At 36.0% G+C, this 571,533-nt stretch overlaps 3 protein-coding genes, 1 long non-coding RNA gene and 1 other non-coding gene across 5 annotated transcripts; 3 read left to right on the forward strand and 2 right to left on the reverse strand.

The window, feature by feature from the left end:
- The first annotated feature begins 1,001 nt into the window (after nucleotides 1-1,001).
- LOC150101321 (uncharacterized) lies at nucleotides 1,002-339,471 on the forward strand. Its single transcript, XM_090400766.1, has 14 exons — nucleotides 1,002-1,855; nucleotides 95,299-96,182; nucleotides 155,608-155,705; nucleotides 177,823-177,939; nucleotides 200,503-200,560; nucleotides 200,727-200,819; nucleotides 230,626-230,787; nucleotides 243,404-243,562; nucleotides 274,172-274,267; nucleotides 294,838-294,967; nucleotides 310,986-311,108; nucleotides 316,893-316,903; nucleotides 327,005-327,154; nucleotides 335,181-339,471. The coding sequence occupies exons 1-14, from the start codon at nucleotides 1,711-1,713 to the stop codon at nucleotides 337,791-337,793; spliced, it is 4,839 nt and encodes a 1,612-aa protein (XP_090256892.1). The 5' UTR covers nucleotides 1,002-1,710; the 3' UTR covers nucleotides 337,794-339,471.
- Nucleotides 87,478-92,306, reverse strand: LOC150101322 (uncharacterized). The gene is made up of 3 exons (XR_016549027.1): nucleotides 92,175-92,306; nucleotides 89,139-89,248; nucleotides 87,478-88,220 (listed from the first exon to the last, which is right to left on the reverse strand). It is a non-coding gene; the product is annotated as an uncharacterized LOC150101322 (long non-coding RNA).
- TRNAV-AAC (transfer RNA valine (anticodon AAC)) lies at nucleotides 212,167-212,239 on the forward strand. The gene has a single exon. It is a non-coding gene; the product is annotated as a tRNA-Val (tRNA).
- Nucleotides 339,472-427,464: 87,993 nt separating the features above from the next.
- Nucleotides 427,465-493,990, reverse strand: Ype (yippee zinc finger protein). The gene is made up of 3 exons (XM_090400767.1): nucleotides 493,911-493,990; nucleotides 472,046-472,230; nucleotides 427,465-427,663 (listed from the first exon to the last, which is right to left on the reverse strand). The coding sequence occupies exons 2-3, from the start codon at nucleotides 472,204-472,206 to the stop codon at nucleotides 427,465-427,467; spliced, it is 360 nt and encodes a 119-aa protein (XP_090256893.1). The 5' UTR covers nucleotides 472,207-472,230; nucleotides 493,911-493,990.
- A 178-nt stretch (nucleotides 493,991-494,168) lies between these two features.
- On the forward strand, nucleotides 494,169-512,770 carry LOC150101325 (EH domain-containing protein 3-like). Its single transcript, XM_090400127.1, has 2 exons — nucleotides 494,169-495,360; nucleotides 510,140-512,770. The coding sequence occupies exons 1-2, from the start codon at nucleotides 494,455-494,457 to the stop codon at nucleotides 510,842-510,844; spliced, it is 1,611 nt and encodes a 536-aa protein (XP_090256253.1). The 5' UTR covers nucleotides 494,169-494,454; the 3' UTR covers nucleotides 510,845-512,770.
- The last annotated feature ends 58,763 nt before the right edge of the window (nucleotides 512,771-571,533 follow it).

The following is a 571,533-nucleotide window of genomic DNA, read 5'->3' on the forward strand; positions in this document are numbered from 1 at the left end:
TGTAACCATAAAGATAAATTTCATATGAAGTAGAACAAATAGAAAAATATTATAAGGAACCGGTTTTTTAAATTATTTTATTTGTTTTCACGAATAAATTCGATAAATTCCCACAATGCTGTCATAATAATTTTTTTTTTTCAAGTAAAGATAAAAATTTTGTAAAGCAGGCCAAACGCTGCAGTTCTTTATTTATTATCTTACGATCCATCAGTATATTTGAAATAAGTCAAATATGAGCACTGACTGAATGTTTGCTATTGTTCTGCAATAGAAGTACATTTCGGTAACTCACAATTTACGTACTTAAATGCCAGAATGCGTATCCAGTGTGTATCTAATCCTATTAAAATCTTAGGAATTGCCACATTAAAACGCATATGTGGAATAAACGAGTCTCTCATTTGTTCTTTCTATCCATTTGTGTGTGTGGAAAAAAAGTTTTTCGCCGTCGAGTGACGAGGACTGTTTGCTAAGTCATGACCAGTCTGCGTCTTATTTGCAGCAAACTTAAACATTTCACACTGGGAAATTTTTTCCCCTAAAATGAGGAATTTTTTAACTAAGTAATTTGGTCCTTAGTTTTTCTCTTGAAAAAAAAAAAAAAGAGTGAAACTAATTCTACATTTAAACAAGATAGCGACTCCTTTTGTCTGCGAGAATGTGTTCGGCGCACACGCCTTGAAGTTGCCGCCGAATGCGAGCCAAGCATTTCACTACTGGCCTCTAAAACACGTCACCACCCCCTTCTCCCCCATCACTGTGACTTGGACTAGTCGATTATCTCTTCGCTGGGCGCCAACCGGCCGCTGTGTAGTAGACCACTGATGTTGGATACATGGCCCTGGGCAAACTACTCCGTCCGACCGACAGTTCTACCCAGCTAACCTATCGTCTTTTTTTCTTTCTTTTTTTCAGTCTCTCTCTCTCTCTCTCTCTCTGTCTTTCTATTTAGTGGTCGATGGTGGCGCCGTTCTACTGCTGCGGTGCAACAGCTGCCGTCTGACACACCGTGTCCTGAAAGTCGGGGTTGTTCTGTCCCAGAGACATGCTAGCGCAGGACGTCCGGAGTGCTTCAGTTTCAAAAGACACAGGCAACTACCTGGAAGAAAAATGACACTGGTTAGCTGTATTGGGAGCAGCGGAAGAATGCCTTATCGCCACCTGTAACTGGAAGGATTTGACCCTGTTAAAATAGCCTCGGGAGTTGAAATAATTTCCATTTTGCATTCATCGACTCCAAACGGTGCATATTTTAAGCCCTCGCTATTCATCAGTCAATTTACCGGATCGAGATCCCGATGTAGAGAGGATGAATGGTGTTCCGTGCAGGTTATGACCTCTAAAACAGCACTGTATAAGGAACAAGTGTTGGAGTAACTTCACACACACAAAGTAACCGTTTTCGTTACATAGCGAAACATCAGCTGTGGTATTTCTTCCTTTCTGTATCGGGATGTACACGTAACCTGCTGAATGTTACCATGAACTTCGAACCGCCTCCACACCATGCATTCGCCCCGCCCATTCAGTCAACCACTGAAACTCATTGATGGCGGCCCACGCACGAGACTTAATACTCTGTACCCTATCAAACTACCATATCCTCCTGTTCCTCAGCACCTACCTTAACTGGTCAGCGACGGACAGCGCCACCCGAATGTTGTGTACACTTAAGAGGGAAGGTGGATTCCCTGAAACAATAGCACTATGATTCGAACTCAGAGTTTGTCCTACAGGACTAAGGAATGTTGTCAAGGCAACACAGTGATGGATAAGTCCCAGATGAGACAAGATGCTGCCGCTAGTCAAGATTGCGATTCCGATGACTCATTAAAGTGGGAAGACTTCTTTGGTAAGGTGTCTTTTTTTTTTTTTGTAATAGTTAATAGTAGCATACCATTAATGTAAAAAAAAAAAAAAATCAGTTCATTGTCCTCTTTCGTTGGCAATTAATAGTTGGCTAACTGTTGCTTTTGTCATATGTTGAAGGAAGTGTGAGAATGATTAGAAAAGTCTTTGCTTTTACTATTCCTATGCATTATACCAATCTTAGGAAGATCATTATATAGTTGACTGAAAATTATTAAGCATTTTTGATTATTCAGCTTTTTTTTTTAATATCTTAACGCTAGCTATTCTTACTAGTCTGATATGTTTATTATTGGTTACGACTAACTATTATTATATCCTGTGGAACAAATTACGTGATTGGAATAATACTTCAAGTAACAAGATTATGTCCATATGGCGTCGATATACTCGTGTGTGTGTGTGTGTGTGTGTGTGTGTGTGTGTGTGTGTGTGTATATATATATATATATATATATATATATATATATACTGTACACACATTCGGTGGCGGTGACTCGCATTCCTTTGTGTGAGTGGCCACGTTGTCTCTGTAGACCGACTTCCGGAAAGTAGAAGGATTCTTCTGTAGCTATAAATGCATGTTTTCACGTTTCTTTTATTATTATTTATTTATTATTATCATTATTATTATTTTTTTTTGCTGTTGTTGTTGTTTCTTCTGATTTCTTGTAGTACATTTCAGTTCGACTTCTTAAGATGACTGTTCCTTGCTTGAATATTGTACAAAAAAATTGTCCAATTCTGTGACAATATTTAAATAGTAATAAATACCTGATATTACTTAAGTTGGTGATCGGAATCACAGGCGCTGCAAGTGAAGCTATGTGGTTGCTGTAAATGTTAATTACGTGTGTTCTCCGACCGGTTTGCCTTATTTGAGGAATGAAAAACTCTGGTTTTCTTGAGGAGGAACTCAGCCATCGTGTGACATCGGATAACTTATCTTCAGTTGAAAAGCCCTTATAATTCATCGTGTACTAGACGGGATTCGAATCCACGTCTTCCCAATGGAAGGTTACATTTCGACCGCTTGGGAAGGATATTAAATGAAAAGGCTGCGTGCTAACCTTCCTGGTTGGTCAGTTGGATAGATTTTCTACTGTACTACTTCGTGTAGATTCAAATCCCACTGTGACACGGAGGCTTGTGTATTTCAGGTGCAGATGATTTTATTTTCAGGCCACCAACGCCATCCTGTTTATTGGAGGTCTGAAATAGTTTTCAGGTTTTCTAGAACAGCATTCTGGGTTAATCTAACCGTGTTGCTCACGTATAGTCCTAATGTTTTGCAGGTTTAGAGTCTTTCGAATCCGGAATTATATATATATATAAAAATGCTATTTGCAAGTATGTAGTAAAAATTCTTTCTTTGTTGAACAGGCGGTGGGGAAAGAAATTCTTAATCGTATCTGTGATCTGGTACAGGATTTGAATGGTTTATGCGATGAATTTTCATGATACTGATATGATAGTTCATACTAAAATCCATTTTGAAAATACAAAATTCGTAAGTTTGTCTATCTGGTAAATAGCATCTCTTCGTCAACCGACAGGATATAACTGCTAATTTTTCAGTATCATGATTGTGTATGTATTTAATAGGTGGCGGTCCGTTTTTATCGCCCGGTTGTGAAGCATTTCAGTGAATTATTCCATTGTTCGGACTCTCGCAAAGTGCTATATGGAAAAATTTGAACAATTTTGCTCTTAACATCGATCTTTGTCTTTCATGACACAATTTTCTTGTGGTTGCTTTTAATTACAGCCTAACAACTGAGGCCAATGTATTAAATGTGTTGTTCTGTCTAGTTTGCCTGTTTCGTTGGAGGAAAGACCTTGCTGCCTTAGTATAAGTGGTACAGGGCTTGCGAATTGAGTTGGTTCCAGGAAATAATTACAAATATCTACAAGACCTTAATTTTGTTCATCCCAGGAGTAGTTTGCTTAAATCAAATCAAAAATTAAATTAAATCAAACCACTGTAGCCCCTCCGTAAATCTCTTAACTTTAATTTAACCTTTTAAACAATCAACTAAATTGCCGCCTACAGTTCTACCTTTTCGGGCAGATTTTTGCCATGGTTCCAGGGATCTTCACATCATCTTGTATGCCAGAAATCAATCGCCATAAGGCCTCTGCTTAATCGTGCACACACCTTGCATTTCACAAATTCCATTCTTAAAATAAAATAATTCAAATTGATTAGAACGACATTAATGTCTAATGACAAGTTTTATCAAGTGACAGTTTTATGCATAAATCTGTGAATAATTAGATACACCGTGCTGAAGGGATAAATTTCGTGATTCCTAATAATTTCGTATTGCTAATCTTTCAAGTTTCGTCAGTGTTGAGGTTCGAAAATTGGTTCTTTCCTTCTTAGATCCCCTCAAAGGACGAATGACCTCATTTATACTATACTGGTATTTATCCCATGTTCTGCTATAGGTACACGTGAAGATCGGTATCTGTCAATATAGAAGAATACCAAAGCTATATTCACTGCTTGAACTATGAACTTGCAGCTCATTTCCTTTTTTTTTTTTTTTGTTAAGGCTGTAATAAGAAGTTACATTGATCCATTATCAAGGAAATAAGTCTCCGTTAATCACAAATTTTAGAAATTATTTTTATGAACTTGCAACACAGCTGTCAGTATTAGATAGATCAAAGGTTAGTAGATTGGTAGAGCGTCCGCTACTAATGTGGCTCACGAAAAAAGTTAAGCAAGTTTCAGCGCGGTTAGTAGTTGGAGGAGATCGATCGTTCGATGCTGTTGGCACACTCTCCCTCGATGAGTTTTTGGACTCCCTGGAGTGGAGGTGTCACATAATAATAATTATTATTAGTAGTAGTATTGTTGTTTTTGTTTTGCGGTTCAGCTAGGACCACTCTGCTCTATTGTATCATATATAGTCGCGAATACCAAGAAAGCGACATTCTTTTGTATTCGGTGTGGCTTTCAGGATATTTTTAAGAAACCTTTCTGCGAAATTACCACGCAGTTTATGTAGTATATAAGTATGCAGAGATATTTTTCTTTTAATATCTTGTTGTTATACTTCAAGACAGTTATCACATTCCGACAAAACTGACTTGATGAGTTCTAGGCAGCAATCAAATTACGAGCCACGTCAGGCGAACTTAGTAAAATCAAAAAAGGTAAAATTAAAAAAAAAATAAAAAATAAAATAAAGATTCTAATGTTTGAAGCTAAAACTGAATTAATGTTATCTGAACCTTAGCTTAATCTAAAACAAAAGTAATTCAATTGAAAAATAAGGAAAAAGAATTCATTGTATTTACGGTCCATTTTATTTACCGTCTGACTCAAAACTCATCAAACCACAATCATACAATTTCTTCCTGGTCTTTCATTCGTCTTCCTTCCCCCCGCACTCCAGTCTCTAGGACAAGGAATCAGTGTATTGCCAAAAATTGCATGCTGTGTTCACAATTTTTGCAACTTAAAATATGAGAGATTCTATGACCTTTCGTGTATGAGAATGATTTAAAAAAAAAAGGAAAAATTACAATAGTCGTTTCACTGTACAGACCTGTTTGATACCCATTTTCGTTTCGGATTAGTAATGACATATACCAACAGTGAAACAACACTTACAAGTGTCTACTCTTGAAATATTTCTTATCTACGGCTAGAAGGCTGAAGTTTGAAGAAAAACATCAAAAAAGAACAAACCAATTTTGAAGTTTGAGTTTAAAATATGTGTGGAATGATTCTTCCACGATCTTCAAAAATGGTTAATTCTGTTCAGTTTATTGGGCAGACTTTACACCCAGCAGTCCGTACAACGGACATATAAAGATTCTAATGTTTGAAGCTAAAACTGAATGAATGTTATCTGAACCTTAATGAAATATTATACATTGAGTTTGCACACTAGCTTAAATTCCCTCTCTCCCGTATTAAGAATATTTTCTTTGCACTCTTTTCCTTCAGATATTTTCACAGGTAATACGTTTGGTTCATGAAATTAATAAATTGTTAATATTAAGTGACTTTATTCAGCAGTATTAATAATAGTAAATAATTAAAGTGCTGATACATAATCAACAGTACTACTGATTAAAATGATTAATAAATTAAGTTATTTGGACATTACTTCGCGCTGTCCCTGTTATAACAGGTTTTCGAGGCTCTACAAAAGCCTTCGACTGATACGTCATGCTAAATGGAAAGAAAGAAAAAAAAAAACACGTCTTTTTAAAACATTCCTATCGACGAAGAAAACAAATTTCTGAACACATGATTGGTCATCTTATATGAAGAATGGGGAATTGTGGATAAATAAGTTCGTAACAACAAAAAGATTGAGCGTTCTTCCTGAGAAATAAGATAAACCTAAATTTCCTTCCAAGTTATGTAAATCTAGACATGTAACTGTCTAGCAGCACGATGGTGCGCCTGCCCTGCTCTGATATGTTAGACGTCTGACGTTACTGACCTTGGACACTGGTAAATATAGACTTTCAACCTCTCTGATTTCTGTCCACTCGTACGGTTACATTAGCAAAACATAAATACTGCCTTAGGTAAGATAGAATTTCAGACCTAAAGATAAATTATTTGAAATTTTCGGAGAAGAAAACTGCTCTTACAAATGATTTACTCGGTAAGAAATACAAGGTACTTTTGTTAATTAACGACCTTGTAGTGCTTATCAAACTCTTCAAGAAATCACTCTTAAAACAGAAGTGATGACATACGTTTTCTTATACAACGAAATTTGTTAAGCGAATATTGAATAGGGACTCTTGATGATATCAGGTGAAACTGGTGCTGTGGAAATGAGGTCTTTTGCGCTTAAAAGTTCTGAATTGGAACATTCATGCGCCATATTAATTTAGAGCAGAATGCTCACACGAGGTTGTCAACTTTTATTTTTCTATATTAGGAGACATCGCTTGGTGTGCTTTCGGAATTTTACATTTGAAAAAAATGGAACACTAAATTTTTTTTCCCCTCAAAGATTAAGAAAATAACTTCTAGAATGAAATGAAAAGCATAATTCAGATTTAATAACTTCTGTACTGACTCAAAAGAAGTACTTAGTTTATATTATGCCAAATTAATCATAGCTTACAATGCAACATATATTGTATGTAGGTTCGTTTTCAGGGTTGATGCCATGCCATTTCGGAAGAAAAAGCTAATCCTAACATTGTAATGACATTGATGCACACCTGCTCTTCATGCGTAATTAGAGTGAATTAGACAATTTCATTGCTTATGAATTATTCATTCTTTCCTTATTAAAAATCAGTCATCAGAAAAGAATGCACGATGACTGATATATATTTACCTCAGTTACACTTGTTATTTTCTGCAATTCTAATCAATAAATTAGATTTTCTTACCTCACACTTAACAGTTTGTCTTTTTTTTTATTTTTATGTAAATCCCAACTACTATAGGCTGTAAACCTATACAGCACATTAATATGAATAATGGTATTAGTAGTGGATTATCGAGGAGTTAAATAATCTGTAAAGAAACTCCACTCCAGAAACATGGAACTTTTTCAAGCCACTTCAGTCTTCCAGTTCATTTGCTATTAAAAAAAAAAAAAAAAAACTGTGTCCCCAGTGGGATGCTAATCCACAACTTTATGATTGGAGAGTGGAAGCGTTACCCACTTGGCCAACCAGGTTCACCTACCGATGAGGTAGATGCATTTAATAAATACCCCTTCCCCACTCCATTGTTCAGTTTAGTTAGGCTGGTTTAGATTAGTTCAAATTGAACTAAACTCTGAGCCTAATAAATGAATTCATCTGCTGTGGTGTATGTCATTAATGTGGGTCATCGCCATATAGCTACAGCGCAGCGCTCACGGCTTACTCATTACAGCTCACTTATTACAGTTCATTTTTTTTTCTATAATTACATAAATACACCTGCATTGATTTTTCTTTCGTATTTTTTTTCCAAGTTTAGAATTTCATGTGTGATTATGCCGGATACCTTGTAGGTGTAGTGCTAATGCTTATAATTATACAGTGTTCAACGTATTCTGTATTCGCAAAGAGCAGTTTGTTAGTAGTTATATCTAAACAATAATAATAAATCATTTGGTAGCTGACTGATTTAACATCGTTTCAGATTAATACTCGACTAAATCGTCCTTTGGCTCGGTCTAATCGGTCCAATTTCTATGTAGAAATGGTTAGAAATAGAATAATAGGAAAACAGATATAAGCAGTTATTGATTGCGCTTAAGTCTAGTTATAATAATTGCAGTTCATACTGAACGACGCACTTTTAACATGAACGAAAAAAAAAAAAAAAATCAAGAACGAAGAAACGAGCGACTTAATGAGTAAAGTGGATAATTACTTCAAACCGAGGACCTGTTATAACGCGTAAACCCACAAGCGACAATTCCCAATTTTAAATCGGCAGAGCCATTTGAAGCGAACTTGAGCAGTGTGATTTCCCCTTCCTGCTGCAAGACAGCAGACTCATGTTGTTGTTGTTGTTTTTTTCTTCTTTGTCGTTTTTTATCTGTCATTTCTTGGATAGGAGGACTTAATGTGAATGTTGGTTTACAAATATATATGGGTAATTAAAAATATTTTAGTTTCCTTTATGGTTTGATGTAGAGCCGAATGAGCTACGGAGGGTAGCTCATTCGGTTTTGACAATACCGTTCGGTTGTCAGAACGCTTTTGAAGTGAAAAACGCGTAAACTCGAGTTTTTATCCAGCATACAGGCAAACTGGTTAGGAGAACACGCGCAATTTACATACAAAGTATAGTTATAGTCGTAGAACTAACCACTTGACATGGTTACGAAATCGATACCTTGGACGGTTATGGTTGCTTAATCCCTTTTTTCTCTCTCCTTTGTAAATCATTTGGGATTAAAATCTACCGCAAGATCTTTTAACTGCCGCAGTGTCACTGCTTTACTATCAACTGTTGATACTAACTGTTGTTTCCGTTATTTTCACAACCGCTCTCATTCCACATTTCAATTATTTTTGAATCCTCAATGATTACATTTTTTAATATACTCCGTTTAGTTCCTAGAATATGAATATTGTGCTCAATAAAACAAATCCTCCAATAATGAAATTGGCAACCTTCTGCCTTGAACTCTTTAACTGTTCAAATACAAATCTCACGAGTAAAATGTTGCCATCCATCCCTTTCTCAACTGTATATACACAGTTATGATTCTCAAGTGTTTTCTTAACATTATGTAAGCCTATTTTTAGTCCTTGTAGTGCATTATGTTTAAATGAGATCCGCTATTGCAGTCCACAGTGACCCCATATATTGGATGCATTAATATTTCCCACCCACTGCAGGAAGTGCACAAAGCCTTGTGTGTTATCTACTAGAAACTACGATGACAGTCAAAGGCTAACCGTTGATCGTAAGATTGACACGTCAGACGCATTGAGGTTTTCTTCGGGGAGTAAGGCGGCAAAGTGGCGTCATAGTTGTCAGCACTCGGGCGCCGAATTTGCCACATCCACTTCAATGATGCAACACATGGTCGAGTGTGAAACTGAAACTAGTTGGATACGCAATGAGCTTTTATTTCTTCGTTTGCTGTAGCACAGGACCATTTCGTGCACTACACAACAAGCTAAGGATCAGAAGAAGAGGCTGAAACTACCACAAAACAATGAGAGCTCTGAGGCTCAGTGTGTGGTAATAATATAACGTACTCGAATAGCTATAGGCCACAGAAAGACTCCAAAATCAGTTAACAGTACAATGGAAAAGTTAGCAAATTAGGTGTTCGATGTCAGGATGGTAGGAAGAGACCCCAGAGGATCCCCCAGATTTAGGTGATTGATGTGGTTAGTAGCGCCTAAGAAGATACTTTTTTTTTTAATGGGGAAAAAAAAAAACTTTTCGATAATTAAACTGATCCAAAGGAATATTTTATGCTGCGTTATAACGAATCAGTATCGGTGAGGGACACATTAAAAGGTGGGGATGGGGTAGAAGAAACGGTTGAATCTGTATTTGATACTGTATAGCAGTTGACGTTATTATGTATTTTCAACCTGAAACCACTTTCTCATTGTCAAATATATTCTTGATACTTTATTTTTTACTTTTATCTATTTCTTTTTATATATACACACGAACGATTACAAGGATTATAGCACATCGGTGCCGCGTGTGGGTAGAGGACAGTTTTTTTCCGGGTATGTATGATTTGTTTCGAAATGTTTATGAGCTAGAAAAAGAATTGTGGATACTGGCATAGCCGCAGAGGTTTATATATATATATATATATATATATATATATATATATATATATATATATATACACACACACACACACACTGAAGGCGAGCGACCTTGGATATACCACATAAACTAATTTGCGATTTTCATTGACCAAAATTAGTGAATTATAATTTTTGAATCTATTTTGATATAATGCTCCTTTCATATAGTGATATACACATGTTAAAATCACCGCCCTCCGTTTCAACATAAATTATACTGTGCTCAGTATTCGTAAAGATTGCGACGTACTTTCAGTCAGTGTTGATCTCGCTGATTATCCGAGCGCCGAATGAATTTTTTCAGTGCTAATCGAGTAGTGATATTTTTCGCTGAAATGGTTGGTTTGAAATGACAAGAAGCACTCTCTGTTTGAAAAAAAACAGTTGTTTATTTTTCTGAACGTCACGAAAGATAGATCGATCTGACCACCTCCATGTTCATTTTCTTATTTGCAGATCCTTCTTATCATTATCTTTCCCTCTCTCTTACCGTCTGCTATTCGGAAGTCCGGTTGCTAACATCTACCCAATAACCCCCCCCCCCCCAAACACACACGTGTGTGTGCGCGCATAGGCAAGTTCTTTGCCTGATTTCACATTGTTTCTTATGATGACTTAAAAACTGGGAAATTCCATAGATGTAAGAAGGATTTCTTAAATATATAAATAAATAAAAAATAGGAGATTCGCTACTTTTTATTTATTTATTTTTGGATCATATGGGCTTTACCACTTATGGCATTGTTGAGCACCGAGAATTTTTCTTGGATTTGCTTCTCTGTTATTGACGGTTATTTATTTTTTATTGTCTAAACGACATGCTCTAACTTTCCAGCTGCATTTCTGTTAATTAGTGCATTTATGAATGGTAGTTTCTTTCTATTTATTATTAGAAATCAGGAATCTCTCTCTCTCTCTCTCTCTCTTTCTGTTTCCTATGGAGTTTTTGTAAACCTGTTTTGGAGGGTAATCAATCTCCTTTGTTGTAGTTGGGTTATGTAGTTCTGTATGCAGAGGTTAAGATTTTATGATTCGTAGAAAACATCGACCTGTATCTACATATATTCTGTTCTTAAAACCGGTAAGCTCCACTGTTGCATTTTATCAGTAACTTAGCTGGTCTCAGCATAAATAGTTCTGTGTCGACTATATATTTTATGTTACTGTTCACCTGTGCTTTTTGTAAAGCAAGGCGCCGGTACTCATTCTTTGCTAACAGGAAAATTTTTTAAATAAAATGATATGAAAAGAAATAAAATAATGATATTTTTACTTCAGTGTAGTAATGTTTGGGGATAAGAACAATAAATTAAGTATATAATACGCAGTTTATTAAGCATAAATTTATTGTTCAAGTATATAAAAAAATAAGTAAAATGTATGCGATAATTTTATATTAAAATTTTATATAACAAATAAAGTTTTACATAGCAGATATTTTAACAATAGATGTAGTGAAAATATAAATTTAATTAAATAGCTTATTTACATAAGGGTAAAAGTGTAAAAATTACTGAATATTAAAAATTGCGAAATGTACCGCATCCATATGTCGCACTTCTCTGTTAATGGTGCCTGTACGCCATCGTTGCGTGTCGTCCCCCCCAAAAAGGTACTGCTATTGACTGTTATTTGAATTAAAAAAACAAACAAACTATGTATTTAATGATTCAGAGCACTTAAACAAATTTTTTTAATCTGTACCTAGAGAAAGAAAGAAACTTCTACAAATAGTACTGCTTGATATATATATAATTTTTGTAGCTGCTGTGTAACATTTTTTTTCCCAGGTATTCCCATGTAGGGATTTGTAACAGCTTTAAAACCATTATACACAGAAGTTGAGATACTCATTAACCATTTCTAGTAAAGGTGACCATATTAAAATATTCGACTATGGAATACTGGTTAAGAAAATTGCAGGTTAATGATAAGTGAAGTTTTACATCAGCTGGACAACATTAACTATCACGATGGCCTTTAATTAGAAGCATGATAGCAGTTATTATCTCGAAATGCAACCTCGAGCGAGTACTCCAAGAAACAGATGCAATGATAATTGCATGAACTCACCACAGTATTAAGCATCCACAAAACTGCGATGTCAGACGTTTCTGTTACTAGCAGAATTATTTATTTGAGCATGCTTTTGGGCCATTTATTGCTGCTACGGCAACTCCCATTAGTCGAGGCATCTTTGAATCCACAAGGTGTACCAGTTTTGTTAAACACATCTCGCACTATGATTCCACAAGCGCTTACTGGAATTTAAATCTGATCGCTGAGGGAACTTTGAACACGTACAGAGTCTGTAACATATTTTTCAAACCATTCTAGCACTGCTTTGACCCCTGTGAGCTTTAACATTATTTCCTGAATCAGTCAAAACAATTCCGAAGAAAGGTGAACGTAAGTGGGCGAGTAACATTGCTCAAGTGGACTGTGGCTTCCTGAACTGCGTTCCTAAACTTCTTTGACGTCAACGTTTTCCGAACTTTCACGCTGCCACCATCGTCCCGGACTTTTTCGCGAGTCATGAAAATCCAGTGTCAAAGTGAGCGGAAACGCAGGTGGCATTATGTATATGAATCCCCGTGTTTGTTGTGTATATTAATGACGAAAACAAAAAATATGCCACAGAGTGTCGACTACAAAAATTACTATATATAAAAAGCTGCATACTATATATAAAAAGTTGCATAACTGGACTGTGACCTAAAAGTCGGACTTATGAGCTCCAGAATTGTTGCTGGAGTCGGCAGATTGCTTAGGACTTTCTCACTCTTTCAGTTTTGCTGGACTGGTCAAATGGAAAAGATCTGCATGGCGCATTAAAAGAGGAAGCGGTGCAGATGCGTTGCAATATTACGGACGATTAATCGCGCATAAACAACTCCTCCCCTTTCCTCTTTATGAATCCTGCCGACAATAGAATAAATATAAATTATTATTTTTATTTAAATATTTCTCTTTAAATTTTTCGTGTATGATACCTCTTAATCTTGGTCTTTTCTTTAATACTTGGTTAACAAAAATTATCACAAGCGGACTAATTTGCTATAAAACCATGAATCTTATTTTTTTTAGGGGAAAACTCCTCTTCGGGATCATCCCAAAATTCAAAAATATTTCTTATTATAATATTCATTCCGTTATATATAAGTATCTGGAATTCTTACTACCATCTGGTATACGACTCAAGAGATTCGCCGATTAATGCACATTCACAAAGATATTGATATTAATAATGTAAATTAATAAATTTGGACTATAATTATTTGTGTTACTTTCTTTTAAATGAATGCTGTTATGAAAGCTGAATCCCCCCCCCCCCCGCTAGATATTTCTGCTAATTCTCGGGTTCGTAACTATTATTTCGGATATATAATAGTTCAGTCTTTAGCCTTTCCAGTCTTTTAAGGAGCGATATTAATTTTCATAAGCCCAGTTGTCCTTTATAAAGTAGCACTCCACTATCCCCTTGTCAGATGTTTTTTTATCCTAAAGTTATTTTTGGAAATACTACATTGAGTTAGCAATTGGTATTATATTAGAATAACGCTTTTGTTTACTTTTTTTTTTTTTTCTTTCGGCCGATTTCTTAGCTCTGTCTTTCTATTATTCAGAGGCACCTTTGTTCTGAAACATTTTTCTTCTGAGGACCTCGCCAGTGGTGTTAATGGATAAGAAGCAAATAGCGACCTTTAGCATCAAAACTTTCATTACTGTCCAGGGAAGTACTTTGTATTGTACCACCCACCCACCCCTTTCTTTTTTAACGACCTCACATCCAGTAGAAATGGGTGGTGTTCTCCATTGAGATAGCATTCTCCCACGCCTTTTCTCCGGTACTTCTAATGTGCATGTTGCCACAGCGGTCACGTGCAGTTCTCCACCCCGCAGATATCCAGTAAAAATAATTTTTCCTCTAGTGCGACAACAGCCATTCACGTCGCGTGCAAACCCGAACTCTACCACATACACACGACCCTGATTTTTTTTTTTTTTTTTTGTCTTTGTTTTTTTGTAGAGCAATGTGCCTTTTGTCAGGTTCCTGGAACTCCCACTACCTCCGGAGAGTTAGAGAGGCTACGGGTGAGCACGCTTCAAGTGGAACTTCCTCTCGTCTTGAGACTTCGGATTTTATGGGTCAAACTTCCGTTTAAGCAACTCTTCCAGCCAACTTCTAAAAACTACATTTTCTCTGGTTGAATTGGTTAAATTATCATCTTGAATAATTTTAAGATATAAGAAGTACCTGTTTATAATCACTACAATGCGATATAATGCTAACGAATGAAAGATGAGGATTTGTTGCGAAAACACTTTTTTTTTTTTTTTTTTTGTGAGAGGATTAAAATATTCTTAAAATGACTTTCTATTTCATCCTCTCTTTTCTAGGTTTATTATTACAGAACACTATGAATGCATAGAAATGTTCGTTTACTTCTGGGGGAAAAAAATCAAAATTACCGAAGGCTGGTGGTATTTGATATTTTTTCTTTTCTTTCTTATATTCTATGAGATCGAATATTATGCTATCTGGCTTGAAAAAAGAGTGACTGACTGAATACAGAGTGAAATTTTTTATTGCATATTTTAATTTGCTTAAAACCCATTAAGATCTTTGCTGAGATCAAAGAATTGTGTTTATCTGAATGCAGAAAACCTAATCAAGTTGTAATGATGCAGCAATGTTTTAAGTTTAAAACTGTGAAGCGAGGAGTACTAATTATTCTTTGGAAATCACGATTAATCATCAGAAAAATTAAATTGACCAGAGTGAAGGAAGAGATGATAAAAATTGATTATGCCAGTGAGTTAGGAGTGCTCCAATGATACTTTGGGAGTTAGCATTGCAGGAAACTAAGCAGTGTAGTAGCAAATACTAAGTCGGACATTCTTGCCATGTTGTCGTACGACTCGCGTCCGTCCCTTTTTTGTTGTTGTTATATCCTCCGGGGATACTTATTTCTGCAGGGATCGTGTATGATGGCGTTGAGTTTGATATAGCAGCAAGGTTAGTATGGCATTACTCAGACTCCCAGTTTTGACACCGCTATAACATACGACTTTCAGGATTTCCAGGGGCTCTAAATAAAGCCGTAGCTCCCAGGCGTGTTCATGTCTAGTGTGCTATCATTTTCCTTGCCACATTCAGGGCGGTTACCGTTCCTCCCTTGTTCTGAGTTATTTAAAGGAACAAAGTGTAGACATTGTGCCCATCCCGTACAGTGGCCTCTGTGTTCACGGTGGTCATGAAGACTGAAAAATACACGCTCTATTATCTTGTAGAGGCCTCGAATGCCAAGAATTATTCACGGAGTTATACCACAGGAAAAAGATACAAACGTGTGAAGAAATTGTTTCTTAAAACACAGTAGTACCACGCCTGTAAACAGAAGTTCTACAGAATCATGTCGTTAACACAAATATGACGCACCCATTTCTTCATTAACACCAGTATAGTGAAGAGCGAATTTAACACTGAATTGTAATTTCCCATCCTGCGGACTGAAATTTCTCCTCATATTAGCATACATGACTGTGATGGCTTTTTTTAATAACCCGCTCGGGGTTTCTCATCATTCATTTCACGAGGACACTTTGTACAACACAAATCCGTGGATGAATTGTCTCTTTTTAAAGTTAAGAGATCTGGATTCAAATTCCGTGCTCGACGGTAGAAATTTTCTAGTCCTTTTACGCTACTTGGTTCTGCATGGAGATAGCAGACATCTTTCTTCCTCAAAACAGGTAAACTGATCCTTAAACACATGCATTCTAATAGCATAACAGATCATAGATATGATCCTTATCCTGTTTAAAATTGTAGAACGTCATAATATTTTAGATTTAAGTGAACTTCAAGATTACATGAAAATAGTTTCAAGAATAGTTACTTATTTAAACTTTTTTTTTCCCATGCCAGTTTCAGTGGCAGAGCAAATAGATTCTTTACTTTACAGCTAGTAAGGTGTAAGATTCGAATCTAACTGTGGCATGGTCGTTTGTGATTGGTTTGATTTTCATCAGATGGTCTGATACCAGTCTGCTTACTGGATGCCTGAAGTGGCTTAAAAAAGTACGAAGCTTGATCTCTGTATACAGCTGAATTCCAGGATTATCTATTCTCAGACCACGCACGGCAATAAATGTGTTTTAGTTTTTTAAGCTTTTGTGGGGAGGTTATCACTAAAAATAGACCCCAAAGCCATGTTTATGAGTTCGTTCTAGGATAGCGATCTTGTCTTTTACTTTACTATGATTATTCTTGGGACCAATTTTAAAATTTTTTTATTCGTGCAAGGTATATTGAGATACGCATAGATGGAAATCCTCGATAAAGGCATTAAATTACACTGACATTTCAGCGATTACAGTAAGCTGTCACTGGGTAAGAATTTCCATTGTAATCCGTGAACGAAATACAGTCTGTCATGAAAATTTCTTCTTAGTCGGATAGCGGAGAAATTGATAACAGCGTTTTCTTCTTTCCTCCTCCTCCCCAGAGACAGAACTCTAAACTAAAAAACGTGATGCTCCAAGCCCTTCATTTGGCACTAGTCATTCGCGGTGAATTTAGTTCTACGGCTCCGAAAACCTGCATTTATATGCAAACTTTTCGAGATCGAACATCAGCTTTAAATTAAATAGGGTAGAGACAGTTTCGGAATGGCGAGGTTTTTTCATCAACAACTGTGAAGTGCATCGTGACAGCAGATTAATTTTCCGCTATCATTTTATACATATTTCCTAGGAGACAAAGTTATACTTTCAATCTGGAGCGAAGTAATTCCTGGCTCCATTCGTCTCTTTTTTTATCAATCTAATATATCCACAATACTCTTAAAGTTAAGTCTTGTAATCATTCCAGAACGTCTCTCTTATTACAAATGGTGATCTAAAAGTCCCTGGGGTCATCAGCTGTTGTTTAGTTTAAGTTTCAGTGTGACTTTGACAAGTAAAAAATTTATTAAAAAATGATAGAACTTTTGAAGAAATGATTTTTCACGAATTTAAATTATTTGAATATATTTCCATTTGTAATTAGTTCTTTCTTTATAATCACGTTTAAATCACGCAAAATTGGTAGACACTTCTTCCACCGTTGTTGTCCGTTAATGTCAATGAATGGCATTAAACCTGTTTAATATCTGATTAAGCATCATTTTAGAGAGTTAACAGATCTGTCACACTTTGGTTTGTCCCCCCGTCTTTTATTATTATATCAATTAGCGTGTATCATTTAATTATACTGTCAGTTTCCGTATTACATGCAGCCCCCCCCCCCCCCCTTAGGAAGTATAATACTTTAAGCAGGTGCAACTTCTCGGTTAAATAACACTGACATAATAAGGTTAAGATACGTAATATCGTGTGTCGTTCGTTTATTTGGCAGCGTGAATGACATCTACTGTCCGTATCACTGGCTGTAATTCTCAGTGCAGCCCAAATGTTAGAAAGTTGTTTGGCGATAGGCGATTTTCGTTTACCAATGTGAGACCACAATCATGCTTACTGGAGGCCTGAAGTGGCTGAAATACTTGTGTGGTCTAGGAATCTAATAAATTTACAAAGTTGTTTCGTAGATGGATTCATAAAAAAATGTGGATGTTTAATTCTACTCACGGAGTGTACTGTTTGCTTAGTCATTGAGTTGAATTCTTGAATTGTTCTTCTATTTATTTAGTGAAAATAATTCTCTTACTTACTACCCGTAAAGGCTTTCATTTATCTCAGATACAACTTTTTCCGGAAAAAATACCACCAGTCTTCATTTTATAAAGGCAGACTGAAAGGAGTTGATCAAAATTGTATTGCATAGCCCGCTGACTATGATAAATGTGTACGATACTAAGAGAAAAATGCCAAACCTATTCAAAAACGTATTAATTTAATCCGATCTCCTTATTAACATCAAGAGCTATCAACACAACAAATATTTTATTTCGTTAACTTTTAATCGCTTGACTCCCAGTCGCATGTCTTCTGAAACAAAATCACTCTCTCCTGTTTTGAAGTATCCGCAATGAAGCGTGCATTAATCAGGTCTGCAGTATTTGTTCCCTTCAGGTCTCACTTGTTCACGACTCCATTCACTGAAATTGTTTTCCCGTAATATTCTTTCTTTTACTTGCCATGTAATGAACAACTCTCTCAGATTACTTTGAAAGCTTTCTTTCGTTTTTAATTTCCTAATTATGTTTAGCACTTTCATAGTTTGACCTTCTTATATTTCTAGATTGATATTTCATTTTTATAGTAACGTTATTATAATGGCTGGAGTTCTTGCGTGTTGTATTCCAATAAGTACATCTTCGAAACTGTTTGCCTTCCGACGTTTTCTTTCAGCGTAAATATTTCTCGCTTCTATTGGAACTTCAAATTATCGATTGGAGCTTATATATCATCTGAACACTCTCGTGAACGTTCTGTTTACACACCCCATTTTCTTCTTCTTTTTTTTTTTTTCAGATATGCCACACTCTAACAACATTTTAGTGGTAAAAGAATTCTGTTTTGAATTTATTATTCTACTAATTAAGGACTTTCTATCCAAGCAACGAGGCGAATTAATTTGGAGAAATACACGTGTATTAAAATCCATTTATGAAGTCACATCGTTGAATCAGCATGAACATATCTTTGAAGCAATGCTTAGAGAAATACTTTTTTGTTGTTTGGCGTCATAGTTAGCCTTATAAATAACTTCGGTAGTCGTCTTTTCGGCACCACTATCGCGAGATTTCTCTTTTTTATTTGCACTCTTCTATTCCAATATAGGAAGTGTAACGCACACTTTCATTCCGAGTTTGTTTGTGTTGAAGAGTAAAATACTAGTGTCAGGATTCCTAATTCAATTATTGCATTTGTTTTTGCATCACACTTCACGCGTACTGAAGAAGAAAAAAAAAAGTGGTCCTTCATCCAGAAGGGCTCAGTTCCCAAAGAAAACAAAGTGTAGGAAAAGTCTCTCTCTCTGTCTCTCGTTTATTTTTCTTCCTTTTTTGTTCAGGAGGATCGCACGCATGACACTGATTGCTTGAATATGTGCATTACTGGGATACAGGATGTGCCGAACGATCTGCTGTCTTTAGAATGCGGTCACTGTCCCAGAATCGGGTAACGTCTCAAACCACTGATAGAGTACGAGGTTAGCAAAGTGGAAATTGATCCACCATCTATCATTTTCCTACTGAAAATCGTTCTATTATGTTGTAGGCACGTCTGGCGTTGGCAGACGAAAACGGAGTGTAACAAATGCGTGAGGAAATGCAACTGGAGTGGATTATTTGGCTGAATAATCTTCAGAGGGTATGCTTGAAGGTAGGATGAAGCCTAAAATGATAAATCCTAATGATTAAGAAAATCACCATTCTAATCCTAGGACAAAAGAAAAATCAGGAGGTGCTCGGCATTAAATTGATCAGTTACCTTCAGTTTTAGCTACTGCCACAGCGAAATTCATCGTCATTTTTTTTTTTTTTTTTTCTGCAATAAAGCATGGCAATGTGGATTTTTCTCCGGTGGAGCGATCCACCTCTCTCCGCAGCAACTTTCATCACCATGTTACTTTTCATTATAAGAGCTCCAATTAGGACGATGTCGTTTATTATTATTTATTAGAACTGAACTGTGGGTTCATGAAGTTCCTTGTGCTTAAAACGATGATCTTAAGAAAGGGAAGATTGTATTACATAGGAACTGCGATTTTCTATAACCGCAGTCTAGACCGTTTGATTATTTTCGTGGCATAATTTTGGACTAGGAAATGCGATTTCCTTTGGTCACGCTCATTGTTCTTTGCAGTGGTTAGCTCAGAAAATATTAAACAGTGTAATGGTATACATGGCGCGGGGGGTACAATACCCTTGGGAGGAGGTTTAATTACGGAGTATTTGCAGTCAGAAGAGATTAAGGAACTTCGTAACTAGAAGAAAATAATTACAGTTGTAAAGGAGGGGAGAAAAATAAAAACAAAGAAAAATAAAAGCATTTAAATTATTAATATAATTTAAAAAGGAAAGCTATATAATTTCGTACTAGTAAATTCAGATGAAGAGCTGCATTATAAACGAAAAAAATATAATCAGACTGAGATCATATTTAAGGGTGAAGAGGATGGGAGGACGAAGATAAAACTGCTCCAATGATAGAACACATCACAGATTCACAAATTTCAAGTAAGCAAGATGATCACGCGCAAAGCATTGCGAAACAATATCACCTCAGAAGGTCATAAAATATTATTCTTTTAAAACCCATTTCGGTAAATGATAAAAATACAGGCTAAGTGTAACTGATATAATTAATAATGACATTTTAATAAATATATTAATTTACAGTCAAAGAATAAATAAATAATAATTTTCCACTAATCGAATTCAAATATGTCGTTAAATTTTGAATGTTCTTTCTCGACTCTAATACAAATTTGTTAAAATAATTGGCTAGCAAATGAAATGGAATTAGAGAACTCTCCTGTCTCTTTCTCAGCGAGCTTGAAAGATAGCCAGTGCACTCGTGGATAGTCTTAACTCGCATCACAGCAATGGTTTCCAAGTATTACTTATCGATAAATCTCCCCTTCTCCTTTTGACTATTTTCATTGTACCCTTCCTTATCTTACAGACTGCGTTCCTCTTTCTTTATTTCCATTGTGTGTTTATTTGCAGTGCTCGTAACGTTTATATTTGCACACGACTCTTTACATATGCGATTTGTACAGCCTTGACAACGGACTGGGCTACAATGGCTGAAGTGCTTGTTTGGACCTCTTTACCTCGTTCCCAACGAAACCACTGCCAGCTATTCCAACACTTTGACCTGTAGCGTACTCAGGATTTAATCTTGGGGGGAAGGGGTCCTAGTTGAGTAGACGATTTGAGAATAAACACTACGCATCGCATACGACCTATGACTGAGCATCTGCAATGATCGCTAATTCACAAGTAGTATAGAAATAGAAGACACCATACAATATAAATAAAAAAAAAATGAATTTTAATTAGGAAAAGATTTTTGGAAAATTTTCTAGTGTTATTTTTTTCCCCGTTTTCTTTGGGGACAGGGCCCCTTTCCCCCTCTGGGTGCGCCACTGACTTTGACCACCTGCCATTATCAGTCCATCTAACACCAGATTAACTCCGTCTTTCTTGAATTGAGAATTCTCTCAGAATGCAGCTGGTTGTGTTTTCGTGCTTCCAGTTTCAAGCCATTTATAATCGAAAAAATTATTATTATTATTTTGCTTGTAGTGACCGCGTAAATAATAATCCCTTCCCCCCATTAATCTGTAAACAGTACATAGTTGTTTTTTTTTTTAATTTAAGAATAGTTAATCAGCAGGGTTTATAAAAGTCATAAGATTCTATTGGTAAAAGTATAGCAGGTAGTTTCCTAAGGAAAATGCTTTCTCAGAACCTTAAAAAATAAAACCCTTGAATAGAATAAACGAACATGGAATATGTATTCGGAAGGGTACATGCAACTAAGCATTTGTCATTTATTACAAAAAAATTGCAACATCCACTGACCCATTCACCTCCCTCGCGGAAAAACTGATGGTTTCCCTAAGAGTAGTCTTCACCGCGTGCAGTGAAGGTAGGGAATATCCTGTGTGTCATTGCTCCGGAAGGCAGTCCCTCGACTTATTTCCTGTACTAATCACGTGCCAGCGAGCTATCAAGGCCATTCATGGAGACTGGAGACGGCACGAGCTAAGCGACGGTGACAGAACGCATAAATTTTACGGCGACGTACGTAGGAGCCCGCAGTGTGTCAAGGGCTGTCTGGGAGTTGTCACAAATAGTCCCTTCCTCTCTGTCGTCAGTTTATTTTTTAGAAGTCCGATAAGGACGAACGTGCACTGGAAGATTCTCGAACAATCCGCAGATTGTTAGATAAATAAATAGTTTCGCAGACAGACATCTTTGTACACACTTTCTTTTATAGCTGTTCTCAGCAGGACACGAGGAGGAGTAAAACATTAGATTAAATCTAAGGAGGTTTTCCAGTGAGTACAAAACATTAAACCTCGTGCATAATATCTTTCACATAACTCCCTCTCAAGTAAAAGCTGGTCTCTTGTGCTGATAGGAGTCAAGAAATTAGTCTTTGTCAGCAGGCAGTGGATGTGCAAGTCTCTTCGTCCCCTACGCTGATGGATTTGAATGCAGTATACGCCCATCCTTTGAAAGATGCAATCATTTTTGAGCTGAGCAGTTGCTGTCTTTATAACTATCTTATGATGTCCACCATTCGCACTGAGAATTATTGAATTATGATGTAATCACTGCCACTTCCTACTTTTCTGGGGAAATTTTATCCATCTTTTCTCGGCTTCTGTTGCATTTTTATTTATTTATTTATTTTTTTATATAACAAGAAGAGTTGGAAGCCTATAGTATGAGGGGGGGGGGGGTCTGGGAAGTTCTCACAAACATCTAGACCAAAAATGATATTAAAGCAACTAATATAACCACAAGAATGAACATACGGGAATATAACATTATATAAGAACATAAGTTTCCTTCATAACTCTGCTACCAGTATGTTCTTTCTTGTGGTTATATCAGTTGCTTTAATATCATTTTTGTTCTAGGTGTTTATCAGAACTTTCCAACCCCCTTCCGCCGCCCTCGTACTGTACCGTGGGTAAACCAAGGATTAGATGATGCGGGAACGTCGCTTTGGAAACCAAACATTGAACGCTTTCAAGCACTTCGTCTCCAGCAAACGCTTACTGCTCATCCAAACCATTTAATATAACGAAGAAATTCTAATTCATCTTTGATCAGTATACTGAAGTGAATCTGTTCTGTTAATATTCTATTCAGTTTTCATTTATTTATTTTGGCTCGGATGCACTAAACTAGTGATATGTAATAATACTATTAACCTGTAACCATCGTAAAATGAGGGGAAAAAAAAAGAAAAGAAGTCAAAACTGGCCGCACCTGCCGACGTACAGGATGAATACCTGAGATGATGTACAGTATATATTGTCCTTTAATGTGAGCCAAGACTTATACTTAATGACCTGTATAACGTTCATTGTCTCACGTTCCAGTGTGAACGTAATATATACCTCAATACAAATATCAACCTACTACTAACTTAATTACTTATTAATTGAACGCATTTGCCAATTTGGCATTTTTATTCATCGGAATTTAGAAGTCGCAGTCGCATTTTGATATGCTGTGGTCTTCTTCCTTCATTAATGCACAACACTGTGTTGGCATGAGCACTGCGTTTACTTTCAACTGTTCACGAATTTCAATTCTGTCACGTTTTATGCCATATATGAAATTCATATGTTTATTTATTTATATTTATTTATTGCCTCCTTCTGACTTTTGTCCCCGCAAAAACAAATAGAAATAAATCTAAAAAATCAGAATTTCGTCATTCTGTCCTTCCCTACTCGTGACAAAGCACATCAACTATATCTTATAATCGACGCTGGTAAGACAAACTAAGTTCATTCTTGAAACTACCAAGAGTTTCCAAAAAAATTGCTCATATACGGGAAAATATAATTTTTGGCACGAGCTGCCTAAATGTCGCATCACTTAAAAGACACAAACTCTGAAATATTCGTAAATTGCCTCTTATTAATTATTAAATTCCATTGAGCTTTATTTGGAAACTAGAAACTCATAAATACCGATTAAAGCTCAGGTCAGAGATTTGGCACAGATTATAATTGCTAGTTTGTCCACATTTTCATAAATTACACTCAGGGGCGGCTCCTGCATAGATACTGCGGAACTGCAGCATCCCCAATTTTTCTCGAGATATATATATATATATATATATATATATATATTAATTTATTTATATTTGCTTGTAATATTTAATTTTATCATCAATAATCCTATACAATTCTCTTATTTTGTATAAAAAATAATAAAAATCCATCTTGTAGCACTTAGGAGGGCGAAGCTCACTAGCAGCACTGTGTTTTCCATATTGTCATATTGCTACGCGCCAAGCATATGCACGTCATAGTGAGATGCGAGCTATTAGCGTAATGGGGCATTGTCCGTCGCGCAGTTCCACTGTTGTTTATATGCAGTTTGCGCCAGTAGTAGAGTGTTCGTAGTGCTTATCGTATTTACTCCGTCTCTTTAAATATTTGGACATTACAATTAAAGGATTTAATTGTAATATCCAAAAATTGTGAATCCATTCCTTTAATTACAGTTAAAGGAATGGATTTTATTTTTTAGTAATTTTGAATTATACCAAACTGTATAATTTTATCGATAATAAACAATATTTTTTCATGTTTAATTTTTTTTAATGCTAACCATAATTTTGATATTTTATCCAAACACGTATACACTGTACTTACAGTGTGTTTGTATATTTCGAAAGTTGCAGCACCCCCACGATTTCAAGCCACGATCCGCCACTGATTACACTACTAAGAAAAGCCTTATTAGGCTTTGCTTTTCTATATTCTATTCATAAACACTAGTAGTCTGAACTTCTGGAGGAACATGAGCTTCTGTATCTATCTAGCGTTCAAATAAAGGTGACCGAAACTTATTCATTAATGCAAGAAAAAAAAGTGAGAGAGCGAATTTCCTCTTCTGAGTTAATAGTTGGCATCCTTTAAATAGTGCTATTACGTGTAAGAGAGTTTATATACATCATTGGGAAAAACAGAAGCAATTTCTCAGTGGTTTCCTGAGAAAATAATTTATTTTCTTTTGCATAATTCTATCTTCGAATGAACTCTTAGGCTGCTTTCTGTATTTATTAATCCTGATTTTCATATCTTACTTCCGAAAAGAATATCATGTTTCATCACAGGGGAAAATCATTTCGATCACAATTAATGTGACTAAGAATAGTTCGATAATGCTAAGCATTACACTCTGCCATTTGTAGTCGCTACATTTTTTCTGGAAACAAGCTTGTCTACAATATGAACTTCTCGTCACTTAACAGATCACAGTTATCATGCACGCTACACTTCATTGAGAGAACTCCCACCCGCGTACGATTACACTATAAATAGGTGAATGTCGTGTACAAGGATTGTAAAAGTTACTTATTCATTTCGCTCCTATTTTAAGGATGCGGTGAAAACGGCTGGGGGGGGGGGGCCTTCTTAAGAAAGCTGGGTTTCCATGATGACAGGATATCCGTAATCTTCGTTAGTTTTCAGAGCATTGCAGAGTATGTCCCCCCCCCCCTCTCCCCGTTCTACTTTCGATTGCGTTCCTGGAATTAGTGACTACTGATTAATGACGTAAATCCACCTAACCCAACAGTCATTGCTGATATTTCTAAATTGAATTAGAGTACTGTGATTTTTCAACGATACGGAACTGCACGCTCATTAAACCCCGTTTATTATGGTTGCAATATATACTGTGGTATATATGTATATGTAAATAACTTTTTTAACTTGAGTAATGTATATTAGGGTTACCAAGTAATTTTATAAACTTGGTTATTTTACTCCTAATTCCAAGTTAGCAAACAGTTCAGTTTGCGCCTGAACGTAGTTCAAGTCTAAAGGTGGTGCAACACCAGGCAACTCATTGTAAAGGTGGTTAAAGCTCTGATCATTATTCTTAGTATTTTCCATAATGTAAAGCACATCTCACTAAGAGATGTATACTGCAATACATTATGGGAGGGGTCACTACTCAGACTGGTTTCAACCTTTTTTTGAGGTCTCCTCAGTGAGTAGCTAGACCCTAAATACCAAGGCTTTAGTAATACAGAGCCTTATCAACTTTACCTATACAAGTTGCTACAAGGTGTTTTTATTTTGAATAAGAATCTCTGGAGGAGATATAGATGTAAATAAGTTTTTTTAATTTGGGTAAAACCCACCTTTACAATGAGTTGCCCTGGTGTTGCACCACCTTTAGACTTGAACTACGTTCAGGCGCAAACTGAACTGTTTGCTAACTTGGAATTAGGAGTAAAATAACCAAGTTTATAAAATTACTTGGTAACCCTAATATACATTACCCAAGTTAAAAAAAAAACTTATTTACATCTATATCTCCTCCAGAGATTCTTATTCAAAATAAAAACACCTTGTAGTAACTTGTATAGGTAAAGTTGATAAGGCTCTGTATTACTAAAGCCTTGATATTTAGGGTCTAGCTACTCACTGAGGAGACCCCAATGAGGGTGGAAACCGGTGCTGGGAAGATCTGGCTTTGAGAGGCTCCACTTGGAGGTAGGTTTTCGTCTGTCTCTGAGTGGGGCCACCGCTGAGATTATGGCTCTGCTTGGTGGTGGGGTGAGCCTGCCACTGGGTAGAGCCAATGCTGAGAAGTTCTTCTCGGTGACGGAGTGAGTCTGTCATCGAGTGGAACAACTCTGAGTTGGGCGATCTTTCGGGATCGTCTTATTTTTAGAGCCCGCTTCACCTATACATAAGGTTAAAACCAGTGGGGGCTATTACGAGTTCGTTCTCTTAAGGCAAAAGCCTTAAGAGAGCAATTTGAGTCTCCAGGGAAAGTGTTTTCTGGCACGGCTCGGTGAGGGGCTTTGTCGGTGAATGCTTTTCTTCGGAATATGAGCGGTTCTGCTTGGAGGTGGGTGGAAGGCCATCACTGAGTGGAGCCAACTGCGATGGACGGTCTTTCGCCCACAATTGAGTGGCCTAGGGATCGTCCGAATTTTTAGAGACGGCTTTACTTATTCATAAGGTTGAAACCGGTCTGGGTAGTGATCCCTCCCATAACGCATTGCAGTATACATATCTTAGTGAGATGTGCTTTACATTATGGAAAATACTAAGAATAGTGATCAGAGCTTTACCTACCTTTACAATGAGTTGCCTGGTGTTGCACCACCTTTAGACTTGAACTACGTTCAGGCGCAAACTTAACTGTTTGCTTACTTGGGATTAGGAGTAAAATAACCAAGTTATATATATATAGACACACACACAGAGTAATCCCTCGATTAATGCGCCTAATGCATTCTTTAAAACAGGAGCATTAATCGAAAACGCACTAATCGAATATAATAACCTATGGGAAAAAGTATAATTCGTTCCACAAATTTCTTTTTTGAATCTTAATTTTTTTATAAAAGAATTAAGGTATGTCTCAGGGCCTAGTTAAAGGAAAACCATGAAGCTGAAAGACAATAAAACATATTCAGAATATAAATTTAATTATACTTCTTAACAAAGAATTGAGCTAACGTAGTTTGGCGGGCATTTTGTTTCGTTTCTTTTTTTCATACAACCGACGTATGGCCTTATTGCCTCCTCTACTCTTCTGCAAATTTTACTGCTTCTCTCTTCATCAGGGTCAGCCTCTAAGCATTGCTGCTTAAAAACTTCGATTGCACGAAAAATATTTTCAAATTGTTTCTGTGAAATCTCTTTTGGCTGACTATCAGTGGTTAAATTTTCTTCATATTCTTCGGGATCTTCTCGCAGTGCATCTAAATTTAGCAGGTCGGAATCACTCAACTTCTCAGAATGGGATTTAATTAACTTAGATTCATTTGAAAAGCCTCTAAAATCATTTTCACAATGTGGAAGAATGTGCTTTCAAACGGCTCGCATATTGCTAGCAGTAATTTCATTCGACTTTGCGACTTTATAACCAGGCTGAGATTTCTCTGATTTGGCTAGAAAAGTCTTGGAAGGCATTCGCTCCCAAAAAAAGGCCAGTTTCATCGACATTAAATATTAGTTTATCACAATACTTCTTACACAATTTTCTTCAAAATCTCTGGATATCTCCTTATTTGCACTTGCAGCTTCGCCTGTGATTAGAACATTATGTAGGCTATTTCTCTTTTTGAAATGCTCAAATCACCCAGCATTAACGTAGAATTCTTCTTTTCCATCATTGATAGCCCTTTCTTTCTAGGTTACAAAGAGACGATGCTTTTGATTTAATAAGGCCAGTGTTTAGCGGGATCCGTTTTTGGTTACAATCTTCGATCCATGTAAAAAGATGTCTCTCTAATTCAATCATTATAATACTTTGATTTCGAGTGCATGCATGATGAACTTGAAGCAGCTTCGCCTTTCTCTTTGTATTCAGCAGTTGATTCGCCCATTTTTGTGTTCTTGTCCATCTTTGCTCTGGACTCGCCTTGTTAATTTTCTTTATTATTTCAAGTTTTTCTTCCAATCAGATTACTTTTCGAATCATTTTCACACTTCTATTTTTTGCTCACTAATTCTTTTACTCATGATTAAAGGTTAGGAAAATAATTTAAAATAAAAAAGTAAGGAAAACAATTGCACGAAATATGTTCAGCAAAATGCTAAGTAAAGCAGACGACGTAAATTTTGGCGGTAAATTTGGAACATAGTGTACATGGAAATAGTGTAGTATGTCATTAAAAATAACTTTGTAAAATGTTTCAAATCGGTAACTAAATTACTTCATCCTGGTGAGTGATTTTTTTAAAATAGTTAACCATAAAAAATGTATAGATCGAAATTTTTTAAAATCTGTAACATTTATTTTTAAGATGCATGTAGGCGCACTAATCGAATTTGGGGATTGTAAACGCACTAATCGGGGGGCGCATTAATCGAGGGATTGTTGTATATATTTGCTTTGCATAAATCAAAATTCAAATAGTAGCAAAAATAAAGCCATTTTCCAACTTTATTCTTTTATTTTCTGGAGCAAATCATGATTCAACTGCAGAGCATTTAGATCTAGCACGAGGAGAAACGCTGCATTAAATCATCGTTAATTATGCCAGTAATTAGGAATATGTTGTAACACTGCTCTGTACATTCGTTTATTTTTCGACGTCGCCTTCCTGATTGCTTCCTGTTACTTCATGTGAGACGAACTGTTTCCTTTGCGAACCTCCTTCAATACCTGCTTGAGCAGTTCATTCGACGCCGCTATGGAAATCTAATTTGCTCTAAAATGTTATCTTGCAGTATACTCAGCGTTACCATATTTTATGGCCTTACACTTCTAATCTTACCGATTGGTGATTCTGCCACCTTAACACATTTTTAAAAAAATATCCATGCCTTCTGTGCGATTCGAACTCGCACCCGATGGTTACGGAGCAGATACGCTGACACTATTTTGCACGTTTAGAGATGATAACAATAATGGGATTGAGGTATTTCGTAATTTAGAGTCGAGTGCCGAAACAGACAGAGGCAGTTGATCAGTTTGTTCTCAAGGAGAGCATGAATAATTCCTTTATAAAGAGTTATTTAATACACAGAATACTACGGAATCAGTTCTTTTCCTCAAGGGACTTCTCATTTGCTTTTTCATAGATTTCTTTTGTTCCGAGCTTTACGTCTGGCGAACATTATAAACGTGTGACTGAAATCGAGAAAAATTAGAAGCAGTGTATTTCCTTCTATTACTCATGACAGAATGACCGATAACGGCTGCAAGTGGAACAATGTAATTTTACGCTAATCTTTGGAAAATAATCACCTTTAGAACTTTAAATGGGCAGTTGTGAACGTGAACACACACACACGAAACATACGGTAAGTTATTTAAATAAATAAAACAAATAGCATGTGGGATCAGAGGTGAAAGCATGTTTAATTACTTCTTTTCACAATAAATGAGTGTCAAAAATGAAGATGCTATCACACGCGCGCATGCATTCACTTGCAGGTGCAACACCGAAGTGCTCATTATGTTGGAACAATAGTTCATGCTAATAACACGGAGAAATTCAGAGAATTTCTCCGTGTTATTAGAGAACAAGAAGTTCTCTGAATATTTCTCACTTCATAAAGTGAGAAATATTCAGAGAACTTCTTGTTATACAGGAAATTTTTTGTGCTGTTTACGACTACTATTCTGTATTATTTTTCATGCAGGGTTGGCATACAGTTTCTTCAGAATAATTTTTCTTTTTAGAATATCAACGAAATACTATTTTCAATAGCTTAATATCGTACTACTCAATTGGTTAGCCATTGTATTTGAAGATATACCGAATCTTGGATTTTTTTTTTTTTTTTCATGGATTTCGGCCGCGATACGACTTTCGATATACTCCCTAATTATAGACTAATGTTAATCAGCTGAACTGGTCGGATCTCAAAAATTGTTGGATATTGTGACTTTTCCCACTTTGCATTCACATTTCCTACCCGACCTTTATCTCATATTGCAAATATTGAATATGAAATGAACAATAGAAATTTAACATCTGAATTATTTGTATTTTGTTATAGACATAGGTTTAGGTTTCTATACTTAAGTCTATAACACATGGACAAGAAAAATATGTTTTCAAGAATATTATGATCATTTATACTCACACAAACGAATATTATTATAATCTTATATAACACACACAAGCGAGGTTGCATGTGCGTGTTTTGTGTCTGTTATGGCGTACATTTTAAACTCGCATTAAAGGAAAACATATTTCTGCATAATTATGTGTAATGTATAGTAAGAATTAAAGAATAGCTTTTTTATCATCATCTATAACAATATTTATAAAAGTAGACTGGAGATAACTTGGGCGAGTAGGATTTTTCTGCGGCTAGTAGATTTAAGTCATATTTCTGGAGTAATATATGTAGCAGGGAATGTAAAAAAAAAAAGTTAGTACACGTGACTTTATTATATTTAATAGAAGAAAAAAAATGCAACAGATTTATAAATATTTTTGAAAATTACGTAACTACAACCCTTGGCTTCTCTCTCCAGCTCCATAACAGGCTGCTTCCAAGCGAATTAAAAGCGTTTAAATGAATGTTCATTCAACGCCAATCTGAGATAACATTATGTAAACAAGAAAGAACATCGTTAACTCAGTCGGCAGTCCTGATGCCGTTTGATTAGAAAGAATTTTATCCGAATCCTGTCTAGGACTCAACGAATAAGCCCTCGTCAAATGAAGGTGAATTATACGGAGGTGGACAGGATTTTTGATCTGGCAAAAATTGGTATATATATTTTTTTTCTTCTTTTTTTTTATCAGCATTCCTTGGCCGGATGGCTGAAGTACTCGCATCACAGCTGGTTACAATTCTTAGTACGTATTTCCTTCGATGTTCACAGAGAACACATTCAGAAAGTCGTCTCTCAACAGTGATTTTAAGATCTCTTTCCTGGAGCACCCACTAACGGACGCGTGCCTTCTTCTGTCGCACTTGAGTCCATTTTTGGTAACGTTCAGCGTCGTTGTGTACTCTTTACCAGCACATGCTTTGGTCTGGTATTTAAACAAGTGGGGAAAATTCTCAAGATTTCCTGTTGATAGCCGTTTCCGTGTGGGACAGTTGCGGTGGTCATAGAATCGGTACCACTTAGTGAGTGCCATGTTTGTTGTGGCGGAGGTACTAAGTGTAGCGATGTTTGGTGTCGTGTTCAAGCTAGCAAATCAGAACCCAAGTATATGAATTTGTTTCCTTCCAAAAATGAGTCAGTACACCAACATCATTGCTCATAATACACGTTTTGAATTCATTGTAATGTACGAAATTTCCCATATTTAAATACAATACTTGTTAGATACTCATATAAAATATGTTCGCATTTTCATGGAAATCTGCAGTAGTGTTTTGATCGGCATCTTAGAATTTGAGAATAAAACATTTTCTTGTGACCTAGTAGAATAGTATGCCTTACGCCACACATTAAGCACATGTTCGAAGCTAAATTTCACGAGGTGGAGTTACAAATTCATTCATATAATTAAGACCACTTAGAGCGGAAGCTGCCCTCGAGATATGTTTTAATAGACGCAATCACGAATATCTTCACAATACAAGGCATGGATATTTTTGCAGGATTAAATAGCTGTGCAGCGTGTTCGCAATAATGCATTTTATTGTTTCATGATGGGGCAGGCAAGTGCGATTATTTATGATTTGACCATTAAGTTCAGATGCACGTTTTTCACACATTCAACAGCACTGTTTAGTTTAAGCGAATGAACTCATTAAAGCTCTGCTGAATTTTCCAGCAAACGTCGCAAAAACAATAAGCGCTAAATGAGCAATTGATCCATAAACTATATATATGTAAAAAAAAATCCTTGGCGTCATAGCGGAGCAATTATTGAGAATTTAAGCGACAGTTCAATTTTTTATGAGTATTAATTAACTTCAGATTTATCTATCATTTTATTTTTATATTTCACAGCTTTTTTATAGTTGTTTCTGATTACCCTTTGATTTTTTTTTTCAACTTTACTCATGAGAATTAGATTTCTTTTAATCTTGGTAATAAAGTTTCTTTTTGCCAAACTTTCTGTACCCCCTTTTTTCCCCCTGTTCAGATTACTGATATTCAGTCCTTGTCACAGTCTAAAAAACGATATCTCTTGATTAGAAAAGCCTGGATTTGCATTCATTAAGGGGTGTGATGCTGTACATTTTTTCTAGGTCTTTTCCAGTCGTGGCTGAGTGTAATGTTGCTCATTCTCAAATGGTAGTGGGAGGGCTTTTCCTCCCAAAACTTGGCCTAGTACGAGACCACGAATGGCAGTTATTAGAACTGATAGATCCAACTGCTTGGAGCTCATTGTTACCAACCCCCACCTCTTTTCTCTCCCGCCAAAAAATGATTTTTTTTTCCCCAGTAACGAACGTACCCAAGTTGTGAATTCTATTATTAAGTTACTTTTAGTATGCATTCAGCTTAGCAGCATGTAGGACTTTTTTTTTATTTTTTATTATAGGTTGCATTATAGCCTGATTCATATTTTCTCTCCGTGTAATATACAGTAGATTATTGCAGTCTGTTTTGGGGTCGCATTGTATAAATAAGCGCGCCAACCATCAAATATTTGTAATTTACCATTTATGCATATTTGAAAGTACGTATATACTTCCATTTTCTCTCCTTAGTATTAAATACATTTCTCAGGACAGCGGCTATCATCACACATTCGGTCCTTGGCGAACTGTTCCGACTTTTAAAATTCGAGAAAATCTAAGATAATCCCTGCATGAAAAAAGTCGGATTTTTCTTTCTGTCATCTACAATATCACCACTAATATATATTTCTGCTTTCAAAGCAAATGAAGAACTAAATAAAAATATATTTATTTCTCTAAATTAAATTAACTAAATAAATGGTAGCAGTCCATCCAAAATCATACTTGTGAAGCCAATTGGTGACTTGCTGCCATCTAGAATAAGGACAAATCCAAAACGCACACAATCTACTTCAGTTGACAATGCTGTGATCGCTCATTTGAATCAATTCAGGTTCGTGGGGCACTGGATAATTCGCTCCATTACTATTTACCTGAGGGTACAATTAACTCCATCCAGGTCAGTGAGGGGAAACCAGTCTAGTGGTGTCAAGCAGGAATGCGAGTAGAGCGCTTACCATATATGTTCAAGTGTGGAGCCGTTAACTTAGTTTATCGTTTTATTTAGTTCAAGATGCTTTATGAACGCTTTCACCTGGTTCGGAGAAAAGACCGAGACTTTTGATTTAGTAAATTTATTTGACGAAATTCAAACTTGTCTTTGGATATCTTCTTTTCTTAATATAACTTGGTAATAGTACTTAAAAAGAATTATAGCTATAATAGTTCCTCATTCTTCTAAAAATCATCCTAATGTTGCGTGTAAAGGTTATTTTAAAACTTGTAGATTTTATCTACCAATATACATTGAGCTTCTTACTGGTTTTAACGAGGCTTGAATTCTTAAATGACCACTACCTAGGATAGCATACATTTTTTTAAAATTTTTTATACGAATTCTAGCCGCGAAAGTTTGTAATCGTATAATAGTACATTAGTACCCTACATAAACCCAGTATCAGATAATTCGGAACCTACTTACAGAAGCCTTTTCAAGCTGCTTCAGGCCTCCCATAAGCAGGATGGTGATGGTCTGACACGTGGTTTAAAAAAAAAAAAAAAAAAAAAAGACTAGCAACGTGATCTACTCAACCAATCAGCCCGACACAAAAAACATCACCATTCCCTTGATGTAACTCATATCGCCTCCCACAAGTCTCCCAGAAGGTAGAAGGAATACTCATCTTGGCGCAACATTAATGTACTAATATTTTTTAGAGTCGTGTTTTATTTATAAGGAGATGCTGTGTCAACCTCACCATGGTCACAAATATATTGACTACTGTTATCTATTCGGAGCGTGTCCTGTTAGCCACCTACTGCTATCAGTCTTCTCTTCTTCTTCCCACGTCTCAAGAGGGAGGGAGAGAGAGCATAACGAATAATGATGGACTTAAGACAACGAATGTGAATAATATAAATTATCATAAACATTATAAAGAATATAGAAATTAATAATAATCAAGATGCTTAATTAATAATGATAATATTATTATTATAACAATAATAACTGAAGCGTATCACACAAATCATCTCATACAAATTTTCAAACAAAAATATTTGCACACCCGTGATTATACAAGACCTGTCAGAAATTTCTGGGTTGGGACTGGCGGAAGGAAGAGTCGGACTCCATGCTAATAAACTATTACTATTAAGTTTGTTCTCATTTTGGCTTTTAGATTCTTCGCGAATTTTATTAACCTTACCTAAATACTAAAATTTCTATACTACCCGAATAAACAGTAGTATTGCTGCTGCGTATGGCAATGCAATGTTAAATATATTACACGATCTGTTCACAACAAGGACAAACAGTGTGGCAGAGTTGAAACTAAGCATTGCTACGTCATCACCTTCCATATCATGAAATTTTCTCTAATATTTCTTTAATCCTTTTAATTCGCCCTCGCTAGTAAAAGCTATTGTGCTATTAACGAGTTTACATCACTCCCCACATCTCTGTTTCCTAGTAATTAACGACCGAGCAATTAATTATTCACGCCAAAGGAGTATAATCTTGACATATTGAAATATGGATAGCGTTTGCATTCTAGCTTGCTTGCTTCCACGCTTAATGCGTGATAGATAATCACTACAAATATTTTAACTTAAATGAGAGATAACAAATCCTGAACTAATGGACCGGATGTAGTAGAGTCAACCAGTTCATTTATTATGTATGTTCAGAATTACATGGTAGTAAAATGCAGATGTATGTTAACGAATGCAAATAACTACTAAGACAGTCTGGTATTATCCGTTAAGAATACGCACTATAAAATGATGTTTTTACCATTATATTAATATAATAGTTTAAAAGAAGTGGCTTCGCGTATATCATATCATCATCAGGTTGCTTCTGGGGATAAATGGATGTCAGCCTACTGTTTGGCAGCTCCGATAGAATTCAAGATGACAAGAATGATTGATAATTCATGTAACTTCAGTTATTCTTTAAGAATATTATCGAATACTTTGTTGATAAACCATATTCGGCTTGTTCTCTAAGAGACATTATGCAGTTGTCGGAGATTAAGGTCGGTTACGTCCCCAGATACAAATATTATAACGATTCACGTTTTCCAAGATTGAGACGTCACTTGTTGTATGTTGCATTTTGTCATCTGTAAAAATGCCAATACAGTCTTCTATATGCTTCAATTGAGACTTTTGCATAAAATCACTAAAACGTGATCTTCATAAATACATGTTCCCACTCATAAGGATGACGATGGTTAGTCAGGTTAATGATTGGCGAGGATTTTTATGAATCATTGAATAATTTTTGACCTCGGTTAGTGTGAACAACTTCCACTTGTGGATGCCTCATTTAATAAGTTCTACAGTTGTGCAGGGAAAAAAAAAGCAACGGGGGGGGGGATAGAAAGAAGTGCCTAACGTTAGTTTGAGCCATTACTAACAGCAAGAGACTGCTCACAGACACATTTAACATATGAAATCATAGCTAATGAATTATGATTATATATGTTAGTTAATAGCATTATTTTTTTAAATAAAATTAACCACTGGAGAAATACACCACATCATTTAGCTAAATGAAAGTTGATAGATTTATAAAACATCTTTAGATCGATAACAGGATCCTTGTCAGTGCCAAGTGAGTTTCAGCTGAACAGCTGGGATGAGCGAACCGTGTCATAGTGGCATTATAAACATGGAATTGACGTCACTGCACGTTACGGTGTCACGGTTTTGCATTCCCTCGTGAGTGGAACAGGAGATCGGATGGTTCCGGTAAATGACTGAACAAGGCCTTTAGGTTCATTACGTAACACGCTATCTCAGCTAACCTCTGGTCACCATGGAAATTAGCTGAGTGGGTGGAAAGAAATATCGTACAATTAACGTTGGCCTTCGGATCATGTGGCATCCACATACACTGTCTTAGCATTTCGTGCTGTTTGTTTAAATACTGGGGATATCTCGAGGAATCCTCTTCCCCCCCCCTCAAATAAAAGCACGATGAACGTTTGAAGGAAAGCATCAATAATTTATGCCTTGAAGCTGACTCGCATATGATGCAGCGCTACACACATTTTCGCACGATGAGATTTAGCCACGCATACTTGTATGCAGATGTTACAGAGCAAGGGTGTATAAATTTGTGACGCAGAATAGGCCAACATTACATGGGAAAGGTAGAATCGTGAATATTCTTCTACAGATATCCAAGAAACATGCTTATCTGTGCGATGTTTTGATACTATCAAAACATCGCACAGAAAGATTAAGTGTTCATACGGATATATTAGTTACTCTAGTTTATCGAGGGTTAAGTATGTTTACCATGACCTGCTATTGATAGTCTGTTATTTTTAATTTACTTAAAAAAACTGAAGAACTGAAAGATTCCAAAATGCTTTATTACTTAAGCGAGCCAAGTTATGTTTTTAATTCAGATCAAAAAACCTTTTCTTTTCTCCTTTCTATCGCCTCTGAAAAGAACCTCCCCGTATTAGGGGATATATTTTCTTATAATAGACGTTGGAGTGAGACTTAATACAGATCCGCAGACTGCTTATACACTATAAAGAATCCAAATCTTTTACAAGATTATGACCAAAGTAGTTAGGATACTCCATTGTGAAGTGCTAATATTTTTATTGCAGCTGCTACTGTAAGAAACTCTTAATAAGACTGTGAGCGTCCTTAGAAATTTTTCTAGCTGTTTATCAAAATTTAGTTCCTACTGGTTAACCGAGCGTCTTCAGTCTCCAACCATTAAGTCCAGAATTCGAATTCCACTGTGACATGGATTTTATGAAAGTATTTAGGTAGAGGATGATTTTCATCTCCCGGTGTGAGACCGCACCATGCTTATTGCAAGTCTTGTAGCGGCTTGAAAAAAATTCATGTTTCTTTTTTAGAGCAGGGTTTCGGACGACCTTCAGGCCTATCCACACTATTAATTCACCTTTAGGTTTACAACCTTTCGCGGGTGAGCGTCACATAAGTAAAAATAAAACTCCAAGTTTTACAGTGGGATGCGCCCACGTCGATGATGATCATCAAAAATACGCGTGACGGATGAGAAAAGGTGAATGCCGATCTATAGTTCAGATGTCATCTAGCGATTACAGTTTAGTCACTTGTGACTGTGTTTTCATGTAAGATAAATCCTGAAGAAATTTCATGAAACTTAGCTAAAGAAATGTTAGTGTAAAAGTGCGAGCAAACAAAATTTCAAAATTTTTAAAAATTTGTTCATTTGATAGAAACTACACTCCCAAATTCAGCGTGCATTTATAAATGGTGAAAAAGCCTTTGATTGAGTTGATAAATAAAAAATTATGAAATATAATTGAAGATCAAGGCTATCCAAAACAGTCAAGGGATTATTATTATCTGAGACCTCCAGGGAGTCAAGGACTCATCGAGGGAGGCTGTAAATTACCCAACCCAGCTATCATACCTACTCTTGAATTCATTCACACTAGATGCACTCACTACCCCTAAGGGCAAATTATTCCACTCACTCACTGCTCTCTGAGAGAAAAACCTAGCTCTTACCCCTTTCTTGACTGAGAACAACCTTAACTTCCATGGATGTCCCCCGTGTTCTCTCCCCGCCTTCCATATAGCGAAAAATTTCATCATTTGAAATGCTATAACACCCATTCAAAAGTTTATAGACCTCTATCAATCACCCCTCTTTCTCCTGTTAACCAGAGTCTGTAATCCACATACTCGCAATCTGTCCTCATCCTATAATCCGGATATAATCTTTGTAACTTTTCTTTGCACCCTTTCCAGCTTCTTTATTCCCTTGAAACCTGGGAGACCAAATCTGCGCACAGTAATCCAAGTGTGGTCTTATCAAAGTCTTATAAAGAGGCAAAATTACTTCCTTATCCTTACATGTCAAGGGTCGCTTCAGCATAGAAATTATTCTCTGAGTTGTATTTATATAACCAACAATTATATATCCAAAATAATAATAAACATCGATCAATATACGTATAAGCAGCAGAAATAGAACCTAATCAAGGAGCCTGACAGTAATGTAGTCTTCGTCTCCCCCCCCCCCCCACTAATTTAATAGTTTATAGATGACCTGGTAAAGAAGTGGGTTATTCCTGATTTATAATAAATTAGGAATAAAAGCCAGTCAAAATACAATAGTAAACGCGACAGTTGATCAAGTAATCATTCAAAAATCAAAAGATCTTTATGTTTATAACTAAGACCTTTACAACTAAGTACTGAATACAACTTAGGAATTACTTTAAAGAAAACTAAAACTGGCATTCTCGGGTAAACATCCCATGTGAACCAAAACAGTAATTGACACCAAACTACAAAACGTGTAACGCATTTACAATATTTAAGACGTGATATGGCATTTATTGCAATTATAACGATGTGGTTAATAAATTACACCGTTCCAAGCAGTCAGTGCATGGTTCTTTATTCAATAATAACAAAAAAAAAAAAAACTAATAAAAATATTAATAAATAAGTTATTAAATATTTAAACTCCTTCGTGACTTATGAGCCACCCTGTAGCAGGTGAAATGAAATTTTTAGAGCAGTTCAAGGATGGATGTACGAGAATGGATGGAATACGAAATGACGAATATAAGAAATTAATTGCAAATTGTGTCCGCGCGTTAGTCTAGTGGCTATGCGCTTCGCAATATGCCTGGGGAAAGAGTGTCCTGGGTTCGATTCCCGTCGACGACGTGAGGAGCTTATGGATCTTTCTCAGCCATAGCCAAGTTAGCCAGACGTGGACAGCAGGGTTTTTCTCCCCAGTTTATCTCGGCTTAAGATAGCTCTGTAACAGGCCAGATGGCCTAGAAGGAAGAAGAAAAATTGCAATAAATTATTATAAAATAGAAGAACGAGAGAGAGAGAGAGGACACATATAACGAAATTAAGAGGGAAGACTGCAAAAGGAAATAAACATAAAATTAAAGGGGAAAGAGATATTAGGAAGGCCAGAGGAATAACTTTTTAGATGGCAATGTGATCAGGCTTAGCTGTAGCCTACATCTCGAAGAAAATTAATATTAAGAGAAGGCACTGATATCAAAATAGTTTCGAAGTTTTCAGTTTCGAAACTGAAACATGTTTGTCCACTTCGCTACAAGAAAACAATATGTATTATTAAAAGAAAAAAATGCAAAGTATCAACGGCACTTGATACTTTGCATTTAGCAGATGCCGGTCTGGTTTGTTTGTGATTGTTTTTCGGTAGGAGATGAATTTTATGACCTGATGTCAGTCCGCCGCTCTGCTTACTGAAGGCCTGAAGTGGCTTGAAAAAGTTTCATGTTTTGTCACTAGAGTAGGGTTTCTGGTCTATGTAAAAATAAATTAAAAATTACAATATATATATATATATATATATATATATATATATATATATATATATATATATATATATTGTAATTTTTTGTATATATATTGTAATATATTGTATATATATATATATAATTATATATATATATATATATATATATATATATATATATAATTGACGAAAATAGGGGGTAAAATCCTTACCCCACCCACGGTACAAATGTAATATAGGTTTACTAATAACCTTTCGTGGGTGGGAATCACATTCAAAAAATCAAAATTCTTCTAACCCCACACTGATCGTAGGACCAGAGTATGTAGACTGCTATATGATTTTACATCCGGAACGCATTATTTTTACAGCGCAAGATGATGGAAGATTTCCGGAGTTAGGTTAAAAGACAGGAGAAGACAGTACTGATTGGGTTGGAGTGAGTCTCAGTGAGGAGTTGAGGGAGGGGGAGCGTGATTGTCGAAAACTGCTTAACACACTTCACGTTTGTAAGCTCCCAAAAGTATATAAAAACGAATGAGAGGTTATGTTTTTATTCAAGCGAAAATATAATTGTTCATAGATGGCGTTGGTGTAGATCAGGGGTCGCAAACTGGCGGCCCGTGACCTTAATGACTTCACATACATATATAATTGAAACCAACTGAAGAGTGTAACAAATTATTAGCTAAAAACAAATCCATATCGGGATCTTGTAGAGATTTACTAGTAGCATCTATTTGTTGTAAACTTTTGTCCCACACAACAATTAAAATTCTGTTTCTGGTTTCTCAAAATGTTCAGCCAATGATGAGCTCTCTAATTTAGAAATGGGTTTTTCATGAGGAGAAATGGATAGTACAAGTAATGCGTCTTTAATTTCTTTATATCTACGTTTATATCCAAATATATCCAAAATCTTTCTGCGGAAGATTTCAATTGCAGTGGTGATTGTTGATTTTGTTTGACAAGCTTCGTTGACAAGCATCATAGTTGCTACAAAAATTCTGAATACCTAAAAAATATGAAAAGGTATGGTAATAATTTAGTATAAAGATAAGTTTTTTTAAAAAAAAAAAAAAGAAAAGAAAAGAATTTAAATGCAATCCAATTAAGCTTGCTAATCAAGATAAAAATAGGAACTTCAACTCTAAAGTTCAGATATTCTCACTAAAAATAAAAATTTTGAATTTGCGGTAATAAAAATTGTAGCAAAAATCATTATATTTATGGAATTACAACATAGATCTAAATATAAATATAAAACGTTTCAATTTGCATTATCTGCTTTCCAACCACACACAACTTTAGGTGAAAGGTAAATTTTGTCGCCTAATGCGAGACCACCTTACTTACTGGAAGCATGCGATTCACATAAAAAGCATGCATATATATATATATACATATATATATATAACTCCAGATTTGATTCTTTTAAGTTGCAGTAATAAGCATAATAATTCCAGCTTTAGTTAAAACGTAGAGACAATGAATAGTAACGATAACCGATAGCTATGCCCGCTGATATTCACTTTTTACTCGACATTTTATCCTAAAATAACTAGAATCTTGATGCACAAAAAATGAACTGAAAAATCATTTAATTTATAAATAATAATAAACTTGAAAATTAAATGCTCTGTTTATGTGATATAGAAACTGCTCTTACCCAACTAATTAATACAAATAGCAGCAACAGCACACAAAAAAACCTCTGTTCTCAGGAACGTGTTTCAAAATGATCGCAAGTTCAATACTCAGCTATCTGTTCTTTCTTAACAGGATTCTGGGAAATCACAGGGTGAAATATTCTTAAGAATGTTATGGATCAAACTGACCATATATTTAATCTCTGGATTAAACTGCTGAGTCACTCAATGGTTGGTCAATACAAGTCAAACATTTACTAAGAGTAAATTTCCAGAGAAGGCGATTGGAATTTAGTAATATTGACAAGAACAATAGACCAGGTAGTTCAGAAGTGAAAACCATCTTTGACAAAATGAAACTAGTTTATTTAATTAATAACACAAAAATACAACCAATTTATTAAATATATATTTATAGAGTTCATAATTAAAAGGACTCTGATAATAATAATAGATTTCTACAGATGTCTCATCTTATTTTAGTATTATCAAAATTATCAAATTATTCTGAAGCATTATGAATTTTGCTATTTTATTATTATGCCGCTAGTATTTCTGCAAATGCGGCACTTTTTACAACAAAACTGGCTAAGTTATGTTGAATATATCTGTTCGCAAATATACTCAAAATCTCTTTGACCTAATAAGAATGTGGAATGCTGATGAAACTTCATCAGCATTCTATCTGTTAAAATGCAATTATCCCCCCCACACACACACTCCGTTAACGGATTATTGTCTTTATGTGCACTGTATTACTTCGAATTTCTTTACTGTCTTACGATATTTGACCCTTTTTTGCTGCACAATTTATTTATTGTCTCTCTTCCCAAATGAAAACGAATTTCACATGTGCAAAAATAAATAATCAAAACGTTTGTTTGCATTGGAAATATTATGTCAAATATTTATATTTTTTAAATAACATTTATTGAAATAAATATGACATTTTCTTTCTTTCCTTGAAAATAAAATTATATGGGTCGCACATTTCAATTTTAGGAACGATTTTTTTTTTTTTTTTTAATGAACAACAAATGATGTTAAACATTATTTGTTTAACATCATTTGTTAATATTTGTTACTCGGGGTTTCCGATTGTGAGTCTTTTTAATATCAAAAATTTGTATCCAATGGTTTTTTTATCAGAGATTCTTCACCTTTGTGTTTTGCTTAAAACTGCAACAGTACAATTACTTTGGAAAAATAACGAATTCAAACAAAAAGAAAGTGCGCACATGTTATCTAGCAGTATTTTTTTTCGTGTCTGTGTGTGGGGGTGATAATTTTGGGAGGGGGTTAGCCATTAAAGGCGAATTAATTCTGTTATGAAAATTTTTAAAATAAAATTTCATTTTGACGCATGCACCTACACATACGTCAAAATGAAAATTTGACGCATGTTTCGAAGGATAAAGTGTAGGGAAAATATCGCTACTTCAAAACTGCCGCATAATACCGAAAATATGTACATAACAGTTGACTTCATAACTGCCGTTTATTTCGATTTGTAGGGAGTGATTGGGGGAAACCAAGAAAGTTGAAATGCAAAATCCTAAAGAATACGTTTATAAAAATTATGCGTTACATGATATGATTCAAGATTTACATATGATTCTCTATAAAGCAAAATTTAAAACTGCGAACCTTTGCGCAATCTGTGAACTAACCTTCGAACTAAGATTATGAATAAAAAAGAAAACTTAATTAGGAACAGATGGAGGCTGTATTCATTTTTAGATTCGGATTTTCATGAATTTATAAAATAATTGTTTGACAAAAATAATTATCTTCAATCAAGTTCTGGGAGAATTTTAAAATGTATTGGCGATTAAAATAATTAGCCAAAAAATTGATAGTGACATTGATCTTCCAAAGTCATACAATATGAAGTGAAGAAAGTATGAAAGGATTTCCTATTTTGCGCTGGCATTAAAAACTATAATTATACGATAAAAACAAGCAGCAAAATGAATATAACTCATAGGTATTTAGTCTGATATAACTTAGATTCCGGTTACCGAGCAAACGGCAAGCAACTGCGTTTCTTACTGTAGGCAACTGAACATAGCTACTACATGCACCAAGTATAGTTAAGTGTTCTTTTCAGCGTGAAGGATTATTGCTCCTAATGGACATGACTGTCAAACTACACTTCTTATCCATGTTCTTTCAGCAGGTGGACAGAATATTATCCAGGTTTGCTGGACGTATATATAAGTCCCGTAAAGAAATGGTACGCTTACATATATGAATTTTATGGAATACAGGAGTTCCTGTTAGTTTTATATGTAGCAAAATCTGGCGCCCCAAAGTCTTGGTGCCCATAGGTGATTGCCTAGGTTCGCCTAATGATAAAATCGGCCCTGTACTTCCCAGTTAGCAATATTTATTCTTGACGTTGATGACGATATGAATATGACTGAAGAACTATTGGATATAGTGCCTATGTCAGGAACAACGACCGGAAATTATTTATATTTGTGTATTGAGAAAAGTCTTGAAAATGCTCACGCGGACTGGTCAAAATTAGTAAGTGTGACTACAGATGGGGCCAGGGGCGAATTCTCCATGCTTAGTTTGCTTGCTGCACAAGCTCATTACCTGGGAAAGAAGTAGTTTTATTTGTTAATAAATGCATGCATTTATAAGCATTCCATTTAGGCTTTTATTTTTGTAGACAGAAGACGTCTTAAGCTTGAGCGGCAATAATTGAGCTTTGCGTTGTGTATCGAAGGCCGATGTTGCTCGTCTCTAGTCAAAGCTACCTTTGCTTGCTCGGTTGTGGGAGCTTCCAGGTCCTCGCTGCAGCACTGTAGTAGCTCTAGCCAGTGAGCTTCAGCCAGCCTTTACAAGTGTGCGTGTTGCTTGGGAAAAATCAAGTAGCTAAATTGAAAAAGATAGAATATCATTTGTAAAATAAATGTTGTCTTTGTATGATTAAATGTACATAAATGTCTAAATATATAGTTTTAAATGGTCAGTAATTCATTATTCCGCTAATCAGACTTCAGTGTAGAATTTCAAGACCAGCATTCGTCCCTGGATGTGGCTCCTGCTATGGTTGATGTTAACATCGGACTTGCTACAAAACTTCAAATGAAAAAGGAAATTTTGTGCAAGGACAAACTTAAATCGTTTCATTGCATAATACACCAGGAGTCGCTTTGTGCTAAAAACTCAAAGATGGAACACGTCATGAGTGTAGTAATTAAAACAGTAAACTGGATACGCTCTCACGCTTTGAACCATCGACAATTCAATGCTTTGTTGGATGAATTGGATTCACAATACAGCAGTTTGCTATATTATACGGAGGTTAGGTGGCTTAGTCGTGTTTTCGTTTTAAAAAGATTTTTTGAACTCTTAAAAGAAATTGACATCTTTATTTCATCCAAAGGAAAATTGAATCCTCAGCTCACCGATGAAGATTGGTGCAAAGGCTTGGCCTTTTTAGTTGACATAACAAGCCACTTAAACACTTTGAATACTGCTCTGCAAGGACATGAACAGTTGATATGTCATATGTATGATTCGTGCAACTCTATCTTTGGCAAACCCAGTTAGCAAAGAATAATTTAGCTCACTTTCCTACACTTAAATCGATTTCTCGAAATAATAATGATGCTGAAAAGTACATTCCTCAAATTGAAAAATTGAATTTGAAAAAAGATTTTCTGATTTCATCCATTTTGAAAATGAATTATTATTATTCAGTTCACCTGTTTTTAATTAATATTGAAAATGTTGACGAAGAATTACAAATGGAAGTAACTGAACTCTAGTGCAATACTGAACTAAAAAATAAATATAACGAAGTTGGCAAACCAAATTTTTATAAATATCTCGGCAGTAAATATCCCAAATATAAAATTTATTGTGCAAAAATGTTGTCAATCTTTGGAAGCACCTATGTATGTGAGCAATTATGAAACTTAATAAGTCAAAGTTTCGCTCACAGATAAAAGATTCTAGATTAAATGCAATACTTCGTATTGCAACAGAAAACGAAAAAGCAGATATTGACATGTTAGTACAGAGGAAAATATGTCAGGTTTCAGGATCAAAATAAAATTAAAAGAAGGACTCGTAGATAAAAATCTTTATTTTTGTAAGTCAAAATTATGTATTTAAACAATTTTCTAAAAATGAATAAAATGTAATTGAACTTTTATTTTCTAAACTTGTTATATTTTTAATATTTAGAAATAAAAATAGTTATAAATTTAAATGGCGGTGTAATTGTTTACGTAAGTCGTAAAGGCTCGGCAACAAAAGGGCCTTTGTTAGAGCCTTTCTTTTTTTTAATTTATGTTTTTGTTCACAGAATAATATTCAACACGGTTCGCAACTGATATACATCTAATTGACTGGCCCTTTGCTGCGTTTTGAGTTTGAGACCCCTTGTGGAGATGATGATGATGATGGTAGTTGAGGTTGGTTGTACGTAATTGGTGGAGACAGAGAGTTGTGGAGTAGGTTCCCTCCCTCGATGAGTCTTTGGATTCCCTGGAGGTGTCGTATAATAATAATAACAACAAAATATACAAATCGTAATCTCAGTTTCAACTAATTCGTTTAGTCATAACTTGCAACCTCTTGCAGCTTTAAGTTTCGTAATGTCACTGTGATTGTCTTACACCGAGCTTTGTACTGTATTTGCTCTGACATCTTAATGTTTCTTAATGTCAAGCAAAAATACTGATAACAAAAATACTGCCTAAAACAGTTTTTTTTTTTTGTTACCAGTATTTTTGCTTTGACAGTGACGCTGCACAGCCGTATGCCCGCAGCTTTAGAAGGAAACATTGCCTATCCTACCATTAAATGGCAGCGCCACTATCCATGGGTCCGAATAATGAGAAGATAACATTTGAACTTCACTTATTACGTAAGGGTTACGTAATCGGATTTTTTTAGAAGATAGTTCAAAACTAATAAATCTGTATGTCATTTGCAGAATCTATGATCTGATGATCGCATCTAGAGGCTGTTATTTTTGTTTAATTAAAATTACTAGTTTTTCTTCTATATAAGTAAGGAGAAATTTGAATTATGCAATCTTATGTACGGCATACTACCATCAGGAAAATAATACCAGTTCTTGAGTCCTGTGATTCTTGAAGTTCAGGCGAAACAGTCATCTGCTGAGGACAAATGCTTACTATGTCCAGAAAGGGATGAATAATATATACCTGAAAAGAACAAAATTTGAATTTATTGAAGAGTCAACCGAAATTGTTGAGGTGCACCTGTATTAGAGACGATACTCGTTTATTTGTGAATAAAAGAACAAAGCATTTTATTTAATGTGTGCGGGTGAAAAATTCATACTTTTTATGTAATCTTCAGCAAAATTTGGTAAAATATCAGTAGTTCAGCTAACTGCGAATATTTAAATATTTGCAGATTACTGAATTCTGATCAATCAATCAATCTCTATTTTATAACAATTAGAGGTACAGACAAAACGGAAATTGATAAAGTAATGTTTGTGTGAATGACAACAATGCTTTTCTTTAATTATACTTAATTGCATTAATGTTCGATAGAGGACGTTGCAGTAACACAAACACTGAATTGCTAGCCCAGTGACTTAGAGGTAATCACGAGACTTCCATAATGAGTTACTGGAATGATTTCAAGGTTCCTGTAGAACAGAAGTTGTTTTGTATGAAGAAATACAGAACGATGATTGTAAAGACGCTGTTCTTGAGGATGATGTAAGATGATAGGAGGGGGGGGGGTTCTGCATTCAGGCCAGGAAAGAGAGGTTAAAAGTCTGGTTCTGGCGCCGTGTGTAACAAACAAGCGATATGTTGCTGCAGACAGGAAGGCGACTTTTCCAATAACCAAGTGACGTGATATCTGATTGAATTGTTTGGAATTAGAAGCTACTTGTGAAACCACAAGGCAATAAGTCAAATTTAATGGCTAGCTTTTCAGCGAGAATATCTCCTTCTTATCTTGTTGCTAAATAAAAATTCAACAATGCCATCTCATTCCTTAATTTTCTTCTCAAATTCGCTGTTTATTTCGTTTTTAAGAAATTTGCTTTTTGTTTAGTATTTCAACATGTCAGTAAATGTTTAAGGATGGAAGTTGGTGCGCGACTGTTTTTTTTTTTTTTTTGGCCTTGATTTATTTACATGCTTTTTGATTTATATGATTCAGTAAAAAAAAACTGAATATCGATTTAACACATTCAAAAGTTTCAGAAAATTAAAAATAATCCCAAATTGCAGAAAAGAAAGTGTCTAGTGACAAATGTGAATATAAAAGAATTTTCATAACATTAAAGCTCCATATTAAATATTTTATACGTTTTTTAAATACAGTTTCTCTTCCTTTCCGGTTGGTTACATGAGAAGCTTTTTTTTAATATATATATATATATATATATATATATATATATATATATAATCTTTCACAATTTTTTTATACGCCCTTGCTAATGGTTTATTAAAGTTTATTAAGTTTGTTAAAGTGTGAGACTCCGATGAAGTTATATGTTGGACAAGGTCCGGTTTTCCTGTGATACAGGTTTCATCCTACATTAAACAGACATACTGAGAAAAACACTCAGTTAACAGACGTGCTATATTAGCCTCATAGCCGTAGTCGGCCATAATTCCAACCCAATGTTGTGGTTTTGAAATTGTAAGTATTAATTCTATTTAAGTAAATGATCCAAGCTCCGTTTTGACCATTTATATTTATACTTTTAAATGCTATTTTAGTGTTTCTAAAGCCTTCTAATTCATAAAAATAAAACCAGTGCTATTCTAATATTCGTTAGAATACTACGATGTCACGGTTTTCTAGAAAATTAGAATAGTACTGGAAAATACAATACATCTATCAATATTATTCTGTCTTGCAACGAAAAAATCAGAACTGGAGAGGCCATGGATTTTTATTTTGCAATTTTAATGTGAATTCATATAGTAAATATCTATTGTTTTTGTCTAAAATAGCTTTCAGAGAGTATTGACAAAACCGAGCAGCTGGAATTAGAATAATGGTACAAATATGAATTAGAGAGATATTAGGAATTGTTTATATGCTGGGACCATGGGGGGGGGATTCATTACGCGGTTATTTTAACTTTTCATTTATGATACTGTCATTCCACAGTGAAATATTCTCACAAGAAGTTTAGTGCTCAGGCAGTTCTCATTACGGCATCCCTAGCTCATCGAGCACGCACCGTACTTGTTCTTTATTGTTTTGTTAACTTCTGTTGATACTTCTCTTCCCCCCCCCCCCCCATCATTCGTTGTTGCTAAGCGATGTCCTGTCTGCATATACATCCCCCCCCCCTTCTTTTTGCATGCTACTGTCACTGACCTACATTTGCAGACTGGCATTCATTCAGAAGTCGTATGGTCTTTACATAGTATAGCCTGAGTGTTTTCCCACTCTTTCTTCTCCATTCCCGTCGTTTGGGGAGCTGCTTTTGAAACTCTGGCTTAAGAGGTGGCGAAGGGATACACATCCATCTATTAGTAGCCAGATAAATGCAGGTGTTGATGTCGTGTCTGTGTAGATGGCCAAATTAGCGCGGAAAAGCTTGGCACCTCGCACGGGTGCCTCTCCCTACAGAGTCCGCCTAAAATGAAATCAATCATCTGTTTGCTTTCACAGTGTGAGCAGTAATATTCTTCTCATTCATTCAAGGACCGTGTGTAAGCAGGGAGGTCGAGTTCGCATTGTCAGTCATTTTGGAATTGCGAAGATTGTGGACTTTATTTGTCAGATGTCACTTAATGAACGATTTTTATACTTCAAGATATATATATATATATATATATATATATATATATATATATATATATATATATATATATATATATATATACACACACTTTTATCTTCACACGATTTAATGAATTTGTGTAAACATATAATATGTTTTCATGTTTAATAAGTTGGAAAACATCAGTCGAGAAACATCTGAAATAACCGACTTTCAAAGTATTGAATTAATTTGAGTGGACTAAGTAATATCAATCTCCGTGTTAATGCATTTGCCAGTAATTTCACTGATGGTTTATTTGAAAAGCAAATTAGCTCAGTGGCGTTGTCAATTTATTAAAGTTTATTAAAAAAAAATCTTAAATCTCAAGTTTGAAATGAGGACATCCAAACCGCGATTCAAGCAACACGAGCGCCTGAAGATCTGAACAACTAATCCTCTACTGAGATGTAGCCACTGATCTCGTTTATAAAATGAGCGAATTGATGGAAATGCGTCATCCATGTTGATAATAGTACAATAATTTTATTATTTGCCAACAGGACAACGCAATCAATACTTAACAGAAAACAGAAACTGTTTTCTGTTTCTACTATATATTAAGCACAAGAAAACAGATATAAATCAGGAGTCCCCAAACACGAAACGTGTTTGGGGGCTCCTGACGTTTTTGCCGCTTCTGTCGGGTCGTAACAAAACAATTTGTGAAATAACACATGAAGCGAATACTGTTTTTTATTTAGTTTTTGTTTTATTTTCAAGTTAAATGTGAATGTAATGCGTATATTCATCTTACTAAAATAAAATTTAATGCATTGTCAAAGGACAAAAAACGTAATTAACAAATGCATGAAGAGTATATTTTGCTCTTTACAACAGTCTTATTTCGTTTACACCGGTCCATATTTGTTTCATTGATTACTTACTCTGGTCCTGGAGTGTGAATATCACGCTTTGTTGAGAAAAAAACATTTTGTAAAAACAAGTTAAAAATGTAGCGCAGTTGTTCTCGAACCCAAGGTCAAGCTAATGAATGGATGATTGGGTCCCCTCATTGGATGCAAGGCGTCAGGGGACACCAAAATGAGTCTGTGGGGAGAGGTGACAAATTCACAGCTCTATCCCGGCATCTCTGGATGAAAAAAAAAAACTCTTTCCTTTTTGCATGTTTTATTATCTTGCATCATCCATTATTATTTTGCCATAATAACACGGATTATCCGTATTAGAAAAAAGCACCATCACATCATTCACACCATCAAACTTAGGGTCGTGACAGCAACGATAAAAAAAAGTGGGGGAGGGGGTAGGAGGCCATTTTTTAGCCATAGCTTTTTTGGAAATTTATAGGCAGCTGGTATCTTTTCATCGCTGTCCCCACCGAGTTTCATTTCTCTGCCGTATTATACAAAACGTGGCATTCCTAATGCTAGCTAGTATTTGTGTGTGTTCAGAAAGTTTTTTCACTTGATTGCAAATTAAATTAAACTTGCCAAGAAATTACAGCAATCCCTCGATTAGTGCGCCTAATGCGTTCTTTAAAACAGGAGCATTAATCGAAAACGCACTAATCGAATATAGTAACCTATGGGAAAATGTATAATTCGTTCCACAAATTTCTTTTTTGAATCTTAATTTTTTTTATAAAAGAATTAAGGTATGTCTCAGGGCCTAGTTAAAGGAAAACCATGAAGCTGAAAGACAATAAAACATATTCAGAATATAAATTTTATTATTTACTTCTTAACAAACAATTGAGCTAACGTAGTTTGGCGGGCATTTTGTTTCTTTTTTTCATACAACCGACGTATGGCCTTATTGCCTCCTCTACTCTTCTGCAAATTTTACTGGTTCTCTCTTCACCAGGGTCAGTCTTTAAGCATGGCTGCTTAAAAACTTCGATTGTACGAAAAAGTATTTTCAAATTGTTTCTGTGAAATCTCTTTTTTGCTGACTATCATTTGTTAAATTTTCTTCATATTCTTCGGGATCTTCTCGCTGTGCATCTTAGAATTTAGCAGGTCGGAATCACTCAATTCTTCAGAATGAGATTTAATTAACTCTTGGACGTTATCATTGAAGGGGAGAAATTGAAGGGTCTCGAATCTGTGGGCATACTATAGCAGACGACATAAATTTTGGCGGCAAAAATTTGGAACGTAGAATGCATAGTGTAGTATGCCATTAAAAAAATTACTTTGTAAAATGTTTTAAATCGGTAACTAAATTATTTCATTCTGGCGAGTTATTTTTTAAAATAGTTAGCCATAAAAATGTATAGATCGAAAAAATTTTTAAATCTGTAACATTTTTTTTAAGATGTATATTGGCGCACTAATGGAATTTGGGTATCGAAAAAAATGACGCACTAATCGGTGGCGCATTAATCGAAGGATTACTGTATATTCTTGTTTGTTTGTTTACACTTGGATAAAATAAAACAAGAATATAATATCTTGGCAAGTTTAATTTGTGTGTATTTAGTGATGGTCTGTACGAGCATTTTTGTTCAGCTGCAGGATTAAAAATTCGAGGGGAAAATAAAACCTCCTTGCTTGCGCTAAACAAGGAAGCCTTTCGTTAAATGCAAAGATGTGGAACGCACAAATAATAATAATGGGAATGCAACACTTTTGTTAGATGCACTCCATGGTTTATTCTCACGCGACTTCACATTGCGTATCCTTCGTTTATATCACAGATGAAACTAGGAACACTAAGCATAATTTCGGTGTATATTTAATGAATTAATTTGGATAAAATGATTGCGAGCCGGTCCATTGTTCTTAGAAATGAATCGACAGTGATTTTCCAAAGCAGCTTTGTGAAAAAACAAGATGTATAATGAAACGTAATCGAGAATGGATTTAAATATATCAGAAGCGTGTTTTATCCTCTAATCTTCGCTGTGAGTATGATGGATTGAAGGTTTTTTTAGTGTTTTTCAAGCTCTCAGCACCTTCCTATTGTATCATGGAGATGAGAAGACCTAGTCATGTTTATTTTATTACACTTAGTAATGAATTGCAAAAAAAAAAAAAAAAAAAAAAAAAGTGAGAAACGGTTTTTAACACACTGCTGGTCCTCCTGCAGATAACTGATCTTTAAGTTATCTGAGTAAAGATCAGTTCATATACGACCTTCAAAGTTTGTTAATTGTTTACCAATGGAGTTATCCGCTCTGCATTTCCTCGAATATCATATTTTTGGATAACAATCATCGTTAACATGTGCAGCTTTTTTTTTTATTCTCTTTTAGTTAGAGAGGGAAAGACGTGTATTAGTTTCCTAAATACAAAACAAATATGTCAAAATACATAATCAAGCAGGTTTAATCACAAATGAGAATAAGTGATAATTTCTTCCGTCTAAGGTGATCAGCATGCCTCCGTATTTCAGTCGATTTCGACAAAGCCCTTTGGATTGAAAGGCCTGGGTTCGAATTCCGTCTGACGCGAAGTACCTTTATCAGGGCTTTTCAGTGAAATGTGAGTTGGCCGGTCTCATTCAGGGGTAGAGGGTTTATTGTTCCGTAAATCCGGGTCTTTATCTCTCAAAACAGACAGACCGGCCTCCTGAATCCACAGGCATAAAATACTCGCACTTAAGGGACGCAGCAGAGGAGTGGCATACCGGCTGCATTCAAATGCCATGACCCCTGATCAAAGGACTCTGCTGTCCTAGGGGATGGAAAAGATGAAAGGAAAGGAATGCGATCAATCCTTTTTATTTTGTAGTAGGGAGGAGTCGTTCTCTGCTGTGCTTGTTCCAACAAAATTCTGTTCGTTTTCATTTTCCTTCACTCTATTTTCCACCAGTTTACGTTTTCGCAAATTTGGCCACTGATTTTTTTCGTCCCGATTCAGTTTCGTTCTGTGTTCAACAATGTCCCCACCCCCTCCTCACTAACACGGCATCATTGTAGATATCATCGTCAACAATAATATTTACATCACACGTTTTCTTATTTTCGCAGCGCTGTCTCTTTGGATGGTTTAATAACTCACTCATTGCAAACTTTGGCATAATTACCGTTGATTCATGACTAAATAACTTCTTACTAGTAACAAAAAACAAGTGAGGTCGCCTTACTCCACGAATTCACCCTAGTCATTGAAGAACGTTCTCCATACAGACCCTTAGCTGACTAATCCCATAAGCTCGCCCGAGACAGTATGAGCTGCTGCAGCAAACACACTCCGAAAGAGGACAAGAAGTTCGTTTTTATATATAAATAGATATATAATGTGAAATTATAATGGTTAAAAACTAAGTAGTCTGAGTTGTGATGGTATTATATAAAGCCTTACAACAAGTATTTTATTCTATCAGAAACACGATGCTTGCAGTGAATGAAGTTCATTCTAAGAACTTCATTCACTGCAAGCAGTTCATTGTAAGAGTCCCCAGTATTAGGGAAATTTTTTCTGTAAATAACTACTTAGTATTTTTACATTCAACGAGATAATAGTAATTTATAATTAACAACAGCACTGAAAATTTAATTATCAAGATTTCGAGCAACGAAAATGGATACGTGTTATTTTAAATGAAAAGCCATGTTTTGTATAGTTTGCGATATTTTTCATGTTATACATTAGGAGGTTGGGCAGGCTGACGCTGATAATCAGAAACTTCCACTGTAGCGACCAAACATTGAACTTTATCAAGCCACTTCAGACTTCCATTAAGCAGGATGGCGGTAGTTTCACCCTGCGCATTTCTGCTGGTTGGAGTAGCGGTATCCACTTCCCACTCTGCCAACCAGAATGACAGATATAAATAAACCTTTCATTTAGGATAATGCTTTTTTAAGAACTGAACTTACTTGGGTTGACTGTGATCGGATATTCAAATTTTTATGCATACAGTAAAGAAGTAAAATAGATTAAAGTGATTTGATAAAAAAAAAAAAAGTGATAATGGGTAATTATAATCGCTCTCATTTTTTAAAACTGTATTTTATCATGTTTTTGTTATCAACCTTTGTAACTGTATTAATCTATAATACAGAGATACTCAATCGTTCGTGGCAGAAAAATAAATTATTTCAGTTTATTTGTTTGCTTCTATGTTATGGTTTTGTTATATGTGTTATTGTTTGCTTAGATTACGCCAAATTAACCAAAATATATGGCGAGTCTTGTATTATGTTTGTTTATATTTTGTTTGTATTATGTTTGTTTGTAATTTCATTTCTGCTCTATCTTGTTAGCGTGTGTTGTAAAACTTAGATTCTCCCCTTTCGTTTGAATTATTGTATTAAATGATTCTGTTTTGCTACTAGGGAAAACTGAATTCCGATCATTTCAAGCAAATACATCGTCTGTCAACTACTCTACGGATGTTACAGAATATGATTTTTGAAGTGTATGTGTGAAACGATTAGCAACAATAATAATAATTCTGCTCTGGGAGGATGGAATTTAATGAAATTTGGTGTTAAGATTGTTTAAGAAAATGTTTCCAGTCAACACAATATTGATTTGTTGGAACATTTTAGTGGTAAAATTTGACAAAACCAGATTCCTGCAAGCATAAGGAAATACAGTGTTTTCGTTTAGCGAGACTGATCGTTATCTCAACAACTAAACGTTGAATCTTTTTTCACTTATGTGCGCCAGACACTATTTTGTTTTACCTAATTTTGTATCAAAATCGTCCAATGGAAAGGATCAATTTTAGTAGTATTCACAAATACCAAATTTCATTGACGCCATAAAGCTAGAAGGAATTATTATTATAATTTCGAATTATTTTGTCAATGAAAAATGGAATTTTAATGAGCGCAGAAGGAATCTTCCATCAGTCTTGGTTAAGCCACAGACCAGTAGCAAAATACATTGATGTTGTGTGCATCCGAAATCCCAAATTTAATTACATTCCACCCAACTGGAGCGAAGTACTGCAGTTATAACAGCAATGTGTTTTGCGCCTTTGTGCCCTTGCATTGCAAATGGTTCGACTGAAACAAAAATTGGAATAGCCTCGAGAAATTTTTGTAAAATTTTATAAGGATTCTTAGTATCAAATTTGAGGTGAATTTGTTCAGCTGGAGTATGGACAAAATTTTCTGGAATAAATTATTTAGGTAGGATGTACGGATTATAGATACTTTTACACATTACGAAACTCAGAGAAAGACACATGAATGCAATAACGGAACATACCTTTTTTACTATTATCTTCATTCATTCTCTTACTTGTTTTAATGGTAATCGCGATCACAATGGGCCTTGAATCTTTCTAGTATTCATTTTTCCCAAATCGCAGTACTGTTGTGGTTTAAATGAAGGCTGGGTTCAATTATGAGAAGAAAGTTATTAACGGTCTTGAATGCTTGTAGATTGCACTTTTGTTTTTATAAGTTGTGGATCCGAACCATTTCTGGCATGGATATTTATGAATGTGTTTTTAAATATTTGTGAATATGAAGTGGTAGATGAATTTCATTGTGAGACTACCATGCTTATTGTGAAGGTGCTGTAAAAGTTCATGTCCGAGAGGGTTTACAAGTTTTATGAATGGGATTCACATTAAAAAAAAAAAAACGCTCCTTTAATTGACATTTCCAAAATGGTAATAAAACATGTCAGTGAAATCTAGCTTGTCCTTTTATGTACGCTTTTTTTTTTAAATCATTTTTGGAGACTACCTATTCAGAACTGCTGAATAACTACATGGCTTGTGTTTAAATGTAATGTGATCCTTTGAGAACGAAGAAATATTTGCAGGAGATGACAGACAGCGGGATCAAATAACTTCTGTCAAGGGGACGACCAGCAGAGTGAAGTTCCTCTCCTTGAGGGATGTTTTCTTTCAATATGGGAAGTTGATCGTTTCTCTCTCATTTTTATACGTGTTTTATAATAAGCGTTGCTAACAATACTTGCATAAAAATGAGATTTTCCACTTCTGTAGTGTATACTGTAAAATCGCAGGAAAAAACTTGAAGGCAAAATTTCTGTATAGTAATGGACATTTGTCAGTGCATAAAATATAAAGTAGTAATCTAGAAAAATGCATTAAATTCATTCAAGTGCCATCTCCAATCCGGAGATTGGCGACCCTTCACCTATTTTGAAGATTTAAGTGGTACTTTTGCCTGTGCAGAGTTCGATGTCCTTCCTTCATATCAGTGATGTCCTGGTCGACCTCTTCTTCCCTGTAATTTTCCTACGATGATCATATTGGTCAGTCATTCTCTTATTACATATCCTAAGAATTTTTTTTTTCCGATCTCATTGAGTAATCCTTTTTATGTTCTATATCAAGTACTCGTTTGTTAGTTTGTTTAACCTTTTCTGTCCATCGAATCTGCATCATTCTTCTTAGTAACCATAAGTCTGCAGAGCCATAATTATTTTTTCCATTTCTCTTTCCACAAGTTGGCTTGCTGTGCACAATAAATACAACTGCAACAAATTGCTTACTGTTACATTAGCTGTCTTATCTGAAAAATGGTGACCAAGACAGCAATTCAACTTTCACGCGTACTTCAGAGAAATGTTCTGTTCGCACATCAGTTCTTGACTTCCCTCCACCCTCTTCCTTCACCCCAAATCCTTACTAAAACATTATGTGCCACTAGAATTTCTAGAGTTCATATCCTTTAGGAATGTTTTTTTTTTTTCTATAGACGTCTCGAACCAAAGAAAATTTCGACTGCCTTGACTTAGAGAGAGAGATTGCAGGAAGAGTAATTAATTACAGCTGACGAACGTACGTTATTCATTACTCAGCACAGTTAGAACAGACGGAAAGAAACCAAACAATAGATTTCTTGGAAATTTTCCAACTGTTCTTAATATAACCGAAAAAAAAATAGATGTGTATTTTTGTTTGTTTATCTGTCTTGTTTGAGTACTTAAGTGTTAAAATACTACTTTCCCCAACTCCTATTCCAACTTTCTCTTACAGAAGTCAAAAATTCATTACCCCCCCCCCCCCGTTTTATTTCCGTAATAAGTATGTGATTAGTTGAATAGCTTACGATATAGATAACAGACAGCAAGATTAACTGGCTTCTGTCCAGGGAGGACCAACAGACTGGAGTTCCGAGCAACTCTTTCTTACAGTGTGGGAAGTGATAATTTTCATTTTTATACGTGTATTATAAGCGTCTTTATAACATAAGCATAGATATGAATGTTAATGCCCACGATTAATTTCGTATCAGCATCTCTCTCTCCCTTCAAGGTCTTATGTATCTTTCAGATACCACTGCTCTTTATCAACACAAGTAATCTGAAAATAATATAGCTAGCTGCACTTATTTTTCTTACAAATATTAGTATGCTATTTCTAAGAACCTTGTCGGTTATTGCGTGATTTCTTATTAGCTTTCTGGTCAGTAGTACTTTCAAAATGGTCACTGAAAGTAATATTTTCTTCCAGTTATTGCGATCGATCTCTGTTGATAATCACTGCTGATCAGACCAGCAGCTTACAGGAAGGACCCACAGCGCCCAAATGTTTTTGTAATTAATGTTTCTATTCTTTTATTTTATATTTATACGATATTTATATTCTAAATATGAATAACGGAAAATCTCTATCGAAAAATCTCAATATCAGGAGACTTCGAATATTATTTGCTGCTGAGGGTAGGGGGTGCGCACAACATACTACTCACAATAAAGTCTCCATTTTCCAGTAACGCCATTAATGGATAGCACGATAATATTTGGCTTGTAATGCTTTCTGCTTTCATGGACGTTTATTCTTTGCTAGTGTAAGATGCAAATATTTTAATCCGAAGAGAGGAATAATTCTTCGCAGAGTCGTTTATGAGACTGCACAGATCATTATTTAAGTTTAATTCCCATCATTAAGAGTTATCTCTGCCAGGAAATAAAAAAAAAATTAAAAAAAAACGCGCTGAGAGAAAAGTTATTTCCATAAATTTCCCGATTCATTGTCTTCTGAGAAGCAAATGAACTAATTAAGTGGGGGAATTAAGGCTTGGGGGGGACTAAAAACAGTATTGTTCCAGGCGAATAATTTCAAACTAAAACTGCTATCCATTTCTAACTGGGCGAGGAATAAAACTGGTTTAATGACTGCGCCAAATAGCAAACTAATGATTGATTTTTCACGGAAATCACTGACGATAAATCAATAATTTCATAATAAAGACCTGGAGGGGTCATTAAGCAAATGTTGGACTGATCTAAACTGGGGGTTGTCTCGCTCATTTTCATCCTCCGCCTCACTCTTCTCCATTGATTTATTGAGCTGGTGATCCACAACATCCCAACATTTCGACCGTTTCCGTTTGTTGCCACACAGCCGCGCGCTGTTTCGATGTTAGAAACGTGACTTGTTATCGCTCACTCTAACGCAAAGAAAAGGCATGTTGGGTTCTCAAATGCTGTGTATTCAAGAACTTCACTAGACCGTTTTCTAATGGAATATCAAACGGTGAAAAATGGTTCGTCTGTTTATGACATTCGAGCGTCATTGAAGTGAGACCATCGGCGGGTGCATTTCCTAGAAACGAGAGGAGTAATCTGGTAAGTACTGATAATTTAGTTTTACACAGGGGCGCTGCTGATTCATGAAAATGCTTGTGTGGAAGAAATTTCTCAGCTAGAACAGTTTCAGGAGTGATTTTTATTTATTTATTTTTGCTGTTTTTCACACCTCAACTAAAATTTTATTATGCAATGAAAACGCATACGAAACTATTTTCTCTCTTCTTACGTGTTTTTTTTCCTCCGAATAATAGAAGGGATCCGACTAGGCATACTAAGCATTATTTAAGCCTTTCTTCACATTTTAGTTAACTGTTCTGCACACGATGCTAACAATTCAGGTTAGCGACCTGAAGGTGAATGATTCAAGTTAAGAATTCTGCCCGTTGAATAAAGAATTAAAGGAACAGTCTTCAAGAGTAAAGTCGACCTTCGATGATAATCTCTTTTAGTTGCGGATATTTGAGTTGAAACTGTTTTATTTCTAAAATTTTATTTTATTTTTTTTCGAAAATGGGATTTATAGACGCTGTTTTGCTTTTTTTAATGTGAATCTCGCCTAAGAATGAGCCCGAAAATTTATTGGTTATTTAATGAACCGTAAATGGGCTAATGGTTAACGGTTCATACTGATCATTCATATTACATTTTTTTTTTTTTTTTTTTTAATTCGCTTCAGGTCTCTAGAATGGCGGTCTCACAATGGACTTCGCAAATCCTCGCTAACCTAAAAATTCTCACAAAAACGCATGCTCATAGTGGGATTCGAACCCACAGCATGTTAGTTGGAGAGACGTAGAGAGGGGGGGGGGGAAGAACGCTATCCTCTCAATCAACCAGGCTTACTGAGAACTAAAAACAATTATTGAAAACTCAGAATTTGTTTTAATGTTATCATTCGGTACTCAACAATAACTGCAATACCCATCACTCGAAAATCTATCATTCTTGGTTTTGTATGTATTTTGCATGTAAAGCTCACACAGGAATTTCGTTAGAAGGAAATAACTTGTTTCTAAATTTTAAAATATAATTTTTTATTCTATATTACAATATTTTGTATATTAAAAATCTTGAGTAGCAAGATGATTCTTTACATGAATAGCATTCATGTATGAGAACCTTAAAATCAAAGCGGGTATTAATCTCTTACAGTTTTGTAGGTCCTCTTCGTACGGATGTAACCATTAATGTATGCGACCCCTAAAACCTACTTATATGACGATGCTAACAATTCTGGCTAGCGAACTGAAGGTGAAGGATTCAAGTTAAGAATTCTGCCGTTGAATAAAGAATTAAAGGAACAGTCTTCAATAGTAAAGTCGACCTTGAATGATAACTGTGTTCTCCATGCTTGAAAAGAGGATGACAGTGACCGAGTCAGTGCAGTGTGTAACTTAACGAGATAGTTCATTCCTTCAAGTGCTTGAATGATGACAAACAAAAATTGAAAAAGAACCGCGCTGATGTGGAAAACTTAGCAATAAAATACTGCTTCGTCTGTTTTATACAAGTGCTGCTAAAAACAGTTCTAGGAGCTCGAGTATTCGGATAACTAACCACGAACATATAAATAAAAAATTAAGAGCGGAATTTGTGAGACCTTTTCTTACTGTAAGATTATCAGCAGTGATATTCCGAGGGAAAAGTTAAAGGGACATTTTCTACGAATTACGCGTGAGACCTAACTTAATACCGAAGAATCCTTGAAAGAGTTCCTATATTCGTCGATGGTTGAACCCTTATAATCGTTACCCCTCAGCAGGCAAGCGTCGTTTACAAAACAAACACCCTTTCTTGGTTGCAACTTCTCTTCAAAAGTATCTATTAATGGCGCTGTACATAACAGATATTTTCGCATTTATTCAGTGATTGGGTTAAAGGTATGACAATTTATCCACCTTTTAGAGATTCCCTAATAGGCATCGCATGATGAGATCATCTACGCAGTGTATCAATAATATAGAAATAATAGTCCTTATCTTCCATTCTATGTTGGTGATAGGGAACGGATGCTAGTCCCATTTAAGTGCATCATCCACCACAGTATTATGAGCACGCTTACAAACCAACAGAAGAAAAAAAAAAATCGCGGATTAACAGTATCTTCAGTTAGTAATGAAAATAGTCGACTACAATGACATTATTGCATACTATCATTTTGACTTTGTGAAGAAACTAGAATAATTAGCGCTGTTGGTATACGTGGACTTGTATTACCAATGATTAAAGTTATGTGTCAATTATTTGTGGCAAAAGATGTACTGACTTCCTTTTCAGGCAAATATATTATTATATTCAGGATGAACAGCAAACTATAGAGAATGATACACATTGCCAGAATCAGCCATCTCGTCAATATCTATTCTTTTTTTTTTTCTTCTGTCTGCTACGATTCACGTTATTTTTCCTCATGTGGACGAAATCAATTCGGAACTGCTAAAAAAAAAAAAAGTAATAAATGAAAGTTCTCTGGAGAAAATAATTTTTATCCTTTGGTGTGAGGCATATCTTGCTAATTGGATGATTGTTCAAACAATGCTACGTTTAATCCGATTTAGCCGACTATCTGACCCATTATGTCTATTGTTTTGTAAAGCATAACTGTTTGGTACTCTGATCAGTTAGCGATGCTACTATAAATATCGTTCACAATTTTGACTAATTTAAACGGAGGGGGTGGGAGGAGATTTGAAGAAAATATATTAGCTAGTAATGGACAGTGAGTTCAAATTACAAACTCATAAATGGACACTCCAATTTAGTATTTTGTTGGTTAATGCTGCTTTTCTGAAAAGTTCATAGAGAATTGTGCTCAAAACAATAGAAGCGTACAGAACAGTGTTTCAGATTATAAAAAATTACAACAACAAAAAAAAAAAAAAGCCGGTCCTTATCCCCTATAACTTTTTGAAACTCTCAGTCTTATGAATGAATTTTGTAGAAAGTGTAATCTGATCGTTTAGCAGAAGGTGAGAACAAAGAACGCTCAGCTAACGACTGTTCGCTTCTCTCAATTAGGCACTCAGCAGCCAGCACCATACATCACATTAGTGAAGACCTTCCAGCGCTCCTTCACCTCATCATCTTGCCGCTTAATTGCTACCACTGGAAGGAATATGTACGCCGGCACGATAGCGTCTCGGACCTTCCCGTCAGTCATTGCGCGACCATTGGTGAAACTAGTGTTGTTAGCAGGCAACCTTCGCCACGACAGTGGTTGAAAGGGACCATGTGGGGTAGCCGATGAAAACGTCCCAGACCTCTGATGGATGGCCCTGCTTCTCAAGGGGAACATTTCCTGACCAAAAGTACGTTCGCTTGTGTGATAAAAGGTCTGCATTTCCTCATTGGTTCTCGTGCTCATTATTTTTGACCGGGAGGTTATTGCTGCGGTAAGTTTTATGAGTTTTTATAAGTCCTTCGCTAATAGCACGCCATGATCGGACTTTACTTGCTGTTATCACGAGCTGTTATTCTTGGAATTTAACGCAGCAGTCCAGTGTTGACATCTTGAGAATAGGTGATGATAATTAAGGGAATTTCATATTACTCTAAGATGGCTGTGTAGTAAAAATACGACAAATAACGATTGAGTAGATTACTATCACAAGAAATATTCATTTGTATTGCATTTCAGTGCTGATATACTTTTTTTGGAGGGGGGGGATAAGTGGCAATTTGATAATTATTAGGGGAGCGAGTAAGAAGTATTTGTGTTTATTAGACAGACAGATCATGTAGATACATGCTCTACCCTCTTGAGACAGAAAAAGAAAAGCAATTAATTTAGTTGATTTCATGTTAATTATTCCAATAGGTTTCACTTCTCGTATTATTTTATTCTACCTTTCATTTTTTTTAAATCTCGTTATTACATTAATCATATGTACTTATTAATATGTCAGCCTCATTTTATAATATTCATTTAATATCAATAACATTTATTAAATGGTTATAACATGGAGAAAATATTTAAAAGACATTCCAAGACCTCTTAAAATGCCAATGAAAAAAAAAAAAAGAAATCAAATTTTGTTCAATTTTGATGGTTAGTTCGTAAATCACGTTTAGCAGCAGGGGAGGGGGAAGAGAATATTAACTATGAGACAATAAGGAGGAAGGAAGTCTAAAATGCTACGAATCAGAAACTTTTTTTTTTTTTTTTCAGAATTAATACGTATAATATCATATTCGTTTTGAGTGAAGTACGAAGATTGTGCATGGGAGCAGTGAATAATGAATTTAAAGCAATATGTATATTAATGTTTGTTTGTCTGAATTTAGTCTTTCATGTTCTGTTCATTTTTTTAAAATATTTAGGATAAAATAAAATATTAATCGAATATTTTCTTTCTTTTCTTATTTTTTTATTTATTTATTTTAACTGTCAACGGCTGATTGATCTTTAGAAAATTCTAATAGTTGAAGTTCTTTGCTGCAGATAATCCCTTAGTAGTCATCGCTTAGTAAGTCAAATAACTTAGCCAGTAGGATCTCAGTACCTCTTGAGCAGAAGACTTATGTGTCATTATTGCTTCACTTATTAAGTGTAGATATTACAGTGAGAGTGGCTGCAATAAGAAGTATGATGCATTCACCTGACGTTAACGGTTTTGCGATTTTTCTCCTTTCGTTATCCGAAGAAACGGGGACACTAGCTGTGTGACAGATGGTGGATTTTTACTGTCGTCAATTTAAGCTTATCGATTACTTTTGTTCCTATCTGTGTTCTGCTTAATATGCCAAATCAACTCTGTATCCGAAGTCTGCATACACTAAGTGGCCGTCACTGGAATACTAATAGCGGGGGACTTGTAGAAATTACGTAACGTAATGTTGCTGGGAGAATGGGATTCTGAGAGTAAGGGAGGACTGGAATCAAGAAATTACTTACATTTTCTTACTTTATTTTTCTTACATTTATTTTTTAAATATAATTTATGGACACCTGTGTAGTCTCCGAATGGCTTCCCCTCTCCTTAAGAAAATAAAAGGTGTTCATTAAGGCACAAAAAAGGACATCTATTCTTATTCCCACCCAAGATGAGGTGGGAATAAGAATAGAGGACGGAACAGATCCAAAGCTCTAATCCACAGAAGGAAGAAAAGAAGAATTTAATAAAGAAACATACAGTTATTTTCCATAAAAATGAGGGAATAAATGAAGTACATAGTGGAATTCAATTAACTATTTGAAATTCAGCAGATAAACATAGTGAAACATGGAAGGCCTGTTTCACTCCATCTGCTCTTCATAAACCACATACATTTTACTAAGATCAGCTCTCAGAATTAAGCCATGGTACAAGAACAGGTAACGAAATCAGGGCATTCGTTATAAATAATGATGTGGAGTGCACATCGCAGAGATGAACTTAATAGCTGTGAAATTCTGATGCTACCGTTCCACTGTACTGTATTCATTAAATGTCAATTTAAAGATTCCGTGGACAGAGCAATAAAGTACAATAAAGAACTATTATTAATTACTATAGGAAGTAGTAATTTATTTCGTAATTTAGATTATTAAATAAAAAAATAAATTACTAATATATATATATATATATATATATATATATATATAATGCTATTCTACTTATTTCAAAAACAATTACAAACAATATTATTAATGAATAAAGTTAGATTTTTATATAAAAATACATTTTATATTTCATGATTTTATGATATTTATGGTTTAGAGGTTGAATATTTTTTCTAATTTTTGAATGGATTACAGTTTTTTTTTTTTTTTTTGAGATTTTTAGACCCTCCTATTGTTACAGTTAGAATTAAAGTATTAGAAAATACGAATTTCCTCAGTAATGAAATATTTTAAAATATAGAATAATTATTTAGTGTATTAAATAATTATTCTATAATTATTTAGTGTATTAGGAAAGTATAGTATTTATATTGCCTGCTGTTTTGTGTTTTTATTTATTTCCACCTAAAAGTTTTCTGGTATTACTTAAGATCAAATAGTTACATTAACAAATTGTTCAAGAAGGAGGCTGAGTGGGTGTGCACAAATCAATTTATGCTCATAATGCACGCCTGAAGAAAAGATTAAACATTCCTATTGAAGTTTGTGTAGCTAAATTTTTCCAAGCACAACTCTCAGGCGCCTTTCCGTTTCTTTCTGCTGCTTACCAACGAGAGCCACCAGTGATTAGACAATAGGCGTTGTTTACTTTCCGCACATGCAGCTGCCGAACGCTGTGTTCTTCTGTGGTTTGGTAGCCAATGGACGCGCCAGCGTACTTTGCCCTCTGTTGCCTGGTGAGATTTGCGTCCTTCGGCTGCTTTACCGAGAAAATCGTTTTCATAGCAACCGGAGAAGCGTGAAATGAACTTAGGAGAAGCAGAAAGAGTAACTTGCACTTCGTTCCATGCATTCGTCGCTCAGTACAATGCACGATGAACGCGGTTCTGGAGCGCAAGTTTTGACTTGTCTCCTGGCGGGAGGCGCAACGTTTAATAGATGGGATTTTACGAGTTCCCGTTTCACCAGTCTCATGATACCGTAATCTCCAAGACCCACTTTCTTTGGCTGCAACAGAGGGGACCGAAGACAATGGTAAAGACGCGAGTACCTGGTCGATACGGAAACGGCCTATCACGTGGTCTTTGTGACGTTCAGTTGATCGGCGCGTGCAGTTGGAACGTGAGGCAGTAGTTTCCACCTGACTGTCTCCGTTTCTGCACGACTTTTTTTTTTTTCCTTCTTATTTTTTCTACTGTGCACAGACACGGACTGCGCGTTCGTTTGATGGAGCGACTCCTCTTGGGCTTGTCTGCATGTGGTCTATTTCCGCTGCACCTGATGCTTAATAACCTTTCTCGTGCTCTCGAGGACCTGCATGGTTGGCTAAACGGGCTGTGACAAGTGAGAGTAAAAACAAAACAGAACCGGTGTGCCGCTCCCTGCTGGCTGTGTAGGCCAGGCAGGTTCCCGGGAACCAAGGACTAACTGGATTACCAAGGTGGTTGGCTGTCTTGCACGTGTTTCTCTCGAAATATCGGCACAGTTTCGGTCTTAGCCTTTGCCATGTGATATTTAACAGGTGACTATGGAGGAACGCCACGAGACTGGCTGACTGAGTCACACAGAGGTAAGCTACAGAATTTAGTACGTAAAAGGTGGTAAAGCACCCCGTCACTACACTCGCGGCGTCCTTTCCTTTCAACTGAACACCCGCTGTTGTCTGGCACATTGCTCTCACGGTTTTTTAACCGAGATCGCCGTCGCTTTCGGAAACGTTTGTGATTTGAGCAGTACAATTCCAAACCATGGAATTGTACTGCTTTGTTTGCTCATATTGCCTTGCATTGGTTAAGGCTTGAGTTTTTCAAGAGAGAACATCCTTATTTATTATCCTAGTTTTTCATAACGTTGTCTCTGTAGCATAACGGTGAAACAAGGCCTCCAGGTCACAGGCGTGGTTCCTTGACATGATGTTCTTGTTTGCTTTTGTAATTCACTACATTGAATTCACTTACATTTTCTAATCCATTCCTGTCTGTAAATTTTTTATTGCCAGCTGTCCTGTTAAACGGCCGCTAACTGTTTTTTGTCTTTCAGTAACGAAACCTCTCTTTTACCAGCCCATGTAGTGTATTATTGAGTCAGAAATGGTTTATTAATGTATAAAGTTTATCAAGCATTCCTTCGTAGTGTTCAGTTTTTTTTTTTTTTTTTTTTAAGCAGTCATTTTATCAAGACAGTCCTCGTTGAGTTAATGAACATGCAGTCGGTAGCCAAGTTCTGAAAAGTTTGAGTAATCGACACGATCGATTCACTGGAGTTTTATTTAGCAGGCATGGTGGCCGAGCGAATAGCATTTTTCGCTTTCCTTCCTACAGTCCATGAGTGAATTCGAATCCTGCGTATCCTGTCTGCTGTGTGTGTTCCTCGACTAGTTTGTCTATTTAGTGGGACTGAAAACTCGTACCATCTCATGAGCCCAGCTAACTCTCCTTTAGGTTCAAAGCTGTTATGATGCTCATTGTATCCTAGATGAGATTCGAATCCACATCTTTCTATCTGAAGGGAAACTTCTAGGACGTCAAGCATTTTCATAGGGACTTTTTCAACTGAAGATGACTTAGCCGGTCTCATAGCCTTAGTTGCTCCGACTATAAATTCAAAGCGATCTTAAGTACTCTAGTGAACGCAGTTTTTTTCTGTAGTTATCTTATTTAGTCTGTCCAATATAATAGCGGATAGCCTCGAAAGAGTACAGATCCACTATTGTCGTCCAATCGTCTTTAATTTCTCGCAATATTTTTTTTTACCTGGAAACAGCCATTCTCAGAAAAATCCAGTCGTTTATATTGCGTCTTTGGATTTCGATAATTACTGGTGTTATCGATTCACGGTAACAATTAGTGTCATTGCCCTGTGGCAGTTTATCTCTTCGAATAACGACCGGCTGAAAGTCGTTAATTACTGACAATTTGTAAGTGCCGTTGACAGAAATATTACTAATTATTATATGAGATTCGTTTTAATTATTGTATAGGCAAGCTTCACATCCTGTATAAACTAATGGGGTTGAATATGCTATTTTATATCGAATCACTAGTTTATGCTTTCACAAGTGTTACGTGCATTCGTGCAACATGTTCACACACGCATTTTAAATCGATAGCTTACGCGGTATTAATACTGAAATAACATACAAAAAATAAATAAAAATATTTAATTTAACACGTCTTATTGTGTTTTAACCGGATTTCACATTCCACACTTAAAAAAAAATCTCTCCAGTTAATTTTTAATTTATTCTCTCTCTCTTTCACACACACACACACACACACACAAAACAGGAAAAGTGCAACACTTTTTTCAGGTACGTGGGGAATAATGTATTACGGGAATTGAAGCTATTTTTGTACGCTATATTTATTTAATAACATCCTTGAATTCATCTTCGTAGTATAACGCAACAAACATTTCCTCATACTCTGAAGTATACAGATGGAAATAAGAATCAGCAAATTTAAAAATAAATAAATGACTAGCCTTAAAATGTGTTTAAGATCAACAAGAGTAAAATAAACGACTAGTCTTGATATGGACATAAGCAAGCATTGTTAGCGAACGTCTCTAACCAGCGATGCATCACAATGGAAAAAAATATTTTTGCGATGATTGCAAACTGAAATAAAAACAGTTTAATGACCTTCTCCCCCTCCGATTAGATATAAAGATGAGTGTTGCGTGACACCGTCAAGTATATGTGCAGCTTGTGTGTTTTAGTAATTTATTTCGCTATAGTTATGGCCTTTTTCTCAATATTTCCGGAGTCAAGGTCCTCTCGTGTATGATTAGTGAACAAAGACCTCTTCTAAACTGTTTTAAAGGCCCACTAATACAATAAATACGCAAATAACTTAACCTTTTAGTTAAATTTGATATGTTATTCATATCAAATTTAATTAAAAGTTAAAGTAGTAGTCCATTAAAGTTTGTTTCAACCATATTTGTTATGAATTCTGAATTTATTTTTCTTTTGCAGACTATATATAATGAGTGTACTGCTCTACGGTAATAGCAGAAAGCTTCCATTCGAGGAAATTGTAGGCAGACGAGTTAGGTTTAAATAGGAAATTTTTTTTCTAAATCATTATTTCGTTCGAGATTAAAGAAAGATTAAAAATTTCAGACATTATAATAATGTTGAGGATTTAATTCTGGGCCGAATGGGAGAGATTTTATCGCCCACCTCTTAACATTTTCTGACAATTTTGATTTCCGACTGTTGACCTTAATTGAGTAGAGTTGCGCGATAAAATAGTAGGCGTACAAATAAGCAGGAGCCTACATAGACATACTTGAATAAATAATAATAAATTGTCAGTTCTTCCATAGATTTAATTCCGATTAGCAAGGTCTAATAATATCGACGATGAATGTTTGCACCTGAAACGGCTTTTGCTGCTAAACGTATACAAATTTACTTATTTCAGCACTCATTCATTGGCGCAATGAAGGCAAATCAATGAGAAAAGTTTTTGATACTCATGGATTAGTGGGTTGCCCAGTTTTATCGAAATCACTTTGCATTGGAGTACTTTAAATTATTTTTAGTTGAAAATTTTGTACCTTTTTATATAAATCATCATTTATAGATGACTTGATTTTTTTCTGAAAAAGCACGCGCTTCTAAACCAGTGCTTCCCAAACTTCACATGTCAGGGTCCCCTTCGAAAAAATTAAAATATTTCACGGCCCCCTTCGAAAAAAATCGTAATATACTATAGACATAGATTATTATAATATTTATTGTATTTATATTCAATACAAAACATACACAGCGAATATTGCAAAAATCAAATACAAATAATATATTTTTAGCATCTTACATACACATTTGACATGGCACATTATCTCAGATTTTTATCTAGATAGTTATTGTTATTGTAATTGTACATTTGCAGTATAAGCACATGAAACGTAAAACGGTTAATAATAAAGAAAGAATTAAAAACATAAAAGAAGTTTAATAACAATTTAATGTGATGGATGTGTTTCAATACTGCTACACAAAAAGTCAATATCAGGTGAAATATTTGAAACTGCAATTCTTAGATTTCTACTTTGAAATGAAACTTATATGAATAAGCATATATTTACTAATATTCATTAAGCGCCGAAATACGCAGGAAGCAAAATTTGTGAACCCGCACCAATGTGCGATTTTTTCCATTAAAATATAAAAAAAAATAACAAAAACGAAATAATAAAAATTAAATACGTTTCTTTTAAAATAAAAAAAAATCTACTTAGTCTTAAAAGATTTTAAATTTGTTTTCATTATTTCACGGCCCCCCTCAACAAAACCTACCCCCCCACAAGTGGGCCGCGGCTCACAGTTTGGGAAGCGCTGTTCTAAATCACAAATATCAGTTGGAACAAACATTGAATTAAAATGAAACACTTAAAATTGGAAGTATCTTCCCGAACAATGTCTTTTAATAAATAACATACTCTTTCAAACCACTGTGAATAAGATTAAACAAAAAATGAGTTTGAAATAAATGCAACGGCTGACGACAGAGATCCTTGAAATTTCTCAAAGCAAGGCGAGTAATGCTTATGGACAAGGTGGGGTTGTGATGGAGATCGATCGTGGCAATCATTTAAAGATGTCGAGATTCATTAGTCCAACTATGGTAAACACTTCGAGGGAAAAGAGAGATGTGGTCCCTCCCTCCTTCACAGCGTGTCACTTCTGTTACAGCAAATATTAGCTTTGATTTCCTGATTATATTCATTAATAGAAGTTTCCTCATGAAAGATATTATTTAAAGGCTTGGTGGTTTAACTGTTGAACTAGGAGGTTAAAATATCATAATTTTTAAAACAAGCCGGAGTTTTAAGACATTTTATTCAAAATACGATTTCTACATGAAGTCATCAGCGACGATTTACATCCCTTTTTTAATTCTTAATATAATACCATAACTACAAAAAACGAAACACAAAAATTAACAAAAATAATATAATAAAAATTAATTTTTGAATTATTGTTACAAGAAACTTTATGTATTATTACGTTTTAGATTTATTTTAAGTACTAATTAATGTATTGATGGAGCTACAAAAAATATTATAAGAAGATATTGAAATATTCTTAAAGGCATGATTTTATTTATTTACATGCTCCTCAGGCAGTGTTTAAAAAAAAAACAAAAAAAAAATATCCTACTGAAGACATCTCGTGGAAAAAAGCAGGTTTTCTGTCGCTTTCAGTGCGTTTCTCGCTTCTTTTTAGGAAGGCAAGTTTCCTCGCTTGATTACACCGGGTAGCTAAGTTAAAGAGGTATTAATGTGTGTGGTCTCTGACGTCTGTGTATGCATGGGGGGGGGGGGAAGAAAAACCCGATTTAACTCTTGAACAAATCATGCCATCTCTATGAGAACGGCTACGCTCCAAAATAATGTTTATCTCATCTTAGGTTTGAAACCAGGTTTTTCGAACCAAAGACTGCTGTCGTTCCTTTAGTGTTTTGATATTCTTCTGTACCTACTTATTCACTCACTCTCTCTCTCTCTCTCTCTCTCACACACAGACATCTGCTACTAAATCATACCCTAAACCAAAATGTTTTAATCATAGACCTGCAACGGCTGGAATTTCTGTTATTTTCCATTCTACAAGAAAGAAAAATATAGTGATTCCTCCTTATATAAAAATTATATACAAAAAGATAATAGCTTCGTTCATAAATATTTTTAGACTGTTAATACACTTATGAACTCGTAACTTGTGTAATTTTAATAACATGTATTAATTCGCTCACTAGGTATTAATATTATTGGAATGCTTGCAGTGATTTTTGGATTAAGTTTTAATCCAAATTTTTGAAGATACGATCTAAACACGGGCTCAAAAATATTATCATAGAACGAATGGAGCAGTGCTCTCTCCGTTTGTGACATTGGCAAAAGACTGCATTATCCGAAATCAACTGTAGCACCATTCTCAGTCTTTTGAAATATTAAAGCTCTATCTCAGCATATGATTACACAGGAAGATCTTGGAAGTTAATAGTAAGAAACTAAAGAGTGTGCCTATACGGAAATTGCAAACCACTGTGGAAACGATAACCAGCCTTTCAAAGCTTACAAGGATGTAGGTTATTAATAGGACTATGGAAAAATCCGTATGGTTGCAGTTTCAACCGAAGATCAGCTGCATAAAATAGCTGAACATCATGGCATCCAACAGTGTACACTACAATAGTATAAAGAACACTGTGACAGATTATAGAGTGTTGGAAATCCGTGATAAGCAATGAGTCCCGCTACACTTATTTCCTAAGTATTTTTGTGAATTCTAGTTTACAGATAAATCGGGCCAACATTCCAAGAACTGAGAAAGTTTTCATTACGTCCTTATCACTTTACTTTTTTTCTTCGATCACTTGAGAAGAGTACATAAAAGTTATAATGTGCATTTGAATATTTTCCTTTTTGGCAGACTTTTCCTTAGCGAGAATCGGTGGCTATTGTACTTATAACGTCTATAACTCCCACGTCTATCTTTTATTTTATTTTTTTATTTTTTATTTTTTTTTAAGTATTTCTTTATCATTTTTGCTTAGGAGAATTTTTTGTGGATCTCAGCAACGAAATACTATTGTATTAAAATGTTTTTAATAAAAACATGCAAGGAAATATTTTTGTAAGTAGTTATACTTCATTTGTGATCATTTTGTTCGTAAGCAGAACCAATCTTATAATTAATTATTGCTTATCCTAGTTTTTTTTTTCTCTCCTGAAATGCGATGCCGAAATACTTTGTGAGAAATTCCAGAGAAACCAGTTCATCCACATAGCTTCAGTTAAATTTTGTGACAGCATGGATGATGATTATTGAATGGGTTTTGCCATTCCTTCTTCGTTACGCAAACTTCGCTGGAATTTGTTTGTTGTAAAAATCAACAAGAATGACTTTTGTATTTCGAATTTGTCGCGAATGGGACAAAGATTGAAGAACATGTGAACTCTGCGATAAGTGTTTGCAATTCAAAGTTCACAGTTGTTGCTTGTAACATCCCTGAGAGCAAACTACCAATTTAAACCTGTGAACCAGAATACTGGTTTAACTTAAAATAACTTAAATGGACTAGATGAAGACGAAACGACTTTCGGGATAGCCGGATAAGAACTTTTTTTCAAATTAAAAATTGAAAACAGAAATTTGTACTTTAGAGAGTTCAGTTTCTGTTTTTTTTTTTTTTTTTTTTTTTCATCTTTTATTGGGCTTTCTACTGCTTCCTTCATACTCCTGTGATTTGCTTTTGTTTGCACAGCGACAATTGGTCTTGAATTTTTTTTTCTTTTTCTTCATAAGCTGTCCTTTCCGGAACACCTCTTCTGAAGAAACGCAAAAGATTTCTCTTGTCAAGAGATGTTCTTCATTGTGAATTGCCAACGAACAACTCTTTGTAAAGGTTTGCTTTTAGTTTGGAAAAGTTCAAGGATTCTTACCCAGCTCAACTGAAGTATGCTTAACTTACATTTTCTTCGTCTAACTGAAATCAGTTTCCGTGAACTATGAGTTAGCGAAAACGGCCGCACCTTCCTTTAGATATCTGCTTAAAAAAAAAGTGTAGATCTCAAAATTTTTTGCATTTCTGTCACAGAGATCATAATGCCTTCGGATGGCCCAAAGAGTTTGCCGATTCCTGTCGAAAATGTGCATGTTTTATCTGAAATTTCAAACACATTTTTGGCAAAGCACCTTGGGAGTAAAATTCTTAGATTCACGTCACCATATCAATGGTCCCTGATATCGCCACAAATTAAAATATTAATTTAATTAAAATAAAATAATAAGTTTTTCTTCCCCCCCCCATTTTTTTTTGGTACCTATCTTTTCGAAATTAAAAAAAATAGTTGGTCGAAAATATTATGTGCTAATTTAAGTTACAAATTTTTATAATTAAATAAGTAGTTTAGTATCAACTCTTTTTTATGTGCAAAGGTATAAATATAAAAGATATATACTTTCATTTTTTATATAAAAATGGTAAAATTAACGGGAATGATACAAAAATATGCACACACTAAAACACCACTTTGTTAATAAACAATAGTAATTTACACCGCACAAATGAAATTAAATTTATACGGCATTTAACAGTCAAGGCACTTTTGTGTTCTGTACTTATTTAGAAATCAAAAGTTATACATAGACTTTGTTACTAAATCTGGTGGTTATGGGAGTTTTGTTTTCAAGTCCAAGTGTGCAGCAGTCGGAGATACATTTTGTGCAACAATGCCAAACAAGTTTCGTGCAGTTGCTTCCCGATTTGTAGCCAAACTAATTAGAATGGGGTCTCCTTTTCTATTACCATTATGGCTACAAATTAGTAGTGCTGCTTCAGACGCAGAGAGAGAGATAGTGACTTTGTATAGCACTGAAGCCATTGTAGCACTTTAGAAGGAGATCATTAGCGTAACTCAGTCAGTGTAAGCAAATGAGATTAAATTAAATTTATACGGTATTTAACAATCAAAGCACTCGTGTTCTGTACTTATTTAGAAATAAAAAAATTATGCAACTTAGAAAGACTGGGTTCGAATCCAGTCTAGGAAACAAACATTTATGAGTTTTTTTTTTTTTTTTTTTTTTTTTTTTTTTTTTACATATTACAGTGAGTTAGCTTCATACGAAAGTGGAAGAGTTTTTCCTTCCGGAAGCTCTGGTTTTTCGTCCTACAAGCCAGACAAACACACATAGTATAGAGACGTACCTAATACACTGACCACGTAGCCTCAGTTGTTATTGCAATCAACCAACCACAATCCTAAACAGCAATCTTATATCGGTAGCACGTGATGATACTAGACAAAATGCACCCCATTAAAATGTCTAAATAACAAATTCACTGCAGCCAGAGTCTGGAAGAAAGTCTTATACGGAGGTGGAAGGGTTTTTCTTTCGGTAAATCTGGTTTTTCATTCTGCATAACGTCTAGAAGAACACACGCAATTAAAAGACATAATACAAAGGGTTCATGGCCTTAGTTGCTTTGTGGCCGTAATTCCAAACAACCAATCGACGGAATTCAAAGCCAGGAGTTTCCAACCGAAGGAGAATGTTGTGACGTCTTTGTAATGCAGAGGCTCTGTACTTTCGAAACCTAATGTGCATTATTTAGAACCATTTGTAAGTAGCAATGGTACAAAAAAAAAAAAAAAAGATTTTAAAACCGAAGAGTTCAAACATTTTCCATTTTTTACAATGATTTCTGTTATGAATTCAAAGGACACCTCGAAATTCCGGTGAAGGCAAATTAGGGATTTTGTGCGAGCTGAAATTTTCCGTAAAATTTCACTTCATTACTAACTGTTCATACAACAACAGGGAAAAAACAGAAAAGAAAGAAAGAAAAAGAAATGTCTTAGCTTCCTTTGTTATCCCAGATAGAAAATCTTGAATCCGTTTTGATTTCTTTATTGATGTGAACAATTTTTTGTTGTTGTTTTCCGCCAAGATAAAAACGTCGAGCTGATCGATTCTTTCTAGTTCAAAGGCGAAATTGTGGAATGCTGCAATTTTTTTGTCGCTCGCACGCAACACAATTTTGTGTGTCTTGTGGTAACAGTAAAAAGAAAAGAAGCGGAGGAAGAGTAATTGCTTAACATTATATTTACCCTCTATTTATTTAGAAAGCATATTTATAATGGTAATCGTAATATGCAGATATTTTACTGTAATTCTCAATTGTAGAAGATTGTTGTTGATGCATTTCTCTTATACTTAATAAGTTTTAGCGCACGCTGAGCAAAGGTTTGCTATCAATGTTAGAGTCAATGCATGCCATTAATTGTTCGATGTGTTGCTCTTGTCTGATTATATCAGGGAATATCGCACGAAAGCTCATGTAACCTTTCACAAGTTCTACTCTTTTAGATTAGAACATAATGTTTCTGTCTTTCTTCATTCTCCGTAACCTGCGGCAACCACAAGTGTAGATATTTGTTTCTCCCAAGTTGCCAATCCCCCGCACCCTTAAAAGAAGCCAAGAACCGTAAGCCACCCATTATTTAAAGCTTAGCCATTACATTTACATCAAGAGGGGCTGTGTCGCTCTTGTGCAAAGGTCAGTAACCGTAAAATAACTCTTTGCGCCTTCCGGAAGCAGTTAGGACCTCTAATGTAAATTTAGGAATGCCATCTGGCGTTATGATCGCTATCGCTGTCAGAGTGATATAATACTCAACTAGTTTCCTTTCCATACCGCTTCTCAACCAAGCGTGCTTTATGTAGTGCGCCAACTACTTCTATACTTTGATGGGCCAAGAAAAGTTTAGCGAAAATTTTCCACTTTTGGTGGATACATCCACCACTTCTTTGTTCCCAGTTAATTTATTTGCAGAAATGTACAGGCTATCCAGTTCTTGTAAAGTAGCACCAAACTCATCGAATGTCATAAATATTTTTAAAGGATATGCAAAAAAAAAAAAAATAATAATAAAATAAAATAAAAATTGTGCGGAATATAAAGGACATCGGTGGAGGAAAATATCATCTACGGTATATTAGTTCCTTTGTATGTTACCATGAATATTAAAGCAGTATATATTTTTATTTCTCTTTATATACAAAGAAAACATTTATGCATACTCAAAGGACGATTCCTAGTGAAACCGACCAATGATTAAAAACGGGTGTTGAAGCATGTCAGGAAGTAAACAAGGGAAGCACTGCGGTTGAGCACCTGTCTGAGAGGCACACCGACAAAAATTTACAATAAATCCGAAATAATAATAGTAGTAATAATAATAAATGTTCCATACATGCACGCTAATAACTGTGCATCACCCTAAACTGCACAATTTCATTCGTCGTTTCGCTGCCGGATGTCTGTACGAGCGGTAGAAGATTATCTTCTAAAAAAAATAATTAATAACAAATACCTTCTGGAGTCCTACTCATCGTAGGAAGTAATCAAACAGCCACAAAATCTGTTATGCCTTTTTTTTTTTTCCTTTGTTTAAACCGAGTCTTCTGCAACTCGCTACTTCATCCGGAGCATTCTTACCCTTCATTCTTCATGCAACAAAAAAAAGTTGTTGTTTTTTTTACTTAGCATGCTTTCATACAATTCCAAGGATAATCTCTTATCCATACATTCTCCCTCCCCCCATTTCAACCTTTTTAAAAAATATTCCATATATTTCCTGGTAAGCTCCCAGTCTGCTAACCACTCGCAATCTAACTGTAGCGATAGAGTCCTATGGGATTCCTTTGGTAATTCTCTTCTGTGTACATCCTTTTCTGTTCACTGAATGAAGTATTTTCGAAGGCTCTCGTACTCTTGTTATTAACACCAATCGAAAACTATTAAAATAAGCAATTGCTGCTTGTTTAAAGATGTATTGCATTATTTGTATGATTGATTTGTATTTGTAAAATATTGAAATTAATCAAAATGTTATCATTCAATTATTGTAACTCCAAATAATATAATATACTTGAAACACTTAAAATAATCCACTTTCTTATTGAGGAAGGAGGACTGACTCTTGCACAGTTTGGTTAAATGTTCAACCATTGACATCTCGTCATTTGTGTAAGTAATCAACTTAAATCCATGTGTCATTGATCTTATCTGCGAGATTAAGCGTTCGGTTTCTTTTCATTATGCAACCTTTAGGAGTCGAAATATCAAATAATGCAACCGAATTGAAACATTCTTCGCAGGAAGGAGCTCTTTACATATTTACAATGTGTAATTTATACTAATTTAATGTAACAGACAGTAGTAATCCACTGCTATTAAATGACTATTGCATTAGCGTAATTCCCTCTAATGCAAGAGTTCAGTTGCTGAACTTATTGAGGTACTTCCTGGTCTCCGTTTACTTATTGCATAACAGGAGTTAAGCATATTAATGAAGAATTCCTCATCTATTTCGTGATAAAGCTTCCCAAGATTTCTTTTATATCTGTAATGGATTCCAGACAGATATTAAATTATTAGGAAAAGACCACGAGTAGAACGTTGAAAACTGCATTACGAAAGTGATTAGCGAACAACGTTGCATTCCTCTTCACACCCAGCACTTAAAATTCAAGTGATGTTCGCGATTAAATCGACCTTTAGTACGAATCATGAGTACTGCTATAATTATATTGAATGTGTTTAGTTCTAAACGGACTTAGCAGTTCACCGCCTATTGGGAATGCTTAATGTAGGCGGCAACCAACCGTATAACACTCATCCGATGATGATATACTCGAGAGTGTAATTTCTGTTTGTTGGTAAACTTGTGCACCAAATCACGTTTTCATGAATCGGAAACGTGACGTTCGGCTCGTTCACCACGTGATTATTGTTTTGGGAAATAACTGCAACAATGCAGAAAGAGTGCTTGTTCTCTTACGTGAAACATTCCACCGTGAAATGTAAGCCGTGCCATAAAACGTGAAATAGTTTCTTCAAAGTTTTGAGAACTTCACCGACACAAAGTTGTAGAACCCCCCCCCCCCCCAGGTATCCATTTTCTTCGTATGTTCAATATTAGTTTAAAGCTAGCTCGCGTTTCGAAGTCGTGCATCTGCCGCTTATTACCATTTTATAAAAAAAATAATGAAAAAAAGTTTGTGTCATAAGCAATGTGTGCGCGCGCACCCAATATATGCATTTTCTTCAAACACACAAATGATATATACTGATTATTGAAGGATTATTTCCTTCAATAACTTAATAATTTCGCATGGGACTCCCTCACAGACAGTAATGATTTCATTAGGAAAATGTCTAATTTGTTAATTCTGGCATCCTACCATTTCCCCTTCCCTATGTGGAAAGTTATACAGCTGTAAATGTCACCATCCTATCTTTCTACTAGCGCTATGCAACCCAACACACATGGCATCCCGGTCTGACTCATGACATTAACATCTCTTTTGCTATCTTGTTTACTGACAACTTGATCTCAGCTGTGCACAGTTTTAATTTCCAAGTAACACGCGAGTCAGTGACACTGTGTCCACGAGTCACACACATTGAAACATTTCCAATGTCTTTGTGCTGCTGGCACAGTTCCACATTAACAAGTGGGAAGTCTGTAGCAAAATATGGTCGTTTGCTATTTAGCTGCTTCAGTTTGCTTATTCTTTTCCTTTTAATAGTAAATTATAACGTTCAGTTGTCTTATCCTTTATCGCGCGTATCTCAATCATAATCATTGCCTTCTGTATTATTATTGAAATAGTTTTCAGTCATCAGAGAATTCCATAGTTTTCTTAAAGTAGTTCTGTTACAATTCTGCAGCTGCTTATACACATTGCCTTTTTCACATGTTTCCAGTTTAGTTGATGTTCCTATTTTTTTTTTTTTTTTTGCATCAGCAGTTCATTTAAAGTATAAATCATACCTTAGAGTATTAAACAAGAATTATTGTTAAGTACTTTTATTGGGAAACTGTTAATTTATTGTATTTTTGTAACAGTCTTCTGACATTTGATGCTGTTTATATTTTGCTTCTGCGTGCATCAGATTGAATGTTAATTAATAATATTAAAATGCATATTAGAAATTTCTGTGGGAAAAACAGTCTTCCCCACTCAGATAATTTTTGTAATCAGTCAAATTAGAAAAAGCTTTTCGTAACTGTTTCAGTTCTGGATGTTTTTTTTTTGTTTTTTTTTTCATCATTACATTTTTATTAAAATAACAGTAAAATAATAATAAATAAAAATAAAATAAGTTAAATAAGCAAAATAACCGTTTTTATGTTTTTAAATTGCAACAATTTAAAAACAAAAACCGTTATTTTATTTAGCAAATTAAAACAGTCCGGAAACTATCGCTTTTATTCCTGCACACGTCGAAGCCGATTCTCCTGACTTAATTATTTTGCGAAAAAGTCAATAATTAAAGCAGTAACGATTATTAAACTATACATTTTAAATTCAAAAATACCAAGAAAATAAATAATTTCAAATTAAGTAAAGTGGAGCTTGCTTAATTTATGAAGAAACAGTTCATGACCGCAAGTTGTGGGTGAGTAAGGGGGGGGGGTAATGTTCTGCGCGACAACTATGGAGTGATATATTTGTCATTCTTAACATAGTCTACAAGAAAATACCTTCACGGTCAAATCACCAACTATAAAGACACATTGTAGTGTGCTGCAGTACTTACGAGCCACTTAAATGAACACTAAACAGGACGTGTGTATTGTATGAGGGAAGAGGGGGGGGGTGCATATTTCTTTTAACTACCTAATACGAAATATTTACAATACAAGAAATCTAATCGACACCCACTTCAAGAGAGGGTGCGAAGAGTACTTCAAAAGACAATCGTTTTCTGTATTTGGTTAGATATTCCACACAGTGTTCTTAACCACACACATTCACTCTCCCTTGAACAACGATATTAGCGTTCATTATCTTGCATCAGGATAAATTCCTACAGAAATTCCCGCACGTTTTCAACTTCCTAAATGTAATCATAAGTTCGAGACCACTTGTCGAGTTCCCTTATGTCGCTTATATGAAGATTGTGTTATTGCATACGATTTAAACTCCGTTGATCATTTCAAATATTTTTCGTAGGAACTGATGATGGGAAATACTAATCTTCCATGGCTTAGTCCTAGTTTTACTTCAAGCTTTCAGTTCGTAACCGAATGCACAGCTGTCATTTTAATATAATTCTGAATACGCTCACAGAGCGTGAATAACCAAACATCCCCTTTAGCAGTTGGTTGGGTACATTGCTCGTATCACAAATAGAGACAGACAGATGGCGACAAGGGACAACCTGTTGAATTTCATGCCTAACGACTGGTTTGCCCGAGGTTATGAGCACAAGGAATTCTCCCGCTTACGCACATGCAGTTCCCAGCTTGATGACGCCACCTAGGGTTCTTCCCCAGTTCTTCGTTGTGGAAATTGCCATACGCAGGTACTTCTTTGGTTACACCTCGCCGGCAGGAAAAGAAGCGAACAACGTCAGAGGCACGTGTATGAAAGCGTGTATTAATTCCCCACCGGATGTACTTCGGCGTTTCATGCGGAATAAATTTCGCTTTTACAACGGCTCTCGCTACGGGAAAAGCAACGCTAAAGGATGTATCAGATTACAGCGACGGTCGACTTTATTTATTGGTTGACCAGAAAAGAATCTTCTAAAATTATAATTTTTGTTTGTCTTTTGTAGTTTTCATTCTCGCTTTACGCTTTGAATTCCGGTAATCAGATAAATGTGGGAGTTCCAGGCACGAGAATCAATTGTATATGTAGTGCCAGAGAGCTCTGTAAGGCCATTGCAGAGAAGGATAGCGAGACGCACACTGAAATTCAAAGATTCCTTTAATTTGCTGACCACTTTTCCTGTTGGGATCCCGGGGACAGAACAACCAAATTTGGTCTTCAGAGTAGTGTTCCAACCTATGTGATCCATACCTCACCCACAGAAGAGTCTTCTTTGTTCCAAACTTTTATGATTAAGGTTGCCATATAGGAAAAATGAGATTTATCATTATACGAGGGTGGTCTGAAAAGTCCTCGGCCTAACAATGAAAAAACGAATTTACAATTTCAAAATTATTTTTATTTTTCAACATAATCTCCTTTAAGACTAATACATTTATTCCAACGATGCCACAGCGCCATTATCCCGTCCCCGTAGTGGTTCTCAGTAAGATCTGCAAAAGACCCCCTCTACAACTGCAATCATCTTGATTCGAAGAAAAATGCTGACCAGAGAGGAAGAGATAGAAGTCAGAGGGAGCCAAATCTGGGAAATAGGGTGAATGTTCCAACAATTCATAGTGCTGATCCCTTAATTTTCCCATTGACAAAATACTTTTGTGGGCAGGTGCATTGTCCTGATGAAAGATGTTTTTCTTCTGCAAACCGGGTCTTTTCTCACGAATTTTTTCGTCTAGTCTGGTTAAAAGATCGGAATAATCTTCCCCGGTTATTGTTTTACCCTTTTCAAGATAATTAATTAACAAAATGCCTTTAGCATCCCAAAACACCGATGCCATGACCTTTCCTGCTGATGGAACCGACTTTGTCTTTTTTGGCGCTGAACAACCGGCTTCTGTCCACTGTTTTCACTGCTGTTTGGATTCTGGTGGGGTAATGGTGACTCCAAGTCTCATCCATAGTAAAAAATTGATGCACAAAATCAGTTTTATTCTTGTTGAAATGCGCCAAGCACTGTTAGAGATTTTCACGCGAGTGCGTTTTTGATCTGCTGTGAGCAAGAGCGGCATCCATCTTGCGCCAAGCGCTTTCATTTGCAATTCTTCATGTAAAATATATTCTACACGTTCTTTTGAAATACTTATCGTCTCAGCAGTTTCACGCTCTCCGGTCATCCAATACCATATCATGCACTTGATCAATGATTTCTGGTATTGTTACACTTTTTGGATGTTCTTCACGTGGATCATCTTCAAGGCTGGTACGGCCACGTTTAAACTCGGTAGCCCATTTCTTAATTGTCAAAAACGAAGGAGAAGAGTGCCCATAAACTTTTATGAACTTCGAATGAATTTCTTTTGGCGTTAAACATTCTTTTACAAAGAATTTTATAACCGCACGATACTCAATTTTATCCATTTCAAGGGATACAGATAACACTTTTGCTTCAGACAGCTGTATGAAACAAACCACTTGATAGAATGACTTGCAATTTCACATGGATGCTTGTGACAGATGTACGAACTTGGAAAAAAAAAAATCTCTTGCCGATAGTGTTGCCATCTATGGTCGAGGCCGAGAACTTTTCAGACCGCCTTCGTAGTTACTGTTATTGATGACTTTTCGGAACATACTAAGTTACCGATAGTAAATTTTTTTCCCTAATCACATTGCTTCGAAAATTAAGTTCTGAATTTTGCTAAGAAGTTTGCATATATTGCATAGATATAAATACTAACAGGCGTTAAATTTATTCAGAATCATAAAAAAAAAAAGTATGGAGAAGTCAGAGGTTTGAGAGCGAAGTGAGCTGAAAAAATTAGCTTGTACGAGAAATACGACAAGTACACAAAATTCATTGACAGGTCGCAAATGCAAAAGAGTCCTAGCCTATTAATGCAAATACAGTCAAGTCGTTTAAGATCCTGCTGAGATTGTTGTGGAGCTTTGAATTAAGCTGGTCATCATTTCGTTGAAGAACTGTAATTTACAAGGTGATGTCGCTTATTGTCATAACTTCAAGCTTTCTGCACGCCAATGTCTAGAATTCATTTGGGGAGGGGGTCACACTCAAGCTAGCCTTCGGACCGCATTTCTGAACTTGCAGCTGTCTGCGGACCACATCCAAACTGCAGGTTTTCTCTGATATCCATAGAAGATTGAGGAATTATGACATTTTTGTAATGCAAGAAACAATGTTAAGAATGGCAAGTACACAACTCATTGACAGCTGCAAGTTTGAGAATTCTGAACTAGATGTATGAATTTCGAAACTGTGAAATCAATATTATCACCGATGAGTTTTAGACAAGTTTTTTTTTTTTTTTTTTGGTAGTTCGGAGTGGATTTTATGAATATAAAATCACACAACAGAAAACATTTTGAAATATTTTTCCGCCATTTCTGTTTCGGCTTTACGGAAGTGAAGTGGTCGATCTCGCAATTTAGGACATGCCATCTCAAATCAAAGAAGCACCAGTCGGTGTAATTGTTGCTGACTCATTGAATTTCACTAGCTGGGATCGCAAAAAGTAATAACGCAGTGCAAACAGATTGAAAACATACCGAAGGACATATAAAGATGGATAAGAATGCATGTCTGTACTCCGCTATCGATTCAGCGTGTAACTGTTGTTGTAAATATATTCTTCATCTGCTACCACGACAAAATATTATGAAATATTGACTACGTTAAATGAAACTGTTATTATCAGCACAATTTTAAAAATTAACCAAAAAAAAAAAAAAAAAAACAGTTCTGCTATTAGAAAGGTCTCAGTTATATCAAACATTAAATTCTTATCATGGATTGCAGATTTTCGTTTCATCAGACCCTCTTTGAGATGCCTGGAACATTGTGTATTGATTTTGCTTAATTTTGGTAATAAATTTTTCCGATTGAAGGTAAAATTAAGGACCCAAGTAAGATAGATACCCCAAATGTCAAGCAGTCTCAAAATGAGTCCAACCAGCATGACACTCTGATTTGCATGCGGAGGGACAGACAAAGATTCTGTTAGGTGATTTTCTATTGCGAATGTATCTTAAAAAAAGGTTTGCTGGCAAAAACTGCAGATTTGCTTTAAATTTAAAGAATTCTTAAATACTCAATAAATTAATTAACAAACTCCCCTCTAAATTATATATTGCAACAACTCCACACTGGCTGGCTTGAATTTAATAAAAAAATGCCCATCTGGTACAGTTTTTTTTTTTTTTTAATCAGATTATATTTATCGACAAAATGTTTCGAGCTCATTATGAATAATTCTATTTGGTTAGATAGAATGTAATATATATTTTTTAGATTCTATTAAAATTCGTTGAATAGTTTCAATCGGAATAGTGGCGAAATCAGGCTTATTTTTCCTACTGAAAACGATTCGAACTTCGGTGCGGTGATTTCCGTTTCAGTGCTCAAGCACAGCAGTGTTAGTGCTGCTGTGCTTGAACCTGGCACTGTTAAACCAGTGCTAGGCTCAAGATTGATCGAGGAAAAATTATATTTGTTTTCGTTATAGTTCTGTTTTTATTGGTAAAAACTATTTGAAATGATACTGTATTTTCTTCCCCCCCCCTCTCTAATTGGATTACTTTTATTCTTAAAATGATAATTACTCATTGGATTGTTTACATTTAATGAAATTTAGTATTTAAAACCGCGTTTAAAATTCCATTTGTCATTCTAGTTGGGCCATTTTAATTGCGCAATTAGATAAAATTATTTCTACCGTGCATAATTCGGCTCTATCTAGAAACAGCTCTAGGTTCAGTTGTTGTGATAATAATAAATGATGTCACTATACAAATACGTGATTACGAAACCATGTCTACAATTATTTCTTACTTGTATAATTTATTCTGAATATAAGTTTCAAATGCCCTACTCAAAATAGTGAGATATATTTCTATTATCGTATAGTTCCATTATCTCTTATTTACGGTAATTAGTTAAAAAGAACTCAAATATTAAAAAAAAAAAAAAAAAAAAACACTCATGAGAATGTTTGCTACCTTTTCTCTCTAAAATTCTTTAAAGAATGACACCCGATATTTATTCAGGGATATTTATTCAGAATGCTCAACATTCTTCATTTGATGGGGCCGAAAAGTTCGTATTTTCCAAGAGCGTCAAATAAGTCGGAATAATCTTTTACCAAATGTACGCGAATACATTTATGGAGTCATCGCTTAGTCGTCACTGGCAATAGGTAATCTAATAGCTGTGTGTATATGTTCATCCTCTTATTTCGCTGCTTAAAATATCAGAGTTTAGAAGAACATGGTATTTCGAGAATACTCATATTATATTTATCGCTTAATGCTGCATTCACCTTCATAACGCGGATCTAAATTACAATCGTTATGTATGCTAAGGCAGTAATGAACCGCGATTCCCACTGGAACTTGGTGCGGTATTAACATCACGTAATTCCCATTTCACGTTTTCTCATATCCAAAGGCAATAATACGCTTCTTCCCTTCTCAAGTACTTACTTTCACTCTTTTCCAAATAGCGACGAGAGTTACAAAATATTTCTCCCCTTTATGGAACGATGTTTACTGCATGATTCATAAATATACAGTATATATAAAAAAAAAAAATTGCACAGCCACTCTGCACCTGTAATCTGTGGGTAGGTACCGTCGTTACCGGAATTATCACACAGTGCACTAGACCTCAAGCCTACTCACATGCTGCGTTTACCATTGTTAGTGATCGTGCTACCAAACATTTTTTTTTTTTTTTGTTAGATTTTGAAATATTTATCAGCTGTAGACATCAGGATTGTACCTTTTAAGTTTGCATTTGGAATTTAGGCAGAGTTCCTCTGATATTTGCAGTTGATAGACGACGCATATTTCAAAATCGTCTCTTTAAAGAAAGTCTTACTGAAAGAATTTAGATCTAATAGGCTCTTGATTGTATTTAGCTGAATGATTTAAAATGCAAAACTAAGATTAAATGTAAAGAACTATTTCGAACTCTTTCAGCCTATAACAGAATTGTTATAAGCTGAACTGAATTTACTCACGCATTTATTTTTATATAAATATTATGTAACGAAATATTTAGAAGACAAACAGATGCATTTTACTCTTAAAATTATCATGTCTATATTAAGTATGCTCACTCTGATGTGTTTGGTAATCACTATTTTTTCCCGACTGTTCATTACGCTTTCGTATAACGAAGTTATATTTGTTCATTTTTTTCTGTTTACATTTTTACTTATTTGTACATATGGATGAAGTTTCCAATAATTAACCATTCACCTGCCCCAAGTAGTCCGCGAAAAATTAATTCCGTGTTCACTAAAATTCTTCTTTCGTTTATAATTTTTTAATAAACCTACCACATTATTGTAATCCACCACAGACAGTACTAGACTTTTAAAAAATTATTAATTTCACTGTCACTAGCATGAAGGATTTAATGAATGATAATTTTGAAAGATTCTTAATGGTCGAACCCAGTCATCGGCGAAGTTGTGTTCAACATAGCCGACATCTTTCCTTTTCCGATCAATGGACCTCCAGAGATCAGTCATGAGAGGTCACGTCAGGCAAGTACACAAGAATCTGTGGAGGGGTTGAAGGAGAAAACAGGAGACGGAATTCCACTGCTTATTCTCTCTTTCTCCGTTATACTCGTAACCTGCATGAGCACTGATCATTGTTTCATCTGTACACTCACCTGCTTTCTGCATGTCCCTTTTTATACTGTTAGGAACCGCTCGGAAGAATGATTTCACTTGAGTTAAAAGTGAATATGCTGACATTCATTAGTTCAGTTTCACATCATAGTTCTGTTAATTCTATAGGTGACATTGGTCATTTCTTCAATGATTTCTTCAATGACCAATCTCTGATTGATCATTTCTTCAATGATCAATCAGAGACATACATGATGCTTTATCCACAGAATCTTCTTTCGTTCTATTTTTTTTTTTTTTTATGTGACTTCCGCTCACAAAGGTTTCTAAACCTAGTATATCCATATCTAGGGCGGACTAAGGACTGATTATTTTTATTATTTTCTAATTTTATTTTTTTTATATTTATTTATTTTGACGTAATCCGGAAATCCTACTGTAGGGACCAAATATGAAACTTTTTCAGGCCACTCCAGTCTTCCAGTAAGGGGTACGGTGAAATTCATCCCCCCCACCTAAATACCATCTCAAACATATATACTCACGGCGGGATTCGAACTTGCAAATCGATGGTTGGAGAGTGAGTTTGCTTTTGATCTCACGCCACGTGCCCTCATATCAATCCTGCATCAGGTTTTGTTGGTCGATTTTAAGGAGTTTACAAAATAAATACTACTCACAGACTTGCTTCGGCTGTAATTTCAACCGGACCCACCCAGTTTCTCTCGATGCCATCTGTAGTATTAGCATCGACACGAGTTATGGGTGCTGCAGTCCTCTAGTCGAAATTGAATAAAGGTGCGGCCTTCTTAGAAACACACACATACATATGGATATAGACAAGATACTCGTATTTTGTTAGAGAGAGAGAGAGAGAGAGTAGTAGCAGAGTAAATGCTAATCCAAGCATAATATTTTCTTTCTTTTGTCTACGTGATTAGTTTTTTGGTATTTTTCTGCCTTGCATTATTCGCTTTGCATCTTTTCAAAGTGCGCGTTTATTGTCTTTTTTGAAATAAATATTTTCGTAAAAAATATCTTAATGATAAAAAAAAAGCAATTCAGTAATGGATGCCAGTTTATCTCCATCTGCCGTCCGGAATAGCTTCGCGTCAGCGTGTGATGCATGTAAGGGATTCGGCCTTTCTTTAATGCTTCAATTCAAATGACCGTTAAAGTTGAAATATCACCTCAAAGTATAAGCCGAAGGCTCATTAATAACAGGCGATTTTAGTCAGCTCCTACACAAGCTTGTTCTCCATTTATTCAAAGCTACAATGAACAGCGCATTTTTTTTAATATTTTGTAATGATTAAAATTTTGTAATGATTTCCGAATACCCTGGAGATGTTTAGGTAAATTAACTCAGATAACCTACTGCATAATTTAGTGTAAAAAATTATGTGTATATTATGTATTCTCAAATTATCTGTATTCATCAAACGTATAATGCGAGAAAAAAAATGACTCGACATTCATTTTGTTTAAAACTTTATTTTTTTTAATTTGGAGTTATCATCCGTGAACCATGCTAAGGAGATACGATCCGTTTTCGTATCACGTAAGCTTATCATTTCACGATAAAATTTATAGTATAGAGAGGATAGTTAATATTAGTTTAAAACTTTGCTGTAAAAATTCTCACAAGGAATAAACTGAATGTTGTTAAAAAGTGGAAAGCAAAGAGTGATGGTACTTTCCTTACTTTTGATAGCTTGAATCCTGTGTATTTTGGCATAAGTTTTGACATCTGATTAGAAGTATGCATATTTTTAAGTGAAGATAACTTTTCCGTCATGTTTCTGTGCCATTCTAATTTCTCGCCTGTGGAAAATTCCCACCCACGAACGCCAAACGTTGGTCTTGACAACATGCTAATAGCAAAAAATAGCACGAAAATTCAACATTCCAAGGGAAGCTCAATTTCAATTAAATAACAAAGTGAAACCTCCTACTCACGTTTTTTCCCTCCCAATTATGATCTAAGGTTGAAATAAATGTCGCTGAAAAATTGAAGTAAATAAAAATTGTCAAAATCCTAAAGTATTTTTCAACTGTAATGTCTTCTGTTAATAAGTCTCAATCGTCTCATCTAAACTAAATGTAAAAACTGTCTGGAACGCTATTGGTGAATGAAAGATAATATTTTGTCTTTTTCCACGATTTTTTTCTAGTCCACACGAAATGCGGACGAAGATATTTCATGGTTCCTTCTTCCTGTGGGAGTAAAAAAAAAATATTTTTACTAACGAGAAGTAAGCCTTGTTAAAAATATGTTTGAATATAGCAATTTAAAGCACAAGCAAAATAAAGATTTTTAGTTTTGGGATTTAAGAGTAGCACTGTGACTGTTGTTATGGTATTTACATTAAGATTTGCCAGTTCCACTCGATAATTGTCGCTAGTTACTATGCCACTGCTCAAAGTCATGTTGTTCAAGGTAAGGTACGATTATCGCTAATTTCTCAAATTTATTTAGTAAACTGATTAATAAAACTACAGATTGTACTTATAATTCACAAGGTATAGGTATTTCAATCATCATCTGCTCCAGCAAACTATTCGGTCAGGTAAGCTTTCCATTTTTTTCTGTCCCCCCATATTCATCCTTCATGTACACCTCCAGATCAAGTTTATTTTTTCTAAATCTTCTCTTGTTCGTTCTTTCCACCTTTGCCGCGTTCTTCTTCTTTAGCTTTTTTCTCCTTCAATTTTCATTTCATACATTCTTCTTTGTATTCTTTCTAGATTCATTATAAGTCCAAACCACTTCAAGCGGGAGTTCACAAGCATTTCTTCAACACCTTTTATTCCCAAAACATTCATAATGTCCATATTTCTGTTACTGATTTCCACATTTCTGATTCTACCTCAAACCTTTCATTTCCATCGCTTGCATTCTACTTATCTCTTTTTTGTTTGTCTGTCTCCATTGTAACTTTGAAGTAACTTCAAAAAGAAATTCAGTATTGGACAATTTTAACAAATATCCGTGTAAATAATCGCCTTCACTGACTGCTCAGATTTTGAAGGAACCTGATAATTTGGAACTAATTTTATTAATGTTATTATTAAAATTAGCTAATAAAATTATTAATAAATGCGAAAATTAAACATTATTAATATTAAATTTACCATTCTGAAGCGCTTCATATGGAACATCACCTTTGGTAGAAAGACATTCACTTTGAATGTTGTCTAGGACAGTGGCCGCTCGTACATAAGTACTGTGATACTGCAGCACCCTCAAGGAAAAAATTAAAAAATTAAATTTTGTGTTTATAAATAATGACAATACTTACAACATTATATAAATGCAATACAACATGTTAAAGGTTGCAGTTTATGTTTTGACATTGATTGAATAGTTAATAATTGGAATTGTTCGATTAACGCTTTAGATTACAACACAAATGCACTGCGATCTAACGCAGTGTCGGAATTATATTATCACGTTAGGCCAATTGCAGCTGGTCTCGCCGATATTCGTTTGCGCTTCTCATTGCACGTTACGAGTGATTCCCGCACTGCTCGTTTAGGCAGTGTATCTTGCGCGCATTATTTCTGTGAGATACGAAACTTTTATTATTGGTGTTTGTTCGTGGTGAGGATGAAATATTTTTAATAAAGCAATTTTTAATATCTAAATTTATTTATTAATAAATTGGTTACTGATTAGGAAAAAAAATAATTTTATTTTTTTTAATTTTTAATTTTGTATATGCAGTACCCCCTTCACCGGTCGCCACTAGTCTAGGATGTAGGGAATTAAAAAGGTATTAGGTATTTTGTCCCCAGAAAATCGGGATTTTCGTCCCGGCATAATAACCTACAATAACTTACTCCCCCTCGCAGCATGGTTGCTTCACCCGTAATTTTTAAGGAGAGCGATGTAGCGAATAATTTTTCCTCCCCTCCCTTAATGAGGATGTTCACCGAAGGCAGATGGTATGATGATCTAACATAAGTTTGGTAGTGTTATAATACTGGCGGATAACATTAAAAAAAGCATGAATAAAAATCCTAATTATTTAATATTAAATAATTAGGAGCATTACGAATTGAGATAACTTTCAATACTAATTTTCTTTATTTTAAGCGATACTGAGGCACTGTTGTTGTTGCAATAATTCAGAAGTCATAGTTGAATTTTTTTAAGCTCGATTTCACTATGCTCCTTTCTTTTTCTTCGCACATTCTCATAGATATTTTTACTATTCTCGTCATGAACATAAAACTTTTTGTAATCCTATTAGTTCATGAGATGCATCTCTGTGCATCCAACTGTGCTTCGTCCTTGTTTAGCAAGATCGCCAGTTTTGCCATTGAAAGAACAACTCCGAGAACTCCCTCCTCCGTACAGTAAGCATAAATATTGGTTTTGTGTAACATTTCTTCCTGTCTGTATTTAATTTATTTGGTTGAAGTTACTGCTTAAACTGTGACCGACTTTTCAAATGAATTCCCCACTTAAGCTTTCTCATTCAATTTTTACTGTCCAACTTGTTTGGTTATACAGTAGATCTTCCCCTTTTAACGAAGGATTCGAATCGAAGAACAGGATGAGGTGCATTAAAGCCATTTGTTGCCTAGGTAACATGGCTTCTGGGAGACAAATGCGATCGTAATTCATTGTGATTAACACAGCTATAGGGGTGCAAAATTGTTTTGCACTCTGGCAACAGTCCCTTGTACGTATGATATCGCAAGCTATAAGTGTTGATGACGCCTTTGCAACATTCAATAAGGGACCAAGTTTGTTTATTTATCAATATTTATTTTATATCAATCCCACATGCCAGGGTCGCCGAATCCTATAACATATCGTGTATGCAAAATACATGATAGATATGCATGTCAAGTCATTTTAAGTATCTAAATATTTTTAGGATGGGTGGAGCACCTTCAACGTTTATTTCCCATTTGTGAGCCATATAAAAAAGTATAATAGACAGAGTCGCACTTGCTTGCACTACCCTCTCTCTTTATGATTTTCCCAACTCTGATCACTTTGCTTTCCTTTCCAAGCCATCGCTTATCCTGAACTGTGTGAGTATAAATCCCCTCGCTTCAGTTTAATTCAAATTACATTCCTTGTTTTTTTCAGTTTCAATCATGAGTAGTGTATACATAACAACATCCTGCATCCCATCATCACTTGAAATATTTACTTTCCTTGCTGCCCTCACAATTAACCTGAATGCTAGTCGCTCAACTCTCTCCCCCTGTGTGTTCACGTGAAGTAGTTTTTCTGCTTGCTTTTCCAAATACTGCACTGTAATGCGACCTAGTTAGTGAGTCAATCTCTCTTTGTCGTTTGCTGTTTCCTTATTTGTCTGCACCCTTCGCTATTCAGAATAAACAAATTTAAGTGATATCTCTTTAGCCGACATTATAATCCATATTCTTCTTATGGCAGATTTATACACATATTCACTTTAGTCTTATGATCTGACTTTAGCTTTTTATTGTTCTATTTTTCCCTCCTCTCTCTATCTCTCTGTTTTAAATCGAATGTTTTTTTTTTTCTCCCGAGTGTGTGCATGTTACTTAGTATATGAACTAGATTTTCATATGGGCTTGGTGTAATGCATAAGCAGTGTTGAAATTCGCTTTCCATTTTAGTTTTAATAGGAAAAATTTAAACCATAATTAGAGCAGTTGGTTTGGTCAGAATTGCAGCCGAAGCATCTACGGCTATGAGGCCAGTCTATTACGTTTCATAATTCCGTGTATTCCTGTTTTAAAGGATGTGGAGTGTCCGCGAGATAAACTCATGCCACTATTACTTCATCCATCCAATTCTCGTTCCTCCAAGACGGGTTGAGTCCTCTACTTGGGAGTTTTAGGTGATTAATGCAGCTGGCTTGTCATTCATCTGCTGCATTCCCTAAAGGTAAGTATTTCTGACTGTAGATGTTCACGGAGTTCATTTGATTGTTTTCAGGGAACGAAAAACCAGAGTTTCCGGGAGATAAATTTTTCAACGCCATATGAGACCGGATAACTCGCGATTTGATTGAAAACACCTGATAGACGGGATTCGAGCTTTTTTTTTTTAAATAACCAAAGGGCTCCGTCGAAGCCAACTGGAATACAGAGGCTCCGCCACTATTATTAGAGCATTAATAGAAGACTTAACTAGAATGGAGAATGTGAATGCTTACTCACTACTCGAAAACTCGAAGCAGGAAATGCTTTAATCCTCAGTTGACTTGTTCACAACTACCACTAGCAACAACAACAAAATAAATAAAAATTAAAAAACAACAAAAGAATCGCACTCCTATTTCTAATTATTTTACATTATGTTTACCTCTTAGCCTCCGTAGTTCAGTTGATTTAGACGAGCCCTTTGGTTGGAAAGACCCGGGTTCGAATCCTGTCTATGATGAGGAGCCTTTACCAGGTGTTTCCAATCAAATTGTGAGTTACCGGTCTCATGTGGAGGTGGAGGGTTTTTCTTTAGGAAATTCGGGTTTTCGTCCTTCAAAACAGGAAAATATACAGACCTAGGACACTTCAGGAATAAGGATTAACCAACCTATTCCGTCAGATATGATTTCGAACACTTGCGCGGTGAAGTATCAGTCTACGCGGAAGCGTAAATCAGGAAGGATGTCTACCTCGTAAAAGATGAAAGCCATTGTTTAAAAGTTTGAATCTTCGAATTCCGCGTGAAGTATGAATGTTAGGAAAAAGCTGCTCTGGACGAAGTCATGAAACGTTTCTTGTGTTTATAAGCGCTTGCTTTAGGTTATTTTATCCAAAAACATTAATTGTTTACATTTTTGTACATAGAATTTTAAGACGTTTGCGCGATGCTCTGTTTTCTTGGTCCTTTCCACCGATAATCACTAAATTGGTGTCAAAACAATAGTGGCAGAACCTTCACTCATTAAAACTCAAGCTTTTTCGCTTGAGTTTTAATTAGACAAATTTGCCACTTATACCCGATTGACAACTCTCTCTCTTTCTTTCTATCGTCCTGTCTTTAAGCTATCTTGGCGTTAAATGTAAACACTTTGCAATTCTCCAAAATTTTAGCTTCATTAACTAGAATAGTCGCTAGTTATGACGTATAACCAACTAAAATAGAATGTTTCTAGTTTTATTAATTGAAAAAAAAAATATATATATTACTAATAGTATCGGATTTGATAGATGGTACCACAAATCGCCGCCTTCTAGCCATTTGTTTTAAATTAAGGATAGGAAAATGAAGAGTTAATTACGCTCTTTGTTTATTAGTTTTGATCACCATTCCGGTATAACAACGAACAAAGTCGCATTTCTTAGCATCTACTACTGTGGGATCTTAACTCGGGCACCTGAGATTATGTCTCTTATCGCAAGGTTTTCACTTTAGGTTGTCGAACAATAGCGACTTCAAAGGGTTGTCGATAGATATGGCCGCCGTTTGTTGATATATTCCTTGCCACTAATATGTGTCAATATCCGCTGATCCATATCATTTAGAATTACTAATGTTAGGTTGTGAAGATGGGCTTTAAGTTGTAAACGAATATAAAGAAAACTAAACAGTTTAAAAAACTGATTTTTTTTGAAGTAAAAGAATATTGCTTCCTTAATTAACCTTGAGCCATTAACGGTAATGCAGGATGTGAAAACAATCGATTTTAGTTGGATATGATCTGCCCGTGTGAGAATGGCTATTTTTAGAGCAAAAGATTGCCCGACTACACACAGAGCAGACTTTATTGGTTCTTTGTTATTTCTGTTGATACCATGTTCTCAGAACGGCACTGAGTTTACGTGAATAAAGCCCATCCATAGATCAGTTCATTTGGCCTTGACTGAAAGAGACCAAAGAAATTCATCTTTTCATTTTTAGTTTTTGAGCATTTTTTTCCCTTTCTAAGTAATGCATTACGGAACCGCCGTGTCACCGAGACGAGAGTGGTTTCCTTTCGTCGTGTCGAGATCTTTTAGAATGCAAGCACATTTATGAAAATCCCCTTTGTGTTAAAGGAATGAATTGAACATTGTTTCCTTTTATTCCAGCGATAGCATATGGAGAAAACTCCCTTAATCCAGTAACAAAGCCTTGGATTAAGGCGATTTTCTGCAAATTAATACAACTTAAAGAAAAATGGAGTGAGATATTTACGAATCAGTTTACGTTTTTGGTGCTAAAGGACGAATCGTTAGAAGCTTCACCGCAGTGTCTCAGAAGGATGATGAAACGGGGATAGATTGATGCGATACAACAAATCGATTAGATTAACTGTGTGCATGGAACCAGATTAAAAAGGAAGTGAGACAGATAGGAAACATTGAGAAATGAGATTCAGGGTGTATAAAGAGTGGATTGGATAAGAGAAACATAGCAGAAGTGAGAGGAAGTCATTTGAAAGAGTAACCGATATGACTGCAAGCCTATTAAATGAGGCAACCATGCGTGCGCTTTGAAATAAAAATTAAAACGTTCGTGCAAGACTGCTGTAAAATGCTTTGGTAACCAGATACGTGTTAGCATTAAGGACCGAAAACTGACCAGAAAGCTATGGAATGAGTAGACTTAAAAATCATGTAGTCAGAGAAATATTCGTGAAACGGAAAGAGATTTTGTAGAGAAAATAAAGGTTTGCTTTGTTAGACAGAAATAATGGCAATTAATGAAATTAAAGTTCCAGAAGTTTTTTTTTTTTTTTTTTTTTTTTTGGCTAAAGAAATACAAGTAATACAGAATATAAGTATTACTAAAATACATCTTGTATTTTAGTAAAATAGAATCAACATACACTTGATTCTGTGAGAATGAAGTCTCCACAGCGTATAAATTAATATTAATTTATGAGCTGTGGAAGCTAATTCAATGAATATATAACTATAGAGCATTATGAAAGATGTTCTGTAGTTTTATGTCAACATTTCTGATTGTATAATGCTAGAGTGACAGAAGAAAGACCGTCATATAAGTTAGATTATAATCACCAAGGGAAGTTGCTCCACCTCCGCTTTTTTTCCGACTTCCAAATTTCGTAAGTAATGGATCTATCTAGAGCAAAACTTTGTGCTTATGTAATAAATTTTAGTAATATCACCCATCCCCACTTCTGTGAAATTGACTGTGATCTAGTATTAGATTACAGTCAGACACACATGATCCCTGTAAAGATTTCCTTTACGCAATAAAGAATACCTATTAATATACAGACAGAATAATCTTTTCTAATCTGGCCGTTATTTTTTTCTTTCCCCCCCCCGTTTTTCTAACTGCTTAAGAAATAATATATCACGATTAATACAATTGTATTTTTCCCTCTCACAGGCTCCTCAGTCGATATCACGGCTGTTCTACTTGACATGTACGATATTCGTGTTGCCAGGAACAGAATTAAGGATAGCGGACAGGAATCCAAGGCAGTATCGTCGTCTCCTTTCGACTTGTCAGCGCTTGAAAGTGCCTCTACCAATAGGCGTGATAAGCGACTCCCAAGAAGAGACTCTGACAAAGCAACCTCCTCTGACTGTAGTAAAAATGAATTTACTTACTTCACCTCAGATCAGCGATATACAAAATTAGTTTCTTCTTGTTCTAATCGTCACTCCAGGACAACCTCAGACTGCTATAGTCGAGACTCTAGGTTATCTTCATCATCAGAATATCACATATCTTCCACGAAAACGGATTCTTCGTCTGGTTGTACTGAAAAAGAATATACACATCGCACACTTGCACATCCAAAGTGTAATTATAATGCCTCTGTAAGCAGTAACTCGTTTTCTTCAACACCATCCGCTGAACTGCCAATGGCTACTCCTGCATATTCAAGCGAGAGAAAGCGACCTTTAAGTACGAGTTCCATGTCATCGTCTTCATCATCTTCTTCGTGCTCTTTGCCTCGCAGCGGAAGGGACAGTAAAAAAATGTATCTCGCCAGTATCGAAAGCCTTGACGACGATGAGTTCAGTGAAGATGGTGCAGCAGTGTCTTTGTCATCAAGGAACAATTCCTCTCCGGAGAGGCAAAGGATGAATTCTGCAGCCATGTCAGAGGGATCGCAGAATGGATATAGTCACACCATGGGATCGTCAGACTCAATTTGTCCACCCGGATATTGCGACGCGAATCTCAGTCACACGGACAGGGTGATCCTGGAGATTTTGGAAACAGAAAGAACTTACGTACAAAATCTTCGGGAGATTATCGAGGTAAGATTATTCAAACTTTTTTTTCAAACAGTCACAATTCCTAACTATTTTCACGTGTGCTAGTCACTTAAGAAAACGGATATTCGCAACCATTTTTGTTATTTATATTCGCTTGTTCTGCCTTGTGAGCATATTAAAGCTGTTATATCTAAAGTGAAAATGATTACGGATTGAGGAGTCACTGCAAGATAGTAGCAGTAGACAATGGAAATTGTCTATACATTGGGTATTTGCATTTACACCTTTTCGCTTCAGTTTGCCCCTACCGTGCCTTGGTAACGTACTACTCATAATGATATTTAATGGGCGTTTGCTCTATATTTACTTTCGATTACATCCTCATTCAGTATCTTTGCCATATTGTGTGTGTGTGTGTGCGTGCACGCACCTTTGTGTAAGTTAATGCGAATACCATACATTTTAAAGAAAATGTTCAATTTCCAGAAATATACAAATTCATATACATGAAAATTATATTAGTTATGATGGCAAATTAAATATGGAAACAGGCTGCAGAATTAACCAAGTTGATATGTTACGGAGTCAAATGAATAAATTCATACATAAAAACACTAAATTAGCACTATAGAAGACTATCCAAACCCGTTTAACTTATGAATTTAAGAACTGAGTTAGAAACAGAGCAGTTGACCAAAGACTAGAGACAACAGATATGCGAGTTCTGAGAAGAATTAGGACAATGAACAGATGGCGTCAGCGGCATAATCATATTAAAAAGGAAAATATTATGAGAGGAAAGATTAGCAGAATAGGGTTTTGGTCCCAAGATGGCAGAAAAAAGATCCAAGGAAGTAAGACGGAAATATAAGTCGTATCATGAATTTACGATGTGGTGATGATGACGTTATAATTGTATTTCATTTTAGAATGCCCTTTTAGCCTTCAGAATGGTTGGAATATTTTGTGACATTTCTGCAGTTTTTTTTTTTTAATACAGAAGACCTAGATTAAATAGAGATTTTTCTGTTTAATGCAGACGTTAGTTTTTCAGGCTCCTCGGCAATCAATGCCATTTTCTCCATAAATTTTTCAACGAATTTTTATTTTTTGCTTTGTATCAGGCATCAGCATCTGGGACAACACTTTATTTTTAGGCGTTCTTTACAGACAGAGAGAGAGAGAGAGAGAGAGAGAGAGTAAGAGAAAGAACTTTAGGCGTTGTCTTGTCAAATATGATACCCTCTCTGCCTGTTTCCGTCTTTTAACATCACCCATTTGTCTGAGTGAAACTGAATCTGTATCATTTTTAAATTTTACATATAATTTACAGCCCTAAACAATTCGCATTCTTTAGCTATTTCTTTTCGAGACGGGATGTGTCTATGTAAAGCAGTGATTTTTGCTATAGCTCACATCCCATGCTAAAGTTCCTTAGTTTATTTGGAAACCACTAAAAAATAACTAGAATACAGTTCTTGTCGCAAAATTCTTAAAATAATTTAATCCCGTATTACTACTGTGCTTTTATTACCGGCAAAAACAAGATTCGTTCTCTTATAGTTCTTGGTCTCATGAATAATTAACAAACATAACGAGAAGGCGTGAAACATGCTCTGCATTTTAACATGGTATGCAAGACCGATCCACGCATTTAAAGGGGATAGTGACCATCTGAAAATACGATCAATTGTAATGAGTCGATCCCTTGCGAAATTAACGTAACTGCTATTACCAACTTTCACAATGAAAAGATATAAAACGGTTAGTTACTACGCATTCTTATTAATGTGTACAGTATAAGGATGAGAACAACATCAGGTCGAACATTGACCTGAACTTAAAAGACGTACACCGAAAATTTTGCAGGAGGTAGGCAAAAAATTTCCTTTCGCCGAAACTGGCAAATTCGGCTTCGATCAAAAAGACCCGAAGCTTATTTGATATTTGTTGCAACACGGCGATTTTTTTTGGTGGAATTCGATCAAATAAATTATTATATTAGTTGTATCCATTCTTACGAATAGGTCATTGCGGCTTATTGAGCTTTCATAACATACATTAATCAGAGCGACAAAAAAAGGGCATCATGAACTATAAAATTCTGTAGAAGTGACCGATTCTGATTTTTCTGGGCTGCTTATATAATATCCATCGATAAATATAACGTACTTATATATAAAAACAAAAAAAAATAATTCTTTTTTCCCCCTCAAGTTTTCGGAAAAGGATTGTGAAGCATCTTTAAATTAAGGCATTTTTAAAAGGTAAAATGTCTGTGTTATTTTCATTCTCGGTAAGAAGGAGAAAGAAATCCAATAGAAAAGAAATAGTCTGTTTATTTAGTCAGTTTTTTTTTTTTTTTTTTTTTTTCCCCCGAGTGGCTGATCAAATTTTTTGTCTGTGATTCAGTTTGAGTGATGGATGGCATTGCGCAGGTATGCAGAATTCTCTAAAAATCACAGGGAGCCTCGACTATGCCATTGACATAGAAATCATCTGCGACTAATGGGTTTATTTCTTTGCGCTCTCTCTCTCTCTCTCTCTCTCTCTCTCTCTCTCTCTGAGGAAAGCGCAGAGAAACTAGACCAGCTAAATGGATAAAATTCAGCTACCCCCAGAAAACATGTATAATTGAATCTACTTTTAAAGGAGTTAAGTGACCACACAGTGCTATGAGTTATTTAGAATTAACACCAAGGCATTAGTGCCACCAGGTGAATGTATTACGTCTTTCACTAGCAGTCGATTAGTCTGTTTAGCGAGAAAGAGAGAGAGAAAGAAAGAAATCCATTCACTTTCATGCGAGCCAAGCTAACTTTCCCATGGTTCAGAAAATCTAGGAAACGATTCTCACTTATTCCAACAGAGAGCATGTGCCATTCTTCTAACAGCACCATGGCAGCATCTTACAAGTAAGGCGAGAACTGTTCTAGTATGGGACCACACAGTTTCAGCGGCATCCTTTCTGGTTCTTAACAGCACTTCCTTTTTTGTTCCACTGCCAAAATTCTGCACCGCTGCACATATGCAGGATATCCTTCATGTAAGTCTTTTTGATCCATTCTAACCTGTACCAGAGGCGGATCCAGACTTTAGTTTTAGTTGAGGAAATGGGGGGAGGAAAATACATAAATTTTTTAAACGAACTTCTTGTTTTATTAATGTAGTTTGCTGCTTCAATTTTTCCTAACATTTATTTCGAATTTTTAATTTGTGTTGTCATTCAAATGAACATAAAGATAGGATCTTATCTGAAAATTTCCAATTTTCCGACTTTTTATGAGAAGGCGATTGTCTGTCACTATCCTTCCGGTAAGAAGACAAGAAGTTGGTTGCATTTCCTCTTGTTGAATAATTTGCCACTACAAGACGTACCAAACACATTGTCAAGAGAACTTTGTCCACTGAGTAACAGATTCACCAGGTACAATGTTTTCATATTACAGAATGAAAAGAAACCAAGCATATGTTGAGTAACATTACTACTCCTCTCTCTCTCTCTCTCTGTACCGCAGAAAGAACAACAAAAACTTTCTGCCTCTGTCATAATGACAAATGCTACTGTATAATGTGGCTCATGCACATTATCCCACTGCTTGCTGCCATCTACGCACCAAACGCAGTCTCTCGTTGATTTTCGATATAGTTTCCTCCTCCTGTGCATGTGTCTGAGAAAGGCAAATTAAATGAAACATAAATATATGTTAGCATGACTTCTGCACATGTTATCGTTATCTGATGATGATGCTATTTAATATTTTGAGGCTTCGCCAAGTTTTTATGAAATAAAAACTTGGGAAGCTTATATAATTTCTATAATTTATTATTATTTATTATAATTTATTATATAATTTCTACACGTATAATTTCCGATGAGCCAAAAAAAAATTCAAATTGAGTTTAAAATATATCCTTCTACGCAAGTCCATTTTCATGCCCAGAATAAAGGAAATGACCTGTTTTTTTAATTTATTTGCCGAACCACACACGTGTTCCATTTTGGTTAGGTGAGCTATTGTATAAGTACGTCCACAGATGCGAGACCCTTCGACACTTCTGCGTATGTCAAAAGAAGGAGAATCCATTCCGATAATAGGATAATCAATCCGTATTGTGGGATGAGTGTTTATTATTACACATCGGAAAATCAACTTATCTTTTATGATCATTGTAGTTTTTAAAGTGGTAACTATTTTGCTTGTATAACAGTTGGAAAATTTTACGTATAAAGCACATGATTTCGCGTGTTGTTGACCAATTCGTACATCTCCTTATTTCTTTCTCCATTTCTTCAATATGAATCGACTCTTCTTGGCACCGAGCCAACGACAGCTCTCGTACTGTGGTCGGACTATAACTCCTTTCTACTAGTGTTGCCAATTTAGCTCTTTTGGAGTTAGATCTAGCTCTTTTTTTTTCTTCCCTAGCTCCAAAAATTTTAATCTAGCACCTAGCACCTTCAGAACTAGTTTCAGCTCTTTTTAGTTGTTTTTATAACTTACTGTTAAAGAAATTGTTTTAAAAGTTTTCCAGATAAGGAATTTGACAAGGAATTGTACGTTTGGTACGAGCATCGTACACGTTTCAAATGCATGATGACGTCAGTCAATCACGTGGCCCAACAGTCTGCCATTTTGTCGTTTTAAAGTTGATAGCACTGCTACAAGTTAGTCTTTGCACAGTGTTCTGGTTAGTAGTTACGATAGTGAGTGGGAAGTTTTCAAAGACCGATCGTAATTCGTTGCAGTAAAGAGTTGTATACCCTTCTTCAAAAATGAGCAAAGAGAAAAATATAGCTTAGAAGCAAAAATTTAGGAGGGAGTGGTTGCAAATGGGAATGTTTAGTAAATGGTTGTGCGAAGTTCCTGGTGACGCTACAAAAGGCCACTATAAGTTTTGCAGATGTGATATAGCTGTAAATATTGTCACTTGTAAAGCATAGCGAAACTAAGAAACACCTTGCTGCAGTTCCATATAAGGCGGTTCCTATTACAAATATGCTTGTGAAAAAGTCTGAGACCGCGAACTTTGAAGGTAGGTTAGCATTATTTCTTTGTTGTCATTCAATAGTTGCGATCATCTAGTAGATCTTTGCAAAAATATCATCACCGACAGTCAAATTATGCCAAAGGTAAAAATGCACCGAACTAAGTGCAGCAACAAAAAAGTGCTCTGCAATTGTAAAGAATATTCTAAGTGAGCATTTTGAAGATCTAATTGCAAACATTGGAGATGAAAATTTCAGCTTGCTAATAGACGAATCGAATGATATCACAGTGAATAAGATTTTAGGAATGGCCATCATTTATTATAGCAGGAAATTCAACAAAATTATGCATACATTTCTGAGCATGATAGTTCTAGAAAAGTGTGACGCTCGTGGTATTGTGGCTGCACTGAAAAAAGAGCTCTTGACCAAGAAACTGGACATTAAAAATCTCATTGCAATCGGTACAGACAATGCCAGTGTTATGGAATTGTCTGTACCGATGTTGTTCATAAACGCCATTATGGCGTTTATGAACAACTGAAGGCATATATTCTCTCCTTAATTTTAATTAGATGTGTATGCCATTTATTACAACTGGCAATGTCTCACACTTGTGAAAAATCTCTCCTAAGAAATTTAGAATTTTTAGTTGCCGAAACGTATAAGTGGTTTTCACATTCTTCTTCTTTAAGACAAGCAGCATACAAAGAGCTGCATCAAACTATCAAAGAAAATGATGCTCCTCTGAAAATTGTAAGCAATTGTGCAACAAGGTGGCTCTCCATTGAACCTGCAGCAGACAGAATTCTCAGCCTGTGGTTGGAATTAAAAACTCACTTCGAAGTCGTGAGTGTGACTGAGAAATGTTACAAAGCTCAAATTTTGTGGGAGATGTACAAAGATGAAAGGAATCTGTTGTACCTTTTTTATTTTTGCATCCTGTTCTAGTTCAAGTTCAGCAAGTTAACAAAATTTTCGAATCTAACAGTGCGGATAAGATGAGATTATTTGAAGACCTTTCTCGTTTGATTGGCTCTATTGCTAATATGTTAGCATCATCCACAGTCGAACCTCTAGAGTCAGAGATGGCTATTTGGATCCCAATCCAAATCTTGGTTACAGATTTGAAAGAAAAATTTCACAGTTGATGATACAAAAGAAAATAACGAAAAATGGTGAGCGAAATCTTAGAAGTAGAAGAAAACAGTTTCTTCTTGGTCTCTTCAAACAGCTTAAGCAAAGGGTGCCTGAAAACTTGAATATTTTAAGAATGATGTCTTCTTTTTTTGTTGACAATATCCTGAAACATATATAGAAGAACCTGCTACTCCCATCTTAGAAATAATGCTGAAAACAGAAAAAAAATGCTGCTGCTGAATACTATCCACTTAAATAAATGGACAAATATAGAAAACACTGAGCTATTCTGGACTGAAGTACGAGAATATAAAGATGCATCTGGAATGAATCCATTTAAAGAAATTGCTCAGTGTGCAATAAATTTATTAATACTGCCAAATTCTAATGCGGAAATTGAACGAATTTTTAGTTCCATGAATGTAGTTAAAACTAAATTCAGAAACAATATGGAATTGCCAATGCTGACAGCTATTTTGTCAGTCAAGTATGGCCTCGGGCATAACAACAAGTGCTGTAACAGACTATCATTTACCAACATCTACACTGAGTAATATTGGAACGATGGCCACATATAATAAAACTGAAGATCTAAGTGAAAACGTGGGTGAATTAAGCTCAGAAGATCACATAGAAGATGTATTTAGATACAAAATTAATAACGGAAAACTCACGTACAAAGATTATTTAATAGTATAATTTTCGCCTGTGTGTCACAGGCATCTTCAGTACATTTTAAGCTCGAATTAAACAATAACTGACAATTCCAAAAAGCTCCACCTAAGTAGTTGGTGTAAGATAACTAAAAAGGTCAATAAATTTCCTAACAAAAAAAAATGTATACAATAAAAAGTTAGGAAAGATTAGCTGATTTATAAAGTACTATCTCCCATGAAGGGGATAGACGTAAACCGTCAGATCTGTTAAAGTTAGGAGAATGACGTAAAGTTTCACATGTTTCTTTATAAAGGCGTTCCATGGGGAACCGACTTTTGTGAAGGACTCTTGTCTTTCTCCAATGAACTCTATGTCTAGTGAAGATGGCATGTTCTGCAAGTCCAGACTTTTCAGGTTTAAAGTATTCAATATAAGATTGGTGTTCTTCTAGCCGAATAGCGGAAGATCTTCCTGTTTGTCCGAAATAAGATAATCCACAAGAGCACGGAATCTGGTAGACACCTGGATAATTAAGATGTGGAAGCTTGTCCTTAGCAGTGAGAAAGGTGGAGATGTTTCTAAACGGCCGAAAGGCAACAGAAATATTCAGTGGTTTTAAAACTTTTGCTATACGTTCACTAATGCCTTGTACATAAGGGATAGGAATGCGCGTATTTGAAGAGGAAGACATATTAAAACTACTCAAAGCTCTTTTAATGAAGCAATTCTTATAACCATTAGATAGAAAGGAAGAAGTTATATATTGCAGGTCTTTCTGTAAAAGATCGTCTGAATAACAAAAGGAGTGGGCCTGATGAACCAGTGTTTTAATAGTTCCTACCTTTTGACTGGGTTGGTGATGAGATTCAGCATGGATATAATGGCCTATATGAGTCTTCTGTCTATAGACTGAGAAATGTAGGTTACCATCTGGTTGACAAAGAATTAAAAGATCTAAAAGGGCTAACTGCTTATTTGATTCTACTTCTAGGGTAAACTGGATCCTAGGATGAAGTGCGTTTAACTTAGTGTGAAACTGTTGAAGTTCATCAGAAGAGCCATTCCATACAGCAAAAATGTCAGGGAACGCCTTTATAAAGAAACATGTGAAACTTTACTTCATTCTCCTAACTTAAACAGATCCCATGGTTTACGTCTATCCCCTTTATGGGAGATAGTACTTTATAAATCAGCTAATCTTTCCTAACTTTTTATTGTATACATTTTTTTTTGTTTGTTTGTTAGGAAATTTATTGACCTTTTTAGTTATCTTACACCAGCTACTTAGGTGGCGCTTTTTGGAATTGTCAGTTATTGTTTAATTTGAGCTTAAAATGTACTGAAGATGCCTGTGACACACAGGCGAAAATTATACTATTAAATAATCTTTGTACGTGAGTTTTCCGTTATTAAACGGTAAATGGTTACACGGTATACCTCTTTTAAAACTTAAGATGTATTTAGCCACTTACATGCAAGTATCACTTCAACTTGAATACAGAAAACAACTTATAAGTATCAGCTACTACTTTTAAAATTTTAGCTTCAAATTTTTATTTTTAACTCATTTTTAGCTCTTTTTAGTTCTTTTTTTTTAAAGATTTAGCTGTTTTTAGCAATTTTCATTTGGCAACACTACTTTCTACATACATGAAGAGAGAGATAGTTTCCTGAAATGAATGAGGAGATTCTGAAAAGAATTAATTTGTATTTGTGCGTAGTGCAGTCATGTTTTCCTTCCTTTCTTTATAATGTACATCTTTTAATTGGCCCAATACTAAAACATAAAAATACAATACTTTCATGTGTTTAGAATGTACGAATGTAGTATTTTTATAAAATATATAAATAGCAAATTCAACAACAATTTTAAGTTTTGAAAAACAAAATTTATTGTGGGTATTGTCAGGATAAGAGAATCATATGCCCCAGTCTGTGGTTTGTGTTTACTGGTTACAAAATGTTCTGCTTCTGTCACACTTAGCCTCCGCGTGTAAAAGGTCTATAAAATTTCTCCCTTTATAGACTAAGTTCAAATCCGCGAGTTTATCTTGCCACCGAAAGATCTGAACCCAGGTCATTTTCTCCATATAAAGAGACGTATGGTGTAACTAACAGATATATTGTCGATGCACTGCTAAATATTATTTAATGTCATGCTGCATGAAATTCGGATGTGACGGTGAGTCTCAAAAGATATATATAAAATTTTCAGATCCAGTTTCTTTCTTCTGATCACACTTTTGAACCGTTCATTTGATCTTTTTTCACCGTCCTTGTTCTCCACTGAGAAAAGACCTCGATCGCTCGTAGTGCACACAGAAGCTGCTGTAATTCTAGACGTCAAGCACGCTCGTAGACATAACCGTATATTTACATGCTGCAGCACTCATCATTTTTTACTGTGATGTTTTTCTAACGCCTAGTTTCCGGTGTGTCGGTGGTATGTGTGAAGAGATAACGAGAGCTGCTTTAGGAGTGGTGAAATCTGTGAATAGAAAGCACGTGCTGTATTATTGACAAACTCTCCTACTTAATGAATAGGCAACTTCATCCGTCACTGAAAGCAGTCGTTCCTCTTGTAGTAGCTTCCAGCACATCTTCCTCGTTACGATAAATCCATAATTCTAAGTCTGCGTGTATTTTCTTTGTAAACATCCCAATAATGTTATTAGGAAAAGCCTTTATGCAAGGTAGAGAGGGAGATTGGAGAAAATATGTTAGCAAACTGATTGAGAGATTTAATGTTGAATATCTAGAGTGAACAACATGCTTTATGCTCATTCGCACTTTCCTACACTTAGTCGTTTGGATTAATCTTATGATAGACGTACAGATAAATGCATGCGTTTTTGCAAATAAGATAACGTTATACTAAAAAAAAAAAAAACCATTCTTCAATCTCTTTGCATTAAAGTCTACTACTACCATAGTTTCCAAATGTTGTTTATATGACTACTTTGCTAGGTCATGAAACTGCTAATTTATCTACCCCTCCCTTCCCCCCATTAAAGTTACAAATCTCTTATAGTCGAATTATTATTATTATACGGCACCTCCAAGGAGTCCGAAGACTCATCACGGGAAACCCAATCTGTCATCTCCTTGAACCCATTAACAGACAAAGCACTCACAATTGACTCTGGCAACCCATTCCACTCATTCACAACTCTCCAAGCAAAAAATCTAGTCCTCACACCCCTACTTTTCTTTCTTTCTTTCTTTCTTTTTTTTTTTTGACCAATTTTCCAGTACTTTAGCCACCATGCCCGAGATACTGATTGGTCTGTAATTTGCTACTGCAGTCTTAGAACCTCCCTTATGCAAGGGAATTATTTTGCCCTCTCTCCACTCCCTTGGAATCCTACCAGAGCTGAGATTTATATTAAAGAGCCTAGTCAGAGGCAGTGCCAGTTCCCTTGCACATTCTCACAATACCCTAGTTGATATCCCATCTAATTCCACAGTTGTATTTACATTGAGATATTGCAGTATCCTAAGAACCTCCAATTCATCCACCTCTGTTCCCACATCAGTGTCTGTCACACATATTACAGCAGTAACCTCACTTCTTCCTCTTACTTGCCACACAACGAAAGAACTTTTTGGTATTTCTTCTGGCCTGCTCGGCTAGATTCTTCTTATAATCTGATTTTGCCTTCCTTGCCATGCTGGTCACCTTTCTCTTTATATACCCTCCACAGCATTTTCTTCTTCAGCTCGTGCTTAATGATTTTACTCATCCATCTAACTCCTATCTGGTGTATACAATTTTAATATTGCTTCCTTTAGATGACTCTTAACTATCTTCCATGCACTGCTAACATCCTTACCCTGCAGTGTTTTATGTCATGGCACAGATTTAAGCTTCTTCATAAGCTTGTCATAATCACCTGCCTTGTAGCTTTACATATACCCCCTTTTTGACAGAATATTCCTCATACTTCACAATCTCCCAAGTGAAGACCGCATGGTCACTTTCACCAATTGGAAGCAATGTGGTCACCTTGGTTATGGATAACCCTTCTGAGCCTATGAACAATACTCTCCCACCCTTAGTCCTTTTATGTACTTGTATATGAGATATATATATATATATATATATATATATATATATAACTTCTGCATTGCTCCAACCTTCGTATCTCTCCCGGGTCTGGCTCCCACTGATGAGACCTTAATAAAGGTCGAAACCGGTTTGGGTAGTGGCCCTTCCCATTATGCATTGCATTATACACGCCTGAAAGGGGGGTGTGCTTTGCATTATGGGATGCATGCTAAGACAAGAGATGTGAAGTCATTTGCCCTCTATATACAAGTAGCTCAGACGTGAATATATTTTACACGCAAAACTTTGTTTTGCTTCCTTGGGAAAAGGATTAAAACCAAGTATAAAATTTCTTAGTATCTTTAACGTATAATAAACCTAAGGTAAAAAAAAAAAACCTTTCTACATATATGCATGATGGTTAAGCACAATCACGAGCAGCTCTGTCTTAGGGAGATCCGAACCCGCAGCCTGTTGGTGGGAGAGTGGATACGTTAACCACTCGGCCAACCAAGTCATCACGTTATATCATATTTTAGTTCTTTTATATGATTCATATTATTTTTCAAATGCAATACTTGTTTATTTTAATTCTTAATCATATTTTAAATGCTCAAAACTAGTTCTGTTGTTTTAAATTGAGAATTTTGTTAGGTATGGTGGAGAACGAGGTAGAATGTCGCTGAAGTACTAAGACGATATCATAATTATAATTACTGTTAGTTTTAGTAGTAATTTCAAACGGTTTTTATTTTTTTGACTTTGCATCGAATGTAGTTATTCGAGTAGCGAAAGGACCTGCGACCCGCAAGAGAAAGTCGAAAATTTGGAGAACTTTTGACATAAAGATATTGCACAAATGTTACTGTAATAAATTTGTTTCCATTACTATATTGGTGCGCCTAATATCTTTGGATATCATAAATTAAAAAAAAAAAAATGTTACAAATGAAGAAATAACAGGAAGTGTTATTTATACCCTTTCTACATCAAAGATTATGAAGTTACTTCAAAATTTTTTTCTTCTTTTAATTGAAACTTTTTCAAACTCAAAACAATCAAATTTCATCGGGTTCTGCCGATGAAATTTGGGGTTCCGCAGTAAAATTAGTTTTCAAGTTGTAATTAATAGTTTAAAATATGTATGAAAAATTTATTTAAATAAAGTTTCAAAAATTTTAATAAAATCCTTTGAGTCAAGTGGTGGATGAATGAATCGAATACTTGCAGTAGTTTCTTCCACCACTAATTGAGTCATATCCCCACAAAATCATCTGTAATGAGATGGTGTGCAGCGTACGGACGAATCATAGATCGGTGATGTTTTGCACTACAATCATTTTGTGATGTCTTATGTACTTTTCATATAAAAATAAAGTGGGCATCGTATAAATTTATAATATTATTAGGATTGTGTATACCCCAAATTAAAATATCATTTGTTGTTTTATTTATAATCCATAAAAATTGTCAGGACTCCAACATTTTTTTATTAAGATGAAAAGGGTTCCGCGATTAAAATAAATTGGGAACCCCTGATCTAGGCCCTTTCTTCGTAAAAATTAAGAATATTATTAAACGAATTAATTTTTAAATATTGATTATTTAAACATTTTTCATTACATTCATTTCAAGTAAAATTAATGGGGATACTTAAGTATACCACTGCGTTGAATACAATCTGTTCATAATGCGGAAATGAGTTTCTTCATGAGTTCAGCTGTGTGGTTGTTGTCAAGACGTTTGTCCCTCGGTTAAAGAGATCTAAGTTCGAATTCCATTGATTCGTGGAACGTGTGGAACATTTATATTCACTATCTACCAATAATTGTCCGTGCACTTTAGCAATTCGCAATTGATACCAGCAGGAGAGCCCAAATATCGAATATCCCACCTTTTGGCTTTGATTACCTCCTGCACCCTTCGAGGGAGGCTTTCCTCCAATTTGCGGCAGACATCGGGTAGAATTTGGCTCCATTCCTCCATCAAAGTAGCACTGAATTCAGCGACAGATCGAGAACGTGCTGCTCTGGACCTCATTCGCCGCTCCAATTTTCCCCATCGATGGGGTTGAGGTCAGGACAATCGTTCAACACCCATCTTTTCATACCATTCCATAACAGCTGCAGCTTTGTGTCATGGGGCATTGTCGTCTTGATACTAACACGGGTCCATTCCATAAAAAGCCCACAGTGTAGGCAGCACCTGATTATCCAGAATATCAAGGTACTGAGCTGCTTTCATGGAACCATGGACAACGACCAGTGGTCCCACTTCAAACCAGCTGAATGCACTCCACACCATTACTCCTCCACCACCACCAAATTTTACTGTGGGTACAACACACTATTGTAACAAGCATTCACCAGGCTGCCTCTACACTCACGCCCTGGAAACAGATGAACCTTGATTCATCGTTCCAGAGCACTGTTTTCCTCTAGTCAGTTGTCCAGTTCACACGCTCTTTGCACTAGACCAGACGAGCCGCCTTGTTCGTTGTGATGTTCGTCTTGTGTGCCGCTGCTCTTCCGTGGAAATCCAGTAAATGGAGTTCTTTTCGTACAGTATTAGTGCTCACCATAGTGTTACTGGCACTCTGGAACTCATCAGGATGGTCTGTGCCGATTATAGCTGGTTTTTGCGTGCTACCCATTTTAACACCCTCCTGTCGCTGTCAGTCATTTTTGGTAGCTGCCCTGGGTGTTTTACTGCACTAGTGATGCCAGAACATCTCCATTTGATCACATCGCAAACCGTTGATTTTGGATGCTCCAATTCAGTGGCAATTACACGTATGAACATGCCGCCAATGTGACGGCCCACGATGATACCTCTCTCGAAGTGAGTGAGTTCTTGTCGTGTTGCCGTATCACCAGTATTCAACTGCTTCCTACTATCTGTACACCGGTTTTTATGTCATTAACAAACCTGGAATGTTCCATGACTTCAAACAGCAAGAGCGTCCTGACAATTGGTAGATAGCGTATATAGATCTTTTCAATCGAAAAATTTGGTATGCATCGGTGGATAAATAATACTCCAACAAATCATTGACTGATTCATTTGAAGATGTGAGGGAGAAAAATGAAAACCTGAGTTAAAACAGTAACCACTCTTGTTAACGAAAAATAATTTGCTAGTCATCGTATCACATAAGAAAAGAAGAGCATTGACTATTTGGATATTGGACTAAAGAAATATAACTGTGCTTTAGTATCAAGAAAATAAATCAACTTTTTTTTTTGTGAAACGAGCGTTTTAGCAAACTGAATTAGCGCTAAAAAGAGACTAATTAATGTAATTAATATTGAAATAATACTAGTCATATAAAATTATTTCTGTTATTTAGAAGTGTTGTTAAATTACTAGTTAATAAACATCTGCATGAAACCAGTCTGTTAAAACAACAAATTATATAGGTTGAAATATTGGCGATCCTTGTTTACATGAAAACTCAAATAATAATAATAATAATAATATGCATATTGCACTTAGCTTTTATTGCGTAATTGTTATTTCATTAGACAATACATACTCATAACATAAATTAGTCACATCGCTTTTAACTTTTTAGCTTTGCTAGTATCTGACACAAATTTTACTTCTTCATACGATATTTGTTTACAAATGTGCGTGACGGGTATTCTAGATTTTAATTTATCAGTTAGTTCTAATTTCTACTTTACAGTCAAATGTGCTCTTTTCCTTTATCCATCCACCATGGATTAATTTTGAAAAAAATTGCGATGTAGAACAAACTAAACACAGCATTTATATATACAAATATGATTTAAATAATATTTAAATAAATAAGCTGGAGGTATGGGCAAAAAATAATGGATGTCAGTGTAATGGGGCAAAAGTGTAAGGTTATGCATTTTGGGATTAAAAGATTACAAGCTGTGTACCACATTGATGGAACTGTACTCCAGGAAATTGAGGAGGCTAGGGATTTGGGGAGTGTTGGTGGATAGAGATTTGAACATCAGAGGGCATATTGCTAAGGTGTCCAAGATAGCTCATAGGATTACTTGGTTATTGAAGCTAACACTCAGAGATAAAGAAGTTATTATTCCTCTTTATGAGGTGTTGATACTCCCACATCTAGATTACTGTGCTTAGGTCTGGTCGCCTAGATTCCTTGGAGATGAGGAAATAGTAAAAAAGATTCGGGGGCGAGTGACCAAGTTGGTGAGTGGTGTAAGGAATGCTCCCTACGTTGATAGACTGAGAATTTGTGGGTTACAGAAGTTGGTTGATAGGCAAAGGAGAGGATATATGATAGAAACATTTAAGTTACTAAAAGGTTTTATAAGATTGATGCAGGTGAAACATTTCAGCAGTAGGATATTGGTGGAAGAACAAGAGGTCATCCCTGGAAATTAAGTAAGAGTGTGGTTAACAAGGGTATGAGGACTAGACTTTTTTGGTTCAAGAGTGGTGAACGAGTGGAATGCGATGTCTGACTCAGTTTTGAGTGCTTCGTTTGTCAATGAGTTCAAGGAGAGATATGATAGATATTATGTGGATAGTTTGAGTCTTCCTCATATCTGTCTATCTGCCCTTTTATTATATGAACTTTTATAATATGAAGCCGGTCCCTTCCTTAACTTTTGCTTGGCCTGGGGAAAGAGTCCAAATGGAGGTCCACGTATGACGTATAAATATTTAAAAGTTGTAACTCAAGCTGACAAACTATTAAAATGGAGTTCTGTCCTTCCATTTTGACAAATATACCTTCATAATGACAAAAATCGAAAAATAGGTGTAAACCTATGGTTTGTTTAAATGGGTAAAATATCAGTGATGACAATTTAATTATTATTGAGCATGTCTAGGTGTTCTGTTGATTGGAGGTGATGTTCGGATTAGTAATAAAATACGTAAATAATTCATAAATTGTTATATATATATATATATACACAGTATATTTATTCCATGATATTTATTTTTCGATAAGATTGATTTGGAATATTTATATCCCTCTTATTTAATAATTTTTGTGTTTATGATATGAGTCCTTTAAATCGCAGGCCCCGTGGAAGGTGCTCCTCTTTCCAGGGTGTAAGGGCGATACTGCTCCAAGCCTCCATGGGATCTGGAGACTAGCTCTCGTAATTCCAGTACCTTAAAATAATGCCTATTTTGCGGCAAGCATTTTTATCACTGAACAACGTACCACAATATTTAGAGCATCAGAATTATAATTGAATTGCTAATACTACTTGACCTAAGAGAGCATTTACAAGAGTTGTATCCTCTCAACATTTTAAAATTTTATTTTCATTCATCTTTCATTCAGTTCTTATTAATCACTCATCTGTAGTAGAGGGTTGAGCCTGTACAAGTTTGTCAAATTTTATTTCCTAGTGGTTGTGCAGTGATATCATTCACAAAGTGAATGATATCCTGTTACTTTAATTGTTGTATGGAATTCAACATGTTGAATTTTTCTTCCTTTTTGTAGGACACATTTTTCTTGTTCTGTCTGAAGTTCATTCAACATGTTAATCTGTAGGAGTCTTGTTTTGTGTCTCAAACAAGCACTTCTACGGAAGCAGAATACAGTACAAATTATCAGTTTCTTCCATAGTTAAGTAGAGAAACTTAGCTCATTCTGTTCTCTTCCCCCCACCCCACACACACAAGAGATTACAAAACCTACAACACAACAGTGCCTTAGTGTTTTCTTCTCTCTTCCATCATCTATGTGGATGATGATGAGGCCGAATGAACTCTTTCCACTTCTGTCTGTCCCGGGAGAGTCCGAACAATTCTGTCCAGTTTAGTGCTTGTTGTGATTTGGTTTTCAGGTCCTCTTTTGTTTTGTCTATCCATCAAATTCTGGGCCGTCCTTTGGATCTTTTACCTTCCATCGTTGTATTCAGGGCTTTAGATGGTAGTCTTTCTGTTCCCATTCTGGTCACATGGCCAAACCACCGCAGTCTTCTTTCTTGGATTTTGTCTATTATTGTTATTTCTTGTTTTAGTCGTTTCCTTATGTCTTCGTTTCTTAGTCGATCCGGCACAGATACTCCAAATAATCTTCTTAGCCAACCTATTTCAGTAACTAATAATTTTTTCTCTTCAGCCTTTTTGAGATTCCAGCATTCACTTCCATAGAGGAGTATTGGGAGGACCATTGTTTCATAGACTCTTACTTTTGTTACTTGTTTGATGTCTCTTGATTTCCATATTTTATTAAGTCGTCCAAAAGTTTGGGATGCTTGACTGATTCGTCTGTTTATATCTTTTGTAATTTCACCATTGAACTCAATAACTCCTCCAAGGTAGGTGAAGTTTTCTACTTGCTCTAGATTCTTGCTATCAATTTCAGTTTTCAGATTGGTGCTTTTTTTTTCCTATTTGCATAATTTTTGTCTTGTCTATATTTATGTTTAATCCAGATTTTATACACTCCTCTTTTATTTTATCAGAAATTCGCTGTAGATTTTCTTCTGTGCTTGCAAGTAATGCAATGTCATCTGCAAATTTTAAATTTGTTACATTTTTCCCATATATTTTGATTCCGGAGTCTTCATTGTTTAAGGCCTTATTGGTTGCTTCTTCCAGTGTAAGATTGAACAGGTCTGGTGATAGATTGCATCCCTGTCTTACTCCGCTCTCTGTGTGGAACCAGTCAGTTAAGGTGCCTTAGTGTACGGGCATGCAATTAAGGAGAAAGAAGGAATCTATAATTATAAAGTTTCTTGAAAAACTGGAGTTTACAAGAAATTTGTTCATGCTATTACACGTACATTTTATTATTTTTTTTGCTCAGTTATATACATTTGATTAAGTTTTGGTAAATTATGATATTTGGTGCTTGTGTAGCCCTTTGAAAATGCCGTTTGCTTCCATTATACCGCCGAAAGAAAGACCGTTATAGGTTCGTTTACAGTCCTCGACTGGAGAACCTTTCTTTAGCACGATCAAGTAGGCGTTTTTTTTTTTTTAATTTTTTTAATCTATCCTAGAAATTGGAGTTTTTTACCCCACATTAAAAAAAAATTGACTGTAGAACTCGCACTGTTACAGACAATAATATGCCTTTAGAGACAAAATGGCAGCAGTTGTATTCATTACTCTCTCTCTCTCTCTCTCTCTCTCTCTCTCTCTCTCACACACACACACACACACCTAAAAAGATCTTGGTTCGTTTAATAACTTGAGCTCACTATTAATTAAGGATTGAAAAATGGAGAGTTAAATGGGTTCGCCTATTTCTTTTGGATAATGAACATTTATTCTTTATTTTGGAAGAAAAAAAAATCGCCTATGTGGCTTTATTAGTTTAAACCCAAAGCTCACTAGCGCGTTCAGGCTTCCGTGAAGTTGACCTGTTGTGGGAGGTTGATTCATCTGTGGATTATAATTATATATATCGTACCATAACCATTTCAATGCATTCTATCGCTCTGCTCTTTTTCTCCTACAGCAATAGATACATTTTTCATTGGGATCGATGTTGAGGATTCTTCTCTTCCACTCAGTTCTCTTGCATCGTGTCACTGCTTAAATTATTTTTATTCATATCTTTATGTAGCCCTTCCATCCACCTTCCACCAACTTATGGCTTCCTCCTGCACGTTTAAGCTGGTAACTCGTGTTCGTAACGAGTCACGTATCATCCTTTTTCAGCATATGTTCACTGTTCAATTTTGCTTCTTGGGCTATCTTTTGGGACTTTCAATATCCTTCTCTAATCTTTTCATTCCTAATGTTGTCTTTCCCGATAACATCGCACATCCATTCCAACATCTCATTTTTGCAGCATTTAACTGATGCCCATACCTTTCGTCATTGACCAGGTCTCGGCACTATAGCATTGTTGTGTTGTCTTTAAAACTTCATTTTTGAGTGTCATTGCCAGGATTTTTTGCGGAGTGCATGTAATATTTTCCTCAAATTATGCCATCCTACTGCTTCACTTCCACTCTAATCTGTACCTTCCTTTAACTCTGATCTTAGGTATTTAAATCTTCGTATTGTTTATTATTATTATCATCATCACAATATCTAACTGAATATAAACACCATAGATTAGATTAGAGTTGCTCCTTCTACATTACAGGATGTGTGTTCTGTTCTACTTTACTCTGTTTTCGAATACTCTACAATTTTCCTGGTTTTCATCAGTTTCAATTTTACCTTTACACAGAGTATACCACATCATCTACAGTCAATATAGTCCGTTTTACAAACCCACTCTTGATGTTATCACATTCATAACGATATAAAATTAAAAAATGGCAATGCTGATCTTAATATACTTCCGACCTGTTCCTCACAACTTGTAACATTTGAATATACACAACTTTATCAACCGCATATTTTCTTGCATGATTTCTCCAAGCAGTTCTATTTTTTCGCCATGTTGAAATCTGCTTCTCAGTCCTCTGCTCACAAGATCCTTATAGAAATTCAAGGGAATAACATATGTTTCTCCTCCGCAATATATCTCCTGTACTAAGTTGATTGGATGTCAGTTAATAAAATTTATTTTATTTTCTTATGTGACTCTCAACCACAAAAGGTTGAAAAATCTAAGTAATTAACAATGTGAATGGGCTAAGGCTCTTCAATTTTTTACATAATATAGGCAAATCAGCGATGAGAACACACACCATTTATAGACAATGTATACTAGTAGTGGTGGGCGGTAGATGACGCTGTGTGTTCATGATAGTCGAAGGATTATGTAAGGGAGACTGAGTTGTAGTGTAGTAGTGTGCCCCCCCCCCCCACGATGAGCCCTTGAACTCCTTGGAGACGTCACGTAATAATAATAATCAGAATAATCATCCAGAAGTCTTGCTCTAGAGACACAGGTATATCTGTGCCTACGGGGAGATTCGCAGCCGTAGCCTTTTGGTTTGAGAGCGGATACACTAACCGCTCGGCCATCCAGGCCGCAATAAAACGTCTACAAACCTTTGATAAACTTATCGTTTTTATTATTATTATTATTTTATGTAGCCATTCGACAGACTATTAAATTTATCACAGTCATGGACGTTCTACCATAAACACTCTCGAAATTCAGCTCTGAGCAATCTAAAACTAATTTATAGAAAGAGTTGCGAACTCTTAATCCTAAACCCAGTTAATCCTATTTGGTTAGATGGATATGCAGCAAGGCAGTAATTTTCATTTGTTTAACTAGTCTACTTTAAGATTACGCGATGAAAGTTCTTTCTTGATATATACTGTAGCGAACAAACTAATCCGAACACACATTTGAGGAAAATTTTAATTTGTCAAGAAAATAAGTACAAAAATTAAAATCCAACCTTACGTAATAATTTATAGGTGCTCCTCTTCGCTTAGGCAATGGACTCCACCAACATGGAATACATTTTTCTTATTTCTGCATCTCGAAACCACACTTTTATAAGGGATTGTATTTAAGTTATCCTTGGTATCACAATTTAATTTTCCAAGTCTCTTTCTAGGGCCCACAAATTTTCTGTTGGGTTAATGTCAGCAGAGTTACCTGACCACTGAAGCAATTGGATGTTGTGATTTTCGAGTAACTCTCACTTTTTTGAAGTGTGGCATGGAGCGATATCCTATTGGAAGATGAGTTCATTAATCCCAGTTCTTTCTGAATCTATGTGACCAATACTTTTATATATTGGTCACTTTTCATCATACCATCAACAGGCACAAGCGATCCTGGATCGTCATGTGTAAAATAACCCTAGAAAAATTTTAGCTGGGTGTTTAGGAGCTTGTTGAAGGTGGGAGGAAGAAGTCTTCTCAGCCGCTGATTTGCAAACATAAGGTACTCGCTCTCCTTGGACAAAGAAATGGCTCTCATCTGAAAATATGACCTTCCGCTTTTCAACAAAAATCTTTGTCCACTGGAGTCTCTTTTTCTGCATAGCCTTCGTCAACCGTTGCTTCTTTTTGGTCTGTGGGCAGTCCTCCTTGCTTCCAGCAATCTTCGACGGACTGTCATGTCAGAAACATTAATCCCAGTAGCTGCTAAGGCTCTATTTAAGTCCACAGCAGACAATCTTGGATTCATTTTGCTTTTCCTAACTAGCAAACGATCTTGAGTAAGTATTGTTTTCCTTTTTCGCCCATATTTTCCTTTTCTGTCAGGGGAAAAGATACCTGTCTCCCTAAACCTTTTTAAAATCGCATTAACAGTACCCAAACCAATACTACACTCATTGGTAATTTGTCTTTGGGTCATTGATGTGTGCTGAGAAAGAGTACATACTTTTGAACACTTTCTTGGAGTTGTATCCATTTTATAGCTACACAAAATGAATAAAACATTACGAATGTCAACTTGTTTACACTATTAAAAACGCAAAACACTATTAATAAACCTCGTATAGACAGTTAAAACACGCAGCACTTAACCAAAATAGTGAAGTAAAATCAAAACAGAAAATAGAAAACCAAAAGTATTGTGAACTGAAACATAAACCAAACCAAAACCAAAAACTTCAAAATTCAGTTTGTTCGGATTAATTTGTTCGTTACTGTATATATTTTATTTATTTATTTTCCCTCAAAATTATTCGAAATGTTAATTTTGAATCATTTCGAAAATGTTCTCCCTTCAGTTATTATTCAACCGCTTTAAGAAAATTTAAGTGAAAAATTGTCTACGGAACGTATGTCAGCGTTGCTCTTACAAAAATGATACGATTATGAATTGCATGTTTTTAATTGTCTGCAATTATGTTCATATCTCTTTATCATATGGAAGTTTATTTGATGTGGAACACAATGTATTTGCTTTAAGTGTGAGTCGTTATATTCTTTGCTTGTGTAAATGTTTCTGTCTGATTTCATCGGATAGGTGTTGCTTAGCTCATTAAACATTGTAGTACAGAACTGTGAAGAGATATATCGTTCGAGTATGGACTCACCTAGAAATGTGATATGGTTTTTATAGTATTTAGGTGATAAGGTACCTTATAATATATCTTGCATGTCTAAAAAAATGTTAATATGCCATTTCATACTGCAGTGAAGTTTATTTTTTAGAAGATTTTCGTCCTGTGTTTTCTTCCCTAAAGGTCTAAATACTTGAAATTTATTGCTTCCTTGATCATCTAGGAAGTGCATGCTTTTGGTTGCTTTAATCAATATGAAGTATGACATTTAAGTGTGAGGTAGAGGTTTTAATCGCTGGGGAAGTTTCATAGAAAATACTAAAGGTCTGTATAGTCTAGTGATGCCTTCCATTTTGATTCTAGTCACCTACTAGAGGAACAGTGGCGCACCCAGAGGGGGGGGGGGGAAAGGGACCCGGGCATCCCCCAAAGAAAAGGAAAAAACACTAGAAAAATTTCCAAAAATCGTTTCCTAATTAAAATTCATTTTTTTTATTTATGTTATGTCGTGTCTTCTATTTCTATACTACTTATGAATTAGCGATCACTGCAGATGCTCAGTCATAGGTCGTATGCGATGCGTAGTGTGTATTCGCAAATCATCTACTCAACTCGCCCCCCCCCCTCAAAGGTTAAATCCTGAGTGCACCACTGTAGAGGAACCTTTATTTAGGCTTTTTTTCCTCTCTCCCAATTCTAGAGTTAGTCGATCTTTGGAGACAAATTGGGTTTTTTAAACCCCAACTCGATGAGCTTGGAATTTGCTATTCCTGCTGTAGAACACAGTAGGAATAGTAAATTGATTATCCTACAGGGCATGGAAATGCTTAGCGGGTCTCTCTCTTACCATCGCCAAGATATCTCTCCATTTTTAAAAATTTTAGGCCTAAAGGAGTGCCAGATATTTCTTTCGGGTATGAAAAGGGCGTTAGAGGAACCTGGTCCATAATCTGCCTCCCCGCCACCACCTTTTTTTTTTTTTTTGGTTCCATTTGTAAGAAACCGTATTACCGTTGAAGCCATTTGGGTCTGTTACTATGATACAGATTTACATGCTTATAAACAATCATAGAACTCATATATAACAGTATTTTTTTTTTAAAGTAGCATACATTGCTGCTTGAAAATAAAATTTAGATGTTGAAGTAAAATTAGCCTTACTGTACAGCGGGCTAACCTACTTTTTCCATTCTTCAGAAAAGAGGGTGCAATGGAAAGGAAGTAGAGAAAAGAAAATCTCGAAAGCTTTGAAGACAAGTTCTCACTCTTAATAGATGAGCGATAAGTTCTAATGCAGGAAGCATTCGTTATAAGTAATGATTAACCTCTTCTCATAAGCATTTGTACCTCAGAGTAATATAGAATTTCTGGAGGCTTATTTTATTGCATTTTCAAGGAGTCATTCATGTTTCTAGCGGCGCCAATTTTTTTTAATATGAAAAGACCCCCCCCCCCCTTTTTTTTTAATTATCAATCATCTGCAAGAATAAATCAATTCAGCTTGTGCGATCATAGTTGCTGTGTAAGTTGTCCGGTAGTGAAGCTATTTCATTGGCCTATAACAAGAAAACACGTTGATTTGCCACTAGTTACGACCTCTTAACACGCTGCTTTAGTCTTCTGTCTGTCTTGTCAGTAGTGCTCCGGAGATAAATTGGGTGATAAACTCTGATCTATTCAGTGATGATGGATCGTCGTGGCGCCTAAATGTTTCTTTCTTTCTTTTTTTTTTTTTTTTTTTTAAACTTCCATCTTTACCACTTGGTCATTCATGGCATTAAGTTGCATTTCCTGTTCATATAAAGTATAGAACTTTTAAAAAAAATAAAATTAGCTTTGGGCGTTCTTTCTTGATTTTTGATTTAACAGGACGATTAAACACGACAACATAAAAAAAAGTTTAGAAATCTTAAGTGTATAAAAAGTCTAAGAATCGAATATTCAGCCTGTATGAAATTGGGGTTGAGCCAATTAGCTTAACTTTTTAAACTGCAGTTTGTAGATATCATGAATAGTTTTAAATGTTGGGAGTGTAGAGGTCGGCAAAGTTTTGTACTTATTAGGGATCACGTCCGCGTCTGGTTTCATAACGGGGATGAACGACTAGCTGTTAGCTGTAAGGAGATCAAGAGAGAGAGAGAGAGAGAGAGAATTATTACAACTTTATTGTGACCAAATACTATTACCGTCATTATTCTCCTCAGTTTAGTGTTATTTGCAAACAACTGAACCGTATCATCTGATGTATAAATGAAATAACAGTAATCCCAGAACATAACTCTGCGGAGTTGTCAATAGGGAGCGAGCTGGTAGCCCTTTTAGCAAACCCATGCTACTTGCTGGAAAGATCACTTTTCCCATTATAGACATTTGTATCATCTTTCTCAACAACATCTTAACTACCATACCCGAAACACAAATTGACCATTAAAATATCACCATTGATTTGAATCTCCCTTTATGCAGTGGCATTATTTATTTTTCCATTCCTCCTACTCTTCCAGACTCCAAGTCTCACGGACTTATCACCATCAACAAATCACCCTTCTTTACGTGTTCAATGCTAATCCGTTTCTTAAAGTGAAATATTAACAAAATACTCACTGAATATATTTGCCCTCACTGTCTTCAACTGTTGCTACCAGTGTGCCATCTCCAGCAACTTAAGTCGGTCATTCATACTTATCTTTGAATCTATTAGTCGCATAACTAACTGTATATGTATATTTACTACACAAGCCTTTCTTGACTAGTCGAATTTTGATATATATATATTATATATCATGCTTTCCTATGTGAAAGCATGACCTCCCCTGAAATACATCATATATATATATATATATATATATATATATATATATATATATATATATATATGAAGAATTGAATGACTAGAACCGAGATTTAAGTAAAAAGGTTTTAATAGAAAAACACTACTAGTTTCGGCCTGTAACAGCCTTCAAAAATTTTTAGGGGGGAAAAAAAAAGAGAGAAAAATCGTGGAATCTAGAGAAATCATCTTCAATCCTGTTCATCTAAATAACAACTTGAGCTACAACCTCCCAGATAGTCATTCAGCTGTAATCATGTACTGGCGTTCACGTGATGCTGCAAGCACGCACTCTCCCAACAATGCAACAAACTAAATAACAGCTTCAAATACAACTACAACGTTTTCATGCTAATTATGTTTAGAGACTGTCTATGTTGTTCATAGTCTTTTAACCCTCAATGTTTAGTGTTGTTTCTTCTTTTATAATGTCACTTGAAGAAGGCTGTTACAGGCCGAAACTAGTAGTGTTTTTTATATTAACTTTTTACTTAAATCTCGGTTCTAGTCATTCAATTCTTCATAAAACTATGTATGTTAACCGAGTTAATGATCATTCTGTCATGATATATATATATATATATATATATATATTTGAGGGGAGGTCATGCTTTCACATAGGAAAGCATGACCAGAAACGTCACCTGAAAGTGATAGGTGGCGCTGTTCGCCAGCGCTCCAGGTGACCAATTGGGGCTTCCTCATTCAAGCTTTCGACGTCGTACGAAGAACATGCGTCGTTTTACGAACGCTGAGATGACAGACATGCATCTCGTTGACCATATTATGTATCCAACTACTATTCAACTGTTCAGTTACGCCTAATAAAGTTTTTACACTACTTACTGCCGTGTGTTATTTCTGTATCTTTGTGTCCCTGTTAGTACCTTCCGGTGGCGTTTTCGGTCATGCTTTCCTATGTGAATATGGTTGATTTTGATATTCTCTACCTCCCCCCCTCAAAGTTTGTACGTGGAATTTTGAACCACCCTGTATATATAAGCAGGCGAGGAAAGTTGAACTCACTTGATAAGAACAGCAAAAGTGCAGTATGAGCAGCAGTTAACTAATGCGGCTAAAAAAATCCTAGGGAATTTTTTCGATATGTGGCCAGTAGAAGGGAAGGATGGCATTGATTGGTGAAAACGGAAAAATGATAACCGCTGCGCAGGATATAGCTGAGATATTTAACGAGCAATTTATAAAAGTATTCCATTCTTATGAACATGGCATTATGCAGCACTTGGCTGCAGTAGGAAAAGAAGAGGAGGAAGAGAAATGGTTAGTAAGTGAGCAGGAGGTATATTAGGGATTGAATAAACTTGATGTAAATAAGGCTGTAGGATTTGATACTATATCATACGTGTTTTGAGGGAATGTTTCCGGGAGTTAACGACAGCTTTTACATATTTTTTAACACGAGTTTTGCAGTGGGCCAAGTTCCAAAGGAGTGGAAAGAGCGTAAAATTATTCTGATTCATAAGGGAGATGACAAGACCATGGCTTTGAATTATAGGCCAATCTGGAGTCGTGGTTAAAGTGTAGAGAGGTTAGTTAGCACTACTAAGATTCAGAATTTGGTTGACAACAGAAAAATACTCTTTGGTGGCCAGCATGGATTTGTTAAAGGAAGATCGTGTTTTAGCAATCTGCTTACCTATTGTGATAAATGCATTGAATAAGGGCGATGCATACACAATGGTATATTTAGATTTTGCAAAGGCCTTTGATAAATTGTCACATGACATGCTAGTAATGAAATTTGAACGAATGGGGTTAAACAGTAGATTAGTTCGCTGGATTGGAAATTGGTTGTCTGATAGGTGTCAGTAAGTTGTGTATGGAGGAGAGGAGCAATATCTCGGAAGAGGAAAGTTACTAGTGGTGTACCCCAAGGGTCTGTTTTGGGTCCCTTGCTGTTTAATTTGTATGTAAATAATATTGGGAGAGGTCTGAATGGTGATATGCAGTTGTTTGCAGATGATGCAAAGTTGGAGAGAGCTATCAGGAGTAGAGCGGATGCTGTGGCTTTGTAAGAGGAGTTGAATATACTAGCTGAATGGGTAAATGAGTCGGCATTTAAATTAAATGTTGCGAAATTAAAGTTTTGAAATCTGGGAAGCAGAGATAGTGTTGGATCCTACTTCTTCTCAATCTACACCTTGGATCCGATATGTTAATCACTATGATGTTCTTAAACAAAATAGTAAGTTGCTAGTTGATTTCTAATTCAAATATAGAGAAAATTTATATTTAAAGACTGAAAAACCAACTTTCAACTACCTTTCCTTTATATGTTGTTATTATATATACTGGCCGAGTATATTTAACTTACTTAATTCACCCGCTTTGGTTCGAATGTTTTATGAATGGTGCAGTAAAAGAGATTCAGGCAAAGTACAACTTTTGATCAACAACAACAAACATTTAATTTAGAATCGCTAAGATCAAATCACTAAATGAGTTATTATAAACACTTTAGCCTTTCTGATAATACAGTCGTACAAACTCAGGCGATGGTAAATTTGTTATCTGTAATACAATCTTCTCACAGTTTAAATATTTAATAAAGTTCCTTAGTGATCATTCACATCAATATCTCATAGTTTCTTAAGTTTCAAATACAATAAAAATGCAGTAACACCTCTTCACAAGCATACACTTTTAAATCTACACTTCAGCTAATCTCCGCAATAGTTACTGTTAATATAAGGAAATTCTAGGATGAAACTCACACATATCTCTGTATAGGAATATTAATGGTTGGAATATTCTTACCAATAATCTTCTTTCTTCATTTACTTGTACGCAAACACTTTTTATAACTGTAAACACTTTAAACAACAAACGGCACTCATTAAAATAAATCTTCTAAGCAATAACTGAATTAATTAATGGTTACAATACACATAATCAAACGTTCTTGCATGAAGTACTACTGATCACTCATGAATTAAGGTAACACACAATAATTCTTTAACTTGAAGTTTTATATGCACAGTTGTCCATTCCTCCGGCATTCAATTAATCCTTTAGGCACTATAATTCTAAACACAGCTATCGTTAAACTACAACTTTACAGCCTCTACCTATTCTCTAGTTACTCCGTGCTATGCTTCAAGATTCCGTGTGTCCTTAAAAGGTCGGTCCTGAAATTAAATCTCAACTATAGTATCGCTAGTCATTCAGTATTCACTCAGCTGTCTTCCGTAGCTATAATTGTTATTCTAACTTATTAGCTAACCGCTTCTCGATTACTGGACTTTAGTTAGCTGCTTGAGTGACTCGCCAACTTGCTATTATCGCACTCTGATTCCCCGAATCAATCTCCTTTTAGATTCCTTCTCCGAATGCTGAATTAGAATATCCTCTGATTCCAACCCAATGCCTCTCTCCTCTTTTTTTCAGCGTTCCTCACTTATATATCCATTCTTCCCGCCTAAATTGTTCTCGTGCTCTCTTTAACTAAAATTCCTTCCAGTAAATTTTCAGCATTCTCCCTCATGCATTGTTCCAAACTCGCGCTTGCTCTCTTACATACGTCTCCATGACAACCAAACAAAATATAATAAAATTGAGCTATTGCATAACGTTAAACTTCTACAAACAGGAACAAAATAAAAATATTTACATTTCAATTAATGTGCAGTTAAATCTTAAATACAAATTCTTATATTAATATAGCAATAAATAAAATAAGCTTAATAATATTTAAATACAGCCTTATCACTACTAATACATATATCCTTGATTAAATAATTAAATATCAAATAAAGTTAAAGGTAGTTATATGAATATTAAATTATAAATAAGTGATTTACATTAATTATTAATCACAAGTCTAGCCTTTGTGATGGAAGATCATGTTGGATTCTGAAGCAAATAATAATTACTTAAATCTCTATATATTCAGAATCCAACAATGGGATGCAGAGTGCACAATCGATGGAAATATCTTGGAAGAGATAGAGAAGATGAGAGATCTGGGAGTGATTGTGGATAAGGAACTAAATTTTGGGGCATGTGAGGTTAAAATGTGAGGACAGCACAGTGGATAATGGGAATGATACAGAGGGCACTGATTTATAGAAGTATGTATGTTATGGTTCCCATGTATAAGGCTTTGATCAGGCCACATATGGATTACTGTGTGCAGATTTAGTCACCTTGTTTTCGAAAAGATGAAGATGTATTGGAAAAGGTTCAGAGACGACGACTAAGGTGGTTTCTGGTCTCTGGAATGTTGAGTATGAAGACAGATTGACAAAATGCAATTTGTCAATCTGTCTTGAAGGTTTTGTGTAGAATGGGTGAAGATAGGTAGAGAACAAGAGTTCATTCCTGGAAGCAATATAAGGAGAGTATAGGCAAGGGGACAGGTCTTTTGCATGGAGAGTTGTGAGTGATGGGAATGCATTGCCCGAGAGTGTGGTGAGCACGGAGACAGTGAACATATTTAAGGCGCGGTGTGATAAACTGTTTATGTGTGTGTAACCGGGGACCTGCTATGAGTCTTTTGATTCCATAGAGGTTTTAAAAATAATATCTTATCTAGTCAGTTGCTGATGAAATTTCAGAATTGACATTGACATTGTAAATTCACTTTATATATATATATATAGTTACCCGATATCTGTTCTCTAACAATTTTAATAGTTATTATTATTACATGAGCATCTCCAAGGAGTCTGAAGACTCATCGCGGGAGACCCAAACTAACCACACAATATCTATCGTACTTCCCCTTAAACTCATTGAGAGACGAAGCACTTAAAACTGACTGGAGATCGATTTCACTCGTTCGCTACTCTCCAGTCACAAAATCCAGTCCTCGCTCATTTATTAACTGTATTCCTCAATTTCCATGGATAACCCCTTGTTCTGACACCTAGCCGAAATATTCCTCAGAATCAGTCCTATAAAACCACAGCCCTTCAATCTACTGTCACATGAAGCATTCCACAGACCACTCAACATCTTTTCCACATTAAACTGACATCTATTATCTTTTAACTGTTCAGCCTGCAAATCATCCCGCAAGCTTCATCTTATTAAGTATTATGATATTTGATTTTGCATCATCAGCAAAAAACTGAATATTTCCTTTCAAATCATTTCTTATATATCTTATGTACAAATTAAAGCGTGTTGGTGCAAGATCAGAGCCAAGTACACTTCTAGTCATCTACTTTCTCCTGGATCCTCCTCCTTCTTAGTAGGCTAGTATTTGATATTTGTCCATCAGCTACACTCATATCTGCATCACCAATTTTCCTGTCTGTTCTAATTTATGTAACAGTTCCGCGTGGTATCATGTCAAACTTCGTTTAAAAATATTTGTGTATCTATTCCCTTTATCCATTAATTTAAAGGGCGAATAGAAAGTTAGGAATTAAACACAGACACCAATAGAATGTAAATATTCTTTTCAATAAATTTCTGGAAACAGTACAAAGAGCATGTGAGTAAGGAAGTGGAAAGGAGATTTTTTGCGTGGTGAATGAGTAGAATGCATACCGGACTGGATGGTAAACACGTCAATACTGCAAATTTTTTTCAAAGGCAAGGTACAATAGCTATTATTGTGGAATGTGTGAGTGTTTAACCTCCCACAATTAGTCTTCGGACTCCATGGAGCTTGGAAGTAATACTAAAATCTTCACATGTACTACTATTTCCCGCTTCCATTCTCAGTGGCCACAATTACCTTGTTATCGTTAACATCATTTCCCATCCTCTTTTCAACTTACTATCTTTGTGTAAAATTTTATATCCCTGTCATTTCTTTTTTCCAACAGTATATCATCCTCGGGCAACCAAGGTTCACTTAATACCAGTTATCCTCGGGCATACTGACTGCATCAGTAACAAACTCAGCTCCCTTATTTCTGATACCCCTTACATTAGTTTTTTAAAATAACAAACTTACTGTCTTTAGATCATTCCACATTCTTGACCTAGCTGTTATAGTACACCTCCTCTGACCCCTCCCATTTCCCTGTTCCTTAACTATCTTCATTCATTCATATCGCCTACTACAATCACTTCCCCCACCCTTATATCTATCTTCTTCAACCTACTTGCTGATCCTTAGCCACACTCTCTTGACTCTGAGTATTCTTAGCAAACGGTTAGTGCAAATATCCAACACTAAACCCATTCAGATATGCCACACATTATGTTTTAATAACTAACCTACTTTCAAACAAAATTAACTTTAAAATAGATTTTAAGATATAATGCCAGCAAAGGTTGGTCGATTGGTAGAACCTCTGTTACTAATGACTCACAAAAAAAGTTCAGCAAGTTCGAGCGCGGTTAGTAGTTGGAAGGAGATCAATCGTTCGATGCTGTTGGCACACTCTCCATCGTCTTTGGACTCCCTGGAGGTGTCACACAATAATAATAATAATTATTATTATTAATATTCTCGCCTGCTTAATACCAATATAATACCGTTAATGCCGTCTTTTACAAATACTTGATACACTTAATTTCTCTTAAAAATTACATTTAATTGCTTCGTGTCCACTAAAAGAATGGTATAAAATTTGATGCCAGTAAAATAATTTTTGGAAGTTGTCTGCTCGCACAATCTTTACCTCTTACTTAAATTTGTTATAGAAGATCTAAACTGCTGCGATATTTCCTAATACTACGGAGTCCCAAAGGCTCTTTCATTACACTGATTTCACTCTCGCAAGCATCAAAAAATTATCTTTTACTCTAATGGACTGAAAATTATATCCGTTTTTCTTACCTGGAAATTTATTTTACACGTTGTTTATCCCACCTGGTGAAGAAAAATTTTGCACATTCTACTGGCAACTTAAAGTGAGGTTGTGCATGCTCAGACTTTCATGAAGTAGAGCAACTCGTAGCAACATCTGTGAGCGTTGTTGATGTTCGAATGGAATGTTTTTAAAGGGATAGTAGAAAATGAATGAAGGGAATCCAGAGACCAATATATTTATCAAAGAGTTTCTTTTCCAAGATGAACGACCGCCAGAAGATATAAATCTAAAAGAAAGCTTTTCGTATTGTTTTAAAGGATAAAGTGATTTGGCTGAAAATAAGTGTCACGAAAACTGATTCATATCGAAGTTATTACATTACATTAAACATACAGGGATCCAATGACTCATCAGGGGAGGGCACCAACTCTACAACTTTCTGTCTCCACCAATTACAACGAACCGCAACTACACCAACGTCATCTACCACCTACCACTAGAATTTCCACAGACAATCACAAAAGTTCATGCCCATAGCCTTTTGACTATGGAGCCGATACGTTAACCACTTGGCCAACCAGGCCGGCCTTCATGCAACAACCACATAGAAACAGTCTTCTTCTTCTTCCTCCTATCCTGTTCCGGTATCATGGCATCGCTTTTTTTGACCTTCTAATCAGGGCCGCTCTATTGACAGTGCAACACGTGCATTTGCACGGGGCAGCAAGTTTTTTGCGGCGGCAAAATTGGCCTAAACTATACTAAAAATAAATCACAAAAAAGTTATTTATTCCTTCTCTGTTGAAACCAGACTTCATGATGTCGTTAGTTAAATTTTTACATAATAAAACTTCATTGCACTGTCAGTGTTAATATCAGACGACTTGACAATAGCAGAACACTTATATTTGCATTTATTTCCGATTCCATTGTTGGCAGTGAGTTGACCTTGATCTGAAGTTAAAATACAGTGGTATCTCGCTAATCCGAACCTCTTTAGTCCGAACCCTCCAGTATTCCGAACTGCGGTTTGAAAGAAAAAAAAAGTGTTATTTATTACGTATTATTATTTTTGTACTATTATTTTTATTTAATAATTATTATTTATTTTATTATTATTACAGTACAGTATTTGTTTCGTACTGTCGACTGGAGGCCTATTTTAATGTATTGTGTGTTCACGTTTGCTTTTTTATACTGTACAGTACGTACTGTATTGTCAGCATGAATCACAAATATACACAAAAAGAGGAAATTCAAAACGTGCATAATGTGGTTAAAAATATAAATCCAGATGACGAAATTTCACAAAGAGATGTTACGGACTGGATTACAGGTAGAACCGAAAGTGAAATCGAAATCAAATCAGATGCTAAAATTATAAATATGACGCTACATATTTATGATGTATTATGTAGAGTCACCGTCATCATCCTCTTCTAATAAATTAAAGACGATGATAACGATGAAGAACTCGATGAAAAAAAAAAAGTAAAACATGAAGAGGCAGCTGACAGTTTAATATGTGTATAGAATGTTCTAAGCAAATGATACGCCATTCCACAAAATTTTGTTGCTAATGCAGCTCCGAGAAGAAGCATTCGAAAAGGTTTAGCTTCGAAGAAACAAAAGAAAGTCAGTGACAAAGAAATAAAAACCTTTTTTTGTGTGTTATTTTGTGAAACTTAAAATTATGCAATTTTATTAAATCAGAATCCTCAACAATACAGGTACATGCAAATTAAATTTTTTACTAAAATAAACTTGTGTACTGTATTATATTTTAAGTTTTACATTACAGTACAGTAGCTTTTTTTCTATCAGTTTCTATCATTGGTGTACCATTAGAATCTGGTTATTTTTGTCTTAAACGCTAATTATTGTTTTCTCTTGGGGGGAAATTTGCTAATCCGAACGAGCACGGTTTTTATTAGTTCGGATTAGCGAGATACCACTGTACATGCATATTTATCAAAATTACTTAACCAAAGTACAGCAACACATTCTTAATGAATATAGAATTACAAGATTAGATTATCTATAAAATTTCAGAATGATTGAATTAATTTCAAATTTTGTACGACATGACAATGGTCGTTATTCTCTCTTCCATGTGCGATTTCCGTTGTTTCTTATTTGTGAGCGAGAATCCGACCAGTCCGCATTGCAGTGTTAACATTGATGTGATGACTGTGTCTTTTTGTGTTTTACATAGGGTGATGATCCCAGGGAATGCAGTCGGTCCTGAAGTAATCTTCAACGATACTTTAAATTTGGACTCTCTCTTTTCCCAAGCGGCTAGCATAGTCTTTCAAAACTAAAGCTTATTAAAACTTATTTACGTTCTACAATGGCCGAAGCTCGATTGGAAGGTCTTGCCATGATTTCAATCGAACATGAAGTCAGAAATTAGAATATAATATGAAAGCAAGGAAAGTTTCGTTTTCAACAGCAGGTTTACATTTTAAAAGTGAAAATGTAAATTAACTTTTGTTAAGACATGACACGTGTTCTAAAATCCAAAAAAAAAAAAAAAAAAATATATATATATATATATATATATATATATTTACCATAGTTGCATGTTTGTGATTTAGCAGTTCTTCATTCTACATGACGTGATGAGCATTACTTACATGTAAGTTAATAGTAATACTGTATATTATTTTATTTCTTTCTTTTAACCATTTAACGGTGTTCGATGAGTATACTAGTCATGCGAAAAAATAAGTTATTCTTTGTGACAAAAAATAAAATTTTAGTAAAAATTAAAAAAAAAAAAATCTGTTATTATTATAATGCAATCTAATGATCAATGATTTTTTGCATTTTTTATGAAAATAATATATGCGAAGCAAATAAAATACCATTGCACGCAATTCAAATCATTTCTTGTAAGAACTGTGCAAACGGCACCTAATTTTCCCCAGGAAATAATGAAAACTCTAAAAAAAACTTTTTAAAAAGATCGCGCAACTCGCTGCTAATTTGTAGTGTGTGTTTAGCAAGTCGAATCCAATTTTTTATAAACTATAATCGTACTGCAAATTGCTATACTTTTTTTATATGTTCGTGGATTTTTCATGGATTTTGAAAAACAATATTTTTAGGTTGCGTTGATAGTATTTGTGATATTAATGAATTTTGGAGCAATAAAGTTATTGATTTTTCAAATAAAGTAACTTTTAATAATTTACACTTTGTTATAATTTAATTAAAATTTACGACAGGTGCATTTACACTGGGTTTGACGAGTATACTCGTCTTCGCATAAATTTTAATTATCCATGCAGATGCACATTTTCAGAACAAAATTCCACCGTTAAAGAGTTAATTGCCTGTCTCTCTCTGTAAAAAAATATAGTTTATGATAATTTTCATTAACTTATGGATTTTCATTAGCTAATGCTACTATTTAGAATTTACGATCAGACATGTTGAAGCCTAGCTTAATATCATGGCTTTTAAGACGTCATTAAAAGAGTTTTTTTAGGAGGAAGGGGCGGCAAAATATGCTATTGCATAGGACAACAAAATTCTTAGGGTCGACCCTGCTTCTAATTCATCTTTTTCCATTTAGTTTATATCCATATAGTACTTTTGGCAGTTTGCTATTGTCTAATCGATTTAGATGTTCCATCCTTTTTGTTTATATTTACTCAAATAGTAGTTAACTAGTTTTATATTCAGGGATTGTAAAATTTCTTCATTTGTTTTATGGTTCTACATGGGTATCCAGTTATTTTTCTGAGAAAATTAATTTCTGCTGTTTGAAACCGTTTTTCATTCTTCTTTTCTTTGGTCCATGTTTCACCTCCATATGATAAAGGTGGTATAGACAGGACGTTATATAGTCTGATTCTGGTGTGTTTTCAGGGCCGCCCCTAGGAATTTTGTAGTCCGTGCACTAGCATATTTTGCCGCCCCTTCTCCCTTATTTTTCGTATAGTTTATGCCAAGTTTGCCGCCCCGTGCAAATGCGCGTCTTGCACCGTCGGTAGAGCCGGCCCTGTGTGTTTTTATTATTATTACAACAGGTGTCTCCATGGGATCAGAAGAGACCCTATATTGACACACTAGCCATTATTCACACAATACTTATCATACCTCTCCTTAAACTCATTCACAGACGAAGCGCTTACAATTACCTCTGGCAATATATTCCACCCATTCACCACCCTCCAAGCAAAACATTTAGTCCTAACACCCTTGTTACCCACACTCTTACACAATTTCCTGGAGTGATCCCTCGTTCTATCCCCTGCTGCACTGCACTGTACCGAAAAAATCAGTATCAATCCTATAAAGCCCCTTACTAACTTATGTGGTTCTATCATATCTTCTCTTTTACGTCCATCAGCTAGTTTTTGGAGCCCACAATTTGTTCTCATAGGAAGAATTCCACAGCCCTGCCACAATCTTTATCACTTGCCTCTGGATCCTCTCTACCACTTCATCACCAAGGAAGCCAGGCGACCAGACCTGTGAGCAATAATCCAGATGTGGCCTTATAAAGTCAGAGGTGGATCAAGCAGGTGTCGGACCTGGAGGCCGCCAGAGGGCCCCTAACTGTGTGGAAAAATTAAAACAGATTTATAAGAATGATATATATATATTATGTATTTTGATGGAGAATTGAAATAGTTTCTACCATTTTTAAAAGAAGATAAAGACGAATTCAGTACTGCCACACAAGTATGCCAGGCAGCAAGAGAAATGTTATGAACTTTTGCAAATGCAGAAATTTTTTTATATGTCCCATAAATTTTACTGCCAGAGATCCCAAGCTGACTTAATCTGCCCCTGTATAAAGTGGAACAATAACTTCTATATCCTGGCTTGTCAGTGTGTTCTTCAACAACCATGTAATTTGATGTGCTGTTTTGGCCATCATTGCAGCATGCCCTCTAAATTTCAATTGCATAGTCAGATCATTGCAAAGTTCATCACCTTACACTTAACTGTTAAACTGGCAGCCATTTAACTTTGCCCCATATTGCTAGCATATTTAAGTCATCCTGCAAGATCTCTACATCACCTTCATTGACTATGGCTCTTCCCAGTTTTTGCATTATCAGCAAATAAATAGATATTTCCTGTCAATCATTAATGTACAAATTAAACAATGGAGAACCAAGCCTTGAGGTACACCACTAATCACTAGCCTTCTCCTGAACTCAACTCATCCATAAACCATTCTTTGATGCCTGTTCATCAGCCATCCTCTAATTCAAATCACAAGTTTCAGATCCATTCCCCTTTGCTCTAATTTATGCCACAGAGTACCATGCAGAATCCTGTCACATGCCATGTGACAGGATTCATCTTTACAACAATTCATATTGTAAAGTCCAGCAATTACACCAAGTAACCATTTCCTTTATCCAACTCCACTGTTACTTTATTATAGAAGTAAGGCATATAGTAAGGCAAGATCTATCCTTCACAAAATATAAAGTATCATATTTCTGTCCATCCAGTCCCAAATCCAGTTCTCTGATATACTGATTGGCCCATAATTTGGTACTTCTGTCTTAGAGCCTCCTTTATGCACAGAATTTTATATTTTAATGTCTGTATCTTTTTCATCTTCATATGATAAGTCACATCTCAGATATTTGGAAGTTACTTGTTCTGATATTTTATCATATATCACTATTTTACTTCTTATTGGATTTTCTCCTTTGAAACCATTATTGTCTTCACTTTAGATATCCTCACATTATATTGTTTTGAAATTTCATTTAATAACATAAATCATCTTCTGATGTAGCTAATACAATTTGATCACCTGCAAATAATAGTGTATTTGTCTTTATTTGTGTGTTGCAATATGGATGGTGCTGTTTCCAAATTGTTATAATTTTATCAAATCAATTCATAATCAAACAAGCTAAAACCTTTTAATCTCTTATATGGAGTAAGTGAAGCCATTTTAGCCCTATATACCTTTGAAGACTGGGTGGGCAGTTCAATCTCCACCAGTAGCCAATCAGAGATAGCCAGCTCAAGACTGTCATTAATTTTAAGCAACATCCAGTGAAGAGATGGCTAACAAGTGCTGCCATCTTGTGGTCTCTAACCCTACACAATATTTTATTGTCTAAACTAATGTGGATTCTACATTTAATTTTCTAAAGTTTATGGAATGTAAAACTCGAGTTTCCCAGAGGAAAAACCCATTTGCACATGCCAAAGATCGACTAAATTGGGAACTAGTTTAAGATAGCAAAAATTCCTCTAGTTGCAATTAAAGTCGAATTTATGTCCTTCTTTGGTGGTTTAGTACTGTGGATGCAAATACCACTTCCACTGAGCAACACAGGCCTTTGTTATATATATATATAAAAGCAGAGGTGATAGTATACATCCTGGCTGCACTCCTCGATATATCTTTCCATTCTGATATTTGTTCTAATTTGACTGCTATTTATTTCCTGTAACAGATATTTCTTGAAAAGACAGTAAGAGCTGCTTTGGTATATTTAGATTGGTTGATATTTTAAACAATTTTTGTCTCTATTACGTTTATCAAAGGCTTCTTCGTAATCAATGGATGCTTGTTGCTTTTTGAAATTCTCTTCTCTTTCCAATTATATACTAATCTAGAAGCATTAGGAATAATGAGTTTTTGTCATTTGTTAGTGCAATCTTGCTAAAAGTTATAAGCATTAGTGAAACTTGGCTAACAGCAGATGATATAGAATGTAGATATAGATAGAATGTGATGGATTTAGTATTTTTAGAGAGGACAGAGTAGACAGGACAGGGAAGGTAAGGTACTGCTGATGAAATCAGATGAATTGTAGCCAAGAAGAGTTGGAGTCACTCGAGCAGATGGCAGTTCTTTTGAATTAATATGGTGTGAGATTGAGGCTAATTGGACAAAATATAAAATTGGTTGCTGCTGTATGCCAAGGGGCAGCAGAGATGATGTGGAACACATGCATCAGCTGATTAGTACAATGAGTGCAAATCAAGTAATCAGTAATTATTATAGGGGACTTCAACTTTGGAGACATAGATTGGAAGGAGGAAAGATTACATGGCAGGAATTATACGCTCACTGAGAGATAATTACTTAAAACAGAATGTGACAGATGGGACTTGGGGATTTGAGAGTGTTGGATCTTTTTATAGGATCAGAGGACCTTGTCCATAAGTAATACTAGTTGGGGAAAGTAATCATGTGATATTGACTTGGAAGGTAGCAAAACATGGAAATTTCCACATATCCCCTTTCATTTAAGAAAGAGTATATGTGTAAGTACAAGGCAGGTGATTATGATATACTTAGGAGGCAGCTTGAAGCAGTACTATGGCATACAGATCTGCAAGGGAAGAATATTTACAGTGCATGTGGGATAGTCAAGGGGCATATAGAGGAAGCGATATCACACTGTATACCCAAGGTCAGGCGGGTAAATCAGGTAGGTGTTAAATGGATGAGTCATATCAATAAGAAAGAGTTGCAAAAAAAGATGTTGTGGAGGTATATAAGGAGAAAGGTGACCAGCATGGTAAGACAGGCAAAATCAGATAATGAGAAGAAGTTAGCTGAGTTAGTGAAGGAAATCCCAAAGAATTTTTTGTTATGCGGCAAGTAGGACGAAGAATTTTTATGGAAGGATAACTTGAATGAATGCAAATGGTAACAAGGTAATAGAGACAGATGAAACTGTTGAGATGCTGCGTGACCATTTTGTAAGGGAATATCATCCAAGTGTGAAGATATTGCTATGGCAGAGGTGATAGGGATGGATATGAGAACAGAGGTCGATGAATTGGAAACTCAGGATATTGCAGAATTTGAATGCAAATACAACTGTGAGATTGGATGGGATATTGGCTCGCATTTTAAGAGAATGTGCAGGAGAAGTGGCATTGTCTTTGACAAGGCTGTTTAATTTAATTCTCAGCTCTGGCAAAGTCCCAAGAGAGTAGAAGGAGGGCAAAATAATTCTAGGTGTGCAGTACACACCCATGGAATAGCAGTATCACCGATATTATATTTTCCCATACTTTATTTAATTCCCAACAATTAAGGGAGTTAAAGACTCCCTTAATTGTTTCCTGGCTTCGCATGATTCCTAAAATTAAACACAATATACTAATACTTCATGAAGAAGACACTTTTCGACATGTAAACATTACATCAGATTTGTGTTAATAGTCCAGATAATAATAATTTCCCTAGTGATTACTTTTTCTGATTTCTCTGCATATTATATGATTATATATAAAAATCGTATCAAAATTCAAATTATCTGTGTCTCACTCCAGTATTTGCCAATGATAATTTAATCTCACCATGAAGCTTAAACCCTTTGAGCTTCTCACATAAATGGCATGCGTTAAGCATAGTATTGTTCATTTGACTTTATGCTTTCCATATTTAAAATTATATTAGTTGATAAATTAAAGTATTTAAAATTATCTTATAGTTAATTATATTGGACCAATTAAGTGCTCATCATACACTCTTAAAACTTTCATACATCAATAAAAATATCATGCAGTCAAAGTGACGTGAAATTTCTTTTTAGAGCGGGTTGCATAAGCCACATTACAGCACACCCAACAAAATGGGCATGCGACACCACTGAATAATTCCTCTGCATAAAGGAGGATCTAAGTTTGTGGCAGTAAATTATAGACTAATCAGTATCTCAGAAGTGCTGGAAAAGATTGTCGAAAAGAGAATTCTGGAATGATGGATAAGAATATGATACTGTATGAGGGAGCAGCATGGCTTTGTGAAGGGTCATTTGTTACACCCTGATACCTTAAGAATGTAGAATTCCCAGTTATCATGGTGTAACATGAAGAGAAAATAAAATAAAACCCCTGTATAAAAGCTAATAGATGAATTATTTAAAAGAAATAAAAATATTCTTGCATCCAAGTAAACTATATAACAAAAAAAGTGTTTGAAGAACTAAATAATAAAAGAAGGAAAATATTACAGTTGTGATATAAAACAATTAGCTAAGTAAAACAGAAAAGATTAGTAATAAGAAATTGTATGTGAGAGGCTAGAGATTAAAATATAAATTCTTAAAAATTAATTAGAGGCTAGCAAAAGAAAAACAATAGACTATCTCCGGGTCAATTCCCGGATTTGAGACATCGTCACGGGCTCGCCGACCAAAGGATTTTTGGCAGAAAAACGCCACCCTAATTGGTCGGTGAAGTCGAATCAAGTAAGGGGCGGAGAAAAGAAATTAAAGAAGGTGCCGTTAGGAGTCAAGGTATAAAAGGGTTAGAACCCCCCCAACGAGGCTTTTTCCCGGATAGTTTCTTCACGAGCTCCTTCGTATAGGGTTCATGTGGTTTTCCTGAGTGGCGGGATTGGAGTTAATCTCCACCGTCACAACAAGGAAACAAGAGTGAGCGGGATTTCGATTCCGTGTTTCCTATGGTAAGAAACGAGGAATGCCATTTAGCCAAAGAAAAGAAGGTATTGTCTAAGTGTTTCATCATCCAGTGACAACTATGAAAAAAAGGAAATCTGTAAAGAAGTCGGTGTCCACATGGCGAGTTTCATAGCCATTGTATAGATGATTCTAAAAGTGTCCGTAATTCAAGTAGAAGAAGTTAAGATCGTGTAAGCACAGTTTAGTGCCAAAAGAACTTAGGAGTAACAGATTATTAGAGAGATTATACCAGGATAGAATAATTGGATAAAGGTAGAGGCCGATATAGAAAACTCAAGAGAAAAAGGTACTGTAAAAATCTCATGTTAACTGAAAATCGTCTGTAATTGTTATCATTTTTCTATTACTGAACTGTTGAAGAGACTAAGGAAAGTTATACTAGGACTTTAGTGCATGACTGATTATAATGAAAGTATGCTTGTTAATGTTAATATTATATAAGTAATTATGTATCCTAAAATTTATGCATGTGTATTGTAACTTATAGGAAAGTTTTAAATGTTAAAGTTATGTGTTAGTACAGTGAAAGGATAATTTAATCTACATAGTTTTGGATAGTTAAATAGAGTGAATTTATTACATATGTCCATGTGCTACAGCATATAGCGTATTCAGACTAATATAGGGTTAGCTAAAGTGTTAATTAGATAAGGGATTATACATATGATTGTATGAGTCGAATTTGTCATGGCGGCATGATCGCATTACTCATATAGGATCATAGCCAAAATACTTGTGATAAGCTAATGTTACCTTGTAAATATTTTCTTAGTATTGAATTGAATTATATTAGAAATTGAATTGTACCATGCTAATGAGTTTAATAAACCTTTGTTCATTGATAAAACAGTTGTCTGAAATTGCTGCCCAATGCACCACTTGAAAAACGTACGAACCTAATCATGCGGGAAATTAATGTGTTAAAAAACGAGATAAAGTGTCACGACTGCAATATTGTTTCACATTCAGACATATTTTAGTAATTGCTCCTTGTTTTTGTATTTAATATCTCAAACTAAATCTCCCAAAAGGCACAGTATAATATAAATATTAGGGACACTAAGGGGAGAAATAACTTAAATATTTGTGTTGAATTTTTTCTTGACAATTATTCATAAGACTATTACACTTTTTTTTATAATCTTTGTCAAGTAGCTTTATTTTATCCTCCTACATGTTTCGCCAATCTTTTTCTATTGGCATCTTCAGGGAATACAAACTAGTAAGCTAAAATGAAGGTTACAGACTAGGTTATAACTGATAATTCTAATTCATACAAAAATTGGTATTGTGCGTGACAATGTGCGTGTCTCGTTAACGTGATTTATTCGTTATGGCTCATTACGTAATTGTTATGAAAGTTCATTTCTTTGATGTTTAATGATCTGATAAAAGTTTTCCAAATTTCTGGTAAAATTAGACCTTGATTCTTGTTTAGGTTTTCAGTTTTACGGGCGACTGTAGCTGCTTCTTTAAAGGTTCTTGAATGGTAGTTATCTTCTATGTATGGCATAAGGCTCTTATCCCACTCAATATGATGGTTAGTAGAGGCAAAGTGGCATGAAAGGCCTGAAATGTCTTGTCTGTTATTTCTGACATATCCAACTTAAATATTTGTAATTTTGGGTGATATCTCGTGCATAGATAATAGTTGAACATAGATAAGCATAATTTCACTAGATAGGATAATAATCGTAAAATGGGACACAACACATTCATGCCTCAGTAATCTACTAACTTTTTATAATTGAAAGGGACAGCTGAGTTGGATAAAGGGAATGACTACGCAATGATATGGCTGGATTTTGTGAATTCATTTGACAGAATTTCACATGGAATCCTGTTATACAAACTGCAACAAATTGTAACAAATATGAAACTGGTGATATGGATAAAATGGTGGCAGATGGACAGATACCAAAAAGCAGATATGGAGGAGCAGAATCCATGAGAAGGCAGGTGACTATTGATGTGCTGCAGGTCTGTGTTCTTGAACCACTGCTGTTTAACTTGTACATAAATGATATAGGAAATAATTTAAAGGGATATATTCAGTTGTTTGCAGATGATGCAAAGTTGGGTAGATTAATAGTTAATCAATGTGATGCAGAGAGCTTACAGAATGATTCAAATAGGCTGACGGTATGGGCAAAACATAACAAATGTTAGTTTAATGTGGAAAAGTGTAAAGTTATGCATTTTGGGATACAAAGATTACAAGCTGTGTACCACATTGGGGGGGGGGGGTAGTAGTAGATAGAGAATAAATTAAAGATTCCAAGAAATTATATACTTGGTTTAATCCTTTTCCAGGTGTAAGCAAATAAGTTTGCACCTGAACTATTTTCAGGATTAGGGCAACTCGTGGTAAAGGTGTATGACTTCACATCGCTTGCCTTAGTATCCCATAATTCAGAGCCCATATCCTTATGGGTATGTATAATACTATGCATTATGGGAAGGGTCAGTACCCAGATCAGTTTCTACCTTTATCGAGGTCTCATCAGTGGGAATCAGACCTTGAGGTGATACCAAGGTTGATGCAATGCAGAAGTCATATTTTTACATATGAGTTGCCAAAAGGTGTCACACCTTATCATTAAAATACTCTGGATTAGAGATAGTTGTTGAAAGTGTTTCGACTTGGTATACTATAAATTAAAGATCCCAAGAAATTATATAAGTGATGTGAAGTCAATACACCTTTACCATGAGTTGCCCCAGTCCTGAAAATAGTTCAGGTGCAAACTTGTTTGTTTACGCTTGGATTAAGGATTAAGCCAAGTGTATAATATCTTGGTATCTTTATAATATAAACAAGTGGAAACACTTTCATCAACTATCTCTAATCCAGAGTATTTTAATAATAAGGTGTGACACCTTTTGGCAACTCGTATGTAAAAATATGACTTCTGTATCACTTGAACCTTGGTATCACTTCTGGGTCTGGCTCCCACTGATGAGACCTCAATAAAGGTCGAAACTGGTTGGTGACTTGATTCAGGAGAAACAGAGTTTCTGCCTAGGGTAATGGATGAAAATGCTGTAGCCAATGAAGTTTTAACTGAGGCTCGGCTTTTGCTGTTACCATTGGGTTGAGGGGTAATGAATGGGAATGCTGTAGCCAATGAAGTTTTGACTGAGGCTCAGCTATTGCTGTTACCCCTCAGATGAGATATGAGCGGCTCTGCTTAGTGGTGGGGTGGGTCTGCCACTGGGTAGAGCCAACGCTGAGAGTTCTTCTCGGTGATGGGGGTGAGCCTGTTGCTGAGTGGAGCAATGCTGAGTTAAAAGATCCTTTGGGATCTTTTAACTCAGCGAACTAATGAATGGAAACATTCACTCATTGTTGGGTGATCTGGGGATTCACGAGTTTTTGGAGAGGTAATCCTGCACACAATACAGGGAAACCGGTCTGGGTAGTAACCCTTCCCATAATGCATAGCATTATATATACCCGTAAGGATATATGTTTGCATTATGGGATACTAAGGCAAGTGATGTGAAGTCATAACCTTTACCACGAGTTTCCCAGTCCTTTTATAGTTGGTTCAGGAGCAAACTTGTTTGCTTACACTTGGATAAAGGATTAAACCAAATATATAATTTCTTGGTATCTTTAATTTATAGTATAACCAAGTGGAAATACTCTCAACAACTAGTAGATAGAGAGTTGAAGTTTAGAGGGCATATTGCTAAAGTAACCAGAGTAGTTCACAGGATTACTTGGGTATTGAGGAACACTAACAAGCAAAGATAAAAAGAGGAATGAGTAATCATTCCTCTTTTTAAAGCTTTGATATGACCACATCTGGATTACTGTGCTCAGACATCATCATCACCTGGGGATGAGGAAGTGGTGGAGAGGATGGAGTGGTGAGTGGTCTGTGGAATACTTTCTATGAAGATACATTGAGGGTATTTTTTTGCCTAGCAACCAAAATTTGGTTGCTAGGCAAAAAAAGTGGGGTATTATTATTATTATTATTACATTTAATGGAAACATTTAAGTTACTTAAAGGATTTTGTAGGATATGAGTATTTAGGCTTATTTAATAATTTACAGCAAAGAGAAATAATTAAATAACAGGTTTAATTATTTCAACATTTAGTCTCAGTCACACAGATGTCTTCAGGAATACAATGTTAAAATCTTAATAACTAATACAAAAATACACAAGAAACAATAAGTGGAAGAAATTTCTTTGTGCTGTGAACGATTCCATTAGAGATTTTATAGGATTGATGCAAGGGAAATATTTCAGTACTTGGCTAGAGAGGACAGAACAAAAGGTTATCCTTGTAAGTTAAGTAAGAGTGTGGTTAGCAAGGGCATAAAGGCTAGATTTATTATTATTATCATCATCTGACATCCATGGAGTCAAAAGGCTCATCATGAGAAGTCTACACTCTGTTACGCCAAAAGATCGATGAGACCTGCCTTGAATCCCATTCACAGTTTCTGAACTTGCCACACTTTCAGTCAATGCATTCCACTTGCCAATCACTCTCCATGCAAACAAGCTGCTTCTCACTCTCCTGCTCACACCCTTCCTTATATAGCTTCCATGGATGGCCTCTACTGTATGAAATATCTACTCCACATTAATCTGGTAACAACCCCTCACCAACTTATATGTTTCAATCCCTCTCCTCCTCCTATTTACAAGGCTCTGCAATTTGCATTTCCTTTCTCTCTCCATATCTGACATTCCATGGACCTGGTACTGACTTAGTAAACCTTCTCTGGACCTTCTCCAATACATCCTCATCTCCCCTGAAAACCAGGCGATCAAATCTGTGTAGAGTAGTCCATTTGACCACTAAATTTCAAGTTTCTGTCTGCCATTACTCCCATATCTCTTTCACCTTCAAAAATTCCAATCTTGCTTACCATATTTCAAGACCTTGTACTTTGCAACATTAAACTAATAGCTCCACTTATCCCACTCACATAGTCTATTGAGATCCTCCTGCAAGGCCACAACATCTGCTTTACTTCTTGTAGTTCTTCCCAACTTTGCACCATCGGCAAACAGCTGCACATCTCCAGATAAGCCACTCCCAATGTCATTAACTTAAAAGTTAAACAATAATAGTCCCAAAACGAATCCCTGTAGTGCTCCACTAATGACCTTCCTCTTTTGGGATCCCACTCCTCCATATACAACCTGCTGATACCTGCCTGACAGCCAATCAGTTGTTCCACTTGCTATCTAATTCTCTGTGTTTTAGTTGGACTGCCATATGACAAGATAGAAGTTTATCAAAGGCCTTTGATAGACTGATCCAAGTATACTACCATATAGTATATGCATCTCCTTTGAGCGAGTTTGTCACCTTGTAAATATGTAAGCAGATTGCAGAAACATGAACTTCCCCTAACAAACTCATGCTGACCATCATAAAGAATACTGCTATTATCAATGCACTTCTGAATCTTAGTCCTCACCAACTTCTGTATAATACTTGAACAACAACCCCTGACACACATTGCCCTATAATTTGTAGCCTTAGTCTTATCCTCCTCTTTGCGAAGTGGAATAATTTTTTCCACCTTCCACTCCTTCTGAACTTGTTCTGTTACAAGACTAGTTAAATAGTTGCAGCAAAGGTGCCATTAATTCCATAGGGCACTTCCTCAAAACACACAGTGATATACTATCAAATCCTACTGCCTTATTAACATCAAGTTTGCTTAATTCCTCATATACTTTCTGTTCATTCACCATCCATCCCTCCTCTGCCATACATTCTACACTTCATTTTCTCATGATGTCACATTGACAAGGATGAAATACACTGATAAACTGCTTATTGAATGCTTCAACTATATCCTCTGTATTGGTTATCAGTCTGCCACTGTCATCAACTAGCATCATCCTCCCATAGTCATTGTTCTTTCTACTTGCCACATATTAAAAGAACTCGCTAGGATTTTTCTTAGAGTGATTGGCTAATTTCTTTTCATATTCCACTTTTGCTGCCTTTGCCAACCAAGTTACCATCTTGGCCTGCTCTTCGTATTCTTTATGCAACTGATCATTATATTAATTCATCTTGTATTGTCTCCACAGTGCCTTATTCTACCAGATTTTATGCTTAATCTCTTCATTCACCCATTTTACTTCTATCTTGTTTAGCCTTTTCACCTTTGGAATAAACTCAGATATTGCAGCTGTTAAATAGCTCTTGATCAGTGCCCTTCTCACTTAACTCCTCTTTCCATGCTATATCTCCTAGTTGTCTCCTAAGCTTTCCACAATCACCAGCCTTATAGTTCCACATATATTCCTTCTTTATATACATTCTCATATGACTGGCTGTAAGCCATGTGATCACTTCATGGTTATTCTCTTCAACTAGGGAAAGATTAGACACTCCATTCGCAATTATATCTCTGATGGTATAATCAGATCTAGGACTCTTAATTATTATTATTATTATTATTATTATTATTCAGGCCTCCAAGAAGTCAAAAGACTCATCGAGGGAGGTCCTTCCTAAGACATAAATTCTGTCAAGACTCATCGAGGGGAGGTCCCCCCCCTGAGAAACACAAAGTTTATCATACCACTCTTTAAAGTCACTGACCGTTCTCGCTCCCACCACTCCATCAGGCAATGCATTCCACGGCTCAACCACCCTCCACACAAAGAAACCACTCCTTACCCTCTTGCTCACAGTTTCCTTTCATAACTTCCAGGGATGGCCTCTTGTCATCACTCCTTCCCGCTGATCAACCAAGCAAAAGAACTCCCCAGTGTCAACCCTGTAACCACCTCTCAACAGTTTAAAAGTCTCAATCATATCACCTCTCCTTCTTCTATCCGCCAAACTCTGCAGTCCACATTCTCTCAGCCGATCCTCATAACTATCCTTGTACAGTCCTGAAACCATCTTTGTCATCCGTCTTTGTATCCTTTCCACAGTTAATTTATCCCCTTCAAATCCTGGGGACCAAATCTGAGAACAATAGTCCAAGTGTGGTCTGATCAGAGACTTATACAACGGAATGATAACCCTCTTATCTCTGCAGGTCAGTGTCCTTCTCATAATAGCAGCAATCCTCTGTGTTACCTTCACCACCTTTGCAATATGTCCCCTAAACTTCAGGTTTCTATCAATCATCAACCCCAGATCTCTTGTCTCCCCTACTTCCTCCAGTATAACTCCTCCCATAGAGTATGCAGCATCCCATCGATGTTTCCCAAACCTCAAGACCTTACATTTTGCTGCATTAAACTGACATCCCCATTCATTTGCCCATCTATCTAGCATATCTTGCAGGGCTACCACATCTGCGCTATTACTAATAATCCTTCCCAGCTTCGCATCATCCGCAAACAACTGAATATCCCCCTGCAATCCACTGGCTATGTCATTGATATAAAGGTTAAACAATATAGGTCCTAGTACTGAGCCCTGTGGGACCCCACTTGTAACCCTCTGCCTCCTGGAAACTGCTCCACCATACACAACTCTCTGATACCTATCAGACAGCCAATCCTGAATCCAGTTGACCAATCTGACATCCAGACCCATGTGCTGCAACTTAAATATCAGCTTATCATGTGGCACCCTGTCAAATGCTTCGCCAAGTCTAAGAAAATTGCAGTATATGCCTTTCCCTCATCTAATGCTCTTGTAACTTTATTATAAAAGGCTAGCATATTGCTAAAACAAGAGCTCATGACTATTTAAGATTGTTAAACTCTTAACCCAATTTTTCCTTGGAGAGGAGTGGATGAATGGAATGGGTTGCCTGAGTCAGTTGTGAGTGCTTTGTTTGCTAATGGTTTCAAGGAGCGGTATGATAGATATTGTGTTGATAGTTTGGATCTTCCACGATTAGTCTTAGAACTTTAGTTTCTCTTTTAATATTCCTGTATTTTGTATCCTGCATTTAACAGACTAATTCCTGTATAATTAATGCAGTAATCTTTATTTCCTTTTTTATAAATTGGAATAACCAGTGATTTTTACCAAGAGTTTGGTGTTTTTCCAGAATTTCAGGAATCTTTCATTAAATTTTAACCTGCATTTTTGTACAGTTGTATGTTTGTATTGTCTTCTCCTGGTGTTTTCCTATTCTTCACCTTATTGTTTATATTTTTTAGTTCTGACATTCAAATCCAGAGATTTTAAAAATAAGTTATCCATTTTTCTAAATTTATTGTTTGTATATTTACTTTTTATTTTATTCCTGTGTTCATGTATTTTATAGATTTTTGGTCATGACTTAGATATATCCTTTTCTAGTCTGTTACAAAATTGTTCCATCTCTCTCTCTCTCTCTCTCTCTCTCTCTTTCTGTTTTTTCTTTACTACTTGTTTTGCAGATGCACTGTTTCTTTTGTACTCTCTTTCTGCTTCTGTTGTCTTGAAATTTAGCCATTTCTGGTAACTGCCATTTTTTTTATTGTTATTATTATATTTTCTATTTCTTTGTTTCACTTTCATACTCCTCTTTTCTATTCCATTTACTCTTTATTCCTATGTGTTCTGTTGCTGCTCTCATCAGAATTTGTTTCAAATTTTCTCATTCCTCTTCTGTGTCATTTGATTCATGTATAGTTTCTATTTTTAAATCAGTGCATTTTTGATATTGTTGTCTAGTATGAAGATCTTGTAATGAAGAAATTTTGCTTGGTTGATAGTTATGTTCCATTTTATTTATTTTTAGCCATTTTGACTTATATCGAATTTTTGCTAATACCATATAATAATCAGAGTTTAATTCAAAGCCGTGATATGCTCTTACATCTAGGATTAACTCGGCTAATTTAAAATCTGCAATAATGTAGTTGATAACCGATCTACATCCGCTGGCTCCTCATGTATTTCTTTATGTTCAAATACCAAGTTCATGAGTCTCGTATTACTATATATGATTAAAAAAAAAAAAATTTTGCAGTTTATATGTAATCAAAATGGATGTGTCCATTTTGATTACATATATCTTTACTAAATATCCCTATGTTTGTTTGGTATTTTCTGTTTCCTGTTCTGACATTTAAATCCTCTGCTAGCAGTAAATACTCTGTTTTATTTGTTTTGTCTATGACTTTCTGGAAAGATCTTATATATTTGTATATAGGCTTGTAAATAATTAATTTAGTATGTATATTATTTATTTGAATTCCCATTTCTAAATAGTTTTTTTTTCAGAAACTTCAACCCGAATCCTAGCAACAGCTAAGATAAATTTGAACACAGAAATTTTACAAAAACTGTATTACAACTTTTATGAAACTTTTTTTTTAAATTATTGAACTACCATTGTTCTCCATACTGAGATGTTCGAGCCAATAACTTAAATGAAGATATAGTATTACATTTGCTTTAAGGAAGAAATTTATATTCTTCTTCATCTTATCAATAGTGTTCTGCATGTTTTTTTCTTTTTTTTTTTCTTGTTTTTTGTTCAGTTTAAGATTCAGTGTATTAATTATCTATTGCATATCTGTACCTCTTGAAAGAAACCAAAAAAGATAACTGCATGAAATCAAAAAAAATTAAAATGACATTCTTAAGGCAGACTTTTTGAGGTCTGCCTTAAGAATGTTGTTGAGAACCAAAAGGTTGGTTCTCAACCTTTTTCAAAGTTTGTGCCACCAAAAGCAAAATTGAAAAATTTCAGTACCATACCACTTATTAAAATATGATTATTATGATTCGGGCTTCCATGGATCAAAAGGCTCCATGGAAGCTCGAAGGATGGGCCTCCCACTCATAGTGGGAGGCCCATCCGAGAAAACACAAAGTCAAGCATACCACTTCTTGAACTCGTTGACCGTTATTGCTCTCATCAGCGATACATTCCACAGTTCAACCACCCTCCATATAAAAAAAACACAATCCTCACTCTCTTGCTCACAGTTTCCTTTTGTAACTTCTAGGGATGACCATTTTTCCTTGATACTTCCCTATGTTCAAGCAAAAAAACTCCCCAGTGTCAACCCTGTAACTACCTCTCAACAGTTTAAAAGTCTCAATCATATCACCTCTTCTTCTCTGTACCAAACCCTGCGGTCACATTCCTCAGCCTGTCTTCATGACTGACATAGTACAGTCCAGATACTATCTTTGTTATCCGCCTATGTACCCTTTCCACAGTTAATTTATCCCCTTCAAATTTTGGGGACCAAATTTGAGAACAATAGTCTGAGTGTGGTCTGATCAGGGTCTTATACAATGGAACAATAACTCTTTTATATCTGCATGTCAGCATCCTTCTCAGTATTGCAGCAATCCTCTGAGTTACCTTCACCATCTTTGCAATAAATTCCCTGAATTTCAGGTTTCTATCAATCATCACCGCAGATCCCTTGCCTCCCCTACTTTCTCCAGTGCAGTTCCTTCACCAGAGCATGCAGCCTTCCATCGATGCATCCCAAACTTCAAGACTTTACATTTTGCTGTATTAAACTGACATCACGATATATTTTCTCATCTTGTAATAGGTTTCACGGTATGATAAGAACACAGATGGTTAAGAAAATAACTATTTATTAACTTAAAAGCTAATATTTCGCTAGTATTATATCCAGCATCTTCAGAGCACACAACACAAAGTTTGTTACAAATGCAAGACAACCACAATCCGGTGTAACAGTGGGGCTAGTATAAGTGATTGCAGCGTGCAACACAAGACTAAAGTCCTAATATGGCGCCATCTAGGTAAAAAAAAAAAAAAATTCAAGTTTTGAAATAGTTTTTTGAAAATGATAGTCTTAGAAAGTTTGAAAAAATATAAATTAAAAAATAAAAGTAATAAATATTAATTTGGTCTTAGGATGACTGTCTCCCAAATCTTTGGTAGATTTATACAGCCATACTTGTTAAGGTTTGGAGTATATTTTAAGGCTTCTGTTGATTCCAGGAACAACCTCTCTGACTTGTAGAAGCTTCTGTGCATTACTTTTGTTTCTTTCCAATTGATCCTGTGTGCAGGGGTATCCAAAGCATGGTCTGCCAGACCCGACTTACCATAGTGAAAGTGTCGGATATATTTTTTGTGTTCACTGAGGCGGATGTCCACATTTCTTCCCGCCTGTCCGTAGTAGGCTTGATGGCAAGAACAGGGCACTTCATAGACACCTGGATGTGATAAAGGAGTGCATCTGTCCTTAGGTGAACAGATGAGAGTTGCTAATTTTATATAAGATTTAAATACTGTGCGTAGTTGGTGTTTGTTAAGCACCCTAGATATCTTTTCATATGTGCCTTTAATATGGGATGGTGATGGTTTTGTTGTAGTCTTCTGTGGTAGATAGAGGGGATTTATGGGTAGCATTTAGTATGTTATCTATTTTATGGGGATTATAACCATTGATTAAGAAGGTTTGACGTAGGTGAGAAAGTTCAGCAGTGAGAGCAATGTCATTGGAACAGATTGCTCTAGCTCTGTGGGTTAGTGTTTTTAAGATACCATATTGTTGAGAAGGGTGATGGTGTGATTGTTTGTGTATGTATGTGTGGGTTTTTTATAAACCGAAAATGATAAGGAACCTTCTGGAAGACGTGTGATCAATGTGTCCAAGAAGGGCAGGCAGTCATTGGCTTCTAGTTCCATTGTAAAGTGGATTTTAGGGTGCTGGCTATTTAGATGCACTAAAAATGTATTCAATGTGTCTAGGCCATGTGGCCAAATAGCAAACACATAGCGTAGCCAGAGACTAGGTTTGAGAGTGACTGTGCTGATAGCTAATTTTTCCAGATGTTCTATGTAGAAGTTGGCTAAGGGGGGAAAAAGGGGTGAACCCATAGCTGTCCCATCTAATTGTTTGTATATTTTCCCTTTCCATGTAAAATAACCTGCCTGTACTGTGAATTTAAATAGCTGAAATATATCTGGGGGAAATTGTGAATTTAGTAATTAAGTGTTTCAATCAGTGGTACATTAGTGAATAATGAGGTGATATCAAAACTCACCATTAGGTCTGAACTGTCTGAACTATTTAAGGTGTGGTTTTCTAAAATACTTTTTAGGTGGGTAGAATTTTTAACAAAAGAGGGAGAATTGTTTGTGTAAGTGGTTAGTAATTTTGCTAAATGTTTAGCTAGTTTATATGTAGGACTGTTTATACTATCTACAATAGGATGCAAAGGTGTACCTTGTTTGTGTATTTTAAGAGCACTATATATTCTGGGTGCTTTAACGTGCATGGCTTTGAGTTTTTTGACAATTTCTTTAGGCCAGGAAGTGATTTTGTTCAGTAACTTGCACACCTTATTCTTTTGTGAGTTGGTGGGATCTCGATCTATGATTTGATATGTAGACCGGTCTTGGAGCAGAGCATGCACTTTACTTTCATATTCTGTTATATCCATTACTACAGTGGCGTTTCCTTTGTCTGATTTGGTTATTGTAATGTGGTTATTATTGCTGAACTTTCTCACCTACGTCAAACCTTCTTAATCAATGGTTATAATCCCCATAAAATAGATAACATACTAAATGCTACCCATAAATCCCCTCTATCTACCACAGAAGACTACAACAAAACCATCACCATCCCATACATTAAAGGCACATCTGAAAAGATATCTAGGGTGCTTGACAAACACCAACTACGCACAGTATTTAAACCTTATATAAAATTAGCAACTCTCATCCATTCACCTAAGGATAAATGCACTCCTTTATCACATCCAGGTGTCTATGAAGTGCCCTGTTCTTGCCATCAAGCCCTACTACGGACAGACAGGAAGAAATGTGGACATCCACCTCATCACTGAGGTGGATGTCCACAAAAAATATATCCAACACTTTCACTATGGTAAGTCGGGTCTGGCAGACAATGCTTTGGATAACCCTGCACACAGGATCAATTGGAAAGAAACAAAAGTAATGCACAGAAGCTTCTACAAGTCAGAGAGGTTGTTCCTGGAATCAACAGAAGCCTTAAAACATACTCAAAACCTTAACAAGTATGGCTGTATAAATCTACCAAAGATTTGGGAGACAGTCATCCTAAGACCAAATTAATATTTATTACTTTTATTTTTTAATTTATATATTTTCAAACTTTCTAAGACTATCATTTGGACTACTATTTCAAAACTTGAAATTTTTTTTTTTTTTTTAAACCTAGATGGCGCCATATTAGGACTTTAGTCTTGTGTTGCACTCTGCAATCACTTATTATACTAGCCCCACTGTTACACTGGATTGTGGTTGTCTTGCATTTGTAACAAACTTTGTGTTGTGTACTCTGAAGATGCTGGATATAATACCAGCAAAATATTAGCTTTTAAGTTAATAAATAGTTATTTTCTTAACCATCTGTGTTCTTATCATACCATGAAACCTATTACTACATGTCTGATGAACACATAAGCCTATCCACGTGTATTTTCTCATCTGTCCAGTTTATTCAAATCCTCTTGCAGGGCTACCTCATCTGCACTATTACTAATAACCCTTCCAAGCTTCACATCATCTGCAAACAACTGAATATCCCCCTGCAGTCTTCTGACAATATCATTGATATAAAGGTTAAACAATACAGGTCCAGTACTGAACCCTGTGGGATCTCACTTGCAATCTTCTGCCTTCTTGATATTGCCCCCCCCCCCCATACACAACTCTCTGATACCTATCAGATAGCCAATCCTGAATCGTTCCCTAACCTAACATTGAAATCCATGTGTTGCAACTTAAATACCAGTCTATCAAATGGCAGAATATGCCTTTCCTTCATCATCCGCTCTTGTCACTTTATTATAAAAGGCAATCATACTACTAAAGCTAACTATGTTGACTCTCACAGATAACATTATTCTCATCTGCCAAATGCTGTATATGGTCCCTCATTAATTTATCCAAGATCTTAACAACTACTGATGAAACACAAATTGGTCTATAATTTGACACCTCTAGTCTACTACTACCCTTATGCAATAGCACACTCTTACCTTCCTTCCACTCTTTGGGTACCTTTCCCTTGGCCAGACCTTCATTGAAAAGTCTGGCCAAGGGAAACATCAAAGGATCTCAATCAACAGAGCTGTCAGTTCTTTAGTGCATTCTCTCAAAACGTGTGGTGAAATTCCATCCAGTCCCACTGTTTTATTGACATCCAGAGTACTCAACATATGAAACACATTTTTCCTCTTGCACTTCTAAACCTCTAACCTGCCCTGTACCTCTAGTATTAAAACCTACTTCTCCACGATGAAAAACTCCAATAAAGTGTTCATTGAATAACTCCACTATGTCCTCCCATTTTCATCCAACATTGTCATTCTTCCACAGTCATTTCTCCTCATACTGGTCACATTATGAAAGAATTCCTTAGAATTTTCTTTGGATCTTAGAGCCAATCTCTTCTCATATTCCAGTTTGGTCTTCCTTACGATATTAATCATTCTCCTGGCCTGAGTCTTATATTCTTCATGCATCTGTGCCCCCCCCCCCTCCTTATATCTCTTCCGTAACCTCTTTTTCACTAGCAGTTTCCAATTGATATTGTTTGTCATTCACTTTACACCAAATTGTGTTCTCTTTTTCATTTACGGTATACATCTTGCCATTGCTGCTAATAAATATTCCTTCACCAGTTCCCAAGCACTAATGATATTTGGCTCTATCCATGGAACTGTCCCAATATGATTTCTAAGATTATTATAATTACCTACCTTATAATTCCATATACGTTAGTTTTGCTTTGATACTCCTGCATGTCTGTTCATCTTCCAAGTCAAAACTACATGGTCACTCTCTGGGGGGCAGAGATGCCATCTCAGTTATAACCAGCTCTTCTGATGCTGTGACAAAATCCAAAACTCTTGAACCTCATGTTTCTTCTGCTACATGTTGATAAGACATTTGTCCCTCAAGAATTCTAGAAATTCCATTCCCTTATTACTATATGCAGTTTCTTCTTCCCAATTTATACTGCTGTAGTTAAAATCGGCCATAACAATCATTCTTCTTGAACTTGTCAAGGTAAACATCTCCTGCTCCTCGCCCTCTATGCTCCCTGGCTTGTAGCAACACCCCATTAAATATTCTATCCTGCCCACCTCACATCATATGCTTTCAAAACCATTTGTGCCACTGCCTTCCACTACTGCATTTTACCTTCATATCCTGTCGAAAAATGCTGTATCCTGCAACTTCCATTCCTGTTAGTATATCATCCTCCGTTAGCCACATCTCAGAGATCCCAATAATCTTTAGACAGGCTGATGCTATCAGTTCCACCAATTCATTTCCTTTATTATGGATATTAGTATAAAAAATAGAAATGTCACTGTTTCTATGCCAATCATTATCCCTTCCAAACTCTGCTGGACCCAGCATTATCCTATATATTCCCCCTTTTCCCAAGCACCTATTTCCACAAGAGGCCACTCCTGCTACCATCCACCCTAATAATTCTAGTTTCCCTGCAATGATGCACTGACTCGTTAAGAGAACAGCACTCTCTCCAGATGCCTACTTCCTTCCTCATTCAAATGCAAGCGGTCACTCGCATACAGTTCCTTTCTGTCCTGAAATGCCCTCCAAGCATCCATGCATTCCAAGCCTCTCTTTTGACACATTCTGGCTATCATACCATTCATTCAAATCAGCAAAACCTGTTGGGTGGAAAGCAGATACGCTAACCACTCGACTTGCCAATGTTTTTTTTTTTCATGGTATGATGAGCTGTGTGTGTGATAAAAGGACCTCCCAGATGAGTGTTTGACTCCATGAGGTCTTGGGGTAATAATAATAATAATTATTGTTATTAATGCTCTTCTCCTCAGCTCTCCATTATCATATCTGGGCAACTACACACTATCTTCTGAGTCTTCTTCCGCACAATCTCAAGTACAAACCTCAGATCTGTTGCCACCTGATTCACACTCTCTCTCAAGTCATTTGTGTCTACATTCACAATCATCTCATCCACCCTTTCACCCTGCTTAATTGCCATTGCCACACTTTCTATCATTCCTCCAGGGAAACACCCCTCAGACATTCTATCTTGCACACCATGAATCATCGAGTCTCCATACATCATACCTCTTACTGCTCTGTTCCTTCCTTGCTCACCTGCATCCCTCTCTCTCTCTTTATCTCTCTCTCTCTAACACTTTCTTTCTTTGTTCACCTACTTACCTGCTGTCCTGGTATCTCTCTATCCCTGGTTCCATTATTCCTCACATTTTTCTCATTCCCTCTCTTTTACTGTTTCTATTCTCTCTTCTATCATTCCCATAACTCTCTCTCACTCCTACTCTAATTCACTTTGCATTCATCACTTCCATTCGCTTAATGTCTTCTTTCACTCCTCAACTAATTCCTGACACACTTCACCTCCTCTTTCATTGCATCTCTCTCTCTCTCTCTCTCTCTCTCTGCAAACTATCACTCTTTCTCGCCATTTATTCTATCATCTAAGACCATATCCAAAAACTTCACAATGATTCAAACTTTCCACACTCCCCACTTTTATTTTTTCATTTACATTCTGCACGTTATCCTCACCCTCTATCACACTACTTGTTTCTCTAGGTTGGTATTCTTCCACCTCTGACACAGTGCTGCCGAGGTCTGTTACTAATCTTCAGTTCACAAAGTTCTTCTCATTTCCTACATTTTCCACATATATGCACTCCCTGATCTCTCACCTGCCACCTATCCGACTACCGGGATGCATACATGCTACAAACACTGCATACCACCAAATCCCATAGTATGCTATGCAGATGTAGTCCCTAAATGGTGGAGGGGGGGGGACTTAGTGACAAGCCAATAGTAAACTGAGCTGCAGCTGCCACCATCTTTCAAATAGTGCATGAAGAACCAAGTACTAAGAACTACTACAGCTATACTAAAAAAATTGTGTTTTTAAGTAGAATTTCCTCAACTGCAAATTACTTTAGGTTGTGTTTTTTGAAATTGAAAACTCTAATAAAAATAACAAAAACTTATCTTTTTCTTCTCTGCTACCTCTGAATGCGTCTGACTCTGATCTCGGCCTCTCAGTAAGAATATTAAAGGAAACAAAGAAGATCGTGCTTCTGGAGAAACACATTGATAATCAGGATAGTATGGATAACAATTGTATCATCTCAGATTTTGGGAATGTTTGTTGCAACCAATCTTATGACTAAATTTTATTCAGAAAATGTAATCATAATATTGTAGTGATTGAAATTAGAAGAAACTAAATGAAAGGAAGTGTTGATGATATTAAATTATGTGAACAGATGCTTAGCACATGATTATGTTGATTGACACAGATCTTTACTAAATCCTCAAGTGACAGCAACATTGTCATTTCCAGAAAGGAATAGAAAACAACACAAGGTAAGACTCTCATGCCGTGTTAAGCTTTCCGAGAAATATATAGCTATTTGTTCAGAAGTAGAACAAACAAAATATTTGAAAATAATCAACAAGTAATTTGAACTCCTGCTAGCTTGAAAAAAAAAAACTACAAATAAAACATCTAATTATTTATCTTTAGAGGGGAGAATTTTTAATATTTTATTTTTCATAATTTCATAAATTAAAAAAATTCAATCGTCTGTTATTCACTTGCCACCAAATCTTTTTCCAAATACCACCAGTTGAGAAACGCTGCTTTAAGAAAAGGAATGACCAATATGATCATTACAGGAAAATTACACAGAGAGAAGAGGAAGGAATTTATTATTAATAGTGAATGTGAAATGGAATTTCACATAACTGTTAATAATTAACTTTCCTAAATTGCAAATGGATTAACTACTACAGTTGAGGACAAGTGCACAGTATATTTTTAAAATTTATTTGCATCCAGTTACTTTAGTAAACCACATTTCAATCAAATAGAGATGGAGGTATAGTATGACTGAACTTCTGAAATAGCACGTCATCCGGCACAGAGAGCATGCTGCGGCTATTGAACGCACCTAGTGGAGGTTTTGACAACAAACTGCTATTTGCCCCATTCTGCTATGAGCATTAGTTGTCAAATTACATCTGCTGAAATGAGCATATGCACAAGCTGTTCATCAGATTAGTGACAAAGTGACAGTGAAAGAGCTTGAAGAACAACGTGTCTGTGTGTCTGTGAAATTTTGCTGCAAACTTGGTAAAAATTTTACAGAGACATTTCAATTGCTTAACCAAGCATACAAGGAGGACTGTATGAGCCAAACATAGTTCTATGAGTGGTTTAAACATTTTAAAAAGGGTAGAACATCAGTCTGAAGATCCCAGGACTGGATGACCTTCCACATCAACAGATGACCATTTTGAGAGAGTTCGTGCTGTGACTCATGGAAATTGTCGTTTAACTGTCTGAGAAGTTGCTGATGAAGTGGGCATCAGCATAGGATCTTGCCATCAAATTTTGACTGAAAAACTTCAGATGCGTCACATCAGGGCAAAATTCATGCTGTGTTTGTTGACCAACAATTAGAAAGAGAACCATGTTGAAATCAGTCAGGAACTGCTTGCCAATGTAAATGGTAATGAAAACTTTCTTAAGGACATATACTTAACACCACTTTGAAAGGACATTGTTTCCAAACCATAGAGGAGATTCAGGAAAATGCAATAAGAGAACTACGCGCCATCACAGAAGTGCCTTCCAGGAAGCATTCCTCCAAGAAACGGAGATTACTTTGAAGGGAGTAGTGCTTAAAATGTTGTAAAATGAGCAATAAAGTCTTTATAGCAAAAGTTCAGTCTTTTTTTTTTTTAACACACCTTATATATATGTATGTGTGTGTTTTTGTTTTTTTAAATGACATAGTTGCCCTAAACATTTTATATTTATAGGGCTATCTACAGCATATTTCGGAAACTCCAGAAAAGATTAACCTACACAGTTTGCAAGATCTCTTCAGTAATATTGAAGATATTTATCATTTTAACCGGTAAGGATGCTTTTGAGTAGATTTCAGTTTTTGCAGATAAGAGTGCAAAAGTTCTTCATAATTATGATATGTCTCTCTAACATTGTATTTTCAAATCATTTGGGCTTAAAAATTTTACTATAAGAAATTCTTGCAGATAATACATTACTAGTATTATTATCATCAAGTCTCATTGGAGTCCAGTGATTCATCATGGGAGGTCCCACTATTACACACACATACACACAGTTTATCATACCCTACCTTAAATATATTCACTTTTTCTGCATTCATAACACTCTCAGGTAGTGCATTCCAATCATCTGCCATTCTCCCATGAAAAAAATCTTCATGAAAAAAATTTTTTTATAAACATCCCAAATTTTAAAACTTTACACTTTGCAACATTAAACTAGTAACCCCCAATTACTTGCCCATTTAGGCATCACATTCAAGTCCTCTTGCAAAGCCACAACATTGGTTTCAATTCTGATTGTTCTCCCCAACTTTGCATCATCTGCCTTTCAGACCCCTCCCAATATCATTTATATACAAGTTGAATAGCAACAGCTCTGAAAAAATCCTTGGGGTAAACCACTAGTAACTTTCCTCTTCTGGGATATCGTTCCTCCACACAACTTGTTGACACCTATCAAACAGCCAATCCCTTATTCAATGTACTAACCTACTATCCAGTCCTATGCTTTCCATCTTAATCACCAGCTTATGTGGCAATCTATCAAAGTCCTTTGCAAAGTCTAAATCTACCACGAAGGATAAGAATCTGTTGTTTCAAGGATACTTGCAACATAAGGCTGAATGATATAATCACGTAATCACAAGAAAGATATTTATTTAACCAAATATTTCGGTCTGGAAATAGCAGACCATTGTCAGTGGTAATACAAGAACAGTTTAAAAATACAAGCTAGAATACTAACAATAGATCGTTAAAATTAAAACACGGCGCGTGATGTTAAATCACTAAGTATGAAACGGAATATTTTGAAGTACAAACATGATTGAATTTGCTATTTAAAAAAAAAAAAATTAATTAATGAGTAATCTTGATTAGACTTTCCCAGATTTTTGATATAGATATACAGTCATTACGATTCAGGTTGGGGCGATGGAGCAAGGCCTCTACGCTTTCCTTGAACAAACATTTGAACCTATAACGGGATCTATGTAAGAGGCGAGTCTTGGACCAAAGGATGCTGTGGTTAGTTTCAATCCCGTGTTGAGCCAATCCAGACTTTTCAGGTTTGTTGTGAAGAATGGATGATTGATGTTCTTGGATTCTTTTTTCAAGAGAATGTCCAGTTTGTCCAAAATAAAAGAGATCACAGTTGCATGGAATTTGATAAACTCCAGGAAGAGATAAAGTTGAGCATTTGTCTTTAGGAGAAGGAAAATGAGAAGACAATTTGTTAATAGGTGAATACGTAGTTGTTAAATCATATTTTTTTAAAATTCTTGCGATAGGTTCTGAAATACCGGATATATAAGGAATAGGCACTCGGCGTGTTGAAACTTTGTTGTTTTGTAGAGGATTATAAGAATTGAGAAGACGTTGAGTACTTTTTTCAGAAAAGCCATTGAGTTTCATGTGTTGTTGGATAGTAGAAAGTTCTTTCTGTAGATAATCAAAAGTAGAACAATTAGTTTCGGCTCTTTTGATGAGGCATTTTAAAATTCCTGTTTTTTGACATGGATGATGGGCTGATTCTTTAAGAATATAACGACCTGTGAATGTTGGTTTCCTGTATACTGTAGTTGTAAGAATATTTGAAGGTGATCGAATGAGGAGAATGTCTAAAAAAGATAACTGGTTGTTTTCTTCTAATTCCATAGTAAACTTTATGCGATGATTCAAGGAATTAATACTGTTTAAAAAGGAAGGTAAAGCGTTTTTGCTGTGAGGCCAAATAGTAAATATGTCATCTATATATCTTACCCAAAAAGATGGTTGAGGGAAAATAGATGCGAAGAGGACTTTTTCTAAATGTTCTAAATAAAAGTTGGCTAAAGCTGGAGAAAGAGGACTTCCCATGGCCGTTCCTTCTACTTGGCTATAAAATTTGTTTTGATATACGAAATATCCAGAATGTATTACGAAATCGAATAGTTTTATAATATCTTGAGGAAAGATGTCAGCAAGTAGTTTTAAAGTTTCCTTGAGAGGTACATTGGTATATAAAGATTCTATATCAAAACTAACCATAAGATCTGTAGGTTGTAATGAGACATTTTTTAATTTTTCTAAGAAATCTGAGGAGTTTTTTATAAAAGAATTACAGTTGCCAATGTGAGGTCCAATGATTAATTAATGAGTAATCTTGATTAGACTTTTCCAGTTTTGATATAGAATCTTTATATACCAATGTACCTCTCAAAGGAAACTTTAAAATTACTTGCTGACATCTTTCCTCAAGATATTATAAAACTAGTCGATTTCGTAATACATTCTGGATATTTCGTATATCAAAACAAATTTTATAGCCAAGTAGAAGGAACGGCCATGGGAAGTCTTCTTTCTCCGGCTTTAGCCAACTTTTATTTAGAACATTTAGAAAAAGTCCTCTTCGCATCTATTTGGCCTCACAGCAAAAACGCTTTACCTTCCTTTTTAAACAGTATTAATTCCTTGAATCATCGCATAAAGTTTACTATAGAATTAGAAGAAAACAACCAGTTATCTTTTTTAGACGTTCTCCTCATCCAATCATCTTCAAATATTCTTACAACTACAGTATACAGGAAACCAACATTCACAGGTCGTTATATTCTTAAAGAATCAGCCCATCATCCATGTCAAAAAACAGGAATTTTAAAATGCCTCATCAGAAGAGCCAAAACTAATTGTTCTACTTTTGATTATCTACAGAAAGAACTTTCTACTATCCAACAACACATGAAACTCAATGGCTTTTCTGAAAAAAGTACTCAACATCTTCTCAATTCTTATAATTGTAATCTTATAATCTTATAACGCCGAGTGCCTATTCCTTATATATCCGGTATTTCAGAACCTATCGCAAGAATTTTAAAAAAATATGATTTAACAACTACGTATTCACCTATTAACAAATTGTCTTCTCATTTTCCTTCTCCTAAAGACAAACGCTCAACTTTATCTCTTCCTGGAGTTTATCAAATTCCATGCAACTGTGATCTCTTTTATTTTGGACAAACTGGACGTTCTCTTGAAAAAAGAATCCAAGAACATCAATCATCCATTCTTCACAACAAACCTGAAAAGTCTGGATTGGCTCAACACGGGATTGAAACTAACCACAGCATCCTTTGGTCTAAGACTCGCCTCTTACATAGATCCCATTATAGGTTCAAACGTTTGTTCAAGGAAAGCATGGAGGCCTTGCTCCATCGCCCCAACCTGAATCGTAATGACTGTATATCTATATCAAAAATCTGGGAAAGTCTAATCAAGATTACTCATTAATTAATTTTTTTTTTTTTTAAATAGCAAATTCAATCATGTTTGTACTTCAAAATATTCCGTTTCATACTTAGTGATTTAACATTACGCGGCGTGTTTTAATTTTAACGATCTATTGTTAGTATTCTAGCTTGTATTTTTGAACTGTTCTTGTATTACCACTGACGATGGTCTGCTATTTCCAGACCGAAATATTTGGTTAAATAAATATCTTTCTTGTGATTACGTGATTATATCATTAAATCTACCACTGTGCATGCAACATCTTTATCCAGTGGTGGAAATGGTAGAATGATAACAGTTGTTTATAACAATTGTTTACCTTGTTATAATAAGTAAGCAAATTACTAAAACATGATCTTACTTTAGTAAACCCATGCTGACCATCAAAGAGGATGCTGCTGTTATCAACCCAGCTCTGAATCTTGATTCAGTCCTGATTAAATACCTCTCCAATTCTTCAACCACAACTACAGATATGACATCCTTATCTTTACAAATTGGTCTATAATTAAAAGCTTTAGTCTTCTTCTTATTATTATTATTACATCTTCAGGGAGTCAGAGACTTATCTAGGGAAGCCACATGCACTATCTATCACACTTATTCTTCAATTCATTCACACTGCTTGCACATACCACATCCATTGGCAATCCATTCCAATCATGCACCACTCTATGAGAGAAAAATTTAGCTCTCACACCTTTCTCAGCGGAAATCATTCTCAGCTTCCAAGCATACTCTTTTGTCCTTTCCTCACCTTATATAAAAGGAAAAATTCCATCAACTGAAATCCTGTATGACTCTTTCAGAACTTTATATGTCTCAATCATATCACTCCTTTTTCTCCTGTTTGCTAGTGTCTGCAGTGATGTATTTAGGTATAGGCTGTATAGGCCCGGGCCTAGAGCGGCAAATTTTGAGGGGTGGTGGAAATTTCCAGGCTCTCATTTTTGTAATTAGAACATGTTACTTATATGCCGCATCTACTCACAAGTAGAGAAATATTTTTCTTTTCTTCATTGTAAGTTTAGTCTGCAAGCATATTGGCATGTAATCAGATTCTGCATAACTATACAGACCGAGACACGTGCACGGAAAATTACTGTATTGTTGTCGGTAACTTGACACAAAGGCAATAGAGATCACGGTCAGGAGAGATTGATGCTAATTAATTTTGTGTTGGTATTATTCTTACTAACTGTAACAACTTTTCCTTCTTTATTATTTCGAATTCAAATTACGATTGTTAATTGTTGCCCTTCCTTCAACTCTTTAGTTCAGTATCCTGATATCTTTGTGGCAGTTAAGACGTGCTAAATCTGAAAATTATTTTTAGAGTTTTCAGTGCCCTTGTCATATGTTGTCATCAGAGTGGAGGTAAACTGTTTTATTGGTTTGCTTTTAAAAAGTTATAAATTGTGTAAATCATTCCGATACTTCCTACATGTTTTAAATTACTATTTAAATTTTAAAACATGAGGTGACAATAGAAAGTGACTTAGTGGTAGTGAATATAAGAAGAGGAGAAAAGAAAAGGAAGCAAAAATTAACAAAGTAGTATCAAAGACAAGAAAACTGGACAGTTTTTTGCATCGGTATCTGCTAATAGTAATTGTGATTTGGAAAAAGAACAAGAAGTGATTGAAGAGACGGAAATTGAATCTGTTTCAAATGACATGCCTACAACAAATCCCAACAATTTGACAGCACAGGTGATAGTGAATAATGACCCAGCTGAGTGGTTTCTAAATGATGTAACACGTGAGTATATCGCAGTTAATGGGTTCCACAAAATTTAGACAGTGATCTTTCAAAATCACAAAGAGCTTATCTTGACAAAGTAAGACATGTTTCTAAGAAACTCATTGAGAGGAATCTGATTAATGGAAAAAAATAATAAGAGATTTTCTTATTTACTCTCCTAGTACAAGGAAAGATCTTCTGTGCGCCTTGTCGCCTTTTTGGTGGAGGGGGAGCTGACGATAGTCATTTTGTCAGTGGATTTAATGACTGGAAAAATGCAGAAGCACGAGTGAGTCATCACGAGAAAGCAACTAGTCATATGAACTGTCTGATAGCTCTGAAACAAAGAGCAAATCTTGCAGGGAGAATTGACTTACAAATAACCCAGCAACTGGAAGAAGAAATTAAGTACTGGAAGGCAGTGTTAAAACGAGTGGTGCAGTTGTAAAAACATTGGCCAGTAGAGGACTTGCTTTGAGGGGAAAGGATGACATTTTCAGTTCTGTGCATAATGGAAATGTAATGATGTGTCTAGAGTTAATTAGTGAATTTGATCCCTTTCTTGCTGAGCAAATTTGCCAAAAGTGGGAAAAAAGGAAAGGTTTCATTTCTTATCTTTCCTTTGCCACATATGAGGAATTTATTAAAATAATGGGCGAGAAAGTAATGAAATTTATTGTGGAAGAACTTAAAATAGCTAAGTACTACTCCATAAGTGTTGACTCAACACCAGACTTGTCTCATGTTGATCAGCTGTCCTTCATTGTACGATATGTGAAAGAACATGGAACTCCTGTAGAGTGTTGGGGCTGTCACAAATCACAAGAGGCAGTTTTGATTTCACTAACCGAGCTTGGAATTGATGTAGCAAACTGCAGAGGGCAGGCATATGATAATGCTAGTAACATGTCAGGCAAGTACATAGGATTGCAAGCAAGAATTCTTGAAATAAATCCATTGGCAGAATTCACACTGTGAGCTGGACATTCTCTGTCTCTAATTGGTACTTGCGCTGCAGAATCCTGTCGGTACTCTTCCGCATTTTTTGATGTCCTTCAGAAACTGTACGTATTTTTCACATCTTCAACACATCGGTGGAGTATTCTAAGAGAGCACCTGGAAACTTCTGCAAAAGTAATCGAACGTCTTTCGCCTACTCGTTGGTCAGCTCATGATGATGCCTGTTGGAGTCTTCATGAAGGATGGAAGGAAATAATTTCCACTTTGTCTGAAATTGAAAATGACACCACCCAGAAGAAAGTTACGCAATGTGAAGCAAGTGGGAATTTACGGCAACTTCAGTCGCTGGAGGTTGGGATCATGACCTGCCTATTGGGTGATATTCTCACAAGAATGAATGCCACAAGCAAGAATTACAAAGTGTAAATATTGATATAGGAACTGTGTGTGAACTGTACGGGTTCCTCGAAGAATATTTCAAAGAACTAGAGTTACATTATGAATCCTATAAAAAACAGGGAAAGAAACTTAGTGGAGTTGACTTGTATGAGGAAGAGAAAAAGAGGAAGAAAAAGCCCACCAGGTTTTTTGATGACAGCGCAAATGAAAGTGACGAAAATGAAAAGGAGTACAATTCATCAGTCAGTTTCAAAACTGATACTTATGACACAATTTTGCACGGTCTCTCATTCGAAGAATCGAAGAAAAGTGTCGTATGAGAAACCTCTCGAAGGAGTTCCGGTTTCTCACAACAATGCATGTGATATGTGAAAAGGATGTCATAAAAGGGGCAAAAAAAACCTTCAAGAACACTTTTCGACTGATATTGAACTTGAATTTGTAAACAAGTGTCTGCACTTGATTTCAGATGCAGTTTAGAGTGCATCTGAAATCAAGTGGCCTAGAAATAAATACATTCCTACAACTTTCACAGAAAATTCCACAGGAAGCACTACAGTGTATATATCCCAATCTGGACATTGCTGTTACGATTTTTCTGTGTACGATGGCAACAAATTGCTCAGCTGAACGATCTTCTTCCACCTTCAAAAGGTTGAAGGACTACCATAGAACAACTATGACAGAAGAAAGGCTCAGCAACTTGGCAGTTCTGCAAATTGAGAACGATGTTACAAGGGCACTGGACTATGAGGACGTGATAAATACCTTCGCCGAGCGAGTGGCAAGATGTAGAATATTCTAGGACATTTTGGGTGAGTCATAATATATATATATATATATATTATGAATTTACGATATAAATAGGTTATGCATGTAAATCAACATGTTCATTAAATATGAGGGGCGGCACTTTCTGCGAGCTTAGGTGCGGGAAATACCTAAATGCGCCACTGAGTGTCTGCAGTCTACAACTTCTCAAGCTTCATAATTAGTATTCCACAATCTTGATATCATTTTAACACTCTCCTTTGCACTCTCTCCACTGTATCAGAATCACAATGGAAACCAGAAGACCAGACCTGTGCACAATAGTCCAAGTGAGGTCTTATCAAGGCCTTGTAAAGAGGCAAAATGACATCCTTACATGTCAAAGTTTGTTTCAGCATTGCAATTATCTTTTGAGTTGTATTTGCCACTTTGCCACATGGTCCCCTGAAATTCAACTTCATATCTACTAACACTCCAAGATCCCTAGCCTTGTCAGTTTCTTCTAGCATAATCTCACCAATATAATATGACATTGGATATCTAATCATGCCCAAGTGCATGATTTTGCATTTACTGACAATGAATTGACATCCATTTTACTACAGATCGAATAATAAGTGCCCATAATTTCGGCCTATTTAAATCCTTCTGCAAGTACTGCATATCAGGAATATTCCTGATTACCCTACCTATCTTTGCATCATCAGCAAATAGCTGTATGTCACCTGTCAAATCCTTCCCAATATCATTAATGTACACATTGAATAATAGTAGACCGAGCACTGATCTTTGTGGTACACCACTAGTTATATTTTATTTTTGTTTCATAAAACTTCACATTGAAATGCAGTACTACATACTATGGTCTATCAGAGCAAAGGCCAATGTTTTTACCCCAATAGGCTAGAAAGGCTGAAGCCAAAATATATCAAGATCTATCCCACACTGGTATGAGGTATTCTAGAAGTCATTTGTTTGTGACGACACCAAGCCACCAGTGTACTCAGCACACCCAACAAAGCTTTGAGAGACAAGATCTTAATGCCTATAGAAGTCTGGTCTTTCTAACTCTCATTGCATCATACACCACAAAGAGAGATGGTAGCACTAGTGAAATGAGGAGCTGCCCCAAACTCCTCTTCGATCTATAGAGCAAGATCTATATTCTGCTCATAATATGAGACCTTGTTACTATGACTGACAACAAGTGGGTGCCCAGCACCCACTATCTGTGCATCAATAACCCAAACTCTTTCATTCTGCTTTGCAATTAAATCATTATGGGTTTTCTAATACCAGCTATAGTCCTATAGTGCAGTTCAACCACAGTCTCCCAACCTTGGTTTTTCAACCATTTATTTGATATGCTGCTTCACTCGAATACCATGAGTAAATCTTAAATCTTGCAGACTCACATCCTCCATATACCACTTTTTGAATTTTTGCATTTATTACCTCACAAAAGGTATGTCACTTATGAAGTGAAGAGACTGTAACCTCTTTCCACTTCTTTGGAACTTGGCCATTGAAAGACATGTTAAAAAGGTATGTCAAAGGTGTTAATTCTCTGGAACACTTCTACAAAACATGTGGTTGATATATTATCAAGTCTTACTACATTATTAACCTCAAGTTTACTCAGTTCCTCATATACCTCCTGTTGGCTCACTATGAGTGCCTCCTCCTCCATCCTTCCCACTATATTCATCTGCATGATGTCACATTCACAAAAATTAAATACCTTTACAAAGTGCTCATTAAACATCTCGACTACATCCTCTGCAGTTGTTATCATTCTACCAATTTCACCAACTAGTGTCATATTTCCACAATCATTCTTTCTTAAAGCGAGCCACCTCTCTTACCTGCTTTTTATATACTTCATGTAACTGGTTATTACCACTCGTTTTATGTTTTCCACAATACATTCCTCTTCCAGATTCCATGCCTTACATCTTCATTCATCCATTTCACTCTCGCTCTATTTAACCTTTGGTATACATTCGGATATTGCGTTCACTAGATAGTTCTTGAGTAAGGTCCAAGCAGCATTGATATCCTTTCCATCCATTTCCTCATTCCATATTATAGCTTCTCATAATCACTTCCAAAACCTGAAAATAATTTATCTATTCAATTTTTATTTTAAAAAAAGTAGTTCTCTAAATTCTATTATTGTTGAATTTATTTCCACACATCCATACATCAGTAGAATCAGCTGAGTGTGGGAAGTTCTCACCATTAATCACAATGTTGATCAAACTGTGCCTTAAACTCATTTACTGTTTTTGTTCTCACCACACTCTCAGGCAAAGTATTTCACTCACTTACCACTCAAAGTGAGATTCTTTCCACTCCCTTGCACATTCTACACACCCTACTTATACTATCTCCCTAGAGATGGTCCTCTGGCTCATTCATTTCTCTGAATTCTGAAATTTATGAACATAGAATATTTTGTTGAAAGTAGTTTCTTCTATTTAAATGGATGCAAAGTTATTTTGGACACGTAATTACATATTTACTTCTTTATTTTCTGTACATTTACTTAACAGTATAAACATGTGATATATAATATTGAAATCAAAGAGAAAAAGAATCCTCTGTCACTTCATTAAAAGAAAGAAGTACTTCAGAGTGAAAAAAACTAATATTGATGTGTTTTAAGTGTTACCACTTAGAATTTAAATGAAGTAGTTGTACAGTCCATTACACTATCTGGTGAGAAATTGCGAGACATCAACAAAGCTGTTGTTGTTGCATAGTTGTAAGCTAGCACATACAACACACAGTGCTTTTCTTCTGCCTTATTTGTTTTCATGACTGCATATTGTCATTTGATGAAGTATCCATCTAAAATATCCATTAGCTGAGTGAAAACTGCTTGCAGAAGTTCATTTAAGGAGAATGTGTGCATTTCTTCTGTAAAAGAAAAAAAAAAGGGATAATAAGTCATTGATGCGACATGATGAGGTGATAAGATACTATATTCTTAATCATCTTCATGATAAGATTTGCTCTCTTTGAGTGAAAGAAGAGAGAGAGAGTTTTTTTTGAGGGGGGGGGGGATGAGTGCCTCTCCACAGAAAGCATGTAATGCAATGTGCCTGATAAAGCAGGAAGTGATTTGAGTTGGTCATCTAAGCAATAGCTGGATGAGATTCCAAGAGGTCAGGTTTATTTTTACATAATGTTGCAGTACTACAACATCTGGGTGAGAAAGAGAGGCGGGAGAACAGATGCACAGAAGTTGTACCCATCAGCTTTTGTGTAGTTCAGAAGAAAGATTTCGGTATTGTGACCACATGTTTACTAAGATAAATAAAGGTGAACAAACCCAACAAGTTTCGTATGTCGTTTGACTTACATCTTCAGGGGGGTTACAGGTAACTAAATGTTCAAACACAAGAAATGAGAAATTACTCAAAATAGTCCATTAGATGTTGTTATGGCAGTCTAACTGTTTATCAAATTAAAAAATCCGAATGCGGTATAATTTGATGAACAGTTAGACCCCATAACAACATCTAATGGACTATTTTGAGTAATTTCTCATTTCTTGTGTTTAAACTTTTAGTTATCTGTTACCCCTGAAGATGTAAGTCAAACGACATACGAAACTTGTCATGTTTGTTTATCTTTATTTATCTTAATAAACATGTGGTCACAATACCAAAATCTTTCTTTTGAACTGCTAAACTACAGAAACCTATGCCTACAGCTTTTGTGTAGGACCAGAAGACACGACTGCCACTGCACAGGCATTGAGTTGGTGTGTTTAGCCATTTCACCAGTCACACTTAGTCCTGTTAATGATGTTTTTGCAAGTGTTGTAGACATTAGTGTAGATAGCAAATGAAGCTGGAATTTTTTTTCTGAAGCTTCTTACTGGGTTGGTACACTTTTTGGAAAACCATAGCTTGGATACTGTGAGAGAATTTTGACTGAGTGGGGAAATGAAGTTCCTTATTCAAACATCGATAATTCTGTAAAAAGATTGTAACAAGTATTTAGATATGGAGAATAGAAACAGTAGTCTGACCATAGAAAGGAGGAGTAAAAGCCTTGGAATTCTTCTCATTTAGTGTTGTAGTACCAAAGGACATCAGATAATAATAATAATAATTATTATTATTATTATTCATGCCTCCACGGAGTTAGATGACTCGTATTGGGAGGCTCATCCTAGAAAACACAAAGTGTGTGATACCATTCCTTGAACTCATTGACAGTTCGTGCTCTTGCCACTCTATCAGGCAATACATTCCACAGTTCAAACACCCTCTATGCAAAGAACCCACTCCTCACCCTCTTGCTCACAGTTTCCTTTCATAACTTCCAGGGATGGCACCTTGTCCTCGTTCCTTCCTTCTGTTCCACCAAGTGAAAGAACTCCTCAGTGTCTACTCTATAACCAGCTCTCAACAGTTAAAAGTCTCAATCATATTACCTCTCCTCCTCCTTCTATTTAAAAATCTCTGCAGTCCACTTTCCCTCAGCCTGTCTTCATAACTAACATTGTAATGTTAGTTATGGTCCAGATACCATCATTGTTATCCACCTCTGCACCCTTTCCACAGTTAATGTATCCCCCCCCTTTAAATCCTGGGGACCAAATCTGAGAGCAATAGTCCAAGTTTGGTCTGATCAGGGCTTTATACAGTGGAATGATAACTCTTTTATCTCTGCAGGTCAGTGTCCTTCTCAGTATTGCAGCAATCCTCTGGGTTACATTCACCACCTTTGCAATAAATTCCCTGAATTTCAGGTTTCTATCAATCATCACCCCAGATCCCTTGCTTTCCTTACTTCCTCCAGTACGGTTCTTCCAACAGCATATGCAGCCTCTTATCGATGTATCTCAAACTTCAAGACTTTATACATTTTGCTGCATTAAATCGACACACCCATTCATTTGCCCATCTGTCCAGGTATATTCAAATCCTCTTGCAGGGCTGCCACATCTGCACTATTACTAATAATCCCAGCCTTCCTTGATATAAAGGTTAAACAATAGGTCCCAGTACTGAGTCCTGTGGGACCTCGCTTGCAATCTTCTGCCTCTTTGATATTGCCTCCCGAACACAACTCTCTGATACCTATCGGATAGCCAATCCTGAATCCATTTCACTAACTTGACATCAAAATCCATGTGTTGCAACTTAAATATCAGCTTATCACGTGGTACCCTGTCAAATGCCTTTGTACAATCGAAAAAAATGGCAGAATATGCCTTTCCTTCATCAGCTGCTCTTGTTACTTTATTATAAAAGACAATCATGCCACTACTCACAGATTAAATTACCCTCATCTGCTAAATGCTGTATACAGTCCCTCACCAATTTCTCCAAGATCTTAACAACTACTGATGAAACATGAACTGGTCTATAATTTGACACGTCTAGTCTACTACCACCCTTATGCAATAGCACTCTCTTACCCTCCTTCCACTCTTTGGTACCTTTCCCTTGGCCAGACCTTCATTGAAAAGTGAGATCAACAGAGCTGTCAGTTCTTTAGTGCATTCTCTCAAAACTTGTGGTGAAATTCCATCCAGTCCCACTGTTTTATTGACATCCAGAGTACTCAATATTTGAAACACATTTTTCCTCTTGCACTTCTAACCTGCCCTGTACCCCTAGTATTAAAACCTACTTCTCCAGAATGAAAAACTCCAATAAAGTGTTCATTGAATAACTCCACTATGTCCTCTGCATAAGTCACTCTATTCCCATTTTCATCCAACAATGTCATTCTTCCACAGTCATTCCTTCTCATACTGCCCACATTATGAAAGAATTTCTTAGGATTTTCTTTGGATTTCAGGGCCAATTTCTGATTCCTGATTCATCTAACCAATATACTATCTAATACTGTCCTCTGCAGCTTGTACATCAACTTTTATGATATCACTGTATATGATTCTTTCTTATCTAACACACTCTTTATCTTATCATAAATTGCTAAAACAAGACCTAACCTTTACAAATCCATGCTGACCATCATAAAGAATGCTATGTCTATCAACTCAATCCTCTATTCTATTCCTAACCAATCTCTCCAACACTTTGACTACAACTGCAGTTATACAGACTGGTCTATAATCGGAAACTTCTGTCATTGGACTATGCTTTTGGTGCAGTACTATTTTGCTTTCTTTCCACTCCTTAGGAACTGTACCCACTGCAAGACTTTCATTAAACAACCAGGTCAAGGGCATAGCTAACTGTTGTGCACATTTCTTAAGAATATGTGGTGATATGTCATCCATTCCCACAGCCTTATTGACAACTAACCCAATCAACAGCTCTGATTTTTTCACTTCCAATTCTCCTAATACTTGCCTCCCTTCTATGTATTGCACAGCATCATTTACACCAGTATGGTATATGCTAATAAACTGGTCATTCAATAATTTCACTATATCCTTTGCAACTGTCACTCTGCTTACCATGACTGTCCACCATTGTCAACCTGCCATAATTATTCTTTCTCCTGCTTGCCATATAGCAGAAAAATTCCCTTGAATTATTAACCTTGTCCTTACCAGCTAATCTCCTCTCATTCTACAGCTTTTCTTTATTTCCATGCTTCCACACTTTATTCTTTTTCAAACATCGATCCGATCACCACCAACTGTCTTGTACTTCCTCCATACCATTTTCTTTTCCAACATGGCTTTCGCGATTTCACTAATCATTTCACTCCTACTCTATTTACTTGCTTAATCCTTAGTATGCAGTCATGCTTTGTTTGTGTCAGATACTGCCTTATGAATTTCCATGCACTGTCAACATATTTTCTGCACAGCTACTATATTGATGTAATTGACTACAGAGCTTCCCATAATCACTCACCTTATACTTCCACATATATCCGTTTTTTGCAGTAACCTTTTCTTGTTTCACCTCTTCCTAAACAAGTACTTCATGATCGCTCTTACCAATTGGCAGCAATGTTAATACCTCATTAACAACTACATCTTGTGATTTTGTCACCAAATCCAAAACATTAAAACCTCTAGTTGTTTCAGTCACATGCTGCTTAAGATATTTATCTCTAGAAATTCAACAAAATCACTCTTCTTGTTCTCATATGCTATCTCCTCTTTCCATTCTATATTCCTGTAATTAAAATCTCCCATCAGGATCACCTTCTTTTTACATCCCCAACATTTCACAATTGGTATTCTCTACGTTTCCTATCCTGTCAGATATACTAGCCTGTTAATTCTGACTTCACACCACACAGTTTCAAAGCCTGTGCATGTACTATCAACTTTCACACTATGTGGATACAATTCCTCTGCAATCATTAACAGCATCCTGCCCCCTTTTTTTGCCTTCCTATCCCACTAGAAAATTATATATCCTTTCATTTCTATTCTTGACATCACATCCTCCTCAGACAACCATGTTTCACTTATACCAGTTATCTTTGGACTCAATCAATGCAACAACCTCAGCTCTTTTATTTCAAATATTCTTTACATTTATTATATTATATTATATTATATTATATTATATTATATTATAATATATTATAATATAATATAAAAGTAATAAACAAAAATGCTTAGTCAGTCATCAATCATTTCATGTATTGCAGATAATATGTGATTTATCATATTTATGTTGTGTTATATTTGGCTTATCAGTTAGTTGGTTGCACTTTCTAAAAATTGACTACATTCTACTGGTGTTAGATTTGAGAGAATTTGCTATATTTCTTCTATTATTATTATTATTATTATTTGACACCTCCAGGGAGTCCAAAGACTCATCGAGGGAGAGTGTGCCAACAGCATTGAACGATTGGTTCCCTTTCCAACTACTAACCACGCTCAAACTTTACTTAACTGAGCCATTAGTAGCAGAGGCTCTACCAATTGACCAACCTTTTCTGTTGGAGTTATGTTAGGGTCAAGATAACAAAGATGATAAATCTTTAAAGGTACCTTTGGCATGACAGAAAAAAATTATAAACAACAAAATTACACAATAACCACAGTAATTAACTTGAATGAAATGAAAGTACAGATATTTCGTACTGAACATAACAGTACATCTTGGAAATTTTACCACTTGGTTATACTATAAAGTAAAGATACCAAGAATTTAATCCTTTATAAGTGTAAGCAACCAAGTTTGCACCTGGAGTATTTTTAGGACTTTATTGAGACCTCAATAAAGGTTGAAACCAATCAGGGTAGTGATTTTTCCCCATAATGCATAGCATTATGGGAAATGCTATGCATTATGGGATACTAAGGCAAGTGATGTGAAGTCATTAGTTTCTTTATATGAGTTGCCCCTGACCTGAAAATAGTTCAGGCACCAGAAACCCTAATCAAATCCAGCAGATAACTGACTCCTATGTTCCAACACCTCAGGATTCTTCAATAGACTGCAGGGTTCCAATCTCTTATATTTCTGGTATCTCTGAACCTATTGGTAGAATTTTGAAGAAGTATCACCTTATTCCCACATATTTTCCTATCAACAAAATTTCTCATCTGTTGCCATGAGAAAACATTGTCTACAAAAGAACAGACTGTCTATCATTAGCTGGTGTTTTCTAGATACCTTTTGAATGTAATCTGACATACTTTGGGCAGACAGGCCAGTCTGTGGAAAAAAGAATTAATGAACATCAATATTATATTGAATACATGTGTAAAAATTCGATGTAGCTTAAAAATATCAAAGTGCTTTACATAGATTTTTTACAGAGGTCAAGTCCCATAAGAATGTTGTAAAAAAAACCTTGTTTGTCTCTGTATATTTTGTATTAGATGTTTTTGTAAATAGCCCTTTAGAAATTAACCTTATATCCTTTAATAAGAATATTTCAGAATGTTAAAAAACAATGTTTTGCTGCCGGAACTGTATGTAATAGATCTACATGGTGGCATAAGAAAGGTTGTTTATGAAATTTTGTATGTATGTGAAAGGCTTAGAAGCTCTGCACGTAAACACCTCCGAAGTCAGTCTGAAAGGTAATGTAAATGTAAGGTATAGTAATGTAAATAAATTGTTTTGTTCTTTTTGTTAAAAGAGTGCTGCCTGTTTGTTTATTTTTACAACTGCACTGTTCCTAAATAAATCGGACTTGTGAGCGGGAAACTAAGTGATATAGCCGAAGCATAAAGTTAAGTAAAAGAATAGACCACGACTGTTTGTGTAAAGTTTTATTGAAGGAATTTGTGTTAAAGAGAGAAATCTGCCGGCCGTATTATTGAGCTTTATGCTAATTAAATGGTATTAGTGGCGCAGTCTAAATTAAATAAATTTTCTAGTATCTCAGGCATAAGACTCGTAGTGCGAAAGGTAGATAAACATAGTACGTAATAATATAAGCAAGAAAGATTCAGAGAGAGAAAGCACGCACAGCTAATTAGAATATCTTTTATCTTCTGTGGCTTGATGGATGTCAGTCCTGTGGACTTTATTCCCTACATTGCTCTGAAATTCTCTGTTTAATGGAGAAATTTTTGAGCACTTGGCTCGCCCTTATTAGGGCTGTGTTGAAAAGTTTCAATCTGTGATCAGGGCCGCCTTTGGGCGTTTATGTTTCCATTTGTCATTTTCATCATAGTTGGATGACTCACGAATGAGTAGGTTGGGATGGAGTGATGCTTGAGTAAAGTACTTGGTTGCTATCTGGAGGAGAAATGTAGGTATGTCTTGCAGGTTTCCATCTTGATGGAGAATGGTGTTTCTTACAAACCATGGGGTATCAAAGATCATTCGGAGGCATTTGGTTTGGATTAATTGCAATCGTTTGATGTTGCTAGGAGAGGTGTGACTCCACGCCGGGGAACCATAAGATAGTATAGGTCTGATGATTGTTTTGTATATTCTTAATTTGTTTTCTGGACTGACTTTGCTTCTGCGGTTGAGTAGAGGGTAGAGCTGAGCTATTGTTGAATTTGCTTTATTGCAAGCATGAGAGATGTGGGAGTAGAAACTGAGACGGTTATCTAGTATGATTCCCAGGTATTTTACTTCTGTTTGCCATGGGATAACAGTGTTGACCATCGTGATTGTTCCATGATGGTCTGCTTTCTTCCTTGTAAATAGTATGGCCGTACTTTTATCTGCATTAACATCTATTCTCCATAATCGAAACCATTTTTCAAGATTTTTAGCTGCAGTCTGTAATCTTTGGGTGGCCAGGTATGGTTTGAGCGATCTGGTGAGTATTGCCATGTCGTCCGCATAAAATGCCATGATTGTTGATGTCGTACTTGGGACATCAGAGATAAAAATGTTAAAGAGTAGTGGTGATAACAGGGAGCCTTGTGGGACACCTGCTGTGATTCTTCTTGTAGTTGATCTGAGTCCACGAAGTTTCACTTGAAATTTTCGGTCTTTTAGGTAAGAGTCTATGATTTGAATAAGGTTTAGTGAGTATTTTGCAGTAATTAGTTTGTGGATGAGGCCTTTGTGCCACACTTTATCGAAGGCCTTTGCCACATCTAGATAGATTGCACCTGTATGCTGTCTCCAGTTGTATCCAATAGTGATGTATTCTATGAGTCTGTGGATTTGTTGGGTTGTACTATGTCCAGTTTTAAATCCAAATTGTTCTTTTGGGATTACACCTAGATTCTCTGTTTCAGTTTGGAGGCGTTTAAGAATTACTTTTTCTGCTATTTTCCCCAGGCTCGACAAGAGGCTGATAGGTCTGTAATTCTGGGGGAAACTGGGGTGCTTTCCCTGGTTTGTGATAAGGATTACATCTGCCTGCTTCCATCGAGCGGGAAAATAATTGAGTCTTAGCATAGCATTAATGATTGCCACAAGATGCATTATTGTTTTATGAGGAAGTACTTTAATAATTTTGTTTGAAATCGGATCAGGACTTGGTGCTTTTCTGTAATTGAGGTTCTTGATAATTTGGTGTATTTCATTTGGTGTAGTGTAGTTTGAGTTGTCACGGGTGGCGGGACGACGAAGTGCATAGCGTACTTGCTTGTGGATTTTTTCAATGAAGCGCAAGTCTGTATGAGTGTAGTTTGGTTGAAATTGCAGCTCCAATGAGTCTGCAAAAGCTTCAGCTTTTTCATCGTCTCGGTAGACTATACCTTTTTCTCCATGTATTGGTTTTATGTTGAGGTGATCGCTGCGAAGGGCTTTAGTCATCTTCCATAGCGAGTTATCTTCAATGCTTAAGGAGCTTAGTTTTTTCTCCCATTGCTGATTTTTATGGTCTTTGATTGCATATCGGACTAGGTTTATTGCTCCAATGAGTCTGCAAAAGCTTCAGCTTTTTCATCGTCTTTGTAGACTATACCTTTTTCTCCATGTATTGGTTTTATGTTGAGGTGATCGCTGCGAAGGGCTTTAGTCATCTTCCATAGCGAGTTATCTTCAATGCTTAAGGAGCTTAGTTTTTTCTCCCATTGCTGATTTTTATGGTCTTTGATTGCATATCGGACTAGGTTTATTGCTCTGTTAAGCTCTTTTTTATCCTGGGGTGATAGTGTTGAATGGTACCGTTGCCTAATTTTGTTTTTGCTTCGGATAAGTTTTAGAATCTCTTCAGGGAGCAGGTTAGTTTGGGTTGGAACGGTGATGGTGGAGGCTGTTGTTAGGCCAGATTGGATTGTTCTTTCTAGTTTATTGATCGCTATGTCTACTTCTTTGGGTGAGGAGATAGTTGGAACAGGGCCTGTGGTGTTACTGAGAATTAAGTTGAGCTTCTTGAGATTTATGTAGGATTGTTCGGGGATGGTTACTGCTTCTCTGCCAAGGCTAAGCAGAACTGGATTGTGGTCGGAGCTAAGATCATTAATAACTTGCAACTTGAATTGATATGGGGTGTTCCTGAAAATGGCGATATCTAGCACATCAGGCCTGCCCATTGGTCCATAGTGAGTTGGTTCAACAGGACCTGCTATGGTGATGTTTCTTGACATAGCAAATTTGTGTAGGCTCTTCCCGTTGTTATTGGTGTTTCTACTATTCGACGCAGGGTGTTTTGCATTTAGATCTCCTGCCACTATTGTTGCTTCGTTTGTGTCAAGGAGTTGGGAGAGGTCTGAGGCTAGAAGTGATTTGCCTGGAGGGTTGTAGACTGAATATAGTTTTAAACTGCCTGTGTTTTTTGTTTGTATTTCAATTCCTGTTTCTTCCAGGTTTATGGTTGCTGATTTCTTGATCTCATTGTATCTAATGCTATTTTTAACAAATATAGCAGTTCCGCCCCCTCTGGCATTAAGTCTATCTGATCTTAGTAGTGTGTAGTACTTTATTTTGGGGTTATCACAAGGTCTAAGGTGCGTCTCATTGACCAGAAGGATGTCTATCTTGTATCTTTCAGTAAATTCTTTTAGTTCTAGGAGGTTGTTTTTTAGCCCGTTAGCATTCCAATAAGCAATCTGTAGTGAATTATTTAAATTGACCGTGTTACCCATTAGTCATAGAGAAGATGACTTGTGTGCTTTTGAGGAATTTATTGGTGTCAGCCTGACTGGGATTTGTTTTGCTAAAGGTTGTCAACATCTCTCCTAGTGTGGCAGCTAGGATTGCTGCAGTGGCTTGGTTGCAAGATGCTGGTTTATTATTAGTATAGACAGTAGAAGCATATGACTTTTCAGGAGTAACAACCCGCGTTTTGCTTTCTGGTGTAATTCTCTTCTGATTGGACAGGGGTAGAACCTCTCTAGTTTTCTGCAGGTTGAGTGGATAAAGTGAGCATCCCTTGTAATTTGCTGGGTGTGGGCCGCCACAGTTTGCACACTTAGCAGGTGTGGTTTGTGGCTTGACGCAAGTATGTGAAGGGTGGTTGTTGCCGCATTTCACACACTTGAATTCTGCTTTGCATAGCTTTTGCGCATGTCCATACTTTTGGCAGCGATGGCATTGACCAGCTGAAGCCTTTTTTCTGAGAGGCTCAGTCTTGATGACCAAACTGCAAGCTACTTTAAGATCGTAAATTTCTTTATGCCCTTTACTGATCTCAACCAGGACCAGAGGCATAGGACGCTTGTCCGATCGGTACATCCGTGAAATTTTAATCGGCTCTAGGCCTTGTGATTTGAGGTCAGTAGCTATTTCTTCGGCTGGTATGGTCTCAGCCAGCCCTCTAATTACTACTTTTAAGTTCTTTTCGCTTTTAAGCTGAAATGTGTGATAAGGAGCATTGAGATCATCCAGCAATCTGGTGAGTTGGCGGTAGTCCGAAATACCTTCAGGTTGAATCCGGATTCCTTCATCTGTGCTCTTTGCTGATGTAAATTTGATGTTTACGTTCTTCATCTTGGTTGTTATTGATGACCATTTTTCTTTGGTTCTCAAGATTATAGGTGGGATCCTCTCTTTAGGTTGTGCCCTGGAGTCGGTCTCTATTCTTACGTCAGGTTGTGCTGTTAACTCCATTGGAGTTGTTTTTTCCAGGGGTTGAAGGACTATTTCAGGCTCTGTTGCTGGCGAATCCTTCTTACGTTTTTCCCTGCTGACAACCTGATAATCTAATGAGTTATCTGAGTCCACTAGGGTCTGATCATTAATCGGTGACATAATCTCTCTAATGTTATCTTGAGAAGTGCAGGGGAGAGGGTCAGGGGATTGGCAGTCCTCTGTTTCTACCTCCTCAACCTGGTGGATTGCCACCTTACCTGGCCATTTCCTTTGTAGTAGTCCTCCTACATGTTTAAAGATAGCCAATAGCTGTTTGAAATCAAGCTCGTCATAGGGAGACTCCATAGTTTGGCTTGAGAGAAATTAACAGTTTCCCAGGTAATCCTGTAGACTGAGAGTCTACTAGCAAATCCCATAGACAGCTTATCCTGTGGACTTTTGAGGGTCCACTAGCAATTCCCGTAGACACACTAAGGTGTCTACCAGCAATAAGATGTGGCGATATAAAATACAACAATGGCGATACTAGCGGCAGTAGGCCTAGCGTATCGCCCTTGTAAATTCAATAGACTTACCTGGATAAACCAGTATAGAAAATAAAGTGCCTGTTTATGGCAGCAAGTAATTAACTGATATTATTAATGAATATAAGCATAAATATCTAAAAACATATCAGTCAAATTCACAATTCACCATCAAAAATACACGACACGAAACACTAACACGCGAGCCGCCATCTTCAATCAAACTCCCTAATTAGAATAAAGATAAAAAGATATTACTAATATAGGCAGAGTAAGAAAGGAAAATATATAGAAAAAATGTGTAGAATAGTAAAGATAATAAAATAATGCATTAAAGACAGCAGTAAATATTACACATGAAACACCTCAAAAGTCTGGTCTGGCACAACACAGTATTGACACTAAACACAATGTCCAGTGGGATGAAGCTCGTCTTCTCCATAGAAGCAGTTTTAAATATGAATGCCTTTTTCAAAGAAAGTTGCAAAGACCTTTTACATCATTCAAATCTGAATTGGAATGACTGTCTTTCTCTCCCAAAAGTTTGGGAGATTCTTATTTTATTTAACCATCAAAAATAGTTTTAATAATATTATTTATTAATATATTAATTTCTTGCACATGGTAACAGTTTTTCATTGGTAAACTGATTATTGATGTACCTTGTATTTCCGTTTCTTTCATTTGCTTGTTTCTATGCACTGATGATGTACTGTTTTTCAGTATGAAATATCTGTACTTTCATTTCATTAAAGTTAATTACTATGGTTATCATGTAATTTTGTTATTTAAAGATGATGAATGTTTTGATAAAGGTCTTTCTTTTTGGATGTATATACAGAAATATTATTGTACTTACATAAAGTATATAACTTTTTAGTGATACTTAACTGCATCCTTTATTTTCACAGGAACTTTCTTGAAGAATTAGGACAATGTGGTCTTGATTCCGTAGCTGTTGCACGATGCTTTGTGAAGCATAGTTATGGTTTTTCTGTATATACTCAGTACTGTACAAACTATCCCAGGTAAATAATTACAAGTTGAGCTTAATACTATGCTAGATTTTTATGATGAATCTTTTTAGCAACCTTATTGCATTTTGAGCTGCTGGCATCCACCTAGTTAAATGGAAAACAAAACTATGAATATTTTAAAACAAACTTTTATAGAAATTTTCAATGGCTTACCTAGAAATTGAGAATAGTGAATAAACTTGGAATGTAGCAGACCTCTAAGACTTGTCAAAAGAAAAAATAATACCGTTTGCATTAATTCAAGAAAATTAACTACATTTCTCTTGTCATTTTATTTTTCAGGCTGTTAGAACTACTAAATATAAAGAATTACAAAGAAAGATCTATAGATACACAAGAGCAATTAACCATTATCCATGTTGTCAATAACAGTAGTTTCTAAACTGATACATGATGAGAAATTTATATCAATGCATTGTGTCATGTATTGACTGACATCTGTCAAGCAGTCAGATTGTGGTTTTTTTTTTTTTTTTTTTTCCATATATTGTCTGCTGTGGTCTAAGTCATTATGGTCACATGCAATATTTCTTCTAATCTTTGCCAGCCCAGGTGCACATGAAAAACATTTTGTGCATATGTTTCCAGTTTCAGAGTCTGTGTGTGTAGTGTCCTGTGCATGTTGTTCTTTGCCATTGGCATTACTATTTCAACACATTCATCCAGTCACTCAAATTTAAACAAATTTGCAGTTCTTTTCATTTTTAATTTTGATTGGGACATTTTATTATTCTTCTTATTATTATTAGAACCTCCATGGAATCATAAGAATCATTGCGTGATATTCATCTTAAACAATACAGTCTATCATACCATTCCTTAAACTCATTCACAGTTTGTGCTCTCGCCACCATATCGGGCAATGCATTCCATGGTCCAACCATCCTACATTCAAAGAAGCCACTCCTCATCCTTGTACTTACCACTTCCATTCATAACTTCCCAGGATGGTCCCTTGTCCTTTCTCTTGATCTACTGTATGGAAGAACTCTCCAGTGTCAATCCTGTAACTACCTCTCAACAGTTTATGTCTCAATCATATCACCTCTCCGTCTTCTTTTGACCAAACTCTATGACACTACTCTCTTTCCACTCTCCAGGAACCTGTCCCATTGCAAGACTTGTATTAAACAACCAAGTTAATGGCACATTCAGTTCCACAGCACATTCCCTTAAAACATGTATTGAGATTCCACCTAGTTCCCCCCCCCCCTCCATTATTGACATTTAGCATACTCACTATTTATCCAGAATACATTCTCTTCATTCATTTCTGGCACTTCACCACTCGTTATCCCTCTAGAGATGAAGCCTGCTGTACCAGGATGACTGGAATATCAGACTTTAGCTCACTAGGGAAGTGGGCTATTCAGGACTATAGGCCCAACTTTAGTTGCATTTTTTCAGTTTCATTTAGCCAGTGTTAATGCCTGCATGTGCATATGATACTATTCTGTTTTTTCCTGATGATGGCAATTTGACTTTGTGAAATATCAGAAGTATTAATTAAAGTTATTGTAATCAGTATACATTGTAATTTGCTAAAAAATAACAGTTATGAATAGGCTATGAATAACATATAAACCTTTCTACCAGAATGTACCTAGGTGTAGTTTTCAAATTTGTGTTTACAACCAAGTGTAACTGAGGGAACCTCTTGTTCCCTCTGTTACATGTTGCCTAAGACATTTGTCCCTCAAGAATTCTAGAAATTCCATTCCCTTATTGCTACATGCATCTTCCTTTCCCCAATCTATACTGCTGTAGTTGAAATATAGGTGGATTGATACAGTAAAAAGTGCCTTAGAAGATAGAAATATAAGATCTGATAATGTTGGAGTCTTGACAGGTAACAGATTGATTTGGAGAAAAATTGTAGATAGGAAGTTAGTAATTATGTAAATTTTTCATGTAGTACTATCATATCCTGTACACCCCTTGAGGGTACGTGGCAAGAATTTGATGATGAGGTTACTTCATCCCCTTCAAATTGCGGTGACCAGATCTGGTCTGATCAAAGCTTTATACAATGAGACAGTACGCTATCGTGGCCAATATTCTTCTCAGTATTGCAACAATTCTCTGAGATGTTTTTACAACCTTTGCAACATGTCCTCCGAACTTCAAATTTCTGTCTACAGTCACGTGAAGATCTTTTGCTTCTTCCAGTATCACTACACCAAGTGAGTATAATGCACCTCATCTGTGGATTCCAAATTTTAAACTTTACATTTAGGTGCATTAAACTGACATCCCTACTTTCATTTGCCCACATTTCCAACTTATTTAAATTCTCTCGAAGAGCAAAACCATCAGTACTATTACTAATAACTCTCTGAAGCTTCACATCATCTACAAACAACTGAATATCTTCCTGTAGCCCTGTGACAGTATTATTGACATAAAGATTAAACAGCAATGGTTCCAGTACTGAACCCTGTCGGATCCCACTTGTAACCTTCCTACTCCTTGGTACTGCTCCCCCATATACAAATCTTTAATATATCTATCAGAAAGTCAGTCAACTAAACTGATAACCAAGTCCATATGCTAAAACTTAAAAACTAACTTGTCATATGGACACCCTGTCGAATGCCTTCAATAAATCAAAAAAATGACAGTGCCTACCCTACCCTCATCCATTGCTCTTGTTACTATTGTAAAAGGTAATCAGATTACTAAAATAAGAATGCCCTTTAACAAATCCATGCTGGCCTACATAAATAATATTGCCATCATCTGCCCAATTATGTATACGAGTTCTTACCACTTTCTCCAAAATCTTAACAACTACAGAAGAAATACAAACAGGCATATAGTTTGATAGCTCTCTTCTACCACTGCATTTATGCAATAACACTCTCTTACCCTCCGTCCACTCACCAGAAACCTGTCCCATTGCAGGACTTTCATTAAACAGCAAGTTAATGGCTCGGCCAGTTCCACAGTACATTCCCTTAAAAAATGAGGCGAAATTCCATCTACTCTCCCCTCTTCACCACCTTATTGACATTTAGAGTACTTAGTGTTTAGAATGCATCCTCTTCATTTACTTCTAACACTTCACCACTCATTATCCTTCTAGAAATAAAGCCTGCTGTATTATTATTATTTTTATTATTATTATTATTATTATTATTATTGTTCCGGGAAACTCCAAGGAGTCGACAGACTCATCGAGGGAGGCCCTAACATCATGTCTGGAACAACTATTCAACATTCACACAGTATCTATCATATCTTGCCTTGAACTCATTCACGGTCATAGCACCCACAACAGACTCTGGAAGCTTATTCCACTCATTTACCACTCTCCAAGTAAAAAACCTAGCTCTAACACCCTTGTCAACCACGCTCTTGCCCAGCTTCCATGCATGGCCCCTAGTCCTCCCACCACCAGTCATATTTTCAAAAATATCTTCTGGATCAATCTTATAAAAACCCTTCAGTAATTTGGATGTCTCAATCATATCACCCCTCCTTCGCCTATCGTCCAATTTCTGCAACCCACAAATCCTCAACCTATTCTCATAAGGTTCATTCCACAGACCTGCTATCATCTTGGTCACTCGTCTCTGGACCCTCTCCACTTCCTCCCCATCACGAAGAAACCCTGGTGCCCATAACTGGGCACAGAAGTCCAGATGGGGTCTTATCAAGGCTCGATACAGAGGAACAACAACTTGCTTCTCTCTGCATGTTAAAGTATTTTTCATAAGCCAAGTGATTTGGTGAGCTGTTTTAGCCACTTTTGCAATGTGCCCCCTAAACTTCAACTCCCTATCCACCAGCACTCCCAAATCCCTGGCCTCATCAATCTCCTGGAGTACGGTTCCACCTATGCGATATACTGCTGCTATTCTTTTCACCCCAAAGTGCATAACCTTACACTTTGCCACATTAAACTGACATCCATTTTTCCTAGCCCAGTCCTCCAAACTATCCAAATCATCCTGTAAAATTTTGACATCCTGTGCACTCACATTTGCTCTACCCAACTTTGCATCATCAGCAAACAAGTGAACATTTCCTCTCAAATCCTTTCCAATATCATTGATGAACAAATTGAAAAGCAGTGGTCCAAGAACAGAGCCCTGCGGCACTCCACTAGTCACAAGACGTCTTTTTGACTCCACTCCTGAATAAACCACTCTCTGGTATCTCTCCTTCAACCACCCTCCTATCCATCTTAAGAACCCTATATCTATCTCCATCTGCTCCAGTTTACTGATTAGGGTTCCATGTGGTATCCTGTCAAAGGCCTTGGCAAGGTCCAGTAGTATCACTGTAAACCCATTACCCCTATCCAGTTCAGCTGTCACTGTGTTATAAAACGTGAGCAAGTTACTGAGGCATGATCTACCCTTCACAAAACCATGTTGTCCCCCATACAATATCTCATTTTCATCTATCCAATCCTGTATTCTTCTCTTGACTAATTTCTCTAAGACCTTGACAATGATTCCTGATATGCTAATCGGTCGGTAATTTACAACAGTGGTCTTGGAACCACCTTTATGCAGTGGAACTATTTTCCCTTCCTTCCACCCGCTCGGGACTAACCCAGACCCGAGACTCAAATTAAACAAAATGGTCAAGGGTACTGACAATTCATTAGCTGCTTCTCGTACTACACGAGCTGGTATACCATCCAACCCCACAGATGTATTGACATTGAGGTTATGCAATAGACTATTCACCTCCACTTCATTCACCACAATTCCTGTATAATCTACTGGTTTATTCGTTTCTGCAATGTCACCACCTGGATGATATATTCTTGCAAAGTGCTCACTCAGTAACTCAGCTATCTCAGCTGATTCAGTTACCTCCCTACCATTGGCATTCTTTAAAATCATTCTGCCATGTACATTTTTCCTTTTACTTGCTACATATCTAAAAAACTGTTTAGGATTCTCTTTAGCCCGCATGGCCAATGTACTTTCGTAATCCTTTTTTGCTTTTCTTACCACACTCGTCACCCTTCTGGCCTGCGCTTTATACCGTTCATGTGCCTGCCGGTCACCTTTCTCCTTAAATTCCCTCCATAGTTGTTTCTTTTTTTGCAGCTCAAGCTTAATGGTATTATTCATCCATTTAACCCCTACTTGATTTATTATTCGGACTCTAGGTATACAGTCAGCCATTGCTTCATGCAAGCACTTCTTAACCACCTCCCATGCACTATCAACTTCTAGTCCTTGCAGTTGTACATGCCATGGCACTGAGCCAATCAAACTCCTAAGCTTGTCATACTTTCCAGCCCAATAATTCCACATGTACCCTGTCTTAATTGAAAATTCTACACCTTTAGCCACCTCCCAAGTCAAGACCCTATGATCACTCTCACCGATTGGTGGCAATGTGGTCATATTTGTTACAGCCAAATCCTCAGATGTAATTACTAGGTCTAGCACTCTCTGACCCCTAGTATTTTCCATTACATGCTGTCACAGATAGTTATCCCTTAATAACCGCATAAAATCCAATTCCTTCCTCCCGTGTCTCCTCACTCCAATCAATGCGACCATAGTTGAAATCTCCCATAATAATCACCCTCCTTCCACTCATTTCTTCTATTTGCTTGTGCATACTGTCACCACCATCTTTTCCATCACATGGTCTATAGCAGCTCCCAATTGTATATTTAGTTCTGCTAGCCACAATCTCACACCAAATGGCCTCAAATGTGCTCTTTTCTCTATCCTGCAGTTCCACTTCTATTCTTCTTGGCTGTAGCTCATCAGCTATCATCAATAACACTCCTCCCCCCATTTTATTTTCTCTGTCATTCCTGAACACACTATACCCATCACATTCAATCCCACTAGCTATATCATCTACAGTCAGCCATGTTTCACTAATACCAATAACCTGTGGTCTGGAAGTGCCAACCATGGCCAAAAACTCTTCCTTCTTGTTCCTAATACTCCTAGTATTAGTATACATGAAATTAAGACCCCCATTAGCCCCACCCCTACCTTGATGCCTTATATTAACTATCCCACTCTGGTTTGTTGTCTTTATTTGCTCTAGCATATTATATTCATTCTTACATTCAACTGCCTCCCTAAGGACTGTATATCTACTCCCCCCCTTAACGAATCTAGTTTCCCTGAATTTGCACATCCACTACATTCAGCAACACTTTCTCAAGTCTTCTTACACCATAACCATTCAAATGCAAGCCATCTATCTTATATAGATCCTTTCGCCCATCAAACTCACTCCACACGTCCACAAATTCCACAGCACTCGTCATACATAACCCACGCATAAAGTCATTCGCAATTATCGCCCTCCTTTTAAACATTTCACTGTCATACCGTGGCAAAAGACTAATCATTCTAACTCTCTCACTCTTTAAAATCATTCTGCACATTCTCAAAAAGCACAATTCATCAATTACCATGAGTGGCACTTCACATTTACCTTCCCTATCGTTAAATAGTTCAACCATGTCATTAAGTATCTCCCATGCACTACTGACCCTTCTTATTTCACAATCTTTGTTCAAATTCTTTCATTTGTTGTACTGCTGCAAGCTGGTTTCTAAGTCTATGATAGTTGCCTTATAATTCCACATAAATTCCTTCTGCCTTGATACCGTTACATCCTTGGGTCAGTCTCACCAACTAAGAGCAAGTATGACATCTCAGTCACAATCAAATCCTCTGAGGTATTAGCATCCCAAACTCTTGATTCTTGTGTTCCCTCCCCACATGGTGATTAAGACAGTTATGAGCAAGAAATATTCCTAATGCTCCAAGCATTTGTATACAGAAAAACTAGTGCATTGCAAGTCTTCTTATAGGCAAATTAGTTTGAAAAGTGTAAAGTAAATGATCATTATGGGGACTTCAACTACAGTAATAAAAACTAGGCAGCGGAGGCAGCATGCAGTAATAAGGGAACTGAATTTTTGGATTTCTTGATGAATAACTCAGTTATTCATCAAGAATATACACCAGAGAATATACTGTGTATATTCTCTGGTGTATACCAACATCTCACTAATTATCTTGTCTTATAAAATCTATATCACACCATATACTTTTAAAACAATAAGTGTTATTTCTGCTGTGATTCTCCACCCTGAGAGGGCACAATTCATCAATTATCATAAGTGTCACTCCACCATGTTGACCTTCCCTATCTTGCTGAAACATGCTATACCTTTCGATTTCTATCCTTGTTGGAACATCCTCCTTAGTTAACCAAATTTCACTGATACTAACTATTTTTGGACAGAGAGAGAGAGAGAATGAGTTAATCAATGGCACAAACTCATTCCCTTTATTCCTAATGATCCTAGCATTTGTATACAGAAAAATTAGTGCATTGCCAGTATTCTTATAGCCATTATCACTCACTTCATACTTCACCTGGCTCAATAATATAGTATACACCCTCTCATTTCTCAAGCTATTATCCCCACATGAAGCCATCCTTGCTATATTCCATCCATGCATTTCTAGGTCTTGGGTCATTTGTACCAACCATCGCTGTCATCTTCTTCACATTTTCACCCCTCTTCACTGCCATTGCTATATTCTCTCATTCCACCAGGCAAGCACTCCTCTACTCTGTACACCCTGAATCATTGAATCTCCATGCATGACACTCCAAACAGATTCATTCATTCTTATCATACTGGCACCCTTATCATACTCTTACTGCTTCCAATCGCTCTCTCTCTCTCCTTTCTCTCCATTGTTTTCTCATCTTTCTGCAATTTCTCTCTTCCACTCTTTCCATTCTCTCGCCTTCCTCTCTCCCTTGCTCTCTGATGCCCTTCTCTCACACTTACTCTCATTCTTCTTGCACTAGCTAACCTCTCCAGCCTCCTAATATCTTCATTTACCCTCCTCAACTCTGTCTTCATTCTTTTCATCTCCTTTCTCAGCCGCAGCTCTCTCTCTCTCTCCACATATTCTGTTTTCAATTGACATTCATGACATCAGATAAACCATTTCCCTCTGCTATGCTGCCTAAGATTAAATTCATAAGCATGTCTTTCACATTCTCTCCATCCTCCAAGACATTACAGGCATTCACAAATTGCATTTCACACCTGATTCCAAAGTAGTATCTCTGCTGTTGCTAAATCCTGAAATTGAGATACTTATATCTCCCAGTGGCTACATTTCATGCATACATACATACATACACGTTCCTGTAATACACCTGCCATATTTTTAAATAACAGGATGCATACATGATTTCTTAGCAAGATATGAAATCATCAGTTATGCTATTAATAACATAGTGTTTAACTGCTAGTGGGCTGGATGCAAATGTATTAGACTTGGCGGCCACCATGCTGAATATGTTCAATACACTATCAAGACAAAATACCAACAAAACACCAAAATACTAATTAATGCTAACAGTTCAAATTTAAAATCATTATTGGTAATGAAATAAATACATCCTCAATAATATCCTTCTTTACTACCATTAGCCTTTTTTAACAGCAACTGCATACCTATGTCTTTGCATGCTAGTGCTGCCACCATCCAGATAGAAACTGTTAGTCTGTCTTCATGTGATTACTTTGTAGAGATGACCAGTTTGCAACTTGAAGCAGGATATTATATATGTTAGTGAAATGTAAAACTTTTGTCAACAAAAATACTAATGAATTTTTGTATTTCTCAACTTAAATATTTAACATTTTTTTTTCTTTGACCACCATGGATCAAAGGATTCATCGTGGGAGGTCCGTACTTAATGATCATTGAACCATGCCTTAAAACCATTCATGCTCACCGCACTTTCAGGAAATGCATTCCACTCATCAGTCATTTCCATGCAAACAAGCTGCTTCTTACTCCCCTGCTCACACTCTCTTTATGCAGCTTCCAGGAATGACCTCTTGTTCTACTCTTGTCTCCCTCTATTCCATAGAAAATCCTCTCCACATTAATCTAGTAACAACTCTTCATCAACTTATATCTCAATTATACGCAAGGCTCTGCAACTTAGATTTCCTCAATCTCTCTTCATATCTGACATTCCATAGATCAGACACTAACTTAGTAAACCTTCTCTGGACTCTCTCTCTCTCCATTACATCCTCATCCTCTTAGAAAATGAGGTGATGAAATCTGTTCACAGTAGTCCATATGTGGCCTGAGTAAATCTATATACAAGTGAACCATAACCCTCTTTGCTTCTGCATTTCAATATCCTCCTCATTATTGCTATAATCTTTTGTCATGTTTTTACAATTTTAGCAATGTGTGACTCTTAAATTTCAAGTTTCTGTCCACCTGTACTTCCATATCTCTTATTTCTTTCACTTCCTTCAAAATTTACTCGTTAATCATATCATCTGCATCCATCCGAACCTTGCCTACCAAGTTTCCAGACCTTGTACTTGTAACATTAAACTGATAGCTCCACTTACTTGCCTACTAACTAACATAGTCTATTGAAATTGTCCTGCAAGGCCACAACATCTGCTCTACTTCTTGCAGTTCTTCCCAACTTTGTATCATCAGCAAACAGCTGCACGTCTCCAGATAAGCCACATATCCAGTCCCAATGTCGTTAACTTATAAGTTAAGCAATAATGGTCCCAAAATGGATCCCTGTGACACTCCACTAGTGACCTTCCCCTTTTAGGATACTACTCCTCCATATACAACGTACTGATACCTATTGAACAGCCAATCAGCAATCCAACTTACTAGGCTGTTATCTATTCTATCAAGCTGGTAGCTAAATTTGTATCAATTTGGCTACTAGCTTGTGATGTGGAAGTCAGTCAAAACTCTTTGAAAAATGAAGTATACCATTGTACATTCATCTTCTTTATCCAGTGAATTTGTTGTCTTGTTGTAATACGAAGTAGATTGCTAAAGTATAACCTCCTCCTAACAAACCCATGCTGCCATCTACTATGAACCCATTTCTGAATCCTAGTCCTCACCAACTTCTCTAACACCTTAATAACAACAACTCCAGATACACAGATTGATGTATAATTTGTAGTCTCAGTCTTATCCCACCCCTTTGGGAAGTGGAACATTTTTCCCCATCTTTCACTCCTTTGGACTCACCACGTTACTAGATTCATGTTAAACAGGTATGTTAAAGGTGCCATTAATTCCCTAGACATTCCAGACACACTGGTTGGCATATAATTTGTAACCTCAGTCTTATCATCCCCCCCCCCTTTTGAAGAAGAAGGCTTCACTTCTTCCAGATTTCATGCTTAATTTCTTCATATGTCCATTTTACTCGTACCTTATTTAGTCTTTTCACCTTTTGGAATACACTCAGACACTGCTGTAAATAGCTCTTGATAAATGCCCAGTTATCCTCTGTCTTCTTTCTACTCAAGTCTTCTTTCCATGCTATAGCTCCCAGTTGTCTCCTAAGCTTAACATAATCTCCAGCCTTTTAGTTCCACACATATCTCTTCCTTACAGAAATTCTCATATGACTGGTCACAACTAGGAGATTACTTCATGGTCACACTCACCAACCAGGAGACGGTATTAGACACTCCATTCACAATCACATCTCTGAAGATATAACCAGATCTAAGACTATCAGGTGCGAATGCTGGTCTTGAAATTCACGCTTGCTCTTGTTATCATTCAGGGAATGAGAGGTGTGATTGAAGTCTGATTAGCGGAATAATGAATTACTGACCATTTAAAACTATGTACAGGTAACCCTCATATAACGCAGATGTTAGGTTCCGAGAAATGCTGTGTTATATAAATCGCGTTATGCGAGTCTCAGATCACATAGAAAAAGTAGGGTTATGTTCCGAAATCGTTTTTTTTTTTTTTTAATTATATAAACAACAATTATTATTATTATGATGATGATTTCGGGCAACTCCAAGGAGTCGACAGACTCATCGAGGGAGGCCTTAACATCATGTCAAGAAAAACTATTCGATTCACACAGTATCTATCATACCTTGCCTTGAACTCATTCATGGTCATAGCACCCACAACAGACTCTGGCAGCTTATTCCACTCATTCACCACTCTCCAAGTAAAAAACCTAGCTCTGACACCTCTGCTAACCACATTCTTGCCCTGCTTCCATGTATGGCCCCTAGTCCTCCGACCATCAGTCCTATTCTCAAAAATATCTTCTGGATTAATCTTATAGAAACCCTTCAGTAATTTGAATGTCTCAATCATATCACCCCTTTTTCGCCTATCAACCAATTTTTGCAACCCACAAATCTTTAACCTGTTCTCATAAGGTTCATTCCACAGACCTGCTATCATCTTGGTCACTCGTCTCTGGATCCTCTCCACCTCCTCCCCATTAAGAAGAAACTCTGGTGCCCATATCTGGGCACAGTAGTCTAGATGGGGTCTTATCAAGGCTCGATACAGAGGAACAACAACTTGCTTCTCTCTGCATGTTAAAGTATTTTTCATAAGCCAAGTGATTTGGTGAGCTGTTTTAGCCACTTTTGCAATGTGCCCCCTAAACTTCAACTCCCTATCCACCAGCACTCCCAAATCCCTGGCCTCATCAATCTCCTGGAGTATGGTTCCACCAATGTGATATACTGCTGCTAATCTTTTTACTCCAAAATGGATAACCTTACACTTTGTCACATTAAATTGACATCCATTTTCCCTAGCCCAGTCCTCCAAATTATCCAAATCATCCTGCAAAATTTTGACATCCTGTGCATTCACAATTGCTCTACCCAACTTTGCATCATCAGCAGACAAGTGAACATTTCCTCTCAGATCCTTTCCTATATCGTTAATGAACAAATTAAAATGTAGTGGTCCAAGAACAGACCCCTGCGGCACACCACTAGTCACAGGCTTTCTTTTGGACTCCACTCCTGAATAAACCACTCTTTGGTATCTCTCCATCAACCACCCTCCTATCCATCTCACCAACCCAATATCCATCCCCATCTGATCCAGTTTACTGATTAAAGTTCCATGTGGTATCCTGTCAAAGGCCTTGGCAAGGTCCAGTAGTATCACTGTAAACCCATTACCCTTATCAAGTTCAGCTGCCACTGTTATAAAACGTGAGGAAGTTACTGAGGCATGATCTACCCTTCACAAAACCATGTTGTCCCCCATACAGTATCCCATTTTCATCTATCCAATCCTGTATTCTTCTCTTGACTAATTTCTCCAAGACCTTGACAATAATGCCTGATATGCTGATCAGTCGGTAATTTACAACAGCAATCTTGGAACCTCCTTTATGCAGTGGAACTACTTTCCCCTCTTTCCACCCCTCGGGACTAACCCAGACCCGAGACTCAAATTAAACAAAATGGTCAAGGGTACCGACAATTCTTTAGCTGCTTCATGTATGACACGAGCTGGTATACCATCCAATCCCACAGATGTATTGACATTGAGGTTTTGTAATAGACTACTCACCTCGACTTCATTCACCACAATTCCCGTATAATCTATTGGTTCATTCATTTCTGCAATGTCACCACCTGGATGATATATTCTTGCAAAGTGCTCGCTCAGTAATTCAACTAACTATATCAACTGATTCGGTTACCTCCCTACCATCGACATTCTTTAAAATCATTCTGCCATATACATTTTTTCTTTTACTTGCAACATATCAAAAAAACTGTTTAGGATTCTCTTTAGCCTACATGGCCAATGTTCTTTCGTAATCCTTTTTTGCATTTCTTAATACACTCGTTACCCTTCTGGCCTGTGCTTTATACCGTTCATGTGCCTGCCGGTCACTTTTCTCCTTAAATTCCCTCCATAGTTGTTTCTTTTTTTGCAGCTCAAGCTTAATGGTGTTATTCATCCATTTAACCCCTACTTGATTTATTATTCGGACTCTAGGTTTACAGTCAGCCACTGCCACTGAACCAATCAATCTCCTAAGCTTGTCATACTTACAAGCCCGATAATTCCACATGTACCTTGTCCTAATTGTAAATTCCACACCTTTAGCCACCTCCCAAGTCAAGACCCTATGATCACTCTCACCAATTGGTGGCAACGTGGTCATATTCGTTACAGCCAAATTCTCAGATGCAATTACTAGGTCAAGCGCTCTCTGATCCCTAGTATTTTCCATTACATGCTGTCACAGATAGTTATCCCTTAATAACTGCATAAAATCCAATTCCATCCTCCCATGTGCCCTCTCCTCCTTCCAATCAATGTTACCATAGTTGAAATCTCCCATAATAATTACCCTCCTTCCACTCATTTCTTTTATTTGCTTATGCATACTATCTCCACCATCTATTCCATCACCTGGTCTATAGCAGCAGCCAACTGTATATTTTATTCTGCTAGTTTCAATCTCACACCAAATAGCCTCAAATGTGCTCTTTTCTCTATCCTGCAGTTCCACTTCTATTCTTCTTGGCTGTAGCTCATCAGCTATCATCAATAACACTCCTTCCCCCATTTTATTCTCCCTGTCACTCCTGAACACACCATACCCCTCACATTCAATTCCACTAGCTGTGTCATCTTCTATCAGCCATGTTTAACTAATGCCAATAACCTGTGGTCTGGAAGTGCCAACCAAGGCCAAAAATTCTTCCTTCTTGTTCCTAATACTCCTGGCATTAGTATACATGAAATGCAGTGATCCCTTTGTCTCACCCCCTATCTTGATGTGTTATTCTAAATATCCCATTCTGATTCATGGTCTTTCCTACTCGCTTGGGCATATTACAGACATTCCCATACTCAACTGTCTCCCTAAAATCTGCATATCTACTCCCCCCCCCCCTTAATAACTCTAGTTTCCCTGATTCTGCACATTCACTGCCACTACATTTGACAACACCTTTTCAAGTCTCCGTTCACCAAATCCTTTGAAATGTAAACCATCCATTTTATATAAATCCTTTAACCCATCGAACTCATTCCACACATCCACAAATTCCACACCACTCATCAAACATAATTCATGCCTAAAGTCATTAGCGATTATGGCCCTCCTTCTATACTCTTCACTGTCATTCCGCAGCAACAGACTCACCATCCTAACTCTCTCACTCTTCTCTTTTGCTACCTCAAGCAATTCCTTCACATCCTCACTCATAGCCTTTTTGTTTCCTTTCAAATTATTTGTACCTGCTACCACTATTAATTCTTTCACCCGCTGCTTTTGCATTCTAATTGACTCGCTTACATTCTTAACATTTGCACCAGGTTGGTATGATTTTGTTAAACTCTCAACTAACCTACCTCTTACTAAGGAATCTCCATACAATACACACTCTTTCATTTTGTTTACACTCACTATCATCTTTTGCCTATTATTAGTTGGTATGCTTGGTAAACATTTTTGCCAATGCTCCAGCTGCCGATTTGCCCTATGTATCGCTGCACGTAATAAAGTGATCTCACTCATTGCGTCAGTGTCATCATTTTTATTCTCCGATGATTCATTCAATTGTTCTGTATGTTTACCTTTATTCTCACTTTCAACGCCACTCTCACAGCTATCAGGTACTACCTCGCAAATATCACCATTCATACCTCGAATATCACTTTTATCTATTCTCACTTTCATCAACGATATCACTCATACGACCTGAAGCACTCTTTAAATCCTCGCATTCTTTACACTTTTTGCACCCATTCACTCCACTATCGTTGTTTAACCAGACTCCCAACCGCTCTCCTCAATGCATACATTTCGCAAACGGTACACTGAATCGAATCCTTTAAGTTAAGATTTTTAGACAAATATGGTGACCTGGACGCCATCGTTGTATTCTTCTTAATGGAAGCCATGTGCACAGATTATCTATCAATTTACTATTAAAATACTCAAAAAACGCACAAAAATCACCCAGACTCGCTAAAATACTAAAAGTAAACAATACTATGTAAATACTATGCGAATTCATCAATTTTTACTCAAAATATCACTTATCTGTTCAGGAGCTATCCACAAACACGACATACTATATCCAGGATCAGGTGAAATATGTGAAACAATGACATATTCAACAAAAAATATATTTTTATTTAATTCAGGTAATTCATGTAAGTTAAGAAAACAAACTATGAAACAAATACATAGCATAAAAGTATAAAAATTACGAATTGTACTTAAACTTCATTACACATAAATGTTTTTGGCAAAATAAAATAGTGCATATTTTATATCTTTCATGGCACGAGGATTTGAGGATTGGTAAACACTGGTTTTGTAATGTAATCACCTGATGCATCACTACAAAACAGTAGAGTAATTCTATCTTTGGAAACTTTGAATCCAGGAGCTGATCTTTAATTTTTTGAAATATAGGTGCATTTTTGCACTTTTTTCCAATATAACTCGGATTCGTGCGCATTGAACCCGGTTTGCACTATAAATGTTTATAAACTTTGAGAGTTTTTTTGTTTAATAAGATTTCCATCCATAGGAATTTTCTTTTGAGGTGCAATCTTCTATCAAAATCATTAGAGATTTCTCCATTTTTCCATTAGAATATCACGTACACAAGCAATGTGCTTTGCACTTATCGTTGACCCAGCAATAAACACTTTCTCGGATTTTATGTTCATTTTGTTTGATTGTTCGAATTGTTGATTCATTTAAATTCAAAGTCCCTGCAAAAACTCCTGGGTTTTCTCCATTTTTCAACTGATCCAAGATTTTGAATATTTTTCTTTGAGAGAAATTAATTTTGGTTTCAATGTTGGTTTTCCCCTTTTGTTGCAGTTTGTGGCCATTACTATAAAAATAATTTTTTACACAAAAACACAAGCATTACATATTGTATTTAACTCACCAGAAAATAAAGTGCTCAGCTTGAGATGAACACACTTATGATTTTTAATGCACTTTCCTGGCAGAAACGAGGACAATTTTCAACAATAAATGTTATATTATTATTATTATTACCCCACAACCTCATGGAGTCAAAGACTCATCTGGTAGGTCCTTTTATCACACACACATCTCATCATACCGTGTCTTAAACACACTCAAACTCCTTTCAGACACCACACTCTCAGGCAAAGCATTCCAATCATTCACAACTCTGCATGAAAAAATCTTGCCTCTCACTCTCCTACTCACACCCTCTTTATACAGTTTCCAGGGATGACTTCTGGTTCACCCCTGATCACCCACTATTCTCTGTAGAACTTCTCCACCATTGATCCTATAATAACCCCTTACCAATTTGTAGGTCTCTATCATATCTCCCCTCTTCCTCCTGTCCACCAGGCTCTGCAAATTCCATCTTCTCAATCTTTCCTCATACTCGACATTCCAGAGGTCAGAAACTACCTTAGTCAGTCGCCTTTGGACCCTTTCCAATATCTCTTCATCCTTCTGAAAACCCGGTGACCAAATGGTGACTAAATCTGGGCATAATAGTCCATGTGTGGCCTAATCAAAGCCTAATACAGCGGAACAAGAATCTCCCTACTTCTACACGTCAGTGTCCTCCGCATCATTCCCAGAAGCCTTTGTATTGTCTTCACAATTTCGGTGATGTGTCGCCTAAATTTTAGATCCTTATCCACTATCACCCCAAGATCTCTTATTTCCTCTACCTCCAACAATATATTCTCACCAAGCATAAATTCTGCATCCCATCTTTGTTTTCCAAATGTTAAAACCTTACATTTTGCATCATTGAACTCACATCCCCATTTCCTTGCCCAATCACTCAATTTATTCAAGTCTTCTTGCAAGGCCACAACATCTTCACTACTCTTTATGGTTCGTCCCAACTTTGCATCATGTGCGAACAACTGAATATCTCCATCCAAATCTTTGCCAATATCATTAATATACAAATTAAACAGTAATGGCCCTGAAACAGACCCCTGAGGCACTCCACTATTGACTTTCCTTTTCCTGGATATCTCATCCCCATACACAACTTGTTGATACCTACCAGATATCCAGTCTCCAATCCAATGCACTAATCTAATATCCAACTCCATCTGCTCTAGTTTGACTGTCAACTTATCATGAGGTACTCTATCAAAAGCCTTTGCGAAATCCAAGTTATATTACTGTGTATCCTTCTCCTCTGTCCAAGGAAGCAGTCACTTTATTATAATAAGTAAGTAGATTACTAAAACATGACCTCCCTTTAGCAAATCCATGTTGTCCATCAAAGATAATACCATTATTGTCAACCCAACTCTGGATCGTAGTTCTCACAAGCTTCTCCAACAACTTAACCACAACACCTGACACACAGATAGGCCTATAGTTTGATGCTTGAGTTCGATCACCTCCTTTATGAAGTGGCACAATCTTGCCCTCCTTCCACTCCTTAGGAACTTGACCAAGTGCAAGACTTGTATTAAAAAAATATGTCAAGGCAGGTGTCAACTCCCTGGCCCATTCCTTCAGAATGCACAGTGATATATTATCAAGTCCCACAGCCTTATTTACATATACTGTATATTATCGCGTATAATGCGAAAAATTAATGGCAAAAAATACTACTTAAAGTTAGGGGTTTGCATTATATGCGGATCCTAAAAAATATAACATCTTATTAGACACTTGCACACACAATATATACCACCTAATGCCAATGCAACCAAATCTACTTGACCCTCTCGCATTCGGCGACCGAGCACGCATCGTATCTGTGCATAACGCTACTTACATTACTGGCTTTATGCACACATATGATGCACGTTCCATCGCCGAATGATAGAGCAAAGTGAGATAGATAGAGCACAGAGTTAGGTATATCAGTTTAACCACAGTTCATTTTAAATATTATTTGTTAAACAAACCTAGCCTGAAAATGAGCCAACAGAAACGTAAACGTTCATTTTTTGAAGCAGGATTTAAATTGCGTGTCGTGCAGTTTGCAGAAGAACATAATAACAGTGTTGCTATGAGAGAATTTGGTGTAGCAGAGAGTAATATTAGACTTTGGCGTAAGCAAAAAGACAGTCTTGAAAAAATCCCCAAAATGAAACGTGCCTGTCGTGGAGATGTAGCATCCTTTCCAGAACTCGAAGAAGAGCTAAATTAACGAATTTTCACGTAACGACAAAATGGCATTATAGTAACAAGAAATGCCATTCGTTTTCGAGCTCTACAACTCAGGAATGGTAAATTCAAGGACACACCAGGTATTTCATCTTTTCTTGCTTCGCCTGGGTGATGCAACAGATTTATGGAATGCAAAGCATTAACATTACAACATCGAATAAAAATTGCGCAGAAGTTACCAAAGCAGTTTGAAGAAAAAGTGCAGTCCTTCCATAAATTTATCATAAAATTATGGAAGTGTCACAGATATGAACTTTCCCAAATTGGCAATGGATGAGACACCTATGTACTTTGATATGCCTGGGAATCAAACAGTAAACTCAGTTGGTGAAAAGGGTGTCGCCATAAAAACAAAGGGACACGAATAAACGCATTTTACCGTTGTTCTAGCATGCATGGCAGACGGAACCAAATTAAAGCCAACAGTGATATTTAAAAGGAAGAAAATTCTGAAGCATATGAAATTTCCACCAGGTGTAATTGTTCGCGCCAATCGGAAAGGTTGGATGGATGATTAGGGTGTACAATTGTGGCTGGATCAAGTATGGAACATATGTCCAGGTAGCTTGTTACGTCAACAAAGCATGCTAGTCTGGGATATGTTCCAGGCGCATTTAACAGAGGCAAGCAAAGAGAAAGCACGTGAACTACGTACAGACCTAGCAGTCATACCTGGTGGTCTGACTTCCATTTTGCAGCCTCTTGATTTCAGCTTGAATAAGCCATTTAAAGATCACTTACATGAAAAATGGAGAGAATGGATGTCATCTGGTTTGGTGAAGATGACAAAGGGTGGGTATTTTCAGAAGCCTGAGATCACCAGCTGGGTTAAAGAAGCATGGGATTCGATACCATCTGAAATGATTCAATGCTCATTTCTTAAATGTGGAATAAGTAATTTAATGGATGGATCTGAAGATCACGTCATATACGAAAGCGAGGATGACGCACAACAAAATGGAGAGCATGAAGACGATGACAATTGCTACACTGATGACGCAATCCCTACAGATGAATTTATAAATGAAATGTTTGATGACTCAAAAGATGAAGAATTTAAAGGATTTTGACATTTTCTTTTAAAATAAATATTTCTTTCGCTAATTCGTATTGTATTATTAACAGATTGCATTATACATGGACATGGCATTTTAGGGCTAGTTTTCAAACAAAATTTCTAGTTCGCATTATAAGTGGATCGCATTATACGTGATAATATACAGTAGTTTACTCAACTCCCCAAACACCTCTTGCTCACTTACAGTCAGTCTCTCCTCCCCATCATCAACTGCTCTCAATCTCTTCATGAAGTCACATTCACAAGATTGAAAGATCTTTATGAACTGCTCATTAAGTATCTCCACCACACATTCTGCAACATCTGTGGTTATACCATTTTCTCCAATCAATGTCATCCTTCCATAATTATTCTTTCTTTTGCTGGCTACATATCGAAAGATCTCCCTAGGATACTTTTTGGCTTCATTAGCTAACTGCTGTTCATACCTCTCTTTAGCTACTCTCATCAACCAAGTCACCCTCCTTGCCTGGTCTTTGTAGACCTCATGAAATTGGTTATTTCCACTTCTCTTATGCTGCCTCCACTATGCCCTTTTTCTCTGTATCGCATGCTTAATCTCTTTATTCATCCATCTCACACCTACCTTATTTAACCTTCTCACCCTTGGAATACATTTAGACATTGCATCTACTAGATAGTTTTTGAAAATCCCCCAAGCTGCATTGATCTCTTTTTCAGCTAACTCCTCATTCCACGCTACACCCCCAAGCTGTCTCCTGAGCTCTTCACAATCACCCCCTTGTAGTTCCACATATGCCCTTTTCTCACAGGGGTCCTCGCACTGCTGGCAACCACCCAGGTAATCACCTCATGGTCACTCTCACCAATTGGTGGATGATTTGACAACTCATTTATAATTACATCCTCTGATGAGATGACCAAATCCAAGACCCTTAATCCTCGTGTGCCCTCTGTTCCATACTGTCTGAAGTAGTTATCCCTCAAAAACTCAAGAAACTAATTTTCTTTACTTCCAATTGCTATCTCATCATTCCAGTCTTGAGAGCAGTTGATGATGGGGAGGAGAGACTGACTGTAAATAAGCAAGAGGTGTTTGGGGAGTTGAGTAAACTGGATGTAAATAAGGCTGTGGGACTTGATAATATATCACAGCGTATTCTGAAGGAATGTGCCAGGTAGTTGACACCTACCTTGACATATTTTTTTAATATGAGTCTTGCACTTGGTCAAGTTCCTAAAGAATGGAAGGAAGGCATGATTGTGCCACTTCATAAAGGAAGTGATCGAACTCGAGCATCAAACTATAGGCCTATCTGTGTGTCAGGTGTTGTGGTTAAGTTGTTGGAGAAGCTTGTGAGAACTACGATCCAGAGTTGGGTTGACAACAATGGTATTATCTTTGATGGACAACATGGATTTGCTAAAGGGAGGTCATGTTTTAGTAATCTACTTACTTATTATAATAAAGTGACTGCTTCCTTGGACAGAGGAGAAGGATACACAGTAATATACTTGGATTTTGCAAAGGCTTTTGATAGAGTACCTCATGATAAGTTGACAGTCAAACTAGAGCAGATGGGGTTGGATATTGGATTGGAGACTAGATATCTGATAGGTATCAACAAGTTGTGTATGGGGAAGCGAGCGATATCCAGGAAAAGGAAAGTCACTAGTGGAGTGCCTCAGGGGTCTGTTTTAGGGCTATTACTGTTTAACTTGTATATTAATGATATTGGCGAAGATTTGGATGGAGATATGCAGATGATGCAAAGTTGGGACGAACCATAAAGAGTAGTGAAGATGTTGTGGCCCTGCAAGAAGACTTGATAAATTGAGTGATTGGGCATGGAAATGGGGATGTGAGTTCAATGATGCAAAATGTAAGGTTTTAAAATTTGGAAAACAAAGATGGGATGCAGAATTTATGCTTGGTGAGAATATATTGTTGGAGGTAGAGGAAATAAGAGATCTGGGGATTATAATGGATAAGGATCTAAAATTTAGGGGACACATCACCAAAATTGTGAAGACAACACAAAGGCTTCTGGGAATGATGCGGAGGACACTGATGTGTAGAAGTAGGGAGATCCTTGTTCCATTGTATAAGGCTTCGATTAGGCCACACATGGACTATTGTGCCCAGATTTGGTCACGGGGTTTTCAGAAGGATGAAGAGATGTTGGAAAGGGTCCAAAGGCGACTGACTAAGGTAGTTTCTGACCTCTGGAATGTCGAGTATGAGGAAAGATTGAGAAGATGTAATTTGCAGAGTCTGGTGGACAGGAGGAAGAGGGGAGATATGATAGAGCCCTACAAGTTGGTAAGGGGCTGTTATAGGATCAATGGTGGAGAAGTTCTACAGAGAATAGTGGGAGATCAGGGGAGAACCAGAGGTCATCCCTGGAAACTGTATAAAGAAGGTGCGAGTAGGGGAGTGAGAGGCAGATTTTTTTTGTGCAGAGTTGTGAATGATTGGAATGCCTTGCCTGAGAGTGTGGTGTCTGCAAGGAGTTTGAGTGTGTTTAAGACACGGTATGATGAGATGTGTGTGTGTGTGATAAAAGTACCTCCCAGATGAGTCTTTGACTCCATGAGGTCTTGGGATAATAATAATAATAATATATGGTACACTTCAGACAACAAACCATCTTAGTAAAATCTGCACCGCTGAATACTCTGTTTTCGTGCTGCATCTGGTTGTTCTTACTGCTGTTTTTACCTTCATTAACTGTTAACTGCTATATACAAAATTCTCCACAGAACCTACTACCTTGATAATTAATATGCATTCCATTTGAATATCAGTAATTAAATAAATTTTCAGTGAAATGCATATAATTCTTCAAAATATTCTAAAAAATAAAACTTATATTTGCTGTAGCAATTGTACTGATCGTTAAGTGACACAGTACCCTCCTTTACCCTGGGGTATATTAATTTTTGAAACTCATGTAAATAAATAATTCTACAACCCAGGTGTAGTTATAAAAATGAATGGGTAAATCTGGGATGCAGTGAAGCTCTTTTCTCAATCATTGATGGTAAATTTTGGGAATAACGTGACCACATGTCTGTATGTCATTTTTTGAAGGTAATTATAATGAAAAATTATCATATCATCTCAGAGAAATAAGTTGAAATAATAACAGTTGTCTTGATTATTGAATAAAGTCTTTCTTTTATGACAGCTTTTTTTTTAAATGTCTACTACTAAATGTTAACTAGCTGCTATCAGCTGATAGCAGCTAGTTAGCTTATTTGCATAATTCTAGTAAACTAGAATCATGCGAACGACTTGACTTCGCTTTAAAACTTTATTTAAAAATAAATTAAATTTTGATTACTTTATGACTTAAAACTTTATTGAAAAACACTTCAGATTTGTAATCAAGTATTAAATTAGTATATTGCAGTAATATTTATATTTATCTTGGTTTCGTAATTTCATTTAAAAATATTATTAAATTTTCCTTTTTTTTTTTTTTTTTTTTTTTTTTTTTTTCCAGAACTGTTTCAGTTTTAACAGAGCTAATGAGAAATTCAGATACTGCTGAAATATTTAAGGTAATTAAGAATTAATTTTTTTTCTTGAATTCATATAGATTACATTTAATGTTTTAATTTTTTTGATTGTAAATGAAAAAAAAATTTTTGCATACATCATTTGGTTGGAATGATTATTATATTTATACTTAAAAATGAAAATATTATTTTATTTATTTTTTAATAGGAAAGACAGACTGCATTGCATCATAATTTGCCACTTGGTTCTTATTTGCTGAAACCTGTTCAGAGGATATTAAGATATCGCCTTCTTTTGGAGGTAAACTTTCTAATCTGTATTAATGCACTCATACAAGGAAGTTGTTTTCTGTATTGGTTGTAATTATATAATTTTCTTTAAGTATAGAATTATATTATAATAAATGGATTTTTAACATATTTAGGGAAAAAATGAAACTTGCTTATAAAAAAAGAAGAGTGTTGAAAGAAAAAGAAAAGGTTGAATGATGAAGCATAGCTCATTCAAATTTCAGGAAACTTTTACATGTTGATGATACTTTTTGACATGGATATTCACTTATAGGTTATGGAGTCATGGGAGTGCTTTAGTGGCACAGTATTCAGACTGATATGCAGTTTTACCCCTTCCCTCTCCCTTTGGTTGGAAAGACTTGGATTTGAATGCCATCTAGGTAGTGAGTAATCTTTATAAGTGTGTTCTTTTCAGTTGATGTTGATTTGGCTAGTCTCATACAGAGGGGCCAAAATTTTTTCCTTTGGGAAACTCATGTTTTTACTCCCATGGCATATGAACTAGCCAAGAGAATACATGCTTTTTAACATGTAATATACTGGCATTGTGACATTAGTTTCCCTGACTGTAATTCCAAACAGTCTATGCAATCTTAAGAATTATGGAGAATGATTCAGATGAAATGCACCTTCAAGTGGATTTGAATGCACTGGCATTGTAAGCAGATTGATAGTATCAATTTAATGTTGGCAAGTGTACTTTAGAATGAAGATATGGAAAATCTGTGTACTGACATGCAGTATTAGATGGGGGTCTTGGGGTAATAGTTGGTGTAAGGTTGAAGTTTGGGAGAACAGTAAGCATACTTATTATTATTAGCATTAGACAACCATGGAGTCAAAAGACTCATCATAAAACTCATTTTGCCTCATTTTGGACAATGTATGCATAGGTCAGATAGTGTCATATGCTGAGAGCTTGATTTAATCCCCTGCTAGTATGTTTGGTCTGTAAATATGTGTTTGTCTAGTCCAGTTTGCAAGTCTGCAGGATGCGTGTGTGTAGGGAGGAAAGTTTCTAGGAAGAAAAACTCCACTTCATTTGAAAATACAAGGTGCTATAAAATACTGTTGTCATCGTCAGATCTCTATGGAGTCAATGGAGATCCCACTGCTATATGCAGAGCTAATTAAACTGTTGTGCCTTAAACTCATTCACTATCTCAGCACTCACCATACTCTCAGACAATGCATTTCAATCACCTACTACTGTCTTTGCAACCCCCCCCCCCTCCCACTCATGCTCCTTATACAGATTCCAGAGATGTTCCACATCAGTCTTGTAAAAACCTCTTACCAACACATATGCCTCAATCAAAGCCTTCCTCTCTGGGCCCTATCCACTAGACTTGTAAATTGCAAGTCCTCAATCTTTTTTCATACTCATCATTCCAAGAACCAGAAACTACTTTTGTTGACAGATTCTAAACCCTTTCCATTATCATTATCTGACATTCATGCAGTCAGACATTCATCATGGGAGGTGTTGTGCACACAATGCTCATCCAACCATGCATTAAATTGATTCAATGTGCCTACATTCACAACACACTCAGACAATGCATTCTAATCGCAAACCACTCTTCATGCAAACAACCTTTGCCTCACTATTCTGATCACACCCTTTTATATATATAGACATATTGCTGGAAACTATACAGTTTCCAGCAATGGCCTCTTATTCTACCCCTCCCCCCTCCTATTCCATGAAAACTCTTCCATGTCAACCTGATAACAACTCCTGACTATCTTATATGTCTCAATCATATCTCCCCCACCCCTTTCCCCATTCATGAGGCTTTGCAATTTACATTCTCTCAACCTGTCCTTGTACTCCACATTCCAAAGACCACTGACCACCTTTGTGAATCTTCTCTGGACCCTTTCCAAAATATCCTCATCACCATGAAAACCTGGCGAACAAATCTTGCACAATAATCCATATGAGGCCTGATCAAGACCTTATACAATGGCATCATAACCTCTTTATTTCTGCATGTCAGGGTCCTCTGCATCATTGCCATTATCTGATGCAAAGTCTTCACAACTTGTGCAATGTGGTCCCTGAATTTCAGGTCCTTGTCCACCACCACTCCCAGATCTTTCATCTTGTCTACTTCCCTTAAAGTTTCCCCACCAAGTGTATACTTTGCATCCCATCATTGCTTACCAAATTTCAAAACCTTACACTTTGCAACATTGAATTGAGTTCCACTTACCTGCCCATTCATACAATCTTTTCAAGTCCTCCTATAAGGCCATAACATCCTCTTGACTCTGCATTGCTCACTTCAATTTTGCATCATCTGCAAACAGCTGCAGATCACTAGATAAACCCATCCCAATATCATTAACATACAAATTGAATAACAGTGGTCCCAAAACTGACCCCTGAGGTACACTACTAGTGACCTTCCGCTTTTGGGATACTTCACCCCATATACAACTTTTTGATACCTATCTGACAGCCAGTCACTTATCCAACTCAGAAGTCTGTTATCAATCCCATCTGTTTCAATTTATTTACCAGCTTGTTGTGTGGCAGTCTATCAAAAGCGTTTGCAAAATCCAAGTACACTGTATATGCATTTCCCCTGTCCACGGTATTTATCACCTTGTTATAATACATAAGTAAGTTAAAACATGATCTCCTTTTAACAAACCCATGCTGATAAACGGAGAATACTGCTGTTATCAACCCATTTCTGTATCCTACTCTTCACCAATCTCTTGCTCCAGTGCAGATTGGCCTATAATTTCAAGCCACAGCCTTATCGCCAGTTTATGCAGTGGAACAATTTTACCTTCTTTTCACTCCCTTGGAACCTGTGCTCTTGTACAACTCTTATTAAACAGTCATGCCAATTCCCTGGAACATTTCCTTAAGATGCGTGGTGATATGTGATCAAATCCTATTGCCTTATTGACATCAAGGTTATTTATTTCCTCAAATACCTCCTACTCACAATTAAGCCATCCTCTCTGATGTCCTCTACACTTAAGTTCCTCATGATTCCACCCTGATCAGGATGAAACACCCTTTTAAATTGATCACTGAATATCTCAACAATGTCTTCTGCAGCAGTTACCATTCTACTGTTTTCATCCATTAATATCATCTTACCATGATCATTCTTCCTTCTACTTGCCACATATCTGAAAAATTCTCTAGGGTTTTTCTTCACCTTATTTGCCAATTTCTGCTCATACTGCACTTTTGTTTTCCTTACTAACCGAGTCACTCTCCTGGCTTGTTCTTTATACTCTTCATGTAACTGATTACCATTATTCATCCTGTGCCATCTCCAAATTAACTTCTTCTGGATTTCATGCTTAAGACCCTCATTCATCCATTTTATATCCACCTTATTCAGCCTTTTGGCCTATTACCACTATTTCCCACTTTCATGTCAACCTTATGTGGACATAATTCCCGTGCTATCATCAGTAGCACTCCTCCCCTCCCTTCTTGTCCTTTCTATCCTTGTGAAAAATACTGCATCCTTCCATTTCTATTCCCAATAGAATATTATCTCATTCAACCATGTTTCACTTATTCCAGTGATTTTGTGGTGAAAATAAACTGAATCACTGAAACCATTTCATCTCCCTTATTTCTGATACCTCTGGCATTAGTAAACAAACACATTAGTTCATTTTTAGGTCTATAACCAGTCCTATTCAAGCCACTTGCTGGTTGTGATTTCCCCACCACATCTGCTCTTGACTGATCATCTTTATCACAACATATACCCACTCAGTCTCAACTTCCCCACCCACATCACAATATACTTCATTTTTATACACATTCACTGCCACTTTCAACATACACTTCCCCTGGGCTCCTCCCCCTATGTTTCCCTGTACCTCTTGTTTCTTCATCTCTCTCTCTCACACTACTGGGGGCTCTCCCCCACCCCACGTTTCCCTGTTCCTCCTGCATTCCCATTATCTCTTCATCTCTCACACTACTACTACTGTTTCTACTGCTGAGCACTTCCGTCTCTTCAGTACCACTCTCATGATTTTTCACTTCATCTCTAACTTCTGATCTTCTTCAACCTTCATCCTTTTGAAATCCAGGTGACCAAAAATAACTGTGCATAGTAAACTTCCTGATGTTAACATGAATTATTATTAATAATAACTTAACACCAGTGGTGAGCTATAAGGGACTCACGCAAGCCCTTTGTTAAATTTTTCTCAAATTTGTGAGTCCCTTGTTCTTCTTGTTTAATAATCTTGTAGAACTAGAAAATACCACCGGGGAATGTATACACGCTACTTTAAATTCATATGGCTTTTCTGATAACTATTTAAAAAATCATGTCATTGCATTTTGTTCTGATGGAGCTAGTGTAATATTAGGAAACAAATCAGGTGTAGCAATCAAACTTCTACAAAGATTTCCCAACATTGTGATTTGGCATTGTGTAGCAAATCGATAAAAAAAAAAAAACATTAAAGAAATAAATCATTTTGAAATATTTATGGATAAATTATATGATTTTTATCATCAATCACCAAAAAATCAACTATAATGAAATGCGATTGCAAAAGACCTTGATATCGAAATTTTAAAGATCAGCTGTGTGTTTGGACCATGATGGGCAGCTTGCAGTTTACGAACAGCTCTTGTGGAGAAATCATTATGCAAGCATTTTGCATCAAAAGATTAATATAAGGGCTTTTAAAACCGACCTCTCAATTTTTAAGATCTAGCATTAATGATTGATATCCTACAGGAATTATCATATCTGTCAGAAGCTCTACAAAGTCGCAATATAAATATTATAAGCGCTACATTAGCCCTTTTTTTTTTCTCAACTATGCAAGCCCTTTAACAAAATTTTCATAGCTCACTACTGCTTAACACGTATAAAACCAACAGTAATAACTTTAATTTTAATAACTTTAAATTAAAAGTGCAAATATTTTGTTCTGAAAGTAATAGTACATCATCAGTGTAGAACAAACAAAGGAATGGAATACAAAGTACAGAACAGTCGGTGGATCACCGATTAAATTGTTGCCGCATGCAGAAGATATAATATTAAATAATTCTTTAAAGATAATTATTTCATTGATGGTTGCATAAGATAAGAATCTCCCAAACTTTCAGGAGAGAGAGAGAGAGAGAGAAGTCATTTTGATTCAAATTCGATTGATGCAAAAGTGCTTCACAACTTTCTTTAAAAAGGCATTCATATTTAAACCTGCATCTGTGGAGCAGACAAGCTTTATCCCACTGAATATTATGATTAGTGTCAATCTCTCTCTCTCTCTCTCTCTCTCTCTCTCTCTCCCTCTCCCAAAAGGTTGGGAGATTCTTATATTAAGCAACCATCAATGAAATAATTATCTTTAAAGAATTATTTAATATTATTTTAATTAATCTTCTGCACATGGCAACAATTTAATTGGTGATCCACTGACTGTTCTGTACTTTGTATTCCATTCCTTTAACTGTTTGTTCTACACTGATGATGTACTGTTACTTTCAGTATGAAATATTTGTACTTTTAATTCATTAAAGTTATTACTTTTGGTTTTATACGTGTTAAGTTATTAATTTATTATGTCACAGGTACCTCTAAAGATATGGATTATTATGCAACGTTATGGGCTGATCAAGGTCTTATACACGAGAAACATAACCTGCTTACTTCTATATGTCAGTGTCCTCTGTATCACTTACCATGTTCCATTATCATATTCTCACAATGTTAGAATGTGGCACTAAATTTGAAGTCCTTATCCACCATTATCCTCACATTCCATATCTCATTCACTGCCTGTAAGATATTCCCACCAGCTGTATACTTTGCATCATAGCTCTGCTTCCTTAATTTTAATAACTTACATTTTTTAACATTGAACTGGTATTCCCATTCATGCAGTCAGGTTGTCTTGTAAAGCCCAGAGCATCTGCTCTGCTTGTCATATTCTTCCTAACTTTGCATCATCTATAAACAACTGCATATCCCGTTCAAACCTTTTCCAATATGATTAACATAAAAGTTAAACAGCAATGATCCCAAAACAGATCTTTAGGACACACTACCATTATGGACAACTGACCTATACCATCATTTTCTACAGACCCAAATGCTCCCATCGTATCCCAGGTCATCCCATTCTTTTGTCTGCTCATGCAATGTCTCCCTGCTCACCCTGATTCCCCCTTTCTCCATTTCTGCTGTCTTGCATTCCAGTTTACTCATTCTTCTCATTTATATCTCATCTTTCCATTCACAAACACTTCTTAAATCTCTTCTATCCTACTCACCTGCTCTTCATTGTCACCTCTTACTTTCTCAGGTCTGCTGTTCATCATTGTCATTATTCTCCTTCCAGCAGCAGTTTCTCCACTTGAATCACACCAAAATCATTTAATTGGAATTTCATTATGTATACAATTCCATCCATTCCTCAAACTCATCTCACACATTCACAAATTGCACTTTCTTCTTAGTTCATCACTGTCATATCTAGGCAACACACTGACTATCTTTCCTACCACACTTATTTTTTACTCTTCTCAAGCAACCTGCTGACATCCATTTTCACATTCTCCTTGTTCTCATCTCAACCAACTCATTTGTTTGTTTCTACTACTATTATCATCTCTCTCTCTCTTGCTTGCTTACTCCATATATTTGATGTTCAATCACTCTACTCATTCTCCCCTCTTGAAAAAAAAACAAACTTTGCATACCCTTTCATTCACTGTACCTTGAATAATTGAATTGCTATACAGTGCTTCTCTCAAATCATTCTTTAACTCCTTCACCCAGCTATCTTTCCCTTTCCATTCTTTCATTCATATCCCCATTTTTCTTCATTTCATTCTATATGCTTCATCTCTTGCTTCATCTTCATACATCTGTTTTCATTCTTGAATCACGTTCTTGCTGTCATTTTTTCTTGCCATTATGTTGTCAGTTGCACTCTTTCTGTGGTCTGTTTTACATGCTATCTTACCTCTAGTCTCAATGGTTTTTTGCCATGAGTCTCTCTTATTTCCATGCCATGCTTATGGTCTCTAACTCTCCCCACTATCACTGATAATCTTACTCTGCGATGCTCACCCTTTGTTCAGTATTGTTTATTCCATGTTCTCTACTTCTGATTCCAGGAAGCATCATAATCCATTAGCATGTTGCATTTCCTAAATACCTATACTTCTCTTATTCAACCCTCTCTGCATGCATACCTACATATGCATGGGGAGATAATGTGCATCTATGCCACTCATATTATTCGTATTCTGCACAATCTACATAATGACCTCACTCTCATTGCCATTTTATCTCATATCAGCTAAGGAACATAAAGAAATTAACCTATATACAACCCCAATGCAACCAAACTACATATCAGTATCAGCTATTACACAGCAAAATTCAACTTAAATCTACTTGATATCAAAACAAATAAAAAAAATGTAACTCGTCTTGCCACAGCCCATAAAACCACTGCCTTCCTACATTTACTCTCCGAATATGCAAACATAACATTTCAGGTACTAAGAGTGGGTTGTTGCTCATGTTCCAATGAATATAAGCATTATCTTTTATGAATGGAGTTCATGAATTAGTGAGATCTATTATCATGCATTTTGAATCAAATGTATTTTGAATTCATACAACGTGATTTGTCAGATGTGCATCTTATTCATGTTTAAACTTAAAACAACTAAATGCAAATGAACAATGGTGATATTTAAACATGTGAGGAGTATTTGGGACAGTGAAAACTATTCAAGAGCTATGTTTTCCTTTAATTTTACATGGTGATCAGCATTCATTTCAGACAATTATGGAGACTACAACTGTGCTAGAAATAATTACTTTAATTTCCCGATGTTTCGACCTTCATATTAAGGTCATCATCTGGAGTACACACATATATATGTGTGTGTGTGTGTGTGTGTGTGTGTGTGTGTGTGTGTGTGTGTGTGTGTGTGTACTCCAGATGATGACCTTATTCAACTGGCCCGACCTCTAGTGGAAGAATAGAAAAATTAAAATAAAATAAAATAAAACTACATCAAAGCTATATTCTATATTATCATCATCCCAGTGTAGTGTATATTGCCATAATTAAAATCACCCATAATGATCACCCTTTGCTTATACATTTCATGGTCGCTACCCTCCACATTACCAGGTCTATAGCAGCATCAAACTAAGTACTTCACCTCCATCTCACACAATACTGCCTCAAAACCATTCTATTTTCCTCTTGTATCTCTGCATTCTATGGACATAACTCTTTTTTTTTTATCATCAATAACACTCCCACCTCCCTTTTTACCATTTTTATCTTCAGTAATACATCATACTCTTCTATCTCTCATTCTGTCAGGATGTCATTGTCATCCAGCCATGTCTCTCTTATTCCAATGATTCTGGGTGAATGAACTCAGTCAATGCAACTGTTTCATTTCCCTTGTTTTTGATACTTCTAGCATTCATATACTAACACAACAGCTCATTTCTGGATCTATGACAAGTCTCACTGATACCACTTATTAGACATGATTTCTCCATACCTTCCTCAAGCCATTTTTTTCTCCTTACTCATCCAAAAACTTCCTTCTAATTCAACTGCTTTCTCTATATCTCAGGCCATTCCATTCCCTTTTTCTCTACACACACCCATTTGCATCCTCTTTGAGCATCAACCTTTCTCACGCTGTGTTCCCCATATCCACCCCAAGTCTCCCTGTATCTCTGTTTGTCTTGCACACTTGTTCTCTTATTCTCTACAGTCATGCTACCCACTTCTTCATTTATTAGCACCACTTTAGTCTCTCCTTCCTTACACTCTCCTGCTCTTTCACTTCACTTCTTACTCTTTCTTTCTTCCAGCAGCAGCAGCTTCTCACACCAAAACCATTCAATTGCAGTCAATCTCTCTTATACAACTCAATTTGTTCTTTAAACTTGTCCCGCATGCTAACAAACTGAACTCCTTTCTCTTCATACATTTCTGCTAACATATGATTCATAATCCTTACTCTTCACCTCATCTAATCACTGTCATACCTGGGCAACACACTGTGATTACCTTTCCAATAACCTCATCATCATCATCAAATTCCAGATATATTCTATATTCAAAGCTATATTCTATATAGTTTTGATAATATCCAATATATACCCTCAAGGGATGTACAGGATAGTACTGTATGATAGTACTACATGAAAAATTACATCATTACTAACTTCCTATCTACAATTTTCCTCCAAATCAGTCTATTACCTGTCAAGACTCCAGCATTATCAGATCTTATATTTCTATCTTCTAAGGCACTTTTTACTGTATCAAGCCACCTATATCTTGGTCTTCCTCTGGGTCTTTTTCCTGCCAACCTGGCAGAGAACACTTGTTTTGCTAATCTTTCCTTGCCCATTCTCTTTAAATGACCATACCACGTGAGATTAGCTCTGCTAACTCATTCCTGGATGCTGACTATGTCCAGTTCTTTCCTAATATCCTCATTTTTAATATGATATTGCTATTGATGCCATCTGTTCATGCCCCTAATCTTCTTCAGGACTCTCATATCTGTGGTCTCTAGTTTTGGGTCAAGTGTTTTACTTCGGACCCAGCTCTCAAATCCATAAATTAAAATTGGTTTGAACACTGTCTTGTATACAGCTAATTTAGTGTTTTGACTAATTTCTCTCTTATTCCATATGAATTTATTCAGTTGACTTCCTACCATACCAGCTTTGTTGATTCTGTTGTCTATTTCCATATTTAAATTAATATCTTCACTAAAAATCATGCCCAAGTAGCTGAAATGTTTTACTTGTTCTATAGGTTCTCTATTCATAATGCAATTGATATTTTCAATGTTTCTGTCTATTTTCATTCTCTTTGTCTTTTTAATGCTGACTTTCATACCATATCTATTACAACAGTTAATCACTTTAGTAAGGGAATCTTGCAGACATGTAGCGGATTTATTTAGAAGTATAACATCTTCCACATAAAGCAAAGAGCTGACATTAACATCTCCAATTTTGATATCAGGTTTAATACCACTTTCCTTCATAATGTGATCCATATAGATAATGAATAACAGAAGGGATAATGTACATCCTTGTCTCACACCAGATTTAACATTAAACCATCTTCCTTCACTTCCTTCAATTCTAACTGCTGACTTACAACCCAAATAAAGACTAAGTACTGCTTGATATAATGCCCCATTGACACAATATAACTGTAGTGTATTTAATAGCTTCTCTTTTGGCACCTTGTCATATTCCTTTTCCAGATCGACAAAACTTAAATACAGATCTTTATTATATTCCCATGATCTCTCAAATATCTGTTGTAAAGTGAAAATCTGATCCTGACAGCCTTTATCTGGTCTGAATCCAGCTTGTTCTTCACCAAGCTTCTCTTCCACAATCCTTCTCAACCATTTCTCAAGTATACTTGCATATATCTTACCAGGAACACTCAGTAGAGAAATACCTCTGTAATTCTCACTTTTAGTTTTATTTCCCATTTTTATATATGGGTACTATGAGAGCTTTACTCCAATCATCATCTTCTGAACTATGCAGTGCAGCCACTGTAGGACATTTATACCTCCATACTTAAGCATTTCTGGTTGAATATCATCTACTCCAGCTTCCTTTCCATTTTTGATGGCTTTTTATACTTCAAGTATGGGCATGTATTCCTGACTGCATGCCTTGTCAGTGTTTTTTATCACTATTCTGTCATCACTGTTTTGTTCCATTTAGCAATTTTTTGAAGTAATTACTGCATACTTCAAGGATATCTTTTTCTCCAGTTTTCATGTCACCTTTATCATCTCTAATTCTTTTTACAACACACTTTCCTCCATTTCTGAGCTTCTTCAACAACCTCCAGAATATCTTGCCATCTTTTTGATATTTATTTTCTATGTTCTTACGAAAGTCCTCCCATGACTTTTGTTTTAGCTAGTTTTACACAGTGTTTAGCTTTCTTACATTTGTCTTTGTATTTTCTAAGAGCACAAGCTGACTTATTTGCCAGGAACTTTTGATATGCTTTCTTCTTTTCTTTCACTGCTCTTTAACTTCCTGTGTCCACCATGGAGTTCTGATTTTTCTATCCTTACAGACAACCTCATCACATGCCTCTCTGGCTGAATCAATCAGTGTTTTCTTCAGAGTTTGCCACTGAATCTCCAAGGTTTGGTTCCTTTTCTCAAATTTTTTAATTTTTTCTTCAATCATGTTTGTGTATTTTAGTCTACAGCTCACATCTGAGAGCTGCTCAACTTTTATTCACTTTAAAACTTTCTTACATGTTCTTCTTTTCAATATTTTGAAAAGAATGTGCTTGTGGTGTAGTGGTTATCACATCCGCCTAACACGCGGAAGGTCTCAGGTTCGATCCCTGGCAGGCACAGGGTTAATTTTAGCGCCTCCGTAGCACAATTGGAAGAACAATGGTACATTGCTCTCTTCGATTGGAATAGGCCTAAGTTCGATTCTCGTCGCGACGGGAGGAATCTTTATCTGGTCGATTTCAATCGATGGTGAGTTAGCCGATCTCATACGGAGGTAGCAGGGTTTTTTCTCCCGGAAACTCGGGTTTTTCATCCCGCATACATACAAATCGGCCCTTCAGAACACATGCAATTTACAGACAAAAATTACTAGTTGTGGTGGTGTTGGAGGTGGGCGGTAGATGGCGTTGATTCGTAGTAGAGGTAAGGTGTAGAGACAGTTGAAGATGTCCTCCCGCGATGAGTCTTCGGACTCCTTGGAGGTATCAGGAATAATAATAATAATAATAATAGGAAATTCGATTTTATCCTGCTCAAGACTAAATGGTAATCACTTCCAATTTCAAATCCTCTGTACACTCTCGTGTCCTGCACAGGGGTGGCTCATACATAGGCACTGCAGAACTGCAGCACCCCCAATTTTTCTCAATATATAATATATTTATTAATTTATTTATATTTGCTTGTAATATTTAATTTTATCATCAACAATCCTATACAATTCACCTAATTTGTATAAAAAATAATAAAAATCCATCTTGTAGCACTTAGGAGGGCGAAGGACACTAGCAGGACTGTGTTTATCACAGTGTCATATTGCTACACGTGCAAGCATATGCATGTCATAGTGAGATGCGAGCTATTAGCCTAATGCGGCACTGTCCGTGGACATCACAATTAAAGGATTTAATTTTAATGTCCAAAAATTGTAAATCCATTCTTTTAATTACAATTAAAGGAATGGATTTTATTTTTAAGTAATTTTGAATTATACTAAATTGTATAATTTTATTGATAATAAACAATATATTTTTCATGAAACAAAACAAGAAGAATATATTATATTTTATTTTTAAGTAATCTTGAATTATACCAAACTGTATAATTTTATCGATAATAAACAATTTTTTTTCATGTTTAATTTTTTTTTAAATTTTTACCGTAATTTTGATATTTTATCCAAACACAATAAAATATACATACACACTGTACTTACAGTGTGTATGTATATTTTGAAAGTTGCAGTACCCCCATGATTTCAAGCTACGAGCCGCCACTGGTCATGCTCCAGGGAGAAAACATCACAACCAACAATAACATAGTCAATGAGGCTTTTCTTATTCCTTGCCTCTTCTCTCCATATGAATTTGTGCACATTTTTATGTTGGAACATTGTGTTAGTAATAACCAGTCCATGTCCTGAGCAGAAATCCAACAGGTATTTGCCATTATTATTAGCTTTGCTATTTTCTCCAAATTTTCCCAATATATTTTGTATGCCTGACAATTATTTCCTGCTCTGCTATTTAGATTCCCAACAAGGACCAACTTTTCCTTTTTTATTGTGTCAGTTGCTTTCTCTAAAGACTCAAAATATTCCTCCACTTCTACCTTAGTAGAACCTTTAGTGGGACCATAGGCACAAATAAGTCTCATTGTCCAGTTTTCCCATTCTGATATTTGCCCATATCACTCTTCTACAGACTGCCTGCCATTCAAGAAGATTCGCCTCATATTTAGTGTTGAATACTGTGGCTGCTCTGTCTTTTCCTTGATTTTCATTGCCTGAATGTAACATTTTGTATTTCTTACTCAGAAAGATCTCATCAGTTTTTATCTTTTTTGTTTCAGTCATGCTTATTATGCTGATCTTGTACTTATCTAATTCCTCAGCTAGCTCCATTTCTTTACCATTCAGGCTTCTTATGTTGATAGTACCGATCTTGAACTCTGGTGATGTTGAGTTGGGGTGTGTTTTAAGATTTGTTCCAGTAGCTGACTTTTGCTGTTTGCCTTGGTTCCCTGGCGAAAACAATGGGGGCTCTTGTTTAACTGGGCGACGCCCCAGCTGGCTTGAAATTCTGTCATGTTGAGTGGTGAGCTATAAGAGGCTTGCACGAGCTCTTTGTTAAATTTTTCTCAAATTTGCATCCCCTTGTTCTTCTTGTTTACTTTTTTATTTTTCAAAAAAAAATTTTTTTTTTGAAAGATTAAGCGACAAACTTATACGGTAACCTAACAAAGATTAGTCTATTTGGCAGTGTATAGATTATTTGGAATTATTGTTTCAACTCCTCTATAATGAATGCACCCAAGTTTGAAAATAAAATAAGTGCATGCACTATCTTTACCCTTCTCCCTTCTGGTAGCCAATCGTATGGTAAAACCAGTAGCCAATCAAATGTTTTATAAAAGATTTCATTCTTATTATATTTTGATAGTTAAAAATATTTTTCTTATGTAAGATAAATTAACACAGTTGATTGTGTGCAAATATTTCATGTTTAGATCATGAAATATTTGTTTAAAAATGATATCCTTCACAGGTTGATTGTCCTCTCATACTTTTTGATTGGAATTTGTACACAAGCTGTATTTATAAAAATTTTTGTGTGAAATAACTTTTTTTTTTTTTTTTTCACTCGACGATGTGAGCCCTTTGTTAAAATTTTCATAGCTCTCCACTGGTCATGTTGTACCATAATTTTTCATTTTGGTTTAAGCCAATAAGAATACAATTTGGTCAGCTAAATCCCAAATTGCCAGCCCATCCTCATTCATTCAGTATCCAGGTAGATACCTATCAGGGTGCACCACAAGAAGGTGAGGATTGGACATTAAGTCAGGAGCCCTGATCAGTTCTCTGCATTCCTTTAAAGGCTATGTTGAGGTCTTCTCTCAGTTATAATCTCTTGATATCCAATCTTACATTTTGCTTGTTCTCAGTCAAGTATTTGTCCCTACTATTACTATCAACTACTTTTGCTTGCTTACTACTCATATCCAGTGCCTCAATCACCCTGTTCATTTTATCTCCCAGAATACAAACCGTGTGCATCTTCTCATTTACCACATCTCTGATAATTGAATCTCCATATAATGCTACTCACAAGTGTTTCATTACCTCTTTCATACTGACATCATTTGTCTTCATTTCCTAGATTAGTGGTGGTGAACCTTTTTATGTCCGCGTGCCAAAAGTTTACAAATCAAGTTGCTGATGTGCTGGGCACTTCAGCAACTATTTAAGACAACACTAATTAACTAATTAACATTAATTAATACAAAATTAATTGCAGAATTTTATTGAGACAAGTTTAAAAATTAACATAGAACTTCATAAAAATGAACTCATAATTTGACATATACATTGTCGTATACAAATCAATATCAACCTATTATCAATTTATTAATTTATCAATATATCAGTTTATTAATGCGATTTTTGCTGTTATACATTAGATGCCAAATGCTTTATATCAGGTTCATATTTTGTCACTTTTAGTAATACACAACGGAACTAGATTCATCAGTCATTCTATTTCTTAAACTGTCTTGTATAAAATTCATTTAAAAAAATAATGACACAGAAGCATATGTAGAGGAGAAAATTGATAATATAGCCATCGTTAGTGTTTTTAAACAACAAAAGGTTCGAGGAATGGCATTCCAAGTTCTCAATATTTCCTCTTCTGCGTTATTTTTAATTGCGCCCAATAATCGATCATTTTCCGTTATTTCAAAGTCATTTCTCAGATCGACAAACTTTTGTTTCCATATAGAACTAGAATGAAAATCGATTAGTTGCATTTCTATATCTTCAAAATTCAGCTACTCGAAAATCTCCAATCGAGTTTATCTGTTGATGTTGTGTCCGGATGCAAAATAAATTTTGATGTCTCTGCAAATTGCCTGAACTGTGTAAATCTTGAAGAAAATTCTTTGATTGTCGACTGAATAACTGTAGAAAACACTTTTGTCAATTTACCTTGATCTGTTTTTTCATGGGATTCCAGATCTGCAAAGAATTTTTTTTGTATTTGGAAAATATCGGAAGGTATTGGAAATAACGTCACGATTAAAAATTGGTAATTCGTTCATTAATTGATTGTATTTTTTCAATGATTTTATTATTATTATTATTATTAAAACAAGACCTCATGGAGTCAAAGACTCATCTAGGAGGTCCTTTTATCTTACACACACATCTCATCATACCGTGTTTTAAACACATTCAAACTCTTTGCAGAAACCACACTCTCACGCAAGGCATTCCAATCACTCACAACTCTGCACGAAAAAAACCTGCCTCTCACTCCCTTACTCACACCCTCCTTATACAGTTTCCAGGGATGACCTCTGGTTCTCCCCTGATCTCCCACTATTCTCTGTAGAATTTCTCCACCATTGATCCTATAACAACCCCTTACCAACTTGTAGGTCTCTATCATATCTCCCCTCTTCCTTTTCTCCACGAGACTCTGCAAATTACATCTTTTCAATCTTTCCTCATACTCAACATTCCAGAGGTCAGAAACTACCTTAGTCATTCGCCTTTGGGCCCTTTCCAACATCTCTTCATCCTTCTGAAAACCCGGTTTTCTCATTTTCTCATTATGTAAAAAAAGTCTGACTTCATCTAAACACTCAACAAATCTTTGAAGAACTTTCCCACGACTTAACCATCGGATGTTGTTGTACATAAGTAAACCATTGTACATACACAGAGTTTACCTCACTTAATAATTCTATAAATTTTCGTTTATTTAAAGCTTGTGCCGATATAAAATTGACCAATTTTGTTACAAAGCTCATAATATCTTCCAGTGGCTTGAAACTAGACTTGGTTCATAAAACCTGCTGATGTATAATACAACAGAAACCCAGAACTGAATGTCCAATACGTTTGGTAAATAAATTGATGAACCCATTTTCTTCTCCAGTCATACTGTGAGCACCAATAGTAGTTACTGATACAATTTTGGAGGGATCTATATCTCTTTCAGCAAGTGCATTTACAACTGCGTTGCAAATATCCATTCCTTTTGTTGTTGCTAATGGTGTTAAACTTATCAATTCTTCTTTGATGTTATTCCCAACACAATAACGAATAAAAATTGCTAAACGAGCTGATCCAGTTATGTCAGTACTCTCATCAAGACAAAGAGAAATTAAACCAGAAGATTTTATCTGTTTTTTGCTGATGAGTTATATTTTTAGCCATTTCTATGATTCTATCTTTCACCGTGTTTCTAGCCAAAGGCATATCGTTTATTCTTTGAATAATTTTTTCCTTGTTTTCAAAATATTCAAAGAGAACTGGTGCACATTTTAACCATGCTTCTTTTATATATTCCCATCACTGAAAGGTTTCCCATGTTTGGCAATTACATTTGAGGCAAAAAACCTAGCAGCAGTTATATTTGAATGACTGCCGATAAATTTCATTAGGGTTGTTGACTGGATATTCCTATTTTTAATTGCCCGAGCAATAAATTCTTTCTGTTCATGCTTGCTTTTCTCAAGAAGCGATTTATGGTTTGTTTCATAATGCTGTTTTACTGACGACGTTCTACACACAACTGTCCCCAAACATAAAATGCATATTGCTTTATTGTCTTTATTAATCATGACATACTCTTCAGTCCACCAGCTTTGGAACTCTCTGCTGCTTGACTGTGGTAATTTTCGTTTTTTTATTTTCGCCAGCCATGTTCAGTAGAACTGTAACAAAATAATTCACAACTTAAATCAAATGCATTTTTTATAGTTTCAAAAAATTCTACATTTTATTATATTGCCTAAATTAAATTATCTTTATAATTCCCATATACAGTAGCAAAAACAAAACAGGGCACATACGCAACAATAATGCACTTGCCGCTGCTTATTTCTGCCTACTGGCGGATGCGCGGTACGAAATGCATAATGAACGCATGTGCGATTAGAAAAGGGAAAAGTCAGGGAATCCTAAGCATCAGTCGTTCTCAATTCTTTTTCTATAACAGTGTATTTTTATTTATTCTTACTGTATTAGAGGGGTCGGTCCCAACAAACTTACTCATAAATACCGTTCCCATTTTTTAAAGTTCATACATTAAACTAACATAAGTATTAATACTATATAAATTAAGTGGATATTAAATCCAACATTATTTCAAAGCAGACTACAGTACGTATAGAATTTTCATGGGAAATTTGACGAGCAAACTTACGGGTATACCCTTGCCGCCATACTACCAGTTGCTGTAGCGGCTAGGGCAACTTGTGTTTTTCCTAATCAGAAACCAATTTATTAATAAATAAATTTACATATTAAAAAATTGCTTTATTAAAAATATTTCACCCTCACCACGAACAAACACCAATAATAAAAGTTTCGTATCTCACAGAAATAATGCGTGCAAGCATATGATACACTGCCCAAAAGAGCAGTGTCAGATTCACTAGTTATATTGCAATGAGAAGCACAAACGAATATCGGCGAGTCTGGCTGCAATTGGTTGAACGTGATATTTCGACACTGCGTTAGATCGCAGTGTATTTGTTTCGTAATCTAAAGCGTTAATCGAACAATTCCAATTATTAACTATTCAATCACTGTCGAAACATAAACTGTAGCCTTTAACATGTGGTATTGCATATATATAATGTTGTAAGCATTGTTATTATTTATAAACACAAACAAAATTTTAAATTTTCATTTTTTCCTTGCGGGTGCTGCAGTGTCGCAGTGCTTATGTACGGGCTGCCACTGGCCTTTTGGCTATTTATTTTAGTAAACAAGTATTAATAATTAATTATGGCATAATCATAAAGAGTATTAATACACTTAATGTATACAGTGTAGCATGTTGACAAATATAAAAGTATGCATTTAAATTAGTTATCAATCACAGGACTAATCCTACAATATTGTAGTTTCCTCAGGCCAACATCATTAAATTAACTTCTGGTAAGCTTCATTGACATATCCCATTCTGATCACCAAAAATTTATAATATTGTTCAGTATAAAATTGATTATTGTATTATTAAATTGATTTTAATGAAGTTGGTTTGGAAAAATAAAAACGGCAGTGAGAAAATATTTATCCATTGTTGAAAGTTTATTTTTCACTTGGTTAGACTATAATAAATTTAGTTTAATCCTTTATCCAAGTGTGAGCAAACAAAGTTTGTGCCTGAAAATATCTTCGGGACTGCGGTAAGGTAGTACAACACCGGGCAACTCGTAGCAAAGGTGGACCAAGCTAACATCCCTCCTATCTCAGTACCTCCCATAATGCAAAACACATCTCCTTATGGATATGTATAATGTTATGCATTAAGGGAAGGGCCAATACCCAGACTACTTTCGACCTTTATTGAGGTCTCTTCAGTGGGAGCCAGGCCCAGAAGTGGAGATACCAGGCAGAAGCAATGGCGAGGTCATCTTTACCTATAGGAGTTGCCAAAAGGTGTGCCACCTTTTTATTACATTACTCTGGAAGAGAAAGATGTTGAAAGTTTATTTTTCATTTGGTTAGACTATAATAAATTTAGTAAATTTATTATAGCCTAACCAAGTGAAAAATAAACTTCTGCCTTGTATCTCCACTTCTGGGCCTGGCTCCCACTGAAGAGATCTCAATAAAGGTCAAAACTAGTCTGGGTAGTGGCCCTTCCCTTAATGCATAACATTATACATATCTGCAAGGAGATGTGTTTTGCATTATGGGAGATACTGATATAAGAGTGATGTTAGCTTGGTCCACTTTTGCTACGAGTTGCCCGGTGTTATACTACCTTACTGCAGTCCTGAAGATATTTTCAGGCACAAACTTTGTTTGCTCACCCTTGGATAAAGGATTAAACTAAATTTATTATTTATCCATTGTAACTCGCCATAGAAGTCAGCGGAGCAGGGGACGCAGTAGAAGGATGTCGACTTGTTGGCGAACACCTACCGTCGAATATAACTTGCCCTCGCATATAACTGGCACCCCTGATTTCACTTTACGAAAAACGACATTAACAGGTTTTACATATATTCCTCCCATACAAAAAACAACATGCCCTCCCCAGCAGCCATTATATACTGTAGATGCAAGAAAAAAAATGGTTTTATTGTATCCCTGAATAAGGTACAGACTTTTGCAGTCTGTGTAATATATTTCTCAACAAATAGTGCAATTAGAGACAGCTGGAATAAAAACGGCACTAACTAATGAATTACGTGTACCCCTCTCATAAGAAACTATGCTGTATAGGCAAGCAAAACCATATGTTGCACCAGAAACACAGTATCTAACTAAAATTATTGTCCAATTTTTCAATTACATGAAATAAGTGTTTGTTTAATTGTATTTGAAATTCTCGATGTCATTATGACAGATCACAAAGGCTAACTTCAAATAAAATTCTACCATGAATTGAAACATGCCATATAATGCTTGTGTGAGTTCCCCTTCCAGCTCAAACACAAACAAGCAGCAATAAAAATCAACCAAGGGTTGAAACTTTGTGTGAGTTGAGCCTGCTGGTAATGAGAAGTTCTGACGGAACGAGAAATGACACCCTGTCGTGAATGTATTAAAACTAAGAAATATGTAGTGAATGTTATTATGACAGTTGCAGATGTTATGGAATTCGGTTGAAGAGAATTAGCATTTCAACTCGAAAATTGTCGGTTCTGTTTGTCTTTGGGTCACGTGATCTTTTGTTAATACCGCAATCAAATTCATGTCTTCATAGCTGCTCTCTCCTGTAAAACAAAATTTAACTTGTACGTATTGTAACAATTAAAAAAAAAAAAAAAAGGTGGAATAATTTATAAGCATATAAAAGGATATCATATGTAAATCGTTGACGTGCCAGCAAAATTCTCGGGCATGCCACCTCTGGCACGTGTGCCATAGCCTTGCCACCGCTGTCCTAGACTAAGTTAGTCGATCTTTGCCCAGAGAAAAATCACATTTTTTGAGGTCAGCAGGGACTAAATGGATAAGATTTCTGACTTTGAATCAGAAGACTGGTTGGCCAAGTGTTTAGTGTGTCCATTCTTCAGCCAAAAGGCTTTGGGTTCGAATCCTGCCATGGGCATGGATATTTGTGATTGTCTTTGAAAATACAATTGGTCATAATGGGCAGTAGATGGTGTTGGTGTAGATGATGATGATGGTAGTTGCAGTTCGTTGTAGTTGGTGGATTGAGTGGTGGAGACAGAGTTGTAGAGTAGGTGCCTTCCCTCGATGACTCCCTGGAGGTGTCATGTAATAATAATAATAATAAATAAATATATCTGTCTCACCTTACCAAAAATCTGGGAGACAATCATCTTCAGCCTTCAGTGGAACGAGCAAGATCTCATCAATAGTCCTATAGAGGGGAACAGCTAGGACTTTAGGATCCTGCATTTTTAAATTCATGTCTGCCTTTCTGCACAGGTAGAGTGTATACTTTTGTGCCTATGAAGATGCCTTGGTGACCAAGGCAAAATATTGCTCTAATCATTTAATTAACTCATCATCATCATAATGCTAATTACAGATATGGACCATATCGATCTGTTCTTCCAGTCTCAAGATCCATCTAATATCCTCTTTTGAGGTCTACCCAGCTTGCTGTTTCCAATTAGTTTGCATTTTATTAATTGTTTAGGATACTGGGTTGGTCATTCAGTTCACATGTGCTATTCAATTTTGTTTGTAATTGTTTAGTTTTTCTTCTATTGATTTTATTTTTAGTTATTTTAAAATATCTTCTTTCATTTTTTAGTGTGTATTTTACAGTTTTTCTCATGAATCTCATTTCACTTGTTTTTATTTTCTGTTTACCTTGTTTGGAATATTGAGTTGGTCATTCAGTTCACATGTCCTATCGAATTTTGTTTATAATTGTTTAGTTTTTCTTCTATTGATTTTATTTTTAGTCCTTTTAAAATATCTTCATTCCTTTTTTTGTGTATATTTTGCAATTTTTCTCATGGACCTCATTTCACCTTCCCTTGTTTTGATTCTCTGTTTATCTTGTTTATTTATTGCTCAAATTTTGCTGCCATGTAATAATGTAGTTGTATATGAGTTGTATATTTTCAAGTGTTTCTTTTTGTACCATATTTGGATTTAGTGTTCTGTTTATCAGGCCTATAATCTGTAAAAATTTTCAAGTTTTTAATTTTATGTCTTCTTTTCTCCTTCATATCTCATTTCAATTATCTTGAATATTTGATATTCAAGATAACTGAAAGTATTTGTCTGTTCTATTATTAATAACTATTTTACTTCTGACTGGAGTTTGTCTACAAAATGCCACTTTTAGTTTTATCTATGGATATTTTCATTATCTTGCCCATTGTGCCATTGCCTACCAGATCCTCCACTCTGAGAGGATATAAGTCGTCACTTGTCATAAGCAGTACTCCACTAGAGCATTTTACCTTCCTATCCTGTCGAAAAATGCTGTACCCTGCTACTTCTATTCCTGTTAGTATATCATCTTTCATCAACTATGTCTCAGAGATCCCAGTAATCTTCGGACAGGCTGATGCTATCAGTGCTACCAATTCATTTCCTTTATTATGGATATTAGTATAAAGAATAGAAATGTCACTGTTTCTATGCCAATCATTATCCCTTCCAAACTCTGCTGGATTCAGCATTACCTTATATATTCTCCCTTCTCCCAAGAAGAAGCCACCCCTGCTACTTTCCACCCTGATAATTCTAGTGTTCCTGCATTGATGCACTGACTCATTCAGAGAACATCAATCTCTCCAAATGCCTACATCCTTCCTCGTTCAAATGCAAGTGGTCTCTTGCATACAGTTCCTTTCTGTCCTCAAATGCTCTCAAAGCACCCACATATTCCAATTCTCTCTTCTGACACATTCTGGCTATTATGCTATTCATTATTACTGCTCTTCTGCTTGTCATTATCATACCTGGGCAACAAACACCCTATCTTTCTTCTCTGCATTTTCTTTTGTACAATCTCAAGCATGAATCTCAGATCTCTCACCACCCGATTTACACTGCCTCTCAAGTCATTCATGCCTATCATCGCAATAGTCATTATGCCAGTTTTTGCATGTATTTATTTGTCTACTCCACTATATATGATATGATAATTGTTTCTTTTGTTCCTTTAAGTTTCTTTTTTGTTTCTGTAAGAACAGCAATTTTGATAGGATGGAATTGTGGGCATGGGAAAATGGATGTCCGTTTAACGTCAGTAAATATCAAGTCATGCACTTCGGTGTGATTAGATATCCAATGTCGTATTATATTGGTGGGATTATGCTTGAAGAAACTGATGAGGCTAGGGATCTTGGAGTGTTAGTAGATAGGAAGTTGAAGTTCAGGGGCCATGTAGCAAAGATTGCAAATACAACTCAAAAGATAATTGCAATTCCTGAGACGAATGTTCATGTGTTGAGAGTGCAAAGGAGAGTGTTAAAAATGATATCAGAATTATAGAATACTGATCATGAAGATCGAGAATTTGTAGACTGCAGACACTAGCAAACAGGAGAAAGAGGGGGGGGATGATACGATTGAGACTTACAAACTTCTGAAAGGGTCATTTAGGATTTTAGCTGATGGAATTTTTCAATTTATCGAGGGTGGGGAAAGGACATGAGGGCATCCTTGGAAGTTAAAATGAATGATGCTGAGAAGGGGATGAGGGCTAGATTTTTCTCTCATAGGGTGGTGCGTGATTGGAATGAATTGCCATTGGATGGTATGAGTGCAAGCAGTGTGTGAATGAATTCAAGAATAAGTATGATAGCCGATGTATGTGGCCTCCCTCGATGAGACCCTAACTCCCTGGAGGTCTCTCTTAATAATAATATTTGCTATAGATACATTGATTGTCATTCATGTTGTTGTTGTTGTTTTAAAGGAGAAAACACATATCCAGTGACAATAATTAAAAAAACGAATTGTATTTAGTTAATTGGATATTCTCAGGGGCTCATATTGTGTATCCATTCCCATTGTCTAGTTCAATGGTAACATTGTTATAGAATGTGAGCAAGTTGCTAAAACATGACCTTCCCTTAGAAACCCATGTTGCTCATTGCAAAGTAGAGATTCACTGTCAACCCATTTCTGAATGCGAGCCCTAACCAATTTTTCCAAAATCTTCACCACCACTCCTGAGATACTAATTGATCAATAGTTGGATACATCAGCCTTTGTACCACACTTATGCAATGGAATTACCATAGATTCTTTCCATTCCTGCAGAATCTTCTCTGTTCTGAGACTCGTGTTAAACAACCTGATCAAAGGGATAGCCAGTTCAGCTGAACACTCTTTCAGCACACGTGCTGATATCCCATCAGTCCCAATTGCTGAATTCTTATTCAGTTTGTGCAACAGCTATAATACTTCATCCTCATACACCTGAATTTCTTCATCCAGTGAAGAGGCAGCAGTGAGCTCAATGTTGCATACACCAGGTTGATAGCTTTTAACAAAATGGGCACTCATTAGTTGAACAACCTCTTCTGCATCTGTTACCTTCATGCCATCTGCATTTAGAAGAGTTATTCTTTCATATTCATTCTTTCTTTTACTTGCAGCATAGCGATAGAATTCTTGTGGGTTCTCTTTAGCCAGTTTCTTTTCATACTCAGACTTTGCTTTCCGTACAACAGTTGTGACTATTCTAGCCTGCTGCTTATAATTTTCATAATGCACATCATCCTTATGCACACGGTATTTCTTCCACATCATCATTTTCTTACGAATCTCTTGCTTAATAAGATTACACATCCATTTGACTCCTATCTTATTTATTCCTCGAACTCTCGGGACATACTCTGATATTGCATCATTTAAGTATTGTTTAAATACTTCCCATGCACTGTCGATATTCTTCCCATCCATCAATTGATCCCATTCCACTGAACTCAGTATACTCCTCAGTTGGTCATAATTTCCTGCTTTGTAGTTCAGCATATAACCTTTTCTGAATGGAACATTCATATATTTAGTCACTTCCCAAGTGAGTATTGCATGATCACTGTCACCAACTTGAGGCAGAATAGTTACATCTTTAACTGTCCTCTGACACTTTAATCAAATCTAAATTTGATTAAAGTGTCAGAGGGCATTAAAGTGTCATCTGACACTTTAATGCCCTCTGACACTATAATCAAATCTAACACTCTTTGACCTCGAGTTCCTTCTGTGACAGAAGGAAGCAGCATGTGACATGCTGCTTGAGGAAGTTGTCCTGCAACAGCTCAATTAATGCATTTTCATTCTTCTCATGAGGTTCTACTGCTACCTAATCAATATTTGGATAATTAAAGTCTCCCATTATGATTTCTCTTTTTGTGCTCATCATGTCTATTTGGTGATGCATTTCTTCTTCACTAGCAACTGATCTGCATATGCATTTATAATTAATGTTATGTAATAATATTAATTATTATCTCTAAATACAATCTCTATTTTCCATGCTCCATCAGTCCAGACAGTATTTTTATCTATTAATTACACATATTCTACTCTCTAATCTCTACAAAATTCTCACAAAAGTAATAACAAACAGGTTAACACCTCTTCTAGACTCAAATCAACCAGTAGAACAAGCAGGATTCCGTAAAGGCTTCAATACAGCTGATCATATTCATGCAGTAAAACAAATAATAAAAAAGCAGAAGAAAACTAATTGCCTCTCTGTTTAGCCTTCATTGATTATGAAAAAGCATTTGATTCCATCAAAACTAATGTAATAATCAATGCACTGCAGAATCAGGGAGTTCCTGGAGAATATATGGACCTCCTCCAGACAATATACCTCACTGCAACAGCAACAATCCAACTTCACATGAGTAGCAATAAAATATCAATTGAAAAAGGTGTCTGACAAGGAGACTGTCTATCACCCAAAATCTTTACAGCAGTCCTTCAAAATATATTTAATAATATAAACTGGACAAACCTTGATATAAAAATTAATAACAGAAACTTAACACATCTAAGATATGCAGATGATATCATAATTTTTGCAAACACTCCAGAAGACCTTAATATAATGATAGAAGACCTATATCATGAAAGCAGAAAAGTCAGTCTAAAGATAAACAGAGAAAAAACTAAAATCATGTTTAATCATTTAGTAACACCAAAAAACATAATAATAGAAAACAATTTTTTTGAAAGAGTCTCTTCATATACATACTTAGGCTCATTGACCTAAACTGTGGACTCCAGAAGGAAATAAATAGAAGAGTTCAACTTGCCTGGAGTGCATTTGAGAAAATTGAAAAACATTTTTCAAAATGATGATGTCCCACTCTGTTTTAAAAAGGAAGACATTTAACCAGTGTATACTTTCAATCATCTCATATGGTTGCGAAACTTGGTCGCTAACAAGAGCACTGGCAAATAAATTAACAACTCAAAGAAAAATGGAGAGGTTGATGTTAGGCATCACATTAAAAGATAAGAAGCGAAACACCTGGATAAGAAGCCAGACTTGCATCACTGACATCATTCTTCACCACAAGCGACTAAAATGGAATTGGGTTGGACATTTATCCAGAAGAGAAGATGAGCGATGGACCACCATACTTACAAGATGGATTCCTAAAGAAGGGAAACGAAGTCGAGGACGTCCTAAAAGAAGGTGGAGTGATGAACTGTCATTGTTTATTGGGGAAAGTTGGTCAACCATTGCCAAGAACAGAGAAAGGTGGAAAGAACTGGAGGAGGCCTTCATCCAGCACTGGACAGAAAATGACTGAAAAGAAGAAGAATATTCTAGCTGGTTCTTGTTTTCTGGGATGAAAAATAAACCCAAGTTTCTGGGACAGAAACTCTGCTACCTCCTTATGGGATTGGCTAACTCACCTTTAGCTGAGTTAACCAATCTCATGTTGTGTTTCAACAGCAAACTCTTTGGTGTACAGTACTTGGGACAAAATAATTAAGGATGGATATTTATTATCCTTTATTTTAATATGTTCTCTAGACCTTCTTATGAATTGAATAATAATGCCATTTGTTGGGTACTTCAAAAGTATGCATATAACAGTATATAAAACAGCTGAATGACATGGCTAGAAATAAGGATAATATAAGAATGGATATCACGAGGTTATTGAGAAGAATAAAATTAATAGTATGGTAGGAAAGGTAATTAATGTGTTGCCCAGACAGTGAGGAGGTGAGTCAGGGAGCAAAGCTTATGAGTGGTATGTTAGCAGAAATATATGAAGAGAAAGAAGTTTATGAATGTGTGAGATGAGTTTGAGGACATATGGAACTGTATAAGAGTGATTGACTGCATTTGAATGGTTTCGGTGCTGGTCATCTGGAATATCTGGATAGGCTACTGGTGGAAGGAAGAGTAATGAGTGCAGAGAATGGATCTCAGCAAGTAAGAAGCAATGTTGGAAGAGCAGGAGAGTAAGGAAGGAGGGGAAAGGCATATTTATTTATTGAATGGAGAACTGAGTAGCATTAATATGGAGAATAAGAGAACAAAAGTACAAGACAGACATGGAAACAGGGGGTAGAGAATTATGTGAACAGAGAAACAACATGAGAAAGGTTGATGCCTAAGGAGGGAGTGAATGTGTGAGTAGACATGAAAGGAATCAAATGGCCTGGGATGTGTGGGAACATTTGGATCTGGAGAGGATTTTGGGATGGATGAGAGAGAGGAATGACTGGGGAAGGGCATGGAGAAATCACATTTAAGAAGTAGTAAGAGTAGAAATTGTTATAGACCCAGAAGTGAACTGTTATGTTTGCATATGAATATTGGAAGTATTAGAAATAAGGGAAACAAAATTGTTACATTGATTGAGTTCATTCACCAAAATTAAAAACTGTTGGAATAAGTGTGTGGTTGGACAAGGAACGACATCTTAACAGGAATAGAAATGGAAGGATTTGATTTTTTTTTTTTTTCATGAAGACAGAAAATTTAAAACTGGGAAGTGGAGTGCTGTTGATAATAGAAATAGAGTTGTGCCCATGAAAAGGGGAAAATTGCGACAGTGGTTTTGAGGCATTATGGTGTGAGGTAGAGGTGGACAGAATGAAACACTTAGTTGGATGTTGCTATAAACCTGGTAATGTGGAAGGCAATGAAAATGAAATGTATGAGAAATTAGCCCAGGCAAATGGGTAAAGGGTGATTGTTATGGGTGGTTTTAATTATGTTAATACAGATTAGGATTACAAGGTAGCATTTGGAAGTAAAGAGAATGAATTTCTTGAGTTTCTGAGGGACAATTACTCTAGGCAGTATATAACAGAGGACATGCAATGATCAATAGTCTTAGATTTCATCATATCATTAGAGGATGTTATTAATAACGAGATGTTGAACTCCTTTGGTTGGTGAGATTGACCACGAAGTGATTACTTGATGGCCAGATATGATAAGGACTTCTGTCGGGTATGATATATTTGCAACTACAAGGCTGGTGATTATAAAAAAAACTCAGGAGGCAGCTTGCATTGGTATCATGGAATGTGGAGTTTGGAAAGAAGATCGATGCTATTCAAGAACTATCTGGTAGAAGCAATGTCTAAATGTATTTCAAGGGTCAGAATGTTAAATAAGGTAGGTATGAAATGGATGAATGAAGAGAATAAGTATGCAATCTGGAGCAAATAGGCATTATGGAGGCAGCATAAGAAGATTCGTAATAATAGTTTCCATGAAGTTTACAAAAAAAGCAGGCAAGGAGAGTGACTTGCTTAATAAGGGTAGCAAAATTGTGCTATAAACAACAGTTAACTAATCAAGGCAAAAAAATCCTATGTTGCTCTTTTGATTTATAGTCAATAGAAGAAAGAAAGAATGATTTATGGAAGGAAGGAAGGAAGGAAGATACTGGCCAGTGAAAACATTAGGAGAGCAATACCCCCAGAAGAGGAAAGTCACTAGTGGTGTCTAGTCTAGTCTAGTGTAATTCTAGTTTATATTAACAGTGTGCCTCAAGGGTCTGTTTTAGGGTTATTGCCCAAATTTCACTGTCATATAATAATGTAGGTACTGCTAAAGCATTGTGCTAAACTTTTATGTCAGTGATATTAGGAAAGGTTTGAATGGAAGATATTCAGTTGTTTGCAAGAGGATTTGAATAGAGTGAGTGAATGGGCATGGGAGTGGCATTATCAGTTCCGTGTTGCAAAGTGTAAATTCAGAAAACACAGATGGGAAGTAGAGTATACAATTGGTGATGATATATTGGAGGAGGTGGAGAAAATAAGAAGTCTGGGAATGATGGTGAATAGGGACCTAAATTTAGAAGGCATATTGCTAAAATTGTGAGGAATGCACAATGATTTCTGGCAGATGCAGAGGATACTGACTGGTAAAAGTAAGGAGATTTTGGTTCCGTTGTATATATAGACTCTATTAGGCCATATATGGAATACCATGCACAGATTTGGTCACCTGGTTTTGAAAAGGATGATGATATATTTGAAAGGGTCCAGAGGCAATTGACTAAGGTAGTTTCTGATCTGTGGAATGTTGAATATGAAGAAAGGTTGAGATGATTCAATTTACATAGTCTAGTGGGTAGGAGGAGGAGATATGATATGTAAGTTAGTAAGTGGTTTATATCAGATTAATGCTGAGGAGGTTTTTCATAGAATAGCAGGAGATGGAAGAGAACAATAGGTCATCCCTGGAAGCTGTATAAGAAGGGTGTGGGTAAGAGAGTGAGAAGCAGTTTTTTTTTTTTGCATGGAGAGTGATGAATGATTATAATACATTGCCTGAGAGTGTGGTGACTGCAGAGAATGCGAGTACATGGTACAGTATGACGAACTATATATGTATGTCTGTAATGTTGGGTATGAGAACAGATTAAGGGAATGCAAATCACAGAGCCCAGTGGATAGGAGGAGGAGGAGAGACATGATCCAGACTATAAGTTGGTAATTACAATATTAATGTGGATGAGATTTTTCATAGAATGGCTGGAGATAGGGTGAGAACAAGAAGCCATCCCTGGACGCCGTATAAGGAGAGTGTGAGCAAGGGGTTGAGGAGTAGGTTTTTTTTGCATGAAAAGTGGTAGATGACTGGAATGCATTGCTTGAAAGTGTGGCGAATGCAGAGACAGTGAATTCTTTTAAGTGACAGTATGATGAATGTGTAAGAGTGGAACCTTCCATAATGAGTCTTGACTACATGGAGGTCAGATGATGATAATAATAATAATAAAAAATTAAGATGCAGAGCTGTGTCTGTTACTTAATGGCTGCTTTACAATTAACAGTCAAAGTCACTAATTTCGCACATTCCCACTGTGGACCAAAATTTTGGAACCAAAAAAGTTTGTCAGTTATTTCCCAAAATCTATACATAAGAGAGTCTATAGTATTTACTTTTACAATATGAATTACTTTTGTAAAACTTTCAAAATATGAAGAAAAAATTAAAAGAGAATTGAATTTAATTATATTAAAATACAAAATTCTTTAACAAAATAAAATTTTCATTCTTAAATGGCATGTTATTCATTCTATTTTCAGAACATTGTGAAGGCATCAGGGACTGATGATGAAGGTTATGCTGATATTAAAAATGCACTATCCGTGATGGCAGGAATTGCCCATCATATCAATGAAATGAAGAAGAAGCATGAAAATGCTATTAGAGTCCAAGAAATACAAAGCCTTCTGTATGGTTGGGAGGTAATGTGTATGAAATATTTATTCAATAATTTATTCAATTACATTTGGAATAAATGTACACTTTCAATACATAAATTGGGATACTTCATTCTTTGAAGTCCATTAGCTGGACAGATATGAGTTTGACTCAAAGATGAGAAATAGGAAATAGTTTTTAGGCCTTTCCAGCCGAAGAGTTGTCTCTCTAGCAGATGTGAATAGGTATTTCTTTCTGCAAGACAGACAGAGTAATCTGTGGAGACATGCAACTGAGAAACAGTGTACCTTGTTAACCTCATCTGTCTTGGCATTGATTTTAAATAATCCTAACTTGAGTTTTCTTCTCAAGAAGGCTAATATTATGCAGTAGAGTGAATGTAAACCAGGAAAAAACTGAAGTTATATCTTCTCCGCGCAACCCGTGCATTTCTGTTTACTGCACATTTGATACATCCATATGCAAAGTAATGTCAACACCCTAACAATGAGAATCTGAATTATCTACTTCACAGAGCAAGTTCTCACATAGGGACTTAAGCCCATTAAAAATATATTTTACAAAAATGACTATACTGAAACAAAACTGTTAGTAAAATCATATGTGACAGTTGTACCAACAACAGACACAAGTTTTGGCAAATCTCTCTTTTCAGGATATTATTTCCATTATGAAAGGAGTCTATGCAGAAATAAGCAGGACATTCCAAAAATTATAATTTAAAAATAAATGCTGCAGCCAAACTGATGAACATTCTTGTCTGCTCAAAGGCCCCACTTTCACGTGTTGGTACATGCCATATAAATTGCTGTTGTAGCTTGCTATAGGAAAATAAGGGCATACATTATATTAAGAAAGGGGAGTACAACAGCATCTCAACTGAAGGTGAATAAAAGAGCTGAAGAAGTTAGAGAAGCTAGAAAAAGACAGCCAAGCAAGATCAGTAGAGTGTAAGATGAAGAAGTTGGTTATGAATGTAACCAACTTCTTCAGCTCAAGAACAGAAAAGCAGTGAGAGGGGAACATGAGGGAATAGTTACATAAGACGAAGAGGAGGACATCAGAATGGAAGACATCAGAGTGAACATGGATATACAGCATAGGGAATGAGATGATAAGCGAATGTACTTGAGAGGTTATTCAATGGAAAGATGAAATGCATGGAGACTGGTTAGGTCTGACAAAAATGGGATAGATTATGATACATTAGGGATCAAATCTGTCATTAGTTAATATTAAGCAAATATACATAAACATATTTAAATAGGAATTTCATATGTAAAAGTATCCAAAAAAAATTACTCATATGGTGAAAAAATTCAACAGTTATTCTGATTTTTTTTCTCTTGTTAAGAAACTAGTCTTTTCCTTTCCACAAAATTCAGAACACATTCCTATTGTTTACAGAATTCCTTGCTTATGTAATCTTAATTACTATGAACAAATCTCAGTCTGCTGAAGTAAGATGTGAAGAACATACAGATCACATTTGATTTCAACAACAAGTTCAAAGCTAGATAACTGGGAATTGTCCACATAACTTGTAAGGAATGTTATAGGCACTTTCATGAAGTCCATAGACTCATTGCAGAAGGTCCACTAAACATTTCACCAAACACTGAACATCACACAATACCTGTCACATGAATAGTAGGATAAGAGCAGAAAAGAGTAGAGCACTAATATTGCACATTTTAAGCTTAAAGATGCTTTGAACTCATTCACTGAAAAAGCACCTACAACTGACTTCAGCTTTTCATTCCATTCATTTGCCATTTTCCAAGCAAATAGGTATTTTGTTTAGAGATAGTTGGTGAGTTGTAATGTTTTCCCACTGCCTGACTATTTCTGTATAGATCACAAAAGTAAAAGGGAAACTAATTTAAGTAAATGAGTAAACTATACTGAACTATGCTGGTGATAAGAAACTAATTTCTTAGATGCTGAGCAGGTGATATTTCCAATACATTTTAAGCCATAAAAGACTGGATGTTATTCATTGCAACATCTCATCTTGTATAGAGATTGAAGTGCTAAAAGTAAGATTCAAAGGAAAGGGTTTGCAAGAAATAAGAAAGTTTTGCTAGCACTGAAGTTAACAAGCTCTTCAAAATCCCACTGAAGACAGGGTTGGAGATCAGAATTTAGAATTATAGAATTATATTCTAAATGGTTTCTTGATTGGTGCAGTTCAAGAATTGTTAAATAAGAAAAAAGTGCTGTACAGTGATCAGCAAATTCTGGATTGGATTTGCAGTCAAATAGGTTGTTGGAGAAGGTCATTGATGTTAATAGCAGGATGAGAGCAGAAAAGAATGGAGGACTAATACTGCACCATTATATATAATGTGCAATCAGAGAGAAAGCTGGTGACAGTTGTAGAATTCGGATGACAGATTGCATGGAAGGGGATCTCACTTAATTATTCTTTGTCAAATACAGCAAAATCCCTCAGCAATATCAACTACTTGAGATTCCCATAACTTTTTCATTACATTTGTTCAATGGTGGGTAACATAAGCAAAGAAATTTGTTGATCAGCAGTGGTGACAGGGTGAGTAACAGGCTCACCCTGTCACTGAGAAGAACTCTCAGAACCGGTTGGCTCTACACCGTGGCAGGCTCACCCCCCACCACCGAGCAGAGCCGCTCATTTGCTCATATCTCGAGGGGTAGCAATAGCCGTGCCTCAGTTAACTTCACAGGCTACAGCATTGCCATTTATTACCCCCTTCCCCCCAACCTGGACCTGGGTGACAGCAACAGCCAAACCTCAGTTAAAACTTCATGAGCTACAGCATTGCGATTCATCACCACTACCCAGACCGGATTCGACCTTTGTTGAGGTCTCATCAGTGAATAGGTAGACCCAGATGTAAATACTGAGGTTGAAGTGATGCAGAAGTTATTCTTTACCATACGAGTTTCTAAAACTCTTAGAGTTTCTATATTTGGCTTTGAAATAATGTTGGATTCAATATCCACTTAATTTGTATAATTTTGCATCGCCGAAGTGAAGCCTTTTTGGCCCTTTATTTATCTCAGTAATTCTTGGTGTACCATTTGGCAACTCGTATGGTAAAGAATAACTTCTGCATCACTTCAACCTCAGTATTTACATCTGGGTCTACCTACTCACTGATGAGACCTCAACAAAGGTTGAAACCGGTGGGAAGCTTGGGTGATGAATGGCAATGCTGTAGCCCATGAAGTTTTAACTGAGGCTCGGCTGTTGTTGTCACCTAGGTCTGAGTGGGAGGGTAATGAATGGCAATGCTGTAGCCCATGAAATTAACTGAGGCTCGGCTGTTGCTGTTACCCTTCCAGATGAGCAAATGAGCGGCCTGCCACAGGGTAGAGCCAACTAGTTCTGAGAGTTCTTCTGAGTTTTTGGAGTTTGACCTGTGCTTGAACATTCAACAAAGGTCGAAACCGGTCTGGGTAGTGACCCTCCCTCCATAATGTATAGCATCATACATGTCCGTAAGGAGATGCGCTTTACATTATGGAAAATACTAAGGATAGTGATCAGAACTTACTCCACCTTTACTACAAGTTGACCTAGCCTGAACTAGGTTGGCTTATGCTTGGATCTGCCAAAACTTTTATAGTTTCTATATATTCGGCATGAAACTCTTGGAGTTTCTAAAACTCTTAGAGTTTCTATATTCAGCTTTGAAATAATGTTGGATTCAATAGCCACTTAATTTGTATAATTTAGCGTCGCCAAAGTGAAGCCTTTTTGGCTCTTTATTTATCTCAAGATTTTATGTTTTTCTTTAGGAATAGGCTGAATATGGACAGTCTCCAAGATGCAGGATAGATACCAGTGGAATAGGAGAGAATAAAAAAGGCAACATAGAACTGGAGTCAACTGTGGAGTGCAAACCTTCAGAATCAACAAATACCATATCAGCACCTGATACTTTTTTGGTATCCAATTTAAAGACTTTGACCTTTTTCTCCCAGACATTTGGGGGAAGGGGGATATCAGTGCTATATACTTGGAAGAAGTATATAGCACTGATATAGACATTTATGATAATCAACAGTGAAAGAATTAGAGGAAAAGAAAGATTATTATTATTATTATTAGCATCCAATGTCTACATCCCATACATAAACAGTAACAACAACAACAACAACATAAATAGTGAAGGCTAAATCCCACTCTCTTCATAAAAGCTAACCCAAGCTTCGAAGTAGGTGGGATTAACTCGCCTTGCTCATCTACATGTAATCCTTATAATCAAAGAATGCAGATTATGTAATAAAACAGTCAGTAAAGTATATAACAATAATGAAGATACTGATATTAAAAAAAATTGTATATATGTAAATAGGCTGTATAATAATATGCTATGATATTGTTATTGGGGTAAAAAAAATTATGTACATTTATATTAAAAAAAATCACTGTAATCTCCGTTTGTATTGAACAGAAAATGTAATAGTATATTGATTGTATATAGGAAAATACTCTGTAAGATGATAAATAAAATGTTATCACAGTTTAATAAAAAAAAAAAATATTATTTTTGTGAGTAATGATGTACAGTTGACTCCCATTATAGAAAACTTGTATGAACCATAGGAATAGTTTGTTGTACTGGATCATTTGCTATAGTGATTTTTTTTTTTAGCATGGCATTCTATTTATGAAGCCTTGGTCTGAGACTTTTTGGTAGTTTGTTATAGCATTGTTTGCTATAGTCAGGGGCATGCCAATAGTGTCCAGCGCCTGTGTGCAAAATTTTAGTTGGTGCCCCTATACTCCCCCCAATAAAAAAACACTTTATAAAAAAGTTATTTTTAATATTTGGTGCCAATAACGTGAGTATTTCATTTATCTCTTAAATAGGAGGGCATATTTTTAAAGTCAGGATCATTAGCTACATGTCACATGTGTTCCAATATAAAAGGATCAAACTTTTATAACATCTCAATACATTTTAAAAAATTGCCATTGTTGCAATCGTGAAGTTTATTACTTTTACCACGAAGAGCTAGATTTTGTTTGCCTAAAAACTGTACTATGAAAATTATTCTTTTTAAACTTCATACCAACGTTTCCTTTCATTATCTAAAACTGTTTGCTGCAGATCAATACAAGTTTTATTTTTTAAGGATGTAATTAATTCTGTCCATTTTTTGTAATTGTTCAAAGGATTTAAATTTTTCTCCTGACGATTCAGGTACATTGCAAGATGTTGCCTATATTCTGCTGATACAAGCAGAATATAGAATAAAGTTAAAAACTGCAATAGATTTTCTTATATATATGTTTAGAGCAAATGCGAGTGTGAACGAGATTAAAGAAATTCAAACGTGCGTCATCCTGTAAACAGTAAACTCAAGCAAGTTCAAGTTTTTATTTGTTCACACTAAACTACTTGTTAGAACTAGGATCAGAATAAAATAAGATCTTAAGGAATAATAACAAATAAGTGATTATAAATAATTTGTTTAAGACAAATCTATAAAATATAATTAAAATTTAAACAAAAATATAATTTATTTTGATATAATTAATGAATAGTTTTTTTAAAGTATTTCCTTCTCGCCTGAAATCTTTGGTGCTTTTACTATCCTGGTGCCTGTGTGCATCGCACACATTGCACGTATTGCCGGTGCACCCCTGGCTATAGTGGAAGTCAGCTGTAACAGAACCATCTGAGTGCAGAAGGAGTGGAAGCACAATTGGCAAAAGTTCTGACCCATAACTTTAGCAAGAGACTAGAAAGCATGAGTATCATTTGATCATGGAATGATGCATGTTTCCTGCTTTTGACAACACATGGATGAGAGTGGCTGTTAGTGTTGTTCCATGGGAGACCAAATCAATATTAGATTATAGTTTGGAATTGCCTTTTGGACCAAGAACATCACAGTATATTTGGAAGGATCATTAATGAAGAAGAGAATATTTGGAGAGTGGTTAAGATTTGTGAGATCATTGTCAATAATGATGGATCATGGATCAGTGATCCAGGATCAGTGATCATGGATCCAAAAATCATGGATCAGTGCATTTAGTTAAGGAAAGTCATTTGAAGTTGTGAAAATTAAAATCTCTAATGATGACTTTATTATTAGGAAGGGTGGACTGGAGGTTCTCTCCATTTTGGGGAAGAGGACCCAAAACTGGTTTCTGTCCACTCTCTGGGTTAACAATTTTTTTTTTTTTCATTCTTATTTTATTTTTTTAATTCTTTATAATTTTTTAAATTACATTTACGCTTCTTTTAAACGTCTTCTGTGGTTGAAGAACACACTAGCAAGCAGAGACGCCTTGCCTCTTTATATAAGGCTTTAATAAGGCCATATTTGGACTACTGCACTCAGATCTGGACACCAGGATTCCATAGGTATGATGAAGTGATGGAGAGGATCCAGAGGCGAGTGATGAAGACTGTGGTAGCTATGGAATGCTCCCTATGAGAATAGATTGAAATTCTGTGGGGCTTCAAAAACTAGCTAATATGTGGAAAAGAAGAGACATGATAGACGCATATAAGCTATTAAAGGGGTTTTATAGGATTGGCACTGAAGACAGGAAGGGAGAGAACGGGAGGTCACCCATGGAAATTGTGTAAGAGTATGGTTAGCAAGGGTTTATCACACTCTTTATAGTTCCACCAGTACAAGTCTTTCTTTGATGAAAATTCTACACATTTATCCACTGCCTAGGGCACAACTGCATGATCACTCGATCCCCAATCAAATTGCTACCTTAGTTATGGACCAAGTTTCTGATGCTATCAACAGATTTAGCACTCTGAAATTCCAGGTACCTTTTGTTGCATGCTATTTTGGGTAATTAGTAGTAGTATAAATTCTATTTCCTTTCTTCCACATATTATTTCTTCCTTGCTTTCTAGTCCATGTCCTCATAGTTAGTCTCTCATAATAATTATTCATCCTATGTTCATTGAGCTAATTTACGAATGTCTGTAATCATCTTCCTTCTGTCTACAACAAAGAAAGATGTAGATAGTAGCAACCAACTATATAATTTGCCTGTTGGGTCTATCTCACATCAGATAGCCTCAAATGGACTCTTTCCAATAGCCCTGCTCTTACATTTCTGCTGTTCATTTAATCTTTTTGTTGCAGTTCCTTTGTTAACATCTGCAGTACTTCTTCCACTGTAATTTCTCTCTGTTCATCATGAAAATACAATATTCCTTACATTCCACATACCACTAATCTATAATTTTATAGATTAGTGGTATGTGGAAAGATAAACACCAATCCTCCCCTTTATTCCTGATGCTTCTGGCATATACATGACTTACAGTATGCTATTGGAGCCTGCAAGTACTATCCATCATTCAGTGACTGCCCATTCAGATTTGATACTCAAGAAACTAGTAGCATTCTTAAATAATTTTTTTAACCCTTATTTCCTCTCTCTCTCTCTCTCTCATTCCATACTTGTCACCTTTTAAATTATTTGTACATGATGTTAGTGAAGTGTTTGTTTACCTTATATTGTTTGAATAGATCTGTTTTATCAATTGTACATTAGTGCCTTTTCATCAGTGGTATTGAGCACTGATTCCTTTGTTGCTTGTCATCATGTTTCATGTGTATTGTCATTATCTGCTTATCCACCAGGAAGGATGATCTGCTGTGGGTTTCAGTGTTTCCAGAAACAAGTTTCCTGTTGGATGACACAGGCTTGGCAGACTCTGGCAAGACTATGGCTTTAACACATTCACTACTACTCATTTATTACAGCATATCCTCAGGTCATTCAGAATGACCATGCTGCAGGTCCTACACATCTACATGATTTGACTGCCCAGGCCAGACTGAGTTATGCAGCATAGAAACATGAGTCTTACAACACTTAGAAGCAGCAGTGGCACATACACAAATAGCGATTTGACATTTTAAAGCATCACTGTCACTGCATATGTTAAGAGAGAAGAAGACAGAGAAGACGAAGTGAATTTTCTGCCCTGAAGGGGGGGAGGAGAGGTTTAGGGAGATAGTTCTAGGTATTCTAGAAGTTCATCCTAGAAACTTGATGTCAGCCTGGCTGGCCAAGTGTTTAGCATATCTGCTCTCCAGCCTCCAGGGTTCTAATCCTACCATGGGCATAGATGTTTGTGATTGTCTTTGGAAATACTAGTGGTGGTCGGCGGTAGATGGCGTTGGTGTAGTTGTGGTCAGTTGGTGGGAGTTGTGGAGACAGCTGAAGAGCAGGTGCCCTCCCTCAATGAGTCTTTGAACTCCATGGAGGTATCAAATAATAATAATAATAACTTACACTGGGGTGGGGGAGTTTCTCTTCATTCTGGGGCAGAAGGACCCAAAAATGGTTTCTGTCCACTCTCTGGGCTAACAATTTTTTTTTTTTTTCATATTTTATTTTTTTTATTACATTTATTTATTTTGTAGGGGGATCCCCCTCTCCTCCCTCTTCATGCAATTTTATGACTGTAGATCCATGTGTGTTCACAGGGCCAGTTTGCCAGTTCTGACGAACGAAAAACTAGAGTTTATGGGTGATAAAAATCCTCTACTTCCTTATGAGACTGGCTAACTCACCTTTAGTCAAAAGAGACCAGATAAAGATTCCTCACGTCATGGAAGGGTATCGAATCCAGGGTTCTGACCAAAGGGGCTTCATCTATACTGACTGAGTTATGGAGGCTTGACTTTATTACATTTATTATTATTGAGACTTTTGAACTTCTTTTAATGTCTTTTCTGGTATTTTCCTTTTGGAAGGTAGTGATATTTCTGATTTTTCTAGACATTTCTGTGTTTTTTAGATAAAGGGTTAGTGATAATTGTTGTTAGTCTTTTTTTGCATCAAAAAAGTGTCTCAGGGGTTTAATGATAGCTATTATTTTTCAGGAAATAATAACGTACTAAAATATTAATTATAATAACTTTAATTGATACTTTCCTATATCTCGGTAATGTTACATCGCCATCATCAGGGATCACAAAAACAGTGATATGTACGTGTAGGAACTAGCCCTGGGCTGAAGAAAGACAACTAAAATTAGGCCTACAGTCCTAAATAGAGCCTCTTAGTGGGCTAGATTAGCTGGTCTTGGCCTTTAGGCCGAAGATCTGAGGATGAATGCTTCCCAAATTTGTTGAAGTTTGGAAAGTTTCTCAGGGCTGATTCGAGGAATAGCCTTGCATATGTTACTCATATGTTGGTTACTCAACAGTTATGAGTAACCAACATATAACCTGTCTATCAGAATCAGGGGTTAATGGTTAGAAAAGTCTGACTGACATGGATGCATTGGCATGTCCTTGTATTCACTCATTTTTTGGTAATTCCCCAGAAAAAAAAACAGGAGGAATTTTGAACCTTAATGAAAGTGGCTGTATATTAAATTTACATTGCTTAGATGGATATATTGTATAATATACATTGTATAACATCTAGTCTTAATATCTCTAAGTATTTGTTGTTTTAAGGATACTTGCGACATAAGACTGAATGATATAATCACGTAATCACAAGAAAGATATTTATTTAACCAAATATTTCGGTCTGGAAATAGCAGACCATCGTCGGTGGTATTACAAGAACAGTTTAAAAAATATACAAGCTAGAATACTAACAATAGATCGTTGAAATTAGAACATGCCGCGTGATGTTATATCACTAAGTATGAAACGAAATATTTTGAAGTAGAAACATGATTGAATTTGCTATTAAAAAAAAAAAAAAAAAAAAAAAAAAAAAAAAAAAAAAAAAAAATTAATGGGTAATCTTGATTAGGCTTTCCCAGATTTTTGATATAGATATGCAGTCATTACGATTCAGGTTGGGATGATGGAGCAAGGCCTCCACGCTTTCCTTGAACAGACGTTCGAACCTATAACGGGATCTATGTAAGAGGCGCGTTTTGGACCAAAGGATGCTGTGGTCAGTTTCAATCCCGTGTTGAGCCAAACCAGACTTTTCAGGTTTATTGTGAAGAATGGATGATTGATGTTCTTGGATTCTTTTTTCAAGAGAACGTCCAGTCTGTCCAAAGTAAGAGAGATCACAGTTGCAAGGAATTTGATAAACTCCAGGAAGAGATAAAGTTGAGCGTTTGTCTTTAGGAGAAGGAAATTGAGAAGACAATTTGTTAATAGGAGAATACGTAGCTGTTAAATCATATTTCTTCAAAATTCTTGCGATAGGTTCTGAAATACCGGAGATATAAGGAATAGGTACTCGAAATATTTGGTTAAATAAATATCTTTCTTGTGATTACGTGATTATATCATTCAATATCTCTAAGTGTTTGTTTACCTTATGGGGACACAGTTCCCCTCTACCCACCAGTTAAGCCATTCCATATTTTTACAACACATTTCACCCATCCACTTAATATCCATAGTTGTCCTGATTAATAGATACAGCTTAGATAAATTAAAATAATTATATATTTTAATGAAGGACTCAAAAAATGTTTCTATGAAACTGCTGACGTAGAGCTAAACCAATCAAACCATTTTTCTGTTCTATAATGAAAGTGTTAGCTCTTTGGTTGTCAGCTCTTGATTTAGACCTCGCTGAGTTCTAATGAGGATAGAATTCTGATTTGAATCCTATAGGGAAGATGTTCTAACTCTTCATTTGGCATTTTAGAAGAGGTAGAATGTCAACTGAGAGGACAAGAACAACTTGTCCAACTTTACTACGGAAACCGCCTGCCATTTTTGAGCAAGAAATAATCCAAATTGCCTACTTTCATTTATACCAAAAAAGTGATCAGAGATGGATCACATATTGCAGTCTGCAAAACATTTGAATTATTTTTGCAACATAGTAGGTCTACATATACACACAAACCTTATTAAATGAATCTAATTGGAATTAATTAATCAAAGCAAGTTGAAGTATTTTAGGTTCTTTGCTTCATTATTTACACTTTGCATACGATGTGAATGCTTCCTTGTAAATGTGTTATCCTGGAAAATATAACTTTCAACATGAGCTGCTGAACTATCCTACCTGGTTTCTATAATTAATTCATAACTGTATTGTCAGATCAGTAATATCCTTAATTATATTCAATTCCAAGGTAATATGTCAATAGTTGTGTAACTTGCTAAGCTTAGGTTCTGTTTCAAATTGTAAATATTGTGAATATGATGAGATGTGGCATTACAGAAGGCTGTGGAGGATATCACACATTGAAAGGCAGACCAATGGATGGGTGTTAGAAAGGATCAGTAGAACCTTAAGGCTTCTTAAGGATATTGACAGAAGAAACTTGAAAATACTTTGGACACATTGAAAGGATGGAAGGAGGACTTCTCAGAACATTAACAGAGGGTAAAATTCTTGGAAAAAGAGGAATGGGTAGACCGTCACTGAGATGGATGGATGGGGCGTCTGGAGTGACTGATCTTCAGAGAGTTGAAGCCTCCAGAAAAGCATACAACAGCACCACATGGCGAGGACTGGTGTGGCACCACCAAGCATCTGAGTGACCATATGACATCTGTGGATGTCCAATGAACAGGTGGATGGATGGCTCTTCAAGAGGATTTGAATAAGCTGGAAAGTTGGGCAATTGAATGGATATGTCAGTTTAATGCTACTAAATATAAAGTTTTAAAATTCGTGATCTACAGATGGAATAGTTCATACTCACTTGGTAGAGTTATACCAGTAGAAGTGGAGGAAGCAAGGGATCTTGAGGTAATTATGGATAGAGATTTGTAGTTCCTGGGACATATTGTAAATGTTATCAAGACATCTCAGAGAATTGCTGCAGTATTGAGGAGGACACTGACTTTTAACTCTCATGGTCAGTGTCCTCCTCCCCATTATATAAAGCTTTGATCAGACCACATCTGGATTTCTGTGCTCAGATCTGGTTGCCAGGATTTGAAGGGGATGAAGTAACCCTAGAGAGAGTGCAGAGATGGAAAACAAAAATTATATCAGTACTGTACAATGTTGATTATGACGATAGACTTAGGGCATGCAGACTACAGTTTGGTGGATATTAGACAAAGGGGGATATGATCAAGACATTTAAGCTGTTGAAGAATTATTATTGTATTATCACTGAGGATATTTTTCATATGGAGGATGAAGGAAAGGAGCAAGAACAAGTGACCATCCCTTGAAGTTGCAAAAGGGAGTGGTGAATAAAAGGGTAAGAAGTAAGTTTTTTGAAAGTGGCAGGAGTTTGGAATGCATTAGCTGAGAGGATAGTGAATGTGCAGACAGTGGATGAGTTTAAGGAGTGGTATCATGAACTTTGTGTTGACTAATGTTGACCTCCCACAATGAATCTTATGACTCCACGGAGGTCAGGAAAATAATAATAACAATCTCATCTTTGTGCATTAGGACAAATAGACTAACATATGAATCCAAGTGAACTGTTTGCCAATTAACTTGATGTTTGTAAACTTAATTTTTACTAGATAGGATTATTCCTATCTGCCCTCAGATAGGAATAATCTGAGTGCAGATAGAAATAATCTTAATAATGATTTAATAATAAATAACTTTATTTAGTTTGAGAATTGTTATGCATAAAGTACTTTGAATATAAGCAAGTTATTTATCTTAATACAATTACTGAATTGTTTGTTAGTTTTGCTTTCAGTTTGAACTATGAATTTTTTTCTGTTTTTATATATTAGGGAAAAGACTTAACAACATATGGAGAGCTAGTAGCTGAGGGAGAATTTAGAATGTATAGGACAAAAGCTCTACGGCAACTTATATTGTTTGATAAAATGTTGCTTATTGCTAAAAAGAAAGAAGATGAAGGAATACTTTCTTATAAAACTCATATAATGGTATTTGTTCTCATTCTCTGTCTCTCTCTCTCATAAAAATTTTAATATGTTTTGCTGAAAAGATATTTATGCTCTTAAATGATTTTTTTGTGGTGTAGACTCATAATTGTTTGGGTGGATAAGTTTAATACAGTGGATTCTGGTTAATTGGGACCCATCAGAACTAGAACACTGTTTCAATTAAGCAGCTGTCCCAATTATGCGAAATTTTATGGAAAAAGCTAAAATATCACAAAAAGTTAAAAATGTTTAAAAATAGACATTCAGTATACCTTTCTTGACCATATTTTTATTTTAAAAAACTAAATATACACATATGTGTCGGTATCCCTAAAGAGGTTAATTATACTAAATGTGATACATTATATTGGATTTTTTATTGGTCCAATAAAAAAATCCAATATAATGTATCATATTTAGTAAAAAAAAAAAGGACCAAATATTAACTATCAAAAAGGTTAATTATACATAGGTATCTATCGAAGAAGCATATTTTCCCTAACAATTATTTTGGAGAAATATATTGAGTGTATCCTGGTGTGTTTCCTTTCTAGAATGCAACTGAACAAAATCAGCACAGGTATCTAATTCAGATAAAGGACTGCCTTCTTGCATAAAGTAGCATCGCAATTCATCAATAAATTTCACTTGCTCATGCAAAAAATAGTCACTTGCTCATGTTCAGGTGTATCATCCTCATTACTTTCTTTGTCTCCAGGGTGTTTAGGTTTTTTGTTACAATTTGTTCAACAATTGCATCCTTACAATCTCCATTTTCATTTTAACATTTAAGACTGTTGTCAATGCATAAAAACCCTTCATAGTTTTTGACATGTTGCAGTTCTAAAATGATTCCATTTTCATTATCAGTCATATCTGGCATTTCCTGTTCTGAATTCTTAAACCACAATGAGCAAAGCAGTTTTAAATTGTTTTGCTGCTCATTTCTTGCCAACTATCTGTAACAAATTGTACTGCCTATAAAATGGTAATCTTTGCAATGATTTCTTTGGCCATTAAAGATGATGTCTGTAGATTTTCTTCAATTGTTTCAAGGATGTAGTGTACCAGCCTTCCATGATACATCTTCAAATTTTTTATGATTCCCATGTTCAGTGGCTGTACCAGGGATATGGTGTTAGCAGGAAGAAATTCGTTGAATGTTTTTCAAACAATCTAATTGAGGGTGTGCTGCACGGTTATCCAGAAGCAGAAGAATATTTCTTGAATTTTGTTGCAGTTCTGCATCCAAACTCATTAGCCATTTCTGAAAAATAACAGAAGTCATCCATGCATTCTTGTTAACATAATACAAAACTGGCAAACTTTCTGTTCTAAGCCCTTTAAAGCATTAAGGCTTGGTGCTTTTTCCAATAACTAACAGCTTCCATTTGTTACTTCCTGATATGTTACAGCAGCAAAACACAGTAACGTGATCCATTGCTTTTTTTTTTAACCCAACAGCGCTGTAAGTTTATAGCTCAGGGAACTGTCTGGTTTGGTTTTTAACATTTGACCATTAATATGCACACCTCGTCCAGTTACAATAGAGAACCATTGATTGAGAGCATCCACAGTATCTGGATCCTAGCCTTCTCGCTTCCATTTTAGGGATTTTCCTTGTTGTCCATTGTGTGATGCCCATTCTTCTTGCAGTTTGTCCTGCTGGCCTAACAAATGTGTGATTATAGATTTTGGAACACCAGTTATCTCTTCCAGCTGATGATGACTGGTGTTAGACAGTTGGCTTTTCATTTTGTCAAGTAAGATGATTTTATCTGTTGACATGAGATCTTTCCTTGGCATCCTGACAAGGGCCTTATAAATAAAAAAAAATAATAAAATAAAAATGAAATTGCTGCACTTTTGTTACACTTTTTACTAAAAAATTAACATACACACCTGTTTTAATCAAAAGTACACTCCCTAGCAGTCGCTGTAAGAAGAATCGTTACACTGTCAAATACGTGCATCCTCTCTACTCTGTATCCTGGCACTAACTGACAGCAACACTCTCTATGTAACTCACTACACATGTGGCATTTACAGCCACTGTCTTGATAAAGTGGTGGCAAGGTGGCCCAAATAAGCAAAGCAACTTTGGGTTATATTCTTGATTTGTTTCCATTCTTTAATATTTGTCCCAAATAAACAGCTGCTCTGATTAACTGATGCCCCAATTAACCAGAATCGACTATATACAAATGCATTAATATTTTTAGTTTAGTCTCCAAATATATCTTCAGAGTGGTGCTTACATTTGGATAAAGTAATATAATTTCTTGGCAAGTTTAATTTATAAACCAAGTGAAAAAAAAAGCTTCTACAAGTATCTCGAATCCAGAGTATTTTAATAATAAGGTGATTTATATCTTCATTACAAATGAAATTAAAGTTGAAGTAATGCAGAAAATATATGATTTCTGCATTACTTCAACTTTGGTATCTCTGCCACTTCTCTGTGCCATATAGAATGTAGGCTAAAATGTAAGAAAGTAGTGTATAAAGGATGAATATCACGAAAATAGCAGAATGTTCTGAAGGCTATTTAAATTACAAAGAAATAAAACAGTACAACAAAAGGAATTGGAGATTTACATTATAGAAATTATCCTATAATATAAACCTATATTGTGATGAAAATGAAGACAATGATATTCTGGATTCCTAGAATTATTAATTTGAACCAGCAAAGGCATTGGTCTTTTATCAGATCTGAGCATCCTGCTCACTTTTACTGGGGACAGGCCCTGTCTGGAGAGATCAGCTCACATCTTCAGGAGTGATACCCTCAGCTATCCCTCGTAGAACTACCTTCAGGTTCTTTTCGCTGGGTAAAGGGAAGATGTGATATGGGACATTAGCATTGTCCATAAATCTGGTCATCTGTCTGTAATCCATGACAGTAGTGGGTTGTATTTTAACTCCCTCATCTGAATTTTTGGCCCATGAGAATGAGATGTTTTGTTCTCTGAGAGCTGACGAGACAGTGATCCATTTTTCCTTATCCCTTAATATGACTGGTGGTATCTTTTCTTTAGGACCATTGAGTGCTTCTATCCCTGTTGTTTTGGGTTCTTCCACATTGGTGGAGATTTTCTTCTTCTTTTTGACCATTTGGAACTCTGTATCTGTTTCATTTCCAAGGTATGATAACTGCTGTCTTGGAATGTACCATCTTCCATACTTGGGGAGTGTGCAAAATCCGATTGCATCAGAGTTATGGGCTCTTCACTTATGTCATCCATATTGTCCTCTGTGACTGCTGTGGGGGGAATGTGTCAAAGAGCTTGACTTTTCCTGGCCAATTATCACCCAGCAGCTTTCCTAGTCTGAGGAATTCCATGTATACTTCCTCAAATTTGGCCTCATTCAGAAGTTTTGCCATGACAATAATTTAGAAATGTGTTAAGACACAGATGGAGAAAGAGTAGAGATTGCTCAGGTGTCCCGAGCAGGTTAAAGATAATCCTGTGGACTTTTGAGGGTCCACTAGCAAATCCCGTAGACACTCTTAGGTGTCTACCAGCAATAAAATACAACTAGCTGTCCTATGATAGGGAAAAGGAGTGCCACGAAATCACTTGGCCACAGATTGAAATCCTACCTCCCTATATAAAACCATAAATCCACCACTGGTCCTCATTGTGGGTGGAGCCTGTGCAATGCACATTTCGTGAAAAATCTTGTAAACAAACTAATCAGGCTCAGTCTAAAATAATACGTCCATTCACAATCAAAATCAGTCTCAAACTCTCCTATAATAATACCAAGTAACTTGTAACTTCTTTGGCTTGATGGACCTCAATCCCACGGATGATTATCCCTTCATCACTAGGAAATAGATTTGTGTTAAAGATTAACATGCACTTGGCTCACCCTATTCAGGGCAGTGCGGAAGTGCCTGAACCGAAAAGCAGAGCAGTTTTCGGGCGCTTAGAAAACTCCTGAATGAGTTGCTTGGGATGAAAAGCCGCTTAGGTGAATAAGTAGTGGTAGTGTTATGGAGTAACGAGGAAGTATCTGGGATATCAGCAATGATATGCAGGAGAGCATGTCACTTGTTGATCATGGAGAAGATGACTTGGGTATTCCTTAGGAATTTGTTGGTGTCAGCTTGGGTGGGGTTCATTTTGCTAAAGGCTGTTGGCATCTCCCCTAGTGAGGCAGCAAGAATCAGTGCAGAGTTTTGACTATAAGCTGCTGAGGCTCTGGGTAAAATTCGCAGAGAAACCGTAGAAGCGAAAGTTTTATCGGCTGTAACACCTCTCGCTGTGAAATCTGGCGCAGGTTTCATGGCTTGATTCTGAGTGGGCAGGGCTAATACCGCTCTTGTCTTCTGTAGGTTAGAAGGGTGAATTGAGCAGCCCTTATAGTTGGCTGGATGTGGGCCACCACAATTCGCGCATTTAGCAGGTGTAGACCATGGTTTTGTGCAAGTGTGCGAGGAATGGCTGTCAACGCACTTTACACACTCGTAATCTGCTTTACATAACTTTTGTGCATGCCCAAATTTTTGGCAGCGATGACATTGACTGGTGGATGCCTTTCTTCTGAGTGGTTCGGTCTTGATGACTAAGCTGCAGACTATCTTCAGGTCGTAAATTTCTCTGTGATCTTTACTGATCTCCACTAAGACCAGAGGCATGGGGCACTTGTCTGCGCGGTACATGCACGAGATCTTAATTGGTTCAAGACCTTGTGATCTGAGGTCAGTAGCTATTTCATCAGATGTAAAGGTTTCTGCCGGAACTCTGATGACTACTTTTAGGTTTTTTCACTATTGAGTTGAAATGTGTGATATGGAACATTCAGTTCGTCCATAAGTCTGGTGATCCGGCGATAGTCCCTTCTGGTTGAATTCCGATTCCGTCATCTGTATTCTTAGCTGATATAAATTTGATGTTGCTGTTCTTCATCGTCTCTGTGATTGATGACCATTTTTCTTTCGATCTTAGAACAACTGGAGGAATCCTCTCTTTGGGCTGTGCCCGTGAGTCCATCACTCTTTCTTCAACAGGTTGTGCTGTTGTGTCCATTGGAGCTGTACTTTCCAAGGGCTGGTATTATTTCAGGATCTGCTGTAGGGGACTTTTTCTTTCTCTTCTTCCTTCTGACCTCCTGAAAGCCACTGGAGTTTGAATTAGAGATGTCTTCAGTTGTTGCTGGCTTGCTAGCGTTGTCATGTGAAGAGGGAGGAAGTTCAGAGGGCTGGAGGTCCTCTGTCTCCACCTCAAGAACCTGATGTTTTCCAATTTTATCGGGCCATTTTGTGTTTGGTATGTTGCCTAAATGCCTGAAAAGAGCCAATAGTTCTTTAAAACTGAGATCGTCAAAAGGCAAATCCATGTCAAGGCGAAAGCTTTAATGGGGGGGGGGGATCAGAAGGGCAATACATACCCTTCACCGCTACCAGAAAAATTGCATTACCGAAAAAAGATTTACCTGCTCTGCTGAACAAGTGTGCTGCTGACGCTACAGGAGAGATCAGATCTCGTGTATAATATCTATTTTCACATTAACATATCTATAATATCATTTTTTCGAGATTTTAATCAACAAGCACACACTAGGCAAAAAACTTCTTCTTCACCACAATTCCAACTCATCATAATCACTGACCAGCCATTTCAATTCATAATACCAAGTTGTAGCGAACAGAACTTACATACCCTACTATAAGAATTGCCAAGAAGGTGTCCTAATAAATTATTAATTATATGAAGAGTCAAAGGCTTCAATTCGGCGACGTGAAATTATTTACGTTAAGGGATATTACATCCCATATTGTTTCATAGCCGAATAAGAAACTCAAAGAGTTTTGTGCCGAATATAGGAACTATATAAAGTTCGGCGAGTCCAAGTGTAAGCAAATACCTGGATAGTCCATATGTTAGTGCAATATGGGACAACTCATAGTAAGAGTGGAGCAAGCTACGATCGCTGTTCTTGGTATTTACTCATGGGTCTACCATATATTATCTGGGTATTCCAGGTCTACCTACTCACTGATTGCCAGAAGTTCCCGTTTCCAGCGACCCTGAGAGAGAGCTCCATGTTCCAGAATCCAGTCCCTGATCCTAGTGGTAAGATCATTTGCAATCTATTTTTTCTACTTTTGTCTATTTTGCCTTGTGCCTGTTTTGCAGTCTTCCGCCTCTAGCTTGTCTAGCAGGAGATTTCGGCAAACAGGGAAGGGAACGCTTGGCCCTGGTTCTGAAGGTCCTTTCTTTCTGAGACTCAGTTTTCACCGTGAGTCAGGACCCTTAGCATCGAAGTGGATGCCGACATACCGAAGAGGATGTTGCCGAAAGCTCTTAGTGACGCAGTAGGGGTAGAAAATATAGTTGGCTTTACCCCTTATGGGGCAGGCAGGTTCCAGGTAGTAGTAAAGAATGTGGAAACCAGGAACAAGTTAACCAAAGAACTAGAATGTCAAGGGAAAAAAATTTTTCCCTTTGTAGTAGGTAGTGTTCTCAAGACAATAAGGATAGAGAGGTTCCCTGTAGAATATCTTGAGGGGGGGGACTGAAATAATCAACAAAGTGTTTTCGAAATGGGGAGTCATACGCGACATAAAAATTGCCAATGATACAGACTTCCCTGACTGGAAGACTGGCGAGGTAACTTTCCATATGGAAATGAAGGCCGAAGTCCCCAATTTTGTCTTTCTAGGCTCTGCCGTAGTAGTTAACTACCCTGGAGTTAAGAAACAGTGTTATAAGTGTTGTTCTCTGGAGCATCTGGGTAAAGCCTGCCCCAAGAACAAATGCAGGAACTGCATGGTGGCAGGACATAACCTAGATGAGTGCCAGGCACCTTGCTTGAAATGTGGGGAACTAACACACAAGATAAACGCTTGTGCCAACAGGACGCATGCCGAAAGAATAAGGGGCACTGTCATACCTGCCAAATCTAGAGAAATAGGAGAAATCAGAATCGGAAAATGAAGAGGAGTTCCCCGTACTAAACGCCGGAACTGTCACGACAACGACAGAAAACCCAGCCGCTGCCATAGAAACCTCAGCAGAGGTAAAGAAAAAGAATGACCACAACATAAGAGAAGATTCTAATGCAGAAAACATCAAAGAAGACACAGAAGAGGAAGGAATGGAGATCTCTACAGTCACAGCTACAGAATTTTCGGCACAGAAAAACAAGAAAAAAAAAGAAGCGTAATAACCGGGAATCTAAAAAAAAGGAAGAAGACACAGAGGAAATGGAGGCTACTAATGCCACAGAAAAGCATCCCATAAGTCCAGAGGAAGAAGATAAAAAGAAACCAAAAACAGATAACATAACCTCATCAGACGAACCTGATGAAGAATCCGACCCTCATAAAGACAGGCATATAAATGGAGGTATAATATTAAGAAGATATAGGGGGCCCATAGAAGCTGCAGAAAACCTGTTCATAATAATGCACCACACAGAAACACAGCCAGCCTTCACCCTTCAGCACGATAAAATAAGTTTCGACTGGTTAGACGTCTACATTGACGATATCAACACAGCCACGCCAGATGAATTAAAGAGTCATCTGAAGAAACTAAACGAGGAAAGAAAAACTCAGCTATGTCACACCTTGAACGAACTGAACAAAGATGATATCCTGGAGGACAGTGCATGGATACTCAAGAAATTTAGTAGAAGGCTTTGGGGCAATAACTAACAAGACTACAAGGATTTGCCTTTTCATTCTAATCGTTTTATATCTAGTTCACACAGGAGGGGGTCGGCCTGATAAAACCCGAGCTGCAAAGGCTTACATCGAGGTGGTGCAGCCCCTGGTGGGCTGCATCACTCAGGACAGGCTCTTCCCCCAATTTTACAGTCCACTTGTTTCTTATTTTTCCCGAAAAATTATACCAGTTCTCCTTCTTATTTACTCCAGAATTTATTTGTCTCACTTTTTGGTCTGTTTTTGTTGTTTGTGTAAATTTCTGTTTTCATCTGTCAAACATCTTTTACGATGTTTGACAGATGAAAGCTTTAAGAACAGACGTCAGGAGATGATGTTGGCAGATCTGTTTGGCCACAACCTCTAGTAGGTTATCTAGTTAAACAGATCGACTGAGGCCTCTTTATTACCTACCACTATCTCACTGTACCTTTTTTTTTCTTCCCCTCTCACTACTTGCTGACCCTCAGCACATCTTTATACTCCATAGGCCGATGATGAAAGACATGAACTCCCATTCTACTCACTGATGAGACCACAATAAAGGTTGAAACCGGTCTGGGTTTCAACCTTTATTTTCATTATGAGAGAAGTGACCTTCTCTCATAATGTAGAACAGTAATACAGCTCCTAGGAGCTGGGTTTCACATTATGAGTAAATACCAAGAACAGTGATCGGAGCTTGCTCCACTCTTACTATGTTGCACTACCATATGGACTATCCAGGTATTTGCTTATGCTTGGACTCGCCGAACTTTATATAGTTCCTATATTTGGCACGAAACACTTTGAGTTTCTTATTCAGCTATGAAACAATATGGGACGTAATATCCCTGAACTTAAATAATTTCACGTCGCCGAATTGAAGCCTTTGGCTCCTAATATAATTAGTAATTTATTAGGACACCTTCTTGGCAATTCTTATAGTAGGGTATGTAAGTTCTGTTTGCTACAACTTGGTATTATCTGGGTCTACCATCTCATTGATGAGACCTCAATAAAGGGTGAAACCGGTCTGGGTAGTGACCTTCTCTCATAATGTAGAACAGTAATACAGCTCCTAGGAGCTGGGTTTCACATTAGGAGTAAATACCAAGAACAGTGATCGGAGCTTGCTCCACTCTTACTATGAGTTGCCCCATGTTGCACTACCATACGGACTATCCAGGTATTTGCTTACGCCTGGACTCGTCGAACTTTATATAGTTCCTATATTCGGCACGAAACTCCTTGAGTTTCTTATTCAGCTATGAAACAATATGGGATATAATATCCCTTAACTTAAATAATTTCACGTCGCCGATTTGAAGCCTTTGGCTCTTCATATAATTAGTAATTTATTAGACACCTTCTTGGCAATTCTTATAGTAGGGTATGTGAGTTCTGTTCGCTACAGCTTGGTATTATCTGGGTCTACCTACTCACTGATGAGACCTCAATAAAGGTTGAAACCGGTCTGCATAGTGACCTCTCATAATGTAGAACAGTAATACAGCTGTTCTACATTATGAGAATTTTCTCATAATGTGAAATACTGGGTTTCACATTATGAGAAAATACCAAGAACAGTGATCAGAGCTTGCTCCACTCTTACTATGAGTTGCCCCATGTTGCACTACCATATGGACTATCCAGGTATTTGCTTGGACTCGCCGAACTTTATATAGTTCCTATATTCGGCAATGAAACAATATGGGATGTAACATCCCTTAACTTAAATAATAATAATAATAATAATTACCTAGAGGAAAATGGAAAGATTATTACTTGATATTACAATTCTAGATAGAAAGCACAATACTTGGGTCAGAGCTCAGACTAGGGTGAGAGACATTATAACAGCCATTAAAAGATCCAAATGGCAATAGACAGGTCATATTGCAAGAAGTAACACTCAAAAATGGACAAAGTTGATATCAGAATGGGATCCTAGAGATGGAAAGAGGACTACAGGAAGATCAAAGAGATGATGTAAGGATAAGATTAAAGAGATGACTGGAACTCAGTGGCATAGAGAGGCTCAAGACAGGAATGAATGGAGGACTTTGTGCAGCTCTGGACAGAAAATAGCTGGTGATGATGATGATAAAGAATGAGCTTAAAGGCTCATGCATTGGAAGTCATGTTGAGTTTTTTCTTAATTTGATTTTAATTCACAACACAAGTCAATAAGAAAATAAATAATATATTTATGCACTTATTTGCTGATATTTTGCTGGTTTCATAACTTACATCTTCAGAACACAAATGGTTTGTCACAATATGTAAACAGCAACAATTATTTAATAGTGGGAACAATTTAAAATTGTAACAGACAGCATAAAGAACTCAAGTCCTAATTTGTACGATCTATTGTTGGATAAAGAGTATTAATTTGATCTCAAAATGACTGTCTCTCAGGTTTTTGGTAAATGATTAGCTTCAATATTACTTTATTATTTACTAATGTACCATTAACTGTGAGCCCCATGATTTGATAAAGCATTTCTCCAGATATATTTGAATTATTCAGATTTATAGCACACGCTGGTTATTTCACATGGAAAGGGAAAATATATTATTATTATTATGGCTTAATCAAATAATCCTCATTAACCAATCACTACAATTAACTTTCAAGTCACAATACCTTAAACTGATAATAATAAGGATTATTATTATTATCATTATTATTGATATTAATTGATATTGATATTATTGATATTGACAATGGATGTTATTGTTATTATATAACTTTCTGTACTAAACCAAAAATATAATATGTGAATAGTCTAAATGTAAATAGCCATATGATAATGATAACACTTTGTGAAATAAATATATATATATATAATGTAAAATGCAGCATGTAATCATATTAACTACCTTGTGTAACTGTGAACTATATTTGCAAACAATTACTGTGATCATTATTATTCTGTTATATGAATTCCACATTATGCAAATTGTAAAGATATTAAGAGTGAAAAGTCTAACGTCAGAAATTGTAGCACTGTTGCCTAAGTATTATAAAATATATGTCTTGAAGTTTGGATTGAAAGTGATAGTGGTGGGAGAATGTGCAGAAAGTGTAAGCAAAGTGAGGAGTTGAAGTATGTGTCAGGTTGTGAGACAGTTATGGTTGAAGAAAGCAGGATGTGAGTGAAAATAGTGGCTTAATAGGGAATTACGATGTACAAGATGGCAATGAGAGCGGTGATCAAAGAAAGAGTGAAAGCAACTATACAGATAGAGAACATGGTTTCAATGATAAAAAAAAATGAGGAATTATTTGTAGGAAGTGAGATCGCTAGGTTGCGTGCAGTGATACAAAATGCGCAGCGGCAATTAGAGCATCTGCAAAACTCTTTCCAGAGTGATTTGGCTAACGTAAATAAACAAGTGTTTGAAAGGAAAAATAAGCATAACGATGGGAGAGTTTCTGAAATGAAGGAGAGAGTGTTGTATGGTGACTCGTTATTAAGAGGAGTGAAAGATGGGAGTTTAACTAAATCGTACTTACCGGGTGCGAAATTTAAGGATGTAAGTGAGAGAATTAGAGCACAAAAACAGAGGGTGAAAGAATTGATAGTTGTGGTGGGTATGAATGAATTGAAAGGAGATAAATTTTTTATGAGAGAGGACTTGAAAGTATTGTTAATGGTAGCGAAAGAAAAGAGTGACAGAGTTAGAATGGTGAGTCTGTTGCCGCGGTATGACAGAGAGGAGTTTAGAAGGAGGGCCATAATTGCAAATGACATTATGTGCAGGTTATGCAGATGGTGTGGTGTGGAATTCGTGGACGTGTGGAATGAGTTTGATGGGTGAAAGGATTTATACAAGATGGATGGCCTGCATTTGAATGGATTTGATATGCGGAGACTGGAAAAAGTGTTGCTGAATGAAGTGAAAATGGATGTGCAGAACCAGGGAAACTAGAACTACCGAGAAGGGGTGGGGAGTGGATATGTGGATATCAGTGAGACAGTTGAGTGTAAGAATGTATATAATGTACCCAAGACAGTACTAAGGACAAAAAATGGGAATGGGATATTTAGAATAACACATCAAGATAGGGGGTGGGACAAAGGGATCACTGCATTTCATGTATACTAATGCCAGGAGTATTAGGAACAAGAAGGAAGAATTTTTGGCCTTGATTGGCTCTTCCTGGCCACAGGTTATTGGCATTAGTGAAACATAGCTGACGGAAGATGATATAGTTAGTGGGATGTAGGTTATTGTGATGTTTAGGAGGGACAGAGAGAATAAAATGGGGGGAAGGGTGTTATTGATGATAACTGATGAACTGCAGCCAAGGAGAATTGAAATTGTATCGCAGGATAGTGAAAGGAGCTCATTTGCAGACTGGCAGAATAAAATATACAGTTGGGTGGTGCTATAGACCAGGCGATGGAATAGATGGTGGAGATAGTATGCATAAACAAATTGATGAAATGAGTGGAAGGAGGGTAATTATTATGGGGGATTTCAACTATGGTAACATTGATTGGAAGGAGGAGAGGACACATGTGAGGAAGGAAATGGATTTTATTCAATTATTAAGGGATAACTATCTGAAACAGCATGTAATTGAAAATACTAGGGGTGTGAAAGTGCTTGACCTGGTAATAGCATCTCAGAATTTGACTGTAATGAATATGACCATATTGCCACCTATTGGTGAGAGTGATCATAAGGTCTTGACCTGGGAGGTGGCTAAAGGTGTGGAATTTTTGATTAAGACAGGGTATATGCGGAATTACCGTGCTGGCAAGTATGACAAGCTTAGGAGATTGCTTGGATCATTGCCATTGCATGTACAACTGCAAGGGCTGGACGTCAACAGAGCATGGGAAGTGGTCAAGGAGCATTTACAGGAGGTTATGGCTGATTGTATACCTAGGGTCCGAATAGTAAAACAAGTAGGGGTTAAATGGATGAATAACACCATTAAGCTTGAGCTGCAAAAAAAGAAACAACTGTGGAGAGAATTTAAAGAAAGGATTGACCTGCAGGCACACGAACGGTATAAAGTGCAGGCCAGAAGGGTAACGAGTGTGGTAAAAAAAGCAAAAGCGGATTATGAAACTAGCTATGCAAGCTAAAGAGAATCCCAAACAGTTCTTTCAGTATGCTGCAAGCAAGAAAAAACCGTACATGGCAAAATGATTTTAAGGAATGATGATTGTAAGGAGGTCACTGAATCAGTCGATATAGTGGAGTTACTGAGCAAGCACTTTGCAAAAGTATATCATCCAGGTGGTGACATTGAAAAAATGAAGGAACCGTTAGTTTATATGGGATTTGTGATGAATGAAGTGGAGGTGAATAGTCTATTACAGAACCTTAATGTGAATACATCTGTGGGATTGGATGGTATACGGCACGGGTCTTGCGTGAAGCGGCTAAGGAATTATCAGTGCCCTGGAGCAGGTTGTTTAATCTGAGTCTTGGGTCTGGTTTAGTCCAGAAGGTGTGGAAAGAGGGGAAAATAGTTTCACTGCATAAAGGAGGCTCCAGGACTACGGTTGCAAATTACCGACCGATCAGCATATCAGGAGTCGTTGTCAAGGTCTTGGAGAAAGTAGTCAAGGGAAAAATACAGGAATGGATTGATGAAAATGAGATACTGTATGGGGGACAGCATGGCTTTGTGAAGGGTAGATCATGCCTCAGTAACTTGCTCAAGTTTTATAACAAGGTGACGGCTGAACTGGATAAGGGTAATGGGTTTACAGTGATAATACTGCTGGACCTGGCAAAGGTGTTTGACAGGATACCACATGGAATTCTAATCCGTAAACTACAACATATGGGATTGGATATAATGTTGGTGAGATGGATAAGTGGGTGGTTGATGGAGAGATATCAAAGAGCAGTTTATTCAGGAGTAGAGTCCGAAAGACAACCTGTGACTAGTGGTGTGCCGCAGGGTTCTGTTCTTGGACCACTGCTGTTTAATCTGTTCATTAACGTTATAGGGAAGGATCTAAGAGGAACAGTTCATTTGTTCCCTGATGACGCAAAGTTGGGTAGGGCGATAGTGAATGCAGGAGTGTCAAAATCTTGCAGGATGACTTTGATAGATTGGAGTTCTGGGCTAAGGAGAATGGATGTCAATTTAATGTGACAAAATGTAAGGTTATGCATTTTGGGGTGAAAAGATTAATAGCAGTATACCACATTGGTGGAACTGTATTCCAGGAGATTGATGAGGTTAGGGACTTGGGAGTGTTGGTGGATAGGGAGATGAAGTTTAGGGGGCACATTGTGCCCCCTAAACTTCAAAAGTACAAAAGTAGTGTACTTCAAAAGTACAGAAGTATCTTTAAAAGTACAAAAGCAGTACAAAAGTGGCTAAATCAGCTCATCAACTCACTTGGTTGTTGAAGAATACCTTGATGAGCAGAGACAAGCAAGTTATTGTAGCTCTGTACCAAGCCTTGATAAGACCTCATCTCGACTACTGTGCCCAGATTTGGTCACCTCGGTTCCTTCTTGAAGGGGAGGAGGTGGAGAGGATCCAGAGGCGAGTGACTAAGATGATAGCAGGTCTATGGAACGAACCATATGAGAACAGGTTGAAGATTTGTGGGTTGCAGAAATTAGTTGATAGGCAGAAAAGGGGAGATATGATTGAGACATTCAAATTGCTAAAGGGTTTCTATAGGATTAATTCAGAGGATATTTTTGAGATCAGGACTGGTGGTGGGAGAACTAGGGGACACCTATGGAAGCTGGGCAAGAGTGTGGTTAGCAGGGGTGTTAGAGCTGGGTTCTCTACTTTTAGAGTGGTAAATGAGTGGAATAAGCTGCCAGAGTCTGTTGTGGGTGCTATGACGGTGAGTGAGTTCAAAGCAAGGTATGATAGATACTGTAAGAATGTCGTATAGTTGTGTGGACATGATGTTTAGGCCTCCCTCGATGAGTTTAAGGACTCCCTGGAGTCTTCCGTAATAATAATATTTTATAATAACTCTATTTTTAACTTGGGGAGAGAAGGAAGAGGGGAGATATGATAGAGACCTACAAGTTGGTAAGGGGTTGTTATAAGATCAATGGTGGAGAAGTATAATAGTGGGAGATCAGGGGAGAACCAGAGGTCATCCCTGGAAACTGTATAAAGAGGGTGTGAGTAGGGGTTCGTGCAGAGTTGTGAATGATTGGAATGCCTTGCCTGAGAGTGTGGTGTCTGCAAGGAGTTTGAGTGTGTTTAAGACACGGTATGATGATATGTGTGTGATAAAAGGACCTCCCAGATGAGTCTTTGACTCCATGAGGTCTTGGGAAATAATAATAATAATAATAATAACAGAGTAACTCAGCTGTTACTCTATTATAAAAAGTTAGCAAATTGCTAAGGCATAACCGATCCTTCTCAAAGCCATGTTGACCATCATGCAGTATCATATTTTTATCTACCTATTCTTGAATGCTCTTTTTAACCAATTTTTCTAGTACTTTTACTACCACGCCTGAGATACTGATTGGTCTATAATTTGCTACTGCAGTCTTAGAACCTCCCTTATGCAAGGAGAATTATTTTGCCCTCTTTCCACTCTACCAGAGCTGAGACTTAAATTAAAGAGCCTAGTCAGAGGCATTGCCATTTCCCTTGCACATTCTCGCAAAACTCTAGCTGATATTCCATCTAATCTCACAGCTGTATTTACATTGAAATTTTGTAATATCCTAAGAACTTCCAATTTATCCACCTTTCCCACATCGGTGTCTGTCACATGTGTTACAGCAGTAACATCACTTGGATGTTATACCCTTGCAAAGTGGTCACTGAGTAACTAAACTAATTTATCTGCTTCTTTCTCCTCATGACCATCATCACTCATTAAGGTTAATCTTCCATAATCGTTCTTTCTCTTACTTGCCACATAACAAAAAAACTCTGAGATTTCCTTTGGCCTGCTTGGATCGATTCTTGCCTTAATCTGATTTTGTCTTCTTTGTCATGCTGGTCACCTTTCTTGCCTGAGCCTTGTATTGTTCGTTAGTTTGCTGGTCACCTTTTTCTTTATATACCCTCCACAGCATTTTCTTCTTCTGCAGCTTGTGTTTAATGATATTACTCATCCATCTACATAAAACCTTACAGTGTTTTATGCGTGGTACAGATTTAAGTTCCTTCCTAAGCTTGTCATAATCACCTGTCTCGTAGTTCTACAGATACCCCTTCTTGAGAGAATATTTCTCATGCTTTACAATCTTCTATGTGAAGACTACATGGTCACTTTCACCAATCGGAGGCAATGTGGTCACCTTGGTTACGGATAGCTCTTCTGATCCTATGACCAGGTCCAATATTCTCCTACCCCTAGTCCCCCCCCCATCACATTCTGTCTTAAGTAATTATTTCTTAGTAGGTGTATAAATTCTATTTCCTTCCTGCTATGTGATCTTTCTTCCTTCCAGTCTATATTTGAAGTCCACCATAATAATTGATTATTGAGCTGTACTTATTGTACTAATTTGGCAATGCAAGTCTTTTAGATCATCTATAGAACTCTTTGTTCTATAGCAACAACCAACTGTACATTTTGTTTTACTGGCCTTAATCCCACACCAGACTGCTACAGATGAACAGCCACCTTCCCACCTATCTCCTATGGCTGCAATTCATCTGCAGTCATCAGCAGCACCACTCCCTCATCCTATCTTCTCTATCATCCTTGAAAATATTAAATCCTTCACATTCAATCCCTGTAACAACATCATTTGCTGTTAGCCAAGTTTCACTAATGCCTATAAAATTTGGCCAGGTTGCACTAACCAATGACAAAAACTCTTTCTTCTTGTTCCTGATATATAGATACTGCAGAATCTCTTTAGGCCCTCTCCCACCATTACTTTCTGAATTGACTGTCCTATTCAATATTTTTTCTTGAGAGACTAGATTCTTCACTTGGTCATTCTCACACTCACTCATTCCCTTAATGGGTGCTTTCACACAAACTCACTTGCTTCCATCCTAATTGTTGCTTAAGTTTCCCTGAATTTGTGCTTCAGCATGCTTGGTGAACAAATCTCTCTCTCTCTCTCTCTCTCTCTCTCTCTAGACACTGCTACATCTTCGTCTTCTCTGGTTTTCCTTTGTTTTCTTTTATTGTTTCTTTCTTTTCTTTACTTCTATTTTTTAGTTTTATATCTTAAGGTTACTTGTACCAGAAGTTAGCTTCCAACAAATTTATTTATTTTAGATCGACTGTGCCAGACGTTAACTAGTTCCTGATATTTAAGCTTACTCTACGAACTATCTCGACAATATTATTTAGCATTGGGAACGTGTGGTGTGCAGTCGCGGCTCCCCTCTTTATCATACATCAAATGTCTCCCACCCCACTTACACAGGTTCAAACTTTTATAAGTGGTAAGTCAGTCTCAAACAACAGAACGTACAAACTTTGATTTAAAATAATGCATTTTAATACAACTAAAAATCATATACAGGAAATCATGTAATAATAATATAAAAGGAATAAGTTCATGCACAAATGCTCACACAACTGCAATAAGCTCACTCAATCCCTCTCACATACTTCTTAATATGCAGGCCCATACAGTTATATTCCAGGAGCATCAGTTAATCAATCTTATTTCCGTGGTTTGCGTTAAGATTAAATGATACTCCAGTTGTTATGCAAGCTTTGGCAATACAAAGATAATTAAATTACACATGATATGTTCACTCAATTTTATCAATTACTATTTTTGTTAAAAAAAACTCCTTGCTATAAATCTTATACAAGTCACAGGCTTAATGTACAGAGCAGTGCCTTCACTCATTGTATCTCATATAATGAATCATCTCTTAACTGTTCCACTATAGTTTCACTCGAACACAAAATTACAAATTACAACAGGAAGGTCCTATCAAGACATTCAGTCCAAAAATGGATCTTCTAGTTGGGTCGAGCAGGGCTATGCTTAAAGTTCTCCTCCTTTTTGCTCTCTCTTGTTTTACAGCACTTGATATATATATATATAGGGTAAAAGATATGCACCTTACTGGCTATTTTCCTTAGCGAAATGATTCCTTTGTTTTAGATCTGGTCCTTCGGACGTGGCAAGATTTCCTTGTCGCCCCGCTGTCTATCTCTATTCATTTTTTTTCAAAGTGTGGCTCCTTCGCTATCGTCACATTGGCGCCAAACTCACCAATGACCCTGTCTGCTGGTTCCCTGTTGTTCGGTTGGACGTCCTGTACACATCAGGTCCCACAGCAACGTGGAAAGTTGCTGGACACTAGCGACAAGCTTCCTCAGTCCTCATGGTCTTTGAACTGGAACACAGAAAAATGCAGAAACAAGAGAGGGTTTGAAGTGCGCGCTGCTCCTTATATCTCAACGGCGAGCGCCCTCACTCGTCTACATCACTCACTCAGCCATCTTTGATTTGTCAGATAACGATGAGGTCATATCCTTTTCTCGGTGGTTTTCTCGACGGAACTGTTACTGCAGGGGTTACCGGATGATTTTTCGGGTTTCCTGCTGTGTCATGGACTATTGCATAGTGATCAGAACTTCTGCTGATTGGTTAACATAATTTTCCCTGTATTGGGTATGATTCTAAAACAGTATTTGGATTACACTACAAGAATATTATCATTTAAGTTAATATACCTTTCAATTACAAGTTATTTATTACCTCTCTGCCTCTGCTCTTGAGAGTTTAAGCATGTCTTTATTTTAAGATACTATTTTCTCATGTTGTGTCTGAAACAAATGGCTGACTTATAGTGGGCCAGTTATTTCCAACACAACAACACCTAACACCAACACCATTTAAGTGCAATCCATCAGCATTGTATAAATCCTTGTTTCTGTCAAACACAGACCACAGATCCTATTATTATTACGGGTATCTCCATGGCGTCAGTAGACTCATTGTGGGAGACCCAAATTAGCAAAACAATATCTGTCATGTCTCTTCTTGAATTCATTTACAGACGAAGAGCTCACAACTAAGTCAGGCAATGAATTCTATTCATTCACTACCCTCCAGGCAAAAAACCTTGTTCTCACGCCCTTGTTAACCACACTCTTCTTTAATTTCCAGGGATGACCTCTTGTTCTTCCATCACTATCACACAGCTGAACTATTTCCCCTGCATCAATCCTATAAAAACCTTTCAGTAATTTAAATGTTTCTATCATATCCCCTCTTCTTCTTCACCTATCAGCCAACCTCTGCAATCCACAAGCTCTCAATCTATCAATGTAGGGAGCATTTTTTACATCACTCACCAACTTAGTCACTCTTCTCTGAACCCTCTTCACAGCCTCCTCATCTCCAAGGAATCCAGGTTACCAGACCCGAGCACAGTAATCCAAATGTGGAAGTATCAACACTTTATAAAGGGGAATAATAACCTCTTTATCTCCGGATGTCAGCGTGTTCCTCAACAACCAAGTAATCCTATGTGCAATCTTGGACACCTTAGCAATGTGTCCCCTGAACTTCATCTCTCTATCTACCAACACCCCCAAGTCCCTAGCATAATCAATCTCTTTACTACGCGTGGATAGGCTTATGTGTTCGTCAGATATTTTTGTAATAGATTTCACGGTTTGATATGAACACGGATGGATAAGAAAATAACTATTTATTAACTTAAAAGCTAATATTTCACTGGTATTATATCTAGCATCTTCAGAGCACACAACACAAAGTTTGTTACAAATGCAAAACAACCACAATCCGGTGTAACAGTGGGGCTAGTAAAAGTAATTGCAGCGTGCAACACCAGACTAATTTTTTTATTTCATTTTTTCAAACTTTCTAAGACTATCATTTGGACTACTATTTCAAAACTTTGAATTTATTTATTTATTTTTTTAAACCTAGATGGCGCCATATTAGGACTTTAGTCTTGTGTTGCACGCTGCAATTACTTTTACTAGCCCCACTGTTACACTGGATTGTGGTTGTTTTGCATTTGTAACAAACTTTGTGTTGTGCGCTCTGAAGATGCTGTATATAATACCAGCAAAATATTAGCTTTTAAGTTAATAAATAGTTATTCTCTTGGAGTACTGTTTCATCAATGTAGTACACAGCTGGTAATCTTTTAATCCCAAAGTGCATGACTTCACACTTTTCCACATTGAACTGACATCCATTACCTTTTGCCCATTCTACCAGCTTATTTAAATCATCCTGCAAACTTTCAACATCAGCTTGATTTTTTATTGCGGTACCCAACTTTGCATCATCAGCAAACAACTGAATATCTCCCTTTAAGCCATTTCCTATATCATTTATATAAAAATTAAACAACAATGGCCCAAGCACAGAGCCCTGAGGCACACCACTGGTCACCTGCCTCATCCTGGACTCGGCTCCTCCATACACCACTTTCTGGTATCTCTCCCTGAGCCATTCTCCTATCCATATCTCCTATTCTCCATTCCCATCTGCTCCAATTTGTGTAACAGTGTTCCATGGGGTATCCTGTCAAAAGCCTTAGCAAAATCCAGAAGTACCACTGTGTAATCAGTTCCTTTGTCCAACTCAGATGTCATTCTATTATGAAAAGTTAATAGATTGCTAAGGCAGGATCTACCTTTTAACAAAACCATGTTGGCCTCTATAGAGTACATATCCTGATCCACCCATTCTTGAATTTTGTCTTTAACCAACTTTTCCAATACTTTTACCACCACTCCTGAGATGGTGATTGGTCTGTAATTAACTACCGCAGTTTTAGAGCCACCCTTATGCAAAGGAACCACTTTGCCTAACTTCCACTCCCTAGGGACCATACCAGAGTTCAAACTTAAGTTAAATATCCAAGTAAGAGGGGTTGACAATTCCTTTGCACATTCACGCAACACCCGAGCTGATATTCCATCTAAATCTACAGCAGTGTTTGCATTTAAATTTTGCAATATATTAAATACCTCTGATTTCTTAGCTTCAATTCTCACATTAGTTATTGCAACAGGTACAGAGATATCCTCACTTGGGTGATAGACTTTTGAAAAGTGATCACTGAGTAACTCGACTATTACATCTGATTTTGTCACCTCAATATCATCAGCACCCACTAAAGTTATCCTTCCGAAGTCATTCTTCCTTTTATTTGCCAAATAGCAGAAGAACTCCTTAGGATTACCCTTGATCTCATTGGCTAAGGTCTTATCATAATCTGATTTAGCTTTTCTTACTATGCTGGTAACCTTCCTAGCTTGAGCCTCGTACTGCTCATGGTTGTACTGATCGCATTTCTCCTTGTACATTCTCCATAACATTTTCTTTTTTTGCAGATCAAGCTTGATACTACAGCTCATCCATTTAACGCCTGCCTTGTTTGTCTTCCTGACCATGGGGACACAATCTGATATTGCTTTCCTCAGATACCTGCTGATTTTATCCCATGCACTGCTAACATCTTTCCCCAGCAATATGTTCTGCCATGGGATGGCTGCAAGCTCACTCCGAAGCTTGTTATAATTGCCTAACCTGTAGTTTCGTATATACCCCTTCTGTTAAGAAGGGGTATATACGGATCCACAAGCTATCTACATAGCTTGTGGATCTGTGGACACACATACATGGTACTAATGTACTATAGCAGGGGTGGAACAACGTGGCTCACAAGCTGCATGTGCTCACGCCTACACGTCTCTTCACCATCTACCAGGAAAAAATAAGCAAAAAGAGAAGAGGAGACAACAAAGTTTAATAAAAAGTTTAATTCGAAATATATTAATTTTTTTAAAAAAATTTTTTAAATAATTTTAAATTCAAAATACAATAATTTTAGCTACTTATTTACTAGTAGAGGACTTCCTTCTATCCATTTTCTTAGTAAGCTCCTTAAAATTAGGTGTGTAGTTAGTCAAAGTGGTTCTTACACGCTCGTTACAACCTTGCCATGTGCACACTCACTTACTCTTATACCATCTCATCAGTCAAAGGTTGTGGCTCTTCTAAGTCTTACCAGAATTATTTTGGTACACGGTGGCCACTCCTGTACTATAGGTTGATCAACCAACCTCTTGTGTATGGGCTCAACATTAAAAAAAAAAAAAGACATATTTGATACATTAGACATATTTTTAGTGCATTTAAATAGCAAACATCCTAAAATCCACTTCACAACAGAAAAGGAATCAAATAATTATCTGCTCTTCCTTGCTACACTATTACACACCTTCCTTCCAAATGGTTCGTTATCTTTTTCTATTTACGTAGAAAGTCTATACATGCTGGTAGATATTTTCACCAACAAGCACACCATCATCCAGCTCAATGCCATGGTATCCTAAAAACACTAACACATAGAGCCAGACCAACTGTTTTAATGATACTGCTCTTGCCATTGAACTCGCCTACATTCGAAACACTTTTTCAGCCAATGACTATAATCCTCATAAAATAAAGAAACTACTAAATGCATCCCTTCAAATCCCCTCCCTTCCATAATACATAAGACAACAGCAAAACTATGTATTCCATACATTCAAACACATCTGAAAACATATCCAGAGTTCTTAATAAATAACAGCTCCACCCCACATTCTTTATATATATATATATATATATATATTGCTCCCACCCATGAATGGTTATGTGTGCAAACTTATAGTACCTTTTGTACTGTGGGTGAGATAAGGATATTTTTTTCTACTTTTATCAATTATATATATATATATACAGGGTGTTCGGGATAAATTTGACATATTTATAATTAATTATATTTTTCCGTAAGTTACATGTATTAACACACACTTCTCTTCATTTAAAAGTTTGGACCTTTCTTCATTCATATACAAGATGTCAGAAAGGATGGATAGCTGGAATCCACCTGAATCATGGAAGAGAATAACTTGTATCATGATGATTCGTGCCCGCCATCAAAATAAGGATATTACGACTGCTGCCCAATGCTCCCTGAATACAGTAAAAACAATCAGGCATGAACTAGAGACTTGCAATGGTGACTACGAGGATGTAGCAAGAAGAAAGATCCCTAGCAGACGATCTGATTGCGTTCGTACAGCAGAATTCCTCGCAAATCTGCAGGAACAGGTGTTGAAGAACCCTGGCATTGGAATTCGGGCTTTGTTCGTGGAGTTGCTAACTGTAGTCAAGCCCTGGATAACAAGGGTAGCCAATGGTAGGCCGTCTGTATGGCAGCAGGATTCGGCCCCTTGCCACACCTCTGGGAAAAGTCAAAAATGGTTGTCTGAAAATTTCTACGACTTCACCAGTCCAAATGTTTGGCCTCCAAACTCCCCAGACCTTAACCCCATGGATTATTTTGTATGGGGCGCAGTTGAAAAAGACACCAATCGCACTTCCAGTAATACAAAAGCCCAGTTAATGGATAAAATTAAAACAGTTTTTGCGGCCCTTCCCAGGGAGACTGTAGCATCAGCTTGTTCGAGGTTCCGAAGCAGAATTGAAGCTGTGATCGATGCTAATGGTGGTTATTTTGAGTAAATCTTGTTGATAGTATTGTAATTAACTCTGCCTGTAATGTTTTTTGTCAATTCATTAAATTTAATAGATACAAAGAAGATTTTCTTTTTCCTTACGAAACTGTCAAATTTATCCCGAACACCCTGTATATATATATGTATTTTTTTAAAATATATTTTTACATAGTCTGGAAACCCTATTCTAGAGACCAAACATGGAACTTTTTCAGTGCACTTCAGGAGGCTTCCAACATTTTAAACCATATATCAAACTGGTAACCTTCATCTGTTCACCTAGAAACAAACTCTTTTTATCACCTCCAGGAGTTTATGAAGTACCTTGTACTTATGACCTGGATTACTATGGACAGACAAGATAGTTGACATTCACCTCAGAGAACATAAGAAATAGAAATACATCCAGTGCTATTGTTATGGCAAGTTGGGACTAGCCATGTCTTGGATACCCTCATGTGGCATTAGATGGAAGAACATAAAAGTGCTACACAGAGGTCATTAGAAGTCAGAGAGAGAGAGAGAGAGAGAGAGAAAGAGAGACTGTTTTTGGAATCAGCAGCAGCTATAAAACATTCCCCAAACCTCAACAAGTAGGACTATCAATTTACAAATAATATGGGTGACAGTCATTTTAAGATTAAATTAATACTTGTTATCCTCTCTTTTTATCCAATATAGATGGCACCAATTAAGACTTTAGTTCTCTGTGTTCTGTTACAATTTTATGTTCCCAACAGTGCTTTCTGGGATAGTATGCAATGGTAGGGTGTACTGACAGTTTTATGATTATTATCAGTAAACCTCCATGGAGTCAAGTGACTCATTGTGGAAAGTCCCACTCTCACATGCACAGTTCGTCATACCTCAACTTAAATGTACTTACTGTCTCTGCAGTCACCACACTCTCAGGCAATGCATTCTAATCACCCACCACTCTCAGGCAATGCATTCTAATCACCCACCACTCTCCATGCAAAAAATCTACTCGTCACTCCCTTGCTCACACCCTCCTTATATAATTTACAGGGATGGCCTTTCGTTCTCCCCCTGTCTCCAGATATTCTATGAAAAATCTCATCCACTCTGATCTGGTAATTACCCATTACCAACTTATATGTCTTGATCATGTCTCCCCTCTTCCTTCTATCCACTAGGCTCTGTAATTTGCATTCTCTCAATCTGCCCTTATATTCCACATTCCAGAGACCAGGAACCAACTTAATCGTCTCTGACCCTCTCATCACCTTTTGAAAACTTGACGAACAAATCTGTGCACAGCAGCAATCCACATGCAGCCTGATCAAAGTCTTGTACAATGGAATCAAAACACCCTTACTTCTACATGTCAGTATTCTTTTCATCAATCTCATGATATGCTGTGTTGTCCTCACAGTTTTATCAAAATGTCCAATAAATTTCAAGTCCCTATCTACCACAACTCCCAAGTCGTTCATCTCCTCCACCTCCTCGAAAATATCCCCATAAATTCTATACTCTCCATCCCATCTTTGCTTCCCAAATTTTAAAACCTTATACTTTGCAACATTAAACTGATATCCCCACACATTTGCCCATTCAGACAGTTTATTTAGGTCCTCTTGCAAATCTACATTTGCTCTACTTCTCATAACTCTTCCGAACTTTGTATCATATGCAAACAACTGTAAATCAGTTGTTTGCAGGAAAGGGCTTAAATGTCATTTACATACAAATTTAACAACAATGGCCCCAAACCGAAGATCTCTGGGGCATGCCACTTGTCACTTTCTTCTTCTAGGATATACACAACCTGTTGATATCTATCAGACAGCCAATCTTCAATCCAATGTACTAATCTACTATCCAACTCCATCTGTTCCAATTTAACTACTAGTTTGTTATGTGGCAATCTATCGAAAGCCTTAGCAAACCCTACACATACTACGCTATATGCATCCTCCCCCTTGTCCACTGTATTTGTGACATTCTTATAATTATTTTTATTATTATCCTAAGACCTCTATGGAGTTATAGACTCATTTAGGAAGTCCCTTTTGTCATACACACACAGCTCATCATACTGTGCCTTAAACACATTCAAATTCTCTGCAGACACCATGCTCTCAGGCAGTGCATTCCAATCATTCACAACTTTTGATGCAAAAAACTTGTTTCTCATTCCTTTGCTTACACCCTCCCCTATACAGCTTCCAGGGATAACTTCGTTCTCCCCCAATCTCCCAGTAGTTTATGAAAAACCTCTTCAATGTTAATCCCTATCCCTTACCAACTTTTAAATCTCTATCATATCACCCCTCTTCCTCCTATCCACTAAATTGCAAACTGCATCATCTCAACCTTTCTTCATAACCAACATTCCAGAGATCAGAAACTATTTTGGTAAATTATAATGGTCTCTCTCCAGCAATAATATAACCAGAATCTCCTTACTTCTACAAATCAGTGTTCTCCACATCATTGCCAGCATTCATTGTGTTGCCCTCACTTTTGTATCAATATGTCCTCTAAATATTAGATTCTTATCCACCATTACCCCCAAGATTTCTTATTTCCTCCACTTCCAACAATATATTCCCACCAAGAGCAAATTCTACATCCCATCTTTGTTTTCCAAATTTTAAAACCTTACGTTTTGCAACATTGAATTGGTATCCTCATTCAGACTATTCAAGTCTTCTTGTAAGGTCACAAGATCTGCTTTACTCCTCATAGTTTGTCCCAACTATGCATCATCTGCAAACAACTGTGTATCCCCATTCAAATTCTTTCCAATATCATTAACATATGAATTAACATATTAACATATCACCAGCCTTGCAGTTCCACATATATCCTTTTCTCAAGTAAGTCCTAACATGGTTGGCAACCATCCAGGTAATCACTTCATGGTCTCTCACCAACTGAAAGGAGATTTAATACCTCATTTAAAATGACATCATCTTATGAGATGATCAAATCCAAGAACCTAAATCCTTGCATGCATGAGGTGGTTGTCTCTCAAAAACTCAAACTCATTTTCTTTACTTTCAGTTGCTATTTCGTCATTCCAGTCTATATTGCCATAATTAAAACACCCTTTTTCTATTTGCTTGGCTCATACATTTCCCTGTCACTATCCTCCACATTACTAGGTCTATAGTAACATCCAACGAATTCATTCTGTCACCTCTATCTCAGACCATACTGCCTCAAAAGCACTACTACTATTTCTCCCTTGCATCTCTACCTTGTATGGACATAGATCTTTTTCTATCATCAATAGTACTCCACCTCCCTTTTTACTCTTTCTATCTTCATGAAATACATCATACCCTTCCATCTCTGTTCCTGTCAGAATGCTATCCTTATCCAACTATATCTCACTTATTCCAATAATTTTTGAGTGAATGAACTCAATCAATACAACCATTTCCCTTGTTTCTGATATTTCTGACATTCATATACAAACATAACAGCTCATTCAATTTTATATGACCTTAATATTAATTTATCAATAGTTACATGTGATGTAGAGATGTGGTATCATTTTAATTTGCATCTTTTCCTGCCAGCAAAGAATGCATGCCTGCACTTATTGTTTTACAAAAATAAAAGCATGTTTCTACTATTAACTAATTGTTGTTGTTTGCATACTGTGACAAACTGTTTGTGCTCTAAAGATGCTGATATAAAACCAGCAAAATTTTAACAAATAAGTAAATAAATATACAGTGGTATCTCGCTAATCTGAACCCTCCAGTATTCTGAACTGCGGTTTGAAAGAAAAAAGTTTTATTTATTACGCATTATTATTTTGTGTACTATTATTTTTATTTAATAATTATTATTTTAACTATTATATTACAGTACAGTATTTTTTTCATACTATCCATTGTTCGGTTATACTGTACTGTAGGCCTATTTTGATTTATTGTGTGTGTTCAAGTTTGCTTTTTATATTGTATAGTACATACTGTATTGTTGGCATGAATCACCACTGTTGTTAATGAACTGATTAGTCACCACTATTGCACAATGTTTGTGTATCTTTACGTCCCTTCAACAACAACCACGACGACTTAGCCTAAAGCCTGGTTGTATATAATGCTCAGTTTTTCTTTGGTTATTGAAATGAAACGTTGTCTGAGTTGTCGTTTATTGTTTTGTGTTTTTGTAAGTTTTCAGTGAATGATTATCGATTGTTTTAGATTTTCATTTTTTTTCAGTTTTTCATTAACTTCATTTTTTATTTTACTCTTTTTAACACTAAAATTTATTTTGTTAAAATGGCTACCAGGTCAAAGCCTACCAAAAGAAAACACGTAACGTTATCATTGTCAGATAAGTGTAAAATAATTCAGCGTCTAGAAAAGGGTGAAGTGGGCAGCTGTACAACTTGCTGCTGAATACAATGTTGGCAAAAATACAATCAGTGACATAAAAAGTAAAAAAAAAAAAAAAAAAAAGACAGGATTTTAACTTATGTTTCAACCACAGAACAAGGGCCAAGCTTGCTTGGTCCTTAAGAGACAAACTCTGAAAACAAGTCATTTTTCTTTACTTGATTCTGCAGTTTACACGTCGTTTCTTCAAGAAAGAAGCTGTCATACTCCCATCTCTGGAGACATTTTAAAGCAGAAAGCTAAGCATTTCCATTCACAAATTTACCCAAATCAGAAATTCAAAGCAAGTGATGGTTGACTAGAAAAATTTAAGAAACGCACGGTATTCGGTATCTATCAATATCAGGGGAAAACTGTCTAGTGACAGTTTGCACAATGTTTTTGTATCTTTGTCCCTTCAACAACAACCATGATGACTTAGCCTAAAGCCTGGTTGTATATAACGCTCAGTTTTTCTTTGGTTATTGAAATGAAACGTTGTCTGAGTTGTCGTTTATTGTTTTGTGTTTTTGTAAGTTTTCAGTGAATGATTATCAATTGTTTTAGTTTTTCATTTTTTTTTTTCAGTTTTTCATTAACTTCATTTTTTATTTTACTCTTTTTAACACTAAAATTTATTTTGTTAAAATGGCTACCAGGTCGAAGCCTACCAAAAGAAAACACGTAACGTTATCATTGTAATAATAATGTACTGTAATGTAATAATAATAATAGAACCATTCTAAAAAGCTTTTTTTTAGAAAAAATTCTTGAATTAAATTTAACCGATGATCAAATTTATAATGCAAACAAAAGTGGTCTTTGTTCGAAGTCGTGACCAGAGAAAAACTCTAGTTCACAGAAATGAAGCATCAGTGCGCGGTCGAAAAATGTCCAAAGAGAGTGTCATGATCATGCCTTGTGCAAACGCCTCAGGAAGACATAAATTAAAGTTACTTATACCTGGAAAATCAAAAAACCCAAGACCATTTAAGAACTGCTGCCTTTCGGTTTTGTACCAAAGTCAACGTAAAGGATGGATGAATATCGAACTTTTTTCAAACTGGTTTCACAACGATTTCGTACTGTCTGTTAAAACTTATTTAAAATCCCAGAATTTAGAACAGAAAGTACTTTTATTATTGGATAACTGTCCTGGACATCCCTCCAGCAGATGAATTGATTAGTGAGCATGGATGTTTTTGCCTCCAAACTGTATTCCATTGTTGCAACCAATGGATCAGAACATAATATAATCCATTAAATTAAAATAACATAAAGACCTGCTTTTAGATGTAATTTCCCAAAATTATGACGTTATCACATCGATAAAAAAATATAAATTTGAAGGATGTAGCATTCTCAGTTGCTATTGTACCTGAAGCAATTCGAGCATCATGGAAAAAGCTGTGGCCTTCTAGAATTTACCAAGATAACTATGGTGATACACAAAAAGAGGAAATTCAAAACGTGCATAATTTGGTTAAAAATATAAATCCAGATGTTGAAATTTCACAAACAGATGTTACGGAATGGATTACAGGTAGAACCGAAAGTGAATTCGAAATCAAATCAGATGCTGAACTTATGATGCTACAGAATGAATTAGATTATGATAAAGAACTCGAAGAAAAAAAAAGTAAAAATGAACAGGCAGTTGATAGTTTTAATATGTGTATAGAATGGGCTAAGCAGAATGATATGCCATTCCACAAAATTTTATTGCTAATGCAGCTCCAAGAAGAAGCATTCAAAAAAAGTTTAGCTTCCAAGAAGCAAAAGAAAATCAGTGACTTTTTTACAAAGAAATAAAAAAACTTTTTTTGTGTTATTTTGTGAAACTTTTTTTTTGTGTTGTGTACAAGAAAGTGGTAATTTTTACGCAAATTAAATTATGTAATGAACTATGCAATTTTATTAAATCAAAATCCTCAACAATACAGGTACATACAAACTAAATTTTTTACTAAAATAAACTTGTGTACTGTATTATTTTTTTAGTTTTACTTTACAGTACAGTAGCTTTTTTTCTATCAGTTACTTCATTTATTTACAGGATTAAATTGATGTACCATTAGAATCTGATTATTTTTGTCTTAAACGCTAGCTATTGTTGTCTCTTGGGGGAAATTTTGCTAATCCAAACTTTTCGCTACTCTGAACAAGCGCAGTTTTTATTAGTTCGGATTAGCGAGATACCACTGTATTATTTATTTTCTTATTGTCTTATGTTGTGAATTAAAACCATTAAAAAACAACAACAACAAAAAAAAAAAAACCTCAACATGATACAGAAATGTCTGAACATTTGAAGTATTGGTTTTACTTGAATGCAATGATATTATCACTCTGAAGATGCATTTGGAAACCATACATAAAATATTAGCATATTTGTATATTTATTAATTAACAAATTTATATTAATTAAACTAATTCATTCAGTCATATTTATGACATATGATAATGTTCACATGTTTACTGCTTGAATATTTGAGTTTTGAATGTTTCTATTTACAGCTAACTCTCACTATAGCAAATTCATAGGGACAACTAGAATAGTTTGTTATAGTTTACTGTTGTACACAATGCAATTCTAAAGGACAACTGTCCTTTAGAATTGCATTGTGCCAGTGGGGCTTTGGTTGGGACTTACAGCAGTTGTTTCTATAGTAAATGAATTTGTTATAATGGTGTTTACTATACTACAGTGGTGGCCCGTGAAGCTTTAAGTGGGGGGTGCTGCCTATACAAAATTATTTTTAAAAAATTATTTTTTTTCCTGATTAGTAACCAGTTTATTAATAAATAAATCTACAGATTTATTTATTAATAAATTGGTTACTGATTAGGAAAGAAATATTTTTTTAAAAATTATTTTGTATAGGCAGCACCCCACTGCTATAGTAGTAAGTGAGAGTTAACTGTGAAATATACATTTGTAACTATATAGAGATTTGTATTTGGCTTTAAAAGCTGAATTCTGTATTTAATAATAATAATAATAATAATAATACAATAATTTTTATATGACCTTAATTAAAAAAAGTCATTAAACTGTGTTTATCTTTTTTGACGATTTTACTCCCAAAAGAATGTGTAATCACTATATTTATCTCTGACTCATTAGTGTTCCGATCTGATGCTCATTGAGAGCATTCCAGGAGAGCCACTTTGCTTTCATGCGATTCCCTTTGATAATCCTCGTCTTCAATATACAATGCAGGTAATATATATTATTTTATTTATTTTCTGAATTAAATAGTGATTTTCTGATTGTTTTTGATATACTACCTAGACAAACATACAGATATCTTTATCTGTAAAATACAGGATACATATGTAAATATATCCTGTATTTTTATTCTTTGATGCTTCATTCCTCAGCTTATTCTTTAAATTTGACTATAGATGCATTAAATTATTCTAGTTCAGTTTTATCCAGTTCCCTGAAAAATACTGGAAGCAGCCAGTGACGTACACTTCCAAGTTATTAAAAACGTGGAAGGCACAATGCAGAAGTGTCTGTCTGTCTGTGTTTCTGAAATGTAGAAAATGGAAAGTGCTCAGAGATGTGAGTGTCAGTCTTCTTGAGTGGAGGGAAAATAAAGTGGTAGGAAAATGAGAATTCAGCAGAAGTGAGTGATGACAAATGGAAGTGACTGTTTTGAAATGAGAGTAAAGTGCTTTGGGGAAGGAGAAGGGAATAGAAAAGTCACACTTGAGGATTTTGTTGAAGAGAATGAAATGGGGATGAGCTGATGGAAAGATTGTTGCAAGAAAGAAGAGAGAAATGTGAGGAGAAAGGAAAACATTAAGAAAAGGATAAGCGCATAGGGAAGAAAAGGAATGAGTGGAAGTGCAAGGTAGACATGAATAGGACTCCAAAAATGCAAGTTAAATCTACTAGCCTCAAACGATATTTATTTCCAAATAGTACAAGTCTAATTTATATAAATATTTGTATAGGTGATATTTTAGAAAACTGAATGTTAAATGTCATGATGACAAAAGAATTCTTTAATTCTTGCTACACTTACACATAATTACACAAAATATCCTTTCTTTCACAGGAGTTTAATATATATATATGGCACTAGCACTTAAAGTTCCTTCAGTTTTGCACTATTTCACAAAGTTTAAAATAGTAGTTTGTATTTCCTTTCATTTATTGTTCATAATGAAGGGTGAATTTATATATTTTATCTATAAACAACAGGAAAGATGAATAAATACAGTTTATGAAAACAACAAGAAAGTAGTCTCTCTCTCTCTCTCTCAAGAAAGCACTCAGCCAGACTTACTTTTCACAATATAAGGTCAGTCACACAATCTGTGTCCAACTCACCTGTTCAAATTTCTGTAAGCAAGCATATTAAAAATTTTTATAATACAAAATGTTCACATATATAATTATATTAACAAACGTGTTTTGAATTTTATAAATAACCATATGCCAATACTATATATTTACAATTGAGCTCATTGAGTTAAAGATAGTATCAGAAGAATGAATATAAATTCATCTTATTTTGTATTACAGTTATCAGTGAAAGAAATGAAAATCAACCTTGTTAAATAATTTTTTTAAAGTCATTTAAAGATAGCCAGGAGCTATAGGCACATTAGGCAGCTAGATGACATGAGTTAATCAGTTAATCATCTGTCATCATGTGGGCTGCAGCAAGATAAGTAAATTTTATATTTAAATGTATGCCGATATTGTCTAAATTGTAGATTAATTATTACTCTACATATATATGTGAGTGTTTAGATAAATTTCTTAGGCACTGTTTTTTTTATTTTTTTATTATTTTTTTTTATAGCACACTGATACAACATGGCAGGGAAAGGCAAATTGCTGTGTAGATCTGCATGAAAGACAAATAAAGCAGACTGCATGGATTTCTCAAAAATGGTATGGTGCCATGATTGTAATATGTATGCATGGGTAAATGTTGCAGATATTTATGTAGAGAGGCTGACTAAGAGAAAAGACAACTGTGGGTATGTAGGAAATGCAATATTCTGATGGACCATGAGTTTGCTTAAATATGAGTTTAAATAGTTTAAATACAAGAAGCAACATAGCATCATAACTGACATGGCAGTTGAAGATTATGCGAATGTTTAGAGAGAGTGTATGAAAATGACAGTGCAGAAAAAAGTTCGATTGACAATAAAGCAAGTGATAATTTATATGACATTAAAAAATAAAGTGAAATTAATGATAAAGTGGGCAATAATGATGTTGATAAACAGAATGCAGTTAATGGTAAGGTGGCGAGCGGGAAAAGGCAAACAAGTTTGTGTGACTGACGATAAAATAGCGAGAGTGAATAATAGTAAAAAAAGGATGCGTGAAGATGAGGCAGACAGATGAGGAATGAAATGAAGAGAATTGTAGATATGTATGGAAGAGTGAAGAAGACAAAAACAAATGATGTCAGTATGAAAATGGTAACAAAAGGTCCATGAGTGGCGTTGTATGGTGATTCGATAATCAGAGGTGGTAAACGAGAAGATGTACAAGGTTTGTTTTCCTGGAGGTAAAATGAATAGTGATTGAGGCATTGGATATGAGGAGAGTAAGTGAGCAAAGGAGTTGATAGTGGTAGTATGGGAAAATAACTTGACTGGCAACAAGGAGAATGTAAGATGAAGTAAAATGTCGCGAGCTTGTTGAGAAGGATAAAAATAATAATCAGGTATAACAGTGATGAGATGACATAGAGAGCAAGAATTATGAATGATATGTTAGTAGAAATGTGTGAAAAGAAAGGAGTGCAAGTTCATTAATGTGTGGAACGAGTTTGAAGGAAGAACTGAACTGTATTAGAGTGATGGACTGCATTTGAATGATTTTGGTGTGAGTCATTTGGATGGTCTGCTGCTGAAACAGAGAGTAATGACTGCAGAGAATGAATCTGAGCAAGTAAGAAGCAATGTCAAAGAGCAGCAGGGTAAGGAAGGAGAGATTAAAGTGGTACTTATGAATGGATGAAGTTGATAGCATAAGTGTAGAGAATGAGAGAACAAGTGTGCAAGACAAACAGGGAGACTCAAGTGGACAGGGGAACAGAACTTGAGAAAGGTTGATACTCCAAGAGGATGTGAATGTGTGTGTGGATAAAAAGGAAACAGGATGACTTGGGATATAGGGGCAACAGTTGGATTTGAAGAAGGTTCTGGGATGAGTAAGGAGAGAAAGAAATGGCTCAAGGAAAGTATGGAGAAGTCACATTAATAAGTGGTGTCAATGAAACTTGTTAGAGATCCAGGAATGAGCTGCGAGTACAAGGAAAATGAAATGGTTACATTGACTGAGTTTGTTTGCCCAAAAATGATTGGAATAAGTGAGACATGGTTGGATGAGGATGACATCCTGACAGGAATAGAGATGAAAGAGTATGATGTATTTCGTGAAGATAGAACCTTAAATCTGGCAGATTCACACCCACTGTATACCGCTTTTTGATATCTGTTTGTCAGCCATCTCCTGATCCAAGTCAAGTGTTCATATTCCATTCCCATATTCTCCAGTTTATGCAACAGCCTTTCATGTGGTATCCTATCAAATGCCTTAGAAAAATCCAACATTATCATAGTGTATCTATTCCCTTTATCCAACTTGGCCATAACATCATTATAAAATATGAGCAAATATGTGGATAATTTCTGCGATGAGTCTCCAGACTATGGAGATGCCATAAATAATAATAATATTGTTGAAGGTGGAGGAAATAAGAGATCTTGGAGTGATGGTGGATAGGAATCTGAAATTTAGAGGACATATTGCCAATTTATTTCAGACAAATTATGGAGACTACAACTGTGTTAGAAATAATTACATTAATTTCCTTTTGCACCTTATATTATTTGTGCAATGGAAAATTACTTTTAATTTTCCATTGCATCTGTAATTTGTCCTATATAGGTGAAACAGGATTGCACAATTCCTATCAGAAAAAAGGAATATAAACGGCACATTAAATTTAATAACTATGGTAAATCTGGCTTTTTTGTTATTATTATTACGTGACACCTCCAGGAAGTCCAAGGACTTATCGTGGGAGGGCACACTGCTTTACTTCGCTAAATACATCTCTTCCTCTCCACTACTACTTAATTATCCAACTACGTGGGAGAAAAAACCCTGCTGCCACCATATGAGACTGACTAACTCACCTTCAACTGAAAAAACCTATATAAGGATTCCCCTCGTCATTATGAGGATTGAACCCAGATCTTTTCCAATCAAAGGGCACAATCTTCTACTATTCTCCCAATTGCACTACAGCAGCTATTCTGATAATGCCTGAATGTTATACATATTCAGGGCGTAATTATACATAGAATTGACTGGAAAGGCACTGTTGTTTACATCACACCTAAACTTGGTATGAATGTAAATTCAAGGATGCCTGTGAAATTCTTATCAGTCATCCTAATCTCAACAATAATGATGGTCTAAAAATCCCAAGAATATGGAAGGCACATATTCTACCCACGTAACCTTTCCATCTAAGAGTTAATTATAAATAAGACCGTATGTAATCCAGGATCTTAACTCTAATATAACAACACTCATGTTAAATTAGGGCACCACTTTTGCTGTAATAAAACTATCTGTATGAAATTGTTCTCTGATAATGTTATTAAGAGAATATAGCTTTGATGTAGTTATTTAATTTAATTTTTTTCCACTAGAGGTCAGGCCAGTAGAATAACCATTGATCAAATCATTGTCTCTTTGGCATACTGTTTGTAATGTAATGTAGCTTGTCTCTGTATATATATATATTCCAGATAATGATCTTAATATGAAGGTCGAAACATCAGGAAATTAAAGTAGTTATTTCTAACATGGTTGTAGTCTCCATAATTTGTCTGAATTGAATGCTAATCACCATGTAACACTAAAGAAAAGGATATATTGCCAAACTTGTGAGGACAATGCAACAAATTCTGGGAATGATGTGGAGGACACTGATTTGTAGAAGTAAGGAGATTCTGATTCTATTGTATAAGGCCGCATATTGATTAGGCTGCATATGGATGACTGTGAACAGATTTGGTCACCTAGTTTTCAAAAGGACAAAGACATGTTGGAGAGGGCTCAGAGGTGACCAAAATAGTTTCTAATCTCTGGAATATTGAATAGATTAAAGGTTGAGATGATGCAATTTGCAGAGTCTAGTGAATAGGAGGAAGAGGGATGATATTACAGAGACTTAGAAGTTGGTAAAGGATTGCTATTGGATTAATGTTGGAGAAGTTTTACAAAAAATTGTGGGAGAGAACAAGGGGTCATCCCTTTAAACTGTATAAGAAAGGTGTGAGCAAGGGAGTTGAGAAGCAGCTGTGTAAATTATCGGAATGCACTGCTGAGAGCGTGGTGTCTCTAGAGAATTTGAATGTGTTTAAGATGTGGTATGATAGTCTGTATGATAAAAAGGATCTCTTGATGAGTCTGTGACTCTATGGGATCTTAGAGTAATAATAATATATTATGGATGCAAAGAAGAAGAAACAGAGATCAGTACAGCTTGAGAGTTAAAGAATATTTGATAATAGTAGTGACTGGGTATACCCAGGTCATGAAGGACAAATTGGTTTGGATTGAAGTTGATGACTGGGAAACCAACAGGAATTGCAAATCAGAATAAAAAGCAGAAGTATAAAAAGAGAGAGGAGGAGAGCTGCAGCTACATGAGGTATTATAATGTTTAAGCTGCAAAGGTGACAAGTATAGTAAGGAATATGACTATTAAATTATTTAGGGAATTCACAACGTATACTGGAATATTAATTAAAAGAAACTTTAATAAATACTTCCTATATTTCGGCAATGTCATATTGCCATCTTCAATGGGAACATACAAATATGACAACTGCACGCAGGCACTACAAAAAGCAAATGAGGCAGAAGAGAGAAACTACTGTTGTTCCAAGAGTCCTAATGGTGCTCCCTAGCAGGAAAATTGGGTTATCTTGGATGTTGGGCTGATGTTCTCATGATGCAAGCTTCCCAAATTTGGGGCAGTCTCATGCACCCAAATTTGTTGAGTTTTTTATGCTTGATGGTGTGTTGCCAGTATAGTGTGTGAGCTCATTGGCTAAATGTTTGGCTAATTTGTATGTGGGGGAATCAATGCCATCCACTATGAAACGTAATGGTACTTTTTGTTTATGTATTTTTGGAAGGCCATATATTCAGGGGGGTTTAGAGTTAAAAGGTTTTAGTTTGTTGGTAACTTCCACAGGCCAAGAAGTGACCTTCTTAAGGAGCCTTTGGAGTGTTCTAATTTGGGAGCTGTTGGGATTATATTCAATAGGGAGGTAGGTAGCCTGATCTAACAATAAAGCATTAAGCTTACCTGTGCAGTCTGTTTGGTTGAGAACCACAGTGGCATTTCCCTTATCCACTTTGATGATTACTATTTCTTCGTTTTTCTTCATTTCTTGTAGAGCTTTATATTCATCTTTGGATATGTTGGTTTTTGGTGGTCTTTCTTTTGTGAGAACACCGGTTACATCCAGTCTAATATTGTTGGTGATATGGTTTGGAAGGTTGCGGATACCACGTTCTATTTGAATCATTATTTCTTCGGCCGGTATTTTCTTTGGAGATATGGCAAAATTGTGATTAATGTGCCAGTGTGTTGAGTGCCTCAGGCTTCAGAGTAATGGAAAAAAGGTTTACTAGTGTTGAGACGTTGTTGTGGTTCGGAGTTAGGGTCCTTTTTCAAGTTTTCAAAATTGTTGATATGCTAACTTCATATCTTTTCAAATTCTTTTGCTGTCGAAGACGCACAAGACATCATAGAGAATCGTCCAAGGGTCGTGATTCAGTGTGTCGGAAAGCTCCTCCTAGCACCCGAATAGCTTTGTTTTCTTTTGCTAGGAGAATGCGTGTAGCGGTAATTTGTTCTCGAAGTAGGGCGAAGCTAGCGCGGTTATAAATCTGGAGAGCCCTCTGTGAAGAGAAACGGTGCTTCAATTTTACACAATTTGGGATTATCTCATTATCCTGGCAGCATTTTAGGAAGGTCAAATGATTTAGTTGCCTCGCTATCTTCAGCTACAGTTTGCCGTATTGGTGGGCCTTGCATGGATAGAATCTCCATGGATGATCATAATTCTTGTAGAAAGGCTTATATATATGTTGGTAACACGACTATTAAATTATTTAGGGAATTCACAACATATACTGGAATATTAATTAAAAGAAACTTTAATAAATACGTCCTATATTTCGGCAATGTCACATTGCCATCTTCAATAGGAATATACAAATATGACACGTGCACTGCAAACTCTTCCCCACAAAAACCCATTGTTTGGCTTCGCTACATTGATGATGTGTTTGCTATTTGGCCACATGGCTCAGATACACTCCACTCCTTCTTAACACACTTAAACAACCAACACCCCAGAATTCAGTTCACCTTGGAAAAAGAGGAAACCAACAGTCTCTCTTTCCTAGACGCTCTAATCACTTGGCAGCCTGATGGATACTTGATATTCTCTGTTTACATAAAACCCACCCATACAGGCAGATACATTCACCAGCAATTCCCCCCCCCCCCCCCACACACACACACTTACAACAATATGGGGTTATAAAAACACTATATAACAAGGCACAATTAATCTGTTCAGATGACAGTGCCCTAACCACTGAACTAAACCACATCCTTAATAATTTCTTGGCGAATGGCTACAACCCCCAACAAATATTAAAACCAGATAACCACAACCCCCTCCCCCCTTCATAACAAAGATTACACTAAATCCATCACCATTCCCTACATCCGGGGCACCTCAGAAAAAATAACCAAAATCTTAAAAAAATATGACCTAACTTCTTGTCACAAACCGTATATAAAAAATTGGCTCCGTTATCCGCTCAACCAAAGACCAACCACTTCCCCTAGACCTACCTGGGGGTATACCAAGTCTGTTGCAGCTGTAAACTGTCCTACTTTGGCCAAAATAGGCAGGACAGCAAATGTCAGGATTTCAGAACATAAAGACTATCCGATTTCATCAGTACAGACACTCTGGGCTTGCAGACCATGCTCTAGATACCCACCACAGAATATGTTAGAAGAAATCCACGCTGATACACTGCAGCAAGGTTAAATATGAAAGATCTTTCATAGAATCAGTCTCAGCTCTGAAAAACTTTCCAAACCTCAACAAATTTGGGTGCATGAGACTGCCCCAAATTTGGGAAGCTTGCATCACGAGAACATCAGCCCAACAGCCAAGACAACCCAATTAGCCCACTGGGGGCACCATTAGGACTCTTGGAACAACAGTAGTTTCTCTCTTCTGCCTCATTTGCTTTTTGTAGTGCCTATGTGCACGTGTCATATTTGTATGTTCTCATTGAAGACGGCAATGTGACATTGCTGAAATATAGGAAGTATTTATTAAAGTTTCTTTTAATTAATATTCCAGTATATGTTGTGAATTCCCTAAATAAATTAATAGTCATGTATTACCAATGTATAAACCTTTCTACAAGAATTATAGTAAGAAAGAGAAAATTGAAATATGGAAGAAGACACACACTGTAGGTCTTCTTCTATATGAAGAAGCCAATAGGAGAAGAAATAATATGAAACCAATAGGAGGAGGAATAATCATGGAAAAATACCTTTGCCAGATGGAGAAGGCAAGGTGTCAATATGGCAGTATCTGCATGAGATTTTGCCATGCATTTAAAGAGAATATATTAATTAATTGAAAATCAATGATCTGGTTGTTAAATGAAAGTTTGAAACTGGTTGTGTCTTTTTATGTGACTCACACTCACAAAGGGTTGTAAACCTATGGCCCATTAGTACTGTGGGTGGACTAAGGACTTTTTTATATTTTTATTTATTTATTACATAATTCAGAAATTCTGCTCTACAAACCAAAAATAAATCTTTTTCAAGCCACATCAGTCCTTCAGTAAGGAGGGTGGTAGTCTCACACTGGGCAATGAAATTCGTCTACTACTACTACTACTACTACTACTGCTCCCATCTAGAAGTAACATACAGAGAAACAAAGCAATAAGATCATGCCATTATGTAAAGGTGGTACCAAGATGTCTAGTGGATGCATTTGGCTGACTGATAGATGGAGAGAGAGCAGCATCAAGAAAGAAGATAGTAAGTGAGGTTTTTAGGGCTGAAATATACTCAGAACATTACTATTCAGTTTTATATTATGATAAGCCAGCTTGTAGTTCTTCTGTGTTAATTAAGATTTGAAGAAAAAAAAATGGTGAGGACTTGTATACCTGAATTGGTGCAATCATTTGAAAAGGCCAGCATAGATTTATTAAAGAGCAATCTTGTTTTAGTGATTTAATCACATTTACAATAAGGTAAGAACAGTCTTTGATAATGAAATGCATGTACTGTATTTTAGCTGCAGTGAATGGGTTTGAATAACTGGGTGATGGATCAGCTAGGCAATTGTTTATCTTTATAATAGATATCGAAGAAATGTGTATGGAAGAGTGGAGTAGTATCAGGATAGTGGGTTATTACTATGAAATAATCCACTATTTTTGTATTAATGATATTTTGAATAGACTGTGGGAGTATATGCAGTTGAATGCAGAGCCGATGAGAGTTATTAGAAATGGTACCAACGTGGTGGCTGTTCAAGATGATATTAATAAGCTAGAAAGGTGAACAAATGAGTAGGGATGAAATTTAATGTGGGTAAGGCTCTAAAATTTTGAGATTCAAAAATTGTGTATTGTATTCCAGTTAGGACCAAGATAGAGATGATGGTGAGAGTGTAACGGATTTTTAAATTGCATACCTTGAACTTCAAACAGGGAGTTGAAATTCAGGGGACACATATAGTGGAGATACTTAATGATCAGTTCATAAAGGTCTTTCATTCTTGTGAATGTGACATCATGCAGTGTTTAAGAGCAGTTGAAGATGAGGAGGAGAGACTGACTATAAGTGAGCAAGAGGTATATGGGAAATTGAAAAAGCTTGATGTTAATAAGGCTGTGGGACTTGATAATATATCACCAGGTATTTCAAAAGAATGTGAGAGGGAGTGTTGGCATCTTCCTTGACATATTTTTTTAATGAGTCTTGCATTGGGTTGAGTTCCAAAGGAGTGGAAGCAGGGCAAGATTGTGCTGCTTATAAGGGAGGTGATAGAACTCAAGCATCAAATTATAGGCCTATCTGTGTGTCAGATGTTGTGGTTAAGGTGTTGGAGAGGCTGGTGAGAACCTGGATCCAGAATTGGGTTGACAACAATGGTATTACATTTGATGGACAGTATGGATTTTATAAAGGGGGGGGGGGGGTCATGTTTTAGTATCTACTTATTACAATAAGGTGACGGCTTCGTTGGGCAGAGGAGAGGGATACACAGTAGTATACTTAGATTTTGCAAAGGCTTTTGATAGATTAAAGTATGATAAGTTGATAGTCAAACTAGAGCAGATGGGGTTGGATATTAGATTAGTGCATTGGATTGGAGACATCTGATAGGTATCGGCAAAGTTGTGTATGGGGGAGAATATCCCGGAAGAGGAAAGTTACTAGCGGTGTGCCTCGGGGATTTGTTTTAGGACCATTGCTGTTTAATCTGTATGTTAATGATATTGGCAAAGATCTGGATGGAGATGTTCAGTTGTTTGCAGACGATACCAAGTTAGGACACTATGAAGAGTACAGCAGATGTTGTGGCCTTGCAAGAAGACTTGAATAGATTGAGTGAATGGGCATACGGTGAGAAACTTGGGGTGATAGTGGATAAGGATCTAAAATTTAGAGGACACATTTCCAAAATTGTGAGGAGGACAATGATTTGTAGAAGTAAGAAGATTCTTGTTCCATTGTATAAGGCTCTGATTAGGCCACGCATGGACTGCTATGCACATATTTGGTCACCTGATTTTCAAAAGGACAGAGAGATGTTGTCCAGATGTGACTGATTAAGGTAGTGTGTGATCTCTGGAATGCCGAATATGAGGAAAGGTTGAGAAGAAGCAATTTACAGAGTCTACTGGATAGGAGGAAGAGGGGTGATATGATAGAGACGTACAAGTTAGTAAGGGGTTGTTATAGGATCAATGCTGAAGAGGTTTTAAAGGAAAAATTCATTGCAGAAACTATTCATTGCTGGAAAATTAATCGCATGAAAATTCATCGCAGATATATGTGAAATAATATATTTTTTTAAAAAAATTACGTATAAAGTTATTCATATTCTTTCTTACTACAGGCTCTGTAGATGAAATATTAATTGTTATAGAACTGGTATAGGATGGTGAGGGAGAAAGAGCACCACATTTAAGAATATTTAGGGAGAATAGTTACATCCAACTAACTGCTGATTGTTGTCAGATTTCTGACAACAATCAGCAGTTGTAATAATCAAGACTTATTTTTTAGGGAGTAAAAGAACACTGTAAATGATGTTATACATGAAAAGATAATATGAAACCTATTAGTTAAAATTAAAATTATTCGAACTATGTTATCCGCTAAAACACGTTAGAACAAGTGTTGTGCACCTAAAAGGCATGAATGTCATGATGTTCTGTTTTTATTTTATTCTTTCAAAATTGTACTATTAGCCACTTCGAAGGAGCAATTATTATTCTGTTGTTATTAAAAAAACTTAAAAATTTATCTTCAAGAGGAACTGGAATCAGTTCAATCAGGCATCTCTCTATCAATATTTGTAGTTCTGAAAAAGGACTGTTTTGATGATCATGAAAAGGAATAGTTTTTATTTCTTACTATTCAAAAATGAGCAGTATGGAAAAAAAAATGAAACAAAACAGGTGAATGTACAGCCACAAAGTTTTCAAAATAAAAAATTATGGGCAACTCCTCTTAAGTAATCAAGAGTTTCATGATTTTCATAATCACTAACGATGAGCTGAAGTCTTTTCGCAGTATCTCGATAGCGTTTCTTACGTTGGTTGGATGCCAGCTATATATTGCTCTGTTTTCCCCCTCACTGAAATGTTGCTCATCCTTCAAAGATTTTAGAAACTTCCATATTGTCAGATGAGAAGCACTAATTAGTTCGCTGAACGCACGATGCCACCCGTTCACGGACAATTCATCGCACAATTTTCGTGCGATGAATTGTCCATGAACCCTGGAAGCTGTATAAGGAGGGTGTGAGGAGAGGAATGAGAAGCAGGTGTTTTGCGTGCAGAGTTTGTGAATGATTGGAATGCCTTGCCTGATAAGTCTTTAACTCCATGGATTTGTAGGTTAATAATAATAAAGGTGGTGAAGACCACCCAATAGATTGTTGACCATTAAAGATAAAGATATGGTGTCTCTATTTTATAAAGACTTAATTAGTTCACATCTGGTCTGGTTTCCCAGATTTCAAGAGGATGAGTAAACCTTAGAAGGAGAAGAAAACATGGATAACAAATATAACATCAGGACTTTGGAGTGTTGGCAGTGAGGAGAAGGTGCTGGCAATGGGATTTAAACCCATGGCTAATTGGTTATATAGCAGAAGTGCTATCCACTCAGCCAATCAGGCCAGCATATTAAATTCCAAGACTAAGTTTTATAACTTAATAAATAACTGATATTTTGCTGTTTCATGATTTCTAAGAATAATAATCTAAGAGCTGATATTTATCAGCTGTTTATAAAAGTAATTTGTTTTGATTACATATAATAAACTGTTATAACATATAATTTAGTATATTACATGTAGCACTTTATGAAGAGTTTGGAGAGAAGTTAATCTGAAAAATATATGGAACTGGCAGAAGTAAAATTCATTAGTTAATCAATGGCTGATCAGTTGTTTAGAGTTTCCTCATAAGATGTGAAATTCCTTTAGTATCATGCATAACAGATAATTTCTTTTTGCTCTGCAGTGCCCAAGGGTGATGTGCCATTAAATCTTGATCACCAATCATGTAATTGCTATTTTCAATTTTTCATGCATATGATTTTATCTTATATTTCTCTCTTTAGGGCATTTATGACTGTATAAGTTCAAATAGATCTTTGTCTTCCTCTGAAAATTTTGTTTCCACCATTTTGCATCAAACATCACTTTGCTGGCCTTTCCTTCCCTATTCTGTTGAGGTAACAATGTCAGGTTCCTTCCCAATATCTTCATTTTTTATATGATTCTGCAATTGATGCCACTTGCTTACTCTCCTAATTTTAATCAGAATTCATATATGTGTTGTTTCCAGTTCTTTGATCAACTGCTTTATTTCTAACCAAACTCCCAGATCCAGGAGTTAAAATTAGTTTGAAACCTATTTTGAACACTGCTAATTTAGTCTTTTGGTGTATTCCATGTAATTTATTTAGCTAGCTTCCCGCCATATCAGCTTTGCTTATTCTGTTGTCTGTCTTGTGCCTGCTCTCAACACTGTGTGTTAAGCCAGCCATGGTTAAAATATATTGTTGATGTGTTCTCACTCTCTTTGACTATGCATGTTAGACACATCCATCATCTCAACACCCAGAATCTAGTTTATAGGGTTTATAGAAAGTGATCAGTAACCTGCATTTCTTACACTTTAATAACTCATCTCCTGATGGAATCCTTTCTTCACAGTACACACAAATGTATTCACATAGGCAAATGTATTCACAAAGCATTCCATTACTCTTCCTTCCAGCAATATGGCATCATTAAAACACTAGTTAACAGATCCAGCAGTCTCTCTTTCAACTAGACATTCCTCACAGCTGAAGTCAACTGTATTCACCAACCTCTTAGTAATGGCTACAACCCTAAATAATTAAGATTATAACATAAGGATTATAGTGAAACTGTTAACTATTTCCCATATCTAAGGCATCTTCAAAAACAGCTAAGACCGTAAACAGCCTCTGCTGAGCTTTCAAACTCCATATCAAGCTAGCTACCCTAATCTACTTTGCTGAGGATCACTCCCCTAGCCTCTTTTACTTTCAGCCATCTACAGAATTCTTGTGCCCAAAAGGCAGCATTTTGGGGAATTGTAGAGCAGTGGAGTTGCTTGAGGATCAAAGCTAGATAACTGGAAAGCAATCTTCACATAATTTGTACAGAATGTGAAGAATTCACTGGGCTTCTAAACAGTGGCCAATACTTGCCATCCTGTGGTACACCTAAATACTGAATGAATGAGGAGAAATTGGCAATTTGTAACTCAGCTGAACAAATTATACCATATATTAGTTTAAATAAATTATGTAAAAGCCACTCAAGCCAACCAGGCAGGCTGGTTGGCTGAGTGGTTAGCGTATCCGCTCTCCAACCAAAAGGCTGCAAGTTCAAATCCCGCCGTGGGCTTGGATGTTTGTGAATATACTAGTGGTGGTGGGTGGTAGATTGGCATCAGTGTAGATGATGATGGTAGCTGCAGATCATTGTAGCTGGTGGATTGAGTGGTGGAGACAGCGAGAGTTGTAGAGTAGGTGCCCTTCCTTGATGAGTCTTGGGATTCTCTGGAGGTATGACATAATAATAATAATCAAATGTCATATCAGCTATGGCAATACCAAGTTAAATAAGTCTCTGTTATTTTCATGAGAGAACCAGGGAAAATAGTGAAAGTCAGCTATTAGAACAACCACATATTCAATACAATAGAAATAGGAAACGTCATTGCAAGGAGGTCAAGAAAAATCACATGTTGACATAATTGATAATTAGTATTATTGAAATGAAGACTAAAACAGGTGAGATGCTTCTAAATAATAACTACAGTAACTTCTTAAATTTACATGAGCGATTATGCTGTAGAATGTCATGCATAATCATCAAAAAATGTGATAATAAGGCCTATGAGGGTATCTCCTGTATCTTAGCTAAGTTACTTTTTCTGATGCATACCGTTCATTTTCTTTGATTGAAAGATTGAGCACTCAAAAGAAAATGATAAGCAACTGAAGAGTTTCTTTATTGATTTATTTATTTTCTCAGCAAGTTTTTACATTACGAAAACCAAACCATTGACAAAGTTCAAAAACCACGCTGAACTTGATGAAAAGAGCTTACATTCTCTATCCTCACACTCTTTTAAATCATCATAAAGGCTACTACGAGTTTTCTCTTGCATTTGCGCTAGGCTAAAGTTATCACGTTTTTTATTTTGGTCACTCATCCATGTAGCAAGCATTTTTTCCATGTGTTCTATAAAACATGACCCAACATATGAAAACTTTTGTGCAGTTAAGGACTGACACTCTTAACACTTTTCTTTTAATTTTGTCAGCACTATCTTGAATGGTACATGTATTATGTATAGAACATGTATTATGTAATTTTATCAGCACTATCTTGAATAGTACATGTATTTTGTATTCTTTCACTCAGACTTGAGCATGTTTAATGCATGCCATGTCCTCTTCTTGCTTGTATACACTTAAGCACTTAATTTCATTTCAAATGAAATCAATTTCCTCCAGTGCTTGCCATCATTCCCACTAGAACGATGAGGACATGTACTAGCCATAAGGATAATAATAATAAACACTAAATAAGTAAAAATAAGCAGAAAAGTGAAAAAATAAATGTTTGTACTTCCAATAGATGACCAATTAATAATATCACCAAAACAAAATAAGAAAATGATGGACTATTGCTCTGGCTTCTTGTGACATTTTCCATAAATATGGTTTATGTGCAGTTAAGGACACATTGAAATCACTTGAATTTGCATTAAATTACATAAATGTGATGTTAGATAATAACCCTCTCACTGAGGAAGCTACATAAAGAAGAAGAATTCAGACTGTCTTATAGCTTAATTTTTAAATATGTCACATGCTTTGGCTTTTCTGCCCATAGTTCCACTAAAGAAGGAGAGAAATTATTCAAGTAATTGGAGGGTGCAGTTATAAAGAAAAAGCTGGTCACCAGGATTTGAAGGGAATAAATTAATCTTTGGAAGAGTGCAGAGGTAGATAACAAAGATGATATCAGGACTGTACAATGGTAGTTGAGGATAGACCAAGGGAATGCGGACTGCAAAGTTTGGTAGGTAGAAGAAGGAGAGATGATTGAGATATTTAAACTGTTAAGAAGTAGTTTCAGGGTTGACACTGGGAAGTTCTTTTGTTTGGTGGAACAAGGAGAAGGAACGAGGGAGGATGGCTGAACCATGGAATGCACTGCCTGATCTAGTGGTGAGAGGACAAATGGTGAATGAGTTCAAGGAGTCGTATGATAGACTGTGTTTACTAGGGTTGGGCTCTTACAATGACTCATGACTTCATGGAGATCCTGAATCATAATAATAAAAATTATAATAATAACTACCTGAAATAGATTACAGGATTGGCCAAGTGGTTAGTTCGCTCTCCAACCAATAACACTGCCTTCAATATGTATGGTATAAATGTAGAAAGTATTTTTACCTTGGGTATAAATATGTTAAAGATACCAAGTAATTTTAAACCTGGTTTTACTCCATTTCCCAAGTAAGCAAACAGACTAAAAGTCAAGTTTGCGCCTGCAATTGATGCAAGTCTAACTGATCCCACAGGTAGTGCAGGAGCAGGGCAACTCGTGGCAAAGGTGGAACAAGTTCCGATCACTAATCTTAATATTTACCTTTAATGCCAAAACACATCTCCAAGAAGGGGATATATGATGTTTTGTATTAATAAGGTTAAAACACCTTATGGTAACTTGTTTTTGCAAAATACTTACAAGCTCTGTACTACTAAATCTTGGTATTTCTAATTCTAGCCTAGCTCCCACTGACGAGACCTCAATAAAGGTCGAAACCGGTCTGGGTAGTGGCCCCTTGCCTTTAATACAAAACATCATACATCCCCTTCTTGGAGATGTGTTTTGGCATTAAAGGTAAATATTAAGATTAGTGATCGGAGCTTGTTCCACCTTTGCCACGAGTTGCCCTGCTCCTGCACTACCTGTGGGATCAGTTAGACTTGCATCAATTGCAGGCGCAAACTTGACTTTTAGTCTGTTTGCTTACTTGGGAAATGGAGTAAAACCAGGTTTAAAATTACTTGGTATCTTTAACATATGTATGGTATAAGGCCACTACCACTTACTGGAGTCTTGATATGGCTTGAAAAAGTTCCATGTTTGGTCTCTATAGTTTCTGAATTATATTAAAAATAAATAAATAAAAAAATAAATCTCTCTTAGGCCACCTATGGTACTAATGTATTGCTGGTTTACAACCTTTCATTGGTGAGAATAATGTAAAAGAAAAGTAGAAAAGTATCTATTGCATTTTTGTTCCAGATATGGAACAAAACCTAACATCCTAATCAATACTTTTCCAACTGAAAAAAGAACACCCGGAAGACCAAGAATTACCTGGCTGAAATTAATAAAGAATATCTCGGGATGCAGAACATATAAGGAACTTTTTCGAACAGCAAGGAATAGAGAAGACTGGAAGATCCTGCTCAAGAGAAGACTCAACCCGTCTTAGACGGAAGAGAAGAAGAAGAAGATATGGAACAAAAATACAATGGATTCTTCATTACTGACATATATAAATAAATAGGTGCATAAAGATACATAGAGAGAGAATACATAACAAATAGAAAAGTCTTATCGATTATGATATTGTAGATAGTGGTGTCTTAGTATTGGTACACACAGTACCAAACAGAATCTTTTCTGACCCATAGATTGATATGATGCTGCTTATTCGTTCCTCCCACTTTCTCCCCATTCTTCATAACCATACAAAGGATCTGAAATAGGAAGTAACCACTACCTATGTGAGCAGGTAAAAAAATGAAAATTTCATTGAAAAAAAAAACATGCAGAGGTGAAACTGTAGATTCAAACATGCAAATATTATCATAGAAAGATCCACAGTAGCATAAGTGTTTTATCATGTTGAAGGAAATGCCAATATAATATATTGGCATTTCCTCTAATATTGGCATCCCCATCACTGGACTATTTGATGAGGTACTTGCAATTATAGGATGCCCTGCATAGCAAAGAGATTGTAAAGGCTATTATTGTTTTATAGGGGTAGTGTAACACTACATGTGCACCTCTGAGTAATATTAAAAAAAGCAACGGTAAAAATATTACATAAATCCTTTCATGGTGTAAATCAGCTTAAGGCAAAATTCCCATCAGTGACTGAAACACAGTCACTGATGTATATTGTGAAATGAAGACATTTTAAAATTGATATTTGATAACATTAGCCTTCTTGATTGAAACAAACAAAAAAATGTATAGGTGCATGCTCCAAAGTGAAATACATTGTTAATTAATTATCTTGTGAACAGTTTGAAAATAAACTGTAATCAAAAATATCTGTAGTCAGAATTGTTGGCCTGGTTGGCTCAGTGGTTAATCTATATGCTCTACAACTTTAGTTAATTCATTATCACAAGATAATGAATTAACTTTTCACTTTGGGAGCACGTATAATTTTTTTTTTTTCATTCAAGAAGACAAATATTATCAAATATTGATAAAAATATAAATTATCAAATTTAAAATTTCTTATTTTCAGAAAATCCTAGTATTGGAAAATAAGGTGAAGATTAGTCCCATCTATGACTGTGTTTCAGCACAGATGGAATTTTGCCTTAAGCTGGTTTACATCATAAAAGGATTTATTTAATTTTGCCATTACATTCTTCAGTATATTTTAGCCATAGTTTAAACTGCTTTTAATAGCTTAAACAGTTCAGCTAAACAGCAAGTATTACAGTGAAATCTTACTACAGCAAACTCACAGGAACCAGAGGAAAATTTTGTTATTATTATTATTATCCAGGCCTCCATGGAGTCAAAAGACTCATCATGGGAGGTTGTTTTTAGGAAACACAAAGTTTATCATACCACTCCTTGAACCCATTGACCGTTCCTGCTCCAACCACTCTCTCAGGCAATGCATTCCAAGGTTCAACCACCCTCCATGCAAAGAAACCACTCCTCACCCTCTTGTGTACAGCCTCCTTTCATAACTTCCAGGGATGGCTCCTTGTCATCGCTCCTTCCCGCCGTTCCACCAAGTGAAAGAACTCTCCAATGTCTACCCTGTAACTGCCTCTCAACAGTTTAAAAGTCTCGATCATATCACCTCTCCTTCTATCAACCAAACTCTGCAGTCCATATTCCCTCAGTCGATCCTCATAATTCATATTGTACAGTCCTGAAACCATCTTTGTTATCCGCCTCTGTACCCTTTCCACAGTCAATTTATCCCCTTCAAATCCTGGGGACCAAATCTGAGAACAATAGTCTAAGTGTGGTCTGATCAGGGTCTTATACAATGGAATGATAACTTTTTTATCTCTGCAGGTCAGCGTCCTTCTCAGTATTGCAGCAATCCCCTGAGTTATCCTCACCACCTTTGCAATATGCTCCCTGAATTTCAGTTTTCTATCAATCATCATCCCCAGATCTCTTGTCTCCCCTACCTCCTTCAGTACAGCTCCTCCAATTGAGTATGCATCCTCCCATCGATGTTTCCCAAACCTCAAGACTTTGCATTTTACTGCATTGAACCGACACCCCCATTCATTTGTCCATCTGTCTAGTTTATTCAAATCCTCTTGCAGGGCTGCCACATCTGCACTATTACTGATAACTTTTCCCAGCTTCACATCATCCGCAAACAACTGAATGTCCCCTTGCAATCCATTGACAATATCATTGATATAAAGGTTGAACAATACAGGTCCCAGTACTGAACCCTGTGGAACCCCACTTGTAACCTTCTGCTTCCTTGATATTGCCCAACCATACACAACTCTCTGATACCTATCAGTCAGCCAATCCTGAATCCATTTGACTAACTCGACATTTAAACCCATGTGCTGAAACTTAAATATCAGCTTATCATGTGGCACCCTGTCAAACGCCTTTGAAAAATCCAAAAAAAGGCAGTATATGCCTTTCCCTCATCAACTGCTCTTGTCACTTTATTATAAAAGGCAATCATATTACCAAAGCAAGAGTACCCCTTAACAAATCCATGTAGATTCTCACAGATAACATTACCCTTATCTGATCAATGCTGTATATATAGTCCTTCACTAATTTCTTCAAGATCTTAACAACTACTGATGGCACACAAACAGGCCTATAATTAGACACTTCCAGTCTGCTACCGCCGTTATGCAGCGGCACTATCTTACCTTCCTTCCATTCCCTGGGTACCTTTCCCACAGCCAGACTTTTATTGAAAAGCCAGGTCAACGGAGCTGTCAGTTCTTTAGCACATTCTCTCAAAACATGTGGTGAAATACCATCTAGTCCAACAGCTTTACTGGTATCCAGAGTACTCAGTATTTGGAACACACTCTCCTCTTGCACCTCTAAACCCTGAACCTGCCCTCTAGTATTATAGTATAAAGTTTTCTGTAATGAATTTCCTTTAGAAAACATTGATACTATCAAGAATTTAGCTTGACATTTTTTGAATTTTGTTATAATGAATAAGATCATTATAACTGTTTGCCATATGTAAGTTGACTGAACTTAGGAGAAAAGAAATACTTGAAAGCTATTTTTAAGCCAATACCAGGTATATGAAAGTTTACTTTTTGTACTTTTCCCAACACAAGAGAAAGAAAACAGTACACATCAAGTACTTTTGATAACCAACACTGTACTTGAGGTATAATATTTGAAGTGCTTTGTTGCTTATAATCCTTACTTAATTATTGATTGGAAAGAAAGAATTTATTCATTTGCCCCCAAATCTTCAAGTTTCCCCAATATTCTATAATTGTAATATTTTTAGATAGTATATATTTTTCACAATATAATTTTTAACACACAACTTCTTTTGCACGCATGTAGGCTCGCAATTCAGAGCAGAAAAGAGAGTGGTGCTTACAATTAAAGCATGTCATTTTGGAAAATTATAATGCAGTTATTCCACTGCATGCTCGACAATTAGTAATGGAACTAGGACAGAATAAAAAGGAAGGTAAAGTCATTATTTAAAATAATAATAACAGTTATGCTACTTGTACTGTACAATACTAAAATTGGCCTTAGGTAAAATTAGATAATTTAAGTATAATTGTATGTGTTGAATACATGATATTCATAATATTCTGTAAACCACAGTTTGCTAAAGAAAACATCTTTTGCTCAGCAGAAATCATCAGCACAGAGTTATACAGTTAAAGTGTGCATGCACACATAAACACATTCCAGTTCATGCAGCTGCCCATCCTTATTATTTAATAATGATTATCTCATCACATCATGTTACATATGTGTGTATGTGCTATTGTCAATGTCAAATGAATGAGATTTCTTCATATGCCGCTATCATATAACCACAAAGAGTGAGAACATAGTATGGCTACCATGCTGAGTGTCACATCTGGTTTTGCATCCACGTGATTAAGTAGTTAAAAAAAAAAAAAAAAGATGATCCTTATAAACTTAAGACATACAAGGTAATCCAGAATAGGCTTTTGCAAAATGAGTTATATGTTGGGATTTCACACTGCTTAGAGCATTAAGAGTGTATGTACACTATAGTATTATGGCTTTAACATGAAAAAAAAAAAAAAAAAAAATTGGCACACATCACACAAAATTAAACCATCTGAGCTAACCAAGGCATTTCAGAGAAAGCTTGAAAAAAAAAAGTAAAGAGAAAATCAGTGGTCAAGAGAAGGTTTTTTGCTTTCTCTTAAAATATTGTAAGTTTATGAAGTGACTTTGTGGGATGTATTTTGGTTGTTGCTCATTTGTTGCTGCAGATACACTGACTGCATGATTTTGCATGTTGATGTTGCAATTACTTGTCTTTGCATAAATAGTTATTTTTCTCAGGTCCACCACATATTGCTAAGAGGCATTAAAATCTCTAAAATAGGTCTTGCATTTCTGATTAAGGCATACCAAGTTGTAATTTGGGAGTAAAATAGGAGAGCAGAACTTGAATGGGTAGGGCTGTCCACATTATGTTATCTAAATGGTATGTATGGAGAGACCGTGTGAGTGATTGCTACTTCTGTTTAATTTTTTGTTATTTAAGCAATTTTAGTCATTTAAGCTTCTGTTACAAAGTATTGATAAAATTCATTGATGTTTCGTAATGGTGATATAGCCCAAACATATGAAGTTAAGAAAGTTGATTATATTTTAACAATATTAAAAACTTATCAACCTCTTTAGCAGATTGAATTGTGATGAAATGGTTTTTCTTACCTCAGGGTTTATTTTACACATTGTTTTATCTATAGAAGGAGAATGTCATTTTTTTTTTTTTTGCAGCAGTTTGTAGCAAGTGTGTGCAAATGCATACTTCCAGGAATCAGCTCAACAGAGCTTATAAAACAAGTAAATATTTTGGCTGCTTAGGTACAGTTTTCAGTGAAGATGGCTAGTTAAATCTGAAAATAGACAACAGAATAAGCAAAGCTGGAATGGTATAGTTGAATTAAAGTTATATTGAATAAGAGGGAAATTAGCCAAAACACTAAGCTAGTAGTAAACTAGTGTTCAAACCAGTTTTAAGTTATAAATCTGAGAGTTTGGTTAGAAATAAAGCACTTGATCAAAGGTTAGGAACAACACATATGAGAATTCTTAAAAAAATTGGGGGCCCGAACAGATGGCATCGACGGCAGAATTATAATAAAAATTAAGACATTAGGAAAGAACTTGATATTGTTTACATTCAAGAATGTGTAAGGATTAGCAAAAAAGGTGTTTGATGCCAATATGGCAGGAAAGAGACCCAGAGGAGGACCAAAATCTAGATTGATTGATTCAGTCATCTTAGAAGAACAAAATGTTAGATACGACAATATTGCAGTGCTGACGAGTAATAGACTAATTTGGAGGAAAATTGTTGATAAGAGATTAATAATAATGTAAACACATCATGTAGTGCTGTCATAGTAGCCCGAACACACTGTGAAGGTACATATCAGGAAATTGACGATTATGATGATACTAAACTTTTAAATTATTGTCATTTACTTGCACTTATATAGCTACTCTAATTTTGCAGTAATGTAATGATAGTATGAAAATAATAATAGGCATGGTCTGAGCACATTTGAACATACCTTAAATTAATACAGACACTAACGTGGAGGTTGTATTACACATGCACTCAGACATCATCATCAACATCACTGTAATACTGATGATGATCATCATTAATTTCCTGATATGTATTCCTTCTAAAGTGTACAGGATATCATGACAGTGCTACTGTTATTTTTATTGTTATTTTCCTACCCTATATCGAGTCACAAGACTCATCATCATGGGAGGTCAGCACTAGTCAACACAAAGTGTATTGTACCACTCATTAAACTTGTCCACTATCTGTATGCTCACCACCCTCTCAGGCAAGGTATTCCGTACTCCTCCTCTTCCTACTACTACTACTACTCTTTGCAAAAAACTTCTTATCCTTTCACTCACCACCTCCTTTTGCAACTTCCATGGATGGTCCCTTATCCTTGCTTCTTCCCCTCATTCTACCATATGAAAAACCTCTTGAGTATTAACACGATAATAACCCTTCAATAACTTAAATGTCATGATATTCCTCCCCCTCCATCTTCTGTCTACCAATCTCTGCAGTCTGCATGCCTGAGTATGGCCTCATAATCAACATTGTACAGTTCTGATATAATTTTTGTTATCCATCTCTGCATCCTCTCCAAAGGTTACTTCATCCCCTTCAAATCCAAGTGACCAGATGTAGCCTGATGAACTTTATACAATGGGACAACCACACTTTTATCTCCCATGGTCAATGTCCTTCTCAACATTGTAGCAGTTCTCTAAGATGTCTTCACAGCCTTTGCAATATGTCTTTGAAACTTCAAATCTCTATCCACAATCACCCCAAGATCCTTTGCTTCCTCCACTTCTTCAGTATAACTTCCCCGAGTGAGTATGAAGGATCCCATCTGTGGATACCAACTTTTAAAACCTCATGTTTAGTTGCATTAACACGTTCATTGCCAAGCTGAAAATTGGAATTTCGTGCGGTGGCCAAATTTTCTTTTCACTTGATAGCGACGTCCACGCGATAACACGTGATCGACAAACAGGCAAGAACTCGCATCACGTGATATCGCGTGATTGGCACCGGATGTGCTCAGCTCATTAAACTCACATCCTTATTCATTTGTCCACCTTTTCAACTTATTCAAATCTTCTTGAAGAGCCAAAACATCAGCACCATTACAAATAACATTCTGAAGTTTCACATCATCTGCACACAACCGGACATTTCCCTGTAGCCCTGTGACAATATCATCGACATACAAATTGAACAGTAATGATCTGAGTACTGCACACTGTGGAACTTTACTTGTATGCTTCCTATTCCCTGATACTACTCCTCCAGACAGCCAAGCACCAATCCAATCCACTAACCTCATATCCAAACCCAAATGTTGCATCTTAAAAATAAACTTGCCATGTGGCACCCTGTCAAATGCTTTTGAAAAAAAAAAAAAAAAAAATGATGTGTGCCTCTTACCCTCATCCACTGCTCTTCATTCACTGATGTCATTTACGTTAGTTACCCGAGTCCCATCTCCATCCTGCAAAGTAATCCGTCCACAATCCTTTTTCCTCCTACTTGCCACAGCAAAAAAACTTGTTGGGATTCTCCTTGGATTGTAGTGCCAGTCTCCTCTCATTATCTAATTTTTCTCTCCTTAAAATACCAGTCACTTTCCTAGCTGAGCCCTGTACTCCTAATGCAATTGTTTTCCATTTTTCTATTTATATGTCTTTCATGATCACTTTTCTTCTACAATTCCCCCTTTTATTTCTCTTATCATCCATTTGATTGCTTTATCTTCTTAACTTCGAGTTTACAATCTGCCAATGCTCCTCCCATGCACTAATCACTTCTTTTCCTTGAAATTCTTTTATCCATTATACTACTGCAAGCTGGATTCTAAGTCTGTAATACTTGGCTGCCTTATTATTCCACATAAATTCATCTGCTTTGATACCTTTATGTGTCTTTTCATTCTCTAAGTCAGAACTACATGGTCACTCTCACCAGTTGGGGGGGGGGGGGAAGGATGCTATGGACAAATTCAAAATTCTTGATCTATATGTTCCCTCCACCACATGCTTCCTAAGACAGCTGTCCTTCAAGAAATTCATAAATTCAGTTCCCTTATTACTGCATGCTGTCTCCTCTGCTCAGTTTATATCACAATAGTTGAATTCCCCCCATAATGATTACTCGCTTTTCACTTTCCAGACTAATTTGCCTAAATATTTCCTACTCATCACCATCTATATTCCCTGGTCTATAGCAACATCCCAATAAATATCTTGTCTTATAAATGCCAATCTCACACTATATTACTCTCAAAGCCATTATTATTAATTCCACTGAGATTCTCCATCCTGAAAGGGCACAATTCATCTCTTATAATGACCAGCACCTCCACCACCATGTTCCCTCTCCTTATCGTTCCTATATATGCTATGCCCTTCAATTTCTATCCCCGTCAGAACATCCTCCTCAGTTAACCAAATTTCACTGCTACCAACAACCTTTGGAGAGATGGAGTCAATCAATGCCACAAACTCATTCCCTTTATTCTAAAGCTCCTAGCATTTTCATACAGGAAAACCAGTACATTGTCAGTATTCTTATAGCCATTATTATTCCCTTCATTCTTCACCTGGCTCAGTTATATAGTGTACAGCTTCTCATTTCTCAAGATATTATCCTCATATGAGGCCATCCCTGCTACATTCCACCTGTGCAATTCTAGTGCCCTGTCACTCACTTGCCCAGGAAACAACAGTTTCTCCAAATGCCTGCATCCTTCTGCATTGAAATATAATCCATCTCTTGCATACAACTCCCTTCTATCCTCAGATGTACTTCAGCATCCACATATTTCAGACCTCTTTTCTTACTTATTCTTGCTATAATTTCATTTGTTATCACTGCTCTTCTCCTCCATTCCACATGATTATACCAGGGCAATATGCTCACTGTCTTTCCTCAGACTTATTTCTGCTGCACTATCCTATGGACTTCTTCTTGTCTGGGTTGATGTGTGGGAAGGTGACTGATGAGTTTTTGAGTTGTTTTAAGATTATATCCATTTAGTATAGCTCAAAAAACCATCAGTCACCTTCCCACGCATCAACCCAGACAAGAAAAAGTCCATAGGATTCCCATACCTTACGTCAAAGGCATCTCCGAACATCTTTCAAAAATTATGAAGAAATACAATTTTGACACTACTTACAAACCTATCAACCAAATCTATAACTTGTTACCTTCTCCTAAGGACAAACTCTCACCTCTGATGTTACCTGGAGTTTATGAGATCCCATGCTCCTGCAAATTGTCTTACTTTGGTCAGACAGGTAGGTCTGTTCAGAAACGCATCTTGGAACATCAAGACCACATTCGTCTTTTCAAACTGGAGAAATCTGGTCTCTCCCAACACAGAGATGAAAATCCAAACCATAGGATCCACTGGGAGAAGTCGAAACTTTTACACATATCTTTATATAAACATGAACGTTTATATAAAGAAAGTGTTGACGCCTTACTACATAGATCAAATTTAAACCGCAACGACGTTCTTACTATTCCTAAATTATGGGAAATTGTCATACAAAATTGTGCAAAATAATCTTTATATATGTTTCTTTTTTCTTTTTCCCCCAGGTATATTTAATTTACTTCTATAACATATTACTGCATGCATATTGAGATTTCATTGTAATCATGAGCCCTAACTGTGTTATTCCTAGTACTGTTTGAACTATTGTACTGATAATGTCCCAAGATACTTCGGATGAAATATTTACAAATTAAATAGTTATCACTGTGGTTAGTATATGTGTTTTTTTAGTGATAATGCGGTTTGAAGCTATTTACACTGCCTGCACTCACAACACACTCAGACAATGTATGTGTTCGTGACTGAACTGTGTATTGAACTGTTTGTGACTCACACTCACAAACAGTTCAATATGTAAAAAATCTACTCCTCTCTTCTTCACCACATCTTTATACAACTTCCAGGGATGGCCTCTCATTCTTCCTATCTTAACATTCACTCATTTTATCCTTTCTTCTGTATTAATCTGTTAGAATCCCCTAACTAATTTGAAGGTCTCTATCATTTTTACTCCTATCTGCCAACCTCTGTAATTCACATTCTCTCAAATGCTCTTCATAGTCAACGCTCCAGATCCTGATATCACTTTGATTATTCATCTTTGGACCCTTTCTAGTGTTTCCACATCACAGTGAAAACTGGGTGATCAATTCTGACCAATGCCTTATATAGAGGCACCACCTCCTTATCATAGCAGCTATACGATATGCAGTCTTGGCAACACATGCAATGTGCTCTCAGAACTTCCATCCAGTATCCACCATCACTCCATGATCCCAAATCTCATCCACTTCCTAAAGTACAGCTCCACCAATACAGTACATAGTCTTATATCTCTGTATCCCAAAGTGTAATACCTTACATTTATTAACATTAAAACTGTAACCTCACTCATTTGTCCAAGCTAAAAGTCTACTCAAATCTTCCTGTAGAGAATTAACATCAGCACTACTCCTGATAATTCTACCTAACTTTGCATCACTGGCAAACATTTGAAGATCCCCATTCAAGCCACATGCCAAGAACAGAACCCTGAGGCTCACCTTCCTTTTCTGTGACATGGCCCCATCATATTCAAATCTATTCCTATCACCTGCAGCTTGTACACCAACTTATCATGTGACAATCTATCAAATGCTTTTGAAAAAGTCCAAGAATATCACTGTATATCATTCTCCCTTATCCAACACATTCGTCACCTTATCATAAAACATAAGCAGATTGCTAAAAACAGACCTCACCTTCACAAATCCATGCTGACCATCACAGAGAATCTTATGTTCATCAATCCTATCATTTATTCTATTTCTAACAAATTTTTCCAACACTTTGATCATAATGACAGATATACAGACTAGTCTATAATTGGAAACTTCTATTCTCGAACCATGCTTGTGGAAAGATATTATTTTGCCTTTTATTATTTTTAAGGCTATTTTGCCTGCTTTTGTTTAGGAGTGCCTCCTTTTTTTTATGTCATTGGCTTTTACTCAAGAATTCTTAGGACATTGCAGATGTAGTTTTAGAGACAAATATATGTAGCATAATAGAAGAAAAAAGGCATGCGCGATTCTATTATGCTACATATATTTGTCTCTAAAACTACATCTGCAATGTCCTAAGAATTCTTGAGTAAAAAGCCAATGACATAAAAAAAAAAAGGGGGCACTCCTAAACAAAAGCAGGCAAAATAGCTGTAAAAATAATAGTTTTTAAGAGGAGTAACATGGGAGTTTTTCCAGAAAAAATACCTATTATTTTATCTTCTTTTTACTCCTTAAGAACCTTCCTCACTGCTACACTTTCATTAACATTTCATATCCCCCTTTTACACATTCTTTAAAAATGTTTGGTGATATGTCATCCATTCCCACAGCCTTATTAACATCTAACTTGAGTAACACTTGACACACATCTGATTCTTTCACCTTTAATTTTACTAATTCTTGCCTCCTTTCTACATGTTGCAGAGCATCATTCACACAACTATGATATACACTGATGAAGTGTTTGTTAAATAATTCCACTATATCATTTGCTATGGTTACTCTGCTAGCATAACTATCCAACAGCATCAAATATTATTATTATTAAGAGAGATCTCCAGGGAGTCAGGGACTCATCGAGGGAGGCAACATACTACACACACACCAGCTATCATACTTATTCTTGTATTCATTCACACTGCTTGTACTCACAACATCCAATGGTAATCCATGCCAATTACACACTACCCTATGAGAGAAAAATCTAGCCCTCTTGTCCTTTCCCCACCCTCCATAAATTGAAATCCTGTTATGACCCTTTCAGAAATCTGTAAGTCTTGATCATATCACCCCTCTTTCTCCTGTTTCTAGTGTCTGCAGTCTACAAATTCTCAATCTGTCTTCATAATCAGTATTCCATAATCTGGATATCATTTTTTAACAATCTCCTTTGCACTCTCTCCATTATATCAAAATCACAACAGAAACAGGAGACCAGACCTGTGCACAATAGTCCAAGTGAGGTCTTATCAAGGCCTTGTAAAGAGGCAAAATGACATCCTTATCTTTACATATGAATGTTGGTAGATTGCTCCACCTTTGCAACGAGTTTCCCTGGTGTTGTACCACCTTACCCTAGTCCTGAAGATATCAGGCGCAAACTTTGTTTGCTCACACTTGGATAAAGGATTAAACTAATTTTATTATACTCTAGCCAAGTGAAAAATAAACTTTCAACATCTTTCTCTAAATCCAGAGTAATTTATTAAAAAAAGGGTTGCACACCATTTGGCATCTCCTATAGGTAGAGATGACCTGCTAATGCTTCTGCCTGGTATCTCCACTTGGGCCTGGCTCCCACTGAAGAGACCTCAATAAAGGTCGAAACTAGTCTGGGTAGTGGCCCTTCCCTTAATGCATAACAATAGACATATCCACAAGGAGATGTGTTTTGCATTATAGGAGATACTGAGATGTAGGAGAGTTGGTAGCTTGCTCCACCTTTGCAACGAGTTTCCCTGGTGTTGTACCACCTTACCCTAGTCCTGAAGATACTTTCAGGCACAAACTTTGTTTGCTCACACTTGGATAAAGGATTAAACTAATTTTATTGTGAATGTTCATTTCTTCATTGAAATTATCCTTTGAGTTGCATTTGCAATCTTTGTTACATGGCCCTGAACTCCAACTTCCTATCTACTAACACTCCAAGATCCCTAGCCTTGTCAGTTTCTTCTAGCATAATCCCACCAATATAATATAACATTGGATATCTAATCACTTATAAACTTAAATATGCAAAGATACTTATAAGTAAAATGTATGGTTCTTCTTCTTGAAAACATCATTTCAGAAAGTACAGTAAATCGCATGGTATACTTGTATAGAATATTATTACTTAAGTTGTTCATGAGCTACTTGGATACTATTTTTATATGAGTCCAGCTTACATAAGGTTGCAAAACTACCACATATTAGTACCAAAAGTGTACTGTGAGTTAGATAATATAAAAATTCTGTTCTAGACTACAAACACAGAGGTTTTTAAAGCTACTTTAAGGCTCTAGTAAGCAGAGTGATGGTCTAACTAACTAGGCCAGCAGTCACTTTTATATTTGCACGTATTGTTAACGATCTTTTATATTCTTACTTATTGGAAATATAGTAAAATATTCAAGTACTTCAATATCAGCTGTCTATACGGTGATGCTTTAGAAAACACAGCAAAGTCTTACACTATGACAAACTACCAAAAAAAAAATAAATAAATAAATAAAATCCTGATCAAATTCCTATAATTCACAATTACATTATCAAAGGAAATTAACTATAGCAAACTATCCACTATCACAAATTCTGTCCTTATTTGTTTTTTTATAGTGAGCCATCAGTTTTCATTTTACAAAATATACCGGCCTGGTTCGCTGAGTGGTTAATGTATTCACTTTCTAGCCAAAAGGCTGCGGGTTCGAATCCCGCCATGGGTATGGATGTTTGTGATTGTCTGTAAAAATACTAGTGGTGGTGGGCAGTAGATGGCGGCATAGATGATGGTAGTTGGTGGAATGAGTGGTGAAGACGGAGAGTTATAGAGTAGGTACCTTCCCTCGATGAGTCTTTGGATTCCTTGGAGGTGTCATGTAATAATAATAATAGTTAATGTTTTTTTTCCCATTGAACAATATTTAATTAAGCTTATATTTTAGCATACTTATAACAGAATTCTGATATGCTGGAGAGAAAAGTTCCATTTTTAAATTCCCTAAAATAGATGGCATCTACCTGAAAAATCCTTGTTGAACAGTGAAACAGTTGACAGGAGATATAATAAATTCTTAATTTTGCTGGAATATCATAGTATTGCTTATGCACCTTCCCCTTAAGTAGGATACATGCTAAGAAATGACGATGATTTTTCACACCTGTATGCTGAGAAGCTTTGCAAGACTTGTCACTTAAAACTATCATATAAGAATTTACCTTCAAGTTTAAAAGCAAATTATAATAATCTCTAGTGTTACCTTCAAACATTTATACAATGAAAATTCATTTATGAGATCAGTGATTATTATAGCAAATAACTATAAAATAATACAGTTAAATAAAATTTAAAATGCCAAAGTAAAGTAAAGTAAAGACTTATTATTTAGGTATGAAGTACAGTAATCTCTCGATTCATGCATCCCCGATTAGTGCGTCATTTTTTTTTTGATACCCAAATTCGATTAGTGTGCCTATATACATCTTAAAAATAAATGTTACAGATTTTAAAAATTTTCTATCTATACATTTTTATGGCTAACTATTTTAAAAAATCACTCACCAAAATGAAATAATTTAGTTACCGATTTAAAACATTTTACAAAGTTATTTTTAATGGCATACTACACTACTTCCATGTATACTATGTTCCAAATTTTTACCTCCTAAATTTATGTCGTCTGCTATAGTACACTCACAGATTCAAAACCCTTTGACACTTCGAAAAGGAGAATCCATTCCGATAATAGGGTAATCAATTCATCTTCTGGTATGAGTTGTTTATTATTACACATCAGAAAATTAACTTCTCTTTTATGATCATTGTGGTTTTTAAAGTGGTAACTATTTTGCTTGTAACAGTTGGGAAATTTTATCTATAAAGCACGTGATTTTGGGGGTTGGCGACCAATTCGTACGTCCTTCATTTCTTTCTCCCCTTTAATGATAACGTCCAAGAGTTAATTAAATCTCATTCTGAAGAATTGAGTGATTCTGACCTGCTAAATTTAGATGCACAGCAGGAAGATCCTGAAGAATATGAAGAAAATTTAACCACTGATAGTCAGCCAAAAGAGATTTCACAGAAACAATTTGAAAATACTTTTTCGTACAATTGAAGTTTTTAAGCAGCAATGCTTAGAGACTGACCCTGATGAAGAGAGAAACAGTAAAATTTGCAGAAGAGTAGAAGAGTCAATAGGGCCATACCATCGGTTGTATGAAGAAAAAGAAACAAAATGCCCGCCAAACTATGTTAGCTCAATTGTTTGTTAAGAAGTAGAATAATAAATTTATATTCTGTATATGTTTTATTGTCTTTCAGCTTCATGGTTTCCCTTTAACTAGACCCTGAGACATACCCTAATTCTTTTATAAAAAAAAAAAAAAAATTAAGGGTCAAAAAAGAAATCTGAGGAATGAATTATACATTTTCCCATAGGTTATTATATTCAATTAGTGCGTTTTTGATTAACGTGCCTGCTTTAAAGAACGCATTACGCGCACTATCGAGGGATTGCTGTATATACAACTAAACACATAGATGACTAAGTTATGTATTCAGCATAAACTACACTAAATTTAGTTCAATAAAATAATTTTTAAATAGCTGTATTTTCAAAGAAGCAAATCATGTCAAATTAAAAACACTGAGTGAATATTTTTGATTATCTTTAGCTTTGGGATTGAGACATAATTGTGGTGATGTTGGGCAGTAGGTTGAATGAAAAATATTCTCACCACCCTTAATGTTATTATTACATGCCTGAAGTAATTGTGGATTATTTTTTTATACCTTAAAAAGTTCATCTAATGAGAAAAGAGGGCTACATTGAAGTTTTCAAGAATTTTATTTCTGGAATTAATCTAAATACTACATTATGTGTGAAACAAAACTGTTTGCAGAAGAACAAAATAGTACAGAAACATCTTATGTACAGATGAAGTGCTGTGCTACTTGGAAAATGATATGTGAATAATGTGATTGGTTTGGAAACCCATCATGCTCTCTCTCACACCTTATATGATATGAAAGTGACTATATAGTATGGCTTAACAATCGTTCAGGATCAGGCCATTGCTTCATGGAATTCGCAACCCGTGATCCCACCTGTGGTCCCATTCTGCAGTACAGGTAGACTACATTTCATTATAGAAACAGCAAATGTTAAATGTTGTAATAGATTTCACAGTATGATATGAACACAGACGGATAATAAAATAACTATTAACTTAAAAACTAATATTTTGCTGGTATTATATCCAGCATCTTCAGAGCACACAACACAAAGTTTGTTACAAATGCAAGACAACCACAATCTGGTGTAACAGTGGGGCTAGTATAAGTAATTGTAGCGTGCAACACAAGACTAAAGTCCTAATATAGTGCAATCTAGGTTCAAAAAAAAAAAGTTCAAAGTTTTGAAATAGTAGTCCAAATGATAGTCTTAGAAAGTTTGAAAAAATAAGGGATATCCAAAGCATGGTCTGCCAGACCCAACTTGCCATAGCTAAAGTGTTGGATATATTTTTTGTGTTCACTGAGGCGGATGTCCACAGTTCTTCCTGTCTGTCCGTAGTAGGCTTGATGGCAAGAACAGGACACTTCATAGACTCCTGGATGTGATAAAGGAGTGCATTTGTCCTTAGGTGAACAGATGAGAGTTGCTAATTTTATATAAAGTTTAAATACTGTGCATAGTTGGTGTTTGTTAAGCACCCTACATATCTTTTCAGATGTGCCTTTAATGTATGGGATGGTGATAGTTTTGTTGTAGTCTTCTGTGGTACATAGAGGGGATTTCTGGGTAGCATTTAGTATGTTAATCTTATGGGGATTATAACCATTGGTTAAGAAGGTGTGACGTAGGTGAGAAAGTTCAGCAGTGAGAGCAATGTCATTGGAACAGATTGCTCTAACTCTATGGGTTAGTGTTTTTAATATACCATATTGTTGAGAAGGGTGATGGTGTGATTGTTTGTGTATCTCCCTGTATGTGTGGGTTTTCTATAAACCGAAAATGATAGGGAACCTTCTGGAAGACGTGTGATCAGTGTGTCCAGGAAGGGCAGGCAGTCATTGGCTTCTAGTTCCATCGTAAAGTGGATTTTATGGTGCTGGCTATTTAATGCACTAAAAATGTATTCAATGTGTCTGGGCCATGTGGCCAAATAGCAAACACATCATCAACATAACGTAGCCAGAGACTAGGTTTGAGAGTGGCTGTGTTGATAGCTAATTTTTCCAGATGTTCTATGTAGAAGTTGGCTAAGGGGGAAGAAAGGGGTGAACCCATAGCTGTCCCATCTAATTGTTTGTATATTTTCCCTTTCCATGTAAAATAACCTGCCTGTACTGTGAATTTAAATAGCTGAAATATATCTGGGGGAAATTGTGAATTTAGTAAGTTAAGTGTTTCAATCAGTGGTACATAGTGAATAATGAGGTGATATCAAAACTCATCATTAGGTCTGAACAATTTTAAACTTTTGTTAAAAATTCTACCCACCTAAAAAGTATTTTAGGTGGGTAGAATTTTTAACAAAAGAGGGAGAATTGTTTGTGTAAGTGGTTAGTAATTTGGCTAAATATCTAGCTAGTTTATATGTAGGACTGTTTATACTATCTACAATAGGACACAAAGGTGTACCTTGTTTGTGTATTTTAGGAGCACCATATGTTCTGGGTATTTTAACATGCAAGGGTTTGAGTTTTTTGACAATTTCTTTTGGCTAGGAAGTGATTTTGTTCAGTAACTTGCACACCTTATTCTTTTGTGAGTTGGTGGGATTTCGACTATGATTTGATATGTAGACCGGTCTTGGAGCAGTGCATGCATTTTGCTTTCATATTCTGTTGTATCCATTACTACAGTGGCATTTCCTTTGTCTGATTTGGTTCTTGTAATGTGGTTATTATTGCTATTATTTCTTTATGTGGAATATTATTTTTGGGAGGCTTAGAATGGATAAGGATATTGGCTACGTCTAACCTAATATTATTGGCTATAGCTGGAGGCAAGTGGTAAATCGTGCGTTCAACAGAAGCCATTATTTTGGTTTTAGGCACATCTTTAGGAGTAACGGCAAAATTGTGTCCAAGACTTAATGCACTCGTGGCCTCTTTGGATAAGGTTGGCGATGATATGTTCACAACGACGCCATCTTGATGAAATTGTGGCTGCTGCATAACATTGCGTTGCTGGAGGATTTCAAATTTTTTCCAATGTCAGTTTTTAACTTTACCAAATTCTTTATTGGCTGTCGAGTCGGAGATTCTATCCAAGATATCCCATAACTCCGGGTTTAAAATGTCAGATAATATATCACGTAGTACACTGATGGAGGAATTTATTTTTGAAAGTTCTTGGCGAGTAGCATATACCTGTTCTTGTAATAGTGCTAAACTCGCTCTTTTATAAATACGTTGGGCTTTGGCCAAGTGAAACTTGTTCCTAATTTTTATACAGTTTGGTATCAAATTGGTATCTTGGCACCTTTTTAAGAAGGCTAACCTGTTCAGTTGCCGTGCCAATTTTACTTTCCACTAACTGTATTGTCGTGCCTTACGTACGATGTTATCTCCGTGAAGAATATTTATACGCGAAATACGTGAAATCTATTACAACATGTCTGATGAACACATAAGCCTATCCACGCATAGCAAATGTTAAAGATCACAGTTTTCATCTAAGCTGGGCTATTGGAACTTGGATAGGTGAAATAGATCTCTCTCTCTCTCTCTGAGCATTCTGGTGAAAGTGTAATTTACCACTGTTTTCACATGCAAGGCTGTCTCCATTTCACAAGTTCTCTCTGCACATGCTTCTGCACAGCCCCGGATCATCAGAGTTAAATGCTCTCTTATATTGCAGATGATGGAAGCTCATAAATAAGAGCATATCTGTGTGCTTGTATGTTACATCTGAATCCTAACAATTTTTTTAAAGTTATTATCCTGGGATTTGGGAATGTTAGTGGATAGGGGATAAATTTTAGAGGGCATATTGCAAAAGTGGCTGAAGCAGCTCATCGGATTACTTGGCTACTGAAAAATACCCTTATGAGGAGAGAGAAGCAGGTTATACCTCTTTATAGAGCCTTGGTAAGACCTCATCTTGACTATTGTGCACAGAGCTGGTTACCTGGGTTTCTTGGGAAGGAGGAGGTGGAGAGGATCCACAGGCAAGTGACCAAGATGGTAGCAGGTCTATGGAATGAATCTTATGAGGACGAGTTGAAGATTTGTGGGTTACAGAAATTGGTTGAAAGGTGGAAAAGGGGTGACATGATTGAAACATTCAAATTACTGAAAGGTATATTATTATTATTGTCACCTCCAGGGAGTCCAAAGACTCATTGAGTTAGGGCACCTACTCTACGACTCGGTTTTCACCACTCACAATCCACCATCTGACCGTAACTACACCAACGCCATCTACCGCCAAGCACTACCACTAGTATTTCCACAGACAATCACAAACATCCATGCCCACAGCAGGATTTGAACCCGCAGCCTTTTGGCTGGAGAGTGGATACACTAACCACTGTCAGCCAGGCTGGCAAAAAAGGCTTAGAAAAATTTCCTCTAGTCAGCGATTAGATTTGAACCACCAAGTAAAGTGCAAACGCCACTTCTACTGAGCTACACAGGCTCTCAAATCTTTTTACATGATTAATACAAGGAAATTTTTCAGAACAGATCTGGTGATGGGAGAATTGGGAGCCACCATTGGAAACTGAGCAAGAGTGTCATTAGCAGGGGTGTCAGAACTATATTTTTTGCTTGGAGAGTGGTAAATGAGTGGAAGAGGTTGCCAGAGTGTGTTATGGGTACCATGCCTGTGAATGAGTTCAAATGTTGGATAGTGCTTGGCATGATGTTTAGGGCCTTGCTTAATGAGTCTAATGACCCCACAGAGTAGCCTATAATAATAATAATCCTGTGTAATGAATATTATCCAGTAATGTTATCGCATTTTTCATGCATTAATTGAAATCAGTTGTCTAAATTAACTGTATCTAAAATAATACTGTTGAAATTACTATTACTATATTATGATATATTTTTTATTTATTTTATTTTTTTGAAAAGATGCTGTCCAGTTAGAAAAGAGTACATCAAGACGTCAATTATCTGCTCCTGAATATTTGGAAAAAAGAAAACAAGAGCGAAGAAAATCGGAAAGTAGTTTAAAAGCTTTCAAAATTAAGAAAGGTGACTGTCAGCTTTACATCAAAATTAATCATTTCATATGGCATGCAAACTAGTGATAAATTGTATTCAGGAATATAATCATGTTATTTTAGTAGGGTTAGAAAATCTAAAGAGTCAACCTAACTTTCATAATTAGGTATTTACTAAAATAAAGAGCCAAAAAGCTTCAGTTTGGCAATGCAAAATTATATAAATCAAGCGAATATTAAATCCAGCATTATTTCAAAGCTGAATGTAGAAACTATGAAAGTTTTGTAAAAAAGTTGACCAGAGAACTTACGGGAATACACTTGTTGGCATTTATGAGTTGCCCTGGCGCGCAGACCACATAGAAGACGTGATTGGTTGCCCAAGCGTCTATATATTTACCTTTTATTGGTCCATTTTGATAACGTTTCACTGGCCTGACAGCTGTTTTGAACTGGTTAGTTCTCCTCCTTAGTACTGAACAAGAGTTTTTGCTCTCTTAAGGTTTCTGCTTGGTCTCTGAGATATCCACTTGATTTATATAATTTTGCATAACTGAACTGAAGCCTTTCGGCTTTTTATTTTAGTAAATACTTTACACACTTACTGAGAATTCGCTTATGAGAAATACAGCTCTCCAACACTTCGAGTTCCTTAATTCTTTAACAAGAGTTTTTGCTCTGTTAAGGTTTCTGCCTAGTCTCTGAGGAGAACCAACCAGTTCGAAACAGCTGTCAGGCCAGTGAAACCTTATCATAATGGACCAATAAAAGGTGAATATATGGATGCTTGAGCAACCAGTCATATTTTCTATATGATCTGCCCTAAGGCAACTCATATAAATGCCAGCAAGTGTATTCCCATAAGCTCTCTGGTCAACATTTTTATGAAACTTTCATAGTTTCTACATTCAGCTTTGAAATAACTGGATTTAACAACCGCTTGATTTATATAATTTTGCATCGCTGAACTGAAGCAAGCTCTTTGGCTCTTTATTTTAGTAAATATTATGAAAGTTAGGTTGACTCTTTAGATTTTGTAACTAGTGACTTGGAAGATTTGGGAGCTTCTCTTTATTGGCATCCAATGTATATGCTGTCTTGATAGGTTCTACTAGTACTCCTGTTCTCTTGACAAAAGTTCCTAGGGGGGAATAGGTAGTAATGTGAATGTTCAGAACTTTCACGTTTCTGGCAGGATTTGGTAGATTGTCTGGCAATAGCCCAATCTCTAAACTGTTAAAACATATAGCCTTCAGACAATTTGCCACCCAAATAAGCCACAGTGCAGACTTTCTGCAGCCATGGATAGTTCACAATTTTGACAAAATTTGGCATGCCTATTGTGAAGGTGATTTACCAGATGATCAGTTAGGATCTTCACTTGAGATACTCTTTTTGTGTTACCAATTCTATTTCATTTTGAGAATGTCTGGATAAGGATTTCATCACAGCTTTCTATATATTCCATTGGAAATATCACAATTTTTACTGTTCTCACCTAGCTTTCTAGCATTCTAGCAATGAAATTTCAGTTACAAAATTTTATGTTCCAAGGTACCACCAGGAATAATGGTGGTACCTTGGAACATAAAATTTTGTAACTGAAGTTTCATTCAGCAGGTACTAGACATGTGCTGATACTGAGGGTTAAATCAATGAAGAAGTCATATTTTCCCATATACAAATAGCGAAATGGTTAACTGTTCTGGCAAGATAGATTGATTGGACCTGTGGACCTTTGTTGGATTTGCAGCAATATTTATGGATTAAAGAATATCATTGAGCACTTGGCTCATCCATTGTGGGCCAATGAGTCTTTTTCTTTTTTTTTTTCTTTTCCTTTCTTTTCTGAGATATTTGTTTTAGTCTACTGCTAGGTGGCAGATGGTAATGGTCTTGTATTATTACTGAACCTTGGCTCAACCAATTTCTGCTTATGGCAGTGGGTTTTAAAAACTTACCTGTTCAGTATGGTTTTGGGATACTTGTGATCGGCAGGGTCATGCTCACTGTAGTTTACCACTTAGTGGGTTAGGGTGGATAGCAGCATTCACAAAGAATTTTGCAGCCTTTTCATGTAGGAAAGTTTTGATCTCAGGGATATTGGCTTCTTGCTAAAGCAGTATGTTTCTTACAAACCACAGTGCATTAAAATGCTATTCATAAACATTTATTTTGAATTATCTGTAGTTTGGTAACATTTGAATCTGCTGTGTGACTATGCAGGTGAGCCATACATCAGGAGTGGTCTGATCAGCATTCTGTATAGCAGCAATTTAAGTTCTATGCTGAGCTACCTATGACAATTCAGTAACAGGTATAGCTTCCCCATTGCTCTATTTGCTTTTGAGCAGACATGATTGATATGAGTTGTAAAGTGAAACCCTTTATCTAGCAGCACCCATCCCTAAGTATTTAGATACTGGTTGCCATGGAATGGAGGTATCAAACACAATAACTTGCCCTCTGGGGACACTTGTTTTCTTGTGAATACACTGCAGTGCTCTTGTCTACATTAACATCAATTCACCATTTTTTAAACCATTATTCTAGTACTGATACTATGTGTTGGTTTTTTGGTTGCCAATCTAAGTTGCAAGGAGCAGACTATTATTGCAGTATCATATGCATATAGGGCCATCCATTGTGGTGTCAACTACGTGCATGATGTTAGCCATGTAGATAGCAAAGAGCAGAGGTAATAGCAGGGAGTGCTTGGTTATGCCTCCAGTGATGCTGCATTCAGATAATCTAATTCCCTGTGGCTTTCAGATTTTGCAATCACTGAGGTATGATTTGATAAGTTTGACCAGTACTAGTGGGAATTTGGTCTGCAGGAGTTTGAAAAGAATCCCATTGTGCCATATTTTGTCAAATGCTTTGGGAAGATCCAGAAAGGTCATCCTTGTTTGCTGCTTCCAGTTGAATCCTATGTTGATGTTTCTCCTGACCCTGAGAACTTGTTCTGAGGAGTGGTTCTTCTGTAATCCAAATTGCTCATCGGGAATGAGATTTAGTTCTTTAGTCACTTTCTCCAATCTTATTAGTATTATCCTCTCAGATATTATTCCTAGGCACAAAACAGGCTGATTGGGCAATAGTTTGGGGGAAGATAAGCAGCTTTTCCTTGTTTTGGGATTAGGATTATATTTGCTACTTTTCTTCATGCAGGAAAGTAGTGATATCTTAATATTGCATTAATAATAGCAGCAATATGCATTATGGCTTTATGTGGCAGGCATTTGACGATCTTTTTAGATCACTCAGTTTTTGTAACAATTGGAAAATAAACTGTTTTAATGTCGAAACTGGTCTGAGTGATCCATCCATAATGCATGGCAATATACATGTCCAAAAGGGGTTATGGTATGTGATGAGATAGAGACAATTAATTAAAATTTGATGTGAAGTTAATTCATGCAGAAACTCTTGTGTGTGAATTATCACTTCGGTAAAGGTTTAAAACAAGAATATAATTTCTTGTCAAGTATAATTTACTTTCTGACAAAGTAAAAAAAAAAAAAAAACTTGCTACACAGCATAAGAGCAATTATTTTCATTACTATTATTACCACCCTAAGACCCCATGGAGTCAAAGGCTCATTAAGGAGGTCCTTTTGTCACACACACACACACACACACACACACACACACACACACACACACACACACACACACACACACACACACACACACACACACACACACACAATCTCATCATACTGCACCTTAAACACACTCAAATTCTGTGCTGATACCACCCTCTCAGGCAAGTCATTCCAATCATTCACAACTCTGCATACAAAACACCTGCTTCTCACTTCCCTGCTCACACCCTCCTTATACAGCTTCTAGGGATGACCTTTGGTTCTCTCCTGATCTCCCACTGTTTTCTGTAAAACCTCTTCAAAATTGATCCTATAACAACCTCTTACTAACTTGTAGGTCTCTATCATATCATCCCTCTTCCTCCTCTCTAGTAGACTCTGTGAATTGCTTCTTCTCAACCTTTCCTCATATTCGACATTCCAGAGATCAGACACTTAGTCAGTCACCTCTGGACCCTTTCCAACATCTCTTCGTCCTTTTGAAAACCAGGTGACCAAATCTGTGTGCAGTAGTCCATGTGTGAGCTAATCAGAGCCTTATACAATGGAACAAGAATCTCCTTACTTCTACAAATCAGCGTCCTCCTCACAATTTTGGAAATGTGTCCTCTAAATTTTAGATCCTTATCCACTATCACTCCAAGATCTCTTATTTCCTCCACCTGCAACAATATATCTCCACCAAACATAAATTCTACATCCCATCTTTGTTTTCCAAATTTTAAAACCTTACATTTTGCAACATTGAACTGGCATCCCCATTCCTGTGATGATTCACTCAATCTATTCAAATCTTCTTGCAAGGCCACAACATCTGCTGTATACTCTTCATAGTTGTCCCAACTTTGTATCGTCTGCAAACAACTGAATATCCCCATCCAGATCTTTGCCAATATCATTAACATACAGGTTAAACAGCAATGGCCCTAAAACAGATCCCCGAGGCACACCACTAGTGACTTTCCTCTTCCGTGATATTGCTCCCCCATACACAACTTGCTGATACCTATCAGATGTCTCCAATCCAACGCACTAATCTAATATCCAACCCCATCTGCTCTAGTTCGACTATCAACTTATCATGCTTTAATCTATCAAAAGCCTTTGCAAAATCTAAGTATACTATTGTGTATCCCTCTCCTCTGTCCAACGAAGCCGTCACCTTATTGTAATAAGTAGATTACTAAAACATGACCTCCCTTTATCAAAACAACATCTGACACACAGATAGGCCTATAATTTGATGCTCTGGTTATCCCTGGAGGTTGAGTAGGAGTGTGGTTAGCAAGGATATGAGGATGTCCTTGCTAACCACACTAGTCTGGGTAATGGCCCTCCCCTTAATGCATAACATTATACTTATCTGCAAGGAGATGTGTTTTGCATTATGGGAGATACTGAGATAGGAGTGATGTTAGCTTGGTCCACCTTTGCAACGAGTTTCCCGGTGTTGTACTACCTTACCCCAGTCCTGAAGATACTTTCAGGCGCAAATTTTGTTTGCTCGCACTTGGATAAAGGATTAAACTAAATTTATTATAGTCTAACCAAGTGAAAAATAAACTTTCAACGTCTTTCTCTAAATCCAGAGTAATTTAATAAAAAGGTGGCACACCTTTTGGCAACTCCTATAGGTAAAGATGACCTCGCTATTGCTTCTGCCTGGTATATCCACGTCTGGGCCTGGCTCCCACTGAAGAGACCTCAATAAAGGTCGAAACTAGTCTAGGTAGTGGCGCTTCCCTTAATGCATAACATTATATATATCTGCAAGGAGATGTGTTTTGCACTATGGGAGATACTGAGATAGGAGTGATGTTATCTTGATCCACCTTTGCAACGAGTTGCCCGGTGTTGTACTACCTTACCCCAGTCCTGAAGATACTTTCAGGCGCAGACTTTGTTTGCTCACACTTGGATAAAGGATTAAACTAAATTTATTATATTAAATTCTTCTCTTGTTTAGTGAATGAATAAGTGAAATTAACTGGAAGCAGAAGTGATGAGTGCACTGTCTGTTAATGAATTCAACTCAGGGTAGTGTGTGTGTGTGGGTGCAAGTTTGTCCATGGACTACTGGGAGTGGTTTTCTATATAACAATAATTGCATAATTTTATTGATTTTAAATATTTCATTATAAACAAATTTCTATCATGCTATCTTATATAATACTATAATTTCATCTTTTGTTTTATTTTCTTGATAGGAACCAAGAAGGTAAGCATCCATCACCATCATCTCCTGATTTACTGAAATTATTTTACATTTTCTTCTCAAAGATTTTCAGCTAGAAAAAAGGAAGTATATTTATATATTTATTTTTAAATGTCCTTTAAATTTACTGTTGAGAATTCATTATGCAAATTTGCTGGCTAGCAAATATGTATAGAAACTTTAGTAGTTTTTTTGCTGCTATATACAGTTGGCCTATTGACCAAAAACAGCCTGCTGTGAGAGAATTTAACAATCAGCAAGCAATGGGAACAAAGTCCATCCCCCTCTCCAATAAAATTATCTAAATGTTGCTTTATTTATTAAATTATATTTATTTAAATAATTATTTAAAATTATTTACCAAATTGAAATGGAACAAAAGCTAGTGAGACTGAGAGAGTGAAAGAACGCAAGAATATAGTAACAAAAATAAGTGATAAGAGAGCAAAAGGAAGAATAAATGAGGAAATGGCAGTAAGGTGTGGCAGAACAAGAGCTAGCAATACTGCAGTAGCGACAGAGAGTGAAATTGTCAGAATATAAGATTTGATGAAACAGTTAATCAAAATGAAATGAGGAATATTAGACATTTAGTGGAAACAAATGAAAGTGTGCAAAAGAATAGAATGAAAGAAAAATGGGTAAAAGACGTGATGAGTGATTCAAAAATAGCAGTGCATAGATATTCCACAGTTAGAGGATTGATCAGTAAGAGAGTTTATAAAGTCTGCTATCCAGGAGGGAGAATGAGCAAGATAATTCATACTTTGGACTTGAGGAGGAAATGAGAAAGAGAATTAGTGGTTGTGTATTGGTATGACAATGATGAGTTGAGATGGAGAGCCAGAATCATGAAGGATATGCTAGCAGATCTGTGTAAGTAGAAGGGAGTACAGTTTGTGGATGTATGGCATATTTTTGAATAGAATTATAGAATAGAATTATATAGACGTGATTGATTGTATTTGAATGGCTTTGGGTGAGTACACTAGAGAAAGTATTTGCTTGATGGAAGTGCAGTGAGTGATGCAACAAGAGATCAGAAGAGATGAAGTGAAAGATCAGGAGAGTGGTATTGAAGAGACAGAGGTGCTTGGTAATGGAAACAGTGGTAGTCTGAGAGATGAAGAGAGAACAGGTAAATGGGGGAGCTGGGGTGGAGAGGGAGACATAGCATAGGGAGAGTGGATGTTGGAAGAAGTAGTGAATATATGTATGGGGATGATCAGCATACAAATGGAATAGATAGGGATGTGGGTGGAGAATTTGAGACTAAGCGGATATATGTGGTAAGCGGTGCTAAAGGTGATTGGGCAAGGATAGGTGTGGTGGAGAAATCACAGCCAACAGGTGGCTTGAGTAGGACTTGTTATATTCCTAAAAGTGAACTGCTGAATTTATTTACAAATGCCAGAAGTATCAGAAATAAGGGAGATGAAATGGTTTCACTGATTGAGTTTAATCAATGCCCCAAAATCGTTGGAACAAGTGAAACATGGTTGAATGAAGATGATATCCTAATGGGAATAGAAATGGAAGGATGGAAAGTAACTGCTGTAAAAGATATTGTTGAGGTATTCAGTGATCAATTTATAAGGATGTTTCATCCTGATCAGGGTGGAATCATGAGGAACTTAAGTGTAGAGGACATAGGAGAGGATGGCTTAATTTTGAGTAAGCAGGAGGTATTTGAGGAAGTAAATAACCTTGATGTCAATAAGGTGATAGGATTTCATGACATATCACCACATGTCTAAGAGAATGTTCCAGGCAATTGGAACAACAGCTCAGGTTCCAAGGGAGTGGAAAGTAGGTAAAATTGTTCCACTGCATAAAGGTGGTGATAAGGCTGTAGCTTCAAATTATAGGCCAATCTGTATATCTGGAGTTGTGTTGAAAGTACTGGAGAGATTGGTGAGGAGTAGGATAACAGAAATAGATTGATAACAGCAGCATTCTCTGTGGTTATTAGCATGGGTTTGTTAAAGGGTGATCATGTTTTGCTAACTTACTTAAGTACTATAACAAGGTGACAAATACTTTGGACAGGGGAGATGCGTATACAGTGGTGTACTTAGATTTTGCAAAGGCTTTTGATAGACTGCGACACAAGCTGTTAAATAAATTGAAACAGATGGGATTGGATAACAGACTTCTGAGTTGGATCAGTGACTGGCTGTCTGATAGGTATATAAGAAAGTTGTATATGGAGGTCTAGTATCCCGAAAGAGGAAGGTCACTAATGGTGTACTGCAGGGGTCAGTTTTGGGACCATTATTGTTCAGTTTGTATATTAATGATATTGGGATGACTTTTACTAGTGATAAGAGCTGTTTGCAGATGATGCAAAATTGGGAAGAGAGAGAGAGCAATGCAGAGTCAAGCAGATGTTATGGTCTTACAGGAGGACTTGAATGAATTGCATGAATGGGCAAGTAGGTGGAACTATCGATTCAATATTGTAAAGTGTAAGGTTTTGAAATTTGGTAAGCAACAATGGAATGCAAAGTATACACTTGATGGGGAAACTTTAAAGGAGGTAGAGGAGATGAGAGATCTGGGAGTGGTGGTGGACAAGGACCTGAAATTCAGGGACCACATTGCACAAGTTATGAAGATGTCACATCGGATAATGGCAATGATGCCGAGGGCCGTGACATGCAGAAATAAAGAGGGTTATGATGCCATTGTATAAGGCTTTGATCAGGCCTCATGTGGATTATTGTGCACAAATTTGGTCGCCAGTTTTTCATTGTGATGAGGATATTTTGGAAAGGGTCCAGAGAAGATTCACAAAGGTGGTCTTTGGAATGTGGAGTATGAGGACAGATTGAGAGAATGTAAACTGCAAAGCCTTGGGAATAGGAGAAGGATGAGGGTGGATACGATTGAGACATATAAACTAGTCAGGGGTTGTTACCAGGTTAACATGGAAGATATTTTTCATAGAATGAGATAGGGTGGTAGGACAAGAGGCCATCGTTGGAAACTGTATAAGGAGGGTGTGAGGTGTGAGGAGAAGGTTTTGCATGGAGAGTGGTTGGTAAGTAGAATGCATTGCCTGAGTGTATTGTGAATGTAGACACGTTGAATGAGTTTAAGGCATGTTTCAATGAGCATTGTGTGTAATAGTGCGTATCTCCCACAATGAATCTCTGACTCCATGGAGATCAGATATTAATAATAATAATATTAAAACTACAACCCCACTGCTTTGTCCACGTCAAATGTCTATTCACATCTTCCTGAAAGGAATTAAAATTAGTAGTGCTACTTCTAATTCTCCCCAACTTTGCATCATTAGCAAACAACTGAAGATCCTCAATCAGTTCACAGGATATATGTCATTTACAGTCTGTGCAGTTAGCCTAGTGACTATGCGCTTCACAACCATATGCCTGACGAAGGAGTGTCCTAGGTTCGATTCTCGTCGACGACGACGTGAGGAGCTTAAGAATCTTCCTCAGCCATAGCCAAGTTAGTCGGTCTTGGGTGTGGACAGCAGGGTTTTTCCCCTAGTTTATCTTGTTTTTCATCCTGCAAGCAGGCAAACCAGTCCCGTGAATACACATGGATACAGTCAGGAATACTTACGACAATCCCTCCAGCCGTAGGTCTGAATTGTGCTATGCCAGTCCCGAGCCCAGATAAAAATAGGGGGAATTGAGGTGGTGCCGTACCTCCTCATAAAAGGGGCTCACCGCCGTTGAATCACCATACGAAATGAATGAATGAATGGCATTTATAAGCAAGTTATTATTTGTAGCATAATTGATGATTTCATAACTTGCTAACCATGCAATATTTACACATACTGTTGTTTAAAAATATGGAAATGTCTGCATGAAATGTAGGCAGTGATAAGCACTCAGAGATATTTCAGTATCAGAATTTAACAGCAGTGGAGTTTCAGCAATGTGAAAGATATATGTGTGACTTTGACTTAGAGCAATGTAGCAGAGGAAGATGGTCATAATTGTGTGTGAATGTCAGTTGAAAGCAAGATGTGTGGAGAGAGAAACAGAATTGCTAAGACAGGAGATGGAAAGAATGAAAACTGAGTTGACAGTGAATGAAGATATTAGGAGGCTGGAGAGGCTGGCTAGTGTAAGAGAAGTGTGTCAGAGAGCATTGGAGAGACAAAGGCAAGAGAATGGGAAGAGAGAAACTTGGAGAAAGCCAAGAGAGAGTGCTGAAGCAAAGGGTAAAGAGATGAGAGGAAGGGAGGAGAAAGAGAGATTGGGAGTCGAAAGAGTCAGAGATGCCAGTGAAAGAAGGATGAATGAATCTGTTTTGAGTATCATTTAAGGAGATTCCATGTTTCAGGATGTGCAGAGTAGAGTGTCAGAGGATACTTGTCTGGTGGATCAGTAGAGAATGTGGCAATGGCAGGGAAGAAAGGCGAAAATGTAGAGAAGATGATAGTAATGGTTCGTACAAATGACCTGAGAAGTAGTGTGGAATGTGTATCACAAGGTTTGATGTTAGGGATAGTGCATCAGAAATGTGTCTGATGAAAGATGGTGAGTGTGTTTCCCTGGTATGATAATGTCATGTGGAGAAGAAGAGCAGTAATAATGAATGAGATGATAGTGACAATGTGTAAGGTTTGGAATATGCGGATATGTTGAGTGCATTTGAGTATGGAAGAGAACTGTATGCAAGAGATGCATTACATTTGGAGACACTGTCTTCTTGCTGAGCGAGTCTACATCAGGACAGGGAAACTAGAATGCCTCATGTGGGGGAAATTGGCTTGCAAAATGAGAGGGTGTATACTATATTACAGAGCCAGGTGGAATATGAGGTGAGTAATAATGGCTATATACTCGTTTTTCTGTATACATTAGGAATAAATGAAATGAGTTTGTGGCATTAATTGACTAAGTCTCTCCTAACATTGTTGATATCAGAGAAACTTGGTTAACTGAGTTCTAACTGGAATAGAAATCGAATGGTTATAGCATATTTCAGCAGGATAGGGATACACAAAGTGGTGGATTGCTGGTCATGATGAGAAATGAAACGTGTTTTCTCAGGGTGGAGAATATCAGTGGAATAAAACTAATAGCTTTGAGAGTATATGGTGTGAGATAGATGCTTATAAGACAGGATGGTATTATTATTAAGAGAGACCTTCAGGAAGTCAGGCAACATACTACAAGCACCAGCTATCATACTTATTCTTCTATGCATCTATGCACTCACAACATCCAATGGCAATCCATTCCAATCATACCACCCTATGAGAGAAAAATCTAGACCTCACCCCTTCTTAGAGGCATTCATTCTCCACTTCCAACGATGCCCTCTAGTCCTTTCCCACCCTTTCAGAGGTTTGTAAGTCTCAATCATATCACCCCTCTTTCTCCTTGTTTTCTAGTGTCTGCAGTCTACAAATTCTCAATCTGTCTTCATAATCAGTATTCCATAATCCTGATATAATTTTTAAATCTCCTTTGCAATCTCTCCGTTATATCAAAATCACAATGGAAACAAGAGACCAGACCTGTGCACAATAATCCAAGTGAGGTCTTATGAAGGTCTTGTAAAGAGGGAAAATGATATTCTTATCTTTATATGTGAATGTTCATTTCAGCATTGCAATTATCTTTTGAGGTTGTATTTACATCTTTGCTACATGGTCCCTGAACTTCAACTTCCTATCTACTAATACTCCAAGATCCCTAGCATAATTCCACCAACATAATACAACATTGGATATCTAATCATGCCAAAGTGAATGACTTTATTTACCAACATTGAACTGATATCCATTTTCCCATGCACACAATTCCAGACTCTTCAAATCATTCTGCATGTACTGCATATCAGCAGCATTCCTGACTATAGTTGCATCATCAGCAAATAGCAGTATGTCTCTTGTCAAATCCTTCCCAATATCATCAATGTACAGACTGAATAACAGTGGACCAGGCACCAATCCTTGTGGTATCGCTAGTTACCTTAAATCTTGCAGACTCACATCTCCCATATGCCACTTTTTGATACCTGTCAGTCAGCCATCCTCATATTCTACAATCTTAGATAAAAAGCCAAACGGCTATTTTTTCTGATGAAGTTAATTAAATTAAGGGGATAAAAATCCCTTATTATTTTACAGCCAATATGCAAAACTCTGAGATCGAAAACTACGATCTAAGAGTTTTTTTACAGCATTTTACAGCATACTGGTTGTAAAATAATAAGGGATTTTTATCCCCTTAATTTTATTCTACAATCTCTTCTTCTTCTTAATCTTTCCTCTTCTACCTTTATAGTATCGAAGTTTCACCGTAATGCTTCTCAGTGCGTGTGTTCGCTGAGCCAGTATGCCTGTTCTGGAGGACAGAAAACCCGAGTTTCCAGGTGGAAAAAAACCTACTTCTGTATGAGACCAGCTAACTCACCTTTCATTGAAAGAGACCAGATAAAGGTTCCTCATGTCGATGACAGGAATCGAACCCAGGTCTTTCTGACCAGAGGGCTTCATCTATAATGACTGAGCTACGTAGGCTATATTCCATAATCCAAACCTATATTCTCCAATTTATGCAACAGTCTATCATGCTGTATTCTGTCAAAAGCCTTAGTAAAAAACCCAAAAGTATCATGGTGTATCCATTCTCCTTGTCTAGTTCAATGGTAACATTGTTATAGAATGTGAGCAAGTTGCTAAAACATGACCTTCCCTTAGAAGGTCATGTTTTAGCAACTAATTCTACTTTGCAATGTTGCTCATTGCAAAGTAGAGATTCACTATTAACCCATTTCTGAATGCAAGCCCTAACCAATTTTTCCAAAATCTTCACCACTACTCCTGAGATACTAATTGATCAATAATTGGATACATCAGCCTTTGTACCACACTTATGCAATGGAATTACCATAGATTCTTTCCATTCCTGCAGAATCTTCTCTGTTCTGGGACTCGTGTTAAACAACCTGATCAAAGGGATAGCCAGTTCAGCTGAACACTCTTTCAGCACACGTGCTGATATCCCATCAGTCCCTATTGCCAAATTCTTATTCAGTTTGTGCAACAGCTATAATACTTCATCCTCATACACCTGAATTTCTTCATCCAGTGAAGAGGTAGCAGTGAGCTTAATGTTGCATACACCAAGTTGATAGCTTTTAACAAAATGGGCACTCATTAGTTGAACAACCTCTTCTGCATCTGTTACCTTCATGCCATCTGCATTTAGAAGAGTTATTCTTTCATATCTAACACTCGGCCAACCAGGCCGGCTGGTTAGCCAAGTGGTTAGCGTATCTGCTCTCCAGCCAAAAGGCCGCAGGTTTGAATACTACTGTGGACATGGATATTTGTGATTGTCTGCGAAAATACTAGCGATGGTGGTCTGCAGTATATGGCATTAGTGTAGATGATAAAGGTAGTTGCAGTTGGTGAAGAATGAAACTTGTAGAGTAGATGCCCCCCCTCGATGAGTCTTTGGACTCTCTGGAGGATTTATTGTTACATAATAATGAAATAATAATAATAATATTCATTATTTCTTTTACTTGCAGCATATCGATAGAATTCTTCTGGGTTGTCTTTAGCATGCAGAGCCAGTTTCTTTCCATACTCAGATATTGCCTTCTGTACAACAGTTGACTATTTTAGCCTGCTGCTTATAATTTTCATAAGACATCATCCTTAAGCACACATTGTTCCTTCCACATCATCCTTTTCTTACGAATCTCTTGGTTAATAAGATTATACATTAATTTTTAATGCTGCCCTATTTATTCTTTGAATTCTCGGGACACATTCTGATATTGCATCAATACGTATTGTTTAAGTGCTTCCCATGCGCTGGCGATATTCTTCCCATCCAGCAACCAATTCCATTCCACTGAAAACTCAGTATACTCCTCAGTTAGTCATAATTTCCTGCTTTTTAGTTCAACATGTAATCTTTTCTGAATGGAACATTCACAAACTTAGTTACTTCCCAAGTGAGTATTGCATGATCACTGTCACCAGTTGGAGGCAGAATAGTTAAGTCTTCACTGAAATGCCCTCTGACGCTGTAATCACTTTTTGACATTAAGTTCTTTCTGTATCACATGCTGCTTGAGGAAGTTGTCCTGCAACAGCTCACTAAATTCATTTTCATTCTTCTGCTACCCAATCAATATTTGGATAATTAAAGTCTCCCATTTTGATTACTCTTTTCGCCCTCATCTTTTCTATTTGGTGATGCATTTCTTCATCACTAGCAACTGATCCACCAGGTATGTACAACATCCCATCTTGTAGATTCCACCTCACTGCTGCACGAAATACTGTTAGTAGTAGTACTATAATCATAGGTCTCAACACTAACTGGATTCGAGTCATCTAATATCATTAGCAGCATGTCCTCTCATCTGTTGTCTATCCTTCCTAAAAGTACTGTACCCTTTATACTTGATACCAATCAGTTTGTCTGATTCTGATTGTCAGGTCTCACCAATGCCTACAATCTGAGGTCAACATATTGACTAAGGCAACAAACTCTACCGTTTGTTTCTGATACCTCTAGCATTAGTATATAGGCATCAAAACTACCTGCATGTTATTTTGTATACTCTTTTCTATAGTCTGCATGACACAGTAGAACAAATTGCAGATCCCTGTTCTTCTCTAGTGCTTTATATAGGCAGACATCTTTGCTCACGTTTGATTGATCCAAACCAGACAAACACAGAGTCAAAATCTTTCTCTCCTCATAATCATTTCCATGATAATGCCTATTCCCATCATTAACACTTACATAACTTTGTCACTGTTCCATTTTATTTGTTTATTTTTTTAATGCAAATCTCACCTATAAAATGCTGTTATAACCTATACAGCTATATGAGTTAGGTTATGTATTTTGAATATTAATCAAAACATTAGAAGATAAAAAAAATTACAAATTTTTGACTATCATTTTCATAAACAGTTGACCAAATTAAGCATTGGAGAATTTTTTTTTTTTTTTGTCTAGTGTTATCCATGTGAATAGAAAAAGTAATGTTTTAAAAAATTAATCAGTAGTATACCAAACACAAATCTTTGGAATGATTTGTGTTGGGAAATACCAACACAAATAGACATGATCTCTGAAGAGTTCACTTTTGTTGATTAAGGATTCATCATACTCCAGTGCACTATTTCAAATTAGTGGGGTTCTTGTCTGATATTGGAGGATTTTCCACTAGCCTACAGTATCTGATTCATGTGACTTTAATGGCATCACTACCCACAAGTGGGCAGGATGATTGTAAGGATGACATGAACTGAGAATTTTATTTCAGAGACCAAACTAGAAACCTGTCACTTCAAGGCTTCCAGTAAGCAGGAAAGTAATTTGCACTCAGCAGTGAAAAATCGTTATTTCCTAAAGATGTGTAGACATCTATGCAATGTGATATTCATTAACTCTTATTAACCCTGGAAATTGCAAAAGAGGTGGTGAGTAAAAGGATAAGAAGTAAGTTTTTTGCATGGAGAGTGGTTAGGAGCATGGAATGCATTGCCTGAAAAGTGGTCAACTTGCAGACTGTGAATGATTTTAAGGAGTGGTATGAAAGACTTTGTGTTGAACTCCCATGATGAGTCATGTGACTCTATGGAGGTCAGGATAAATAATAATAATAATAATTTGCAACATAGTAGAGACTAAGTACTTTGCAATATGGTCTCTATCTCTTTGATTATAATCCTATTCCTGCTACATCTATATCAACAAAATACTGTAAGGACAGATAATAAGGGAGATATTCAACTTGCTGAATAATAAATTATACCACTTTTCTTTTGATGAATAATTTCTTTTTTATGATTTTTTTTTTTAATTTACATTTTGTAATCAAAGGAATTACCTGTAGCCATGCCTTAATTTGGCTGCCTGTGTGCACTGCCCACTTTGCACAACCACATTCCTGCTTCAGGAATGTTAATTTAACCTAAGGGACATAGCAGGAAAGATAAATAACAAACTGTTTAATGAATTCCACTAAAAATTGTTGATGCTGAAGTAAAATTGTGTTGTCAGTTTAGCACTTTTTCATGGAACTTTCTCTGTGTGTAGATTTATACTATATATAATCATTTATATTTTATAGATTTTTTCTACTGAGAATTCACCTCGCAAATTTAGGAGTGCCAGTCATGATTCAAGCACTCATCTTGATGAGACTGTAGTCAAAGGAAGATGGAGAAGAGCAAGTGTGGATGTTGTTCCTTCTGTTATTGTAAACCAAACACTACCAGCAGTGAGTGCTTTCATTAATGTATAAAACTAAATGTATAATTATAAATGTATATGGGGAAAGATTATTGAACCAAGTCTTAAACCTATTCATAGTTATTTCTGCACACCCACTACCTTCTCAAGCAACAAATTTCATTCACCAGCCATTATCAATGAAAAGACCCTGCTCATATCCTCCTTATATACTTTCAGGAATAGCTTCTTGTTCTTCCCTTGTCCCTCTATTGATGAAAAATCTCCTGCAAATTAATCTGGTAACAACTCCTCACTAACTTATATTTCAATCATACCCCCCCCCCCTCCTTCTGTTCACAAGGCTCCGCAGTTTGCTTTCCCTCAATCTGTCTTTATATCTCAATTCCAGAAATTCCACACTGATTTAGTTAATCTAAACGACAGCATATTTTTTTTCTACATAAGTAAAAAATAGCATTACAGCAATCATATTGGTATTTTTAGTCAGGAGATAACAACATTGATATTATAACTAAAATAATTTCACTAAAGTCAAACCAGCATCTTCAGGAACAATACCAATATATATACATGCATGCAGGCACTCTAAAATACTCTCATCCTTCCACTTTTACTTCAATAGTTCGATATCAAATTAGTCTGGATTATCAAATCCAATTGGATTACTCGTTTCCTCTCTGATTGATCGTGATAGATGGTTTCTTCTCATCAGATTTCTTTATTGCTAAAGTACTCCAGGGTTCTGTGCTCTTTCTCCTATACATTAGTGATCTTTCTCACTCTCTCTTCAAATCCTATTCATGCATAGTGTGCTCGTTAAGTTATGAGATAACAATTATTATATCAAAACAAAGAAATATATTTGGAATTGACAGGCATTCAGAGGAATGGTGGAAGTACTGAATGGGAACCTTGGTCAATGTCTGGATTGCACAATGTTGGATGTCCTCAGTGTTGCAGAAGCACTCCCCTTTCAAGGCACACTTCATCTTTGGAAAGAGGAAGCCAAATCTCGCAAATATATGGAGGATGTTCGATCACACAGATTGACTTCGAAGCTAGAAACTGCTGTACAGGCAGCACACAGTGTATAAGTGCATTGGCATGCAACAGAAACCAGTTTTTGTTATGGAAGAACAGTTCTTTCCTGACACGTCGCATATGGGCATATACAGATGTTGCATTACTCCTGAATAATACTGACTGTTCACTGTGGTGCTTCAGCAACAAATTTGCAGTGGATAATTCCAGCAGCATTGAAAAAAACAATGCCCATTGTTTTGTCACATGATTTTTGCAACCTGACTTTTTTCTTCCAGGGAGAGGACGTTCCACACCATTCCATGCTCTGCCATTTAATTTCCATATAGCCAAATTTCATCACTGGTGACAATTCCTTGCAACACATCAGGATTTTGATCAACTGCATGGATGAAATTTTGACTAAATGCAACCCAGTGCTCTCTCTCTTTCATGTGTCAATATGTGTGGCAAAAATCTCGAACAAATCTTCCTCTTGTGCAAATCTCTTTCTAAGATTAATCTGGTCGTTTCCTTACCTACACCAAGTTGTACAGTGAGTAGCCTAGTGGTTATTCGCCTGTCATGGACAATGATTTCCCTAGCTGTCATCACATTTTCATTCATCTATACAGAAACTGGCCATCCACAGCATGGTTCATCCTCCAGGGACTCGCTCTCCTCTTTAAACATTGAAAAGCCAGACAGTCATCAGCATGAACTTTTTTTTAGGTCTTGGTACACTTCTGTAGCAGTTTTTCCTAATTTACAGTAAAATTTTATCACAGTTCTTTGCTCCATGATGCAACTTCTGACATGCTCCACTCACACACTCTTACTTCCACACAAAAACTGCTGCGTCACCTGACTCGAAAGTTGCACCTGCGATTACAACACACTAGCTGTCAAAACTATATGCATGTTTGTTACTTTTATTCAAAGGGCTGTCCAGTAAGGAATCAATCTCATTACTTAATGGGCACACTGTGTAGTTTTGCTGATGCCAGTACACTTTATTCCTCTTTTTCATTTGAGAAACTTTGTAGTAATGAAATTATCAAGCTTAAGATCTTCCAAAACCACAATCTTAAACACTAATCTCCTCGCCATTTCCAAGTGTGGTGAAAATAATCTATTGAATTTGTATGCTGTCAAAACAGCCCTATATTATCACCAAGAAGAAATATCCTACTTCACTCTGTCTTACTTTTCATAATGTTCTGATTTCCAGTGAAGATCAATTTTCTCTTCTCGGAATTATTTTCACATCCACATCCTTGTATAAACATATCGCATCCATGACCCTTCGCCCTCCAAAAAACAGTGGGTTTTTTTCATTCAAAACCTACATCTCTTCTGCAACTCCTAACACATTATAAATCCCAAATCCAACCAACCTATGATATTGTTCTCATATATGGGGTGGTAAACCCAAAATCTTCCTAAGAGTTCATGATTGCATACAGAAATGGGAAATTTGCCTCTTCCTCTCTCTCCCACCCACTCACTCACACCTCCAGTCCCTTTCTCATAAGTGTGTTCTATTTATGCATTATGTTTTTTTTTATGATGTTACTTCATCCATTACCATTCCTCTACTTGCCTTTCTAATAATGTAAAAATAGTCATTGGTCAGCAAACATGTGCAGTTCAACTCCAAACATATAAGACCACCTCCTCATATTCCTTCATTTCATTTTCCTCCTATCTTATATTTTTTTTTTGTTCAGCCTTCCTCATACTGTTTTTCATGATGACTATGACCCCAGCTATTCATGAAACTTGTTAATAGGTTCCTTTTATTTCCTTAACCACTTACCAACACATGGCACTATTGTGTTATACGTTTTATGATCTCTGGGTGTTTAATATAAAAAAAAATAGTAATTAGTTTAAAAAAATGGATAAGAAGTATAGACCATCAGTTATTTCCATTTCATCATCATCATCAAATTCTTGCCATGTACCCTCAAGGGGTGCACAGGATATGATAGTACTACATGAAAAAAATTACATCATTACTAACTTCCTATCTACAATTTTCCTCCAAATCAGTCTGTTACTTGTCAAGACTCCAACATTAACAGATCTTATATTTCTATCATCTAAGGCACTTTGTACCATATCAATCCACCTATATCTTGGTCTTCCTCTGGGTTGTTTTGCTGCCAACCTGGGAGAGAACACTTGTTTTGCTAATCTTTCTTCGCCCATTCTGTTTAAGTGACCATACCACCTGAGATTAGCTCTGCTAACGCATTCCTGGATGCTGACAATGTCAAGTTCTTTCCTAATATCCTCGTTTTTAATATGATATTGCCATTGATGCCATCTGTTCATGCCTATAATCTTTCTCAGGACTCTCATATCTGCGGTCTCTAGTCTTTGGTCAAGTGTTTTACTTCTGACCCAGCTCTCAGATCCATAAGTTAAAACAGGTTTGAACGCTGTCTTGTATACAGCTAATTTAGTGTTCCGACTAATTTCTCTCTTATTCCATATGAATTTATTCAATTGACTTTCCACCATACCAGCTTTGCTGATTCTGTTGTCTATTTCTATAGTTAATTTACCATCTTCAGTAAAATTCGTGCCTAAGTAGCTGAAATGTTTTACTTGTTTCACAGATTCTCCATTCACAACACAGTTGACATTTTCAATGATTCTGCCTATTTTCATTGTCTTTGTCTTTTTATTGCTGCCCTTCATACCATATCTATTACAACAGTTATTCAATTTAGTCAGGGAATCTTGCAGACTTGTAGCGGATTTATTTAGAAGTATAACATCATCCACATAAAGCAAAGAGCTGACATTAACATCTCCAATTTTGTTATGTTTAACACCACTTTCCTTCATAATGTGATCCATATAGATAATGAATAACAGAGGTGATAATGTACATCCTTATCTCACACCAGATTTAACATTAAACCACCTTCCTGTACTTCCTTCAATTCTAACTGCTGACTTACAACTCAAATAAAGACTAAGTGTTGCTTGATATAATGCCCCATTGACACCATATAACTGTAGCGTATTGAATAGCTTCTATCTTGGTACCTCGTCATATGCCTTTTCCAAATCGACAAAATCTTTGTTATATTCCCATGCTTTCTCAGCTATTTGTTGTAAAGTGAAGATCTGATCCTGACAGCCTCTATTTGGCCTGAATCCAGCTTGTTCTTCACCAAGCTTTTCTTCCACAATTCTTCTCAACTGTTTCTGAAGTATACTTGCATAGATCTTGCCAGGAACACTCAGTAGGGAAATACCTCTGTAATTCTCACATTCAGTTTTATTTCCATTTTATTTCCATTACAATGTGTAATAATCCTTCATGCTTAGGAGAACACTTAACCAGATTAACTTGCATTCATAGTTATATTTCAGGGGACTACTGTAAGCAAGAAACATGTAGTTCATTACAGTATGCACAGTAGCTCTAATTTTAAATAGACTAATTAGACAAAGTAAACTTGCACAATGTTTTTATATTCTAGTCTTTTAATCGTATAATAATGGATTGTTGTTAATGGCAGGACAAAAGAAAAGAACCTTCCATACTGTAATTTTTTTTCTTTTGGAGTTAAAAAGAAAAATTGAGAATTAATAATTATGATAATCGTAATAAAAACTCTATCATGTTATTATTATCATTATTATTTAAGAGACGTTCAGTGACTCATGAAGGCAGGCCACATACTACACACACACACACACACACACGCTATCACACTTGTTCTTGAATTAATTCACACTGCTTGCACATACAACATCATCCAGTGGTAATCCATTTTAATCGCATACCACTCTGGTATGCGATTAAAATGAGAGAAAAATATAGATCTTAACCCCTTCGTAGCGGAATTCATTCTCGGCTTCCAAGGATGTTCTCTTGTCCTTTTCCCACCCTCCATAAAATAAAAAATTCCATCAGCAGAAATCCTGTAAGTCTCGATCATATCACCCCTCTTGTTTGTTAGAGTCTGCAGTCTACAAATTCGCAATCTGTAGTATTCCTTTGCACTCTCTCTTCGCTATATCAGAATCACAATGGAAACTAGGAGACTAGACATATGCACAGTAGTGGAAGTGAGTTCTTATCAAGACCTTGTAAATGACATCTTTACATGTCAAAGTTTGTTTCAGTATTGCAGTTGTATTTGTAGTCTTTGCTACATGGCCTCCGAATTTCAACTTCCTATCTACTAACACTTCAAGATTCCTAGCCTCATCAGGTTCTTCTAGCATAATCTCACCAATATAACGTGACACTATCTAATCATGCCAAAGTTCATGCCTTTACGTTTACTGACATTGAACTGATATCCTATTTCCCATGCCCACAATTACAGCCTATTCAAATCATTCTGCAAATACTGCATATCAGCAGCACCCCTGATTACCCTATCTTTGTATCATTAGCAAATACCTCTATGTCACCTGTCAAATACTTCCCAATGCCATTAATATACAGATTCTGGACCAACGACCTTGTGGTACACCACTTGTTAACTTAAATCTTGTAGACTCACTTCCCCCACTTTTTGATATCTGTAATTCAGTCATCCTCTTATCCACACTAATATTTTGTAATCTAAACCCATATTCTCCGATTTATGCAACAGTCTTCAATGCTGTATTCCACCAAAAGCCTTAGCAAAACCCCAAAGTATCATGGTGTATCCATTCCCTTGTCTAGCTCAGTGGTAACTTTATTATAGAATGTGAACAAATTGCTAAAACATGACCTTCCCTTAGTAAACCCATGCTGTTCATTGAAAACATGAAAATGTTTTCACATACAGGTAAAAATGTACTTCATCCTTAGCTTTTGGATGAAGCTGGTCATAATCTTCTCTGATAACAAAGCTGTACTATTTCTTGGGTAATCCAAGGTTTATTAATGCTGCATTTTCTTTCTAGATTATTTTCAGCTGTTCAATTACTGTCCTTGAAAACTGGACAGTAATTGATATTTGTTTTAAATAATTTTTAGTGGTATTTGATTTGAGGCATGTAAGGTTAAACTTTTGTATTCTTATTTTCTTGTGGTTGTAAATCCACATTTCAGCATAAATGTTGCTATGACTAAATTATGGTCACTTCCAATGTCAGCATCTGGGAAAGATCTAATTTTTGATGAATTTATACAGGTTTTATATTTAGTTTTTATAAGTATATAATCACTTAGATTCTGAGTTCTTCCATCTGGGGAGATCCAGATCCATTTTCATTACCTTTTATTTAGGAAAAGTGTGTTAGTCATAGTGAGATCATTCTAAAAAATTTCATACCTCTGTCATTTGTTTCTGCTAATCCACAAGGGCTAACAAAGAGGAGAGAGAAAATTCCTTCCTATATCTACTCTAATTTTTGCATTCCATTTGTCTTGTACTATTAGAAAGTCTTTCTTAGGTATTTCACAGATTAGTTTATTGATTTCGTCATAAAATTGATCCACTTCCTGATCATCATATGAGGTTGTTCGTGCACATACTTGTATAATGGATATACGAGGGTGTGCTGAAAAGTTGTGATAATCATCATGAAGAAACTGAGATAGAACCACGTAACTTACACATTATTCTACATATTCTCCATGAAGTGTTATACACTTGTTACAACACTGCTGCATTGTTTGCAGCAGTGTTGTAACAAGTCTTTCCTTTGATGCAAACCAGTCCTTAGCTGCAGATATGACTTCATCATCTGTGATAAATTTTGTTCCTTTCAAGTGTTTCTTTAAATTTGGGAATAGGAAATAGTCAGATGTTGCCAGGTCTGGTGAATAGTGATGCGGATATCGAAAGCCCAAGTTGTGTATTGTCTGTTGGGTTTCGTGAGCAGGTGCACTGTCCTGCAAAAGCAACATGCCTCTGTTCAGTTTCCCAACAGTACCTCTGTCAATTCCTTCAAGAGCTGTTGAATAAACTGCTGCTATAACAATTTCACCTTTTTTGAAGTACTTGGTAAGGATTACACCATCCATATCCACAAGATAGTGGCAAGAACCTTCCCTGCTGACTTTTGAGTTCGGAACTTCTTTTGCTGTGGTGAACCTTTGGACCTCCAATCCATTGATTGTTGTTTGGTCTCTCTGGATCATATTGATGAAGCCATGTTTCATCAATATGATCCAAAAGTCACAAGACAAGCCAAAAAGTTGCACCTGATTTCTCAAAATGACACCAAATCCCTTGAGATGATAGCACATGTTCTCTCTTTTGGTCAGCATTCAAACATTTGGTGTCCCACTTCACTGAGAGCTTCTGCATGTTCAGATATTGGTGAATAATGATCCTAACTCGTTCCCTGGATATCCCCAATATTTTTGGTTGGTATTCATCTATCATTAAGGATCGTGACATGCCCTGCAATGATGTTTTCAGGTGTGATCACCTTTGGAAGGTCTTCCTGACCTGGGGACATATGTTGTTTCAGGATGCTCAGTTTTAAACTTGGTCATCCATCTGACAACTGTTGGACATGCTAGGGCACAGTTCCCCTTGAACAATGTTATGATGGCTTGCACCTGTGTCTCTTTCAATTTCTTCAAAACCTCTGACATGTCTTCTTATATATTCTTAAAGAAAAAAGAACAAACAATTACAATTTAATGAAACATGGGGGTTAAAACGTTTTAAGATATGTTCTTTCTTGTCGTTATATCAGTTACTTCATATCCACAGGTTTAAAGTCTATGACACAGTGCTTAATATTACTTTGGATCAAAAAAAAAAGCAACTCCTTCTGGTGTACCTCAGCAAAGAAGGAAATTTCCTTCCTTTGTTGTTAATTATCCAGATTCTGGCCATCTTGTCTCGCATATACCAATGAACCATTCATAGCATGCTAATTTTTGTTGCTGAACCTTGAGTTTATCACATCGATATAAAACGTCTTACATTTCCAGAATTAAATTATATGCAAACTTTTGTTTTCAAAACAAGTTTTTATTTTGTTTTAATATTCATATTAGTTAAGTGCTACCTTAATTATTTTTTTCCACTTTTTTTTCTTTCCAGGATATGCATTCAAGAGTGGTAATCAAGAACATAAAACAAACTGGCCATGATAAAAAGGAAAACTACAGAGGAAAATTTTCTAAACAAGATAGCTTGAAATATACCAATAAAGAGAGAACATTAAGCACAAAAGTTACAAAACAGAACATTCTAGAAGAAACTACTGACACTGAGAATGAGGACAGTGTTGAAAGATTAGAAAGGAATAACATATTTCGATGTCAGCCTTCGCCGGTGATATTTCGAAATGACTCAGATGAAACTGTTGAAGATGAGTCAGGAGAATATGTAACTTTTTTTTTTGCTAATTCTTATGCCACTCGAAATATGCCACCTAGGCAAGAGAGAAACAGATATCCAAAAGCAGATAACTTGGATGATGGGTACTGTACATTAAGTCCAGAAATGTTTGAACGAAATGAAATGCTTCGCACAAGTCCATCATCATCTTCGCTTAGAAAAGCAAGTTTAGACAGTTCTTCCTCTAGCAGCAAAAGTAGTACCACTTCAAAACTCGAAATGAAATTAGCTAATTATGATAATCTTTTAGATTTGTGGACAAGGTTAGGAACAGTGCAACTAGATGACTGGGAAGGAGAGAAAGAGGATATTCAATGTCAAGAAAATCTTTCACTTCGCAGAGTTCATTCTTTTACAGGAACAGTAAGTGAGAAACAACCAACTCTGAACTATTCCTCTTCCTTTCGAGAGCCAATGCTTAAAGCCTTTAACTCAACAAAGAAAAGCTGCTCTGACAAAAAATATGAAGATTCTCAGAGCTGCACTACCTCTAGAACAACAGTTTTACAGAGTCCTGCTAATGTCAGTCCTGTTACTCCTGCAATTTGGTTAAAACAGCAACAAGTACACATGGCAGAAACATCTCAAAAATGTATTTCTCTGCCAAAGAGTTTTCAACTAGATCAAGACAATAACCATCCTGATATAATTATCCACAGTGATGTAGGAAATGATATCAAGATGCAGCTGGAAGGTACTAAAGTGACATATGATTCAAGATCCTTAAGTGGAGATCCGGCATCACAAATTAATGTCATGAATGACCTGGAACAATATATAGAAAATTCTACTTCGAAGAGACAGCAGTTGTATAAATTTCCAGTAAACAAAGAACAGCCTACAAATCACAAACTAACACCTCTTTTTTCTAATAAAACTTGTAGTGCAAGTACTGAAAATATTCATTCAGTTCATCCTGATCACAAAATTTATCGCCAGACATCATCAAAATATAATAGTTTTAAGAACATATTGTCTAACATGAGTTTCCGAATTACAGGAATGAAACCATTGCCAGCAATCCCTCTAACAGGCTTAAGTACATCTGAAGATGAATATAAATGTGATTCAAATTTGCAGAAAACGAATAGCACTTTAGGTAGCAATGCAAGTATTGGAAATGAAAATGAAACTAGTAAAAAGGTACTGAGTACCAAATTGGCACATTCTATAGGAAAAGCCTATACCTCAGTTGTAAAACCAAAACAACGAACTGACACAAAAGAAGGGAATATGTCCAGTCCTCTTTTAACAAGAACAACCATGACTATTCATAAACCTGGAAGTTCAGTCATAGGAGCTCGTGTTGCTCAACCTCTTGAATCAGAATACTGCATGTTGGAGAATTTCATTCCTCTGAGAAAAGCAAGAGAAAAAGAACAAATCAGACCAGACAGTATGCTGTCTGATTCATCAAATGCAACTTCATCCACTGACAGTGATAAGGTAAGAAGTAGTGGAGACATTACTGATATAACATTAGGAATACCAGATTATGAGCATCATTCCTCACAGACCTCATTACACAGCTCCAGCACTTATTTTGAAGATGCAACAGCAGCTTCTTTTCAAAACCTTTGTTTCACTAACAAAAAATATCCTGTGCCTCAATGTTCTGCAGAACATTTACTTGACTCACAAGTAACAAGTAAGCCTTTAGCCACAGCATTTGTTGAAGTTCACATTGAATCTCCTTCAGACAACAGTGATGCTTCTGGAGATAGTTATTATGAGAAATCGTTTGAAGCAATGGAAAGTGCTCTTTCTGAAGAGCTCTTCAGAGACTCGGCTATCTACAGTGATCCAGATGATGTGGAATTCACTGTACCTGATTCAGCTTCTTATACAGCATCAAACAAGCCTTACAATGAAGAAACCAATAAACTTTTAATTTCACATAGTCCACTATCATCTTTAAATAACACTGTACAGGAGGACAATAAATGCTCTTCTGATAGGGAATTAATCTGTGTTAGAAAAGTCAACAAAACTATTATCGATAGGCTTCGATGTTTAGAGGAAACTGCCAAGTTGGCAAAAGAGGATATTTCTGGACCACCACTTGAAGGGCTGAAAAGTATTAGACAGAGATGCCTAGAACTAGAAAAATGGTGTTCTCAAGGAGGGAGTGAAAACAGTGAAAAGGCGGAAATGAAACACCTACATTTGACTGTAAACTCTGCCTTAGAGAAAACTAGGCATGCTCAGCTATTGCAGAATTGCCAAAATAGCGAAGATGAAGACTCTCAACCAAGAATGAAAGGCTGGGTGAAACATGTTGTTAAGAAACTGCAAAGTGATATCAAATATTAAAATTAAATGAATAATGCATCATCTATATATTTTAAGAATTACATTTTGGTACTGAGGTCAAGCTCTGCACTTATTTTCAGTGACAGCAAAGAAGAAAATGGCCCAAGGTGAAGAAAAATATTCTACTGATATTCCAAACATCTCCATGAGTGATTAGTGATTATTTCTTTCGTATGAGTGCCAACTTAATTCCCCCCCCCCATAGAAGACACTTTAAATAATTGATTGTATGCTTTCAGATACGAGATATAACAGTTTATTCTAATGTTTAGTAATAAATAAAAACAAAAGTTAGGCTTAACACTTGAAATAGCTTAATCTTCAAAAGTTAAATGTATATTTTCTTAAAAATATTCCCTCTGTGAGGGTAGCATATTGTAAAAGTACTGTATTATAATTGTAATACCCACTCTGTAGACCTATTAGAGAATGAGATCTCATTTAAATAATCAGCTCTTTCTTTTTGCTGAATCAATAAGAAATATTAATTTTCCTTCGCTTTTCTTTTAGATGTATGAAGATTTATGTACTTAAAGCTGTGCAATATTTCCATTTCATTCTTCATAGCAGTTTCATAACATATTCTCTGCAATATCAGTAAACTTATCTTTCATTAAATGTTATGCTTTTTTTTTATGATGCAATTAGTTAAAACTTCTGAGTTCAGCTATAGCTCTTACTGCCAGAGTCAATGATTTCATGTTTCGATAATCATTCATTAATTTCTATAAATATTGAAATTATTTTGCATACAACTTTTTTGCTTACAACAGTCCATCTAAATTCTTTATATATTCACACTATATACCTCAAACTTTTATCCAGATTTTATATGAATAAATGAAATGACTATGTATTTTATAACTTAAAAGGAACGCACATTAATAGACTTAAGATGTATTTTTATTTTGATGTTTGATGCACAAAAGCCACAGCAAACATACATATTAAAATCATTCATGTTGAAGTTTTGATATCCATATAAAATTATATTCTACCTGATCTGCTTTAGTGACAAGCTTTGCAGATGAAATACCATATTTATCATAAACTTCTTAAATTTTTCTTTCTGAAATAAAATAATATAGCCAATAAATCACACACACACACACATATATATGCACTGCATGTAAGTGTCCAGCAGAGAGAAAATCCTTTAGTGAGACTATTATTATTTTCATATGATGGGACCATATAATCTGATAGCATAAAAAGCTTCATCTAGTCATAAACACCAGTTTATATTTGTTTGTTTTTTGAATCTGCAAATTATCTTTTGTGAATATATTTTCTTATTATATGTAATTTAAAAGATGAGTCTGAAGATAATACAGTATAGAATTAAGTCAAAAGGCTTAGGTAATAATTCACATATTATATTATATCCTATGGGTGCTAATTGAGATATTTAAGAAAGGTCGTTTCTTGTAAAGTAGTGTTATTTATATGAGAATCCCAAGTGTATGGTTATAGAGTAAGTAAGTGTTAAAACGTTTGACAGAATGTTGTTTGTTGTATTTTAATATTTGGAAATTTGTAAATAGGTTTAAATATTCTTGCTGTTTATACATCCACACACTGAAATCTCCCCCCCCTTTTTTTTTTGTATGTACATTGGACAGAATTTTTAGTGAAAGTGTAAATAATCTGCAGTATAATAATAATAAAAATTGTTTTGAATCAATTTAATAAATACTTTATTACATTATTCAATAAAAAAGTATCGAACACCATACTTTCTTCTTTGTTCTAGGTAATTATCCCTTAGCAGTTCCATACATTCCATTTCTTTTCTTTCATGCATGATTTCTTCTTTTATGTGTCTCTTAGTTAAAATATTCCATCATGATTATTCACTCTGTGTTCCCTGAATTAAATTTTCTGCAAGATGAAGATATTTCATCTACATTCTCAGGCCAATAATAGTAACTGTATAAAACTTGTCCTGTTGGCTTCTGTCTCATGAGTACAACTGAATCCTAGTGGTACTGCCAAATGTCTACTCTCATTAGTTGCAGTTCTGCTCTCATCAGCAATATATCCTAACCCTCCCCCATTCTGACGTCTCTCGAAAATACAGTAATTCTCACATTGTTCAGATTTTGATTTATCTGAGATTCAATTATGTTTAACTATAGAATCACATGTGTACCACAGTAAAAATTAAATTTATTATGCAGATATTTTGTCTTACGTAGTGTTAGACATCATCAGTGCAAACAGCAAACAACAATAAGGAATTTGAATAAAGAAACAGTAGAGTGCATGTATATAATTGAAATCCCTGTATGTGTACAGTCATGTGTTCATGGGTTAAAATTATTGAACTGAAACTAAATTAGAACAGATTAGTTAAAAATAAAATACAAGAGATTATGAATTTACTTAATACAGTTGAGGATAACAATTTCCCACATTTCTGGAATAGTAAGGAATTACCATCGAGATTAGGTAGAAGAAGTAAGATTTCAGATTTTTTTTTTTTTTTTAGTATAAGCGTTCATGTTTATATATGGATCTATGCAGAAGCTTGGTGTTTTCCAATCGGATCCTGTGGCTAGTGTTTTCAATTCCATATTTTGCCAGGCCAGATTTGTGAGATTTGATAAACCCAATGTGGTCTTGATGCTCAGAGATATGGTTATTGACAAACTCTCACCACTAATGCTATTTGGCATATACAAAGTACCGTGCTCATGCAACTTGTCTATGGACAAATGAGAAAATCTGTCAATAAATATATCTCTCATCATGATCTGAGAGGCCTGAAGCAGGCCTCTCAGATGATGCTCTTAACACTAAATTGATTGGAAAAGTACTTGTTTTTTACTTAATACAAAAACCTGGTATGAACTCAAATTTAAAGAAGCCTGTGAAATTTTACAAAGTAGTAGATAGCAAGATGCAGTTCAGTGGCCATGTAGCAAAGATTACAAATACGACTCAAAAGATAATTGCAATGCTGAAACAAACTTTCACATGTAAAAATAAGGATGTCATTTTGCCTTTTTACAAGACTTTGATAAGCCCTCACTTGGACTATTGATCTCCTGGTTTCCATTGTGATTCTGATATAGTGGAGAAAGTGCAAAATTTATGGAGGGTGGGGAAAGGACGAGAGGACATCCTTGGAAGCTGAGAATGAAGGCCGCCAAGAAGGGTGTGAGGGCTAGATTTTTCTCTCAGAAGGTGGTGCATGACTGGAATGGATTGCCTTTAGATGTTGTGAGCGCAAGCAGTGTGAATGAATTCACCAATAAATATGATAGCTGGTGCATATAGTATGTGGCCTCCCTCGATGAGTCTCTTACTCCCTGGAGGTCTCTCTTTATAATAATAATATGTCATGATGAAGTGTAGAATATTTTTCTATTAAGCAGATTGTGATGTTTCCTTTGAATGCTTCATGGTGTTTTCTAATGGTGTTAAATTTTATTGAATTCTATGTATAATTTCTTCTTTACAGTCTCCCTCTACTGTGATCTTTTGCCCTAGGTAAACATAGGAGTTTACTGTATTAATTTCCTGGTGTACTGGCTTTTTGGTGATGCATTTATTATACATTATTTTTTGTTTTGTCTTTCTTTATATTTCTTTTTACTTTCTGCATTCAATTAATTGGTTATTTATTGAAGTTATTATGCAGAGTTTCCTAAAAGAATAATGTCATCAGTAAATTGTAGGTGATTTAGTTCTTTCCCATTCACTTTAATTCTTCTTGTTTTCCAATCCAGATTTTAAAAAATGTGCTGCAAACAATTTAGGTGAAATGGTATCTCCTTGTCTAACTCCCTTTGTTACAGGAAATTTCATATTTGCTCTTGATTTTATAGATGTAGATGAATTTTTTAACTGGGATTGTGTAACTAAGTATATATGAGGGGGTACCCAAAAATAACTGGAATCGGAACTTTGCACATGCACACATTTTCTAGTTATGCACATTGTAGGTGTACAGTTTTCTGCACCAGTCTGGCAAGTGCCAATATATAATTTCTTGGTATCTTTAATTTATAATATAATATAACCAAGTGCAAAACTTTCAACAACTATCTATCTCTAATCCAGAGTATTTCAATAATAAGGTGTAACACCTTTTAGCAACTGGTATAGGAAAATATGACTTCTGCATTACTTCAACCTTGGTATCTCACCTCCGGGTCTGGCTCCCATTGATGAGACCTCAATAAAGGTCAAAACTGGTCTGGGTAGTGATCCTTCCCATAATGCATAGCATTATATATGTCCACAAGGAGATGTGCTTTGCATTATGGGATACTAGGGCAAGTGATGTGAAGCATACCACCTTTGCCACGAGTTACCCCAGTCCTGAAAGATACTTAAGACGCAAACTTTGTTTGCTTACACTTGGATAATGGATTAAACCAAGTATATAATTTCTCGGTATCTTTAATTTATGTTAATATTTTGCACTCGTTAATTCTGTGGAACATTTTTACACAATGATATAATGTGTTATGAAAAATGTGAAGAGCATCTCAAGCTTCTTGAGATACTATTTGCATTTATTATTATTTCCTGACCTCCATGGAGTCACAATACCCACTGTGGTAAGTCAATGTTTGATAACACAAATTGTATCGTACTATCTATTCCGTAAACTCATCCACTAATTGCATTTTCACCACCCTCTCAGGCAATGCATTCCATGCTCCTACAACTCTCCATGCAAAAAAAAATTCTTCTCGGTCCTTACTACTTCCTTCTGCAACTCCCAGGGATGACCCTCTTCTTCCTTACCCTTGTTCTGTCATGAAAAATCTCCACTATGTCAATCTGATAATAAACTTTCAATAGCTTAAATGTCTCAATCATATTCCACCTTTGTCTTCTGCCCCTCAAACTGTAGTTTGCACACTTTCAGTCTATCCTGATAACACCAACACTTTACGGTCCTGAATTATTTTGGTATCTGCACCATCTCCAAGGGATTTCATCCCTTTGAAATCCTGGCAACCAAATCTAAGCATACAGAAATCCAGATGCGGTCTGATCAAAGCTTTATAAAATGAAATCACAATCTTTTTTATTCTCTGGGTTATCTTCACAACTTTGGCAATATGTCCTTTGAACTTAAATTTTCTATCTAAAATCACTCAACAATCTCTTGCTTCCTCCAGTTCTACTAAGTGAGTATGAAGCATCCCATCTGTGAATCCCAAATTTCAAAATCTTATTATTACATTTAGTTGCATTAATCTGATATCCCCATTAATTTTCCCACTTTCCCAACTTATTGAAATCCTCTTGAAGAGCCAAAATGTCAATACTATTACTAACATAAAAACTGAAACAAGAATCAGAAAGCCAGTTACCAATCCAGAGTGATATCCAGACCCATATCCAATGCTATGCTCTTTCAACAATAGTTTTAGCTAAATGATTTGATTTTTTAACACCATGTAATGATTCTTTAATATATATATATATATATATATATATATATATTCATTGATATAAAAAAATAAATAACAATAAAATAAAAAGGAGCTATGCAATCTTGCGCAGATATTTAAAAACTAAGCTTTTACGAACATCAATGTTTTAAGCAGAATTTGAACCTGCAACTGAGAGGAAGATTGTACAATGTTTTTTTTTTCCCTTTGTAAAGTTTTATTTCAAAAGAAAGATTCCGGTATTGCAACCACATGTTTATTAAGATAAATAAAAATAAACAAACCCGACAAGTTTCGTATGTCGTTTGACTTACATCTTCAGGTGTTAAAGGTATCTCTACATCAGATTAAAAATATCAGACGAATATCCCTGAAGATGTAAGTCAAACGACATACGAAACTTGTCGGGTTTGTTTATTTTTATTCATCTTAATAAACACGTGGTCGCAATACCAGAATCTTTCTTTTGAACTGCTAAACCACAGAAACCTATGCCTACAAAGTTTTATTTCATTTACAAAATAGAGCAGGCAATGATTGCATATGTGTTAAGCTAGCAAATTAAAGTACAGGTAACCCTCGTATAACACGGTACTTATACAACGCGGTCTCAATATAGCGTGGTCTACAATTTCTAGTAACCTTTTATTTATTTATTTTTCATATATTTTTCACCGTGGGACTTAAAAATCAAATTTTATTTTCGTTAAATTTGTGTTTGCCTGTATCGCGCAAGTAATTATAAGTATCGAATTTAGTTTTATTGTATCACTGAATAAGGTACTGTACAGAGGCTTTTGGGCTCTGTAATTCTTAACAAATAATGCAATTAGAGACAGCTGGAATAAAAACGGTGCTAACTAATTCTACCAAGAATTGAAACATGCCATATAATGAGTGTGTGAGTTCGCCTGCCATTTCAAATGTAAACAGCCATAAATTTCAACCAAGGGTTGAAACTTTTGTGTGAGTTGAGCCAGTCGGTAATGAGAAGTTCTGTCAGAACGATAAATGACACCCTGTCGTGAATGTGTTAAAACTAATAGTGAATGTTGTTATGACAGTTTCAGATGTTATGGAATTTGATTGAAGAGAATTAACATTTCAACTCAACACTTGTCGGTTGTCTTTGGGTCACACAATCTTTTGTTCATACCGCACCAATCATATGCACGTCTTTATAGCTGCTCTGTTGTGTAAAACAAAATTCAACTTGTATGTATTGTAATAATTAAAAAAAAAAGTTGAATAATTTATAAGCATATAAAAGGATATCACCTGTAAATCATTGATGTACCACCTTTTGCACGAGTGCCATAGGTTCGCCATCTAGGGTTATATAAAGTGTTTATTGTTGAAAATTGTCTTCATTTTCTGCCAGGAAAGTGCATTAAAATCATAAGTGTGTTATTCTCAAGCTGAGCAGTTTATTTTCTGGTGAGTTACATACATATTATATGTAAAATTATATGTAAAAGTTTATTTTTATTATTACAATAAATAATTCATTTCTCTCGAAGAAAAAATTAAAATCTTGGATCAGTTGAAAATTGGAGAAAAACCAGGAGTTGTTGCAAGGGCTCTGAATTTAAATGAATCAACAATTCGAACAATCAAACAAAATGAACATAAAATCCGAGAAAGTGTTATTGCTGGTAAGTACAAAGCACGTTGCTCGTGTACGTGATATTCTAATGGAGAAATCTCTAATGATTTGAATAGAAGATTGCACTCAAAAAGTTTATAAACATTTAAAAGAACTTGATCAAGATTCTTCAGAAAAAATGTCTCAGTATGGATTTTGTGCCAGTAAGGCACAAAAATTGGTTCGAAAACTTTAAAAAGTGGTTTTCTTTGTATAATCTTAAATTCCAGGGAGAATCAGCATCAGCAGACGTTGAAGCTGCCAGGAAATACCCAGCAGAATTTTTTAAAAATCACTGAAGAAGGTGGTTATAGTGCAGACCAGGTGTTCAATGTGGATGAATCTGGATTATATTGGGAAAAAAAATGCCAAAATGCACCTATATTTTGAAAAATGAAAGATCAGCTCCTGGATTCAAAGTTTCCAAAGATAGAATTACTCTACTGTTTTGTAGTAATGCATCAGGTGATTACATGACAAAACCAATGTTTATTAACCGATCTGCAAATCCTCGTGCAATGAAAGGGCTTGACAGGTCCACCCTACCTGTTTATTGGCAGGCCAACAAAAAGGCATGCTAGCACGTTTGAAAATTGGTTTTTCAAGTGTTTTGTACCCAATGTAGAAAGTTACACAAAGAAAAAGAATATGGACTTCAAAATTCTACTAATTTTAGATAATACACCAGGCCACCCAACAAATTTAAGCCATCCGAATATTAAAATAACTTTTTTGCCTCCTAATACACTTATTCAACCACTCGACCAAGGAATAATATCAACATTTAAGTCATATTATATCGGCGAACATTCCAATTAATTTTGGAAAAAATGGAATCTAATCCAAACATGACACTGCCTCAAGCGTGGAAAGAGTTTTCAATATTGAATTGTGTGAAAATTATTTCTCTGTCCATTAAGGAATTACAACCCTCTGTGCTGAATGCTTGCTGGAAAAAAAATAGGGCCTGAAGCCATTCTGAAACAAAATTTTGTACTCCAGTGGATGCCAAGCTAAGTCGTGTAATAAACGTCGCACACATTTTTCGTGGAGAAGGCTTTTGCGATATGGCCGAAAACGAAATTAGTGAATTAATTGATGGAGAAACAGATTTAAATGAGGAAGAACTGGTACAATGAACAGATGGCATCGAACCAAATGGTGGGGAAAGTTCTGCCGAAGATTCTGATTATGATGAATCCGTTAAAGAAATTAGCAAAAGGATTGGACTTGGCAAGAAAGTTAGGAAGTTATTTTATGGATAATGATTCCTCAATGGAGTGCTCGGGAAAATTCATGAGACAATTGGATATTTGTTTAGCTCCATATTATGAACTTAATAAAAAAATGCAGCCTTCTTGATAACTAAACCAGCCGAAGTAGGCAATGAGAATTATACAAATGATGTCCAAGAGATTTCAAGTGGTGACGACCTCCGGCCACTTAAAGAACATCTACGAAATGCTATTTCTGAAGACAGTGATGATGATTAAAATATGCGCTTTATTTTATTGTGTCTAAAACATTTATGCAATGAAATTTATGTACAATTTGTAATTTTTATACTATGTATTTGTCTCATAGTTTGTTTTCTTAACTTACATGAATAATCCGAATTAAATAAAAATATTGTTTTTGTTGGATATGTCGTTGTTTATATAATTTAAAAAAAAAAAAACTGTTTCGGAACCTAACCCTACTTTTTTTATGTGATCTAAGTCTCGCATAACACGGCATTTCTATGGAACCTAACATCCACGTTATACGAGGGTTACCTGTATATACTAATTTTTATTATATTAACATTTTTAAGTATCATTCTTCAAGTTCATTGTGCTTCAATTGAAAGAAAGTGAACATTGGGACTGCAATTTAGTTAAGTTTTTACAAATTTATCAGTCTTGACATTATCATCTGTTTTCCTCTAATCTAAACTTTTTATGGGAGGCAATAAACCTGCCTCCTACTGAAATGGCAGTCAAACTTTCTACAGCATCATTAAAACTATTAGGCTGAACTTCTGCCCTGCCATTCTTCCACCTCTCTCTCTCTCACATCTGGAGAGCACATGGTATCATCATCCAAAGATAAGCTACCTTTTTGGCATCGCATTTCTCCTCCAACTCCTATTTAGATGATTAACAAAATTCACCTTTTACTCACCACAAACCTATTGATCTTCTGCAAGAAAGCCATCAGTAATATCTTTAGTACAGATTCTAATAAGCCTCCCAGTACAGATGGTATCCCTGTTCTAAAATCTTAATTACGAATTGACACCATCCTGTATATCCTATAGAAGCTGTCATATTCATCTGGCATCTTGACTCCATGCTGATGGATATCAGCATGGAGTCAAGCCTTTATCCAGCCAGTCTTAAAAAATGGTAGATACCACTCCCATTAAATAAAATAAAACTATCATCCATTATCTTCACCTGTATATCCTCAAAAGTAACAGAGATGGTCACTCACAACCAGCTTCTTCACTTCCTGAATATCCACCAATTAATTAGCGATAACCAGTATAAGTTTCACAACTCCTTCTCCACAGCAGATTTCCTATCATCAAATTCCTGCCATGTTCCCTCAAGGGGTGTACAGGATATGATTGTACTACATGAAAAATTTACATCATTACTAACTTCCTATCTACAATTTTCCTCCAAATCAGTCTGTTACTTGTCAAGCCTCCAACATTATCAGATCTTATATTTCTATCATCTAAGGCGCTTTGTACAGTATCAATCCACCTATATATCTTGGTCTTCCTCTGGGTCATTTATCTGCCAACCTGGAAGAGAACACTTGTTTTGCTAATCTTTCCTCGCCCATTCTAATTAAGTGACCATACCACCTGAGATTAGCTCTGCTAACATTCCTGGAAGTTGACAACGTCAAGTTCTTTCCTAATATCCTCCTTTTTAATATGATACTGCCATTGATGCCATCTGTTCACACCTTTAATCTTTCTCAGGACTCTCATATCTGCAGTCTCTAGTCTTTGGTCAAGTGTTTTACTTCTGACCCAGCTCTCAGGTCCATAAGTTAAAACTGGTTTGAACACTGTTTTGTATACAGCTAATTTAGTGTTCTGACTAATTTCTCTTATTCCATATGAATTTATTCAATTAACTTTCTACCATACCAGCTTTGTTGATTCTGTTGTCTATAACATATCAAATGTTTATTTGATGGTAAATCAAATATTTCCAAATTTGATTTACCATCTTCACTAAAAATCATGCCTAAGTAGCTGAAATGTTTTACTTATTCCAGTCTCCGTTCACAACGCAGTTGACATTTTCAACGATTCTGTCTATTTTCATTGTCTTTGTCTTTTTATTGCTGACCTTCACACCATATCTATTACAACAGTTATTCAATTTAGTGAGGGAATCTTGCAGACTTGTAGCGGATTTATTTAGAAGTATAACATCGTCCGCATAAAGTATAGAGCTGACATTAATATCTCCAATTTTGATATCATGTTTAATACCATTTTTCTTCATAATCTGATCCATATAGATAATGAATAACAGAGGGGATAATGTACATCCTTGTCTCACACCAGATTTAACATTAAACGATCTTCCTGCACTTCCTTCAATTCTAACTGCTGACTTACAACTCAAATAAAGACTAAGGATATGCCTTTTCCAGATCGACAAAACTTAAATACAGATCTTTGTTATATTCCCATTCTTTCTCAACTATGTCGTAAAGTGAAAATCTGATCCTGACAGCCTCTATTTGGCCTAAATCCAGCAGTTCTTCCACAATCCTTCTCAACCGTTTCTCAAGTATACTTGCATATATCTTACGAGGAACACTCAGTAATGAAATGCCTCTGTAATTCTCACATTCAGTTTTATTTCCCTTTTTATATATGGGTACTATGAGACCTCTACTCCAATCATTGGGAATTCGTCCCTCTGTCCAGGCTTTTTGAACTATGCAGTACAGCCACTGTAAGACTTTTATACCACCATACTTCAGCATTTCTGGTCGAATACCATCTACTCCTGCTGCCTTTCCACATTTCAAGCCTTTGATGGCTTTTTCTACTTCAAGTATGGATATGTATTCCTGACTGTATGCCTGTTGTGTGTTTTTTACCACTGTGCTATCACTGCTTGTTTCATTTAGCAATTTTTCGAAGTAATTACTCCATAGTTCAAAGATATCTTTTCCGCCCGTTTTGATGTCAGCATTATCATCTCTAACTGCTTTTACAGCACTCTTTCCTCCATTTCTAAGCTTCTTCAACAATCTCCAGTATATCTTTCCACCTTCTTGATATTTATTTTCTATGTTCTTGCCAAAGTCCTCCCATGACGTTCATTTAGCTAGTTTTACACAGTGTTTAGCTTTCTTACATTTGTCTCTGTATTCTCTAAGAGCACAAGCTGACTTATTTGCCAGGAACTTTTGATATGCTTTCTTCTTTTCCTTCACTGCCTCTTTAACTTCTTGTGTCCACCATGGAGTTCTGATTTTTCTATCCTTGCAGATTACCTCACCACATGCCACTCTTGCTGAATCAATCAGGGTTTTCTTCAAAGCTTGCCACTGAATCTCCAAGGTTTGGTTCCTGTTCTCAAACTCTCTCATTTTTTCTTCAATAATCTTTGTGTATTTTAGTCTAGTTCACATCTGAGAGCTTCTCAACTTTTATTCGCTTTAAGACTTTTTTACATGTTATTCTTTTCAATATGAAATTCAATTTTATCCTGCTCAAGACTAAATAGTGATCACTCAATTTCAAATCCTCTGTACACTCTGGTGTCCTGTACCAGGGAGAAAACATCACTATCAACAATAATATAGTCAATGAGACTTTTTTATACCTTGCCTCTTCTCTCCATGTGAATTTGTGCACATTTTTATGTTGGAACATGGCATTAGTAATAACGAGTCCATGTCCTGAGCAGAAATCCAACAGGTATTTGCCATTATTATTAGCTTTGCTCTTTTTCCAAATTTTCCCAAAATATTTTTGTATGTCTAGCAATCATTTCCTACTCTGCTATTTAGATCCCAACAAGGACCAACTTTTCCTTTTTCATTGTGTCAGTTGCTTTCTCTAAAGCATTAAAAACTTCCTCCACTTCTACCTTAGTAGAACCTTCTGTGGGACCATAGGCACAAATAAGTCTCATTGTCCAGTTCCCCATTCTCATATTTGTCCACATCACTCTATTAAGACTGCCTGCCATTCAAGAAGATTAGCCTCGTATTTAGTGTTGAATACTATGGCTACCCCTTCTTTTCCTTGATTGTTATTGCCTGAATATAACATTTTGTATTTATTGCTCAGAAATATCTCACTAGTTTTTGTCTTTTTGGTTTCAGTCACCCCTATGTCGATCTGTACTTATCTAATTCATCAGCTAGCTCCATTTCTTTGCCATTCAGACTTCTTATGTTGATAGTACTGATCTTTAACTCTGGTGATGTTGAGTTGGGGTGTGTTTTCAGATTTGTTCCAGTAGCTGACTTTTTGCTGTGCGCCCTGGTTCCCTGGCGAAAATAACGGGAGGCTTGTTTAACCAGGCAACGCCCCAGCCAGCATGAAATTTTGTCATGTTGTACCATCATTTTGTATTTTGGTTTAAGCCAATAAGAATACAATTTGGTCGGCTAAATCCCAAATTGCCACCCATCCTCGTTTGTTCAGTATATAACCAACAGGGTGCATCACGAGAAGGTGAGGATTGGACATTAGGTCAGAAGCCCTGGTTGGTTCTCCACATTCCTTTAAATGCTATGTGGAGGTCTTCTCTCAGTTATATAGCTTTGATATTTAAGCACCCCGCAGATTTCCTAGTCAACCTTATCCATCTAGAAACACAAGCCATGGAAAATTTGAAGAAAATCATGTGGCTTCTCTTAATATTTCCAAGGCATTTGATTGTCTGGCATTGAGATCTTCTTACTAAACTTCTTAGTCTCTGATTGGGTCACTAGTTTCCTCTTTAGTCATTAACTAATGGTAGGTGGCTTCCTGTCATTTGAATTCCTTGTGCCGACATCCTCTTCCTATACATTAATAATCTACTCTCTTTAACCTCAAATCCTATCTGTATATAGTTTTGCTGACAACAGTACATTATTCCACTTCTTCATTCAAAAAACCTTGTGTACAGATGACTAAACTTCAAGATCTTCTGTAACTAATGCCTTATAGAGTGTTTTCTCACCATTCTCAAATGGGGTGAAGATAACTGAGTGAATTTCAACACTATCAAAATACAATACTGTCATATTTCCCAGAAGGAAGAACTTCATCCTCCTCTTTATATAGAAATAGTGATATTAAAGAATTCAAATCTCATCACTTTTGACTTTCACATCTATCTGTCTTGGCACAAACAGATCACATTCATATCCTACTCAACCTAAAAAAAAAAAAAAATCTCCCTAAGAATTATATAGAAATAGTGGATATTAAAGAACCAACATTATTTCAAAGCCTATGTAGAAACTTTGAAAGTTTCAAAATTTTGATCAGACAGCTTATGAGAATACAATCTTCAGTATCTTTTTTACTTAAAAGATACTAAGTATTGCCCAAGCATTCACATATTTCAGGCATCATATAAAGATTTCACTGGCCTGACAGCTGTTTCAAACTGGTTGATTCTCTTCAGAGACATGTCAGAAACATTAAAAGAGCAAGAACTCTCATTCAATATAAAGAAATACAATTTCAGAGAGTTGTATTTTTCATAAGTGAACTCTTTGTCAGTGCATAATAGTAATTATCAAAAGAAAGAGCCATGCAGCTTCATTTCCATGATGTAAAATATATAGAAATAGTGAATATTAAAAATCCAACATTATTATAGAACCAACCAGGTTGAAACAGCTGTCAGGCCAGTGAAATCTTTATTAAATGTACTAACAAAAGGCAAAAATATGAATGCTTGGGCAGTGCTCGTGTTTTAAGTAGGACAAGCTAAGAGAACTCCAATACTGAGGATACTATCCTCAGTATTGGAGCTCTCTGGTCAAAGTTTCGAAACTTTGAAGCTTCTAAATTAAAGATACCAGGAAATTATATTTTTGGTTTAATCCTTTATTGAAGTGTAAGCAAACAAGTTTGCCTGAACTATTTTCAGGACTGGGGCAACTCATATAAAGAAGCTAATGACTTCACATTACTTGCCTTAGTATCCCATAATGCAAGGCAGATCTCCTTGCAGATATGTATAATGCTATGCATTACGTGAAGGGTCACTACCCAGACTAGTTTCGACCTTTATTGAGGTCTCATCAGTAGGAGCCAGATCCAGAGGTGATACTAAGGTTGAAGTAATGCAATAGTCATATTTTCGTATACGAGTAGCCAAAAGCTGTCACACCTTATTATTAAAATACTCTGGATTAGAGATAGTTAAGTTTTCCTACTTGGTTATACTATAAATTAAAGATACCAAGAAATTATATTCTTGGTGTAATCCTTTATCCAAGTGTAAGCAAAAATTTGCACCTCAACTATTTTTAGGACTGAAAATAGTTCAGGTGCAAACTTGTTTGCTTATTTTGAAGTCTCTACATACATTCAGATTTGAAATAATGTTGAATCTTTAATATCCACTATTTCTACATAATTTACATTTCCAAAATGAAGCCATATGGCTCTTTCTTTTGATAATTACTATTATGCACCGATTGAGAACATACTTATGAAAAATACAGCTGCCTATAGTACTGAATGAGAGTTTTCACTCTCTTTAGGTTTATGCGCCTGCTCTCTGTAAAGACTGGTAGGCCAGTGCACTTTAGCAGTTTGTCTGCCACCTTGCTGAGCTAAAGCTTGGCTCAGTGGCAGTACTTGCTTCTGGGTGTGCTGGGCTGAAGTTTGGGTCATTGATTGGGCAGAGACTCATAAAAGATTCAGTTTTGGAGCTACTTGAGAAGATACCTTTCAGGTCACTGATGAGTTTTGGAATTGGCAATTTGAATAACTGAACTGTCTGGTCTCTGAAGAAACCAACCAGTCTAAAACAGCTATGAAGGCCAGTGAAACTCTTATCCAATACACTAATGAAAGGTGAATATATGGATGCTAGGGCAGCATTCGTCTTTTAAGTCACACAAGCTAAGGTAACTCTGATACTGAGGATTGTACTCTCACATAAGCTCTCTGGTCAAAAATTTGAAAGCTTTGAAGTTTCTACATACAGTTGGCTTTAAAATGATGATGGATCTTTAATATTCACTGTTTCTATATAATTTGCATTGCTGAAATGAAGCTGTGTGGCTCTTTCTTTTGATAACTCCATAAGAATGTCTGATGCCATCCAGAAGAGAGCAGTCTACTTAATAGATAACAACTCTTCTCTCACTAACTCCCTCTAATTCTCTGTTTCTACATTATGCTTTTTTATAGGTATTTTTATGGGCACTGCTCCACCAAACTGGCTTTCCACTATCACAGAGGATTGTAAGAAACTACTAGTTAGCATCCATACATAGTTCATCTCCAAGCTTATTAAGCTAACTCTCATCCTTTTCTTTTATTCCATCATCCTCTGTTCTTTGGAACAACTTATAACCTACAGCCCTGCAAAAAACACACTGAGATTTTTCCCCCTCTAATGGCTTGCCTACACACACCTGGTCCTATTTGTGCTACAAATTTGGTGTGTGTGTGTGTGTGTGGGGGGGGTGACATAACAGTATTATCAAAACAATTAATTACACAATCCTAACACTACTTTAGTTACTCACTTGTGGATTCTCTTCAGTATTTCTTCATCTTCTGAAAAATTCAAGTGACCAAATCAATGCACAGTGGTGTGGATGGTACCTTATCAATGGCTTTAGGTATATCAAACCTATGGCCTCCAGGCCAAATCCACCCTGAGGACTCTGACCTACCAAGTTATATTGAAATTCAAAATTTTCACAATCAGTTTTAAATATATTTTTACAGATCAAATCAATATCAAGTTGCTCATTAATGTCTTCTTTATCTAAATATTATATTTATAATACACTGCTTAGAAAGAAGTCAAAGGACACCATAGTGAGAGGAACAAACAGCTATTGAACCCACCTTAATAAGATGTAGAACATTCTTTTACTGTGATGACTGGCACAATCCAATGGGGTATACTTCCCACAAGTGTATGATAGCAATCAGTTGGAATTTTGGACCATTCTTTCTGTACGCATGTAATGAAGTCCTGGACTCTTGTGGGATGGACATCCCTTGAACTCGCCAGATGCTCCAGTGTTCATCCCATAGATGTTCAATAGGGTTAAGCTTTGTGGAGGCCAGTCAAGTGAGGTGACAATCATGCCTACAAACCACTCAGTTATAGCAGCATATTCAGCAAGACCATGCTTCATGGTCTTGCTGAAAGAGACAATGGTTATTCCATAGGAATGCCACAAAGTAAGAATCATTGTATGGTACAGAATGTTCGGATACCTCTTGGAGTTCTATGTTCGTGGCACCACAAACAGAGTTCCTAGGCCAAATCAGGAAAAATGGGACTATACAATCACACTACTAGCTCCAAAGTTCATAGTTTGGATTATGCACTCTAGTAAGAGATGTTCACCAGGCATCTGCCAAACTCACACCTGTCTCTGCTCAGTAGAGGATGTAGTGCGATTCATTTTATACCATTATACTGGCTATAAACACGACCCATTACACAGCACGATGCAACTTGCCCATTGGAGTGTCTGTTGAACTTCTTTCCAAGCAGTGTAAGTATGTTATAATTAAATTTATCATTGCCTTTATTTTAAAATTACTATGTTACTATTATTATTATTATTATTATGAGACCTCCAGGGAGTCCAGGACTCATCAAGAGAGGCTACAAATCATCCAAACCAGCTGTCATCCATCCATATGTTCAGTGGACATCCACAGATGCCGTATAGTCACTCCAGTGATCGGTGATGTGCCCACCAGGCTTCACCATGTAGTCCTGTTGTATGCTTTTCTGGAGGCTTCAATTCTCTGAAGATCAGTCACTCCACACACACACACACAATCCAGCCATCCATCTCATTGAAGGTCTATCCGTTCCTCTTTTTCCAGGAACTTTACTTTCTATTACTGTTCTGAGAAGTCCTCCTTCCATCCTTTCAATGTGTCCAAAATATTTGAACTTTCTTCTCTCAATATCTTTAAGGAGCCTTAAAGTTCTACTGATCTTTTCTAACACCACATCTCAAAAGCAGCTATTCTTTTCTTATCTGACTTCTTTAGGTTTCATGTCTCACATCCATAAGTCACTGTTAGAAAAACAACTGCATCCAAATCCTCAACTTTGTTCCCAGGGAGATAGATCCATCCTTCCAGATTTTAGACAAGTTTCTGACTGTTGTTTTAGCCATTCCTAATCTTCTTCCCTTAAATTCATTCACACTAGATGTACTCACTATCCCTAAAGGCAAACTATTTCACTGCTCTGAGAGAGAGAAAAACTTAGCTCTTGCCCCTCTCTTGATTGGGAACAAACTTAACTTTCATGGATGCCCTCATGTTCTCACCTTCCATATAACGAAAAATTTCATCAGACAATATCCTATAACACCCATTCAGAAGTTTATAGACCTCTGTCATATAAATCCTCGTTCTCCTGTCAATCAGAGTTAATCCACATACTTGCAATCTGTCCTCATAATCTAAATCCCATAATTCGGATATAATCTTTGTAACTCTTCTTTACACCCTTTCCACAGCTTCTTTATCTCCTTCAAATCTGGGAGACCAAATCTGCACACAGTAATCCAGGTGTGGTCTTATTAAGAGGCAAAATGACTTCCTTATCCTTACATATCAAGGTTCGCTTCAGCATTACAATTATCATCTGAGTTGTATTTACCTAGACCCTGTCTAATGTCATTAATGTATAGATTGAACAACAATGGCCCAAGGACTGAACCCTGAGATACTCCACTGGTCACCTTAAATCAAGCAGATTCACACCCACCATACACCACTTTTTGCTATCTGTCTGACAACCATCCACTGATCCAAGTCAAGAGTTTATATTCCAATGCTATATTATCCAGTTTATGCAACAGCCTTTTGTGTGGTATCCTATCAAATGCCTTAGAAAAATCCAACAGTATCCATTCCCTTTATCCAACTGGTCTGTAACATTGTTATAAAATATGAGCAAATTGCTAAAACATGACCTTCCTTTAGTAAACTCATGTTATGCCTTGTAGAGCTTATTTGTTTACTCATTTCTGTATGCGAGTTGTCACTACCACACCAGAGATATCCAACTCATCCGTAACATTGTTATAAAATATGAGCAAATTACTAAAACATGACCTTCCTTTAATAAACTCATGTTGCTCCTTGCAGAGTAGAGCTTATTTGTCTACTCATTTCTGTATGTGAGTTATCACTACCACACCAGAGATACTGATGGGTCAGTATTTAGACATATCAGTTTTTGCATCACCCTTTAACAATGGAACTATCATACATTTCTTCCATTCCTGTGGTATCATTCCTGAGCTGAGACTCAAGTTATACAAACATGTGAAAAGGCCTAGCCAATTCAGTTTAACATTCCTTTAGCAAACATGCTGATATTCCATCTGTCCCTATTGACAAATTCTTATCCAGGTTATGCAACAGCTTTCTCTTCAACCTCATTTTCATGAATCTCTAACTCTTCATCCAATGTAGCAGTAGCACCGTGCACCATGTTACATACACCTGGTTGATATATCTTAGCAAAGTGAGCACTCATTAACTTCTGACACTAGAGTACCTTCTGCATTCAATAAAGTTATTCTTCCATATTCATTCTTTCTTTTGCTTATGGCATAATGATAAAATTCTTTTGAATTACCTTTAGCTTGCATAGCCAATTTCTTTTCATACTCCGATTTAACTTTCCACACAATACTCGTTACTTTTCTGGCCTGAGTTTATATATTCCGTAATTACTCTTGCTCTTATTCTCACAATATTCTTTCCACATCATCATCTTCTTGTGGATCTCTTATTATTTGCTTAATAAGGTTGCATTACACATCTATTTCACTCCCAACCTATTTATTCTTCAAATACTAAGGATACAACCACTTTATTTAAGCACTTTCAGATTCCCATGCAGCACTGCTGACATTTTTTTTTCAACTGATACTATAGTACCAATGGTAATATTCTCCAAAGCTGATCATAATTTCCAGCTTTGTAGTTCAGCTTGTAACCAACCTGTTCTAATGGAAACATCGATATAATTAGATACTTCCCAAGAAAGCATGGCATGATCACTGTCACCAACTGGTGAGAAAATAGTCATATTCTTAACAGAGACCCTTCTGATGCTATGAACAAATCTAACACTCTTTGACCTTGAGTTCCTTCTTTCATATGCTGCTTGAGAAAGTTGTCTCACAACAATTCAATAAATTCCTCTTCTTTCTTATAAGATTTCCCCTTCTACCCAATCAACGTTAGGATAATTAAAGTCACCCATAATGATTAATCATTTAGTACTCATAATGCTAAATTGATGATGCATTTCTTCATCCCCTACAACTGAACCGCCAGGTTTATAGCAACACCCCACCATATATTTCATTCTGTTAGCCTTCACTTCACACCAGATAGCCTAAAACTCACTGCTACATGGGATATTGTTACCATCATTGTTTCTTGATTTCTACCGTCCAGATAGCCTCAAATTCACTGCTACATGGGGCATTGTTACCATCATTGTTTTCTTTCATTTCTACCATAACTAGACTTAAGTCATCTGATATCATTAGTATTACTCCTGCTTCTCTTCTGTCATTCCTAAAAATAGTATATCCATTACACTTGACCCCAGTTACCTTATCTGATTCTGATAGCCAGGTTTAATTAATGACAACAATCTTAGGCCACATCATATTCAATGAAGCAATGAACTCAATCCTCAATCCCTTTGTTTCTAAGGCTACTGGCATTTGTGTATAGACATAACAAATTGCCACCCAGCCTATTCTTATAATTAGATATGCAATCTATTTGGCCTTGATGTAGAACTTTCTCTTTTCCCTCCCCAGACAGGCTCAAAAGGTTCGCACCCAAAGCATATATTTCTATCCCTTCACCAGATACATAACAATGTTCGAAGCCATTTATATCTTTATTATATTTGCATACCACAGCTGAACTTGCACACACATTTTTCCCATTCCTTTCTTGATTATCTTTTTTCCCTGACTCTCTATATTAGGTCTCATCCCAATAAAGTAATTTTTCCAGGCTCCTGATGCCAAATTAATTCAAGTGCAGGCCATCCCATCCTCCTATACAAGTCTTTTCTTCCATCAAACACACTCCACACATCTAAAAACTCTCATTCATTTCTTCTATACAGCCTGCGCATGGAATCATTTGCTATTATTGTCCTGCTTAACTCGGTATTTTCGTATCTGGGTTGCTACAAGAACTACTGCCTCTTTTCTTTTCTGTTTTTTGATTGTATTTGTCATATCTTGAATTTTTGCTCACCTGCACTTCCACCTCTCTCTCTCTCTCTCTGTATTTTATTTGACTCGCTGTGGCAATTTATACATGGGGATCTCCCTCTTTTTTTTTTTTTTTTGGAATATGCTGGATATGTGTTTGCTTCCATGCACTGGGATAAGTACCGACTATGTATAATAATATGTATACTATAAAACTACACAATTCATCTAGTGCTTGGATTCTGGTATGGCAGGAGGTGATTTTGCTTGATCATCTATGCAGGAGTTTGAGGAAAAGTGATGCTAGAAGGTCAGCTTTACTTTTGGGTAAAGTAACAGTGGTGCCATCAGTTAGAGAGAGGTGGAAGTGTGGGTGAGCAAAATTTGGTCCAATGGCCATGGTAAGGAACGAGAGATCACAGCTTCCATTTGGACAGGAGGAAAGTTTGGCCTTTATAAAATTATACCTGCTCAATTTATCAAATTATAGAATGTAGCCTGATATTAGTGACTTTAATTCTTAACTGACTCATAGGCATTGTGAGATACTAATGAGCATCTCAAGATTTATCTTCTTTACTCCAATATCCAGTAAATACTTCATTTCTAGACTTCAAAGTTCTGGTGCCAGGTCTCATCATAATACACATTCCTTGACCTCTCAATTCTCACCACTAAGTAAGATCCTATTTCTTTCATTTAACATATTCACTTGTTTACTGAACAGCAACCTCCCCATATGCATATTTTTCTAATAATAATAATATTTATATGGAGTTTCCCTCTCCTGTCTCATTGTGGGATGGGTTGAGCCCTCCTAATGAGGGATTAAGTATATAGATTTTTCATAATTTTTCAAATTCGTGTGTTCACAGGGCTGGTTTGCCTGTTCTAAGGTATGAATTTCCAGGTGGGAAACCCTCTCTTTCCATGTGAGACCGACTAACTCATCTTTAGTCAAAAGAGACCAGATAAAGGTTCCTCACATCATAGACGGGAAGTGAACCCAGGTCTTTCCGACTAAAGGGTTTCATCTATACCGACTGAGCTACAGAGAGGCTCAGTTTTCCTAATTCAGTCCAGTATCATCATCATCATCATCATATCTAAGAAAAATATTTGCTATCCCATTCCATTCATTCTTTGGTTTTATCATCAATTCCCTTGACATATAATATACTACTTTTCAAGTTACATTTGTTCAATTATTGTAATAATTACACCTGCAGCCTCTATCAAAACAAACTTATCCATTTCCTCACTTTCCATATACAGGGTGACAATCTCCATTTGTCACCAGGTAAGTGCTTTTTAACACATTATTATTAACATAAGACCTCCATTAAGTCAAAGATTCATTGTGGGAATTCCACAATCATGCAAAAAGATCACTGAAGTGTGCACTCATTTACAGTTTCTATATTTGCAACACTTTCAGGCAGTGCATTCCACTCTTCAACTGCTCTCCATTCAAAGAACTTTCTCCTACTCCTTTGCTCACAGCCTCTTTATACAACTTCCAGAGCTGGCCTCTTGTGTCTCTCTATTCTATTAAACTCTTCCATGTTAATCTGATAGCAACCACTCACCAACTTATATGTCTCAATCGTGTCCCCATCCCTCTTCTATTCACAAAGCTCTGCAAGTTGCATTCCCTCAATCTGTTCTTGCATACCATGACTTAGCGAACCTTCTCTAAGAATATATCCTCATCCTTCCTTGAAAACCAGGAAACCAAATCTATGCTCAGTAGTCCATATGTAGCCTGATCAAGGCCTTATACAAGGGAACCATATCCTTGCTTCAGCATGTCAAGTTCTTCTTCATCATTACCATCATCCATTGTTATGTTCTTAGTTTTAGCAATATGACTCCAAAACTTCAAGTCTCTGTCCACCATCACTCCCAGATCTCTCATCTGCAGAGTTTGGTGGATGGAGGAAGGAGAGGTGATGTGATTGAGACTTTTGAACTGTTGAGAGGTGGTTACAGGGTTGACACTGGGGAGTTCTTTCGCTTGGTTGAACAGCAGGCCATCCCTGGAAGTTACGAAAGGAAACTGTGAGCAAGAGGGTGAGGAGTGGCTTCTTTGAATGGAGGGTGGTTGAACCATGGAATGCATTGCCTGATGGAGTGGTGAGAGCAAGAAAAGTCAATGAATTCAAGGAGTGGTATGATAGACTTTGTGTTTCTTGGGGGGGGGACCTCCCCTTGATGAGTCTTGATAGACTTTGTGTTTCTTAGGAAGGACCTCCCACGATGAGTCTTTTGACTCCATGGAGGCCTGAATAATAATAATAATCTCTTCCACTTCCTTCAAAATTTCTCCATTAATTGTATACTCTGTATTCCAACCTTGCCTATCAAATTTCAAGACTTTGAACTTTGCAACATTAAACTGATATATCCACTCGTTTTCCACTCTGAGTCTATTGAGATTCTCCTGCAAAGCTACAACATAGTTCTTCCCAACTTTGCATCATCAGCAAAAACTGCATATCATCAGTTAAGCCTGTCTCAATATCATTAGCATACAAGTTATACAATAACAGTTCCTAGACAGATCTCTGCAGTACTCCACTTATGACCTTCCTGTTTTAGGATATCACTCTCCCGTAGAATTTGCTGATACTTATTTGACAGCGAAATATTCAACTCACTAGTTTCTTATCCAATCCCATCCATTTTAATTTAGTTACCAGCTTGTTGTGTGGCAGTCTATCAAAGGCCTTTAAGAAATCAAAGTATATCATCACTATATATATATATATATATATATATATATATATATATATATATCAAGTAAATTCATTACCTGTTGGAGTATGCAAGGATTGGTAAAACATGACCTCCCAACAAACCCATGCTGACCGTCATATAGAATACTGCTATTATCAACCAAATTCTGAATCTTAGTTCTCACTAACTTCTCTAACATTTTAACAAGTCCAGACACAGAGATTGGCCTTATGTGGAAAGGATGCCATTAATTCCTTAGAGAATTCCTTCCAAACTTGAGTGATTTATTGACAAGTACTACTGCCTGATTAACATCAAATTTACTTAATTCCTCATATACCTCCTGCCAACTCACCATCAATCTCTCCTCCACCACCACCACTCCCTCACTCCAGCTTCTCATATATGAAATACCATGATAAACTACTCATTGAATACCTCAACAGCATCCTCTGAATCAGTTACTAAACTACTACCATTATCAACTAACATCATCCTCCCAAGAAAGGAAGCTGTAAGCAAGAGGGTGAGAAGTGGTTTTTTTATATGGAGGGTGGTTTAACTGTGGAATGCATTGCATGATAGAGTGGTGAGAGCAAGAACGGTCAATGAGTTCAAGGAGTGGTATGATACTTTGTGTTTCCTAGAAAAGGACCTCTCACGATGAGTCTTTTTACTCCATGGAGGCCTGAATAATAATAATAATAATAATCTCAAATCAATGACTTCATGAATAAACTTCATTTTCCACTTTACCTAAGGGAGGCCAACATATTATGCTGTTGGTTAATGAAGGAGTTCTCAAAATAAGAAAGAGTTAGTCAATTAATTTATGCAATTAGAGGTATATTTGGGTCACTTAAGGATGAACACTAGATAAATTTGAGGAGAATTCAACATAGCCATAAGAGATGCAAAGAAGCAATGGACTTCTGACTCGATGTCTGATCCTTGTCTCACCTTGTGGTGAACCCTGTTATTAGGAATTCAATCAGGATAATGAAAAATAAGAATAGGCTAAGAATTTGGGACTTAGCCAACCAAACGGTATTCTGAATTGGCTTAAACCACAAACAAAAATATAATGTGAGAAATGTCACACTTTGTAAGGCATACCTTGTTTAAACAAGATCCCTGCTGTTTTTGTAATCAAGGTGAATCGTGAAAAGTCAAGTGTTTTCATTTCACAGTGAAAAGTCAAAATGTGGCCAAAAGTTTTTAAAAAGAATCAAAGTTAAGCAACGTTGAGAGGTGAAATGCACTCTTGTACAGAACTATTACTGAAGAAAATCGAAAGTGTTTCAAAACCAAACGTTAGAGATGCATTTGTAGACTCCAAAGCAAACAATAATTAATTTAGCTAAAGAGGCATGTGATTTTCAGGGATTTGAGGAACCTTCAATTGGGACTTTTCAATCAAAGGCTCATACAGAGGTGGAGGATTATTCTCAAAGAAACTGTTTTTGGTCCTTCAAAACAGGCAAACTAACCTCGTGAACACAATTCTACAAATGAATACTTGCACTTTCATACTAGTCCCATTGTCACCGGATTGCGGTTGTCTTGCTACTGTAACAAACTTTGTTTATGTGCTCTGAAGATGCTGGATAAAATACCAGTGAAATATTAGCAATTAAGTCAATAAATAGTTATTTTCTTATCAATCTGTGTTCACATCTATACCGTTAAAATCCAATCAACATGTGCGACGAATGCATAAGCCTTTCCACATGGTTAAGAAATTATAAGGATATACCTTCTGAGAATACAGAGAAAAATGTAAGACAGCTGTGTGTTAAAACAGCTAAACAGTCGTGGGAAAACTTTTGCAAGAATGTAGAAAACAAATGTCATAAAGGTTGCAAAAATGTTCTCGAAGCTATTGAAAAAAAAACTTAGAAATGGAGGAAAGAGTACTGTAAAAGGGATCAGACAAAATACATCTTCAAAAATTATGGAAACAACTACTGTGTTAGAGTAAAACTTCAGTTTAATATAAACCAAAATAATCACTCAATGTTTCAACCTCTCATATTAAGGTCATACATACTCCAGATGATGGAGTATGTATACTCCATCATCTGGAGATGGTGTATATGTATGTGTGTGTGTGTGTGTGTGTGTGTGTGTGTATGTATGTATGTATGTGTGTATATATATATATATATATATATACACACACACACACACACACATACATATATACAAAGAAACAAGCCACACTACAATCTATATGATATGCTGAAGTTACATTGATTTAGTGAATCGTTAAAACTACTGGCCTGACCTCTGGTGAAGGGAAAAAACCTTACTACATCAAAGTACAAGTCCTGTTATCATTGTTATTATCTGTTATCTATTAGGTTACAAAATTAAATTAAATTACGCTAAAGAGCAACATGTTCACACACAAAGAAAAAAAATGTACTCCTGTAAGTATACATATAAATTAAAACAAACCAGCATGGATGGCAGCCAATAAAAGCTGAAAAATTGCTTACAGTCCTAAAGTCAGGCTTTGTCGAAAAACTTGACAAACTAAATGGGCTGAATGTGTGCCATCCAAATTATTATTATTATTATAATGATTCAGGTCTCCATGGAGTCAAAAGACGCATCGTGGGAGACCCTTCCTAGAAAACACACAGTCTATCATACCACTCATTGCCCGTTCGTGCTCTCACCAACTCTATCAGGCAATGCATTCCACGGATCAATCACTCTCCATGCAAAGAAACCACTCCTAAACCTCTTTCCCCTTCTCCCCGTTTCACCAAGCAAAAGAACTTCCCAGTGTCAACTCTATAACTACCTCTCAACAGTTTAAAAGTCTCAATCATATTACTTCTCCTCCTTTCTACCAAACTTTGCACTTCATATTCCCTCAGCTGATTCTCATATAACTAACATTGTACAGTCCTGAAACCATCTTTGTTATCTGCCTCTGTACCCTTTCTACAGTTAATTTATCCTCTTCAAATCCTGGTGACCAAATTTGAGAACAATACTCTAAGTGTGGTCTGATCAGTCTTATACAACGGAACGATAACTCTTTTATCTCTGAAGGTCAGCATCCTTCTCAGTATTGCAATCCTCTGGGTACCTTCATCACCTTTTGTAATATGTTCCCTGAATTTCAGGTTTCTATCAATCATCACCTTCAGATCTCTTATCTCCCCTGCTTCCTCCAGTACAGCTCCTCCTACAGAGTATGCTGCCTCCCATTGATGTATCCAAACTTCAAGACTTTACATTTTGCTGCATTAAACTGATATTCCCCATTCATTTGCCCATCTGTCCAGTTTATTTAAATCCTATTGCAGGGCTACAAATCTACACTATTACTAGTAACCCTTCCTAGCTTCACATCATCTGCAAACAATTGAATATCCCCCTACAATCCACTTATCATGTCTTTGATATAAAGGTTAAACAATACAGGTCCCAGTACTGAACCCTGTGGGACCCCACTTGTAACCTTCTGCCTCCTTGATATTGTCTCACCATACACAACTCTCTGATACCTATCAGATAGCCAATCCTGAATCCAGTTGACTAACCTGACATCTAAACCCATCTGCTGCAAATTAAATATCAGCTTATCATGTGGTACCCTGTCAAATGACTTTGCAAAATCCAAAAAAAACAGCAGAATATGCCTTTCCCTCATCAACAGCTCTTGTCATGCTATTATAAAAGTCAATCATACTATTAAAGCAAGAGCACCCCTTATCTGTGAGAGTTAACAAATCCATGTTAACTCTCACAGATAACATTACCTTCATCTGCCCAATGCTGTATATGGTCCTCATTAATTTAATAAGAGTACACAAGAGGTTGGTTGATCAACCTATAGTACATTAGTACTGTATATGGGTAGTGGGTTGGGAAAGGAGAAACTTGTTTACATTTGATTTAAAAGCTTGTATATTGTGGATATTATTTCTGGGAAAACTCCCATGTTATAACAAACCATTATATTTACGGCTATTTTGCCTGCTTCTGTTTAGGAGTGCCCCTGTTTAAATGTCATTGGCTTTTTTACTCTCAAATAAAAAAGTTTATTTGAGAGTAAAATCATCATATCAAATATACGTTGATAGATGTATATTTACCAATAAATATATGTAGCATAAAGGAACAGAAATTTACACATACCTTTTTCTGGGTGTTGTGGCTTTTTTTCTTTCTGCGATGTCCAAAACTACTGTGTGTGGAGGGGGGGGGGGGGTAGACAATGTGGGAGAATTAAATAGAAATGGAAAAAACTGGGTTTTTTTGAATAATATATATTATATTATTAGGGATGGGCAGAGCATTTTTTATATTTATATAGGGTGGGAAAGGGTGAAGGGGTTGAAAACAGCAACTGATTTTTTAGAGGGGGGGGGGGTTTGACGGGGTGCAGCCTGTTTTGACTATGCTTGGTCGTCGTCTCAACACATGGAAGAAGTGGATGCTGTGTCAGGTCGGGTAGGTGCTTCTGCTTTTGAAGTGTTTGTGTTACCGTCTATTGGTCGGGGTTGTGACCTCAATTTTATGTTGTGAAGCTTCCAAACCTCTGAGATTATGTAGGGCCTGTGGACGTTGATAGAGTTCGCGTCACATTTTATGGCTATTGTTTCTGATATTCTAAGCATTGTTTCATTGTCTTGTCTGTCTACTATGATGGTCTTGTCGATCTGCGGGGTATGTTTTTGTTCAAGGGCGTGAACAGCTATTTCCGTTTTCCCTGTGTTGTGTATTCGATTTTTCTTTTTGATGTTGCGTTTTTTAGTGTTTAAATGTTCTGGGATAGGAATGTTACAATCGTGGAAGTGTTCTTGTAGTCTTGCCCATAAAGACCTGATGGTGGAACCCGTGTAGGTGATATCGCAGTCTTTTGGGCAGGGAAATTTATAGACTACGTTGTGGTGTTCAAATATTTCTTTTTGTGTGAGAGATTCGGTGGGTTTTTAGGAGATTTGCCAATTTTTGGTTTGTGGTGAATACCAGTTTGTAGTCAGTATGTTTGAAGATGTATTTATAGGCTTTGTATGTGTTTTGTGTGTATGGTAGTTTGATAATTTTTTCTTTGGGAAGTTTGTTTTAGTTCATGGGTTGTTTTGGCGGTTTTTGGCCGTCTTGTTTGCATAATTTTATGGTTGTGTAGGATAGTTGCAATTTTTGGAGATCTGTGTTAGATTTTTTATTTCTGCATTTAGATTACTCTGATTGGTTGAAAATTTGTATGCATTTATGAATTGTGATAAGATGATCGATTTTTTAACGGAACATGAATGGTATGAGTGGAAATGGAGGTAGTTTCCGATATGTGAGGGTTTGTGGTATACTTTCGTGGCTATTTTGTTGTATGTTCTGATTAATGTCAAGTTTAAGAAATTGATGGATTTGTTCTGTTCGGTTTCTATGGTGAATTTTAGTCTGTTGCTGTAACTGTTTAGGGACGCTTTTAAGGTGGTGATGTGTGTAGGATTTCCAGTGCACAGAATATCGTCCACGTATCTGTCATAAAAGGTGATGCCGGGAGGGGAGTAGGAGTGATTCTATGTGTGCTAGGAATAATTCAGCTAGTTGTCCGCTGATGTTTTGGCCCATGGGGAGTCCGAAGATTTGAATGTACATGTTGTTGTTGAACTTGAAGAAGTTTGCCGAGATTATTAGTTTTATTAAGTTAATAATATCATTGGGCGTTAGTTTATTACGAGAGTGTAGGGTGTGGTCTTCTGTGAGTAGTGTGTGTACGATGTCTAAAGTTCTGGAGATGTCCACGTTGGTGTATAAAGAGGCCGCATCCAATGAAGTGAGGATGTCTTCCTGGGATAGGGTTAGGTTTTTTATTTTTTTGGAAAGGTCGTCCGTGTTTTTTATCATGAAGTTAGAAGTTGAAATTAATGGTCTAAGAAGTTTCGCAACAAATTTTGATAAAGGTGCTGTGGTGGTGTTTTTGTAGGAGACTATTGGTCTCATCGGGTACCCATCTTTGTGGGTTTTTATTTGTCCGAACATACAAGGGGTGCGGGATTGTGTTTTTCATTGTGGTTTTGTCTATTTTGTTTTCATTTTTTAGGGTGTGTAGGGTACTGTTGATTTGTTTAATGAGGTCGAGGGTTGGGTCAATTTGGATTTTTTGGTAGGTGTGTTGGTCGGTTAAGATAGCTGTTATTTTGTTGTGGTAATCGGTTTGGTTTGTGATGACTACTGTATCCTCTTTGTCAGCTTTATTGATAATGATGTTCGGGTTCCTTTTTAGGAATAATAGGACTTTTTGTAAGTTGGGAGTGATGTTTGGTTTTATTATTATTTTACTGTTTATGATGTTAATTTTCTGGAATATTGTTTCTTTGTTAGGGTCATACTCTAATTTCACTTGAATTTCGGTAATAATGTCTCTGTTATGTATATATTTTGGGGATATGCCAAAGTTTAGTCCTTTGCTCAGGATGGTGATTTCGTCAGGTGCGAGGTTGTGGTGGGATAGATTGATGATGGAATTGTTTTTGTGGGATTTAAGGCAGTAATATCCGAAGAGTTGGAAGCAGCACGATTGTTGTATTGGGTGTTTGTTAGTGCGTACCATTTCTTTGCGTTTGAGCTTCTAATAATAGCGTGTAGTCGTTGATGTGAGATTGGGTAATATCCCAAAAGACTGTCCATTTGTTTTATGAATGTATGAATATGCTTGTTGCTTCTTTTTAAATCTGTTGTATATGCTTGTTTTATGAGAGCATGGGATGCCCGGTAGCAAATTTTTTGTTTCCATGAATCATGCTATTGCCGTGTATTACCGCGAATTTTGGTGTGATGTTGTGATCGAGGCATTTTTTGAGCAAAGTTATGTGTATTTTTCGTGTGGTGTATGTTAGGATGGTTTTTTGGTATGTACCTTTTGTAAAGTTTATGCACTCATTGAATGTGTGACGTGCAACTATGACATATGCTTCTGTTGGTATGTGCATTAAGCGAAAGCTATTTTTAAAGCTGTTTTTGTGACCAAGGGGGGGGGGTTATGAGTAGAGAGAGCCAATGATAGGGGTTGTATGGTTATAAGACACAAGTAAATTATGGATATTATTTCTGCGAAAACTCCCATGTTACTCCTCTTAACAAACTATTATATTTACGGCTATTTTGCCTGTTTCTGTTTAGGAGTGCCCCTGTTTAAATGTCATTGGCTTTTTTACTCATGGATTCTTAGGGCGTAGATGTATATTTACCAATAAATATATGTAGCATAAAGGAAGAGAAATTTACACATACCTTTTTCTGGGTGTTGTGGCTTTTCTTCTTTCTGCGATGTCCAGAACTAGTGTGTGTGTGTGTGTGTGTGTGTGTGTGTGTGTGTGTGTGTGTGTGTCGGGGGGGGGGGGGGTAGAAAATATGGGAGAATTAAATAGAAATGAAAAAAACCTGGGTTTTTTTAATAATATATATATATATACATATATATTATATTATTAAGGGATGGGTGGAGCGTTTTTTATATTTAAATACAATATACAAACTATTAAATATAATAGTTTGTATATTGTATTCCTTAGGAAATACATTGGGGGAGGGAACTGTTCCACAGTACAGCAGCAGCAGGGATGAAGGAGGAGGTGGGTTTCAAAGTGTACTGTGAAAGGATATTGGGCAGCAGCTATACATGTTTCAATGGGCTTAGTCCTGAGTGGGGAAATTATTGATGCTATTTCAGATGAACATTTGCCGTGGCAATATTTATAAAATACACAAATTGCATAGACCAAACGTCTGTGTGAAAGTGGGGGGGGGGGGTTGTGAGTTGGTAAGAGATGGGTCATTTATCAGTCTAATTGCTAGTGGTTATATCAGTTGCTTTAATATCATTTTTGTTATAGGCATTTATCAGAACTTTCCAACCCCCCCCTCCCCTTGCGTGTGTGTGTGTGCATTTACCTGCACTACATAATTATTTAAAAGACCTGGTGAGAAGATCAAATTCACATGACTGAGTAGGGCTCATAGTGCTCATCTATTATATAAATCAAGTGGATATTAAATCCAACATTATTTCCAAGCCGAATGCAGAAACTATGAAAGTTTTGTATGAAATTTGACCAGAGAGCTTACAGGAGCACACTCACTGACATTTGTAAGTTGTCCTAGCATGGACATGATCGCTGCCCAAGTGTCCATATATTCACCTTTTATTGGTCCATTTTGATAAGGTTTCACTGGTCTGAAAGCTGTTTCGAACTGGTTGGTTCTCCTCAGAGACCAGGCAGAAACCTTAAGAGAGCAAAAACTCTCGTTCAGTTTTCGTATACAAGAAGACTTGAATACACTGAGTGAATAAGCATGGGAGTGGGGATACCAGTTCAATGTTGCAAAATGTATGGTTTTAAAATTTGGAAAACAAAGATGGGATATAGAATTTATTCTTGGTGGGGATATATTGTTTGAGGTGGAAGAAATAAGAGATCTTAAGGTAATGGTAGATAAGGATCTAAAATTTAGAGGACATATTGCCAAAATTGTGAGGAAAACAAAACGAATTCTGGCAATGATGCAGAGGACACCAACTTGTAGAAGTGAGGAGATTCTGTAGAAGTATAAATATACAGCTCTGATTAGGCCACATATGGACTACTGTGCCCAGATTTTGTCACTTGCATTTCAAAAGGATGAAGAGATGGTGGAGAGGATCCTCTGGATAGATGTGATTGACTAAAATAGTTTCTGATCTCTGGAATGTTGAATATGAAGAAAGGTTGAGACAATGCAATTTGCAGAGTCTGGTGGACAGGAGGAAGAGGGATGATATGATAGAGATATACAAGTTGGTAAAGGGTTGTTATAGGATTAATGTTGAAGAGGTTTTTCAAAAAATTGTGGGAAAACAAGGTCATCCCCGGAAGCTGTATAAAGAGGATGTGAGCAAGGCAGTGAGAAACAGATTTTTTGCATAGAGAGTTGTAAATGATTGGGATACATTGCCTGAGAGCATGGTGTCTGCAGAGAATTTGAATGTGTTTATGACATGGTTTGATAAGTGTGTATGACAAAAGGGATCTCCTAGATGAGTCTGACTCAATCAGGGTCTTAGGATAATAATAATCCGAGAAAGCTGAGTTAAAAGAAAAACAGTTGATTAAAAACTAGAGGTTGCAGATATGACAGTTCTGAGAAAAAGCAGGCCAGCATGGATTTGTTAAAAAGAAATCTTGTTTTAATAATCTAATTATCTTGTATAATAGAGTAACAAGTGAAGTGGATGAGAGTAAGGCATAGCTTTCTTTTTTTTGGATTTTGCAAAGGCATTTGACAGGGTGCCACATGATAAACTGGTTTTGAAGTTACAACATATGGGTTTGGATATCATGTTAGTGGATTAGCAAGTAGCTTTTTGATAGATATCAGAAAATTATATATATATATATATGGGAGCAGTTCAAAAAGTAGGAAGGTTACAAGTGGAGTTCCACACGGATTAAGTACTGGGACCATTATTCAATCTTAATATCAATGGTACTGTCAATGGACTACAGGAAGATAATCAGTTGTTTGCAGATGTGATGCTTGGGAGGGTTATTAGTAATAGTGCTGATGTTCTGGTTCTTTTAAGAGGATTTGAATAAGCTGGAGAAGCAGGATGGGATGCTTCATACCCACCATTGGTGGAGTTATGATGGAGGAAGCAAAGGATCTTGGGGTGATTTTAGATAGAATTTGAAGTTCAGAGGACGTATTGCAATACTGAGGAGAACATTGACCAGAAGAGATAAAGGTGTGCTGGTCCTATTGTATAAAGCTTTTATCAGACCACATCTGGATTTCTGTGCTCATATCACAAGGATTTGAAGGAGATTAAGTAACCTTGGAGAATGTAGCAGATAATGAAAGTTATATCAGGATACATTAGTTATAAAGACATACAAGCTCAGAGTTTGATGGATAGCAAACAAAGGGGAGGGGGCTATGTGACTATGGGACATTTAAGATGCTAAAAGGTTGTTACTAGACTGACACAGAGGAGATTTCTCACATGGTAGAAAGAAGGGTAGGAAACAGGGTCATTCCTGGATGCTGCAAAAAAAGGAAGCAGTAAGCAAAAGAGAAAGAAGTTTTTTGCCTTTAGAGTGGAAGGAGCATGGAATGCATTATCTGATAGAGTGGTAAACAAACAGTGGATAAGTTAAGGAGCAGTATGACAGACTGCATTGACTAGTGCTGACCTCCCACAATAAGTCTTATGACTCTATAGAGGTCAGAAATAATAATAATAATGTGATTTCTGCCTTCCATACAATGTAGTCTCCTTTCTACCCTATGCTTTTCACTGTTCGTGAACTTTCCTCCCCCCCCCCTAGTTCTGTGGGTGGACTAAGGAATTTTTTTTCACTTTTTATTAACTTCATATTGTATTTCTTACATAATCTGGAAACCCTGCTCTAAACACCAAACATAGAAGATTATCAAAGCCACTTCAGGCCTCTAATTGCAGGAACAGCAATATTCACACCAGGTGATGAAATTCACCTACCACCTGAAATCCACATCATCATCTATGCCTCCATGGTTGAAGTTTCCTACTTGATTTGTGCTCATTGAGCTAATTTGCTGATACATGCCATTAAATACTGACAAATTGGCATGATGAACATACATCAGCTGGCTTAAAGCAGAAACTAAATCTTTGTTCCTGATAGTCATTATGTCACACTAACATAGCATCACAGTTTTTGTGCACATCTATCATCAGCAATATTCCAAATTCTTTTCTCCCTATCAACCAAGCCTCAACTAATATCTATAATTCTGTCAGATCAACTTTCCTACTGAAAAACTTCCCCTTTATTCCTGACATATACTTGAAATGCACTAAGAAACAAGCAGTGACAGCATGGTGGTAGATAACATTTGAGAGGAATGCAATCAGGAATATGAGGGTGTGTTGAAACGTTGTGATAATCACATGAAAGAATTGAGGTAGAATCGTGTAACTTATACATTATTCTACATATTCCCCATGAAGTATTATACACTTGTTACAACACTGCTGCACTGTTTGCAATCCTCTAAGAAAAAAGTCTTTCCTTTCATGCAAACAGTCCTCAGCTGCAGATATGACTTCATCATCTGTGATAAATTTTTTTTCCTTTCAATTGTTTCTTTAAATTTGGGAACAGGAAATAGTCAGATAGGGCTAAGTCTGGTAAGGCAGACATCGAAAGCCCAAGTTGTATATTGTCTGTTGGGTTTCATGAGCATTTGCAGGAGAGTGCACCTGCTCTATGTGAGCAGGTGCACTGTCCTGCAAAAGCAAAACGCCTCTGTTCAGTTTCCCAACAATGTGTTTCCTTCAGTACCTTCTTCAATTCCTTCAGAGCTGTTGAATAAACTGCTGCTGTAACAGTTTCACCTTTTTTGAGGTACTTGATAAGGATTACACCATCCATATCCACAAGATATTGGCAAGAACCTTCCTTTCTGACTTTTAAGTTTAGAACTTCTTTCGATGTGGGGAACCTTCATGTCTCCACTCCAATGACTGTTGTTTGGTCTCTGGATCGTAGATGAAGCTATGTTTCATCAATAGTCACAATACAAGCCAAAAAAATGTGCACTTGATTTCATGACCCAAAATCTCTTGAGGCAACAGCACACATTCTTTCTTTGGCATTAAAACAGGGGATGCACTTCACTGAGACTTCTGCATGTTCAGATGTTGGTAGATAATGATCCAACTCCTTCCCTGAATATCCCCACCAGAGTCTATGCAATGTTTTTAGCTGGGATTCACCTATCATCAAGGATCATCGCATGCACTGCATTAATGTATTCAGGTGTGATTGCTGTGGAAGGTCTTTCTGACCTGGGGACATATGTTGACTCAGGATGCCAGTTTTAAACTTGGCCACCCATCTGGCAACTGTTGAATATGCTGGGGCACAGTCCCCTAAAGTCGCACACAAAGTTTGGTGAATCTCAGCTGCGGACGTTTTTTTGCAGCACGAAAAACTTGATGACCACACCTCTTTGTCTTTAAATTTCTTCAAAACCTCTGACATGTCTTCTTATATATCCTAAAAGAAGGAAAAAAAACTAATTATCATCCATCCATTCATGTGCCATCTCCTATCTAGGAGGCTGACTACCATGATGTGACTCATGGTTAACTACGGGCATAACATGTGGTTAGGACCCTACTCTTCCGCATATTGTCATAAGTATTCATGGCTGTAATCCATGTGTGTGTTCATGGGGACCAGTTTGCCTGTTCTGAGGGATGAAAAACCAGAGTTTCTGGGTGAAAGAAATCCTCTACCTCCATATGAGACCAGCTAACTCACATTTATTCGAAAGAGACCAGATAAAGGTTTCTCACGTCAGAGACGGGAATCGAACCAAGATCTTTCCAACCAAAGCACTTTATCTATACCAACTAAGCTATAGAGGCTCTAATTATTATAATTTGATGAAACATTGTGGTATCAGTTGCTTTAATATTTTTGTTCTAGGTGTTTATCTGAACTTTTCAGCCCCTTGTATATATATCAGTGCTTTTGGTATAAAAAATCATCAACAACATGAAATGTGGAAAAGGCAGCTGGAGTAGATGATATTCAACTAGAAATGCTCAAGTATGGAGGTATAAAATTTTCACAGTGGCTAAACTACATAATTTGTTAGCATCCATGGGTATGTGAGCAAAGGTAATCTCAGGTAGTATGGTCACTTAAACAGAATGGGAGAGGAAAGGTTAACAAAACAAGTTTTTTTTTAGCATGACAGAAAAAAGGCCCAGAAGAAGATCAAGATCTAAGTGGATAATACTGTACGAAGTGCCTTAGAAGACTGAAATATGTAAGATCTAATAATATTGGAATCTTGACAGATTAATTTGGAGGAAAATTGTAGGTTGGAAGTTAATGATATAAATTTTTCATGTAGTACTATTATAATATAATACTCTATAGAGTATTGGGATTTCAGCAATTTGATGATAATGAATTGAAATATATTCTCTTGAGCCCACAGGTATCCTCCTTGAAAGAGTCCCATTCAAAAACTACATTCAGTATTCTTTGTTCCTTCCCAATTCTCACCCTCTTGCCTAAAAGATGCCTTGGACGCACACACACACACTTGCACTCATTCCTCCCTCTAATAATTCTGGATTTTCTTATGTTTCAAGAATCTATGCATCCAAGATAAAATTCGAATATAAGAGATTTACAAAAATTATTTCATGAATCAATAAGCCAAAAATTTTCATTTTTCAAAATAATTTGGTCATAATTTGGTGTGTCCTCAAGAATAAGGAAGAAGTTTCAAGAAGAAAAAAGGGAACTTGTGTTTGTGTTACATATCCAAGAAAACAGAAAAAGAACTGATAAAGTGAAAGAAGAAATATGCTCTTACTCAAAACAACGTTGTGTTCATTTTTTTTTCTTTTTTGAAAGAAAAACAGCTATGAGTTATTTAGTCAGAGGGGGGAAAAACAAGTGTTTATTAAATTTGGAGTTACTTGCTTTTGTTTGTATTGTCATAAAAAAAAAAAAAATAGAACAAATGCCCTGGATTTATCTTTGGTGAACAAACAATCGAAAAGAAAATGAATAAGAAAAAAGAATCTAAAAAGTGTAAGACTACCAAATGGATTATCAGATCATCACAAACAGTAAATGCATCACAATCGTTTATGATTATCCAATAACTCTACTCTAAACTATTCAGCAATGCATAGGAAGAAGTATATGATGAAAACAAAACAGTTTATTAAAAAGCATCAGCAGCTTTTCTTACAATTTTTTTTTAATTTTAGCAACATGCAATTTTCTATATTGAAAAAGGAAAAGCTTTGATTTTATTATACATGCAAACAATTCACTAAATGCACAATATTTTATTTCTTTTTAATTAGTAATTTGTTTAGTAATGTTTTGTATAAAAAATACAAATATTTTATAAAAAATATAAAAAAAGTGTAGCTTACAGCTTGTTGAAAATTTTTTATTTTTGATATTCTAATAGTATAAAACAAAAAAATATATATATATATTGTTCATTTAGATGGCAGATGAGTTTCATTGTGGCTTGAAAAAGTTCCACACTTGGTCTCGAGCAGCATTTCCAGACTAGGTAAAAAACATTGTTATGGCACACCAGGCAGTAACACACTTATGCAAAACGTTTGTACATATGAATAGGAAGTTTGATATACTGAAAGTAAACAAAAACAGTTGTTGATTCGAAGAGAACACATTCTATAAGTTGGCAGTAGAATGTCGTATAAAGGAAAGGACTTTTTTTAACATTGAAAAGATGGAAAATAATGTTGAGGGAAACAAAGTTTCTCAAATTAATGAAAGATTTCTTTCAGAGGAAGCTAGTTTTTTGTAGATCAAACTGCTAAGAAGAAATATAATAATTTTTTCTGACAATAACACACAATTTTTTAGATATGTTGAGTGGAAAAATTTGTTATAGTTAAATGTTTCAAACACAGAAGACATGAATGGCTTTTTTTTGTGTGTGCGCTCAAGAATAAGGAAGAAGTTTCAAGAAGAAAAAAGGGAACTTGTGTTATATATATATATCCAAGAAAACAGAAAAAGAACTGATAAAAACGTGAAAGAAGAAATATGTTCTTATTCAAAACAACGTTGTGTTCATTTTTTTTTCTTTTTTGAAAGAAAAACAACTATGATTATTTAGTCAAATTTCAATGGGCACCTGAGAGGGGGGAAAAACAAGTGTTTATTAAATTTGGAGTTACTTGCTTTTGTTTGTATTCTCATTAAATCTTGTGAGATTGAAAAGAAAAAATCTTGGGTGATGTTTATGTTTTTGATGTCTGATGTAAAAATAGTGAGTCTTTTCTATTTAGAATATTAAGTTTTAGTTCCTATGTAGATTTGTATATTATAGCAGTTTGCACTCATGCAATGCAGCAATTTACAGTGATATTTTTTGTAAATAAACATATATTAATTTGAATTTATTTTGGCGTTTGAATGTGCATACACAATCAAAAGGTGCATATGGGTGTATATATAACACCCAAAAGGATGTGTGCTTTGCATTATGGGATACTAAGGCAATAAATGTGAAGTCATTAGCTACTATATACAAGTAGCCCAGTTGTGAAGATACTTCAGACGCAAACTTTGTTTACTTACACTTGGATAAAAGATTAAATCAAGAATATAATTTCTTGGCATCTTTAATTTATAGTATAACCAAGTGTCTGCACAGTTAGCTGACACTATGACATGAAGCGCATATGGCTATGTGCTTCACAGCCATATGCCTAGGAAAGAAGTGTCCTTGGTTCGATTCTCGTTGCCAACGTGAGGAGCTTAAGGATCTTTCTCAAACATAGTCACAGATGCTGCCCATGCCCAAGTTAGCTGGTCTTGGGCATGGACAGCAGGATTTTCCCCCCAGTTTATCTGGGGGGTTTTCCTCTCACAAGTAGGCAAACCGGCCCCGTGAACACACACGGATTTCAGGAATACTCGAGTCCCAACCATAGGCCTGATTTGTCAGCTACGCCGGTCCCAAGCCTGGATAAAATTTGGGGGGGGATTGAGATGGTGCCATACATCCCTGTAAAAGAGGCCTCATGGCTGTTATATCATCATACGCTATAAATAAAATAGTATAACCAATGAAAAAACATTAATCTATTTCTGGAAAATTATAGATCAGATGCAATAGTTTGTCCTATATATCTGTTGAATATGCCCAGACAGAATGAAAAATTGCTTTCTCATAATGCTTCTCATCTCTCATTAATGCAGTACAAAAACAGACTAAGTCAAAGTCTTGTTCTCCTAAAGTTTTATTTAGCAATCAGTCTGTCAAAGGTTTCAAATTTCAAAAATTATTAACATCTGACCTCCATGCAGTGGCGTAGCTAGAGCTTTTGCCGCCTGGGATGGTCCCTGAGTTTGCCGCCCCTCTTAATATACACCATAAATATTACAAAAAGTCAAAACGACATAGGGAAAGAAATTAAAACACTATGTTTATTTTAGTTGTTGAAAACTAATTATTAAGTAATAAAATTACTAAGTTAACATAACCTCCCACAATGAGTCTTTTGACAGCATGGAGGCCTGAATAATAATAATAATAAATAGAAGAATCGTCGAAAAATAAAATTGTGTCTCACGTGAAAAGTGCCACCCGGGGCGCTTTTAAGAAACTCTAAGATTCTTTGATGCATGTACCAACTTCTTACATTCCTTTCTGTCTTGAGTTTTATTTCTTTTTGATTCTGGATTCCCATCTCAGCTAAATCTTTTTGGGTATCCTCCCAATACATCCACAGTTCGGTTGCTTTCCATCAGGCTTCATCTTGAATGCTTGTTTGGCCATTCTCTCCTCACCCATTCTTTTCACATGTTCAAGCCATCTCAATCTGCATGCTCTAATTTCATCATACAGAAGTGGGGATCAATAGTGTTCATATAGTTCTTGATTATATCTTTCTCTCCATTCACCTGTAGTGTTATCTGTTACAGATCCATAGACTTTTCTGAGGATTTTATTTTCAAAAATCATACAGTAATAATAATTTATTTATTTTATTATTTTAATTTTTTTTTTGTGATTGTTAACGTATACAAATTTTGGATTCACACATCATGTTTCAGATCAAGTACAAGCAAAATGTAGAAGACACAAGGAATCCGAGTGCTTGGGCCCAAAAAATCTTACTCCTAACAACTTATGCATTAACTCATTTGTAATGATGGCACTTCTTAATCTGTTCTCATATCATGGCAAAAAGACTTACAATCTTCTCTCTCTCTCTCTCTCTCTTTTTTTTTTTTTTGGCTTCTTTCAGTAATACTTGCATATACTCTCTCATTCCATATTTGTCACCTTTAAAATCACATGTATTGCCAGAACTATTGGCTCTTTCACTTTCTCTCTTTGTATTCTAACAGAATCACTAACATCTTTAATCTTCACCACATGGAAAGATTATTTCATCATGCTCTCATCCAGCATACTGGTAATCATAGAATCAAAATACAATGGTGTCATTATTTTTCACACTTCCCATACTTTTCTTTTCGACGCTATTACACTACTCACCGGAAGTTCCTCCAGTAATAAATACCAAGTAATCTGACTGTGGTTGGAGCTACTACGCATTATGGGTCTGGCTCCCACTGACCCATAAAATTGAGCAGGATAAAATTGAATATCATATTGAAAAGAATGACATGTAAGAAAGTTTTAAAGCGAATAAAAGTTGAGCAGCTCTCAGATGTGAACTGTAGACTAAAATACACAAAGATTATTCAAGGAAAAATGAAAGAGTTTGAGAACAAGAACCAAACCTTGGAGATTCAGTGGTAAGCCTTGAAGAAAACCCTGATTGATTCAGCTAGAGAGGCATGTGGTGAAGTTGTCTGCAAGGATAGAAAAATTAGAACTCCATGGTGGACACAGGAAGTTAAAGAGGCAGTGAAGAAAAAGAAGAAAGCATATCAAAAGTTCATGGCAAATAAGTCAACTTGTGCTCTTAGAGAATACAGAGACAAATGTAAGAAAGCTAAACAGTGTGTAAAACTAGCTAAACAAAAGTCATGGGAGGACTTTGGCAAGAACATAGAAAATAAATATCAAGAATGTGGCAAAATATTCTGGAGGTTGTTGAAGAAGCTTAGGAATGGAAGAAAGAGTGCTGTAAAAGGAGTTAAGAGATGATAAAGGTGAAATGAAAAAGATATCTTTGAAGTATGGAGTAATTACTTTGAAACAAGCAATGATGACAGCACAGTGATAAAAAAAACACTGACCAGGCATGCAGTCAGGAATACATATCCATACTAAGTAGAAAAAGCCATCAAAGGCTTGAAATGTGGAAAGGCAGCAGGAGTAGATGATATTCGACCAGAAATGCTGAATTATGGTGGTATAAAAGTCTTACAGTGGCTGCACTGCATAGTTCAGAAAGCCTGGAGAGAGGGACGAATTCCCGATGATTGGAGTACAGCTCTAATAGTACCCTTATATAAAAAAGGGAAATAAAACTGAATGTGAGAATTACAGAGGTATATCCCTATATATTGAGTGTTCCTGGTATGAAATATGCAAGTATACTTGAGAAACGGTTGAGAAGAATTGTGGAAGAAAAGCTTGGTGAAGAACAAGCTGGGTTCAGGATCAGATTTTCACTTTACGACAAATAGTTGAGAAAGCATGGGAATATAACAAAGATCTATACTTACATTTTGTCGATCTGGAAAAGGCATATGACAAGGTACCAAGAGAGAAGCTATTCAATACACTACAGTTATATGGTGTCAATGAGGCATTATATCAAGAAGCAATACATAGTCTTTATTTGAGTTGTAAGTCAGCAGTTAGAATTGAAGTACAGGAAGATTGTTTAATGTTAAATCTGGCATGAGACAAGGATGTACATTATCCCCTCTGTTATTCATTATCTATATGGATCACATTATGAAGGAAAGTGGTATTAAATATGATATCAAAATTGGAGATGTTAATGTCAGCTCTTTGCTTTATGCGGATGATGTTATACTTCTAAATAAATCCACTACAAGTCTGCAAGATTCTCTGACTAAATTGAATAACTGTTGTAATAGATATGGTATGAAGGTCAGCAATAAAAAGACAAAGACAATAGGCAGAATCATTGAAAATGTCAGCTGTGTTGTGAATAGAAAACCTGTGGAACAAGTAAAACAGTTCAGCTACTTAGGCACGATTTTTAGTGAAGATGGTAAATTAAATATGGAAATAGACAACAGATCCAACAAAGCTGGTATGGTAAGAAGTCAATTGAATAAATTCATATGGAATTTCTCTAGTCGGAACACTAAATTACTGTATACAAGACAATGTTCAAATCAGTTTTCACTTATGGATCTGAGAGCTGGGTCAGAAGTAAAACACTTGACCTAAGACTTGAGACCACAGATATGAGAGTCCTGAGAAAGATTAGAGTCGTGAACAGATGGCATCAATGACAATATCATATTAAAAATGAGAATATTAGGAAAGAACTTGACATTGTCAGCATTCAGGAATGCATTAGCAGAGCTAATCTCAGGTGGTATGGTCACTTAAACAGAATGGGCGAGGAAAGATTAGCAAAACAAGTGTTCTCTGCCAAGTTGGCAGGAAAACACCCTAGAGGAAGACCAAGATATAGGTGGATTGATACAGTACAAAGTGGCTTAGACGATAGAAATATAAGATCTGGTAATGTTGGAGTCTTGATAAGTAACAGACTGATTTGGAGGAAAATTGTAGATAGGAAGTTAGTAATGATGTCAATTTTTCATGTAGTACTATCATATCCTTTACACCCCTTGAGGGTACATGGCAGGAATTTGATGATGATATTATAAAACATTACTTTTCAGTCATATTCCATAGCATGAAGGCAGTTTTCACAAATATTACTTTTACACAAAAACTTCTACAAAAAAAACCTTGAAATGTTACAAGATCAAGCAAGCTACTGGCAGATGCCCTGTGTAAACATTAATGACAACTTCTTACTGATTTCCTGAGGAGTTCCGAATGAATTACATTGTAACTCCTTTTGAGAAATATCTCCATGTTCAAGTTGTGAAATGAATAAAAAGAGATTTCCATTTATCAGTTTAAATTACTGATTTTTTTTTTTTTTTTTTTTTTATTCACAAGATTATTTTTTACATCACATGCCATGTAGGTAAAATATTTAACAATACATTCCAAGGCAATTTTTTTTTTTTTTTTTTTAGGTAGAGACAAATTTCCATTTATAAAGTATCTCTTTACACAAATATTTCAGATATCATCTTTTGTAAATTGTAACATTATTTATACTGGTTAATCTTCATATCATAATATGTCTTTCTAAAATCAATTATCCATTCCTTTATTTACATAACTGAAGTTTACATGTATTTCATTCCAAAAAGCTTAAAGATTAAATATTTCTTAATAAGTATAAAAAAAGTCATTATTACTAAATGTTAACAGAAAAAAATTCTTTATATAAAAACTATTAGTTTAAATAACATGACTAAAATCTGAATGGTGGATGTTGTGACATTTAAAATGAATTCTATAATCTTCACAGAAGAAATATGAATATGTGGAAATTTAGTTTCCACATAAATGACCTTCTTGCATATATTTTATCCATAAGTCAATATTATCACACAGATACATCACAAGCTTAGTTTCTAATATTCACAAGACACCATCAAATGACCATGTAATTTTAAGACAAATAAGGTACATATCATAACTGACTGAATCAAATTGCTTCCAAAAAAAAAAATAATAATAATTAAAAAATATTTTGTCGCTCAGTGAAAGATACCATTTGTATTTAACTTAAGTTTTATATGTCTAATTTCAAAGTACAACAAATAACATATCTGTGGTCATTTTTGAAATGGCAATGTTGCATGAATTACATGATCATTTTCTTTTATTTTACAAAACAAACAAATTCAACATGTTGTGAAAAATAATTTGAGTGGTCATAAAATAAATGTGGTCATCATCGTTGAATATTTAAATTGGTTCTCTGATTCTAAACCAAAATATTCTATTACTTCGGATGTAACAGCAGACCAGGATCTAAGAGATGTGATGGCAGGTCAGAGATTACAGCACTTGTTTTATAAAATGTGCAGTAACAAATATTAACATTTTTTTCAAAAATCAATATGCATCTCCCAGCATATATACATAACATTATATAACTGGCTTACATAGTTTGCTCAGCTAAATTAAACTGAGAAATGCAATGCAAACCCAAAGGTTTAAAAATTCAGTCATGTTCTATAATAAACAAAACAAACAAATCTCTAAAAATTATAAACACGCAGCCACTATTTGCTTCCAAACTGTTTTATTATAGAAAATACTATAAATATTATATTAAGAGTTCACATAGGTATCTTTATTTTCTTGTGTGGACTATTTATTCATTTTTTGGGGGGTGGGGGGGAGTCAAAAACAGCCATTTGAGATTTGCATTAACAAAGCTTTTTTCATCCATTTTATTTCATACCTTAGAAAAAGAAATGAAACAGTATAGTATATAGTTTAGAAGTGGAAAATAGAGTTTTAAGGGTGTATTATTTAGTTCATTTTGTGTTTAAAGCGGATATAGGAATGGCTTGTGTTAAAAGGTTTAATTAACACAAGCCATTCCTATATTATCCTAGATGTCTGAAGTAATTACTTTGAAAGACTTAAATGAACCAAGCGAACCAAATGAGGTAGAAAAATCCATCAAAAACCTGAAATATGGAAAGGCAGCTGGAGTAGATGATATTCGACCAGAAATGCTTAAGTATAGAGGTATAAAAGTTTTGCAGTGGCCCTGGTCAGAAGGTTGAATTCCCAATGATTGAAGTAGCGCTCTCATAGTACCCATCTATAAAAAAGGAATAAAATTGAATGTGATAATTTACAGAGGAATTTCTCTACTAAGTGTTCCAGGTAAGATTTATGCAAGCGTACTTGAAAAGAGGTTGAGAAAGGTGGAAAAGAAACTGGGAAAAGAACAAGCAGGGTTCAAGCCAAACAGAGGTTGTCAAGATCAGAATTTCAAAATATAAACTTTAAGACAAATAAGTGAGAAATCGTAGGATTATGACAAGGATCTTAAGTTTTGTAGATCTGGAAAAGGCATATGACAAGGTACACAGAAAAGCTTTTCAAAACACTACAACTATATGGAGTGAATGGAACATTATACATAGTCTATATTTAAGTTGTCAGTCAGCAATTAAAATTGAAGGAAATACAGGAAGATGGTTTGATGTAAAATCAGGGGTAAGACAAGGTCGCACATTGTCTCCACTTTTATTCATCATCTATATGGATCACATTATGAAAGAAAGTGGTATAAAGCCTGATATTAAAAGTGCAGATGTCAAACTTAGCTCTTTGCTTTATGCAGATGATATTGTTGTACTCCTAAACACATATAGTGCAAGTCTCCAGAATTCACTAACTAAATTCATTTTACACAAATTGTGGACTCTACAACCATGTTATAAATAATTATTTTAATTTCCTGACGTTTTGACCTTCATATTAAGGTCATCATCTGGAGTATACAGAGACAAGCTAAATTTACATTTCACGTAGTATGCTGAAGAGACAATGTTTTGATCAACGGCTATTCTACTGGCCTGACCTCTAGTGAAATTAAAATAAAATTACAATAAATAAATGAAATAAATTAAAATAAATTAACTACATCAAAGCTATATTCTAATTTGTGATGAGAGGGTTCTGACAAAAAATTAGGGGAGTGAACTGATGGTATCAGTGACAGAATCATATTAAAAATGAAAATATTAAAAAGGAACTTGACATTCAAGAATATGTAATTCTTGAATTTAAGGTGGTATGGCCACTTAATGGGTGAAGAAAGGTTAGCAAAACATGTGTTTGATGCCAAGATGGTAAGGAAAGAGATCCAGAGGAAGAGAAATGTTAGATATGACAATATTGGAGTGCTCACAAGTAATAGATTGATTTGGAGGAAAAAATTGTTGATAGGAGATTAATAATCTAAATCTAATCATGTAGTGCTGTCATAGTGTCACAGTGGCAGAATCATTAAAAATGAAAATATTAAAAAGGAAGTTGACATTCAAGAATATATAATTCTTGAATTTAAGGTGGTATGGTCACTTAATGGGTGAAGAAAGGTTAGCAAAACATGTGTTTGATGCCAAGATAGTAAGGAAAGAGATCCAGAGTAAGAGAAATGTTAGATATGACAATATTGGAGTGCTCACAAGTAATAATTGATTTAGAGGAAAAAATTGTTGATAGGAGATTAATAATCTAAATCTAATCATATAGTGCTGTCATAGTAACCTGAACAATGGTGGCAGTGCAGATGTCAGGAAGGCAATAAAAGCAGAAGAAATAGTCAAATTACTGAGTGATCACTTTGCAAGTGTGTACTATCCATGTGAGATTATCAAATCTGCTGTGATGAGAATAGCTGTAAAAATAGAGTTAAAAATAAAAGTAGTTGAATTGGAAATATTCAAGATATTGTACAATCTCAGAGTGAATACAACAGTGGGATCACATATATGCCTGCACATGTATTATGATAAAGCATGAGAGAAATAGCACTGTCTATGAGTATGAAACTTGAACTAAAGTTTCAGCACTGGCAGGGTCCCAAAAGCAAAATGGAAATAAGTAGTTAATATGATATTCTAGCAGGGACAGCATCATTTTGTGAAGGTCTTGCCTTAAGTAATCAGTTTATTTGTCGTCATAAGGTGTCAGGTGCATCAAAGAAGGGAAACCTTAAGTAAACTGGATCAAATGGATATAGCATGAAGCTGGTGACATGAACAGAGAGTAAAGTCTCCCATCAATATCAACATTTTTACATGCCCAACTAATTTGCCAAAACATTTCACAATTGGTATTTTCTGCATTCCCTAGCCTATAAACATCAAGTGTAATATATGGTGGTGCAAAGTCTGATAGAATGCAGGTAACTAGTGATTGCTATCAAGCTTTGTACAATCCACTGCTGTTTAATTTGTACGGTAATGATAATAGAAATTATTTAAAAGATAACATTCAGTTGCTACTGCAGAGACCCTGTTGCAGGATTATAAAGAACTGGCGTAATTAACAAAGAATGGATAACAGTTTAGTGAGAAAGCGTAAGCGTTTTCGTAATACTTATGAAAAAAAGATACTTATCAGTATTTTTCAAGCAATTCAAGTGCTTGAAAAATACTGATAAGTATCTTTTTTTCATAAGTATTTCATCCCCTCCAGAGTAGAGAAGACCCCCAATAATAAGCATTATTAGGATTATACTGTAAGTAACCGATGACACTAGGGATTTGGGGTAATGGTAAACAGGGAGTTAAAGTTCTAAAAAAAAAAAAAAACACCATACAGCACTTGAATTGCTTGAAAAATACTGATAAATAAGGATAAAGAGGTTATTATCTGAGGCTCTTTATAAAAGTTTGAGATCTGGTCACTTCATCATATGGAGATGTAGAAGTATTAGAGAAGATTCAGAGGTGGATAACCATGATAACAGGTCTGCAGAATACTTGGTACTATGAGGATAAACTGAATATTTGTGAGTTGCAAAACTTGACCAACAGGCAGAAAAGGGCAGTCAATTTTATATATATGCAAAAGAATTTTTAGAACATGGCATGAGATAAAGAGAATTGGGGGGGGGGGGGGGATCATCCTATTAAAACTGAATAAGAGAATATGGTTATTAAGGATGTGAGACTTTTTGCTTGGTTTTTTTTTTTTTGCATGAAAAGAAGGATGAGCAAGCAGAAAAGGGTGCCAGAGGAATTGTATGTGCACTACCAGCAAATAACTGTAAGAAGAAATATTATGAGCAGTCTGTAGATTAGCACTGGCCTCTTATGTGTTACCACTGATAATTTATAGTAAACTCTTAATTTTTTAGAGTATAATATATAGTGTACTAGATGACCATCATGTACTGATGACCTGAATATTCATATCAAGAATGTCATAATGACTAATGTCCTTATGCCAAATGCTAGCCACGTGTACTCTCTTAGCACCAAGAATAGTCCATGTCAAGCTATACTAAAATATAACAATGAAACTTACTTGACTAAGTTTTGCAATAACTATCATATGTGTTAAAATTTTTGCTTATCAACACCATTCATCAAACACACACACACACACATATACAGAAATTCTCTAACACCTTTCATTCCCCAAAGAAAGTAGGTAGGGCTCCTTTAACCCTAAAACCTTTTTGAAGACAAGTTAACAGTTGGTCATCAGCACTTCTGACTGAATCAATCCACCTAAACCTTGGTCTTCTTAGTGTTTTTTCCTGCCATTTTGGCACCAAATGCCTGTTTTGCTAACCTTTCTTCTTGCATTCTCTTTAAGCGACCATATCACTGTAAAATCTTGCATGATAAGTTAATATAATTAACTTGTCCATCATCCAAGCCTTCACTGATAGTGAGCTCAAACTATCAATACTTTTGAGGAGATGGAGTATGACAGACAAATTCTGCCACCTTGTGGACCTAAATCATAACACTCACATTACTGTATGGAACAATTTGAGTTCTACTGATGATTTTTGAGATGCAGGGCTAAAAACATGAGTTTCCTAGAGAAAAAAAGGAACCATAACTGCCCATTGTGAAGAGTGACTAACTTGGAAAATACCTGAAGAAATGCCTTGAATAAGTTACTCTAATCAGTGATTAGAATCAAACTTTCTTTAGATTACCTAGCAGTATGAAATCCAAATGCTATTTCCATAAGACTACATAGGAACCTTGTCAATAAATATTTTTAGTACTGTTCATTAAAAATTACTTTTGGAATACCTTTGAACTATCTGCGTTGCAAATTTGAAGACAAGAATCAGGTGACAAAGGAAAACTGGTATTCCTTTGTTCCATACCACTGGGTATGGAATCCAAATGTTATTACAGAATCCAAATTTCTATAATAGAAATAGAAATCACAAAATATTTGAATGACTAAAGAATTTTGGTCAAATTTATCACCCATGTAAGAGCAGTTAAAGAGAGCTCAATAACAATTGCAAAATATGGATGCTGCATTATATGATGTTAGAAGTATCATGTAATGGTGATCTGTAATTTTTTAAAATTAATTATTGGTGAAAGCCACCCAAAAAAAGTAAAACTTTAATAAAATAAATGACTAGTTTCATACAGTCCTATTGTGTGCTTCTTCAGATTGAGACAAAACACAAATATAAAGAGGTGTTTAAAAAGTTTTCTGAATTACAAATTGTCATTTTTTTTAATTCATTCAGCATGCAACAAGATGTTAAATGTAGGAACAATATATATGTTTAAAGTTTTTCACTTAGTAATACTATAAATTAAAGATGCCAAGAAATTATATTTTTGGTTTAATCCTTTATCCAAGTGTAAGCAAACAAAGTTTGCATGTGAAGTAACTTCATGACTGGGCTATTTGTATATAGAAGCTAATGATCTCACATTGATTGCCTTAGTATCCTATAATGCAAATCACTCCCCCCCCCCTCCATCAAATATGTATGATGCTAAGCATTATGGGAAGGGCCACTGCTCAGATGGGTTTCAACCTTTATTGAGGTCATATCATAGGAAGCAAGACCCAGAACCGAGACCAAGGTTAAAGTAATGCAGAAGTTATATTGGAATACTAAAGTAATTGATGTGAAGTCATTAGCCTCTATACAAGTAGCCCAGTTGTGAAGAAACGTCCCATGCAAACAAAGTTTGCATGGGAAGTTTCTTCACAACTAGGCTACTTACACTTAGTTAAAGGATTAAACCAAGAATATACTTTCATCGAATCTTTAATTTAAAGATACCATATATGCAGGGTTCATTCTTACAAGATACAGCAATACCTTGCTAACAGCCTAGTTCACTGTTGTGTAGATCCTTTATGCATGCTACCCAGAGTTGATTTAAGATTAGGCAGTAGTTTTTGTTACACTTGGTTGAAAATCTTATCTAACTTACCAAATTAAATTTATGTACATAATTATTAAATTCTACATATGGCATTTTAGTTATTTGCCAATTAACTTGAGCGTTTTCATTGGTGGTGTCAAAATCTAGTTCAGATTTATATCTATTTCATCTCCACATCTCTGACAAGTTCTTTTTGACAGATTTTATCAGCAAGTTGTGTATGGGGAGGGACACTTTCTTGAAGGAGGAAAGTCGCTAGCAGTGTGCCATAAGGATCTGTTCTGAGACCATTGTTATTTAATTTGTAAATTAATGATATTGGGATGGGTTTAACTGGTGATATATAAGTGTTTGCATATGATGCAAAACTGGGGAGAGAGAGCGAATGAGGAATCAAGCAGATGTGGTCTTACAGGAGGACTTGAATAGATTGCATGAGTAGGAAACAGTATAGAATTGCCAATTCAGTGTTACAAAATGTAAGGATCTGAAATTTGATAGGCAACAATGGGATACAAAGTACTTGGAAGGGAAATTTTGGAGGAAATTGAGGAGATAAGAGACCTTGGAGTGGGTGTACAAGGATCTGAAGTTCAGAGGTTACATTGCACAAGTTGTGAAGACATCACATCAGATTATGGCAAAGATGCAGAGGACCTGAAGTAATAGACTGATTTGGAGAAAAAAAATTGTTGATAGGAGATTGATAATATAAATCTAATCATGTAGGTGCTGTCATAGTAACCTGAACAATGGTGGCAGTGCAGATGTCAGGAAGGCAATAAAAGCAGAAGAAACAGTCGAATTACTGAGTGATCACTTTGCAAGTGTGTACTATCCATGTGAGAATATCAAATCTGCTGTGATGAGAATAGATGTAAAAATAGAGGTAAAAATAAAAGTAATTGAATTGGAAATGTTCAAGATATTGTACAATCTCAGAGTGAATACAACAGTGGGATCACATATATGCCTGCACATGTATTATGATAAAGCACTGCCTATGAGTATGAGACTTTAACTAAAGTCTCAGCACTGGCAGGGTCCCAAAAGCAAAATAGAAATAAGTAGTTAATATGATATTCTAGCAGGGACAGCATCATTTTGTGAAGGTCTTGCTTTAAGTAAGCTGTTTATTTGTCATCATAAGGTGTCAGGTGCATCAGAGAAGGGAAACCTTAAGTAAACTAGATCAAATGGATATAGCATGAAGCTGGTGACATGATCAGAGAGTAGTTGATAAACATCAAGTGTAATATATGGTGGTGCAAAGTCTGGTAGAATGCAAGTGACTAGTGATTGCTATCACACTCGTGTAAAATCAGAGTATTAAGTAAGACTAGGCTTGCCAGATTTTGGAAAACCAAATATGGAACATGGGTCACCCATGTCCCGTATTTGGTTTTCAGAATATGGGACAATTTTGCTGAGTCTGAAAATATTATAGGAACAAGTTTGCTGCTGCAATCATTAGAATTAAAAGAATGATGATGCTTTATGCCATGAAATGACATAGTTATTTCAGCAGCAATAACTTTTCTTTCATTGCTGGTATTTGGTTTTACAAAATAAGTATTAATACTTTTGGAACTGGAACTCGAAATGGTCAATTTGTGTTTCTGAGTGTTAATGTGTTATGTACTATCCAATCATCCTGCAATACTAAACGTTCATCTACAGATTTTGCATTCAACTTCAGTGCTATGTTTTCCTTTTGCAATGACATTCCATTCTTTCGAATAATCATCGTTAAAAATGCACTTTCATTTTGTCATTGATAAGATATTAAGGAAAGAAACAAAATTTAATTTACCTTTGTATAATTATTAAAGAAAATTAATTTACTTTTAATTATATATATATTTTATGTATTAACCAAATATCACGCATTCAAAAAGGTTAGATATTTTTTTAATTATAGAAGCAGTATCCACGTACTGTACCGATACTGCACCGCACAATGTCCAAATAAGAACTGTTTGAAAATAAGCAAATGCAAGTACAGAATTATAAATAAAATGCTTATACTAAATAAAAAGCGACCAATGAATAGGATTGTCACAGCCATAAACTGTAAATACAATTAATTTCCTCAAATTGTAAGTTTTTATGGCTTACTCGAAAGGAATATTGGATTATTCGAAAAGAATATTGAAAATTATAATTGCTTAACACAATATTTATAATTTTATCTTTTCATTAAAATACAGTACATCAGGCTGTCCCTACAAGTACAATACGAGACAGCAAAATTCGAAATAAAATATGGGATGTCTGGCAAGCCTAAGTAAGACAACTTCTCAAGACCAGAAAAGTATTTTTTTATCAATGAACCATGTGTATGGACATAATAGCATGACTGGCAAGATCAGATCAATCTGACTTATGGAATTTAATATAATCTTGATACTCTTCTAAATGTACCATCACAGATTTGCTCATCTGTCCATAATACAAACGAGTGCTTAAGCAAGGAATTTGGTATACTGCTGGTTGGTAAAGAGAAGGAAATTAATTCTTCAAAGAACATAAGAAGGTTAGTAATTTGCAAACAGGATAGAGACACAAAGATTTACTTGGTATAGAAGCCTGCAGAGCATTTCTGACAAAACTTTGAAAAGGATAAAAATGCTTGAAGTGTCTTCTTAAGGAGAAGAAGGATGAATGCTATGATTATTCATTATTGTAAAGATGAGTCAGAGCTATAAACATCAGACAGGAGAGTAGATCAAGTCTTATCCCAGAAGAGATTCTGTAGATAATGTGGACATATGCTGAACCAACATTTCCATAATTATTGAACTTCTGAGAAGATTGATTATGATGTGCAGCGACATCAATTATCTCCCTGTATTAGTTTTCTTTCTGCATACTGAAAATCTATATACTCCCATTAGGCTATTTTAGGATGAAAACAGGAGAGAGGATGGATCTAATTAATTATGGCCATCCAAGAATCAAATTTACACAAGAAAACAATTAAAAACATCTTCCTTTACTATACAGCCAACCTAATGAAAGTCTACAGTTTTTCAGTCTACAGAGGAAACTAAAAAGAAAGTGATACGTGGATGATACTGCAGATTATCTTTCTCAGCAGTCAAGAATTATCAAAATGTTGGCTCATCATGTGCACACATTATTCTCCACAGAATCTCTTTGAACAAGAAGTGATGCTAATTAAATTTAGTTTCTAAGGTTTACAACTTTCTAGAATCTCATCTCTAGAATAATAAATAGCCATGATCTTAATCCACATTCTTCTCAGGAAGACACTTCAAGAGTTCTATCCCTTGTCAAAGGTATGTCAGAAAAGCTCTCTGGGCTTCTGTGTCATGTTTTTTTTGGGTCTCCTTCCAATCCTGTTTGCAAATTAGTGAAACGTTTTGAGTCAGAACAATATGCAGATGGAAATGGATATAACATAAAGACAAGAGATAGAGAGAGACAGAAGATCAAGTGCTACTGATGACAGCAAAGGAATTATTTTTACTGAAGATGGAAAAGTAGTGAAAAAAATGTGGCAGTGGTGTGAAGCAGAAAGATATAGAAAGAGATATCTAATGAAATGGTGCTATAATCCTGGATGGAAATAATAATGAAATGTTTAGGAAGACTGAATCAGTGAATAAAAAAAAGATGATGATTACTGTAAGTTATTTTATTATAAAAATATAGACTGGAAAAGGAAGATACCATAGGGAGTAAAAAAGGACAGTAATAAAGATGTTGAGTGTTTGAAGCAATTATACATGCTGAAAAGATAATGTGCTGTATATTATAGGATGCTGAGGTGTAATGTGAAGTCAATTGCCTCTGAATACAAGTAATCTAGATGAAGATATATTATTATTTATTATAATACAGGCATCTCCATAGAGTCAAAAACATCATGCCATCACACAATACCTGTACATCACACAATACCTGTCATAGCTCTCCTTAAACTCATTCACTGATGAAGTACTTACAACTCCTCTGGCACATTCATCACCCTCCAAGCAAAATATCTATTCCAAACAACCTTGCTAACCATACTTTTTATAGGTGACCACTCTTTCTTCCAGCCATGTACTGAAAGTCTTCAGTGTCAGTCCTATAAAAACCCTTTAATGACTGAAATGCTTCTATCATGTCTCCTCTTCTTTGCCTATCAGCTAATTTTGAAGCCCACAGATCATCAATCTATTCTCACACGAAGCATTCCATAGACCTGCCACAATCTTCATCACGCTCATCTGGATCCTGTGCACCTTCCTCATTTCCCCCCCCCCACACACACAAAATCTGTAGTCCAGATGTAGCCTTAATAAAGCTAAATAAATGGGAATAGCTTTTCTATTCCTCTATCCCTGCTTATTAGTGTGTTCTTCAATAACTGCATAATTTGATATGCTGTTTTTGACTACATTCACAATATGTCCCCTAAACTTCAATTCCTGTCCACAATCCTCCCACCCCAAAGTCACTGACCTCAGTTTCTTGCAGTTCAGATCCATCAATACAGTACAGAGCTTGTAATCTTTTCAAAGTGTGCCATCTTACACTTGGTCACATTAAACTGGGAGCTATTTGTCCTTGTCCATATTGCTAGCCTATTTAAGTCATTCTGCAGGATCTCTACATCACCTTAATTTACTATCACTCTTCCCAGTTTTGCATCATCAGCAAAATATTTCTCATCATCAACTAAATATTTCTCATCAAATCATTTCCTATATTACTAATATATAAATTAAACAAAAGGGGCCAAGTACCAACCCTGTGGTCAATGTTCCCTCTGTGCATGGTCAAAAAGCGAGTGCACACACCTATTAACTGTGCACAGAAAAAATTTTGCTTTCAATTTTTTTCGAGAGCAAAGGGCTCTTGAATCAAGAGCCCTTTGCTCAAAAGTTTCCATGTAAAAGTTAGCGATTGGGGGGGATAGTGGGAAGCCCATGGCTGCACCTTCTTTTTGTAGGTAAAATTTGTTTTGCCACACGAAGTAACCGAACTGTAGTACATGGGCAAAGAGGGGCCGTAATGTCAGCTGGAAATTTGTTCTGTAGTAAGAGAATTGTGTCATTGATGGGGACATTTGTGAAAAGAGAGAAACGTCAAAACTGACTAATAAGTCGTCTTTGTCAAGTGTTATGTTTTTAATTTTGTTTATAAAGTGTTGTGTTCATTGTGTAGGAGGGGGAATGACCTACCAACTCCTTGAGTGTCGACGCTAATTTCTTGGTTAAGTGGTAACTAGGACTATTTATTCCTTCCGCAATAGGTCGGAGTGGCACATTTTGTTTGTGTATTTTCGGGACACCATATATTCTGGGGGAGCGGGTGTAGTGGGGTATGAGTTTTTTTAACCATGTCTGGTGGACAAGAAGACTTAAGCAGTTTCTCTGTTTTATTTTTTATCCTGTTTATTGGGTTATAGTTTACCAGCTTGTAGGTGTTTTATCGGCTACTAGTTGATTCATCTGAAGTATGTATGTTGACCTGTCAAGGACGACAGTGGCATTGCCTTTATCCGATTTCGTTATTATTATGCCTTGGTTGGCTTTTAATGACTTTAGTGCTGCTAGTTCCGTTTTTGTGAGATTGTTATGTATGGTTTTCCTATTGTTCAGGACATTACTAGTTTCTAATTGTATTTTATCAGCTATATTGTTGGGTAGAGATCTGATGCCTCTTTCTATGTGGTATATGAAATCCAATTTGTTTAGCTTTTTAGGTGCTATTGCGTAGTTAAGATCGTTATCCAGTAGCACAAGTTCACCGCTGTTTAAGGTGTGGCTTGATAGGTTGATCACATGGTTCTTGCTTGCCGGTGGTTGGTCGCTCCTTTGCTGTTCATTGTTGGAGGTGTTTACCGGGGCGGAGATCTCCTGATTGGTTGGATTCTTGTGATAGACAGCCATATTTCCCCATTGTTATTTTCCAGGGTATATTTGGCTGAATTGTCAGTAATTCTTTCCAGTATTTGTAGAATATCTGGATTTATATAGCTCGATAGTTCAGACTGCAATTTTGAAACTAAATTTTGAGTTATTGCTAGGTTTTGGCAGGCTGTCTGTATCTGTTCTCTAAGCATTGCTTTCTCTGTGCGGTCATATATACGGAATGCTTTAGCAGACGTAAATTTCTTTTTCAACTTGATGCAGATAGGAATAAGGTTATTATCTCTGCATCTCTTTAAAAAGGCCAGTCAATTGATCAGGAGAGAAGTACGTATCTTTAACTTACCGTACCGATTGCACAGCTTGTGAGTATCATTTCCATGGATGATCTGAATCCTTTCTTTTAGGCTTGCACGGTGATCCGAGTACATTTTTGAAAATTATGGAGACAACTACCATGTTTGAGTAAAACTTTAGTTTAATATAACTAAACTCTACATTCGATGTTTCGACCTTTATATCAAGGTCATCTTCTGGATCATATGTACTATATACAGAGAACAAGCTACACTACAATCTATCTGGTTTGTTAAAGTTACTGACCAACCTTTACAACAATTGTTGGCCTGACCTCTAGTGAAGAAAAAAAATAAAAATAATAAAATAAAATAAAATAAAAATAGAATATACATCAACGCTATAGTCCTATTATTAATATTATCTGTTGGTTGCAGAATTACATTGGGCACAACAACAAGTGTGTGTGTGTGTATATATAGATATATATGTAAATAAGTTTTTTTACCTTGGGTAATGTATATTAGGGTTACCAAGTAATTTTATAAACTTGTTTATTTTACTCCTAATCCCAAGTAAGCAAACAATTAAGTTTGCACCTGAACGTAGTTCAAGTCTAAAGGTGGCGCAACACCAGGGCAACTCACTGTAAAGGTGGGTAAAGATCTGATCACTATTCTTAGTATTTTCCCATAATGTAAAGCACATCTCACTAGAAGATGTATACTGCAATACATTATGGGTGGGGTCACTACCCAGACTGGTTTCAACCTTTTTTGAGGTCTCCTCAGTGAGTAGCTAGACCCTAAATACCAAGGTTATAGTAATAGTGATCAGAGAATAGTGATCAGAGCTTAACCCACCTTTACAATGAGTTGCCCTGGTGTTGCACCACCTTTCCACTTGAACTACGTTCAGGCGCAAAATTAATTGTTTGCTTACTTGGGATTAGGAGTAAAATAAACAAGTTTATAAAATTACTTGGTAACCCTAATATACATTACCCAAGGTAAAAAAACTTATTTACATCTATATCTCCTCCAAAGATTTTTATTCAAAATAAAAACACCTTGTAGCAACTTGTATAGGTAAAATTGATAAGGCTCTGTATTACTAAAACTTTGGTATTTAGGGTCTAGCTGCCCATAATGTATTGCAGTATACATCTATTAGTGAGATGTGCTTTATATTATGGAAAATACTAAGAATAGTGATCAGAGCTTTACCCACCTTTACAATGAGTTGCCCTGGTGTTGCACCACCTTTAGACTTGAACTATGTTCAGGCGCAAACTTAACTGTTTGCTTACTTGGGATTAGGAGTAAAATAAACAAGTTTATAAAATTACTTTGTAACCCTAATATACATATATATATATATATATATATATATATTAGGATAACCAAGTTATTTTATAAACTTGGTTATTTTAACTCCTAATCCCAAGTATGCAAACAATTAAGTTTGTGCCTGAAACAAGTTCAAGTCTAAAGATGATACATCACCAGGGCAACTCACTGTAAAGGTGGGTAAAGCTCTGATCACTATTCTTATTATTTTCCCATAATGTAAAGCACATCTCACTAGAAGATGTATACTGCAATGCATTATAGGTGGGGTCACTATCCAGACCAGTTTCAACCTTTTTTGAGGTCTCCTCAGTGAGTAGCTAGACCCTAAATACCAAGGTTATAGTAATATGGAGCATTATCAACTTTACCTATAGAAGTTGCAACAAGGTGTTTTTATTTTTAATAAAAATCTCTGGAGGAGATATAGATGTAATACATTTTTTAACCTTGGGAATATTGTATATTAGGATAACCAAGTTATTTTATAAACTTGGTTATTTTAACTCCTAATCCCAAGTATGCAAACAATTAAGTTTGTGCCTGAAACAAAGTTCAAGTCTAAAGATGATACAACACCAGGGCAAAATAAAAGTTAAAATAACCAAGTTTATAAAATAACTTGGTTATCCTAATATACAATATCCCCAAGGTTAAAAAATTTATTACATCTATATCTCCTCCAGAGATTTTTATTAAAAATAAAAACACCTTGTTGCAACTTCTATAGGTAAAGTTGATAATGCTCCATATTACTATAACCTTGGTATTTAGGGTCTAGCTACTCACTGAGGAGCCTCAAAAAAAGGTTGAAACTGGTCTGGGTAGTGACCCCACCCATAATGCATTGCAGTATACATCTTCTAGTGAGATGTGCTTTACATTATGGGAAAATACTAAGAATAGTGATCAGAGCTTTACCCACCTTTACAATGAGTTGCCCTGTGTTGTATCATCTTTAGACTTGAACTTTGTTTCAGGCACAAACTTAATTGTTTGCATACTTGGGATTAGGAGTTAAAATAACCAAGTTTATAAAATAACTTGGTTATCCTAATATACAATATCCCCAAGGTTAAAAAATTTATTACATACGTATATATACATACATACAATATATATATATATATATATATATATATATATATATTTACAATATGATTATACATGTACATTCCAACCAGTTGGTATGGAAAGGTTTCTAATACTAGCTAGAAGTTGGCTAGAGTCCTGACTTATGCTGGATCTTATGTATTAGATAGGCTGAATTGTGCCATCCAAATTCTTGGAATGTTCATGCCACCACTGTTGTTGATATTTGGGTGGTTTATCAGAATTTTGCAGGCTTCCTTAAATTTCCTTTCGTACCAGGTTTTTTTATAGTGTAAAGAGCAGATGCTTTTCCAGTCGATTTGGTGTAAGGTGTTGAGTGCGTGATCTGAGAGGCCTGCTTCACCATAATGTTTATATTTAATGTGTCTTATATGTTCTTTCTTACATATAGGGATTGTGCATCCTGTTTCACCAATGTATGGTAAGTTACAGGTGCAGTGGATACAATAAACTCCAGGATGTGGCAATGGGAGGAGAGAGGGTCCTTAGAGGAGTTGAATATGTTTTTAAGTTTAATAGGTGGCTTGAAGGTGGCATTGAGGTTATAATGGTATAGGATTCTGTTGATTTTTTCCAATAACCTTTTAATGTATGGGATGGCTATGGTTTTACTGTAATCTAGATTCTTTTTTGTTGATGTTTTATGGAGTATTTTATTGATGGTGTTTTTGTTATAGCCATTATTTATGAATGTGTCGCTGATGATTTTTAGTTCTTGCTTCCGGACTTGCTGGTTAGAGCAAATTGTTATGGCTGTTTTTAAGGATGTTAATGTCTCCATATTTTTGTGATGAATGGTGGTACGAATTAGCATGTATGTATTGACCCGTGTGTGTTGGTTTTCGGTAGACCATGAAGGATAGACTGCCTGAGGGAAGACATGTGACTAGGGTGTCTAGGAATGGGAGCGAGTTCTGATTTTCAATTTTGATGGTAAATTGTATGTGTTCGTGTTGTTTGTTCAGGTAGCTAAGGAATGTGTTTAGCGGCGTTTGTCGCCCATGCGTTGATGTATCAAGACTCTAGTGTTGATGTATATTCTTTTTTTTTTTTTTTCTTCACTAGAGGTCAGGTCAACAATTGTTGTAAAGGTTGGTCAGTAACTTTAACAAACCAGATAGATTGTAGTGTAGCTTGTTCTCTGTATATAGCATATGCTTCAGAAGATGACCTTGATATAAAGGTCGAAATGTTGAATGTAGAGTTCAGTTATATTAAACTAAAGTTTTACTTAAACATGGTAGTTGTCTCCATAATTTTCAAAAATGTACTCAGATCACCGTGCAAGCCTAAAAGAAAGGAAATAATTTGTGAATTTACTGTAAAAACGATACGGGGGAGGGGGGGGCTCAATGGGCTTTTATGGTGCATGTCATATCAAAAATGCTGATGGAGCTAATATTCACCAGTGATCATGGGCAGTGGTGAGCTATGGAAATTTCAACAAAGGGCTTGCATCATCAAGCAAAAAAAAAAAGGCCTAACTTAGCCCTTATAATACTTATATTGTGACTTTGTAGAGCTTCTGACAGATATGATAATTCCTGTAGGATATCAATCATTAATGCTAGATCTTTTAAAAATTCCAAATTGAGAAGGTGGTTTAAAATGTCCTTATATTTATCGTTCGATGCAAAATGCTTGCATAAAGATGGATAATATTTCCACAAAGCAAGAGCCATTTGTAAACTGCAAGCTGCCCATCATGGTCCAAACACATGGCCGATCTTTAAAATTTAGATACCAAGGTCTTTTGCAATAGTATTTAATTCTCGTTGATTTTTTTGGTGATTGATGATAAAAAGCATATAATTTATCCATAAATACTTCAAAATGATTTATTTCTTTAATGTTTTTTATCGAATCATCTAATGCTAAGTGTAAACGATGAGCACAATGCCAAATCACAATGCTGGGAAATTTTTGTAGAAGTTTGATTGCAACACCTGATTTGTTTCCTAACATTACATTACACTAGCTTAATGAACAAAATGCAATAAAATGATTTTTTATATAGTTATCAGAAAATCCATATGAATTTAAAGTAGCAATTATAGTAGCATGTAAACATTCCACAGTGGTATTTTCTAGTTCTACAAGATTACTAAACAAGAACAAGGGGCTCGAAAATTCGAGAAAAATTGAACAAAGGGCTTGCGCAAGCCCCTTTTAGCTCACCACTGATCGTGGGAATTTCCGTCATGTCCAAAGAGCCCAGTAGAGTCAAATTCCACTTATCCTCATTTTCACATGGTGTGCAACCCCCCCCCCCCTTGTTTGCTTACACTTGGTTAAAGGATTAAACCATATATAATTTGTTGGTATCTTTAATTTATAGTATAACCAAGTGGAAAAACTTCCAACAACTATCTCTAATCCAGAGTATTTTAATAATAAGGTTGGACACCTTTTGGCTACTCGCGCATTCAAAACATTATTGCCATATACTTCTTACACATTTTTTGCAGTGTTAACAGCAATGTTGCTAAATTTGAACTCATAAAGCATGTGCTCTTCGGTGACCTCCATAGTAATAAAAGGTTATTTAAACCTTAACTTATGTATGATGTTCTTGCAAAGGTGATTAGGATTCAATTTAAAAACATTACCAAGTAATTGTGGAAACAATTCAAACTGTAATGAAGGAAGAAAAGTTAAAAAAACTATTGTTTTAAGACCACCTCCAAGCTCAGTGGGCACTGACTACATCATATCTCTTAAAGGTTACAAGTCTATCAAATTTTGGATAAATTAAAGCAGCCTTTGTACCTGTTGGGGTATAATGAGTCCTTCATTGCTTACTCCAAAAATCATCTCTCAGCTTACAGCAGCTTTATGTCATTACTGTAGTTTCTTCCAATTAATTCTGTGTGAAGGGGTGTCCAACACATGGTCTACTAATCCTGAGTTACCATAATTATGGCAGCATACATATTTCTTACATTCTTCAAAGCAAATATTAACAGTTCTTTTCTGTGATAAAGGAGATAGCTGGTCCTTAGCAAAGCAGATAAGGTTGCTAGTTTCCTTTGTAATATGAATATAATATGAATACTACCCATAAAAGATGGTCAAGCTAAGAGTGAACTAAGGGATTAGATAATCCTTTGAATTAGAGTAAGTTGTATAAAGTTTTTTCATGTGGGTATAAATTAAATTAAAAATGCCAAAAAGTCATATTCTTGTTTACTGTAATAATATAATAAATTTAGTTCAATCCTTTATCCAAGTGTAAACAAATGAAGTTTGCACCTGAAGTATCTTCAGGACAAGACAAATGATGAGAGCTTAGTCCACTTTTACCAATAGTTGCCTCAGTCCTGAAGATACTTCAGGTGCAAACTTTGTTTGCTTACACTTGGATAAAGGATTAAACTAAATTTATTATTATAGTCTAACCAAGTGGGAAAAAACTTCCAAATCTTTCTCTAAATCCAGAGAAATAATAATAAGGTGAGACACCCACCTTTTGGCAACTCATATAGGTAAATATGACTTCTCCATTACTTCCACCTTAGTATCACCACCTCTGGGTCTGGTCCCCACTGATGAGACCTCAATAAAGGTCGAAACCAGTCTGAGTAGTGGCCCTACCCTTAATGCATAGCATTATACATGTCTGCAAGGAGATGTGCTTTGCATTATGGAAGATACTAAGACAAGTGAATAGAGCATAGTCCACCTTTACCACGAGTTGCTTCAGTCCTGAAGATACTTCAGGAGCAAACTTTGTTTGCTTACGCTTGGATAAAGGATTAAACTAAATTTATTATAGTCTAATCAAGTGCAAAAAAATTTCCAACACTTGTTTACCGTATTTTTCAGACCATAAGATCCACCTTTTTACGTTGAGAAATTGACTTAGAATTGTGGTGTGTCTTATGGTCTGAAGGTAGGTGATACCGGGTAAGTCTTGGATGCCCACGTTTTTTTGATACGAGCCAAATATGTGTCTTGCTGCATATGTGGGAATCCTCAATTTACATAAAAAAACTTTATACCAGTGTCAATAGTAGTTAGTGGGCGAGTGTATGCGGTTTTGAATGGTTCATTTGGATTATTTTTATAATTGTTGAATTTTTTATTGTCATAAAACTATAAACATGAGTGTAAAACAAAAAAGAATATAATGAGTTATAAATTGGTTGTGATAAATTATGAAAACAACATGGAAACAGAGCAGCAGAAAGACATTTTGGTCCACTGCCAACAGAAAAAATGATTTGGAAGTGGAGAAAACCAGAAGAATTGAAACTGCATAGTAAACATAAGAAAAAATTCCATGTGCACTTTGAAAAATTGCCAGAATTGGAAGTACAAATGAAAATTTAAATAACAAATCACCAAAGTATTGGAATATCTGTTTCTACGAAAAAGGTAATTTTTGAAGCAAAACGATGGAGGGCTGCTAATGGCATTACAGATTTTATGCCATTTTATACCAGATCACCTTCATAGTGCTTTAGATTTATGAAAAGACATGGGCTATGCATTCGTATGAAAACCACTCTATCCCAAAAAATGCTGCTTGACTATGAAGCTAAAATTATAAAATTCATAGATTTGTAATATCAAATTGTGAATATGGATGAAGTGCTTCTAACATTTGATGTTCCTTCAAATCGCACTGTAGATACAAAAGGTACCAATCAATAGTGATAAAAACAACAAATCACGAAAATAATCACTGCACTGTAGTTTTAGCTTTTTGTGTGGACAGAACAAAACTAGCCCCCCCCCCCCCCATGTCAATCCTCAAAAGATAAACATTACCAAAAGATGAAATTCCCCATGGCATTTTATCCACATTCAAGATAAAGGTTGGATTGATGAAAAAGGAATGAAATTATGGCTACAAAAGATATGGGCAAAACGTCCAGGTGTGTTGTCTAAAAAGCGTGCAATGTTAGTGTGGGATCAAATTAGAGCAGATAAAACAGAATCAACCAAGAAGTTTCTAAAAGGAATGAATACAGAATTAGTTATCATTCCTGGAGGCCTTATAAGTCAATTTACAACCCTTGGACGTGTTGATTAATAAACTGTTTAAAAAGTTTATGTGGGAGGAGTGAAACAAAAGCCAAATCACGATTTTACGGCAACTAGACATATGAAACGGCCGGCAATTTCAGAGGTGTGTAACTGGTGAAAAATTAACAGGAAGCTGTAAAAGAAGAGATGATTATTAAGTCCTTCAAAAAATGAGGCATAAGTAACGCAATGGATGGTACTGAAGATGACAGTTTTTGAAGAGAGTGATTAACAATAGTTTAGACAATACTACAAAAATGACAGTAACAAGACAAGTGATAGTGCCAAGATGAACTGAATGCTGCTGGTACAAGTTATGGTAATAATAAATTAAATTTAAGGTTTGTGAATATTTTTATATAATAATTTTTTTTTTCTAAAAATTGTCTCATAAATTGGGGGTGCACCTTATAGTCCAGTGCATCTTATCGTACGAAAAATATGGTAATCCTTTCTTCACAGAATTTGGTGAACTGTCTATTGAAGAATGCAGCTGAAGGGTTATCTGCTAAGTGCTGCTGTATTCTTATTTTAAATATGGTAATCCTTTCTTCACAGAATTTGGTGAACTGTCTATTGAAGAATGCAACTGAAGGGTTATCTGCTAAGTGCTGCTGTATTCTTATTTTAAATATGGTAATCCTTTCTTCACAGAATTTGGTGAACTGTCTATTGAAGAATGCAGCTGAAGGGTTATCTGCTAAGTGCTGCTGTATTCTTATTTTAAAATTTCTTTCTGCCTTTCCAGTTTTCTCCATACTGATGTTTTTAATGTGATGCTGCATTGTATACCACTGCATTGGTTTTTTATGAACCAGCTTCTCTCTTTATACAACTAGCAGACATATTTTTTATCTGTGCATATCCCACTTTTCCACTTCTGGGGCATCCTCTAATCTGTCAAATGTCGGGGTTTTCAATACAATTCCAATTTCCAGCTGCTATGATAGAGTGGGCACCATATATGGCTGTAATTTCTGGAAAAATTTTCGTCTAACTGTTCTATTGGATGGAGCATAAACATTTATAAACCTTATTACACATCTGCAGTATTTTCAGCCTATTGTCAAAATTGTCCCTTCTGCAACCCTTTGGATATTACTGAATGATCAAGGGGGGGGGGGAATGGCAAGAATAAGAACCTCCACTGCAGCTTTGTTAAATCTTCCTAAGATCCAATAAGAAAGAAGTGGATATCCATCTATTAAAGTTTTTATATCTTTATATTTGCAGAAGTATGTTTTAAAAGAGGTATACCGTGAGTAGACATATCGATACAAAATTAATACTATTAAATAAACTTTGTACGTGAGTTTTCCGCTATTAATTTTGTATCAATTTGCAGACGTATGTTTCTTGGAGAAACAAAAACCTGATATTAAGGCACAACATAAGTTTCCATACAGTTTTTTGTTTAACTGGCCTGTAGAATCCTTGTATATTTAATGAATCAATGAAGAAGGGAAAATTATATGATTAGTGAAGTCACTGGTAAGTCTTTAACTTCTAAACTTTGGATGAACTTGATGAGGTCTTCAGTTTGTGAAGCCCGCTTCTTGTAAATTCTTTTCCAGTTTTTTTTAGTTTCCTGCCATTATTACATTTTCATGGCTACCATTCTTGATTTGAAAGCTAGTTATTTTCTTTTCATGTAGATGATAATTATACCGAGAACACTTTGCATTAGGAAACTTTGTTTTTTCCTTAAATTGTATCTCTCGCTTTCCCTTTATTAGCATGAAATGGTTCCTCATAGTCCATAAACTCTTCTGAACCCAAGGAGTCTTCATTTGATGATCCACAACTTCTCCATCTTTCTTTCTTTTTTTTTTTTTTATCATGCCTTCTCCTTTTAGATTTTGTTCCTTTTTTTAGTTCATCTTTTAATTTTTTTTTTATTAATTCATCTTTTCTTTTTGATGACCTTGTCTGAATATTAAGTTCTTTCAGATGTCTTACTTACTTTTCTGTTTCTTCTCCAATTTCTAATCGTATAACAGTTTCATTTGTTTGCATTTAGGCTTGCATCTGTTCAGTTGTTATGTTAGATTCATTATTGTTAAATTTCAACTAATGTTGTTACATCATTACTTGTTGTACTGATGTTGACATCTGGTATGGGTATCTTCATATCCATTGTTGAAGATAACCTCACCAGAAAGCCAGTTTGGATCTTTGCCTGATATATCCATTTGTATGTTACTGATTTTAGCCCATTTTGAAAATGTCTGAATAAGAATTTCATTACTTTTCTATATATTCCACTGGAAATCTCTCGATTTTTACTATTTTAACTTGGTTTTCTACCATTATAGGAATTATTGTGCTACCTCGGAATGTATAACCCTCTAGTAGTTTATTCCTCATTTCCACATCTTTAACTACAATTAAATATTTCCCTCCACTATACGCTGTGAAAGAACAAATCTTGCCAGCCCAACTATCTCTTTTTAAAACTTAGTCACTTGTCTTGCTTCGTCACATCCTGTAATTTCAATTCCTAGAGTTTGCATCCTTAGAGGAAATGGTAACAATATCTTGAGAAAGGGAAGGACTAAAACCTCTGCATTTGATTATAAAAGAAACCTTGCGTAAAACTGAAAATTAAATAATCTTGTGATATAGAAACAATTTTACACCACCAGCAAATGCTTTATCTTTTAGGGAAGTGATATGGGGAAAAATAACCCCATAATGTAGATATTAACTACACAACCTGCAATCATAATCCAGTACCAGTGGGGGAGGGAGGGGGGGAAGAACCACCACTAGCACCAGTAAAATAAAATTAAAATATCATAGTGAAAAACAGAGGAAAGAAAAGCAAAGTATTTACCTTGCCAAAATCTGAAGTATCATCAATAGGAGCTAGCTAGCTAGCTTAAGACCCAGAAGATATACCAAGGTTGAAATAATGCAGAAGTGATATATATTCCATGTATAAGTAGTGAAAAGGTGTCACATATTATTATTATTATTAAGACCTACAGGGAGTCAGGAACTCATCAAGAGAGGCCATACTATTCGCAACGACTGTTCTTGAATTCATTCATGCTACTTGCACACACAACATCCAACAGCAATCCATTGTAATCACCCACCACTCTATGAGAGAAAAATCTAGCCCTCACCCCCTTCTTGACAGCATTCAGTCTCAACTTCTAAGGATGAACTTGCATCCTTTCCCCACCCTCCATAAAATTAAAAATTCCATCTACTGAAATTCTGTATAACCCTTTCAGAAGATTGTAAGTCTCAATTATATTTATTATTATTATTATAATTGCATTATTACAACAGTAAGTTAGAGGAAGAAGTTTTTTTTTAACTTGGTTATAAATTAAATTAAAAATACCAAGAAAATGCACAATGTATACATAATGTATAAATCGTAATGTAATTAAATGTATCCGAAATCTGAAAACTGATCTGAAAACGCATCCCAACTCAACATCACCAGAGTTAAAGATTGGTACTATCAACATAAGAAGCATGAATGGCAAAGAAATGGAGCTAGCTGACTGAGAAATTAGATAAGTACCAGATCGACATAATAGAGGTGACTGAAACAAAAAAGACAAAAACTGGTGAGATCTTTTTGAGATCTCACGCAATAAATACAAAATGTTATATTCAGGCAATGAAAATCAAGGAAAAGAAGGAGTAGCCATAGTATTCAACACTAAATGTGAGGCTAATCTTCTTGAATGGCAAGCAGTCTCAAGTATAGTGATGTGGGCAAATATCAGAATGGGAAACTGGACAATGAGACTTATTTGTGCCTATGGTACCACAGAAGGTTCTATTAAGGTAGAAGTGGAGGAATTATTTGAGTCTTTAGAGAAAGCAACTGACACAATGAAAAAGGAAAAGCTGGTCCTTGTTGGGGATCTAAATAACAGAGTAGGAAATGATTGTCAGACATACAAAAATATTTTGGGAAAATTTGGAAAAAGAGCAAAATTAATAATAATGGCAAATACCTGTTGGATTTCTGCTCAGGACATGGACTGGTTATTACTAACACCATGTTCCAACATAAAAATGTGCACAAATTCACATGGAGAGAAGCAGCAAGGTATAAGAAAAGTCTCATTGACTATGTTATTGTTGATAGTGATGTTTTCTCCCTGGTGCAGGACACCAGAGTGTACAGAGGATTTGAAATTGGAAGTGATCACTATTTAGTCTTGAGCAGAATAAAATTGAATTTCATATTGAAAAGAATGACATGTAAGAAAGTTTTAAAGTGAATAAAAGTTGAGCAGCTCTCAGATGTGAACTGTAGACTAAAATACACAAAGATTATTGAAGAAAACCACGATTGTTTATGGTGTTAATGGGGCATTATATCAAGCAATACTTAGTCTGTATTTGAGTTGTAAGTGAGCAGTTAGAATCGAAGGAAGTACAGGAAGATGGTTTAATGTTAAATCTGGTGTGAGACAAGGATGTACATTATCCACTCTGTTATTCTTTATCTATATGGATCGCATTATGAAGGAAAGTGGTATTAAACATGATATCAAAATTGGAGATGTTAATGTCAGCTCTTTGCTTTATGCGGATGATGTTATACTTCTAAATTAATCTGCTACAAGTCTGCAAGATTCCCTGACTAAATTGAATAACTGTTGTAATAGATATGGTATGAAGGACAGCAATAAAAAGATAAAGACAATGAAAATAGGTAGAATCATTGAAAATGTGAACTGCGTTGTGAACAGAGAACCTGTGGAACAAGTGAAACATTTCAGCTACTTAGGCATGATTTTTAGTGAAGATGGTAAATTAAATATGAAAACGGACAACAGAATCAACAAAGCTGGTATGGTAGGAAGTCAATTGAATAAATTAATATGGAATAAGAGAGAAATTAGTCGGAACACTAAATTAGCTGTGTGCAAGACAGTGTTCAAACCAGTTTTAACTTATGGATCTGAGAGCTGGGGTCAGAAGTAAAACACTTGACCAAAGACTAGAGACTGCAGATATGAGAATCCTGAGAAAGATTAGAGGCATGAACAGATGGCATCAATGTCAATATCATATTAAAAACGAGGATATTAGGAAAGAACTTGACATTGTCAGCATCCAGGAATGCGTTAGCAGAGCTAATCTCAGGTGGTATGGTCACTTAAACAGAATGGGCGAAGAAAGATCCTGCCAACCTGGCAAGTGTTCTTTGCCAGGTTGGCAGGAAAACGATCCAGAGGAAGTCCAAGATATAGGGGGATTAAATAAATTCCGTGTGATAATACAGCGTTCCTCCTTTATATGGGAGTTCACGGTACCATCTAGTCCCCCAAAATTTTATGTGGGCTCGCAACCAGCATAGGCTGATGAATCAGACCTATGGCTGGGTCAGTATTCCCGACTGTAATCCGTGTGCATCCTCTGGCCGGTTTGCCTGCTTGAGGGATAAAAACCCCAGATAAACTGGTGGAATAAATCCTGCTGTCCACGCCCAAGACCAGCTAACTTGGCTGTGGCTGAGGAAGATCCTTGAGCTCCTCACGTCGTTGACACAAATCGAATCTAGGACACTCCTTCCCCAGGTATATGGTTGCAAAGCGCAAAGCCACTAGGCTAACCGTGTGGACATAGGTGGATTGATACGGTACAATGTGCCTTAGACGATAGAAATATAAGATCTGATAACGTTGGAGTCTTGACAAGTAACAGACTGATTTGGAGAATATTGTAGATAGGAAGTTAGTAATGATGTAAATTTTACATGTAGTACTTAGTATCATATCCTGTACACCCCCTTGAGGGTACATGGCAGGAATTTGATGATGATGATTAAATGTATCCAAAATTTGGAAAACTGCCATTTTTAAGCCATATTCTGCTCAATAACCAATGATGACTATCTAATGAAAGAACCAATGATAGATTCTTGTTTAATCCTTTATCCAAGTATAAGCAAACAAAGTCTGCACATCAATTTTCTTCATGGCTACTTGTATATAGAAGTAAAAGATCTGTCATTGAAACAAATGCTATGGCCCTATGAAATATAATAAGCCATTTAAAAGATGTGTGACTAAGAAGTTTCTTTCTTTTTTGCTTCTTTCTTCTCTTAGAAATAAATAGAAAGTATTTCTGTATGCTGGCTGTTTTAATGAAAAATGATTATGACAAATGTATTTAATATGACTGGACCAGAGAGCTAAATGGCTAACACATTATCAACATAGCAGTAAGCTTGACTGCAGTTATGTGAGGGCTTGTTTTTCAAGTGTTCTATAGAAATGGAAAAACATGAAAGAGGGGGAGGGGAATAGGAGTAAAAACATTTATACCTCTCTTGAAGAACATAATGGACCACAAGACAGGTATAAATTCCACAAAACAGGTATAAGTCCTATTCCCCTTCCCCTCTTTCATGTTTTTCCATTTCCAACAAACTACCCATTGAACATCCTAAGCATCACTTATTAAATGGTAGAAAATTAAGGTACTATACAGAAGTTATCCTGATTATTATTGCAATAGCATATCCAAAATTTGGACAACTGTCATTTTTAAGCCATCTTAAGTTAAATAACCAATGATGACTAATGAAAGAACCAATGATAAAGCAGTTTAGTTCTTTTTGCTATTACAGTCTGAACTGTTTTCACAATTACTTGACTGTGGTGTCTTTTGTCCTGTGGAAGTTGCTTTTGCACTACAACAATACCAATTTAAAATTTTGTGAAATATCATCAGCTTAATAAATTATCATTGGAGAAATTAGTGAGGAACCATATACAGCGTTGGGCAGATGAGAGTAATGTTATCTGTGAGAATCAACATGGATTTGTTAAGAGGCGCTCTTGCTTTAGTAATATGATTGCCTTTTATAATAAAGTGACAAGAGCAGTTGATGAGGGAAAGGCATATTCTGCTGTTTTTTTGGATTTTGCAAAGTCATTTGACAGGGTACCACATGATAAGCTGATATTTAAGTTGCAGCACATGGGTCTGGATGTCATATTGGTCAACTGGATTCAGGATTGGCTATCTGATAGGTATCAGAGAGTTGTGTATGGTGAGACAATATCAAGGAGGCAGAAGGTTACAAGTGGGGTCCCACAGGGTTCAGTACTGGGACCTGTATTGTTTAACCTTTATATCAAAGACATGATAAGTGGATTGTAGGGGGATATTCAATTGTTTGCAGATGATGTGAAGCTAGGAAGGGTTACTACTAATAGTGCAGATTTGGCAGCCCTGCAATAGGATTTAAATAAACTGGACAGATGGGCAAATGAATGGGGAATATCAGTTTAATGCAGCAAAATGTAAAGTCTTGAAGTTTGGGATACATCAGTGGGAGGCAGCATACTCTGTTGGAAAAGCTGTACTGGAGGAAGCAGGGGAGATAAGAGATCTGGAGGTGATGATTGATAGAAACCTGAAATTTGGGGAACATGTTACAAAAGGTGATGAAGGTACCCAGAGAATTGCTGCAATACTGAGAAGGATGCTGACCTTCAGAGATAAAGAGTTATCGTTCCATTGTATAAGACTCTGATCAGACCACACTTAGAGTATTGTTCTCAAATTTGGCCCCCAGGATTTGAAGAGGATAAATTAACTGTGGAAAGGGTACAAAGGCGGATAACAAAGATGGTTTCAGGACTGTACAATGAGTTATGAGGATCAGCTGAGGGAATGTGGACTGCAGAGTTTGGTGGACAGAAGAAGGAGAGGTGATATGATTGAGACTTTTAAACTGTTGAGAGGTGGTTACAGGGTTGACACTGGAGAGTTCTTTCGCTTAGTTGAACAGCGGGAAGCAGTGATGACAAGAGGCCATCCCTGGAAGTTACGAAAGGAAACTGTGAGCAAGAGGATGAGGAGTGGTTTCTTTGCATGGAGGGTGGTTGAACCATGGAATGCATTGCCTGATGGAATGGTGAGAGCAAGAATGGTCAATGTGTTCAAGGAGTGGTATGATAGACTTTGTGTTTTCTAGGAAGATCCTCCCACGATGAGTCTCTTGACTCCATGGAGGCCTGAATAATAATAATATTCATTCTAGTTTTATGTGATGTTATTAGCCAATACTATGAAAAAAAAAAGTTAACATGAAGATAACAAATGAGCTCACTTGCTTGTTGTTAGTGCCTGCATACACATATAGTTTCATGTTCCCAGAAGATGGTAGTGTAACATTGCCGAAACATAGGAAGGTATTGCTTAAAGTTTTTTATTTAATATTTTATTTTATTTAATATTTTAGTATACGTTGTCATTTCCTGAAAAATTTAAAGTCATGTGTAACCAACATATAAGTTTATCTACAAGAATATCTTGGAGTTATGGTGGACAGAAAGTTGAAGTTCAGAGGTCATAACAAAAATTGCAAATAACTTGACAAATTGGAATGTAAGACATGATAATTACATAAATATTATATCCATAAAATTTTCACCCTCATATCAAGGGCATCTTTATGGATTTCAAATTAAATAACAAAAACAGAAACCTGTAGATTCAACAATGAAAATGTACATACATGATGAAGTGTCATGGTCTAAATACATTAAGGTTCTAGTAAAAATAACTTTAACAAGAGATTTTAAAAAAATAAATAATAATAATATTATTAATAATTAATAAAAATAAAAAAAAATTTAATTCTGGAACTTGTGAATAGGACTTTTTTCCCATAAGAAGGATAATTTAAGTCCATCACATCTATTTAGATTTGGTCAATGTAACAAAGTTTCATAACATTTTTTTGTATAGACATTTTAAGAAATTATTACCTTCATGGTAAATTTTAATTTTCTTCCAAAGGATTCAATGTCTGGTGGTGACAGTGTATTCTACAAGTCTTGAAAGTTCTGGATCATAGAACTTAACATAGTCTAAACGTTCATCACAATGCACAGTCATTGATTTATGTGTTTGGCCAAAATAGGAAAGAAGTTGATAGACTCCAGGGTGAGCCAAAGACAGAAGCATATAATAAATTTAGTTTAATCCTTTATCCAAGTGTAAGCAAACAAAGTTTGCGCCTGAAGTATCTTCAAGACTGAGGCAATTCGTGGTAAAGGTGGACCAAGCTCTTATCACTCCTTGTCTCAGTATCTCCCATAATACAAACCACATCTCCTTGCAGACATGTATAATGGTATGCATTAAGGGAAAGGCCACTACCCAGACCAGTTTCGACCTTTATTGAATGTTCAAGTACAGGTCAAACTGCAAAAACTCAGCATTGTTCCCCTCAGTAACAGGCTCACCTTGCCACTGAGAAGAAATCTCAGCATTGGCTCTACCCTGCGGCAGGCTCACCCCACCACTGAGCAGAGCCGCTCATATGTCATATGAGGGGTAACAGCAAGAGCCATGCCTCAGTTAACTTCATGGGCTACAGCACTGCCATTCATTACCCCCCCCCCCCACACACACACACACCACCACCACCAAGGACCTGGGTGACAGCAAAAGCCGAGCCTCAGTTAAACCTTCATGGGCTACAGCATTGCCATTCATCACCCAAGTTTCCAACCGGTTTCGACCTTTATGTCTCATCAGTGGGAGCCAGACCCAGAAGTGGCGATACTAAGGCAGAAGCAATGGAGAAGTCATATTTACCTATATGAGTTGCCAAAAGGTGTACCACCTTATTATTAAATTACTCTGGATTTAGAGAAAGATGTTGGAAGTTTTTTTCCACTTTGTTAGACTATAATAAATTTAGTTTAATCCTTTATCCAAGTCTAAGCAAACAAAGTTTGTGCCTGAAGTATCTTCAGGACTGAGGCAACTCATGGTAAAGATGGACCAAGCTCTTATCACTCCTTGTCTCAGTATCTCTCACTCCTTGCAGACATGTATAATGCTATGCATTAAGGGAAGGGCCACAACCCAGACTGGTTTCAACCTTTATTGAGGTCTCATCAGTGGGAGCCAGACCCAGAAGTGGTGATACTAAGACAGAAGCCTTAGTATCACCTCACTTCAGGCACAAACTTTGTTTGCTTATTATCAAAGTATGCTTCTGCCTTAGTATCACCACTTCTGGGTCTGGCTCTGACTGACGAGACCTCAATAAAGGTCAAAACTGGTCTGGGTAGTGGCCCTTCCCATAATGCATAGCATTATACATGTCCGCAAGGAGATGTGCTTTGCATTATGGCAGATACTGAGACAAGGAGTGATGAGAGCTTGGTTCTCCTTTACCATGAGTTGCCTCAGTCACGAAGATACTTCAGACCCAAACTTTGTTTGCTTACACTTGGATAAAGGATTAAATTAAATTTATTATAGTCTAACCAAGTGGGAAATAAACTTCCAACAGAAGCATATCTTTAGCTAAACCAAGAAAAGTAGATATATTGTTAACAGGGCAGAAAGACACTAGTAGGCCAACAGATCTAAGTAATTTGGTTATACCTTTTGAGACACCTTTAACATAAGGAATGGCGACACAATGGACCACTTGTATCACCATCACGAGAGTCAGATGACAGGGAAACTCTATAATTATCAATTATCTTGCTAACCTAAGATTCAATAAAGCCATTAGTAAAGATGTTGGACTTGATATGATTTCTTTCTTGCAAGAGCAACATTTCAGTAGGGCAGAGTGTGCTCAATGTACCAAAGGCTTAATGGTGATAGATTTTTTATTTTATACAAAGAAAGCTGTGAAATCTTGCTACATTGACCAAATTTAAATAGAAGTAATGGACTTAAATTATCCCTTTTATGAGAACTAGATCTTCACAAGTTCTGGAATTAATTTTTTTTAATTATTTATTACTATTCTTTTTAAATCTCTTGTTAAAGATATTTTAACCTTAATGCATTTAGATCATGACACTACTGGTTAATTTGAAAGACATATTAAGGATGTCCTTCATATTAGGGCAGAAATTTTATGCAAATAAAATATTTAAGTAAATTAAATCCATATTATATTTAACTGAAAAGTGCAAATACAACTGCAGTAGAGGATAATTGTGATGGTGAAATAGTGTATAATGGTGAACACTGTAATGTAAGAATATGGAAGTCATTTTGCCTCCTTACTAGGTCTTAATCCAACTGCACCCAGACTACTGTGTGCAGATTTAATCTCCTAGGTTCCAAAAGATAAAGCATCTGAAGGAAGGCTGCAAAGAACAAAGATGATATTGATTATGGAATGTAGATTACCAGGGCAGTTGAGAGTATATAGACTGAAGAAAGAGGTTTGATATGAATAGAGGTCTATAAACTTTTGGGAGGGAGTTATAGGATATCGGTTGATAAAATTTTTCATTTATATGGAAGATGTGGGGAGAGCACAAGAGGACATCCTAGATGTTAAGTTTGTGTACAGTTAAGAAAGGGGTAAGAGCTAGATTTTTATTCCTCATAAAACTGTGAGTGAGTGGAACAGTTTGCTGAAGTGATGAATGCATCTAGTGTGAATAAATCAATGGAATTTATGGGTCAAAAACCATATAACTGGGTGGATATCTTCAACTTTTAAAGTATTGACTAGGTATTGGACATTAATTCAGAAGCAGATCTGGATTTATGAATGAGCTAGACAAGCTATAGCATAAGGTCTTATATTACAAAGGACCGCCCCTCTTAGTATAGATTACCTAAAATTTACTCAGTAGATACAGGTTAATCTCTTAAAAGTTATAGTCAGGGGCCACAACAATCTTAAATCTAGTCATAGTCAGAAGCCCTAGAACTGACTAGCTGACAATTTGATTCAGCCCACTAAATTATATTCTGTACTGACCTACACCAAAAACAAAATGATGAAACATTAAGATCAAGATGCAGGCAAGGCTGGTGTCTGGTTAAACAAGATCTCTGTTTTTGTTAAGGAACTGGGGAAAACAGTAATAAGCCAGAAACCGGAAAAAAATTAATTCACACTCAAAATCAGGAATCAAAGATAGGCAACATCAGTGTAAGAATTATCAATGGAAAAGAAATGAAACTGACAGAAGAAATAGAGAAGCATCATGTCAATAAAACTGATGTTCCAAGAACACAAACAGGCGAAATTCTGATAAATAATAACAGTAAGCTGTTACATTCTGTTACAAACTTGTTATATTTTGTTATAAGCTGATATAAATATGATAATGCAGAGATGAGAAGAGCATCAATAATGAATGGCATGACAGCAAGAATATGTCAAATGAGAAGCTTAGATTATTATTATTACATAACACCTCCAGGGAGTTCAAAGACTCATTGAGGGAGGGCACCTACTCTACAACTCTCTGCCTCCACCACTCTACCAACCTTTATCGTCTACACCAACATGATCTACCGCCCACCACTAGTATCTTCACAAACAATCACAAACACCCATGCCCATGGAGGGATTCGAACCCACAGCCTTTTGGCTGGAGAGCGGATACACTAACCACTCAGCCAACCAGGCTGGCATAATTATATTAAAAAGAATGCCAAAAGTTAAAAAGTTTGAGATGGTACCCTCTCCAATTTTTATAAATTTTGAAGCTTAAAAATATGAGAAACAGTGATCTAATTTTAGTGGCACTGAAAATACTATGAGTTTCCACCTGACCTTTTATCGATTAGGATTGTTATAAACAAATGTATAAATCTCAATGTTTCCTTAGAATTTTCTGTTGTTGAAAAAAAAAGTGGATAATCAAAGCAGATTACCTGCAGCAAAGCTGAATTTCACACATCTTTTTCATATATTAGTACATTTACAGTAAATGTAATGTCAGTAAGAACCTGAACAAACTTAAGCTTCTGAGAAGTGCTGCTTCACTCGGCGCATCACCGAGTCTTGTTTGCTTTCAGGTATGTTTTGCAAGCATGTATGTGTGTATGTATAAACCGAGCAACTGCAGAAACAATATATTTTGATGAAGCATGGTATTTAAGATCTTCATTAAATGATATGTCATCAACAAGATAATCCAGAGATACTTCCATATATGCATTTTTTTGTCTGCCTGGAATCAGTGGCATATTTAGGTATTTCCTGCCCCCCCCCCATATTTAATGAACATGTTGATTTACATGCATAACCTATTTATATCGTAAATTCGTAATATAAACATAATTATGTGGATGCATGGAGTGCATTTGAGCATAAAAGAGAACTGTATGTGAGAAATGGACTGTATTTGAATGAGGAAGGACATAGGTATCTAGAGAGAAAGTTCTTCTTGGGGCAAGCGAGAGTAGAGAAACTACAGTTGTCAAGATGAATGGAAGCAGCAATGACCTCTTGTGGGGATAGACAATCAGGAGAATGGAAGAATGAATGGTATTATGCAGAGTCAAATGGAGTCTGGAGGGAATAATAATAATAATAGGTATAGAAATACTGATAATTCACTGATGTTTCTTTATACAAATGCCAGAAGTATCAGGAATAAAGAAGATGAATTAGTGGCACTGATAGTTTCAGCCAGTCCAAACATTATTGGGATCAGTGAAACATAGTTAAATGAAGATGAAACACTGACAGGAAAAGAAAGAGAAGGGTATAAGCATGATTTGGCAGAATAGGAAGGGCAAAAAATGTGTGGTGGAGTACTGCTCATGATAATTCATGAGTTGCGTCCTCTCAAAGTAGAAGATTTGGAGGGAAATGGCATTAATGGTTTTGAGAGTATATGGTATGAGGTGAGCAGTTCCATGGGTGGAAAAACTGGAAAGGTGAAATATTACCAGTTCATGGAACTAATGAAGATCGACAAGGCAGAATATTTGACAATACAGATATAGGCCAAGAAGTACAGGGTTTAAAGATCAAGAAATGTTTAGGTAGTTGAGTTTGGCAAGTGCAAAGAAGTGATCAGATTGTGGAAAGAATGCAGCTTGTTCTTCACAGATTGGTGAAGAACAAGCTGCATTCAGGCCAAATAGAGGCTGTCAGGATAAGATTTTCACTTTATGACAAACAGTTGAGAAATTATGGGAATATAGCACAGATCTGTATTTAAGTTTTGTATATCATGTATATCAGTTTTGTATATAAATAACTCATCTGCTGGATTAGATGGTATACCAGCTCGTGTCGTACGAGAAGAGGCTAAAGAATTGTCAGTGCCTTTGATGATTTTGTTTAATTTGAGTCTCGGGTCTGGGTTAGTCCCAAGCAGTTGAAAAGAGGGGAAAATAGTTCCACTGCATAAAGGAGGTTCCAAGACTGCTGTTGAAAATTACCGGCCGATCAGCATATCAGGAATTGTTGTCAAGGTCTTGGAGAAAATAGTCAAGAGGAAAATACAAGATTGGGTAGATGAAAATGGGATACTCTATGGGGGACAGTATAGTTTTGTGAAGGGTAGATCATTCCTCAGTAACTTGCTCACGTTCTATAACACAGTGACGGCTGAACTGGATAAGGGTAACAGGTTTACAGTCATTCTACTGGATCTTGCTAAAGCCTTTGATAGGATACCACATGGAATTCTAATCAGTAAGCTGCAGCATATGAGAATGGATATAGAGTTGGTGAGATGGATAGGAGGGTGGTTGATGGAGAGATATCAGAGAGTGGTTTATTCAGGAGTAGAGTCCAAAAGATGGCTTGTGACTAGTGGTGTGCCGCAGGGTTCTGTTCTTGGACCACTACTGTTTAATTTGTTCATTAACGATATAGGAAAGGATCTGAGAGGAACTGTGCATCTGTTTGCAGACGTTGCAAAGTTAGGCAGAGCAATAGTGAATGCTCAGGATGTCAAAATTTTGCAGGATGATTTGGATAGTTTGGAGGACTGGGTTAAGGAGAATGGATGTCAATTTAATGTGGAAAAATGTAAGGTTTTGCATTTTGGGGTGAAAAGATTAGCAGCAGTATATCACATTGGTGGAACTGTACTCCAGGAGATTGACAAGGCCAGGGATTTGGGAGTGTTGATGGATAGGGAGGTTGAAGTTTAGGGAGAACATCGCAAAAGTGGCAAAATCAGCTCATCAAATCACTTGGTTGCTGAAAAACACTTTAACAAGCAGAGACAAACAGGTTATTGATCCTCTGTATCAAGCCTTGATAAGACCCCATCTTGACTACTGTGCCCAGATATGGGTGCCAGGGTTTCTTCTCAATGGGGAGGAGGTGGAGAGGATCCAGAGACAAGTGACCATGATAATAGCAGGACTATGGAATGAACCTTATCAGAACAGGTTGAAGATTTGTGGGCTGCAGAAATTGGTTGATAGATGGAAAAGGGGTAATATGATTGAGACATTCAAATTACTGAAGGGTTTCTATAAGATTAATTGAGAAGATATTTTTGAGAATAGGACTGGTAGTGGGAAGACTACGGGCCATCCATGGAAGCTTGATAAGAATGTGGTTAGCAAGGGTGCTAGAGCTAGGTTTTTTACTTGGAGAGTGGTAAATGAGTGGAATAAGCTGCCAGAGTCTGTTGTGGGTGCCATGACTGTAAATGAGTTCAAGGAGAAGTATGATAGATATTATGTGAATGTTGAATAGTTGTTCTTGACATGATGTTGGGCCTCACTCGATGAGTGTAAGGACTCCTTGGAGCTGCCCATAATAATAATAATAATAATAATAATATCTGAAAAAGGCATATGACAAATTGCCAAGAGAAAAGCTATTCAAAATGCTATAGTTATATGTCAATGGGGGCATTATATCAAACAATATTAATCTTTATTTAAGTTGTAAGTCAGCAATTAGAATTGAAGGAAGTACATGAAGATGGTTTGATGTTAAATCAGGTGTCACACAAGGATGCAAATTATCCCCTCTGTTATTCATTATCTATATGGATCACATTATGAAGGAAAGTCGTATTAAACCTCATATCAAAATTGGAGATGTTAATATCAGCTCTTCACTTTATGCAGATGAGGTTATACTTCAAAATAATTCGAGTATGAGTCTGCAAGATTCCCTGAATAAATTGAATAACTATTGTAATAAATTTGGCATGAAAATCAGCAATAACAAGACAAAGAAAATCAACAGAAACATTGAAAATATCAACTGTGTTGTGAATGGAGAACCTATGGAACAAATAAAACATTTCAGCTACTTAGGCACAATTTTTCGTGAAGTGGATAAATTAAATATGGAAATAGACAGCAGAATCAACAAAGCTCGGATGGTTGTAAGTCAACTGAATAAATTTATATGGAATAAGACAGAAATTAGTTAAAACACTACATTAGCTGTATACAAGATAGTGTTCAAGCCAATTTTAATTTATGGATCTGATTGCTGGATTAGAAATAAAACACTCGACCAAAGACTAGAGACCGCAGATATGAGAGTCCTGAGGAAGATTGTGAACAAATGGCATCAATGGCAATATCATATTAAAAATGAGGATATTAGGAAAGTACTTTACATTGTTAGCATCCAGGAATGTGTTAGCAGATCTAATCTCAGGTGGTATGGTCACTTAAACAGAATGGGAGAGAAAAGATTAGCAAAACAAGTGTTCTCTGCCAGGTTGGTAGGAAAAAGACCCAAAGGAAGACCAAGATGTAAGTGGAGTGATACAATAAAAACTACCTTAGAAGACTGAAATATAAGATCTGATAATGTTGGAGTCTTGACAGGTAACAGATTGATTTGGAGGAAAATTGTAGATAGGAAGTTAGTAATAATGTAAGTTTTTCATGTAGTACTATCATATCCTATACACCCCTTGAGGGTGCATGTAAGGAATTTGATGATGATGATGATAATAATGATGAAGAAGTGATCATGATGGGAGATTTTTACTACAGCATGAACTGAGAAGAGGAAACAGCATATGTAGTAAGGAAATGGAATTTCTGGAATTCTTGAGGGACAAATGCCTCAGGCAATATGTAGTAAAAGAAACGAGACTCAAGAGTTGGGGATTTGATCCAGGTATCAGGGGCCTGATTGTAAATGAAATGCTATCTCTATCTGCAGATGGAGATAGTGACCATGTAGTCTTGACTAGAGAGATCAATGGACATATGGAAGTGTCAAGAAGAAGAAAGGAATTTATGTGGAATTATAAAGCAGGTGATTATAATCTTAGAAATAAGCTTTCGGCAGTTCCCTGGATGGAAAAATTGGAAGGGCAAAATATCACCAGTGCATGGGAACTAGTGTAGAAATATCTATTAGCAGCGATCGCAAGTTGTATATCTCAAGTGAAAAAGAGAACAGGATTTGGTATAAAGTAGAAGACTAATGATATTAAACAGGAATTGTGAGTGAAAAGGAGGTTATGGAAAATGTATAGAGGGGTGGAGAGCACTTACATGAGGAATATAAGACTCAGGCTAGGAAAGTGACTAGCATAGTAAGGAAGACAAAACTTGAATATGAGAAGAGATTAGCCCTGAGATCCAAGGAGAATCTGAAAGAATTCTTTTATTTGACCAGTAGGAGGAGAAATAACTGTGGAAGATTAACAATGTTAGATGAAAATGGAAGTAGATTGACCTACAGTTTGCAGAAGACATAGGAGAGTCGTTTAATAATCACTTTATTGGAGTATTTCATCCTGGAAAAGAAAGTTTTATTCCCAGAGGGATGGAAAAGGTTCAAGGCTTGGAAGTGCAAGAGGAGAGTGTGGTACAAATAGTAAGTTCTCTGAATGTCAATAAAGCAATGGGACTGGATGCGATTTCACCATGCGTTGTTAGAGAATGTGTACAGGAACTGACAGCTCGAGTGACTTGGCTTTTCAAGAGTATGGATAGGGAAAGGTGGCCAAGGAATGGAAGGGTATGATAGTCCCATTGCATAAGGGTGGTGGTAGAATGGACGTGTCGAACTATAGGTCAGTTTGTATTTCTTCTGTAGTTGTTAAGAAAAGAGAAATTAGTGGGAGATCGTATACAGCATTGGACAGATGAGGAATCTGTGAAAATCAGCATGGATTTGCTGAGGAGTGCTCTTGTTTTAATAATCTAATTGCCTTTTATAATAAAGTAACAAGAGTAGTTGCTGAGGGAAAGGCATATACTGTCTTTTGGCGGGGGGGGGGGATTTTACAAAAGCATGTGATATTGATAAGCTGAGATATAAGTTACAGCACATGGGTTTGGATATCAGGTTAGTGAACAGGATTGGAAATTGGCTGTCTGATAGTTATCAGAGAGTTTTGTATGAGAGAGCAATATCAAGGAAACAGAAGGTTACAAATGGGCCCTCTGAGGATTCAGTGCTGAGACACATTGTTTATTTTTTATATCAATGACATTGTCAATCAATTGCAGGAAGATATTCAGTTGTTTGCAGATGACGTGAAGCTGGGAGGGGTTATTAGTAATAGTTCCAATGTGTCAGTCCTTCAGGGGGATTTGAATAAGCTGGACAGATGGACAAATAAATGGAGATCAATGGGAAACTGTATACTCTGTTGGAGGACTGCACTAGAGGAAGTGGAAGAGGCAAGGGATTTGTGGATGATGATTGATAGAAAATAAGTTTAGTGGACATATTGCAAACATGGTGAAGGTAACCCAGACAACTGGTGCAGTACTAAGGAGGATGCTAACTAGAAAAGATAGAAGAGTTGCAGTTCCATGGTATGCTCTGATCAGACTACAATTGGATTATTGTGCTCAAATTTGGTTAGTGAGATTTGAAGAGGATATTTTAACTTTGGAGAGAGTGCAAAGATTGATAACAAAAATTATATCAGGGCTGTACAATGTTAGCTATGAAGATTGACATGTGGACTGCAAAGTTTGGTCGATAGAAGAAAAGGTGGTAATATGATTGAGACATTTAAATTGTTGAGGGATAGTTGAGGATTGATACTGGAGAGTTCCTTCATATTGCAGTTCAAGAGAAAGGAGCAAGGACAAGAGCCCATTGCTGGAAGTTACAAATGGAAGTGGTGAGCAAAAGGATAAGAAGTGGCTTTTTTTTATGGAGGGTGGTTGGTCTATGAAATACATTGCCTAAAAAGGTAATGAGAACATGAACAGTGAATGAGTTTAAGGAATGTTATGATAGATTATATTGTTTAAGATGGGCTTCCCACGAGTCTTATGACTCCATAGAGGTTCTGAATAATAATATTTAGGCAAGAGTGAACAGAGAAAAGAAGATACAACAACAAAGAAAGAAGATTCAACTTGAATGGCAGGGAATTTTAAGTACAGTTAAGTGAGCAAATACAAAAATGGTGAATTGGACAATGAGATTTATTAATTAAGATTAATTGATTAAGAAGTGCAGGAATTTTTTTGTCATTAGAGAAGGCAGCTTGCATTAAAAAAAAAAAAAAAAAGGAAAAGCTAATCCTTGTTAGAGATCTAAACAGCAGACTATGAAATGATTAAGACAGAACATGTGTTGGGGGAAAAATAGCAAATCTAATAATAATGATAAGTACCTGCTAGATTTCTTTTCAGGTCATGTATTAGTTATTACTAATGCCATTGTCATGTTCCAATGTAAAGATGCACATGAAGTGATAAAAATGTTAAAATTTTATTGTGGTTAATATCTTCAACACTAGTTCATCACAAATTATACGGCAGATTTGAAAGAAGAATTAATTACCATTTAATTCTGAGCAGGCCAAAATACTGAAAAGAAATAAGTAAGTTTTAAAAAACAGAACAAAAGTCAAGTCGTGTACAGACTCATAAATATGAATATTATTCAAGAAAAACTAAAAGAATTAAAAAAAAAAAAAAAAGAAAAAGACCACACCTTAGAGAATCAGTGGCATATTCTGATGAAAGCATTGAGTGATTCTTCCAGAAAAGCATGAGGAAGTTGTCTGCAAGGGTAGCAAAAATCTGAACATCATGGTGCACTGAAGAAGTTAATGAGGCAGTATTGGAAAAGAAGAAATCAGATTGAAAGTGCCTGGAAAATAAGTCAGCAGATAGTCAGAGAGAATTTCAGGCTATGCATGAAATAGTTTCGATGAACATCATGGTAAGATTGACTTTAGTAAAAATATATGAGACAAATATTAGAAAGGTAAAAAAAATGTTTTGGAGGCTAAAAACCAGGATAAGATAACAGTTCTTTATGTCACTTTTATTAAGCTCCGATTCTTTTAAAAATGGAGGAAAGAATACCATTAAAGGAATCAGATTAATAAAAGTGCCATAAAATCTGAAGATAAAGATATTCTGAATGGTTGAAATAATTACTCTGAAAAAAATTCCCAAGATAGAAGTGTAGATAAAATACTCAAGAGGAATGAATGCAATCAGAAGTACATCAGTACTTATAATAAAATTAGTTTAATCCTTTATCCAAGTGTGAGCAAACAAAGTTTGCGCCTGAAAGTATCTTCAGGACTGGGGGTAAGTGTGAGCAAACAAAGTTTGTGCCTGAAAGTATCTTCAAGACTGGGGGTAAGGTGGTACAACACCTGTTGGTAGCTTGCTCCACCTTTACAAGGAGTCGTCCTGGTGTTGTACCACCTTACCCCCAGTCCTGAAGATACTTTCAGGAACAAACTTTTGTTTGCTTACATTTGGATAAAGGATTAAACTAAATTTATTATATTCTAACCAAGTGAAAAATAAACTTTCAACATCTTTCTCTAAATCCAGAGTAATTTATTAAAAAGGTGGCACACCAATTGGCAACTCCTATAGGTAGAAATGACCTGCTAATGCTTCTGGCTAGTATCTCCACTTGGGCCTGGCTCCCACTGAAGAGACCTCAATAAAGGTCGAAACTAGACTGGGTAGTGGCCCTTCCCTTAATGCATAACATTAGACATATCAAGGAGATGTGTTTTGCATTATGAGAGATACTGAGACAGGAGTGTTGGTAGCTTGCTCCACCTTTGCAAGGAGTCGTCCTGGTGTTGTACCACCTTACCCGCAGTCCTGAAGATACTTTCAGGCGCAAAGTTTGTTTGCTCACACTTGGATAAAGGATTAAACTAAATTTATTATATTCTAACCAAGTGAAAAATAAACTTTCTACATCAATACTTGAACAGAAGCCTGATGTGAATGTGTGGGGTGGATGATATTTCATCAGAAATGCTCCTATATGGAGACAAAAATTTTACAGTAAATACAGTAATACATACTAGAAAAAGCTATCAAAAACTTGAAATGTGGAAAGTCAGCTGGAGTAAATATTCGGCCAGAAATGCTCACATATGAAGGTATAAAAGTCTTACATGTTCATTGTAAGATGAACATTACATGTGGCTGCATAGTTCAGAAGGCCTGGACAGAGGGAAGAATTCCAGGTGAGTGGAGTAGAGCACTCATAGTGCCCATATATAAAAAGGAAAATAAAACTGAATGTGAGAATTACAGTAGTATTTCCCTACTGAGTGTTCCTGGTAAGATTTATGCAAGCATACTTGAACGACATTTAAGAAGGATTGTAGAAAGAAAGCTTGATGAAGAATAAGCTGGATTCAGGCCAAATAGAGGCTGTCAGGATCAGATTTTCACTTTACGACAAATAGTTGAGAAATCATTGGAATGTAACAACGTTCTGTATTTAGATTTTGTAGATCTGGAAAAAGCATATGACAAGGTGCCAAGATGTTAAATCTAGTGTCAGACTGTTATTCATTATCTATATGGATCACATTATGAAGGAAAGTGATATTACACCTGATATCAAAATTGGAGATGTTAATTTCAGCTCTTTACTTCTCACAGATGATGTTATACTTCTAAATAAATCCAGTACAAGTCTGCAAGATTCCCTGACTAAATTGAATAACTGTAATAAATTTGGTATGAAAATCAGCAATAACAAGACAAAGACAATGAGAATCGGCAGAAACAGTGAAAATATCAACTGTGTTGTGAATGGAGAACCTATGCAACAAGTAAACATTTCAGCTACTTAGGCACAATTTTTAGTGAAGATGATAAATTAAACATGGAAATAGACAACAGAATCAAGCTGGTGTGGTTGGAAGTCAAATGAATAAATTTATATGGAATAAGAGAGAAATTAGTCAAAACACTAAATTAGCTGTATACAAGACAGTGTTCAAACCGATTTTAACTTATGGATCTGAGAGCTGGGTTAGAAATAAAACACTTGACCTAAGGCTAGAGACCGCAGATATGATAGTCCTGAGAAAGATTAGGGCATGAACAGATGGCATCAATGGCAATATTATATTAAAAATGAGAATATTAGGAAAGAACTTCACATTCTTAGCATCCAGGAATGTGTTAGAAGAGCTAATCTCAGGTGGCATGATCACTTAACCAGAATGGGAGAGGAAAAATTAGCAAAACAAGTGTTCTCTGCCAGGTTGGTAGGAAAAAGACCCAGAGGAAGACCAAGATGTAGGTGGAGTGATAGAATAAAAACTGCCTTAGAAGACTGAAATATAAGATCTGATAATGTTGGAGTCTTGACAGGTAACAGATTGATCTGGAGGAAAATTGTAGACAGGAAGTTAGTAATAATGTAAGTTTTTCATGTAGTACTATCATATCCTGTACACCCCTTGATGGTATATGTCAAGAATATGATGATGATGGAGTAAAATCTCATAGCACTCTTCCTTAAAAAGGGAAATAAAACATCTGATATTTCAAAGGAATTACTGTACTGAGTATTTCAGGTAGATTTGAGCATACTTGTGAAGAGGCTAAGAAAACTTTGTAGAAGAGAAACTTGAGAAACACAAATTGGGTTCAAATCAGGTAGGATCAGGACAACTTCTACTTTAAGACAAATAGTTAAGAAATCATAAAAATATGACACCCAAGAGAACGACTAGTCAAAAAGCTACAATTACATGGTAATTTACATAGAATATACAAATAAGATGCATTATACAGAGCGTCAGCAGTTAGAACTGAAAAAATTAAAGGAAAACCAAGAGTAAGACAGAGTACTCTATCTCCACTGTTATTCATCATCTATGCACATCACATTTTGAAGGAAAGTGAATTAAATCTCATATCAAAAGTGAAGATATTCATCTCAGCTCCCTGCTTTATGCAGATGATGTTATATTTCTAAATAAATAACCAAGTCTTCAGGATTTTTTTAAACTAAATTAAATGACCAGTGTAACAGATTTGGCATGAAAATCAGGAATAAAAATACAAAACTATGAAGGCAGGAACATGAAAAGGTAAACTGCATTCTTAATGGAGAACTAAAAGAATAAGTAAAATACTGCAGTTATTTCAGCACAATTTATTCAGCATGATAGCAATTTAAATATGGAAATATAAAACAAAAATAGTAAAGTTTATGCTATTTGCTGATATATGGTGGGGGAGCCAACTGAACAGATTTATATGGAATATAAAAGAAATCAGACAAACACTGAACTAAAATAACAACTAAATACTAAAAACCAGATAACAGTTGTAAGAAATATTTGGGAAACAAATGGCAGCATTGGCAATCATATTAAAAATGAAGATATTAAGAAAAAGCTAGCTGAGGGAATGTGGACTGCAGAGTTTGGTGGATAGAAGAAGGAGAGGTGATTACAGGGTTGACACTGGGGAATTCTTTCACTTGGTTGAACAGCGGGAAGGGGTGATGACAAGAGGCCATCCCTGGAAGTTACGAAAGGAAACTGTGAGCAAGAGGGTGAGGAGTGGTTTCTTTGCGTGGAGGGTGGTTGAACCGTGGAATGCATTGCCTGATGGAGTGGTGAGAGCGAGAAAGGTCAATGAGTTTAAGGAGTGGTATGATAGACTTTGTGTTTCTTAGGGGGGGGGGGATCTCCCCTCAATGTTCTTAGGAAGGACCTCCCACGATGAGTCTTTCGACTCCATGGAGGCCTGAATAATAATAATAATAATAATTATTATTATTATTATTATCATTCAAGAATGTGAGCAGAGCTATTTTGAGGTAGTATCATCACTTAAACAGAATGGGAGAGAAAAGGATAGCAAACCATGTGTTTAATGCTAGGATGGTAGAAAGAAACACTCAATGGAAGATATCAATATCTAGGTGGACTGATGTAGTTAAAAGTACTTAGAAGACAAGACCAAAAGTATTACATCTGACAGTATTGGATTCCAGACAGATAAGACTAATTTGGAGGAAAATTGTTGATGGGAAGCATAGTAATACAAACATAATTATCTAGTACTGTCATTCCTTACATTTCTTGGGGATACATATAAGAAATCTGATGATAATGAACAATGGTCTAAAACTTATATACACATATATATATATATATTCTAAAATTTTGTATTAAAGTAATCTACTTTAAGAAGCCCTGTCACTCTTTCTTTTAGTATTCTACTTTATTTATTTTTTGTGTTACAAAAAATAAAGTAGAATAATATATTTTTTAAAAATGTATTAACAAACATGCATGCGCGTAGAATGAGTAATGGGGGAAGTAGTAAATATTTGTACATTTATATGAAGAATGTTAAATTAGCATATAACAGAGCACTAGCAATAGCTAATATGTTATACCATAACTTTCATTGAACCACAAAATGACCATTCTGGCAGTAAGCAATATAATAACACTAAATATTAATTTCAAGAATTTTGTTGTGCTGCATTTTAGAAGCTAGAAACCACCACTGATAACTAAGTAAAATCAGTTATATACTAAATAAAGCAAGTTTCAATTTGCATTACCTTACTTCTTGCATGATTCTCATTTATTCATTTGATTCTGGTTACCAAGAAATACCTTTTCATTAAAATATCTCAGGTTGGAAGCATAGTTTTTGGCTGTTTGTTTATATACAAGTCTCCTAAAAATATCAACAGTTTGTAAAATGTTTATTTAATAAAATAGTGGTATATAACAACATGAATTACTACTGTTTATATAAACTAGTTTTAACATGGAATTTGATAATATTCATAGAAAATTAGCACAAACATTCTCTTTTAACTATTTGAATTTCAAAACTGAAATCATAATTCATATTAATATTGCATTTCATATGTTCATTTTTTTTCTTTTAAAATAAAGATCATTTAGTTCATAAATGCATTAAAGATACAATCATTAACATTCTAGTATCTAACTGATGTGCCCATCTCCTGGAATGAAAAGAAAACTTTCATTAAAATTACTGGAAAACTAGAAAGCTACTACTTTAACGTGTGGTTCTCTCAAATAAAAGGATACTTTATCATAACTTGATTCAGCCACCTCTTTAAATCAGACAGTTAACTTTTTCATGGTGGGAGGGGAAAAATACATAGTTGCAGCTGATTTATGCTTCCATTTTTTTAATAACGTATTGATATATCAAATGAATTTTAAATAAACATTAAAATATAATGAAGAAAAATATAATCCATAGATCATAATTGATATTCAGACAATTAACATACAGAGGTAGAAACATTCAACAGAGACCTTATTTTTATTATTAATAACAAGGAAAAGTATTACCACCAGATTGTATATAAGTGAAATATTAATTTGCTGCAACTCTTAGAACTGATTTGGAATGAAATAGGTTTGCTATTTCTATAACCAGCTTAATTATTTACAAGCCTGAAAATATAATGGCAGTCAAACTTACTAAACGAAATCTTGACAATAATACAGCACTAAATATTACATAAGAATGAAACTTCTGTATATGGATTTTGGAGTAAATTAAAAAAAAATATACACACACACACACACACATATATATATAAATATATATAAAAATGTGTAAATTAAAAAAATATTCTCTTGACTACATTTTAAATAATATTTTTCCCTGTTATTTTATATAACTCTGATCATCATCATCATCAGCAAAAACAACTATATAGGACAGTGAATTCTATGCATGTCTGTTCCTCAATAATTCAAAACAAACAAGGCAAGGATTTTTAAATAATAAACATTAACAAGTAAAGAAATGTATATATTCACACATAACAGTAAATATCAAAATTCCTGTGCATTTTTTAGACTAAAGCATCAAGAACATTTTACTTAACTATAATATATGAGTAATTCACAAAGTTAACATACATTTTATAAAATGATCATTTCAGAAAAATTGCAAAACAAATAAGAAAAAAGCTATCATTAATCAAATAAAAATATTTTCAGATTACTAAAGACACTTTATTAAGGCATAAATTTAGTTGCATAAATTTATGAATTGTTGAGGAAGCCATGTGTAAGAAATATTTCAATACCAAAACTGTATAATCTTTGCCTGACTCTTGTATCAACCACAAGGAAATGCTTTGTTATGATAAATGAATATGGTCAATGGAAAATGTCAATGAAATATGCTGTAGAAAAATTAGATGAGATGATTTTTTTTTTTGTTTTTTGTGTGAGTGTGTGTGTGAACATATATATATATATATATATATATATAATTACAGTCAATTTAATTAAGTATCACCCATGTGCTCTTCTATACCATCACTTTCGGTAACAAGGGCTCTTTCCAAGATAACTCTTCCTTCTTTGTATCTCTGATTCTCTTCTGTTGCAAATTCATAGATCCATCCAAGTTTAGTATCACAGTTTTTGCAAGATACATCTCTTACCATGTGTCTTCCTGTTAACATGACACGATCTTGTACTTCACTTACAGGAGGGGGAGGAAAAAAAGAAACCTTTAATATAACTTGAACTATAGCATTACACATACAAAAATATAAGAAATATTAATGGAAAGTCATATTCACTAAAACACACACACACATTATTTTTTAAAAAAAGAAGTCCTAACCAGGAGTTCATGCATGTTGCTTATTAATATAGTAAGCAAGGTAACTTTTTTTTTCAGCTTCCCATTTTGTTTTGCAGAATATTTTCACTGCCAATGGTCTGTTGGAAATCAAGAAAAAAAAAAAAAAAAAAAAAAAAATATATATATATATATATATATATATATATATATATATACACACACACTAGGGGTGCTATGCCCCCCCCTGGCACCTACAGTGCCCAACCCCCATATTCCGGACTGGTAGGCCAGTTCTCCTTGAATTCTGATGACTCGAAAGGGGTTCTGCCCCCCCCCCCCCCCCCTGGTGCCTTGGGTATACCATGAGTGTAGAATCTTCAAAAGGGGGATCTGCTGCTGGCACCCAATCCCCCCGAGTTCCGGACTGGTAGGCAGGTTCTCCTTCAATTCTGATGACTCGACACTCAGGGTAGTCCCTGAGTTTCAAAAAACTTGACATAAAAAAGCTTATCGTTTTAAATATATAGGGGATATATTTTTATTTTTTAAAAAATTGAATGACTAGAAACTGTGAAAAATGAAAACAAAGTTTATTAGCATGACTAGTTTCAGCTTGTATCAGCCTTCTTCAGGTGCACATTAAAAAAGAATAACTAGTAAAACATACAAGAAATATTGTAAACATCATGGAAAGTTAGCGTATATACACCCTCTGTCCAAAAAGAAACCGAACTTTTCGAAAATAAAAGAAACTAGTGGCGCCAACTGTTGTATCTTTTTTTTTTTTTTTGAAAGCAGCAACCTTCATTAGTGTTGTGTCAACTGTTTATGACATTTGTTTCATTAGAAGCTGAGTTATAGTGCCAAGAGTGACAGTGTGTTTTGACGAACACGCTGTCACTCTTGATATTCATGCCGCTCGACGAATTCTCATTATCAATCGCTTCAAAACTTTGAGATAAAACTCACCATTGACTGTTTGGCCAGGCGGAACGAATTGTTTGTTGATAATGCCCTTGGAATCATAGAAACAAATCATCACTGTCTTTACTTTTGACTTCTCCGAGCAACTTTTTTTCAGATACTCCTCTTCTGGTGGTCTCCACTCAGCACTCTGTTTCGTGCCTCATACTCAAAACACCACGTTTCGTCACCAATAATGATTGTTTCAAGGAAATTTGAATCCTTATGAGTGGGCAGTGTTCAATTCGATACAATTTTTGGTCATCAGTCAACTTGCAGGAACAAATCGCGAATTCAATTTATGAACGCTCAAACTCTCGGTCAAAATGTTGTGCACAGTTGATTTTGGAATTCCCAATTCATCTTCAATCTCACAGATGATTTCGGGTTTTCTTTGATGAAATCACGCACTTTTTTGGATATTAACTTCACTCAGTCCAGTTTTTGTAAGGCTCGGCTTTTCGTCGTCCTCAAGCATCTCATGGCCACTTTGAAATCACTTAAACCACTCGTAAACTTGAATACGAGATAAGCATTCATCACCATATGCTTTTTGAAGCATTTGATGCGTTTCGGTAAAACCTTTACCAAGTTTAACACAAAACTCAATCGCAGCTCTCTGTCAATGGCGAATTCTCCATGCTTGCTGCACAAGCTCATTAATTGAGAAGGAAGTACTATTTATTTATTAATAAATGCATGCATTTATAAGCTTTCCATTTAGGCTTTTATTTTTGTAGACAGCTTGCACAGCAATAATTGAGCTTTGCATTGTGTATCGAAGGCCGATTCTTGCTCGTCTAGTCAAAGTTACCTTGGCTTGCTCGGTTGTAGGAGCTTACAGGTCCACGCAGTGGCACTGTGATTTCATGCGTGTGCAAGCCATTTCGCGCATCTCACTCTGTTGCTTAAACCACAGGCCATACGTAGTCAACATAGCTCTAGCCAGTGAGCTTCAGCCAGCCTTTACAAGTGCGTGCTGCTTGGGAAAATTAAGTTACAATCAACTTTTTATGACGATGTTATTGACCAGTTCATAAAGAAGAACCGTAGGGTAGATTTTTTTTTTTAAACTAGTAAAATTTATTTGTAAGCTTCCTATAATAGTACAAAATGTTGAACAATTATATGTGTAACCTAAGAGCAACAGTTCATCCAGGTTACAGTATGCATGAAGTTACAAAAATTTATATTCGTTTTCATTATATATATATATATATATATATATATATATATGTGTGTGTAGATTCATATAATATACATATTACATATTATTATAATATAATTACATAATAAAGTTGCAGGAGACATGCTAATATGTACAGAGAAAGTTGCATAACATTTAATTAGGAACAAAATAAAGTAGTTAAATAGAATTAAAATTTTTATGATCTTTGAATACAAATAGGCTAAAAAGCAATAATTTATACAATTATTTTGAACAGAGATTCCTCATTTCTGTTGGAAAATAAATAATCTTTGATTAGAGTTTTGTATTTGTTTGGGTTAGTTTCATTTCTTATTGTTAAAGGTAGTGTGCTGAATACTTTTGGCGCTAAATAAGTATAATTTTGTGTATTGCTTCCTTATTTGCTTTTGGAACTATATATTTTAGTCCCTTATGTCTAAAGGAAAGCATCTTGTTTTATATTTACGTATTCGTTGTCGTTTTTTATGAATAATTGACTTAACAATTGACATTTATGTCTTTAGCAGTGAAGCAGGATGCTTTTCATATTCCCCGCTATCTGTTGCAGTTACAGTGAGGGTAAAATTTATGAGCAGTTTGCTCGACCTGATTGGGCATGGAGATTATGCATTGCTATAGGAGGTTACAATAGCTTTTGGTTTTCTATGTTTGAATATGTCCGTTGCCTCATATGATGCAACTTACTGAACCAAATCGTTAGGGTGTATAGATGTCTTTAGGAAGAACTTAGATGCTAAAGATTGTAGGAAAGAGAAAATATAGGGAATATTTGTATCTCTATGAAGTTGATTGTTTCTAACATACCATGGGACATTCAGAATCATTCTCAAGCATTTCTTCTGTACTCGTTGCATTTTGATAATGTCAGTATTACAGGTGTGGCTCCAGGCTGGAGAGGCGTAGGTGATGATAGGATGAATCATCATCTGGTATAGCTGCAATTTGATTCTGCTACTTAGCTTGCTATTTCTATTAACTAGCGGATAGATCTGAGCGATGGCATTAGATGCCTTTGTGCACTCAGACCTAATGTGTTGGTTGAAAGTTAGCTTTTTTTTGTCGAGAATTACACCCAGGTATTTTGTTTCTGTCTGCCAGGGAATTTTAGTATTGAATAGTAATACATTTCCTGCAGGAGAAATTGGCCCCTTTGAGAAAAGAATGGCTGAGCTTTTTTTGGGGGTTGACTTCCAATCTCCATTTGGAGAACCAACCCTCCAGCTTTAGAAGGTTTTCTTGAAGCTTTCTGGTAATGAAATGGGATCGGAGAGATCTAGTTAGTATTGCTGTATCGTCCGCATACAGGGCCAAGATGGAAGACATCGGATTGTGCGGGATGTCCAACATGTATATAGAAAACAGCAATTGGAGCTAGTAGGGTCCCTGCCACACTCCAGCAAAGATATGGCGCTGGGATGAGGTAGAACCATTGATTTTGACTTGTATTGATTTATTCTGAAGATATGAATGGATTAGATGAACCATTTTTAGTAAGATACAGGCTAGAAGGATTTGTCATAGACCAAAGTTAGATCTTCTCACCAAGAGGATATTTAATACTAAATGCACTCTGGATTTTTTATTTAGTAAAAAAAAAACCAAGTTATCTCAAAAAATTGAACAATCTCTAGATAGTGACAGTTAGAATCTTCTTAAAGTGAGAAGTGAATCTCAAGCCGCCAGAATTCAAAATGACAATAAACCGAAACTTATTAGAAAATTCGAAAGCCCTTAAACAAATAAGGAGAAATTCAATTCTTCGAAACCACAACCTCCATCCCGACAAAGTTATTAACAAATCAAGTTATAACCTTTCCAATGCAGAGAAAGGCATAAATTGTGTTTTATCTCCTAGATCTATTCCTAAAGAATTATTACTTACAAAGATCGAAAAAGTTACCTACATTCTTCCTACCTGTGAGGCAAACCTATTCCGCATTGAATCCATTTTCATCATCTATAACGCCAAACCCCTACAGACAATATCTCTTCATCGGAAAGACAGTTAAGAAGTTTAAGTTAAGAAGTTACAAAACAACAAAAATATAATTATTCTTCCTGCGGATAAAGGCAACACCACAGTTGTTCTTAACATTGATAAATTGCCATTCATCAATGTTAAGAACATTGATGAATGTTCTTAACATTGTTCTTAACCGGACCAACAATCTCCTAAGAACTACCTCTGAACAACCTAGAAATATATGCCTTTCTCTTCGTTCTCTCCATCTGCTTATTCCACGATTATATGAACTACCTAAAATTCATAAGGAAAATACCCCACTTTGACCTATCGTAGAAGGAACTGATTCTCCAATATATAACCTTTCAAAATATCAGGCTAAATCTCTCAAATGTTTTTTCGATAAATCATCGTCTTTTATTAAAAACTCTGCAGATTTTATTTATTATTATTAAGGAAGATGAAATCATGGACAGTTTTAATATAGTCTCCTTATTTATAAATGTTCCTACGGATGAAGTTCTTGTACTACTCAAAGATAAATCATGTAAAAAAATCATGGCCTTACTTACTCATTGCATCCACTCAGGATACTTTTGATATTTATCATATGCCCAACGCACGGCTCTCCTGAAACTACGTAAAGAAAAAAGTATCGTCATCACCAGAGCGGATAAGGGTAATGGCACAGTCGTTCTTAATACCAGTGAATACAATCGTAAAATGAACATTATCCTCCTCGATCGCGCTACCTACATCCCGCTAGAACACGACCCCACAAAAACACAAGTTAAGAAACTAAAAATCTTACTCAAAAAAGTATCTTCCTGGCCCCCTGACGTCACGAAAAAACTTAAACCTTTCCGCTCCCGTCCCCCCCGAATATACGGTTTACCAAAAATCCACAAACCCAATTCCCCACTCAGGCCTATAGTAGATGCCACCAATGCACCTTGCTATAGACTATCTAAACAGCTGGCCAACTCTCTGATCTCCCTCACCGGAAGGTCCCCTTCCTATATAAAAAACTCGACCCACTTTAAAGCCCTCACAGAAAATTTAACCTTGAATAAGACAGACATATTGGTAAGCTTTGATATCTCCTCTTTGTTTACCAATATTCCCTTAATTGACACCTTATCTCTCTTAGAAAACGTTTTTCCCTCTGACATCTTAGATCTCTTTTCCTTTGCCATTAACTCTGGGTATTTCTCTTGGAACAACAAAATCTACAAGCAGATAGAGGGAACTGCCATGGGTCCCCCCCTTGCCAATTTCTATATGGAAGATTTCGAAAAACGAGCCATAGACTCAGCCCCACTCAAACCTTCTATCTGGGTAAGATATGTAGATGATGTGTTCTCTATTTGGCCTCATGGCCCAGACACGTTAGACTCCTTCCTCAGTCATCTCAATAGTCTACATCCAAGAATCCAGTTCACTATGGAAAAGGAAAAGAACAATTGTTTACCCTTCCTAGACACCTTAGTCACACGCCTGCCTAATGATACACTTACCTTCACCGTATACAGAAAACCCACACACACAGGCAGATATATTCACAAACTCTCCCACCACCACCCCTCTCAACAATATGGCATTATTAAAACTCTTACCAAGAGAGCCCACAATCTTTGTTCCAGTGGAACCGCCCTCACTACTGAGCTTAACCACATACACAGCACTTTCCTCTCCAATGGCTACAGCGATCACAGTATCAAAAAAATAATCAACTCCTCCCCCATTCCCCATCCTTCTTGTCAACAAGAATTTAAAAATGCCATCACCATACCCTACATCCGTGGCACATCCTAAAAAATAGCCAAGATACTAAAAAAGTACAACCTACACACAGCATATAAGCCCCACTGCAAACTTGCTACCCTTATCCGTTCTACGAAAGATCAGCTCCCTCCTCTCTCTCTGCCTGGAGTTTACAAAGTACCCTGTTCCTGTAAGCTGGCGTACTTTGGACAGACAGGCAGATCAGCATCCATCCGTCTAGAGGAACACAAGTCTTACATCTTCAAGCACAACTATGGCCATTCAGGCTTGGCTGACCATGTTTTGGACACCACCCACAGGGTATCATGGAAGAAAACCACCACAGCAAATTCAAGAAAGATAGACTTTTCTTAGAAGCAGCAGCAGCTCTCAAAAACCAACCAAATCTCAATAAATACGGTTGCATTAAGCTTCCGAAGATTTGGGAAACACTCATCACCAGAGTTCCCACCTTACATTCCAGGCCACCTACTACTGCCCTTAGAGGGCGCTCTACCTAGATAGGACTTTAGTGTCACCCACGTGGTTGGGCTTAGTACTGTTTGTTATTTGCATATATGTTACATTAATTGTTTTTGTAATCCCCGTAGATGTCCTAGTGACTAGGACGAAATATAGGAAGTATTAAATTCTATTTTAATTCTTTTTGAGTGTTGTAAAAAATCCATTAAGCCTCCAACATGATGTCCTCACAGCACTTAAGCCTCTACACACGTATGTTACTTATGTGTGATGATGATAAGTAAGAGAAACTAACATCAAGAAATCAGCTATGGCCTAAGCCTTGCTTCATTAATCATAAATTACCCATATAGCAGGTAATTTCTTGGCATCTTTAATTTATGGTATTATTATTATGTGACACCTCCAAGGAGTCCAAAGACTTACGAAGGGAGGACACTACTCTACAGCTCTCTGTCTCATTCACTTAATCTGCCAACTACAGCGAACCACAACTGCCATAATCATCTACGGCAATGCCATCTACTGCCTGCCACCAATACTAGTATTTTTGTCTGTAAATTGCGTGTTTACTTAAGGCTGATTTGGCTATTATAACCAAGTAAAAAATGATGAAACTTCAATAAAGGTCTAAACCAGTCGATGTAGTAGCCCTTCCCATAATGCATGGCATTACACATGTCCATAAGGATATATGTGTTGCATTATGGTATACTAAGACAACTGATGTGAGGTCATAACCTTCTATAAACAAGTAGCCCAATCACGAGTGACTTCACATGCAGACTTTCTTTGCTTACACTTGGATAAAGGATGAAATCAAGAATATAATTTCTTGGCATCTTTAATTTATAGTATAACCAAGTGAAAAAACTTTCAGCTTTCATGAATGTTCAGTGCTTTTGCTTCCTGCAGACCAATGGACAGAGAGGAAGTGCCAGCCTGGTTGGCTGAGCGGTTAGCATATCTGCTCTCCAGTCAAAAGGCTGCAGGTTCCAATCCTACCATGGGCATGGATGTTTGTGATTGTCTGTGAAAATACTAGTGGTGGTAGTGGAGGATAGATGTCATTGGTGTAGATGATGATGGTAGTTGCAATTCACTGTAGTTGATGGACTGAGTGGTGGAGACAGAGAGTTGTAGAGTAGGTGTCCTCCCTCGATGAGTCTTTGGACCCCCTGGAGGTGTAACATAATAATAACATATACATATATATATAAGAAAACAGTTTTGGCAATTCTTAATAAATAAAATTTATGCATTTTATTTATGTATTGTCAAACATTTTGAAGATGGGACTCACGAACCATCTCATTTACCATATAACAGAGCAACTTGGCTCACATTCATTTAATGGACTTTATCTCCATGAGTTATTATTATATGCATATCTCTGCATATATTTCCCAATTCATATTCAAATAAACTATGATGACTATACAAATCATCAACAGGAGCTAAAGATTAAGATCTAAGAAAGATATGAGCAAGCCTAGAAAATGGATTTGAAAAATCCATTTTCAAATCTTCAAAGAACAAAGTGGCAAGAAATTTTGTCTAAATGTCTAAATCTTAACATAGCAGACACCAAATTGAAAACTGACAAAGTTTTACCCAGAAATTAAAGAATAGTGATTTTCTGATTAATCCAGAAATATAATTATAGCAATTTAAATCACAAACACAATGGCTAAGCACTTCAGATATATAAATAAGTGTGCTAAATAGATCCATTTCGAAATGGATCTACTTAGCACACAATGGCAAAACTAGCATGATGATATAAAAATACAACAAACGAACATCTCCTTAACAAAATCAGAAATTGATGATTTGGATAGAATGGATGCCAATAAATCTAGCTAGATGATTATATGTTGAAAGTTTTTTTTTCCCACTTGGTTAGACTATAATAAATTTAGTTTAATCCTTTATCCAAGTGCAAGCAAACAAAGTTTGTGCCTTAAGTATCTTCAGGACTGAGGCAACTCGTGGTAAAGATGGAACGAGTTCTCATCACTCCTTGTCTTAGTATCTCCCATAATGAGCACATCTCCTTGAGGAGATGTATAATGCTTTGCATTAAGGGAAGGGCCACTACCGGTTTCAACCTTTATTGAGGTCTCGTCAGTGGGAGCCAGACCCAGAGGTGGTGATACTAAGGTGGAAGCAATGAAGAAGTCATATTTACCTATACGAGTTGCCAAAAGGTGTCTCACCTTACTATTAAATTACTCTGGATTTAGAGAAAGATGTTGGAAGTTTTTTTCCCACTTGGTTAGACTATAATAAATTTAGTTTAATCCTTTATCCAAGTGTAAGCAAACAAAGTTTGCACCTGAAGTATCTTAAGGACTGAGGCAACTCGTGGTAAAGGTGGACCAAGCTCTCATCACTTGTTGCCTTAGTATATTCCATAATGCAAAGCACATCTTCCTGCGGACATGTATAATGCTATGCATTAAGGAAAGGGCCACTACCAAGGCCGGTTTTGACATTTATTGAGGTCTCGTCAGTGGGAGTCCGACCCAGAGGTGGTGATACTAAGGAGGAAGCAATGGAGAAATCATATTTACCTTTAAGAGTTGCCAAAAGGTGTCTCATTAAATTACTCTGGATTTAGAGAAAGATGCTGGAAGTTTTTTTTCCACCTCTGGGGCTGGCTCCCACTGACGAGACCTTAATAAAGGTTGAAACCGGTCTGGATAGTGACCCTTCCCTTAATGCATAGCATTATACGTGTCTGCAATGAGATGTGCTTTGCATTATTAGAGATAATAAGACAAGGAGTGATGAGAGCTTCGTCCACCTTTACCACACGTTGACTCATTCCTGAAGATACTTCAGGCACAAACTTTGTTTGCTTACACTTGGATAAAGAATTAAACTAAATTTATTATAGTCTAACCAAGTGGGGAAAAAACTTCCATCTTTCTCTAAATCCAGAGTAATTTAATAATAAGGTGAGACACCTTTTGACAACTTGTATAGGTAAATATGACTTCCATTGCTTCCACCTTAGTATCACCACCTCTGGGTCTGGCTCCCACTGATGAGACCTGAATAAAGGTCGAAACCAGTTGGAAGCTTGGGTGATGAATGGCAATACTGTAGCCTATGAAGTTAACTGAGGCATGGCTGTTGCTGTTACCCCTCAGATGACATATGAGTGGCTCTGCTCGGTGATGGGGTGAGTCTGCCACAGGGTAGAGCCAATGCTGAGAGTTCTTCTCAGTGGCAGGGTGAGCTGTTACTGAGGGAAACAACACTGACTTTTTGGAGTTTTACCTGTACTCGAACATTCAATAAAGGTCGAAACCAGTCTGGGTAGTGGCCCTTCTCTTGCATGGCATTATACAGGTCTGCAAGGAGATGCGCTTTGCATCGTGGGAGATACTAAGACAAGGAGTGATGAGAGCTTGGTCTACCTTTACCATGAATTGCCTTAATCCTGAAGATACTTCAGGTGCAAACTGTGTTTGCTTACACTTGGATAAATGATTAAACTAAATTTATTACCAATGATTATAATTATTATTCTGAACCCCCAACAAGAGCAGTTATTGAGAGAAAGCATATACTCCTTTTTGTTTTTTTTTTGATTTCGCAAAGTCATTCAATACTTAAATATCAACTTGTCACATGATAAGTTGATATAGTTATTAGACTAACCAATCTTTTTTTGGGTCATTGCTGTTCATAAATAATTTTAATCATTTTAAGCTTGGAAAAACTTCTTTTCACACTTGCTATGCTAACAATAGCATAGCAAAGGTGCCTACCACAATATGGCTTAACGAGTGCCCTTATTAATCTGTGCAATGAGGCAGGCTGCCTCTATGCCATGCCCTGTCGACGATACTGAATACAGCTAAATATGAGATCCAGAGATGGATTTGAGATTTGAGATCCAGAGATGGGAGGCTGCATACTCTATCAGTAGATCTCTACTAAGCAGTTAAAGTGCTTAGTAGAGATCTCTTAGTAGATCTCTAAGCAATTAACTTGGTATAATTGTTGATAAAAATTTGAAGTTTAGGGCACATATTGCAAAGTTGCTGAAAGCAATCCAGAGGACTGCTGCAATACTAAGATGGACTTAGACCAGTAGAGATAAAAGAGTGGTGATTCCATTGTACAAATTCACAATCAGGCCACATCTGGACTATTTAGCCCAGATCTGGTCACTATGATCTGAAGAGGATATATTAACTATGGACAGGGTACACAGGCATATAACAAAAACAATATCAGGAACAATGTTAGTTATGAGAACATTCCTGAGGGCATGCAAACTACAGAGTTTGGTGGATAGAAGATGAAGTGACATGACTGAGACATTTAAACTGTTGACGTCGGTGTAGTTACACTTTTTGGACATCCTTCAAGTGGATCATCTTAAAGGCTGGTACATCCACATTTAAACTTGGCAGCCCATTCTTAACTGTTAAAAACGAAGAAGAAGAGTGCCCATAAACTTTTATGAATTCCTTTTGGTGTTAAACCTTCTTTTACAAAGAATTTTATAACCACACAATACTCAATTTTATCCATCTCAAGGGATACTGACAACACTTTTGCTTCAGACAGCTGTATAAAGCAAACTACTTGATAGAATGACTTACAATTTCACATGGATGCTTATGACAGATGTACCAACTTAGAAAAAAAAAAATCGTTCCGATAGTGTTGCCATCTAAGGCCGAGGCCGAGAACTTTTCAGACCAACCTCATAAGATGCTAGTCAGTTGGCCTTATTTTTAGGTGAGGTAACTACAGTGTCATTGGGATGTGAGAGATGGAAACCTGGGCAGGTAGAAGTTACGGCCAATAGTCTTTGCAAGGAACAGAAGGTGCAACTGCCATTTGGGCAGGAGGCAAGTTTGCAGTATTTAGTCCTTTCAAAGTATCGCTTGGACTTGAAGTTCTTTTGCAACTGCTGTAAGCTGTAAAGTGGGCAGTTGGAGTTTTGGTCTTGAGTCAGTTGTTGTTAGCCAAGGTTTTTTCTTTTAGAGCATTCAGGGCCGTCGCCAGATTAGATTGCACCTGAGGCAAACAATTAAATATCACCCCTGATGGATTATAAGACAAAAATATAATAAAATCTCCAATTCCTATTTTTATTACAAGAGAAACATTAATGCAAAATGATTACTTAATAATATTATTAAATGCTCTATAAGGATATCGCACAATAAAACTGTTTATAAGCTCTTCTAAATTTAAATTATAACCCATGTCCCCATTTATCGATATAGTTGCTTGAACAAAATCTTTCTTGAGTCATTGCTGTTCGCAAATAATTTTTAATCAGTTTAAACTTAGAAAAACTTCTTTCTGCACTTGCTATGCTCACAGGAATTCTTAGGGTAGCAACACTGCCTATCACAATATGGCTGAACGAGTGCCCTTATTAAGCCGTGCCATGAGGCAGGCTGCCTCTATGCTACACCCTGTCAACAGTACTGAGAGCATTGGCACACTTTTTTGAGAACCAAGGTGTGGATGGTGGCTGAGAATTTGAGATGGAATAAGAGATGAAAGCCTTCATTCCTGTGAAGATGATTTCTGTTATTCAGTCTGAGCAGGTGTTTTGATCAGAAGTAGTAATAGTCAGATCATGTAGTAGAAAAGAAGTAGTAGTCAGATCATGGAAAGGAGGAATGAAGTCATGGATGTTCTCCCAGTTGGCACCCTTGTAGTGCCAAAGGACATGAGACTGTGAACTGGTGGGTAAAGGTGGTTATGTGGCAAAAGAGACTTGTATGAGGTTGTGGTGTGAGTTACCAAGAGGAGAACTGACAACCAAAATATACCTGGAAGGGGAGCTTGTTAGGAAGATGTCAATGTGTTGCAAAATTGGATTAGGGTTGTCAGGTATTCTGGTAGGAAGGTTGATGATCTGAGATGTCACTGCTGATGGTAAACACCTCAGCATTCCTGCCTGCTTCATGGGTGAAACTGCATAAGGGAAGTCAATATGAGTTGTGAATATTGAGGTATTTTGAGGGAAGTTTCATGAAGGGAGGAATTGGAAGGCCGGGATATCATTAGTGCATGGGAAATTGTGAAAGAATATTTGTTAGCAGCAATGGTAAGTTGTATACCGCGAGTGAAGAAGAGGACACAATTTGAAGTAAAGTGGATGACAAACAATATTAAACAGGAATTGCATGCGAAAAAGAGGCTATGGAAGAGATATAAGGAGACAGGTGAAGAGAAGATGCATGAAGAATATAAGACACAGGCCAGAAGAGTAATTAGTGTGGTAAGGAAAACGAAACTGGAATATGAGAAGAGATTGGCCCTAAGATCCAAAGAAAATCCTAAGGAATTTTTTAGCTATGTGGCCAGTAGGAGGAGAAATGACTGTGGAAGTGATATTGTGGGATAAAAATGGGAATAGAATGACTGATGCAGAGGACATAGTGGAATTGTTCAATGAACACTTTATTTGAGTATTTCATCCTAGAGATGCCAGTTTTAATGCTAGAGGGATAGGGCTGGTTTGAGGTTTAGAGGTACAGGAGGAGAGTGTGTTTCAGATATTGAGTACTCTGGATGTCAGTAAAGCTTTGGGACAGGATGGTATTTCACCACGAGTTTTGCGAGAATGTGCTAGGGAACTGACAGTGCCTTTAACCTGGCTTTTCAATGAAAGTCTGGCTTCGGCAAAGGTCCCAGGGAATGGAAGGAAAGTAAGATGGTGCCATTGCATAAGGGTGGTAACAGATTGGAAGTGTCTAATTATAGGCCAGTCTGTGTGTCATCAGTAGTTGTTAAGATCTTGGAGAAAGTAGTGAGGAACCGTATACAGCATTGGGCAGATGAGGGTAATGTTATCTGTGAGAGTCAACATGGATTTGTGAAAGGGTGCTCTTGTTTTAGCAATATGCTAGTCTTTTATGATAAAGTTACAAGAACATTAGATGAGGGAAAGGCATATACTGCAATTTTCTTAGACTTAGCGAAGGCATTTGACAGGGTGCCACATGATAAGCTGATATTTAAGTTGCAGCACATGGGTCTGGATGTCATATTGGTCAACTGGATTCAGGATTGGCTGTCTGATAGGTATCAGAGAGTCGTGTATGGTGGAGCAGTTTCAAGGAGGCAGAGGGTTACAAGTGGGGTCCCACAGGGACCAATACTAGAACCTATATTGTTTAACTTTTATATCAATGACATTGCCAGTGGATTGCAAGGGGATATTCAGTTGTTTGCGGATAATGCAAAGCTGGGAAGGTTTAGTAGTAATAGTGCAAATGTGGTAGCCCTGCAAGAGGAATTGAATAAGATAGATAGATGGGCAAATGAATGGGGGTTTCAGTTTAATGCAGCAAAATTTAAGGTCTTGAGGTTTGGGAAACATCGATGGGATGCTGCATACTCTATGGGAGGAGTTATACTGGAGGAAGTAGGAGAGACAAGAGATCTGGGGTTGATGATTGATAGAAATCTAAAGTTTAGGAGCCATATTGCAAAGGTTGTGAAAGTAACACAGAGGATTGCTGCATTTATGAGAAGGACACTGACCTGCAGAAGTAAGAGGGTTATCATTCCGTTGTATAAGTCTCTGATCAGACCATACTTGGACTATTGTTCTCAGATTTGGTCCCCAGGATTTGAAGGGGATAAATTAACTGTGGAAAGGATAGAAAGACGGATGACAAAGATGGTTTCAGGATGAGTCTTTTGACTCCATGGAGGCCTGAATAATAATAATAATAATAATAAAATTATTATTATTATTACCACCCCAAGACCTCATGGAGTCAAAGACTCATCTAGGAGGTCCTTTTATCACACACACAGCTCATCATACCGTGTTTTAAACACATTCAAACTCTTTGCAGAAACCACACTCTCACGCAAGGCATTCCAATCATTCACAACTCTGCATGAAAAAAACCTGCCCCTCACTCCCCTGCTCACACCCTCTTTATACAGTTTCCAGGGATGACCTCTGGTTCTCTCCTGATCTCCCACTGTAAAACTTCTCCAGCATTGATCCCATAACAACCCCTTACCAACTTGTAGGTCTCTATCATATCCCCCCCCCTCTTCCTCCTGTCCACCAGACTCTGCAAATTACATCTTCTCAATCTTTCCTCATACTCGACATTCCAGAGGTCAGAAACTACATTAGTCAGTCTCCTTTGGACCCTTTCCAACATCTCTTCATCCTTCTGAAAACCCAGTGACCAAATCTGGGCATCAAAGTCTTATACAATGGAACAAGAATCTCCCTACTTCTACATGTCAGTGTCCTCCGCATCATTCCCAGAAGCCTTTGTGTTGTCATCACAATTTTGGCGATGTGTCCCCTAAATTTTAGATCCTTATCCATTATCACCCCCATATCTCGTATTTCCTCTGCCTCCAACAATATATTCTCACCAAGCATAAATTCTGCATCCCATCTTTGTTTTCCAAATTTTAAAACCTTACATTTTGCAACATTGAACTCACATCCCCATTTCCGTGCTCAATCACTCAATCTATTCAAGTCTTCCTGTAAGGCCACAACATCTTCACTACACTTCATGGTTCGTCCCAGCTTTGCATCATCTGCAAACAACTGAATATCTCCATCCAAATCTTCACCTATGTCATTAATATACAAGTTAAATAGTAATGGACCTAAAACAGACCCCTGAGGCACTCCACTAGTGACTTTCCTTTTCCTGGATATCACTCCCCCATACACAACTTGTTGATACCTATCAGATAGCCAGTTTCCAATTCCAATGCACTAATCTATTTTGACTGTCAATTTATCATGAGGTATTCTATCAAAAGCTTTTGCGAAATCGAAGTATATTACCATGTATCCTTCTCCTCTGTCCAAGGAAACAGTCACTTTATTGTAATAAATAAGTAGATTACTAAAACATGACCTCTCTTTAGCAAATCCATGCTGTCCATCAAAGATAATACCATTATTATCAACCCAACTCTGGATCCTAGTTCTCACAAGCTTCTCCAACAACTTAACCACAACACCTGACACACAGATAGGCCTATAGTTTGATGCTTGAGTTCGATCACCATTTTGACTGCAGAACGTAAAGCTTTAGAGAGAGAGAGAGAGAAAATGAGAGATAGTTGGAAGTCAGAGTGGTTGATGGAATTTGGAAAGCGATAGAGGGAGCATATGAAAAGGGTTGATTTGTTAGTGAAACTTTGAGCCAAAGAAGATCAAACAGTGGGGGATTCAAGGATTTGCAGTATTTGTCATGGATGGATGAAATCATCTGGGGGCCCTTTGGTGGTAAAATTTACGAGACCTCTAAAAATTTCTACATATAGAAAAGTTGATGACATTTCTCTTGCAGCCTGGTATACTTGTGTGGCAGTATTGAGTTTGTCTTTATCTTTTTTTAAAAATAGTAGAAACTGTTCCAATTCATCATCAAAATGCATAATATCTATATCGTTCTTATACAAGGGTGATCTGAAAAGTTCATGACCTCGACCATAGATGGCAATACTATCAGCAAGATTTTTTTTTTCTAAGTTGGTACATCTGTCATAAGCATCCATGTGAAATTACAAGTCATTCTATCAAGTATTTTGTTTTATACAGCTATCTGAAGCAAAAGCGTTGTCTGTATCCCTTGAAATGGATAAAATTGAGTATCGGGCGGCTATAAAATTCTTTTATAACCTTTTATGCCAAAAGAAATTCATTCGAAGTTCACAAAAGTTTATGGGCACTCTTCTCCTTTGTTTTCGACCATTAACCCCTTAATGCACTCAACCGAGCTAACTCGGGTCCAAGAAACTGAATTTTTTCCGCGCACTCAGGTGCGCGGAAAAAATTCAGTATTTATATGTGTTATATTCAGTATTTATATGTATTTATATGTGAAACCATAAATTTTGGTTTCACATATAAATACAACCGAATATACACGCTAGACAATTTTGTGCCTGTTTACTTTCAGCCGAGAAAAGTTGCCAATGGCGTGCATCAGCTATTTCATTTGCGTTTGCACATTTTTTGTCCATGATTATAACTGCGTAAATTTCTTCGAGCTTTTTTTTTGATGATCAATTGATTCAACGTGTTGTGGATGAAACAAATAGACATGCGAGGAGTCGTACATATGGTAAAGAAAAGACTTCTTGGTATGACACAAATCCAAATGAAATCAGAGTATTTTTGGCTGTTGTACTTTTGCAAAGTATGGTAAGAAAACCAGAATACCGTCATTATTGAACAAAAAATTCATTATTATATACACCATTTTTTCTGGATTGCATGAGCGGGAAACGCTTTGAAGCCATAAAACAATTTCTACATTTTTCAAATAATGATGAATTTGATCCAGCAAATCACCCTCGCCCAAAACTCAAAAAAATCTGGCCAATTCATGAAGATTTGAAAAAAAAAATGTGGCAATACGATTACACCAAAGAAATTGGTGACTATTGACAAAAGTTTATTGCTTTATAAAAGTTGTCTGGGATGGGTGCATTACATTCCTCTCAAAAGGGCCAGATTCGGCATAAAATCATACTTATTATGTGAATCACAAAGTGGATATGTCTATAATTTTATAATCTATACTGGAAGAATACCATTCTGGACAGAGATTTTAGCAATCTTCCAATGTCTTTGCAAGTAGTGATGACTTTGATGAAACCTTTATTGAATAAAGATTATTGTTTGACTATGGACAATTTCTATAATTCACCTGGATTAGTGGATCTATTGATGATAAATAAGATTAATGTTTATGGAACATTACGCGTATCATGAAAAGAAGTACCCAGCAAATTGAAAAATAAAAAATTGAAAACTGGAGAAGTAATTGGTTTTCAGAGAGAGAAAGTGTGTGTAATGAAATGGAAGGACAAGGATATCTCCCTTATCTCTACCATTCACACTACATAAATGGTAGATATAGTGGCGCAAAGGAAGAATAAAAAAACCGCAACTTGTTGGATTACAACCATACCATAGGTGGTGTTGATCGCGTTGATCAACATCTGTCTTTGTATGTTGTATCCAGAAAGAAAGGCAAGAAGTATTATAAAAAGATTTTCTTTCATCTCTTAGACCTGGCACTGTGGAACGCTTTCGTGCTTTACCAAAAATCTAGTGGTAAGATGGATTCACTTGATTTTCGCCTCAAAGTAATCGAACTTTCCATTGAAAAATATAAAACTACAAGCATTTCAAGAAGTGGATGTCCATCAAATATCCCAACACCACTGAGATTATCTGCATGACATTTTCCATCTTTCATACCACCAACAGAAAAGAAAGAAAATCCAACTCACCAGTGTTTCCTCTGCCAAAAGAAAAAGGAATCAACACAATAAAAAGGTTCACAAAGAAACAAGATATGTGTGTACTCGGTTTAGTGAAGTATATGCAGTTTAGTTAACTTTTTTTGCAAAAAGAGACATTTTTTGTGTTTTTTTTCCAAGATTTGTTAATGTTCTTTTGTGTATAAAGAAAATAAAGAATAAAAAAATTGGCGTAAAAACGACAGCTTTCTGATTTTTAATTGGTGCATTAGGGGAAATGGGCCACCAAGTTTAAACATGACTGTACCAGCCTTGAAGATGATCCAAGTGAAGGACATCCAAAAAGTGTAACAACACCAGAAATCATTGATCAAGTGCACGATACAGTATTGGATCACCGGCGAGTCAAAATGCGTGAAATTGCTAAGATTATAGGCATTTCAAAAAAACGTGAAAGATATATTTTGCATGAAGAATTGCAAATGAAAAAGCTTTGTACAAGATGGGTGCCACGCTTGCTCACAGCAGATCAAAAACACACTTGCATGAAAAGCTCTGAACAGTGCTTGGAGCGTTTTACAAGAATAAAACTGATTTTGTGTCGATTTATTACTATGGATGTGACTTGGATTCACCATTAAACACCAGAATCCAAACAGCAGTCAAAACAGTGGACACAAGCCAGTTGTTCCGCACCAAAAAAGACAAAGTTGGTTCCAGCAGGAAAAGTCATGGCATTGATGTTTTCGGATGCTAAAAGGCATTTTGTTTATTAATTATCTTGAAAAGGGCAAAACAATAACTGGGGAATATTCTTCCAATCTTTTAACAAGACTAGACGAAAAAATTCATGAGAAAAGACCCGGTTTGCAGAAGAAAAAAAAAATCATCTTTCATCAGGACAATGCACCTGCCCAAAGGTGTTTTGGCAATGGGAAAATTAAGGGACCTGCACTATGAATTATTGGAACATCCATCCTATTCCTCAGATTTGGCTCACTCTGACTTCTATCTCTTCCCAAAACTAAAACTCTATCTTGCTGGTCAGCATTTTTCTTCGAATCGAGAGGTGATTGCAGCTGTAGAGGGGTATTTTGCAGATCTTACTGAGAACCACTACAGGGACAGGATAATGGCACTGGAGCATCGCTGGAATAAACATATTAGTCTTAAGGGAGATTATGTTGAAAAATAAAAATAATTTTGAAATCATAAATTCGTTTTTTCATTGTTAGACCGAGAACTTTTCAGATCACCCTCATACTTACTTCCAATTCCTGCATTGATGACACTCCACTAAGAACGGCTCCCTTCATGTCTCCCAACAAAACGAAATCTGAAGAATCCTTAATAACCTGAACATATAAACGTACATACAAACAAGGCATTTGGTTCTGATGATATCCACCTAATGCGTTAAAAAATTGTGCCCCCAGAACTAACACCTATCCAGTATAACCTCTTCAATCTATCCTATTCAACTGGCATCTGCCCTACAACATAGAAACAGGTCCACCTGCAGCACATCCTAAAGAAAGGTGATAAATCGAGCAATGAACTACCATCCAACTGCTCTCACTTCTCCCTAAAATTATGGAGAAGGCCATCACCAATGAACTCTTGAACCACCTGGAGACATACCAACTAATCAGTGACCAGAAGTATGGATTCTACCATTTGCAATGTACAACTGATCTGCTTGCTTTCACCACCCACCTCTAGACTCGGGCTATGGAAAAATTTGGGGAAACTCACATGGTTGCCCTCAACATTTCAAACATAAGTTTGAAATAGGTTTGGCATAAGGGCTTACTTAACAAACTGCCATCATATGGTCTGCCTTCCTGACTCTGCAACTGGATCGCCAACTTTCTTACTGGTCACTCACTATGTGTCATGGTGGGCAGTTTAGACTCTCTCTCTTCACCCACTCTCTTCCTCTTGGATAGAACTGGAAATCTATAGCTTTGCCAATGACAGTACACTCCTTTCCTCCTTTTCATTCAATAAACCTTGTAGTGGCCAAGTATTAGAATCCTCAAGATCTACTATGACCGGCAACCTGAACTCAGATCTCCTATATCCCAATGGGAGAAGGACAATCTTATATACTTCAATGCTACCAAAACTCAGTCCTCTCTGATCTCTCACAAGAAATAGCTCACCTCCCCCCCCCTTATCTTCAGTAATACCGAGATATCCAAACATGGTCAGATTTCTCTTCTTGGACTGATTTGCACCTCCAAACTTTCCTGGCACAATCACCACATTTCAACTATAGCTTCTGCAGCTGCCAAAAAACTTAGTGTACTTTTTTGCACAAGACAATACTTCACACCTCACAGCTGCTAACTCTATACAAAGCCCAAATCCACCCAGCCATGGAATATTGTTCCGAGATTTGGGTGGTGCACCAAAATCCTCTCTAAGATTGCTCGATTCTATTCAGAAGAGGGCAATCCAGCTAATTAATGATCCCTCTCTCTCACATACGTTCAGTTTCTGCCTTGTGCCACTTTTACATATACTGCTCTGCTGAATTGGCCACTATTATTCTTCCACTCTCATCCAAATCATTAAAATAAGAGCCATCGCTAACCAACACCGTTTTACAGTCCAGCTTGAAACTCGCCAAACCAACTTCATGGTCTCCTCTTTCATTCCATCTACTCCTGTCCTATAGAACAGTCTCCCCACTCGGCCTTCTCCAAAGATCACAACCCTTACCTGTTTGAGCAAAATGTGAACAGATTCTTCCTTTCTTCTATTCCTCTTGCCCTCATGTGGCACCAATGTGCTATAGGTGTTGTGGCCTTTCATGTATGGATGAGATATATGAGAAAAATATAAAAAAATCAAGAAGTATAAACAATAAATTACACGATGACCACAGTAATTAACTTTAATGAAATGAAAATACAGATATTTTGTACTGAAAAATAACAGTACATCATCCATGTGCAGAAACAAGCAAATCAAAGGAATGGGAATACAAGGTACATACAGCAGTCAGTGGTATACTAATTAAGAACTGTTGCTGCGTGCTAGAAAATAATATTATTAAAAGCTATTTTTGATGGTCACATAAGATGAGAATCTCCCTAACTTTGGTGGGGGGAGAGACAATCTTCTCGAGTCAGATTTGGCCAATGTAAAGGGGCTTTGCAACTTTTTTTGAAAAGCATTCATATCTGAACCTGCTTCCATGGAGAAGATGACATTCATCTAACTGGATACTGTTTAGTGTTAATACTATGTTGTGCTAGACCAGACTTTGAGGTTTCATGTATTTGATATAATACTGATGTTCGTTAATTCTTTTCTCCACAGAAAGGCCTGTTTGCACAAAGCATGTTAGATTACATTCACAAGGTATCTGGTAAACACCAGCTAATGATAGAGGTGACAATTTGTCTTTTGCAGATGGCAAAACATGAGAAATTTTGTTGATAGGAAAATATGTGGAAATGAAATGATACTTCTTCAAAATTCCACCAATCAGTTCAGAGATGACAAAAAAATAAAAGATTGGAACCCTGCTGTCTGTTGAAAAATCCTGAGGTGTTGGAACATAGGAGTAAATTATCTGCTGTACTTGATTAGGGTTGTAATCATTAAATTCCATTAATGTTTTAATAGTGAGAAGTTCTTGTTGTAAGCTTGAGGGAGAAAAGCACACTTTATGTGCTCTTTTAATTAAATACTTGACAACACCAATTTGGGGTGCTTCAGGGTGAAACCTATATAACTGAGAGGAGACCTGCAAATAGTCTTTAAAGGAACAGAGAACTGACCAGGGCTTTTGACCTAATGTCCAATCCTCACCTTCTCGTGGTGCACCATGTTGGGTATCTACCTGGATACTGAATGAACAGGGATGGGCTGCCAATGTGGGATTAAGCCAACCAAATTGTATTTTTATTGGCTTAAACCAAAATAAAAAATGATGGCACAACATGACAAAATTTCATGCCGGCTAGGCCGTCGCCCTGTTAAACAAGACCCCCGTTGTTCTCGCCAAGGAACCAGGGCGAACTACGAAAAGTCAGCTACTGGAACAAATCTGAAAACACACCCCAAATCAACATCACCAGAGTTAAAGATTGGTACTATCAACATAAGAAGCATGAATGGCAAAGAAATGGAGCTAGCTGAGGAATTAGATAAGTACCAGATAGACATAATTAGGGTGACTGAAACAAAAAAGACAAAAACTGGTGAGATCTTTCTGAGCAATAAATACAAAATTCAGGCAATGACAATCAAGGAAAAGAAGGAGTAGCCATAGTATTCAATACTAAATACAAGGCTGTCTCAAGTACAGTGATGTGGGAAAATCTGAGAATGGGGAACTGCACAATGAGACTTATTTGTGCCTATGGTCCCACAGAAGATTCTACTGAAGGTAGAAGTGGAGGAATTTTTTCATGCTTTAGAGAAAGAAACTGACACAATGAAAAAAGGAAAAGTTGGTCCTTGTTGGAGATCTAAATAGCAGCGTGGGAAATAATTGTAGGACATACAAAAATATTTTGGGAAAATTTGGAGAAAAGAGCAAAGCTAATAATAATGGCAAATACCTGTTGGATTTCTGCTCAGGACATGGACGGGTTATTACTAACACCATGTTCCAACATAAAAATGTGCACAAATTCACATGGACAGAAGAAGCAAGGAATAAGAAAAGTCTCATTGACTATGTTATTGTTGAGAGTGATGTTTTCTCCCAGGTGCAGGGCACCAGAGTATACAGAGGATTTGAAATTGGAAGTGATCACTATTTGGTCTTGAGCAGGATAAAATTGAATTTCATATCGAAAAGAATAACATGTAAGAAAGTTTTAAAGTGAATAAAAGTTGAGCAGCTCTCAGAAGTGAGCTGTAGACTAAAATACACAAAAATTATTGAAGATCTGCAAGGATAGAAAAATCAGAACTCCATGGTGGACACAGGAAGTGAGGCAGTGAAGGAAAAGAAGAAAGCATATCAAAAGTTCCTGGCAAATAAGTCAGCATGTGCTCTTAGAGACAAATGTAAGAAAGCTAAACACTGTGTAAAACTATCTAAACAAAAGTCATGGGAGGACTTTGACAAGAACATAGAAAATAAATATCAAGAAGGTGGTAAGATATTCTGCAGGTTGTTGAAGAAGCTTACAAATGGAGGAAAGAGTGCCATAAAAGGAGTTAGAGATGATAAAGGCAACATGAAAAAGGGAAAAAAAGATATCCTTGAAGTATGGAGTAATTACTTTGAAAAACTGCTAAATGAAACAAGCAGTGATAGCACAGTGGTAAAAAACACACACAACAGGCATACAGTCAGGAATACATATCCGTACTTGAAGTGGAAAAAGCCATGAAAGGCTTGAAATGTGGAAAGGCAGCAGGAGTAGATGATATTCAGCCAGAAATGCTGAAGTATGGTGACATAAAAGTGTTACAGTGGCTGTACTGCATAGTTCATAAAGCCTGGACAGAGGGACAAATTCCCGATGATTGGAGCAAAGCTCTCATAGTACCCATATATAAAAAGGGAAATAAAACTGAATGTGAGAATTACAGAGGCATTTCATTACTGAGTGTTCCTGGTAAGATATATGCAGGCATACTTGAGAAACGGCTGAGAAGAATTGTGGAATCAAAGTTTGGTGAAAAACAAGCTGGATTCAGGCTAAAATGAGTTTGTCAGGATCAGATCTTCACTTTACGACAAATAGTTGAGAAAGCATGGAAATATAACAAAGATCTGTATTTAAGTTTTGTCGATTTGGAAAAGGCATACGACAAGATGCCAAGAGAGAAGCTATTGAAAACACTACAGTTATATGGTGTCAATGGGGCATTATATCAAGCAATACTTAGTCTTTATTTGAGTTGTAAGTCAGCAGTTAGATTTGAAGGAAGCACAGGAAGATGGTTTAATATTAAATCTGGTGTGAGACAAGGATGTACATTATCCCCTCTGTTATTCATTATCTATATGGATCACATTATGAAGGAAAGTGGTATTAAACATGATATCAAAATTGGAGATGTTAATGTCATCTCTTTGCTTTATGCAGACGATGTTACACTTCTAAATAAATCCGCTATAAGTCTGCAAGATTCCCTGACTAAATTGAATAACTGTTATAATAGATATGGTATGAAGTTCATGTTTAGAGGCTTAAGTGCTGTGAGAACTTCACGTTGGAGGCTTAATGGATTTTTTACAACACTCTAAAAGAATTAAAATAGAATTTAATACTTCCTATATTTCGTCCTAGTCACAAGGACATCTACGGGGATTACAAAAACAATTAATGTAACATGCACACACAAATCTTACAATACTAAACCCAACCACGTGGGTGACACTAAAATCCTATCTAGGTGGAGCGCCCTCTAAGGGCGGTAGTAGGTGGCCTGGAATGTAAGGTGGGATCTCTGGTGATGAGTGTTTCCCAAATCTTCGGAAGCTTGTTGTGTGTGTGTGGGTTTTCTAAACCCACACACACAGGCAGATACATTCACAAACTCTCCCACCACCACCCCTCACAACAATATTGCATCATCAAAATTCTTACTAAGAGAGCCCACAATCTTTGTTCTAGTGGAACCGCCCTTACTACTGAGCTTAACCACATACACAATACTTTCCTCTCCAATGGCTACAGCGAACACAGTATCAAAAAAATAATAAGTTCCTCCCCCATTCCCCGTCCTTCTTGTCAACAAGATTTTAAAAATGCCATCACCATACCCGACATCCGTGGCATATCTGAAAAATTAGCCAAGATACTAAAAAAGTACAACCTACACACAGTATATAAGCCCTACCGCAAACTTGCTACCCTTATCCCTTCTACGAAAGATCAGCTCCCTCCTTTCTCTCTGCCTGGAGTTTACAAAGTACCCTGTTCCTGTAAGCTGGCGTACTTTGGACAGACAGGCAGATCAGCATCCATCTGCCTGGAGGAACACAAGATTTACATCTGTAAACACAACTATGGCCATTCAGGCTTGGCTGACCATGTTTTGGACACCACCCACAGAGTATCATGGAAGAAAACCACCATGCTCCACCACAGCAAATTCAATAAAGAGAGACTTTTCTTAGAAGCAGCAGCAGCTCTCAAAAACCAACCAAATCTTAATAAATACGGTTGCATTAAGCCATGTAAAAAATTAATGTAAAAAATCCATTAACCCTCCAACATAATATGGTATGAAGGTCAGCAATAAAAAGACAAAAACAATGAAAATAGGCAGAATCGTTGAAAATGTCAACTGCGTTTTGAACGGAGAACCTGTGGAACAAATAAAACATTTCAGCTACTTAGGCACGATTTTTAGTGAAGATGGTAAATTAAATATGGAAATAGACAACAGAATCAACAAAGCTGGTATGGTGGGAAGTCAATTGAATAAATTCATATGGAATAAGAGAGAAATTAGTCAGAACGCTAAATTAGCTGTATACAAGACAGTGTTCAAACTGATTTTAACTTATGGATCTGAGAGCTGGGTCAGAAGTAAAACACTTGACCCAAGACTAGAGACTGCAGATATGAGAGTCCTGAGAAAGATTAGAGGTGTGAACAGATGGCATCAATGGCAATATCATATTAAAAATGAGGATATTAGGAAAGAACTTGACATTGCCAGCATCCAGGAATGCATTAACAGAGCTAATCTCAGGTGGTAGGGTCACTTAAATAGAATGGGAGAGGAAAGATTAGCAAAACCAGTGTTCTCTGCAAGGATGGCAGGAAAACGACCCAGAGGAAGACCAAGATATAGGTGGATTGATACTGTACAAAGTGCCTTAGACAATAGAAATATAAGATCTGATAATGTTTTAGTCTTGGCAAGTAACAGACTGATTTGGAGGAAAATTGTAGACAGGAAGTTAGTAATTATGTAAATTTTTCATGTAGTACTATCATATCCTGTATCATCCTCATCATCAAATTCCTGCCATGTGATGATGACGATGATAACACCAATTTTTTGAGAAGTGTGATGAGCAGACTTTTGATGAATGTATCTCCCAGTAAAGGTAGGTTTTCGATAAACACAGGTTAATAAATTACCGGAGGCTGTGCGCTTAAGAAGGATGTTGCAGAAAGGTAAACTACCAGCCTTTTCTTTTTCCATGTGAATTGAATGCGTGGGCGAAGACTATTTATCTGTTGTAGGAAAGTGGTAACTTCATTTTCAAAGTGAAGCCAAACAGCAAAGGCATCATCAACATAACGAAAACAATGAAAGAGTTGGGGATGAATGGATGAGAACAAGGTATCTTCCATATGGTTCAAAAAATAGTTTGCCAACAGTGGAGACAGAGAGCTACCCATGGTAGTACCTTCAACTTGTCTATAGTTCTTGTTTTTCAGCTGAAATATCCTGATTGTATAACAAATTCAAAACTCTTGGCAATATCAGGAGGGTAATCATCATATAGTAAATTAACAGGTGTCAGATAATGGAATGTTGGTAAAGAGGGAAACAATGTCAAAGCTGACTAACAAATCTGACTCTTGAATTTGAATTTCCTTGATTTTTTGAAGAAAATGTGTGGGAATTCTTGATGGATGATCTGGATTGTCCAACGTGACACTGCGAGATGACTGCTGTACATACCTTGTATTCCCATTCCTTTGATTTGCTTGTTTCTACACACTGATGATGTATTGTTATTTTCAGTATGAAATATCTGTACTTTCATTTCATTAAAGTTAATTACTGTGGTCATCATGTAATTTATTGTTTATAATCATGCCACTCGTACCTTTAAAGATTAAATTCAAGAAGTTTATTTTTCATTTTCGAAATTATGGATTCCACAACCGTGTTAGAATAACTCTTTTTATTATCCCGAAGTTTCGATCTTCATATCAAGATCATCACCTGGAGCATACATAAATATACAAGACAAGCTGCGTTACTCAAACTGAAAGATAGAGAAACAATGATTTCATCATATGCAACTCACTGGCATGACGTCTAGTGAAAAAAAAAAAAAAATTACATCAAGCTAGATTTAATTTATGATTACATGAATAAACGTTCTTGCTTACAGATAGTTTTCCTTCCAGTAACAGTGATGTCCTATTTCTATTATTACAATTGTTATTTTTGATTTAATTACAACATGAATAAATATTCTTTCTCACAATTTTTTTTTTTTTAACAATGATGCCCTATTTTTTAGTATTAACGTTGTTATTTTAGATTCAGGATCCTGGATTTTCTACAGTCCTATTTATAGTTGTTCTTAGAGAGGAAAGATTTGTGGGACGAATATAAACCTTCTGTATATATTGAATATATACTGAATATATACCTTCTGTATATATCTTCTGACCTAATGTCCAATCCTCACCTTCTCGTGGTGCACCCTGTTGGGCATCTACTTTGATACTGAACGAACGAGGATGGGCTGGCAATTTGGGATTTAGCCGACCAAATTGTATTCTTATTGGTTAAACCAAAATAAAAAATGATGGTACAACATGACAAAATTTCATGCCGGCTGGGGCGTCGCCCGGTTAAACAAGGCCAACGTTGTTTTCGCCAGGGAACCAGGGCGAACAGCGAAAAGTCAGCTACTGGAACAAATCTGAAAACAAACCCCAACTCAACATCACCAGAGTTAAAGATCGGTACTATCAACGTAAGAAGCCTGAATGGCAAAGAAATGGAGCTAGCTGAGGAATTAGATAAGTACCAGATCGACATAATAGGGGTGACTGAAACAAAAAGACCAAAACTGGTGAGATCTTTCTGAGCAATAAATACAAAATGTTATATTCAGGCAATGACAATCAAGGAAAAGAAGGAGTAGCCATAGTATTCAACACAAAATACGAGGCTATTCTTCTTGAATGGCAGTCAGTCTCAAGTAGAGTAATGTGGGCAAATATGAGAATGGGGAACTGGACAATGAGACTTATTTGTGCCTATGGTCCCACAGAAGGTAGAAGTGGAGGAATTTTTTGAGGCTTTAGAAAAAGCAACTGACACAATGAAAAACGAAAAGTTGGTCCTTGTTGGGGATCTAAATAGTAGAGTAGGAAATGATTGTGAGACATACAAAAATATTTTGGGAAAATTTGGAAAAACGAGCAAAGCTAATAATAATGGCAAATATCTGTTGGATTTCTGCTCAGGACATGGACTGGTTATTACTAACACCATGTTCCAACATAAAAATGTGCACAAATTCACATGGAGAGAAGAGGCTAGGAATAAGAAAAGTCTCATTGACTATGTTATTGTTGATAGTGATGTTTTCTCACTGGTGTAGGACACCAGGGTGTACAGAGGATTTGAAATTGGAGGTGATCACTATTTAGTCTTGAGCAGGATAAAATTGAATTTCATATTGATAAGAATAACATGTAAGAAAGTTTTAAAGCGAATAAAAGTTGAGCAGCTCTCAGATGTGAACTGTAGACTAAAATACAGAAATATTATTGAAAAGAAAATGAAAGAGTTTGAGAACAGGAATCAAACCTTGGAGATTCAGTGGCAAACTCTGAAGGAAACATTGATTGATTCTGCCAGAGAGGCATGTGGTGAGGTTGTGTGCAAGGATAAAAAAATCAGAACTCCCTGGTGGACACAGGAAGTTAAAGAGGCAGTGAAGGAAAAGAAGTAAGCATATCAAAAGTTCCTGGAAAATAAGTCAGCTTTTACTCTTACAGAATACAGAGACAAATGTAAGAAAGCTAAACAGTGTGTAAAACTAGCTAAACAAAAGTCATGGGAGGATTTTGGCAAGAATATAGAAAATAAATATCAAGAAGGTGGCAAAATATTCTGGAGGTTGTTGAAGAAGCTTAGGAATGGAGGAAAGAGTGCTGTAAAAGGAATTAGAGATGATAAAGGTGAAATGAAAACAGGAGAAAAAGATATCCTTGAAGTATGGAGTAATTACTTTGAAAAACTGCTAAATGAAACAAGCAGTGATGACAGCACAGTGATAAAAAACACTGCCCAGGCATGCAGTCAGGAATACATATCCATACTTGAAGTAGAAAAAGCCATCAAAGGCTTGAAATGTGGAAAGGCAGCAGGAGTAGATGATATTCGACCAGAAATGCTGAAGTATGGTGGTATAAGAGTCTTACAGTGGCTGCACTGCATAGTTCAGAAAGCCTGGACAGAGGAACGAATTCCCGATGATTGGAGTAGAGCTCTTAGAGTACCCATATATAAAAAAGGAAATAAAACTGAATGTGAGAATTACAGAGGTATTTCCCTACTGAGTGTTCCTGGCAAGATCTATGCAAGTATACTTGAGAAACGGTTAAGAAGAATTGTGGAAGAAAAGCTTGGTGAAGAACAAGCTGGATTCAGGCCAAATAGAGGCTGTCAGGATCAGATCTTCACTTTACAACAAATAGTCGAGAAAGCATGGGAATATAACAAAGATCTGTATTTAAGTTTTGTCGATTTGGAAAAGGCATATGACAAGGTGCCAAGAGAGAAGCTATTCAATACGCTGCAGTTATATGGTGTCAATGGGGCATTATATCAAGCAATACTTAGTCTTTATTTGAGTTGTGAGTCAGCAGTTAGATTTGAAGGAAGTACAGGAAGATGGTTTAATGTTAAATCTGGTGTGAGACAAGGATGTACATTATCCCCTCTGTTATTCATTATCTATATGGATCACATTATGAAGGAATGTGGTATTAAACCTGATATCAAAATTGGAGATGTTAATGTCAGCTCTTTGCTTTATGCCGATGATGTTATACTTCTAAATAAATCCGCTACAAGTCTGCAAGATTCTCTGACTAAATTGAATAGCTGTTGTAATAGATATGGTATGAAGGTCAGCAATAAAAAGACAAAGACAATGAAAATAGGCAGAATCATTGAAAATGTCAACTGTGTTGTGAATGGAGAACCTGTGGAACAAGTAAAACATTTCAGCTACTTAGGCACAATTTTTACTGAGATGGTAAACTAAATATAGAAATAGACAACAGAATCAGCAAAGCTGGTATCGTGGGAAGTCAATTGAATAAATTCATATGGAATAAGAAAGAAATTAGTCGGAACACTAAATTAGCTGTATACAAGACTGTGTTCAAACCAATTTTAACTTATGGATCTGAGAGCTGGGTCAGAAGTAAAACACTTGACCAAAGACTAGAGACCGCAGATATGAGAGTCCTGAGAAAGATTAGAGGCGTGAACAGATGGCAACAATGGCAATATCATATTAAAAATGAGGATATTAGGAAAGAACTTGACATTGTCAGCATCCAGGAATGCGTCAGCAGAGCTAATCTCAGATCGTATGGTCACTTAAATAGAATGGGAGAGGAAAGATTAGCAAAACAAGTGTTCTCTGCCAGGTTGGCAGTAAAACGACCCAGAGGAAGACCAAGATATAGGTGGATTGATACGGTACAAAGTGCCTTAGACGAAAGAAATATAAGATCTGATAATGTTGGAGTCTTGACAAGTAACAGACTGAGTTGGAGGAAAATTGTAGATAGGAAGTTAGTAATGATGTAATTTTTTCATGTAGTACTGTCATATCCTGTACACCCCTTGAGGGTATATGGCAGGAATTTGATGATGATGATGATGATGATGATATATACCTTCCATATGTATGGGATTTTTAGACCATCATTATTGTTTAGATTGGGGTGGTTGATAATGATCTCACAGGCGTCCTTAAATTTGCATTCATACCATGTTTTGGTGTGATGAAGACAATTAGTGCTTTTCCGGTCAGTTCTATGTAAGGTGTTCAGGCATGATCAGAAAGGCCAGCTTCACCATAATTATTATATTTGATGTGTTGTTTATGTTCTTTTTGTCTGATCGGAATTGTGCATCCTGTTTCTCCTATGTATGTTGCTGGTGCAGTAAATACGGTATACTCCAGGGTGGGCCAGCAGAGGGAGCGGGTCTTTGGATGAGTTGAGTAAGCCTTTTAATTTTGCAGGAGGTTTAAAGGTGGCTTTGAGGTTGTATTTTTGTAGTACTCTGTTTATTTTGTCTGATGTCCCTTTAATGTAGGGAATGGTTATAGTTTTATTGTAGTCTGGTTTGTCTTTGTTTTTTATTGAGGTCTTGTAGAGAATTTTGTTAATAGTGTTTTGGCTGTATCCATTTTTTTGAAAAGCATTGCTGATCACTTTAAATTAGTCTTTCAGTGCCTGGTCACTGGAGCAGATCTTCAGAGCCCTGTTTTTTAGGGTATTGATGACACCTAGTTTTTGTGTTGGATGGTGGTAGGAGTTCATGCGTATATATTGGCCAGTATGTGTCGGTTTCCAGTAAACAATGAAGGAAAGATTGCCCAAGGGGAGACATGTGACAAGTGTATCTAGAAACGGCAGTGTGTTATGTTTTTCAATCTCAGTTGAGAACTGAATACATTTGTGTTGCTTGTTTAGGTGGCTAAGGATTGTGTCTAGTGTCTGGCAGCCATGAGACCAGATCACGAAAACATCGTCAACGTGTCTAAGCCCGACTTTGGGTTTTAAAGGGGAATAACCTAAAGGAAGTTGTTCAAAATGTTCCATATAAAAGTTAGCAATGGGGGGGGGGGGGGATAATGGCGGGTAGCATGTGATGAAATCATTGTTTCTCTAGCTTTCAGTTTGAAATATAACACAGTTTGTCTTGTATATTTATGTATGCTCCAGATGATGATCTCGATATGAAGATTGAAACGTCGGGATAATAAAAAGAGTTATTCTAACACGGTTGTAGAAGCAATAATTTCGAAAATGAATGCTGATCTTCATGTAACACTAAAAGAAAGAATAAATTCAAGAAGTGTTTTAAGTTTGAGCCTACAAAGTCTACTAAATCAACATTTATTAACTTCAGTAAATCCTTTGATAAAATCTGAGACAAAAACTTACAAAACTATATAAAATCATAATAAAGTTATATTTCTAAGTTATCCAATCACGAATGACTGGATAAACTTAAAAAGGGCTAAAAACATACTGTTTGTATCTTTTTAACTTTATTACAACATAATGTCATAGAGAAGTTATAAAGACTACTATTATTACTGACTGCCATGGAGTTATAAGATTCATCGTGGGAGGTCCAACTTAAGCAACGCAAAATGTACCACACTTCTGCCTAAATTCATCGACTGTTTACAATCCCTCCACCTTTCTCAGGCAATCCATGAATCAACTGGTTGCAATCCCAATGCAAAAAAAACTTACTTCTTATTCTCCTACTTTCACCAAGGGCCCTTATTTCTATTCACCCCCCCTTCTACAATAAGAAAGTTCTCCCCAGTGTCACTCCAGTAAATGCCTCACAAAAGCTCAACTATCTCAATCACATACCCCACTTTCATTTTTGATCCATCAAGTTCCGTAATTTGCATTCTTTCAGTCTAAATTCATAACCAATATTGTACAGTCATGATATCATTTTTGTTATCTGCCTCTGCACCCCCCCTCTTCAAGGTTATTTTATCCCCTTCAAATCCTGGTGATCAGATCTGAGCAGAGAAATCCAGATGTGGTCTGGTCAAAGCTTTACACATTGGGACCACCACCCTTTTATTTCTACTGGTCAATATTCTCAATACTGCAGCAATTCCCTTGGATTGTCTTTAAAACACAAAATAAGTGTTATATACAAAAATGATATATTCAAACTGATTTTTAACTTACTGATCAGAGCCCATTGATGATTAGAATTCGGAGAAAAATTACGAAAAATGATAACATGGCATCAGCGGCAGAATCATATTAAAAATGAAGGTATCAGAAAAAAATAAAATGGTTACTAAAATGCAGATTTGTGAAGTCGGAGTCAATTCATGGTTTACTGGAGTCGGAGTAAGTAAAATATATCAACTCTGACTGCTAATGAATTTAAATTGTAATAAAAATAATATGTTAAAATTTTCTATTTCACAGATAATAATTTGAATAACTTATTTTTTTCAGGTTATATTTTAATTTCAAGTTCTTTGCAAATTTCAAAATAAAACATGGAGTCAGAGTTGGTCTATCCACTGGTACAGTGACAGAGATGAAACAAGTCCTGCTGAGGCACTTTTCCCTTTCCATTTCCTTGAAGAGATTTTTCATAGAATGGGAGAGGAGTGGGGATCGAGAGGGTGTGAGCAGAGGAGTGAGGAGCAGGTTCTTTGCATGGAAAGTGGTTGGTAAGTGGAATGCATTGCCTGAGTGTGTTGTGAATGTAGATACACTGAATCAGTTTAAAGCACAGTTGGAAGAGCATTGTGTGTACCTCCCATATGATGTGTCTCTGACTACATGGAGGTTAGATGTTAATAATAATAACATATTTTATGATAATTTATATATTATATTAGTGAAAGCATTACATCATGAAAAAATTCACAATGGCAAAGAAAGTGTCAACAAATTCCTCTGAATGATATAATCACGTAATCACAAGAAAGATATTTATTTAACCAAATATTTCGGTCTGGAAATAGCAGACCATCTTCAGTGGTATTACAAGAACAGGTTAAAAAATACAAGCTAGAATACTTAACAATAGATCGTTAAAATTAGAACACACCACATGATGTTATATCATTAAGTATGAAACGGAATATTTTGAAGTAGAAACATGATTGAATTTGCTATTTAAAAAATAAATAAATAAATAAAAATTAATTAATGAGTAATCTTGATTAGACTTTCCCAGATTTTTGATATAGATATACAGTCATTACGTTGGGGTGATGGGGCAAGGCCTCCACACTTTCCTTGAACAAACGTTCGAACCTATAACGGGATCTATATAAGAGGCGAGTCCTGGACCAAAGGATGCTGTGGTCAGTTTCAATCCCATGTTGAGCCAATCCAGACTTTTCAGGTTTGTTTTGAAGAATGGATGATTGATGTTCTTGGATTCTTTTTTCAAGAGAACGTCCAGTCTGTCCAAAATAAGAGAGATCACAGTTGCACGAAATTTGATAAACTCCAGGAAGAGATAAAGTTGAGCATCTGTCTTTAGGAGAAGGAAAATGAGAAGACAATTTGTTAATAGGTGAATACGTAGTTGTTAAATCATATTTCTTTAAAATTCTTGCGATAGGTTCTGAAATCCCAGAGATATAAGGAATAGGCACTCGACGTATTGAAACTTTGTTGTTTTGTGGAGGATTATAAGAATTGAGAAGATGTTGAGTATTTTTTTCAGAAAAGCCATTGAGTTTCATGTGTTGTTGGATGGTAGAAAGTTCTTTCTGTAGATAATCAAAAGTAGAACAATTAGTTTTGGCTCTTCTGATGAGGCATTTTATAATTCCTGTTTTTTGACATGGATGATGAGCTGATTCTTTAAGAATATAACGACCTGTGAATGTTGGTTTCCTGTATACTGTAGTTGTAAGAATATTTGAAGGTGACTGGATGAGGAGAACGTCTAAAAAAGATAACTGGTTGTTTTCATCTAATTCCATAGTAAACTTTATGTGATGATGCAAGGAATTAATACTGTTTAAAAAAAGAAGGTAAAGAGTTTTTTTGCTGTGAGGCCAAATAGTAAAGATGTCATCTATATATCTTACCCAAAAAGATGGTTGAGGGAAAATAGATGCGAAGAGGACTTTTTCTAAATGTTCTAAATAAAAGTTGGCTAAAGCCGGAGAAAGAGGACTTCCCATGGCCGTTCCTTCTACTTGGCTATAAAATTTGTTTTGACATACAAAATATCCAGAATGTATTACGAAATCGAATAGTTTTATAATATCTTGAGGAAAGATGTCAGCCAGTAATTTTAAAGTTTCCTTGAGAGGTACATTGGTATATAAAGATTCTATATCAAAGCTAACCATAAGATCTGTATGTTGTAATGAGACATTTTTTAATTTTTCTAAGAAATCTGAGGAATTTTTTAAAAATGAATTAGAGTTGCCAATGTAAGATTTCAATAATTTAGCTAGATATTTGGCTATACGGTAAGTAGGAGAATCAATACAATCTACTATTGGACGAAGATGAAAGTCAATCTTATGGATTTTTGGAAGGCCATAAAATCTAAGAGGTCTTGCAAAATGAGTTTCAAGTCTTTCAATTGTGTCTTTATCCAAACTGATGACTTCATCTAAGAGAGAATTTAATTTCTTTAGTTGTCTGTTGGTTGGATTATAATCAATTTCTTGATATGTGGAGCGATCTCGAAGCAAAAGAGAAAGTTTTCTTCTGTAATTTGCTGAGTCCATAACTACTGTTGCTTTTCCCTTGTCAGCTTTAGTGATAATGAGGTGATTATTTTTTCTCAAGGACTGTAAAGATTTCATTTCAGAAGGAGATATGTTGGAATGAGGAAGTTTAGCCTTAAGTAGAGACGAAGCAACTTCTAGGCGAAGAGCATTAGCTTTATCACTGGTTAGATTATTAAGATTCCTTTCAATGTTAACTAGGAAATCTAGATATGGTATCTTATTTGGAACAATAGAAAAATCATGTCCTTTTGACAGGATGAGGGTTTCGCTTTTAGTCAAAAGACGTCCGGATATATTTACAATCCAATTATCTGGAGTTATGAATGACTTGGATTGTCTAGACAAAAGAGCTTCATATTTACGGTTAAGATGTTGACTTAGTTTATTATAAGCACGTTGAATAGAACGTTTAGCCACATTTAGAACTATGCGAGAAAGAAGAGGATCCAAATTTGTGGATATATAGGTGCACAGATCAGAAATCTGATGACTGTGAATAGCAAGATCACGTTTAGCAGCTTTAAGTTGATTACTGATTAGAGATAAACTAGTGTTCCGGTAAATATTATGAGCTCCAGGAGATTTTGTTTCTTTAATCTTAGCGAAATTGGGAATAATCTTGTTGTCGTGGCACTTTTTTAAGAAATTAATCTTTGCTCGTAACCTACCTTGCATAACTGAAAGTTTTCCTAATTTACCAGTTATTTTGATAGCATTTTCCCTGTGAAGGATAAGAATTTGTTGTTTCAAGGATATTTGTGACATAAGACTGAATGATATAATCACATAATCACAAGAAAGATATTTATTTAACCAAATATTTCGGTCTGGAAATAGCAGACCATCTTCAGTGGTATTACAAGAACAGTTTAAAAAATACAAGCTAGAATACTAATAGATCATTAAAATTAGAACACGCTGCGTGATGTTATATCACTAAGTATGAAATGGAATATTTTGAAGTAGAAACATGATTGAATTTGCTATTTAAAAAAAATAATAAATAAAAAAAAATAAATAAATAAAATTAATTAATGAGTAATCTTGATTAGACTTTCCCAGATTTTTGATATAGATATACAGTCATTACGATTCAGGTTGGGGCGATGGAGCAAGGCCTCCACACTTTCCTTGAACAAATGTTCGAACCTATAACGGGATCTATGTAAGAGGCGAGTCCTGGACCAAAGGATGCTGTGGTCAGTTTCAAACCCGTGTTGAGCCAATCCAGACTTTTCAGGTTTGTTGTGAAGAATTGCTCAGATTTGGTCACCTAGTTTTCACTGTGATGTGAAAACACTAGAGAAGGTCCAAAGATAAATTACCAAAATGATATTAGGCTTCTGGAGTGTTGTTATGAAGAGCATTTGAGAGAATGTGGATTACAGATTGGTGGATAGGATGAAAACAAGAGATATGATAGAGACCCTCAAGTTAGTTAAGGGATTCTTTCGATTAATACAGAAGAAATTGTAAAAAGAGTGGATGTTAAGATGGGAAGAACAAGAGGCCACACCTGAAAGTTGTATAAAGATGTGGTGAAGAAGGATGTAAGGAGTAGATTTTTTAAGTATTGAACTGCGAGTGAGTGGAACACATTGTCTGAGTGCGTTGCGAGTGCAAGTAGTGTAAATAACTTCAAAGCTCATTATAGACATGTTGCTGGTTGAATGGGCCTTCCACGATGAGCCTGTTGAATCCATGGAGGTTACCAAATAATAATAATTCTTGGAATAAAAGGATGCCAGACAAGCTTATGCCTTTTAATTCTTTCTTTCAAAATTATACAGTGGTCAGCATAACAGTATTTCAAAAAGCCTCAAACTAAAACTATAAAACCATTCTTATAATTCACATGTATTATATGTATGAAGCCGAGACTTGGACACTCAATCAGAAAGAAATACAGAAAATCAGAACATTCAAAATGAAATGCTTAAGAAAAAATAAATATGACTCACTGGTCAGAACACAAAACATGCGAGCAGGCAAAACATGAATTAAACTAAAGAGAAGATATAACTATAACTCTTAAACAGCAATTAAGATGGTTTGGACACCTTCAAAATATCCTTTCAAAGATTACTAAACATAGTCTTGAATGGAATAACTGAAGGAAGATGGTCAAGCGGTATACCAAAAATAACTTAGCTACAATCTTTGAAGGAAAGGTCACAATTATCAAGCTTCAGAGCGATGACAAAACTGGTGACAAAAAAAAAAAAAAGATGACAAAGATTTGTATATAGGAGACTCTTAGAAAGAAGAAATGTGTATCCATTTCATTGTATTTTGGTAATCTGTTCCAATAAATCAAAATTTAAAATTTTTGCCAAATAAGCTATTTCCCTCTCTAAGAAATGAGATTTAACCACGCTACCGGCCAAGACGTCTGTAGACGTCAACACTATCATAGATGCAAAGTGCACATTAAAATTGTAATACCATTGCCATTACATGAAAATATGATGGATAAGAAGTGTATGAGGATGCATATTTGATCCAAAATGGCCAGTAAGGTGGTTAAAATATAAATATGATTTGATTTAATTTAAAATATTAAGGGATGCTTAAGGGTCAAAGCTGTATAACTGAGAGGAGACCTCCACATAGCCTTTAAAGGAATGCGGAGAAATGACCAGGGCTTCTGACCTAATGTCCAATCCTCACCTTCTTGTGGTGCACCCTGTTGGGTATCTACTTGGATACTGAACGAACGAGGATGGGCTTGCAATTTGGGATTTAGCCGACCAAATTGTATTCTTATTGGTTAAACCAAAATAAAAAATTATGGTACGACATGACAAAATTTCATGCTGGCTGGGGCGTTGCCCAGTTAAACAAGGCCCCCCGTTGTTTTCGCCAGGGAACCAGGGCAAACAGCGAAACGAAAGCTACTGGAACAGATCTGAAAACAAAACCCAACTCAACATCACCAGAGTTAAAGATCGGTACTATCAACATAAGAAGCCTGAATGGCAAAGAAATGGAGCTAGCTGAGGAATTAAATAAGTACCAGATTGATGTAATAGGGGTGACTGAAACAAAAAAGACAAAAACTGGTGAGATCTTTCTGAACAATAAATACAAAATGTTATATTCAGGCAATGACAATCAAGGAAAAGAAGGAGTAACATAGTATTCAACACTAAATATGAGGCTAATCTTCTTGAATGGCAAGCAGTCTCAAGTATAGTGATGTGGGCAAATATCAGAATGGGGAACTGGACAATGAGATTTATTTGTGCCTATGGTACCACAGAAGATTCTACTACGGTAGAAGTGGAGGAATTTTTTGAGGCTTTAGAAAAAGCAACTGACACAATGAAAAAGGAAAAGTTGGTCCTTGCTGAGGATCCAAATAGCAGAGTAGGAAATGATTGTGAGACATACAAAAATATTTTGGGAAAATTTGGAGAAAACAGCAAAGCTAATAATAATGGCAAATACCTGTTGGATTTCTGCTCAGGACATGGACTGGTTCTTACTAACACCATGTTCCAACATAAAAATGTGCACAAATTCACATGGACAGAAGAAGCAAGGAATAAGAAAAGTCTCATTGACTATGTTATTGTTGATGGTGATGTTTTTTCCCTGGTACAGGACACCAGAGTGTACAGAGGATTTAAAATTGGAAGTAATCACTATTTAGTCTTGAGCAGGATAAAATTGAATTTCATATAGAAAAGAATAACATGTAAGAAAGTTTTAAAGCGAATAAAAGTTGAGCAGCTCTCAGATGTGAACTGTAGACTAAAATACACAAAGATTATTGAAGGAAAAATGAAAGAGTTTGAGAACAGGAATCAAACCTTGGAGATTCAGTGGCAAACTCTGAAGAAAACATTGATTGATTCTGCCAGAGAGGCATGTGGTGAGGTTGTCTGCAAGGATAAAAACAATCAGAACTCCCTGGTGGACCCAGGAAGTTAAAGAGGCAGTGAAGGAAAAGAAGAAAGCATATCAAAAGTTCCTGTCAAATAAGTCAGCTTGTGCTCTTTGAGAATACAGAGACAAATGTAAGAAAGCTAAACACTGTGTAAAACTATCTAAACAAAAGTCATGAGAGGACTTTGGCAAGAATATAGAAAATAAATATCAAGAAGGTGGCAAAATATTCTCTAGGTTGTTGAAGATGGAGGAAAGAGTGCTGTAAAAGGAGTTAGAGATGATAAAGGTGACATGAAAACGGGAGAAAAAGATATCCTTGAAGTATGGAGTAATTACTTTGAAAAACTGCTAAATGCAACAAGCAGTGATGACAGCACAGTGGTAAAAAACACTGACCAGCATGCAGTCAGGAAAATATATCCATACTTGAAGTAGAAAAAAGCCATCAAAGGCTTGAAATGTGGAAAGGCAGCAGGAGTAGATGATATTCGACCAGAAATGCTGAAGTATGTGGTATAAGAGTCTTACAGTGGCTGCACTGCATAGTTCAGAAAGCCTGGACAGAGGGACGAATTCCCGATGATTGGAGTAGAGCTCTCATAGTACCCATATATAAAAAGGGAAATAAAACTGAATGTGAGAATTACAGAGGTATTTCCCTACTGAGTGTTCCTGCAAGTATACTTGAGAAATGGTTGAGAAGAATTGTGGAAGAAAAGCTTGGTGAAGAACAAGATGGATTCAGGCCAAATAGAAGCTGTCAAGATCAGATCTTCACTTTACGACAAATAGTTGAGAAAGCATGGGAATATAACAGAGATCTGTATTTAAGTTTTGTCAATTTGCCAAGAGAGAAGCTATTCAATACACTACAGTTATATGGTGTCAATGGGGCATTATATCAAGCAATACTTAGTCTGTATTTGAGTTGTAAGTGAGCAGTTAGAATTGAAGGAAGTACAGGAAGATGGTTTAATGTTAAATCTGGTGTGAGACAAGGATGTACATTATCCCCTCTGTTATTCATTATCTGTATGGATTATATTATGAAGGAAAGTGGTATTAAACATGATATCAAAATTGGAGATGTTAATGTCACCTCTTTGCTTTATGCAGACGATGTTACGCTTCTAAATAAATCCGCTACAAGTCTGCAAGATTCTCTGACTAACTTGAATAGCTGTTGTAATAGATATGGTATGAAGGACAGCAATAAAAAGACAAAGACAATGAAAATATGCAGAATCACTGAAAATGTCAACTGTGTTGTGAATGGAGAACCTATGGAACGAGTGAAACATTTCAGCTACTTAGGCACGATTTTTACTGAAGATGGTAAATTAAATATAGAAATTGACAACAGAATCAGCAAAGCTGGTATGGTAGGAAGTCAACTGAATAAATTCATAGGGAATAAGAGAGAAATATTAGTCGGAACACTAAATTAGCTGTATACAGGACGGTATTCAAACCAGTTTTAACTTATGGATCTGAGAGCTGGGTCAGAAGTAAAACACTTGACCAAAGACTAGAGACTGCAGATATGAGAGTCCTGAGAAAGATTATAGGCATGAACAGATGGCATCAATGGCAATATCATATTAAAAACGAGGATATTAGGAAAGAACTTGACATTGTCAACATCCAGGAATGCGTTAGCAGAGCTAATATCAGGTGGTATGGTCACTTAAACAGAATGGGTGAAGAAAGATTAGGAAAGCAAGTGTTCTCTGCCAGGTTGGCAGCAAAACAACCCAGAGGAAGACCAAGATATAGGTGGATTGATACGGTACAAAGTGCCTTAGATGATAGAAATATAAGATCTGATAATGTTGGAGTCTTGACAAGTAACAGACTGATTTGGAGGAAAATTGTAGATATTAAGTTAGTAATGACGTAATTTTTTTCATGTAGTACTATCATATTCTGTACACCTCTTGAGGGTACATGGCAGGAATTTGATGATGAATGATTAAAATATTAAAACATGAAAAAACTAAAAAAGTAAAAATTACATTTACATAATAAGTAAATTAATATTGAGGATATAATTTCCATGAGCACAAAACCATTTCAAACAAAAGAAAAGAAGCATACAGTAATGCCCACCTTACAATGATCCACTTGTGCAATGATTTTCAATTATGACCAATGTCCATTTACATGATGCCACATTTGCTGCATAACTAACATGTAGTTTTTGAAGATTGTTTATTTATGTTTCCATTGCTTGCTAATAACAGCCACTATCACCTAAAATTAAAATGATTAAATTTAGTGATGACAGTGTATTGAACACGAAGATAGGCCATAGGCTAAACTTACCTCGCACTCTTAACATCAGTTAAAAATAAAATTCTTACTGAAATGAAGAGTGCTATACCATTGTCCATAAAAGTGACAATTTTACTGCTGAAATAGAAAAACTTTTCATTCTAAAATTGTTCTAAATTTTTTGTTTGCATAACTGACATCAGTTACTCTCACAAATATGACTGCTTAAAAATATTATTAAATGATTACATTCATCTACAACTGAAGAAAAAAAAAAAAAAGTAATGATTCACTATACAAAACACATATAAACTGGATTTAACTGGTTGAAGTTTTTTTTTATTGTAAAGTAATAGCCTGCTAGTTTTGCCAACTTGACTGTTGGCTTCGTCTGGACATACAAGGTGACAAACAGCTTAAAAAAGATGAAAAACCTAAGGATATCAGGTTAAAACATAAACGAATATTAAATATCATCTAAATTCAAATAAAACGCTACATCAAACACACGGAGCGTGTATGTTATACGTGTACGATCTATAATTGGCAGCAAAATTGAACACCGATGTGTTGAGTGATTGTATGAGACTTTTCCATATGTCACTAAGGATTATCCCCTGTTTCAGCTCAGGTTGCCTCTTGAACAGATAATTACCCCAGCTTCTTTGATGTTGCGGGAACGAAAATTTTCTTTCAAGTACGACATAGTACTTTAATCCCATTCGGTGCTATGATTGATATTAGTGAAATGGAGCGACAAGCTAGAATTGTCTTCTCTGTTGCTATTAACATCCCTGATATGTTCTTTTTTTCTTATCTCTAGACTTCTAGAAGTTTGTCCTATATAATTTAATCCACAAGAGCAAGGAATGTTGTAAACACCAGGATGTTTATAGAAAACATTTTTGTCCTTCGGTGATCTTAACAAGATTATCTTTATTGATTTGAAGGTCACTCGGATCTCACAAGGCTTGAGCATTTTAACAATTTTCTGTGAAACAGTCCCAGCAAAAGGAATGGAAATTGAAGATCTGTAGTGGGTTTCTTGGGTTTGTTGTGGGGATGGGTTGGAGAAAAGAATCTTATATATGATATTTTTTGAATAACCATTGTTTGTTAGAGTTTCAAAGATGAGGTCTAATTCATCTTTTAAAGTTTTGTCATCTCTTCTGTTGCAAGCTGCTCTCATTTCTTGTGTTGCAAGCTGCTCTCTTTTTCAACATATGTAAAATACTCAACTTTACCTTAGAACTTGAAAGAGAAAGAAAATTACCATTTCTAGAAGTCTTAATCACAAACCAAATGGATGGCAATATTGACCTGAAGGTTTATTGTAAACCGACCCACACTAGCCATTACTTGCATTTTTCTTCATCATATCACATTTCACAAAAGTTGAATTAAATTTTAAATTTAAATCTTAAATTTTTCCATTCCTTTTGCTGGGAATGTTTCACAGAAAATTGCTAAAATACTCAAACCTTATGCGATCCGAGTGGCCTTCAAACCAATAAAGACAATCTGCAACTTGTTAAGATCACTGAAGGACAAAAATGCTTTCTATAAAATCCTGGTGTTTATAACGTTCCCTGCTCTTAGCTTTTCTCTTATGAAAATTCTAGTTCTTAAAGAAGTAACTATTGTGGTTTCAATTATATAAGACAAACTTCTAGAAGTCTAGAGATAAGAAAAAAAACATATCGGGGGACATTAATAACAACAGAGAAGACTATTCTGGCTTCGCACTCCATTTTTCTAATACCAATCATAGCATTGAATAGGATAAAAATACTATGCCGTACTTGGAAGAAGATTTTCGTTCCCACAACATCAAAGAAGCTGCAGTAGTTATCCGTTCAAGAGGCAGTCAGAACAGAAACCAAGGGATGATCCTTGGTGACATATGGAAAAGTCTCATAAGATCACTCAACACATCAGAGTTCAATTTTGCTGCCAATTATTATTATTACGTAACACCTCCAGGGAGTCCAATGACTCATCGAGGGAGGGCACTCTACAACTCTGTCTCCACTGCTCAATCCACCAACTACCATCATCTACACCAGCACCATCTACCGCCCTTCATCATCACTAGCATTTTCACAGACAATCACAAACATCCATGGCCAAGGTGGGATTCGAACCTGCAGCCTTTTGGGTGGAGAGTGGATACACTGACCACTCGGCCAACCAGGCCGATTATAGATCGTGCATGTATAACAATGATTGATAACATACACGCTCCATGGATTTGATGTAGCATTTTATTTGAATTTAGATAATATTTAACATTCGTGTATGTTTTAACTTGATATCCTTTGCTGGTTTTTTGATCTTGTTTAAGCTGTTTGTCACCTTGTATGCCCAGACGCAGCCACAAGTTGGCAAAACTAGTGGACTATTACTTTACAATAAAAAAAAAAAAAACTCCAACCAGTTAAATCCAGTTTATATGTGTTTTGTATATAAACAGTGGTCGAAAAGAACATCGCAATGAATGATTCACTATATGATGGTAGTGAGGAACTTATGGTGTTGTATAACTGTCGTATGCCACTAAATAAAACATTGATTTTGAGTCAGCAGCTGAATCTCCCTACCCAATGAACCAGCCAACACTAATTTCATGCACGTGTTTCAACTGATGCAATCATAATCAGTGATTACTACTGTATCATTTGAAATATGTACTGTACACTCACAGATGCGAGACCCTTCTACACTTCTTCACTCGCATGTCAGAAGAAGGAGAATCCATTCCAATATTAAGGCTATCAATGCATTTTGTGGGATGAGTGTTTATTATTATACGTTGGAAAATTAGCTTTTCTTTTATGAAAATTCTAGTTCTTAAAGTAGTAACTATTTTGGTTGTACAACAGTTGGAAAATTTACGTATAAAGCACGTGATTTCACGTGTTGGCGACCAATTCATGCATGTTTTATTTCTTTTTCCCTTTCAGCATGAATTGACTATTCTTGGTACATTGTCAGCCTCAGTTCTATGAAGTGTGGGCATACAATACATTAAGTTACTCATCATATTATAAAGTGTATATTCTACTTTTACAATGAAACCTATTTTATTATAATGAGTCTATAGTTAAATTACATGATTATATACCAAGCCAGTAAATTGGGGGTTCACCATATTAATATTTATTTATTTTTAAAATAATTTATGAAATGTGTGTCATACTGAAGAACATGTACTAATAGTATAATAGAAATATTTTCAAAACTTTAAATGTTGCACCTACCTGTAGGTAAGATTGACAACTCTATTAAATAGAAATGCTCTTCCGGTAGCTCCTGTAAACCTTGTACTAATTAATTCATTCCTGTTTGTGAGAATAGTATCACACGTAGCACAAGAAAATAAACGCAGCCCTCCAATGTGGTCCAGAAAGATGCGTCCCATTGATATATGCCTTATATTACAACGCTGTAAGTATAAGTACGCAAATTCAGCTATATAACTAAGCATAAATTAACAAAATTAAATAATAATGATCACTGTGCATTATTGTTAGTAGTATTTGATCTCAGTGGATTCAGAGATTTATCACAGGAGGTACACATTATCACACACAAAAAGCTCATCCAACTGTGCCTTAAACTGATTCCATGTGTCCACATGCATAGCACACTCAGCAATGCATTCCACTCACCGGCCACTCTCCATGCAAAGAACCTGCTCCTCACCCCTCTGTTCAGACCCTTCTTATAGTTTCCAGGGATAGCCTCTTGTTCTACCCCCCCCACCTCTCCAATCCTATAAAAAATTTTTTCCATGTCAACTCGATAACAACCCTGACTAAATTATATGTCTCAATCATATCCCCCATCCTCCTCCTATTCATGAGATTTTGCAAATTTACATTCTTTCAACATGTTTTCATACTCCGCATTCCAAAAACCACTGACCATCTTTGTGAATCTTCTCTGGACTTTCTCCAATTTATCCTCATCACCATGAAAAACCAGGGGATCAAATCTGTGCACAATAATCCACACAAGGCCTTATATAATGGAACCAGAACCTCTTTATTTCTGTATGTCAAGGTCTTCCATATCATTGCCATTATCTGATGTGATGACTGCACAACTTGTGCAATGTGGCCCTGAATTTCAGGTCCTTGTCCCCCCCCCCCCAGATCACTCAACATCTCTACCATCTTTAAAGTTTCCCCACCAAGTGTATACTTTGGATCCCGAATTTCAAAACCTTACACTTGGCAACACTGAACTGACAGTTCCACTCATCTGCTAATTCATTCATAACATCTGGTTGATATTATGAATGAATTAGCAGATCTTACTGGCCATTATGGATCATATACGCATCCTCATACACTTCATATCCATCATATATTTCAATGTAATAACAATGATATTACAATTTTAGTATGTACTTCGCATCCATGATAACTTTGATGTCTATAGACGTCTTGGCCGGTAGCGTGGTTAATATGCGAACTGAACAACAATGGCCTCAATACAGACTCCTGTGGCACACCACTAGTGACTTTCCTCTTTTGCAATACTGCACCCCCATAAAGAACTTTCTGATACCTGCCTGACTGCCAGTCAGATATTGATCACTCACTAGTTGTTATCTAATCCCGTCTGTTTCAGTTTATTTAACAGCTTGTCATGTGGCAGTCTATCAAAAGCTTTTGCAAAAGGTCACTAACGGTGTGCCGCAGGGGTCAGCTTTAAGGGACATTGTTGTTCAATTTGTATATTAATGATATTGGGTTGGGTTTAACTAGTGATATCCAGCTGTTTGAAGATGATCCAAAACTGGGGAGAGCAATGCAGAGTCAAGCAGATGTTATTGCCTTACAAGAGGACTTGAATACGTTGCATGAATGGGCAGTTAAGTGGGACTATCAGTTCAATGTTACAAAGTATACACTTGGTGGGGAAAGTTTAATGGAAGTAGAGGAGATGAGAGATCTAGGAGTGATGGTGAACAAGAACCTGAAATTCAGTTGTGAAGACATCACATCGGATAATGGCAATGATGTAGAGGTCCCTGACATGCAGAAATAGAGAGGTTATGATTCCATTGTATAAGGCCTTGATCAGGCCTTATACAATGGAATCATAACCTGGAATCATAACATTATCATGGCCTTGATAATGGCAATGATGTAGAGGTCCCTGACATGCAGAAATAGAGAGGTTATGATTCCATTGTATAAGGCCTTGATCAGGCATATGGATTACTGTACACAGATTTCGTCGCCAGGTTTTCATGGTGACGGTATATGTTGGAAAGGGTCTAGAGAAGATTCACAAAGGTAGTCAGTGGTCTTTGGAATGTGGAGTACGAAGACAGATTGAGAGAACGTAAGTTGCAGAGTCTTGTGAATAGGAGGGGAGGGGGGGGATATGATTGAGACACATAAGCTAGTCACGGGTTGTTACTGGGTCGACATGGAAGATATTTTTCATAGAATGGGAGAGGGGAGTAAAACAAGAGGCCATTGCTGGAAACTGTATAAGGAAAGTGTGAACAGAGGAGTAGGTTCATTGCATGGAGAGTGGTTGATGAGTGGAATGCATTGTCTGAGTTTTTATGGGTGCAGACACATTGAATCAGTTTAAAGCACAGTTGGATGAGCATTGTGTGCAATGATGTGTACCTCCCACGATGAGTCTCTGACTCCATGGAGGTCAAATGTTAATAATAATAATAATAATAAATTCTAAATATATTACTGTATATGCATTTCCTAGTTCAAGACATTTGTCACCTTGTTATACTACATTGGTATCCTAAAGCTCAGGATGAACTGCATTTTTACCTGTATATGAAAAAAATGTTCATAACTACGGCCAAATGTGGATAAATTTGCCAGCATATTTGGCATAAATATATTGCCAGCATTCTAATAAATTACATTTCACAAAACATGTGTTATAAATTTCGTACAAATTAAAGTGCAATATGCTTTTGGCAAAAGTTAGAAATTTCCTAAGGATATATCCATCCCAAACTGCAATTTTGTACAAATTTAATTGCAGCTCTCACAACATTGTACAATGCTTAGCACCAAGTGATTCGGTAGTTCTTGAGGCAAACTGGCCAACTCCTCCTTCAGAGCAAGGATAACACCATGTAAGGGGAATATCGAGTAGCAATGCATCTCCCTGTTGCATCCCAAAACTTGTTTTATGGGATTGAGATCTTGGAAGTGTGCTGGTCACTCAATTCAGTTAATATCCTCAGTCTCCAGAAGTAGCTGACTGCCCATGTACAATATAATGTGGCATTGCCATCTATAAAAATGAATTTTTTGCCTACAGCACCATGGAACAATCGAACATGGTGTTAAAGAACTTTGTTGCAATATCGTGTTGGAAGTTTATCCACTTAGTTATACTATAAATTAAAGATATCAAGAAATTATATACCTGATTTAATCCTTTATCCAAGTGTAAGCAAACAAAGTTTGCACCTGAAGTATTTTCAGAACTGGAGCAACTACTATATGAAGCTAATAACTTCACATTACTTGCCTTAGTATCCCATAATGCAAAGACATATCCTTGTGGACATGTATAATTATTATTATTATGTGACACCTCCAGGGAGTCCAAAGACTCATCAAGGGAGAGTGTGCCAACAGCATCAAACGATTGACCCCTTCCAACTACTACTAACCACGCTCAAACTTGCTTAATGTTTTGCAAGCCATTAGTAGCAGAGGCTCTACCAATCAACCAACTTTCATAATACTATGCATTATGGGAAGGGTCACTACCCAGACCCAGAGGTGATATTAAGGCCATTGACCATTGACGTTACTGACAGGATGGGTGAAGCACAAGTGCTTTTCATATTCCCCTTTAACTGTAATGAGAGTTATTTGGGAATGGGAGATTTGTGAGCAATTAAGCTCGCCCTCTGAGGGCAGTAGTGTTAGCTATGATCAGTTGAGAGAAGAATAGCCTTCGGTCTTTTGTGTTTGTAGTAATCAGTCTCATTGTAATTGACAGCTTGCACGATTAGTGGGTTTGAATGTGAACTTGACTTCACGAAGAATTTTTCTGCAAGATCACGAAGAAGAGAGGAGATGTATGGAGTGCCGGTTTCTTGGTGAATTTGTGAATTTCTGATGAACCACAGTGCATCCAGGATCATCCTAAGGCATTTGTTTTGGATTCTCTGTAATTTTGAAATGTTTGATCTTGAAGTGTGACTCCATGCTGGTGAGGCGTAGGTAATGACTGGACGTATTACCATCTGGTAAAGAAGTAATTTATTATGTAGGTTCAATTTGCTCTTGCGGTTGATCAATTGGTAGAGCTGAGCTATGACTTTGGAAGATTTGGAACAAACGAGATTGATGTGTTTGTTGAAAAGGAGTTTCTTATCCATCAATACCCCAAGATATTTGGTCTCTGAATGCCATGGGATCTTTTGACCAGAGAGCAGGATGTCTTCTTTGTTGCAGATCTTTCTTCTTGAAAACATCATGGCTGAGCTTTTGAGGGGGTTTACTTGAATTCTCCAGTTGGTGAACCAGTTTGCTAGCTCATTGATACTTCCTTGGAGTCTAGTGATTGCTAGGTGAGGGCTGAGCAATCTGGCTAGAATAGCGGTGTCGTCGGCATAAAGAGCCATAGTAGTTTTTGGGTTGAGAGGAACATCTGCCATGTAAGTTGTGAAAAGTATTGGGGCCAGAAGAGAACCTTGAGGTACTCCCGCCAGGATTTTGCGCCTTGAAGAAACAATTCCGTTGAGTTTTACTTGCATGTATCTTTCATTGATATATGAATATATGAGTTTCACTAGTTTAATTGGGATATTGTTCTCAATTAGTTTGAAGATAAGGCCTTGATGCCAGACCTTATCAAAGGCCTTGGCAACATCCAAAAATACAGCAGCAGTATGAAGGTGCCAGTTAAAGCCATGAGTGATATGTTCTGTTAGTCGGTGAATTTGTTGCACCGTGTTGTGAGCTTTGCGAAACCCAAATTGTTCATTTGGGATTATTTTCTGTTGGTCCACTGCTGTTTGTAGTCTTGATAATATGACCTTTTCTGTTACTTTGCCAAGACAGGAAAGAAGACTGATGGGCCTGTAGCTTTGGGGAAGTTGTGGGTTATTACCAGGTTTTTTCAGAGGTATAATGTCCGCGACTTTCCAATCAGAGGGAAAGTATTGGAATCTTAAGATGGAATTGGTAATATTAACTAGATGAATTATGGCTTTCCGTGGGAGTAGCTTTATTATTCTATTGGTAATGCCGTCAGGGCCGGGGGCCTTTTTATTCTTCAGATGGGAAATGATATTTATTATTTCTGTTGGAGATGTGGGGGTGATGGTTTCTGAATCATCCTTAAGCTGACTTAGTGCATTTCTAACTTTACGATGGACTTTGTAAATAAGATTGATATTTAAGTTTGCATAAGATGGGCTGCATTGATTTTCCAGATTGTCAATTAGGGCTTCTGCTTTTTCTTCATCTGTGTGTGCAACTCCAAGATTGGTCTTTAAAGGGGGAAGTGGTTGTCTTTTGGTACGAAGAGATTTTACAAACTTCCACATGGAGTTATCTTCTGGGTTGATTTCTTTCAGATTGGTTTCCCATTTGGAGTTTCTGTGGACCTGGAGGGCTTCTCGAACCTGTCTGTTCAAAGTGTTTAAGGTTGCTTTGTCCTGCGGGGCTCTGGTGTTGTGATATCGCTTTCTGGCCTTGTTTTTGGCTCTAATCAGGTCCATTATCTCTTCTGGGATCTTAGAAGCGTGGAAGACAGTGGTTTGAGTGACTGATGCTATTGCTGTGTTGATTTGCCTAGTTAAGTTGTTTACAGCTTGATCTATTTCTTCTTTTTTACGAATGACAGGGGGAGGACCGATGTGGATTGGAAGAACCTTAGAGAGCTTGTCCCATGGTATGAAAGAATGATGGGGAGAGAGTTGGTCTTGAAGTCCTAACCTGAGTAGGATGGGATTATGATCTGAGTTAAGCTCTTCTACTGTCTCCAGCTGGTATTGATATTTGATGTTTCTGAGGATAACTATGTCTAATACATTAGAACTTCCTGATGGGCTGTAGTGGGTGGGCTCAGTGGGTCCAGCTACTATTGATGAGTTGAGTAATGTGTAGTTGTATAAGGTACGGCCTTTGGTGTTGATTGACGAACTGAACCAAGCCAGATGTTTAGAGTTAAGGTCTCCAGCTATAATTATGGAATCTGTGGAGCCGAGGATGGAGTCTAAGTCTGCTGTCAATAGTGGAATACTGGGAGGATTGTACGCTGCATAGATTTTGAGTTTGCCAGCGTTATTTGTGTGCACCTCCACACCCGTAACCTCAAGGTTTAGAGTTTGGGGGTTGGTCAGCGAGTTGTGGCTTAAATAATTTTTGATAAAGATAGCTGTTCCACCTCCACTAGAGTTAAGTCTGTCTGTCCTGTATAAAATATAACCTCTTAGTTTTGGATTGTTTGATGGTCTGAGGTGGGATTCACTGATCAAGATTATGTCTGGATTGTATCTTTTTGCAAATTCTTGCAGCTCGAGAATTTTGTTTGTTAAGCCATTGGCATTCCATTCTGTTATCATGAGAGAATTTGGTTTAAATTTTTTAAACATTATAGAGAGCTGTTAATATGGATTGGGTTTCTAGGTAGAATCTTTTTCTGGAGGATGGTGAGGTGCTTGCTTTGCTGAATTCATGCAGCATTGTTGCAAGTGACGAGGTTAAAGCTGAGGTGAGATTAGAGCTTGTTCGCTCTTGTGATGAAGAAGTCTGGGTTCTTACCGCTTCTGCATATGATTTGGACATGGTTGAGGGTCTAGTGCCTTCCTGTGTTGTTGAATGTGAGGTAATATGTTCTGGAGGGCGAACTTCTTGGATGTGCATTGTGTCATTTCTTGGAGGAGCGTGGTTACTTCTTAATGATCCACGGTTTTTTGGATGGAAAAGGCAACCTTTGTAATTAGAGGGGTGTGGACCTCTACAGTTGGCACAACAGGCAGGTGTCGACCTGGGTTTGGTGCAGGAGTTGGTTTGATGACCCTCACCGCATTTTAGGCATCTATATGCAGCTCTGCACAGTTTTTGGGCATGTCCGAACCTCTGGCATCTGTGGCACTGCCCTGCCGATGCCTTCTTCCTTAGAGGTTCGGTTGTGATTTTAAGCTTACAGATGTCCGTTATTTCATAGATGCTTTTTTGTGTATTAGAGATTTCGACCAACACCAGTGGCATTGGTGTTTTATCTGATCTCAACATTCTAGTGACTTTGGTTGGAGTCAGTCCTTGATTGATGAGGTCAGCTGTAATCTCATCAGTTGAGATGCCTTCAGCCACTCCTCTTAGAACTACCTTTAAGTTCTTCTCGCTTGCTAGCGCAAAGGTGTGGAAGGGCAGTTTGGAGTTGTCAAACAATTTGGTCATCAAGCGATAATCGGTGACAGTGGAAGGGTGGATCTTTACACCCTCTTCCGCATTTCTTGCCCAGGAAAAATTGATATTATGTTCTCCTAGGGATCTTGAGACTGAGGTCCATTTATCTTTGTCTCGAAGGATAACTGGAGGGACCTTTTCTTTTCTGTCTTGGGAGATCTGATTTTGTTGAGTTGATACATTATCTTCCAGTTCACCTCCCGATGTTCTTCATCTTTTATTAGATTGTTCCTCATGAGAACAATCGAGCGGTCAGGGAGTCTTTGTAGGTAGAACAGGTGTAATGTCCTCTTCTATGTCTAAATCATCATCTTCAGTGTCATTTACTTGAGTGAAGAGATTCAAGCAGCCAGGGTAGTCTGTATCAAATTTCTTAAGGATGAATTTGAGAATGTCAAGTGACATATCTTTGTTTAGCTGTTGAATGGCGTCCTTGATATCGTTTACATTCTCCATTCTTGTGTACGAAATATTAAGATATATTTCGGAAAGGTATGATGGCGTATAGAACGGGCTAGGGCCAGAAAATTGTATCAAAAGTTAAATTCTTACCTTCTATTCCGTAAACAAAGCAGATTCACAATATCTAAAACTCACTAATCACCACTGATATCAAAAAAACATTCTTCACAACAACAACCGACATGCGAGACTACTATGCGAGACGCCATAAGGTTGAAGTAATGTAGAAGTCATATTTTCATATATGAGTAGCTGAAAGGTGTCACATCTTATTATTAAAATACTCTGGATTAGAGATAGTTGTTGGAAGTTTTTCCACTTGGTTACACTATAAATTAAAGATATCAAGAAATTATATACCTGATTTAATCCTTTATCAAAGTGTAAGCAAAGAAAGTTTGCACCTTAAGTATTTTCAGGACTGGGGCAATTCCTATATAGAAGCTAATAACTTCACATCACTTGCCTTAGTATAATATCTCAATTAATATCTTTGGTTTCCAGAAGTATCTCCACTGCTCATGTACGATGTGGTGTGGCATTGTCATCCATAAAAATGAATTCTTCCCATAATGCATAGAATTATACATGTTCGCAAGGATATGTGCTTTGCATTATGGGACACTAAGGCAAGTGATATGAATTTATTAATTCTATATACGAGTGGCTCCAGTCCTGAAAATATTTCAGGTGCAATACTTCTTTACACTTAGATAAAGGATTAAACCAAGTATATAATTTTTTGGTATCTTTAATTTATTCGTCGCAATATTGTTCACCAGTCATAGTCCCTTTTTCCAGCACTTGTAGCTTGGTGCATCCATTAAGTGTAATGCCTACCCACACCATGACCCCAGCCAGGGCCGGCGCTACCATTTAGGCAAACTAGGCAACCGCCTAGGGAACAAGCAATGAAGGGACGCAAAACTTCAAGCTATGCTTTATTCATACTTTACTAAAATATCAAAACTAAATAGTGATATATGATTTAGGTATCGATTCTTTTTCCTTATTCCTCACACATCACACTATTTTACTATTTAACTCTTGGTTCATTTTTTGTTCCTAACCTAAATGATTTGAACTTACCACTATTTAAAATTCAGTAAAGATAAATATTTTAAAACGCTAACATTTTAAAATATTAAATTTCGGTATTTTATAACTTTTTTTTTTGTAAATGAATAATAACAGAGTATTTTCAAATTAATTAAAAAGAAAATAAAAAAGCCTTATTAATTTACCTATTAATTTAACCTGAAAGACCATTTTATTTTGTTTAATGTCAATTAGAAACATTTTAGTTTATGAAATAAGGGGCACACTTGTAAACTTTGCCTAGGACGCAAATTAACCTGGCATCGACAGTTACTCCAGCACAGCCGTATCTGCCCTTTTCAGGAACATTCTCGTGATGGTAAGCAGTATTACTTTCGTGCCAGATCAAGCCTCATCAAGAATCTTAGGCATGATTAAAATTGCTTTTATCTGTAAAGAGTACATTAGCCCATTGGTGTCTAAGCCAAATTTTATGGATACAACACCACTGAAAATGTGCTCTACAATGAGCTGTGAATAAAGGGACACAGACTTCAGCCATATAGGCCTACTTGTCGCAGACATCTTACCACAGCTTATCGAAATATTATTATTATTAAGGGCAGCTCCAAGGAGTTCTTAGACTCATCGAGGGAGGCCCAACATCATGTCAAGAACAGCTATTCAACATTCACACAGTATCTATCATACTTCACCTTGAACTCATTTACAGTCATGGCACCCACAACAGACTCTGGCAGCTTATTCCACTCTCCAAGTAAAAAACCTAGCTCTAACACGCTTGCTATCCACACTCTTACCAAGGTTTCATGGATGGTCCCTAGTCCTCCCACTACCAGTCCTATTCTCAAAAATATCTTCTCAATTAATTTTATAGAAACCCTTCAGTAATTTGAATGTTTCAATCATATCACCACTTTTCCACCTATCAACCAATTTCTGCGGCCCACAAATCTTCAGCCTGTTCTCATAAGGTTCATTCCATAGTCCTGCTATTATCTTGGTCACTTGTCTCTGGATCCTCTCCCCCTCCTCCCCATTCAGAAGAAACCCTGGTGCACAGTAGTCTAGATGGGGCTCGATACATCAGGCCCCATCTAGACTACTGTGCGCCATGTAGACTAATCTTATCAAGGCTCGATACAGAGGAACAATGACTTGTTTGTCTCTGCTTTTTAAAGTGTTTTTCAGCAACCAAGTGATTTGATGAGCTGATTTTGCCACTTTCCGATGTGTCTCCCTAAACTCCAACTCCCTATCCACCAGCACTCCCAAATCCCTGGCCTCATCAATCTCCTGGAGTACAGTTCCATCAATGTGATATTCTGCTGCTAATCTTTTCATTCCAAAATACAAAAACTACATTTTTCCACATTAAATTGACATCCATTCTCCTTAGCCCAATCCTCCAAACTATCCAAATCATCCTGCAAAATTTTGACAACCTGAGCATTCACTATTTACCTAACTTTGCATAATCTGCGAACAGATGCACAGTTCCTCCCAGATACTTTCCTATATCGTTAATAAACAAATTAAACAGTAGTGGTACAAGAACAGAACCCTGCAGCACACCACTAGTCACAAGCCATCTTTTGGACTCTACTCCTGAATAAACCACTCTCTGATATCTCTCCATCAACCACCCTCCTATCCATCTCACCAACCCTATATCCATTCTCATATGCTGCAGTTTGCTGATTAGAATTCCATGTGGTATCCTATCAAAGGCTTTAGCAAGGTCCAGTAAAATCACTGTAAACCCCGTTACCCTTATCCAGTTCAGCTGTCACTGTGTTATAGAACGTGAGCAAGTTACTGAGGCATGATCTACCCTTCACAAAACTATGCTGTCCCCCATAAAGTATCCCATTTTCATCTATCCAATCTTGTATTTTCCTCTTGACTATTTTCTTCCAAGACCTTGACAACAATTCCTGATATACTGATTGGCTGGTAATTTTCAACAGCAGTCTTGGAACCTCCTTTATGCAGTGGAATATTTTCCCCCTCTTTCCACCTCCTTGGGACTAACCCCGACCTGAGACTCAAATTAAACAAAATCATCAAGGGCACTGACAATTCTTTAGCCGCTTCTCATACAACACGAGCTGGTATACTATCCAATCCCGCAGATCAATTGACATTGAGCTTTTGTAACAGACTATTCACCTCCACTTCATTCACCACAATTCCTGTATACTTTCGGTTCTTCCATTTCTGCAATGTCACCACCTGGATGATATACTCTTGCAATGTGCTCACTCAGTAATTCTACTATATCAACTGATTCGGTTACCTTTCTACCATGGGCATTCTTTAAAATCAATCTGCCGTATACATTTTTTCTTTTACTTGCAACATATCGAAAAACTGTTTGGGATTCTCTTTAGCCTGCATGGCTAAAGTTCTTTCATAATCTGCTTTTGCTTTTCTTACCACAATTGTTACCCTTCTGGCCTGGGCTTTACACCGTTCATGTGTTGTCTGCAGGTCACTTTTCTCCTTAAATTCCCTCCACAGTTGTTTCTTTTTTTTGCAGCTCAAGCTTAATGGTGTTATTCATCCATTTAATCCCTACTTGATTTATTATTCAGACTCTAGGTATACAGTCAGCCATTGCCTCCTGCAAACACTTCTTAACTGCCTCCCATGCACTATCAACATCCAGCCCTTGCAGTTTTACACGCCATGGCACTGAACCAATCAAACTCCTAAGCTTGTCATACTTACTAGCCCGATAATTCCACATGTTACTTGTCAAAACTCCAACATTATCAGATCTTATATTTCTATCATCTAAGGTACTATGTACCGTATTAATCCACCTATATCTTGGTCTTCCTCTGGGTCGTTTTGCTGCCAACCTGGCAGAGGACACTTGTTTTGCTAATCTTTTTCACCCATTCTGTTTAAGTGACCATACCACATGAGATTAGCTCTGCTAACGCATTCCTGTTGTTGACAATGTCAAGTTCTTTCCTCATATCCTCATTTTTAATATGATATTACCATTGTTGCCATCTGTTCATGCCTATAATCTTTCTCAGGACTCTCATATCTGCAGCCTCTAGTCTTTGGTCAAGTGTTTTATTTCTGAACCAGCTCTCAGATCCATAAGGTAAAACTGGTTTGAACACTGTCTTGTATACAGCTAATTTAGTGTTCCGACTAATTTCTCTCTTATTCCATATGAATTTATTCAATTGACTTCCCACCATACCAGCTTTGCTGATTCTGTTGTCTATTTCTATATTTAATTTACCATCTTCAGTAAAAACCGTGCCTACGTAGCTGAAATGTTTTACTTGTTCCACAGGTTCTCCATTCACAACAAAGTTGAGATTTTCAATGATTCTGCCTATTTTCATTGTCTTATCTTTTTATTGCTGACCTTCATACCATATCTATTACAACAGCTATTCAATTTAGTCAGAGAATCTTGCAGACTTGTAGTGGATTTATTTAGAAGTATAACATCATCCGCATAAAGCAAAGAGCTGACATTAACATCTCCAATTTTGATATCATATTTAATACCACTTTCCTTCATAATGTGATCGATATAGATAATGAATAACAGAGGGGATAATGTACATCCTTGTCTCACACCAGATTTAATATTCAACCATCTTCCTGTACTTCCTTCAATTCTAACTGCTGACTTACAACTCAAATATAGACTAAGTATTGCTTGATACAATGCCCCATTGACACCATATAACTGTAACAGAGGGGATAATGTACATCCTTGTCTCACACCAGATTTAACATTAAACCATCTTCCTGTACTTCCTTCAATTCTAACTGCTGACTTACAACTCAAATAAAGACTAAGTATTGCTTGATATAATGCCCCATTGACACCATATAACTGTAGCATATTGAATAGCTTCTCTCTTGGCACCTTGTCACATGCCATTTCCAAATCAACAAAACGTAAATACAGATCTCTATTATATTCCCATGCTTTCTCGATTATTTGTCGTAAAGTGAAGATCTGATCCTGACAGCCTCTATTTGGCCTGAATCCATCTTGTTATCCATCTTCCACAATTCTTCTCAACCGTTTCTCAAGTATACTTGCATAGATCTTGCCAGGAACACCTAGTAGGGAAATACCTCTGTAATTCTCACATTCAGTTTTATTTCCCTTTTTATATATGGGTACTATGAGAGCTCTACTCCAATCATCAGGAATTTGTCCCTCTGTCCAGGCTTTCTGAACTATGTGGTGCAGCCACTGTAAGAATCTTATACCATACTTCAGCATTTCTGGTCGAATATCATCTAGTCCTGCTGCCTTTCCACATTTCAAGCCTTTGATGGCTTTTTCTACTTCAAGTATGGATTTATATATATATTCCTGACTGCATGCCTGGTTAGTGTTTTTTACCACTGTGTTGTCATCACTGTTTGTTTCATTTAGCAGTTTTTCAAAGTAATTACTCCATACTTCAAGGATATCTTTTTCTCCCATTTTCATGTTACCTTTATCATCTCTAATTCCTTTTACAGCACTCTTTCCTCCATTCCTAAGCTTCTTCAACAACCTCCAGAATATTTTGCCACCTTCTTGATATTTATTTTCTATATTCTTGCCAAAGTCCTCCCATGACTTTTGTTTAGCTAGTTTTACACAGTGTTTGCATTCTTGCATTTGTCTCTGTATTCTCAAAGAGCACAAGCTGACTTATTTGACAGGAACTTTTGATATGCTTTCTTCTTTTCCTTCACTGCCTCTTTAACTTCCTGTGTCCACCAGGGAGTTCTGATTTTTTTATCCTTGCAGACAACCTCACCACATGCCTCTCTGGCAGAATCAATCAATGTTTCCTTCAGAGTTTGCCACTGAATCTCCAAGGTTTGATTCCTGTTCTCAAACTCTTTCATTTTTTCTTCAATAATCTTTGTGTATTTTAGTTTGCAGTTCACATCTGAGAGCTGCTCAACTTTTATTCGCTTTAAAACTTTCTTACATGTTATTCTTTTCAATATGAAATTCAATTTTATCCTGCTCAAGACTAAATAGTGATCACTTCCAATTTCAAATCCTCTGTACACCCTGGTGTCCTGTACCAGGGAAAAAACATCACCATCAACAATAACATAGTCAATGAGACTTTTCTTATTCCTTGCTTCTTCTGTCCATGTGAATTTGTGCACATTTTTATGTTGGAACATGGTGTTAGTAAGAACCAGTCCATGTCCTGAGCAGAAATCCAACAGGTATTTGCCATTATTATTAGCTTTGCTGTTTTCTCCAAATTTTCCCAAAATATTTTTGTATGTCTCACAATCATTTCCTACTCTGCTATTTGGATCCTCAGCAAGGACCAACTTTTCCTTTTTCATTGTGTCAGTTGCTTTTTCTAAAGCCTCAAAAAATTCCTCCACTTCTACCTTAGTAGAACCTTCTGTGGGACCATAGGCACAAATAAGTCTCATTGTCCAGTTCCCCATTCTCATATTTGTCCACATTACTCTACTTGAGACTGACTGCTATTCAAGAAGATTAGCCTCGTATTTTGTGTTGAATACTATGGCTACTCCTTCTTTTCCTTGATTGTCATTGCCTGAATATAACATTTTGTATTTATTGCTCAGTAAGATCAACCAGTTTTTGTCTTTTTTGTTTCAGTCACCCCTATTATGTCGATCTGGTACTTATCTATTTCCTCAGCTAACTCCATTTCTTTGCCATTCAGGCTTCTTATGTTCATAGTACCGATCTTTAACTCTGGTGATGTTGAGTTGGGGTTTGTACCCTGTCTTAATTGTAAATTCCACACCTTTATAATCCGCTGGATTATAAAGTACATGTCCACATAACTGTGCTTGAATGGAGGTGACGTGCAAGCTGACCTGTTGTGATTCATCAATTACATTTTGCTGTTATAACCAAAAATCTGCATTTATACTCAGTAGTAGTAAGGTTAAGGCAACCCCTTAACAAGGCATCTGAACACATTCCATTATTTTGAAATGCTGCCCAGAACCTGAATACAAAGCTATGTGAGATTCCACACTCTGGCAATATCAGTAATTCTGCAGTCTTCTTCAAGTCAAATAATTCTTCCCTGCATGAAATCACCTAGATGATATCTTCGAGACATTACAAGATTTGTAACTTTATTCCTTTATGGAAAGAGCTTCCTTCAAACACAATTCACTTAGCATAGCATTATGCCTTTTATCCTGCATGCTACCACATGACCTTTACACATGATTCGAAAATTTCAATGTGTACCCACATTCTAATCAAAATCATCAGTTATACATATTGCCACAAGCTGATTCGTCTGAATTTGCAGTTGTAATGCTCAGAAATACTGCTTGTCCTTAGGTTTTGGATACCAGTGTACATAAGTTGGTAAAACATCTCCCTTTAACAATCCAAGCTGACAAGCATAGAAAATACTGCTGTTATGAATCCATTTCTATATCCTAGTACTCAGCAATGTCCAGTACCTTAACCAAAATTCCAGATATACAGATTGGCCTATAATTTGGAGCCAGCTTTATCACCATCTTTATGCAGTGGAACAGTTTTACTGTCTTTCTACTCTCTTGGAACCTGAACCTGTGCTGTTGGAAGACTTATTAAACAAAAGAAACCTTATTAAATTTCTGCTCATACTGTATTTTTACTGATCTTACCAACTATGTCACCTTTCCTGGCCTGCTTTTTATACTCCTCATGCAATTGGTTGCTACCTTTATTCATCTTGTGCTGCTTCCACAGTATCCTCTTCTTCCAAATTTCATGCTTAATCTCTTTTTCATCCATTTGGCACCTATTTTATTCAGTCTTTTGACCTTCAGAATACATTTGCACATCTGCTAAATATCTTTTGGTCAGTTCCATATTATAACTCCAAGTTGTTTCCTAAGCTTTTTATAATCACCAGCCTTTTTTCCAACAATTTTTGGGCAAATAAACTCAATCAGCAAAACCATTTTATCTTTGTTATTTCTGCAGCTCCTGGCATTTGTAAATAAACATGCCAATTTACATTTTGGTCTATAACCAGCCCTGCCCAAGGCACTTGTAGGTTGTGATTTCCCCACACCTAATCATTCTCAATCACTGTGTACTACCTTTTAACCTATCTATGTCTTCAGACTCAACTACACCCCATACATCCCATCCCCATACAACATTCACTCTCCTTATACCATGTCTCCCTGTCTACTCTGACCCCCCCATTTCCCTGTCCATCTTGCACTTTCATTCTATCATTATCACTCACAGTATTACTGGTCTCATTGACTATCACTTCAGTTTCACCAGTTCTTCTCTTGCTCACATCACTAGTTCCTCCTTGCAGCAACAGTCTCTCTAACTGACTTGCACCAAATCCATTCAAATACAGTCCATCACTTTTGTATATTTTCATCTTTCCTTTAAATACATTCCACGGTGGTGAAGGTAACACAGAGGATTGCTGCAATAATGAGAAGGACACTGACCTGCAGAGATAAAACAGTTATCATTCTGTTGTATAAGACCCTGATCAGACCACACTTGGACTATTGTTCTCAGATTTGGTCCCCAGGATTTGAAGGGGATAAATTAACTGTGGAAAGGGTACAAAGGCAGATAACAAAGATGGTTTCAGGACTGTACAATGATAGTTATGAGGATCGGCTGAGGGAATGTGGACTGCAGAGTTTGGTGGACAGAAGAAGGAGATGTGATATGATTGAGACTTTTAAACTGTTGAGAGGTGGTTACAGGGTTGACACTGGAGAATTCTTTCGCTTGGTTGAACAGCAGAAAGCAGTGATGACAAGAGGCCCATCCCTGGAAGTTACGAAAGGAAACTGTGAGCAAGAGGGTGAGGAGTGGTTTCTTTGCATGGAGGGTGGTTGAACCATGGAATGCATTGCCTGATAGAGTGGTGAGAGCGAGAATGGTCAATGAGTTCAAGGAGTGGTATGATAGACTTTGTGTTTCTTAGGAGGAGGGGGACCTCCCCTCGATGAGTCTTGATAGACTGTGTTTCTTAGGAAGGACCTCCCACGATGAGTCTTTTGACTCCATAGAGGCCTGAATGATAATAACATTCACAAACTCCACTCCCTTCTCACACAGCTCTGCCAATTTACCATTCATGATCCCTGCTCTTCATCTCAACTCACCATTATCATACCTAGGCAATGTACTGACCACCCTTCCAACCACACTGTTATATTTCACTATCCCCAACAACTTCCTGATATCCATTCTTACATGTTCTTTTTGTCTAACCAAGTCATTTGTTCTAACAATCACCACCAGCTCACTTGTTTCTCTTACCTAATGCATTGCATCAATTATCCTACTAATTCTCTCTTCTGGAAATCACACCTTACAGCCTCTCTCTCATTTACCACACTTCTAATAATGGAATCTTCATACATTAATATTCTCGAGTCATTCATCACCTCTTTTTCTCTGCTTTCTTTTGTTCTAAACATTGTACTTATCCGTTCTTATCTGCCAAACTTCTCATTTCACTATGCACATTTTTCATTTCACTTTTCATTCTGATTAACTCATTTTTCAAGTCTTGCATCCTGGCAATTACACTATCTGTTAATCTATCATTCATTTCCTCATTCCGACATTCCTTTGCTTCCAGGGTTGACACTGGAGAGTGCTTTCGTTTCTTCAGCTATACTTTCTTTCACTTCCATAGTCCCGCTTGCTTCCAATGAGTGATTTATACAATCATTTCTCCTGCAACTGCTTCTGTTCCATAATTCATATGGTGATTTTCTCCCACAATTGCTTTCTGTGATTCATTGTCATTTGTTCCCACACTTGCTTTCATTTCTGTGATTCATACAGTCATTTGCTCCTGCAATTCTTATGCACTCTTTCCTTCTGCCAGTTTCACATTTACCGATAACTCGTAGTCAAATAAAATATCACACTTTTGACACATCCATACCCTCTCTTGTCTCCTGTTCAGTCTCTACATTCACACATTCACTGTTCATAATGTTCTGTAACTAATTCATGACAAGTAGCAGCATTCTCAAAAAGTCCACACCATTAATTACGTTTGATTTTTGCACTGTGCTGATCTCGTTCGTACTGCCATACTGTCATTGTTCACTGCAAGCTTCAAAAATAGTAAAAATAAAGTCCATTTCAAACACAATCTCCACAATCACTCAGGTTTACTTTACATATTGTAACTCTTAATTTAGCAAGTTATCTGTAGAACATAGAGCATGGGCATGATGCATGTAGGTTTTAATACATCCACTATTCTGACAATTCATGTTGAAAATATCTGCAATAAACTATGTAGACACAGGAATGAAATAACTAAATTAAGTATTTACAACTTGACATTTCGAAGCTAGCATTATCAAAGGCATTTTTAAGATACACACTCAACGGACACTAGAATTACAAACTTCCAGAACAAGTACAGTCACATGCTTAGAAGGCAGTGCTCTCTATGGTGATGTTTTGGGGTTATTGCTGATGGGCACTGCACCAACATTTATGGATAATTATACCATTTATGTTACAGTTCAAAGGGTTTTATAGCACATGAGCCTTTTAAGAACAGTCTCTATGATTTAAACTGGGATCTATGTAATAGTTTGGTTTTTTTTCCACCTGATAAAATAGTCTTCATCTAAGGCTTGTAGGGCCAGTTCACTTTTTTGGTTGTTTGTCCATACCAAATATTTTTTTATGTTCTTTTCTTCTGATAATAGTAGTCCATTCTGTTTATAAATACCTAATCATTTATTAAATTTAGGTATTATTTCATTCCTGTGTCTATGTAGTTTATTCCAAAAATTTTCACTGTAAATAACTAAAACTATGGAAATCTCAGTATGGAAGTACTTTTCTGACAAGGATGATTGTGACTGTGCATGAATGTAACATCCTTCTTCTAAAAACATATACAGGAAAACATATGCCAGTTAACAAAGAACTAAACAGATCCAAGAAAGGTAATTGATTGTTTTTTCTTTTTCTAATGGAAAACATATTCTAAGATGCACTGCATTAATTCCTGTACACAAAATTTTTCCAGATCAAAAGAGCCTTTCCAAATTTTCAACATACCCAAACCATAACACAGGCTGAAAGAAATATTCCTAAGGAGACACTGTTCATAATGTTCTGTAATAGAATTTGCAAGACTGAGGGGGGGGGGAGGCAACTCTCAACTGCATTACTTTTCATTTCTTGGTACAATTTATTGTGAATCATAAAAGAGCTGGAATAAGTAAGTGATTGGTAGTAGAGGGTCTGTGCAGTAGTGGGGATGGAGTGTTGTATAGTAGGGTGTCCTCCCATGATGAGTCTTCGGACTCCTTGGAGGTATAACAAATAATAATAATAAATTACAATATCAGCAGGAAATCTTTATTTTTAACTCTAGGAATTTAATGACTGCTTGCTACCTTATTAAAGCTGTTGTGGTGCTTTGTTAATTTTTTTTTCTGTTAGACTGTATGCTATACTGTTCTGTTCTTTGTTTTGACAATGGCTATGATACATAGGAGAAAATTATTTTATTAATGATTCTATTCTATACATTATGTCTACTTAATTTCTCATTTTACAAAGGATATCCTGTCATTTTTCCCTCTCCCTCCTCCTACTTCTTCTGTATTTATCAATGATTTCACCTTTTTTTTTTTTTTAATAGTTCTCTGCTTCAGGTTCTATTTCTTCTTCATGTTTCTAACTATCATGTATACTTCTCTTGTTCTGAATTCACCGTAGTATTGATCAAATCCTCAAACTGTCAATCTAATCAACTTGCTTTGGATCCTTTGCAAATTTGTAGCTATGCATCTGTTACAGTGCGGCAATGTCAAAAATTGGTAAAATATCCTGCCACTGGTGCCAATGCCAATTCCTTCCTACACCCCTGCTATCAATGCATTTCAAATTTTAAAAAATAACACTTAGCAACAATGAATTTTCCAGTCCCAGTCATCAACCACAATCAATTCAAATCCTCCTGGAAATCTCCAAAATCAGTTTAACATCCTACCAATTTTGAATATTTTTCAAAGATGATACAAAGTCGGTATCCTTTGCCTCATGCAAAGTGCAATGTTTTAACAATGAAGAAAATTAATTTTGTAAAATAAATTAAATTAAAACAATCTATAGAGTTTCCCAAGCAGTCAACAGTCTGCTTATGTGATTAAGCCAGCCCTGTACTATAATTATGTTGTGACTCTCAACAGGATCTATCATGTACTACTTGCTCACACACAATTGTTACTACTACCAATTTAATGAAGAGTCGGAGAGAAGGGATAACTACTTTCATTATCCAGCAGCAGCTAGCTCATTGTGCTTCTATATGCATGAAGCAAACCTGTTTGAACTTCACGTGGATGTTTAATTAAATTCGAAATATTTAATTAAATATCAGATTATTCTGAGAATAATGTGCTAGCAATGAACTCTTCTTCAAATTTACAAATCTCCTCCACATGCAGAAAAAAAAAAAAGTCAGCTTAAAATACAATGCATTTAAAGAAATTCACTGTATTTTAAACATTTTTAAAAAAAAGAAAGAAAAAGAAAAGAAAGAAAGAAGACTGAACAATTTGGATAACAAATATCTAATCCCATATAAGCCAAATCCCATATAAGAGGATTTGTGCCTTTTATAAAAAAAATAAAAATAAATAAAATAAAAATAAAAAATCTCAGAGATAGCCTCGTCTATCAGTTTGGCATCACGAGAGCAGCTATTTAACATCTGATGAGTATGAAGCAATTCATGTAACTGCATTCTGCTGGTGAAGAAGCAATTAACTTCACTGGTTGGTTATACCATCAAAGTACTTAATGCATCCAAAGCCAGATTAGGTTTCCATTCCTAAGTTGAATCTATATTGTAGATTCAACTTAGGAATGGAAAGTGTGCTATGATTTGGACTAGTGTGCTCAGATTTGGTCACCTGGTTTTCATTGACATGGAAATGCTAGAGAGGGTCCAAAGTGATATCAGGACTCTGGGATGTTGGTATGAAGAACATTTGAGGGAATATGGATTACAGAATTTGGTGGATAGGAGGAAAAGAGGAGATATGATAAAGACCTTAAAGTTTAGTTAAAGGATTCTATAAGATTAATACAGAAGGAATTATAAAAAGAGTGGATGCTAAGATGGGAAGAGCGAGGCCATCCCTGGAAGTTGTATAAAGATGTGATGAAGAAGGGTGTGAGGAGTAGATTTATTATGTGGAGAGTCGTTGGTCAGTGAAATGCACTGTGAATGCAAAGTGTAAATAATTTCAAAGGTCTTTATGATAGAAATGTTGCTGGTTGAGTGAGTCTCTCACAAAGTCTGTTGACTCCATGGAGGTTACTGAAATAATAGTATGGACTAGACTTAGTATTTCACTGAACTACTTCAGATATGTTTGTGGTGCCTCAAGTGCCATATAAGAGGATGTGAGCCTTTTATAAATGAGTGAAATCTCAGGGTAGCCTAGTCTATTATATGAGGCCAACCCTAGGCTAGGCTAGAACTGGCCTCATGAGGGAAGCTGGTTAGCATCTGATGAGTATTATGCAAGCAACATACCAGATCAAATTGTAAGACTGGCAAGTCTATCTTATAATGAGTCTCCTGCATATCGAAATTAAGGCATACAGAACTCTTTCCTCCCTTACCTGAAGGCTACTACCAAAATAAGACATGCCAAAAAAAAAAAAAAAAAAATCATTACTCATAAATTAATTCCATATATATTACCCATCAGTGTTTATAGATTAGAAAAGAAATTTCCAAACTTCCCCATATTAGTGTTTAAAGAAATAAGTTGTCATAATTTTGTGCAGTTTATTTATTCTTTATTTTGTGAAGAAAAAAAAAAAAAAACACTCACTACATCTCAAAATCTCCACGCTAAAATATTGCTCTTTAATGATCATTTGTGAATCTCCAACACAATCACTTAATGCATATCAATATTCTCCTGGCTACAATTACTCTTCAATGGGTATATGTAATTATTATTATATGTCCGACTTTATTATTTAAATCACAAACAATCCACTAAACATTCCATTATTAAATTACACTTTCTGGGTTTACTGAATGAATTTCTTCTTAAAGAAAAATGCACAAAAGGCAAGATTAAAAATAGAAAAAGTATCTTCTTGTTGAAAACTGATTACCTGAACTTAATAAGCTGAGTCAGGTGTACTTTAAAAAGCAATACAAAACTTTCGAGGATAATGACACCTATGAAGCCTTTCCTTTGTCCTGATTATGTTTTCAGCACCACCGTAACAGGCAACTACCACGTTCAGCATCAGCTGCTAACCCAAACAAATAATGTATGACGTCACATATTCGATAATCAGCTTTTCGCAATATTTTTGATTTTCAAAATGGTATTGCATATAGAAAAGAACGAAATTTATAAATTACACCATGATATTAAAATTCTTAGCTTAGTAGCATTATGATTTATAAATCACATGGTTGAGTTTTTAATCACGTGATTTATCACTTTCAAGAAAAGGGTCGGTCGACGGGCGTTAGTGAAAATCACGTTATTCAACGTTACTTGTTGGTACTAGAAACATATTGAGTTATTACTTATTTGTTTCTCTCTCATTCTCTGCTGTTCTTTTTTGACTGAAGTTATTGCCGATTCCGGATTGTTACGGATATAACTTTCATATATTAAGAGTAGGCTTTTAACAATTTGACATCATGTTTACTTGGTTAAGTAAGGGAAGTAACCCAGCTGAAGTGTTCGATAATGTAGTGGATGGTTTAAAGAAAGTTTATAAAACAAAAATTCTTCCTCTAGAAGAACATTATCTATTTCATGAATTTCATTCCCCGGCCCTTAGCGATTCCGATTTTGAAGCTAAACCAATGATATTATTGGTGGGGCAGTATTCCACCGGTAAAACAAGTTTCATACGGTATCTTCTAGAATCTGATTTTCCAGGGATTCGCATAGGTCCAGAGCCAACAACAGATAGATTCATTGCAGTAATGCATGGAACACAAGAGGGTGTCATTCCAGGTAATGCATTGGTTGTTGATCCAAAGAAGCAGTTTCGACCACTTAACAAATTTGGCAGTGCATTTTTAAATCGGTTTCAGTGTTCAACGTTAAATAACCCTGTTTTAAAAAATCTGACCATTATCGATACACCAGGTATACTTTCTGGAGAGAAGCAACGAGTAGACAGAGGTTATGATTTTTCAGAAATATTGGAATGGTTCGCAGAAAGAGCTGATCGGATCCTTTTGCTCTTTGATGCTTACAAATTAGATATTTCCGACGAGTTCCGGCGCAGTATTGAAGCATTGCGTGGACATGATGACAAAATACGTATTGTTCTAAATAAAGCTGACATGGTAGATCATCAACAGCTGATGAGAGTTTATGGAGCACTAATGTGGTCGTTAGGTAAAGTTTTAGCCACTCCAGAAGTAGCTCGTGTATACATCGGATCATTCTGGGACAAACCACTGTGTTACGATATTAATAAGAAGTTGTTTGATGCAGAAGAACACGACTTATTTCAAGATATTCAAAGCCTCCCAAAAAATGTAGTTCTTAGAAAATTAAACGATCTCATTAAAAGAGCAAGACTTGCAAAGGTTAGTTCTTGTTTAATTGCTAAATTTGAACTTTTGTTTTAATAAATATGTTGGAATTACTAAAACTCTAGCGTTGCAAGACTTTCTAGGCCATTCTTTTCCAAAATCCATCTGGGATGGGTTATGGGAAAATAAAATGGCAGAATGTTCTATAGAGGACTTAAATTATATAGTTATATTATTATTATACGGGCATCTCCATGGAGTCAGTAGACTCACTGCAGGAGACCCCAACTATCCATGCAATATCTATCATACCTCTTCTTGAACTCATTGACAGATGAAGCATACAAAACTGAATCAGGCAATGCATTCCATTCATTCACTACTCTCCAAGCGAAAAATCTCCTCACACCTTCATTAACCACACTCTTAATTTTCAGGGATAACCTCTTGTTTTTCCACCAATATCCTACTGCTGAAATATTTCCCCTGCATCAATCTTATAAAAACCTTTTAGTAATGTAAATGTTTCTATCATATCCAACCCCCCCCTCTTTTCTCTGCCTATCAACCCAACTTCTATAACCCATAAACTCTTAATCTATCAATGTAGGGAGCATTCCTTACACCACTCACCAACTTGGTCACTTGCCTTTGAATATTTTTTCTACCTCTTCATCTCCAAGGAATCCAGGTGACCAGACCTGAGCACAGTAATCCAGATGTGGATGTATCAGTGCCTTATAAAGAGGAATAATAACTTCTTTATCTCTGAATGTTAGTGTGATCTTCAATAGCCAAGTAATCCTATGAGCTATCTTGGGCACCTTAGCAATATGTCTTCTGAACTTCAACTCTCTATCTAGCAAACACCCCTAAGTCCCTAGTCTCATCAGTCTCTTGGAGTACAGTTCCATCAATGTGGTACAGAGCTTGTAATCTTTTAATCCCAAAATGCATAACTTTCCATTTACCACATTGAACTGATATCCATTATCTTTTGCTCATACTGTCAGTTATTGAAGTCATCCTGCAAGTCTCTACATCAGCTTGATTAATTATTGCACTATCCAACTTTGCATCAACAACAAACAACTGAATATCCCCCTTCAGGTAATTTCCTATATCATTTATGTACAAATTGAACATAATAGTCCAAGCACAGAACCTTGCAGCACACCACTGGTCACCTGTTTCGTCCTGGACTCTGCTCCTCCACACACTCCTTTTTGGTATCTGTCCATGAGCCATTCTCTTATCCACATCACCAGTTTAATATCCATCCCCATTTGATCTAATTTGCATAACAGTATTCCATTGGATATCCTGTCAAAAGCCTTAGCAAAATCCAGCAGTATCACTGTGTAGCCATTCCCCTTGTTGAACTCAGCTGTTACTCTATTATAAAAAGTTAATAAATTACTAAGGCAGGACCGACTTTTAACAAAACCATGTCCATCCCCCCCCCCCCATACAGTATCATATTCTTATCCACCCATTCCTGGATTCTGTCTTTAATTTTTCCAACACTTCTTCCACAACTCCTGAGATGGTGATTGGTCTGTAATTTTCTACCACGGTTTTAGAGCCTCCTTTATGCAAAGGAACTACTTTACCATCCTTCCACTCCTTAGAGACCTTATCAGAGCTCAGACTTAAGTTAAACAGCCAAGTAAGAGGCATTGACAATTCCTTTTCATATTACGTAATACCCGAGCTGATATCCCATCCAAATCTACAGCAGTATATAATTATTAAAACTTAAGTAAACAATATGGAATTATATAAATCTTATTTCACTCATTGGAATATTCTGAAATGAAGCATGTGTAGACATTAAGAAGTTAGTTATTTTGCATAACATCCATAAATGTTATGCGAAATGTAGCTATATGCAAGTGTTTAAAAAACATTTGTAATATAAACATTAATCAAAGAATGGAATTACAATTACAACGTTGTTTTCATGAGAAGTTTGTTTGGCATGCTGCTTTAACAAATGTCATGTTAGTTTGCTCCAGGACCTTTTCATCCCTTGACAAGAGCTACGGGTATAGGAATATATTTTTTTTTTTATTACAGTAAACTCTTAGTAAAGCAAACACTGTTTATATAAAGTTCTCATTTACAAAGCACATATTTTCCAATGCTAAAGTCCAACTTTTCTATGTAAACATGTTTTAATTAAAATTTCATTAAATATTTATTTTGTGCAGTCTATTTCTATGCTATGTAAAATAATATATTTTCACAGGATCATTTCAAGAGATGGGCACTGTGTGCAAAGAATAATGGTTTCCAATCCAGTGTAGCAAAGTGTAAAATTGTGTACTTTAGACTGAAAGATTACAACTATACAATGATGCTTTTCAAGAAATTGATGAAGCTAGGAGTTAGGGGAACATATTGTATTCCAAAGTAGATAAAATAGCACAATTACTTAAACATTATCCAGGTGGAGATAATTCAATGACATATGTGATAGACTGTTGTCAGAAGAGAGGTAGACTCAGTGTAAATCCTCTCTCAGATTGGAATGGGATATCGACACATTTATTATAACAAAGTGCAAGAGAATTGGCCATACCTCTGATTCAGGTTCATTAACTAAGTCTCTCTTCTTGGACACAGTCTCAAGAGTGAAAAGACAGTAAAATAGTTCCATTATAGAAAGGAAGTGGCAAATCACAGACTTATTTGGTATCTTGAGAGCAGTTTAAAAGTGTTGAAAAAGTTGACTAAGGAGAGAATTCAGGAAGAGATAGATAGGAATATGATATGTTCTGTTGGGAAGGGAGTTTGCCCTAGTAATCCAATCACTTGTTTCTAATAAAGGAAATGGCTACACCATGATACTGCTTCAATTTTCAGAGGAATTTAACAGGATACAAATAGAACACTTGCATAAATTGGAGCATGTGAGAAGGATGTGAAGCTGATGGATAGATATCAAACAGAAGTATATGGTAGAAAGAGAAGACAGGTGGCAAATAGTTTGTTAAAGGCTATGTACTTGGGCCATTATTTAATTTGTATATTAACGATGCCAGAATCATCGGAAAATATCCAGTTGTTTGCTAATGCAAAACTAAGCAGAACAATAGTCCTCAGTTTTTGCATTAGCATAAAGGTAATGTAGAATTTAATTACTTTTCCTTCATGTTTACACAGTGATCAGAATACATCATGCAAATTATGGAAACAACTACCATGTTAGAGTAAAACTTTAGTTTAATATAACAAAATAAACACTCAACATTTCGACCTGCACATTAAGGTCATCATCTAGAGTACATATATATACACATATATACACAAAGAAACGAGCTGCACTACAATCTACATGGTATGCTAAAGTTACTGACCAACTGTTATAACTATTGGCCTGACCTCTGGTGGAAAAAAAAACCTTACTACATCAAAGCTAGAGTCTTATTATTATTATTATTATCCATTAGGTTACAAAATTAAATTAAATTTAAATAGACACACTGGACAGAGTTATGCACTTGCCACATTAATAGTGGGGGAAAGCATAACTGTCATTTTAAATGAAAATATTATGAGTTGTATTACACTGATGGAATTAGACTGCAAGAAATTGGAGTTGGACTAGGATTTGGGGACTGAAGTTGAAGTTTTAAGAACATATTGCAAAATGGACAAAGTAATTCAAAAGATGTTTTGGATAGTGATGACCCCACAGACAGATAGAGATAAGGAGGTTATTATTATTCCTGTCTAAAGGCTTTTGATGCAGCCATATCTGGATTACTGTGCTTGGATTTGGGTTACCAAATCCCAGCATAATAATCCAATTATTTAAGTTAAGGGATATTACATCTCATATTGTTTCATAGCCGAATATAGAAACTATATAAAGTTCGGCGAGTCCAAGCGTAAGCAAATACCTGGATAGTGCAATACTGAGGCAACTCATAGCAAGGGTGGAGAAAGCTCCGATCACTGTTCTTGGTATTTACTCATGATGTGAAACCCAGCTCCTAGGAGCTGTATTACTGTTCCACATTATGAGGCCTTTGGCTCTTCATATAATTAGTAATAATAATCCAAGTTTCTCGGGAATATTGAAGTGTTGGAAAAATTCAGAAGTAACTGATCTGTAGGGCGCACCCTGTGAGGATTGGCTGAAGGTTTGTGGATTACAAAGTTTAGTTGATAAGTAGAAATAAGGGGATATGATAGAAACATAAGTTATGAAACGGGTTTTGTGTGCTGAAGAATGTTTCAAGACAGGAGAGAACAAGAGATCATCATTGAAAACTGTGTAAGGGTGTGATTAATGAGGACTTGAGAAAGATTTTGCTTGGATAGTGAGAATGGAGTAGATTGCCAGAAGTGGTCATGAGGGCATTTTCAGTGAACAATTCAGAGTGAGATGATAGCCATTTTGTGAATAATAGTTAGTGTGGGCCTCTTCCAGTGGTGCACCCAGGGGGTCAAGGGACCCACCTCCCTAAAAGAAAAAGGAAAAAAACACTACAAAATTTTCAAAAAATCTTTGCCTAATTAAAATTAATTTTTTTATTTATGTTGTGTTGTGTCTTCTATTTCTATACTACTTATGAATTAGCGGTCACATAAGGTGGGAATACCTTATAGCTCTCGGGAATCATGGTCGCTGTGAATGAACACAAGGTGAATGAGATAGTGGTTGGATGGACCAAGCGCTACTTTGTTTGCCCAAAGAGATCACTGGTTTCATGTATTGATGATCACTGCAGATGCTCAGTCATAGGTCGTATGCACTGCATAGTGTCTATTCTCAAATTGTCTACTCAACTCCCCCAAGATTAAATCTTGAGTGCTCCCCCCCCCCTCCCCGAGATTAAATCCTGAGTGTGCCACTGTCTTCCACAATGAGATTTTGAACTCAATGAATGAAGGTATAATAATAATGAAAGTAACTAAAAAAACATTCTTCTATGGATCAAGGATAATAGAATCAGTATTGGTGGTCACTGATTAAGCTTGCAAAGTAGTGAAGAAGCTTCACTTCCTCCACTCTTTTCAAAAGAAAGAATTGAAGGGTAGGTTACTGATGGAGGCCACACATCACTGACACCAGCTGTTATACACTTACACTCATTCACACTAGATGTACTCACTACTTCAACAAGCCAACTGTCCCACTTAATGCTTTGTTAGAGAAAAATCTAGCTCTTACCCCTTTCTTTGTACACAAACTTCTTTAGATGTTCCTATGTTTTTTTTCTCACCTTCCATATCATGAAAATTTCATCAGATATCCTGTAACACTCAGACGTTTATAGACCTCTCATATCACCTCTCTTTCTCCTGTTTACTAAGATCTGTGATCCACATATTCTCAATCTGTTCTCGTAATCTGCATTCTATATTCCCACTATCATCTTCGAAACTCTTCTGTGCATCCTTTCCACAGCTTCTTTATCCCCTTCCATACTAGGAGACCAAATCTGTGCATAATAATCCATGTGCAGTCATTTCAAGGCCTTGTAAAGAGGCAAATTAACTTCCTTATCCTTGCATCCTTCTCCCTTAATTTCAATAATACCCAGATAAAAAAAGATCAGATTTCCCATATTGGACTGACTTATACCTCCAACCTGGCACAAACACATTTCAACCATAGTTCCTGCAGCTGCCAACAAATTGGTGTACTTTTTTGCACAAGACACTACTTCACAGCAGCGACCTCCATACAAATCCCAAATCTGCTCAACCATGATATATTGCTCCAATATTTGGGGTGGCATACCAAAATCCTCTCTAAGATTGATCTATCCATAAGAGGGCAGTTCGGTTAATTAATGATCCTTCTTTCACAGATGTTCAGTTTTTATCATGTGCCTCTTCTACAGATACTTTTGTGGACAATGTTCTGCTGAATTGGACACTATTACCTCTCTGCTTTCCTCCAAAATCATTAGAACAAGAACTACTGCTAACCGACACCTTTTTATAGTTCATTTTGAAACTCTGTAAGTTTCAAGATGGATTGTTCCATGTTCCACTATGTTATATGATAATTATTCCATAGTCTAGCTTAGCACACTTTTTGGAAAAATCAATGCTTGTAGAGTGAAATTTCAAGTGAAATGGAGAATGATGGCCTTCATACCAATAAGAATTATTTCAGTTAATCAGAGCACACATGTGGATCTGGAAAGTTGAAACAGTAATCACATGAGAAGTAGGAGTAGAAAATGGAGCTCATGTCATTAGTCTACTGAAATGCTGTTTATCCATCAACATTATAGTGATAACAGATAAATGGCTGAGGGAAGGTTTCATGTAGAATAGAACTGTATGAGGTTATAGTCTGAATTACTGAGGAAATTACTTGATACACTCAGTACAATTAAAGAACTTTTTTTTTTGTAGCTCTCACTCATGAAGGGCTTCTATAAACTTAGAGTACATCCATACCATGGGTGAGCTAAGGAAGTTTTTTTTCCTATTATTATGTGTGTACACACCCATACCATGGGTGAGCTAAGGAAGTTTTTTTTTCTATTATGTGTGTACACGCGCACACTCGTGTTCATAGAAACTGCATCACCTTACATAAATATAGTTTTTAGTAGTTAAATGGTAATTTTCAATGGTTTATCATTAGATATTTCATTGTATTACATCATTTATCATTCCCATGAGTTTCTGTATAATGTAATAGTGGCTGCTATTGTGTCAGAATTTTTTATGCTATAAATAGATAGCAAGAGCTTTTGGCATTTTCGTGCTGAGATCACTATGGCTAGTCATGTGCAGTTAACACCTCGTAGAAAAAGCGATTCAAGCTTTGAATAGAGAAGGCTATTCCTCTCGTGAAATAGCTGAAACAGTGTCCTGTAGTCAGTCTATGGCTGTTGTCGAAAAGGAAACCAGATCGCTGAAGGGAAGAAGCGAGACAAGAAGAAAGCCACTGTCTACACCATGCCAAGATTGAGTTCTAAAGTGGCTCTGCCTCAAAAATCTGCATTTGTCATCCAGAGAAACTGAAACAGGAGTGGGAAGAACAAACGGGAGTTGTGGCAAGCTCTGTAAATGTCAGGAGAAGACTCATTCCATGGGGACTAATAGCCAAGCACCTTAAAAGAATTAACCAAAGAAATGAGATTGGCTCAGTTAAATTGGTGCAAAGAACATGCCAAATGGACCCCCTGATCAGTGGAAAGAAATCCGTAATTTTTTCTGACTAGAAAAAGTTTATCCTGCAGGGCACCAACAGCAGACAGACAGTTCAAAGATGAACATGGGAAAAATTCAACCCTGATTGTCTGGTGTCAGCAGTCAGATGATCTCAGGCTGCATGTTGTATCATGGTGTTGGTCGCTTGCATTTCACAAAAGGTTCAGTGAAACAAGTGTACCTGAAAATTTTAGAATTGCTGCCCACTATCAGAAACCACTTTACTGTAACGACGAACTGCATCTTTCAGGATGACTTGTCCCTTGTCATAGGACAAAAAGTGTAAGTAATACTATTATAAACCTAAAATACATCATACAAGTTGAGCTTAGTATTTAAAAAAACGCTTCAGTTTTTGTAGCAGTTAATAAGTAACTCAATAAACACTCGATTGAGTGACTACCATGACCAGGAAGCAGCCTAGATCTCAATCCCAATGAAAATTTGGGGTATCAAATGAAGACTGAAATACATCAGAAGAAGCTGAAACCACTTTGGGAGCTCTAAGGATCCATTATAAGAGTATGGAACCATAAATTGACAGTTGTATCCATCAGGAAATTGATTTTTTGTCAGTGTCCTGCTGATGCCAAGCTGTAATAAAGGCAAGAGGAGGACCCACAAAGTACTAAACAGCAAAAAGTGAAATTTTAGCTTTTAATGTTATCAAAATTATATAGTTTAATTGAATTTTGATACCGATATTTGTTTTTCCAGTGAAAATATCACTGTTCACTCCTCCTCTTCCTCCTCTCTCTCAGATCTCATGTCTGAGGACTCATGATCTTCCTGATGATGCTTCACCATTTCTTTCTTTTTCCCCTGTGCTTCTCTTATGCTTGTTTTAGTTTAAGTCTGATTATTCTTGATATTTGGTCAATCCATCTGTTGGGAGGTTTCCTCTTTTTCTTTTTCCACACAGTTTACCCCGGATGATTATTTTTTCCAGGCAGTTGCCTTCCTTTCTGCATATGTATCCAAAATATTGCACAATTCTCTTGTCAATTATGTTTATCAGTCTTGTGTGGATATTCAGTTCTTCTAGAATACTTCTGTTTTCGTTTTTCTGTCCAAGATGCACTTAACATTCTTCTCCAGCACCAGAGCGCAAATGCCTCAATTCTTCTTCTATCATCTTTTTTCATTGTCCAAGACTCAGAAGCACAGAGAAAGATTGAAAAAAATTAAGGTTTCTACGAGCTTAATTTTGGTCTTTTAAGGGGTGTGCCAGTCTTTCCAGATCTTAGTTACTCCCCCCCACAACTGGCCATGACGTCCATAGATGTCCAGCTAAATCTGGATATGATTCTGTAATAACAACAACATGGATAAGAAGTGCAATTTGGTCTCATTATTTCGTCCATCTCGGCTGATAGGGAGGTTAAATCAGTCAACACTTTCTTAGCTAGTCTTACCTCTTCTTATCTCTTTTATATATCCATCTTTTTTTGTTATAACTAAAAGGTAGTTGAAATTGTTGACAATTTCTTTTATATCTATCTCTTCTGCGTTGTTCAAAATCTTTTATCTTGATTTATTCATAAACTATGGCTTAAGCTTTCCCATTCTAATTGATTTAGGATGGATTTTAATTCCTGTTCATTTGTGGCTATTATCACTGTATATCGTAGGTTAGTGATTGTTCAGCCATTTACTTTAATTCCTCCATTCCACTTTTCTAGAGATCTTTTCATATCGTTTCGCTGTAAAGATTGAATAGTAATGGTGAGAGTATGTGTCCTTGTCTTAATTCTTTTTCAAATTGGAATGCAGGGGAACTGAGTTTTCAATTCTTACTGTTGCTTGATTTCCTTGATATAAGTTCTTTATAAAGGTTACCAGATGGTTTGGTATTCCTGATTCTTGCATGATATCCCATAAAATATTCCTCATACAGTCAAAGGCCTTGGAATAATCTATAAAGCATAGATAAAGGCTTAAATTGAATTCCTTCCTTTTTCGATTATTTGTCGGATGTTGGATATATGATCTCTAGTTCCTCGATCTTTTCTGAATCCTGCTTGTTCTTCTGAGATTTGATGGTCTATAAAACTTTGAAATCTTTCCTTAATAATCTGTAGTAAAATCTTGCTAGTATGTGAGATAAGGGAAATAGTGTGGTAGTTTTCGTATTTTTTATTATTGCCTTTTTTGTAGATTGGGATAATTGTGGAACTAGTCCAGTCATTTGGCCATCTTCCAGATTTTGTTGCATAAACATGTATCCAGTTGACTGCATGCTCTCCAAGGTTTTTCAGCATTTCAGCCGATATTGAATCAGGATCTGGAGCTTTGTTATTCCTTAATTTTTTTTGATTGCTTGTTTTACTTCACTTTTGAGGATCTCCATTTCCATGTTTTTGATAGCTCCGTCTTATTGTTGAATAGCTGGGTCCTTGTAAAGCTCGGCACAATACTCTTTCCATCTTTTGGCTATGTCATTAGTCATTGAAGATCTTGCCATTTTCCTTTGCAATTATATTAAATATTGGTTTGAATTTTTTGGTTATATCCTTAACCTTCTTGAATAAATCTTTTGGATATAGCTGTTTTTATCTTTTTGACAAGATTTCTTAATAGCTTTATTCAGGTTCAGGTAATTTGGGTTTTGCCAATCTGTTGTTTTAATTTGTTTTTCCTTTTTTCAATTAGTTCTAGGATTTTTTTTTTTTTTGTAATCCATGGACTACCATTTTTTTTTTTTTTATTGAGATGTTTTTTGGCTGCAAATTTTGCAATGGTTTGTTTCAGGTGTGTCCAGTGTGATTTAGTGCTTTGTTCCTGAAGTGTTTTGTTTGTTTCTTGAGCTTTGATTCAATGTCCATTGTAAATTTGTTGTCCATTTGTGAAAAGTCATATCTTTTGTTGCTGTTATTCTTGTTTGCTTTCAGACGGATATCTTAGATTAGAAATTAATAATTGATGGTCTGATCCACAGTCTGCTGATGCCAAGCTGTAATAAAGGCAAGAGGACCCACAAAGTACTAAACAGCAAAAAGTGAAATTTTAGTTTTTAATGTTAGTAAAATTGTGTAGTTTAACTAAATTTTGATACCAGTATTTATTTTTTCAGTGAAAATATCATTGTCCACTCTTTTGCAAATTTGTCAAGTTTGTTTCATTTCTTAATTATGTCACATCTTGTACAAAAAAAAGAGCCAAATATTAATCAAAAATAAAAATATTATATTGCCTTCTTCATTATTTGTGACAATTATTATGTTATTATTCTTTTCAAATAGACATTCAAATTTAATTACCAAAAAAAAACATTGTTAAACAGGTGATGCGGTTTCTATGAATGTGTGTGTGTGTGTGTATTTTTAAACCTGAAATCCAAAAATCATGCTCTAGAGGCCAAACATGGAACTTTTCAAGCCACCTCAGGCTTCTAGAGTCATGGTCTCGAAGCCTGAATTGCAAACATCCATGTCTGTGGATGGATTTGAACCTACTAACTATTCAGCCAACCAAGTTTAAGCTGTGAATATTAAATTCCCCAAGCAAGATAGCCTCACTATTTGCATATATGAACATAAATTCAAGGAAGCTATTAGGTTATTCAGAATGAGCTTTTACAAATGTTCACATTACACTGCATAAAAATCAGGCTTTTCATTAAACATGCCCAATTTTTAACATGCTAATTAAAAGTTAGACCCACCACAAGTGAGGTAGCACTTGCGGTGGGTCTTCAGAATTTTATCTTGACTGCCATCATTTTTAGATCATATGCTCTCAGATAGGAGAGCATATCTTTTAGTATATTTTTATTTTTGTTATTATTTGTCCCGTTTTTTTTATACAAGATGTGACATAATTAGGGAATGACAACAAACTTGACAAAGGAAGATTGTAAAACATGAATATTCTGTTAAGGAGTATATGTGGAACTATCATACAAGATAGGTGATTACGACAAGCTTAGGAAGAAGCTTAGATCTGTGACGTGGCATAAAACACTGTAGGTTAAGGATGTTAATAGTGCATGAGATATAGTTAAGGGATCATCTAGAGCAGGGGTTCTCAACCTTTTCCAGTGGCATACTGCTATATTTAATTCAAGATATTAGATGTACCAGTAAGCAAATCTGTTTTCGTACCACCCAGCCGTGGCTCACGTACCACCAGTGGTATGCATACCATAGGTTGAGAATCCCTGATCTAGAGGAAGAAACATTAAATTATATACTTAAGGTAAGGAGGTTTAATTTGTTCCCTATGAGAATAGATTGAGGGTGTGTGAATTGCAGAAGTTGATTGATAAGAGAAAAAGAGGAGATATGATAAAAACATTTAAGTTGCTTAATAGGTTTTATAGGATTGATGGTTAAACGGTTAAGTAATATCATTAAGCACAAGCTGCAGAAGAAGAAAAGGCTGTAGAGGGTATATAAAGTGGTATAGCATGGCAAAGAAGGCTAAATCAGATTATGAGAAGAATCTAGCCAAGCAAGCCAAAGAAAATCTCAAGGTGTTCTTTCATTATGTGGCAAGTAAGAGGAAGAATGATTATGGAAGCTTAACCTTAATGAGTGATGATGGTTACGAGCAAGCAGATAAATTAGTTGTTACTGAGTGACCACTTTGCAAGGGTCACTTGTAACATTCATTCACCTCTGTTCCCACTGATGTGGGAACAGAGGTGAATGAATGTTACAAGTGACATTCATTGATGAATGAATGAATTGGAGGTTCGTAGAATATTGCAGAATCTCAGTGTAAATACAGCTGTGGGATTAGATGGGATATCACCTAGAGTTTTGCAAGAATGTGAAAGGGAACTGGCAAATGCTTCTGACTAGGCTCTTTAAGTTTCAGCGCTGGTAGAGTGCCAAAGGAGTGAAAAGAGGACAAAATAATTCTCTTGCATAAGGGAGGTTCTAAGACTACAGTAGCAAATTATAAACCAATCAGTACCTCAGGTGTAGTGGTAAAAGCACTAGAAAAATTGGTAAAAAAAGAGAATTCAAAGATGGATTGATAAAAATATGTTACTGTATAAGGGTCAATCATGCCTTAGTAATTTACCAACTTTTTACAATAGAATAACAGCCTGAGTTAGGTAAAGGAAATGGCTATATGATGATTTTGCAAAGGCATTGGATAGAATACCACATGGAACTCTGTCATGCAAATTAGAACAAATGGGATGGACATGACACTGGTTAAGTGGATAAGAGGGTGGCTGCTGGAGAGATATTAAAAAGTGGTATATAGAGGAGAAGAATCGAGTCAAAAACAGATGACTAGTAGTGTCCTGCAAGTTTCAGTGCTGGGACCATTGCTGTTTAATTTGTACATAAATGATATAGGAAGTAACCTGAAAGGAAATATTCAGTTGTTTGCTGATGATGTGAAATTAGCTAGAGTAATAGTTAATCAAGGCGACGTAGAAAGCTTGCAGGATGGTTTAAATAGGCTGTCAGTATGGGCAAAAGATAATGGGTGTCAGTTTAATATGGAGAAATGTAAATTTATGCATTCTCGGGAAAACAGATTGTAAGTTGTGTATTGGCACAAGATGGCACTGTACTCCAGGAAATAGATGAAGCTAGAGATTTAGGGGTGGTGGTAGACAGAGTTAATGTTTAGACAACATATTACCAAGGTTGCCCATAAGATTACTTGTCTATTGAAGAACACATTAACATGTAGAGATAAGGACGTTTTTATTCCTCTTTAAGGCCTTGATATGTGTACATCTGGATTACTGTGCTCAAGTCTGTTCCTCTGGGTTTCTTGGGATGAGGAAACTGTGGAGAGGATTCAGAGACGAGTGACCTGTGGAATATTCCCTATGAAGATTAGATTGAGGATGTGTGGATTGCCGTAGTAGTTGGTTGATAGGAGAAAAAGAGGGGATTTAATAGAAATATTTAAGTTGCTTAAAGGGTTTTATAGAATTGATGCAGTGGAAATGTTTCAGCACTTGGCTAGAGCAGAACAAGTGGTCATCCCTGGAAGTTGAATAAAGGTGTGGATAGTAGAAGTTGTGAGGACTAGATTTTTTGCTTGGAGAGTGGTGAATGAGTGAAATGGGTTGCCAGAGTCAGTTGTGAGTGCTTTGTCTGTTAATAGTTCAAGGAGAGATATGATAAATTGGGTCTCCCACAATGTCTTCAGACTCCATGGGATGGGGCCATATAATAAAAAAAAAAATAAAATAAAATAAAAAAAATCAGCTAACGCCTTTTTATTCCCGTAAACGAGAGTAGGCGAGGCCATTTAGCCCTATCTAACTTTTTTTTTTTGGAGACTGAGTGGGCAGTTCAATCTCCACTGGTACCCAATCAGAGACAGATGGCCCAAAGCTATCACTAATTAAGCGGTACGCAGTGAAGAGAGACGGCTCAAATGTGCCGCCATCTCGTGGTCCCTAACCCTAACACAATATATTTAATGTCTGAAATAATGTGGGTTCTACGGTCGATTTTCTTGAGTTTACAGGATGAAAAATCCGAGTTTCCGGGAAGAAAAACCTGCTTTATAATATAATAATAAGAATAATATAGTTAGCAAAATGTATAAGCCAGTGTGTGTGTGTGTGTGTGTGTGTGTGTGTGTGTGTGTGTGTGTGTGTGTTAAATAAAATTTATTTTATTTTTTGTTTGTGTCTATCTGTACTTGTAGAAAACTCCATTTTGGCTAGACAAGTTTTCATGTGGAACACTGGAATTTCATGAAAATTTCTATTTTCATGAAAATAGACAAATTTTTATTTGGAATCGTGATCAATAAACATCTTGAATCATTGATTTAATGAACATTAAGAATGAACTACAGAGCTGGTGATTTAGCCAAACTTAGAAAATGACCTTTGAGTTCAATAACATAATGAGCTGCAAGAAAAGAATGTTAGGAGTGCACAGAAAATGGTTAAGGATTTTTTGGGGAAAAAGTATCAAACAGCATAATATCATTTGAGACTTAGATGAAATAAAACAGGACAAAATATACAGTTGGTCACTGCTGCAGACTGAGGAGTGCAAAAGAAAATGCGAGATGTTATGCATTAAAATTACCTCAATGAATACAGGATAAGTGATTATTATGGGAAACAATCCAAGAGATAGTTATTATTTTATTATTCTCCTTTGTTTCCAGAAAAATGTTCAGCAAATAAGAATGTGTACTTTTCAGTAGAAAGGATAATGTGGATGACGGCCATCTAATGGACATATCTTCCATCTAGGAAGGTGGCCCTCGTTGAATACTTGCTGATTTTGCTAAATTTCCTTTAATGGAAACAAATCCACATCATGAAAAGGTAAGTTGACATTTTACTGGGAGGAGCTATATATTGTGCTTCATCTGTCCATTAGTGGGCCTTGTGAAGACCCCCAGATTAGTCAGATGCTACAAGACATTTGTGGACAAAAAAACATGATTACAGTTAAGAAATAAAAAACATTTTTATTTACCAGCCTCTTAGGTTTCCATACTTAAATAAATGTGGTAATCTTACAAAGAAAAAAATTTGTCAACAGGAGAGGTTTAAATGTAATTGTTTATTTTCATGAATTATCAGCTGTGTCAAACTAATTTTATAATAAAAGTATTTTATGAATTTATAATTCTATTCTGTTTTAAAGTAAGAACAGATGTTGAAATGAAACTAAACTTTGGTTTCTTTACTCAGGTTCATGCATACATCATAAGTGCTCTGAAAAAAGAAATGCCCTCTATGTTTGGAAAGGACAGTAAGAAAAAAGAGCTCATTAAGAAATTAGACCACCTGTATATGGAGATAGAAAAAGATTTCCAGATTGCTCGAGGTGACTTTCCTGATCTTAAGGACATGCAAGAAAAACTTTTTCAACAAGATTTTATTAGATTTAATCCTTTGAAGCCTAAACTGCTGGAAGTGGTGGACACTGTTCTCTCAGATGATATTTCACGCCTTATGAACATGATTAGTCAAGAGCAAATCAATCAGAATAATGGTGTTGCAGAAAATGAAGTGAAGGGTGGTGCCTTTCTGGGACTGGATGGTCCTTTTGGTTATGGGAGTGGAGAAGGTGCTGATGCTGGATCATTGCAGCCTGACTGGATTGTTTCCAAAGATCGTGGAAAATATGATGATATATTCAATAGGTTGAATCCTGTGGATGGAAAAATAAGTGGAGCAGTGGCCAAATCAGAAATGGTGAAATCAAAACTACCAAATTCCATATTAGGTAAAATATGGAAACTTTCTGATGTTGATAAGGATGGGATGCTTGATTCTGATGAATTTGCCTTGGCAATGCATTTGATAAATGTGAAACTAGATGGGTATGATATACCTGTGGAACTACCTGATCATCTTCTACCTCCATCAAAAAAATATTATAATTATAGATAATTCTAGTCTACTTTTGATACATATAATTGCATAAGTTTATTTGATTCTTATTGCAAATAAGTATTGTCCAATTCTATTTGCAGTATGAGTACTTTGAAATATACAATATTATAATATTTTTGCTATGGAAAACAGTTAAATGTCAGTCAGCTTTTGTTACATTAAAACTAAATTACAATTTTAATGAAGAAATAAATTTTTATAAACAAATGCGAGCTGATTCCATAAAGGATGAAATTAATAGAATATTATGGATATTGTTAGTTATCATATACAACTTCAAAAAGCTCCTGGAATTTATAAAACACAAGTTATATTATACTTACCTTTTTGATGGCTGTGAAGTATTTAATTTGAAATTGAATGTTTTTGTATTCCAAAGATTAAGATCTGAAGATTGCTACTAACAAGAAAATCCAAAACACTGACTTTGCTTATTAGTTCATTACTCTTTCTCAATGTTCCATGTTAGTTTTAAGTGTTTATAATTGTAGATTGTTCTGTATTTGTTTATCACATTTTTTTTAAGTTATACGATAGTTCATTATGGTTATAACAAACTGTATTTTGAATCTTCTGCTCTTATACTTTTTTTTTTTTGTAACCTGATCATTGTTACAGACATGTTCCTTTTTAACATTTTCAAAAAATGTTTCCCGTTGTGCATCTTCGTTATGAAACTTATATATAGCCAGTTTGGCTTATATGATCATCTTTACTTTTATGTTATCATAGGATCTGATCGCCCCTATTTTTAGTACTCCAGTTTTTAAATAATAATGCAATGTTTAAGCAGACTTGTTTTCATTTTACGAATCATTTCAATTTTGGAATATTTTCTCATTGTTATTTTTGTTAAATAGTGGTGGTCTGTTTTAGACATTTCTCTGATATGACAGTGGCAACATAAGTATAACTTAACTTCAAGGACATTAAATAAGTACTACGTGTTATAGAAATCTCTCAAATCTAATGAGTTGATAACTGAAAAAGAAATATACTTGTGATTATATGCCCAGAATAACAGATGGACACCAGCCCAGGACTCAAGTCTATTTATACATATTAAATCCTCATAGTCAAAAATTTTGAAATTTATGCTGTGTAATATTCACATTTGATGATAGTTCCTTTATATTTAAGCTGACATTTCTGTTCATGTGTGTAGATTTTGATGATACTATTTTTCTATTAATTTTCTCATCGTAGTTTGTGAATAATTGTATTATAATTTATTAATTTTATTTTATGCAGAACTGTAAGAATGGTGCAATATATTTGTATTAACATTGTCCTTTTTTTTTGTTGTTTTGTGTGTGAAATAAATCCAACAGGGCTTAATTTATAAATACTAATAAGCTATTAGTAATCCAAATAAAATCTAGAGCAGTTATAAAAACTGAAAATAAAATCTAACATTTCTTTTTACTATAATTAAAGCATTACTTGAAAATTACACACTTATTTAAGCGTTACCTATTAGTATTAAAATCAGAATTATAGTTCAAATTTTGACACCAAACCTGTGATTTTACTATTTTGCCAAATGAGATTTTTTGAAAACTCATTAAGTATGTGTATGTCAACATATATACACGCACACACAACATGAACAATCTAAATAATTTTTTGATACTCAGCTTTGAAGTGTGTGTGTGTGTGTGTGTGTATGCGCGCCTTAGAGTACTTAATGGGACCAATATTTAATATATTGATGCCTTATTAGGGCTGTCATAATTCTACAGTTTATTCAAAGATCAAAATAATATAAAACTACAAGTGGTTTTGGTGAGGTCTAGCACAAATATGAAATTGAGTTTCAGAGTTCAGAAATTTTTGAAAGTATATGTCAGCCCTATATATTGCACATGTATTTACACTTTTTTTTAACTTGTATATTTATTTTTGAAATATTTTGAATAATATTTACTATCCAGATGATCAATTTCTCATCTTGGAATAATTAATAAATAAAAACATTTCTAATTTTCATTGAGGTTTTGTTTTATTGCTTCCATCTTCCAAAAAATAATTTATAATACATACATTATATTTAAGCCTTGTTGTCTAAAACTGAAATAAACACAAAGGAAGGCCTAAATGTTTAAGCTTTCCTTTTTTTTTTTTACTTCAGTATCATGTACTTATTTGTTCTCTGATATGCCAGTTTGGTGAATTATTGAAATAATTATTTGGTATCTTTTACATTGTAATTTCCTTCCTTAAACATATCTTTGGCACCATATCTTTTTATCATTACCCTTGATTATGTACTTGCACTTGCAGAAAAAGGGTATGCGTAATAACTCTCGAAGATTCGGCAGGACAAATTCATATAAGCAGTCTCTGATTTGCAGATGATGTGCTGATCGACTTGAACATTCAGACTACTGAATGTTCAAGTCGATCAGATACAAAATCATCTAGATAACTTATGGAAAAATGCAGCATTGATTGTGTTGGCAATCAACAACAATGAAACTAAGGTCATAAAGATAGTTCATTACTATCTTTTACTACATTACTATCAAATTTAAGGAAGGAAATTACAATGTAAAAAATACAAATAATTATTTCAATATTAACTAATTCTGGATATTAACTAATATCTGGAAATTTAAAATCTCATCACAAATAAAATATATCCTGTGGGGAGGGGGAAACACCAGTCAAGCGATATTTACATCTAATCACTACTCAAATGAATTGATATAGTCAATAGCTTTGGACAACATACCTTTGATCAATACTTGGATACACATAGCAAGATCACATTCCTAATACTGTCATTCTTTAAGAAAGCCAGCAAACACCCCTGTCTCTACATGCCAACTAATGAACACAGAGGAAGTCCAAGAAAATGGTTTTGACAATACATAAACAAAACTTCTTTTTTGAAGATGAGGTGCATGAACGATCTGACATTTACCATTTGGCACAAAACATTGAGTTTTGTTATATGAATATTTCTACTTGATACATTTCTTTTATAATGCAACTGTCTTTTATGAAGCTTGTAACCATTAATATTTTTTAATGAGAAATTAAAAAGCCTACAGACATGTAGGCATTATAACAACTGACATGTACAGAAAATATAATTTAATTCCAGTGTATTTCATCCTGTGTTACAAGGACATCACCAGTAAGTGAGGAGATGATTAGTTGAAAGCATTGAAATCATAAGTGTAAGAAGTCTTTTCGGTTGGTTACAAATTAAATTGCTAATCGCTTACTAATGATGCCCTTGTAACAGGATGAAATACACTGGAATTAAATTATATAATTTTTGTACATGTCAGCTGTTATAAAAATGTCTACTACTTTTTTGTTATATGTAGGCTTTTTAATTTCTCATAAAAAATATTAAAAATTACAAGCTTCATAAAAGACAGTTGCATTATAAAAGAAATGTATCAAATAGAAATATTCATATAACAAAACTCAAAATTATATTCTTGTTAAATCCTTTATACAAGTGTAAGCAAACTAAGTTTGCACAAGCAGTATCTTCACAACTAGACTACTCGTATACACAGGCTGATGACTACTTGCAAGTCCCATAATGCACATAGTGATCTCCAAGATCATTCTAAATCTCACTAAGTGATCCAAAAGGATCACTAGACTCCTTACTCCTAAACCTCCTAAGGTAGTGTTTGTTGAGAGCTCCTGATAAGATGTGTTATTTTAAGTTATCATTGACAATTTTGCTTGAATATTACGTAGTTTTGTTTGCTTTTCGTATCTTAGTGTGTCTGTGTGCTTTTGGTGTTACTTTAAGTAACCAAAAACACAGTAAAATCTGCAAAATACCCCTCAGCTGCAATCACCTCTTGATTTAAAGAAAAACCCAGCGAGGAAGAGTTTTAGTTTTGGGAAGAGATAGAAGTCAGAGGGAGCCAAATCTGGGAAATAGGGTGGATGTTCCAACAATTCACAGTGCAGATCCCTTAATTTTCCTATTGCCAAAACACCTTTGTGGGGACAGGTGCATTGTCCTGATGAAAGATGATTTTTTTCTTCTGCAAACCAGGTCTTTTCTCACGAATTTTTTAGTCTAGTCTGGTTAAAAGATCAGAATAACATTCCCCGGTTATTGTTTTACCCTTTTCAAGATAATTAATAAACAAAATGTCTTTTAGCATCCGAAAACATCAATGCCATGACCTTTCCTGCTGATGGAACCGACTTTGTCTTCTTTCGTGCTGAGCAACCAGCTTCTGTCCACTGTTTTGACAGCTATTTGGATTCTGGTGTGTAATGGTAAATCCAAGTCTCATCCATAGTAATAAATCGACACACAAAATCAGTTTTATTCTTGTTAAAACGCTCCACCCACTGTTCAGAGATTTTCATGTGAGTGCGTTTTTGATCTGCTATGAGCAAGCACGGCACCCATCTTGTGCGAAGCTTTTTTATTGGCAATTCTTCGTGCAAAATATATCCTACATGTTCTTTTGAAATGCCTATAGCCTCAGCAATTGCAAGCACTTTGACGCGCCTGTCCAGGGCCGGCTCTACCGACGGTGCAAAGCGCGCATTTGCACGGGGCGTCAAGTTTTTGGGAGCGGCAAAATCGGCCTAAAGTATATGAAAAATAAATCATTAAAAAAGTCATTTATTCCTTCTCTGTTGAAACCAGACTTCAGGAAGTCGTTAAATTTTTATATAATAAAACTTGATTCTAATGCATATATATATTTAAATCATGATCATTTAAATATATATATAATTAAATCGTGATCATTTAAAATGTATGTTGCGTTTAATATCGCACTGTCGGTGTTAATATCAGACGACGTGACTATAGTAGAACACCTATTTTGTATTTATTTCCGATTCCATTGTTGGCCATGAGTTGACCTTGACTGAGGGTAAATCTTATTTAACCAATGACACCAAAGATCATAATGAGATAATTGGTTAAGAGTAAACCAATTAAAGAAATAGAATTAAAACATAAATATAGACTATATTTACGTATTTTGATAATACAGTTGTGCAGTAATTGCTAATAATACTTTTTTGATACAGTTATTAGGATTTGGCTTTTAAAATAATTTTAACATTCCAATATGTCTGATAAAATAAATATAAATTTTTTTAAATTCATACTGAAGAGGTCCTTTGATTAAAAAAAAAAAAAAAATATCAGGTGCAGAATATCTCAAACGAAAATCGGAAAAAGAACGCGATATTTAGAAACAAAGCGGGGCTTGGCATAAATATAAATATCTAAAAACTGAAACTGCTAATGTAGTACAAGAGAAAATAAGCGAAAGGACCGAAACCAAAAATTCTGAGCTCATGGCAAGTACTTCTCATTGCGATCCCAGTAATGTCGATATTAGCAATTGATTTTAATTACCCGTGCAGATGCACGTTTTCAGAACAAAATTCTACCGTTAAAGGGTTAATTGTCTCTTTCTGTAAAGAAATATAATTCATGATCATTTTTCACTAACTTAAGAATTTTTAATTAGCTAATGTTACTATTTAGAGTTTATGATCAGACATGTTGAAGCTTAGCTTAACATCGTGGCTTTTAAGACGCCATTAAGAGTTTTTTTTTAGGGGAAAAGGGCGACAAAATTCCTAGGGCCAGCACTGCGCCCTGTCATCTAATACCATATTGGCATTTGATCAATGTTTTGCCACGTTTAAACGCGGCAGCCCGTTTCTTAATTGTTGAAAACGAAGGAGGAGAGTGCCCATAAAGGTTTATGAACTTCGAATGTTTTGGCGCTAAACCTTCTTTTACAAAGGATTTTATAAACGCACGATACTCAATTTGATCTATTTCAAGGGATACAGAATACTTTTGCTTCAGATAGTGTATAAAACAAACTACTTGATAGAATGACCTTGCAATTTCAAATGAATGATTATGACAGATGTACCAACTTAGAAAAAGAAATCTTGCCGATAGTGTTGCCATCTATGGTCGAGGCCGAGGAATTTTCAGACCACCCTCGTATAAGACGATACATTGCACGCTTCGATTAGAAAAGGGCCTGAGTTCGTCGTGAAGAGAGGAAACTTTATATGGGCTTTTTTCAATTAAAGGTAAGTTAGCCGATTCTATACGGAAGTAGCAGGGTTTTTCTCTCCCGGAAACTCGGTTTTTTTCATTTCCGTGTACAGGCATGCGAGGCTCTATCTACAGGGGGGGGGGGATTAAGACCACTTTAAGGGCCCCGGAACACACTTGTGCCTCTGGAAAAGTGTAAGTACAGCTCTGCATACAGGCAAATCGGCCCTCAGAACACACGCAATTTAGAGACAAAAAATATTGTTGGTAATGTGAGGGGAGATGTGTTTAGTAAACAAGTTAAGTAGTAGGAGAGATGGCGATATGTGTGTTGCGGAGTGCTTCCCGAGATTAGTCTTTGGACTCCTTTCAGGTGTTGCCTTAATAATGTAGAGATGGTCTCATTACTAAATTAAAAATTTATTATTATATAACTTTATCATTTAGAAATGGCAATGTTTTGGCCTAAAAGAATTATTGGGAAATATGATGTTACATATCTTAACGTATCCATGGTTCAAATCGGATAAATGAATGACCTGTTAAAGATACCAAGCAATTTTATAAGCTTGGTTTTAATCCTTTTTCCCCAAGTAAGCAAACAGACAAGTAAGTCCAGTTTGCACCTGAACATAGTTCAGGTCTGAGGCAACTCGTGGTAAAGGTGGAGTGAGCTCTGATCACTTTCCTTTGTATTTCCCCTGATGCAAAGCACATCCCCTTGTGGAGATGTACGATGCTATGCATTAAAGGTAAGGGCCCACTCCCCAGACCGGTTTCGACCTTTATTGAGGTCTCATCAGTGGCAGCCAGACCCAAAAAGGGGATGTGCTTTGCATTAGCAGAAATACTAAGAAAAGTGATCAGACCTTACTCCACCTTTACCACGAGTTGCCTCAGACCTGAACTATGTTCAGGCGCAAACTGGACTTGTCTGTTAGCTTAGTTGGGGAAAAACGATTAAAACCAAGCTTATAAAATTGCTTGGTTTCTTTAACATAGCATACCCAAGGTAAAAAACTTTCTACAAATGAATGACCTGTTCGCAATTAGATGCAATGGTGCTAGTTTTAACTAAATCAAAAATGAATCCAAATTGCTCTTTACCTTTAACATGCGTACATGCGAAACTCTATGCAGCAAACACCGTTATAACAAACTCACTCACTTATGATTTTAAAATGTATATGTTACCGCTAAAGTGCGAAAACCGTTAATGTGCACATTACCTAGCTAATCTGCAGATTAACTGATTTGCTCCGTTAACGTGCGGACTCTTGATTCCGCACGTTAACGGAGCAAATCAGTTAATCTGCAGATTAGCTAGGTAATGTGCACATTAACGGTTTTCGCACTTTAGCGGTAACATATACATTTTAAAATCATAAGTGAGTGAGTTTGTTATAACGGTGTTTGCTGCATAGAGTTTCGCATGTACGCATGTTAAAGGTAAAGAGCAATTTGGATTCATTTTTGATTTAGTTAAAACTAGCACCATTGCATCTAATTGCGAACAGGTCATTCATTTGTAGAAAGTTTTTTACCTTGGGTATGCTATGTTAAAGAAACCAAGCAATTTTATAAGCTTGGTTTTAATCGTTTTTCCCCAACTAAGCTAACAGACAAGTAAGTCCAGTTTGCGCCTGAACATAGTGCAGGTCTGAGGCAACTCGTGGTGAAGGTGGAGTAAGATCTGATCACTTTTCTTAGTATTTCGGCTAATGCAAAGCACACCCCTTTTATTTTATTTTATTTCCGCATTTTACCTAGGTAATGTGCACATTAACGGCGTATCGTTAAAGTTCAAAAGTTTGTTTCTCTCATTTCCTTTCCCTACTCCTTCCCCCCCTCTCCCTCCACTTTTAGTTTGGTTTTTTAATAAGTAAACATAATTTTATCATATGTTTTTTTCCTTAATTGTAATAATATTTTAAACCGTTTGATTCCTTGTATTATATTAATTGATTGATGATTGATTCTATCAACTAATTTGTTGATTGTTTGATTGTATTAACTTGATTCTTTAGATATCAAAAAATAAATAAATAACATTATCTTAATTTAAACATACAGAAACGTTGGTGTTGTTCCAGCAAAGATCTTATTTTCACTTTAACTAGTGCCTAGTAGGTAATGTGCAGATTACCTAGGTAATTTGAGAAATGAAACAATTTTCCGCACATTAACGGATCACCGTAGTTAATCTGCACAATACCTAGATAATCTGCAGAATAACTGATTTCTGCACTTTAGCGGTAACATATATATATAGAAAAGTCCCAAAGGAAGACTTATAGACACAATATTTTTCAAGGGAAATTCACTTTACCAATCCGTTTTCACACCTTATTGTAACGTGACGCAGCGAGAAGAAAGATAGGATGTGCATCCTTTATTATAAAGACAGGTGCTTCAGTCCCAAGATGACACGAGGAATCATTCCATGATTCATCGCGTTCTTCGGTTAAATGTGGACCAGTCTCATAGAGAACAGGGACTTTCCTCGTGGAAAATCGGGTTTTTCCACTCGTAAAAAAGGCAAATGGGCCGGAGAACGAACACACACACAATTAACAAACAGAAATATCATTTAGCGTGTAGATAGTGTAGTGATGCATGAAGTGCAGTGGCCTCCAGCATTCTTGGAGCAACTCCGTTCTGGTGCAGTTTTATAGAAATTATATACTCAAAAACTGAAATTATATTTCAAAATCAAAAACAATTGAATGATGTGTACAGGTGTCTGATCGCCACAATCTGGTCCTTAATTTAGTCAGATTGGACCGAATTTCTCAGGAGACTTTTAGAAACATCTAGTTTCCAAAGCTTGAAATATATATAATATATTTTTACTATTTTTCCAATTTAGTCGAAATCGGTTGAATAATGCAATCTGTCATGGGTCTGCAGAGGAAGACCCCCCCCCCCTAAATTCCAGATTTTGTCGAAATGGCTGTACGATGCGATATGTAGAGGTTACTGTGTAGGAGGTGGAGAACTCATCAAATAAAACTGATGGACCGGCAGTATTCATCTTAGGACAGATTAAATGTTTGGTCTTAATGATTTTGTAATAAGATCAGCTGCCACAGAATTTGGCTTGAAGTCACTGTTGGGACTCTTGATTTACTCATTCACTTCGATTCATTGAAGGCTACACATTGGTATGCTGCCGTAATTTGAATTTAGATGTATTATTTGTATTTTCTGCAATAAAAGTCACATATGTTTCAAACTATTCCAATTAAAATTTCCCTTGTTGTATTCTAATCTTGCATATAATCTTTTTTTTTTAATTATAGTAATACTAAAATGGTATATTGGAATCCCAAATAAGGAATGACACTGGGCTGTTGATTAAATGACTAAAATGACTAAATGATTAAAAGCGAAATTCCACAATACAATGTGTCCAAGAGTGTGGTGGGGAAGGGGATAATCCAGACTTACGCCACTTAGTGGCGTTCCCACTTACGGAAGTTAGTCATGGTGGAATTAATTAGTTCGATCATTCAAACTAAAACAAATCTACAATAACTATAACTTATATATATCCGAAAGGTTCAGCCACTTAGGCCGGAGAAGTAAAATTCATCCTGCAGTGAAATTCATCTGCTGCCTATCTTCACAAACATTGACGCCACACTGGGACTCAAAACCCACGGTTCGAAGGTTGAAAAGCTGAGATGCTAACAGACCGGTTAATTAGGTCGGTATAGTAATTCATTTTCGAAGTAATTTTTTAAACTGAAACAAAGAAAAGGAGTCAGTGTAAGAAAAGCGATCTCGAAGCGTTATTTAACGGACTTACTTTCTCCTTTTGATTTTTAACTTGTAGCGATTTCATTTCCACATTTCAGGTTGGCTGAAAATGGTTGTAGCAAGACAGAGTTTAGAGTATTATCTTTTGCTTACAGAACAGATAATTTACATCCAGTATTAATATTAATACTACTACTGATCGAATTGAAATAAAAGTCGCTTCATTGATTGCTTCGAAACTTCAACGCAAAAAAATTTCAAATTGGTTTATGTTGCTTCTGATCACAGCGGATTGATTTGACATATTAACTGTGCCAGGAGAGTGGACAGAAAAGAATTCCTCATAGTCTCAGATAATACAAGGTTGCAGTTAATACTAAAACTTCGTTCTGCACATTGCCTACTAAACGGCTATCGGTTTCCATTTATAATTCGAAAAATTAGCCAACTAGTAACTTCACGCCCGATTTGGCATCGTTAATTACCATGTTACACAAAGCACAAAGAAACGAAATAATAACTAAGCTATGAAGCCGAGGAAAGGGGAATAAATAAGATTTACTTATTTATTTTGTATAATTCTGAATGTAAATATGCTGTTTATTTGCTCACAAAAATGTTTATTTTGTATAATTATACATTAACCAAAAGAACAACATATTCACTAAAATCAGATTTATTCCCATTGGACCTGATTAATAATAACATAATCACACGGGTGGGCGTAGCATTTTCACTTTTACGTGTTCAAAAATCGTCAAATGTTGTTGTTGTTAGCCTAGATGACCCACTTCAGGGCAAAGGCCTCCCCACAACTTCTCCCAACCTGGGTCACTCTTGTCTATGTGAACCGAGCTGTCTTTCGATGTCACCTCTCCATCTTTTTCTCCGTCTTGTAGGTTTTCTGACTCCTCATACGTCAACAAAATGATATAAAAGTTTTTTTTTTTCTTTATCCCTCGTCACTTTTAAAATAGAGGTGTGTAGCATTATCGCAGATGCGACGAGGTATTAAAGAAAGTGCAGTATATCAATAAAATAGCATATTTCCGAAACGTATTTTGAATAACTTAAGCAAACTGGAGTTCTAGAGCCGTTCAGCATCTAAACAGTTTCAAAACTGGAAACAACTTTCCATTATAAACAAATATTTCTAATTGAAACATTATGAACATCTGTAGATTTTTTTTTTTTTTTTTTTTTAGCATTTTTGCATTCCACGAAAGAAAACAACGGTCGGAGTTACTAATAGAGGAAGTATATAGGCTTCTTTGTATACATCAAATTTTGTTTATCAACTAATTTGTCTAGTAACGTGTTAGACTCCAGTGGCAGAGGCGTAGCTGGTGGGGGGGGGGGGGGTCTGCTCCGGGCGGCACTTTCAACCTTTTTGAACTTTTGCAATTAATTCTAAAATACAGTCTCGAGAACTCATTTCCAAATATTGTAATACTACTGCGAATTTTGCTCACAATTGCTGTAAGTGCTGCTAGTTGTGAGAGGAGTTTTTCTAAATTGAAATTGATTAAGAATCACCTATGTTACTATGAAATAGACTTCGCCAATGTCATCGGCGATTTTGCTAACAGAAAAGCACGAAGAATAACATTTTAGAATGTTGAAATTAAAGTTTTACTTCAAAAATAAACACAGTGTTTTAATTTATTTCCCTATACGTCATTTTGACTTTTTGTAATGTTTTTGGTGTGTATTGAGAGGGGCAGCAAACTCAGGGACCGCCCCAGGCGGCAAAAGGTCTAGCTACACCACTGTCCTGTCATGAAAACAACTTGGCTTCATATAAGGTTAATAATATGCAAAGGCAGTTAATCCTATATAAAATCCCAGTTTCGGAGGGGGAAACCCTGCTACTGTCAAATGTGACTGATTAATTCACTCACTTGAAAAGATCTTATAAAAAATTCCTCGGATCTTTGATGGGATTCGAACCCAGAGCTTTCCAACAAAAGGTTTTCGTTGCCACCAATTGTTTTTACAGTAATTTAAAGCAACTATCCTTTTTAAGGTCACAATCAGGGGATACTTACACTTTTCCCGAGGCGCAGGAGTGTTCCTAGGTCTCTCCCTCACACGGGTGAGGGAGAGACCTAGGAATTTGAGACCCTGAAATTGACCCTAATTTTTCGGTGACCCCAGGTAGAGCCTCCTGCACCTGTGCATAATTACGACCCTGGTCATTCCTCCAGTAAGTGGACAAAGCCGTTTTGAAATGGGGTAGTTCAGAAATAGATAATAATTATAATTAATTACTATTATTTTACGCAAAACCTCCAAGAACTCATCTTGGGAGGGCACACTGCTCCACTAAACACAACTCGCTGTCTCTCGTACTTAATCTTACAACTACCATCACCAATTGTATTTTTGTTTGTAAATTGAATGTGTTTTCAAGGCCGATTTGTCTGTATGCTGGATGCAAAACACGAGTTCCCTAGAGAAAAAAACCCTGCTACCTCTGTATGAGGTCGTCTTAACTTACCTTCAACTGAAAAAGCCTCCCCATATATATATATATATATATGTGTGTGTGTGTGTGTGTGTGTGTTAAGCCGACATATATATATATATATATATATATATATATATATATATATATATATCAAGTTTGTGCCTGCAAGTATTGCAAGTCTAGGTGATCCCACACGTAGTGCAAGACCAAGGCAACTCATGGTAAAAGGTGGATAAGCTCTGATCACTATTCTTAATATTTACCCTTAATGCAAAGCACATCTCCTGGAGGAGATGTATGATGCTATGTATTAAAGGCAAGGGGCCACTACCCAGACCGGTTTCGACCTTTATTGAGGTGTATTTAAGTAAAGACCTCTCTCTAAAAATTAGGACGATCCCTAGACCACTCCATAGTGGCCGAAAGACCGTCCAACTCAGCGTTGTTCCACTCAATGACAGGCTCACCCCGTCACCGAGAAGAACTTCTCAGCATTGGCTCTACCCAGTGGCAGGCTCACCCCACCACTAGCCAAAGCCATAATCTCAGAGGTGGCCCTACTCAGAGACTGGCAAAAACCTATTTCCAAGCAGAGCCTCTCAAAGCCAGCCCCCATCAGTGGGAGCCAGGCTAGAAATACCAAGATTTTAATAATACAGAGCTTATAAGTATCTTAACAGAACAAGTTACCATAAGGTGTTTTAACCTTATTAAATAAAAATCTCAGGAGGAGAGATAGATGTAGAAAGTATTTTACCTTGGGTATGATAAATGTTAAAGATACCAAGCTATTTTAAACCTGGTTTTACTCCATTTCCCAAGTAATTGTGTGTGTGTGTGTATTTGTACATAATGAGGAAATGTCTTTCAATGCATGCCTAAACGAAGATGATTTAACATGAAGATAAATTGCAGACAATTAATTCTTCCATTTGCAAGATTTATTACCATCTTTTAAAATTAGCTTTTATTTTCAAAGTAAATCGACATTTCCTACGTAAAAATATAACATTTTTAGAATTCATCGTGGAGATATCGGATCTCTTGGGCGTCTCTGGGAGTCATTGTTTTGGATTTACGGTCGAAGTAACTAAGGCTATTAGGCCAGTGTATTGTGTGTTCTTCTGGCCAGTTTGCGGGATGAAAATCTCTTTCACCTCCGTATAACACTGGCCACTCGCCTTCGTCTCCGAAGTCGAAAGTTGAATTTAACAGTCAATTTAATAGCTCTGATTAAGAAAGAATTAGTGACTCTTAACTTTATCATGCTCTTCAACAGATTTACTTAACGTCTCCGGATAACGTCAATTACACTCATTATTTAATTTATTTATTTATGTGCATTCCACTTACGAAAGGTTGTAAACCTGTCGTACATTTTAATATCGTGGTTCGGCTGTGGGTTACATAATCTGGAAACCTTGCTGTAGAGGCTGAACATGGTATACTTTTTTTTCAACTATCACTTCAGGTGTCAGACACCTGCCGTTTGACAGACAAAAATCATCTGTCTGCTATCTTACAGCTTTCATGCCAGTGGGACAGTGGCAGCCCGTACATAAGTACTACGACACTGCAGCACCCCCAAGGAAAAAATGAAAAAATTAAATTCGGTTGTGTTTATGAAATAATAACAATGCTTACAACATTACATAAATGCAGTACAACATGTTAAAGGTTACAACTTATGTTTTTTGACATTGATTGAATAGTTAATAATTGGAATTGTTCGATTAACATTTTAGATTACGAAACAAATGTGCTGCGATCTAACGCCGATATTCGTTTGCTCTTGTCATTGTTATTGATACGAAACTTTTATTATTGGTGTTTGTTCGTGGTGAGGATGAAATATTTTTAATAAAGCAATTTTTAATATGTAAATTTATTTCTTAATAAATTCGTCATTGATTAGGAAAAAAAAGTTTTTTTTTTTTTTTTTTTTTTTTTTTTTTTTTGCATATGCAGTACCCCCGACTTAAAATTTTCACCGGCCGCCACTGCAGTGGGATTTAAATATACAGCCTGTTCGATGGAAAGCGACCAACCAGACCAATATTAATATTTGCTATTAAACTACCTTTGTTTTCTATAGTAGAATAATTCACATACACACTCTTCAGTTCTTTTTAATTTTAGTATTCGAGCCCCCCAAAATAAGCAACCTCGCCTTCTCAATCGTAAAAAATTAATTACTGCAGATGTTAATGAATACAGTTCTGTATATAAAATGATGCAATTCTTTTATTATTTTTTTTTTTTCGTACACGTCTACTCTTTCTTTAAAGTTGCCGAACTCTCTGCCTGCTGTTAGATAAAATCCTCAAATAACAACTAATCAACTGTTTCTCATAACTATCACTATTCACTGTATATTCACTATAAGAATCTTCTCGGAATACTTTCGATTCTCTTGATACCTATTCGAAACCCTGATCAATAAAGTTACGAGTCATAATCTAATATTGACTTGACCAGAGAATTATATAACACTATCATAATTTCATTTCTCCTGTAGTTGAATCTTCTTATAATTAAAGCTTACAATCTACTGAACTTTACTAGTTGTCTTACTAATATGAATTGGCTGCAGGCAACATTTTCAGAAAATCATAATCATGAAATATCACACTTTTTAAGACTTTTCCTTTTCGCATTAAAAAAACGCAAAAAAAAAGCATGTATGCAAATATTGAACCCTTTAAAAATCAACGAGCCTTTATCTTCCTATTCAGTAAAATATTTCCCTAACCAAGAGATTCCCCACAAACATGAAGACAAAAAAGAATCTTTCTTATCTTGCCTAAAAGCAAAAAAAAAAAAAGATTTTTTTTTTTTTTCATAGATGCTACTGAAGATAAGCACAAGCCTATTATAAGCATCAGATCTCATTATGTTAGAAGTTTCCTATAGAAATAATGACGAGAAATAAATGCTATATAACATATGCAGACTTCACATCAGAGGAAGAGTTCAAATTTCTATTTTCAAGCACACAATAAGGGGGGGGGGGGAGTCGTTCGTAAAAATAAAAAAGGAAAGAAAAGAAAATCGACGCCTTCGCTAGGGACACGTGTTTCCGATTACTTTTTTTTCCCCTCCAAACCAATTCGAAGAATCTGGGGCGTCCGCTCCTGTTGTCATCGCTTTCCCGCACATACCAAACTTATAACGGCCCTCATAACCTTCTAAACAAATCCCATTTACTCTCTTCTCCAGAACACCTCATCCTATTTAAAAACCAGTAATTATAACTCAATCAAAGAACTCCAAATATCCAAATTGAAAAACAATTCTCTTTTTTGCCTGCCTTACCTTCCATTATCCTTCGACATTGAGTAAAGTGCCACGTGATCCGATAGGAAAATCTGGAAAAACGTGGTTGTTATAATAATAATAATAATAACAACAACAACAACAGAGTGAAAGTGCGCAACAATACTGAAAGCCTCAATCTGATTTTATAACTACAGTAATTAATAATAATATGTCGTACTTCTAATCACAGAATAAGTGATTACTAAAAATAATTCCAAAATCTGCTGTTCCTTTTTTTTTTTGAAGTATTTTTTAAAAAATGTTACGATGAAAGAAAAATATTGCATAAGAAAATTTTTGCGACGTGCCATTGTCCCATGTGTGTGTGTGTGTGTGTGTCGCTTATCAGGAACCATTCCACGAAGACCCCCAAGTACCAGAGGAAACATCTTGTAGCATATGAACTCTCATTCCATAAGAACGGTCAGGTCAAATATATGAAGTGTTATTACTGCTGGAATTTATTGATAAACGAGAACAATTGTTTTTGTTTGAGTGTATCTTGATTGAGAAAGAGAAAGGTTATCTTACTGGATACACATGACATGTCAAATAGTTAGCTTATCTTAACAAGATATCAATATTGGTGATATATATAATTGAAAAATCTATATTTGAATGAACTAAAACAAAATAAAAACTGTTTACATATTACAAACGTATAATACAAAGATAAAGGATAGCTAAAAACATACAACAGAACAGAGGAATAATGATAAGAGAATGAAAGAAAGGATCAGTTTTTCTTATAACGTAGGAAATATTACAGTTCGTGATCACTTTCGTACATGTAGTACACTGTCTTCTCCGATCAAAAAAAAGGTCACTAGTTGGGTTCCATCCCTCGTTGAATTTCGCTTTACTTCTTTCCTTGTGATAGAGGGAGAGTGTTTCCTGCCAAGTTCCACATAAGAGACTGTTTTGTTTCGTAACTAACTGATGAGTGTTGGTTATCGATTTTGTGTGTGTGTGTTATCTGCCAGCCTGGTTGGCCGTGTGGTGACCGTATCACTCCCTAATCAAACCCAGGCTGTGGGTTCGAATATCTCTGTAGGTATAGATGTTTGTAATTGTCTTTAGGTGAGAAACCAGTGTGAAACCACCACCATCCAGCTTACTCGGGGCCTCAAGTGGCTTGTAAATGTTCCATGTTTGGTTTCGAGAACAAGGTTTCTGTATTATGTAAAAATAATATATATACAGTATATATATAAATCTACTCTATATATATATATAAAAAGATAAGCCGTAATTTGAAACGTTTTTATGTCACGTTTTTTGCTTACCGGCTTACCAGCCCGGAACTCGGGGGGGGGGGGGGAGTAGGCGCTAGCGGGGAGGATCCCCCTAGTGTGTATATATATATATATATATATATATATATATATAATTAATTAATAGAAAAAATTAGCCCACTCACGGTACTCATGTGTTATAGGTTATAACTAGGCCTTTCTTCATGGTTGGGAGTCAAATATAAAAGCCAATATATATGCTCAAACTCAAAGGAAACATCTGCCTATATATATTAAATAATTTTCACAAAAGAGTATTTTATTTATCTAAGTTTAATAAATTAATTGGATATAATATAATTTAGAAAAAGAGGATCTCCACCGCCCTCCAATTAGTATAAAAATGTGTCGCTCGTTTAGAATTCTTTAAACAATTATTTATTGCTATAAAAAAAAAAAACTTATAATAAATATTCCCCGCAATAATAAATATTTTCCGTTATCTGAAATGAATAACACAGAAATGGCATTATTCGGAACTTTATTGCCCGGAATAAAGATGTTTCTAACTGCAATTGATTGGTTTTTTGAAAATATTTATACTTTTACACCAGTGTGCTGATATCAGCTGAAGAATGTCAGAAAGAAGTTTAGATAAGATTACAACAAATGCGTCGCACCCAGAGCCATACTTATGCATAGGCGCACGGGTCTCTAGCTGGGGTTCCCCCGGAAAACTAGGGCCAATTTAAGGGTCCCAAACAATGAGAGAGAGAGATCCAGGAGCACCCTAGCGCCTCGCTAAAGGATAGAAGGCAGGAGAGATCGTACCCAGAACTAGAACTTTTTTCTTATTTGATACACTTTACATTATATTTCATTATTTGTTATTCTGCGTTAAAATTAAAACAAATTTCCAAGTATTATGTCATTTAAGTGCGTGTGTTCACCTGGCCTACAACAACTGTTAAAAACGTTCTTGGGTTTGGGTTGTTTTGAATTATGATAAAAGAAACTGAGGCTACGAGGGCAATATATTATGTCGGTTAATTGCGTTTGCTCTTCTCGTCGGTTTACCTGCTTTGAAGGATGGGAAAGAAAAACAAAACAACAACAAAAAAAAAAAAAACACGAGTTTACGGGAGAGGAGGGGTAACCCTTCCACCGCAGTATGAGACAGGTTAACCCACGTTCAGTTGATAAGGTTTTTCAATCAGGAGCGAATTCTCCATGTTTGCTATGCTTGCTGCGCAAGCTCATTACTTGAGAAAGAAGTAATATTTATTTGTTAATAAATGCATGCATTTATAAGCATTCCATTTAGGCTTTTATTTTTGTAGACAGAAAACGTCTTAAGCTTGCGCGGCAATAATTGAGCTTTGCGTTGTGTATCGAAGGCCGATGCTTGCTCGTCTAGTCAAGCTACCTTGGCTTGCTCGGTTGTGTGAGCTTCCAGGTCCTCGCTACATCACTGTGATTTCATGCGCGCGCATAGCCATTTCCGCTCTCTTCACGTCGTCTCACTCTGTTGCTTAAACACAGGCCATACGCAGTCAACGTAGCTCTAGCTAGTGAGCTTCAGCAGCCTTTACAAGTGTGCGTGTTGCGTGGGAAAATTAAGTTACAACCAACTTTTTATGACGACTTGTTATTGACCAGTTCATAAAGAAGAACCGTAGGATAGAATTTGTATTCAAGTAGCTAAACTGAAAAAGATACAACATTTATTTTACAAATGATGTTGTATTTGTATGTATAATGTATTTGTATGATTAAATGTACATAAATTTCTAAATATATAGTTTTAAATGGTAAGTAAACCGCTAATCAAACTTCAATCACACCTCTCACTCGCTGAATGATAACAAGAGCAAGCGTGAATTTCAAGACCAGCATTCGCCCCTGTTTTTCAACTAATGGTTAGCCGGTTCACCTAATGGCTGAATTGGCCTGTAAATGTTTTTTTCGTTTTAGACGTGATTTGAAGTTTTCAACTCAAATTTGAATCATTTCAACCAAAGGACATCATCATTTGACTGAACGATAGTGGCTCAAAAAAACGTTCTTTTTAATACACAAGAAAGCGATTTTCTAATATAGGAAAGCATTCAAATTTTCCCATTATTGAGAGTTTTATTATTAATAACAAAATTAATAAAAACGTCAGGTAAACATAATTACTACTCTTATTACTCTTTAATACCCGTTTTTATTTCCTTTCGTTAATTATTGCAACTAGCAATTCACTAGCCAATTACCATACAGCTTTTTTTTTTTTTTTTTACTAAATGCTTTTTTTTTCAGAATTATATATTCTGTTTCTTCCATCATTTTGTAAATACTCGACTATGTGACTAATGCTGCAATTAACAGATATAAATACAGTGCCCTTATAGCCTGAATGAGTTTGCTTCACCAGTAAATGAAAATCAATCAGCCGTTCATATGACAATAGTTTCTAAAAAGCATACCTAAATTAAACCACGGCGTATTTGTTACACAATTGTATTTTACAATACTGTGTATGTTATAAATTTAAAATTACCCGTGAGGTGAGACATAATTTGATTTCAAATACAAGTGCATGATATTGTCACTGTATCATGCATAGTCACTATATTATAGTTTATGATCAAGGTTAGTTCAATCCTTAATTATAAAGGTTGTTAATAAAAGTTCTGAATAATTCCTACATCATCCTAATCAGAACCACTTTGATGGTCTTAAGCATTCCCAAAGTCTGAGAAACTGTAATAAAAAATAAAAATAAATAAACAGTATAAATATTTTTTCCTCGGTATTATAAGACTTATCTCAGGTTACTTTTAAAATGATTCTAATACAGGCAGTTCCCGGTGTTTACTTTTTTTCTATGTATCAAGTATCAACAAAAAAATCGAAAATCTGAAAATGAATTGCAATGAATTGTACACAGAAGCGCGGTAATTCGCTTAATTGATGACCTTTTCGCACCGCCTCCCTTGAAAGTTACTGGTAACTTTTCCATACACGTTCTGTTGTTGTATTATGTTTCTTCTATAGATATTTTCATGGGCGCTGCGCCTCTGAAGTAGGAATAAGGGGGGGGGGGGGGAGAAGAACACTAAACATTCATTAATACGGCATTTCAAACCACGCCCATGGCTATACAATACAGTAATACTCTGCGTGCGTTCAGGCAAACACTAGAGCATCTCACTGATTAGCATATCTAACAAAGCTGTTACTGCTGACGTTACTCTTCGTTTTCACTGTCTTGTCTTATTTCACATTTATCCGTCTTATCATTATAATTACGTGACGCCTCCAAGAACTCATCTCACCGTCTCCCCTACTACGTAATCCTCCAACTAACACGCTATTTTATTCTCCATTACACACGACATTGGTGGTGAGTAGTAGATGACATTGTGTGTTGATAGTAGTTGTGTTGTTTGTGGTGGAGAATTTAGACCAGTGGCGAATTCTCCATGCTTGCTGCGCAAGCTCATTAATTGAGAAAGAAGTAATATTTATTTGTTAATAAATGCATGCATTTATAAGCATTCTATTTAGGCTTTTATTTTTATAGACAGAAGACGTCTTAAGCTTGAGCGGCAATAATTGAGCTTTGTGTTGCGTATTGAAGGCCGATGCTTGTTCGTCTAGCCAAAGCTACCTTGGCTTGCTCGGTTGTAGGAGCTTACAGATCCTCGCAGCAGCAGCACCGTGATTTCATGCGCGCATAGCCATTTCACGTCGTCTCACTCTGTCTGAAACCCAAGGCCGTATTCACGGTGTGCGAACTGTGCGGTGGCACAGGGCCCCGCAAAGCGCAAAAATTGAAAAAAGAAAATCAATTAATTTTTTTAATTATTATATAAATTAATATGGTAATTATTATATAAAAATTATTATATAGAAAAATATATGTATATAATTTTACAACCAATTATTGTTGTTACAGTAAGCGAAATAAGATCGTAGCGCTAGAGCGGTAGTATTTGAAACTACTCTAAGATATATAACAATATCGTACAACATAGTGTTAAATAGGGAAAAGTGCATTTTAAAACAGGTGTTTTTAATAATTTTAAGGAGTTTTTTTATTTTAGTTTATGATTTTATGAACAAGTAAGTGTATACAGGTACTGTCATGGTAATTTTTCATGTGACATTACTTGCAAAACATCTTAAAAAATATATTTTGTAAACTGGTTTTAGGTTATCCGACATCAGAATTTTTCTTCAATAGCAGTTTTCAATCTATATTAGATTTATTTATTTTCTAATATTATCTATTTTAGATATATTTTATTTATCAGGTAAGTAATTTTGTTTTAATTTATTAACTTATTTTATAATTAAATCTATCGTATTTAATTCTAGAGTATGACTAGTCGTGAGAGAGATTATTATGGAAGAAAATACCCAAGTGGGCATGAAAAACGAAAGCGAAAACAAGAAAAAGAAGCGGCTGAGGAACGTCAAAGAAATTCACTGTTTCAATTTATGAAGTTGAACTCATATATTTGTTCAGATATATCAGTTGATAACGGGAGTTCTGAAATAGCTACAAACAGTTCTTCGGCTTCAACATTAATTAATAATTAGAGCTGAAATACTCCAAAGAAGCGGGGAGCATAACGCGTTTGGTCAAACAATGAGTATTGAAGATCCAAAAACTGAGACACCAGAGGAAGGTGGACTATTTACTATTGATGATCCAGCAACATGGCCCAAAATTTTGAACAATGCAACACTAACATAAGTTGTACAACGTGGTCCACCATCTCTTCCGCCTGAAAATGATTTTCCAAAAGATGACAACAAGAGGTGTTTTTCCACAGCTCACTATGTTAGGACAATTGCAAACGGAGAGAAGCAAAACAGAAGATGGCTTGTATATTCAAACTCTTCCAACTCTATTTTTTTGTTTTTGTTGCAAATTATTTTCTTCTGATGATAATTTTTTTATCTAATAATGGCTTTTCTGACTGGCAACATATAAGTGAAAGATTAAAGTCGCACGAACGAAATCCAGTGCACATGAAATGCATGTATTCATGGACACAAATGGAATGTAATTTAAAAAATTACAATACAATTGATCAGGCAAATCAAAATGTCAAAATTTGAAGAAGAACGGTTAAGAAATGTTTTAAGACGAATAGTAGCAGCAATTCTTTATTTATCCGAACATAATTTAGCTTTTAGAGGCAATTTTGATACTTTGTACACAGCCCATAATGGTAATTTTTTTGGAATCATAGAATTAATTGCAGAATTTTGATCCACTTTTAAAAGATCATTTAATGCGATGTTCGGGGGGGGGGGGAGGAAATATAGGTAAGAAACAAAATTCGTCTCTATCACCCATTGTGCAAAATGAATTAATTGTTGATATGGGAACCAAAATTCAACAAAATATTGTAAATATGATACGACAGGCAAAGTACTATTCAATAATTCCCGATTGCACTCCCGATGTTAGTCATCAGGAATAAATTTCAGTAATTTTTAGATTTTTACATATATTTGAAGCAGGTATTGACATTCGTGAACACTTTTTTGACGTTTTTAACAACTAATGACACTACTGGTAAAGGTATATATGAAAATATAAAATCACTTTTGAATAAATTAAATATTAAATTGTCAGATTGTAGAGGACAAGGGTATGATAACGGAGCGAATATGAAAGGAGTATATAAGGGAGTCTGTGCTTGCATTTTAAATGAAAACGACATCCCCTGTCATAATTTAAATTTGATTTTAGGGGATGTCGCAAAATCATCAATTATAGCAATAAATTTTTTTAATGTTATACAAAAAATATATAGATTATTTGCTGCCTCAACTTCACGTTGACATATTAAAGAAATTTGTTAAACAATTAGCTCCAAAACCGTTATATGATACAAGATGGGAATGTAGAATAGAATCAGTTAGAGCTGTACGTTTTCAAATTCCAGCATTTTTACACTAAAAGAATTATTTAAAACTGCATCAGATAATACTATCAAAGTAGAAGTGGTTTCAATATATGAACAATGAGTATGAGCTTTTGTCAAAAGTTAATTTAGTAAGTAAAGTAATACAAAATGCAAAAATTCCCATAGACGTAGCCACTAAGCATGTTAAAGAGTTAGTGCAATACTTTGAAGAGCAGAGAATATCAGGATTTGATAGCTGTTTTGAGATTGCTAAAGAACTCTCAAATCTATTAGAAATTGAAATTAAGTTTAAAGAAAGTCGAGTACGTCGAAGAAAATAATTTTTTGATTATGAAACGCCTGATGAATCACACATAGGTGATAACAAAGATAATTTTAGGATAAATTTCTTTTTTGTAATTTTAGATACTGCTCTACAATCTGTCAAAAAAATATTTGAATTGTATGAAATTCACAAAAAATCATTTGGATTTCTTTATGATATGAAATGAATAAGAAAAATGACAGAAAATGAATTAGAATTTTGCTGCAAACAGCTGTATCAAAAATTAAATACAGATATTGATGAATCTGAATTTTAAAAAAAAATTCAGATTCATCAATAATTTTCAAATGAATTAATTATTTTTAGAAATATTGTTCCAGAAGATGCACCCATTAATATTTTAAAATTCATAATTGTAAATAATTTGTCGGATATTTATCCAAATATTACTAAGACATTTAAAATATTATTGACCAGTCCAGTCACGGCCGCATCAGCAAAGGTCATTTTCCAAATTAAAATTAATAAAAACCTATTTGCGATCTTCTATGTCTCAAGAACGTTTATCGTCAGTGGCAATAATAACTATAGAGCATGAAATTGCAAAAAATTGGAATTTTGATAGCGTTATAAATGATTTTATTGATAAGCGCATTAGGGTTAAATAAAATTTAATATATTAAGATTTCTTTTAAATCTTATAAGTTGTTATACATATATTTCATTCTTTATAGTAAAAATGGATATTTTTTCATATTTTTATATTATTATTTATATTATTAAATAAATTATTGTTCTGGCGTATTTATATGATAATGTGTACTTACATAATAAAATAATATATCATGTACATACAAACACATTTATTTTTTAACTAATTTTTTCCCTTTACTTTCCCTTTTTCCTTTATTGATGCCAAAAGAGCATACTTGTTTATTTATGTGCATAAATATTTTTCATATTTAATTTAATTAATTAAGAGGATATTCTTCCATTTAAAATTTCCATAAAAGTTACTAACTTTCAGGGGCCCCGCTTTTCCATTTCGCACAGGGCCCGCAAAATGTAGAAACGCGCCTGCTTAAATCACAGGCCATACGCAGTCAACGTAGCTCTAGCTAGTGAGCATCAGCAGCCTTTACAAGTGTGCGTGTTGCTTGGGAAAATTAAGTTACAACCAACTTTTTATGACGATGTTATTGACCAGTTCATAAAGAAGAACCGTAGGGTAGAATTTGTATTCAAGTAGCTAAATTGAAAAATATAGAATATCAATTGTAAAATAAATGTTGTATTTGTATGATTAAATGTACATAAATTTCTAAATACAGTATATAGTTTTAAATGGTCAGTTCAGGTAACCCTCGTATAACGAGGTACTGATACAACGCGGTCTACAAATTGTAGAAACCCTTGTTCAACGCGGTACTTATACAACATAGTTTTGACAAAAACACAGTCTAGAAATTGTAGTAACCCTTTATCTTTTCATATATTTTTCACCGCGCGACTTAAAAATCAAATTTTATCTTTGTTAAATTTGTGCCTGCCCGTATCGCGCAGGTAATTAGGGGAAACACCCTTTAGCACGCATGTACGTCAATTGTATACCGTATAAAATATATTGTTGAAAATTGTCTTCGTTTTCTGCCAGGAAAAAGCATTAAAATCATGTGTGTTATCTCAGCTGAGCACTTTATTTTCTGGTGAGTTACATACATATTATGTATGTAACTCACCATACATATTATGCATAACATATAATGTTATGTGTAATGTAATATAATGTTAGCATGTATATAAAAAGCATAACATATAATGCTTTTTTATGTAAAAAAATTATTTTTATAATAATGGCCACAAATTGCATTGAAAGGGAAAAAATGAATATTGAAAAGAAAATTCGTCTCGAAGAAACAAAATTAAAACCATTGATCGGTTGAAAAATGGAGAAAAACCAGTTGTTGTAAGGACTTTGAATTTAAATGAATCAACAATTCAAACAATCAAACAAAATGAACATAAATCCGAGAAAGTGTTTATTGCTGGGTCAACGGTAAGTACAAAGCGCGTTGCTCGTGAACGCAATTTTCTAAGAGAAAAATGAAAAAATCTCTAATGATTTGGAAAGATGATGCACTCAAAAGAAAATTCCTTTGGATGGAAATCTTATTAAACAAAAAAACTCTCAAAGTTTATAAACATGTATAATGCAGACCAGGTGTTCAATGCGGATGAATCCGGGTTATACTGGGGAAAAAAAAAAAATGCCAAAACGCACCTATATTTCGAAAAATGAAAGATCAGCTCCTGGATTCAAAGTTTCCAAAGACAGAATTACTCTACTGTTTTGTAGTAATGCATCAGGTGATTACATGACAAAACTAATGTTTATTAACCGATCCTCAAATCCTCGTGCTCTGAAAGATTAAAATATGCACTCATTTTTATTTTGCCTAAGACATTTATGCATTACGTTCAATGAAGCTTAATTACAACTTGTAATTTTTATAATTTTATACTATGTATTTGTTTCATAGTTTATGTTTTCTTAACTTACATGAATTACCTGAATTAAATAAAAATATATTTTTGTTGAATATGCCATTATTGTTTATATAATTAAAAAAAAAAAAACGATTTCGGAACATAACCCTACTTTTTTGTATGTGATCTGAGTCTCGCATAACGCGATTTATATAACGCGGCATTTCTATGGAACCTAACATCCACGTTATACGAGGGTTACCTTAATTCATTATCCCGATAATCAGATTTCAATCACACCCTCTCACTCCCTGAATGATAACAAGAGCAAGCGTGAATTGCAAGACCAGCATTCGCCCTTGATTTAGACCATATTATTATTATTATTATTATTATTAAGTAGTAGTAGTATTTTGTAGTATAGTATTCTTTTTGTCTCTAAATTGAGTGTGTTCTCAAGGCCGATTTGCCTGTATGCGGGATGCAAAACCGAGTTTATGGCAGAAGAAACCATGCTTACCGTATGAGATCGGCTAACTCCCCTTCAACTGAAAAAGCTCATATAAAGATTCCTCTCGTAACGATGAGAAGAATCGAACTCGGGCCCTTCCCACAGGCACTGTATAGTAAACCAAAACGAATTAATACTACGGAGAGTGATCTATCAAACTATCAAATGCATCAAGGAGGATGCATTTGACGATGGTGAAGAATAAACTATGAATTCTAAAGGTTTGATTTTAAACTATGTTTTCATTTCTTTCAATAAATAAATGATTGTTCAAGCATAAATTATCGTTTTGTTCGCTTTTATTTAACGTCATTTTACCATAACTTATTTATGGAAAAATTTCATTGTTGGGACCATACCCCTGTTTTCACCATTGGGAAATGATCTATCGGAAAAAATAAATTCCCACATCACGAGTTTCGCTTTATGAGATCGTAGGGACGAATTAACTCATAAAAGTTGGGAACTACTGTAGTTGTATCATAACAACACGCAAGCACTTGCCTTAGCTGGTCATTATGTAAAATCCTGTTAGATTTTACATCCGCTCTCTTGTTCCTTTTTATACTGATGATGAAATAGATATCTCGAAATATACTTCTAACGTAATCTGCATAACTGATATATTAAACTAACCTTTTATCTTTTACTTTGCACGTGTTTTTAATCAAGTCTATACTGTTAGATCAATTTACGCATGATTATTGCCAAGGCCGATAACAGAAATTCATATTTTCAGTAGTTTATCTCTAATTGCTGATTTTTACCAAACAATAAAATAAAGTTGTTCTTGAAATATCTGCTCTTTTGCAGCTGTTCACTTCGACTCCCCCACATACATGTCTTTCTCTCTTGACATTTATCTTTATTGCTGCTCTCACGAGCCCTTGATCACTATCACTGCGCCATCTACCGTCCACTAGCAGTATATATATATATATATAAACTTTCTACATATTACTCTACATAAACTTTTTACATATAGGTAAAAAACTTTCTACATATTACTCTCATCCTCCTATTTTTATTTTATTAATGAGGTCAAAGCACCTTATGGCAACTTGTTTTGATAAAATATTTATAAGCTCTGTATTACTTCACCCTTGGCATTTTTAGGTCTGGCTCCCACTGATGAGACCTCAATAAAGGTCGAAACCGGTATGGGTCGTGACCATTATCTTAATGCATAGCATCATACATTTCCGCAAGGATATGTGCTTTGTATTAAGGGAAAATTCTAAGGAAAGTGATCAGATCTTGCTCCACCTTTACCACGAGTTGCACTACGTGCAGCCGCCAACTTGACTTATTTGTTTGTTTGCTTACTTGGGAAAAAGGATTAAAAAATCTAGCTTATAAAATTGCTTGGTATCTTTAACATAATATATACCCAAGGTAAAAAACTTTCTATATATATATATATATTAGGATAACCAAGCAATTTTATATGCTTTATTATTTTAGCTCCTAATCCCAAGTATGCAAACAATTAAGTTTGCGCCTGAAACAAAGTTCAAGTCTAAAGATGGTACAACACCTGTGCAACTCATTGTAAAGGTGGGTAAAGCTCTGATCACTATTCTTAGTATTTTCCCATTTTCCCATAATGTAAAGCACATCTCACTAGAAGATGTATACTGCAATGCATTATGGGTGGGGTCACTACCCAGACCGGTTTCAACCTTTTTTGAGGTCTCCTCAGTGAGTAGCTAGACCCTAAATGCCAAGGTTTTATTCCCATCAATATCTCCTCCAGAGATTTTTATTAAAGCTTAATACACCTTATTGCAACTTATATAGGTAAAGTTGATAACGCTCTGTATTACTAAAACCTTGGTATTTAGGGTCTAGCTACTCACTGAGGAGACCTCAAAAAAGGTTGAAACCGGTCTGGGTAGTGACCCCATCCATAATGCATTGCAGTATACATCTTCTAGTGAGATGTGCTTTACATTATGGGAAAATACTAAGAATAGTGATCAGAGCTTTACCCACCTTTACAATGAGATGCACAGGTGTTGTACCATCTTTAGACTTGAACTTTGTTTCAGGCGCAAACTTAATTGTTTGCATACTTGGGATTAGGAGCTAAAATAACCAAGCATATATAAAATTGCTTGGTTATCCTAATATACAATATACCCAAGTTAAAAATTTATTCCCATATATATATATATATATATATATATATATATATAATATATATATATATATATATATACACACAGCAATCCCTCGATTAATGCGTCATTTTTTTTCGATACCCAAATTCCATTAGTGCGTCTACATGCATCTTAAAAATAAATGTTTACAGATTTTAAAAATTTTCGATCTATACATTTTTTATGGTTAACTATTTAAAAAAAAAAACACTCACCAGGATGAAATAATTTAGTTACCGATTTGAAACATTTTACAAAGTTATATTTTAATGGCATGCTACACTATTTCCATGTACACTATGTTCCAAATTTACCTTCAAAATTTACGTCGTCTGCTTTACATAGCATTTTGCTGAGCATATCTCGTGCAATTGTTTTCCTTACTTTTTTTTATTTTAAATTATTTTTCTAACCTTTAAATCATGAGTAAAAGAATTAGTGAGCAAAAAATAGAAGTGTGAAAATTATTCTAAAAGTGATATGATTGGAAGAAAAGCTTGAAATAATAAAGAAAAATGAACAAGGCGAGTCCAGAGCAAAGATAGGACAAGAACACAAAAATGGGTGAATCAACTGCTGAATACAAAGAGAAAGGTGAGGCTGCTTCGAGTTCATCATGCATGCACTCGAAATCAAAGTATTATAATGATTGAATTAGAGAGACTTTTTTTTACATGGATCCATGTAAAAACGGATCCTGCTAAACACTGGCCTTATTAAATCAAAAGCATCGTCTCTTTGTAACCTGGAAAGAAAGGGCTATCAATGATGGAAAAGAAGAATTCCACGTTAGTGCTGGGTGATTTGAGCTTTTCAAAAAGAGAAATAGCCTAAACAATGTTTTAATCACAGGCGAAGGCTGCAAGTGCAGATAAGGAGATATCCAGAGATTTTGAAGAAAATTGTGAAAGAAGGGGACTATTGTGATCAACAAATATTTAATGTCGATGAAACCGGCCTTTTTTTTAGAATCGAATGCCTTCCAAAACTTTTCTAGCCAAATCAGAGAAATTTCAGCCTGGTTATAAAGTCGCAAAGTCGAATTGAAATTACTGCTAGCAATATGAGAGCCGTTTGGAAGCACATTCTTCCACATTGTGAAAATGATTTTAGAGGCTTTTCAAATGAATATAAGTTAATTAAATCTCATTCTGAGAAGTTGAGTGATTCCGACCTGCTAAATTGTGAGATGCACAGCGGGAAGATCCCGAAGAATATGAAGAAATTTAACCACTGATAGTCAGCCAAAAGAGATTTCACAGAAACAATTTGAAAATACTTTTTCGTACAATCGAAGTTTTAAGCAGCAATGCTTGGAGGCTGACCCTGATGAAGAGAGAAGCAGTAAAATTTGCAGAAGGGTAGAGGAGGCAATAAGGCCATACGTCGGTTGTATAAAAAAAAATAAACAAAATGCCCGCCAAACTACGTTAGCTCAATTCTTTGTTAAGAAGTAAATAATAAAATTTATATACTGAATATGTTTTATTGTCTTTCAGCTTCATGGTTTTCCTTTAACTAGGCCCTGAGACATACCTTAATTCTTTTATAAAAAAAAATTAAGATTCAAAAAAGAAATTTGTGGAACGAATTATACCTTTTCCCATAGGTTATTATATTCGATTAGTGCGTTTTCGATTAATGCGCCTGCTTTAAAAAACTCATTAGGCGCATTAATCGAGAGATTGCTGTATATAAATTCTTGTTAGATTTTACATCCGCTCTCTTGTTCCTTTTTATACATATGATGAAATACGACATATCTCGAAATATACTTCTAATGTAATCTTCATAACTGGTATTAAACTAATCTTTGTCAGCAAAGGTTGGTCGACTGGTAGAGCCTCTGCTACTAATGGCTTACGCAAACAGTTAAGCAAGTTTGAGCGCGGTTAGTAGTTGGAAGGGATCAATCGTTCGATGCTGTTGGCACACTCTCCCTCGATGAGTCTTTGGACTCCCTGGAGGTGTCACATAATAATAATAATAATTTATCTTTTACTCTGTGCACGCGTTTTTAATCAAGTCAGATCATAACATATATAATATATATATATATATATATATATATATGTTGTGCGTGCGTGTGTGTGAAGAGAGAAAGATTAAAATTAGTAATGAAATAACCCGCAATGAAAGGTAAATAGATAGTAAATCATAAAGAAAAGCTTGAGGAAATAATGGAAGGAAAGTTTAAGGAAAGAAGTATGAATAAATCAGACTTATACTTCTGAGAGAATGGAGAAAATAGCTTCAACAATAACAGAAGTTACTAAGGATTTTAGAAAATCATTACCAGCAAACCATACTGTAGATGAACTTGCTGTACGGATAAGTGATTAAATCGGGGGTAGGGGAAGTTAAAGAAAAATGGAGACAGGAGCACAGGCAGTATATAATTTGTAAGAATGCGAAAGTTGTTTAGAAAAATCAGAAACGACATCAGAAAGTATATGAACAATTCAAAACGTAATAATAATAAAAACCATCGAAAATTATCAAAGAATGAAATGAAAAAAGAAAAAAAAAAAATCCAAAACTGAAAAATAAGCAAGTAGTATAAGCTATCCTATAATATAGAATGATAAGCCTTTTTTTGTAATGTTTTTGTGTCAAGTTTTTTGTCAAGTCATTTGAAACGTTTTGAAACTCAGGGGCTACCCTGAGTGTCGAGTCATCAGAATTCAAGGAGAACCGGCCTACCAGTCCGGAACTCGGGGGGTACTCCCTTTCTCGTCTTCAAAATTCAAGTCATCAGCATTCAAGGAGAACCGGCCTACCAGTCCAGAACTCGGGAGGTTGGGCGTCGTAGGCGCCGGGGGGGAGTCCCCCCTAATACAATATAAAATGGAAATATGCAGATATTTTATAGGGATCTAAACAAAAGCAAACAAATTGATACGAATATTTTACTAAATTTAGGTGAAGTACATACAGAACCACAAATCGTGATAGAGGAATTATGGAAAGTGCTCAGATCAGCAAAGAATAATAAAAGTCTTTGAAAAGGTAGTATATTAGAAGACCATATAAAATCAGACGGTTCACAGTTTTATAAAGTCATTCTGGATATGTTCAATGATATTTTAACTAGAGAAAAAATTCCACAGCAGTAGCATAAATCAATGAACATCTTATTATATCAAACGAATAGACATCCCGTAGTTCATTCGGTTTTGAAGGGATTCGAACCTAGATCTTTCTTGGAAAAATCGGGATTCGAATCCCGTGTAAGAAAATTGATCAAGGCTTTTCAAGTGAAGATGACTTAGCAGGTTTCATACGAGGGGGGGGGGTTATAGCTCCCGAAAGTTGGTTGTCATCCCACAAACTGGTAAACCGACCGAACACACGCAACTGACAGTCGTAATACACGATGCAGATAACCGCCTATCAGAGCATTAAGTTTCAAAAGAGATAAATCACTTAAAAGTGACAAGCCACTGACCCTAACATGCAAGGAAAATTGAATAAAGATAACATCCATAACTATAGATCAAGCAGCTTATTATCACAATTATACAACCTTTTTATATCCATTTAAAACGATTCAACATTTTGGATGATGCACAGTCATATGAACAAGCAGGCTTTATAGCAAAATCCTCTACAACAAATCATATTTAGTATTCGTAGTTTCGAGAAAGCCTTTGATTCTTTATATCAATTAGAAATAATAAACAACTTAAAACAGCAGTCCATTCCACCAAAATCTAATACTGTATCAGATTATTAGAAATTCTATATCAGAAATCAACAGCCAGCATAAGGTAAGACATCAGGGAAAGGAAGTCAGCATTGAGAGAGGTGTGAGATTGGAGATTCGACGTCATCCAATTTCCTGCATGTTTAGTGTTCGTAGTTTTGAGAAAGAATTTAATTCGCTTTGTCCACTAAATGGATACCCAAATTGTTTTCTGCTGCAAGGAGTTTAATGTAGCAGTAAACAATTTTCTAAACTATGGAATTAACATTAATAGAGGAGATCTAAATGTTTTACGTTTTACAGATGACACTGCAAAAAAGAAAGAAGCTCAGAAAATGCTTAAATGAATTAACGTAATTAAAATAAAACTGATCACAAATTCAGATCAAACAACTAAAATTAGCAGATAAACCTATTGTAATTGTAGACGTCTGTATTTACCTCGAATAATCATTTAACTCTAAGGAAAAACAAGATAAAGCAGATAAACAAGTAAAGCATTTACCCGTATGTTAAAAAGAAAGCTATTGTTTACGTGCATTATATATATTTGCATACGTGCATTTTTTTTTTTTTTTTTTTTTGTCGGTGTTTACCTATGATGCAAGATATGGACAGTGACAACAACAGAAAGACAGGTTGCGAGTGACCTTGGAGAGAAAAATGCACCACATAATAAAAAGAGATAAAATTAGGCATAATAGAACTAGAGAAAGATGACTGAAGTTGAGGATACGCTAAACCAGGGTTTCTCAAACTGTGTTCCGCGAGAAGTTCTGGAATTTGTCATTTTAGTTTTCTAAGCATTTTTCATGAATGAATATTTTATAGTAAAAATATTCTAAGGAGAATAATATTCGTGAATATGTCGAAAAGCTCAGACCCAGAGCACCTAATAACATCTGTGTATCGTTAATTTTCGCACATCGAAACCTTTCAACATTTGGGAAATTGAATGCCGCTGTTTATGACGGGTCATAAAAATTGCCTGCAAGCCCATTACAACAATTGGTGTCATATCCTCTGTTCTCAAAACTGAAGGAAATGACATCCGTGTAGCAAATGTCAGTGACCAAGCAGCATATTTTTAAACATGGAAATATTCATAAATTATCGTCAATTTTCACACATTGAAATCTTTCAACAATCGGGAAAGAGAATACCGCCGTTTATGACCGATCATAAAAATTGGCTCCAAGCCGATTACAACAAAGGGCGGCGTCTTCTCAAAACTGAACGAAATAACATCTGCGTTGCAAATGTCAGTGACCAATCAACAAGGAAATATAATAAAGAACATTTTTCCGCTGAAATTGAAGATCAAGGTAGTCTGTATCCGGTTCTCAAATCTATTACTACTGAATACTTTCTTCGCAAGTTCGTATTGCAGTGTGTAAGTGCTTGTTCTGAAACCGGAGTGCCGTGATTTTTTTAAAAGTAATAGGAATAAAGAGTTAAAATCTAATATGAATAAGAGACAAGGAACTTTGTTTAATTTTGGTATTAAGAAATCTCTTATTGAAGGTGTTTGTGACGGAACAGATAGTGAGTCATCCACCTCAAGACTACAAAGATCTCCAGGATGTACAAAAAGGAGGGGAAACTACCAGCACACAGGAGAAAAAGCCTGCATTCACTCCTAAGTACTTATATTATAAATGTTTGGTGATCAGAATGGGATATGTCAATGAAAATCAGCACAAATTAATTTAATGATGTTTGCCTGAAGAAACTACGACATGCTACAAGATTTCATTAGTCTAGTGATTGATAACTAATTTAAATGTAATTTATATTTGTCAACATGCCACACCGTATACATAAGTGTACTAATACTCTTTATGATTATGCCATAATTAATTATTAATACTTATGTTAATGTATGAACTTTAAAAAATTTTGGAAAGGTATTTACGAGTAAATTTACGACTAATTTTAAAATTAATATCTGATTTATTTCGAACTGTTTAATTTTTGTTACTGAACATTTTATCAAATCATTCTTATTACAATTGCTTTTACATTATTTGATACGGTTTAGTACTTTTCTTACAAGTATTGTTACAATTCATATTTACTTTTGTGTGTTGCAGTCTTTTTTTTTAACTATTTTGCATTATTCATTTACTTTTATATTATTCGACATTTCTTATTTATAATCTTATTGTTTTTCATACTAAAGTTACCTTTACAACACAATTCTATTTGTTTTTATTATAGCTCTGACAAATATTGGAATTTGAATATTATTGAAAAAATACCCATAGATTCTTGTTTAAAGATAGGCACTTTAACACAAGGAGGAGCAAGTATTCCCGCTGACACATCTACTCGTATGATTGGAGAAGATATGGAATTGCAAACTGTGGTTTCTTCAAAAGCTAATATTAAAGAACAAGAGTCATCTAAGAACAGACCAAAACGGAAGTACCATAAAAGTTATTTAAATTATGGATTTACGTGTATTGGCAATACACATGTTCCTGATGCGATGTGTGTTTTATGTAATAAAATACTAATAAACAGTTCTTTGGTTCCAGCTGAACTTCGTAGGCACTTCGAAACGAAACACACTGATTACAAAGGAAAAGATATACATTTTTTTAAGAGACGACGTGACTCGCTAGAAAAATCTAAACTTCAAATGGCTACAATTGCTACAACTGAAAATGCAACAGAGGCATCTTTTCGCGTGAGTTTCGCTTTTCGCATTGCACTTCATGGTGAAGCTCATACAATTGGTGAGACGCTCATTAAGCCTTGTGTGAAAGACATTGTATCATGCATGTTAAACGAGCAGGTTGCTAAAAAAATAGATGCCGTACAATTATCAAATGATACTGTTTCACACCACATCAAAGATCTTTCTGCTGACATAGAAAAAGAGCTAATTCATCGACTTAGACTTTGCAGTGAATATTCATTGCAAATTGAATATTCATTGCAATTGAATATTCATTGCAAATTGAATATTCATCCATTTGCAATGAATATTGCAAATGGATGAATCTACAGATGTCGCAGGACTCGCTGTATTATTAGTGTTTGTTCGTTACATATTTGATAAAAGTATTGAAGAAGATTTACTCATGTGCGAATATCTACAAGAAAAACTACCGGAGAAGATATATTCAACTGTAATAATAATTATATTACAAAACAGGAAATCGGTTGGGAGAAGTGTATTGATATTTGTACAGATGGTGCTCAAGCAATGGTAGGAAAGATGAAGGGAGTTGTAACACGTATCCTGCAAGTAGCTACAAGAGCACCAAAAGTCATTGTGTTTTGCGTAGACAAGCACTAGTAACAAAAAATTCCTACATATTTAAAAACTATTTTGAATGAAGCCGTAAAAATGATCAACTATGTAAAATCTGGACCACTTCAATCCAAATTATTTAACATTTTGTGCGATGAAATGGGTGGTGCACATAACGCACTTTTATTATATAACGCATTTTTATTACATGTCCAGAGGAAAAGCATTATTGAGGCTTTTTGAACTTCGTAGTGAGTTAATGGTCTTCTCGATATCACATAACTTAGGACAAAATTTGATTGAATTATTAAGAAATTCTTCATAGTTGATGAGTCTTGCGTATCTGGCAGATATTTTTACAAAGTGCAATGAAATTAACTTATCATTACAAGGAAAGAATATTACAATTTTTAATACAAGAGATAAAATTGTATCTTTTGATAGGAAGTTGCAATTCTGGATTTCTACAGTTGAACAGAATAATTTTGATTGTTTTCCCACCTTGAATGAATTTTTGACTGAAATAAATTCTAAAGTAAATGAAGAAGTATCTAATGTAATTTTAGAACACTTGCATGACTTGCAATCAACCCTTTTGCAATATTTTCCAAAATCCAGTGAGGACAATTCCTGTGTTCTGAATCCATTTACAGTGACAGCTAAGCCAGCGGGCTTCAGCGCAAGTGACTATGAAAATCTAATTGACTTAATTAGTGACTCTGATTTAAAACAAAAATACAAGGAACTGCCAATAAATGATTTCTGGACAAATTTAATAGAAGATTACCCCGGCGTGCCAAAACTAGCTATTCTTGTTTTATTTCCTTTTACAACGACATATTTATGCGAGGCAGGATTTTCATATTATGCTGCAACCAAATCAAAGTCCAGGAACAGACTCAACGCTACACCAAATATGAGAATTCAACTTTCTAATATTGTGCCTGATATCAAAAGAATTTGTAATTCAAAGACCCCAAAACATCGGAGTCATTAAGAACTTAATTTGCAATATACGTGTTTTACTACTTTTACGTGTTTTGTTTTTACTAATTACACTTGACAAGAAATGATTGTTTTTTCTTAACGCTTAGATTTACTCATTTATTTTATTTATATTTACCTACCCTACAAAACCAGCACACAGGAGAAAAGGTCTGCATTCACTCGTAAGGTACTTATAATAATATTATAAATTTTTGGTGATCAGAATGGGATATGTCAATGAAAATCAGCACAAATTAATCTAATGATGGGTTAATCGATGTTTAATTAATTATTAATTAATTATTAATAATTAATTATCAATTATTAATATTTAAGTATCAATTATTCATTAACAATAAAATAAACTAAATTACCAATTAATTATTAATTAATACATTACAAAATAACCAAGGTGTTCCGTGAACATTTCAGGATTTGTGAAGTGTTCCGTCGTAGAAAAAGTTTGAGAAACCCTGCTCTAAATCATGTAAATAGAGATAGGGCATATGAAATTAAGCACTAAATGGATACCAAGAGGATATAAAACAAGGAAGGAATGAGTTACAGAGGTTCTGGCATAAGATGGCGGATATTAACATAAGATGGCGGACAGAAACAACTGGAAATTTATGGGAGAGGTCTATATATGTGCAGTGGATGGAAAGAGAATGAAAAAGATGGCGTAGTGCGTAGGTGGTGAAATAAGTAGAATAGAAGAAATGTTTGTTGTGTGGTTTAGAGTAACCTCCTGCGATGGGCACATGGATTCCATGGAGATGTCACGCAATGGTAAAATGTCTATCTCGTGGCAAAAATAAATAAATAAATAAAAATAAAATTTTCGTAACTAAGGCACCTACAGTTTGTCTGTGTGTAGAGGTAAATAATTGCAGATCATATTTATAATTACACTGTAAATGAAAGATTATCTCCTGCTGAATACACGGGTTCTTGTCCGATCATCGAAGTTAAACAGCGCTGAGCCGGTTAGTAGTGTTGACGGTTTCTTTACCGATATAGTTGGCCGATTAGTTAACGTACCCTCTTCCAACCAATAGGCTGCGGGTTCGAATCCCACCGTTGACATGAATGTTTTGTGATTGTTTCATTTATTTAAAATCTATTTTTATCTCATTTATTTCTATGTTATTTATTTATTTAATGTTTTTTTTTTTATGTGGCTCCAATAAACAGAGCGGTGATATCACACCGGGCGATGAAATTCATCTGCCACTTAAAGACAATTTACATACGTCCATACCCAATGAGGCATTCGAACCCGCGGCCTGTTGATTGGAGAGTGGATACGCAGATCCCTCAGTCAACGATGCCGGCAAATCTATTTATTATTTATGACTGTTTATACATTACTGGGAAACCCTTCTCTAGAGACCAAACATGGAACTTTTTTGAGCCATTTTAAGACATTCACAAAATATCCATACGCCTACGGTGGACGGACTGGTAAACTGAGTAGTTTAACTTTTGTTAATTTTTCAAAAGGAGAAGACTTGCAAAAATACAAAACTAAAAAAACTGCATTTTATTACATAAGGAAGTTGTTACATTATTATTATTTTATTATTATTATTATTATTTCGTGACACCTCCAAGGAGTCCAAAGACTCATCGCGGGACGACACATACTGTACAGCTCTCCGTCTCCACTACTACACTAGTAGAGGGGGGGGGGGGTGAGTCAGGAAAGTGTGATATTTTGTGAAGGGGCGGGGGAGAACTCTTTCTTTAATGACAACGCCAATTCCCACAGAATTGCTTTTGTAATCCCCCCCCCCCAGCAATCTAAGGTAATTTAAAGAAGATCGGGAAAAAAGTGTGGAACAAAACAGAAATGAATTAAAGATGGCAAGAAATTATATTCTTGGTTTAAGCCTTTATCCAGGAGCAAACAAAGTTTGAGCGTGAAGTAGCTTCACGACTTGGCTACTTGTACTATATATAAATAGAAGCTAACGACTTCACATTAACTGTCCTTAGTAGTAGAAATAAACTGAAAAAAAAAAAAAAAAAGAAAATGCGAAGCGATAAAAAAAAGTGAAGTGTGGGGGCTTTTCGAAAGAAGAGGGGTCTAAAATTCCCATTCCCTTCAATAACACCATCGTTTAAGGATGAGAATAAAATATCTATCGCTGAATTATTAGCTACATTTTTTAACAACAACAAAATCATGCTGTGACACAATCGTTAATTCGGTAGTCTCTTAACTACAGCTTATTCCAATATAAACACTGCTTACACTCAAATTCTTCCGTTTTCAAGAAACAGTATCGCGCAAAGAATATCATAAAAATTTGCACTTCTCCGAGAAGTGCAAGGTCTCAGAGCTCTGCTTATTTTAGTTGTAGGATATACCTACAACTAAAATAAGTATGCGTATTAGAACTCTGCAGCTTGATGTGCTCTGAACAAGACCGAATGAAATTAGCTCTTGATGTTTTATTCATTTTTCATTCATTCAACTTTTCAATTCATTCAATCTTTTCATTTATTCATTCAATCAGGATAGTTGTCAGTGCGTTCGCCCCAGATTTAAAGAAAACTGTAGCCGAAGAATTTTTCCTACACGTAAAAGAACACAAACATCGAATACCGCATATGAAGTCACTAAGCGATTATCGAAATACCGCCGATCCACGTTCTTGTCATGTGAACGGCATGAACTGATAGGTCATTCTATTGTATGATATCGTCATCGTCAGTTGAAATCGAGATATGACCTCTCACACGACCTATGTTGATTATAATGATATGACAATACTCTATTCCTCCAACCTACTAGATGTAAAAAATTGCCCTGTAACTTCGGCCTCTCTCTCCGCCCCCTCTTTAAACTTTTACATAATTTTTTATCCCAGCAAAAAGAATTTAGTGCAGTTAAAAATTAAATGTAGTTATTTTCTTTTGTGCATTAAGCGATATGGAAAGTGGGAGGATTCCGTGACGTTTGTTACTTAACTGTAAGAAAAATATGAGAGACGTATCGTTGTTACTTAAGTGCCTTTTTGTAATGAATACCAGTCGAGAGACACTCAATACCGTAATTAGAAGAGAAAAAGTTGCAGCAATCAAATTAGTGTATTTTCACTGATTCACTACCTGGTTTCTTCTTTTTCCAGCTATCTACATATTGACAAATAAACATTACGCTTTCAAAGTTGTTAAAATATCATTACACATACCTAAGTTTTGCTTCTATATTTATTATTTCTTGTCCAGGAAATAGTTCCACAGTATAACAACAGCGTACACAATATAACAGGTGCTTTCATAAGTAACAAGGGCAGCTATGTGGCAAAAAATTAGTTAACGGTATATAAAAAAAAAGACGTCATAATAAAATAAAATTAATAGCACCATATAATTTACAAATACTTTGTATATCATTTGCATTACGTCACATTAAAATGCAGACTTTCACATTTTACCAAGTGGCATTATTTCTGATTTTAGGTTTATTAAATTCTTACGATTGGAATAACTACATTTTGGGAAATATTACTGTCCCTTTATTTACATCACACGACACCGTTACTCCACAATGACAATCGCAGCAGTGAGAGAATGAACTGGACTACAGTAAACATAGTTGTATTCGCTTGTGGATTAATGTAAATAAATAAATAATATAATAATATAATACAATAAAAATAGAAATTCAATAATTACGGAATTTCGCTATATTTAAACAACGTTTTTAATAATTCTTCGACCAACGATATTTATTATTCAAACAGGATTTTTAAAAATATTACTTTTGTAATTCATATTATAGATACAAAGCCAATTTTAACGGCATCCTTGATACCAGAGACGTTTTGCTGGAACAATGTAATACTAATTAGTCAGTACATTCCCGAAGATGCAAGACACCAAAGAAAGATGGAAAGAGTATACCGAAGACCTTTACAGAAAGGACTCCAAAATTACTGAGAAATTTGAAGTGCAGGATTATACACAGGAGCCAGTACCACTCGAGAGTGAAGTGAGGTGGGCACTGCAACAGATATCCAGTAAGAAAGCACCAGGAGAAGATGGAATACCCATTGAGCTGCTCAAAGCCCTGGGAGAAGAGACAGTTAAAATTTTAACAGCTCTATGTGAGCGAATTTTGATCACAACTACATGGCCAATGGAAAAAAGCAGTTTATATACCTTTATTGAAGAAAGGCGATGCAAGAGAGTGCGAAAATTACAGAACTATGGCATTGATTTCTCATGCAAGTAAAGTCTTACTTAAGATCATTCAGAAAAGACGAACTATTCATGAAGAGAGAAATGCCAGATGAACAGGCAAGATTTCGAACAGGCAGAGGAACAAGAGATCAAATCGCCAATGTGAGATGGATAATAGAAAGGGCACAGGAATATCACAAGAATGTCTACCTTTGTTTTCATGACTATAGCAAGGCTTTTGACTCTGTAGATCATGTGAAACTGTGGAATGTGTTAAGAACAATGGGAGTCCCAGAGCATTTCATTATGCTTCTGAGGAATCTTTATTATGAACAAGAAGCTACTGTCCGAACAGATCCTGGAGAAACTGAGTATTTCACAATAAGTAAAGGGGTGCGACAAGAGTGTATTTTATCTTCATACCTGTTTAACTTATACAGCGAATACATTTTAAGAATGGTAGGGCTGGAGGAGTCTTCAATTGGAATTAAAATTGGTGGAAAAATATTAATAATTTGAGGTATGCAGATGATACCACCTTGCAAGTTTGAAAGTTAAAGAAGAAAAGTGCTAAATATGGTCTTAAATTTAATCTCAAAAAAGACGAAAGTTATGGTGACATGTGAACTTAATGATTTTGAAGTAGATGGGAAGAAAATGGAAGCAGTTAACAATTTTGTGTTCCTAGGATCCCTAATTGATAAAGATGGTTATTGTACCGAAGAAGTTAGAAGATTATTACTCGGGAAAAAAGCAATGACAAATTTAAGCAAGACCTTTAAAGATGAAGATATTAGCCTCGCAACAAAAAAATCAGAATCTTGAAAGCAATGTTATTCCCTGTGGTGCTGTATGAATGTGAAAGTTGGACCCTGAGAAAGAGTGAAAGAAGGAAGATAGATGCATTTGAATTATGGGTTTAGGGACGCTTACTAAGAATGCCATGGACTGCAAAGCAAACCAATAAATCAGTGATAGACAGAATAAAGCCAGATTGCTCCCTTGAAGCTATGATCATCAAGCAAAAATTGTTATACTTCGGACATATTATGCGAGCAAATGACATTCTGGAGAAGATGATAATGCTTGCTAAAGTTGATGGAAGCAGGAGAAGAGGAAGACCAAGAATTAGATCTTGGTCTTCCAAGATGTGTGCTTGGAGGTTCTGAAAGACACGGTCAGGGACAGATCGGAATGGAGAGTATGTGTTCGTGGAGTCGCCAGGAGTCGGAAACGAATCGATGGATCATAACACACACACACACATTCCTGAACCGCCTTCCCGTATCTCTAGAGCAGTGTTTATCGACGTGGGCCGTACGTCCCACAAGAGGGCAATTTGAATATTTTGGGGGCAATTAGAAAATGCACATGTACATATTTATATTATACTTTTTCAGAACTTTGCTGACTATTATGCTAGGGGGGGAAGCATCAAAATCTTTGAGACGTTGAGGTGGGGCATCAAGATCTTTGAGGCGTTAAGGTGGGGCATGATCCAAAAACGTTGAGAAACACTGCTCTAAAGCATCGTGGTCGACTAGAAACTATATTAATATTATTACGTGACACCTCCAAGTACTCATTGAGGGAGGACACTCTACCCGACAATGCACCGTCTCCACCACTTGATCCACTAACTAAAGGTAAACATTAAATGCAAATTAAACAATTAAATGAACTACATTAATATACGTGATACAATACAGAAGAAGTTTATTAGTATCAACCAAAGAGGATTATTACTTAAACCGGTATTAAATGTGAATTAAATGAGCTAATGAAATACATTATTAATACAGTTAGAAATGATACAAGTTTATCAGTATATGGTATAGAGCAGCTTTTCTCAACCTTTCTAAGCCCAAGGACCAGTAAAATGCCTAAAACAATTCTACAAACCACTAAGTTATGTAATTTTTTTTTTAATTGTATGTGGGGATTACCAACATTTACATATACATAAACATTTACAAATACATATGGAAACATAATTACGTTGGAAGTAAACGAATAAAAGTGTATCATCACTGAACAAATTTTTAATTTTTATTAAACAAATAAAGTTATCAGTTTCCGATTTGTTGTGGGCAAATGAATGGGTATGTCAGCGCCTTCCTGCTGCAATCCCCATTCATCTGCCCACAGCAACTTTTATATTATTATTATTATTTGACACCTCCAGGGAGTCCTAAGACTCATCAAGGAAGGACACCTACTCTACAACTCTTCACCACTCAACCTCATCCACAAACAGTCTAATTTACACCAACGCCATCTACTGCCCATCATCACCACTATTATTTTCACAGACAATCACAAACATCCATGCCCACAGCGGGATTCAAACCCACAGCCTTTTGGCTGGAGAGTAGATATGCTAACCATACGGTCAACCGGGCTATTTTATATGTTATCCCCATTCATCTGCCCACACTCATTAAGCTTACCCCACAACAACATTTTTAGCCGTTGGTACCATGGGCAAATGAATGGGGAATGTCAGCACCAATCCCACTGATACATCTGCCCACAACGACGTTTATCATTAATCCCCATTCATCTACCCACAGCAAGTCTCATATTTTATATGTTATCCCCATTCATCTGCCCATACTCATGAAGCACAACAACTTTTAACTTACCCCACAACAACTTTTATCTTCACGCACTGTCTGATTCGACCTGCGATATGTAAACTGTTCCATTCGCTAAGTGCGTTGTGAGACGAGGGAAAAACGTTGTTCTTATCTTACTCTATTCATCATAATACCGAATACGAACTTGATATCCATGGATTCCATCATGGATGACATCTCATATCCCGTAAAAATCATCCCCTGCATATACTCAAAAATTTCACTTAGAACATCCCAAAGCCATTAATGCCCCCCCCCCATCCACACACACTTCCGCCGATACGAATCGCCTTATTTCCCTGAGGATTTTTCCATGACCAGCAAAAAAATTTAAGCCATCCTGTTATGAAGGTCATATTCCTAATATCTATAAACAGTCCAACCCATGATGTCAGTCACAAAGTGCCATCCACGTAGTGTTCGGCATTTTCCCACCAGCGACCATATGCCGTATATACCATACGCATGTGATTTGTACTAATTGTGTTATGGTGGTGGTTTTAATTATATCCATCCTGTTTTATCCAGAGGCACAACAGTGGTCATCGCAAATCTGGCAGATTCATTAATCGTGTGGTGGTTTTATTTATATCCGTACTGTGTGTTGCTTGTATTCGTTACGTTGTGATGTGTTTCTGTACGATCCATGACCCTACGGATGTTGTCTGCATGCGACGGATTCGGTGTGCTCGTCCGCATATTCCTGCAAGCAACCGTATGAGATACGGAACTTCGCTAAACAGGACGCGGTCAGCTATCCTCGTCTCCAGCAGAGCTAAGTCTCACCATGACGTCGCTTTGCATAACTTTCGTTTCATCCCCGATTTTGGAAATGGATTAATTCCAAAACCAGTAACGAGAATAATCGGAAACTGTAGTCCAAATAAATAATATGATATAATTATGCCACTATTTACTTTTAATGAGATGCTTCAGCTTCTCGGCCTTTGCAGAGTTGCTGGATATCTGGCTCAATATTGGTCAACTTCAGTCGAAGATCAGCACGTACGCACACGCGCGCGCGCACACACACACACAAAGACGATTTGCGTGTTTTGTTTTTATTTGAAGGAGCGATGAAAATCCTTTCTCACAGAGATAGGTTGTAGAAACTGCATGACAATTTTCAGTGCTTCTTCAGATAATTCGAGAAATTCTCTTCTCACTGAAGGTGAGATCTAGAATCGCGCCAAACCAACATCGCTGAATTGCATTTAAGCCCGCTGTCACTTGAAAGGTCAATTAACTGTTATTTTTTCGACAATGAAAGGTCGTTCTCATGACTATAAGCCTGAAATAGATCTTGAACCCACAGAAATTTCTTATAAAATTTATTCAGAAAATATATTTCAAAATTCTGTTTCAGAGTTTTGAGGTGGTCACAAATATCTTCCAGAAACTCAGAATCAACAAAAAGATCATTTTCGACTAAAAAGGATTCCAATGTTGGAAAAGGTACAAATTATGTCATTTATATAACTATAACTAGTGCACAACACCATTTTTTTTTTCTCGAATGCCTTTATTTTGTCGTAGGCATCAACAACAGTTAAAGAATTTCCTTGAAGGGAGAGACTTAGTTCATTTAATTTCGAAAAAATGTCTGAAAGATAGGATAGTGTTGATAACCATGCTTCGTCAACAAGAAGTGATCAATTAGAATTACGTTCATTTACAAACAAAAAACGTCGTGCCTTAATTGAAATAAGTTTACAAGTACTTTCAACTCTGGAAATCCAGTGAATTTCAGAATGAAGCAAAAGTTGAATATATTCACTGTCCATTTCATCACAGAATACTGAAAATAACCTGTTATTTGGCAGTCGAGCCTTAATAAAATTAACTAGCTTTACAGCGTTGTATAGCACAGCTTTAAATTCTGGTGGCATTGCTTTGGATGCCAACCTTTCCCTATGTATGAAACAATATACCTGATTCATATCCAGAGCCACTTCCTTGACCACAGAAACAACCCCCAACTATGCCTGCCTGTAAGGGCGCGAGCTCCATCCGAACAGAGGTCCATCCATTTTCTCCACTGAATCCCTTTGTGTATTATGTAATAATTGAGAATGTGAAATATTTCTTCTCCAGTTGTTCGGGATGACAAAGTTCTACAAAAACGGAAGCATCTTTTCTTTTTCTTTGGGGGCAGGTCCCTTGGCTCCTTGGGTGCGCCACTGCTTGTTACATCTCTTTAGGTTTGGGTGTTTCGTTGGCTGTGAATTGTAAACTGTTTATACTCTAATTATTTTCTTGTCATAGCTTTGATAAAATTCCAAGTATGTTTGCTATTGCTTCCAGTGAAAAGTCGCGTTACATTACCTACTAAGAATAAAATAATTAAATTTACTGAGAATTGTGTATCGAAGAGAGGCCGTAGACTAAACTTACTTGGCACTACTGTTGTTAGATTTATTAAAAACAAATATAAAGTTCTTAGTCAAGTGGGATAAAAATAGCCACTAGTTAATATTACAGTTATCCATAAACCTGAGAATCTTTTTGACGAAATGAGAAAACTTTTAATGATGCAGATTGGTATGTAAACAGGTCGGCGTGTTCCTTTTAGCCATGCGATTCAGAATAAGATTTACGCTTCCGAAAATTATTATCGCCTGTTTAGTCAGGTACTTGATGCTAGTATTCATCTGATGCTTTTCGTTAATCCTGTGCTCTAACACGTGTCATCTACACGTTGATATTCTGCTTTAACACCTGTCATCTACAAGTGCTGTTTTTTGGAACTAGTAAAGTTTTCTCATTGTGGCTTGAATGCATTCACTGTCTTCACACTCACTACACTTCCAGGCAATGCATTCCAACCACCCTCAAACTCACCATCATTTGCGATCTTCTTATACAACGTCCAGGGATGGCCTCTTGTTCTCTCCTGACTCCACCCATTCTATGAAAAATCTGATACTCGTTATTCCGATAGTTATCTCTTAATAACTTAGATATCTCGATGACGTCCCCCCCCTTGTCCTTTATCCACTAGACTGCACTATGGCATTCCCTCAATCTGTCTTCATGCTCAACATTCCAGAGACTAGAAACCACCATTAGTCAATCGTATTTGAATCTTTTGACATATCTCGATCCATTTGAAAATCAAGTAACAAAATCTTGGCACAGTAATCCATATGTGATCTGAATAAAACTTTATAGAATGGAGTCATTACATCTTTACCCCTATATATCAGTGTTCTCGGCATCAGTGCCAGAATGCGCTCTGCAGTCCTCACAATTTTAGCAAAATATCTTCAACATTTCAAATCCTAATCCACTAATATCACCGATGTTGGTAGATAAGGATCTGAAATGTTGGATTTCCTCTACGTCCTATAAGATATCTCCCTACCATTCTATATTCTGCTTCCCATCTGTGCCTCCCATACCATTAAATTTTGCGAGGGTGTGCGGAATATTTCTGATAACCACCCTGAAGGAATTGAGGTAGAACCTCGTAACTTACACATTATTCTACATATTCCTTACAAACTGTTATACATTTGTTACAACGATGCTGCCATTTCGAATCCTCTGTTAAAAAAAGTCTTTCCCTTTTCACACAAACCAGTCCTCGCAGATATGAATTCATATTGCCCTGGGACCAGGTCTGGTGAATATGATGTTTGAGGTAGATATTGAAATCCCAAGTTGTATATTGTCTGTTGGATTTCATAAGCAGGTGCATTGTCCTGCAAAAGCAACACGCCTCTGCTTAGCTTCTAGCAATGTTTTTCCCTCAGTACCTCCTTCAATTCCTTCAGAGCTGCTGTAACATTTCACCTTTTTTGAAGTACTTCGTAAGGATTACACCATCCGTATCCTAAAAGACAATGGCACGAACCTTCCCTGGTGACTTTTTAGTTCGAAGCTTCTTTGGCCATGAAGAACCTTTGTGTCTCCACTCCATTGACCGTTGTATGTTCTCTGGGTCATAGTGAAGAAGCCATGTTTCATCAACGGTCAGAATACGAGCTAAAAAATTTGCACCTAATTTCTCAAAATGATCAAAAAAGCCCTTGAGATGACAGCACATGTTTCTCTTTTGGTCGGCATTCAAACCTTTGGGGACACTTTGCTGAGAGTATCTGCATTTCCAGATTTTGGTAGATAATGACACCAACTCGTTCCCTAAATATCTCCAGAGTCTTTGCGATGTTTTTAGCTGGCATTTGTTCATCAAGGATCATGGGAAGCACTGCATCGAAGTTTTCAGATGTGATCGTTGTGGAAGGTCTCCAGCCCAGGATGCCCAGCTTTCAATTGTTGGTTATACTGGAAAGCACAGTCCCCTAAATTCTCACCCAATGTTTGATAGATTTTAGTTGCAGACTTTTCTTGCAGCACGAAAAACCTGACGGCCCGTACCTATGCGTCTTCGAATTTCTTCGAACCACTAACATGTTTTTTTACATATCCTAAATGAAAAACAATAATTATTACGATTTCAGGAAACATAGGTGGTAAAGGGTTTTAAGATATGGTCTTCCTTGTGGTTTATATCAGAATGCTTAAACATCATTTTTGTTCTAGGTGTTTATCATAACTCCCCCCCCCCCCCTCGTACAGCTTGTTACTTTCAACTGGTCCTTTCACCACATCACACAGTTGGAGATATACATGAGGAATTAAGTAAACCCGATATCAATCAGCATATATAGGACTTGAGGACTTGTTGATAATATCAACATGTGTCTGCGATATCTCAGAAGAGGAAGTCACATGTTGATATATCAACAAGTCCTCAAGTCCTACAAGCTGATTGATATCGAGTTTACTTAATTCCTCATGTATATCTCCAACTCACCATCAGTGTTCCTCCTCCCTCCCCACTGAACTCAAGTTCTGTAGGATGTTATTTTTACGAGGATGAAATACCTTTATGAAATGTTGATTTAACATCTCAACTATATCCGCCTCAGTGGATATCATTCACTGCAACCAGTATGCCCCGCAAAAAAAATGCTTTCCGAATGAAGTAGGATAAATAGTAGTTTACCTGAAAGATATATCCCTCACAAAACAATTAAAAAAAAAAATTGCACACACATCTTCATTTCACATGCCTTATAATTCATTTTTCGGTGAACTGTATTTTCGATGAATTGTTGTTTTTCGATCAATTGCGTTTCGATGAATTGTCTTTTTGATTAACTGCTGATCGGTGAATTGTTTTTTCGGGGAATTGCTTTTTCGATTAATTGTTGTTCGATGAAATGATTTTCGATGAATTGATTATTCAGCGAATTACTTTTTCGATAAATTGTCGTTCGATGAATTGATTATTCAGCGAATTACTTTTTCGATAAATTGTCGTTCGATGAATTGCGTTCGAATTGTCTTTCGGTTAATTGTTTTTCGATGAACTCTCCGGATACCTAGAATGAGGTTTCCCTGTTTTCGCCATGCACAAACTTAAGAGATAGATGCTTCCAGTGCCTTGCTATTAATCGAACCCATGGCCGAAACTACATCTTTCCCATGATTTAATGTCGCTAAAATTAGCTTTTTTCCCCCTCTCAATTTGCTTATTTTTCACATCACAATGTTTAGTTTCTAAATGTCTGAGTTTTGCAGGTTTCATGCACTCGTTTGACAACACTTCATAACACAAAACACATTGAGGTTTCTGTTCAATTTCATCTCCACACCAAGTAAACCCGAATTCCAAATATGCACTGTTATATTTACTACTGTATATTTTTTTGAACTGCTCGTTTCTTCTACTTTAATAGTATCAGATTTACTGGCCGTTACAACACGTGTATTACAATTAGGTTAGCACTAATCTATTTTATTTGCTCTTCTTTTCAAAGCCCTAGTTCTAAGCCTCATTTCCATTATTAAAAAAACGTTTCCGAAAAATATATAAATACTGGGGTTAACTCACGACACACTTTGTTCAAGTATCACTTAGCACTTCTGAAGATATATTGAGCCTTGGTTGAAATGTGGATAACCCACATTTACTTCAAATCTGACAAAATAGCAAGTGAAGGCGGAAGCAATAAAACTATATTGTTGTTCACTTCACCCTCTTATTATTCATCATTCTGCCACTACAAATTATTGTAGTGCCAGAATGACGAGTAATAAAAGAGGGGGTGAAGTGAACAACAATATAGTTTTATTGCCTCCGCCTTTGAACATTCTGATGTTATAATTTTTATTATTCAATTTTAATTTGTTTGGATAATTAAAAATATATTTATTTAATTAATTTAAGTCTGCCTGCGGACCACCTGTCCCATCGTCGCGGGCCACAGGTCGAGAAAGACTGGTATAGAGGAAAACATGTTTATTAACTGCTGAACTTAGAATATTGTCAGGACCGTCTCCATATTTTTTTTTTGCGAGATCCTATGCACGATACGAATGTAGAGTCCCAAATCTCTTAAAAAAAGTTCCTAAAAATTTTTTGGAGCGAAAAAAAAAACAAAAAAAAACTCCCAGTTTTTTCTCAGTGTACGTTCATATCATATTTGGATGGTAAAAATAATTTCAATATGCAAAAATATATTTATTAAATATTTTACGTTGCAAACGTTTTGCAAAGAAATGAGCTAAATAGTTTTATTTAGTCTTATTAATAACTGCAAGTGATAACAAAAGTTCTTGAAAAATGCAAGATCGGAAATACTTTTTCGCAAGAATATACGCATATTAAGCAATGGTTGTGTAGCCAAATGCATGACGACTGGCCAGCCAGACTGAACTGTTTTCATATCTTCATTGCGTCACTCAACTACAATCACCGCCACTACACAAATCTCCGAATTTAAAAATGCCTCTGCCTTTTACTTTTGTAAAAAATTCACGTAATTTAATACAACGGAATTCATTGATTTTTTACATTTAGGTTCTGTGTGACTGCACAGATACACCCATGAATGTTGCATTAGCCACTTCTTCCAAACTGGCACCCAAAATTTAGAATTTTATTGGAATTGTAGGATTGCAGAGCCATTACAAAGGTCTGGAAGTTGAGGGCTCTCAGTATTACTATTTTATTGCTGATTCATCGTGGTTCTCTGATGTTTCATGAAGAACATCTGTGGGACTTGAAGCTGAAGAATTACTGGATGTAAGCCTACTGCTCACCACACACGCACTTCTTAGCCATGTTTTTATAATTTCGCAAAAGGAGAGTTGTTTAATGTGATTCGATCTTTCCCAGTGCATTTTTTTAATACATCGATGGAATGAAAATTCATTGGCACTTATCCCACTCTGAAAGTCCGTTGCTCTAGTTCATTAATTAGTTCACATGCAATTTTGTCCGGACTGAAGGAAAGGGAAGACCATCCGACCCTTTCTTTTTCAGAAAATTGGTAGTGTACTGTATTAAGATTAGTGTTTGAAATGGACACATTTTGCACTCCTTTGAATTGTCATTTGTAAAGTAGTTATATTCTATATATAAAGTTGATTTCCTCAGTTTACAGGAAGTGAATGGTTATTTATACTATTTACTTAGAAGATATGCACGACTTTTCGCATCCATAAATAATCCAAATATTTTGTATTTGCTTGTGGGCTTTCCTTTCATGAACTAGATAGTCACATCTCGCTGGTCTCTTACTTTTCTCCAAGGATAGAAGAGGACATTAGAAGAGTGTGGAATGCTAGTGCAAAGTCATAACTTTTCACCAGCAGCCCATACAACTTTGATATTTGTCTGTCATTTTAAGAGTAATTGGAAGTAATTTATGAGATATCCTCTCATAAATCATGACCATGTCTGAAGAACATTTTAATTTTAATAGCTTTGGATTATAGAATATTAGCATGGATAAAAGCATGGCTGACTAATATCAAAAAGTGGTATACAGGGGATGTGAGTCGGCAAGATTTGAGGTAACCAGTTATGTTCCACAGATCCTCCATAGCTCGGTCGGTATAGACGAAGCCCTTTGGTCGAAAAGACCTGTGTTCGATACCCGTCCATGATGGGTGGAACCTTTATCTGGTCTCTTTCGAACAAAGGTAAGTTAGCCGGTCTCATATGGAGGTAGAGGGTTTTCTCCAGGACTGTGATTCGGGTTTTTCGTCCCTCAGAACACACCGGCCAGTAGAACACACGCTTACAAGAATACTTGGAGGCATAGGGGTAGCCGTCTTATCCTCGTATTACGATTAGAAAATTCAAGGATACTAGGAAGGTTATGGATGCTTAAGTGCATGTTAATGCCACTGAAAGAAAAAGAAAAGAAAAAAGTGATGTATCACAAGGATCAGTGTTTGGCCATTGTTATTCAATATGCATATTAATGATATTGGGAAGGATATGACAAGCGATATACAGCTATTTGCTGATGATGCAAAAATAGGTAGGGTAATCAGGAGTGCTGCTGATATGCAGTACTTGCAAAATGATTTGAATAGGCTGGAATTATAGGCAGGGGAAATAGATATCAGTTCAATGTCAGTAAATGTAAAGCCATTCACTTTGGCGTGATTAAATATTCAATGTCGTATTAAATTATATTATATTGGTGGTATTAAGCTAGAAGTATGATGTGATGTATGATTTACGGTAACCAGTGATATACTCCAGGGATGTCCTTGGACCATTATTATTCAGTCAATACATTAATGATAGTGAAAAGGATCTGAGAGATGTTTAGTTTGCTGACCATGGAAATCACAGATGATACTAGTATGCAGTGCTTACAGAATAACCTATTCAGGTTATTCTGTAAGCAAATGATAAGACTGTTAGTAAAGTCATGCACTTTTGGTGTGATGAGATTTCCAACATTATATTATACTATATTGGTGGGATAACACTTGGAGAATTTGTTGAAACAAGGGATCTTGAAGTAATGGTGGATAAAAAGTTCAAAGGTACAGGAGCAAAAATTATAAATCCAACTCAGGATAATTGGGATGCTGAAAAGAACACACGTGTAAGGAAGCCAGTTTTCCTCTTTATAGGGCCTTGATATAACCAGACCTGAACTACTATGCACAGATTCGATTTAATGGGATGAAGCTGTGGAGAGGGTTAAAAGAAAAGTTACAAAAATAATATTGGAATTATGACAACAGATTGACAGCACAGAGATCACAGACACTAGTAAACAGAAGAAAGTGATAGGTTTATATAAACTTTGGATAAGCTTGTTACAAGATGCTGTCTGATAGAATTGTTCATTATATGGAAAGAGAATCTGTGGAAGTTGAGTATGTGTGTGGTTATGAAAGGGACAAGAGCTTGACTTTTTCACAGCGCAGTGAGAACAGTTGCAAGTGAGTCATGTTAACAAGTTAAAGAGGTGTGAAAGCTGGCAAGGGTGATGTATGGCAGTTGATGAGTCCTTGACTTAGTTCTCTGATAACTAGAAATGTAAAAATGCCACTTCCTTCAAGTATCTTAGGACACTTATTACTTGAGATAATGAAATTAGTATGGAAATACAAACTAGAATAGATGCATCCAATTAGACATCTTTTATTACATCATTTATTATCTTCCATACCTCTATAGAGCCAAATTAAATAGAAGTACAGTGGTACCTCGACTAACGAACTTTTTTTCATATCCAATTTTGAATTTTTTATACGAACCGTGATGCTTTTATCAAATAAACTAAAGCCTGTTTTACATATTTTTTTAACTTGTTTATGAACGTTTAGCCGAGCGCGCGTTGAACCGTCTCTAGCGTAAAGATTGTTGTTACTATCGTATTTATCTGAAATACGACGAACGCTGCACGTATTTGCTTTTTTGTATATCTATTTCGGTGTACATTTCACAATACACTTTGTGAAGATTTTTTTTTTAGGTTTGTATTTATTTTGTGTACTGCATCTATTTCTTTTTATAAGTGTAAGTGACGTGTTTTATTGTAGCTTCACGTTTATTTTTATTATGTAACACCTCTAGAGTCCAAAGACTCATCGAGGGAGGGCATCTACTCTACAAGTCTCCATCTCCACCAACAGCAACTACTTTCGTCTACACTAGCGCTTCCCAAACTGGGGGCCGTATGTTTTGTTTAGGGGGGCCGTGAAATAATGAAAACAAATTTAAAATGTTTTGAGACTAAGTAGATTTTTTTTTTAATTTTAAAAGAAACGTATTTAACTTTTATTATTTATTTCTTTTTTGTTATTTTTTATTTTAATGGAAAAATTCACACAATTGGTGTTGGTTCACAAACTTTGCTTCCTGCGTATTTTTATGAATATTAGTAAATATTGCTTATTCATATGTTTCATTTCAAAGCAGTGGTTAATTGTATTCGAATGCTCTCCAGGGAAGCTCCAAATCTTCCTGTCCCTTTCATCACGCGTTCGTAATCAGGGACTGTTGATATTGACTTTATATACATATCAAAACTCGTTTTATATTATCACTGTCATCCGTGCTAGTTTTCTGTTACCAATAAAAGTTTCGCATATACTTCACACATGAAAAAAGGCTTAAACAAGTTCATGTGGGGAGATAGTAACTCCTTGCAGTGGTAAACAACACCCCTCCCTAACAGCCACTATACTGCAGAGGCAATAAAAACAAGTACTTTTATTATGCCAGTGAATAAGGTATGAGGAGTCTGTGTAATATATTTCTCAACAAATAGTGTAATTAGAGACAAATGGGATAAAAACACTAATTAATGAATCACATGTCCCCTCATACAGAAACTATGCTATATAGACTGAAACAAAACCATATGTTGCATGGGCAAACACAGTATCTAACTAAAAACTATTGTTATTAATTAGATGTGTGTGAGTTCGATTTCCGAAGGCAGCAATAAAATTCAACCGAACGTGTTAAAACTAAGTAATATATATATATATATATATATATATATATATATATATATATATATATATATATATATATATATATATATATATATATAATGAATGTTATGGCAGTTTGACATATGGAATTCGTTTGAAGAGAGTTAGCATTTCAACTGACAATTGACATTTATGTCTTTAGGGGTGAAGCAAGATGCTTTTCATATTCCCTGCTATCTGTTGTGGTTGCAGTGAAGGTAAAATTTATGAGCAGAATGCTCGCCCTGATTGGGCATGGAGATTATGCATCACTAAAGGAGGCCAATATAGCTTTTGATCTTCTATATTTGAATATGTCCGTTGGATCGTATGCTGTAGCTTGTTGAACCAAATCGTTGGGATGTGTGGACATCTTTAGGAAAAACTTGGTGGCTAAGGATCGTAGAAAAGAGAAAATATAGGGAATATTTATGTCTCTGTGGAGTTGAATGTTTCTAACATACCACGGGGCGTTCAAACTAATTCTCAGGCACTTGTTCTGCACTCGCTGTATTTTGATGTTAGCATTAGAGGTGTGGCTCCAGGCCGGAGAGGCATAGGTGATTATAGGACGAATTGTCATCTGGTATAGTTGTAATTTGATTCTGTTGCTGAGCTTGCTATTTCTATTAATTAGCAGATAGATGTGCTATGGCTTTAGATGCCTTTGTGCATGCAGACTTGGTGTGCTGATTGAAAGATAGCTTTTTGTCGAGAATTACACCCAGGTAATTTGTTTCTGACTGCCAGGGAATTTTAGTATTGAATAGTAACAAATCTCCTACAGGAGACATTGGCCTTTTTGAGAAAAGAACGGCTGAGCTTTTCTGGGGGTTGACTTCCAATCTCCACTTAGAGAACCAACCCTCCAGCTTTAGAATGTTTTCTTGAAGCTTTCTGGTAATAAAAAGGGGTCTGAGAGATCTGGTTAGTATTGCCGTATCGTCCGCATATAGGGCCAAAATGGAAGTCATCAGATTGTGCGGGATGTCTGACATGTATATAGAGAACAGTAATGGAGCCAGTAGAGATCCCTGCGGCACTCCAGCAAAGATGTGGCGCTGGGAGGATGTAGAACCGTTGATTTTTACTTGCATTGATCTATTTTAGCATTTCAACTCAATTGTCAGCTATGCTTTTATCTTTCGGTTGCGCGATCTTTTGTTAATACCGCACCAATCATATGCACGTTTTAATAACCCTGCCTTTGCTGTCTGTTTCGCGTTAGGCTTAATTACCGTAAAGGGAGAAAAGTCACAAAAGAGAAAAATTTCCTGGTCCTGGGATTCCCTTATTCAGGTAATATTCACTAATTTCATGTTATCAGTCTGTGGTGTGCCAGTATCGGTAAGTAGTGATATTATTTGATCTATTCTACGTTAAAAAATTTAACCCTGAGATGGATAAGTGGCTGATAAAAAATAAAAACAAATTCTCGCGAACAATCAGAAGCAGAAACAGACTCAAAAAAAAAAAAAAAAAAAAAAAAAAAAAAAAAAAAAAAAGGACAGTATATCATATTTTTTTACCAGAACAGCCCGCATCGTCTTCAGAACCAAACGGTAAGAGGCAAAAAATGTAATATATGCATTTGATTTTTGCATTCGCTGTGTATGTTTTGTATTGAATATAAATACAATAAATATTATAATAATATATCTCTCTATTACGATTTTTTTTCGAGGGGGGGCGTGAAATATAATTTTTGCAAAGGGGGCCCTGACATCCAGAAGTTTGGGAATCACTGGTCTACACCATTTACCAAGAGCGGATACACTAACCACTCGGCCAACCAAATTATTTTCTGAATAATCTACCAGATAAGTGTCATTTCACTGATCAACATATTATTTTCAACATGGGGCAAAAGGAAACTAAGAAAGAATAGAAGAAAAAAATCACAATAGAAATTAAGAGATTGTGGAAAAATATGCAAAGTGATCTGTGCAAGCAGTATGACTTATCCAAATCCATCATAGCTACAAATGTCAAGAAAGCACATTTTTATAAGGAACTGGATATGGACAAAAGTATTTATCGTGTCATCTCAAAGAAATAGTTATTCAAGAAATGGAAACTTTACTACTTGTCTGGATTAATGACATTCAATTGAAAGGAGATAGCATATCGCAAAACATGATCTGTTTACAAGCTCAAACTATTTATAAAGATCTTTCACAGAACTTGCCATCCACTAGCAGTAGCAAAGACATCGGCGAAGAGTTTAAAGCTAGCAAAGGATGGTTTGAGAAATTCAAGAATAAAACCGGTATTCATAGTGTTGTTAGAGATGGAGAAGGTGCTAGTGCTGACAAAAAAGCCGCTGAGAGGTTCGTGAAGGAATTTCAGAAACTGATAGTCAGAAGGTTACCAGAACAAGTTTTCAATTGCGATGAAACTGGGCTTTTCTGGAAGAAAAGAAAATGCCTAAGAGAACGTTCATCACTAAGGAGGAAATGGCATTGCTAGGACACAAGCCAATGAAAGATACACTAACTTTGCTTTTTTGTGCCAATGCCAGTGGTGACCTGAAGATAAAACCTCTGTTGGTTTAATCTGAAAATCCTAGTCTTTAAAAAGCAGAAAGTTAACAGGCACAAATTCAGCATTATGTGGAGATAACAGCAGAGCCTGGGTAACCAGGCAATTCTTCTGTGAGTGGATGACAGAGGTCTTTGCTCCCACAGTGAAATAGTATCTACAAGAAAAGGATCAGCCTGAGAAAGTTCTTATAATGGACAATGCTCCAGCACGATGAAGAGTTTAATTTCATCAAAATTAAGTTCTTGCCTCCTAATACCACACCACTCCTACAACCAATGGATCAATATATTATTTCCAACTTCAGAAAGCTTTATACCAAAGCTCTTTTCTAAAGATGTTTCGAAGTTACCACAGACACAGAATTAACCCTCAGGGAATTCGGGAAGAATCACTTCAATATTCTCCGTTGTTTGCGTCTTAATAGAAGATGTTTCTGTGAGAACTCTGAAATCAGCCTGGAAAAAGGTATGGCCTGACTGTATCTGAGGAACTGCATTGGAAGGATCTGAAAGCGAAATTGTAGATACAGTTGTATCCCTGGGCAAGACAATGCATTTGGAAGTTGATGAAGTGGATGCAGATGAGCACAACATTGAGCTGACCACTGAAGAGCTACAGGAGTTAATAAGAGAGCAGGAAAAGCAAATGTCTTCAGAGAACAAAGAAGACAGCAACAAAAAGGGAGCAATTCCAACAAGTGACGTAAAAGAAATCTTGAAGGACTGGGCCGAATTGCAAGAATTGGTTAACAAGTGGCATCCAAATCAAGGTGTTGTTTCTAGAGCCACCAATATTTTCAATGACAATGTCATTAATCACTTTAGAAGGGTGTTAAGGAAACGACAGATTCAGTCAATGTTGGAAGGGTTCTTTAAACCTCCCTAACCTAAAAGAGAAAAAGCAACTGATGACAACAAATCGAAAACTCCTGAGCCACAAAACCAACCGCAAGAAAAGTTTTTTTTTTTTTACAATTTAATGGAAGATGATTTCCATATTAATCATGTAAAACCAAAGATTTCATAAATAAAAATTAATATGTAATGGTATACAAAATGCATATTTATAGTGTAAAAAATGCTCCTCACTCCTCCATTTTCTTCATTTAGTTGAGAATGTTTCTTTTTTTTTTTTTTTTTTTTTTTTAATTTTTGAATCTGGGAACAGATCAATTGATTTCCCACATGATATAATAGAAAATTGGGTTTCGAGATACGAACCACGGTCAGGAACGAATTAAGTTCGTAAGTCAAGGTACCACTGTATTATAAGATATTCAACAAGATCCATTACATGGAGAAGAAGCCTGAAGCAGAACAGGCAAAGACTTAATAATTAATCAAAGCGATGTGGAGAGAGCTTGTAGGATGATTTAAAGAGGCTCTCAGTATAGGGAAAAGATAATTGGTGTCAGTTTAATGTGGAGAAATGTAAAGTTATGCATTTTAGAATAAATTGATTGCAACTTGTGTACCACACTGATGGATCTGTACTCCATGAAACAGATGAAGCTAGGGATTTAGTGGTGGTGGTAGACAGAGTTGAAGTTTAGAGGACATCACTGCTATAGCAGTTCATAGGATTATATGAAGAACATACTAACATGCAGTGATAAGGAAGTTATTCCTCTTTACAAGACATTGATGCATCCACATCTGGATTACTGTGCTCAGGCTTGGCTGCCTGAATTTCTTGGAGATAAGTGGTAGAAAAGATTCAGAGGTGAATGATCGAGTTGGTGAATAATCCGAGCAATGCTCGCTACATTGACAGATGCAGAAGTTGGTTGATAGGCAGAGAAGACAGGATATGATAAAAATATTGAAGTTACTCAAAGGGTTTTATACAATTTATAGGGGACATGGGGGGGAAAGCACTTTGTTTCATCACTTGGCTAGAGGGGCCAGAACAATAGGTCATCCATGGAAGTTGAGTAAAGCTGTCTTCACATACCTCTACTATGTAGTTAGTAGAGGTGTGTGAAGACTAGATTTTTACTTAGAGATTGCAATGAGCCTTTTGACTCCATGGAGGTGTCTGGATAATAATAATAATACTCATTGCAGCATAGTCATCCTGGGAAGAAACAACAACAAAAAATAAAAAAAAAAATAAACAAAAAAAAAAAGCCTTTTAAGGTTCAAACTGTCAGAATAAACCATTTTGTGTCAATAAGGTTTACAAGTTATGGGAAGGGAAAAAAAATGCACATTTAATTAATATTAATACTATTGATTAGGTGAAAGTTAGGCCATTGATTAGAAACCAAAACTTGCATTTATAACATTGTTTCTTTAAGAAAAATTAGTTTTATTACGTACCAACAAATTATCTCATAACTGAAGAATGCATGAAATTAAGAAATACTGATTATATTTTATGAAATAAAGGTCTAGTAACTTATATCAATGTCTAACACTACCAAAACATTTTTGGATATCATTTTAAGAAATTATCACTAAGGAGAGCAATGCTAATGTTAAAATGCACTGTATATTTCAATGAATTAGCTCACATTTGTTGATCAGTTCTACACAGGGTTATCAAATACAGGGAGACAATTATAGCCACAATCATTTAATTCCCTACCCCCAATTAAAAAAAAAACCTGGTGCAGCTGAATTCCAAAAAAGAAAACTTCACCTGAGAATACCAACTGTCTCCTGATTTCCATATGACATGAAGCATTTGATGACCAAGGCAATTTAGCATGCAATTTCATCAGCAAACAAAGAAAATATTTCCTTAAATTTCCTTCTAATACATGAAGAATAAAGCAAAATGTTTGTTGTATTATTTTAGCCATACTAGTAAGATTTAGCAGACTGTAATTTCAATATTACTGCATTTTCCAACTTGGCTCATTACCTTCACTAAATAATGAGAAATCAAGAGTAGAAAATGTATTAAGTATATCTCAAAAAGGAAGGTCTATACATACCAAAATGTTTTCCACAGCTGAATCTATATTTACATATGTATGTTCACCTTATTCCCAGATAATGTAAATGTAATGATAATAAATGAGTGCAAAATAACATAAAAAATAAAAATACAAAAATATCAGAAAACAAGGTAAGTCTATAAATATCTAAAATTTTCAAATGAATTTCTATTTACATATGAATGTTCATTTCATTCTACAAATAATATAAATATAATTTAATAAATAATGATTGCAAAACAATGTAAGAAATAAAAATACAAAATATATATAAAAGTAATAAGAACAGAAGAAAAAAAAAAAACTTTAACCCACTCACAGTACTAATGTACTATAGCAGTGGTTCTTAACCTTTTTGAAGTCAAGGAACACTTTTGATTGTAAGATAAATGTGGGGAACACCAAAAGCATTAAGGTCACAAAACTAACAATAAAAATATGCATGGACTTGCTTTTTATAAAAATGGAACTTACTTTAATGCGATACTTAAATCTGTCAGCTTTTGAGATTTCAGCAATATCAGATCTAATATGTGATGTAGCTACCCTCATCTCTTTGTCTATATTAGGAAGTCTTTCATGCTTTTTAGTTTTTATACTGGTTAATACTGAGAAACTGAGCTCACACAAATATGTTGAAAACTGTAACAAAATTTTCAGTGCCCTTATGGAGAGAATTGGGTGTTTGGATTGGACAAAAATCCAAATTTTTTCAAGAGTTATTTCAGAGAATTTCATTTTTAGAGTATGATCTGTTGACAAGGTAACCTAATTGTTCTTCTTCTTATAACGAAAATTCCCAACTCGATGTATTAACTGTGCAAATAGATTTTGTATCCAGTCATAATTTTGTGTATTTAAGGAAGGAAAGTAACTTGAAATCTTTTCTTCCAATATTGTTAAATGTTCTGTTATAATGGAAATAATTCCTTCAACATTTTTATTATGGAGCGAAGGAAACATATCTACTGTACTTTTTCTGATATGCAGTTTTTCCAAAGAGATACTTTTTTCTGAAAAGCTGACAATTTGTCAGTGGATGTCAGAATATTTTAATTTTTCCCTTGGATGCTTGTATTAACGCTATTTAAGTAATTAAAAATATCGGCTAAATATGCCATTTTAGCACACCAAATAACAATTTGAAGACATTTTACAAAAGCATCTGTACCTTCATTTTGAAAAAGTCCAATAATTCCTTCTTAAGTTCTAAATTCGGAATTGCATTTTACCCCTGGATAACCATCTTATTTCAGTCTGCAAAAGCAAAGATTCATACCTGGCTTCCATAGATATGCAAAGTTTTTTTTAAAAACACGTACTTTTAAAGATCTTGATGTGATGTAATTTACCATATTTACAACTTGGTCTACTACAGGTTTTAATTTTGGCGGTAAAGTTTTTCAAACTAGGGATTCTCTGTGCAA

Source organism: Typopeltis vanoorti, chromosome 11, assembly GCF_054136105.1.
Source record: "Typopeltis vanoorti isolate ZY-2024b chromosome 11, IOZ_Tvanoo_1.0, whole genome shotgun sequence".
Classification (NCBI taxonomy): Eukaryota; Metazoa; Arthropoda; class Arachnida; order Uropygi; family Thelyphonidae; genus Typopeltis; species Typopeltis vanoorti.

Excerpts from the sequence above, each read along its gene's own strand:
- LOC150101321 (XM_090400766.1), top strand. The coding sequence starts at position 1,711 with ATGATTCGAACTCAGAGTTTGTCCTACAGGACTAAGGAATGTTGTCAA. Across the intron at positions 177,940-200,502 it reads TACTGTACAAACTATCCCAG|AACTGTTTCAGTTTTAACAG; the intron begins GTAAATAATTAC and ends TTTTTTTTCCAG. Across the intron at positions 200,561-200,726 it reads ATACTGCTGAAATATTTAAG|GAAAGACAGACTGCATTGCA; the intron begins GTAATTAAGAAT and ends ATTTTTTAATAG.
- Ype (XM_090400767.1), bottom strand. The coding sequence starts at position 472,206 with ATGGGACGCATCTTTCTGGACCACATTGGAGGGCTGCGTTTATTTTCT. Across the intron at positions 427,664-472,045 it reads GTTGTCAATCTTACCTACAG|TGAAGTACAAGATCGTGTCA; the intron begins GTAGGTGCAACA and ends CCCTCCTGTAAG.
- LOC150101325 (XM_090400127.1), top strand. The coding sequence starts at position 494,455 with ATGTTTACTTGGTTAAGTAAGGGAAGTAACCCAGCTGAAGTGTTCGAT. Across the intron at positions 495,361-510,139 it reads AAAGAGCAAGACTTGCAAAG|GTTCATGCATACATCATAAG; the intron begins GTTAGTTCTTGT and ends TTCTTTACTCAG.